At 47.1% G+C, this 576,716-nt stretch overlaps 4 protein-coding genes across 17 annotated transcripts; 2 read left to right on the plus strand and 2 right to left on the minus strand.

Moving 5' to 3' along the window:
• Window positions 1-5,824: 5,824 nt before the first annotated feature.
• Window positions 5,825-257,743, plus strand: LOC119967141 (cytochrome b5 reductase 4). 5 transcript variants are annotated; one of them, XM_038799278.1, is made up of 17 exons: window positions 5,825-6,036; window positions 12,402-12,555; window positions 20,781-20,881; window positions 42,617-42,701; window positions 64,938-64,988; window positions 67,003-67,054; window positions 76,866-76,923; window positions 81,065-81,158; window positions 86,230-86,262; window positions 86,779-86,901; window positions 96,920-97,060; window positions 100,636-100,785; window positions 119,372-119,519; window positions 127,317-127,403; window positions 147,956-148,120; window positions 165,492-165,583; window positions 168,309-168,846. In XM_038799278.1, exons 1-17 carry the CDS (start codon window positions 5,977-5,979, stop codon window positions 168,323-168,325), a joined length of 1,611 nt encoding a protein of 536 aa, XP_038655206.1. In that variant the 5' UTR covers window positions 5,825-5,976; the 3' UTR covers window positions 168,326-168,846. The 5 variants fall into 5 exon arrangements, with proteins under 5 accessions (XP_038655206.1, XP_038655209.1, XP_038655208.1 ...); XM_038799281.1 differs by lacking the exons at window positions 165,492-165,583; window positions 168,309-168,846 and adding an exon at window positions 257,680-257,743; XM_038799280.1 differs by lacking the exon at window positions 165,492-165,583.
• Window positions 257,744-267,813: 10,070 nt separating this feature from the next.
• Window positions 267,814-320,832, plus strand: mrap2a (melanocortin 2 receptor accessory protein 2a). Of its 5 annotated transcripts, none has more exons than XM_038798778.1 (5): window positions 267,814-267,912; window positions 276,649-276,760; window positions 291,608-291,732; window positions 307,909-308,008; window positions 320,421-320,832. In XM_038798778.1, exons 3-5 carry the CDS (start codon window positions 291,615-291,617, stop codon window positions 320,818-320,820), a joined length of 618 nt encoding a protein of 205 aa, XP_038654706.1. In that variant the 5' UTR covers window positions 267,814-267,912; window positions 276,649-276,760; window positions 291,608-291,614; the 3' UTR covers window positions 320,821-320,832. The 5 variants fall into 5 exon arrangements, with proteins under 5 accessions (XP_038654706.1, XP_038654710.1, XP_038654711.1 ...); XM_038798782.1 differs by having other exon boundaries at window positions 320,424-320,832; XM_038798783.1 differs by lacking the exon at window positions 320,421-320,832 and adding an exon at window positions 310,093-311,419.
• Window positions 320,833-344,137: 23,305 nt separating this feature from the next.
• Window positions 344,138-345,845, minus strand: LOC119967918. The gene is made up of 3 exons (XM_038801015.1): window positions 345,230-345,845; window positions 344,571-344,970; window positions 344,138-344,251 (listed from the first exon to the last, which is right to left on the minus strand). The coding sequence occupies exons 1-3, from the start codon at window positions 345,697-345,699 to the stop codon at window positions 344,138-344,140; spliced, it is 984 nt and encodes a 327-aa protein (XP_038656943.1). The 5' UTR covers window positions 345,700-345,845.
• A 5,938-nt stretch (window positions 345,846-351,783) lies between these two features.
• Window positions 351,784-550,027, minus strand: cep162 (centrosomal protein 162). Of its 6 annotated transcripts, XR_005460926.1 has the most exons (29): window positions 549,887-550,027; window positions 542,854-542,948; window positions 533,446-533,584; window positions 532,293-532,415; window positions 529,838-529,984; window positions 529,110-529,296; window positions 526,008-526,084; window positions 523,622-523,764; window positions 512,621-512,648; window positions 509,480-509,617; window positions 507,506-507,691; window positions 500,794-500,866; window positions 499,666-499,957; window positions 488,991-489,213; window positions 485,636-485,805; window positions 481,846-482,097; window positions 459,941-460,072; window positions 453,407-453,519; window positions 448,672-448,786; window positions 428,943-429,069; window positions 427,264-427,427; window positions 420,999-421,103; window positions 412,351-412,578; window positions 388,297-388,925; window positions 383,890-384,031; window positions 370,754-370,852; window positions 356,137-356,271; window positions 353,678-353,778; window positions 353,095-353,232 (listed from the first exon to the last, which is right to left on the minus strand). XR_005460926.1 is itself a non-coding variant. In XM_038799283.1 (28 exons), the coding sequence occupies exons 2-28, from the start codon at window positions 542,911-542,913 to the stop codon at window positions 353,014-353,016; spliced, it is 4,446 nt and encodes a 1,481-aa protein (XP_038655211.1). In that variant the 5' UTR covers window positions 542,914-542,948; window positions 549,887-550,027; the 3' UTR covers window positions 351,784-353,013. The 6 variants fall into 6 exon arrangements, 5 of the variants coding, with proteins under 5 accessions (XP_038655211.1, XP_038655216.1, XP_038655212.1 ...); XM_038799283.1 differs by lacking the exon at window positions 353,678-353,778 and having other exon boundaries at window positions 351,784-353,232; XM_038799284.1 differs by lacking the exons at window positions 353,678-353,778; window positions 549,887-550,027 and adding an exon at window positions 549,525-549,728 and having other exon boundaries at window positions 353,014-353,232.
• Window positions 550,028-576,716: the final 26,689 nt, after the last annotated feature.

The raw sequence follows: 576,716 nt of genomic DNA on the forward strand, positions 1-576,716 counted from the left end.
TTGACAAACACATGGATAGGATGGGTATAGAGGGTTACGGCACAAGGAAGTGCGGAGGGTTTTGGCAAAGGTTGGTATCATGACTGGTACAGGCTTGGAGGGCCGCAGGGCCTGTTCCTGTGCTGCATTGTTCTTTTGTTCTTTGATACCAGTATTGTCAGCATGAAATGGGAAACATGGTTGGAGGAGTTTGAAGTGTATGCTGACAATTGCATCTTGTTTTTTGATGGGGCGACAGAGGCGAAGAAAGCACAGAGATGGGTCATTGTTGGTTCAATGTGGGTGCCTCAGTGAGGGGGGGCTTTCAAAATATTGCCTGACACAGGAAAGAAGGTGATATAGTAAAAGCTTTGAAGGACCATTATGTGATGACGTCAAATGCCACATTTTAAAGGTATGTTTTACATCAAATGAGGCAGGAAGAGGGGGAATCAGTAGACCAATCTGTGACCCATTCGAGGCAGAAGTAGGGTGAATGCAATTATGTTGTGACGGATCAGAATAACAATGGATCAGGTGATCCAATACTGCAAGTCCAATAAGCTGAGTTAAGGAAAAAACAAAGTGACTTAATGTTGGATAACATTTTGAAAATAGCAGCTGCATTGGAAACAGTGGATGGACAGGTTCACAGCATAAAACTTGGTCCCATCTCTGCCGTTGGTATGACAAAAGTTGAGATTAACTGACTGGCACAACAGAATCTAGATACATGTAAATATAAACCACAAAGTGTTTCAGATATGGCAACCAGGGCACTATGGAAAAGATGCCTGCTGCCCTGCCAAGGGAAAGATATGCAGAAAACATGAGGGAAAAGACCATTTTGCCCAAAACTTCAGAATCAAAGTTGAACAGAGAGGGAAGCCTAGCAAACCATGTAAAGGAAAGGGATAAAGTAGCTCAACTGTGAGACAAACTGAAGAAGATTCAGAGAGTGTGCACAGGAATAGTAGTCATGGATACAGTTTTCTGATAGTTGTAGTGACCATGAGAAAACTCCAGTGACTGTTGGTCATGTTGAAATGAGCATTATTGTAGATTCAGGCAGTGACAGTAATGTAATCAAAGAACAAAGAAAAGTACAGCGCAGGAACAGGACCTTGAGCCCTCCAAGCCTGCGCCGATCATGATGCCCTAACTATAAAAAAACCTTCTGTCCTTACTCGGTCCGCATCCCACTATTTCCTCCCTATTCATGGATCCATCCAGATGCCTCTTAAATGTTGTAAATGTGCTTGTTTCCACCACATCCTCTGGCAGCACTTTCCAGACACCCATCACGCCCTGTGTGAAAAACTTACTCTGCAAATCTCCCTTCAACTTGCCCTTCTCACCTCGAACCTGTGCCCCCTTTTAATTGACACTTCCACCCTTGAGAAAAAGCCTCTGACTGTCCACCCTGTCTATGCCTCCCATGATTTTGTAGACCTCTGTCAGGTCTCCCCTCAGCCTCTATCTTTCCTGTGATAACAATCCTAGTTTATTCAATCTCTCCTCATAGCCAACACCCTCGAGACCAGACAACATCCAGGTGAACCTTTTTTGCACTCTCTCCAAACCTTCCACGACCTTCTGATGTCATGACCAGAACTGCATGCAATACTCCAAATGTGGCCTAACCAAGGTGTTATTTAGCTGCAACATGATTTCCCAACTCCTGTACTCAATGCCCCAGCTGATGAAGGCAAGCATGCCATATGCCTGCTCAATCACCTTGACTACCTGTATTGTCACTTTTAGGGAACTGTGGACCTGCACTCCCAGATCCCTCTGTATGTTAATGTTCCTAAGGGTTCTGCCAATTACAGTATAATCCATACCTAGGTTTCATCCTCCAAAATGCATCACCTTGCATTTGTCCAGTTTAAACTCCATCTGCCATTTCTGTGCCCAAGTCTTCAGGCTATCTATATCCTGTTGTATCCTCTGACAATCCTCGGCACTATCAGCAACTCCGCCAATCTTCATGACATCCGCAAACATACTAATCCACATTTTCCTCCAGATCATTTATATATACTACAAACAACAGATGACCCAGCACTGATCCCTGTGGAACACATCTAGCTACAGATCTTTGTTCTGAAAAACACCCTTCCACCACTACTCTCTGCCTACTTTAACCAAGCCAGTTCTGTATCCATCTAGCCAGCCCACCCCGAACCCCATGTGATTTTAGTTTTTGTCCCAGTCTGCCATGTGGGTGCTTGTCAAATGCCTTACTAAAGTCCATATAAACTACACCCACAGCCCTTCCCTCATCAATTTTCTTTGTCACCTCTTCAAAAAACTCAACCAAGTTGGTGAGACATGAGCTTCCCCGTACAAAACCAGACTGCCTGTCACTAACTAGTCCATTTTCCTCCAAATGTGCATATATCCTGTCCCTCAGTATATTTTCTAAAAGCTCCCCCACCACTGATGTCAGGCTTACTGGCATATAATTTGCTGGATTGTCCCTGTTTTCTTTCTTAAACAAGGATATAACATTGGCTATTCTGCAGTCCTCTGGAACCTCGCCTGTTGTCAAAGAGGATGTGAAGATATCTGTTAAGGCTCCAACTATTTCTCCCCTTGCCTCCCGCAGCAACCTGGGATAGATCACATCTGGCCCCGGGGATCTGTCTATCTTAATGCAATTTTGGATACTCAACATTTCAACCCTAGATATATTGACGTTCTCAAGAGAGTTCACACATCTATCCTGACCTTATCCATCATATCCTTCTCCCTGATGAACACAGATACAAAGTACTCATTAATGATTTCACCCACTTCCTGTGGCTCCACATATAACTTACTTCCATTGTCCTTGAGTGGGCCTACTCATCCTCTTGCTCCTGATATATGCACAAAATGTCTTGAGCTTCTCATAACTAATACCCTCTACACCAGGCAACGTCCTGGTAAACCTTTTCTGTACTCTCTCCAAAGCCTCCACGTCCTTCTGGTAGTGCAGTGACCAGAATTGGACACAGTATTCCAAATGTGGCCTAAGGTTCTATATAACTGTAACATAATTTCTGAGCTTTTATACTCAATACCCTGTCCTATGAAGGCAAACATGCCATATGCTTTCTTTATCACCATTTCCACATGTGCTGCCACTTTTAAGGATCTGTTGGCCTGCTCGCCCAGATCTCTTTGTTTCTCTATGCTCCTGATGGATCTGCCATTTATTTTGTATCTCCCACCTGAATTGGATCTACCAAAATGCAGCACCTCGCATTTGTCCAGTTTAAATTCCATCTGCCATTTCTCTGTCCAATTTTGCAGCCTATCTCTATCCTGTTGTATTTTCTCTAACAATCTTCATTACTATCCGCAACTCCTGCAATCTTAGTACCACCCACAAACTTGCTAATCAGACCCGCACGTTTTCTTCCAAGTCATTTATATATATTACAAAGAGCACAGGTCCCAGTACTGATCCTTGCGGAACACGACTAGTTACAGACCTCCATTCGGAAAAACACCCTTCCACTGCTACCCTCTGTCTTCGATGGCCAAGCCAGTTCTGAATCCATCCAGCTATTCACCCCTGACCCCATGTGATTTAATCTTTTGCACCAGCCTAGGATTAAAAAAGAAAAGGCTGAGATTGTGGCTGCACTGGTTGAGATCTTCCAAAATTCTCTGGATTCTCAAATTGTCCCAGTGGATTGGAAGGTATAAAATATAACACTGCTATCAAAAGGAGGAGGAAGAAAGAAAACCGGGAACCAGTTAAATTTGCATTAGCCATTGGGAAATCCATTGTTAAGGAAGTGGTAACAGAACACTTAGACCAGACAGAGCCATTATTTATAAACCAGATATAAACCATGTTTGAAATTAAAGTTTTTTGAGGATGTAACTAGCAGGTATAATAATAATGATAATCTTTATTAATGTCACAATTAGGCTTACATCAACACTGCAATTAAGTTACTGTGAAAAGCCCCGCATAGCCACATTCCGGCACCTGAATCATTTATTGGTAGTCTTTGACTATTTACTAATTCCAGGTTACAATCATGTATGATGCTCCTTCCATGCAGGCCAGCTGCTTCCAGAGTGCTCTCTCTTGAGGCTCATACCACGTGACTCTATAAAACAAGTTGTGGGTACTGCTATTCCCCGGTCCCACATTAAACCTTGCTCTGTCGATCACCTCCGCATGACAATGGGGCTGGTTTAGCTCAGTGGGCTAGCCGGTTTGTGATGCAGAACCAGGCTGCCGTGCGGGTTTAATTTCCGTACAGGCTGAGGTTATTCATGAAGACCTACCTTCTCAACCTTGTTCCTCACCTGAGGTGTAGCATCCTCAGGTTAAACCACCCCAATCAGCTCTCCTCCTCAAAGGAGAAAGCAGCCTATGGTAATCTGGGACTATGGCATCTGTGGAGAGAGAAGGGAGCTAACGTTTCAAGTCTGGATGGTTACTATAGTGACTTCACCTTTAATAAACAAAACTCAAAACGTCAGCTGTTAGGCCTGCTGAGATTGTCCAGTATTGTGTTTTTCTAACATTGAATGGTTTTGAGTCTGGATGACTCATTAGCGCCCCTTTCATATTTTGTTTATTACAGGTAAAGTCGCCATCATCCCAGATGACCATAGGCTACTGATAGCTGACTGGTGGTGATTTAACCTGAAGATCACCACACCTCCGGCAAGGGAAAGTTTGAGAATAAGGCCAGCTGGTACAGGGATTGAACCCGCACTGCTGGCCTTGCTCTGCATCATGAACCAGCTGCCCAGCCAAGTGCGCTAAATCCTTCTCATATTTTGTTTGTTGAACAGTCTGTAAGCATACAAAAAGATAAAAGCCAAACCACCGACACATGAACAGTCAATCACTAATATAAAGGTGCCGTGCCAGTCAAGTACCATTACGCTACAGAAGACACAAAAGCACAATGCATGAAAAATCCAAGTACAAGTCAAATCATAGAATTTACAGTGCAGAAGTAGGCCATTCAGCCTAACGAGTCTGCACCGGCCCTTACAAAGAGCAACCCACTCAAGCCCACGTAGCTACCCTATCCCTGCAACCCTCACTTAACCTTTTTGGACACTAAGGGCAATTTAGCATGGCCAATCCACCTAACCCACACATCTTTGGACTGTGGGAGGAAACTGGAGCACCCAGAGGAAACCCATGCACACACAGGGAAAACATGCAGACTCTGCACACACAGTGACCCAGCCGGGAATCGAACCTGGGACCCCGGAGCTGTGAAGCAATTGTGTTAACCACTATGCTGCCATATTAAAAAAACAGGGGCAGCACGGTAGCCTTGTGGATAGCACAATTGCTTCACAGCTCCAGGGTTCCAGGTTCGATTTCGGCTTGGGTCACTGTCTGTGTCGAGTCTGCACATCCTCCCCGTGTGTGCATGGGTTTCCTCCGGGTGCTCCGGTTTCCTCCCACAGTCCAAAGATGTGCAGGTTAGGTGGATCGGCCATGATAAATTGCCCTTAGTGTCCAAAATTGCACTTAGTGTTGGATGGGGTTACTGGGTTATGGGGATAAGGTGGAGGTGTTGACCTTGGGTAGGGTGCTCTTTCCAAGAGCCGGTGCAGACTCGATGGGCTGAATGGCCTCCTTCTGCACTGTAAATTCTATGATATAACCATATAACTGCACACGGATGTCAGAAGCAGTCCACAAGAGCATTCCTAGCTCCCTTCTCTCCACAGATATTGTCAGACCTGCTGAGATTGTCCAGTATTTTCTGTTTCATATTCCAGCATCTGCAGGAATTTCCTTTTTATGACCATAGTGTAAGAGACTACAAATCCCATGATGCCAGTCACCTATGCGCATGCCCAGTGATTTCACGGGGTGGGCCTAGTGTCGGCCTCGAGCTCGAGTGAGCGAAGCTGCCCGGCGACTAAACTTGTGGGTGGAGGGCGGGGTGGGGGCCTTTTCTCCCCCTCCCCACCCTTTTTACTGCAATCGGAGGTGTTGCTGAAGAGGCCCCCGAGATGTCTCAGTTCCCGACGCTCGGCTCTCAGCAGCGGGTGGCTGCGGGCGGCAGAAACAAGGTGAGGTGCAGGGGTCGGGGTTGCTCTGAGTGACGGGAGGCCCGGGTCTGGGCGTTCAGCTGTCAATCAAGTCGGACCGCGCTGTCACGTGATGCTGATTCCAGGGGCTCGCAGTTCCAGGAACTTCTCCCACCAGTGGGCAGGGCTGATGCAAATGCAAGCTTACAGTGTTAGGTTTAAAAGGAAAGCCCTATCAAAGGGGTGCCAAGTGTAGTGTTCTGTTATAAATTTTCGCCTTTGCTCTTATTAAACTGCCTTCTGTACGACTGAAATGTCAGCTAGCCTTTTGGTTGGGGTCATACTTTAAACATTTACCACATTTCAAGAACATGAACTTAAAAAAAAACATCAAAGCCAACCATCTCTGCAGAAGCAATTAATAATACACAAATGTCTTCATAAATTGAACGTTTTGCGAGTCAGTTAGCCAAGCGACACTTGCTCTTTAAGGTGGCATCGTTGTGCATAATAGCTAATGTGAGCAAGGCCAGGATTTGGGTTTATTGTCACGTGTAACAAGTACAGTGTTCTGAGTACAGTCCAGACAGATCGTTCCATACGTGAAAAACATATGACATACAATAAATACACAATGTAAATTAGACCGGGTGAAGCATATGGAGTGGTAGAGAAGATGTATGGAGAGATCAGTTCAGTCCATAAGAGGGTCATTCAAGAGTCTGGTAACTGGGGAAGAAGTTGAATTTATTCCCCATACTTCATGGCCTGGATTTTGCGGTCTGAATGATGGTGGAACCGTCAGTGCTCACTGCCATTACGTCTCTGAAACTGACAACACCAACTTCCGGAATCCATACATGAACAACTAAACAGAGACATCCAGAAGTTATTCTCATTGTTTCTATGATTCATTATATTGAAAAGTGGAGTTGGCTCAAGGGGCTCTGTATGGTCCTGTTTTTCCGATCCTGCTTCTTATGTTCTTATGCTTCTCAGTAGAGCACTCTGTTGACGTTCCTGCAGATGATATTTCGAATTCGCTCAGCTAACATGGAACTTTTTTTAATTCAAGGGATGTGGGTTTCAGTGGCTATTGCCCATTCCTAATTGGCCTTGAGATGGCTGGTGGTGAATTTTCTTCTTGAACCGCTGCAGGTTGAGTGGTGTAGGCACACTCGCAGTGCTGTTCGGGAGGGAGTTCCAAGTTTTTGACCCAGTGATTTATTATCGCTTGAAAATTCCTGAAAAAGTAGGCATAACAAAGTTTTTAAGAATGTACTAAGTTACTATTGGTGATCAATCTCTGGCTCTAGAAAACAGTTTAATACCTTTAAAGTTTGTTTATGGTATTTTACCTTTGCCTCCACAAAATTTATAAAAAGTGAAAGATAATTGGTGCATTTTCCTGGTTTATGTCCTGGTTTGTTATTTCTGAGATCAGTGTCATTGTCTTTGGGTCCCTTTGACTTGGTGCCAGATTCTTTTTTTTAAATTTAGAGTACCCAATTATTTTTTCCAATTAAGGGGCAATTTAGAATGGCCAATCTACCTATCCTGCACATCTTTGGTTTGTGGGGGTGAAACCCACGCAGACATGGGGAGAATGTGTAAACTCCACACGGACAGTGACCCAGGGCCGGGATTCGAACCCGGGTCCTCAGCGCCATAGGCAGCAATGCTAACCACTGTGCCACCGTGCAGCACCGACTTGGTGCCAGATTTGTGAAAATGAATTCCATCCCACAGACAGTTCGAACTTTGTGGGAAGCTTTCTTTGAGGTTAATGGCAAGCCGCTTTACTTTGACCACATAATTCAGGCTAATAGGTTTGTGCTGCTACTTCCACTGATTGCACAAGGTGATTTTTATTGGCAGTTCCAGATGCAGCAGTGCCCAGTGACAAATGTGAATGCTGCTGGCAGATAGGTTTTTTGGCTGCTCTGGAAAGAAACCGTACAAGAGTTACAATGCAAAGAACAGTGCTGTGTATTTTTATTGGAAATTTGCGTGTTTGTGTCCAGCTTGGATTACCTTTCTTCTCAGCATTACATCCACAAGGGGCGCAGTTTCATGGGATACGTTCTAAGTGTCATATCTGGCACAATTTCCCAGGTGCTTCCCGACACCGAGCCGGCGAGATCGTGGCCTGCATTTAACAGCACTTAGTGCTGAAGATGAACTGGATATCCCACCAGCTGATTTGCTGGAACCGGGACTGGCAGCCCCCGCCCACTAACAAGGAGAAGCTGCACATAAAGCTCCCTCTGCACTCATATGAAATGAAAATCGCTTATTGTCACGAGTAGGCTTCAACGAAGTTACTGTGAAAAGCCCCTAGTCACCACATTCCGGCGCCTGTCCGGGGAGGCTGGTACGGGAATCGAACCGTGCTGCTGGCCTGCTTGGTCTGCTTTAAAAGCCAGCGATTTAGCCGAGTGAGCTAAACCAGCCCCAGGTAGCGCACGACCGTGGCACCACATAGACCTCTACACTTCAGGGACGCCACCCTGGTTAGGCTGCTAGACGCCGTGGAGACGAGATGGGACACCCTGTTCCCCCGAAGGGCTCGGAGGACTGCCAATGCCGCCTGTGAGGCAGTGGCAGCGACCGTCTGTTCGGGCAGCGAGACCAGGAGGACCGTTGGTAATGTCGGAAGATGACCAAAGACCTGCACTGGGCCTTAAGGGTAAGTTAACACCTGCTCCGCTGGCATCAGATCCGCCTGCCAAACCGGCACCTCGCACCTCCCCCTGCAGCATGTCACCGCGCTTTATTCCAGCACACCCTGGCACCCAACAGCACAACCCCTCCATGCCCAGGAGCGGTGTCCACACATTTTACCTGCCATTGACACCCCTGATGCATCCAGTGTGAGGCTCACAAGGCCCCTTGGCCCCGCAGGAGAAGGTAGTGGACAGGTCTCTCAGCCATACTCTGGTGAGCACCACACAGTTTCTGATGCACATCAGGTGAGGCAGGGACATCCAAGGGAGTCAGCGGTTGGAGTTCTGCTGGATCCTAGGACTCAGCTGTGACCCAGTCAGATGCTGAGTCTCTGGGCAAGGTTATGCCGGAGCTGATCCAGACACGAGGGCATCGCTGTGAGTTTCAGGGTGACGACCGGAGTGGAAAGCCTGGAGCATGGCGTCAGTGTCATGTGTGGTGGTGTCCAAGGCGTGGCTCAGTCCACATCGACCATGGCTGGGGGCCTCAACATCATGCCCCAGTCGCTGAGGGATGTGTTCCAGTTGCAGGTGGGAGGCACTGCAGAGCAGGGCCCAGTCACTGAGGAGCATCACCGAGGGCATCAACACCATGCTGTAGACAGTGGGGAGGCGTCAGGACTGGCAGAGCTTGATGACATAGAGGCCCCTGGAGCTCATTCCAGCTGCCTCGCCACCTCATGGAGATTCCTGTCATCCGGGAGGAGGGTGCGCTGGATGCCAACCCGGGGCCTCCACCAGGGAGAAGATGGCAGTCTCTACCTCCCACAAATCCCTCCTCCTGACACTGGCGCTTCTCCAAGGTCAGGGTGGCAGGACGATGCCAGTGACACCGATAAGCCGGCTGGTACCCTCCGGCTCCAGGCCCCCCAGAGGACGCCCGCCAAGGACATCAAAGGCCACATGGCAGGAGAAGCAGCAGGCTGCCTCCACCACTGATGTGCATCCCTGGGATGCACCGATGTAGCAGTAGAGCACGGAAGACGAAGAAGATCCAGTATCACTGAATGAGCACTAGAGGGTGGTACATATGAAGTCATTTATTTTATTTTCCTTTTAAATTTAGAGAACCCAATTCATTTTTTCCAATAAGGGGCAATTTGGCATGGCCAATCCACCTAACCTGCACATCGTTGGGTTCTGGGGACGAAACCCAGGCAAACACGGAGAGAATGTGCAAACTCCACACTGACAGTGACCCAGAGCTGGGATTGAACCTGGGACCTCAGCGCCGTGAGTGTACATGTGAAGTCATGATATTCTTCACAGTGGGCCTGACTGCACCCCTACCTCCCGGCTGCCCTCCCACAAGGAGCAACTGTCCTGGCTTCAGACAATTGACGCCTCTTTAACCTGTGGTTATCCCTCTCTCCAGTTGCTCCGCCTGGACCTGTAGACTTAATTACCTGCAAAGACTCGCATTTAAAGTATTGTCTTGCATCTTTGACTTTGTCCATATATGTTTCTGGAACCTACTTCTTCATTCACCTGAGGAAGGAGCAGTGCTCCGAAAGCTAGTGTTTGAAAACAGACCTGTTGGACTTTAACCTGGTGTTGTAAGACTTCTTACTGTGCTCACCCAGTCCAACGCCGGCATCTCCACATCATTTCGAAATGATGAGAGACTGGAAAATTATATTCGAGGAGGCTTTTAAAAATTTATTTTTACGGGATATGGGCGTCGCTGGTTAGGCCAGCATTTATTGCCCATCCCTAGTTGCCCTTCAGAAGGTGGTGGTGAGTTGCCTTCTTGAACCGCTGCAGTCCTTGAGGTACACCCACTGTGCTGTTAGGGAGGGAGTTCCAGGATGTTGCCCGAGCAACAGCGAAGGAATGGCAATATATTTGCAAGTCAGGGTGGTGAGTGACTTGGAAGGGAACCTCCAGGTGGTGGGAGCATCTTAGGTGTCTTTGTATGAGAATCAAATTTGTTGGGCATGCAGGTACACAAGCAATAAGGGAGTAAATCGTATGCGAGTATTTATTCCAAAGGGATTAGAATATGAAAATGAAGAAGTCTTACTGCAATTGTGAAGGGCTTTCGTGAGCCTGTACCTGGCGTATAGTGTGGAGCTTCTGGCTCTTTGCTGAAGGAAGGATATTCTTGACTTCGAGGGAATGCAACAGATGTTCACTAAATTCCTGCAATGAGGATTATCTTATGGTGAGTAATTGAGCAGCCTGGAACCATATTCCATGAAATTCAGAAGAATGAGAGGTGATCTCTTTAAAACATATCACATCTTTTTTCTTAGAAAATATTTTATGGAGGCATTCATAATTTTAACAGTTTTAAACATCAAATTTCAATGAAATCAAAAGCACAACAATATACGCAACCCCCCCCCCCCCCCAAGCACAGACCCCAGCCAACATGGCCTCCATTAACAGTGCTACCTTCCCCAGCCCCCCCTCAGTTGGTTCTCCTTCCCTCGTTGGTTCTCCTGCCCTCACTCGTCTCTCCCATGCCTCCCCTTTCCCTCCCTCCTCCCTTCACCCCTGCTGACAGCTTAATTTTTCTCGAAGAAGTCGGTGAACGGCTGCCATCTCCGAGCAAACCCCTGTAACAAACCCTTCAAGGTGAATTTAATTTTCTCGAGTCTGAGAAATCCCGCCATGTCACTAACCCTTACCCCAGACATCAGGGGCTCCGGATCCCTCCATCCCAGTACGTCTCCGGGCCACCAGGGAGGCAAAGGCCAGGATATCGACCTCTATCAAATTCTTAAAGGGTTGACAGGGTAGATGCTGAGTGGATGTTTCCTTGATCTGGGAATCTAGAACTAGGGTCACAGTCTCGGAATAAGGATAGGCCATTTATGACTGAGAAGAGGAGAAATTTCATCACTCGGAGGTTTGTGGATCTTCTGAATTCTCCACCCCAGAGACATCGAATGCTGAATTGTTGAGCATATTTAAGGTAGAGGTTGATAGATTTTTGGATACTGAGGGGATACTATGAGAATCAAGGGATGTGGGAAAAGTGCAGAATGGTGTTGTGGTGCAAGATCAGCCATCATTACCCAGAATGGTGGCGGAGCAGGCCCGAAAGGCCAAACCTCCTACTCCAGCCTCTATTTCTTATGTTCTTAATGTAAGTTGTTGCTATGCTTGCTTCCCTTGATGATTGATTGATTGATTGATTTGATTTATTGTCAAATGTACCGAAGTACAGTGAAAAATATTTTTCTGCGGCCGAGGGAACATACGCAGTACGTTCATGGCAGTCAAAAAGAATAATCAACAGAGTACGTTAATAAATGGTACTTCGACAAACAGTGATTGGTTACAGTGCAGAACAAGGGGCCAAACAAAGCAAATACATGAGCAAGAGCAGCATAGGGCGCTGTGAATAGTGTTCTTACAGGGAAAAGATCAGTCCGAGTCTGACCAGAGCACTATATTATTAGAATCCTCAGGCTCGCACTCTACTGATTTGAATACAAAGTAACAAAAGCTGAATGCCGAGGGGACAAATTGAAAGATTGTAATTAAATCAGAGTTGAATTATAAGAACAGACTCAAACTGCATGAACGTTTGAAGTCTCCGTAATTATTATCATTATTGGACATGTGATGTCTTCCAGATATTAAATCTCGTTATAATTATCTGAGTTTCCATTAGAGAAAAGCGCCGCTTCTAAGATGTCTTTATTAAACTGTGATTTTCATCCTTTAAAGGTGCAGCTAAAGCCAGGTCGAAGTCTGATGGACTGGATCCGCCTCACAAAGAGTGCAAAGGACATGACGGGGCTGCGTGGAAGGCTTATTACAGTAACGGAGGAGGAACTTGCCAAACACAATGAGAAGACTGACTGCTGGATGTGTATCAGAGGTAGGGCGCGAGGATCGACAGCTGGTAGACATCAGTTAAATTAGTGCTGTGAAAAATGTGGAAGATAACCTCTGGTCAACAGAAATCTTCAACAATCATGGGAATAGTTTACTTGAAAGGAAAAGGCGTGGCAGTGAAAAGACATTTGAGGAGAAAATGAGGATGATCCAACCTGTTGAAATGGGTCTCTTGGTGGGACTATAAGTGGCCGAGAGTAGGTTCAGAAATGGACACGCATTTACTGTCTTAAGTGGTGGGGTTGTATTGGTAACCGTGACAGTCTGTCGGATTATCTGAAAAAAACCCCAATTAGTTCACTAATATCCTTTTGGAAAGGGGAGCTTGCTGTCCCGACCACTCCTTGCCCATAATCTGACTTCAGCCCCACTCCAACCTATGATGACTCCTGACTTCTAAAATAAAAGCAGAATGCTGCAGATGCTAGAAATTTGAAATGAGAAAAAGAAAATTGCTGGACCAACTCAGCAGGTCTGGCAGTATCTGTAGAGAGAGAAACAGCGTTAACATTTCATAACTCTAACTGCCATTACTCTCTCCAACGATACTGCCAGGCCCCCTGAGTTTTTCCAGCACTTTCAATCTCTATATTGACTCTTAACTTCACTCCGAAGTGACCGCGGATGTTTGTTAATCCCAATGTCATCACAAAACTTTTAATTAGCCCATGCATTGCTAAATAGCTCCATATTTTATTATGGATTCTAAGAGTTTGGCCACAACTTTCAGTGCACCAACAAACCTATTACTGTATTATTTCCCTTCTTGTAGGATGTTATCTCAGCTAATTATCAACCTGATGGCAAGATTTGGCTATTTGAGCATATAGTTAGTACACCGCTGCTGTTGTGTTTCTTTTAATCTGACTTTCAGTGTTTGCACAATTTTTAAGCTTGCTGTTTCCGTTTTTTAAGTATAGACTTGTTTGCATTTCGTTCCTGCTTTTGCATTTTAGTCCAGACTCTGTATTCGTACGATTAATTTACTGCCAGTTCGAATGTATTTTGTTTAGTACCATTCTGAGCATATCTGGTTTTACCAAATCTGTACTCACCCAATGAAGCTAGTGATTCTAGCTTCTAGCTGCACTCCAAAAGCTAGTGATTCTAAATAAACCTGTTGGACTTTAACCTGGTGTTATAAGACTTCTATATGTCTTTAATGCCAGTTTCCAAGTTGCCAATTACAGCATCTTAAATGCTCTGTTTACTTTGGATAGACTGGCCAGTAAAAAGAGAGACCGCTCTTTTCTAGTGAAGAGTGCCACAGCCTTAAATGAAATGGATTAAATCAGATGTTAAAGTTGCTCTTTGTAATAAAGTCAGTAATGCCCAGATGCTTGGTTGTCTGAATAACAAACCTGTCAGTTTCCATTCAGAATCATAGAATAATTGAATTTACAGCGCAGAAGAAGGCCATTTCGCCCATCGAGTCTGCACCGGCCCTTGGAAAGAGCATCCCACCTAAGCCCACACTTCCACCCTATCCCCATAAACCCAGTAACCCCACTGCATCATGAACCTAGGTTCAATTCTGGCATTGGGTCACTGTCTGTTGAGTCTGCACGTTCTCCCCGTGCCTGTGTGGATTTCCTTCAGGTGCTCCGGTTTCCTCCCACAGCCCAAACATGTGCGGGTTAAGTGGATTGACCATGCTAAATTGCCCTTAGTGTCCTGGGATGTGCAGGTTCGAATATGAGGTTATGGGGATAGGATGGGGTGGATGAGGGCGTGGAGATGGGTAGAGTGGGCTTTCAAAGGGTCAGTGTAGACTTGATGGGCCGAATAGCCTCCTTCTGCACTGTAGGGACTCTAAGAAACCAGGAAGGAGGATCCTGTGGCGCTGGCTTATTATTGTAGTCTCTCCTGCTCCGATCATTGTTCATCAATGACAGTAAAACAGATAGGGCAGGATTTTTATTTATGTGTCTCTGTTCTTAAGCCAACACATAAACCTAGAATGAAATGAAGAAGTAAATGAAAATCGCTTATCGTCACAAGTAGGCTTCAATTAAGTTACTGTGAAAAGCACCTAGTTGCCACATTCCGGCGCCTGTTCAGGGAGGCTGGTACGGGAATTGAACCATGCTGCTGGCCTGCCTGGGTCTGCTTTCAAAGTCAACGATTTAGCCCTGTGCTAAACCAGCCCCTCTAAACCAGAATCTCTCTATCTCTGCATGGCAGAGAGCAGGGAATTGACTACAGCTACTAGAGGACACTGACTGAGTGAGGATTTGGGCTAGAGGAGAGGTGGAAGTGGGGGACTGGAGATGTGACTTGTCAAGTAAAAGACCGGAAGGTGGGATAAAGGATGAGAATCATCTTCCAGGATTCTATAGATTGCGGAACAGTTCCTACAGGTTGGAGGGTGGCTAATGTCACTCCACTATTTAAAAAAGGGGTGGGGAGAGAAAGCAGGGAATTATAGACCAGTAAGGATGACGTCAGTGGTGGGGAAAATTCTAGAATCCATTATCAAAGATTTTACAGCAGAGCACTGGAAAATAATGGCAGGAACGGACAGAGTCAGCATGGATTTATGAAGGGGAAATCATGCTTGATAAATCTACTGGAATTCTTTGAAAATGTAACTAGCAGAATTGATGAGGGGAGCCAGAAGATGTGGAATATTTGGACTTTCAGAAGACTTTTGACAAAGTCCAGCAAAAGAGATTACCATGTAAAAGTAAAAGCGCATGCGATTGGGGGTAGTGTATTGAGATGGACAGAAAACTGTTTGGCAGGCAGAAAACAAAGAGTAGGAATTAACGGGTTGTTTTCAAATTGGCAGGCAGTGGCTAATGGGATACCACAGTGCTAGGACCCCAGCTACTCACAATATATATTCATGATTTAGATAAGGGAACAAAATGTCAGAATTCCAAATTTTCAGATCATACCAATTTGGGTGGGAGGGTGAGCTGTGAGAAGGATGCAGAGATCCTTCAGTGAGATTTGGATAAGTTGCACACTCACTCAAATGAATGGCAGATGCAGTACAAGTTGGATAGATGCAAGATTATCCTCTTTGGTAGCAAAAACAAGAAGGCAGACTATTATCTGAATGATCATAAATTAGGAGAGGGGAACGTGCAACGAGACCTGGGTGTCCTCGTATACCAGTCACTGAAGGTAAGCATGCAGGTCCTATGCTGCTCTTGCTCATTTATTTGCTTTGTTTGGCCCTTGTTCCACACTGTGACCAATCCCTATTTGTCAATGCACTTTGTTGATTATCCTTTTTGTCTACTGTGTAAGTTCCCTTAGCTGCAGAAAAATACTTTTCACTCTACTCCAGTACATGTGACAATAAATGAACCAATCAATCAATCAAGTGGTAAAGATGGCAAATAGTATGTTGGCCTTCATTGCGAGAGGATTCGAGTATAAGAGCATGAATATCTTGCTGCAATTATAAAGTGCCTTGGTGAGACCACACCTGGAATATTGGGCGCAATTCTCCGACCCCCCCACACCGGGTGGGAGAATCGCGGGAGTGCCGGGCGATTCCCACCACGCCGTCCTGGCACCTGCACGTGATTCTCCCCCCCCCCCCCCCCCACAAAACGGTGTGCCGCGTTTCACGACAGGCCGCTCGGAGAATCGTCACTCGCCGTTTGTAGCAGGCGAGTGGCGATTCTCTGGCCCGGATGGGCCGAGCGGCCTGCCCAATCCGACGGGTTCACGCTGGCACCAACCACACCTGGTCACTGCCGGCGTGAACAGCGCGCGAACGCTGCGTGTGCGGCCTGTGGGGGTGGGAGGGAGGATCGAGCACCAGGGAGGCGCTCAGTAGGGGTCTGGCCCGCGATCGGTGCCCACCGATCGTCGGGCCGGCGTCTCTAAAGGACGCACTCTTTTCCTCCGCCGCCCCGCAAGATCAATCCTCCATGTCTTGCGGGGCACCCGCGGGGAGGACGGCAACCGCGCATGCGCGGGTTGGCACCGGCCATCCTGCGCATGCGTGGGTGTCGTCATTTACACGCCGCTGGCTGCGTAATTGATGCGGCGCCGCTCCTAGCCCCCTGGGGGTGGGAGAATTGGGGGCGAGGAGCGGCCTCCGACGCTGGAGTGAAACACTCCGGTTTTCACTCCGGCATCGGCACTTAGTCTGCCGATGGGAGAATTTCGCCCATTGTGTGCAGTTTTGGTCTCCTTATCTGAGGAAGGTAGTTCTAGCTATAGCTGAGGTGCAGCAAAGGTTTACCAGACTGATTCCTGGGATGGCAGGACTGACGTATAAGGAGAGATTGAAACAGTTAGGATTGCTCTCGATGGAGTTCAGAAGAATGAGGGAGAATCTATCAGAAACCTGTAAAATTCTTACAGGACAGGACAGGTTAGATGCAGGAAGGATGTTCCCTATGGTGGGTGTGTCTAGATGTCCGCTTTCCCCGACATAATTTCTGCCGACATCTCTTGAAATATGTCCAGCTAGAGCTGGCAACCCTAGTACACGTCACTTCTGAAATAATAGCGTCTGGTGCAGGTTTCACTTGAGTTGACTGTGGTGCCTTACACGTACCTGTGCTTTATATTGTGAACACAAGGGGGCATTTTCAGACTACATTAGAATTTGCCAGAATCTTACACTCATTGAGAATTTTACAAACATTTACAAGGTGATGGCAAAAAATTTCATCATGCCCATCATCTTATTAAATTATAGGCTAGAGGGCATATAGCGGTATTGCTAAGCAGAAAATATTTAATTTAATTTCAAAGATCAAGCTATTAAAACAATTCAAATTTTCACTGGGCTTGACGAAGACATAGAACATAGAACATAGAACAGTACAGCACAGAACAGGCCCTTCGGCCCTCGATGTTGTGCCAAGCAATGATCACCCTACTTAAACCCACGTAACCCGTATACCCGTAACCCAACAATCCCCCCATTAACCTTACACTACTGGCAATTTAGCATGGCCAATCCACCTAACCCGCACATCTTTGGATTGTGGGAGGAAACCGGAGCACCCGGAGGAAACCCACGCACACACGGGGAGGACGTGCAGACTTCACACAGACAGTGACCCAGCCGGGAATCGAACCTGGGACCCTGGAGCTGTGAAGCATTGATGCTAACCACCATGCTACCGTGAGGCCCTAACATTCAGTAAATTATCTCAACTTTTCAGTTGAGCAACAATGTCTTTGGACAATTGAAAATGTTAGCCAGCAGCACGAGTTCAATTCCCCTACCGGCTGAAGTTCTTCATGAAAGCCCTTCTCAACCTTTCCCCTGGCCTGAGATGTGGTGATCCTCAGGTTAAACCACCTCCAGTCAGCTCTCTCCCCTTCAAAGGGGAAAGCAGCCTCTGGTCAACAGGGACTATGGCGACTTTACCTTACTTTTACCTTTTATTTGTGAGGAAAATGTTTGCAAAGAGAAAAAAACACTTTGAAATGAAAGTGGATGTAAGCAGGATCTGGCATGTTTGCCAAATGACACCCTATGAGTGGTAACATTATTTCCAAGTTGTAGATCTGTTTCTTGGAAGCTGTTAATAGGGGAGAAAGCTGAAGGTGTAGTGTTAGAGTGAAAACAAGTTGATGCACAAGCTGATACTTCTGAGTGTTTTGTTCCAGTGGTTAATTTTTATTTGTTTGAAGTTGAAAAATGCAATGTGCCTAAGCAACCTGTTGCTGTGATCAGTTCCAGTAATAGTTGAGTCCTGTTCATAGTCTCCTGCCTTTTGGAGCATTCTTGCTGATTCCAAGCAACACGTACCTCACACAATCAGAATTGCTTTCGTTTTCTCAATTCCTTTATGTTGTAAATCCAAATTTGTGAAAGCTGAAGTTTTATTTTAAATAGCTGACGACAAACAGTCTGATGAGTGTCATGTTTTGTCTGAATGCATTCCTATGAAACCCCTTGGGATGTTTATTCCATTTAAATTTGCTCCATAAATGCAGCTTGAGTGAAGCATGACTCATAATTTTTAATTTCAGGAAATATATTCCTTGAACTATAATTCTGGCCATCTTGTAATATTGAACTGTTACTTTAAATATTTGTTTCACAATTATCCCGTTGAACACATTGATGTACACGAGTATAAATGTGCAGCAGGGTAGCATACAATGGCTTGATCAAAAAAAAAACAAGACAAAGAAGGGATTCTTGTGGAGGCGATGGAAGTCTCGGCCATCAAGATCTCTGTGTTGCATCTTGTCAGGAAGGCACGCTGCTTCTTGTTCCGTTCAGGTATTGACAGGCCAGCAGCAGCCCATCCCCTGGGATCAAGGACCCAAGGAGCAGAAGTCCTGCCACCAAGAGCTGTCAACCAATGTGGAGTCCAGTGGTTCTGTTGAACATCAGCGCCACTGGGGCGGGGGGGCAATGGCTGCAACCGGGATGACAACCACCTGAGACCGAGGATCGTGGCTGGGTCCCAGGCTGGAGGTGGGGAGGTTGTCAGCAGCAAGCACAGGGGTGGCTCTCAGCAGACCCTTGATGAGATAATGGGTACCTTGATTAGGCACTGACACTGCTGGGTGCCCACAAGCAACCCCACACAGTCGTGCTGCCTACCACAAGAAGGATATCTGATTCTGCCCCGAGAAGGTTCTTATGACCTGGATTGCATTACCTGAAAGGATTGTGGAAGCAAATTCATTCAAAGGAGAATTGGATATATAATTGAAAAGACAAATTGGCAGAGCTCTGGGAAAAGAGCAGGAGAATAGGGTGATTTGAACCGCACATGAGGCACTGTGGGTCATTGCAGCAGAATTGTATTCGGTCACAATCTGTAACCTCATGGCCCGACTTATCTCCATCAGGGAATCAACCCTGGTTCAATGAAGAGTATAGGAGTGTATGCTGGGAGCAGCACCAGGCATACCTAAATCTGAAGTCTCAACCTGTTGAACTACAACACAGGTCCAATTGCATAGCAAACAGCAAAGGAGCATACAGTAGTCAAGTGACCTGCAAATTCTCCAACAGCTCAACATGTTTTGTTCCCTTTCTTTTTTTTTAAATAAACAATTTTATCGAGGTCGTTTTTGGCTTTGTAAACAGTTACAGACATCAACAGAAAGAAAGCAAAAAAGGCAAAAATGTACAAACATCCATGTACTTTCAATACTTCAATCGTAACATACTGCACAAGCCCACTCCTCTCCCACCGGTACTACCCACCATATTTTCCCTCCTACTCTACTCTACCCCTCCCCCCCACCCCCTGCTGACGCTCACTCTCCCGCAAAGAAGTCAATAAATGGTTGCCACCTCCGGGCGAACCCCTGTACAGATCCTCTCAAGGCGAACTTAATTTTTTCCATACCCAGGAAACTCGACATGTCCGTAAGCCACAACTCAGTCTTCGGGGGCTTTGAGTCCCTCCACGCCAATAGTATTCGTCGCCGGGCTATCGGGGAGGCAAAGGCCAAAACATCGGCCTCTTTCTCCCCCTGGACTCCCGGGTCTTCCGAAACCCCAAAAATTGCCACCCCTGGACTCATCACCACCCTTGTTTTTAGCACCTGGGACATAATTCCCACAAATCCCTCCCAGTACCCCCTCAGCTTAGGGCATGCCCAAAACATGTGAACGTAGTTCGCTGGTCCTCCTGCGTACCTAGCGCATTTGTCCTCTATCCCAAAGAATTTGCTCATCCGAGCCACCGTCATATGGGCCCGGTGAACGACCTTAAATTGAATCAGCCCGAGCCTAGCACATGTCGCGGTCGAATTTACGCTACTCAGGGCCTCTGCCCACAGCCCATCCTCCATTTGCTCCACCACCCTGGCCAAATTTAACTTGTGCTGCCTGCCCCAGTCTCGTGCCACCTGGATTCCCAAATACCGGAAATTTTCCTCAACCAGCCTAAACGGTAGCCCTCTCAATCTGTTCTCCTGGCCCCTTGCCTGGACCACAAACATTTCACTCTTGGCCGTATTTAATTTGTATCCTGAGAACTGGCCGAACTTCCTCAGCATTCCCAGTTTTTGTTCCCTTTCTTGAGAGAAACTCTGCAAAGTTGAATGCTTCCTTTAAAGGCCTGGTGATCAGCTTTAGCAAATATTTGGCACATGAGTAGGTTGTATCGTATCTGCTTTCTTTGACCTGTTGCTGACTAGAATCAATTCGTAATAACTTGATTGTAAATATTGTTTTGCAGAGGGCCATTGCCAACAGAGTAATGCATGCCAATGTGCCTAACTCTTAATAATTCACCATATTTGCCTTTGTAGGCATGGTTTACAATGTGACACCGTATTTGGAATATCACCCTGGAGGAGAGGAAGAGCTTATGAGAGGCGCAGGAGCTGATGGAACAGAACTATTTGATCAGGTGAATTTGTCAAGATTATTTCAGATTCATTGCTCAAATCTTGGGACAGAAAACGAACATGAGTTACATTTTTTTTGTCAGTCATCTGTTGTCCGCAATATTATTTTTGTCCACAATAGCTTTGAAGTCTAATGGGGACTTGGAGCTAAGAATTGTACCGCTGCATGTAATACATGTACATACATAGCTATATAGAACAAACAGTGCAGAAGGAGGCCATTCGGCCCATCACGTCTGCACCGACCCACTTAAACCCTCACTTCCACCCTATCCCCATAACCCACTAACCCCTCCTAAACATTTTGGACACTAAGGGCAATTTATCATGGCCAATTCACCTTGCACGTCTTTGGACTGTGGGAGGAAACCAGAGCACCCGGAGGAAGCCCACGCAAACACGGGGAGAACGTGCAGACTCCGCACAGACTGTGACCCAGCGGGGAATCGAACCTAGGACTCTGGCGCTGTGAAGCCACAGTGCTACCCACATGTGCCACTGTGCTGCCCGTAATAGAGCCACGGCACCAATCCCAGGACTGTCCTGCCAGAGTTTCCACTACACCGTCGTCATTGTTGCCTCCGAGCCCGCGATTCCAAGGGTTGGGAACCCTTCTATCACAGTGACTGAGTCAGACGGTGCAGAGTCGGACTGCATCCAGACACTCCGACTGAATGCAGACTGGAACTCCAACTCTAAATTCTGGGTTGACAACCAGTGATCATGCATCCAGTGAATTTGAGTGGCCCACCCCTAATTGTAGGTGGGCGAGAGCCTTATAAAATCTCTATGCTGCCGAAGGAGGTCATTCGACCCAGCAAGTCTGCACAAACCCTTGGAAAGAGTACCCGACCTAGTCCCACACCCCAACCCTATCCCAGTAACCCCACCTTACCTTTTGGTTGGGGGAAATTTATCATGGCCAATCCACCTAATCTGCGCATCTTTGGACTGTGGCAGGAAACTGAAGCACTCGGAGAAATCCCACGCAGACATGGGAGAAAGTGCAAACACCACACAGTCATCCGAGGCCAGAGTTGAACCCTGTCACTGTGAGGCAGCAGTGCTAACCACTGTGCCACCGTGTAGCCCCATAATACTGACATGGAGATCAATGAGAGGGGATCTCATAGAAACCTATGAAATTCTAACAGGACTAGACAGGGTAGGTGCAAGAAGGATGTTCCTGATGGCAGGGGTGTCCAAAACCAGGGGTCACAGTCTGAGGATACGGGACATTTAGGACAGAGATGAGGAGAAATTTCTTCACCCAGAGTGGTGAGCCTGTGGAATTCCTTACCGCAGGAAGTAGTTGAGGCCAGAACATTGAATGTTTTCAGGAAGTAGTTAGATATAGCACTCTGGGTGAAGGGGATCCAAGGATATGTGGGGAAGGCGAGATTAGGCTATCGAGTGGATGATAAGCCATGATCCTAATGAATGGCGGAGCAGGTTTGAAGGGCTGAATGTCCTCCTCCTGCTCCTATTTTCTATGTTTCTATGCAGGAATAATCAAATTGGTATCAAGATGGTTACAGATGTGGAAGGAGCTTTCATGTAACAGCGGTGAATTCGTCCAGTGTTTCACACTCCTCTCCACAAGACTTACATGTTTCATTACAAAAATCCATAACCTCAAATTTATACATTTTAAAACGCACATAAACATTTTTATTCCTTAACAATCTAACAACAATGTGACAAAATCAGTATCTGTGCTACATTTTGATGACTTCAGGAGAGATAAAGTTTGATTAATGAAGTAGCTATTATTGTTTGTACCAGAGTCCAGCTCAAACTACTAATTGTACAGTTAGTCTGTGCAAATGCAAGATATCTGTCTCAAATAGGTACTCTGCCATTGCCCCTGCCCAGAAAGTACCTAAATTATCCTTGATGGTGAGGCCTGACTGTTTTGCAATGTAAGTGAACGTGTGTTAATAGGCCAGAGGATAGTTAAATACGGTTATCTTGATGGCAGAAACCATCAAAGAATTATGGCAATATCCCCCAATGAATGCTCTGCCCACAAGATGTGAGTTCTCTTGTGGTTTGAGGCTTAAATAGACTTAAAACGCAGGTCTATAATTTAAAAGGTTTCTCATGGAAAATCATAGTTCTAGTCATTCAGTTTTGGTTCCATCCGGCGGTCTGTCGTCAACTGTTGTTAATTCCTTAATTGCCAAAAGGATTTGTATGAACTCCTGGTACCTAGAAAACCGTACTTTCTACTATTAATAAGACCATAAGACATAGGAGCAGAATTAGGCCAATCGGCCCATTGAGTCTGCACCGCCATTCAATCATGGCTGATATTTTCCCATCCCCATTCTCCTGCCTTCTCCCCATAACTCCTGATCCCCTTATTAATCAAGAGCCTATCTATCTCTTTCTTAAAGCCACTCAGCGATTTGGCCTCCATAGCCTTCTGCGGCAAAACGTTCCACAGATTCACCACCCTCTGGCTGAAGACATTTCTCCTCATCTCTATTTTAAAGGATCGTCCCTTTAGTCTGAGATTGTGCCCTCTGGTTCCACTTTTACCTACAAGTGGAAACATCTTCTCCACGTCTGCTCTATCCAGGCCACGCAGTATCCTGTAAGTTTCAATAAGATCCCCCCTCATCCTTCTAAACTCCAGTGAGTACAGACCCAGAGTCCTCAACCGTTCCTCATACGACAAGTACTTCATTCCAGGGATCACTCTTCTGGACCCTTTCCAAGGCCAGCACATCCTTCCTTCGATACAGGGCCCAAAACTGCTCACAATACTCCAAATGGGGTCTGGCCAGAACCTTATACAGCCTCAGAAGTACATCCCTGATCTTGTATTCTAGCCCTCTTGACATGAATGTTAACATTGTATTTGCCTTCTTAACTGCCGACTGAACCTGCACATTAACCTTAAAAGAATTGTGAACAAGGACTCCCAAGTCCCTTTGTGCTTCTGATTTCCTAAGCATTTCCCCATTTGGAAAATAGTCTATGCCTAAATTCCTTTTTCCAAAATGAAATGAAATGAAAATCGCTTATTGTCATGAGTAGGGGAATCAGCCAATAACGCCCTCCGGAGTGAGAGCCCGCCGAATGTGAGGCTCACTCGGACATCACCGCCATCGGAAGTCCTCCTTTGTCTAACTTGCTTGTTACCTCCTCAAAGAACTCTAACAGATTTGTCTGTCATGAACTTCCAAATGCTTCACGATCTCATTTTTATGAAATGAAAATCGCTTATTGTCACGAGTAGGCTTCAATGAAGTTACTGTGAAAAGCCCCTAGTCGCCACATTCCGGCGCCTGTTCGGGGAGGCTGTTACGGGAATCGAACCGTGCTGCTGGCCTGCTTGGTCTGCTTTCAAAGCCAGCGATTTAGCTGTGTGCTAAACAGCCCCTATGCATAACCTCACACTTTTTCACATTATATTTCATTTGCTATTTCATTGCCCACTCTCCTAGCTTGTCCAAATCCTTCTGCAGCCCCTTTGTTCTATGTTCTTTGCTTCCTCAATACTACCTGTCCCTCTACAGATCTTTGCATCATTTGCAACCTTAGCAACAGTGCCTTCAGTTTCTTCTTCATACATTAATGTATATTGTGAAAAGTTGTGGTCCCAGCACAGACCCCTGAGGCACACCACTAGTCACCGGCTGTCATCCTGAAAAAGACCCCTTTGTCCCCACTTTCTGCCTTCTGTCAGTCAGTCAATCCTCTATCCATGCCTTACTCTTAACACCACGGGCTTTTAACTTATTTAACAGTCTCCTACGCGGCACCTTGTCAAAGGCCTTCTGGAAATCTAAATAAATCACGTCTTTGTCAAACTTTCTTGTTACCTCCTCAAAGAACTCTTAACGGATTTTTCAGACGCGACCTCCCTTTGACAAAGCCGTGCTGACTCAGTCTTATTTTACCATACACTTCCAAGTACTTTGCGATCTCATCTTTAATAACAGACTCTAAAACCTTACCAATGACCAAAGTCAGGCTAACCAGCCAATAATTTCCCGCCTTCTGCCTCCCTTCTTTAAACAGTTGTGTTACATTAGCCACTTTCCAGTTCTCTGGGACCCTTCCTGCTTTCAGGGATTCCTGAAAGATCATCACCAATGCCTCCACAATTTACTCAGCTATCTCTTTTAGGACCCTGGGGTGTAGTCCATGTGGTCCAGGAGACTTATCCATCTTCATTCTTTTCAGTTTCCCCAGAACCTTCTCCTTAGTAATGGTCACTGTACTCACCTCTGCCCCCTGGTTCTCCGGGAGCTCAGGCATCCCACTGATGTCTTCCACCGTGAAGACTGATGCAAAACAACTATTTCAGTTCATCTGCCTTTTCTTTGTTTCCTGTTGTTACTTCTCCAGCCACATTTTCCAGTAGTCCAATGTCTATTTTTATCTCTCTCTTGCCTTTTATATATTGAAAGAAACTCTTCCTATCTTCCTGTATATTACTAGCTAGCTTGCACTCATACTTCATCTTCTCCCCCCTTATTGCTTTTTTAGTTAGGGGCTAATTTAGCACAGTGGGCTAAACAGCTGGCCTATAATGCAGAACAAGGCCAGCAGCGCGGGTTCAATTCCCGTACCAGCCTCTCCGAACAGGCATCGGAATGTGGCGACTGGGGCTTTTCACAGTAACTTCATTGAAGCCTACTTGTGACATAAGCGATTATTATTATAGTTGTCCTCTGCTCGCTTGTAAAGGCTTCCCAATCCTCTAGTTTCTCACTAATCCTCACCACTTTGTATGCTTTTTCTTTAGCTTTTATGCTGTCCTTGACATCCCTCATCAGCTATGGATGCCTTGTCCTCGCCTTAGCATGTTTCCTCCTCCTTGGGGTGAATTTCTGTTGCGCCTCCCTAATAACCCCCAAAAACTCCTGCCATTGCTGTTCCACTGTCTTCCCTGCTATGCTCCTTTTCCAATCAACTCTGGCCAGCTCCCCCCTCATGTCTTTGTAGTTACCCTGATTTAATTGCAGTACCATTACATCTGATTGCAGCTTCTCCCTCTCAAACTGCAGGATAAATTCTATCATATTGTGGTCACTGCTCCCCAAGGGTTCCTTCACCTTAAGTTCCCTAATCAAGTCTGCCTCATTACACATCACCTAATCCAGAATTGCCTGTTCCCTAGTAGGCTCTGTCATGATCTGCTCGAAAAAAACATCTCTTAGACATTCCACAAATTCCTTTTCTTGGGAAGTCCACATGCATATTGAAGTCCCCCATGATTATTGTAATATTGCCTTTTTTACATGCCTTTTCTATCTCCTGATTTATTTTCTGTCCCACATCCTGAGTACTGCTAGGGGGCCTGTACATAACTCCCATCAGGATCTTTTTACTTTTGCGATTCCTCAACTCTACCCACAGAGATTCTATGCCTTCTGATCCTACATCACTCCTTGCTATTGATTCAACTTCATTCCTTATTAACAATGCAACCCTTTACCCATCTGCCTATCCTTTCGATAGGACATTTATCCTTGGATATTTAGATCCCAGCCCTAATACCCTTGCAGCCATATCTCTGTGATGCCCACAACATCGTACCTGCCAATTTCAATGTGCGCAACAAGCTTATTTACCTAGTTGCGTATACTGCGCGCATTTAGGTAAAACACGCTCAATCCTGCATTGGCCACCTCCCTTTTCGCACTCTCCTCAGTCACTGTACCCTGTACTGTGGCCATTTTTGATTTTTGACGATGGCTTCTCTGCCTTACACTTTCCCCCTTACTGCTTTTTGTTTCTGGCCCTGTTTTACTACCCTCCGACTTCCTGCATCAGTTCCCATCCCCCTGCCACATTAGTTTAAACCCTCCCCAACAGCACTAGCAAACCCCCCCCCCCTCCCCCCCCACCCCCCCCCCCCCCCCCCCCCCCCCCCCCCCCCCGTTTCTCTCCTGTGAGGAAGCTACTTCATTCCCAGCCGTGAAGTGATACCTGGGAAAGAAAAGGGTAAATATTCCCTTGTTCAGATTAAAAGTTCAAATCAAAACTTTCATTTTTATGATTGTTTGGCTGTGACAATCATCTTTGAAAACTCTAGTTTAAAAAAATAAAAACATGATTTTCTAATCCACTTGTGACCTTAAATGCAGATACTCTAATACCCAGACATTTGTGTCTCAGTGTTACGCTGAAGCACTTGAGGACTGAGTCACTTGAGTTATGCCACTAGTGGTGGCTTTATGCTGTCATAAGATGTCCAGTTATTTGCTGCTAATGACATCCCTTCCTCCCTGAGGTGAGGATAAATTTGAATTTGATGCCTTTCAGTTGCATTTACGAAGAATGAATTATTTATAAAGTTATTTGTAAAATACAGATGCGAAACAAAATCACAGAAATGAGAAACATAATGCATTTCAAACGAAAATGTTTGGATGGAATAAATAAGTGTTTTTTAAGGTAGGCCCCAAAGGAACAGGGGGCAGTGGGGAAGCTGAAGAGTTTAAGGAGAGAATTCTAGAACCTAGGTCCAGGCAGTTGATTGCATATTTAACAGTGGATGTAATGAAGAGTAATTGGGGGACGGGATGGATGCTGGTTGGATATACTTTTTTCTTTCTTTTTAATAAATTTGGAATACACAATTCATTTTTTTCCAATTAAGAGGCAATTTGCGTGGCCAATCCACCTGACCTGCACATCTTTGGGTTGTGGGGGTGAAAGCCACACAGACATGGGGAAAATTTGCAAACTTCACACGGACAGTGACCCAGAGCCAGGATCGAACTGGGATGTCAGCACAGTGAAGCAGCAATGCTAACCACTGTGCCACTACGCTGCCCCTCTGGTTGCATATACTAAAGGCCCAAGTCAAAAGAACAGCAAGTCAGCCGAGGTAGTTTGAGATGGGGAGGGATAAGGCCATGAAGGCATGTCAACACTTGGATTAAAGTTTATATTAGAAGCATTGGGGTCTGAGAGAATAGGGCAGATAAATTAACAGAATTTGGAGCAGCATAGGATGTAGAAAGCTGAATCATGGATGAACTGAAGTTCATTCAAGGCGCAGGGTTGAAGATAAAGCATTAACATAATTTAGTCTGGAGGTGATGAGTGATAAATGAGGATTTCAAGACAAATGGGCTGAGATGGGAGATGGCTGTCAATACTACGGAAACAAAAGGTGAATGTATTGGGGCCAGATGTCCATCTTGCGGTTGAATAGGATGCCAAGATTGCAAACCGTTAGAGAATTTTGATTCTTTTGAATAATTAGAAATGGGTGACACAGTGGTTAGCACTGTTGCCTCTAAGCGCCAGGGACCCATATTCAAGACCTTGGGTGACTCTATGTGTGGAATTTTCATGTTTTCTCATGTCTGTGTGGGTTTTCCCCAGATGCTTCGGTTTCCTCCCACAGTCCAAAGATGTGCAGTTTAGGTGGACTGGCCATGACAAATTGCCCCTCGGTGTCCAAAAGGTTAGGTGGGGCTATGGCGATAAGGCGGTGGAGTGGGCCGTGGCAGAGTGTTTTTTCGGAGGATCGGTGCAGACTTGATGGGCCAAATGGCCTACTTCTGCACTGTAGGAATTCTATGATTCTATGTGAACAAAGGTAATTCAATGTTTGTACAATGTTTGTACAATGAAAATTGGAGGTGTTGTGACACAGTGGTTAGCGTCCCTGCTTCTGAGCCTGATTCTGAAATCCTGTTATTGCATGAAGAAGATACTCACACTGGTCGAATCACACTGAAGAACCCTTAGAAATACTCCGCACTGCACATACTCAGACTGAAGCAGGGCAGGGTGTAAGATTGGGAGAGATTCTTGGTCGACTGTGTTGGAACGAGCTTGAAGACTATACCATGAATATCCAGAGCTCCAGACTACAACACACATAGCAACTTGTATTCCCTGAGTGAATGGTTAACATAGCACGACCACCACCATAAAGTTATATTGTTAATGAAGAATTGTTTATGGATTCTCAGTCTAAAGATTGGAAGTATAATTTTGTACTCCGGATTGAACTTTCCCAGAATTAAATATTCAGCACTTCAATCTAGTTGAAATCATAACCTGAATCCAAACAATCTTTCAAAATTCAAATTCATTCCAAAAACTGGTTGTCAAGTCATTAAGAAGAGCCAACACATTCTGAAATCCTTTTATTGCATGAAGAAGATACTCGCACTGGTAGAATCACACCGAAGAACCCTTAGAAATACTTTGCACTGCACATACTCAGACCGAAGCATCCTGGGAATTTAATGCACATGTGTAGTTGATAACTTTGCACATTTGGGAAAGATTGGTTGACTATTAAGTCTCAACTTTTAAGAATAATGATTGTAAATACATAAGAAAAGGAGCAGGAGGTACCATTCGACCCCTTGAACCTTCTATGCCATTCAATAAGTTTTTCAATCTCAGCTTTGCCGTGCGGGCAGCATGGTAGAACAGAGGTTAGCCCTATTGCTTCACAGCTCCAGAGTCCCAGGTTCGATCCCTGGCTTGGGTCACAGTCTGTGCGGAGTCTGCACGTTCTCCCTGTGTCTACATGGGCTTCCTCCGGGTGCTCCGGTTTCCTCCCACAGTCCAAAGATGTGCAGGTTAGGTGGTTTGGCCGTGCTAAATTGGCCTTAGTGTCCAAAACCGTTGGGTGGGGTTACTAGGTTACGGGGTTAGAGTGGAGGTGTGGGCTTAGGTAGGGTGCTCTTTCCAAGGGCCAGTGCAGACTCGATGGGCCAAATGGTCTTCATCTACACTGTAAATTCTATGATTCTATGAATTCTACTTTTGTACGTGCTCCCCCATATCCCCTGATCAAGAATCTATCGATCTCAGCCTTGAATAGAATAAAAGAAGAAGCATCACCAACCCCCTGGGGTATACAATTCCAAAGAAAAGAGATTGTACAAGTTCAAGTTGCACAGCTCCTGCTTTCTATAAGAGCACAGCCTTTCAGTTGAGTATTTTCATGTTTGCACTCACACTGTGCGTTTTTGGATTCATTCTCAGGATGTGGGCATTACTGACATTGACGCCATTTATTGCCCATCCCTAGTTGCCCTGACAAGATGGTGTTGGACTTGTTTCTTTCTACTGGTTTGCTAGGGTACTTGACTGGGCAATGAAGAGTTTGTCACGTTACTAGTGTCCTGTACAGGTCAGCCTGGTAAGGATGGCAGATTTGCTTCCCTGATGGACATTAATGAACCAGTTCAGAAACGCAGAATGTTTTTGCTTTGTGGATTTTGTTACCTTAAATAACCTATACTAATTAAAACATGTACATTTCAAAGAAGATGCAGCATCCACCAATCTTGCTCAAAATGCAAGGATTCAAACAGCCAGCCTCACAGTCTGGAATGTTCGGATAATAGTGCAGCTGCTACACTCTCCATTAGTCCCTTTGCAGAACAATGGTTTCAACTGCACTGTCCTAATTATACCACCATTAACACTTATTTTGTTTTGTCAAACTACTCATCTGTAGAACCTTTTACCACCTCTTGTAAATCTCATTAATCCTTCATGTAATCAAAGACTCTCGAGCTCCTGGAGCATTTTGTCAAGAATGAGTAGAGAGTAGAGCAAGGATTGTGAAGTGATGGTTTCATCCAGCTCTCCGTAATTAAACTTCAAACATGTGTTTCACTGCCAAATAAATTTTGGAATATTCCGTAATAGAATCACAAGGAAATGTAGCACAGGAGGGCTCTTTTTGGCTCTTTGGGAGAGCTAGTCAGTTACTCCGATTTCCCTTCTCATTCCCTATACTCTGTACAGTAAGAAGTCTTACAACACCAGGTTAAAGTCCAACAGGTTTGTTTCAAACACGAGCTTTCGGAGCACGGCTCCTTCTTCAGGTGAATGGAAAGGCTTGTTCCAGAAATGTTTATATAGACACAGTCAGAGATGCCCCGGAATGCGAGCACCTGCAGGCAATCAAATCATCAAAGATGCAGAGAGAGAGGTAACTCCAGGTTAAAGAGGTGTGAATTGTCCCAAGCCAGTTCAGTCGGTAGGCCTCTGCAAGTCCAGGCTTGTTGGTGGGGGCCGAATGTAATGCGACATGAATCCCAGATCCCGGTTGAGTCCGCATTCATGCGTGCGGAACTTAGCTATAAGTTTTTGCTCAGCAATTTTGCGTTGTCGCGTCTCCTGAAGGCCTCCTTGTAGAATGCTGACCCGGAGATCAGAGGCTGAATGTCCTTGACTGCTGAAGTGTTCCCCAACTGGAAGGGAACAGTCCTGCCTGTTGATAGTCGCACGATGTCCGTTTATTCGTTGTCGCAGTGTCTGCATGGTCTCGCCAATGTACCACGCTTTGGGACATCCTTTCCTGCAGCGTATGAGGTAGACTACATTGGTCGAGTCGCACGAGTATGCGCCGCGTACCTGGTGGGTGGTGTTTCCACGTGTAATGGTGGTGTCCATGTCGATGATCTGGCATGTCTTGCAGAGATTACCCTGGCAGGGTTTTGTGGTGTTGTGGTTGCTGTTCTGAAGGCTGGGTAATTTGCTGCAAACAATGGTTTGTTTGAGGTTGCGCGGTTGTTTGAAGGCCAGTAGTGGGGGTGTGGGGATGACCTTGGCAAGATGTCCATCCTCGCTGATGATGTGTTGGAGGCTGCGAAGAAGATGTCGTAGTTTCTCCGCCCCAGGAAAGTACTGGACGACGAAGGGTACTCTGTCAGTGGTGTCCCGTGTTTGTCTTCTGAGGAGGTCGGTGCGGTTTTTTGCTGTGGCGCGGTGGAACTGTCGATCAATGAGTCGAGCGCCATATCCCGTTCGTACGAGGGCATCTTTCAGCATCTGTAGGTGTCTGTTGCGCTCCTCCTTGTCTGAGCAGATCCTGTGTATACGGAGGGCTTGTCCATAGGGGATGGCTTCTTTAATGTGTTTCGGGTGAAAGCTGGAGAAGTGGAGCATCGTGAGATTATCTGTGGGCTTGCGGTAAAGCGAGGTGCTGAGGTGACCGTCCTTGATGGAGACGAGTGTGTCCAAGAATGGAACTGAATTTGGAGAATAGTCCATGGTGAGTTTGATGGTGGGATGGAACTTATTGATGTCATCGTGTAGTCGTTTCAGTGATGTCTCGCCGTGGGTCCAAAGGAAAAAAATGTCATCGATGTATCTGGTGTATAGCATCGGTTGAAAGTCCTGTGTGGTGAGGAAGTCCTGTTCAAACTTGTGCATGAAGATGTTGGCATATTGAGGTGCAAATTTGGTCCCCATGGCTGTTCCGTGCGTCTGGATGAAGAATTTGTTGTCGAAGGTGAAGACGTTGTGGTCTAGAATGAAACGGATGAGTTGCAGAATTGCGTCTGGAGATTGGCAGTTGTCGGTGTTGAGGACTGAGGCTGTTGCAGCAATGCCGTCGTCATGGGGGATGCTGGTGTAGAGTGCCGAGACATCCATTGTGACGAGGAATGTTCCTGGTTCAACTGGTCCATGGGTGCTGAGTTTCTGTAGGAAGTCCGTCGTGTCGCGACAGAAGCTGGGTGTACCTTGTACGATGGGTTTCAAGATGCCCTCGATGTGGCCAGAGAGGTTCTCACACAGGGTCCCATTGCCTGAAACGATAGGACGGCCTGGTGTGTTGGCCTTGTGTATTTTCGGGAGGCAGTAGAGATCTCCAATGCGGGGATTACGTGGGATGAGAGCACGTAGGGTGTTCTGAAGGTCTGGATCTAAGGTCTTGATCAGTCTGCTGAGTTGGCGGATGTGTTCCTTGGTTGGATCTGCGGGTAACTGCCTGTAGTGTTCCTGGTTGTCGAGTTGTCGGTATACTTCTTTGCAGTAGTCTGTTCTGTTCAGTATGACGGTGGCCCCTCCTTTGTCTGCCGGTTTGATGACGATGTTGCGGTTGGTCTTGAGAGTGTGGATGGCGTTGCGTTGTGCTTGGGTGACGTTTGAGGCTGCCTTGTGATTGCGAGTGATGAATCTGGCATTGACACGACTTCTGACGGCTTGAGCATACATGTCGAGTCTAGGGCAGCGGCCTTCCGGAGGGGTCCAATTTGACTCTTTCCTTTTCGGTTGCTGCACTGCAGATCTCGCGGTCTGCTGTTCCGGTTCATTGGTCGTGTCCCTGGGTTCGCTGTCGGCCTCTTGGGGTCTGTGGAAGAATTCCCGGAGCCTCATTCGCCTGATGAATTCCTCCGTATCTGCCGCGAGACTGATGGGGTCCATTTTGGTGGTGGTGCAGAAATTGAGCCCTCTGCTGAGGACTTCGATTTCGTCTGGTTGAAGGGTGTAGTCTGACAAGTTGACAATGGATTTCCCTGTATTGTTTTCGACTGTTGTACCGGGAGAAGCTTGATTGCTGCTGGTGGTGATGCCAAGTTTCTCAAGCTTCCTGTTCTTGGTGTGCATGTAGGTGGACAGCCAAGAGAGAGGCCATATTCTCAACTTGCGCTCAGGACACAGCAGACCAGCTGCGGAACACCGCCAAACAGATGAGACAGCAATACTATGCCACCTACATGCACACCAAGAACAGGAAGCTTGAGAAACTTGGCATCACCACCAGCAGCAATCAAGCTTCTCCCGGTACAACAGTCGAAAACAATACAGGGAAATCCATTGTCAACTTGTCAGACTACACCCTTCAACCAGACGAAATCGAAGTCCTCAGCAGAGGGCTCAATTTCTGCACCACCACCAAAATGGACCCCATCAGTCTCGCGGCAGATACGGAGGAATTCATCAGGCGAATGAGGCTCCGGGAATTCTTCCACAGACCCCAAGAGGCCGACAGCGAACCCAGGGACACGACCAATGAACCGGAACAGCAGACCGCGAGATCTGCAGTGCAGCAACCGAAAAGGAAAGAGTCAAATTGGACCCCTCCGGAAGGCCGCTGCCCTAGACTCGACATGTATGCTCAAGCCGTCAGAAGTCGTGTCAATGCCAGATTCATCACTCGCAATCACAAGGCAGCCTCAAACGTCACCCAAGCACAACGCAACGCCATCCACACTCTCAAGACCAACCGCAACATCGTCATCAAACCAGCAGACAAAGGAGGGGCCACCGTCATACTGAACAGAACAGACTACTGCAAAGAAGTATACCGACAACTCGACAACCAGGAACACTACAGGCAGTTACCCGCAGATCCAACCAAGGAACACATCCGCCAACTCAGCAGACTGATCAAGACCTTAGATCCAGACCTTCAGAACACCCTACGTGCTCTCATCCCACGTAATCCCCGCATTGGAGATCTCTACTGCCTCCCGAAAATACACAAGGCCAACACACCAGGCCGTCCTATCGTTTCAGGCAATGGGACCCTGTGTGAGAACCTCTCTGGCCACATCGAGGGCATCTTGAAACCCATCGTACAAGGTACACCCAGCTTCTGTCGCGACACGACGGACTTCCTACAGAAACTCAGCACCCATGGACCAGTTGAACCAGGAACATTCCTCGTCACAATGGATGTCTCGGCACTCTACACCAGCATCCCCCATGACGACGGCATTGCTGCAACAGCCTCAGTCCTCAACACCGACAACTGCCAATCTCCAGACGCAATTCTGCAACTCATCCGTTTCATTCTAGACCACAACGTCTTCACCTTCGACAACAAATTCTTCATCCAGACGCACGGAACAGCCATGGGGACCAAATTTGCACCTCAATATGCCAACATCTTCATGCACAAGTTTGAACAGGACTTCCTCACCACACAGGACTTTCAACCGATGCTATACACCAGATACATCGATGACATTTTTTTCCTTTGGACCCACGGCGAGACATCACTGAAACGACTACACGATGACATCAATAAGTTCCATCCCACCATCAAACTCACCATGGACTATTCTCCAAATTCAGTTCCATTCTTGGACACACTCGTCTCCATCAAGGACGGTCACCTCAGCACCTCGCTTTACCGCAAGCCCACAGATAATCTCACGATGCTCCACTTCTCCAGCTTTCACCCGAAACACATTAAAGAAGCCATCCCCTATGGACAAGCCCTCCGTATACACAGGATCTGCTCAGACAAGGAGGAGCGCAACAGACACCTACAGATGCTGAAAGATGCCCTCGTACGAACGGGATATGGCGCTCGACTCATTGATCGACAGTTCCACCGCGCCACAGCAAAAAACCGCACCGACCTCCTCAGAAGACAAACACGGGACACCACTGACAGAGTACCCTTCGTCGTCCAGTACTTTCCTGGGGCGGAGAAACTACGACATCTTCTTCGCAGCCTCCAACACATCATCAGCGAGGATGGACATCTTGCCAAGGTCATCCCCACACCCCCACTACTGGCCTTCAAACAACCGCGCAACCTCAAACAAACCATTGTTTGCAGCAAATTACCCAGCCTTCAGAACAGCAACCACAACACCACAAAACCCTGCCAGGGTAATCTCTGCAAGACATGCCAGATCATCGACATGGACACCACCATTACACGTGGAAACACCACCCACCAGGTACGCGGCGCATACTCGTGCGACTCGACCAATGTAGTCTACCTCATACGCTGCAGGAAAGGATGTCCCAAAGCGTGGTACATTGGCGAGACCATGCAGACACTGCGACAACGAATAAACGGACATCGTGCGACTATCAACAGGCAGGACTGTTCCCTTCCAGTTGGGGAACACTTCAGCAGTCAAGGACATTCAGCCTCTGATCTCCGGGTCAGCATTCTACAAGGAGGCCTTCAGGAGACGCGACAACGCAAAATTGCTGAGCAAAAACTTATAGCTAAGTTCCGCACGCATGAATGCGGACTCAACCGGGATCTGGGATTCATGTCGCATTACATTCGGCCCCCACCAACAAGCCTGGACTTGCAGAGGCCTACCGACTGAACTGGCTTGGGACAATTCACACCTCTTTAACCTGGAGTTACCTCTCTCTCTGCATCTTTGATGATTTGATTGCCTGCAGGTGCTCGCATTCCGGGGCATCTCTGACTGTGTCTATATAAACATTTCTGGAACAAGCCTTTCCATTCACCTGAAGAAGGAGCAGTGCTCCGAAAGCTCGTGTTTGAAACAAACCTGTTGGACTTTAACCTGGTGTTGTAAGACTTCTTACTGTGCTCACCCCAGTCCAACGCCGGCATCTCCACATCATGGCTATACTCTGTAAACATGTTCCCATCAAGTATCTCTGCAACTCTCTTTTGAATGTTACGGTTGAATCTGCTTCCACCATCCTTTAAGGTATGCAATTCAAATCACAACAACTTGCTGTGTGAAAATAATAATTCTCCTGATTTTTCCCAAACACCTTGAATCATTGCCCTTTGTTTATCAGCCTCTCTGCCATGGCAAACAGGCTCTTGTTATTTACTTTATCAAAACTTTTCATGATTTTGAACACTTCTGTCATATTTCCTCATAACCTCTGCTCTGAGAAAAATCCTAGCTCCTCCAGCCTCTCTACCTAACTAAATTCACTCATTCATCCTTCACCTGCTATCATTCTCGTCAATCTCCTCTGTCCTTTGCCTTTCCTAAAGTGTGGGGCAAGATTCTCTGGCCGCCCTGCAGTGTGTTTCTTGGCCGCAGGTGACGGCCCAACATTTGCCGGCGTCAGGATCTTCAGGTCCCGTCGCTGTCAATGGGGTTTCCCAGTGAATCCACCCCTCGCCGCTGGGAAATCCATGGCAGGGATGTGTTGTTGGCAGGACTGGAAGTTTCCATCGGCGTGAACAGCCAAAAGATCTCACCAGTAATCTACAGACCAACGTCAAATGGACAAAATCACCTTCTATCATAAGGTGGTTTTCCCCTTCATAAGGATGATGATGTCACCTGTTAACGCTGGAAAGAACATTTTCACCAACTCCTCAACTGAGAATCCACAGTCACAGCTGATACCCTTCAGACTATTGCCAAGTACCCTGTTGTAGAATACAGATATAGACCACCATTGATTGGAGAACTACAACATACAATCAAACGAATATATAGAACAACAAAGCATATGGCCCAGATGATATTCCAGATGAGGTCTTCAAAGCTGGCATATTTTGCTCACACCAAGACTCCATGCCCTCCATCCTCGAATTTCATTTTACAATCCATTTTATCACTTTCTTCTTCGTCATCCGACTCCACATCCTTTCCTTCCTTATCCTCTTCAGTATCTTCAGCATTGTCGAGGTCCTCACCAACAACACACCCATCCTTTCCTCCACTCATCAGGAACTTGACAAAAGACTCCAGTGTACTCTCGCCATTGAAATCTGTAATCATTCGCTCAGTGCTGGCAGGGATGTACTGGAGAGTGTGGAAACTGTGGATCTTCATAGACTCTATTTCATTGGCAGTTGCATCCATCTTCCCAATAACTATTTTATCATTATCTTTGTACTTTTCTCCTCTGACTTCAGGAATGGGAAAATTGGAATTACCTTCAAAAAGGTAGATAACTATTGAGCTATTTTCCTCTTGTCCATAGCAGTAGCTCACTCAGCTAAATCGCTGGCTTTTAAAGCAGACCAAGCAGGCCAGCAGCACGGTTCAATTCCCGTTCCAGCCTCCCCGGACAGGCGCTGGAATGTGGCGACTAGGGGCTTTTCACAGTAACTTCATTGAAGCCTACTCGTGACAATAAGCGATTTTCATTTTCATTTCATTTCATTCTCCTAAATCGCCTACTTTCGTTGGCTGCGAATATTCGTACAGAGACCCAATGTGGCTCCAGACCTTCCAGAGTAACCTTTGACATGGTATTTTTTACTGGACAAACTCGGTGGGGGGAGTTGAGAACTGCACCATGAACCTTTTTATTGCATTCGTTGAGCTCACCAAAGCAGGAAATTACGAGGCTCTGTGGATTGTGTTTCAAAGTTTCGGATGTCCAACAAACTCGATCAGAATCCTGCAGTTGATTCATGATGGAAGATCTGAACAGACTCATTCAAAATTCAGACCAGGTGCAAATAAGGCTGTGTGATAACCACCGTACTTCACAGTGGCTATTCACCTCATCAATGATCAGCTACCCTTTAGTGTCAATATTAAATATTGTCGAGATGGAAAATCTGTTAACTTCAGTTACCTCCATGCCATAACTAAACTGACCACCATGTTCTATAGTTTGCAGATGACTGCAGTGTCGTTCCCCACTCTGTATCTGAACAAAGAACAAAGAAAAGTTCAGCACAGGAACAGGCCCTTCGGCCCTCCAAGCCCGCGCCGACCATGTTGCCCGTCTAAACTAAAATATTCTCCACTTCCGGGGTCCGTATACCTTTATTCCCATCCTATTCAGGTATTTGTCAAGATGCCCCTTAAACGTCACTATCGTCCCTGCTTCCATCACCTCCTCTGGCAGTGAGTTCCAGGCACCCACTACCCTCTGTCTAAAAAATGTGCCTCGTACATCTTCTCTAAACCTTGCCCTTCGCACCTTAAACCTATGCCCCCTAGTAATTGACCCCTCTACCCTGGGAAAAAGTATCTGACTATCCACTCTGTCTATGCCCCTCATAATTTTGTAGACCTCTATTAGGTCGCCCCTCAACCTCTGTCGTTCCAGTGAGAACAAACCAAGTTTATTCAACCTCCCCTATAGCTAATGCCCTCCATACCAGGCAACATCCTGGTAAATCTCTTCTGCACCCTCTCTAAAACCTCCACATCCTTCTGGTAGTGTGGCAACCAGAATTGAACACTACACTCCAAATGCGGCCTAACTAAGGTTCTTTAAAGCTGCAATGTGACTTGCCAATTTTTATACTCAATGCCCCGGCCAGTGAAGGCAAGCATGCCGCATACCTTCTTGACTACCTTCTCTGCCTGTGTTGGCCTTTTCAGTGACCTGTGAACCTGTACACCTAGATCTCTCTGACTGTCAGTACTCTTGAGGGTTCTACCATTCACTGTATTAGACCTTCCAAAATGCACTACCTCACATTTGTCCGGATTAAACTCCATCTGCCATCACTCCGCCAAAGTCTCCAAGCAATCTAAATCCCGCTATATCCTCTGGTAGTCGTCATCGCTATCCGCAAACTTACTAATCAGACCAGTTACATTTTCCTCCATATCATTTATATATACTATGAACAGCAAAGGTCCCAGCATCGATCCCTGTGGAACACCACTAGTCTGGTTTGCAAACTACTCCTGATTTCTTCAATTCTGCATGCAAGAAACTTGGCCTGTCCTTGAATGTTGCCAAAGCACAACTCCCATCAGCCCACAACTGGTCAGCCAAATATTGCACTTCCCATATGTGTTGAAGGAAAGACTCTGGAATATGTTAAACACGTCCCATGGCTGCCACCTCTTTCAAAGGCCATCATTGAAACATCATTGGATCAGCTGAGCCAGCTCTGCCTTCTACGAATTAACAATAACAATAATAATAATAATCTTCATTATTATCACAAGTAGGCTGACATTAACACTGCATTGAAGTTACTGTGAAAATCCCCTTGTCGCCACATTCCGGCGCCTGCTCGGGTACACTGAGGAAGAATTCAGAATGTCCAATTCACCTAACAAGCACGTCTTTTGGGACTTGTGGGAAGAAACCGGAGCACCCGGAGGAAACCCAAGTAGACACGGGTAGAACGTGCAGACTCCGAACAGACAGTGACCGAAGCTGGGAATCGAACCTGGTACCCTGGTGCTGTGAAGCAACAGTGCTAACCACTGCTACCGTGAGTGTTTGACAACAAACACCTCCGCAAGTCAACTGAAGTCCTCGTGTACAGAGTAGTTATCATCACTACACTCCTGTATTGGAGTGAGACCCAGACTGTGCATCAGTGAGGCATACGAGCGCTGGAGAAATTCCATGGGCATTACTTTTGCTGCTCCGGATTGGATGGAAGGACCGTCCAACACACATTAGTGTCCTTCTTGAAGCCGAATTCGCAAGCATTCAGGCAAAACTCCTGCAGAATCAACTTCAAAGGACTAGACACTGTACCTGGATGGCTTAAAGTCAACTACCCTGCCAGGTCCTGGTTTCTCACCTCCCAAATGCCAATGTTCTGGGAAGAGCCAGGACGATGTTTCAAAGACACTGATGCTCTCCTTGAAGTGAGGCACCTTCACATGAGGTCAGCTTTAGATGAATGCACATTGCATTTGGCTCTACCACTGTTGAGGTCTATGGTAGAGAAGTGGTTATATTTCTCGGCTAGTAATCCAGCGGACTTCGATTTAGTTCCTGGAGTCCAAATCAGATAATGGGCAGCAAGACTCTGCTGCCAGTCCGTTGATATCTCTTTCTCACCCGCCCAGGTGGTGTGCCACTCTTGAAGGTCCTTCTTAAATGTATTTCCCCAGGTCTGCTTTGGCTAACTCCTCTTCCATCTGATAGTGTCCAGTCTACTGTTACTCTGGCAGGGCATACGTCCGGGAGGCCTGGATTAATAATCCATAGATTATGAGTTAAATTTCCAGCATGAAAGTTTGTGAATTTGAATTTTTGTTTAAAGTAAAAATCTGTAATCATAGTGTCACAGTATCTACAGTGCAGAAGGAGGCCATTTGGCCCATCGAGTCTGCACCGGCCCTTGGGAAGAGCACCCTACCTCCACCCTATCCCCGTAACCCAGTAACCCCACCTATCATGGCCAACACCTAACCTGCACATATTTGGACTGTGAGAGGAAACCGGAGCACCCGGAGGAAACCCACGCACACACGGGGAGAACATGCAGACTCCACACAGACAGTGACCCAAGCCGGGGATCGAACCTGGGACCCTGGAGCTGTGAAGTCACAATGCTAGCAAATGTGCTACCATGCTGGCATAGGCGAAAATGCTCATGAAGTTGTTGGTTGTGTTTACTGACTTCAGGCCGAGGTAATTGCCTTCTACATTGTACCTGTTTCTCCCATCCTCTGCATATGAAGTTTGCATACCACACTGCTTCACTGCCTTCTCAGCTACTTTCACGAGCTCTTCTGATTTAATGGCTTTCCCTATTTGAATTCATCTGTCAACCTGATTCACAGCCGACAGCACTGAAACGGGTTATTCCGTCCAATGAGTCTGTGCTGATGATCATGTTCCACCTCTGTGCCTCCTCGCACCTCTCTTCATCTAATCCCATCAATATATCTCTCTATTCATTATTTGCTAATCTTGCTTCTTTTTAAATGCAACTATGTTATTTTCCTCAAATACTCCTTGCAACATTGATTTCCACATCCTTCCCACTTTTAGGTGAAGACATTGGCCGGGGTTCCCCCCTAACTGGCGGGACGGGCAGTATCGGCGCCAAGGAGTGGTGTGAACCACTCCGGCGATGGGCCGCCCGGAAGATGCGGAATCCGCTGCACCTTCAGGGGCTAGGCCGGCGTCGGCAGGGTTGGCACCGCGCCAACTGGTGCCGAAGGGCTTGGTGCCACGCCAACCGGCGGCGAAGTGCCTCCATGGGCCGGCATGAGTTGGCACATGCACGGGAGCGCCAGCATGTGCTGGCGTGATCCCAGCACATGCGCAGGGGGGGTTGTTCTCCGCACCGGCCATGGAGGACATTTACAGCGGCCGACGCACTGGGAAAGAGTACCCCCATGGCACAGGCCCACCCGTGGATCGGTGGGCCCCGGTCGTTGGCCAGTGCACCGTAGATCCCCCCGCACCCCCCGAGGACTCCGCAGGCCTACTGCTGAGCCAGGTCCCGCCAGTAAGGACATTGTTTGATTTACACCGGCGGGACTGGCCGACAATGGGCGGCCACCCGGCCCATCGTGGAGTGGAGGATCGCCGGAGGCGGGGCAGTACCAACGACCCCCGACCGGCGTGATGCGATTCCCACCCCCTCCAAAAAACCGCCATCGGAGAATCCGGCAGCCGGCGTCGGGGCGGGTTTCACGCCCCCCCCCCCCCACCCCGGGCGATTCTCCAGCCCTATTCCCTATTGGAATTATTGGTGTCTGCCTCATATTTATGGGCCCTAATTTTAGTCTCCTCCACAAGTGGAAACATTTTCTGTACATCTATCTTATTAAATCTTTTCAGATTTTTGAAGACCTCTATTAGGTTACTCCTCAGTTTTCTATTTTCCACAGAAACTAATCCTGATCTGTTCAGCATATTCTCTCAGTTCTGGAAGTATTTTATGTGAATATTTTTTTTCATCTTTTCCAGTGCTTTTTTATTTTTTTCAAGTACAGATATGACCTTTTCCTTTCCTGGCTTTTTAAGTAAAATTTGCTTGTAGGAATTAAAACCTGGGGGAGGCAGGTTCGACCACCGGGGGAGGGTGCTCAAAAGGGGTCTGGCCTGCGATCGGTGCCCACCGATCGGCGGGCCAGCCTCTCTGAGAGATACACTCCTTTCCTCCGTCGTCCCGCAAGATCACTCCGACATTTCTTGCGGGCGCCCACGGGGAGGACGGCAACCGTGCATGCGCGGGTGAAGTCATTTTTACGCAGCGCCGCTTTTACGCGGCACCAGGGCCCAGCGCGTGTAAATGACGCGGCGCCGCTCTAGCCCCCCGGGGGTGGGATAATAGGGGCGATGAGCGGCCTCCGACGCCGGAGTGAAACACTCCAGTTTTCACTCTGGCGTCGGCACTTCGCTCCTGTTGGGAGAATCCCGCCCATGAACTTTGCACGTATTCCGCCCCCCTTCATTTTATTATGTTTGACGTAGCTTACATTTCAGTTTCCTTCAATGATAATCTGTCTTTTCTCCTTATTTCTGTGTATTTTCAGAATTTTGAAAAATGTGCTGAAACATAGTGCAGACAAATACATGTGAATCTTATTAAACCAGTTATTGTGACCGTTTTCTTCAAATTACAGATTCACAGCTGGGTCAACTCCGAATCCATGTTGAAGGAATGCCTTGTAGGAAGAATGGCTGCAAAGCCTAAAGCTCGCGCTAAAGGTAGTGTTGGTTTCTCGTTGTGCTAGAAATTGAACCATCCTCCAGTAAAGCCATGCGTAAAAGGAATGGAGCAAGTATGTTTTCTGTTTACTATTCGAAGCATTAAATTTTGGCACAAATTTCAAAGGGTGGGCCTAGGTAGGGTGCTCTTTCAGAGGGTTGGTGCTGACGTGATGGGCTGAATGGCCTCCTGCACTGGAGGGATTCTATGATTCTAATGAGGCAATTTCTTTTCCAAAGTACTGTCTACCTTCAGCATTTCACTGGCAAAAACCTGTTCCACGGATTGCTCAAAATATACTACAAGGGTATTAATCAAGAACTCTTGTTTAATTTGCCGTTCTCTGGTTCTGATTGCTTCACATATGCATAAACAAAAATGTAACAATTAAAGAGATCAAGGGCAGAATTTTATAATCTTTACACCAAGTGCTGGCTCAGGCGAGAACACCGTCATGCAGCTCGCCGGCTACACAACAGGCAGATAATCCAGAATCTGGTGGAAAATGAAATCTCCATCATCCACCTCTCTCCATTGACATGGGAGCTCCGCCAGCGATTCATGATGTTTGACTCTCACTTGAGTACCCATGTCACCATTTGAGCCTGTGGCAAGGGGGGGGGGGGCTAAAAATCCCGGCCACAGTCAATTTTGGAAACATAGCTGCGACCATTATCAAAAGTCTAATTGCCTGATTAGCTCACCAAAATGAATATAACTATAGATCTCCTCCATCTTCAGCAATGCTGTCGTGGTATTGTTGCTGGACTAGCATTCCAAAGGGGCAGGGTAATGATCTGGGGACCCAGGTTCGATTCCCTCACGGCAGGTGCTGGAATTTAAACTTAATAAAATATCTGCAATTAAAAGTCTAATGATGACCATGCCACGATTGTGGTAAAAACCCATCTGGTTCACTAATATCCTTCAGGGAAGGAAATCTGTGATCCTTACCTGGTCCTTACCCTCTTGCTGATTGCATGTACTGTCCACCATCAGCTGATGAATCAGTACTCCTCCATGTTGAAACACCACTTGGAGGAAGCACTGAGGGTGGCAAGGGCACAGAATATGCTCTGGGTGGGGAATTCAATGTCCATCACCAAGAGTGGCTCAGTAGTACCAGCACAAACCAAAGTGATCAGGCCCTAAAGGACATTGCTGCAAGACTGGGACTGCAGCAGATGGTGAGGGAACCAACAGAGGGAAAAACGGACTTGACCTCATCCTCACCAATCTGCCTGCTGCAGATGTATCTGTCCATGACAGTATCGGTAGAAGTGACCACCGCACAGTCCTTCTGGGGATACTCTATCGTGTTCTGTGGCGCTGCCACAGTGTCAAAAGGGATAGACTTGGAACAGATGTAGCAACTGAAGACTGGGCATCCATGAACCGCTGTGGGCCATCAGCAGCAGCAGAATTATATTCAACCATAATTTGTAACCTCATAACGCGGCATATTCCCCACTCTACCATTGCCACCAAGCCAGGGGATCAACCCTGGTTCAATGAAGAATGCAGGAGAACGTGTCAGGAGCGACATCAGACATACCATAAAATGAGGTGTCAACCTGGTGAAGCTGCAACACAGGACTACTTGTGTGCCAAACAGCATCAGCAGCAAGTAAGAGAAAGAGCAAAGCGATTCCACAACAAACTCATTAGATCTAAACTCTGCGTTCCTGCCACATCCAGCCGTGAGTGGTTGTGGACAATTAAACAACTCACCGGAGGAGGAGGCTTCACAGATATTTATATTTTGATGGAATGGGGCATTGCCACAGGCCCTCCAAGCAATACTCCGGTCTGGACTGACCGAGGTACCGACGGGGTGGTTCTGACTCAGTCCGCGGCCGCCTTTGCTGGGGCAGCGATCGGGCAGATCGGATGAAGCGGCGCGGGGCCGATCGGGGGGAGGGGGGGGCCTCGTTCTTAGTGCTCGTCCGCAGTCCCAGTCCGCCATGGCGCTTGGCGGGGCCGCTGGAGGTCGCCGCCGTGCACATGCGCGGACTCGGAACCAGAAATGCAGGGGCCCGTATCTGCAGCCACAGATGCGTGAAGCTCGGGTGCCTGCTAGCCCCCTGCAGGTAAATGAATCGCTCTATATTTTTTTCAAGAAAGTCTGGACTAAAATATAGAACATAGAACAGCACAACACAGAACAGGCCCTTCGGCCCTTGATGTTGTGCCGAGCATTGTCCGAAACCAAGATCAAGCTATCCCACTCCCTGTCATTCTGGTGTGCTCCATGTGCCTATCCAATAACCGCTTGAAAGTTCCTAAAGTGTCCGACTCCACTATCCCAGCAGGCAGTCCATTCCACACCCGACCACTCTCTGAGTAAAGAACCTACGTTGGTCATCTCTCCTATATCTCCCAACCTGAACCCGTGTCATGCTCCTCGTGTGCGATGTGGGAGCTCAGGGACACATCCACTGTCCCTGGCTCCTTCACGTGCAAGAAGTGTGTCCAGTTGCAGCTCCTGTTAGACCGCTTGACGGCTCTGGAGCTGTGGATGGACTCACTTTGGGGCATCCGCGATGCTGAGGACTTTGTGGATAGCACATTTAGTGAGTTGGTCACACTGCAGATGAAAGTTACTGAGGGAGATAGAAAATGGGTGACCAAAAGACAGAGCTCGAGTAGGAAGGCAGAGCAGGTGTTCCCTGCGGTCATCTCCCTGCAAAACAGATATACCGCTTTGAATACTGTTGAGGGAGATGGCTCACCAGGAGAAGGCAGCAGCAGCCAGGTCATGGCACCGTGGCTGGCTCTGCTGCGCAGCAGGGCAGGAAGAAGAATGGCAGGTCCATAGTGATAGGGGACGCATTCGTAAGGGGAATAGACAGGCGGTTCTGCGGATGCAATCGAGACTCCAGGATGGTATGTTGCCTCCCTGGTGCAAGGGTCAAGGATGTCTCGGAGCAGCTGCAGGACATTCTGGGGGGGGGGGGGGGGGGGGGGGGGGGAGAGAGGGTGAACAGCCAGTTGTCGTGATGCACATAGACACCATGATATAGGTAAAAAAAACGGGACGAGGTCCTACAAGCTGAATTCAGGGAGTTACAAGTTAAACTAAAAAGTAGGACCTCAAAGGTAGTAATCTCAGGATTGCTACTAGTGCCACGGGCTAGTCAGAGTTGGAATGTCAGGATAAATAGGATGAATGCGTGGCTCAAGAGATTGCGCAAGAGGGAGGGATTCAAATTCCTAAGCATTGGAACCGGTTCTGGGGGAGGTGGGACCAGTACAAACCGGATGGTCTGCACCTGGGAAGGACTGGAACCAATGTACTAGGAGGGGTGTTTGCTAGAGCTGTTGGGGAGGGTTTAAACTAATGTGGCAGGGGGATGGGAACCAATGCAGGAAGTCGGAAGGTAGTAAAACAGGGACAGAAAAAAAAGCAGGAAGGGGGAAAGATTAAGGCAGAGAAGCCACAGTCAAAAATCAAAAAAGGCGATAGTACAAGGTACAGTGACTGAGGGGAGCTCAGTGAATAGGCCCAGTAACACTAAAAGGAATAAAACGGGAAGTAAAAACATAAATGGTTAGCGATGCGGCAGGTTGTTACATGAAGATATGGGTTCAACAACCAGGAAAATTAGGAGAAAAGTTAAGAGGAAATATAACTTAGGAGAGGTTACTGATCGAGGTGTTAAGATTCAAAACAGAGGTATAAAAGCCAACATAAGTGTACTTTACCTGAATGCTCGTTGTATTCGGAATATGGTAAATGAGTTGATGGCACAAATCATCGTGAATGACTATGATTTAGTGGCCATTACTGAAACATGGTTAAAGGATGGTCAAGACTGGGAGTTAAATATTCTATGGTATCAAACTATTCGGAAGGACAGAGTGGATGATAAAGGAGGTTGTGCAGCTCTGTTATTTAAGGATGACATCCGGGCAATAGAAAGGAATGACATTGGTGCTATGGAGGATAAGGTTGAATCCATTTGGGTGGAAATCAGGAAATGTAAGGCGGAAAAGTCACTGATAGGAGTAGTCTATAGGCCACCAAATCGTAACATTATGGTAGGGCAGGCAATAAACAAAGAAATAACTGATGCATGTAGAAATGGTACAGCAGTTATCTTGGGGGATTTTAATCTACATGTCGATTGGTTTAACCAGGTCATTCAAGGCAGCCTTGAGGAGGAGTTTATAGAATGTATCCGCGATAGTTTCCTAGAACAGTATGTAATAGAACCTATGAGGGAACAAGCGGTCCTAGATCTGGTCCTGTGTAATGAGACAGGATTGATTAATGATCTCATAGTTAGGGATCCTCTTGGAAGGAGCGATCACAATATGGTGGAATTTAAAATACAGATGGAGAGTGAGAAGGTAAAATCAAACACTAGTGGTTTGTGCTTAAATAAAGGAGCTTACAATGGGATGAGAGAAGAGCTAGCTAAGGTAGACTGGGAGCAAAGACTTTATGGTGAAACAGTTGAGGAACAGTGGAGAACCTTCCAAGTGATTTTTCACAGTGATCAGCAAAGGTTTATACCAAAAAAAAGGAAGGACGGTAGAAAGAGGGAAAATCGACCGTGGATATCTAAGGAAATTAAGGAGAGTATCCAATTGAAGGAAAAAACATACAAAGTGGCAAAGATTAGTGGGAAACTAGAAGACTGGGAATTTTTTAGGGAAACAGAAAGATACTAAAAAAGCTATAAAGAAGAGTAAAATAGATTATGAGAGTAAACTTGCTCAGAATATAAAAACAGATAGTAAAAGTTTCTACAAAGATATAAAATAAAAAAAGAGTGGCTAAGGTAAATATTGGTCCCTCAGAGGATGAGAAGGGAGATTTAATAATGGGAGATGAGCAAATGGCTGAGGAAATGAACAGGTTTTTTGGGTCAGTCTTCACAGTGGAAGACACAAATAACATGCCAGTGACTGATAGAAATGAGGCTATAACAGGTGAGGACCTTGAGATGATTGTTATCACTAAGGAGGTAGTGATAGGCAAGCTAATGGGGCTAAAGTTAGACAAGTCTCCTGGCACTGATGGAATGCATCCCAGAGTGCTAAAAGAGATGGCTAGGGAAATTGCAAATGCACTGGTGATAATTTACCAAAATTCACTAGACTCTGGGGTGGTCCCGGCGGATTGGAAATTGGCAAATGTGACACCACTGTTAAAAAAGGAGGTAGGCAGAAAGCAGGTAATTATACGCCAGTAAGCTTAACTTCGGTAGTAGGAAAGATGCTGGAATCTATCATCAAGGAAGAAATAGCGAGGCACCTGGATGGAAATTGTCCCTTTGGGCAGACGCAGCATGGGTTCATAAAGGGCAGGTCGTGCCTAAATAATTGAGTGGACTTTTTTAAGGACATTACCAGTGCGGTAGATAATGGGGAGCCAATGGATGTGGTATATCTGGATTTCCAGAAAGCCTTTGACAAGGTGCCACACAAAAGGTTGCTGCATGAGATAAAGATGCATGGCATTAAGGTAAAGTAGTAGCATGGATAGAGGATTGGTTAATTAATAGAAAGCAAAGAGTTGGGATTAATGGGTGTTTCTCTGGTTGGCAATCAGTAGCTAGTGGTGTCCCTCAGGGATCCGTGTTAGGCCCACAATTTACATAGATGATTTGGAGTTGGGGACCAAGTGCAATGTTCCAAGTTTGCAGACGACACTAAGGTGAGTGGTAAATCAAAAAGTGCAGAGGATACTGGAAATCTGCACAGGGATTTGGATAGGTTAAGTGAATGGGCTAGGGTCTGGCAGATGGAATACAATGTTGACAAATGTGAGGTTATCCATTTTGGTAGGAATAACAGCAAAAGGGATTATTACTTAAATGATAAAATATTAAAACATGCTGCTGTGCAGAGAGACCTGGGTGTGCTAGTGCATGAGTCGCAAAAAGTTGATTTACATGTGCAACAGGATGATGAAGAAGGCAAATGGAATTTTGTCCTTCATTGCTAGAGGGATGGAGTTTAGGACTAGGGAGGTTATGCTGCAATTGTATACGGTGTTAGTGAAGCCACACCTGGAGTATTGTGTTCAGTTTTGGTCTCCTTACCTGAGAAAGGATGTACTGGCGCTGGAGGGTGTGCAGAGGAGATTCACTAGGTTAATCCCAGAGTTGAAGGGGTTGGATTATGAGGAGAGGTTGAGTAGACTGGGACTGTACTCGTTGGAATGTAGAAGGATGAGGGGGGATCTTATAGAAACATATAAAATTATGAAGAGAATAGATAGGATAGATGCAGGCAGGTTGTTTCCACTGGCGGGTGAAAGCAGAACTAGGGGGCATAGCCTCAAAATAAGGAGAAGTAGATTTAGAACTGAGTTTAGGAGTAACTTCTTCACCCAACGGGTTGTGAATCTATGGAATTCCTTGCCCAGTGAAGCAGTTGAGGCTCCTTCATTAAATGTTTTTGAGACAGAGATAGATAGTTTTTTGAAGAATAAAGGGATTAAGGGTTATGGTGTTCAGGCCGGAAAGTGGAGCTGAATCCACAAAAGGTCAGCCATGATCTCATTGAATGGAGGAGCAGGCTCGAGGGGCCAGGTGGCCTACTCCTGCTCCTAGTTCTTATGTTCTTATGTTTATGTTATGCCCCCTTGTAACAGCTATATTCCCCCGAGGAAATAGTCTGTGAACGTCCACTCTATCTATCCCCCTCATCATCTTATAAACCTCTATTAAGTCGCCTCTCATCCTCCTCCACTCTAAAGAGAAAAGCCCTAGCTCCCTCAACCTTTCCTCATAAGATCTATCCTGCAAACCAGGCAGCATCCTGGTAAATCTCCTTTGCACCCTTTCCGATGCTTCCACATCCTTCCTATAGTGAGGTGAGTAGAACTGCACACAATACTCCAAATGTGGTCTCACCAGGGTCATGTACAGTTGCAGCATAACCCCGCGGCTCTTAAACTCAAGCCCCCTGTTAATAAACGCGAAGACACTCGGCCTTCTTCACGGCTCTATCCACCTGAGTGGCAACCGGCAGAGATCTGTGGACATGAACCCCAAGATCTCTCCGTTCCTCCACATTCCTCAGAACCCTGCCATTGACCCTGTAATCCACATTCAAATGTTTTCTACCAAAATTAATCACCTTGCACTTATCAGGGTTAAACTCCATCTGCCATTTTTCGGCCCAGTTCTGCATCCTGTCAATAAAAATCGCAAATAGCAGAGGACCCAGCACTGATCCCTGTGGTACACCACTGGTAACTGGTCTCCAGTCTGAAAATTTTCCATCCACCTCCGCCCTCTGTCTTCTATGTGATACGGTAGCCATGATGTGGAGATGCCGGCGTTGGACTGGGGTGAGCACAGTAAGAAGTCTTACAACACCAGGTTAAAGTCCAACAGGTTTGTTTCAAACACGAGCTTTCGGAGCACGGCTCCTTCTTCATTCACCTGAAGAAGGAGCCGTGCTCCGAAAGCTCGTGTTTGAAACAAACCTGTTGGACTTTAACCTGGTGTTGTAAGACTTCTTACTGTTCTATGTGATAGCCAGTTACTTATCCAATTGGCCAAATTTCCCTCTATCAATACCTCCTTACTTTCTTCATGAACCGACCATGGGGAACCTTATCAAACGCCTGACTAAAATTCATGTATACGACATCAACTGCTCTACCTTCATCTACACACTTAGATGCTTCCTCGAAGAATTCAGTCAAATTTGTGAGGCAAGACTTACCCTTCACGAATCCATGTTGACTAACCCGGATTAAGCTGCATCTTTCCAAATGGTCATAAATCCTATCCTTCAGGACCTTTTCCATTAACTTAGCGACCACTGAAGTGAGACTAACTGGCCTATAATTACCAGGGTCATTCCTATTCCCTTTCTTGAACAGAGGAACAACATCCGCCTCTCTCCAGTCCTCTGGCACTATCCCCGTGGACAGTGAGGATCCAAAGATCAAAACCAAAGGCTCTGCAATCTCATCCCCTGCCTCCCAAAGAATCCTTGGATATATCCCATCTGGCCCAGGGGACTTGTCGACCCTCAGGTTTTTCAAAATTGCTAATACATCCTTCCTCAGAACATCTACCTCCTCCAGCCATCCCGCCTGTATCACACACTCATCCTCAAAAACATGGCCCCTCTCCTTGGTGAACACTGAAGAAAAGTATTCATTCAACACCTCTGCTATTTCTTCTGACTCCATGCACAAGTTCCCACTACTGTCTTTGACCGGCCCTAACCTCACCCTGGTCATTCTTTTATTTCTCACACAAGAGTAAAAAGCCTTGGGGTTTTCCTTGATCCGACCCGCAAGGACTTCTCATGCCCCCTCCTAGCTCTCCTCAGCCCTTTTTTTTAGCTCATTCCTTGCTACCTTGTAACCCTCAAGCGACCCAACTGAACCTTGTTTCTCATCCTTACATACGCTTCCTTTTTCCTCTTGACAAGATATTCAAACCCTTTTGTGAACCATTGTTCCCTCACACGACCATTTCCTCCCTGCCTGACAGGGACATACCTATCAAGGACACGTAGTATTTGTGCCTTGAACAAGCTCCACTTTTCATTTGTGCCTTTCCCTGACAGTTTCTGTTCCAATCTTATGTTCCCTAATTCTTGCCTAGTCGCATCATAATTACCCCTCCCCCAATTATGAACCTTGCCCTGCCGTATGGCCTTATCCCTCTCCATTGCAATAGTGAAAGACACCGAATTGTGGTCACTATCTCCAAAGTGCTCACCCACAAACAGATCTAACACTTGGCCTGGTTCATTACCCAGTACCAAATCCAATGTGCCCCCCCCCTCTTGTCGGCCTATCCACATATTGTGTCAGTGCACAGACTGTACAAAAACTGCCCCATACGAACTGTTCGACCTATAGAGGTTCCAATCAATATTTGGAAAGTTAAAGTCACCCATGACAACTATCCTGAGACCTCCACACCTATCCATAACCTGTTTTGCAATTTCTTCCTCCATATCTCTATTACTATTTGGGGCCCATAGAAAACTCCGAACAACGTGACTGCTCCTTTCCTATTTCTAACTCCGGCCTTGTTATCTCAGTAGGCTAATCCCCTTCGAACACCCCCCCCGCCCTGGGGTTGCTGCTGCTATTGACCAAGTCACCTATCTTTGAGCCAGGAAGTCCAGAAAAGGCTGCCATCGTTTATAGAACCCTTGTATTGATCCTCTCAGGGCAAATGTGACCCTTTCCAATTTTATAAATCCCGCCATGTCACTGATCCAGGTCTCCACACTTGGGGGCCTTGCATCCTTCCACTGTTGCAGAATCCTTTGTCAGGCTACTAGGAACGCAAAGGCCAGGACACCGGCCTCTTTCGCCTCCTGCACTCCCGGCTCTACCGCAACTCCAAAAATCGCGAGTCCCCACCCTGGTTTAACCCTGGATCCAACCACCCTCGACACCGTCCCCGCCACCCCCTTCCAGAATTCTTCCAGTGCTGGGCATACCCAGAACATATGGGCGTGGTTCGCTGGACTCCCCGAACATCTGGTGCACCTGTCCTCACCCCCAAAGAACCTACTCATCCTAGTCCCGGACATGTGGGCCCGGTGCAGCACCTTAAATTGGATGAGACTAAGCCTCGCACATGAGGAGGAAGAGTTGACTCTCTCCAAGGCATCCGCCCAAGTCCCGTCCTCTATCTGCTCCCCAAGTTCCTCCTCCCATTTAGCCTTCAGCTCCTCCACTGACGACTCCTCCACCTCCTGCATTACCTTATAGATGTCAGACACCTTCCCCTCTCCGACCCACACCCCCGAAAGCACTCTGTCCATCATCCCCCGCGGCGGCAGCGGAGGGAATCCCTCTACCTGCCGCCTAGCAAGCGCCTTTACCTGCAGGTATCTGAACATGTTCCCTTGGGGAAGGCCAAATTTATCTTCCAGTTCCCGCAGGCCCGCAAACCTCTCGCCAATAAACAGGTCCCTCAATTTGCTGACGCCCGCCCTTTGCCACACCCTAAATCCCCCATCCTTGTTCCCCGGGGTGAACCGATGGTTGCCACCCACTGGAGCCTCCATCGAGCCCCCTGTTTACCCCCGATGCTGTCTCCACTGTCCCCAGATTCTTCGGGTCGCCGCCACCACCGGGCTCGTGGTAAACCTCTTAGGGGAGAGCGGCAACGGTGCCGTTACCATGGCACCCAGGCTCGTACCTCTACATGACGCCATCTCTATTCTTTTCCACGCCGCCCCTCCCCCCTCCATCACCCATTTACGCACCATTGACACATTGGCTGCCCAATAGTACCCCAGAAGGTTGGGCAGCGCCAGCCCGCCTCTATCCCTCCCTCGCTCCAGGAACACCCTCTTCACTCTCGGAGTCCCATGTGCCCACACAAAGCTCAAAATACTGCTAGTCACTCTCCTAAAGAAGGCCCTGGGGATAAAGATGGGCAGGCACTGAAAGAGAAACAAGAACCTCGGAAGCACCGTCATTTTGATGGACTGTACCCTCCCCGCCAACGATAATGGCAGCATGTCCCACCTCTTGAACTCCTCCTCCATCTGATCTACAAGTCTGGTGAAGTTATGCTTGTGAAGAGTCCCCCAGTCCCTGGCCACCTGCACCCCCAGGTACCTAAAGCTCTCCCCTGCCCGCCTAAGCGGGAGCCTACCAATTCCTTCCTCCTGGTCTCCAGGGTGCACCACAAACACCTCGCTCTTGCCTAAATTTAATTTATAACCTGAAAAGGTCCCAAACTCAGCTAGCAACTCCATCACTCCCAGCATCCCTCCCACCGGGTCCGCCACATACAGTAACAGGTCATCGGCATACAGCGACACCCTATGTTCCTCTCCACCTCGCACCAAGCCTCTCCACCTCTCTGAATCCCTCAACGCCATCGCCAGCGGCTCGATTGCCAGTGCAAACAACAAGGGGGACAGGGGGCAACCCTGCCTGGTCCCTCGGTAAAGCCGGAAGTACTCCGACCTCCTCCTATTCGTGGCCACGCACGCCATTGGGGCCTCACATAGCAGCCTTACCCATCTGATGAACCCTTCACCAAATCCAAACCTCCCCAACACCTCCCATAGGTACCCCCACTCCACTCTATCGAAGGCCTTCTCCGCATCCAGTGCCACCACTATCTCTGCCTCCCCCTCAATCGCCGGCATCATGATGACATTCAACAATCTCCGCACATTCGTGTTCAGCTGCCTTCCCTTCACGAAACCTGTCTGGTCCTCGTGCACAACCCCCGGCAGTCCTCTATCCTGGTGGCCAGGATTTTTGCCAGGACCTTAACATCCACGTTGAGGAGAGATATGGGCCTGTATGAACCACACTGCTGGAGGGCCTTGTCCCTCTTTAAAATTAACGAGATCAGCGCCCGCGACATCGTCGGGGGCAAAGTCCCCCCTTCCCACGCTTCATTGAGTGTCCGTACCAGCAAGGGGCCCACTAGGTCCACAAACTTTTTATAAAATTCCACCGGGAACCCATCCGGCCCCGGTGCCTCCCCTGACTGCATCTGCCCAATCCCCTTAACTAGCTCCTCCAGCTCAATCGGCGCACCCAACCCCTCCACCTTCTCCTCCTGCATCTTCGGGAAAGAAAGCCCATCAAGGAACCTCTCCATTCCCCTCCTCTCCCCCGTTGGCTCCGACCGGTACAGTTCCCCGTAAAAGTCCTTGAAGACCTCATTCACCTCTACCCCCTTCCGCACCACATTCCCACTCTTGTCTCTCACTCCAGCAATTTCCTTAGCCGCATCCCGCTTGCGGAGCTGATGAGCCAGCATCCTACTCGCCTTTTCACCATGTTCGTACACTGCCCCTTGTGCCTTCCTCCACTGTGCCTCCGCCTTTCTAGTGGTCAGCAAATCAAATTCAGCCTGCAGGCTGCGCCTCTCCCCCAACAGTCCCTCCTCTGGTGCCTCTGTGTACCTCCTGTCTACCACCAGCATCCTTCCCACCAGCCTATCCCTCTCACTCCTCTCGCTCCTCTCCCTGTGTGCCCGGATGGATATCAGTTCCCCACGAATCACTGCCTTCAGGGCTTCCCAGACCATCCCCACCTGAACCTCCCCCGTATCATTCACCTCGAGGTACCCCTCAATACTTGCCCGGACCCTCCTACACACCTCCTCCTCCGCCAACAACCCCACATCCAACCGCCACAACGGACGTTGGTCCCGTACCTCCCCCATCTCCAACTCTATCCAATGCGGAGCGTGGTCGGAGATTGCAATGGCCGAATACTCGGCCTCCTCCACTCTCGGAATCAGTCCCCTACTCACCACGAAGAAATCTATCCGAGAGTAGACCCTATGTACGTGGGAGAAGAAAGAGTACTCGCGTGCCCTCAGCCTCACAAACCTCCATGAATCCACCCCACCCATCTGATCCATAAACCCTCTCAGTACCTTGGCCGCCACCGGCCTCCTACCCGTCCTAGAGCTGGACCGATCCAGTGAAGGATCTAACACCGTATTAAAGTCCCCCCCCCCCATGATCAGACCTCCCGCCTCCAGATCCGGGACCCGTCCCAACACACGCCTCATAAAGCCTGCATCGTCCCAATTTGGGGCATACACACTAGCCAGTACCACCTTCTCTCCTTGTAGCCTGCCCCTAACCATAACATACCCACCCCCCTTATCCGCCACCACCTCCGATGCCTCAAACAACACATTTTTCCCCACCAGAATCGCCACTCCTCGGTTCTTCACATCCAACACAGAGTGGAAAACCTGCCCCACCCATCCCTTCCTCAGGCGGACCTGGTCCGCCACCTTCAGGTGGGTCTCCTGAAGCATTGCCACATCTGCCTTTAGCCCCTTCAGGTGAGCCAGTACCCTCGACCGCTTCACCGGCCCATTCAACCCTCTCGCATTCCAGGTGACCAACCGGATCAGAGGGCATCCCGCTCCCCTCCCCCGTCGACTAGCCATAGCCCGTCGACTGCCCGCCCCAGGCCAGCACCCCCTGCCCGACCCAGTCCCCACAGCGACAACACCTCTCCTCTGTCCCCCCAGCCCCCACCAGCTCCTTCCTGACCCTACCAGCAGCAACCCGGTATTCCCCTTTCCCCCCCTCCCTTCCCCCCCAGGCTAGGAACCCTCCCAGCCGCGAACTGTCCTCCATTGTACTTCCGTGGGTCAGTTAACTTCTGCTGACTCCGGAAACTCCCGCCAATAACCCGACCCCTCCCAAAGTGGGATCATCCCCAAATCTATCCCTCCTCCAGGCACCGCTCCAGCGCGGGGAAGAACCAGTTAAGGCCCCGCCTCCCCCATCACCGTCTCCGCCCCCCAGCCCCGCAGCGCGGGAAACCAGAGGAAAGCCCGTGCTTTTGCACTGCCCCACCACACCCTTCTGACGCAGCTACCAAATACCAGCCCCACTCCATACCCCCAACCCGACATAGAATACAACAAACCCCCCCGACCCTCCCCGCAAGATACACAACTCAACCAATGCCCCACAGCAGAAAAAAACATAGCAGAACAACACCCCCATAAATAACCATATCAAAATGGCACAAGTACAAAAAAAAAGAACATAGCAACAGCAGAATCCAGCGCTAAGATATTACAACCGACCCCGCAACCCCAAACCCCTAGTTCAAGTCCAGTTTCTCCGTCCGCACGAAGGCCCACGCCTCCTCCGGGGAATCAAAATAATAATGCCGGTCCGAATAAGTTACCCACAGGCGCGCGGGCTGCAACATTCCGAACTTTATCTTTTGCCTGTAAAGCACCTCCTTCGTCCGATTAAATCCGGACCGCCGCTTAGCCTCCTCCGCACTCCAATCCTGGTAGATCCGTACTACCCCATTCTCCCACTTGCTGCTCTTCACCTTCTTGGCCCAGCGCAGCACACACTCCCGATCACTGAACCGGTGGAACCTCACCAGCACCGCACGCGGGGGTTCATTGTCCTTAGGCCTCCTGGCCAGTACCCTGTGCGCTCCCTCCTGCTCCAAGGGCAGATGGAAAGACCCGGCCCCCACTAGCGAGTTCAGCATTATAGCCACATAGGTTGTCAGGTCCTACCCCTCCAGCCCCTCCGCAAGGCCCAAGATCCGCAGGTTTTTCCGCCTCATGCGGTGATCAAGCTCCTCAAAGCGTTCCTGCCACTTCTTGTGGAATGCCTCGTGCCCCTCCACCTTACTCACGAGGACCACGGCCTCCTCCTCTCGTTCAGTGGCCTGCGTCTGCAACGCCTTGATGGCAGCACCCTGGGTGGTCTGAATCTCCGACAGCCTTCTGTTTGTTTCCTGCAGAGAGCTCAGTACCTCAGCCTTGAAGTCTGTGAAGCAGCGCAGGAGAGCAGCTAGTTGCTCCTGGGCCCACTGTTTCCACTCCTCTGGAGCTCTGCCGGCGGCCATCTTGGATCCCTTCCCCCGTTTTTTCTGGGGAGCTGCTGCTGCTTTTTCCCCCTTTCCACTCCGAGTTCGAGTCATGGACTGCGGGGAAAGTCGTTCAGCACACCTTCCCCCTTCCGGGAGACGTCGAAAAAGTTCCGTTTTGGGCTCTAAAAAGAGCCGAAAAGTCAGTTTAAAACGGGAGCTCCCACATGTGTGGCTTCCTACTTCATCACAGCCACCGGAACCTTTAAACTATCCTTGATTAACAATGCTACTCCTCCACCTTTTTTTACCACCTTCCCTACTCTTACTGAAACATCTATACCCCGGAACTTCCAACAACCATTCTTGTCCCTGTTCTAACCATGTCTCCGTAATGGCCACAGCATCGTAGTCCCAAGTACCAATCCACGCTGCAAGTTCACCTACCTTATTCCGGATGCTCCTTGCATTGAAGTAGCCACACTTCAACCCACACTCCTGCGACCTCGACACCCTCCTTAGTACCTCACGACTCTCAGCACTGGCTTCTGGACTACAGCTCGTTTTCCCATCCCCCTGACAAATTAGTTTAAACCCCCCCTGATGAGCTGTAACAAATTTCCCTCCCAGGATATTGGTGCCCCTCTGGTTCAGGTGCAAACCATCCTGTCTGTACAGGTCCCACCTTCCCCAGAATGTGTTCCAATTATCCACGTAACTGAAATCCTCTCTCCTACATCATTCCTGCAGCCACGTGTTTATCTGCACTCTCTCCCTGTTCCTCACCTCGCTAGCACGTGGAACCGGCAACAAACCAGAGATGACAACATGGTTTGTCCTGGCTCTCAACTTCCACCCTAGCTCCCTAAATTCCTGTTTTAAATCCCCGTCCCTTCTCTTACCTATGTCGTTGGTACCGATGTGTCCCACGACTTTTGACTGTTCCCCCTCCTCCTTAAGGATTCTGAAAACACGGTCTGAGACGACACGGACCTTGGCACCCGGGAGGCAACATACCATCCGTGAGTCTCTTTCATTGCCACAGAACCGTCTATCTATCCCTCTAACTTTGGAGAGGGTGCTGTGGACTGGAGGGCATGTCTTATGAAGAAAGGTTGAGGGAGCTACGGTTTTCTAACTGGAGCGAAGAAGGAAGAGAGGTAACCTGATAGAGGTGTACAAGGTGATGAGAGGAATGGATAGAGTGGATGGCCAGAGACTTTTCCCCAGGGCAGAAATGGCTGTCACGAGGGGACATAATTTTAAGGTGTTTGGAGGAAGGTATAGGGGACATGTCAGAGGTAGGTTCTTTACACAGAGAGTGGTGGGTGCATGGAATGCACTGGCAGCGGAGGTGGTGGAGCCAGAGTCATTGGGACATTTAAGTGACCCTTGGTCAGACACATGGACAGCTGTAAATTGAAGGGGTGTAGGTTACGCTGTTCTTAGATTTGGATAAATGGTCGGCACAACATCGTGGGCCGAAGGGCCTGCACTGTTCTATGTTCTATAACAAGTGCCAGGCAATGACCATCTCCTTCAAGAGAGGATAGAACCATCGCCCCTTGACATTCAGTGGCATTACTATTGCTGAATCCCCCACAATCAACATCCTGGGAGTTACCATTGATCAGAAACTGAACTGGGCTAGCCATATTAATACTGTGGCTGTCACAGCAGGTCAAAGGCTAAGAATCCTACGTCAAGTAACTCGCTTCTTGACTCCCCAAAGCCAGTTTTGAATCATAGAATCATAGAATATACAGTGCAGAAGGAGGCCATTCAGCCCATCGAGTCTGCGCCAGCCCTTACAAAGAGCAACCCACTCAAGCCCACGTATCTACCCTATCCCCGCAATCCAGCAACCCCAATTAACCTTTTTAGACACTAAGAGCAATTTAGCATGGCCAATCCACCTAACCCGCACATCTTTGGACTGTGGGAGGAAACCGGAGCACACGGAGGGAACCCACGCACACACAGGGAGAACGTGCAGACTCCGCACAGACAGTGACCCAGTTGGGAATCGAACCTGGGACCCTGGAGCTGTGAAACAATTGTGCTAACCACTATGCTACCATGCTGCCCTGTTCATCATCTACAAGGCAGAAGTCAGGAGTGGAATGGAATAATCTCCACCTGCCTGGATGAGTGCAGCTCCAACAACACTCAAGAAGCTCGACACCATCTAGGACAACGGACCCACTTGATTGCTCACCCTTCCACAAACATTCAATGCCTCCTCCACTGACGAACAGTGGCAGGCATGTGTTTCATCACGATGCACTGCAAGAGCTTGCCAAGGTCCATAAGACAACACCTTCCAAACCCACGACCACGACCATCTGGAAGGACAAGAGCAGCAGATACCTGGGAACCGCACCACCTGGAGGTTCCCCTCCATATCACTCACTCCCCTGATTTGGAAATATAACGCCACTCCTTCATTGTCGCTGGGTCAAAATCCTGGAACTCCCTCCCTAACAGCATAGTGGGTGTGTCCACACCTGAGGGATTGCAGCAGTGCAAGGCAACCCCCCTCCACCTTCTGAAGGACAACTAGGGATGGACAATAAATGCTGGTCTAACTAGCTACACCCACATCCTTTAAATGAATTTTTCGAAATGCTGCATTCCCCCATTTTGATTAAATGCCAAAGAACTGGTATGGGACATAAACCAAAACCTCTGACTCAGAGACGACAAAGACCCATTAACACCTCTGCTCACAACAAAGAATAAATCAGGATGTTGACCCTTTTTATTCTTTCAGTTGATTCAAGTGGAAATGGAATCAGGAGACAATGTCGCTTTAACTGAGGAGGAAACATGAGCACTTGAATGGGACTTTTCATCACTGTTGAAGCTTAGATCTTTATACTGTGAAAGGACTAATCAAAGGTTCTGTGCTGCATCTTTTCCTTCTATTAATATTCAGCAGACATCCTATTGCTGCAGAAACTGGTGGCCTGGTTATGTGCACAGCTACCTTTTTTGCATAAACAGTGGTAATAAATATGCAGTTTTCTGGACATATTAGTGTTGTTGTTCATTAACGTTAGCATTTTGTAAACTTTCTACATGCTTGCTCTCTGTATGACAACTGTTACTTCTTTCACCATATTTAATAGTATTCTCAATCTTTTGGGCAAACGTCACTTCCCCGCTTTCGTCTATCCCCCATAGTAATTAGGGATGTCTCCAACATTGAACTTATGTAACTGCCGTTATTTCAGTGAGTACATCATAGACATAGAATTTACAGTGCGGAAAGGGGCCATTCGGCCCATTGAGTCTGCACCGGCCCATGGAAAGATCATCTAACCTAAGCGCACACCTTCATCCTATCCCCGTAACCCAATCTAACCTTTGTGGACACCAAGGGCCAATCCACCTAACCCGCACATCTTTGGACTCTGGGAGGAAACCGGAGCACCCGGATGAAACCCACACAGACACGGGGAGAAAGTGCAGACTCCGCACAGACAGTGATCCAAGCCGGGAATCGAACCTGAAACCCTGGAGCTGTGAAGCAACTGTCCTATCCACTGTGCTGCCGTGCCACCAAGGACGGAAAACTACGAAAACATATCATAGTATGTTTTTGGGAACATACAGGTATCTTCCAGTCTATCTTCTCCTGTATTCCAAGATGAGAAAGATTACAATTTTTGGATACAAATAATATATTTTTAAAATATTTTTATTCAAAGCTTTTTACATATACACTCAAATAATATTTCTAATGACATTTCCCTGGGTTAAACTTTGCAATAGGGATGCAAAATGCGAGCTGTTTTTGGGGCGGGGGTGGGAGTAGATTTCTGCTTTTAGTTGTATGGATGGGTGGTGATGCCTTCTAGGGAAAGGTGTACAGTCTGCCTTCCATTCACTAATTTTAAAGATCTGAATCATGCTGTGTCTCATCTGTTTTCCTGACCCAACTCCCCTCCTACTTTAGTATCAATCTGAGCTCATTGTCCGACTATAATTCAGCTGTTAGAATGCTGTAGCTGTGCCTAAACACATTAATTCCTTTGCATTACAAGCATTACGTTTTTTTGAAACACGTCATTGACTACTGTCTCATTTAGTTAATGAAGTTTACTGTGATAACGAGTTTGATGCAATTTAACCTGTCAGACACCTAAGAAATTGAAGGCACTGAAAACCGAGCAGTGTGTCTTTTCTGGTGCTGGACTTCATTGTGGCAACAATGAATGATTGTGATTGACAGCGTGGCATTTACCATTGGCATTTTGGCAGCAGCACTTTTTCATTGCCGAAATATGGAGATGATCTTACACTGAGGAAAGCAGATTGAAAAGATAATGAGCATTGCATTAATGTTGTGTGTGCAACTGCTTGGATGTCTTGTTCAAGCCACCCGAGTACCCAGATGTGTACAAGCAGAATCTATGTTGCAATATAAACTCAGATTCAACAACAAGAATCTGTTTCAGTGGGTATATTTTCTATTGCATAATTGAATGATCTTTCTATAAAGCGGTAGGTTTGCAGTTATATAACTGAATTCCATAACATGGAAACAGACCATTTGGCCTATCAAGTCTGTGCTGGTAATTTCTGTGAACTTGCACTCACCATATCTATTCATTCAATCTAGTTGATTGCTTTATAATTTAGTGATTAGTACATTATGTTGTGTTATTGCGATTGATTCACAACCAGTAATAGCAACTTGCATTTATATAGGAGTGTCCACAGGAGTGTACCAAACAAAATTCGACACCAAGCTTCATGAGGACATATTTGAACATAAGCTTGAATGAAGTCAGTATTAATCATACAATCATAGAACCTCTACAGTGCAGAAGGAAGCCATTCGGCCAATCGAGACTGCACCGACTCTCTGAAAGAGCGCTCTACCTTGGCCCATTCACTGTGACCCCATAACCCCACCTAACCTGCACATCCCCGGACACAAAAGGGTAATTTAGCATGGCCAATCTACCGAACCTGCATATCTTTGGACTGTGGGAGGAAACCGGAGCACCCAGAGGAAACCCATTCAGACACGGGGAGAAAGTGCAAAGTCCACACAGCCAATCACTTAAGGTCAGAATTAAACCGAGGTCTCCAGCACTGTGTGAAGTGCCACTGCTAACCACTGTGTCAACATGCTGTTTTTAAATTAAGGAGTGCCTTACAGGAGGATAGAAAGACTCCGAGGTTTAGTGAGAAAACTCCGAACTGAAGGCTTTGATATCTGAAGGCATGAGTATCTTTGCTCCACTGAATAAAATCAGGAATACAGAAGGGGCCAGAATTGGCCCTGTGGGGGAGGGGATTGGAGGAAAAAACGGTGTGAATTGTTGAATTCAATGCTAAATCCAAAAGGCTGTCAAGTGCGCCATCGGAAGCTGAAATCTGCGGGTCCTAGTGCATTAATCGCAAAAGGCAAGTCCAGCAAGTAATTAGCATGTTATTGCTTATTGTGAGAATAATTGAAAAGTAGGGACGTTATGCTTCAGTTCTACTGAAGGAGACCACATTTGGTGTATTATATATGGCATTAGACTCCTTTTTCAAGGTTTGGAGATGTCGGCATTGGATTGGGGTGGGTACAGTAAGAAGTCTTACAACACCAGGTTAAAGTCCAACAGGTTTACTTGGAATCACGAGCTTTCGGAGAACAGCTCCTTCATCGGGTGAGTGAAGAGGTAGGTTACACAAAAACAGCATATATAGACAAAGTCAATGATGCAAGATGATACTTTGAATGAAAGTCTTTGCAGGTAATTAAGTCTTTACAGGTCCAGATAGTGCAACTGGAGAGATGGATAATCGCAGGTTAAAGAGGTGTGAATTGTCTCAAGCCAGGACAGTTGGTAGGATTTTGCAACCCAGGCCAGATGGTCGGAGGTTAAATGTAATCCAAGGTCCTGTTTGAATCCGTACTCATGCGTGCGGCACTTGGCTGTCAGTTTCTGTTTGGTAATTCTGCATTGTCGTGCGTCCTGAAGGCCGCCTTGGAGAACGCTTACCCGAAGATCAGAGGCTGAATGCTCTTGATTGCTGAAGTGTTCCCCGACTGGAAGGGAACATTCCTGCCTGGTGATCATTTTCTTTGCTGAATTAAAGACCATCCCTGGTCGCAGCATGGTAGTCACTGGCAAGATGTAACCAATAGATTTATGGTTATTGTTTGAAAAATTGAGGAGCCTCAGCAGAGTTTAGGATTATGGGGGAAACAGATGCTTTTGGGCTTCCAGTCCTTGAGGGACCAAGTGCTTACTGTTAATGTGCTGAAGTATATGATTGTTCTTTGTACAGAGAACAAAGAAAAGTACAGCACATGAACAAGTCCTTCGATCCTCTAAGCCTGTGCCGACCATGCTACCCGCCTAACCTAAAACCTTCTACAATTCCGGGGCCCATATCCCCTATTCCCATTCTATTCATGTATTTGTCAAGGTGTCCCTTAAATGCCACTATCAAACCTGCTTCCACCACCCCCTCCGGCAGTGACTTCCAGGCACCCACTATTCTCTGTGTGAAAAAACTTCCCTCACACATAGAACATAGAACAGTACAGCACAGAACAGGCCCTTCGGCCCTCGATGTTGTGCCGAGCAATGATCACCCCACTTAAACCCACGTAACCCGTAACCCAACAATCCCCCCATTAACCTTACACTACGACATCTCCTCTAAAGTTTGCCCCTCGCACCTTAAATCTATGTTCTCTAGTAATTGACTATTCCACCCTGGGAAAAAACTTCTGACTATCCACTCTGTCCATGCCCCTCATAATTTTGTAGTGTTTCATTATCTTTCTTCTATTTTAAATGTTATTGTTGTTTCATGAAAGCGAGGTTTCCCGCTGTTTCCGCAGACATTTCTCACTAATATCCAAAACAAAAAAATACACCGCACAAAACCAGTGTTTCTGATTGGAACACCCTCGCATGTAACATCAGCGGGGTTTTGTAACAGATGCCATAGAACTAGTTGCAATTGTGCCACAAAGGTTTCAGTGGCAGGCCGTGTTTCTCACCACGTAACGTCGGGGATATATTATGCATATTTTTGAATGTTATTAAAATTCATTAAAGGGGCTCCTTGCCAGGATTCTCTGCCCACACGCTCAATCAGGCCTGCAGCCTGACATCTTTCACAGCGCGACATAAGTGTTGCGGGCATGGTGAGCTGCACTTTGCCGGGCGCCCACGGCTCATTTGCCTCCTTAGAGGAGTGCTCCTGGCATCAGAAAATCTTTGTCAGACTCAGCTGCCAACGGCACTCGCTCTTTTTGGGGCGGGGTGTGGCGGAGGAGAGCGGTGGTAGAGAAGGGGTGAAGCAGCAGTAAGGCAGGGTTGGCTTGGAGTCGGCCCGCAGCAGAGGTCCCGAATTCGGGAATGTGGCATTCAGGCAGCAAATCGGAGGCTGCCCGCCAGCATTTTGGTGTATTTCCCATGGATGAATATTTAATGAGCTCTGCTGCACGCCATGAGGTGCAAAAACCTGCCATTGCGGCCGATGGGAAACCTGCTGTTTCACGCTCACCATGACATTTAGTCTGCAAACTGCAAAATTCCACCCTATATTTTTCATGCCCTTTCAGTCACTCGACAAACATACAACGGAATAGAACGTGACCAACGGGTACACCAAGAATGCTCGCTCAGTCACGTTGCAACTGGACAGTACGATTGGCAACACTCCCACCCACCTGCAGCCACGTGATCTCCTGGATACAACAAAAAAAGACAGAAAAAGAAAAAACTCTTGGCCAATTTGAAGGAAAAATATAATTCTGGGAAATCCCTTCATTTATACCGTTGGCAGGGTAGATCACGTTACAGACACTGTTTTGAGAATTAATAATAATTTGTATCGTGCAGCAGTAATATACACTGTGCATTTTCTGTTTGTGTTCCATTGCTTGTGAATCTTTGATTTATTTTATCTTTTTTCCCCACAGCTTTTGCGAATCAGTCAGGTTTAAAACTGCCAAAGCAGACACCACTAAATGGTATGTGGAAAAAGAACCTGGTAACAGACACAATAATCATCAATTCACCATTTTCTTTGTGCCTAAATCCTGTTTTGGGACTTGATGTTGTTGCCCCAATCACCAGTTCTGATAACTGAAGGCAGGTTCTGCATTCTGAGTGTAGTTTCCCAGAATTCTTCTTTCTTTTTAGCCTGGCCAATCCACCTACTCTGCACATCTTTGGGTTGTGGGGTTGAAACCCACGCAGACACGGGGAGAATGTGCAAACTCCACACAGACCGGCTCCTCGGCACTGTGAGGCAGCAGTACTAACCACCGTGCCGCACACCCATTTCGCGAGATCTAATGGGATTTTTGCGACGTTGTGATCTGAATCCCGCTCACAATGGACGGGACCTAAATTTGCAAATTTAAGTTTGCAGTTAGGACTCTGGCTTTTTATATTTGGTAAATCCCACCAAGTGGATCCTGGAAATCTGAAATAAAACAGAAAATTCCAGAAACACTCAGCCAACATCTATGGCGACAGAAATTGAGTTAATGTTTCAGGTTGACGGCCTTTCATCAGAACTTGCAGCGCTTCCACCAGTTAAGATTAAAGGCCATTGTCCTGAAGTATTGGGGGATATTTTTAGCCCCAATAAATGGATGAGCTTGGGAGATGAACAAATTCGTAACATCTGAAACAGGGACCTAATCTGCCCACTTCATTCAGCTCATAGGGAAAGAAGGGGTGACCAAAATCTTTTAAGGGGACAATGAAACTTTGTTTAGTATTTCTGCTTTTAACCCATACTGGGGGTAGAGGTGGAGAGGGTTCAAAGGCCTCAAGAAGCCTGGTAAGTAAAAGTAGACAAAACGGACTTGATCCATAAAGGAGGAGCAGTTTTCCAGCCACAAACTTTCCACACTCCCAACCATCATCTCTTCCCCGCTCTGAGCATCGTCTCTTCCCCCTGCCCCCTTCTGCCCTCCCAACCCTGCTCAGTCTCAAACTGATGTGGTTGACGTTTAAATGACCACCACGCCACTCAGTTTGGGGCAGCACGGTAGCATTGTGGATAGCACAATCGCTTCACAGCTCCAGGGTCCCAGGTTCGATTCCGGCTTGGTCACTGTCTGTGCGGAGTCTGCACATCCTCCCTGTGTGTGCGTGGGTTTCCTCTGGGTGCTCCAGTTTCCTCCCACAGTCACAAAGATGTGCAGGTTAGGTGGATTGGCCATGATAAATTGCCCTTAGTGTCCAAAATTGCCCATAGTGTCCAAAATTGCCCTTAGTGTTGGGTAGGTTACTGGGTTATGGGGATAGGGTGGATGTATTGACCTTGGGTAGGGTGCTCTTTCCAAGAGCCGGTGCAGACTCGATGGGCCGAATGGCCTCCTTCTGCACTGTAAATTCTATGATAATCTATGATAATCAGTTGGATAAAAATTGCAAGTTTTCACCACATGGATTGTAGCGATTCAAGGTGATAGTTCACTACCAACTTCTCAATGGCAATTGTGGACAGGAAATAAATGCTGGCCTCGCTAGTGGCATCCAGATCTTGTGAATGTATTTTTAAAATCCTCCAAATTTTGGAGTCATCTCTGGGCCCTATGACAACGACCTCTGCTATTTGACAAGGTTGCCATATAGGTTGTTAACTGTAGTACCAGTATATGCACAAGTAGATCTCAGAGCAGTTTTAGTAATTAGCGTTTCTCTGTCTTTGCCTAAGCCATTGGCTACTTTACATAACTGCAAATGTACTGTCTAGCCTTTTACGGTTAATGGTTGGCGTAACCTTGTGGAGAATCTATAGTTGACCCTTGCAAAAGCACATTCAGCAACCAATCTTGTACTCATGAGGTGATCTGTAATGTCAAGGAAAATGGCATCGGAGGAATTCAGGAAAACTGTCTCTGTTTTAGAATTGACAGGCATTGCGATCTCTTAGCATCTGAACAGAATGTGCACTTAAGATAATCTTTTAACAGCTCTTTGCTTTATATGGATCATATATTGTCATCTTAAATGTTTTTTTTACAGGCACAAGTGTTCCAGATGGGTTTGAGAAACAATCCAAAGATATTTCCTTCAGGTAAGTGCTATACTTGTTTTGTTTGTGACTTAACTGGTACTAAGACTTGGCTGTTTTGTAGCTTAAGTGACCTGCTATACCTATGCCTGTAGTTTCACTCTTTTACATCCACAGCACTTAAAGACCTTTGCTGAAAAGTGATTGTGATTAGTGGATGAACAAATGAACAGAATAAAATATTTGGCATTCTTTGGCAACTGAACAAAGGCATTAATCTGTATAGTCTAAATGGCTTAATTACTCTGTTCAAATAGCTAACACAATGTTGTACTAATGATTAAACCAGGGCAGGAGACCATTTTTTAAAAAACATTTTATTGAAAGCAGGAGACCGTTTGATCTATCACACACATGCTTGCTCTCTGGGCGGGCTGTCCAATTTGGATTATTATTCTGTTCTTTCCACCATGTCTTTTCTTCGAATAAAAAAAGCAAATACTTATTCCCACAAATTTTCAATGCTGCTATTGATTGCGAATCCACTGCAGTTTCTGGTATCCCTGTGCCTAAAAAACCTTTGAAGTTTTGTTAATCTTAAATTTATGCCCTTAAATTCCTGGTTCACTGACCAGCGGAAATCATTTTTCCTGATTTTTTTTTGCCATTGAAAGTTTCAATCCCTGTATCTTTTTCTGCCTTCCCCTTATTTTCTCTTGTCTGTCTCCAGAACTGGAGTTTCTCACCGCTGTATCATCATTGTGAATCTTTGATGTGCCTTTCCAGACCTTTGACATCCTTCCGAAATGAAGGTGTCTAATTTTGGGCAAAGTTTTCTTATTGTAGCCTAACCAGTGGCAAGATCAGTTTTTTTTTATTGATCTGCCAATATTGTCAACAGTGATTTCAGTAGTTTTCACAGCTCATGTCCTTGACAACTAGAAGCCTTGTGGAAATTGTAACAGGAAATGTACATATCATTTAGTGTTAATACTGCAATGTTGAAAGCTGTACAATAAAACGTAGAAATTTAACTACAGTTTCACATTGTCGTAAATTTTTAAAGGAGCAAGAAACGCAACACTACATCTGGTATCAGATATTTGATGAGGAAATAGTGAGTAGTGGAGTTTTCATATTCGACAGCTGATAAAAGATCAAAATTTCTGGATAAAAGGGGCGGGATTCTCCAACCCCACACCGGGTGGGAGAATCGCCGGGGGTTGGTGTGAATACAGCCCCCGCCGTCCTCCCAATTCACCCGCCCCCCCCAAAACCCGGCCCGGCGTGAGTTGCACCGCCCGCCTCGGAGAATGGCAGGGTCCAGTGCGTCTCAATGGGCGCTGGGGCTGCCCGAATTCTCCGGCTTGCGATGGGCCGAAGTCCCGCCCGCCTGTAGCCAGTCCCGCCGGCGGAAATCCGAGTAGGTCCCTTACCGGCGGGACCTGGTGGCGTGGGCGGGCTCCAGGGTTCCTGGGGGGTCGCAGGGGGGGATCTTGCCCCGGGAGGTGCCCCCAAGGTGGCCTGGCCTGCAGTCAGGGCCCACCGATCCGCGGGCGGGCCTGTGCCATGGGGGCACACTATTCCTTCCACATCAGCCGTTGTCGTCCTCTGCGATGGCCGATGTGGAAGTGAATCCCTGTGCGCATGCGAGGGGATGATGCCAGCACGTGCTGGCACTCCCGCGCATGTGCCGACTCGCGCCGGCCGGCGGAGGCCCTTCGGTGCCAGTTGGTATGGCGCCAGACCCCTATCCCGCCGGCCAGCGGGGCGCCAACTACTCAGGGTGGGCCTAGCCCCTGAAGGTGCGGAGGACTCCGCTCCTTTGGGGTGGCCCGACGCCGGAGTGGTTCACGCCACTCCGTCCCGCCGGGACCCCCCGCCCCGCTGGGTACAGGAGAATCCCGCCCATGGTTCTGTGAGCGGGAAGGGCTGGAAAATTCAGCCCATTGTCTACCACAGCCCATCTCAGTAGGATTCCCATTGTATGGTTCCATTCTTTCAACAAAGCCAGCGGTGGCTTTTCCAAGTATGACATCCGCTCTACTAGTCTACGGAATCTCTTGATTTCATCTCCATCTCTGTGTTTTCAGACTGCCTGCTTTGTAGTGCTTAATGGGTGAGCTGAATATCTCATAATTAAACATGGTTTTCCAATCCCCATCTGCAAACTTATCTTTGATTCTGGCCTCTCCTCTTCTACTCAGGCTGAATGAGACGAGGCTTTTTCTTATGACCCAGACCCAAGCTTCAAACTCCAGATTCTATTCATTCTCAAAATTGTTTACTTCTCCATCAACAAAGCTACTAATTTCTGCACCTATCCTGGGCTGAATTTTCAGGCTTCCCTTTAGTTGGAAACAGATGAGGAGAGGGGTGGGGAATGGGTGACTTGAAAACGCCATAATTGACTGGCATGTTAGTTCAGAATGTCATCTGCAATGTTAAATAGGGCAGGGGAAGGCGGGCAGGGACCCAACTTGGGGGCAGCATGGCAGCACAGTGGTTAGCCCAGTTGCCTCACAGCGCCAGAGTCCCAGGTTCGATTCCCGGCTTGGGTCACTTTCTGTGCGGAGTCTGCACGTTCTCCCTGTACCTACGTGGGTTTCCTCCGGGTGCTCCGGTTTCCTCCCACAGTCCAAAGGTGTGCTTGTTAGGTGGATTGGCCATTCTAAATTGCCCTTAGTGTCCAAAAAGGTTAAGTGGGGGTTACTGGGTTACGGGGATAGGGTAGATACATGGGCTTGAGTAGGGTGCTCTTTGTAAGGGCCGGTGCAGACTCGATGGGCCGAATGGCCTCCTTCTGCACTGTAAATTCTATGATATTTCCTCGCTATTGAGTCTAATTAAAGTATTTTAAAAGCTTGTTAAGATCTTATTGGAGCTGTAGGATGGAATTTTTTTATGTGGGCCGAGGTTTCAGGAGGTGTCTGTTGCAGATCAATTAAAGGGCGGTGGATAAGGAGTGAAGAATCATTCACGGCTGCCCCTAGATGTCCCTGCTGCATGATGAGGTCGTCTCCTCCTTTCCTTCAAAGCCTCTGATATTCAGTCCAGGTTGGCATTGCTAAAGCGAGGGGAACACTATGTAGGCGCCATGTCTTTGTTTCTCCTGTGACGTTGCGCATCTCTCTGGTGCTGAGGAAGGCTTTAGCATAATCAGCAGTTTTCTCTCTTAAGACAACTAGCAGGCTCAATATTGGCTATCGTGCTGAGTCTAAGTAAGTCCCATACTTTATCTGACCTGCCTCCTGTCTTGCCCCCATTGACTTGGATAGGAAACGGTCCGGATCGCAATCGAAGTCTTTATTTAATCGGTTTTGCATGGTAAGCTGGTGTCTGACCCAAATCAAATTCCATTCCTGTTTCCTCCTTGGTGAAATTTTAACCTCCTTATCTCCACGTCGTTAATACCCGAAGCCTTTCATTTATCATCTCTCGATCCAATACTGTTGGCGGCTTTCTGATCCCATCCTCCATAAACTCAGAGTTCACCTTAACAAAATTCTTTGAGATGTGGGCATTGGTGCCAAGGCCAAAATTTGTTGCCATCCTGAATTAACCCCTACCTCGCATGGCAGTTACCTGGAGTCACGTGTAGGCCAGACCAGGTAAAGTTGGCAGATTTCCTCCCTACAGGCCATTAGTGAAGCAGGTGGGTTTTTACAACAACCAGTGATAGCTTTATGGTCACCATTACAGTAACAAGCTTTACATTCCAGCATTTTAAATAATTAATTACATTTGAATTCCACCAACTGCTGTGGTGGGATTTGAACCCATGTCCCCAGAGCATTATTTTGGCTTACCAGTCCAGCTACATTGCCACAACATCGCCACCTCATCAGAACCCACTTCTGTCAATTGCATTCTGAGACCCAGGAAGTTAGGAACAGGCCATTTAACATTTCAAGTCTCTCCTGAAATTCAGTGAGATCTTGGTGATCTGTGATTTAACTTCACATACCCGTCTTTGACCCACATCCCTTCATATTTTTGGTTTACAAAAGTCTATCAGGTTCAAAATTAACAATTGATCTAGCATCAGCTGCGGTTTGCAGAAGAGAGTTTCAAACTTCTAACATGTTTTGTGTGTTGCTGAGTTTCCTTTTTAAAAAAAAAAGTATTTTTATTCACATTTCTATCATTTTAACATTCAAGACACCTGACATTACAAAACCAAAACACAGCCCCAAACCTGCCACCCCAACACCCTAACCCCACCTCATCTCCTTCCCTCTCCACCCTCCCAGGAGTCTACGGTAACCAGCTTTTTGAGATGTAGTATAAACAAGCCCCAACTCTTGTGGACCCCTTACTCGCCCCCCTCAAAGCAAATTTCCAAGTACAAGAACTCCATTAATTCCCCCAGCCACACCAAAGCACAAGGTGGAGAAACTGACCTCCACCCCCACAGGACCTGGCTGCGAGCGATCAATGAAGCGAATGCTAAAACATCTGGCCCGTTCCCATCTGCAGCTCCGGCACGTCCGACACCCCGAATATGGCCCCAAGGGCACTGGGCTCTAAATCCACATGCAAGATCACCAACTGGTGCTAAAGAATGACCTCCAAAATTTCTCCAACTTTGGGCAGGAGCAGAACATGTGTACATGATTAGTTCGGCCCCTCCCACACCGCTCACAAATATTCTCCACCCTCGCAAATATCCTCCACCCTCTCAAGTAACTGGTTCACCTTCGACTTCATCAGCGCACTCAGTGCACTCTGTGCACTACCTTTAGATGTATAAACCCCAGCCTCGTGTATGAGATTGAGGCATTCACCCTCCGCAGCACCATCTCCAGTGCTACCCCAGCTCCTCCTCCCACTCAGTCATAACCCCCTCCAGAGACACCCTATCCGCCTCCAAAATCCCATCGCCGAGATGACCCCTCCCACCCCATCACTGACAACACCTCCTCCAGCAACGAGGAAGGCGGAAAAGTCTTTCTCGTGAAATCCCGCACCTGGAAGTACCTGAAAAACACCCTTCCTGGGATCCCAAAATTCTCCCTCATTTCCTCCAAACTTGCAAGCCGCCCTTTTAAAAATAAGTCCTTCATTTCCCTCACGCCTCGCTCCTCCCATCCCCAAAACCTCGCATCCATCCTCGTTAGCTCAAACCCATGGTTCCGTTGGATAAGCATCAACTTCGGCCATGCAGTGCTGCTGAAATTGAATCCACATTTTCAGCGTGGCATCCATCACTGGACTCCCCAAGTACTTCCCTGGGGCAAAAAGGGAGCAGCACCTTTACCAGCGCCCGCAACCCCAACCCCTTGCAAGAGCCTGCCTTCATCCTTCGCCAAAAAGTCTCCGTCTCCCTACTCCAACATCACACCTTCTCAGAGTTCGCTGCCCAGACTCCTGAATTTCAACTTACAGAGCTGATTCCAATCCTGAGCCACCTGCACTACCAGATTCCTAAAGTGGCATTCCCCCCCCCCCCCCCCCCCACCACCTCGACTCCCACCCCTGGAGAAGACACCAGTCATTCTGCCCATCATCGGGGGCTAGAACGGCGCCGGAGTGCTGTGCGCTGCTCCGACGCCAAAAGCTGGCCCGCCGTGACTGGTGCTTGAGCGCCACAGCCGGCATGGGTCCTCGCATGCACACCACAGCCGGCACGGATCCGCGCATGCGCGCCACAGCCAGCTCCGGCCGGCCCGCGACCAACATGGTGGAGCCCTACATGGGCCTGGCATGGAGGAATATAGGCCCCCCCCCCCCGGAATTAGTGCGCCCGCTGATCGGTTCCCCCTATTGCGGGCCTGGCCACTGCGGAGGCCCTCTTCAGAGTCGGCTCCCCCCGCCCCCCCCCCCCCCCCACCAGGACGGCCCCCGCAGCCAGAACGCCGAGGTCCCGCCGGGTAGGACTATACGCAAACGACACCAGCGGGACTCGGCAGAACTTAGTGGGCACTCGGCCCATCGAGCGCGCAGAACCGCTGCGGGGGACATTGAAAGAACTGGTGCGCAGAATCGCCATGGCGACCGGAGAATCAGCGGCCCGACGTCAGAGCGGCATAGCGGGATTTGCGCGCCACCCCCCCCCCCCCTCCCCCCCAGCGTTTCTCCGACCAGGGCTAGGAGAATCCCGGCCCGTGAAACGCTTACTATTTCTCAAATTGAACTTGTATCCTGGAAAATCCCCAAATCTCCTCAGCCGCCCCATTGTATCCCCACTGAAGAGGCCGGGTGAGAGATCTACAGCAACAGATTATCTGCATACAGGAAATCCCTGTGCTCCACCCCCCTCACTATCCCTCTCCATTTATCCGAGCTCCTCAGCACTATGGCCAAGGGCTCTATTGCCAGCGCAAACAGAAGGAGGGACATAGGGCACCCTTGCTTAGTTACCCTATGCAACGGAAAGTACCCTGAATTCACCTCATTTGTGTGCACACCGCGCAATCGGACCATTATACAACAATTTCACAAAAGCCACAAACCTGGGCCCAATCCCAAAACTCTCCAACACTGCAAACAAATAGCTTAATTCCACATGATCAAACACCTTTTCTGCATGCAGCACTGCCACCACCTCCTAGTCCCTCCCCTCTGCCGGAGAAAGCACCACATTCATCACATTTGATGACAGCTGTCTGCCCTTTACAAACCTCGTCTGGTCCTCCCCAATCATCTTCGGGAGACACTCCTCCATCCTGAGCACCACCAACTTCGCCGGAATCTTGGCACCCACATTCAACAGCTCCACCGGGTCCTTGTCCTTCTTAAGCAACAATGAAATGGATGCCTGTCCCATTGTCTCTGGCAGTGGCCCCATAGCCACCCCATCTTCAAACATCTCCACCAACAGTGTCGCCAGCTTATTCCAAAATGTTTTATAAAACTCAATTGGGAAACCGTCCGGCCCCAACACCTTACTCGCCTGCATCTTCCCTATTGCTACTAGTTTTAGTATCATCTACCACATCAATTTTATCTGCCAACTTATTTAAGGGGTGATAAATATAAAGAACATAGATAGTAAAAATGTATTAATTTGTTGACTGAAGAAGATTTGTAGTTCATATTCCTTTTAATAAACTATCAAGAAGGTAAACTCTGAGACAGTGTATTTGCTAAAGTTTGACATTGCCAAACCAGAGCATTGGCGCGATCTATCGGCCATGTTGCGCCAAAATGGGAGTGGGACTTGGCTGGTAGATGCCGAGAGACGCCACCCGCAGGCTTCCTGGCAGCCAGTTCATCTCGTGAGATCTACGCGGACATCGCGAGGCAGTACGATCAGGACCCCACCTACAGTGGGCGTGACCAAGCCATGGGTGCCTAAGTAAGTAGGTTTTAAACCTACTTAGGTGCACTCACCCGGGATCTACTGACCTCCCGGCATCTAACGACCTCCCCAGGGAACCCCAACCAGGCACTGTTCAGTACTGGTCCGCACAAACATGTACCAGGTGGAACGGCACCTGGGGGGGGGGGGGTCTCCTGGGGCATCCAGAGCCTCTGGGTAGTTAGGGACAGGGCAGGATGGCCCCCTGGTCCTCCCCTGGCATGCATGCACCTTGACCACTGCCGCCCTGGCACTGCCAAGGTGCCCGGGTGGCACTGAAAAACCGGCAGGAGCACTGCCAGGGTGACTGCTAAGAGTCAGGGCCTGAGGTGGGGGGGGGGGGGGGGGGGGGGGGGAGGAGGCCACATCCCTGAAAGGAAGGTGGAGGGGGGGTTTAAAGGGTAGGGGGCTGCTGGGCAGTTATGATGGGGCCTTTGGAAGGTTGGGAGTGAAGAGTGGGGGGTCCTGGAAGCAATGGAGGCTGAAAGGGGTTGTGTGAAGGCCTGAAAATGGGGGCTCTTCAGCGACTCCATAGTGTGGTGTCATCACTTGGGGGTGTGGGGTGATGCCTATATATGTGGCGACATTGCTCATATGTGGGGACCCACACGCTCACTTAGAGATCGGGGCACCCTTTCAAAAATGGCGGCCCGATCTCAGCTCCCCAGAGGTGAAAATAATTCGAAGTGTCGACTAAACCGGTGAGAAATTCCCCATGGCCCAAAAAAGTAACTAAGTCTGGTTAGATCGGGGTGGGAAACTCGCCGACAGAGCCAGGGAGAAACTCAGCAAAACCTGGCACAAATGAAGCTTTGAAAGTTTTCAGTTAGATCATGCCCCTAGTTTCAGTTCTGATTTTATTTTTTTGAGTGTGCAAATATTTAACAGTTTGGATATCTATAAAGTTTATTACGTGCAAGGTGACGTATGGAAACATTTTAGAGTGTGTTGATAATGGGAAAAGGGGGTCGAATTCCGATAAGACAAGAGAATGGTCGACGAGGAAGACCTAATGTAAATTTTTGAAGGAGCTTCACTGCATCCACAAACAGCTGTTCTCAACTTCTAAGAATATTCTTTCCCATAAACTTGTTATTCTTGTGTTTCACTTCTTTCCTTCATCCTGTAAACTGGTTGATACCCTGGAGAAATTCTCCGGCCATTGAGATTCTCTCTTCCTGCCTGCGGATTTTCTGGCAGCATATGGTGGCTTCAATGAGAAATCCCACTGACAAGTGGCAAGAGTATAGAATCACATTGGGCAGCACGGTAGCACAGTGATTAGCACTGTGGCTTCACAGCGCCAAGGTCCCAGGTTCGATTCCCCGCTGGGTCACTGTCTGTGCGGAGTATGCATGTTCTCCCTGTGTCTGCGTGGGTTTCCTCCGGGTGCTCCGGTTTCCTCCCACAGTCCAAAGACGTGCGGGTTAGCTGGATTGGCCATGATAAATTGCCCTTAGTGACCAAAAAAGGTTAGGTGGGTTTTGGGTTACGGGGATAGGGTGGAAGTGAGGGCTTAAGTGGGTCGGTGCAGACTCGATGGGCTGAATGGCCTCCTTCTGCACTGTGTGTTCTATGTTCCATGTTCATGTGGCAAGCAAACAGCGCACCGCTGAGTAACACGCAGCTGGGGAACGGGAGACTCCCGCCCCTTTAGTTTTCAGGAAATATACAGATGAGGGTGGCCATACAGTCAATTCTTCCAAAAGAGAAAGGCCTATGAAACCCCCCCCCCCCCCCCCCCCCCCCGCCCCCCTTCCCCACTCCACCCCCCTTTAAGGTATAGAACTAGGTTTTGAGTGATCTTAATGTTTCAATACCAATTTGTCAGATGTCCATTTCAAGTACGGAAAAAACTTCTTTCTGACATCAGTTATTTTTAATCCGTTGTTTTCTCGTTTCCTAGTTTTCCATCAGATCTCTGTTCTTTGGGGCCATGGATGTTACTCACTCGCGTCCATTTGACAGTGAAAATGTATTTTGGATTCTGAATTCAAGCAGTTCAGTCATCACCCTAAATAAATGGCTTGTTAAGAATAATGTGAGCAACGTGGGTATCATTAGCAAGGCTGGCATCTTGTTCCTAATTTACCCCAAGAAAGTATTGATGAACTTTCTTATTCAACTGCGTAGCAATTTGATAAAGCAGCTTGGTTTGTTAGGCCAGTTCAGAAACCAGTTAAGACTTAATTGCCTTGGTATGGGACAGTTGAGTCACATATGGGTCAAACTGGGGAAGGAGGATATGTTTTCTTCGCGAAAGAACAAATTTGCCTTTCATCACTGAAACCTCAGACTCTTGATGACCTGCTCCCAAGGCTCACCATGATGTAGCGCTTCATGCTTGTCTTTTCCCTATTGTTTGGTATCTTGCAAGCTTCTGCAAAATCTCCTCTCACCATTTTCACGTGAAGGACCCCCCAGTTCTTTTTCTAGTTTTCTATTCCATGTCCGATCTTTACAGCTACGGATGTTACTCTCTCACTTAATTTCGACTGTGAAAATATTTTGTATTCTGAATTCAAAAGGTATTTGTCATCCAACTCAATTTTCTTTTAACACTTTTACCAGACATGAATGGTTTCAGACAGAGGACACAATCACAGTTGTTATATACACCAAAAAGAAGGTATGTACTCAAGAATAAAACCACTGGCAGAAACGCCATTGGACAGATGACGTGTAATCTTAGCTGACTGCAATAGGTTTGCTTTCTGTCGGCATGTTGGGCAATTTGTCGGACACTGGAGAAGGAGAAGAAGCACATACTTTGAATAATTCTGAAGATCAGTTTAACTTATCAGTGCTCCCCTGGATAAAATAAATGACTGAAAGAACCTGTGAATCACGGGTTCAATTTTCTATCAGCATCTCATTGTCCACCAGTGCCTACTTCAGAATATTTGTGTGTATATGCATGTACGCACAATTCAAGTCTGTAACACTGGTTCCACTTAGCATTTCTCCCACACTAAAATATTTAGTTTGATTTTAATTGCCTCCGAACGCAACATTTTGTCTCCAAAGTATTTGCTGATGCCACCTTAACTCTGAGTAGGCGCAGAAAGCACCAGCATAAGACTTCTAGGACATTCTGATCGGGTTTTCCTTTTGCTCTAATATTTGAGGATATTATTTTAGAATAGATTTTACCTTCAGCTGAGCCCGGTATGGTCTCACCACTGGTACTTAATGAGCCGTCACCAGATGCTATCAAGTCCCCCTCTCAGTTGAAAATCCAGTTATGCCAAACACCAGGTTTAACCTTCACAAGGCAGTCAAATCTCAGCAGCTTAACCATAGTCTTAGCAAACCGCAGAGCCGCACTTGTTAGTTCAACTAATTGAAAGGCCGCTCCACTTTCCCAGTGGGAAATGAAATGCTAATGTAAGGCACAGAACAAGTCATAAAATAGAAGTCAGAGGAAGGGAAAGAAAAAAATCAGCATAAGCCAAATGAATATTAAAGGAGAAAGAGGTGGAAAGAGGAAGGAGCAGTAAAACCCTTGATGTCGCCTTACCCAAGTGCTCCAAAATACCATGAATCTACTCCTACCCTAGTGAATTTTGTCTCTCCTCTTCAGAAGGTGTCTTAAATGGTAGCAAAGTTAGGGCGGCACGATCGAGCAGTGGTTAGCACTGCTGCCTCACGGTGCCGAGGGCCCGGGTACGACACCAGCCTCGGGTTACTGTCCGTGTGGAGTTTGCACATTCTCCCGTGTCTGTGTACGTCTCACCCCCACAACCCAAAGATGTGCCGGGTAGGTGGATTGGCCATGCTAAATTGGCCCTTAATTGGAAAAGAAAAGAATTGGGGTAGCGAAGGTTACGGGTGCAGTGAAGAGGGATACCTGGGCTAAACAGCACGCCAGCAGAATATATCGGATTTCAAAGCTTTGGAGGAATTTTTGGAGTTTGGTAAAGCGGCCAGCATATCCTCTGATTTATGGGTAATGCCATGGGAGGTCAACTAGTTTATGTTGTCGAGAACCTGTACCTATGCAGGGTACACTTGTGTCACTAATAATTCTGTAAACTTTCATGGTGCACCGTTTTCTTGTCACACTATTTCTCTCACTCTTCAACTTTCCTAATGAGCACTGATTCAGTTCTCTTAGGAATCTTCAAGCTAGGTGACACTCTGCCAATATCCTGTACTTGTCCCTGTTTGATAGGCTAAAACCTGTGATCACTTTGTGTCTGTGTTCTTTCATCACTTCCTCTCTCTGCAGATACATTATTTTTCACACATTGTCTTGTGTGTTCACTCGTGAACTTAAAAAAAAATTAATTTAGAGTACCCAATTCATTTTTTCCAATTAAGGGGCAATTGAGGGTGGCCAATCCACCTACCCTGCACATCTTTGGGTTGTGGGGGCGAAACCCAGGCAAACACGGGGAGAATGTGCAAACTCCACACGGACAGTGACCCAGAGCCGGGATCGAACCTGGGACCTCGTCGCCGTGAGGCAGCAGTGCTATCCACTGCGCCACCGTGCTCACTGGTGAACTTTTTTACCTTTTGTTTGTTTGATGCCCCTTTACCCACTATATTTTTGTTCTCCGGTCTTAATCTTTCCTGTTCAAATCGCTGGCTTTGAAAGCAGGCCAGCAGCACGGTTCGATTCCCGTAACAGGCTCTCCAAACAGGCGCCGGAATGTGGCGACTAGGGGCTTTTCACAGTAACTTCATTGAAGCCTACTTGTGACAATAAGCGATTTTCATTCATTCATTCATTTCCTTCAGAAATTCCGGGGCCAGATGTCTAGGCTATTGCCCTGGGCGCATGAGGCCAGCTGGTAGAATTTAAATTCAATTTATTAATAAATCTGAAATTGGAAGCTAGCCTAAATACTGGTGACAATTAAACGATCATCAATTGTTGTAAACACCCGTCTGTTTCACAAATACCCTTTATGGAAGGAAATCTGCAATCCTTTCCCAGCTTCGCGTGCATGAGACTCCAGACCCACTGCAATGAAATGAAATGTGGTTGACTCTTAATTGTCAAGAGCAGTGAGGGATTTTTATCCCTCGTCTTGCCCCACCCCCACCCCCCGCCCTCAGGCATAAACCTTGCTGGGGTTCCCGGTTTTCTTAGGCAGCAGCACAGCCTGCATATTGGACAGGACCACGCCCTGGGCGTGACCATTCAGGAATGGCCCTGACCATTCCCAGCAGCTTCTTGAGTTCCTCACCATTATGGATGGCGAGCTGCAGGAGATAAGGGACGATGCTGGTCGTCTTGTTGTCCAAGGCCGCTTTGCCTGCCAGCTCAACGATCCCAGACGTCAGCTACTCCACCATAGTGGCCAGGTAGATGGGGGCTCCGGCATCCAACAGCTCAGCCTAGTGGCCCTTGCGGAGCAGCCGGTGGGGGTGGCCGACGGGGAACTGAAGACCAGTTCTGGAGGAGCAGATCTTGGCCTTGGCGCAGTGAGGGATGGTTGCTAAGACTATGGTTAAGATGCTGAGATTTGACAGCCTTGTGAAGGTTAAATCTGGTGTTTGGCACAACTGGATTTGCTGACCTAATAGCGATGGCATTATCCTATAAAACAATTAAGTAATCCCTCACCCCAACCCCATGGCCCCTGATAACGTTTGTGCCCATTCACCCAGAATTCGCAGAAGCAATGAGCCATTGCACGGTAGCATTGTGGATAGCACAATCGCTTCACAGCTCCAGGGTCCCAGGTTCGATTCCGACTTGGGTCACTATCTGTGCGGAGTCTGCACATCCTCCCCGTGTGTGCGTGGGTTTCCTCCGGGTGCTCCGGTTTCCTCCCACAGTCCAAAGATGTGCAAGTTAGGTGGATTGGACATGATAAATTGCCCTTAGTGTCCAAAATTGCCCTTAGTGTTGGGTGGGGTTACTGGGTTATGGGGATAGGGTGGAGGTGTTAACCTTGGGTAGGGTATTCTTTCCAGGAGCCAGTGCAGACTCGATGGGCCGAATGGCCTCCTTCTGCACTGTAAATTCTATGATCTATGATCTAATAGCAAGTGTGGAAATGATGAGCGAAAAAAACACTCATTCAAAAATCTTTGAACAAAATGCCGTGCCGAGAGCCCTATTAAAGTGTCAATCAGGAGCATTAGCTATAACCACTTCACACCTGATAATCTTATCAAAATAAATATTGAGACAAAAGAGATCACTGAACAACTTGTTGCGACCACATAAAGACGTCGACAATCCATTTTGTTTGTCAAAACAGAACCCCTGCTGAGCTAATGTAGTTGTCAGACTTGGCTCTCGTAATGAGCATTTCAGATCACAGCTCACTACCCACCCCAAGTATTGCTTTTATAAAAAATTGTGTTCAGTGTGTGGGTGGCATTGACTCAGATGTTTTTTACCCAGCCTCCTTAGTTGTCTTAGTTTGTACAGCAGAGTATCTTCCGATGTTATGAAGAGTGAACAGTCATTTGGATTTGAGTCACACTTAGGTCAAATCAGGTAGAGATGACAGAATCCTTTATCTCACAGATTTCAGTGCACTTGCTAAGCGTTTTTAACAATCAGTGATGATCTTTTCTGGTACCAACTCACAAATTACACATTCCTTTCGAAAGGAAAGGGAGGAATTTGATATGACTATTTATAATATACATAATGGTACCAGTAATTGAAAATGCTACTTGCATGTAAAATGAGCAGTTGTTCCAAGTATCTATAAATCTGCTTATTTCTCAATCTGAACCTATTAATTTTAGGGAGCATAGAATTTGCGGCAGTTCCTAATTTGTGCAAAATTATTTCAAAGGACATCAACTCCGATTTTGTGATTGTTGACTTGGAACGTGGTGTGCTAAGAACAGAAGTTCGTCAACACGAATATTCTTATATCCTTCACCTTGGTATGTACGTGCTTCCCTGTTGCTGTTGGTTTACTAAATCAGAAAATAAGATGAGCGTTTTCATTCTGTATGTACATTATTCATTACATATTAATCACTGATATTATATTTTTGAACGCTTTGCTAATTAATTGCTGAAAATGTACCTTAAAATTCAAGGCTGAATTTGTTCATTGTTGCAATGTTAAAACTCATATGGTTCAGCACCCAGTTTCGGGAACTAAACGGTTTAAGAATTTTAAAGAAATTTATTTTTTCATGTTATTTTAAAATGATGATTGCAAGTAAAAAATGTTTGTGATAGCATATGTTGAAAGAAAATAGGAAATGTTATTACAAGGCATGGAATGCCTCCAACAATTTTTGATGATCTTGGAAAATTTTCTATTGTCCATTTACCTAAAAATATGGGGGGCGGAAATCGGCGGGGTGGGCAGAAACGGCACAGTGGAGTGGCGGGAACCACTCCGGCGTCGGGCCGCCCTAAAGTTGCGGAATCCCCCGCACATTCAGGGGCTAGGCCGGCGACGGAGTGGTTTGCGCCCCGCCGGCCGGCATGGAAGGCCTTTGGCACCACGCCTGCCGGGGCCGAAGGGACTCCACCGGCTGACGTGGGTCCGCGCATGCGTGGGAGCATCAGCGGCTGCTGGCGTCATTCCCGCGCATGCGCAGGGGGGGTTTCATCTTCGCGCCGGCCATCCCGGAGGCTTACATGGCCGGCGCGGAGCAATAGAGTGCCCCCACGGCACAGGTCTGCCAGCGGATCGGTGGGGCCCGATTGCGGGCCAGGCCCCCATGGGGCACCTCCCGGGGCCAGATCACCCTCCCTTCCCCCCAGGACCATGGAGCCTGCCTGCGCCACCAGGTCCCGCCAGTAAGGGACCTACTCCAATCTACGCCAGCGGGACGTGCATAGAACGAGCGGGACTTCGGTCCATCGCAGGCTGGATTAGCGCTGGGGGGGGGGCGCACTGCGAGCGACCTGCACGGTGCGATTCCCGACCCTGCCAAATCTCCGGCGCCGGAGAATTCGGCAGCCGGCAGGGACGGGATTCATCCCCCCCCCCCCCCCCCCCCCCCCGGTGAATCTCCGACCCGACAGGGGGTCGGAGAATCCTGCCCTGGATCTAAAGAAGGATGATGAGCCAATGCAAGATTTTGTCACAGATACCAACAGCCTTTAAAGTAGTGGTACATTCTGAAAAGACTCTATAGAAGACCAGCCAATGGTTTGACCTTCATTTTGACGATGAAATGTTTACGCTCCTTGTACTTCAGATCAGAAATGAAAATAGATGGGGAGAATAAGGGAGGTTAAAGGAGTTGATTTGCAGCAAAAAGGGAGAGTTTGAAGTTGTCCTTGATCCTCGAGTAAGAAGGGAATTTACCAATGAATCATTTGATGCCATTTTGCCTGAAGCAGAAAAGCAGAACCATGGCTCATAGTAAACATTGAAATCTTCAGCCAGGGGATTGGAGCAAAAAGGAAGGTAAATTTGGGGAAATTTCTTTTTCTGGAGAAAGATTTGAAAATTTCACAAATTATGACATTGAAAGCATTAGGAACAGTGGGTTGAAGTAATGAGAGAGGTTGTTTACAGCACTAGCTCATCAATGTCAGGTGGTTCAATGGCGCAACATCAGCATAAGATGGAAGGGTTACCAGTTGTGTCTATCTCAGGTAGACTGATTCCAGCAGCAAAGTGATTGAAGGTGTCATTGGCAGTGCTGTTAAACAGTACGTACCCAGCAATAATGATTGCACAATATTCGGTACCCATTAATAACTCCTTAGATACTGAAAAGGTCTGCCTGTATGCAGCAATACCTGGAAAACATTCAGGCTTGGTCTGTTAAGTGGTAAGCAACATTCATGCCACACTGGTTTAGCTCACCAGGCTAAATCGCTGGCTTTTAAAGCAGACCTAGCAGGCCAGCAGCATGGTTCAATTCCCGTACTAGTCTAGTTCTTGTTCCTTGTTCCCGTCTAGTTCTTGTTCCTTTTCCAATGGAAACAGTTTCTGCCGATGTACTCTGTCCAGACCCCTCATGATTTTATCAAACCCCCTGTCAAGCTTGCCTTCCCAAATGCAAGCAGCTCCAGTTTCCCCAATATATCCTTGAAATTGAATTCCTTCAACCCTGGAAACATTCTTGTGAAACCTTTCTGCATTCTCTCTAAATGCACCACATTCTTCTGATGTGTGGTGCCCTGAATTGGAAACAACAGTTCAGTTGAGGCTAAACCAATGTTTTATAAAGGTTCACCACAACTTGCTTGCTTTTGTGCCAGTGTGGTGCAGCTTCTAGATGCCCAAGGCAATTCAGACTGCAGCTTCCTGATTTCCGCATTTAACTGTACGTGTTCAGATACTGGAAGTGGCTTTCACGTTTATTCCTTAACAACTGTGAATACTGATAGCTTGACCTTTATTCTGACTATAATGACCTTTATTCCTCCTACACAACCATTGCCTTATCTCCCACGCCTTCAAATAAGGGTTAGAATGGAACTTTAATTTGTAGGTGCCCGATTTTTTATATGAAATGTACGAGATAGATCTGCAAATCCTGTCATTTATAATATCGTACGACATCAAGGCCAGAATCTTGCGTTGCTTGCACGGGTATGTGCACAGCTAGGAAGTGTGCAAAATTGTGCAAGAAGACATCAGGCACGCATCCCGGCATCATGCACGGGTGATATTTTGGTTGGCGGGCTCACGCGAGAGTCGGGCGTTCACCTGCTGACAACCAAGTAGGCAGTTTAGCCCATTAAGGAGACATGATTTGACATGGCCCGTCTGCTTTTACAGTTGTAGGGCGGGCCGATTGCCAAAGCAGCCTTTATGTTTTAGCTGCAACCTCGATCCTGGGCAGGTTAAATGTCGTGGCTGAAATTAAATTTTAAAAGATGTCTGTGTCTGAAATTTGTGTTTGAATGTGCTGCCCAGACACTCGTTGCAATGTTTTCCCATTGCATTTTATTTTCCACAGGCCAGCAGCTCCCTGAGACAGCACTGCAACGGCAGGCCATCTAAGTGAGCACATTAGAAATGCCAGCCGAGACCTTCCATTCCTTGGCTCCTATCCTTTTCCCACCCTTTCTAGCAGCCTGAGCGTTTCTCAGTGAGCATTTCACGCCAGCTGTCCGTTAATTGGCCAGCCAGTGTGAAATCATCCACTTCCCGGCCCGTCCAGTGCACAAGCGCAACAGGCAAAAAACTCAGGCCAAAGTCTTTAGCAAACAAGTGTCTAATCAGAATAGTTAAGGTGATGTTGAGTATTTGTAATTTCCTTTTCTCTTCTAAAGGCAGTGATTCATGCTGCATCAAGACTTAATCTCTGAAGCCGGGCACTTTCCAGGAGCACCCAATTTAAGCAAATGATTCACTAATGCCCTTCAGCAAAGTGCACTTTTCATTCTTCCCTTTTCTGTCTGATGAAAAACTCAAATTACATACTATGGGCTCAATTTTGCACGCTTGTTTCCAGTGACCCCATTCTCCCGCCTCCTGAGGGGGTGTATAGGAGGAAAGTTGAAGGCAGGGGATATGTAAAATCCAGTGGCCACCGTGCCGCTGCCTTCCTGCCCCGTCAGCAATTAAACGGCATGGGCAAGCTGCTGGGCAACCTGCCCATCCTTGGGCCAATTAATGACCACTGAATGTGGCGATGGGATAGTGATATTATCACTGGACTAGTACTCGAAAGACCCAGGGCAAGCTCTGGGGACCCGGGTTCGAATCCCACCGCGGTGGATGTTGAAATTTTTATTTCACTACAAATCTGGAATTAAAAGTCTAATGATGACCGTGAAACCATTATCACTTTCGCTGCATGGGCTAGTGTCGAGCAAGCGGACAGGTGGGGCGGGAACCTCATTCGTGGCCCCTGTGCCCATCAAAACAATAGTGACGACTTTAATCCCCCCAATTTTACCTTCCCCACCAGCCTCTCAAACTCTTGACGCCTCCCCACACCTCCCTCAGCAGGCCATGTCAGCCTGGCCCCTTCAAGACCCTCTGAGTCCAGACACCCCTCGTTGGGACTGGCTGCAGTCCCAGCAGTGGCCACTGCTCCTAGTGGCGTTCCTGAGACTAGAGAGCTGCCGGCCAAACAGATTGGCAGGCAGTTCTCTGAGGGTGAATGTCTCCCGAGATCGTGATGGAAGTTCCGCCTCCAACCACGTAAGTATGTTCACAGTGTTGAATTACTGCAGGGCAGCCACTGGGAGCAGGGGTGGGCTCCCCTTGCCTTTTTATAGCCAGAGTGGTGCGACCAACATGCTGTGGTAAATTCACTCCTATTTGATTGCTAATTGAATGTGTCCTGAAATGGCCGACTGTGCCACCCCGTTGTGAAAAAAATCACTGTGCAGAAGATGCTCCATCATAGATCATAGAATTTACAGTGCAGAAGGAGGCCATTTGGCCCATCGAGTCTGCACCGACTCTTGGAAAGAGCACCCTCCCCAAGGTCAACACCTCCACCCTGCCTGCATAACCCAGTAACCCCACCCGACACTAAGGGCAATTTTGGACACTCCGGGCAATTTATCATGGCCAATCCACCTAATCTGCACATCTTTAGACTGTGAGAGGAAACCGGAGCACCCGGAGGAAACCCACGCACACACGGGGAGGATGCGCAGACTCCACACAGACAGTGGCCCAAGTCGGAATGGAACCTGGGACCCTGGAGCTGTGAAGCAATTGTGCTATCCACAATGCTACCGTGCTGCCCATCATCGTTCTAGGACAAGCACCAATTGGTGATAAATGTGTCCTTGCCAGCATGGCTCACAGCTTGAGAACAAATGGTCAAACTTGGATTGGGTGACTTTTCACTCACCAGATTAAAGTTGGTATCTTCCCAGACAATATGTGACTTGGGATTTACCCATCCAACCAATGGGATCATAGATTCACTCTCATTGCTTCACAGCATTTAGAGGATATTCAGGTCTCTTTATGTCAATTCATCCTACATATAGATTTTGTCTTACTTTATTTGTAAATACTGTGAAATGTTTTTGACATTGACAAAATTCTTTGTTTTTTTTGTATAGAACTCAGTCATGAGGTACAAGAGGTAGTATCTGGTATGTAGAATTTTAATAAAATTGCTTGCTTTCAAATAATAGTGAAATTATCATTCAATGTTATTCACGCTTGCAGTTAATACTATTTTTGCTCTTAGTTCCTTGCAAGATAATTGTCTGTTTACACCAATGTCTCACATTAAGTACCTGCTTACTTTCCTTACTAATCTCGGAAAATGCATCAATAAAATATTGATATATTTTAGAAGCTCCGTACTGTTCATCCAAAATAGAAGGACAGTTTTCCAAGTGCATGATGCCAACTTTGGTTTTCTCCTGCCTATGACATGTATCAGAAATTTAGGCAGGGACTTCCAACAATTTTCGGTTGATGTAAAATTGACCTGAAAGTTCACCTTCAACAAGAAGATGTACGATTGTGATAATTACAATTTGGCTCCAATTTAGTGTTCCATTAGGAATTTAACGTGGAATTCCAGACTGTTCTGAGTTCTGTTGAACACCATTTTCTGTATGTGCTGTTTATTAGAAGTAAATTGCAACTTGTTTTTAAAGTTCACTGCGCCAGTAAGGTGGGGAAAATAGAAGTCAGCCTTAAAAAGCTTAACAGTGTTCTGTGGAGTGACCTTGGACAACCTCGAGAACATCATAATTCGTACATAAAGAATACTGATGGAGGTATGAAAATTTATTTTATAATTTTATCATTTGAGTAATATGTTGAGAGATATATTTTCTTTTGAAATTCTTTTCTTCATTTGTGATCTCAGTGAAAGATAGAGGCCCATAACATTCTGCTTCCCCAGCGTCGCATTTAGGTGTCCCCCTACGATGCAGTGGGGAATCCCTCGAGGAGGTTCCCACATAAGGGTTTACCTGGCAATTGCCCAGAAGTGCTAACTCACTGGACGGCTGTGCTGGGCTGGGAACCATCTGACAGAAGCAATTTAAATCACTAACTTCGGGTGGTTCTGCCAGTTTTACCCTGATAGTTACACTCCAAGAGTGAGAAGGAAAAAAAACTTTGAACTGCAGAATAACCATTTTAAAAATCGGGATCCAGGGCACAGGGCACCCCAGCCTCACCCAGGACACACCTCACACCAGCGCAGCCAGCCCCCGCCCCCACCTTGGGCGAAACTAGGGTCATCTTCCCGATCCAACCTTTCCCCTCCCAACCTTATAGCTCAGGACCCCAATCCGTCCAAACCCGCTCCCGTCCAGTCCGCCCTGCCCCATCCCAACTGTCTGCCCTGTCCCCTCCTTACTGCTCCCCGCTCCCTCCTGTCTCCCGCTCCTCCCCGCTCCCTCCTGTCTCCCGCTCCTCCCCGCTCCCTCCTCTCTCCGCTCCCTCCTGTCTCTGCTCCTCCCCGCTCCCTCCTGTCTCCCGCTCCGCCCGCTCCCTCCTGTCTCCGCTCCTCCCCGCTCCCTCCTGTCTCCGCTCCTCCCCACTCCCTCCTGTCCCAACTCCTCCCCACTCCCTCCTGCCTCCCGCTCCTCCCCGCTCCCTCCTGCCTCCCGCTCCTCCCCGCTCCCTCCTGTCTCCGCTCCTCACTCCCTCCTGTCTCCCGCTACTCCCCACTCCCTCCTGTCTCCGCTCCTCCCCACTTCCTCCTGTCTCCCGCTCCTCCCCGCTCCCTCCTGTCTCCTGCTTCTCCCCACTTCCTCCTGTCTCTGCTCCTCCCCACTTCCTCCTGTCTCCCGCTCCTCCCCATCCCTCCTGTCTCTGCTCCTCCCCGCTCCCTCCTGTCTCCGCTCCTCCACACTCCCTTCTGTCTCCCGCTCCTCCCCACTTCCTCCTGTCTCCGCTCCTCCCCGATCCCTCCTGTATCCCACTCCTCCCCAATCCCTCCTGTCTCCCGCTCCTCCCCGATCCCTCCTGCCTCCCGCTCCTCCCCGCTCCCTTCTGTCTGCGCTCCTCCCCGCTCCCTTCTGTCTGCGCTCCTCCCCGCTCCCTTCTGTCTCCCGCTTCTCCCTGATCCCTTCTGTCTGCCGCTCCTCCCCGCTCCCTCCTGTCTCCCGCTCCTCACCGCTCCCTCCTGTCTCCCGCTCCTCCCCGCTCCCTCCTGTCTCCCGCTCCTCACCGCTCCCTCCTGTCTCCCGCTCCTCCCCGCTCCCTCCTGTCTCCGCTCCCTCCTGTCTCCCACTCCGCCCGCTCCCTCCTGTCTCCCGCTCCTCCCGCTCCAACCTGTCTCCGCTCCCTCCTGTCTCCCACTCCGCCCGCTCCCTCCTGTCTCCCGCTCCTCCCCGCTCCCTCCTGTCTCCCGCTCCTCCCCGCTCCCTCCTGTCTCCGCTCCCTCCTGTCTCCCACTCCGCCCGCTCCCTCCTGCCTCCCGCTCCTCCCCACTCCCTCCTGTCTCCGCTCCTCCCCACTCCCTCCTGTCCCAACTCCTCCCCGCTCCCTCCTGCCTCCCGCTCCTCCCCGATCCCTCCTGTCTCCCGCTACTCCCCACTCCCTCCTGTCTCCCGCTCCTCCCCGCTCCCTCCTGTCTCCCGCTCCCTCCTGTCTCCCGCTCCTCCCCACTCCCTCCTGTCTCCCGCTCCTCCCCGATCCTTCCTGTCTCCCACTCCTCCCCGATCCCTCCTGCCTCCCGCTCATCCCCGCCCCCTCCTGCCTCCCGCTCCTCCCTGATCCCTCCTGTCTCCTGCTCCTCCCCACTTCCTCCTGCCTCCCACTCCTCCCTGCTCCCTCCTGTCTCCGCTCCTCCCCACTCCCTCCTGTCTCCCACTCCTCCCCACTCCCTCCTGTCTCCCGCTCCTCCCCACTCCTTCCTGTCTCCCGCTCCTCCCCACTTCCTCCTGCCTCTCGCTCCTCCCCGCTCCCTCCTGTCTCCGCTCCTCCCCGCTCTCTCCTGTCTCCGCTCCTCCCCGATCCTTCCTGTCTCCCGCTTCTCCCCACTTCCTCCTGTCTCCCACTCATCCCCACTCCCTTCTGTCTCCCGCTCCTCCCCGATCCCTCCTGTCTACGCTCCTACCCGATCCCTCCTGTCTCCACTCCTCCCCGCTCCCTCCTGTCTCCCGCTCCTCCCCGATCCCTCCTGTCTCCGCTCCTCCCTGATCCCTTCTGTCTGCCGCTCCTCCCCGATCCCTCCTGTCTCCCGCTCCTCCCCGCTCCCTCCTGTCTCCCGCTCCTCCCCGCTCCCTCCTGTCTCCGCTCCCTCCTGTCTCCCACTCCGCCCGCTCCCTCCTGTCTCCCGCTCCTCCCGCTCCAACCTGTCTCCGCTCCCTCCTGTCTCCCACTCCTCCCGCTCCCTCCTGTCTCCCGCTCCTCCCGCTCCAACCTGTCTCCGCTCCCTCCTGTCTCCCACTCCGCCCGCTCCCTCCTGTCTCCCACTCCGCCCGCTCCCTCCTGTCTCCGCTCCTCCCCACTCCCTCCTGTCCCAACTCCTCCCCACTCCCTCCTGTCCCAACTCCTCCCCGCTCCCTTCTGCCTCCCGCTCCTCCCCACTCCCTCCTGTCTCCGCTCCTCCCCACTCCCTCCTGTCCCAACTCCTCCCCGCTCCCTCCTGCCTCCCGCTCCTCCCCGATCCCTCCTGTCTCCCGCTACTCCCCACTCCCTCCTGTCTCCCGCTCCTCCCCGCTCCCTCCTGTCTCCCGCTCCCTCCTGTCTCCCGCTCCTCCCCACTCCCTCCTGTCTCCCGCTCCTCCCCACTCCCTCCTGTCTCCACTCCTCCCCGCTCCCTCCTGCCTCCCGCTCCTCCCCGATCCCTCCTGTCTCCCGCTCCTCCCCGATCCCTCCTGTCTCCCGCTCCTCCCCACTCCCTCCTGTCTCCCGCTCCTCCCCACTCCCTCCTGTCTCCGCTCCTCCCCGATCCTTCCTGTCTCCCGCTCCTCCCCGATCCTTCCTGTCTCCCACTCCTCCCCGATCCCTCCTGCCTCCCGCTCATCCCCGCCCCATCCTGCCTCCCGCTCCTCCCTGATCCCTCCTGTCTCCTGCTCCTCCCCACTTCCTCCTGCCTCCCACTCCTCCCTGCTCCCTCCTGTCTCCGCTCCTCCCCACTCCCTCCTGTCTCCCGCTCCTCCCCACTCCCTCCTGTCTCCCGCTCCTCCCCGCTCCCTCCTGCCTCCCGCTCCTCCCCACTCCCTCCTGTCTCCGCTCCTCCCCACTCCCTCCTGTCCCAACTCCTCCCCGCTCCCTCCTGCCTCCCGCTCCTCCCCGATCCCTCCTGTCTCCCGCTACTCCCCACTCCCTCCTGTCTCCCGCTCCTCCCCGCTCCCTCCTGTCTCCCGCTCCCTCCTGTCTCCCGCTCCTCCCCACTCCCTCCTGTCTCCCGCTCCTCCCCACTCCCTCCTGTCTCCACTCCTCCCCGCTCCCTCCTGCCTTCCGCTCCTCCCCGATCCCTCCTGTCTCCCGCTCCTCCCCACTCCCTCCTGTCTCCCGCTCCTCCCCACTCCCTCCTGCCTCCCACTCCTCCCTGCTCCCTCCTGTCTCCGCTCCTCCCCACTCCCTCCTGTCTCCCGCTCCTCCCCACTCCCTCCTGTCTCCCGCTCCTCCCCGCTCCCTCCTGCCTCCCGCTCCTCCCCACTCCCTCCTGTCTCCGCTCCTCCCCACTCCCTCCTGTCCCAACTCCTCCCCGCTCCCTCCTGCCTCCCGCTCCTCCCCGATCCCTCCTGTCTCCCGCTACTCCCCACTCCCTCCTGTCTCCCGCTCCTCCCCGCTCCCTCCTGTCTCCCGCTCCCTCCTGTCTCCCGCTCCTCCCCACTCCCTCCTGTCTCCCGCTCCTCCCCACTCCCTCCTGTCTCCACTCCTCCCCGCTCCCTCCTGCCTTCCGCTCCTCCCCGATCCCTCCTGTCTCCCGCTCCTCCCCACTCCCTCCTGTCTCCCGCTCCTCCCCACTCCCTCCTGTCTCCGCTCCTCCCCGATCCTTCCTGTCTCCCGCTCCTCCCCGATCCTTCCTGTCTCCCACTCCTCCCCGATCCCTCCTGCCTCCCGCTCATCCCCGCCCCCTCCTGCCTCCCGCTCCTCCCTGATCCCTCCTGTCTCCTGCTCCTCCCCACTTCCTCCTGCCTCCCACTCCTCCCTGCTCCCTCCTGTCTCCGCTCCTCCCCACTCCCTCCTGTCTCCCGCTCCTCCCCACTCCCTCCTGTCTCCCGCTCCTCCCCACTCCTTCCTGTCTCCCGATCCTCCCCACTTCCTCCTGCCTCTCGCTCCTCCCCGCTCCCTTCTGTCTCCCGCTCCCTCCTGTCTACCGCTCCTCCACGCTCTCTCCTGTCTCCGCTCCTCCCCGATCCCTCCTGTCTCCCGCTTCTCGCCACTTCCTCCTGTCTCCCACTCATCCCCGCTCCCTCCTGTCTCCGCTCCTCCCCACTCCCTTCTGTCTCCCGCTCCTCCCCGATCCCTCCTGCCTCCCGCTCCTACCCGATCCCTCCTGTCTCCACTCCTCCCCGCTCCCTCCTGTCTCCCGCTCCTCCCCGATCCCTCCTGTCTCCGCTCCTCCCTGATCCCTCCTGTCTCCGCTCCTCCCCACTCCCTCCTGTCTCCCGCTCCTCCCCGATCCCTCCTGTCTCCCGCTCCTCCCCACTCCCTCCTGTCTCCCGCTCCTCCCCACTCCCTCCTGTCTCCGCTCCTCCCCAATCCCTCCTTTCTCCACTCCTCCCTACTCCCTCCTGTCTCCCGCTCCTCCCCGATCCCTCCTGTCTCCCGCTCCTCATCGCTCCCTCCTGTTTGCGCTCCTCCCCGCTCCCTCCTGTCTCCCGCTCCTCCCCGTTCCCTCCTGTCTCCCGCTCCTCCACGCTCCCTCCTGTCTCCCGCTCCTCCCCGATCCCTCCTGTCTCCCGCTCCTCCCCGATCCCTCCTGTCTCCGCTCCTCCCTGATCCCTCCTGTCTCCCGCTCCTCCCCGCTCCCTCCTGTCTCCCGCTCTTCCCCGCTCCCTTCTGTCTCCCGCTCCTCCTCGATCCCTCCTGCCTCCCACTACTCCCCACTTCCTCCTGTCTCCCGCTCCTCCCCACTTCCTCCTGCCTCCCGCTCCTCCCCGCTCCCTCCTGTCTGCGCTCCTCCCCGCTCCCTTCTGTGTCCCGCTCCTCCCCGATCCCTCCTGTCTCCCGCTCCTCCCCGCTCCCTTCTGTGTCCCGCTCCTCCCCGATCCCTCCTGCCTCCCGCTCCTCCCCGATCCCTCCTGTCTCCCGCTCCTCCCCGATCCCTCCTGTCTCCCGCTCCTCCCCTATCCCTCCTGTCTCCGCTCCTCCCTGATCCCTCCTGTCTCCCGCTCCTCCCCACTCCCTCCTGTCTCCCGCTCCTCCCCACTCCTTCCTGTCTCCCGATCCTCCCCACTTCCTCCTGCCTCTCGCTCCTCCCCGCTCCCTTCTGTCTCCCGCTCCCTCCTGTCTACCGCTCCTCCACGCTCTCTCCTGTCTCCGCTCCTCCCCGATCCCTCCTGTCTCCCGCTTCTCGCCACTTCCTCCTGTCTCCCACTCATCCCCGCTCCCTCCTGTCTCCGCTCCTCCCCACTCCCTTCTGTCTCCCGCTCCTCCCCGATCCCTCCTGCCTCCCGCTCCTACCCGATCCCTCCTGTCTCCACTCCTCCCCGCTCCCTCCTGTCTCCCGCTCCTCCCCGATCCCTCCTGTCTCCGCTCCTCCCTGATCCCTCCTGTCTCCGCTCCTCCCCACTCCCTCCTGTCTCCCGCTCCTCCCCACTCCCTCCTGTCTCCCGCTCCTCCCCACTCCCTCCTGTCTCCGCTCCTCCCCAATCCCTCCTTTCTCCACTCCTCCCTACTCCCTCCTGTCTCCCGCTCCTCCCCGATCCCTCCTGTCTCCCGCTCCTCATCGCTCCCTCCTGTTTGCGCTCCTCCCCGCTCCCTCCTGTCTCCCGCTCCTCCCCGTTCCCTCCTGTCTCCGCTCCTCCCTGATCCCTCCTGTCTCCCGCTCCTCCCCGCTCCCTCCTGTCTCCCGCTCTTCCCCGCTCCCTTCTGTCTCCCGCTCCTCCTCGATCCCTCCTGCCTCCCGCTACTCCCCACTTCCTCCTGTCTCCCGCTCCTCCCCACTTCCTCCTGCCTCCCGCTCCTCCCCGCTCCCTCCTGTCTGCGCTCCTCCCCGCTCCCTTCTGTGTCCCGCTCCTCCCCGATCCCTCCTGTCTCCCGCTCCTCCCCGCTCCCTTCTGTGTCCCGCTCCTCCCCGATCCCTCCTGTCTCCACTCCTCCCCACTCCCTCCTGTCTCCCGCTCCTCCCCACTCCCTCCTGTCTCCCGCTCCTCCCCACTCCTTCCTGTCTCCCGATCCTCCCCACTTCCTCCTGCCTCTCGCTCCTCCCCGCTCCCTTCTGTCTCCCGCTCCCTCCTGTCTACCGCTCCTCCACGCTCTCTCCTGTCTCCGCTCCTCCCCGATCCCTCCTGTCTCCCGCTTCTCGCCACTTCCTCCTGTCTCCCACTCATCCCCGCTCCCTCCTGTCTCCGCTCCTCCCCACTCCCTTCTGTCTCCCGCTCCTCCCCGATCCCTCCTGCCTCCCGCTCCTACCCGATCCCTCCTGTCTCCACTCCTCCCCGCTCCCTCCTGTCTCCCGCTCCTCCCCGATCCCTCCTGTCTCCGCTCCTCCCTGATCCCTCCTGTCTCCGCTCCTCCCCACTCCCTCCTGTCTCCCGCTCCTCCCCACTCCCTCCTGTCTCCCGCTCCTCCCCACTCCCTCCTGTCTCCGCTCCTCCCCAATCCCTCCTTTCTCCACTCCTCCCTACTCCCTCCTGTCTCCCGCTCCTCCCCGATCCCTCCTGTCTCCCGCTCCTCATCGCTCCCTCCTGTTTGCGCTCCTCCCCGCTCCCTCCTGTCTCCCGCTCCTCCCCGTTCCCTCCTGTCTCCGCTCCTCCCTGATCCCTCCTGTCTCCCGCTCCTCCCCGCTCCCTCCTGTCTCCCGCTCTTCCCCGCTCCCTTCTGTCTCCCGCTCCTCCTCGATCCCTCCTGCCTCCCGCTACTCCCCACTTCCTCCTGTCTCCCGCTCCTCCCCACTTCCTCCTGCCTCCCGCTCCTCCCCGCTCCCTCCTGTCTGCGCTCCTCCCCGCTCCCTTCTGTGTCCCGCTCCTCCCCGATCCCTCCTGTCTCCCGCTCCTCCCCGCTCCCTTCTGTGTCCCGCTCCTCCCCGATCCCTCCTGCCTCCCGCTCCTCCCCGATCCCTCCTGTCTCCCGCTCCTCCCCGATCCCTCCTGTCTCCCGCTCCTCCCCTATCCCTCCTGTCTCCACTCCTCCCCACTCCCTCCTGTCTCCCGCTCCTCCCCGATCCCTCCTGTCTCCCGCTCCTCCCCACTCCCTCCTGTCTCCCGCTCCTCCCCGATCCCTCCTGTCTCCCGCTCCTCCCCGATCCCTCCTGTCTCCCGCTTCTCCCCGATCCCTCCTGTCTCCGCTCCTGCCCACTCCCTCCTGTCTCCCGATTCTCCCCGATCCCTCCTGTCTCCTGCTCCTCCCACTCCCTCCTGTCTCCCGCTCCTCCCCATTCCCTCCTCTCTCCGCTCCTCCCCGTTCACTCCTCCACCAATTCCATGCTGGCAAGGTGACCATATCTGTAATAAATGAAATTTGCGGTGTGTAACATGCTTGTTATATGCATCCATCACTCATAGACGCTGATGGAAGTTTGCTTCATCCAAAGTAGTGATTTGGATCCAGCCAACTGAGCCAACTAGATGAGAGCCACTGAAGCAGGCTAGAGCAAATAGTAGCGCTGGAATACAAAGTAGCACAGATTGGAACTTTAGCAGTGGCGACACCTAGCTAGGTTGCGTTTGTGCAATTTGTTCTTCATACTAATCATGCATTATGTAGGTTGCATTGAAAATCAATTTATTGTCTCCATAATTAAATTCACATATCTATACAAACATCTGCTAAATGCTGCTGTGCGTAGATGAATACAATGCTTGTTGTCATAATGCTGAACATGTGACTGATCTTTGAAACCATCTGTGAGGAATAATTTCAACTCGGTTTACACTTCATTCAGAGCAAGATGGACAAGAAATTTAAGAAATCTAGTCATTCAGGTTCCAGCATTGATTAGTGACAAGAAAATGCATGACATCACCTCTACTTCAACACTGCCCACCTTCCTTAGTTCTCTGCCTGAAGGCAGGCCCATCCCATAGCACTGCACTCTCCGCTACATGTAGGGAAAGGAGGTGGGTCCTGTATCCACCCCAGCCAGGAGTGTTGCTCGTTTTGGTGAGTGTGCTTAACACTCAATTGGCTCTGTTTTATTCCCTTGCTCTACAGTCACCAGGTATCTTTATGATACCACCACGAGGTTCAAGTTCAAGTGCTGATCAATAACTCAATACACCAGTTAGTAAGGTTCAAATCAAAACACATTTATTATATACACAGTCAATCGCTACTCATGCATAAATACTACAAAACTAAGCTACTTCTACCACTACAGGCCAATACTTATCTTCTGGAAAAGGAACCCACTGGGTCAGGGAACAATGGCCTATTGTTTAATCCTGAGACTGCAGGCTTCCAGCTGGTACGGACTAAGGGTTAGGAGCGCCTATCTCGTAGCGTGCGTTGACTGGACACTTACTTGTTGGTGCAGCTGCAAGGCAGTTCAGGGTCAAGTGTTGTTTCGGTCTGCTGCGTGACCCTGCCGAGAAGTCTATCGAGAGAAACTGCCAAGAGAGCGAATTGAACTTGGGACCTGTCATTTATAGGCCCCAGGGGCTTCGCGCCCTTTTGGGCGGACCCCGTACCTGACTCCAATCGATTGGTTCACGTACCAATCGATCGGTTTGAATTCCCCCAATACTGGGGCTGCTTCCTGATCGCTGGGCGGTCCTTGGGTGCTCGTTAGCCTCTTTTGTCTTGGACTCCTGCTGGCGCCGAGAAGTCTGGTTTTACCTCGATTATCCTAACTGTTGCTATTGTGCCTGGGAATCGCTCATTAATATTCAGATTGCTGGTTTCAATGCTGTCTGCTTTCTGCAACTCGAATACACAGGAAAACTCTGCAAACTGCTTGTTTTCTCATACTGTCCAATTTTCCCTGCGTTCTTTGCGAATCTCCATTTTAAGTCGGGAAGTGGCCAACCCAGGTGGCTACAGGAGAAGGCCACCCAGCCAACTGAGCCAGCCCCCCCCCCCCCCCCCCCCCCCCCACACACACACACACACCTCCGCCACCTCTGCCACAAAAAGTGAAAGTTGAGGCTCCGACTTTCCATTGAGCAGAAATCTCGACCACCCTGAGTTTCTGACTGAGATACAGGTACAGTGCCTAGTGTGCCACAGGACCTCCTGTTTAGAGTCAGAAGACGTCTACAGCACAGAAAAGGCTCTTCGGCCCATCACATCTCGGCTGGTCAAAAACACCCACTTAACTATCCGAATCCCATTTTCCAGAACTTGACCCATTGTCTTGTATGCCCTGGGATCACAAGGGCACATCTAAATACGTCTTAAATGTTATGAAGTCCTCCACCCTTTCAGGCAGTGAGTCCCAGGCTCCCACCAAACTCTGGTTGAAAAGGGTTTCATCACACCCCTCTAAACCAAGGTGGTTGTTTATGATGAGCGCAGACCCAATAGTCCAAAGGGTCCTTTCTGTGTTGCATGACCGTAAAAGTGTTCTCCATACATACAGGTTTATATAAGTTAGTAATCATTTGCAACGATATAACAAAACGTGCAAATTCGAGGGGAAAAAAAATCAAAGTTGTAAGTACCAGTAAATCAGTTATAATTTTTTTTAAATGTATTTTTTCTCTCTGCCCCAACCCCGAGACCTTTCCTATCGGAAGTGCACCCTGCTGTCAAAGATTGATGTGTCACATGACACTAGACTGCTGTGCTTTCTGTTACCACCTGGATGTTATTTGACAATACCTGTTGGACAACATATTTACCTCAAAAGGAGCATTCAAGGTACGACAACATAATTATGTGTATTCGTCACTGCTAAAAGCATGTGATCTAAATGCAAAAGAGGTCTTGCCATGAATAAGCAGAAGCAATTTGTAATTCTATTTTATGCAGCATCTGAGGGGCAAAGGTGAATATGTTAAATAGTTCCTTAATTATCAGCTATCTTTTTAACATAAATCTACCTATGAGTCGTTGATTTACTAAGAGGATGTGGCTTTCCACTACTGGGGAATTGACTACATGGAGAAAAATGCGATTTTTGCTTTTAAAATTAATAATAATCTTACAATCTTTATTGTCACAAGTAGGCTTACATTAACATTGCAATTAAGTTACTGTGATAAGCACCGAGTCGCCACATTCCGGTGTCTGATCGGGTACACAGTGGGAGAGTTCAGAATGTCCAAATTACCTAACAAGCGCGTCTTTCGGGACTTGTGGGAGGAAACCGGAGCACCCGGAGGAAACCCACACAGATACTGGTAGAACGTGCAGACTCTGCACTGACAGTTACCCAAGAATCAAACCTGGAATTTGGAAGCAATGATTTAGAAATTACATTAAAATCTATTGAGACTCTGTAACTGTGAACAATTTCAAAGTCTACATGAGAAATTGAAGGTTTTCTAAACGCATTCATCAATGATACTTTTGAGTCGTGATCAGTTAACAAGCGCTTGATCTTAGCATAATTACGTTGTAGCAGGGCACTGCTGTGATTACCTTCCCGGTGTAGTACATTTTCATTTAATTCCCTTTAGCCCTGATTTAACAGCAGTGAATCATGCCGGTGTAAATGTTGGCATGGTGACCCTCCCTAACCCATCATTTTAAATTTTTGAATTTCAAATCACAGCTGAGTCACAGCACATCCTTACCTGGTACCCATGTGGTTCCAGCAGGCGGCACTGGTTTGCAATTTAATGGGGAGAGGGTGGTGTTGCGATAATTTCACTGGATTAGTAATCCAGAAGCCCAGGTCAATGCAGGGACCGGGGGTGGGATTCTCCCAGCCCGGCGCCGTGTAGGAGAATCCCCGCAACCGCGCCACTCCGCCCCGACGCCAGCACTCGATTCTCCACAGAGCTGAGAATTGGCGCTGGTGCAGCGCGAGTTGATTCTGTGGCCCGGAGGGCGGCCTCCCGCTCCCCGGGCCTATTTTATTACGTGCCGACCCTGAACTCACGTGCCATGTTGCATCGGGGCGGCACGTTGAGGGAGGCCACCACGCATGCACGGGTTGGCGCGGCGCCCAATTGGCGCTGGGATGGGAGGTTGGAGCAGCTTGCTGGCCCTCTGTAGTCTCCCAGCGTGGACACTCTGCTGCCGAATGGGAGAATCCCGCCCCTGATTTCAAACCCCATCACGGCAGCTGGTAGAATTTAAATTCAATTAATAAAATTTGGAATTGGTAGCTAGTCTCCGGAATGGAATCATAGAACCGTTAAACAAGGAAGGAGATCATTTGGCCCATCATGTCTATGCCAGCTCACTGCTATATGAAGTTGTCATTGAAAGTCATCTGGTTCACGGTTGTCCTTCAGGGAACGGAATCTGCCAACCTTACTCGGTAATAACCTACATGTGAATTCAGACCCACAGCAATATGGTTTTAATTGTCCATTGAAATGGCCTCACGAACCACTCAGTTCAAGGGCAATTAAGGACGGGCAACAAATGCTGGCCTTGCCAGCGACACTCACATCCCATGAGCAAGCATTAAAAAAAACAAAACTAAGAATTACAGGCCAGTTAGTCTTACTTCGGTGGTAGGCAAAGTAATGGAAAGGATACTGAGGGATAGGATTTCTGAGCATCTGGAAAGGCACTGCTTGATTAGGGATAGTCAGCACGGATTTGTGAGGGGTAGGCCTTGCCTTACAAGTCTTATTGACTTCTTTGAGGAGGTGACCAAGCATGTGGATGAAGGTAAAGCAGTGGATGTAGTGTACATGGATTTTAGTAAGGCATTTGATAAGGTTCCCCATTGTAGGCTTGTGCAGAAAGTAAGGAGGCATGGGATAGTGGGAAATTTGGCCAGTTGGATAACAAACTGGCTAACCGATAGAAGACAGAGAGTGGTGGTGGATGGCAAATATTCTGCCTGGAGCCCAGTTATCAGTGGCGTACCGCAGGGATCAGTTCTGGGTCCTCTGCTGTTTGTGATGTTCATTAACGACTTGGATGAGGGAGTTGAAGGGTGGGTTAGTAAATTTGCAGATGATACGAAGATTGGTGGAGTTGTGGATAGTGAGGAGGGCTGTTGTCGGCTTCAAAGAGACATAGATAGAATGCAGAGCTGGGCTGAGAAGTGGCAGATGGAGTTTAACCCTGACAAGTGTGAGGTTGTCCATTTTGGAAGGACAAATATGAATGCGGAATACAGGGTTAACGGTAGGGTTCTTGGCAATGTGGAGGAGCAGAGAGATCTTGGCGTCTATGTTCATAGATCTTTGAAAGTTGCCACTCAAGTGGATAGAGCTGTGAAGAAGGCCTATGGTGTGCTAGCGTTCATTAGCAGAGGGATTGAATTTAAGAGCCGTGAGGTGATGATGCAGCTGTACAAAACCTTGGTCAGGCCACATTTGGAGTACTGTGTGCAGTTCTGGTCGCCTCATTTTAGGAAGGATGTGGAAGCTTTGGAAAAGGTGCAAAGGAGATTTACCAGGATGTTGCCTGGAATGGAGAGTAGGTCATACGAGGAAAGGTTGAGGGTGCTAGGCCTTTTCTCATTAGAACGGAGAAGGAAAAGGGGCGACTTGATAGAGGTTTATAAGATGATAAGGGGAATAGATAGAGTAGACAGTCAGAGACTTTTTCCCCGGGTGGAACACACCATTACAAGGGGACATAAATTTAAGATAAATGGTGAAAGATATAGAGGGGATGTCAGAGGTAGGGTCTTTACCCAGAGAGTAGTGGGGGCACGGAATGCACTGCCTGTGGAAGTTGAGTCGGAAACGTTAGGGACCTTCAAGCGGTTATTGGATAGGTACATGGATTAGGGTAGAATAATGGAGTGTAGGTTAACTTCTTAAGGGCAGCACGGTAGCATTGTGGATAGCACAATTGCTTCACAGCTCCAGGGTCCCAAGTTCGATTTCGACTTGGGTCAATGTCTGTGTGGAGTCTGCACATCCTCCACGTGTGTGCGTGGGTTTCCTCCGGGTACTCCGGTTTCCTCCCACAGTCCAAAGATGTGCAGGTTGGGTGGATTGGCCATGAAAAATTGTCCAAAATTCTATGATTAACCTAGGACAAAAGTTCGGCGCAACACTGTGGGCCGAAGGGCCTGTTCTGTGCTGTATTTCTCTATCTCTAATACCAGCTGAACATTGCTCATCCCTCAAGATGGAGATACCGTGGACTTGGTCCACATTACTGTTGTCCAAGCATACAGAAGAATCCAGGACTTCTTGCTGTCACAGGCCCAGTGGTGTAAACCTTTGCCTATTCTATAACTGCTTGTAAATAGATTGTGGTTTGTTCTAACTGGACCAGTATATGTTTGTTTTTAGTTACTCAGCCAGGATGCAATTTTATTATACTACCCTTTCATTTTTCTCTTCTCCCAGATGTAGAAGTAGTTCGGCCGTATACTCCTGTGTTGTCATCCTTGTATACCGAGCCAAAGGATGGTGGTCTTACCTGTACAAATATCTATTTAATGATCAAAATTTACCCTGATGGACTGCTGACACCATTTATTGACAAGCTTCAAATTGGTAAGAGAGTGGATTTTGATTTTAATTGTTTGATCCGACTGTTCTGCCTATCAATGAGATGCAGATTAATTGCGATACTTTTCATTGTCAAAATCTTTGCAATTAGTTTGTACTGGTGACTCAACAGTTTGGGTTGCATCAGAATCAGGAAACTAATTGTGATTTATTAGAAGGCTGAGTGGAAGTGAACATGCTAAAATGCAAACAAATAACAATAAGCAGGGATGTGGGAGGGGAGAGGGGGAGAAGTTTGTGGTTACCCAACTTAGATATTACAATTTAACTAAAATTGTGTTAGCAACTGAGTGAATAGAAAACAAATGTTTCCAAAGTTTTCTGATGTCAGCATGTAACCTTCATCGTAATCCTAAATATAATGATAAATGGGATCTATCTTTTATAAAACTCCTCACAGAATTCCCCTGACAGTCATTTAGACAGGATTTGACGGTCCTTTCCGCTGGTGGGACCTTCCAGTCCCGCTGATGTCCCCCCCCCCCCCCCCCCCCCCCCCCCAGTGGTGGGTTTTCCCGGCAGCGGGATGGGCAAGCCACGCAAACCACAGTAGGAATTGGTGGAACTGGATAATCCCGCTGGCAGCCAATGGTGAGCCTCTTCCGCCGTCGCTGGAAAACACACCGTGGAAGTGGCCAGATAATCCCACCCCCTTGTCTTTCCTGCATCCATACTCTATACGTGGAATTGAAGACCAAGCTGCAGGTTCACTCAGCGGTCATCAGCAAAATGAAATCCGAAAAGATATTTACTCAAAACTACTGAATGCTTCCTTCTGAAAAAATAAAATCCATTTACTTTCACCCTTCCATAGGTTAATTAAGCAAGGAAATGTTAACTAAAACAGAAATTATTGCAAGTGCACAGTTGGCACATCATTATCTATAAAGAGAAAGGGCAGAATTATATTTCAGATGAAGGCTCTTTTATTTCAACATGACTTGTCTGTTATATTTGGTGTAATTTAAGGCCACCGAGTTGAAGTGTGAACATATAATCAATGGATAATTTAACCGTATGCATAATTGTTTCTGTGATATTTATTTCAGTATGTTACAGTTTCCTAATGCCTTCTTCAAATATTTTATGTCTGTGTGGCACATGTAGCTAGACACTTATCTTTTTCTCTATGAAGGAATATTAATGAAATTGTAGGAAGGTGTGCCTTTGCGAGACTGAGATTTTGTGAACCACAGTGTGTCAGTCGTGTATTGTGACCTGCCTTGATGAATCACTTTCTGAAGTAGCTCACAATCAGTTGCACCAGTGTCGATGTAATATATTCATGGTTCAGCTATGCTGCATATATTTACTGAGGAAATGATTGAATTGCAATATTGAAAAGGCTGATGTTGCAATGAGTGCCTACAATTGCAGTTTTCCGTAAGGGAAACAAGTACATTAAACTAATGTGGAATTAGTCTTTCAGGACCAGGGACATTGTTGAGCAATTATGACCGAGGACATTGTCTAAAACCCAGTTACACATCTGTTCTATGCGGGAAGTCGGGCACATTTCCAGTGCCTGTGGCCAGCATGTGTGCAGGAAGTGTCTCTAGCTATAGCCCCGAGAAGCTAGAATTTTGGAACTGAAGTGGTGGCTGGCGTCTCTGTGGAATGTCTAGCACACACAGAGAGGCTCACACCATAGGCTAAGAGCCCATAGGCAGGAGATGAATGGGTGACCACCAGGCAGAAGAAGAGGACTAGGCAGGCAGTGCAGGAATCTCCTGCGGCTATTCCCCTGCAAAAAAAAAATATACCGCTTTGGATACTGCTGCGGGAAATGGCCTCTCAGGGGAAAACAGCAACAGTTAGCTTTGTTGCATCATGATTGGCACTGCTGCACAGATGAGGATTAAAAAGTGTGGGAATTCAATAGTTATAAGGGATTCAATTGTAAGGGGAATAGTTAGGTGTTCCCCTGGCCACAAACGAGACTCCAGGATGATATGTTGCCTCTCCAGTGCTAGGGTCAAGGTTACCTCACAGCGGCTACAGGATATTCTGGAGAGGGGAAGGGGTGAACAGCCAGTGCTCATGGTTCACATTGGTACCAATGGATTATGTAAAAAAGGGGATTAAGTCCTAAAAGCCGAATAATGGGAGTTAGGAAGTAAGTTGAAAAATAGGTAGTTATCAGAGGTAGTTATCTCAGGAATACTACCAGTGACACGTGCTAGTCAGAGTAGAAATAGCAAGATATATTGGATGAATACATGGAAAGAAGTGCAAGGTGGAGAGTTTCAGATTCATGGGACATTGGAACAGGTTCTGGGAGAGGCAGGACCAGTACAAACTGAATGGGTTACACCTGGGCAGAACCCGGACTGATATCCTAGGGTGAGTGTTTGTTAGTTTGGTTGGGGAAGGTTTAAACTAAAATGGCAGGTGGATGGGATCCTAAGCAGGATGACAAGGGAAGGAGAAACAAGGACAACAATAAAAGAAAGGACTGTAAAATGCAAAAACCGGTAGACAGATTAATCAAGGGCAAGAGGCAAATAGGGCCACAGTACAAAGAAATGTTAGGATGACTAACAATGGCAAAAAGGCAAGTAAAAAGGTTTTTTTTCATAGAATTTACAGTGCAGAAGGAGGCCATTCGGCCCATCAAGTCTGCACCGGCTCTTGGAAAGAGCACCCTACCCAAGGTCAACACCTCCACCCTATCCCCATAACCCAGTAACCCCACCCAACACTAAGGGCAATTTTGGACACTAAGGGCAATTTATCATGGCCAATCCACCTAACCTGCACATCTTTGGACTGTGGGAGGAAACCGGAGCACCCGGAGGAAACCCACGCACACACGGGGAGGATGTGCAGACTCCGCACAGACAGTGACCCAAGCCAGAATCGAACCTGGGAAGCGATTGTGCTATTCACAATGCTACCGTGCTCCCCAGTATAAGTTAGACGAACTGACGGCACAAATCGAGGTAAATGGATATGCCATTATGGAAACATGGTTACAAGGAGATCAAAACTGGAAATATAATATTCAGAGATATTTGACCTTTCATAAGAACTGGAGGGAAGGAAAAGGTTTTGGGGTAGGTGTTAATAAGAGATTAAATGAGGACAGTTGTGAGTGACGACCGATGTGGAGTCCATTTGGGTGGAGGTTAAAAAACAGCAAGGGAAAGAAGACATCGGTAGGGGTGCTGTATAGACCCCCAAACAGTAGCCATACTGTCGAAAAAATAATAAGAGCATATAAAAAGAATAGACCAATAATTATGGGTGATTTTAATAATAAAGTGAGAAAATAAACCGCGAGGGCAAACTAGCGAGGAATATAAAAACTGACAATAAAGGCTTCTTTAAATATATAAAAAGGAAGAGGGGTGAAAGTGAACATAGGCCCCTCAGCATGCGGCCCGCGGGCCGTAGTTTGCCCACCCCTGTGTTAAACAGATATTTTGCATCAGTCTTTATGGCGGAAGGTACTTCGAACATCCCCTTAATACCAAAGAATACAGGGGCAGCAATTAAATACCATCACCAGCATTAGAGCAATATTCAACAAATAACGGGACTAAAGGCCGATAAGTCCTCTGGCACTGATGACTTGCATCCTAGGATCCTAAAAGAAGTGGCTAAAGAGATAGTGGATATATTGGTTGTAATTTTCTCAAACTCCTTGGAGGAGAAGTATCGGAGAATTGAAAACTACCAATGTGACACCCCTATTCAAAAAAGGAGGGAAGCGAAAAGCGGTAACTATAAGTAAATGAGCCTAATATTGTCCTGGCTTTTAACTTCCAGCCTAACTCCCTGAACTTGTTTATTACATCCACACCCCTTTACCTACCTACATCGTTGGTACCAATGTGCACCACGACTTCTGGCTGCTCCCCCTCCCCCTTAAGGATCCTGAAGACATGATCCGAGACGTCATGGACCCTGGCACCTGGGAGGCAACAAACCATCTGAGAGTCTCGCCCGTGCCCACAGAACCGCCTGTCTCTACCTCTAACTATTGAGTCCCCTATAACTAGTGCTCTCCTCATCTCCCCCCTTCCCTTCTGAGTCCCAGAGCAGGACCTCGTGCCAGAGACCCAGTCACTGCAACCTACCCCTGCTAGGTAACCCCCCCCCCCCCAACAGTATCCAAAGCGGTATACTTATTGTTGAGAGGAACAACCACAGGAGATTCCTGCACTGACTGCTTCCTCCTCTTCCCACCTCTGTACCCAGCTACCTTTGTTCTCAGGTGTAACTATGTCCCTGTAGCTTCTATCTATCACCCCCTCAGCTTTCCGAATGATTCTCAGTTCATCCAGCCCCAGCTCCAGTTCCTTAACACGGTCTGTGAGGAGATGGAGATGGCTGTACTTCCCGCAGGTGAAGTCAACAAGGACACCGGTGGTCTCCCTTACCTGGAACATTCTGCAGGAGGAACATTCCACTGCCTCAGCTGCCATCACCTCGACTTAGTCTCAGGAAAGAAGAAGAAAAAAGTAAATAGCTTACCTGCTGACGGCATGGTTAGAGGAGGAGGGAGGGTGGGAGATACGACACGTGTAGTGTCTCCGGTTTCCTCACCGTTCAAATGTATTGGGTAATGCAACCTTCCCAGGTCTCCCCATGGCCGACTTCCGGTTTCCTGTTCCAAAAAACTAAATTAAAAATCAAAAACTCAGCTTACCTTCCAGCTCTCCCCTCCAAAACTGCTTTCCTCTCTGCCCGCTCCGTTGGAAGAATGAGCAAACAAGGCATAATATTTTTGAGGGGTTCAACAGCAATATTATAGAATAAAATGGAAAGTTCTCATTGGGGCAGTATACAGTGGTTAACAGTGTTGCTTCACAGCTCCAGGGTCCCAGGTTCAATTCCGATTCACTGTCCGTGCGGAGACTGCACGTTCTCTTCGTGGGTTTCCTCCGGGTGCTCCGGTTTCCTTCCACAGTCCAAAGGTGTGCAGGTTAGGTGGTTGGCTCTGCCAAATTGCCCCTCAGTGTCCAAAGGTTAAGTGGGGTTACTGGGTTACGGGGATGGGGTGGAGGCATGGGCTTAAGTGGGGTGCTCTTTCCAAGGGCTGGTGCAGACTTAATGGGCCGAATGGCGGCCTTCTGTACTGTAAATGGGCGACACTGTAGCACAGTGGTTAGCATTGTTGCTTCACAGCTCCATGGTTGCAGGTTCAATCCGGACTTGGGTCACTGTCTGTGTGGAGTCTGGAAGTTACCCCGTGTCTGCGTGGGTTTCCTCCCACAGGTCCCGAAAGACGTGCTGTTAGGTGTATTGAGTATTCTGAATTCGCCCTCTGTGTACCCGAATTGGCGATGGAGTGTGGCGACTAGGAGATTTTCACAGTAACTTCATTGCAGCGTTAATTTAAGCCTACTTGAGAAACTAATAAAGATTCTTATTATTAATTTGTAGAAGGCAGACCTGACTCAGCTGATTCAATGGTGTTTCAATGATTGCCTTTTGAAAGAGGTGGCAGCCATGGGAAGTATTTAACATATTCCGGAGTCTTTCCTTCAACAGATATGGGGCGCGATTCTCCGCTGCCCACGACGGGTCGGAGAATAGCCGGAGGGCGTCCCCGACATTTTTCACGCCCTCCCACTATTCTCCCCCCGCCACGGACGTCCCATGACACGAATCGCTGCTTGCCGTTTTTTACGGCGAATAGCGATTCTCCCCAGGCCGATGGGCCGAGTTCCCAGGCCTTTACGACCGTTTTTACGGCAGCAAACACACCTGCTTGCTGCCGTCGTAAAAACGGCCGCAATATGTCCATTCTGGGCATCTAGGGCCCCGATTGGCACGGCAGTACCACGGCCGTGCCAAGGGGGGCATGGGCCCACGATCGGTGGGCACCGATCGCGGGCAGTGCGTCCTTAACGGACGCACTCTTTCTCCCTCCGCCGCCCCGCAGGATCAGTCCGCGGGGCGGCCGAGGGAGATGACAGCCCCGTGCATGCGCGGGTTGGAGCCGTCCAACCCGCGCATGCGTGGCTGACGTCATCGTGCGCGTCAGCCGGCGTGACGCTTGGCGTGCGGACTTAGCGACGGGTGCTAAGTCCGCGATGCCGTGCTTCACGGGGCCCCGCTGCTAGCCCCACCCGGGGGGGAGAATCGGGTCCCGGGAGGGGGCGCGGAGGCTGCCGTGAAACATGGCCAGTTTCACGGCAGCCTTTACGATTCGCCGCATTTGCGAAGAATCGCGCCCATGGGAAGTGCAATATTTGGCTGACCAGTTATGGGCTGATGGGAGTTGTGCTTTGGCAACATTCAAGGATAGGCCAAGTTTCTTGTGTGCAGAATTGAAGAAATCAGGAGTGGTTTGCAAACTAGATGCAGAGTGGGGAACGACACTGCGGTCATCTGCAAACTATAGAACTATAGTTTGCACGTTCTCCCTGTGTCAGCGTAGGTTTCCACCGGGTGCTCCGGTTTTCTGCCACAAGTCCCGAAAGAAGTGCTGTTAGTTAATTTGGACATTCTGAATTCTTCCTCCTGTACCCGAACAGGTGCCGGAATGTGATGACTATGGGCTTTTACAGTAACTTCATTGCAGCGTTAATGTAAGCCTACTTGTGACCAAAAGATGTGCAGGTTAGGTGGGGTTACAGGTCTAGGGTAGGGGAGTGGGCCTAGGTGGGGTGCTCTTTCGGAAGGTCGGTGCAGACTCGATGAATGGCCTCCTTCTGCACTTTAGGGATTCCGTGAAAAGCTTGAGCAGATTGGGCTGATAGTCACAGGTGTTTAGAAGAATGAGAGGTCATCTTATTGAAATTTATGAGAGGACCTAACAGGGTCGAGAGGGAAAACTTAGAACGAGGGGATAGACTCAGAATGAAAGACTTGAGACGAGAGTTCTTCTTTCAGAGGACTGTTAATCTTTGGAACTCGCTTCCCCAGAGAACACCTGAGACTGAGCCTTAGATTTTTGATCTTCAAGACAGTCCAGGGTTATGGAGGCGAGATGAGGGCTGGGCATGGAGCAACAATCAGATCCTCCATGATCTTAACTGAATGACAGAGCAAGCTTGATGGATCGAATGACCTATTCCTGCTCTTTATTTCTTATGAATTATGTTGTTATTTCTACCTTTAACTGCCTTAGCATCAGGGACTCGGGTTCAAATCCACCCTCAGATAGTGGAGTTTGCACATTCCTCCCGTGTGTGCGTGGGTTTCCACCGGGTACTGCACTTTCCTCCCACAGTCCAAAGGTGTGCAGGTTAGGTGGATTGGCCCTGCAAAATTGCCCCTAATATCGAAAGATGTGGGGCTGGATTCTCTGATGCCGACGCCGAAATCACTCTGCCCCCTGAAAAGCGTTGTACTCTAGGAGTATAGAACATAGAACAGTACAGCACAGAACAGGCCCTTCGGCCCTATGGCGCCGCGCGTTGGCTGAGGACCGCCCCGCAATGTTCCGTCCCCGACCGGCCGAGTAACCGACGGCGTGGGTCTCTCATGGTCTCAGCCATCGGGAACTCAGAGTGGCGGCTGCGGACTCAGTCCAGTTCCGCCACAGTCGGGGGAGGGCCGATCTGCGGGCAGGGGGGGAAATATTCAAGGCTGGGGGCATTCTAGTGGAACGGTCCGGGGCGTGCGAGCCGGCCAATGGGGAGGACTATTTTGCAGGCCAGGTCCGCAAGCGGCATCTACCATGAAGCACGGCGCGGACGCTACAGACAGCCGTGCGCATGTGCGGCCACGGACCCGCTAATTCTCCAGGCCGTGCCTGGAAGCTCTATGCTGCCTTCCTGCTAGCCCCCCTGGAACAGGGAGTCGGTGGCTGTTTTGCGCCAGTTTTCCTGTTGTAAAATGTCACAGTTTTCACGCTGGCGTGTGGACTTAGTCTCCGGAACGAAGAATCCAGCCCATGGAGTTACAGGGATAGGGTGGAGGTGCAGACCTGGTTAGGGTCTCTTTCAGAGAGTTGGTGTAGAATTGATGGGCCAAATGGCCTCCTTTCAGCATGATCGGGATTCTATGATTCTATGTGGCGACTCCGTTTATTGCTGCCAGTTTCAATGCTGTAATGATGGAGAACGCTAACATTTCCACCAGTGTAACTGCAAAGCCCAGGCCAATTTTTAGCTCAGTACCTGCAACATGAAACCTGACTCTTTCATCTGGATTCAACAGTAAATATAGGATGATCTTTTAAAGCAGTATGGCCTTCCTGCCACTGAAGTGTTGTTTTTAACAGTCCAGTCCAAGCAGAGAATGCAACTATTGCCGAAATTAAATTGTTCTCATTACTTCCCATTTATATATTTCCCATCAAATTCTGTTAACATTGGTATTCCGTTGCGCTTTATATGTATTTTTCAAGGACAGAATGTTTTCTGACGTTGGAGTTCAGCTCTTCTCATTAAGCACTAATAAATGAGAGAGCTTGCATTTAGTGGAGATTTTCATATAACTTGTATCCAAATAATCAGTGCTAGAGTTTAGAATGCTTTTGAATTCATTATGCCATTACATCCTACTCTGAGTAGAAATAAACTTTTTAAAAATAGATTTATCCAATTGTGCACAATAATTAACCCTCTGAAGACTTTTCCACCCAAGCACTGTCCGACTGGCCAGCTGTTAAGGGGTTTACTTTCAAAACATCTGGTTTTGAGGCTTACTTCCTAGTATCATGGAATAATTAAGACACAGAAGGCAGTCACTGAGCCGGTCATGTCCATGCTGGCTCCCACGGACAGTGGTTAGCACTTTTGCTTCACAGCACCACAGCGCCAGGGACCTGGGTTCGATTCCCAGCTTGGGTCACTGTCTGTCCAGAGTCTGCCCGTTCTCCCCGTATCTGCGTGGGTTTCTTCCGGGTGCTCCGGTTTCCTTCCACAGTCCAAAGATATGCAGGTTCGGTGCATTGGGCATTCTGAATTCTCCCTCTGTGTACCCGAACAGGCGCCAGAGTGTGGCGACTACGGGCTTTTCACAGTGACTTCATACAATAAATAAATAAATAACCTTTATTGTCACAAGTAGGCTTACATTAACATTGCAATGAAGTTACAGTGAAAAGCCCAAGTCGCCACATTCCAGCGCCTGTTCGGGTGCACAGAGGGAGAATTCAGAATTCTCAGCTGGTACGGGAATTTAACCCACGCTACTGGCCTTGTTCTGCATCACAAACCAGTGGTCTAGCCCACAGAGCTAAACCAGCCCCGTTGCAGTGCTAATGTAAGGCTACTTGTGACACTAAAACAGATTATTATTATAATCTCTGCCAGAGCAATTTAGTCAGCCCCATTTCCAAATTGTCCTGCTTTTTTGTTTCCCCTACAGGTGTTTATCCATTTCCTTTCTGCCACTCAAATGGGGATTTTTCACAGTAACTTCATTGTAGTGTTAATATAAGCCTACTTGTGACACTAATAAAGATTATTATTATTAGTGCATTCCAAATCTTAACTACTTACAACTGGAAAGAACCCTGCCGATGTTAAATGCGAGAGTATCCCAAAACCCATAAGGGTAACTTGGAACACCGGTTCTTAATGGTGTATGTGTTCAATTTGGCACACTGTGAGGAAGAATATGTAAATCAGGGGGGAAAAGTCTAGTCGTTGTGCGAACAATTAATAAAGAATATTAGAAGACAGCTGCCTCCCCTTTATAAATTCCGTCTGGTCTTCTACCACTATATCTGGGACACATGGCCCTAACCGCAAAGCCAGCACCTTAGCCAGTACCTTGGCATCCAATTCAGCCGCAAAATGGGCCTCTTAAGAACCACACTCCATCTTTCTCAATAAGGTATCAGGCAGGTAAGCTGAACGTCTCTAACACAACTGGTAGTAGCTGGTCTGAGAGTTTTTTGTAAAAGTCAACAGGATACCCATCAGGGCCTCGAGGCTTTATTGGTCTGAATCAACCCAATCGCCTTTATCACCTCATCCCAGCCCAGCGGAGCCTCCGGCTCTTCCCTATTCTCCTCGTCTACTCTCGGGAAGGCCAACCTGTCCAGAAACGCCGCCGTATGTGGTTGACTCTCAAATCCCCTCGGGGATGGGCAATAAATGCTGGGCCAGGCAGCGAAGCCCACATCCCATGAACGAATAAGAAACAATCTGGCAACCCCCTACGGCGGCTTTGACCTTTCAGATACGGCCGGCGGGTTCTGAATGTCCTCGGGTGCAAAGGAGACATACCAGGATGCTGCCTGGTTTGCAGGATAGGTCTTATGAGGAAAGGTTGAGGGAGCCAGGACTTTTCTCTTTGGAGCGGAGGAGGATGAGAGGCATTGCCTGTTGAGGTGGTGGAGGCAGGCACGATAGCAATGTTTAAGGTATATCTTGATTGATACATGAACGGATGGGGAATAGACCATTAGTAGTAGGTCTAAATAAGGAATCTATTTCAGGGCAGGTTTGGTGGGCCGAAGGGCCTGTTCCTGTGCTGTAACGTTCTTTGTTCTGTTAATGCAGTGCAAGTCTAGGCTGCAAATCTGTTTTATCACGTCTTCAGCTGCATTAACTAATGTTGTACAATTTAAAATAATCCAGTGTTATGAATATACTTCACGAGCAAATATGTAATTGATACTATGTTCCAAAATGGGGCTGTGAATTAATTGTAGTTAATATTTGTGATTATTTGTTTGGTGATTAATGTTTCAACATATTAATCGTAGAAGTTGTGGAAATCATGGCAGATTTCAAAATTAGGAACTACAATTTTCAAAACCATGATTTCCAAACACCACCCAACTGCCTCTTTTGTTTTCAAATTAAAAATACAAAACTATTTTACCTGACGCTGGCTTAGAAAATCATGTCAGTTTGAGTAGGACTCCAAAATGCAAGGGGACGATGGCATTGGTGGGGGGTTTTTATGGGCCTTCTGGCAGTGGCTGTGGTGTGGGGAGTGTGTGAATTCGGAGGATTGAGGCTCATGCGGTGGGGTAGAGCAATGATGAAGGAGGACGTCATGAGGGGGCAGTGGCGTAATGGTATTGTCCCTGAACTAGTATTGCAGAGAAACCTAGTAATGCTCTGGGGACCTGGGTTTGAATCCCACCATGGCAGTTGGTGAAACTTGAAGTCAGTTTCAAACAATCTGGAATTAATAGTCGAATGATTATGAAGCCATTGTCGATTGTCATGAAAACCCATCTGGTTCATTGACATTCTTTAGGGAAAGGAAATATGCTATCTTTACCTTATTTGATTGATTTGATTTATTGGCCGGGATTCTCCCTTCTGCGGACTAAGTCCCCACGCCAACGGGAGAACCGGCGCCAACCACTCCGGCGTCAACAGCCCCCGAAAGTGCAGAATTCTCCACACTTTCGGGGGCTAGGTGGACGGCGAAGGAGTTGGTGCCTCTCCAGTCAGCGTCGAAGGGACAGCGGACGTTTGCTCATTCGCCGCAGGGCCGGCGTGATCTCACTCATGCGCAGAACTGCCGGCGTGGTTCTGTGTATGCGCAGACTGGCTGCCGTATTTTGGCGCATGTGCAGGGGGTTCTCTACTCTGCAACGGCCATGGCGGAGCCCTACAGGTGCTGGCGCGGAAGGAAGAAGTGCCCCCACGGAACAAGCCCGCCTGGAGATTGGTGCGCCCCGATTGTGGGCCAAGCCACGGTGAGGGTCGGATTCCCCCTCCCCGAGAACCGCCCCCACCGACTTACCCGCCAATACGTGAGTTGAGTGATTTACGCTGGCGGGACTCACCAAAAATGGACGGCCGCTCTACCTATCGGGGCCTAGAGAATCGCCGGGGGGGGGGTCACTATCAACGGCCCCCAACTGGCATGGTGGGAATCCCGCCTGAAAATCGGCGGCGGAAAATGCGGCAGCCGGCATCGGGGCGGCGGGGCAGGATTCACCCCCTCCCTCGGGATTCTCCGACCCTGTAGGGGGTCAGAGAATCCCGCCCATTATCAAATGTACCGAAGTACAGTGAAAAGTATTTTTCTGTGGTCGAGGGTGTCATGATATGCAGGCATGCAGATAATGATATACAGACAGGCAGCTAATGAACACAGAGAACAGGACATGACCAATGAGCAGGCAGGACACTCAGGTGTGGTATCTCACTATCAAAGGCACGAGGCACTCACACTCCGCCTCTTTCCACTGATGAACATCTACAGAGTGAGTCAGGGTGTATGTACAGTATCACACCTCCAGCACATGGCTAAGAGCTAGTCTGTTCAGTCAGACAGAGTAACCGCACTTAGGTTAGCAGAGAGTCAAACTCACAGAGAACAGTGCTAACTGTGCTATTAGTTCAATAAATCAGATTGAACTAACTTCAAGATCTGGAGTATTTTTTGTTTAAAGCTACATCCAGTTGCAGCCTGTATTATCCCAGAGTACATAACACATCAGAGGGAACGTACACAGTACGTACATAGTGGACAAAAGAATAATCAACATAGAACATTGACAAATGGTACATCGACAAACAGTAATTGGTTACAGTGGGGAACAAAGGACCAAACAAAGCAAATACATGAGCAAGAGCAGCAGAGGGTCTCGTGACTAGTGTTCTTACAGGGAACAGATCAGTCCGAGGGGGGAGTCGTTGAGGAGTCTTGTAGCTGTGGAAGAAGCTGTTCCTGTGTCTGGATGTGCGAGTGTTCAGATTTCTGTACCTTCTGCCTGATGGAAGGGTCTGGAAGAAGGCAATGCCTGGGTGGGAGGGGTCTCTGAGAATGCTGTCTGCCTTCCTGAGGCAGCGGGAGGTGTATCCAGAATCAATGTGGGGGTGGCAAGCATGTGTGATGTGTTGAGCTGAGTTCACACACTCTGCAGTTTCTTGCGATCTTGGGCCGAGCAGTTGCCATACCAGGCTGTGATGCAGCTGGATAGGATGCTCTATCGCACATCTGTCGAAGTTTGTGAGAGTCAATGCAGACATGTCAAATTTCCTTAGCTTCCGTAGCATTTGGCCAACATGTGACTCCAGACCCACAGCAACTTCGTCGACTCCCGCATCCCATGAACAAATAAAAAAACTTCATGTGGACTGAACGGACTAGATGTGCAGTGGTGCTGTGGAAGGAAACTTGTGGAGTTTGTGCAGGGTGATCAGTGTGTCGTGGAAGCGGCTTGGGAGTTGGCTATTTTGGATCAGGTGTTGTGCAATGAGAAGGAGTTTACAGGTGTGACCATGTGGCCGAGAGGCCTCTGGGAAGAAATGACTGCGTGAATTTTCTGTTCAATTGGAGAAGAGTTGCTTGGATCCCAAGGCTGTTTCTTGAATCTGGATGGGATAAGTAGCGTGATTCGGGGGCCTGAGTTGGTTGAGGTGCTTAGGAAAGTACTTTGAAAGATGCGATGGTGGGCAGTTTCAGCTGGCACTTGGAAACTTGACATATGGTTTGCAGCAAATATGCATTCTTGTTGGGCACAGGTGCCCATGGAGATGTCCAGCCATTGGTGATAGTGTTGGATCAAAAAAAGAGACTTGTTACTCTGGCAGGAAGAGTGAAGGGCCAAAGGATGTTGGAGTTTGGCAGGAGAGGACCGCGAGGTCGATGAGGAAGGTGAGAGGAGAGTCAACTAGCAAGTGTCATAGAAGCAGACGGTAGATGTTTTGTGGGTGTGTGGACGGGAGTAGATTGGTGGTGGTGTATGTGGGCCTGTTGGAGGGGCCATGGATCTGCCTGGTAATAACAGTGAAACAAATTTAACAAGGCATGATAGATTGCAATCTGCCCAGCAATATGTAGAAATATGCCTAGCGACAGCAGTGGTCAACATTTAAAAGGCATGATGAGATGTGACTTCCCCAGTCACTAGATTAGCAGGTGTTTAGACATAATCAGGTGTTAAATCGTCCTATTAGTAGAAACAGCTCACCTGGATGACTGAGAGATCAGTGGAGGTATATATGCTAATTTTTAGAATCTAAGAATTTGAGAGAGGCAGACAGTCCATTGCACAGAATGAAGAATCAAAGGGGAAAGTTGTATAATTGCTGGCACTCTCAGAAGCAGACAGGCATGTTTTACATCTAACAGCCTAAGAGGCTAGTCCACAACTCACAGATAGGAAGTTAAACTCGCATCGAAGCCTGAGAGCCTACACAATACAGAAAGAAAGTTTAAATATCTTCTCTGGACCAGAAAAAGATGTTTCCCAGACATGATTATCAGCCCTGTATTGTGTCATTTTAAACTTGATTTGGATAGTCAGAGACTTTTTCCCAGGGGAGAGGGGTCAATTACAAGGGGGCATAGGTTTAAGGTGCGAGGGGCAAGGTTTAGAGGAGATGTACGAGGTAAGTTTTTTTTACACAGAGGGTAGGGGTGCCTGGAACTCACTGCCGGAGGAGGTGGTGGAAGCAGGGACGATAGTGATGTTTAAGGGGCATCTTGACAAATACATGAATAGGATGGCCAGTATGGTCGGCGCAGGTTTGGAGGGCTGAAGGGCCTGTTCCAGTGCTGTACTTTTCTTTGTCTTTGTTCTTTGACTTCTTGATTTATTTAATTTGAATGTTGTTTTGGGAAAGGGGAAGTCTTAAGATGTTCAGGGATCATAGAAATATTTTGGAACAAGGGCACATTCTACATAAACAGTTTGTATACAAAGTGATTCATACACATAATTGTCTCTGAGTGTTGTAGTCCTATTCTTGTATATTTGTCTTTTCTTTAATTTAATAAGTAGTTTTTAATCATTGCTACACGAAGAATGGGCTGGTTATTCTCAGTGGAGTTTCACGTGACTCCTCACACCATTCCCAAAACAAAACTATACACCCGACAAACTAGTGTTTAAATTTGGGCTACTTTCGCAGATGCCATCAGCGTGGTCATGACAGAATTGTAGTGGGGAGTGGACACCACTGTGTTAGTGGGAAGTCAGGTGTCTGGCAAGAGGGAAGAGCTTGAAGATCCTGAGGGGTCTTGACAAGGTGGATGTGGAGAGGATATTTCCTCGTGTTTGAGAATCTAGAACTCGGGGTTACTGTTAAAAAAATAAGGGGCACCCATTTAAAACAGATGAAATCTTCACTCAGAGGGTCATGCGTTATTGAAACTCTCTTCCTGAAAAGAAACTTTGAATATTTTTAACTGCATTGGCGAGACCATGCAGACACTGCGACACGATTGAACGGGCATCGTGCGACAATCACCAGGCAGGAATGTTCCCTTCCACTCGGGGAACACTTCAGCATAGAACATAGAACATAGAACAGTACAGCACAGAACAGGCCCTTCGGCCCTCAATGTTGTGCCGAGCCATGATCACCCTACTCAAACCCACGTATCCACCCATAACCCAACCCCCCCCCTTAACCTTACTTTTATTAGGACACTACGGGCAATTTAGCATGGCCAATCCACCTAACCCGCACATCTTTGGACTGTGGGAGGAAACCGGAGCACCCGGAGGAAACCCACGCACACAGGGGGAAGACGTGCAGACTCCACACAGACAGTGACCCAGCCGGGAATCGAACCTGGGACCCTGGAGCTGTGAAGCATTTATGCTAACCACCATGCTACCCTGCTGCCCCGAAGCAGTCAAGGGCATTCAGCCTCTGATCTCCGGGTAAGCGTTCTCCAAGGCGGTCTTCAGGACACGCGACATCGCAGAATTGCCGAGCAAAAACTTATAGCTAAGTTCCGCACGCATGAGTGCGGCCTCAACAGGGATCTTGGATTCATGTCGCATTACATCCACCCCCCAACATCTGGCCTGGACTTGCAAAATCCCACCAACTGTTCTGGCTTGAGACAATTCACACCTCTTTAACCTGTGATTATCCCTCTTCCTGGATCTGTAATGATTTGATTACCTGCAAATGCTCGCATTCCAAGCATTGTCCAGCATCTCTGACTTTGTCTATATAAATGTTTCTGGAACATACTTCGCCATTCACCTGAGGAAGGAGCTGCACTCCGAAAGCTCGTGTTTGAAACAAACCTGTTGGACTTTAACCTGGTGTTGTAAGACTTCTTACTGTGCTCACCCCAGTCCAACGCCGGCATCTCCACATCAATATTTTTAAGGCAGAGATGGATAGATCCTTGGTATGCAAGGGGGTGATAGGTTATCAGGTGTAGACAGGATGCAGACTTGAGGTTACTATCAGATCAGCCCATGATCCTATTAAATGGTGAAGTAGATTTGAGGGGTTGAATGGTCTACTCCTGCTTCTTCTTTGTATATCAGTGTGGACCAAATCAGTGTGGGTTGAGTGTTGGTCCTGGAAAGATAGATGGGGCTGGTGGTAGGTTCCAACGGCCTGCATCTTGGAGTTTTGACTGCAGAGATGGTGAATGCCTTGGTTTCAGCTTCCAGGAATCTTTAGATTCTGGAGCAGCTCCTGTAGACTGGAGGGGCAAACATTGCTCTGTTGTGTTTGAGGGGAGAAGGAGGGTAGATGGGGAACTGTGCCAGTTATGCTAGCATCAGTCATTGGAGTAATCAGGTCAGGGATCTTCCAGGAGGTTGGACTCCTGTGGCTGTTCTTCCCATCTGAAGCCAGGAAACCGATTATACAGTTAGTATAAATAACCGACTATACAGTATTGAAAAGTTAAAGTTTCCCCACAATAAAGTGAAAATGTACTCATCTGTACCCCTACCATTTAGACAGTCATTCATTATCTCATAAATGCACATCCCTAATAATAAAATGAAAATCTTACCATTTATACCCCTAAACCCTTTAAAACGTCTGTCAGCATGACAAGTCAAAGTCTGTGAGATGAAGGTGAAAGTTATGCCTTTAAAGTGGTGGAAATCTTTGAAGTGGTTTTTGCCCAGTTAATTTCATTGCCTTTTGAAGTATTGAAGGCAGTGTGTATGGCTCCGAGGCTGAATGCTTTGAACTGGATTGTTTGCATTTCCTGCTGACAGCTCGCTGGCACTTAAAAGCATAGAATTCGATTATTTATTTTTCTAGTTCTGCGGGGATCCATTAAGTCAGGGTAGCAGCTGCTTCTCGAACCCAATTTTTTTTACAAATCTTCTTTTTGTTCTGGAGTGCTTCATAGAAAGTGAAAGGGCACCCCCCACAGCTCTTCTTTCTACCTTGCCACCCCTCGGAGGGGCACTGCTGAGAAATGGAGCCTGAATGGGTGGTGGGAATGAGGGCGGGGGCTGAAATGGAGACATGGGGGCCGGGGGGTGGTGGGGGGGAGGGGAGAATGGGAGTGGTCGGGCTGAAGGGGGATCAATGCGGAATGAGGGGGGCTGAAAGTGTGGTCTGGGGGGCTGCTGAAGGGGGGTTTTTGTGGGCGGTGGTGGAGTTCGGGTGATTAGGATGAGGTGGCGTCTTGCCTGTGATCAGGGTGGGGGGGAGGGGGGGGGGGTGCGGAGCTGCAGCAGGTAAAGGGCGTACTGTCCAAGAGATGGGTCCTGCCGATCTCAGTTTCAGCACGGATCCAGGCGTGCCATTCCATGGCACCGAAAACCGGATTTCCCAAATTTAATTTTCCAAGTGCCATGGAATGGCACGTCAGGGGCGCTCTCAGGGGAACAATCTCAATTCTCCACTGGTGGGAGTATTAGATTCCAGAACAGAGAACCTTGGCCGTGAACAGGAAATTAACTTTTCAATAATTGTCAGATGTGTCGTTTGATCACATCCATCTACTATTAAACTGAGTTCTAGGGCCTAATTTTGCGCGTCTGAAACACAACCCAATAGAGGCGGAATAGCAAAATGGTGGCTCCTGAGCAGTGCAGGTGGAAGCTCGGCCTCCGTTTTTGCTGGATGCGGGAAGAAAGCTTGCCAGAAACTCAAGGTCAGACCTTGTAGAATTTTCACTGAGGCGGGGGTGTTTCTGCAACCTCAAGAGAGCAGAGTCATGAACAACTAAAGGGTGGGACAGAAGGCCAGAAAACATCTTGAAAGATGAATTGGAGGATTTATAGCGACCTTGTGGAATTGAAGCAAGTTAATGTTGATGCAGGTCAGTAAGAGAGGGGTCAAGGCAGTGGGATGACTCCATAAAAGGGCCAAATTCTGGGAGGGTCTCAATCTTGATGATGGGGTCTCTCTCTCTCTGTCTCTCTCTCTCTTTCTCTCGAGGGCCCAGGACATGATTCTTTTCTTTCATGTGTCAAAAACTGAGGCTTAAGCCCTATCTTGGCATCCATCAGGGATTGTCAGACCTTTTCAAAAATGGCAGCCGGGGCAGCCTCATGGAGCCATCCCACCTTGGTTTGTGTGTCGGGTCCACCAATTGCCATGGCAGACCTATCTCCGGCTCAAAGTGGAGGCGGCTTTCCCCGTCATCCTGGCGACAGAGGCAGGGTCGGGAAGTGGAATCGTTTCCACCTCCCAACTCCGATGGCAAAATCCAGTCCTTGGTATCACAGAAGTACTCACAATTAACGATTTGGTTTTGATTATTCTGTACAATGCTGCATAATAAAAGCGCCAGTAATAAAACAAATGAATGAAGTAGGTGCAGCAAGTATATCAATTTTGTGTGGTTAAATCAGAATTACCTGTGATTCAACTTTTAACAGAGATTAAACACAATTGTTCCTAGTAATGTGACAGCTGTACTTTAAAAGGAAGGGATTATGTTAGTTTGGAAATAACTAGCAATATTATGCTTATACAATGCCTTTACTCATTAATTTGATGCTTTATTTAATCTAAAGGGGACTGTGTATCGGTGAGTAGCCCAGTAGGCAACTTCAAATGCTCACAACTTGTAGGAATAACTGAGCTCATCCTAATGGCCGCTGGTACAGGCTTCACTCCAATGATCAAACTTATAAACTTCAGTTTGAAAATGTCTTCTTTCAGGTGAGTTTGACCAATGTGATTTCTAACTCTTTAAATTAAGGTCGAATCGTTTTCGGGTAATACGGAATCCTGCTTTCATGCTTTTCCCTTTAATCGGCACAATATGCGTGTGAGATTAAAATCCAGTGGCAAGGATCTTCCGAGGAGTGGCAACTTTCAGCAGATTGCCGCTCTCTTCAAGCATTCCCCTGACTTGGCGCTGCTCTACATCTCTTGCTGGATCTTGTGAGTCTAGCTTTCTTAGAAATGCAGAATGCAGCATCCCTTGGGGAACTTCATCACAGCACTGTAGCGCCGGGGGAGGGGAAACCTCTTTACAGCACTAGCTGCCGTTTAGTAAGTTTAACTGTCTTTTTGAGTGCTAGTGAATGAATGTATGTTAGTGAATGGACTGGTAAAATGGTAAGAGGGTAAATAATAAAAGGGTTGGTGGTAGAGCGGCAGATGGGTGAGATGGCAGGTGGACACGATGGCAGTTAGGTCGGTGGGTAGTCGGTCAGCGGCTAGTCTGATCGAGTCAGGGAGTTAGCCAGGGGGGTGGGCAAGGTAGTCAGATCAGGTTGGTAGGGAGAGTCAGGTGATCAACCGAGAATGGTCAGGAGGGGAAGTGAATTCTAGTCACTGGGGGCAGTCAGCAGTGGTAGTCAGAGAGGGATTGAGGGTGGAGACGCTTGGTAATGTTTGAGTGATTTGGGGTAAGTACCGTGGAATGGTCCACGGTCTCCATTTCACGCTTCGAATTAGGGACACTCACAGGGGGTCCAGTGGAGCTAGGAAATTGCCCTTGAAACATTTTAATTTCATCTGATTTCATTTCCATCAGGACTTTCACGGGATGCCAAGCACATCTTTGTTTTTATAAGTTTAGTGTACCCAATTCATTTTTTTCAATTAAGGGGCAATTTAATGTGGCCAATCCACCTAACCTGCACATCTTTGAGTTGTGAGGGCGAAACCCACTTAAACACGGGGAGAATGTGCAAACTCCACACGGACAATGACCCAGAGCCGGGACAAAGCACATCTTTGGTCTTTTGTCCAGCCTCTGACAGTCCGGAGAGGGGACATCTGGGCCAATGTGACTTATTGGTTTTTCATCAGAAAATTTTAATAACAATTCGACGCATGCAAGGAATGATGTTCTTTAAACCACGGTTGCTGCGCAACTTCAGCCAGCAACAAATTTTCCTGATATGTTCAAGTGTTGATCTCATAGGAATAGCATTAACAGGATGGCGTTCTGCAGGCTAACTCTAAGGAATGACACACTGAATCCAAAGCCCCCCTTGTGCTCAATTACCATGTTGTGACACAAGGGGGATAATGGAAGTAACTAGGCAATCATCTCTCTAATATCTGGAAAGACCATTTTGTAAGTTATTCAATAGGTTCATGCATCTGCAAGGATGTTCTAGCAACTCCTGTATGCATTTGCCAGAGATGGCTTTTACCATTCTGGAAATACTATGGTGATGACTAATATTTTCATGTGGTTCCCAATGGTGCAATGCAGTCAGACATCAGTTCCACATCCATCCTCCCCCAACTATTCTAGAATGACTTTATTACTAACAGTTTTGTTAAAACTAAATCACTACGTTGAACACAATTTTACATAAAACGAAAGAACACTTTACGTGTCTTATTTTTGCTTTTACTTTTCCCCATTCTCTCAACTCTTTTTAAAATTTTGCTCTCTGATTTGCTGTGTTTTATTCCAACCTTGTCCTATGTAAAAGCCTTCATTCACTTTTATCCTTCTGCCTGCCTGCTCCCGTTGTCCACTTTTCCAGTAAATGGTTTTATTTTTGCTCCCAGTTAAATGTCCATGTGCTGGAGGTTGACATGGAAAGGTTTTTGAGCGATGAGGATATGACCTGTTCTGGCAGTCCAGTGATGTTTCTTCAATAATAAACTACTGCTGCTTCTACCAGGAGATCTGCTGTCAAAGTATATCACCATTGCCTGTCTTGAGCCACCCTCACACATCCAGTGCAGCTCGACTGAACTGTGACCGCTGTCATCCACCTTGTGCTGAGATTGACTGTTCTTTCTGGCCTCCGCTTTGCTACCTCAAAGACATCACTGTAGCTTTTCCGCTCTGATCAAACGGCTGAAGTGCTGACATTTTCTTCCTGGATGTCAATTCTGAGAATTTATTTTTGCTCTTGTAACTTCAAGCACCTCTTCATTGCTGTTGTGATCAGTACACAAATATTAAGCCTACATTTCCGCATCCGCATTTCAAAGACCTCTATATTCCTCCACAAATCTGTACTTATTGCATGATACTCAGGAAGTTGACATACGTTGCATAACTATCAGTTGCAGGAAATATGTTTATTGGAATGATTAGAAGGGCTCCTTTTCCTCAAGTATCCTTAACTATCAGAAACTTATTGCTAAGATTGCGAGCTTTTTTTATTATTGGATGTTGGGAGACTTTTCATCTCCCACACTGAACAAATCCATAGGAAAACAAAACGGGAGGCATTCAGGGTAGTATTTTTAAACTACTCCTCGATTCCATCCCCCTCTCCTCGACATTTATGTCAGAGTCGTGACTTGATTCTCCCTTCAGGTGATGTTAGGTTCTCTATTCAAATGCCAGCTACAAATTCTTGCTGTTTTCATGGAGACAAGTAGATTCCTTCTGTCTCTGACAGGTAAGTCAATTTATGAACCTTGGAGAAAGCCTGCTGTGAATTCGGGAACCTTTTAGTGGGTGAGTTTAAAAGCTCCCGCCAACTTCAGCTGTGATAACTAGATATTGTTTGATAATTTAAATATGTTGTCAATGCAGTGATTTCTTGTAGGTTTCTGTAGTACAAGGTACAGTGACTGAGGGGAGCTCGGTGAATAGGCCCAGTAATACTAAAAGGAATAAAACTGGAGATGTTAAGATTCAAAACAGAGCTAAAAAAAACAACATAAGTGTACTTTACCTGAATGCTCGTAGTATTCGGAATAAAGTAAATGAGTTGATGGCACAAATCATCGTAAATGACTATGATTTAGTGGCCATTACTGAAACATGGTTAAAGGATGGTCACGGCTGGGAGTTAAATATCCGAGGGTATCAAACTATTCGGAAGGACAGAGTGGATGGTAAGGGAGGTGGTGTGGCTCTGTTATTTAAGGATGACATCTGGGCAATAGTAAGGGATGACATCGGTGCTATGGAGGATAAGGTTGAATCCATTTGGGTGGAAATCAGGAATAGTAAGGCAAAAAAGTCACTGATAGGAGTAGTCTATTGGCCACCAAATAGTAATGTTATGGTGGGGCAGGCAATAAACAAAGAAATAACTGATGCATGTAGAAATGGTACAGCAGTTATCATGGGGGATTTTAATCTACATGTCGATTGGTTTAGCCAGGTCGGTCAAGGCAACCTTAAGGAGGAGTTTATAGAATATATCCGCGATAGTTTCCCAGAACAGTATGTAATGGAACCTACGAGAGAACAAGCGGTCCTAGATCTTGTCCTGTGTAATGAGACAGGATTGATTCATGATCTCATAGTTAGGGATCCTCTCGGAAGGAGCGATCACAATATGGTGGAATTTAAAATACAGATGAAGGGTGAGAAAGTAAAATCAAATACTAGTGTTTTGTGTTTAAACAAAGGAGATTAAAATGGGATGAGAGAAGAACTAGCTAAGGTAGACTGGGAGCAAAGACTTTATGGTGGAACAGTTGAGGAACAGTGGAGAACCTTCCAAGCGATTTTTCACAGTGCTCAGCAAAGGTTTATACCAACAAAAAGAAAGGACGGTAGAAAGAGGGAAAATCGACCGTGGATATCTAAGGAAATAAGGGAGAGTATCAAATTGAAGGAAAAAGCATATAAAGTGGCAAGGATTGCTGGGAGACTAGAGGACTGGGAAATCTTTAGGGGGGCAACAGAAAGCTACTAAAAAAGCTATAAAGAAGAGTAAGATAGAGTATGAGAGTAAACTTGCTCAGAATATAAAAACAGACAGTAAAAGTATTTACAAATATATAAAACAAAAAAGAGTGGCTAAGGTAAATATTGGTCCTTTAGAGGATGAAAAGGGAGTTTTAATAATGGGAGATGAGGAAATGTCTGAGGAACTGAACAGGTTTTTTGGGTCGGTCTTCACAGTGGAAGACACAAATAAAATGCCAGCGACTGATAGAAATGAGGCTATAGCAGGTGAGGACCTTGAGAGGATTGTTATCACTAAGGAGGTAGTGATGAGCAAGCTAATGGGGCTAAAGATAGACAAGTCTCCTGGCCCTGATGGAATGCACCCCAGAGTGCTAAAAGAAATGGCTAGGAAAATTGCAGATGCACTAATGATGATTTACCAAAATTCACTAGACTCTGGGGTGGTCCCGGTGGATTGGAAATTAGCAAACGTGACACCACTGTTTAAAAAAGGAGGTAGGCAGAGAGCAGGAAATTATAGGCTAGTGAGCTTAACTTCGGTAGTAGGGAAGATGCTGGAATCTATCATAAAGGAAGAAATAGCGAGGCATCTGGATAGAAATTGTCCCATTGGGCAGACGCAGCATGGGTTCATGAAGGGCAGGTCCTGCCTAACTAATTTAGTAGAATTTTTTGAGGACATTACCAGTGCAGTAGATAACAGGGAGCCAATGGATGTGGTATATCTGGATTTCCAGAAAGCCTTTGACAAGGTGCCACACAAAAGGTTGCTGCATAAGATAAAGATGCATGGCATTAAGGGTAAAGTAGTAGCATGGATAGAGGATTGGTTAATTAATAGAAAGCAAAGAGTGGGGATTAATGGGTGTTTCTCTGGTTGGCAATCAGTAGCTAGTGGTGTCCCTCAGGGATCCGTGTTCGGCCCACAATTGTTCACAATTTACATAGATGATTTGGAGTTGGGGACCAAGGGCAATGTGTCCAAGTTTGCAGATGACACTAAGATGAGTGGTAAAGCGAAAAGTGCAGAGGATACTGGAAGTCTGCAGAGGGATTTGGATAGGTTAAGTGAATGGGCTCGGATCTGGCAGATGGAATACAATGTTGACAAATGTGAGGTTATCCATTTTGGTAGGAATAACAGCAAACGGGATTATTATTTAAACGATAAAATATTAAAGCATGCCGCTGTGCAGAGAGACCTGGGTGTGCTAGTGCATGAGTCACAGAAAGTTGGTTTACAAGTGCAACAGGTGATTAAGAAGGCAAATGGAATTTTGTCCTTCATTGCTAGAGGGATGGAGTTTAAGACAAGGGAGGTTATGTTGCAATTGTATACGGTGTTAGTGCGGCCACACCTGGAGTATTGTGTTTAGTTTTCGTCTCTTTACTTGAGAAAGGACATACTGGCACTGGAGGGTGTGCAGAGGAGATTCAGTAGGTTAATCCCAGAGCTGAAGGGGTTGGATTATGAGGAGAGGTTGAGTAGACTGGGACTGTATTCGTTGGAATTTAGAAGGATGAGGGGGGATCTTATAGAAACCTATAAAATTATGAAGGGAACAGATAGGATAGATGCGGGCAGGTTGTTTCCACTGGTGGGTGAAAGCAGAACTAGGGGGCATAGCCTCAAAATACGGGGAAGTAGATTTAGGACTGAGTTTAGGAGGAACTTCTTCACCCAAAGGGTTGTGAATCTATGGAATTTCTTGCCCAGTGAAGCAGTTGAGGCTCCTTCATTACATGTTTTTAAGGTAAAGATAGATAGTTTTTTGAAGAATAAAGGGATTAAGGGTTCTGGTGTTCGGGCTGGAAAGTGGAGCTGAGTCCACAAAAGATCAGCCATGATCTCATTGAATGGCGGAGCAGGCTCGAGGGGCCAGATGGCCTACTCCTGCTCCTAGTTCTTATGTTCTTATGTTCTTATGTCCTTAAAAGGTAAGAAACCATTAAATTGATCAACACTGTTCGGATGCATTAGAGTATTTTCTCCAAAGGATAGATGCTCTTCTGCATTCTACTGTATGCAGAATCTGATATAAATGTACGTGGAGAGTCCTGTGATTTTGATTTTCACGTTGAATTAATGTCCTAACATCTGCCGAGTCTTTGAGGCACTCTTTTAGAATGCAATAGGTACAGGAACAATGACTCATAAAACACTGGCAAGCCTTTGGAATGCTCATGAAATAATAGGAAAAACTATTCAAAAATCCCCTTGAGAAAACATTGGGCTGGATTGTCCGTCGGCGGGATTCTCCGCTTCGTCGGCAGCGCACACGTGTGGATTTCCCGGAGACTTGGTGGTGCCCACAATGGGAGACACCATTGGCTGCCTGCCGGGATGGAGGATCCCGCTGCCGGCAAGGGCGAGCCACATCCAAAAACGGGTGCAGCAGGACGGAGAATCCCACCCATTACCACTCTTTCAATCTCACAAAATTATCTATCAGACATAGCTAGGAAACGTTTAATTGAAAAAACCTTTAACCCACTTAACACCTCTTCATCTTATTTCATTCAAATCAGCAGGCATCGAAAATCCACTTCAAAGACCGATACTTGATTAGGAATAAAACTGTTAATCAGTGAACCAAAGCTAGCAATCCCTTTAACATTGTGTAATCAGCCCTCTACAGGGCTGAATGCATTCGCCACTCTTGGAGCTCAACCCAAGAATGAAGCTAATTGGCAACTTTGTAAACAGAAATAGGCTGCATGAGAATGAAAGGGGGCAATGTTTTCAAAGGAATTTTTAAATGGCTGATTTTAAAATTATAATTCAGTGAGCGTTTCAAAGACTTGACTGTGTTATTGTAGAGTGCATTGATGACGTTGATGCTGGGTGAGGGGGCATGGGAAGACATGACGAGGCGTGGAGATGGATGGGTGGGGGGAGGTTGAAGGGCCTAACAACTGGGACGAGAACAGGGCCAAGGCTCCAATAAATTAAGCCGCGTCTTTTAACGCATGAGCCTCGCCATCCACGTCCCTCCATTGCCACCTTGGGCCTGCCTCAAGAAGTGTTGGCCCCCACTATTAGCCTCTATCTGTCTCCTGACTGGAATACTGGGTGAATGGGCTGACTTTTAAAAGCATTGAAGGCACAAAGCAGTCTTGGATCAAATGTGACTTTTCCATACATTACCTCAACAACATACTCCCAACATAATTTGAATATATCCCTATCTAATCAGTCTTGCTGGTTTAACATATTGCCTTGTTGAGGTGCTCATTGTGCATCAAGATCTGGAATTATTGTGCAGCAAGGTGAATTTCACATTTTGTCCTGTACTATTGATTTTTTTCAACATTGTATACTGCAGCTGTCCCAAGATCATAGAATAATAGAATTTACAGTGCAGATGGAGGCTATTCAGCCCATCGAGTCTACACCAACCCTTGAAAGAGCACCCTACTTAAGCCCACACATCCACCCTCTCCCCGTAAACCCACCTAACCTTCAGACACTATGGGCAATTTAGCATGGCCAATTCACCTAATACCTGCACATCTTTGGACTGTGGGAGGAAACCGGAGCACCCGGCGGAAACCCACGCAGACACGGGAACGTGCAGACTCCGCACAGACAGTGACCCAAGCCGGGAATTGAACTGCCACTGTGAAGAAAGAGTGCTAAACACTGTGCTACCATGCCGCCCCACAAGAACAGTTCAGTACAACTTGTTGTTCCATTTCGTCGTCTTCTCACCATTCTTACTGACAAAACAGGAACTGCAGATTGCCTTATTGGGCAATGCGTCCCACATCACTATTTAAACTATCCTTTTAGGATTTTAAAGCTATTTTTTAAATCAGACAACCTTTTGTAAATACTGATTAGAATTAGATGTTACCTTGGCACTTTTATTTGATTTCAGGAAAATTCGATTGATGATGTTCAACAAGACAGAAAAGGACATTGTGTGGAGGGATCAATTAGACCTGTTGGCTTCAAAAGACAAAAGGTAATTTCTGTCCACACCAAAGTGTCTTTGTCAATCAAGTTATTGTGACAGATTTATGTATGCCCATGGATAATAGATCAAGCGAAAGGCCAGGGCCTATGGTCTCTTGTTGCAGAATAATGTTGACCATTCTTGTTTATTTTCATGTGTATATAAGAATAATGTTTTTTTGTTATATCAATGGTGATATTGCTTGTAAACGTTCTAATGTCCATAACAGAAATAATTACAATTAGCTTCCAGATTAAAACATGTAAATATGAAAATTAGTTCTATTCCAATAACATCTTATTGTACTCCAGTTATGACACAAGAACATTTAGATTTAGATTTGTGGTCATGTGTACTGAGGTGCAGTGAAAAGTATTGTTCTGTGTACGGTCCAGGAGATTGTTGCATACATGAAAAACAGGACATATGATAAATACACAATGTAAATACATAGACATAGACATCGGATGAAGCATATGGAGTATAATGCTAACAATAGTAGAGAAGACGTGCAGAGGGAACCATAGGGGGGTCATTTAGAAGTCTGGTAGCAGCGGGGAAGAAGCTGTTTTTGAATCTGTTAGTGCATGTTCTCAGACTTTTGTTTCTCCTGCCCGATGGAAGAGGTTGGAAAAGAGAATTATCAGGGTGGGAGAGGTCTTTGATTATGCTGTTCGCTTTCCCAAGGTAGTGGGAAATGTAGACAGAGTCAGTGGATGGGAGGCAGGTTCGTGTGATGGACTGGGCTGTGTTCAAGACTCTCTGTAGTTTCTTACAGTCTTGGGCCGAGCAGTTGCCATACCAGGTTGTGATGCAGCCAGATAGGATGCTTTCGATGGTGCACCTGTAAACGTTGGAAAGTGTCAGTGTGGACATGCTGAATTTCCATAGTTTCCTGAGGAAGTATAGGCGCTGTTGTGCTTTCTTGGTCTTGGCGTCAAAATCATTGTGCTGTGCATCTGAAGTTTATTTTTTGCTTTCTGTTTCATTCTTGTGGTCTTTGAACAGTACTATTATAACCAAATGCCTGTCTATAGTGTCGATAAACTTGATAGTTCAGTATTATTTTGTGCTGAATATTTGGGCGCGATTCTTTGTTCCAGAGTCTTAAGTGCTCGGCCAGTGAAGAATCGGAAGATTTTCACACTGCCGCTAGAAGCGACAGGGAAGGCACTATTCCTTCTATGCAAATGGGCTAGCACGTGCCCATGTGCAACCTACTCGAGTCCCGGTTCCTCAGGCGAGAGATTAGTTGGGGTCGGTGATCCCATTGAGAGGCTAACCAGCTGGAGCAGCTTTTAAGTACTCCACTCACCCCAGACTCTCATTCCAGCCAAGAAAATGGCTGCTAATAGACCTGCACCATGCTTCTTTGATGCAGACATCCACAGGATGTTGCACGTTGTTGAAGAGAGAAGGGACACTCTCTTTTCCAGGGTGGGGTGGAGACAATAGCCAGCTGTTATAAATAAAGTCTGGGATGAGGTAGCAGATGCAATGAGTGCTCGTAGCCTCCCCAAGAGGACCAGCATGCAATTCAGGAAGAAGATGAACAACCTCCTTCAATCAGCTCCGGTGAGTGGTCAGCTTTGTGACCTTGCCATCACTCCCGTCCTTGACCCCTGACATCTACGCCCAAATCCTTGTATGCCAGTGACAGTCCACCTACCAGGATGTCCCTCACAGCACACCCCCCCCCCCCCCCCCCCCCCCCTCCCGAACCCACCAACACATGCCTGCCACCTTTGGCCAAGCAGCTTGCCCAAATATGCCACCAGCTAGAAACCCCCCTCCCCCAATAAAATTGACATGCCGGCATCTCACTATGTCCTTACTGTGTCCACAAGGATAAAGCGGGCCATAATCGAAGGGAATGTCAGAAAATGGGTGGCAGCATGCCCAAAATACAGGTCCACACCCCCTTTGAAGAAAGGCCATGGACCTTGCCAAGGAGGCCGTGAAGCAAGCTGTGGCTGATATGGAGTTCGGCATACGCTGAATAAGTGTGCCTAATACAACTTTATCCAGAAGTCCTATCTCACTTTGTCATTCAGCTCCCACAGCCCTATCCTTCCCAAGAGCTGACTCCATGTCTTACATCATTCAGCATCCCTATCAGATGAGGCCGGGCCATCTTGGGTTGCAGCCCCTCTCCAGAGCCTCAGAACACCCCCGGAGCAGACCTCCTGGGACGGCACTGACTTCTCAGCACTGCTTTCATCAGCACCATCCGCTAGCACAGAGAATTTTACATCGGTGGGAAGTGTTATTGGTCAGGCTCCTGGGACACCCTCTGGTGAGCACCACAGACATGCTGTAGCACATCAAGTGGAGACAGGGGCTTCCGAGGGAGCAGCCAGTTGGAGGGGTGCCAGTCCCAGGGAACAGCTGCCCAAGGCAGACGTTTCATCTCTGGAAAAGAACGTTCTAGCGGCCACCATTGCATGTGTCATAGTTGCATGTGTCCTTTGTGTGGGTTTAGCTCTGCTGTGGAGCTGTGCATCTAAGGAGTACAATGAGAAGTTCCAGCCCCGGTAGTCTAGCAATTGAGCTTGGCCATGCCCATTCCCTTCATCATACCTCGGATACATGAAGGTTTCCAGATGGGCGGGGTAGATGGATACCTACTTGATCAGGAGACCTCAGAGCATTTTCAGGATACTAGCAGTAGTCAACAGTTATATCAATCTTTATTAGTGTCACAAGTAGGCTTACGTTAACATTGCAACAAAGTTACTGTGAAAAGTCCCTAGTCGCCACATTCCGGTGCCTGTTTGGGTACACTAAGGGAGAATTCAGAATGTCCAATTTACCTCACATCATGTCTTTCGGTACTTGTGGGAGGAAACCGGAGCACCCGGAGGAAACCCACGCAGATACAGGGAGAACATGCAGACTCCTCGCAGACAGTGACCCAAGCCGCGAATCGAACCTGGGACCCTGCCGCTGTGAAGCAACAGTGCTAACCACTATGCTACCATGCCAGTCAGGAGCCTGTAAATAATACCTAAGAGATGAGTTGCTCATCTTTTACAGCAGCAATGGGAGGTTCGGCCACAGCACCCCGATCCTGAAGGGGACACCCCAAGTCCACGCCCTTGCCACCAAATCGGTCCCCGTTATTCCCAGAGCTCCAGGCATACAACCCCCAGCAAGCCTGAAGACAATGAAAAAGGTACTGACCTCCTTGGTTTCCCTTCAAAGGCCATGGCTCCAGGACCCCGTTTGTAAATACTTGCACCAAACCACGTCCGCGTGACACCCCCCTGGGAGGGATGGAGCATAATTGGGGGGGGGGGGGGATTCAGGCTTCCAGCCCATTAATCTCATTCAAATTAATGCAAAAGATCTGTTTGCGTGCTGGCATGAATCCCGCTCTGGCCGGCAGGGACGGATCCGAGACTGGTGACAGGTCTGCCGGCCAGCACCTTTCCTGTTTTTTTGCCTGACGTGGGATTCTCTGCTCAATCAGGATTCCTGATCTTAGCGGCAGGGGACAGAAAAATCCGGCCTTTATCTGCAGACCAAAAATCTATGACTGCCAAGTCTCTCATGTAACAGAAGATCTCAAATCTATGCAGTAATAAGTATGCCAAAAGACATTACTAAGTGTATGGCTTTGCTTGTTAACTGAAAATTACATATTGTTGTCAACATATTCCACTTCAAATGTTAGTCTGGCAGAGAAAGATTCTTGGCCCATCACATGCAATTAAAAGATGATTAACATATTGCTCTGCTATGGTCCTGGTTGCTGTTTACTTACTCTAAAATAAAATTAGATTCATTGCTTGGGGACACAGTGCAAGAGTGAATTCCAAATTGCAGATAAAAACCAACAGTAATTATTGTAGAAAATGAATGACTCATTGCCAGAATCATTGGACAGGCAGTACACATTTTCCATTCTCTATAAAAAGGTGAGAATTGAGTGAACTAGTCAATGCTAGTTTATTTCAATTTAGAAATTAGTATTGCAGATTGCAGTAAACATACAAGGTTACTCCCTCTGTCCATCTCCTTCTCTGTATCCTTGTCCATCTCCATCACCATCTATCTCAGTCGCCCCTTCACCAATTCCCTGCTATATATTCAACCTCATCCTCTCCCCCTCTTCCTCTCTCCCCATGTCAATCACAGTGCATCACCTCAATGCTTCGTGCCAGCCATGTAGGATCTTGGCCAAGTTTCCACTTTTCCAGTATTTGACCATGAGCCAACAAATCAGGAGATGGTGAGGCTGAATCTCAATGTATAATTGAGAGCAGTGAATATAGCAACACCAAATAACACAGAGATATCTGTGAAGGTTAGGGCATCTGACACACAAACTGTCAAATTTAAGCTGGAATCCACATGAAATAGGTTGGGGCTGGACATGGTTGCTGTAAAAGGAAATGTGTCTGTGGAAGTGAGTTTTAACAAAGATATTGGGTGCGATCTAACGGAAAGGTTTCGGGTTTTGCTGGTTTTCCCATCGCTACCTAATCACATATAGTCACTTTTTTGGGGCCCTGGGGAGTTTCTCCTTGGTCACCCCACACTTAGAATTATCTTCCTCACTGGGGAGCTGAACCTGCTGGCCAGACCGGTTCCTCTGAGATTGGGCCACCATTTTGAAAGTGTACCCCAATCCCTAAGAGGGCTAGTAGATCCCCACACCCCCCCCACCCATGGGCAATGTCATCCCCCCACATACATGGGTGTTACCCCCCTCCCAAGTGATGAAACCCCACTATGGGGCCGCTAAAGGGCCCCCCTTTATAAGCCTTCCCATGCCCCCTTTCAACCCCCCCCCCAAACCTTCCAGATGCCCCTTCATACCTCCCCTGCACCCTCCCCCATCCTTCATATCCACCCTCCTTTCATGGGTAAGGCTCCCAGGCCCTGACCCTTGGCAGTGCCACCCCGGCACCCTTGCACTGGCACTCTGGCAGTGCTGCTGCCAGCTTTGCAGTGCCACCTGGGCACCTTGACAGTGCCAAGGCGGCAGTGCCAAGGTGTCCGCATTCCAACAGGAAGGCCAGGGGCCACCCTGCCCTGTCTCTGACCACCCAGGAGCCTCCGATGTCCCAGGATCCCCCCTAGTCCACACCGGTACTGGACAGCGTCCAGCTGGAACTCGCTGGGGAGGCCAATAGATGCCAGAAGGCCGGTAAATGGCGGGTGAGCACACCCGAGTGGGTTTAAAACCTAATTAGGCAGACAGGGATTAGTAGTCACACCCATTGTGGGCAGGATCCTGATCGCGAGGTCTGGAGAGATCTGAGAACATTTACAATTCTGAATTCACCAAATGATAGTCTTTTCATGGCAGAGAGAACAACAGTACACCTGCTTTGTCTGGCTTCAGCTCCAACACTGAAAACAAAACTAAAACACACCCTGCAGCAAACAGTCTAAAATGAAAGTAAAAAGCTGACAGACAGCCCAGCTCCACCCACACTCTGACATCACTGATAAACACTCATTTCTTAAAGGTACATTTCTTAAGCATCTATTTCGTAAAGGTACTGTCACATGACAATACATACCATTCTGTCCTTTGCAAATTAATAAAATCTTAAGAGTTGAGTTTAGAATTAAAATCAGGCATTTTTTTTTATTCTTCATGGAATGTCGCTGGCCGGGCCAGCATTTATTGTCCATCCCTAATTCCCCGTGAAGGGGCATTTAAGAGTCAGCCACATTGCTGTGATTCTGGAGTCACATGTAGGCAGACCAGGTAAAGGCAGCAGATTTCTTTCCCAAAAGGACACTAAATGATGGGTTTTTATGACAATCGACAATGGTTTCTTAGCTGATTAATTTCAGATTTCTTTCTTCTTAATTGAATTCAAATTTCGCCACTTGCCATGGCAGGCATTTACCTGAGTCTCTGGATTACTCGTCCAGTTACAATACCACAAAACCACTGCCTCCCCTGCCTGGATAACACTTTTGTTAGATTTTACCTATACTAGAATCTACGTGTGAGAAAGGATGACGCGCCATCGCACAAAAAAATTACTACCCTTTCATTTTAATAAAGCTTTCAGTGAGTCATATTGCAAAAGCTATCACACGGTGGAGATTAGTTCAACAGACTGGTGAAAAGCTGTCCTCGCAATTCAAAAACAGGAATAGCTGTAATAACAGTTTAGAAAGCTGTGTCACCTGAAACAAAAGACTCTCACTGGACATGCCAGCAGAGGTTTGTGTCAATTTAGCCAAATTTGTTTTTCGTGTTTGTGGTGTATGTTCACTATTGCATACACAAGTAAGATTATACGAGGGAAAGTATGGAAACTTAAAAAATTTTTTTTAAAGAGTTTCCATTTGTTTAGATGTCAAACAAAGCACATGTAATTGCAAAAAAAAAGAATGTTGTGCGTATTGCGGTTGCTTAATTGTCCTATTGCAGACCAGCTCGTTGGACTAGGGCTTCGGGGTTCGTGTTTCATGAATTTGTGACAGGTCCCAGGTTCAAATCCTGAGAGAGCCTTTTGATGTTATTTCTGGGGCAGCACGGTGGCACAGTGGTTAGTATTGCTGCCTACGGCGCTGAGGACCTGTGTTCGAATCCTGGCCCTGGGTCACTGTCCGTGTGGAGTTTGCACATTCTCCCCGTGTCTGCGTGGGTTTCACCCCACAACCCAAAGATGTGCAGGGTAAGTGGATTGGGCCATGCTAACTTGAACCTTAATTGGAAAAGAAATAATTGGGTACTCTAAATTTATAATTTAAACAAATTGTCTTAATTGTTATGGCAGAGACGTTTTCAGAACCCCAAAATGTATCATGGAGTTAAACCAACCTCCCCCTTTAATGTATTGTTGCTTTTGAAGCACACGGCTTGTTCTCCAGGTGTGGTATTACAATTATGGACACGTGGGTTTTTAAACACAAAACAATGTTTATTCCATGAATTCAACTGAACCTTTTAAATAAACATTGGATCACTTAACACCCCTTACTTCAAAGATAACCCCAAAAATAATACAAAACTAAATAATCCCTCAAAATGTTCCTTCAAACCTCCAAAAGACTTCACCTTTACCAACAGACATGAGGTTACATTCAATATACTTATAGTCTTTGGATTTTCAGACATCAACAGACCAGTTTTGTGTTTTCTTCTTGCAGCATTTTGCAAAACACACAAACACTCCCAGCTTTCTCCTCATACCTGAAACCAAAAGCAGAAGTGAGCTCAGCTCAGCTCCCCCCACCCTCTGACATCACTTCAGTAATATGAGCTGCTCCATTTCTTAAAGGTACATTGCTTAAACATCCATTTCTTAAAGGTACTCTCGAAGTTTATGTGAGGCATATGGTAAATTGTGGGTGCGATTTAATGGAAAAGTTGCTCAGTGTGGAAGCGAGCGGAAATTGCCACAGGCTTCCTGACACACAGCCCGGCAAGGCCATCACCGCTATAAAACATTAATTGGTCCACATAACCCGCCCCACAGGCTACACGCCGCAAATGACTATCCCGCTGGCTGATCGGCAGGACCGCACCCGCAACAAACGGAGCAATACTTACACCAATCCAACATGGCAAACACCACACAGCTCACAGCCATGCCACCGAGGAGACCAGCACCATGATTCAGGGATGGCAACCTGGCTAGATTGTTAGAAGTGGTCGGGGTGCCCTGTTCTCCCAAGGGGCTTGGAGGGTCCACCACAGGGCAGCCAGTGCCACCTAGGAGGAAACTGTCAACTCAGAAGCGTCACCAGAACGACTGTCAGCCAACGCCGCAAGACGATCAACGACCTCCATCAGGCCACATGGGTGGGTTGGCACCAGCCCCCAGACAACGCCACCCCCCCCCCCCCCCCCCCCCCCCCCACTCGATGAGCATGCGCCTATACCGTGCCCTGGCCCAGCCATGTCCAGGGTTGATGCCTACATCGTCCCCAACTCCCCATCCCCCCCAAGCGCCATACTCTCCATTTTCCTCCCCATCCCATTTCCCCCCACCCCCCCCCCCCCCCCCCAACGATGATCGAAGTGTGTGGTTCACGATTCCCCCTCTGTGACCCGCAAGAATAATTGGCCGGCAGCAGATATGAGAGGGACCAGACGGGGAGCGGGCGCCAGGCATCAGAGTCCTCAACCTCTACGAGATGCGGGCCCTGGGCGTCGTTGGTGTAGCCGAGGACAGATCGGTCGCTGACACAGAGGTAGACATATGCCACAGAGGTGAGGATGCACCGGGTCCCACCCAAATGCCTTGTCATGCGTGAGTTGTTAATGCCATACCGACTGACCCATACCTCCCACTGACCACATGTCTATTCTCTCACAGGATCTCTATCAGACAGTGTCGACCCATTCAGGGAGGTTCCCCCTCCCCCATCCTGCCTCCCATCCCGCCTCTCATGAGAACACCTCGGAGGGGAGTTCCAAGGAAACCACCATATTAGCGGCACAGCTGTCATCCCCACCCTCCACCAGCGCGGAGGCACACATCTCGGTGGGCGACAGCGGTGGTCAGGTTTCTGAGGCACATTCTGGTAAGCAGCACGTGGTTGCTGATGCATATCAGGTGGAGGCAGGAACACCCAGGCGAGACAGCAATCGGAGATCTGTACCCCAGGACCCAGCTGGCCCCAGTCTGATGCTGAACCTCTGGACCAGGACCCGGAGCTGATACAGTCGATAGGGTGCGGCCGTGTGATTCAGAGGAGGATGTCAATAGCGCTCTAGGTCCGTTGCCAATTGGAGTAGTTCGAGAGACTACGGGCGCAGGAGATGGCACCGGCAATGCGTGGCACCGAGGCCAACACTGCTAGTGTGGGGACTGCAGTGGAGAGCCTGGTGCACAATGTCAGCAGCTTGAGTGGAGGTGTCCAAGGCGTTGATCAGTCAATGAAGCTATGGCTGTGCACCTCGACAGCATGTCCCAGTTGCTGGGGGACATGTCCCAGTCCCACGTGGACCTTGGTGAGGAGCTGCGGAGCATGTCCCAGTCTCAGGTGGGCATTGCCGTGGTGCTTCAGAGCATGTCTCCGTTGATCCCAGCATTGTTGATTAAAGAAGATATTGATACAATATTGAGGAAAGATATTAGTACAGATGTTGTGGAATCTGTCTGGGTCGCGTTAAGGAACATCAAGGGGAAAAAAACATTCATAGGGGTGGAACACAGACCAAACTGCAGCGGGAATAGCATTCGACAGGAAATCAGAGATGCATGTGGTAAAGGAACATCTGTGATTATGGGCGACTTTAATCTGCACATAGATTGGGTGACACAAATTAGTTACAGTACAATAGAGGAGGAATTTCTGGAGTGTACACGGGAAGGTTTCCTGGACAAATATGTTGAGGAGCCAACAAGGGAACAGGCCATCTTGGACTGGGTGTTGTGCAATGAGAAAGGATTAGTTGGCAATCTAGTTGTGAGAGAACCCTTGCAGATGAGTGACCATAATATGTTAGAATTTTTTGTCAATGTGAATAGTGAGTTAGTTGATTCTGAGACCAAGGTCCTGAACCTCAATTAAAGTAACTATGATGGCATGAGGCATGAGCTGGCAATGATTGACTGGAAACATTACTGAAAGGAAGGACGGTGGACAGGCAATGGCAGGCATTCAATTCCCATTTCAGTGAGCGTTGTCTCTAAGGTACTCAGTGGGTGCACCCAGTGATTCACTCAGTTGAAGAAGTAAAAGATTCTCCTCACCAATTATAGGGCGGGGTTCTCCCTTCTGGGGACTAAGTCCCCAAGCCCGCCGGAAAACGGGCAAGAATCATTCCGGACTTTTTCCTCGAAAGTCCGAGGTGATTCTCCGTTTTCCAGGGGGCTAGCAGAGTCCCGGCATGCGTCCCGCAGCTCTGGCTGCTGGCGGTGCCCTGCCAGCCAGACCATGCGGTCGCGCATGCGCACGGTGGCCAGAAGAGGGTCCGCACATGCGTGTGGCGGCCCACCTCGCCGCAGGTGCCGCCGACATGGCGGAGCCACACAGCGGGCCCGCTCAGAAGAAGGTAGGTCCCTCCCAGATCACAGTGGCCCCTGATGAACACCCACCCTGGAGCCAGATACACCCACCCCCACCAGGACCGCCACCGCGGCAACGGGTCCCAGCTTCCGCCGGGTGGTATCACATATAAACCACACTGGCAGGAGTTTGGCCAGTCGACCACAGAGAATCGCTGCGGGGGCCTGTTCCAACGGCCCCCGACCAGCGCTGCGTCGACCACACGCGCAAGGGGACTAGCGGGTCTGCAGAGAATCGCGGAAGCGCTGTAGCGCCAGATTTCCGGAATGAACGGCTATTCTCAGGCAGCACGGTGGCGCAGTAGGTTAGCACTGTGGCCTCACGGCGCCGGTCTCTGGGTCACTGTCCGTGTGGAATCTGCACATTCTCCCCGTGTTTGCGTGGGTTTCGCCCCCACAACCCAAAGATGTGCAGGGTAGGTGGATTGGCCACGCTAAATTACCCCTTAATTGGAAAAAATGAATTGGGTACTCTAAATTAAATTTTTTTTAAAATTAACGGCTATTCTCTGCCCCCGCACCGGGCACGATTCCGGCATAGAGGTTCGGAAAATCCCGCCCAAAATGTTTGATACGGTCATGATGGGTATATGACTGGATTGTGGTGAAGTTTTACTCTGCCTAACTAGGGTACCAAAGAGACGATAGCCCAGATTTTCCTGAATTTGTGCCTTTGTGATAGGGCATGAAATGAAAAATGAAAACATTTATATCCAAGTGCCAGATTTTCAGTGCAAAGATTCCAGGAAATTGTGTAAGAGATTTGGCCCACTTCACAAATTCCTGGGATCACAATTTTGGAGCTGGTGGGCAATCTATCTACAATAAATATTGTGCACAGCAAAACATTGTCATATTTATTCATCACACAAATAGCATTTAGCTGTGCCTGATTAAAACTAGCAGGAATCAACAGCTTAATTTGCATGCATAATACCATCATCCTTCTCCAACTAATTTAGCCAGCATAAATATACTTGACTTTCGGACACAATAGCTGGCCATAAAGCATCCTTTAAATGGGATTTAGTTTTTGAATTTGTTTATTGCTTGTAATGATTCACTGATCTCTTGTTCCTTAACAGTGTCAGTTGCTATTTTCTAACATGGAATATAGTCCAAAAATGGGTCTGGATTTCCGGTTGGGAGACCGTTTTCCGGTCGGAATTGCGTAGAATTCGCATTCCCGCTGTGGGACAAAATTCGGGAGATGCAAATTGGCTAGCACTCTGCCCACGTGAATTGCAAGTGATGCCCTGAACCACTGGCATCTGATTCGCTGCCCTTCTGAATCCCCCCCCCCCCCCCCCCTCACAGGGCAGAGGGAGAGGCACACAGCAGGCTGCCTCCACTTCTGATGTGCTTGAAGGAGCAGTAGGGGAGATAAGGTAGATGACACTTAAGTTGGCAAGGGTGTAGAACATAGAAGATAGTTTGGGGTTAAGGCCTACCGTTGTATATAGTCACCATTAAACACTTTTGCACCACCAGTTCGACCTGCCTCTAACCTCATTCTGCCGGGTGGGAAGATATGTGGGCCCATGAGAAGGTTTGGCCAGCGGACCCAGACGGCAGTGGAATGTTTTCCAACAGGCAAGAGTCAGACTTTGTCAAACAATGAGGAGCACCAGAGCTCATCTCACAGCGAGTCGTCTTTATCCTTCGTCCTGTGGACAAAACCCGCTGATACTGCCAACCCAAGGACAACACTCTGTGATGATCCTGGAATGACCCCCAGAGGGGGAAGAGGCAGCTGCGGTAGTGGGAAGGAGTGGAAGGTAAGGGGGAAGGTAGAGTCCAAAGATGTGCAGGTAGGTGAATTGGCCATGCTAAATTGCCCCTTAGTGTCCAAAAGGTAAGGTGGGGTTACTGGGTTACGGGCTAGGGTGGGGACATGGTCCTAGGTAGGGTCGGTGCAGAGTCGATGGGTCCAATGGCCTCCTTCTGCACGGTAGTGATTCTATGACTGGATAGCCCTTGTCACCCAGTAGCCAACCTCTCATCTGCACCAGGATCTAAGAGTTGCGAACGCTGCCTGGATATCGAGTGCATATGTGCATGGTGTGCAGCTGCACGTTCAGGGAATGGAACCCCTTCCTATTGATGAAGGACACCCACGATGCACTGGTGTTCAGAGGGTGCCGACAATCATCCCTGGAACTCGGGCATGCCAGTGATGGTGGCACATCTTGCTGCCCAGACAACCTGAGGGGTCTGTTCCACGTTGAAGGTGAGGTTGTATGATGCCCAGGCACATAAGGGCATCTATGACAGCACGAATGCTGTGCGGATATTTGCGAGATCCCACACAGGTCCCCGCTCAAGCCCTGGAATGAGCCAAAGATATAAAGGTTCTGGGAAATCATCACCTTGACTGGCACCAGGAGTTGGTGTCCTCCTCAATACACCCCTGGTGCCAGATGCGCACGGTCTGACACAAATAGCGCATGGTCTCCCTGCTGAGCCGGAGTCATCAGTGGTACATGCGATCTGGAAGGTCCTCGAAGGATAGGTGTCTATGGTATACACGTGGCCTATGCAGCATCTCCTTCACACCTCCTTGACCTGTTGGACGGCCAGCACTTGAGCCTCACCTACTGACCCCAGCTCTTCTGGGGCAGGATCCTCTTGTGCTGGGTCCTCTCTCGTGCTCTAGCCTCCGTTCATCCCCAACGGCAGTAGAGGCCAGGTAGATAGCATATCTGGCTGTAGTCTGATATCCATATCTCTACAGGTGCACCCCTGTTCCCATCACTGTATAACAATCTTTATTACTGTCACTGGGGCTGGTTTAGCACAGTGGGCTAAAACAGCTGGCTTATAATGCTGAACAATGCCAGCAGCGCGGGTTCAATTCCCATACCGGCCTCCCCGAACAGGCGCCAGAATGTGGCAACTAGGGGGTTTTCACAGTAAATTCATTGAAGCCTACTTGTGACAATAAGCGATCATTATTATTAAGTATGCTTACATTAACACTGCAATGATGTTACTGTGAAAATCCTCCAGTCGCCACACTCTGGCACCTGTTCGGGTTCACTGAGGGAGAATTCAGAATGTCCAGTTTACCTAACAAGCATATCTTTCGGGACTTGTGGGAGAAAACCGGAGCCCCCGGAGGAAACCAACGCAGACAGGGAGAGAACGCTGGCCTGTGATGTTGGGATCCCCCATCCTCACCACCCGTACATGTCAATAGGGGCACCAGTGTCAGCGATAGGCTCTGTGAGCCCTGTCCTATTTCCCCCTTTGGGGTTTACTGTGGGTCTCCACACTGGTGGGCTGTGTGTCATCCCACCAGCATGGTGCCAACTGGTTGGTGTAGTGGAGACAGTCAACGTGTGCCGCCAGTCTCCTCTATGATCAGAGACTTGTGTGTGGGCTGGTCCTACTGATGGGGTGAGCGAGGGAAGTGTGCTTTTGCTGGGGCCTTAGCTGCAGTGTGATATGCAGCCTGGGTATTACGCACAGGTTGTGTCAGGGAGCTGGTCATGTTTCCTGGACGGGGGAAGGATGGATGGGAGCAGCAGCACGGTAGACAGGCAAGGCTTGGAGTCAGCTCGTGGTCCTGATGTTGGACTAGCTGATACTGTCACTGGTGAGGCCTCTACTCTGAGAGGGGCAGTATGACAGGGAGGTTGCCAAAGGTCACGGTGTTTGTGTCCTTTATGTGAGGTGAGCTCAACAATTCCACTGCTTCGTCTGCAGTGGAGCTGCACTTCTGAGGAATGTACTGATGAGTGCCAACACCTGGTGGACCAGTTATTGAGCATTACCATGCCCATTCCCTTGATGATACTGCTGGGGTTGGAGGGTTTCTGGAGCGGGGGGGGGCGCAGGCTGGGTGGGCTCCTAGATGACCGGAGGTTCTTTGAGCATTGGCATACAGTCAGCAGTGTGAACAGCCAGGAACCTGTAAGTTGCACCAATGGGGTGCGTTTAAATCACATACTGCAGTAATGGCAGTCTGAGCCAGGCCATCCCCATCCCGAAGGGGACACTGTGAGTGCATGGACCTGCCACCAGTCATTCCCCGCTACTCCCTGTGGTCCAGGCAGACATCCTCCAGCAAGGGCGACACATTTTGAGAGTTTTCTTACCTTCTCGCTCCCCCTCAACAGCCATGGTGCCCAGGACGCACTTGTGACTAAGAATAGTACAGCACAAGAACAGGCCCTTCGGCCCTCCAAGCCTGCACCAATCATGATGCCTGTCTAAATTAAAACCTTCTGCACTTCCGCATCCCTCTATTCCCATCCTATTCATGTATTCGTCAAGATGCCTCTGAAATGTATATGCTTCCACAACATACCCCGGCAGCTCCAGTCCAGGCACTCACCACCCTCATCTCCTCTAATCTTACCCACTTAAGTTTACGTACCCTAGTAATTTACTTTTCCACTCTAAGAAAAGGCTTCTGACTCTCCACTCTGTCCATGTCACTCATAATTTTGTAAACTTCTATCTGGTCATCCCTCAACCCCCTGCGCTCCAGTGAAAACAATCCGAGTTCATCCAACTTCTCCTCATAGCTAATACACCGCAGATCAGACAACATCCTGGTAAACCTCTCCTGTACCCTCTCCAAAGCATCCACATCCATCTGGTAGTGTGGCGACCTGAATTGTATGTAATATTCCAAATGTGGCCTAACCAAGGTTCTGTAGAGCTGCAGCATGACTTGCCAATTTTTATACTCAATGCCCCGGCCAATGAAGGCAAGCATGCCGTCTGCTTCCTTGACTGCCTTATCCACCTGCGTTGCCACTTTCGGTGATCAGTGGACCTGATCTTTCTGCTTGTCAATACATCTAAGGGTTCTGTCATTTACTGTATAATTGTCACGTGTATTTGACCTTCCAAAATGCATCACTTCACATTTGTCCAGATTAAACTCCATCTGCCATTTCTCCGCCCAAGTCTCCAACCGATCTATATCCTGCTGTATCTTCTGATAACCCTCTTCACTATCCGTAGCTTCAACAATCTTTGTGTCATGCACAAACATACTAATCAGACCAGCTACATGTTCCTCCAAATCATTTATATGAACAAAAAAGGTCCCAGCACTGATACTTCAGAACACCATTAGTCACAGCCCTCCATTCGGAAAAGCATCCTTCCATCGCTCCGCTCTGTCTTCTATGACCTAGCCAGTTCTGTATCCATCTTGCCAGCTCACCGCTGATCCCATGTGACTTCACCTTTTATACCAGTCTGCCATGAGGGACATTGTCAAAGGCCTTATTGAAGTCCATGTAAACAACATCTGCTGCCCTACCTGCATAAATCATCTTAACAAGGGGCTGGTTTAGCTCACTGGGCTAAATTGCTGGCTTTTAAAGCAGACCAAGCGGGCCAGCAGCACGGTTCGATTCCCGTACCAGCCTCCCCGGACAGGCGCCGGAACGTGGCGACTAGGGGCTTTTCACAGTAACTTAATTGAAGCCTACTCGTGACAATAAGCGATTTTCATTTCATTTTTTCATTTTCATCTTTGTCACTTACTCAAAAAAAACCGACCAAGTTGGTGAGGTATGACCTCCCCTTCACAAATCATGCTGCTTATCGCTAATAAGTCAATTTGTTTCCAAATGTGAGTAAATCCTGTCCCCAATAATTTCCCTACCACGAACGTAAGGTTCACCAGCCTATCATTTCCTGGATTATCCCTTCTACCCTTCTTAAACAAAGGAACAACATTGGCTATTCTCCATCCCTGTGGGACCTCACCTGTAGCCAATGAGAATACAAAGATTTCTGTCATTGCCCCAGAATTTTTTTCCCCTGCCTCCCTCAGTATTCTGGGTAGATTCTATCAGGCCCTGGGGTCTTAGCCACCTTAATGCTTTTTAAGACACCCAACACCTTTTTGATATCCCAACATATCTCCACACCCTTCCCTAGACTCATCATCCACTAAGTCCTTCTCTTTGGTGAATACTGATGCAAAGAATTCATTTAGTACATCACTCTGGCTCCACACATAGATTCCCTCCTCTGTCCTTGAGTGGGCTGACCCTTGCCCTGGCCACCCTCTTGCTCTTTATATATTTTTTAAATGCCTTGGGATTCTCCCTCATCCTTTTTGCCAATGATTTTTCATGACCCCTTTTAGCCCTCCTGACTCCTTGCTTAAGTTCTTTCCTACTTTCTTTATGTTCTTCAAGGGCTTTGTCTGTTCCCAACTGTCTAGACCTCACAACTGCTTCCTTTTTCTTTTTGACTCAGCTCACAGTATCCCTCGTCATCCAAGATTCCCGAAACTTGTCATACTTATCCTTCATCTTCAAAGGAACATCCTGGTCATGAATCCTAATCAACTGACGTTTGAAAGACTCCCACACACCAGATGTTGATTGACCCTGAAACAGGCGCCCCCAATCTAAATTTATCAGTTCCTGCCTAATATTGTTGTAATTAGCATTCCTCCAATTTAGCAAATACTTGCGCCAATTCACGCCCATGCGACTACTGTCTAAGAGGAATGGAGCGTGCAGTGTCCAATCCGCTAATCGCAATCAAATCCATACGGATTTGTATGGGGCTGCCGGTGCGGTACACGGACCTGACTGCCGGACCGTGTTGGAATCGGCATAGATTTGTGCTCCATCCATCAGGCAGCGGAGAATCCAGCCTTATGTTTCATTTGGAATTCAACTTGATAAATACACTCAGTGAGATACTGCATTAATATTTTATAAAGGATGGAAATGTTAAAATAGTTTATTTAAAGAGTTATGGTGGCTGTTATGGATCCTGTAACTCTGAATTTAAATGCAGAGATATGAGAGATTCACTGTTAATGAATTACTTCATGCTGATTTTGCATTGAATTTCAAATATTTCCCTGCAAACCACAGGAAGTGTGCTTTGAAGGTAATTTGCCCCTAAACAGTATCATTCATCCACTTAATAATAAAGTTGCAAATGTGCTTATTCCACCTACGCGTCCTGTTTTAGCAAATTTACCACAAATTGGTTGGTGGAAATATGTCCGGGGTGGAATATAGGCAGCATCTTTATTTCTGGGGAGATGGAATATTCAGCCCATGGTGGGTGAATCGATAACAAAATGATTATTGTTACATTGTGAGGTGCATATAGGGGAAAATTCAAATTAATTTCTCTGAGGGCATTTAGTAATCTGAAGCGATTGAAACCTGCAATTAGCACAGGCACCTGCAAATGCTGCCCATATTCCACCCCGGAAATATTTCCACCAATCAATACGTGGAAAATTTGCTAATACAGGACAAGTGGGTGGAATAGCTTGTTTGCAAACCAGAATATAACTATTATTAAGTGGATGAATGATACTGTTTAAGTGATCAAAATATAAATTAATGCCAAACATCAGTGGACGTTGGCTGTGTCACGTCTGTGCACCACTATGCTCACTGTAACACATTCTAACATCAAAAGACAGGAAAATAGAGGGTGAAATTCTCCCAAAGGGAGACAAAGTGCCGATGCCGGAGTGAAAACCGGAGTGTTTCACTCCGGCGTCGGAGGCCGCTCCTCGCCCCCTATTCTCCCACCCCCAGGGGGCTAGGAGCGACGCCGCGTCAATTACGCACGCCGGGCCTTGGCGCCCGGGTCAAAGCGGCGCCGCGTAAATGACACGGCCGGTGGCGCTTAAATGACGTCACCCGCGCATGTGCAGGTTGGCCGGCACCAAAGACATGTCGGAGTGATCTTGCAGGGCGGCGGAGCGAAAAGAGTGCGTCTTTTAGAGACGCCGGCCCGACGATCGGTGGGCACCGATCGCGGGCCAGACCCTCACTGAGCACCCCCCTGGTCGTTCCTCCCCTCCCCCCCACAGGCCGCACACGCAGCGTTCGTGTGCTGTTCACGCCGGCAGCGACCCGGTGTGGTTGACGCCGGCGTGAACCGGTCATACTGGGCAGGCCGCTCGGCCCATCCCGGCCGGAGAATCGCCGCTCGACCGTTAGAAACGGGAGCGGCGATTCTCCGAGCGGCCTGTCTTAAAACGCGACACGCGTTTTGGGGGGGTGGGAGAATCGCGTGCAGGTGCCAGGGCGACATGGCGGGAATCGCCTGGCACTCCCGCGATTCTCGCACCCGGCGTGGGGGTTGGAGAATCGCACCTAGAGTGTTTATCACTGGTGAGGTTGGCGCACTGGACGTCTTAGTCTGTGGTCTATATCACCCATCTTTCCATTACAGAAAATCTGTGTCGCTTTGTACCATTCAGAATGTTGGGATGTACCCACCACCTTCCCAACCACACCCAAGTTCGCCCCCAGAGAAACATAGAAAATAGAAGCGGGAGATGGCCCTGGGGATTTATCGGCCTTCAATCCATCAATTTCCCCAACACCATTTTTCTACTAATACTGATTTCCTTCAGTTCTTTCCTCTCACTAAATCCTGTGTTCTCCAACATTTCTGTTATGCTATTTGTATCCTCCTTTGTGAAGACAGAGTCAAAGTAAGTATTTAGTTGATCAGCCATTTCTCTGTTCCCCATTATAAATTCTCAGGTTTCTGACCTACATTTTTCTTCACCATTCTTTTTCTCTTCACATACCTAATACAGGGAGGACGGGTGTCTAAATCAGCAATCTACAAAGCAAATTGACGCTGATAATATGCTGCCCACAAGATTTGGCATTTGGCATGAGCATCCCAATTTTTAAAGGCTGCCCTTTGTGAATGGGCAGCGGGGTGACCTCTCTAAGATTGAACTCTTCTCCTCATCCCCTCCCCTCTTGGTATCTGCCTGTAGTCTTAAACCTAACTCCTTCCCCCACCCCCTGCCTGAACTGCCCAAACCTTCCTTTCCAAGACGCTGGATCTGCCTGTCTCTGGGACTATGAGCCCTCTTGCTCCTCATGAAATGAAATGAAAATGAAAATCGCTTATTGTCACAAGTAGGCTTCAAATGAAGTTACTGTGAAAAGTCCCTAGTCGCCACATTCTGGCGCCTGTTCGAGGAGGCTGGTACGGGAATTGACAGCGTCAATTAACGCTGCCGGGACTGATGGAGCTGCTGGTAAATTGGATTGGCAGGCGGCTCCCGAGGGCAGGACCTCCTATCCAGTTAGTAGTCCCATTCATCCTTTGTTTAGGCTGCCCTCAGTGCACTATGGCTGAGTTGCGGAGCAGATTGGCTCCACACCAACTTTATTTCTGCGGAGACGGAATATTCAGCCCATGGTGAGTGAATCGGTAACAAAATTTTTATTGTTAGGTGCCTATAGGGGAAAATTCTAATTTATTTCTCAGAGGCCATTTCTAATATGAAGTGTATTACTGTAGGTGTCTATTAAAACCAATAATCACCATATGTGAAGAGAAATTACACAAAAGCAGGTAAGTTATGTTGGACCTTCATAGAGTTTTGGTTAGGCCACAAGTTAGAGTATCTGGTGACTACACCTTAGGAAGAATGTGAAGATAAGAGTCACTTACAGTGCAGAGGAAGGCCATTCAGCCCATCAGCTCAGTGCTGGCTCCCCGCAGGGCAATCCAGTTAGCAACACTCCCTGTGAACCTATGAGTTTATTTACTTCAAGTACCCATCCAATTTCCTTTCAAAATCATCGATTGTTTCTGCTTCTACAACCCTTGTGAACAGCGAGTTGTAGGTCATTGCCACTCGCTGCATAAAAATGTTCTTTCTCCTATTCCCTCTGCATCACTTGTCCAAAACCTGAAATCTCTATTCTGTAACGCTTGTCCATCAACTGATGGGGTCGACCTTATCTAAATCTGTCATAATCCTATATGCTTCTGTCAAATCTCCCCTCAATCTCCTTTGCTGCAAGGAGAACAACCCTAGCTTTTCCAACCTGACCTTGCATCACTCGAGCCCCTCAGCCTATGAACCATTATAGTAAATGTCTTTTTGTACTCTCTCAATGCCCCTCACGTCCTTCCTAAAGTGTGGTGGCCAGAACTGGGTACAATTAAGTTGGGGCCCCACCAGAACTTTATAAAGATTCGACATAACTTCCATGCTTTTGAACTCAATGCTTATATTTGTGAAGCCCAAAATCCACTGGCAGTTAAAGGGAAAGAGTCAGCTTGGACGTTGATCGCAGAATTTGAAACTTACAGAATTCATGTGCTTTGGGCAACATCATAGCATACAATTCGCACCTCCTCACAGAATAACATAAAATGTGATTAATTCTGGGTCACCATATTTAAGAAGAAACTGTTGACCTCTGACCACCTCATCAAATTTGTTATGATCGTATCTTGAAATTATGTGATTCAAATTTTCAACTTCCTCTTTTAAAATTCCATAATTCTATTATTTTAATAGTCATCCGAGCCATTTATCTTTAAGCAGGCTATTTATTGCCTTTGTAAAAGTAGTCAACCGAAAATATTTCATAAGCACACTGCATTTATGTATTACTCTTTGCCGAATGTAGTCCAATGGCTTATGTTTCTGAAGCCCCCTGAAGATCAGGGGGCAGCTGAAAAATAGGCTGCAATTCCTATGATGTGCTACATAAAATAAGAAAAAGTAATTAAACACTCCACCATGAAATACATGGTGTAAAAATGCCTTTTTATTTATCTCCTTAGGTTTGAGGTTGAATACATCCTGTCAGAGCCTCACCTCGAATGGACAGGGAAACGGGGAAAGATTGAAATGTCTCTTTGTTCAGAATTTGTGACTGGGCGTACTGAAGAGTTGCAAACGCTTGTGTGTGTTTGTGGTCCAACCTCCTTCACTGAGCAAGCTGTTGGGTATGTACTGAGCTATCTAAACTGCACAGGATGAAATTCTGCTTATTCAAATTTCCATGGTCTGTTTTTACTTCTAGCCCATTGCCATGATTTACTTTATTTCTAAATTTTGAATGACTCTCAGTAGCCTTGTATAGTCCTGCTTATTGTTTTGCTGACAGTTCCATTCTCCTCCTTGATGATGGACTTAGACAGAACCAGATAGTTCACATCTCGGCAACTGATGCAGCACTGATCCCATCGATCAATTTGGTAACATCACGCCCCTCTACCCTCTGCCGCCAAAACCCTGACAAATGCCTTTACCATCTCTAGATTTGACTATTCCAATCTAAAAACAGAAAATGCTGGATAAACTCAGCTGGTCTGGCAGTACCTGTGGAGAGACAAACAGGTTGTATCAGGTCGCATAGAACATAGAACAGTACAGCACAGAACAGGCCCTTCGGCCCTCGATGTTGTGCCGAGCAATGATCACCCTACTCAAACCCACGTATACACCCTGTACCCGTAACCCAACAACGCCCCCCCTTAACCTTACTTTTTTAGGACACTACGGGCAATTTAGCATAGCCAATCCACCTAACCCGCACATCTTTGGACTGTGGGAGGAAACCGGAGCACCCGGAGGAAACCCACGCACACATGGGGAGGACGTGCAGACAGACAGTGACCCAGCCGGGAATCGAACCTGGGACCCTGGAGCTGTGAAGCATTTATGCTAACCACCATGCTACCGTGCTGCCCCCTATCTTCCACAAAATAAAAACCGCCACAGACAGCAGGAGGAGGTGGGAGACAGCTGTTCCCTTACAAACCTATTACCCCTACAACAAATAGTCGGCCCAACAAAAATCCTCCATCTAGGAGGAAAAGAACCCACCCCCCCCCCCCCCCCCACCCTCCGACCCCCACACTATCCGTATCCACCAAACTCCATTTATTTTGTTTTCTGATTAGCTCCAATATTGTACATCTTCAAGTCCTACTATTGGTATTTCGTTTTCAGTTCCGAGTTACAATGTGATATTACAATGGAGCAAATGCTGATCAAATTCTGTCAATTGCACATCTTTCCACCATGAAAAGATGGTGTAGTTATGAAAGGTTGGCTTAATTTCCACCTTATTTGTTGTTTTGATTTTGATTGTGTGATGTCTTGCATATAAAGTACCAGAGCATTGTATTATCTAGAACAGGGGTGGGCAAACTTTTCCGTGCAAGGGCCACATTCAGAAATTCACAATTTTAAAGGGCCGCATAGTATATTAAGTAAAATAATTACTTCACCCGATTATGATTCTGGGCGCCTCATATAGAACATAGAACAGTACAGCACAGAACAGGCCCTTCGGCCCTTGACGTTGTGCCGAGCAATGATCACCCTACTCAAGTCAACGTATCCACCCTATACCAGTAAGTAACCCAACAGCCCCCCCATTAACCTTAAAAAAAAATTTAAAATTTAAAATTTTTTTTTTTTTTTTTAATGACTTGGTAGGCCGCATAAAGACCTATGGCGGGCCGCATGCGGCCCGCGGGCCGTAGTTTGCCCACCCCTGATCTAGAATGTGGAAGAGTTATTTTTAATACCACCAGAGGGATTTTTCAATGCTGCCTCCACCCTCAGTCTTTAGCCACCTACCTGAGTTCAGGGTTGCAGCACCTTGCCTCTGAGTTAGAAGGTCAGGGATTCATGTCCCAATCCACAACGTGAGCACATAATTTGGAATAGGGCTTTAATGCAGTGCTCCTGGTGTGCTGTATTGGAGCTGTTGTCTTTCCAATAGTATGTTAAATTGATTCTAATTCTTTCTAAGGTACTTGGTGCTGCACTCTGTCAAATGCTGCCTAGTTCTCAATTGGCTGTGAAGTGTTTTGGTACACTGAATGGTTGTTAAATATGCTATATAAATGCAAGTCTTACTTTTGTGAAATACAGCTTAAAGGATGCGACATGATAAACATTCCTGAGCCATGGCTGCAAGCTGGTCACTTTTTGGGAATTAAATATTCCAGATAGTAAAGCCGTGAGAAAAGATGGGGAAACTGGGAGAAAAGGATTATGAGAATACTATTGCAATATTATTAAGACAGGATTCAGGTAAGTGGAATCGATCAGCACAGACATTGTGGTTAACATTGAGGAAAAAAGGAGACCTTAAAAACTAGTTAGCTGCTGCCTCCTGACAGCAGCAATGAAGATGCAGAATGTATTAATTCAGGGACTGGAGAGGCTACAGTAAAAGCAGAGGTATTTTGGTGGGATACTTTAAATTTGATGAATTTAGGAAACGTTGAATCACTCAAGTCAGAAAGGTAGTGAATTTGGATCAATATTTTGGAGAATCCACAAGAGGGCAGGTTCTCCTCCACGTAGCAATGATCAAGAGACAGATTTAAGGCATGATTCAACCATCATGTTGTGCCTGGGGTGGATCTGGGCCCACTGGCTAAATAGTAAATCGAGTTTGCAATCCACCCAGTCCACACCCAATGGCGAGATCCAGATCTCGCTCAAAGATGGCAAGAATATCATTGACCCTCATTTGCATTCATTCATTCCAATCTCGCTAATGTGATAGAACTTAAGACCATAAGACCATAAGAGATAGGAGCTGAAGTAAGGCCATTCGGCCCATCGAGTCCACTCCACCATCCAATCATGGTTGATTTCAACTCCATTTACCCGCTCTCTCCCCATAGCCCTTAATTCCTCGAGAAATCAAGAATTTATCAATTTCTGTCTTAAAGACACTCAACGTCCCGGCCTCCACCGCCCTCTGTGGCAATGAATTCCACAGACCTACCACTCTCTGGCTGAAGAAATTTCTCCTCATCTCTGTTCTAAAGTGACTCCCTTTTATTCTAAGGCTGTGCCCCCGCGTCCTAGTTTCCCCTGCTAATGGAAACAACTTCCCTACGTCCATCCTATCCAAGCCATTCATTATCTTGTAAGTTTCTATTAGATCTCCCCTCAACCTCCTAAACTCCAATGAATATAATCCCACGATCCTCAGACGTTCATCGTATGTTAGTCCTACCATTCCTGGGATCATCCGTGTGAATCTCCGCTGGACCCGCTCCAGTGCCAGTATGTCCTTCCTGAGGTGTGGGGCCCAAAATTGCTCACAGTATTCTAAATGGGGCCTAACTAGTGCTTTATAAAGCCTCAGAAGTACATCCCTGCTTTTATATTCCAAGCCTCTTGAGATAAATGACAACATTACATTTGCTTTCTTAATTACGGACTCAACCTGTAAGTTTACCTTTAGAGAATCCTGGACTAGGACTCCCAAGTCCCTTTGCACTTTAGCATTATGAATTTTGTCACCGTTTAGAAAATAGTCCATGCCTCTATTCTTTTTTCCAAAGTGCAAGACCTCGCACTTGCCCACGTTGAATTTCATCAGCCACTTCTTTGACCATTCTCCTAAACTGTCTAAATCTTTCTGCAGCCTCCCCACCTCCTCAATACTACCTGCCCCTCCACCTATCTTTGTATCATCGGCAAACTTGGCCAGAATGCCCCCAGTCCCGTCATCTAGATCGTTAATATATAAAGAGAACAGCTGTGGCCCCAACACTGAACCCTGCGGGACACCACTTGTCACCGGTTGCCATTCCGAAAAAGAACCTTTTATCCCAACTCTCTGCCTGCTGTCTGACAGCCAATCGTCAATCCATGTTAGTACCTTGCCTCGAACACCATGGGCCCTTATTTTACTCAGCAGTCTCCCGTGAGGCACCTTGTCAAAGATAAGTCAAGATAGATAACATCCATTGGCTCTCCTTGGTCTAACCTATTTGTTATCTCTTCAAAGAACTCTAACAGGTTTGTCAGGCACGACCTCCCCTTACTAAATCCATGCTGACTTGTCCTAATCCGACCCTGCACTTCCAAAAATTTAGAAATCTCATCCTTAACGATGGATTCTAGAATTTTGCCAACAACCGAGGTTAGGCTAATTGGCCTATAATTTTCCATCTTTTTTCTTGTTCCCTTCTTGAACAGGGGGGTTACAACAGCGATTTTCCAATCCTCTGGGACTTTCCCTGATTCCAGTGACTTTTGAAAGATCATAACTAACGCCTCCACTATTTCTTCAGCTATCTCCTTTAGAACTCTAGGATGTAGCCCATCTGGGCCCGGAGATTTATCAATTTTCAGACCTTTTAGTTTCTCTAGCACTTTCTCCTTTGTGATGGCAACCATATTCAACTCTGCCCCCTGACTTTCCTGAATTGTTGGGATATTACTCATGTCTTCTACTGTGAAGACTGACGCAAAGTACTTATTAAGTTCCTCAGCTATTTCCTTGTCTCCCATCACTAGATTACCAGCGTCATTTTGGAGCGGCCCAATGTCTACTTTTGCCTCCCGTTTGTTTTTAATGTATTTAAAGAAACTTTTACTATCATTCCTAATATTACTGGCTAGCCTACCTTCATATTTGATCCTCTCCTTCCTTATTTCTCTCTTTATTATCCTCTGTTTGTTTTTGTAGCCTTCCCAATCTTCTGACTTCCCACTACTCTTTGCCACATTATAGGCTCTCTCTTTTGCCTTGATGCATTCCCTGACTTCCTTTGTCAGCCATGGCTGCCTAATCCTCCCTCTGATAACCTTTCTTTTCTTTGGGATGAACCTCTGCACTGTGTCCTCAATTACTCCCAGAAACTCCTGCCATTGCTGTTCTACTGTCTTTCCCACTAGGCTCTGCTTCCAGTCGAATTTTGTCAGTTCCTCCCTCATGCGCCTGTAATTACCTTTATTTAACTGTAAAACCTTTACATCTGATTCTACCTTCCTTCTTTCAAATTGCAGACTGAATTCTACCATATTATGATCACTGCTTCCTAAGTGTTCCCTTACTTTAAGATCTTTTATCAATTCTGGCTCATTACATAACACTAAGTCCAGAATAGCCTGTTCCCTCGTGGGCTCCATCACAAGCTGTTCCAAAAAGCCATCCTGTAAACATTCAATGAATTCCCTTTCTTTGGGTCCACTGGCAACATTATTTACCCAGTCCACCTGCATATTGAAGTCCCCCATGATCACTGTGACCTTGCCTTTCTGACATGCCCTTTCTATTTCGTGGTGCATTTTGTGCCCCTGGTCCTGACCACTGTCAGGAGGCCTGTACATAACTCCCATTATGGTTTTTTTGCCTTTGTGGTTCCTCAACTCTACCCACACAGACTCCACATCGTCTGACCCTATGTCGTTTAGTGCTATTGATTTAATTTCATTTCTAATTAACAAGGCAACCCCGCCCCCTCTACCCACCTCTCTGTCTTTTCGATAGGTTGTAAATCCCTGGATGTTTAACTGCCAGTCCTGAACCCCCTGCAACCACGTCTCTGTGATGCCTACCACATCATACCTGCCAGTCACAATCTGGGCCACAAGCTCATCTACCTTGTTCTGTACACTGCGGGTATTTAAATATAGCACCTTTAATTCCCTATTGACTGGCCCTTTTTGTTTTCTTAGTGTGGTGGACCTGGGTTTACTGAGCCTTTCCATACACTGTGTCATATTTTGTGAGATGGGGACTATCGTAACCTCTCCTGAGCTCTGTCTTTTCGTGATTTTTTGTAATCCTAAGCAGCTACGCTTCCCACTGATTCCTTCACCTCTTGGTTCCCTGACTTTCCCTTCCCCCCCAATCTCTAGTTTAAAGTCCTATTGACCACCCTATTTACTCTTTTCGCCAGAACACTGGTCCCAGCTCGGTTCAGGTGGAGACCATCCCAACGGTATAGGTCCCCCCTGTCCCAAAACTGATGCCATTGTCCCATGAAAAGGAACCCCTCTTTCCCACACCACTCTTTCAGCCACGTGTTAACTTCCCTTATTCTTGCCTCCCTATGCCAATTTGCACGTGGCTCGGGCAGTAATCCGGAGATTATAACCCTTGAGGACCTGTTTTTTAATTTGAATCCTAGCTCTTTATAATCTCTAAACAGGTCCTCTTTCCTAGACTTGCCTATGTTGTTGGTACCGGCATGGACCACAACAACTGGATCCTCCCCCTCCCTCTCCAATATCCTTTCAAGCCGGTCAGAGATGTCCCGCACCCTAGCACCGGGCAGGCAACATACCATGTGGGACCCTCTATCCTGCTCACAAAGGATACTATCTATCCCTCTGATAATAGAATCCCCTACAACTACAACTTGCCTATTTACTTCCTCCCCTTGAATGGCCTACTGAACCATGGTGCCTTGGTCAGCTGACTCATCCTTCCTGCAGCCCTGTTCGCCATCCACACAGGGAGCAAGTGCCTCGTACCTGTTGGACAGGGTCAAGGGCTGAGGCTCCTGAGTTCCTGACTGCTGGTTCCCTTTACCTGCCTGACTTACAGTCACACCCTGCTGTCCCTGGCCACTGGCAGGATTTAAACTATTTACTCTGACAGGTGTGACTGCCTCCTGAAACAAAGTGTCCAGGTAAGCCTCCCCCTCCTGGATGTGCCTCAGTGTGTGAAGCTCAGACTCCAGCTCATCAACTCTGAGCCGGAGTTCTTCGAGCAGCCAACACTTACTGCAGATGTGGTCGCTGCAGCTCGCAATGGGATCTGCCAGCTCCCACATCAAGCAGCTTAAGCACATCACCTGACCAGCCATCTCTAATTAATTAATTTGTTTAATTTAAGTTTACGAGTTTTAAATTTGGGGCAGATTGGTTATCAACCAATCAGATCACAGTTTCCCTCTGACGTCACTTTTGAAAAAAAAGTGGAAAACAGGAAGTTACCGTTAGGTCTGTACACTCACCCAGAGACTGCTCCTCCTCCTCTGAACGGCTCCCGAAACTAGGCCTCGATCCCTGGGTTAAAGTGAGTTTTTATACTCACCCAAAGACTGCTCCTCCTCCTCTGAACGGCTCCCGAAACTAGGCCAAATGAGGGTTAATTATACGCTCACCATATTAGGGCGTGATCCAGAACGCGGCATCAGGAGTGGGTTGGTTAGATAGCAGGTGCAAGTCTCGATTTTGGCCTTTCCCTCTATTTAATCGGTGCACCCAGATCCATGCCGAGCAATGGTTAAATCGCACCCTTGGAAAGGTTTCCATTGAATCGCTCCCTTTTAGTTCAAAATCAGAAAGGAAGAGAACATTAGCAATCGGAGTATGACGTAAGTGTTACATTTGAAAAGTAGAAATGGAACATTATTCACAACAGGGGGCTGGTTTAGCTCACTGGGCTAAATCGCTGGCTTTTAGAGCAGACCAAGCAGGCCAGCAGCACGGTTCGATTCCCGTACCAGCCTCCCCGGACAGGCACCGGAATGTGGCGACTAAGGGCTTTTCACAGTAACTTAATTGAAGCCTACTCGTGACAATAAGCAATTTTCATTTCATTTCATTTTCATTTCATTTTTCATTTCATTTCATTTTCATTTCATTTCATTTCATTTGGGAACTGCCTCTGAGAAACAGACTAAAGGCAGCAAACCAGTGAAAACTGTTAGCGGGTAAAATTACCAATGAACAATCGTAGGTGTTCAGAATTTGTTTTGCTGACTGTACCTGAGATTCAGGGAAATCTGGACAAAGATTATGGACTGGAACTCACTGATGTCAATGTAAGCAATAAAATAACATTAGAAGAAATATAGGGCATAAAAGGTTGACAAATCCTCAGGACCTGAAGATTTCCACAGCAGTAATTTAAAGAAAGTCGATGAAATTGGCCGGTACAATGCTGTGTGCATCACAGAGACGTGGCTGCAAGGGGATCAGGGCTGGGATCTAAATATCCAAGGATATTTGTCCTATCGAAAGGACAGGCAGATGGGCAAAGGGGGCGGGGTTGCATTGTTAGTAAGGAATGAAGTTAAATCGATAGCAAGGAGCGATATAGGATCAGAAGGCATAGAATCTCTGTGGGTAGAGTTGAGGAATCGCAATGGTAAAATGACCCTGATGGGAGTTATGTACAGGCCCCCAAGCAGTACTCAGGATGTGGGGCAGAAAATAAATCAGGAGGTAAAAAAGGCATGTAAAAAAGGCAATATTACAAAAATCATGGGGGGCTTCAATCTGCAGGTGGACTGGGAAAATCAGGTTGGTAGTGGATCCCAAGAAATGGAATTTGTGGAATGCCTAAGAGATGGGTTTTTTGGAGCAGCTTGTGACAGAGGGAACAGACAATTCTGGATTTGGTGATGTGTAATGAGGCAGACTTGATTAGGGAACTTAAGGTGAAGGAACCCTTAGGGAGCAGTGACCACAATATGAACATAGAACATAGAACGATACAGCGCAGTACAGGCCCTTCGGCCCTCGATGTTGCACCGACATGGAAAAAAAAAACTAAAGGCCATCTAATCTACACTATGCCCTTATCATCCATATGCTTATCCAATAAACGTTTAAATGCCCTCAATGTTGGCGAGTTCACTACTGTTGCAGGTAGGGCATTCCACGGCCTCACCACTCTTTGCGTAAAAAACCCACCTCTGACCTCTGTCCTATATCTATTACCCCTCAATTTAAGGCTATGTCCCCTCGTGCTAGCCACCCCCATCCGCGGGAGAAGGCTCTCGCTGTCCACCCTATCTAACCCTCTGATCATTTTGTATGCCTCTATTAAGTCACCTCTTAACCTTCTTCTCTCTAACGAAAACAACCTCAAGTCCATCAGCCTTTCCTCATAAGATTTTCCCTCCATACCAGGCAACATCCTGGTAAATCTCCTCTGCACCCGTTCCAAAGCTTCCACGTCCTTCCTATAATGACGCGACCAGAACTGTACGCAATACTCCAAATGCGGCCGTACTAGAGTTTTGTACAACTGCAACATGACCTCATGGCTCCGGAACTCAATCCCTCTACCAATAAAGGCCAACACACCATCGGCCTTCTTCACAACCCTATCAACCTGGGTGGCAACTTTCAGGGATCTATGTACATGGACACCGAGATCCCTCTGTTCATCCACACTACCAAGAATTTTACCATTAGCCAAATATTCCGCATTCCTGTTATTCTTTCCAAAGTGAATCACCTCACACTTCTCCACATTAAACTCCATTTGCCACCTCTCAGCCCAGCTCTGCTGCTTATCTATGTCCCTCTGTAACCTGCAACATCCTTCCGCACTGTCTACAACTCCACCGACTTTAGTGTCGTCTGCAAATTTACTCACCCATCCTTCTGCGCCCTCCTCTAGGTCATTTATAAAAATGACAAACAGCAACGGCCCCAGAACAGATCCTTGTGGTACGCCACTCGTAACTGAACTCCATTCTGAACATTTCCCATCAACTACCACTCTCTGTCTTCTTTCAACTAGCCAATTTCTGATCCACATCTCTAAATCACCCTCAATCCCCAGCCTCCGTATTTTCTGCAATAGCCGACCGTGGGGAACCTTATCAAACGCTTTACTGAAATCCATATACACCACATCAACTGCTCTACCCTCGTCTACCTGTTCAGTCACCTTCTCAAAGAACTCGATAAGGTTTGTGAGGCATGACCTACCCTTCACAAAACCATGCTGACTATCCCTAATCATATTATTCCTATCTAGATGATTATAAATCGTATCTTTTATAATCCTCTCCAAGACCTTACCCACCACAGACGTTAGGCTCACCGGCCTATAGTTACCGGGGTTATCTCTACTCCCCTTCTTGAACAAAGGGACCACATTTGCTATCCTCCAGTCCTCTGGCACTATTCCTGTAGCCAATGATGACCTAAAAATCAAAGCCAAAGGCTCAGCAATCTCTTCCCTGGCTTCCCAGAGAATCCTAGGATAAATCCCATCCGGCCCCGGGGACTTATCTATTTTCACCTTGTCCAGAATTGCCAACACTTCTTCCCTACGCACCTCAATGCCATCTATTCTAATAGCCTGGGTCTCAGCATTCTCCTCCACAATATTATCTTTTTCTTGAGTGAATACTGACGAAAAGTATTCATTTAGTATCTCGCTTATCTCCTCAGCCTCCACACACAACTTCCCACCACTGTCCTTGACTGGCCCTACTCTTACCCTGATAGAATTTACCCTGCAGTTTGAGAGGGAGAAGCTGCAATTAGATGTAACAGTATTACAATTAAATAAGGCTAACTACAAAGACATGAGGGAGGAGCTGGCCAGAGTTGATTGGAGAAGGAGCCGAGCAGGGAAGACAGTGGAACAGCAATGGCAGGTATTTGGGGGTTATTAGGGAGCCACAACAGAAATTGATCCCAAGGAGGAGGAAACATGCTAAGGGGAGGACAAGGCATCTATGGCTGACGAGGGATGTCAAGGACAGCATAAAGGCTAAGGGAAAAGCATACAAAGTGGAGCGGATTAGTGGGAAACCAGAGGATTAGGAAGCCTTTTAAAGCAAGCAGAGGACAACTAAAAAAGCAATAAGGGGGGAGAAGATGAAGTACGAGTGCAAGCTAGCTAGTAATATAAAGGAAGGTAGGAAGAGATTTTTTCAATATATAAATGGTAAGAGAGAGGCAAAAATAAACATTGGACCACTAGAAAATGTGACTGGAGAAGTAATAATAGGAAACAAAGAAATGGCAGACAAACTGAATAGTTACTTTACATCAGTCTTCACGGTGAAAGACACCAGTGGGATGCCAGGGCTCCAGGAGAACCGGGGCCAGAGGGGAGTGCAGTGACCATTACTAAGGAGAAGGTTCTGGGGAAACTGAAAGGTCTGAAGGTGGATAATTCACCTGGACCGGATGGACTACACACCAGGGTCCTAAAAGAGATAGCTGAGGAAATCGTGGAGGCATTAGTGATGATCTTTCAGGAATCACTGGAGGCAGGAACGATCCCAGAGGACTGGAAGGTGGCTAATGTAACACCACTGTTTAAGAAGGCAGGGAGACAGAAGACGGGAAATTATAGGTCGGTTAGCCTGACTTCGGTCACTGGCAATATTTTAGAGGCTGTTATTTTAGAGGCTGTTTAGCACACTGGGCTAAATCGCTGGCTTTGAAAGCAGACCAAGGCAGGCCACCAGCACGGTTCAATTCCCGTAACAGCTTCCCCGAACAGGCGCCGGATTGTAGCGACTAGGGGCTTTTCACAGTAACTTCATTTGAAGCCTACTTCTGCCAATAAGCGATTTTCATTTCATTTCATTTTCATTTCATAAAGATGAGATCGTGAAGCATTTGGAAGTTCATGGTAAAATAGGACTGAGTCAGCACTGCTTTGTCAAAGAGAGGTCATGACAGACAAATCTGTTAGAGTTCTTTGAGGAGGTAACAAGCAAGTTAGACAAAGGAGAATCAGTGGACGTGATTTATTTAGATTTCCAGAAGGCCTTTGACAAGGTGCCGCAGAGGAGACTGTTAAATAAGTTAAAAGCCCATGGTGTTAAGGGTAAGATCCTGGCATGGATAGAGGATTGGCTGACTGGCAGAGAGTGGGAATAAAGGAGTCTTTTTCAGGATGGCAGCCAGTGACTAGTGGTGTGCCTCAGGGGTCTGTGCTGGGACCACAACTTTTTACAATATACATTAATGATCTGGAGGAAGGTACTGAGGCACTGTTGCTAGGTTTGTAGATGATACAAAGATCTGTAGAGGGACAGGTAGTATTGAGGAAGCAGGTGGGCTGCAGAAGGACTTGGACAGGCTAGGAAGTGGGCAATGAAGTGGCAAATGAAATACAATGTGGAAAAGTGTGAGTTTATGCACTTTTAAAGGAGGAATCTAGGCATAGACTATTTTCTAAATGGGGAAATTGTTCGGAAAGCAGAAGCACAAAAGGACTTGGGAGTCCTTGTTCGCGATTCTCTTATGGTTAATGTGCAGATTCAGTCGGCAGTTAAGAAGGCAAATGTAATGTTACCATTCATGTGAAGAGGGCTAGAATGTATTTCTGAGGCTGTATAAGGCTCTGGTCAGACCCCATTTGGAGTATTGAAAATGAAAATGAAAATCGCTTATTGTCACAAGTAGGCTTCAAATGAAGTTACTGTGGAAAGCCCCTGTCGCCACATTCCGGCGCCTGTTCGGGGAGGCTGGAACGGGAATTGGATTGAACCGTGCCGCTAGCCTGCCTTGGTCTGCTTTCAAAGCCAGCGATTTAGCTCTGTGCTAAACAAGCTTATGAGCATTGAGTATTGTGAGCAGTTTTGGGCCCCATATCTCAGGAAGGATGTGCTGGCCTTGGAAAGGGTCCAGAGGAGGTTCACAGGAATGATCCCTGGAATGAAGAACTTGTCATATGAGGAGCGTTTGAGGACTCGGGGTCTGTATTCGGAGTTTAGAATGATGAGAGGGGATCTTATTGAAACGTACAAGATACTGCGAGGCCTGTATAGAGCGGATGTGGAGAGGATGTTTCCACTTGTAGGAAAAACTAGAACCAGAGGACACCATCTCAGATTAAAGGGACGATCCTTTAAAACAGAGATGAGGAGAAATTTTTTCAGCCAGAGGGTGGTGAATCTGTGGAACTCTTTGCCGCAGAAGGCTGTAGAGGCCAATTAACTGAGTGTCTTTAAGACAGAGATAGATAGGTTCTTGATTAATAAGGAGATCAGGGGTTATGGGCAGAAGGCAAAAGAATGGGGATGAGAAAATATCAGCCATGATTGAATGGCGGAGCAGACTCGATGGGCCAAGTGGCCTAATTCTGCTCCTATGTCTTATGGTCTAAGAAATTAGAGATGTTTTAATAATCGCTTGGTTCACATTCATGCCAATTTATGTAAATTGTTTTAGACTGTATGAACTAATTTTTGAAAACCAGCGCCATCGTGATCTTTTTGAAGGCAGCAGCAAACTCTGTGTTGCATTCCCAATTGAGGGGAGGCGGTGGCATAGTGGTATTGTCACTGGACACGTAATCCAGAGACCCAGGATAATGATCTGGGGACCTGGGTTCGAATCCCACCACGGCAGGTGGTGGAATTTAAACTCAATAAAATATCTGGAATGAAAGGTCTAATGAAACTATTGTCGATTGTCGAAAAACCCATCTGGTTCACTGATGTCCTTTCCGGAAGGAAATCCGCCATCCTTACCTGGTCTGGCCTACATGTGACTCCAGACCCAATGCAATGTGGTTGACTTTTTCTTAGAGTACCCAATTTTTTAAAATCCCAATTAAGGGGCAAATTATCATGTCCAATCCATCTAATCTGCACATCTTTGGGTTGTGGGTGTGGAACCCACTCAGACACGGGGTGAATGTCCAAACTCCACACAGTGACCCAGGGCCAGGATCGAACCCAGGTCTTCAGCGGCGTAGGCAGCAGTGCTAACCATTACACCACCACGCCGCCCTGTGGATGACTCTTAAATGCCCTCTGAAATGGCCTAGCAAGCCACTCAATTGTATTCAACTACTACAAATAAAACATAAAAAAGAAATTAAACCAGACGGACCAACCGGCATCGAAACAGGCACCGGAAACGTCAACGGGAAAACCAGCCCTGTCGACCCTGCAAAGTCCTCCTTACTAACATCTGGGGGCTTGTACCAAAGTTGGGAGGGCTGTCTCACAGACTAGTTAAGCAACAGCCTGACATGGTCGTACTCACAGAATATCCCAGACAGCACTATCACTGTTCTTGGGTATGTCCTGTCTCACCGGCAGGACTGGCCAAGCAGAGGTGGCGGCACAATGGTATACAGTCAGGAGGGAGTTGCCCTGGGAGTCCTCAACATCGACTTTGGACCCCGTGAAGTCTCATGGCTTCAGGTTAAACATGGTCAAGGAAACCTCCTGCTGATTACCACGTCCTGGCCCAGTACTGAAGAATCAGTACTCATCCATGTCGAACATCACTTGAAGGAAGCACTGAGAGTGGCAAGGGCGCAGAACATGCTCTGGGTGGGGACTTCAATGTCCATCACCAAGAGTGGCTTGGTAGATTGATTGATTGATTGTTTGATTTATTATCACATGTACCGAAGTACAGTGTAAAGTATTTTTCTGCGGCCAAGGGAGCATACACAGTACGTACATAATAGACAAAGAGAATAATCAACAGAGAACATTGACAAATGGTACATCGACAAACAGTGATTGGTTACAGTGCGGAACAAGGGGCCAAACAAAGCAAATACATCAGCAAGAGCAGCAAAGGACGTCGTGAATAGTGTTCTTACAGGGAACAGATCAGTCCGAGGGGAAGTCGTTGAGGAGACTTGTAGCTGTGGGGAAGAAGCTGTTCCTATGTCTGGATATGCGGGTCTTCAGAGTTTTGTACCTTCTGCCTGATGGAAGGGTCTGGAAGAAGGCAAAGCCTGGGTGGGAGGGGTCAATTGATAATACTGTCTGCCTTCCCGAGGCAGCGGGAGGTGTATACAGAATCAATGTGGGGGTGGCAAGCTTGTGTGATGCGTTGGGCTGAGTTCATCACATTCTGCAGTTTCTTGCAATCTTGGACTGAGCAGTTGCCATGCCAGGCTGTGATGCAGGCAGATAGGATGCTCTCTATCGCACATCTGTAGAAGTTTGAGAGAGTCGATGCAGACATGCCAAATTTCTTTAGCTTCTGTAGGAAGTAGAGACGTTGTTGGGCTTTCTTGACTGTTGCACAATGTGAGTGGACCAAGACAGACTGTTGGTGATGGTGACCCCCAGGAACTTAAAGCTATCGACCGTCTCCACTTCGGAGCCATTGATGCAGACGGGAGTGTGTGTCGTACTATGCTTCCTGAAGTCGATGATCAGTTCCTTGGTCTTTACGACATTTAGAGAGAGGTTGTTTTCGGTACACCATGCAACTAAGTGATCTATCTCCCTTCTGTAGTCTGATTTGTTGTTGTTTGAGATACAGCCCACCATAGTCGTATCATCCACAAACTTGTAGATTGAGTTGGAGTTAAATCTTGCCACACAGTCGTGTGTGTATTTGGAGTACAGTCGAGGACAGAGCACACATCCTTGCGGGGCCCCGATGTTTAGGACTAATGTGGAGGAGGTGCAGTTGCCCATCCTGACAGATTGCGGTCTGTTTGTGAGGAAGTCAAGGATCCAGATGCACAGGGAGGGGTCAAGTCCAAGATTGCAGAGTTTGGTTATTAGTCTTGTTGGGATAATGGTGTTGAAGGCAGAGCTGTAGTCGACGATCAGCAGTCTTACATAGGTGTCCTTGTTGGCGAGGTGTTCGAGTGTTGTTTGTAGAGCCAGTGAGATAGCATCTGCTGTGGACCAGTTGCGACGATTGGCAAACTGCAGTGGATCAAGACCGCCTGGAAGGCTGCATTGATCCGTCACATGACGAGTCGCTCGAAGCATTTCATGATAACAGACGTCAGGGCCACCGGTCGGTAGTCATTGAGGCAGGCTACCTTGTTCTTCTTTGGTACTGGTATTATGGTGGTCTTCTTGAAGGAGGTGGGGACCTCAGAGTGGAGGAGTGAGATGTTGAACCACCACAGACCAAGGCTGCAGTACCACCAGAGACCAAACTGGCCAGTCGTAAAGAACATAGCTGCTTGACTGGGACTGCAGCAGGTGGTGAGGGAAACAACATATTTGACTTCATCCTCAGCAATCTGCCTGTTGCAGATGCATCTGCCATAACAGTATCGGCAGAAGTGACTATCGCACAGTCTTTGTGGAGACAAAGTCCCGTCTTCACATTGACGAAACTCTCCATTGTGTTGTGTGGCACTACCACCGTGCTAAATGGGATAGACTTTGAACAGATCTAGCAACTCAAGACTGGACATCCATGAGGCGCTGTGAGCCAACAGCAGCAGCAGAACCACAATCTGTAACCTTATGGCCTGGCATATCCCCCACTCTACCATTACCACCAAGCATGGTTCAATGACGAATGCAGGAGAGCAACATCAGGCATATCGAAGAATGAGGTGTCAACTTGGCTCAATCCCAGTCAACATCCTAGTGAATCTCCTCTGCACCCTCACTAATGTGGTGACCAGAACTGAACACAGTATTCAAGTTCCGTGCAGCACCAACATAGCCTTCCTGCTCTAGTGATGACTGATAAAAGCAAGTGTCCCATATGCCTTCTTAACTACCTGATTAGCCTTTCTTAGCACCTTTAGGGATCAGTGGGCGGCACGGTAGCACAATGGTTAGCACAATTGCTTCACAACTCCAGGGTCCCAGGTTCGATTCCCGGCTTGGTTCACTGTCTGTGCGGAGTATGCACGTTCTCCCCGTGTGTGCGTGGGTTTTCTTCCGGGTGCTTTGGTTTCCTCCCACAGTCCAAAGATGTGCAGGTTAGGTGTATTGGCCATGCTAAATTGCCCTTAGTGTCCAAAAAGGTTTGGTGGGGTTACTGGGTTACGGGGATAGGGTGGAAGTGTGGGCTTTGTGGAGGTGTGGTGATCTTTCCATGGGCCGGTGCAGACTCGATGGACGAATAGCCTCCTTCTGCACTGTAAATTCTATGATCTATCCAGTTGGGAATGGTGGTGGACAATTAAATAACTAACAGGAAGAGGAGGCTGTACAAATATCCCAATCCTGAATGATGAGGGAGCCCAGCACATCAGTGCAAAGACAACGCTGAAGCATTTACAACCATCCTTAGTCAGAAGTGCATAGCGGATGATCGAGCTCACACCCGAGCCAGGCTATTCCAGTACAATCACAATACTGTCATCTACCCAAGAATGTGGAAAATTGCCCAATTATGTCCTGTCGAAAGTAAGACAAATCCAACCCAGCCAATTACCGTACAATCAGTCTTTCCTCGATCAGCAGCAAAGTGATGGAAGGGGTCATCAACAGCGCTATTCAGTGGCATTTATGCAGCAATGACCTGCTCATGGAGACCCATTTGGATTCCACCAGGGCTATTCAGCTCCTGATCTCATGACAGTCATAGTCCAAAAAAGATAAAATCAAGAGGTGAGGTGGGAGTGACTGCCCTTGGCATCGCAACAGTATTTGACTGATGATGGCATCAAGGAACCTTGGCAAAATTGAAGTAAATGGGAATCAGGGGCAAAGCTCATCACTGGATGGAGTCATACACAGCCCAAAAGTGATGGTTGTTGGAGGTCAATCATCTCAGTTCTGGGACATCACTGCAGGAATTCTTTTGGGTAGTATCCTCGGTCCAACCATCTTCAGCTGCTTCATCACTAAACTTTCCTCCATCATAAGGTTGGAAGTGGGGATGTTCGCTGATGATTGTACAAAATGTTCAGCACCATTCCACAATTCCTCAGGTCCTGGAGCTATCCATGATCATACGCAGAAAAATCTGGCCAGTCCTCAGGCTTGGGCTGAGAAGTGGCAAATGTCACACAAATGTCTGACAATGACCATCTCCAACAATAGAAAAACTAATAATTTCTCATTGACATTCAATGGCACGGCCATTGATGAATACTCTCTCTCTCTCTCTCTCTCTCCCCACCTCCCCACCCCCCACCACCCCCAGTCCCCCAGTACCCACCATCAACATCCGGGGGTTTGCTGGTCACCAGAAACCAAACTGGTCCAGCCATATAAAGACTGGAACTACAAGATCAGGTCAGAGGCTGAGAATTTTGCAATAAATTTGTCACTTTCTGTCTCCCCAGGACATGTCCATACACTCCTAACTTCCAGTTTAATGGAATACTCTAAACTTTCCTGGATAAGTGTAGCTCCGAGAATCTCAACAACATCCTGGACAAAGCAATCTGCTTGACCGACACTCTACACCAGCTTAAACACTCACTCCCTCCACCACTGACGCACCAGTGGGAGCAGTGTGCGCCATCTAAAAGATTCACTGCAGCCACTCATTAATATTCTGTTCACAGCATCTTCCAAGCCTGTGACCTCTCCAACTAGAAGGGCAAAGGCAGCAGATGCTTGGGAACACTACCTGCAGGCTCCCTTCCAAGCTACACACCATCCTGACTTGCAACTATATTGCTGTTCTTTCACTGTTACTGGATCAAAATCCTGGAACTCCCTTCCTATCAGAACTGCAGGTGTACCTGCAGCAGACGGACTGCAATGGTTCAGGATGGCCACGCACCACCATCTTCTCAAGGGCAATTAATGATGAGCAATAAAAGTTGGCCTTGCCAGTGACACCCACACCTCATGAAGGAATAATAAAACGGTTCTCAGCTGAAGGATCTGGTCAATTTTGTCTCATTATACCCACCAGGTTTCCTGATGCCTCAGAAACCCAGCCTGCAGATGTTAATAGGAAATGTTTACCTAAAACAGAGGCTGAGCTTCCTTAATGTTTCTGTGACAGATCTGACATGGTTGTCGGTTCTATATTATTTCCAACTCTCCAAAGTCAAGTAAACAGCTTTTCTCATTTTGTCAAAATATTTTACCCATGTCCTAAGCAGTTTACATCTTATCTCCTTTATATTGGTAGGTCGATACTTAAGTCTGGACAGCCTGTGCTTTACTTCTGTACCTACTATTTGATGTAACACATTTTTTTGAGTGGCCTTGTCTGGAATTTGTTATCTTTTTAACCCAAGGATAATAAATAACCAACTCCCTTGAACCATATTCAACATGTTTATCGCTTCTGATTGTACTGAGTTGGCCTTTCAGAAAGGATTTACCATTATTTACAAAAGGGCAAACTAATCATTTGCATTGTTTCACACTCTCAAGGTGCCGTTAATACTTTGCCTATCATGAACCTGTGCCAACCTGCTTTTATTTGAATGAAAAATAACTCTAGCTGTTCTTTCGAATTTGTCCTGGGTTTCTTTTCTCAATTCAATTTTGTATGTTTTCTGATGCTCTCCTTTGTTGTCTTGAATCTTTTAAAATCTTCCTTTTGCACAGTAGCACAGTAGTTAGCACTGTTGTTTCACAGCTCCAGGGTCCCGGGTTCAATTCCCGGCTTGGGTCACTGTTCCGTGTCTACGTGGGTTCTCCCCATGTCTGCGTGGGTTTTCTCCAGATGCTCCGGTTTCCTCCGACAGTCCAAAGATGTGCAGGTTGGGTGGATTGGCCATGCTAAATTGCCCCAGTGTCCAAAAAGGTTAGGTGGGGTTACTGGGTTGCAGGCATAGGGTGGAGGTGTGGGCTTAGGTAGGGTGCTCTATCCAAGGGCTGGTGCAGACTCGATGGGCTGAATGGCCTCCTTCTGCACTGTAAATTCTGTGATCTCGAATTCAGTCCAGACTTCTGGATCAAGTTTTCCTTGCGTAGGAAATGCGTCTTGAGTGGAACTGTTCCTTGCAAGTATAATTGCAGAATAGAAATTTTTCATTGTGGAGAACATTTGTCAGCTTTGCTTAATCTAATGTCTGGCGTGGAAAAAAATAGAATTTGTACTTCAGGAGTTGAGCAGAACTGGGGAGCTTTTTCTCTGTGTTACTCTGAGACTGGGAGCACTCAATGCTAAAATAATGTAGCCATGATGTGGAGATGCCTGCGTTGACTGGGGTGGGCACAGTAAGAATCTTACAACACCAGGTTTACATAGAATTTTCAGTGCAGAAGGAGGCCATTCGGCCCATCGAATCTGCACCGGCTCTTGGAAGGAGCACCCTACCCCCTACCCAAGGTCAACACCTCCACCCTATCCCCATAACTCAGTAAACCCACCCAACACTAAGGGCAATTTTGGACACTAAGGGCAATTTATCATGGCCAATCCACCTAACCCGCACATCTTTGGACTGTGGGAAGAAACCGGAGCACCTGGAGGAAACCCACGCACACACTGGGAGGATGTGCAGACTCTGCACAGACAGTGACCCAAGCCGTAATCAAACCTGGGACCCTGGAGCTGTGAAGCGATTGTACTATCCACAATGCCACCGTGCTGCCCTAAAGTCCAACAGGTTTGTTTCAAGTCACTTGCTTTCGGAGCGCAGCTCTTTCCTTAGGTGAATGAAGAGGTGGGTTCAGCAAACACGTATATAGACAAATTCAGTGATGTAAGATGATACTTTGAATGCGAGTCTTTGCAGGTAATTAAGTCTTTACAGGTCCAGACGGTGTGATTGCAGAGATGGATTGATAATCACTGGCTAAAGAGGTGTGAATTGTCTCAAATCAAGACAGTTAGTCGGATTTCCTACCACTCAGTTGCACTACAACTGATCAGCATTAAAATAATGGAGAAAATAGTTCATCCACCCCCCCACCCTACTAGCCCAGCAGTGTCTCTGCTCAAACTAAAGAGCTATTTGCACTTTGTGGCCACCTTGTGATGTCTTGATCGTTAGAAATAATAGAATATTCACTGTGTTAATTGTTATTGTGTTGCATGTCCTTGCAGCTTCTTCAAACAGTTAGGATTTAACAATGGAGAGATTCATGCTTTCAAAGGATAACATTCACACTCAGCAAAAAAATCATCAGTAAAGTCGTTTTTGATGCAACTGAAGAAAACCTGCTGAGCAGGTTCAACTGAAAACAGTTTTTTAAAAAAGCTATGCTTAACTCCTGCCTCACCTTAGGTTTGTGTGCTGCATTGGATACAACTGTTCTGAACGCACTCAGTTTTTACATGAACTTGCACATGCACTCATGAGGATGATCTGATTCTACAGGTTCAGTATTTTTGAAAGGCTTAAGTTTTTGTCTGGTAGTATGTTTAATGTGTAAGTTGGTTGTATTAGTTGTACCTGCAGTAAAGGAAGACGAATATGCTGTATTAAAATGATGCAATACTCTGTGACCTCAACTGTATTCTGGAAGACTCTAGGTTATATTTTGTGCATAATTTATCACTGCAATGTTCCCTTATTGAGCCTGAAGTATGGACTGATATCTATATCTTGTAGTGCTGGATGTATAAAGTGGCCCTCAAATGACCTATTCAATTACATTATTTCTTGGAAAAATAATTTGAACATACATAATTTTTTTTTTAGTACCATAAAATATTTATGCAAACGTGAACAGATTTACCCAATTTGTTACTGCAATTTGCCTACTATGGCACACGCGCGGGGAAGGATAGACATGTCTAAATCAGTGCTGAGAAGGAGATTGTCCATTTGCAGGAGTTAGATGACAGGTTTGCCCCGTCAGAATTCCTTAAATCAGGGCAGCACGGTGGCACAGTGGTTAGTGCTGCTGCCTCACGGCGCCAAGGTCCCAGGTTTATCCCGGCTCTGGGTCACTGTCCGTGTGGAGTTTGCACATTCTCCCCATGTTTGCGTGGGTTTCGCCCCCCCCAACCCAAAGATGTGCAGAGTGGGTGGATTGGCCGCGCTAAATTGCCCCTTAATTGGAAAAATGAACTGGGTACTCTAAAAAAAAATTTTTAAGAATTTCTTACATCAAAGGTTTTGGGCGTCTTGCGAGATTTGGCTCTGAATGTTTGAGTTACATATGAAGACGGTGGCCACTGAATTTATCTGATCTCCAGAATACCATCAATAAGACTAATTTTTATAAGCGAGTCCAATACAAAGAGACATGGAAGAAAATGCACGTCTGTTAATGACTAATGACATCTGTGAAAATCAGTGAAGGAAAATGTCTTTCAAAGTCTGAGTTGTTGATGCTTCCAAAAGCCTACAACTGCTACCAAGAAGTTTCCAATTACGACATTGGGAGGTGGGATCAGCACGTTAGCATAATGGTTAGCACTATGGCTTCACAGCTCCAGGGTCCCAGGTTCGATTCCCGGCTTGGGTCACTGTCTTTGTGGAATCTGCACGTTCTCCCTGTGTCTGCGTGGCTTTCCTCCGGGTGATCCGGTTTCCTCCCACAAGTCCCGAAAGACCTGTTATTAGGTAATTTGGACATTCTGAATTCTCCCTCTGTACCCGAACAGGAATGTGGTGACTAGGGGCTTTTCACAGTAACTTCATTGCAGTGTTAATGTAAGCTTACTTGTGACAATAAAGATTATATTTTTTTTTAAATTACCCATTGTGTCCAGTATTTTCCACAGACAAAGAATGCAAACATTCATGCAGTCGTATAGTTATGATTGGAAAATGAGTTCGGATGTTGTGTAACTGAGGGGTCGGATATTGTTTGAGACCTCAAATCCTCACATATAAAGCTCTTCATTTTGACTGTGCTTGCAAAGTGAGCACCATTAATAGAGGACAAGAAATTTATTTTTTTAAAAGATAGAGCGGAAAAAAAAACATTTTTCAAAGTGTTGGTTCCGGTGAAAAACCTGGGGAGATTCCCATTGCCGCCAGCGGGAAAACTCACTGAATATTCAGCCGCTTTAACAATATTTTTTCCATGTGATTCACGCTCCCCTTGTGGCGGTTTGCCTTTGTTACGCTCGGGGGAAACTTAATCTCTGTAATCCGTAGGGCACTCCTTTAAAACGCTTCCATAGCACTTGCTCCAAATGGGGTGGCTGCCAGAAAGTCTGCAACACGTTGTACAGAGGGAGCCTTCAGCAAACCTCTCAACGGAGTCGGGTAGAGGCAGAATCGGGCAGACTTCCAGCTAGCAAAGTGACCGACCCTGACTGAGAAGCTCTGGCTGTGATTCTGAGCACGGTAGCATTGTGGATAGCACAATGGCTTCACAGCTCCTGGGTCCCAGGTTCGATTCCGGCTTGGGTCACTGTCTGTGCGGAGTCTGCACATCCTCCCCGTGTGTGCGTGGGTTTCCTTCGGGTGCTCCGGTTTCCTCCCACAGTCCAAAGATGTGCAGGTTAGGTGGATTGGCCATGATAAATTGCCCTTAGTGTCCAAAATTGCCCTTAGTGTTGGGTGGGGTTACTGGGTTATTGGGATAGGGGGAGGTGTTGACCTTGGGTAGGGTGCTCTTTCCAAGAGCCGATGCAGATTCGATGGGTCGAATGGCCTCCTTCTGCACTGTAAATTCTATGACAGTCCAAATGAGGACAGGGCTGCAGCACTGTAAGAAGATAAATGACCTCCTTCCACCTTTGGTAAGTCCACCACCTCATGTCTCCCTCAGCACCCCTTAACACAACCCTCACACCTCCACGGTGATCTTACTCCCACCCACCTTGTGGGGTCAAAGCACTTGTCATGCATCCTCCAATGCCTGCTCCCACTCACCTCCCAAGCATGCCAAACTTCATCCCCATTTGACCTGAAAGGACTCCTGGCTGCACTTTTCCCATCTGTCTCATTGCAGGACAAACTCGAGCACAACAAGCGTGAGCGGGCACAGCCGGCCGGAGTGATGGTGGAGCTCAGAACCCTAACTGTGGAACAGCAGACGTCGGTTTCAGTGCTCTGCACTTCAAGAGAAATGGCAGGAGCAATATCAACCACTCGAGATGACCTTCATCAATTTGACAAGTCAATCGGGAAGTGCTGTGGAAGACCCTGTCAAAGGCTGGCTGTCCAGAGAAATTCATCAAAGTCCTCTGACTCCTTCACGACAAGCTGTCGGCGACAGCCTTAAACAACGGAAATAAGACAGAAACCTTCAAGGTCAAGACTGAAGTCGACCAGGAATGGGTCATCACCCGCACCCTTTTCTCCATCTTCGTCACCACCATTCTTCACCCTGTCAAGAACAAGCTTCCCAGTGGAGTGGACACCATCTACAGGAGGGACGGAAAACCTTTCAACCTCAACCAGTTGAAATCCAAGAAGAAAACAAAACTGACATCACTCGTGGAACTTGAGTATGCGAATGACATCGCCATCTCCACGCTCTCAGAAGAGAATCTCCAAGCCATGTATACCATCGAATCAGTCTCGCCGTCAACCTCAAGAAGACTTTACCAAACCAGCGTAGAGCAAAATCCGGTCTCTCCCTCCATCAACATCAACAGAGAAACCCTCCCAACTGTGGAAACCACCTCTCCTCTCCTTTAAGGCTGACATTGATGCAAAGATCCAACATCTTATATAATCTGTGAGCACCTCCTTTGGACGCCTAAGGACCAGTCTTTGATTCTCAACATCTGCGTTGATACCAAGATCCTCGGGTACAAGGCAGTTGCCCTTCCAACTCTTCCACACATCTCAGAAACTTGAACTACATACAGAAGCCACCTCAAGGCCCTGGAGAGGTACTATCAATGGTGTCTGAGATGCATTCTCCACATCAGTTGGGAGAACAGGTGTACTGACATCAGTGTCCTTGAAGTAGCCAAGAGCACCAACATCGAGGCCATGATCATCCGGATGCAATTCTGCTGGGCTGGCTATGTGCTGAGGATGTCAGAGTCCTAACTGCTAAAGTAAATCTTCTTCACCCAGCTCAAGGAAAACCTCCGAACAAGTGGAGGACAAAGCAAGCACTTCAAAGGCAACCTGAGTGACCCTCTGGTCACCTGGGCAAAACACTTGTTTTCCTGCTGTTACGCTAATTCATATATCACAGAACCCCTTCACACAGGTGCACTCTTATCTATCTCTTCACTTTATTTTGTCCAAATTTGATTTATTTTACTCAATTCTTAAATCTTCCTTTTACTCCAATATCTTGACAAAAGGTATAGCTGTGGTGAAAGTGTAGTGCTTTATAGTTAATCTTGTTTAATAAATGTTTTATTCTTTTGTTAAAAATTTATTGGCAGTCCAGTGATTCTGTTCATCCACTTCTCAAAACAAAAAAAATAAAAATTACGATCTATTGAGCCGAGTTCCTTTCTGGCACATGACTGTCCAGTGGTAACATCAGCTGGGATTGCAACAATGTTTTCAAAAGATCACCTTTCAAAGAACAAAGAAAAGTATAGCAGAGGAACGGGCCCTTCAGCCTTCCGCCAAACCTGTGCCAACCATTCTGTCCACCTAACCTAAAACATCTGGGGTCTGTATCGCTCTATTCCCATCCTATTCATGTATTTGTCTAGACGCCCCTTAAATTTTACTCCTTCCAGCACCTATGCCAGCAAGTTCCAGGCATCCACTACCCTTGGTGTAAAAAAGCTTCCCTCAAACAACTCTTCTAAAACTTGCCCCTCGCACCTTAAACCTCTGTCCTCTAGTAATTGACTCTTCCACACTGGTAAAATGCTTCTGACTATCCACTCTGTCCATGCCCCTCATAATTGTAAACTTCTAAAGAGTTGTCCCTCAACTTCCATCGTTCCAGTGGGAACAAACCGAGTTTATCCAACCTTTCCCAAATCTAATGCCCTCCATACCAGGCAACATCCTGGTAAACCTCTTCTGTGCCCTCTCCAAAGCCCCCACTTCCTTCTGGCAGTGTGGCACCAGACTTGAACGCTATATCCCAAGTGTGGCCTAACTAAGGGTCTATACAGCTTCCAGCATGACGTGGCAATTTTTAGACTCATTGCCCCGTCCGTTGAAGGCAAACATGCTGTATGCCTTCTTGACTACCTTCTCCACTTGCGTTGCCACTTTCAGTGACCTATGGACGTGTACACCCACATCCCTCTGTCTGTTAATACTCTGAAGGGTTCTGCCATTAACTGTATATTTCCCACCTGTATTAGCCTAACAAAATACATTACCTCACATTTGTTTGGATTAAGCTCCATCTGCCATCTCTCCGCCCAAGTCTCTAACCGATCTATATCCGGCTGTATACTCTTGACAGTCAGCGCTATCCGCAATTCCACCAACCTTTGTGTCATCTGCAAACTGACTCATTTTTCTAAACGTGAGAGAATGTAAACCTAATTTACTCAGCCCCTCATCATTAGTCAAGCATATCATCCCATGGAGCACTCGACTGAACAAAATGACAGCCCAGCACACCACCTTCTGATGACAGTTTTCGAGCTTTGTTCCAGTACTTTGGTCCTGCCTTTGACATGAATCCAATACTTCATTAGACAAAAGAGCATCGACCTGAAATATTGGCCCATAACTTCCATGCATCGGCCTGAAGCCATGGCCCATCGATACTGAGGAAGAAAAGTGCCCGTTTATTAGCGCTCCAAACTCCCGACGAACTTCCTGCTGCAGCCTTGGTCCTGCGTCACGACACACTGTGCAGGCCAGAACCGGCGCAGTTTGAATGTAGCCACGTTCCCTCGTGACGGGAAACTAAGAAAAAGTCCATTGAGTTCAGGGATTTAAACTGCAGGTTTGTATTGAAGACAACAAGCAACAGATTTCACAGCTGTTTTAAAGGTATGTTGAAGTTTTATCAACCTTTTTTATTGTTCTTTTAAACAGGCAATGCCATTGTTTATTGGTTCCTTTAAAGTAATTTTTAAGTTTATTTTTTATGATTGAGATTATTATTATTTAATATTTAGTGAACATAGGTTTCGTTATTTGTTTTAGATCTGTGAAACTACTATTTAAATCTGCACTGTATTATGTAACTTTACGTGTGGCATGCTTAAAAACATGCTTGCATGTTTTAGTTTAGGTTAGACAACTACATTTTTTGTGGGGAAGAAGAGAAATCAGAACGTCCCTGACTACTAGAAATGGAGATTCCTGAAGCAGGACAAAATGTAAATAACACCATCATCTTACAGACCTGCAGATGGGTTCATAAAATACTGGGTGGGATTTACTGACCGACCCGCCATGTGTTTTTGGTTGGCTGAGGTGGTTCGCTAGCGGTATTTACCGACCCCGTCGTTATCAGCGGGATTTTACGGTGACTGCACCCTTCCTTGCTGGGAAACCCGTGCGCTTGCGTGAGACCAGAATTTCCCGCCGGCTTGAAGAGCCGGTAGATCACGCCCACAGTTGCAAAATGGTTCGAACCTGGCCGTAAGATTGAAAACGCGGCCCCCAGGGCATTTTGCGTTTAGCTGTGACTGTCCTTGTAACATCTGATTTTTTTTTTGTTGATTTTTATATTTCTGCCTAGTTTACTTCAATTATCTTATTCATTTAGAATTATCTCATAATTAAATGTTGTGTTTTGATGTTTCAATAAGACATTTGCAGTAGCTTAAAACATTTATTAACAAAAATAATGCTAGGAATACACAATTTTGATACCATGTTTACATTTCACTTAATGTTTGCTCGAGCTGTTGGCGAGGGTCTAAACTAATGTGGCAGGGGGATGGGAACCGATGCAGGAAGTTGGAAGGTAGGAAAACATGGACAGAAGCAAAAGGAAGTAAGGGGGAAAGTGCAAGGCAGAGAAGACATAGTCAAAAATCAAAAAGGGCAACAGTACAAGGTACAGTGACGGGGAGCTCAGTGAATAGGCCCAGTAATACTAAAAGGAATAAAACTGGAGATGTTAAGATTCAAAACAGAGGTAAAAAAACCAACATAAGTGTACTTTACTTGAATGCTCGTAGTATTCGGAATAAAGTAAATGAGTTGATGGCGCAAATCATCATGAATGACTGTGATTTAGTGGCCATTACTGAAACATGGTTAAAGGATGGTCACGACTCGGAGTTAAATATCCGAGGGTATCAAACTATTCGGAAGGACAGAGTGGATGGTAAGGGAGGTGGTGTAGCTCTGTTATTTAAGGATGACATCCGGGCAATAGTAAGGGATGACATCGGTGCTATGGAGGATAAGGTTGAATCCATTTGGGTGGAAATCAGGAATAGTAAGGCGAAAAAGTCACTGACAGGAGTAGTCTATCAGCCACCAAATAGTAACGTTATGGTGGGGCAGGCAATAAACAAAGAAATAACTGATGCATGTAGAAATGGTACAGCAGTTATCATGGGGGATTTTAATCTACATGTCAATTGGTTTAACCAGGTCGGTCAAGGCAACCTTGAGGAGGAGTTTACAGAATGTATCCGCGATAGTTTCCTAGAACAGTATGTAATGGAACCTACGAGGGAACAAGCGGTCCTAGATCTTGTCCTGTGTAATGAGACAGGATTGATTCATGATCTCATAGTTAGGGATCCTCTCGGAAGGAGCGATCACAATATGGTGGAATTTAAAATACAGATGGAGGGTGAGAAGGTAAAATCAAATACAAGTGTTTTGTGTTTAAACAAAGGAGATTACAATGGGATGAGAGAAGAACTAGCTAAGGTAGACTGGGAGCAAAGACTTTATGGTGTAACAGTTGAGGAACAGTGGAGAACCTTCCAAGCGATTTTTCACAGTGCTCAGCTAAGGTTTATACCAACAAATTAGAAGGACGGTAGAAAGAGGGAAAATCGACCATGGATATCTAAGGAAATAAGGGAGAGTATCAAATTGAAGGAAAAAGCATACAAAGTGGCAAAGATTGGTGGGAGACGAGAGGACTGGGAAATCTTTAGGAGGCAACAGAAAGCTACTAAAAAAGCTATAAAGAAGAGTAAGATAGAGTATGAGAGTAAACTTGCTCAGAATATAAAAACAGACAGTAAAAGTTTTTACAAATATATAAAACAAAAAAGAATGGCTAGGTAAATATTGGTCCTTTAGAGGATGAGAAGGGAGTTTTAATAATGGGAGATGAGGAAATGGCTGAGGAACTGAACAGGTTTTTTGGGTCGGTCTTCACAGTGGAAGACACAAATAACATGCCAGTGACTGATAGAAATGAGGCTATGACAGGTGAGGACCTTTCGGCGGGAGCTGGGATACTTCAGCTGGTGAGTAGATTTGTCAATTTCAATTGCAGCAGCCAGCCATTGGATACCGGCAGGGGCTGAGCCTATCGGGAGGTGAGTGGTAAGTTTAAATTACTTACCTTTGCAGGGGTTGCAGTCAGTTGGATTTCGGCGGGAGCTGGGATACTTCAGCTGGTGAGTAGATTTGTCAATTTCAATTGCAGCAGCCAGCCATTGGATACCAGCAGGGGCTGAGCCTATCGAGAGGTGAGTGGTAAGTTTAAATTACTTACCTTTGCAGGGGTTGCAGTCAGTTGGATTTCGGCAGGAGCTGGGATACTTCAGCTGGTGAGTAGATTTGTCAATTTCAATTGCAGCAGCCAGCCATTGGATACCGGCAGGGGCTGAGCCTATCGGGAGGTGAGTGGTAAGTTTAAATTACTTACCTTTGGCAGGGGTTGCAGTCAGTTGGATTTCGGCGGGAGCTGGGATACTTCAGCTGGTGAGTAGATTTGTCAATTTCAATTGCAGCAGCCAGCCATTGGATACCGGCAGGGGCTGAGCCTATCGGGAGGTGAGTGGTAAGTTTAAATTACTTACCTTTGCAGGGAACAGGAAGTTTGTCCCGTGGACTTCTGGGAAGGTTTACCCCTCCCTAGTTAATAAATTCTGGTGGAGAGGAAACCCGAGACACTACACGTGTAGTGTCTCCCACCCGCCCTCCTCCTCTAACCTAATAATAAGACCCATTGGGGTGAGCAGGTGAGTGCCTTATTACATTATTATTTCTCTTTTTCTTATTTGTTAACCAGAACTAGGTTGGAAAAGACTATAGCAGAGAGTCTCCAAGTTTTTTTAACTGAAATTTATACAAAGTAATAAATTAATTAACTAATCAGAGATGGCTGGGCAGGTGATGTGCTGTAGCTGTATGATGTGGGAGCTGGCTGTTCCCCTTGTGAATGGCAATGACCACATCTGCAGCAAGTGTTGGTTGCTGGAAGATCTCCGGCTCAGAATTGATGATCTGGAGTCTGAGCTTCAAACACTGCGGCACATCCGGGAGGGGGAGAGTTACCTGGACACTTTGTTTCAGGAGGCAGTCACACCTGGGAGATTAAGTAATTCACATTCAGTAACTGATCAGGGACATCAGAGTGTGACTGTAAGTGAGGCAGGCAGAGGGAACCTGAGTTCAGGAGTGCAGGAGCCTCAGCCCTTGACCTTGTCCAACAGGTATGAGACTCTTGCTCCCTGTATGGATGAGGAAAGGGGCTCTGGACAGGATGAGCCAACTGACCACGGTACCATGGTGCAGAAGGCCATTCAAGAGGGGGGAGTAAAAAGACAAGTAGTTGTTATAGGGGATTCTATAATTAGGGGGACAGATAGTATCCATAAGACCATAAGACCATAAGACATAGGAGTGGAAGTAAGGCCATTCGGCCCATCGAGTCCACTCCGCCATTCAATCATGGCTGATGGGCATTTCAACTCCACCTCCCAGCATTCTCCCCATAGCCCTTAATTCCTCGCGACATCAAGAATTTATCTATCTCTGCCTTGAAGCCATTTAGCGTCCCGGCCTCCACTGCACTCTGCGGCAATCCTATGCAAGCCGGATCGGGAGTCTCGCATGGTGTGTTGCCTGCCCGGTGCCAGGGTGCGGGACATCTCTGACCGGCTTGAAAGGATACTGGAGCGGGAGGGGGAGGATCCAGTTGTTGTGGTCCACGTTGGGACTAACAACATAGGTAAAGCTAGGGTGGAGGACCTGTTCGGGGACTATCAAGCACTAGGAAGAAAATTGAAGTACAGGTCCTCAAGGGTCATAATCTCTGGATTACTGCCCGGGCCACGTGCCAATTGGCATAGGGATAGGAAAATTAGGGAAGTAAACACGTGGCTAAGGGATTGGTGTGGGAAAGAGGGATTCCACTTCATGGGACATTGGCATCAGTTTTGGAACCGGGGGGATCTGTACCGTTGGGACGGTCTCCACCTGAACCGATCTGGAACCAGTGTTCTAGCGAAGAGGATAAATAGGGTGGTCAGTAGGACTCTAAACTTCTGAGTTGGGGGGAAGGGAAAGTGAAAGCGACAGGGAGCAGGGAGTTAAATGGCAAGATACGCAGGAGGATAACATGTAGGCAGGTGGATTTAAGCTTGAGGCAGACTAGGAATGCAACAAAAAGGAAGGATAACTTTGGACATCTTAGGACTTCCAATATCTGTACTGATAAGAAAGTTAACATTAAGGCACTTTACCTGAATGCTCGTAGCATTTGTAACAAAGTAGATGAACTAATGGCACAGATCATCGTGAATGATTATGATGTGGTAGGCATCACAGAGACATGGCTGCAGGGGGTTCAGGACTGGCAGTTAAACATCCAAGGATATACAACCTATCGAAAAGACAGGGAGGTGGGCCGAGGGGGTGGGGTTGCCTTGTTAGTTAAGAACAAAATTAAATCTATGGCACTAAACGACATAGGGTCGGATGATGTGGAGTCTGTATGGGTAGAATTGAGGAACCACAAAGGCAAAAAAACCATAATGGGAGTTATGTACAGACCGCCTAACAGTGGTCAGGACCAGGGGCGCAACATGTACCGGGAAATAGAAAAGGCATGTCAGAAGGCAAGGTCACAGTGATCATGGGGAACTTCAATATGCAGGTGGATTGGGTAAATAATGTAGCCAGTGGATCCAAAGAAAAGGAATTCATGGAATGCTTACAAGATGGCTTTTTGGAACAGCTTGTCATGGAGCCCACAAGGGAGCAGGCTATTCTGGACCCTAGTGCTATGTAATGAACCAGACTTTATTAAAGATCTTAAAGTAAGGGAACACTTAGGAAGCAGCGATCATAATATGGTTGAGTTCAGTCTGCAGTTTGAAAGAGAGAAGGCAAAATCGGATGTAATGGTGTTACAGTTAAATAAAGGTAATTACGAGGGCATGAGAGAGGAACTGGTGAAAATCAACTGGAAGCAGACCCTAGCAGGGAAGACAGTAGAGCAAAAATGGCAGGAGTTTGTATGCATAATTGAGGACACTGTACAGAGGTTCATCCCCAAGAAAAGAAAGATTATCCAGGGAGGGATTAGACAGCCATGGCTGACAAAGGAGGTCAGGAAATGTATCAAAGAAAAAGAGAGATCCTATAAAGTGGCCAAAAGCACCGGGAAATCAGAAGATTGGGAAGGCTACAAAAACAAACAGAGGTTAACAAGAGACAAATAAGGAAGGAGAGGATCAAATATGAAGGCAGGCTAGCCAGTAATATAAGAAATGATAGTTAAAAGTTTCTTTCAATACATAAGAACAAACGTCAGGCCAAAGTAGACATTGGGCCAATTCAAACTGATTCTGGAAGGTTAGTGATGGGAGATGAGGAAATGGCTGGAGAACTTAATAAGTACTTTGCGTCTGTCTTCACAGTGGAAGACGTTAGTAATATCCCAAAAATTATAAAGGGTCAGGGGGCTGAGTTGAGTATGGTTGCCATTACAAAAGAGATGGTGCTAAAAAAGCTAAAAGGTCTTAAAATTGACAAATCTCCTGGCCCCGATGGGCTACATCCTAGAGTTCTGAGGGAGGTGGCTGAAGAAATAGCGGAAGCGTTGGTTGAGATCTTTCAAAAATCACTGGAGTCAGGGAAAGTCCCGGACGATTGGAAGATCGCTGTTGTAACCCCCTTGTTCAAGAAAGGATCAAGACAAAAGATGGAAAATTATAGGCCAATTAGCCTAACCTCGGTTGTTGGTAAAATTCTAGAATCGATCGTTAAGGATGAGATTTCTAATTTCTTGGAAGAGCAGGGTCGGATTAGAACAAGTCAACATGGATTTAGTAAGGGGAGGTCGTGCCTGACGAACCTGTTAGAATTCTTTGAGGAGGTGACAAGTAGGTTAGACCAGGGAAACCCAGTGGATGTGGTCTATCTGGATTTCCAAAAGGCCTTTGATAAGGTGCCACACAGGAGGCTGCTGAGTAAGGTGAGGGCCCATGGTGTTCGAGGTGAGCTACTGGCATGGGTTGAGGATTGGCTGTCTGACAGAAGGCAGAGAGTTGGGATAAAAGGTTCTTTTTCGGAATGGCAGCCGGTGACCAGCGGTGTCCCACAGGGTTCAGTGTTGGGGCCGCAGCTGTTCACCATATATATTAATGATCTGGATGAAGGGACTGGGGGCATTCTAGCGAAGTTTGCTGATGATACGAAGTTAGGTGGTCAGGCAGGTAGTGCTGAGGAAGTGGGGAGGCTGCAGAAGGATCTAGACAGTTTGGGAGAGTGGTGCAGGAAATGGCTGATGCATTTCAACGTGAGAAAATGTGAGGTCTTGCACTTTGGAAAAAAGAATCCAAGCATAGACTACTTTCTAAACGGTGAGAAAATTCATAATGCCAAAGTACAAAGGGATCTGGGAGTGCTAGTCGAGGATTCCCTAAAGGTAAACATGCAGGTTGAATCCGTGATTAAGAAAGCGAATGCTATGTTGTCATTTATCTCAAGAGGGTTGGAATATAAAAGCAGCGATGTGCTACTGAGCCTTTATAAGGCTCTGGTTAGGCCCCATTTGGAGTACTGTGTCCAGTTTTGGGCCCCACATCTCAGGAAGGACATACTGGCACTGGAGCGTGTCCAGCGGAGATTCACACGGATGATCCCTGGAATGGCGGGTCTAGCATATGAGGAACGGCTGGCGTTCCTGGGATTGTATTCATTGGAGTTCAGAAGGTTAAGGGGAGATCTAATAGAAACTTACAAGATAATACATGGCTTAGAAAGGATGGACGCAAAGAAACTGTTTCCGTTAGGCGAGGAGTCGAGGACCCGTGGGCACAGCCTTAGAATTAGAGGGGGTAAATTCAAAACAGAAATGCGGAGACATTTCTTCAGCCAGAGAGTGGTGGGCCTGTGGAATTCATTGCCGCAGAGTGCAGTGGAGGCCGGGACGCTAAATGGCTTCAAGGCAGAGATAGATAAATTCTTGATGTCGCGAGGAATTAAGGGCTATGGGGAGAATGCTGGGAGGTGGAGTTGAAATGCCCATCAGCCATGATTGAATGGCGGAGTGGACTCGATGGGCCGAATGGCCTTACTTCCACTCCTATGTCTTATGGTCTTATGGAGAAGATTGTTATCACTCAGGAGGTAGTGATGGGCAAGCTAATGGGGCTAAAGGTAGACAAGTCTCCTGGCCCTGATGGAACGCACCCCAGAGTGCTAAAAGAGATGGCTAGGTAAATTACAGATGCACTAGTGATGATGTACCAAAATTCACTAGACTCTGGGGTGGTCCCGGTGGATTGGAAATTAACAAACGTGACACCACTGTTTAAAAAAGGAGTTAGGCAGAGAGCGGGAAATTATAGGCCAGTGAGCTTAACTTCGGTAGTAGGGAAGATGCAGGAATCTATCATCAAGGAAGAAATAGCGAGGCATCTGGACAGAAATTGTCCCATTGGGCAGACGCAGCATGGGTTCATAAAAGGCAGGTCGTGCCTAACTAATTTAGTGGAATTTTTTGAGGACATTACCAGTGCAGTAGATAACGGGGAGCCAATGGATGAGGCATATCTGGATTTCCAGAAAGCCTTTGACAAGGTGCCACACAAAAGATTGCTGCATAAGATAAAGATGCATGGCATTAAGGGTAAAGTAGTAGCATGGATAGAGGATTGGTTAATTAATAGAAAGCAAAGAATGGGGATTCATGGGTGTTTCTCTGGTTGGCAATCAGTAGCTAGTGGTGTCCCTCAGGGATCCGTGTTGGGCCCACAATTGTTCACAATTTGCATAGATGATTTGGAGTTGGGGACCAAGGGCAATGTGTCCAAGTTTGCAGATGACACTAAGATGAGTGGTAAAGCGAAAAGTGCAGAGGATACTGGAAGTCTGCAGAGGGATTTGGATAGGTTAAGTGAATGGGCTAGGGTCTGTCAGATAGAATACAATGTTGACAAATGTGAGGTTATCCATTTTGGTAGGAATAACAGCAAACGGGATTATTATTTAAACAATAAAATATTAAAGCATGCTGCTGTCCAGAGAGACCTGGGTGTGCTCGTGCATGAGTCACAGAAAGTTGGTTTACAGGTGCAATAGGTGATTAAGAAGGCAAATGAAATTTTAACCTTTATTGCTAGAGAGATGGAGTTTAAGACTAGGGAGGTTATGCTGCAATTGTATAAGGTGTTAGTGAGGCCACACCTGGAGTATTGTGTTCAGTTTTGGTCTCCTTACTTGAGAAAGGACATACTGGCACTGGAGGGTGTGCAGAGGAGATTCACTAGGTTAATCCCAGAGCTGAAGGGGTTGGATTATGAGGAGAGGTTGAGTAGACTGGGACTGTATTCGTTGGAATTTAGAAGGATGAGGGGTGATCTTATAGAAACAATTAAAATTATGAAGGGAACAGATAGGATAGATGCGGGCAGGTTGTTTCCACTGGCGGATGAAAGCAGAACTAGGGGGCATAGCCTCAAAATAAGGGGAAGTAGATTTAGGACTGAGTTTAGGAGGAACATCTTCACTCAAAGGGTTGTGAATCTATGGAATTCCTTGCCCAGTGAAGCAGTTGAGGCTCCTTCATTAAATATTTTTAAGGTAAAGATAAATAGTTTTTTGAAGAAAAAAGGGATTAAGGGTTATGGTGTTCGGGCTGGAAAGTGGAGCTGAGTCCACAATAGATCAGCCATGATCTCATTGAATGGTGGAGCAGACTTGAGGGGCCAGATGGCCTACTCCTGCTCCTAGTTCTTATGTTCTTATTAGGAGCTGCTGTTTGACCGCATCAATTGCATTCATTACCTGGTGAATGCAGGTCCTCACAGCATTCTGTGAAATGTTACATATGTCACAAATGCCATGTTGAAAGGACCCAGAAACAAAGGCATTCAGCGATGTTGTGAGTTTTATTTCACTGTTAAGGCAGTGCAGCAGTTAGAGTTCGTCTTCAGGTCTTCAACATTTAACAAAGGTGTCCCGTTGCTTCCTTGTTGAAGTGCAGTCTCCTGGCAACACATCTCCTCTGACATTTCACATGATGTCATTTGATTGTACACTCTTGGGGGTGGGTAACTGATTTGCTTCCTCACCAGGCAGGCATGAAGCCTGAGTCTTCTTTCATGATCCCTGTACCTATTGTTCTGGAAAATACAGAATGTGTCATTTGAAACATAGAGGTCTGCCAACATCTGATCGGGGAGAGTGCAGGGAAAGATCCCACAAGAGGTTGGTGGCAGCTGAAGGGCACAGAAACTGTGGGCAGCAATTTCAGTCTATCAGAATGGTTATTACAACCTGCAGCAGGAAAAAGGCAAAAGAAAAAAGTTTTAAAAAATCTCTTTGTGTTGTTGGAAAATTGTGATGGACTGCCCCTTTAAGACCCGAAGTCCGATCCTTATCAGAGGTCCCGATCAGAACAGCTGAAACAGAGAAACCAGCGTGGACTTCAGACTCCTCCCCTTTTTCTCCCCACGAGGCAAGAAGCAAGAACAAAGACACCAGGAGCAGAACACCAGCGGCACCCGAAGAAGCAAGAAGGACAGCAGCAGCCACAGCAGCCACAGAAGACAGAAGAGGAGGAAAAGAGAAAACTGCACCAGGAGAGATGACCAGGAGGCTTGAAAGTGAAAGAGAGAGAGAGAGAGTCTGAAGGCCTCACCAACCAACCAGACAACATCAAAAAGTAAATAATGTTTTTAATTTAATGAGATAAAAAAGAGTATGTTAATAATAAAATAATTTAACCTGAAAAAGTGGTTATTAGCTTACTTCACTTCCTTAAGAACGCAGGACCCGTGACATCGATGCCATTAAGGGGTAAGTAAGTAAAATTCTTCAGTGAAGGTAGGAGTTATACCGGGGGATAACTTGAAAGGAGAGTTTGACCCGAATCGCACTCTCAGAGGCCTGTACTGGAGTCAGGGAGGAAGTTCCCTGGTCGCCGTTTTTAGAATATCGGCCCTTAAGGTTCTTTGGTATAAAGGGAATTCTAAAACATATAGGTGAATTTAAAAAACATGGCGCCCAGCGTGGAGGCCTAGAATATTAGAAGTTTCTAGGTAAAGCGAGGCTAGAATATTAGAAGTTTCTAGTTAAGCGGAGTAGGGGCTAGAATATTAGAAGTTTCTAGTTCCCAAGAAAAGCCTAGAATATTAGAAGTTTCTAGGTAAAGCGAGGCTAGAATATTAGAAGTTTCTAGGTAAAGCGAGGCTAGAATATTAGAAGTTTCTAGGTAAAGCGAGGCTAGAATATTAGAAGTTTCTAGGTAAAGCGAGGCTAGAATATTAGAAGTTTCTAGTTAAGCAGAGTAGGGGCTAAAGAATAAATCATCCTCAGAGTAAGGCGGATTGTGCGGACATTTTCTGGAAAATAGGGACGCTTATATTCAGAAACCAATAATCAATCGACCCTTAACTAGAGCAGGAAGATAGTGCCTTGGTCAGCCTTGGATAGGGCCCAGAAAGGGTACTTATCCTTAATTTCAGAGTGCACCTGAAAGGGACAACCAGGAACAGAACTAAAAATCCGAAAATGGCAATTAGGGTAATTCTCATGCCCTGGGATACGGTCAAGAGAAATGTAGAAATGAAAAGGGAATGGAAGAAATTAAAAGAGCAAAAGAAATCCTGGACAGGAGATATGTATCCAGACGGAGATATCTCCCTCTTTGTTAGAGTGCCAAAAGCCCTGCAATATACAGATTCAGTCAGGGTCCTTAAAGCACTTTGTCAGTTTGCATTTGAAAAGCGAGCTGAATCACGAATCGTATTTGGACACAGACAGAAGCATGCAGCTGCTCAAGTGGGCAAAGTGTGTTCCAAACTGATTAAAATCATTGACGGAGTAAACAGGACAGAAATAATACAGATCCATAGTAAACACAAAATTAACTCTGAAGTGGTAGGCAAATATATAAAACAACTGCAGAAAAATGAACCATTAGAAATGGAAAGTGACGAGGAATCAGGCCTAGAATCAGATAGCCGAGAGAATTCGGACTCCTGTGAAAATTTCCCAACGGGATACAATTTTCCATACCCAGATCCAAGTCTGTTTCAGGAAGAAAATTGGCCTCAGCAATCTGCCACACATAAGAAAGAAGCGTTTATCGATCATTTCGTTGAACCACAAGAAAGTGAAGAGGAACAAGGCATAGTTGGGATTATGGCGCCTCCTGTGATGGGACAGGAAGAATTATCATCCTCATCCGAGAATGAGGAAATAGTCAAACCAAAGAGAGGAATAGGGAATAGAAAAAATTCTAAACCATTAGAAATAGGGGATTATAGCGATCACTGGAAACACCAACAACCTTCCACTTATCAACCAGTAAATAAGGATGTACCGTATTATATGTATAATCCAGAAGCAGAAATGGTACACCATAGAGATCAGGAAGGATGGGAAAGAGAGGTTACAGCTAGGGGACTTAAAATAGGAGAAATATTAGGCGGAAGTCAACAAATTGATTCTACGAAATTACTAGAATTACCAAACGTTACCCCCAAAGCTAAAATTTGGCAAATGAGCAAAGGGTATGACAGTTTCGGAAGAGCCATGAGTAGGGTAAGGAACAGCACAGAAACACAAGGCCAGATAATAGCAGCACTAAGACCACAGGAAAGGATACAGAATCGTCCAAGACCCCAAAAAACTGCTCCTACTCCAATGGATAGGGCAAGTTATGCTCCACGAGATAGCCAGGTACCAAGTGCAAGGTTTGAAGAATATATAGAATCGGTGGAAGAGTTTGCACAACATGGTACCCCCTATTTTGAGGAAGAACCGGTACGACGACGGATACATTTCTCCGAATATAGGGACCCAGATAGAGGTGCCCCTTTGAGAACACCATGCCCCAGAAGTGAGAAAATAGTTCAGTCATTTACACCAGGTCCAGAGGAAGGACAGGGAGGCATGGTACCGTATAAAATAGTAGCAGCCGTAATGAAGACAGCAGGCCCAAAGAAACATGGGGAGAGTAGAGTTGAATATTCACAGAGGTTAAAACAGTTAGCGAAGAAAATGGGGGCATCAGGAGAATCCACCAAATTGATTGATTTACATACAGTGGGAGAAATAGTTACAGGCGAAGTCGCAGATTTAATAAATGAGTTAGATTTGGGAAATGAGAGAGCTAATTTAATGAAAGAGATGACAGAGGCAGCATATGCAGGGGAACACCTCACACCATATATCGACCGAATATATGAGGTTAATAAGGAAGAGGGGGTCGATGTAGTCAGATTCCTGAGGGAATTAGGACCCAAGATTCCAGGAGGAAAAAGCCTCTCAATAATACTGTTAACGACCTCTAGAAGAGAAATAGGAAGAGAACTGGTTAAATTTGATTTGGCAGGCAAAGCATTTAAGGATAAACACACAAAAGGGGAACAAAAAAGAGCAGCTGCCCAAAATAATGTTTCAACACAAAATGCTCAGATTAGACCACCAAACCGACAGATACCTGACAAATCGGAACAAAATCCAGCACAACCAGCAATGCCACAACATGGGTATAATTTGCGGTCACAAGGGCCACCTCCACCACAAAATCTAGATTATTTACCAAGGGGACAATTCCTAGCCCTCAGTCGGGAGGAAAGAGACAGATTCATTGAGGATAGGAGAAGAAGAGCAGCTGGTCAGGGGAGGATTGAGCAAGGTAGATATCAACCACCAGAAGGGTATCCGGGACGCTCGCGAGGGGGATTCCGAGGAGGAGGCAGAGGAGGCCCCGGTATATATGGACAGGATTCGGCTTCTCCCCTTAAACAGGCTATACAAAATCTAACAACAGAAACAGACAAAGGAGAATTAGTAGTAGTATACAAGGGGAAAGATGTATAGTGGACACAGGGGCTGAGATATCAATGATAAGGGAAGAAGCTGGAAATCCGACAGGAAAGAAATACATAGTAGAAGGAGCATTAGGGAATAAGGATATTAGACCAGAAGTTAGATTGGGAGAATTACTGGCAATATCAGGAACTGATAATCTGATGGCAGGGAAAGATTTAATAAAAATAGATACTGGAAAAATAAGGATATTAAAACCAATTGATAACATGGAGGAAATAAGGAAACAGAAAGAGAAAAGTATTTTAAATGACGAAGCTTGGAAGAAGATGGAAGAAGTACTGATGGGAGCAAACCTAGCGATAGGTAAGAATGACACAGGTTTGCTTAGCCAGCAATTTCAACACACAATTCACGGGGGACAACACAGACCTCAAAAACAGTATCCTTTGCCTAGAGGAGCTAAGAGCGAGCTGGAGATAATAATCAAGGAATTGGAGCAGCAGGGGATTATTCAAGGGGTCACATATGCCTCAACAAATAGTCCACTTCAGGTAGTAGAAAACCAGATGGTACATTTAGAATGGTAACAAATTACAAAGCTTTAAATAAAGTCACAAGAAGGACAAGAGATATTTAATAAATCCACAGCTACCTTAGAGCAAGTCGCGGGAAAAACTTACTTAACTAGTATAGATTTGGCGAATGGATTCTGGAGTGTTCCATTAGACCCAGACAGCAGGGAGAAAACAGCATTCACCTTTGGAACTAAGCATTATGTATATTGTAGACTTCCACAGGGATATGTTAATTCTCCAAATCACTTTCAGGCAATAATCAGGGAGCTGATTCAGATGATTTGGCCTTAGTATATATCGATGATATATTAATTGGAGATGACGATCAGGACATACATGTGGAAAGAGTGGCCAGGATCATTAAGACACTTGGTGAAGCAGGCTTTAAAATAGGGCTAAAGAAATGTCAAATTGGGAGAAGCGAAGTCAACTATTTGGGTTATTCAGTATCAAAGGAAGGTAGAGAGGCCAGTATTGAAATGAGGAAGAAGATAGCTGAAATTACTGCGCCGGTTTCGAAAAAAGGGGTTCAAAAAATAATGGGAATGTTGGGATATCTAAGGCCAGTAGTGAAGGACTTCAGTCTCTATGCTAAAGCCATTTATCAAACCTTGAAAGGGGATTTTATTTGGACCAGCGAGGCCCAGAGAGGGTTAGATCAGTTAAAGGCAGCAATTGCGATATCGGGGTCATTAGTTGGGAGACAAGAAGAGGATGATTTAAGCATTAAATTAGACATATATAAAAATGGATATGGTATGGTACTTGCTAATCTTAGCAATCAGACACCTATCAAACATCTGACAGGAAACTGGTCGAGAGCTGAACAAAAGTTTTCAAACATCGAGAAATGTCTAGCAGCTATAACAAAGAGAATAGCAGAGATAGAAAACTTGTCGGGTGGTAAGAAAATTTATGTCACAACTGAGTTTCTGGAGTTAAAGGAGCTAACCAAGAGACAGATTTGCCAGCAAGGCGCGAATACAGCTCGATGGGAAAGATGGGAAACCATTCTTCTAAACCCTGACTTAATGTTTGTTCATAACATTCAAAAGGGACAGAAACTTGATGAGCCAGTTAGTAAAACGGAGTTGGTGAATGCTTGGGTATTATATACTGATGGTAGTAAAGTCAAGAAGGACGAAGAACAAGCCAGATGGGCATTCATTTTAAAAAATTCAGGAAACATAGTAGTGGAGGAACAGGGAGTAATCATTGGATCAGCTCAGACAGCTGAGGTAGAGGGAGTATTGCAAGGGTTAAAGGAGTGTCACCAGCGAAAGCTGCAGGAAGTTACCGTTGTAACCGATAGCTTTTTCGTGCAGCAAGGATTGGAGAAAGATTTGGAGTTTTGGAAACTAAACGGTTGGACGAACGGTAGAAATAAACTACTGGAACAGAAAGAACAGTGGGAAGAGATAGATAAAATTTTAGCCGATATGGAGATCCAGACAATTCATCAAAAAGCACACACAAAAGGAATTGGGGAACTGTGTAAGGGGAATCAGGAAGTGGATGAATTAGCCAGACTTAGGACAATAATCTTGGGGGACTCTTGGGAACTCAGCAGCCGACCATCAAATGATAATTAAGCAAGTACATGAAGCCACAGGACATGGGGGTCATGTTGTAGTCTCAAGGGAGTTGAAGAAGTTGGGACTTAAAATAGCCTATTGGAGACAACATTTAACTGCAGTAAGGAGAAAATGTGAGAGATGTATGGCCTGTGGAGGACAGAGAGGAAATAAAACATATGGGAGCATAAAAACTGAGAAACCAATGCAGGAATGGTCATTAGATTATGCAGGACCACTTTTTCCCAGAAGCAGCAAAGGTAATTTGTATTTTTTAGTCAAAGCTGATAGCTGCACGGGAGAAATTGACCTTAGAGCAACCAGCAAAGCAAATGGAGCCACAACCAAAAGGGTATTGGCAGAAATGATGACCTCCAGAGGTAGACCAGAATCGATCCGAATGGACAACGCGCCACACTTTAGAAACAATACTGTTATTACTTTTGTGCTGACAGAGGAATAACAATCAATTGGGCCGTGAAATATGCACCTGAGAGTAATGGAATGGCTGAGAGGTCTGTAAGAAAAGTAAAGGATTGGATCATAAAGAATCAGAATAATAAAGGCTGGGATAAAGACATTGAAAGAATAGTATTTGATCTTAATAGCAACCTTGGAACCTCTGTCCCCCAGGGACAAGGAGACCCAAGTGAATCTGGGAATTATCAAGTAGGAGACGAAGTTTGGGTGAAGTTACCAACTAAGACTGCGGGGAAAATCATTCGCGAGACTGTAAAATGTAAAGACAAGATTATTCAGATTCTGGGTACACATACAATTGAATTAGAGAAGCATGGTGTCTGGAGCAAAAGAAATTGTGTCACGCTTGAAACACACGACCCAGTGAGCATCAGAGGAGTTTGAGATTCTTCGAATCTCACTCAGGGGTGCAATGACAGAAGGAGGCTTGACTACATCAAGGATATGGAATATAAACCAGTTCAAAAAGAAATGATGGCAAAAGGAATCCGGAAGTCCTGGAGAGGGCACTTCTGGGATAATCCGAATTAAAGAATAGGGCCCTCTCCACCCTTGATCTGTTCATTTGCTTTTCAGGTGGAAAAAATTAATAACAAACCAGGTCGCAAGAAGGAAGAGAACTACACTCCAATAACAAACCAGTTCGCGAGAAGGAAGAGAACTACACTCCAGAGAAGAATCTGTTCGACAGGATTGGGGGGAAACTAATGATATAATTGGCTACAAATTTGAGGGAATTAAATGCAAATTAGAATATCAAATTATAACTGGACAGTGAAACCCCCGGTCAGACATCTCTAACTGGACATTAGTTGATGGATGATCTGTGGTCTCCATGGGGTATGTACTACGCAGTGGAATCATTAAGGTCTCGGCAGCAGATAGCAGCGACTGACGAGGAACCCCAATATGATCAATGATAATAGGTTAAGAATTTCAGTAGCTTGATACTACGGCGGGAAAATTGTTACCAATGCAACAAAACAATATTGCATTGAAGAGCTATAATCGTTGATAAGAAAATTTTTTTTATTTTCATGTAAATTGATAGGGACTGTTGTATATATATGAGAAGGGGGGTATGTGTGTCGTTAAATAACTTGATCCGCATTTCTAAACTGTGAATGTTTTAATAGAGGGTTAGTTAGTATGTAATATGATTGTTCCAAAAGCCAAGAAGCGATGTTTCGATATGGATATTAAATTGTTAACAGTTGAAATATGTAAAGTGTAACACACAGTCTATTGGTTAGGTAATGTATAAGGTGTTAAGATAAGATAAAAATTTTACTATGTATAGAACAATAAGGAGAATTTGTTTGGGAAGAAAAAAAAAGAGACGGTTCAATGCGGTTTGTAAATGCTGAAATGAAAAATATACACGTTGTCAGAAAGATGTTCTCTCATGTAAACCAGGGGTTGGCAGACTTACATGATTCACGACAATGTTAGACATTAAGGGGAAGTTAGGAATACAAGCAGGATCAATTGACATTTTAAATTAATAAGACTAGGGGATCAGTGGGGGGTAAAAGATATCACAATTACCACATTCCAATCAGAATGGAAAACAAGACTCGTATTGACACTGGTCTATGATATGCATACAAATGACAATGATCAGGATGTAGGTTAGTACAATTGGATGGGGGGACAATAAACCAAATTATAGTAATGTTTCAAATGTCAAGACGGGGGTGTTCTGGAAAATACAGAATGTGTCATTTGAAACATAGAGGTCTGCCAACATCTGATCGGGGAGAGTGCAGGGAAAGATCCCACAAGAGGTTGGGTGGCAGCTGAAGGGCACAGAAACTGTGGGCAGCAATTTCAGTCTATCAGAATGGTTATTACAACCTGCAGCAGGAAAAAGGCAAGAAAAAGTTTTAAAAAATCTCTTGTGTTGTTGGAAATGTGATGGACTGCCCCTTTAAGACCCGAAGTCCGATCCTTATCAGAGGTCCCGATCAGAACAGCTGAAACAGAGAAACCAGCGTGGACTTCAGACTCCTCCCCTTTTTCTCCCCACGAGGCAAGAAGCAAGAACAAAGACACCAGGAGCAGAACACCAGCGGCACCCGAAGAAGCAAGAAGGACAGCAGCGCCACAGCAGCCACAGAAGACAGAAGAGGAGGAAAAGAGAAAACTGCACCAGGAGAGATGACCAGGAGGCTTGAAAGTGAAAGAGAGAGAGAGAGGGTCTGAAGGCCTCACCAACCAACCAGACAACATCAAAAAGTAAATAATGTTTTTAATTTAATGAGATAAAAAAGAGTATGTTAATAATAAAATAATTTAACCTGAAAAAGTGGTTATTAGCTTACTTCACTTCCTTAAGAACGCAGGACCCGTGACATCGATGCCATTAAGGGGTAAGTAAGTAAAATTCTTCAGTGAAGGTAGGAGTTATACCGGGGGATAACTTGAAAGGAGAGTTTGACCCGAATCGCACTCTCAGAGGCCTGTACTGGAGTCAGGGAGGAAGTTCCCTGGTCGCCGTTTTTAGAATATCGGCCCTTAAGGTTCTTTGGTATAAAGGGAATTCTAAAACATATAGGTGAATTTAAAAAACACTATGTTGCAGTCTCAAAAGAGTTTCAATGATTTTTAGAAGCCACGCTAAAAATGTGATTCCCCAGTGGTGGTGGAGGGTGCTATGTCTTTTCGTCCGACGTCATTTCGGTCCACGACACTTCGTCCACGTCTTTCGTCCAACGTCTTTTTGTCCGCCCGTCTTTTGGTCCAACGTCATTTTGTCCGGTGATTTTTTTCGTCAAAGATTTTTTGTGACTTTTTACGTGTTTTTGCTGGATGATTTTTTTTGTAAAAGACTTTTTGTAACTTGACTTTTAGTAACTTGCTTAGTAGCACTCCACTCCACTTTAACTTTTGTACATGGAAATCTTCTCTAATGCACATAATATACAATAAAGGATCTTTATTACCGGCCTCTTTCCTTTAACGAGCCTCGTTTAAGGATAGTTATTATCGTTCTCTCCTCTTTAACGAGCCTCGTTAAAGGATAGATATTATCTGTCTCTTTCCTAATCCCGAATTCGCCCATCCCGAAATGGCAAAGTTCATTGTGTCAACGAAGAGTAAACGGAAGGTGGCTGATGGAAATAACTATATCTACGATTTACATTCGAGCAGTGCAAACCTAGGAAAAGAATACTGGAGATGTGAGAAAAGAAGGCTATGTTCAGTGCGGATTCACACAGTCACGGAAAACAATGAGCCTAAAATTATTTATTTCTCTAATGAGCACCTTCATCCAGCTGATGTCGATTCGTTAAATGCTAGAAAAGCAGTTGCAGAAATAAAGCATGAAGCAGTGGAAAACATAGCAGCAAGTTCGCGTAGCATACTAGCGGCCAAGTTACGCAGCTATCAGAAAATACCTGCTCTCAACTCCCAAGGCTGCCCGTCGTCTCAAGGACTATTCAAAGGTGCCGACAAAAAAATTCTGGATTTCCCGCTAATCCAGCGGCTAGACACGGTTTTGAAATACCTGACAAATATTGCAAGCTTGACAATGGCCAGCAGTTTCTGAGGTTCGATTCGGGCGTCGAGGATCAACAGCGCTTACTAGTATTCGCATCAGAAAGTGCTCTTCAGGATTTAGCATCATATCGTCATTGGGAATGTGATGGAACATTCAAGATTGTGCCACAACAGTGGTTTCAACTGTTCTGCATTCATGTACAAGTTAAAGGTAGCAGTCTACCACGGGTCTTTGCATTACTGCCGAATAAAAGGAAGCAGACATACGAATTATTCTTTGACCAATTGAAAATTATGTAACCTGATGCAGATCCGATTGATATCATGGCAGATTTCGAAGCTGCAGTTCACAAGGCAATTAATTCATCATTCCTTAATGCATCTGTCGTGGCATGTTTGTTTCATTTGAGCCAATCTGTGTTTCGAAAAATTACCGATTTAGGCCTCAAAGAAAAATACAACACAGACTCTGAATTCTGTCTTAAAATTCGATGTTTTTCAGCATTAGCTTTCCTCCCCGTTGAAGATGTCGAAGAGGCTTATGAAGATTTGATAGACGATGAAGAAATACCTGCTGAATTCATCGTTTACTTCGACTTGACTTACATAGGCATTGTGAGAGGACGTGGTGCCAGACGAAGGAGAGAAACACCTACGTTCCCGACATCTGTATGGAATGTTAATCAGCGTGTTCTACAAGATCTACCGAGAACAAATAATGCTGCTGAGGGGTTTCATTCTGCGATAAAGCGTTCGGCGGGTGGAGCTCATTTGAATATCTGGAGGTTAATCAAAACTCTGAAGGAAGAGGAAGGGTTAATAATAGGCAAAAAGGCTCAAATTCTTCGGGGGGATCAGGCGACTTCATGTACGCGATATAAGAAAATAACTGAACGCCTCAAAAGATTGGTCGTTGAATATGATCCCACAGCGAAAATTGATTTCTTGAGGAATGTTGCTCACAATTTACATCAATTTTAAGTAATTTCGGGAATTCATCAGTAGTAAACTTTTAGATCTTTTTAACTGCATTTTTAGATTTTTAAACTTTTTAACTGCATTTTTAAGCTTGCATTTTACTTGAATTTCATCAATTACTTGCATTTTAGCAATTAAATTCACTTGCTGTATTGTGCCTGCTTTCTATCAATTAAATGCTTTTATACGGAGTTGATTTGCAATTGGTTAATTGGACGAAGTGACGTTGGACCAAAAGACGGGCGGACAAAAAGACGTTGGACCAAAAGACGTGGACGAAGTGTCGTTGGACGAAATGACGTCGGACGAAAAGACGCGACACGGTGGTGGAGCTTGACTCCAGGTTTTGAATCTCCAGTGGATTCTGCAATACCTGTCAGAGAGATCATTCACATTAGCTTACTGGAGATTTGCATTCATCAGCCAAGGCATTAAACTTTCTTAAAGCATTTGAAGTAATCACTGAGGCTTGAATGAATCAACATTACATCAGGGAGCCTCTTAAACAACACAGCTTAAAATACATTGCAAAATCCAAATGTACTTTAGCTGAAGCTTATTACATACACCCCAACAGTTAACATTGTTGCTTCACGGGGACTTCCGGTTGCGGCTATGACCAGCTAAGTCGCACGTTTGGCTGCTCCTGCTACAAAGGTGTTTTCGGGCCGATTGGAGGGCCCCAACGGCGCTGTAAGGACAAATCCCGGTGGGGGAAGGCTCCCTGAAGAGAACCAGACCAACTTTATGGTCGGTACCCGGAGTGGGGTGGTAAAGAAAGCAACAGCAGCTCCCAAAAAAAAGCGGGGGAAGAAGACCAAAATGGCGGCCGGTGGCGCACCCGAGGAATGGAGGAAATGGGCGGAGGAGCAGCAGGCCGCTCTCCTGCGCTTCTTTACGGAGCTGAAAATGGAGCTCTTGGAGTCAATGAATGCGACGACCACCAGGCTGATGGGAGCCCAGGCGACCCAAGAGGCGTCGATTCGGGAGCTGCAGCAGGAGATGACTGCGAGGGAGGAGGAGGCCACGGTCCTCGTGGGAAAGGTAGAGGTGCACGAGGCACTCCACCTGAAATGGCAGAGCCGTTTTGAGGAGCTGGATACCCGAATGAGGCGGAAGAACCTGAGGATCTTGGGCCTGGCAGAAGGCCTGGAGGGGTCAGACCTCCCGGGATATGTAGCAGAAATACTGAGCTCCCTGATGGGGGCAGGGGCCGTCCCTTCGCCCCTGGAGCTGGAAGAGGCCTACAGGGTCATGGCTAGGAGGCCAAGAGCAAATGAGCCCCCGAGGGCGGGTGCTGGTGCGGTGTCCAGCGACTCAGCGACCGTGAGAGAGTGCTGGAGTGGGCCAAGAGGGAAAGGAGCAGCAAGTGGGAGAATTCGACGGTAAGGGTCTACCAGGACTGGAGTGCGGAGGTGGCAAAGCGGCGGGCCCGGTACAACCGGACGAAGGCGGTGCTACATGCAAAACGGATCAGGTTCGGAATGCTGCAGCCAGCGCGCTTGTGGGTCACCTACAGGAACCAACACCACTATTTTGAGTCCCCAGAGGAGGCGTGGGCATTTGTACAGGAAGAGAAACTGGACTCGAATTAGACCCAGGGGATACTTGGCGGCCGTAGCCGCTCGGGTACTTTCAGCTGAATTCTTTGTTTGGATTTTGAACTCTTGCTGTGGTTTTTCTTCTGATGTTTTTCCCCCCCTTTGCCAACTTCCCTTAGTTATTGTTATTGTGGTTATTCATGGTTATTTATGGTTATTTATGCTGTTTGGTAGAGGGCGACTGTTAAGTACATTGTTATTTGTTATCTATCTGTTATTTATAATGTTAAGTTGGGGAGGCGAGACGGGGGGGAGAGCAGATCGGGGATATGGGCTCCTAGGGGGGGTTCTTTACAGGCATGGACGGGGACGGGGGTGGAACTGAAGATGGCGGGGTGGGGTGTGGCAGGGCGAAAGCGCAGGCTTTCCTCTGTTTTCCCGCGCGGGGGGCAGAGGAGGGGGGAGGGGAGGAGTGCGGGGCGTGGCTAGCAATGGCGACCTTTCCCGCGCTGGAGCGGGGCCAGGGAGGAGTGGCAAGGGGGGGAGGCCCCCCCCCCCCCCCCCCCCCCGAGCCGGGGGGAGTCGGAGTGTGGCAGGAGCAGCCGGTCAGGTGAACCAGCTGACTTACGGGAGTACGATGGAGGGTACATCGCGGCTAGGAGGAGGTCCTAGCTGGGGGGGGGGGGGGGGGGGGGGGGGAGGGGGGTTAGGGAGGGACACCGGGTTGCTGCTGAAAAGACCAGAAACGGGAAGTGGAGGACTGGAGAGGTGGGGGGAGGGGGACATCGCCATGGGGAGCGGGTCAGAAGGGGAGGGTCGACCCGGGGCGAGCAGGGAACAGGACATGGCTAATCGGCAGGGGAAGGGGGCGGGTCGCCCTGCGACCCGGCTGATCATTTGGAACGTGAGGGGGCTGAATGGGCCGGTCAAGAGATCAAGGGTATTCTCACACCTGAAGGGACTGAAGGCTGATGTAGCAATGTTACAGGAGACCCATTTTGAAGGTAGTGGACCAGGTTCGCCTGAGAAGGGGGTGGGTGGGACAGGTGTTCCACTTGGATTGGACGCAAAGAACCGGGGGGTGGCGATTCTGGTGGGAAGAGGGTGTCGTTCGTGGCGGAGGAGGTGGTGGCGGATAAGGAGGGTAGGTATGTGATGGTGAAGGGTAAGCTGCAGGGGGAGAAAGTGGTGATGGTCAACGTATATGCCCCGAACTGGGATGACGCGGGTTTTATGAGGCGCCTATTGGGCCTCATTCCGGGGACTGGAGGCAGGGGGCTTGATCATGGGGGGGGACTTTAACACAGTGCTGGACCCCGGGCTAGACAGATCGAGCTCAAGGACCAATAGGAGGCCGGCAGCGGCAGAAGTGCTGAGGGGGGTACATGGAGCAGATGGGAGGAGTAGACCATGGAGGTTTGGTAGGCCGGGGCGAGGAGTATTCCTTTTTCTCCCACGTCCACAGAGTGTACTCCAGAATTGATTTCTTCGTGTTGAGCAGGGGGCTGATCCCGAGGGTACGGGAAGCTGAGTACTCGGCCATTGCGATCTCTGATCATGCACCACATTGGGTGGATGTGGAAATGGGGGAGGCGCGGGACCAGCGCCCGCTGTGGCGGCTGGATGTGGGGCTGTTAGCGGACGACGAGGTGTGTAAAAGGGTCCGGAAGAGCATTGAGAGCTATCTGGACTTGAATGACACGGGTGAGGTGCAGGTGGGGATGGTCTGGGAGGCCCTGAAGGCAGTGATCAGGGGAGAGCTGATCTCCATAAGGGCACACAGAGAAAGAAAGGAGAGGCAGGAGAGGGAGAGGCTGGTGGGGGAGCTATTGGAAGTGGATAGGAGATATGCGGAGGCACCAGAGGAGGGGCTGCTGGGAGAACGGCGCAGCCTGCAGGTCAAGTTCGACCTGCTGACCACCAGGAAGGCAGAGACGCAGTGGAGAAGGGCACAGGGCGCGGTCTATGAGTATGGGGAAAAGGCGAGCAGGATGCTGGCACACCAGCTTCGCAAACGAGATGCGGCTAGGGAGATCGGGGGAGTGAAGGAGAGGGGCGGGAAGGTAGTGCAGAAGGGGCAAGAAGTGAATGGGGTCTTTAGGGATTTTTATAAGGAGTTGTATCGGTCTGAGCCGCCGACGAGGAGAGGGGGAATGGAGGACTTCCTAAACAAATTGAGGTTCCCAAGGGTCCAGGAGGGGCTGGTAGAAGGGCTGGGGGCGCCAATAGGGCTAGAGGAGCTAGTCAAGGGAATAGGTCAGATGCAAGCGGGGAAGGCGCCGGGGCCAGATGGGTTCCCGGTGGAATTCTATAAGAAAAATGTGGACTTGGTGGGACCGGTACTGGTACGAGCCTTTAATGAGGCGCGAGAGGGGGGGGTTCTGCCCCCGACAATGTCGCAGGCTCTGATCTCCCTGATATTGAAGCGGGATAAAGACCCCGTGCAGTGCGGGTCCTACAGGCCTATCTCGCTTCTGAACGTGGATGCCAAGTTGCTGGCAAAGATCCTGGCACCTAGAATAGAGGATTGTGTGCCAGGGGTAATCCATGAGGACCAGACGGGGTTCGTGAAGGGGCGGCAGCTCAACACGAACGTGCGGAGATTGCTGAATGTAATTATGATGCCGGCAGTGGAGGGGGAGGCTGAGATAGTGGTAGCGCTGGACGCGGAGAAGGCATTCGATAGGGTGGAGTGGGAGTACCTGTGGGAGACGTTGGAACGGTTTGGGTTTGGGGAAGGGTTTATTAAGTGGGTGAAGTTGCTCTACTCGGCCCCGACGGCGAGTGTAGTGACAAACGGGAGGAGGTCGGAGTATTTCGGGGCTCCACCGAGGGACCAGGCAGGGATGTCCCCTATCCCCCCTACTTTTCGCACTGGCGATTGAACCGTTGGCGATGGCACTGAGGGGTTCAGGGGGGTGGAGAGGACTGACTAGGGGAGGGGAGGAACATCGAGTATCGCTGTATGCGGATGATCTACTGCTGTACGTGGCAGACCCAGAAGGGGGAATGCCGGAGATAATGGAACTATTAGCAGAGTTTGGGGACTTTTCGGGGTACAAACTAAATTTGGGCAAAAGCGAGGTTTTTATGATACACCCGGGGGACCAGGGAGAGGGTATTGGGAGACTCCCCTTCAAGCGAGCAGGAAAGAGCTTTAGGTACTTAGGGGTGCAGGTGGCAAGGAACTGGGGGACCCTCCACAAGTTGAACTTTTCCAGGCTGGTGGAACAGATGGAGGAGGAATTTAAGAGGTGGGACATGGTACCGTTGTCGCTGGCGGGGAGGGTGCAGTCAATCAAAATGACGGTCCTCCCAAGGTTCTTGTTTTTATTTCAGTGCTTGCCCATCTTCCTCCCTAGGGCCTTCTTCAAAAAGGTGACGAGTAGCATCATGAGCTACGTGTGGGCGCATGGCACCCCAAGGGTGAGGAGGGTCTTTTTGGAGTGGAGTAGGGACAGTGGAGGGCTGGCACTACCCAATCTCTCGGGGTACTACTGGGCGGCAAATGTGTCAATGGTGCGCAAGTGGATGATGGAAGGGGAGGGGGCAGCTTGGAAACGAATGGAGAGGGCGTCCTGTGGCAACACAAGCCTGGGGGCCCTAGTAACGGCACCATGGCCGCTCCCCCCCATGAGGTACACCACGAGCCCGGTGGTGGCGGCCACCCTCAAGATATGGGGGCAGTGGAGGCGACACAGGGGGGAAATGGGAGGTCTGTTGGCGGCGCCAATAAGAGGGAACCATAGATTTATCCCGGGGAACATCGACGGGGGATTTCAGAGCTGGTACAGGGTGGGCATACGGCAGCTGAAGGACCTGTTTATAGAGGGGAGGTTTGCGAGCCTGGGAGGGCTGGAGGAGAAGTTTGAGCTCCCCCCGGGAAACATGTTCAGATATTTACAAGTGAAGGCATTTGCTAGGTGGCAGGTGGAGGGGTTTACCCTGCTCCCCAGTAAGGGGGCGAGTGATAGGGTGCTCTCGGGGGTCTGGGTCGGAGGGGGGAAGATATCAGACATCTACAAGATAATGCAGGAGGCGGAAGAAGCATCAGGGGGGAGGTGAAAGGCAAGTGGGAAGGGGAGCTGGGGGGAGCAGATAGAAGACGGGACGTGGGCGGATGCACTGGAGAAGGTCAATTCTTCCTCCTCGTGTGCGAGGCTGAGCCTCATTCAATTTAAGGTGCTGCATAGAGCTCACATGACGGGGACAAGGATGAGCCGGTTCTTTGGGGGTGAGGACAGGTGTGTCAGATGTCTGGAAGCCCAGCGAACCATGTGCATATGTCTGGGCATGTCCGGTGCTGGAAGGGTTCTGGAAGGGGGTGGCAAGGACGGTGTCGAAGGTGGTGGGGTCCAGGGTCAAACCAGGATGGGGGCTTGCGATCTTTGGGGTCGGGGTAGAACCGGGGTACAGGAGGCTAGGGAGGCCGGAATACTGGCCTTTGCGTCCCTAGTGGCTCGACGAAGGATATTAATTCAATGGAAGGACGCGAGGCCTCCAAGCGTTGAAACTTGGATTAACGATATGGCTAGCTATATTCAGCTAGAAAGGATCAAATTTGCCCTGAGAGGGTCAGTACAGGGATTCTCCAGGCGGTGGCAACCTTTCCTTGACTTTTTAGATCAGAGATAGACGTTCGGGGTCGTGGCAGCAGCAACCCGGGGGGGGGGAGGGGGGCAGCAAGGGTCGTGGGGGGACATGCACGACTGTAACGCGGGCAAGTCTGCTCGCTGCTCATGTCTGAAACTGTAGGCTGCCTTGTTTGTTAAGTTGTTGCCTGGGGGGGGGGGGGGGGGGAGGACTGGTGCGCGCGAGAGGGCGGGCGAGGGAGGGATATTTGCCTAGAGGGATTGTGTTGTAAATAATTTAAAAATTAGTAGGGGTAAATGTTTGTATGGGAAAAACTCTTTCAATAAAAATTATTTAAAAAAAAAAACATTGTTGCTTCACAGCACCAGGGACTTGGGTTTGATTCCCGGCTTGGTTTACTGTCTGTGTGGAGTCTGTATGTTCTCTCCGTGTCTGCACGGACTTTCCTCCGGATTCTCCCGTTTCCTCCCACAATTCCTGAATGACGTGCTGTTAGGTGAATTGGACACTCTGATTTCTCCCTCAGTGTACCCGAACTGGTGCCAGAGTGCGGCGACTGTGGGATTTTCACAGTAACTTGCATTATTACTGTCACAAGTAGGCTTACATTAACAAAGATTATTATTATTATTATTATTAATAAAATGCAATGGTAAACAGCAAGTCGTAGCGCCAAAACCAACTGCTGTCTGGGAAAAACAACAGAATGGACATTTCAACGTTTCGCTTGATGACCTTTTCCCTTTGTTGTATCAAAGTAACAACAAATTTATGGTCATGGCCTTTGGACCACAGCAAAATGAAGCAACACCAAGAAAATGGAATACTGTTGCAGGGGCTGCACCAAAATATAACACATCGGGAATATGAATGTGGATTGTGAGAAACAAATCTTTCATATATTTTTATTTGTTTTGGAAGAGAAAAGAGCTATGCCTCAGTTATATTTCACTCTGTGATACTGTGCACAATGCCACCCTGGCATCAATGTTAGCATTTTCAGCTGATTCCTCAATGACCTTCCTTCCATCATAAAGTCAGAACTAAGGATGTTCTCTGATGACTGCACAATATTCAGCACCATTCGCGACTCCAGAGATATTGAGGCAGTTCATAATGCAACAAGACCTGGACAACATCCAGGCTTGAGCTGACAACGGCAAGTAACACTTTCATCAAACAAGTGCCAGGTATCGATGATTTCCAACAACCATCCTTTGGCATTACCATCACTGAATCCCCCACTTTCAACATTCTGGGAGTTGACCACTGACCAGAAATTAAACTAGACCCATATTTCCAGATAGGATTGATTTACATTGAATGGGCATTTGATCCATTACATTCGCTCTGTCTAAAACCAAGTTAATGAAAATCATTGAGCGTTGGTGAGAAAAATCAAAAGCTGCACACCAAAGACATTGAGCTCAAAACTCCAGAGAAATAAGTTCAATCTATCTTGGTATTGAAAGAGGGATTTGAAGCTCAACAAATGGCTAAATTCACTCTTGGATTTGTTCTCCCAGGATGGATAATGGAGACTGCAATATTCCCTTTTTCATGGCATATCAAAGATATTACAACAGAAGAGGCACCTAATTTCAGGGCATATGTCATACTTCATGACATTTTCTATCCATTAAAATTATTGGGCATGCAGGGCATGCTGCTCTCCATACCTAATGGCCCCATATGTTTGGTCTTGTTTCCAAAAATCCTACATCTAGTGCACAAATAAGTAAAAGCTTCACACAGTGTATGTCCAGCAATGTTTGCATTTCATTTTATCAGCACTGTTTGAGAGAGGGAGAATCAAAGGACCATGAAAGGAGAAAAGACGTTCTTCCAGTCATCCAATCTTCATTGATAAAACTGGTCCTAATAATCATTTTCAAAGTTTCCAGTTCAAATGTTATATAATGATAGAATCCCTACAGTGCAGAAGGAGCCCACTTAGCCCATTGAATCTGCACCAACCCTTCGAAAGAACATTCTACACATGTCCACTCACCCATCCACCCCGTCCTATCCCCTACATATTCCTGGACACTAAGGGGCATTTTATCATGGCCAAGTCACCTAACCTGCATATCTTTGGACTGTGGGAGGAAACCGGAGCACCCGGAGGAAACACGAGGAGAATATGCAGACTCCACACAGATAGTGACTGGAATTGAACCCAGGTCCCTGGTGCTGTGAGGCAGCAGTGCTAACAAGATACAACTGGGTATGTCAGAGAGAGCTTTGTTTTAGCCTTGAAACAAACATTTCTGGACAATCTCAGCAGGCCTGACAGCATCTGCACCTAGAGAACGGAGCTAATGTTTCGAGTCTGGATGACTGAAAGTCCAGCTTTGACAAATAGTCATCCAGACTCGAAACATTAACTCCCTTCTCTCTCCACAGATGAAATATGAAATGAAAATCGCTTATTGTCACGAGTAGGCTTCAATGAAGTTACTGTGAAAAGCCCCTAGTCGCCACATTCCGGCGCCTGTTCGGGGAGGCTGGTACGGGAATTGAACCGTGCTGCTGGCCTGCCTTGGTGTACTTTAAAAGCCAGCAATTTAGCCCAGTGTGCTAAACCAGATGCTGTCAGAAACTGCTGAGATTGTCCAACATTTTCTGTTTTGTTTCAGATTCCAGCAGCCGCAGTAACTTGTTTTTATTTTATTGCTTTTTTTCCATTTTTGTGGGAGATAATTATTCTTCAAATACTTTTTATTAGAACAGTACAGCACACAACAGGCCCTTCGGCCCTCGATGTTGTGCCGAGCAATGATCACCCTACTCAAGCCCACGTATCCACCCTATACCAGTAACCCAACAACCCCCATTAACCTTATTTTTTAGGACACTAAGGGCAATTTAGCCTGGCCAATCCACCTAACCCGCACATCTTTGGACTGTGGGAGGAAACCGGAGCACCCGGAGGAAACCCACGCACACACGGGGAGAACGTGCAGACTCCACACAGACAGTGACCCAGCCGGGAATCGAACCTGGGACCCTGGAAGCATTGATGCTAACCACCATGCTACCATGCTGCCCCTAAATCGTTTATTGTCACGAGTAGGCTTCAATGAAGTTACTGTGAAAAGCCCCTAGTTGCCACATTGTGGCGCCTGTCCGGGGAGGCTGGTACGGGAATCGAACCATGCTGTTGGCCTGCTTGGCCTGCTTTAAAAGCCAGCGATTTAGCTCAGTGAGCTAAACCAGCCCCTAAGATATGTGCGGGTCAGATCTCAAAGTTAGGGATGGAGCTAACAAAGCTGTGCACCACAGTTGTGGATTCCTTTTGTTTAAAGCCCAACACAGAGGAACCTTTCCAAGATTAGCAACTGTCTTGCTTGACAGGAGTACTAATTGAGAGCAGATGTCAGCATTCCACATTTGAGGCCTACTTGATTTTATAATGACCAGAAAATTGGGAATGCACTGAAAATAGTGACCCTTTGCAGATACTTCTCCTTTGTACACTCTCATTGAAGAAGGCAGCTCCTGGAAAATCGTCTCGGAAATTGTGTCCTACCCAACTGGCTACAAAAGATCTGAATAACCCAACCAAGTAGGTGGAGGAGTGTCATCAAAGATAAGAGAAGAAATTGCAACCATGGAGTGAGTTTGTGTGTCTTGGTTGAAGAAGCCGAGATGCAGTAAGGTCAGATTTCCAGCATCTGCAGGAATTTGCTTTCCAAAAGGATATGTTTGACGTTCGGGATGTCACAGATAAAGCCACGAGTACAATGGCCTGCGGCCCAGAGCAAAGGGAAGCTGTCAGGGTGGAGGTTGGCCGCGGGTGAGGAAGTGACACCCAGTTGAGTTGCCGTTTCCCGTGACACGTGTATCAACCCACCCCAACACCGCCCCCACCCGCACCCCAGCCCATGGTCTAATCATGCGTCTTGTCTTGTGTCTTGCAGAACTTGCTGGTGATGGGGCGGGTCCATCCTCTGAACCCCGCCACAAGCCACTGCCACATCCGGAGCCCCCGTGTGCCGAGCAGTGATGAGGAGTCCAGGAATGACGCAGATTTTCCGTCACAGCTGTCTCCAACACCCTCTACCATCACAAAGAAACACCTCAGATGGGCACTTTAGTGAAGAGGCGCCTGGGACACTCTCTGGTGCACACCGCATAGCTGCTCCGGTACATCAGATGGAGGTAGGAACGCCCAAAGGGGCAGATGGTCGGAGTGCAGGCCAACCCCAGGGACCAGTTGTCGTCTAGTTGGGTTTCGGGCATCTGAAACAGACAGTCCCTTCGATCGTGGAGCTGCAGTCACAGAGCCAGGACCTACATGAGGGGTTGTTGCCGAGCATCCAGCACCTACAGGTGAAATTGGAAGAGTCCAACCGTGTGCAGGAACAGAAGGTGGTGCCGACCATGTGCCACCCAGGCCAACACCACGTGGGTGGCATCTACAGTGGAGGCATTGGAGGCGAGGGTTGTGGCTATGGATCAGCATCTCCAAGGCCTGGACCATTGGATGCAGGTGCTGGCCGAGGCCCAGGATAGGGTTGCCACCTCACAGGCAGCCATGTGCCAGAGCCACCTAGAAAGTGCAGCGGCAATCCTGAGCGTGGCCCAGTCACAGCAGGCCATGGCTGGGAAGGTTGGCGGCATTGCCCAGGTGCTGACTGACAAGAGGGAGATGGCCTAGTTCCAGAGGGAGATGGCACAGTTACTGGCTGATGTGACACACACCCAGGAGGTGGTGGCACAGCCAATGGGTAATGTGGCGTAGTCTCAGACGGAGATGGTCCACGGCTGCGAGCATGCAGACCCTGGTCGAGACCAGAGCTGACCTCGAGGACTGGCAGGGACAGGTGGCGGGGGGTGAGCTCAGGAGATGGCTCGCAGATGGATCCCATGCAGTAGTCCGGGGCCCATTGGGCACTTTAGGGAGGAGTGGGTGTGGGGCCTATGCCGGTGACTCCCGCAGGGGAGGTGGCGGAACACCGCAGCGCCTTGCACTCCCCGCTCCACTCCTGTCCCTGGCGCATCTAGTGGGCAGCATGCAGAACAGGGCGGCACCATGCCATCTGGGGCACCCAAGCAGTATCCAGGCCCGGTCTCATCAGAAGATGCCCACCATGTCGCATGTCGCAGGACAAGGATCACAGCAGCCCGCCTCCAGTCCTGATGTACTGGACGAGATCCACCGAGATGTCAGGTTAGGCCCCATAAAGCCAGAATATTAGACACCAGTTCTGTTGGCACAGGTGCAGGGCACAGTTTAGTTACAGGGGCTAGGGCACAAATCTATAAATATTTGTGCATGTTAAATACCTGTTCACACTGTTGCAACCTGCCTCAATGCTCTGTCAGATCGGTGTGAGGGGTGGGCTGATCTGGACTGGCCAGAGATGGGTTACGAGGGGTTGAGGGGAATGGGCGGATGTTGTGAGTGGGCTGGGCTCCTGGGTTCCCTGCGCATGCCATCCCCACACCCAGGGATCCGATGGCACTGTGTGATGGAATGACCAGCTCGCATGCAGGGATCACCCAGATGGATAGGGGAAAGTGCTACTGTGGGCAGGAGTCAGACAATGTCATACGATGAGCAGCACCAGAGCTCATCGCTGAGCGGATTGTCATCATCCTCCATGATGCAGGCCTCCTGGATGTGGGCGACCCTCTCAGCGTCATACTGGAGGGCCCCTGCAGAGCAGTCCAAGCACACGAATCACATCTTCAGGATGCAGAAGTACCACTTGATCACACCCCAAGTCGCTGTGTGCATCGCTGTAGCGGGCCTCCGCGTCGGTCTATGGCCTCCGGATAGGTGGCATCAGCCACGACCGCAGTGGATAACCCCTGTTGCCCATGGCCAATCCCCCTAGCTGGGGGAGGGGAGGGGGGCCCTCGGTCCTCAGGCCTCTCGAACATGCCAGGAACCGTCGAGTGTGCCAGGATGAAGGTGTCGTGCATACTGCCCACCACGCCAAATGTGCACTTTGGCAGTACCAGGCTGGCACCCAAGTGGCACTGCCAGGGCACCACCTTGCCCGATGGGAATGCAGCTGGGGGCCTGCAATCCTCTTGGAGCCCCCCACGAGTACCATTTTGTCTGGTCGCCGTTTGTGGGGACCACTACCAAACACCTCGCCCGAGGTCCCGAAGGCAAAGGGATTGAATCCCAAAGCCTCAGGTACCTGGCTTACTGCCTCCCTCTAATGTGCAGATTTGCCAAAAATCAATTGAATTTCGATGAATCTCACGAAGCGTTTCGAGTGGGGTAGATCCCGGGAGCAGGGTCATCCAGCTTTCACCGGCCACCCTGCACCACGGCCAGCTGCTTTTGTGCAGTGTGGCCAGAAGATCGCACCCTAAGATCGATTTGATTTTGACAAGACTGCCAATCAACACTATTCGAGTTATCAGGCCATTTAGCCCAATCATATCTCCTAACTATCCTCCCCTCACCCCCACCCCAAACTTTGCCCTCGCCCCCTTCAGAAAGCTTTGGGATGTTTTTACTGCATTAAAAGTGCAAGTTGTTGCTGCCACAATTGATCCATATCTCTGTTGTGACACGGCAGAAGTTCTCTTTTAACAATAGGAGAGGGTTCTTTTATCAACCACTTGCTATCAACCCAATCACTACAACAATTGGCTACTAATTGACATGACGAAAGTGTATTGATTCAAAATCTGACAGGAAACCCATTTCCCAGATTGCCTTCAAATGCAAGTCACAAATTCAATATTGCAGGTATTTTATGTTTCTAAATTACTAAATCTTAACCATACTGTGGTCAATCATATCAATAATAACCAATGATACAATATAAATCCTATTACCTGAGGAACCTCTCGTTAATGGATGAATAACTGACTTATTTCCTTGCCCACAGAGTTCCCCTTGGGAAATATGTATATATATCAAATGCAGAAATGTCACCAGATTCTTTTGATGGGGCGATCAAAGGGTCAGCAGCAGAAGTTTCAACATGTAAAATGTTCTATCAGATTTCCATCTAGTTTTATCTGAGTCCTAAGCCATTTTGTTTCTATGGTCCTCAAAGAAAAAGATTGTACTTAATAGTTACTGTGCTAAGCCTCAATTATTATAGTTATTATGGTTGCAAGCATTGCTGTGTGTTTCTGAATTGACTTCCATTATAATATACTGGACAGTTGCTGATTTCTAGTAATGTTTGTGTTACAATTTGTTATAACCTCCCCCATGACGACCATGGAGACTCGCTGACTGATCTCCCGATGGGCTTCATGGAATGCAAGATCGCTTGTTGAGCGGACGGAGACCCGTCCAACAGGGAATCAGCAGGGCTTTAAATGCCGATGCAGACCCAGACTGGGCAGATTCCAATGGTCCTGGGCCCGGACACTTGTTCTGTATATGCTGCAGCTTTATTTTTGTTCCAAAAATAAACCTCTTCAGCCTTCTAATCTGCTTCCCCCAGAATGATTACATTGGCGACGAGGATCAAGCACAGGATTTTGAGCAACCTTTGAAACAGAGAAAATGGCTCCTGTAAGGAAAAAAAACAGGGAAATGCCCTTCTTTGGCAAACTTGAGCAGTGCAACGCAAACGGTATGCCGAACGCATGCACTATTTCTTTCGTAGCAATGCATTAAAGGGGTTGAGAAACAGAAGGTAATCCTCTCAACAGCATTCGGGGCCCCAAAGTTTAGCATCATAAACTTTCTCAGCGGCCGCTGACACTAAAACGTTCAACAAGCTCGGAGACTTGGTGCGGAATCATTATTTTTAAATGTATTTTGTTACAAACATGAATCAAAACATGTTACACCAAATAAACACCCCGGGAAACATACTTCCCAGCAATCAAATATACAGTCTGTACAAATATTTTCCCTTTTTCACCCTCCCCTTCCCCCCCCCCCCCTCCCTGTGACGAACAGCTCCTCAAACACGGTCGCAAACATCCCCCACCTTTTCTCAAACTCCTCTGCAGAGCCCCTTAACTCATACTTTATCTTCTCTAACCGCAGGAAGTCATACAGGTCACCCAACTATGCCGCTTCCCCCAGCAAAATTCGTCACTGTGCAATCAGAGAGGCGAAGGCCACAATATCGGCCTTCCTCCTCTCCATGAGCTCTGGCTTTTCTGAAGCTCAATATCACCGCCAAAGGGTCTAGGTCTACCTCCTCCTCCACTATCCTGGCTAAGACCTCGAACACTCCCACCCAGAATTTTCCCAATATTTCGCAACCCTAAAACAAATGTGTGTGATTCCCTGGCCCCCGCCCACACCGCTCACACTCATCTGCTAGCCTCTGAATGAACCCACTCATTCTCGCCCGAGTCATATGCACCCTGTGCAGCACCTTAAACTGTATCAGGCTCATCCTTACACAAGAGGTGGCCCAGTGTACCCTATGCAGTGCCTCACTCCATATATCCAATTGATCTCCTCTCTCAACTCCCTTCCCATTTCCCCTTATCTTCCCCACCTGTACGGAGCGGAACCATTATAATCCAAAGCCGTCCATCATCCCCCAATACCAGCGCTTTAATATAGCTCGGAGAATCCCAGGAGAATCTGTTAAATGAATTCCTCAATAAATTCGGAAGATGACAAAGTGCTGGCACTTCAGCCCATCCCTGACCAAGATGCTACGCTATAGGCTGTTTTGTGGGGTTAACAATATCACAACCCAAAAAGAATGACCCATGGAACATAGAACATACAGTGCAGAAGGAGGCCATTCGGCCCACCGAGTCTGCACCAACCCACTTAAGCCCTCACTTACACCCTATTCCCGTAATCCAATAACCCCTCCTACCCTTTTTGGTCATGAAGGGCAATTCATCACAGCCAATCCACCTAACGCGCACATCTTTGGACTGTGGGAGGAAACCAGAGCACCCAGAGGAAACCCATGCAGACACGGGGAGAACGTGCAGGCTCTGCACAGACAGTAACCCAGCGGGGAATCGAACCTGGGACCCTGGCGCTGTGAAGCCACAGTGCTATCCACTTGTGTTACCATGCTGCCCTTAGGTGGAGCCAATCTAGACCTGATAAAGTCCACTGAGATATCCTCGTCCCTGGAGAAGGCTGAAAAAAGAGTTCAAACATCCTCAGGTTGGGGAGAAGGTCCTTGCTTAGAGCAGCCTGCACTTCCGATGAATTCACCCAAATGCCTTGCCCACCATCAACCCATCATTCCATAAGGATGTCCTGGTTGCCTAAGAAATGGCTGGATAACCCGAGATGTACTAGGGAAACCTCTCTGGAGGAATGCAAGTGTGAGCCACTGGGCTGTTGTAAGTGCTGCAGACCTAGGCTAGGCTGCCGGAATCGGCAATATGTGTACCACCCAGGCAAGAACCCAAATTTACCTCAGGCCCATGCTTTCCAAGTATACCAGCCCGCAGGGGAGGATTCGTCACAATTAAGGTTGTCCCAATAAGAATGAGGCTGCTCTTCAACAGGCATACTTTCGAGATAGAGGTAGATACGTCTCCATCATTAGGTAACAGACATTCTAACACCACCGAATGGGGATTCTACACTCAGGGATATCAGGGCCACATTAGCCACATATATGGGAGAATATATGTGGCTATGAGGAGAGGTTGGATAAACTCGGTTTGTTCTCACTGGACCGACAGAGGTTGAGGGGCAACCTGATAGAAGTCTACAAAATTATGAAGGGCATGGACAGAGTGGATAGTCAGAAACTTTTCCCAGGGTGGAAGAATCAATTACTAGGGGATATAGGTTCACGGTGCGAGGGGCAAGGTTTAGAGGAGATGTGCGAGGTCAGTTTTTTACACAGAGGGTAGTGGGTGCCTGGAACTCGCTGCCAGAGGAGGTGGTGGAAGCAGGGACGATAGTGACGTTTAAGGAGTGTCTTGACAAATAGATGAATATCATGGGACTAGAGGGATACAGAACCCGGAAGTGTAGAAGATTGTAGTTCAGACAGGCAGCATGGTCAGCGCTGGCTTGGAGGGCCAAAGGGCCTGTTCCTGTGCTGTACTTTTCTTTGTTCTAATCTTTGAAAATTACGGGGACCATAAGACCATAAGACATAGGAGCAGAAGTAGGCCACTCGGCCCATCGGGTCTGCTCTGCCATTCAATCATGGCTGATACTTTTCTCATCCCCAATCTCCCCATAACCCCTGATCCCATAGAACATACAGTGCAGAGGGAGGCCATTCAGCCCAGCGAGTCTGCACCAACCCACTTTAGCCCTCACTTCCACCCTATCCCCATAATCCAATAACCCCTCCGAACTTCTTTGGTCACTAAGGGCAAATTATCATGGCCAATCCACCTAACCTGCAAGTCTTTGGACTGTGGGAGGAAACCGGAGCACCCGGAGGAAACCCGCGCAGACACGGGGAGAACGTGCAAACTCCGCAGACAGTGACCCAGCGGGGAATCAAACCTGGGACCCTGATGCTGTGAAGCCACAGTGCTATCCACTTGTGCTACCATGATGCCCTTATTGATCAAAATCCTATTTATTTCTGTCTTAAAAATACTCAGTGATTTGGCCACCACAGCCTTCTGTGGGAAAGAGTTACACAGATTCACCACGCTCTGGCTAAAGAAATTCCTCCTCATCTCTGTTTTAAAGGATCGTCCCTTTGGTCTGAGATTGTGTCCTCTGTTTCTAGTTTTTCCTACAAGTGGAAACATCCTCTCCACATCCACTCCATCCAGGCCACACAATATCCTGTAAGTTTCAATAAGATCTCCCCTCATCCTTCTAAACTCCAACGAGTACAGACCCAGAATCCTAAACCGTTCCTCATAAGACAAGTTCTTCATTCCAGGGATCATTCTTGTGAACTTCCTCTGGAACCCTTCCAAGGCAGCACATCCAAATGGGGTCTGACCAGAGCCTTATATCGCCTCAGAAGTTCGTCCCTGGCCTTGTATTCTAGCCCTCTCGACATGAATGCTAACATTGCATTTGCCTTCCTAACTGCCGACTGAACCTGCACGTTAACCTTAAGGGAATCGTGAACAAGGACTCCCAAGTCCCTTTATGCTTCTGGTTTCCTGAGCATTTCCCCATTTAGAAAATAGTCTATGCCTCCATTTCTTCTTCCAAAGTGCATAACCTCACACGTTTCCACATTTTAGTCCATCTGCCCTTCTTTGTCCACTCTCCTAGCCTCTCCAAGTCCTTCTGCAGCCCGCCTGCTTCCTCAATGCTACCTGCCCCTCTACAGATCTTTGTATCTTCTGCAAACTTAGCAACAGTGCCTTCAGTTCCTTCCTACAGATCATTAATGTATATTGTGAAAAGTTGTGGTCCCAGAACCAACACCTGGGGTACACCACTAGTCACCGGCTTTGTCCCCACTCTCTGCCTTCTGCCAGTCAGCCACTGGCCACTGGTTCTCCTTTGTCTAACTTCCTTGTTACTTCCTCAAAGAACTCTAACAGATTTGTCAGACATGACCTCCCCTTGATGAAGCAGTGATGAGTCAGTCCTATTTTATCATGCACTTCCAAGTACTCCGCAACCTCATCTTTAATAATGGACTCTAAAATCTTACCAATGACCGAAGTCAGGCTAACCGGCCTATAATTTCCTGTCTTCTGCCTCCCTCCCTTCTTAAACAGTGGGGTTACATTAGCCATTTTCCAGTCCTCTGGCACCCTTCCTGCCTTCAGTGACTTCTGAAAGATCATCACTAATGCCTCCACAATATCCTGAGCTGTCTTTTTTAGGACCCTGGGGTATAGTCCATCCGGTCCAAGTGAATTATCCACCTTCAGACCTTCCAGTTTCCCCAGAACCTTCTCCTTAGTAATGGTCACTGCACTCACCTCTGCCCCCTGGTTCTCCTGGAGCTCTGCCATCCCCCTGGTGTCTTCCACCATTTCTTTGTTTGCTATTATTACTTCTACATCCACATTTTCCAGTGCTCCAATATCTATTTTTGCCTTTCTCTAACCTTTTATATATTGAATAAATCTCTTCCTATCTTCCTTTATGTTACTAGCTAGCTTGCATCATACTTCATCTTCTCCCCCATTATTGCTTTTTTAGTTGTCCTCTGCTCGCTTTTAAAGGCTGCCCAATCCTTTGGTTTCCAATTTTTCCTCACCACTTTGTATGCTTTTTCATTAGCTTTTATGCTGTCCTTGACTTCCCTTGTCAGCCATGGATGCCTTGTTCCCCCCTTAGCATGTTCCCTCCTCCTTGGGATGAATTTCTGTTGTGGCTCCCTCATAACCCCCAAACTCTTGCCATTGCTGTTCCACTGTCTTCCCTGCTAGGCTCCTTCTCCAATCAACTCCTCCCTCATGTCTTTGTAGTTACCCTGATTTAATTGTAATGCTGCTACACCTGATTGCAGCTTCTCCCTCTCAAACTGCAGAGTAAATTCTATCATATTGTGGTCACTGCTCCCTAAGGGTTCTTTCACCTTAAGTTCTCTAATCAAGTCTGCCTCATTACACATCACCAAATCCAGAATTGCCTGTTCCCGAGTAGACTCTGTCACAAGCTCCTCCAAAAAACCATCTCTTTGACATTCCACAAATTCCTTTTCTTGGGATTCACTACCAACCTGATTTTCCCAGTCCACCACCATGACCCCAGCATCTCTTGGACCGCAGTCGGCCCGACTCCCACTTATAGCCGTGCAGGGGTATGGACCAAGTCTCATGGCAGGGACTGGCTCTGGATCCAGCTGGACTGGCTGGAAATTTTAAAACTGGGGACCAGTGGATTATATGAGGTTATGAGTAAATGCCCCAACGTATTCCAAGAGGGCCTCAGTAAAATGAAAGGAGCAAGGGCCAAAATCTATGTTGACCCCAACGCCATGCCAAAATACTTCAGGGCACGGCCAGTCTCATACCCATTGCTTGAGAAGGTAGAAACTGAGATTGAGCAGTTGAGAAACCTCAAGATAATCCGGCCAACATAGTTCACAGAGTGGACCGTACCCGTAATCCCTGTCCTCAATCTCGGCATGTCAGTCCACCTGTGTGGGTATTATAAACTCACGGTCAACAGGGCCTCACGTCTGGACCAGTGTCCCATGCCTTGCATTGAGGATTTGTGTTCCAAATTTGCGGGTGGCCAAAGCTTCACAAAACAATAAATGAATCATGCGTATCTCCAGGTCAAACTATGGGAACCATCCAGAAAATACATCAAAATTAACACTCATAGGGGTCTGTGTGAATATACATCCCTGCCCTTTAGAGTCTTGTCAGCATGTCCCATCTTTCAGTGAGTCATGGAAAATATTTTACAAGGGCTACCCAGGATGGCAAAATATCTCGACGGGCGACTGAACAAGAGCATCTAGGACCTTGGATGAGGTCTTGAAACAGTTTTCCAATGCAGGCAGACGCCTCAAGGGAGAATTGCATATCTTATTTTTTAGAATACCCAATTATTTTTTTTAATTAAGGGGTAATTTAGCATGGCAAATCCACCTAATCTTTGGTTAGTGGGGGTGAAACCCACGTAGACACGGGGAGAATGTGCAAGCTCCACACATCCAATGACCCGGCGTCATTATCGAACCCGGGTCCTCAGTGCCTTCGGTTAGAGAAATGCACATCTAAGGCAGGCAAAGTGATCGACCTCAAATATTGGGTGGATAAGAAAGGCATACACCTTGTGGAGGATAAGGGCAAGGCCATTAAGGAGGTGCCGACCTCACAAAATCCAACAGAGTTGAAATCGTTTTTGGAGTTGATAAATTATTATGAGAAATTCATCCTGAATCTGGTCACATCTGCATTCACTGCATACCAAAGGTCCCAGTGTCTGACAATGGTAACGTTTACTAGTGGGGAGTTCCAGATGTTCTTGCATCAAGCACATCTGGACGGCACCAAATCACCCACAATCCAATGGCCTGACCGAGTGGGCAATACAGACTTTCAAAAATAGGATTCATAGATTTTATGGAATTTACAGTGCAGTAGGAGGCCATTTGGCCCATCAAGTCTGCACTGGCCCATGGAAAGGGCACTCTACCTAAGCCCACACCTCCCCCCTATCCCCAAAACCCAGTAACCCACCTAGCCATTTTGGAACACTAAGGGCAATTTAGTATGGTCAATCCACCTAACCTGCACATCTTTGGACTGTGGGAGGAAACCGGAGCACCCGGAGGAAACCCACGCAGACACGGGGAGAAAGTGCAGACTCCGCACAGCAAGTGACCCAAGCGGGAATCGAACCTCGGACCCTGCCGCTGTGAACCAACAGTGATGATCACTGTGCTACCGTGCCGCCAGGATGAAGAAACAATCAACTGGTTCCATGGACACAAGGTTGGCTCGATTCCTGTTCAACTGCCGGACCATGCCCATACCATGCCCTGGCAGAGTTATTGATGGAACAAAGGCTTCGCACCAGGCTGAGCCTGCTATCTCCCATTTTGACAGGGAAGGTGGAGTCCAAACAAGAGAGCGAGAAATTATGATACCAGGAGATCCATTAAAGATGTGTTGACGTACATGTATGCAACTTCGGAGACGGCTCCAGTTGAAAAACTGGAGTCATATTGGAGAAGGTAGGACCCATCTCCAATAAAGTTAAGGTCCAAGAAGAAGTCTTAAAAAAGCCGCTGGACCACCTAACAAGTGGAGAACCAGCTCCATTCGAAACCACGTCACTAACTCTAGTCGCGACCTCCTCCGGCACTGGGCTTCAGCCTGTGGGGGGACTCAAAAGTCATTTCCCCCGATAGTGAAGACTCGGGATCCGAGCTGAGGAGACTGATCTGCCTCTGGAGACCAGTACCAAGGACGAACCTGCATCAGTGACTCTACGGCTCTCCTTGAGGAAGCGAAGGTCCACTTCACACATTCCGGCCTGGTTCTACCTGCCACAAACCCCGCTCCACAAAGTGGAAGCAGTCTCATCGTCCCGGGAGTTACAGGGAGGTAACTGACTTAAGGGGGGAGAGAGATGCGATAACCCTGTGGGCTTGTGGACTGCAAGTTCCCATATTTAGTGAGCGGAAACCCATCCACCAGGGAATCGGGCTTAAATGCCAACCCAGACCAGGCAGATACCAAAGGTCCCGGGCTCGGGCACTTGTTCTGTGTGTGCTGCGACTGGGTTTTATTTTTGTTCCGGGATAAACCTTCTTAGCCTTCTCGCCTCCTTTCCCTGGAATTATTACATAATATGAGCAAAATATTTTTACAGATAGCATTTATGATTATTTAGAAAAACATAGTTTGATTAAAACTGGTGAGCATGGCTTTGTGAGGGGAAGGTCATGCCTCACAAGCCTCATTAAATTCTTTGAGGATGTGACAAGACACATTGATGACGGTTGGGATGTGGATGTGATGTATATGGATTTCATCAAGGCATTTGATAAGGTTCCCCATGATAGGCTCATTCAGAAAGTTAGGGGGCATGGGCTGCAGGGTAATTTGGCTGTCTGGATACAGAATTGGCTGGCCAAAAGAAGACAGAGAGTGTTAGTGGATGGAAAGTATTCAGCCTGGAGGTCGGTGATCAGTTGTGTCCCGCAGGGATCTGTTCTGGGACCTCTGCTCTTTGTGGTTTTTATAAATGACTTGGATGGGGAAGTGAAAGGGTGGGTTAGTAAGTTTGCCGATGACACAAAGGTTGGTGGAGTTTTAGTGTCGAGGGCTGTTTACAACAGGACATTGACAGGATGCAGAGTTGGGCTGAGAAGTGACAGATGGAGTTCAACCTGGATAAATATAATGTGATTTATTTTGTAAGGTTGAATTTGAATGCTGAATACAGGGTTAAAGGCAGGATTCTTGGAAGTGTGGAGGAACAGAGGGATCTTGGGTTCCACGTATATAGATCCCTCGAGTTGCCACCCAGGTTGATAGAGTTGTTAAAAGGCATATGGTGTGTTGGCTTTCATTAACAGGGGGATTGAGTTGAAGAGCCGCAAGGTTTTGCTGCAGCTTTATAAAACCCTGGTTATAGGGTACCATTATTGGAAGGATGTGAATGCTTTGGAGAGGGTGCAGAGGAGATTTACCAGGATGCTGCCTGGACTGGAGGGCATGTCTGATGAAGAAAGGTTGAGGGAGCTAGGGCTTTTCTCACTGGAGCGAAGAAGGCAGAGAGGTGACTTGATGGAAGTGTACAAGGTGATGAGAGGCATTTATAGAGTAGATAGCCAGAGATTTTTTCACAGGGCGGAAATGGCTGTCACGAGGGACACAATTTTAAGGTGATTGGAGGAACGTATAGCGGAGATGTCAGAGGTAGGTTCTTTACACAAAGAGTGGTGAGTGTGTGGAATGCACTGCCAGCAGAGGTGGTGAAGTCAGAGTCATTAGGGACATTTAAGTGACTCTTGGACAGGCACGTTGACAGCAGTAAATTGAAGGGGTGTAGGTTAGGTTGATCTTAGATTAGGATAAATGGTCGGCACAACATCGTGGGCCGAAGGGCCTGTACTGTGCTGTACTGTTCTATGTTCTATGTTCTAATTCTTCGACATGGTGAAGTGCTGATGTAACTTAGAAAATCGTAAGCACAAAATAGCTTTGCAGCAGAATATGAGGATTTATTTCGACAAAAGGTTAGATTTCTTGTGGAGTAGATTTGCTCAGGAAAAATTCAAGCTGACAATTGGCATGAAATTATACTTCTCAAATTGTGTACTTGCGGCATGATCGGAACAGAAACTTGTTATAGTGAAAGCTGCAACAGTTGAGTGAACCCCCCTTCCCCTGCTGTGTAACACTACATGGTTCTTAATTGTAATGTTTTTTTTGCAGAATCAGTACTGAATTCACTTTGCCGATCCAAATGGAGCTAAGTGGGAGTAAATTGAATTTTGCTCATTTTAAAACCTTTTTAGATTCCATTTGTCTCTACCCCTTGCCAGAACTCCCTGTGCGGATCACTGAATAAGGCCATTGCCTGGTGGTGTACTGAGATATGCAGACCCATACAATGAACCATGTCTTAGCCCCCCCCCCCCCCCCCCCACACAACAGTCTGTGCCGAGTTGGCTGTTCCCAGCTGCAGAGGTAATAGATGTGCTATCGTGTCCATGAGTTAGGAGCAGAAGAAGTCAAGCAAGGTTCCTTCCCCCAGATACTGGCAGTAATCTTGCTGAAAACTAAATGCGTATCCATCAAGTGAGGAGAGAATCAAGCTAGGCACCCAAGTGCTTTGAGGTATACTTTTTTAAATTGTGTCAAGAGTGAGGCTCAGGGTTGTGGCCTTGTATTTATTTTTCTGACTTTTTCTTTTCTGCTCCATTGCAAACCATATTAAAGTTAAACTACACACGTGGATTCATGACCTTCCAAAGCTGGTTCAGGTTCTTCCAAATATTCATCCCTAACTGGCTCAGTGCAACATTCAGTGGATTTTAGGAAATATTTGCATATCTATGGAAGATCGGCTATTTTATTGCAAAGACGTTTTGGGTGGGATTTGCCAGCCCCTGCTGGCCTCCGAGTCTGCGCACTGCTACACCTGACTGAGGAGGCACACATGCCACCCACCGATCTCCCGCCGCGACCCACCTGTGGGTCGCGACCCTGAGTTTGAAAGTGATTGCCTTACATTAAAATAAATATCACCCAACCTTGCTAAACTCCCTGATGATTTAATTGGTCGAGACATTCTATGCCTTCCTGACTCACCTGATGTCTCTTCTAATTTTGGCTGTGCATCTATTCCTGCAGAACCTTCCCTTGGGATCCCAGGCAGCTGCCAAGTTAGTTCAAACCCTTCCCAACAGCACTAAAAAACCTCCCTGCAAGGACATTGTTATATGACCTTGCGTAATACATATATTACTCTTTTGAACCAATGGCGTTGTTGAAATGAGCAGTAGTCTTACAAAGATAAACTAATTTAGTGAGTAATATAAATAAATATTGTGAGTTCTTTTCACATAATACTCAACTAGTAAAACAAAGAAACAATGGTAGAGATAACTAATTAAATTATACAATACAATGCTTTGATAACTAATAACTTCTTTTCTCTCCAGCTTTTCTATGTCTGTTCTCTCTGCACTCCTGATACACACTCCTTCAGAAAGAGTGGGAAAGCTATTAATATAGGTCCTGATAGTGAGACCTCTAGTGTCCAATTGCCTGTACTGGCATTACAGATATTGATCATGTTTATTGACATACAGAGATCGCTACAGACACTGGTCCCATTTTGGTTTCGGTGGAAACCGACCGCCTTGTACAGGTCTCACCATCCCCCAAAACATTCCTAATGTCCCAGAAATCTAAAACTCTCCCTCCTGCACCAGCTCTCAGCCACGCATTCAAATGGACAATCCTCCTATTTTTATACTCACCAGCACATGGCACAGGAAGTAATACAGAGATTACTACTTTCTGGGTCTTATTTTTTAATGTACTTCCTAGCTTCCAAAATTCTGATTTCAGGACCTCATCCTTTTTTCTGCCTATATCGTTGGCACCAATGTGAACCCAACCTCTGCCTGTTTGCCCACCCCCTTCAGTATGCCCTTCAACCATTCAGTGATGTCCCTGACCCTGGCACCAGGAGGGCAACATATTATCCTGTAGTCTCTGATGCGGCTGCAGAAAAGCCTGTCTGTTCCCCTTACAATTGAATCTTCTACCACTATTGCCCTGAGATTCTTCCTCCTCCACTCTTGTGCAGCAGACCCATAGCTCCAGCTCTGAAATGCAGATAGTCAGTAGCTGCAGGTGGAAACACTTTCTGCACACATGGTCACCAGAGACAACTGAAGCTTCCATGATTTGCCACATATCACGGGTGCAAGCTCTCCTGCCATGACTACCTTAAGCCTCTCATTTACTCCCTTTTTAACAAAAAATGAAGCTATATAAGAAGACTATTTACTTATCTCCCTTACGCTAACTTTATTTCCCTTACCCCACTTTGTTTACTTATATTATTTTATTGTAATGACCCTGACTTCCACTTATTTGTGCTGTTTCTCAGTTAATCCCCTCCTGAACAAAAAACACTTTTTATACTCATGACTGTTTCAGTGTGATACTGGCAGCGAAGTCAATGAGAACAGGAATCTGATCATGGTGTTTATGAAGTTCGGCTGTGCTCTGCTCCTGCCCGGACTGAGACTGAGCTCCGCACTCAGTCTTTTTAGCTTCACCTTCTCCCGGTTTCACTTAACTCCCTGTTCACCCAACTACAAAAGCATTCTCGTTCAGCCAGCAGGCAGGTTGCCAGCGCCACGGGTTGGGACTGGGGGGCCTTGCCCATAAAAGGTGGGGTGAGAGAGAGCTCAAGGACCCTGGAAATGCTAAGTTGGGTGAAGCGAGGGGGTCCTGAGGCCACAGTGGGGTCACTCAAGGGGGTCGAAAGAGCGGGGCTGCCTTTAAAAATGCCGCTCTAATCTAAAAGTAGTCTTCCTGTGCTGGCGAGCTGAGCTACAGGCGGCGAGAAACATCCTGCGAAATGTTCCCAGAAGTGGACTCGCGCCCGCTATTTTCCAGGTGGAGTTAGATATAACTCTTGCGGTTGAAGGCATCAAAGGACGTGAGGGGAAGCAGGGAACGGGCTATTGAATTTGATGATCAGCCATGATGATAATCATAGAATTATAGAATTTACAGTGCAGAAGGAGACCATTCGGCCCATCGAGTATGCACCAGCCCTTACAAAGAGCACCTACTCAAGCCTATGTATCTACCCTATCCCCGTAACCCCACCTAACCTTTTTGGACACTAAGGGCACTTTAGCATGGCCAGTCCACCTAACCTGCACACCTTTGGACTGTGGGAGGAAACCGGAGCACCCGGTGGAAACCCACGCACACACGGGGAGAACGTGCAAACTCCGCACAGACAGTGACCCAGCCAGGAATCGAACCTGGGATCCTGGAGCTGTGAACCAACTGTGCTAGCCACTGTGCTACCATGCTGCCCATATGATAATGAATAGTGGAGCAGGTTTGGTGGACCGAATAGCCTCCTCCTCCTATTTTCCATGTTTTTATGTGTGTTCCTAGAGGTGCTCGTGGTGCCCTGCAGAGAGACATCTATCCTTCTTTCTACCTGCTGGACTCCGCCCTCCAATACCACATCAGAGAGTCTGGGAGGCTTCATTCGGGACTGCTGCTCCATTGCTTTACTTCATTCCTTGTGAGAAACACTTTTGGAAACAGTTCCAACATATTCTGCAGCCAGAATGTACCTCCCTTATAAGGTAGACAAAAGGCAGGCTTTAAGAATTGCCGGATAGCTTTAAAACCTGCCAGCCTCACACATGCCCGGGCCTCTTGCTGAGCGTGCTGCCAAGTACTAGTACATTGATCTCTGTGTTGCGTGCCGCAGATAGCACAATGTTCGCATGCTGTCAATATCACAGAGTGGGGGTGAAGCGTATTCATGCATCAAACCAGCACTTTCACATTTTTCACCTTTATTAACCCAAACTTATTGAACAAAATAAACCGTCATAACAAGACTCACAAGCCCCAGAACAAACACAAATAATCCCCCCTACCTCTTTAACCAAAGGGATTTAAGGATTTGGAAATAAAATCAGCACATGGACTGAGTAGGAGGATAAACTAAAGCTGAATTTAACATCCAGTCATGTCAACAGAAAGAAAAGAGAGAGAAATGAAAATTTCCTTCGAAAATTCAAAATCCGAATGCAAGGGGTGGCTCGGTGGCTCAGTGGTTAGCACTGCTGCCTCATGGTGCCGATGACCCCGGGTCACTGTCCATGTAGAGTTTGCACATTCTCCCCCTTTCTGTGTGGGTCCCACCCCCACAATCCAAAAAAGATGTGCAGGTTAGGTGGAATGGCCACGCTAAATTGACCCTTAATTGGAAAAAAAATAATTGGGTATTCTAAATTTATCTTTAAAAATATCCGAATGCGGTTCCACATCTGTAATATGAAATTTTCAGTACCAGAGAGGTTGATTGGAAGTAATTAACATCACTAATGATCTGGGGCCTGGTGTCTGCATTATTGATTCATTATTTCCTAGGATAAGACTTAGATCATGGATTTGGTACAAAGCTGCGAACAATATCGCAAGAATATTTACAAACATGCAAATCTTTGTCTTACCGTTGAATCAGCCTCGGAAAAACCTTGCAGGTGTGGCCATTATTAGGGAAGGAGTTAAATGGCTCATTGAATTAAATTAAATTGATAGGACGGTAAAAATAGCAGACCAGAATGGCAAGCAGAGCTTACTATGTTTCCATGGGAACATAAACTCGGTACCTTAATGAAATCATAGAATCTATACAATGCAGAAGGAGGACAATTGAACCATTAAGTCTGCACCAACCCTCCGAAATAACACCGTACCTAGGCCCACTCCCCCATCCTATCTCCATAACGCTACCTAACCTTCACATCTTTGGACTGTGGGAGGACACGGCAGCATCCGGAGGAAACCCATACAGAAGGCACTGGGGCGCAATCGAACCAAACTCGTAGTAAGTGTGGTAGCAAGTGGAAACCACCAGGTGTTTCGTGATGGCTAATCCGGCAAGGCTGTGACCGGTATCTAACATTCATTAGAACATATTCTGGAGTCCCACAAACTTCACGCCGCAAATGTCTTCCCGCCGGCTGATTCTCCCCGGCCGCGTCCAGCAGCTCCCTGATAACGAGGGGGAGCAGCACTTAAACCGATCCCACAGACCAGACAGTGCGCAGACCAGCTCCACGTTTCGGAGATGATGACCTGGCCAGACTCATGGACGCGGTGGAGTCCAGAAGGAATTCCATTTTGCCCTGAGGGGGTCAGAGGGTCAGCCAGAGGTCAGCCAGTGCCGTCTGAGAGGCAGTGGCAGCGCTGTCAGCACGGGGAGTGCCACCCAGTGCCGCAAGACGCTCAAAGAGCTCCATCAGGCCTCGCCGGTGAGTCAGCATCGGCCCCCTGGCTCCGGTTTGGCCTGAAACCACCCCCCCCATCCCGATGACACTAAGCCTGGCACAGCGCCCCATCCCAGCACAGGACCACGATGTGCCCCAGCACACTCTTACACTCACCAGCACACCCCATCACTCAAGAGCCAGCCGGCCACTTTGGGGTGTCCCTCGAAGATGCCAGGGATCACCGACTGCCCCAGGATGTAGATGTCCTGCATGCTAAGTGTGTACATACATGCATGATCTTCAGGTGGTGGTCGCATACAAGCTGGACTTTCAGGGAGTAGATGAAGGGCACTCCTGGACCGCCTGGTGCTTGCATACTGGCAAGAGTGCCATCTATTACCTCATGGACGTCGGGCATTCCGGCAATGGCGGAGAATCCTTCTGTCGAGTACCTTGATGGGCTTGGTCCAGGTCAAAGTACATATAGTCGTCTGCCCGGGCAAAACAGGGCATCGTTTTCTTTTCCTTTTTCTTATAAATTTAGAGTACCCAATTATTTGTTTTCCAATTAAGGGGCAATTTAGCACGGCCAATCCACCTACTCTGCACATCTTTTTTTGAATTGTGGGGGTGAAACCCACGCAAACACGAGGAGAATGTGCAAACTCCATACAGACAGTGACCCAGAGCCCGGATTTGAACCATGGTCCTCAGTGCCATAGGCAGCAGTGCTAACCGTTGCGCCATGTGCCAGGGCACACTTGTGGGCTATTAGTTGGGATATGATGCACAAGTCCTTGCTTGAACCCTGGAAAGATTATAAGGCATAAAATGGGTACCTTTATGGGTAACGGGAGCGGGTATCCTCTTCCTCCATGTGGTGCCAATTTCTTGTTCAGGCTCCTGTGGCACTTGCTGTCAGTCATCTATCAGAAAGACCAGCAACGTCTGTACACCTTGGGCCATCACTAGCCTCACCCTCTGGCCTGTTGGGTCCCCAGGGTGTGCGGTGGCTCCCTGCACATGGGCCATTGCCTTGAGCCTCTGTCGACGTTGCTGCTGCATTGCCTTCTCCAGCGTCTGGCCGCCTGCCCTCCAAATGCCACCGTGAGGGCAGCTTCTGCGTGGTCTAGGATATCATCCATAATTTTGTATCTGCAAGAAATTGGAAAGGGTGTGAGACTGACAATTAGCTATGGCATCCACCACGGTACCCTCAGACCCCCAGAGCATCCCCCACCCTCACATCCCCTGCCCTCCCTCAGGGTACCATCCCACACGACGTGCTCACCCACCCCGGGCCGCAGCGGTGATCCATGGGCACCGGATCCCAGACCCTCTATCCCAGACATACACTGGTAATGTCACCTGGACCAGGCGCTGGTTCTCTCCACAGGCCACACACACACCCTCTGGTCGCAGGGATGAGCCCAGTGCTGAGGCCCAGCTCTTAGGTGTTCTAATGTCCACTGCTGCCTCTGTTGTGTTGATGCCTCTGGAGTTCAGGATAGGTGTCCAGGCCTCACGGCCTGATTGGGGTGCTGGGCAGTAATAATCACTTGTGTCATGGCACGTGTACCCACAGATATCCACTTGGTAGTTGTGAAGCGCTCATATTTCTAGAATTGCCAATGCTCCATCAGCAATAGCCTTCTGCTGCACAGCCAGTGACTGCCATGGTCAGTGGAAATTAAACTTTGACTAAGAGTCATCGGACTCGAAACGTTAGCTCTTTTCTCTCCCTACAGATGCTGCCAGACTTGCTGAGATTTTCCAGCATTGTCCCTTTCGTTTCAGTGGAAATTAAAGTGACCTTCACCATATTAGGACGGATGGGGCCCCGTCACGTGGGTATTCAGTGGGACAGACAGGCAGCAGCTGGAGATGCCCTTCTTATGGGTAGAAACGATCTCAGGGGTGGCATGGTGGGCCAGTGGTGCCCTCCCCTAACGATGGCGGCCGCCTACCCCGACCGGGTCCGGGAGGCTGTTCGGTAGGGGGTCCTTCCTATTAATGGAATGGAAATTGGCTTTCATTGGTCATTATTGGTTTCTCACCATGCCACGGCAGGATCTTGATATCGCCAACGGGGCGGCTTACATCAGAAACCATTGAGCGTGGTTCCCGATTTCAGCTTCTCCCGCTATCTAATCAGCTTGCTCAGTTTTGCACCCAGCGTGACATGGCCAGTGCATCGCGCCCGGGAAGAACGTGCAAACTCAACAGAGACAGAAGCGTAACTTATTAGACTCATTACACTAAGGCCATTATCAAAGATGCCCCTTAGCATTGCTATCTGGAGGACTTGTTTTATTTTATGGGATGTGGGCTAGGCTAGCATTCATTGCCTATCCTTAATTTTCCTTGAGAAGATGGTGGTGAGCTGCCTTCTTGAATCGCTGCAGTACATGCGGTATTGGTAGACCCCAGTGTTATTCGGGAATGGAGGGAGTTGCAGGAATTTGACCCAGTGAGAGTGAAGGAAAGGCGATAAAGTTCAAAATCAGCATGGTGTGTTGTTTAGAGGGGATCGTACAGGTGGTGGTGTTCCCATATCTTTGTCCTCCTAGGTGAACCAGTGGTTGTTGGTTTGGAAGGTGCTGTCGAAGGAGATTTGATGCAGTGCATCTTGTAGCTGGGCACTCCCTGCTACCACTGTGACTTTATGGTGGAGGGAGTGAATGTTTAAGGTGGTGGATGTGCTGCCAATCAATCTTCTTGGGGTCAGATGCGGTCTCTATTCAATACCTCCATTTCACCAGAGATGCAGTGACCCAACTATCTCAGCTGCTTCAGGCTGATCTTTAAACACTGCTGCAGCTTTTCTGGTAATTGTAAAGTCGACCATGGCATGAAAATGCTGTGATGTACACATTCTCAGATTACACAGCAGCTAAATCAGCCAGTTTGGTGTGCATGGATGAATAACACAAATGACAAATGCTATATTTGTCAAGGCAATTATCTTCATTACCTTGACAGTGCATCGGATCCACCACCTGAATAGAGCTCAGAGCTCATTGTGATTCCAAATATCCAATGGATCAATGATAGAACTGATGTGGCCCATATAACATTCAGATGAAATGGAAAGACTTTACAGACCAATACATTTATAGTTCATTACTAACCAAACAAACATCATTCTCACATCAGTGCCTATTCCTCAGGAGTATCTATTACCTTATTGTTCTCCGGCACCGACTGTACAGCAACTATTTATGAGGCACAGTAGAATCAATACATTGCTTTAGGAATATAGGAAAAGTGTCCTGCAGTCAGCATTGCAGTGAAGCATATTCAGTGAGGTGGTCACAGCACAAGTAAAAACTGAACAGGCAGAGAGCAGATGGGTAACCACTGGGCAGAATAGAGGTAGGTAGATAGTGCAGGAGGCCCCAGTGGCCACCCCCTCTCTACAGATATACCGTTTAAGGAACTGTTGGAGGGGATGACTTCTCATGGGACAGTAACCAAAGTCATATCCAATGGCACCATGGGTGGCTCTGCTGCACAAGAGGGGACAAAGAAGAATAGCAGGGCAATAATCATAGGGGATTCAACTGTAAGGGAAACAGAAACTTTATGGCCATAAAATACACTCCAGTATGGTGTGTTGCCTCCCTGGTGCCAGGATCAAGGATGTCTTGGAGCAGCTGCGGGGCATTCTGAAAGGGGAGTGTGAACAGCCAGTGGCCATGGTGCATATCATTACCAACGACATAGGTTTTAAAAAAAGATGAAGACCTACAAGCAGAATACAGGGAGCCAGGATGTAAATTGAAAAATAGGACCTTAAAAGTAGTCATCTGAGGATTACTACCAGCGCCATGTGTGAAGGAGGGTTAAAATAACAGGATACACCAGATGAATACAATGGTTGCAGAAACGGTGTCAGAGGGAGGGATTGAGATTCCTGGGACCAGTTCTGGGGAAGGTGGAATCCATATAAACAGGATGGGTTGCAAAAGGGAAGAACCGGGACCAAGGTCATCGGGGAAAGTCTTTGCTAGGGCTGTAAGGGATGGTTTAAACTAGAATGGCAGGGTGATGGGAACCTGGGCAGGAAGACAGGGGAGGGAGAAACAAGGATAGAAAAGACAGAAATGTAAGAAGCAAAAGTGAAAGGTAGAAAAAAAAAGGGCGAGAAACAAATGGGCCCAGAATGCAAAATAGAGCTTCTCCGTTTTTCCGGCAGCCTGGGGATTTCCGACGGCGTGGGGCTGCCCACAATGGAAAACCCCATTGGCCGGTTGGCGAGGCGGAGAATCCCGCCCATTGTTTCTTAATGCGGGGAGCATTCACAATAAAGTTGTTAAATTTCCAGTACAAATAGATATAAATGGGTTATGATATGGTTGCAATTATAGAGACATGGCTGTAGGGATACCGAGGACGGGGACTGAACATCCAGGGGTATCCATTATTTAGGAAGGACCGACAAAAAGGGAAAAGAAGTAGGGTAGCATTATTTGTAAAGGAGGAAATCAATGTAATAGTGATGAAGAATATAGGCTCAGAAAATCATGAAGTGTAATCTGTATGGGTGAAGGTAAGAAATACCAAAGGGCATAAAACATTCTTGTGGGTTGCCTATAAGCCCCAAAACAGTAGTGGAGATGTAAGGGAAGGTAGTAAAGAAGAAATCAAAAATGTATGCAATAAGGATACAATTGTAATCATGGGTGACAATTAATTTGCACATAGATTGGACAAGCCAAACTAACAATGGTATGGTGGAGGAGGAGTTCCTGAAGTGTGTCCATGATTTTTTTCGACCAATATGTTGAGGAAGCAATGAGAGAACAGGTTATTCTAGACTGGGTATGGTGCAATGAGAAAGGATTAATTAATAATCTTGCAGTGTGGGATCCTTTTGGGGAAGAGCAACCGCCAATATGATAGAATACTACATTAAGATGGAGAGTGAAGTAGTCAAACCCTGAATTTGAATAAAGGAAACTATGAAGGTATGAGGCACGAATTGGCAAGGATAGATTGAGGAACCTTACTTTGCGTCAGTATTCACCAAAGAGATGGAATTGGATGTTGAGTCTGGAGAAGGGTGTGTAGAAGCCTGGGTCACATTGAGATCCAAAAAGACGAGGTGTAGGGCATCTTGAAAAATATAGAGGTAGATAAGTCCCCAGGGCCGGATGGGATCTACCCCAGAATACTGAAGGAGGCTAGAGAGGAAATTGACGAGGCCTTGACAGAAATCTTTGAATCCTCACTGTCTTCAGGTGATGTTCCAGAGGACTGGAGAATAGCCAATGTTGTTCCTTTGTTTAAGTCGGGTAGCAAGGATAATCCAGGGAACGACAGGCCGGTGAGCCTTACATCAGTGGTAGGGAAATTACTGGAGAGAATTCGTCGAGACAGGATCTACTCCCATTTGGAAGCAACTGGGCATTTTAGTGAGAGGCAGCATGGTTTTGTGAAGGGGAGGTCGTGTCTCACTAGCTTGATAGAGTTTTTCAAAGAGGTCACAACGATGATTGATACAGGTAGGGCAGTGGATGTTGTCTATATGGACTTCAGTAAGGCCATTGACAAGGTCCCTCATAGTAGACTGGTACAAAAGGTGAAGTCACACGAGATCAGGGGTGAGCTGGCAAAGTGGATACAGAACTGGTTAGGTCACAGAAGGCAGAGAGTAGCAATGGAAGGGTGCTTTTCTAATTGGAGGGCTGTGACTAGTGGTGTTCCACATGAATCAGTGCTGGGACCTTTGCTGTTCATAGTATATATAAATGATTTGGAGGAAAATGTAACTGGTCTGATTAGTAAGTTTGCAGACGACACAAAGGTAGGTGGAATTGTGGATAGCGATGAGGACTGTCAGAGGATACAGCAGGATTTAGATTGTGTGGAGACTTGGACGGAGAGATGGCAGATGGAATTTAATCCAGACAAATGTGTGGTAATGCATTTTGGAAGGTCTAATGCAGGTAGGGAACATACAGTGAATGGTAGAACCCTCAAGAGTATTGATAGTCAGAGAGATCTAGGTGTACAGGTCCACCGGTCACTGAAAGGGGCAACACAGGTGGAGAAGGTAGTCAAGAAGGCATACGGCATGCTTGCCTTCATTGGCCGGGGCATTGAGTATAAGAATTGGCAAGTCATGTTGCCGCTGTATAGTACCATAGTTAGGCCACACCTGGAGTATAGTGTTCAATTCTGGTCGCCACGCTACCAGAAGGATGTGGAGGATTTAGAGAGGGTGCAGAAGAGATTTACCAGGATGTTGCCTGGTATGGAGGGCATTAGCTATGAGAAGCGGTTGAATAAACTCAGTTTGTTCTCACTGGATCGACGGAGTTTGAGGGGTGACCTGATAGAGGTCTACAAAATTATGAGGGGCATAGACAGAGTGGATAGTCAGAGACATTTCCCCAGGGTAGAGGGGACAATTATAGGGGGCATAGGTTTAAGGTACGAGGGGCAAGGTTTAGAGGAGATGTACGAGGCAAGTGTTTTTACACAGAGGGTAGTGGGTGCCTGGAACTCGCTGCCGGAGAAGGTGGTGGAAGCAGGGACTATAGTGACATTTAAGGGACATCTTGACAAATACATGAATATGATGGAAATAGAGGGATACGGACCCAGGAAGTGTAGAAGATTATAGTTTAGACGGGCAGCGTGGTCGGCACGGGCTTAGAGGGCCGAAGGGCCTGTTCCTGTGTTGTACTATTCTTTGTTATTTTGTTCTTTGTAAAGTGGTTAACAGTGGACAGGTAATGGATCACATTTAAAGACACGTGCATGAATTACAACAATTATTCATTCCTGTCTGACACTAAAATAAAAGAGCTCCCAAAAATTATGGAATAATATTAAATCCAAAGAGGAGACATATAAAATTGCTCTAAAAAAGCAACAAGCCTGAGGATTAGGAGCAAAAAAGTGCATACATTGTGATCAAGAGGGAGAAAATGAGAATGAGACTAAAATTGCAGGGAACATAGAAACTGACAGTAAAAACATCATTAAAAATGTGAGGATAAAAAGATTAGTAAAGACAAATGTAGGCCCTTTACAGTCAGAAGCCGGGGAAATTATAATGGGGAACAAAGAATGGGCAGAAGAATTAAACACATACTTCACAAAAGAGGTCACAAGTAACCTCCCAGAAATGTTGAGGAACCAAGGTTCTCATGAGATGGCGGAATTGAAATAAATCAGTATTGGTAATAAAATGATGCTTGGGGAATTTATGGGGTTAAAGATTGACAAATCATCAAGGTCTGATAATCAACATCCCAGAGTATTGAAGGAAGTAACCCTGGAAATATTGGATTCATTAGTGGTCATCATCTAAAATTCTATAGCGCGTTCCTACAGATTGGAGGCTGGCAAATCTAACCTCACTATTTAAAAAAGGGAGGGAGAGGAAAGGATGGAGAATTCCAGACCAGTTAGCCTGACATCAGTTGTGGGGAGGGTGCTAGAGTCTTGGATTGGACAAAGCCAGCATCGGTTTATAAAAGGCCAATCATGCTTAACAAATCTACTGGAGTTTTTTGAGGATGTAATTAGTAGAATAGATAAGGGAGAACCAGTAGTTGAAGTGTATTTGGACTTTCAGAAGGCTTTTGATCAGGTCCCTCATAAGAGATTAGTAAGCAAAATTAAAGCACATAGGTTAGGGGCTGATATATCGCCATGGATCGAGAATTGATTGACAAACAAGAAACAGAGAGTGGGAATAAATGAGCCTTTTTCCAAGTGGCAGTCAGTGACTGGTGGGGTACCGCAGGGATCAGTACTTAGTCCCCAACTGTTCACGATAAATATAAATTATCTGGATGAGGCAACCAAATGTAACATTTCCAAGTTTGTGATGAAAACAACCTGGCGGATTTGTGAGTTGTGAAGAGGATGTAAGGAGGTTTCAAGGTTATCCGGACAAGTTGAATGAGTGGGCAAACATCTGGCAGATGTAGTACAACATGACTAAATATGAAGTTATACACTTCAGTGTGAAAAACAGAAAGGAAGAGTATTATTTAAGTAGTGATATATTGGGAAGTGTGGATGTCACTGGTGAGGCCAGCATTTATTGCCCATCCCTAGTTGCCCTTCAGAGGATGGTGGTGAGCTGCTTTCTTGAACTCTTGCAGTCCCCGAGGTGCAGATAGAGGTACAGCTACAGCCACGATGCTGTTAGGGGCGGAATTCTATGATTTTTGACCCAGCAACAGTAAAGGAACAGCAATATATTTCTACGTCCGGACGATGAGTGCCTTGGAGGGTAACCTCTATGTGGTGATGTTTCCATGTATCTGCTGCCCTTGTCCACCTAGATGATAGTCATTGTGGGTTTGGAAATTTCTGTCTGAGGAAGCTTGATGAGTACCTGCATCTACATAGTGCTGCCAGTGATGGTGGAGGGATTGAATGTTTGTGGAAGGGGTAGCAATAAAATAGGCTGCTTGTCCTGGGTTCTGTTGAGCTTCTTGGCTTTTGTTGGAGCTGCACTCATGCAGGCAAGTGGAGAATATTCCATTGCACTCCTGACTTGTGCCTTGTAGATGGTGGACAGGTTTTGGGGAGTCACTGAGAAGAAGAACAAACGACAAACACAAATACAAGTTCAACAAGTAAGATTTGGTTATACTACCTGCAAAAATGGTCTGGTTGAAGAGTAGGTCTGATTACTGAGTCCCTCTGGACCATCGTCACAAAGGTGGATCGCACTGGCAGCTTCTTCCTTCCTTTCTTCTCCAGTCAGTCTTCAGATAGTCACGGTCACCTCCCACGTCGAGTTTTCGCTATGTGCCCCAAGTGTCTGTTTTGATCCCATTTTCCTTCCCACCCTTTTGTCACTTCCCTTGGCCTCCTGCCAGTGACGCCTCAGCAGGGGGTCCCAATACCCAATGGTCCGGTTGATGACCTGTTGACAGGACACCTGGGCTCATCCAGTATATCCATTTTTGATAATGCAGCCTGCACGCACACTATAGGCACATTCAAGCAATGCTTCCATTGATTAGAGCTCTTGGGAATTATGGCTGCTTCACAATTTGGCCATTAAAATAAAAAAGGACAGGCAACACTCCAGGGGGGAACCAAAAATCTATAGGTAACCAATAATCACCAGTCAGACAAAAATCATTACGTATTTGAGTTTATTGAGATTATGCTAAATGGTTGCCACTGCCATTCACACCCTTTGCGAACGCTTCCAACAAGGTTTGACTAGAATGAGAACTTGCAGAACCTTCTTGAGACAAAGAGCTCTCTGTTGACCCTTCTGCATCGTCCTTAGTGTTCTGGCGAGATCAGTCAGTCCATTGGCTGTTTCTGAGACGGGTAAACCCCACTCTTACAGCAATGATCCTGTGCCTGAAATCCGGCAGTCACAGCCACCTCTAAGTACCCAAAGTTTCAAATAGTGTTACTCATAGCATTCCCTAGAATAACTCTGTCCTGTGCTTGAGGCTCGTCAACAGAGACCGCAGAGATACCTGAAGCTCCATGGTTCTCGACATGTTAACATGGCTTCACCAATACTTTTTTCAGCTTACTGGTCACATCAGGATCCTTGAATCTTCTCACATAAGCCCTCATCAACCTTAATTCTTTCACCATGACGAGGAAACATTTCTGAAGATGTGACAATGGGCAAAGTAGATGAAACAACTGCAAAGCCCTCAGTACTTGCATCCCTGTTTCTGATTACTACCTGAGGATGTAGCTGATAGACAGTCAGAATTGATCCAATCCTTGTATGAAGGAATAGTAATGACATAAAGGGCAGCATGGTGGCGCAGTGGGTTAGCACTGCGGCCTCACGGCGCTGAGGTCCCAGGTTCGAATCCTGGCCCTGGGTCACTGTCCGTGTGGAGTTTGCACATTCTCCCCGTGTCTGCGTGGGTTTTGCCCCCACAACCCAAAAATGTGCAGAGTAGGTGGATTGGCCACTCTAAATTGCCCCTTAATTGGAAAAATGATTGGGTACACTAAATTTAAAAAAAAAAAATAGTAATGACATATGCAAAGATTCCTGTATTGTAACACATCTTTTGATGCCATTTAACTTCTTCCTTATCTGCTCCTAACCAAGGTCCAAACTTCACTGCTTGTACACACCTTCCAATTCAGGGAGATCATTCAAATTGGGATAACTCAAGAGTGCAAATTAAATCTCTTCATCGGAATTATTTTAAGGTGCCCACATGCGGAATTTTACCCAGTTTTCTGTTAAGCTTGTCCCTGCGATTGAGTGACCGTCTGAGATCATCAATTGTCTTTCAAAAAAATTGAGACAGAATGTATGAGATACTCTTCCTGCCCACCTTTCTTTTCCTTGTAGACAAGTATCTGCTGTGGTATTAAAAGCAAATACAAATAGAATCTTTCCAAAGAGGAAATTAAACAAGAAATGCCGTCCTTGATTGCTTCTCAGTAGAGATTGCATTATGGATGGAACTTCACAGAAAGATGTAATTGAAGTGCAAAGTTACATATACACAAAAATGTAATGTTACCAGTAGTTCTTTTTTGTATCCATAAAAATGAGTCACTGGTCTTCCTGGGAAATGAGCATTCACATGCAGGGTGATGTATATTTTCTCATTTTCGCTTGGTCTACCGGCTTTATGCAATATTCAGAGCCAAGAACACCAGCAGATGTTCACTTCCAGCTCCATCACAATGTTGCTTTGCAAACAGTTGTTTGGAGGAGGTGGCATAGTGGTATAGCCACTGGATTACTTAACCAGATTACCGTAATGCTCTGGGGATCCCGGCTCAAATCCTACCACTGCAAATGGTGGAATTTGAATTCAATAAAAATCTGGAATTAAAAGTCTAATGATGACCGTGAAACTATTGTTGACTGTCGTAAAAACCCATCTGGTTCACTAATGCCCTTTAGGGAAAGAAATCTGTCGTCCTTACCTGGTCTGGCCTACATGTGACTCCAGACGCACAGCAATGTGGTTGACTCTTAACTGCCCCTCAATGGCAATGAGGGATGGGCAATAAATTCCGGCACAGAATGCCCATGTCCCATGAATGAATTAAAAAAAGTTGTAACTATGGGCAATTCTGTAATCTGATATAGGACTCCCAGATCGTGGGCACAAAGACACATTTTGGCATTTTTGTATCCCAATACCTGCTGCATTACCAAGCAACCTATCCCTGGATAGAGTGAGAATCTGTGGCATTGCCTTGAGGGGAGGAGGTCTCCTCTGAACATTCTGCCATGTCCATGGCCCTCCAGTAGGATACACTTGTAATTTGGATAAGAGTCATCAATCGGGTGTTTCTGCTATTGGGAAACCCATATTCACTTTGTTTCCAAATGCTTACCCAGAGGTTCTGGATTTTTGCAACTGAGGTAAACAGCTTGAGTAGGCAAACTTTCCGGATCACCACATTCTGCCTCAGTACAAAATACCCTGGGATCTTTGCGGGTGCAGAATAGAATAGGGCCCACCATTCCCAGAAACAGATCACAGGCAGACATTGGGGAGGCCAGGTGTTGAAGCGGGATGGTTAAACTTTGTGCCGGTGGCTTAATTACATTTTACATCCACGTCCTCACCCCTCACACTCTATCATCCATCCACCCATTTGCCATGCCACATCCGTGCCCCCATGCAAACTCAATGGCTACTCATGCCCCCCCCCCCCCCACATCCCCATGGTCCTTTATCCTAACTCAGGTCAACTCACCGACCATCCTTGGCCCTTATACCCTCCATGCCAACTCACCGAGTATCCGTCTTGGGCAGACATCTGGAGGCATGTTGAGGTGGGAGAAGGTGGTGGCGTAATAGCAATGTCACTGGACTAGTTTCATCTGCTGGGGATATGGGGTCAGCAGCTGGTGTAATTTAAATTTAATGTATATAATATGGAATTGTGATTGAGGCTATAGTGCCCATTAAACTATCATTGGTTGTTTTGAAAACCCATCTGGTTCACTCATGTCCTTTTGGGGAAGGAAATCTGCCACCTTTTCCCTGGTCTGGCCTACATATGACTCCAGATCCACAGGAATGATAGAGGTATATATATATATAGCATCACAACTTGATAAAAGGTATTCAACATTCTGAATGATAGGAGAAGGGTAAATAGCGAGAAACTGTTCTCCCTCAAGTGAGCATAGAGAACTAAAGGGCTCAGATTCAAAGTAATCGGCAAAAGGAGTAGAAGTGATGTGAGGATTTTGTTTTCACCCAGACGGTGGTTGGAGACTGGAACAAACTTCCTGATAGGGTGATGGGGACAGGTTTGATCAAGCTATTCAAAAGTGAATGAGATTGCTGTCTGGAAGGAAAGAATGTGCAAGGGAACAGAGTTTTTTTTCAATCCAGTTGTCACCACAGCCACCCCCCCCCCCCCCCCCCCCCCCCCCCGGTCATTTTTCTAAAGGGCTGGGCATTCTGGCTGCACTGGGTAATGTGAACTCAAATGGCTCTCTTATTTACCTTGTTTCAACCAGTTTCAGCTTCCCCAGAAACCTGGGGCGAAATTCTCCGACCCCCAGCAGGGTCGGGGTGAATCGCCTGGGGCCACCAAAAATCCGGCCCCCGCCGTGGCAGAGATTCTCCGCCACCCGGGAAGTGGCGGTGGCGGGAATCTCGCCATTCCAATCGGCGAGGACACTGCGGTGATTCTCCGGCCCGGGTGGGCCGAAGTCCCGCCGCTGGGAGGCCTCTCCCACTGCCGAGGTTTGAACCACCTCTGGAACGGCGGGATCAGCGGCGCGAGCAGGCCCCCAGGGTCCTGGGGGGGGAGCGGGGGGTGATCAGACCCCGGGGGGTGCCCCCATGGTGGCCTGGCCTGCGATCGGGGCCCCCCGATCAGGGGCCGGGCCAGTGCCCTGGGTGCACTATTTTGCTTCCGCGGCCGCCACGGCCTCCGCCATGGCGGAAGCGGAAGAGAAACCCACATCACGCATGCGCCGACCGGCGAAAGCCTTTCGGCCAGCCCCACTGCCGGGGGCGCCGGTTTTTTGTGCCAGTCTTCTGGTGCCAACCACTCTGGCACGGGGCTGGCCCCCAAAGGTGGGGAGAATTCCCCACCTTTGGGGAGGCCCGACCCCTGAGTGGTTGGCGCCATTCCCCTACGCCGGGACCCTCCGTTACGCCGGGTATGGGAGAATCCAGCCCCAGGTGTGGTTGGCGCCGGTGTGAACCCGTCGGATTGGGCAGGCCGCTCGGCCCATGTTAGAAACGGCGAGCGGCAATTCTCAGAGTGGCCTGTCGTGAAACGCGGCACGCCGTTTGGGGGGGGGTGGGAGAATCGCGTGCGGGTGCCAGGACGGCGTGGCGGGAATCGCCCGGCACTCCCGCGATTCTCCCACCCGGCATGGGGGTCGGGGAATCGCGACCCTTAAGTCACGGCTCTTGACATAACTAAGAAACCTACACATCAGCCAGAGAAGGGCTGCTCTAAAGCAGGTTGTTCCTGACTACTATCAAGCAAGATCACTGCTATTCCCCCCTCCTTTGACACTTTGTTTAGAACAGTTATTAAGAATTCAGTGTAAATGTAATTAGCAATTGTTGCTCTGTCATTTGCTGGAAAGTGGATTCCAGTTCCTTCCATGAAACTTTTACCAAACTCCTTGGGGCAGATTGTTGGGGAGTCAGAGCAACTCCGGGGACCTTTAAAATGATGGGCAGATTCCAAATGCCGAGGTCCTGACTCCATTTCATAGGGCTCCAACTTTTGCCAGCAGGTGAAGCATTTGTGCGCAGTACCTTTAAAACTTAACACTGAATTCAAAGAGGCCCCATTTTTGCTGTTCCATCCCACAGTGTGTGAGTCATGAATTTATGCAGTGGATGTAAACATTCGTGAAGGGTGGGTACGTTGAAGTGTTATGATGTGAAGTTTTTTTAACTCTTCAGTTTTTCAAAATAACAGTCTGAAGTTGCTACGTAGTGAGAATATTTTAAAAAGCCTCTGCTGGACTGTTTTCATTGATAGGCCACCTAGCATCGGTTATAAAAAGGATTGGCATCTGTTCATGCAGTTTCAGCGAAGGTCTTTGCTGAAAATTCATAAGGATTATTATTACGTCATTATGAATGCTTGGCTAATTTTTAGAAGCTACAAATGGGCGGCACGGTAGCACAGTGGTTAGCACTGCTGCTTCACAGCATCAGTGACCCAGGTTCAATTCCAGCCTTGGATGACTGACTGTGTGGAGTTTGCACATTCTCCCCATGTCTATGTTGGTTTCCTCCAGGTGCTCCGGTCTCCTCTGACAGTTTCAAGATGTGCAGGTTACTTGGACTGGCAACACTAAATTGCCTCATTATGTCCAAAAGGATGTCCAGGTTAGATTGAGGGGTTAATGGGTTAGGGGAGAGTGTAAGCTTGGTTGAATTACTCCTTCAGAGGCGTGGTACAGTCGCGATGGGCCAAATGGCCTTCTTCTGCACTGTAGGGATTCTATACTGTGAATATCTAAACACGGGTTTAAACAATCTCCCTGGACTATATGCAGAACAATAGTTTTCACTGTATCTCGGTACATGTGACAATAAATCTAAATCTAAATTGACAGTTGAAAGAGGCTATTAAAGGATTAAGGGCATGAACAGGAGTTTACCTTCATAAAAGATTAAGAACTTGAGGAGATTTAAAAGCTTTGAATAGATTATTAAGATTTTTTCATCTCAGTATAGCTTCTGAATATGTTAATGGTTGCATTTTGCAGATGTTTTCCTTTCGCAGGATCAGCAGACATCTTTACAGACATGTATCAATACTACAGTTCCTTCAAGCTCAAGAACCGGCACATAATATCGTGCCTTCAGTTACCATAATCCTATTAAGAACATCGGGCGCGTATCAGCGGGAAAAAAAATCTATGTCCGGCTTTGGACATGTTTAGAGGGATGTTTCTCAGAGGCTGAAGTCCTGAGAAGCATGCACTATGTCAAGGCACTTTGCTGTCTGACTGCGCCTATCAACACCCCCAACCCCCATTTCCGACTCGCCCGCCACCCAGCCCTGGGAGGCCACTGGGAACAACCCCTCAAACCCCCACCCCACCACCACCTGGTAAGGCAGGTGGCAATGGCCTTTCCCTGGCAGTGCCAACCTGGTAACTGGACACGGCCATCCTGGTAGTGCCCCTGCCAGCCTGCCATTGCCACCTGGGCACCCTGGCAGTGTCAAGGTGCCAGGCTGTCAGAGGGTGCCACCCTGCCTTGTCCCCGACCATCCGACGGTCTCTAGTGGCCTGGGAGACCCCCCCTTCCCCCCCCCCCCCCCCCCCCATAGGTGCTATTATGGCTGGTTCACATTTGTGGAAACCCGTATTAAACAGCATCCAGTCAAGGTCTCCCACGCCCAGCTGTTAGGTCCCGGGCGCCAGGAGAATCCCGTGAATGCATATTTAAATGGAGTCGAATGGTCCATTTAATTCTGCAGATCTGGATTACATCCAGTGATGGTGAGATCCAGATCACGACCTCTCTGTTAAATCTTTTTATTTAAATATTTTTTTATTCTCCTTTTTCAATTTTCCCCATATTTACACCGAGCAATAATCAGTAACAAATGCAATGTCAATCCCCTGATCAATAACAACAGTCCCATCCTCCCACCAAACCCCCAAACTTTAGCCTGCATGTTACATAAACAAATGACAAAAGGAATCAGGAATCAGCCATAGTCACCATTAACAAATACAGTCCTTCTACCCCCAACCCTCCCAGCCCCAACCCCCCCGAATGTTCGATGTGATCCAATTCTCGAAAGTGCATAATGAATAACACCCATGAACTGTAGAACCCTTCCATCCTTCCCCTCAGTTCAAATTTGACCGTTTCAAGCGTTAAGAATTCCAGCAGGTCCCCCCACCACACCAGGGTACAGGGTGGAGAGGTTGATCTCCACCCTAGCAGGATCCGCCTTCGGGCAATCAACAAGGTGAAGGCTACAACATCTGCCTCTGTGCCCGTTTCCAATCCGGCTGGTCTGACACCCCGAATATGGCCTCCCGAAGGCCCAGGTCCAGTTTCACGTGAACCACTTTAGAGTTTACCCAAAACACTTCCTTCCAGCAATCCTCCAGCTTTGGACAGGACCAAAATATATGAACGTGGTTTGCAGGGCCCACCCCGCAATGTTCATACACATCTTCTACTCCTTCAAAGAATCGGCTCATCCTCACCCTTGCAAGGTGCGCTCTATACACCACCTTCAGCTGCATCAGCCCCAACCTCGCACATGAGGTGGAGGCATTCATCCTCCGGAGCACGTCACACCAGAACCCTTCCTCCAAACCCTCTCCCAACTCTTCCTCCCACTTTGCTTTGATCCCTTCTAGCGGCGCCTTCTCCTCCTCCAAGATAGCCCCGTAAACAGCCCTTCTCCAGTCCCTGTGTCGTCAGCACCTCCTCCAGCAATGTGGAAGCCGGCTCTACTGGGAAGCTCTGAATCTCCTTTCCGGCAAATTCTCGAACCTGCATGTATCTAAATATTTCCCCCTGCCCCAGCCCATACTTCGCTCCCAGCTCCTTCAATCCCACAAAATCACCCCCAAGAAACAAATCTTTTAGTTCCCTAATTCCTTTCTCCTCCCATCTCCGAAAATTTCCATCCCACTTCCCTGACTCAAATCTATGGTTCCCCCGAATTGGCGTTTCACTTGACCCTGCCCCCAACCTGAAGTGTTGCGAAACTGCCTCCACATTCTCAACAAAGCTGTTACTACCGGACTCCCTGAGTATATCCCCGGGGCCGTTGGGAGCGGCGCTTTCGCTAGCGCCTTCAATCCTGACCCCATACCCAAACTCTCCTCCATTCTGACCCACTGGGAATCAACCCCTCTGACCCAGCTCTGCACCTTCTCCACATTCGCCGTCCTGTAGTAGTACATCAGGTTTGGAAGACCCAAAACCCTGCCTGCCTTCCTCTCTGTAGTAGTACCTTTTTAATTCTGGCCACCTTCCCTCCCCATATGAACGAGGTAACATCCCTTCAATCTCTCTGAAAAAAGCCTTTGGCAGGAAAATTGGCAGGCATTGAAAAATAAACAGGAATCGCGGCAGCACATTCATTTTAACCGCCTGTACCCGACCCGCCAGTGACAAAGGGAGACCATCCCACCTTGCCAGATCAGCTTTCACCCTCCCCACCAAAATATGTTGTACCGATGGAGCCCCCCCCCCCCCCCCTCCCCCCCAATCTCGAGCAACCTGCACCCCAGGTATCTAAAGTGAGTCCCTGTCCTACGGAATGGCAGCGCCCCATCCCTGCCCCCACCCCTGGCCGAGACACCACAAAATATTCACTTGTCTAGATTTAATTTGTACCCTGAGAAAGACCCAAACACCCGAAGCTGCTCCAGTAATCCCCCTATTGACACACTTGGTTCCGATACATATAATAACAAGTCATCGGCATGTAAGGACACTCTATGCTCTATCCCCCCCGCCCCACCGCACTATCCCTTTCCATACCCTCAAACCTCTTAATTCAATTGCTCCATCGCGAGTGCAAACAGCAGGGGGAACGTAGGACATCCCAGCCTAGTCCCATGGTGGAGAGGAAAGTATTCTGAGCTGATGTTATTTGTGAGGACACTGGCCCTCATCTTTTATAATAGCTTTACCTAGACCACAAATCTGGGACCAATTCCAAACCGCTCCAGCACTGCCATCAAGTACCCCCATTCTACACGGTCAAACGCCTTCTCAGCGTCCAATGCCACAACCACCTCTGTTTCCGTCCCCTCCACCGGTGCCATAACCACGTTCAAAACCCTCCTAATGTTCAAAAGGAGCTGCCTCTCTCTTACAACCCCCGTCTGATCTTCACCTATCACCTTCGGGAGGCACTCCTCCAGCCTTCCTGCCAGTACCTTCGCCAATATCTTTGCGTCCATGTTTAAAAGTGACATGGGTCTATACGATCCACAATCCGTCAGATCTTAAGTAACAGGGCAATCAATGCCTGCCCCAGAGTTTGTGGCAGCACCCCTTTCCCTATCGCCTCTTCAAACATCCCCACCATCAGCAGTACCAGCTTATTTTGAATTTTTTATAATATTCCACCAGAAACCCATCCGGCCCTGCCCCTTCCCCAGCTACATCCTCCCAATCATATCTTTTATCTCCTGCTCCACTATCACCCCCTCTAATGTAGCCTTGCCCCCCTCCCCTAACCTCGAGTACTCCAACCCATCTAGAAATTCCTGCATCTCATGGTCTCCCCCCGGTGGCTCTGACCTGTACAACCTCTCATAAAATTCCTCAAAAACCTTGTAATCAGATCCAAAGCCACCACCAACCTCCCTGCCTATCCCTCACCTGAACAATTTCCATTGCCACAGCCTCCCTACGGAGCTGACCTGCCAACATACCGCTTTCTCTCCATGCTCGTAAACTGCCCCCCTTCCTCGCCTCAGTTGGCACACCGCCTTCCTGGTAGATAGCTGGTCAAAGCTCGCCTGGAGTTCCTTCCTCTTTTCCAACTTCGCTGGGTCCGTATCTTCTGCATACCTCCTGTCTACCCCCAGCATCTCATCTATTACCCTCTGACATTCCAACCTCTCTTCTTTGTCTAGCCTAGCCTTGAACAAGATCACCTCACCCCTCACCACTGTCTTTAAAGCCTCCCAGACAATCACCTTTGACACCTCACCTGTACAGTTAAAACCTACATATTCCTCGATTACTTTTTCAATTTTGTCACTGAAACATTGGTCCCCCAACAATCCCACATCTAACTTCCACCCTAGTCTCTGTACCATCCCCTTCTCCAGTACCATAGCCACCCAATGCGGAGCATGATCTGATATTGCAATTGCCGAGTACCCCCCCCCTCCCCGACGGGACCAGTGACCACGGCCGTGACCTGTCCAATTTTGGCTCCTGCACCAAGTTCCAGTCCCCCCCCCACTATCAGTTTGTGTGTGTCCAAGTCGGGGATGGCTCCACACATCTTTGTGAATCCCACATCGTCCCAATTGGGACCATATACACTTACCAGCGCCACTAGCCTCCACTCTAGCGCCCCTGTGACTCTGTTAAATCTTGCCATGAGTTTCGAGCGTCGCATATCTTGCGAGAGACCTATCACGCGATTCAACGGCCTCGTCCCGGCACAAAGTCAGGCCTGACAACGCCGCTAAATCACGCCCATTCTCTATTAGGAACATCAGGTACAAGCATATTCAGACTGCAATGTTGTCAGCCTAATTTTAGAAGTTCAGTGGTCCTCCTTTTAATTGCCGTGCCGCAATTATAGCATGAGGTAATTGTTTGAATGTTTTACAATCTAAGCATCCTACTGAACAATTGATGAAAAAAGGCTAGAAAGGCAACATGTTGACAATATATTGACTCATCATTTAGCAGCATTACTTTAGCAAACTTCATCAAATCTCTCCACGTCATATTTGACGAATTCTGTGCTCGGTCTGATTAACACTTTCTTTACACCTCCAGCGGCCGTGGGCACCTGCTCAGTTTTTGAGGGGACCAGACTCGTCAGTTATGGGAATTAACACCGAGGAACTCTTTAGACTGTGCCACCAACGGTGAGGTTCAAGACCAGGTCGCACTGGTGTTCTAGGTCAAGAAGACCAATGGTAGATGTCATGGCAAATTATGATCTCACTCCAACAGCTGAAACATAAATGACTGAAGCTGGAACCTCTTTGCTATTCATTTACTAATCAGGATCCAGCAAAAATAATTGTAGCTGCTCTGTGAAATCAGTAGACCCTCACAATGATGGTTAGAACCTCTTTGAAGCAAGATATAGAGTTTAGTCAATGGAAAGGTGATTTGGGATCATTGCGTAATTGTACATCCTTACAACTGAATGCAACCCATTGATTTGACTTCATCTTCCTGATGACCTCCACACCCCTTCATCTTCACAACTGACGAGAGGAAAATGTACCTGTACCACAGCCATTAATTACTTCAAAGAGATTTTAACCATCCTTGTGAGTGTTTATTGATTTCACAGAGCAGCTACAATTATTTTTGTTGGGTCCCAATTAGCAAATGAACAGCAAGGACATTCTAACCAGTCATTCATGATTTCAGCTGCTGAGGTGAGATTATCATTTGCTATGCCATCTACCATTGAGTTTCCTGGATCACCAGCCGGACCTGGTCCCAAACCTCACGGTTGGCAGTGCGGTTTTAAAGTTGAGCACCTTCATCTCAGACTATCAAACACTCCAAAATGATTGTCACTTTGTGTCAAGGACAGCATTTTTCCTGCAATAGCTAAGAGCTCCCCTCAGGCTCACTAAGTTAATCAGTGGGTGGTCCTCAGTTTTCCAGCAAAGTTGAACAACGGAATTGTATAAGGACCTGCCATACTCACCACAATGTAATCAATCATTATGTTGCTCACAACTCCACAATAATGTCAATCAATTGATGAAGGACGGTGGCAGCACTATTGCTAGGGGGATTTTTCACCACATTTGAAGCTCAAGGACTGAGGTATTCATTTTTTTAAAATTTAGAGTACCCAATTAATCTTTTCCAATTAAGAGGCAATTTAGTGTGGCCAAACTACCTACCCTGCACATCTTTGGGCTGTGGGGGCAAAACCCACACAGAGGCGGGGAGAATGTGCAAACTCCACACGGACAGTGACCCAGAGCCGGGATCGAACCTGGGACCTCGGCGCCATGAGACAGCAAGGCCACTGTGCTGCCCGACTGAGGTATTCCTGTTGTTCTTTTTAGGATTGTAAAAGAGGCAAGAGAATATGGACTTTGACAAGCTGTTTGCTTTATCTAGAACAGGACAATCAGAGAACAAGGCCTGTACTTGAAAGGGGATAAATTCGAAACACCATCATTGGGTTAAATTTTTTGGAGGCAAGTGGGATCTCAGCTGCTGCTGGAGAGCCGGCGAGACCCTCACTTCACTTCAAGGGGGCCCGCCGCATCATGTTCCACTCAGGCACTTAACAGACCAGCTACTGGCCTGCCCCCTGAACCCTGCCCCTGGGATCAAGGACAGGAGGGGAAATCCCGCCTGCCAGGAGCTGATGACCAAAGAGAGGTCTGAAGTTCTTCTGTACTCATCAGCGCCACCAGCGAGGCGGTGGGTGCAGGCGATACTATATTTATTTGAGGCTGCAGATTGAGGAGAGCCCCAGGCACAGATGAGTAATAGCAGGGGTGGGGGTTGTGGGTGGGGATTGCAGGGCATAAGGGGGTGAGTGGTGACCAGAGTGATAGAAAGCAAACTAGTTTGACCTTGGTGTCCTGTAGGGAAACTGTGGTGGTATGACTAGGAGGTTTACGGTACCTCAGAGTAGTGCTGCCATTAGTGCAGAGGACTCGCTACCCATTGGCTCAGGCAGGTCATGTGTCTCTCTGCCAATTGGCTGAGGTCAGTCATGTGACGCTCACCTATTGGCCGAGAGGCCAGTAGCCCCTCCTACGAGGCTGGGTATAAGAACCCGTAGCAGCCGGCAGTCGGCCTTTCTCTGTAAGTCGACTGCCGGGCACACAACTAGTTCATTAAAGCCTGATATTTGGAACTTCTTCACGACTCGAGTCCAATTGACTGTGCATCAATTTAATGAACTAGAATTTGGAAATGGAGCTTCGGATCAAACAGACTGCCTCCGCGTCAGCCCGCATCCTACAAACGCGTCAGCAATTTTTAAACATTGGCTGGCGTGCTTCAATAGTTACCTCACCACTACAGACAATCAACCAACAAAGGAGCAGAAACTCCACATCCTCCACTCGTGCGTGGGCACCGCCGTTTATTCGATGATAGAGGATGAACAGGACTATGACGCAGCCATGGATCTCCTGAAAGGACATTTTCTCAGGCCTGTAAACCAAGTCTATGCGCGGCACCTCCTGGCAACAGGGCAACAGTTCCCCGGCGAGTCACTTGATGAGTTTTATCGGGCCCTCATTGTCCTGGGGAGAAATTGCGCCTGCCCGCAAGTTACCGCGGCGGAGCACACTGAACTGCTAATCAGGGATGCCTTTGTCGCGGACATGCACTCCTCTCAGATACGCCTGCGGCTCCTAGAGAAGGACACTTTGAGCCTCATTGAGGCACGGACCCTCGCATCCTCCCTGGAAGTTGCCGACCAAAATGCCCGCGCATATGCCCCCGGCCGCGCGGCGACCTCTTGGGCAACTTGGCACGCAACTCCCCTCACTCCTGCCGATTCTGAGCCCCCCCCCCAGGCCTGCGCTGCGGGACGCCCCGATAAGCCCACGGGGCCCCGCTGTTATTTCTGTGGCCAGGCCAAGCACCCCCGCCCGCAATGTCCGGCCCTCTCCGCAGTCTGCAAGAGCTGCGGTAAAAAGGGCCACTACTCCATGGTCTGCCAGTCCAGGTCGGTTGCTGCTGTTCCGCGCAGCGACCGCGGATCAGCCCCCTGCGCCCCCTCAAGGCCCCGGGAGGCTCACAGACCTCTCTGCCCCCGCTCCCAGCCACCACGAGTGACCCACGGATGCCGCCATTTTGGGTCCCTAACGCCACGTGTGGGCCCCGGGTGCCGCCATTTTGGGGCCCCGACTCCACGTGCGGGCCCCGGGCGCCGCCATTTTGGGACCCCGAATCCACGTGCGGCCGACGGGCACCGCCATCTTGGGTCGGCACGGAGGACCACCAGTGAATACTCCATGGGAGAAGACGACTCAGAGCTCCTGCCACGACTCGCTGCAGTGACACTGGACCAATCGCGGCTCCGCACGCTCTCCACGGCGACTACGCAAATCCTCCTAAACGGACACGAGACGAGCTGCCTACTAGACTCCGGGAGCACAGAGAGTTTTGTCCACCCTGACACGGTAAGACGCTGCGTGCTCCCTGTTCACCCGGTTAAGCACAAAATCGCTTTGGCTTCAGGTTCGAACTCCGTTCAAATCACCGGGTGCTGCGTAGCGGACCTCACGGTTCAGGGGAGGGTTTTTTAAAATTACAAACTCCTCATCCTTCCCCGTATCTGTGCACCAGCACATTTAGGACTGGATTTCCAATGCAACCTGCAGAGCTTGACCTTTAAATTCGGTGGCCCTATTCCCCCCCTTACTGTCTGCAACCACGCGTCCCTCAAAGTGGACCCCCCTTCCTTGTTTGCGAACCTCACCCCGGATTGCAAGCCCGTCGCCACTAGGAGCAGACGATACAATGCCCAAGACCGTACCTTCATCAGGTCCGAGGTCCAGAGGCTGCTGAAGGAAGGAGACATTGAGGCCAGCAACAGCCCCTGGCGAGCCCAAGTGCTGGTGGTTAGGACTGGGTAGAAAAACCAGATGGTCATTGACTACAGTCAGACCATCAACAGTTTTACGCAGCTGGACGCGTATCCTCTCCCCCGCATCTCCGACCTGGTTAACAGGATCGCGAAGTACAAAGTCTTCTCCACGGTGGACCTTAAGTCCTCCTTTCACCAGCTGCCCATCCGCGCGAGTGACCGAAAGTACACCGCGTTCGAGGCAGATGGGCGCCTCTACCACTTTCTAAGTGTTCCATTCGGTGTCACAAATGGGGTCTCGGTCTTCCAACGGGAGATGGACCGAATGGTTGACCAACACGGTTTACGGGCAACCTTCCCGTATCTCGACAATGTCACCATCTGCGGCCACGACCAGCAGGACCATGACATCAACCTTCAAAAATTCCTCCGTACCGCAAAACTCCTTAACCTGACATACAATAAGGATACTGCGTGTTTAGCACCGACCGTCTAGCCATTCTCGGCTACGTAGTGCGTAACGGAGTGATAGGCCCCGACCCCGAAAGCATGCGCCCCCTAATGGAACTCCCTCTCCCCAACTCCCTCAAAGCCCTTAAACACTGTCTGGGCTTTTTTTCTTATTATGCCCAGTGGGTCCCGAACAAAGCCCGCCCCCTCATCCAATCCACCACGTATCCACTGTCGATGGAGGCCCGCCAGGCCTTTAGCCGTATCAAAGCAGATATTGCAAGGGCCATGATGCGTGTTATCGACGAGTCCCTCCCATTCCAGGTCGAGAGCGACACGTCCGATGTAGCTCTGGCGGCCAAGCGGGCAGACCCGTGGCCTTCTTTTCCCGGACCCTCCACGCTTCCGAACTCCGCCATTCCTCGGTGGAAAAGGAGGCACAGGCCATTGTCGAAGCTGTGCGATACTGGAGGCACTATCTGGCCGGCAGGAGGTTTACCCTCCTCACAGACCAGCGGTCAGTGGCCTTTATGTTTGATAATGCACAGAGGGGCAAGATCAAGAACGACAAGATCTTGCGGTGGCGGATTGAGTTGTCCACGTACAACTATGATATCTTGTATTGTCCTGGGAAGCTCAACGAGCCTTTTGATACCCTGTCCCACGGTACCTGCGCCAGCGCGCAGATAGACCGCCTCCGCACCCTCCACACGGACCTCTGCCATCCAGGGGTAGCCCGCTTCTACCATTTCATTAAGACCCGCAACCTGCCCTACTCCATCGAGGAGGTCAGGACTGTAACCAGAGGCTGCCACATTTGTGCGGAGTGCAACCGCACTTCTACCGCCACGAGCAAGCGCATCTGCTAAAGGCGTCTCGCCCCTTTGAACGTCTCAGCATGGACTTCAAGGGTCCCCTCCCCTCCAACAACCTCAACATATACTTTCTAAGCGTGATTAACGAGTACTCCCGCTTTCCTTTTGCCATCCCCTGCCCTGACATGTCCACAACAACCGTCATCAAGGCCCTCCTCCATTTTCTCCCTGTTCGGTTACCCCGCGTACATCTACAGCGACCGGGGGTCCTCTTTCATGAGTGACGAGCTGCGTCAATTCCTGCTCAGCAGGGGCATCGCCTCTAGCAGGACGACCAGTTATAACCCCCAGGGTAACGGACAGGTCGAGAGGGAGAACGGTATGGTCTGGAAGATCGTCCTACTGGCCCTATGGTCCAGAAATCTCCCTATCTCCCACTGGCAAGAGGTTCTCCCACACTCCCTCCACTCGATTCGGTCTCTCCTCTGTACTGCCACGAACCAAACACCTCATGAACGTCTTCTTGTTTTCCCCAGGATGTCGTCCTCCGGATCCTCGCTCCCGACCTGGCTGGCCACCCCCAGGCCCATCTTGCTCTGAAAGCATGTGCGGGCGCACAAGTCCGACCCGTTGTTTGAACGAGTCCAGTTACTCCACGCTAACCCGCAGTATGCATACGTGGAGTATCCCGACGGTCGGCAGGACACGGTCTCCCTTCGGGACCTGGCACCCGCCGGCGTGCAGCCACAACACCCCACACCAACCCCCCCCCCCCCCCCCAGTCCCAACCCCCCCCCGGCGCCCCCAGCGCGCCCGCAACCCAGCGCACAGGAACCCACTCCCCCGGCCAGAGCTTCGCTAGCACCGACCAGGGGTACAGACACAGGACCACGACCGCCGCTCCCGGAGTCACGGACGACCACCGCTCCAACGTCACCGGCGCCACTGCGCAGGTCCAGCAGGACATTGAAGGCACCCGTCAGACTGATCGAGTCGATTTGATGTTCCACTGGACTTTTTGTCAGACTCTTCGTGTTGTTCAGCGTTCCCTTGTACGCTGTTGCATCTTCCTTTTCGTTTTTTTTTTGCTTGTTTGTTCGTCGATTGTTCATAAGTGCATTGTGCGCGGTATTGTTGTTTTTTTGTACATTCGTTGAGGGCCAGTAGGCAGCCACCAGACATCTCGGTACACCTCGTTCTTTCTAGTCATACTACCAGTTTGACGGCCCCCCCCCCCTTTTTCTCCTCTCCTCGTCCACCCCCCCCCCCTCGGCTTCTTTCTCCACAAGGGGCGAATGTGGTGGTATGATTAGGAGGTTTACGGTACCTCAGAGTAGTGCTGCCATTGGTGCAGAGGACTTGCCGCCCATTGGCTCAGGCAGGTCATGTGTCTCTCTGCCAATTCACTGAGGTCAGTCATGTGACTGCTCGCCGATTGGCCGAGAGGCCAGTAGCCCCTCCTACAAGGCAGGGTATAAGAACCCGTAGCAGCCGGCAGTCGGCCTTTCTCTGTAAGTTGACTGCCGGGCACACAACTAGTTCATTAAAGCCTGATATTTGGAACTTCTTCATGACTCGAGTCCAATTGGAGGTGCATCAGAAACAACATAGTTCCTGGGAAACTAAAAGATCGATTCATACTTGGTGTGGCAGTCATATAGTTGCCATACTCAGGTTAGCTAAGGGTGGAAATTGGTATTCATGATGGTTCTTCCCAAGTGCCCACTCACTTAACGTTAATTCCATACAGAGTCCCACATCTCAGCTTTGGTCTTTTTGATCTTCAGTGCAGCCAATTGTATTATTAGATGAGTATTAGTTGCTTATGAGCCCATCACAGGAGGTTAAGTCGAGGAGCTAATAGTTTAAGTACCCTCTTCACAACATGATAAATTTGAATAATTAACAATCAACTTCCTTGGTCCAGAATGACCTGTGGAGTTTCATTCCTTCAGTTAGTGAATTGTTGTTGGGAGATCCTAAAATGTGCCAAGTTTAAGAATTTTCTTACTTTTTCGATCTCTTTTGTCCCCTCTCTTAATGCAAAAGTTGTACCCTTCTTTTTGTTTCTCTTTTTGTTCATTATTTAGCTCTGAGGCCCTCCTTTTCCGTCCTTCCTGTTTATTTCTCAATCCTGAAAGCTGATTTATTAAGGTGATACACTGTTGATCCTACCATTTGGTAACATTCCAGATGCCGTTCCCATGCCGTTCCCAGCTCGCACTTGCAGCAGGTTGGAGCACCATGAAGGATTTTGCTTAAAGGTGCAGGAGAACATCTAACTAATAGGCTCTTGTCTGAGATATTCGACTCAGGCCCAATTTATTTATTTATCTGTATAAAATTTAAAATTCACGAGGGTCATGCGCCCAAAATTCCCTCTTGATTTTCTTTCAGAGTACACTTTCATAATGTTGGCCTGCATATTTGGCAGAACACCGCTTCTTTTAACAACAGAAGCATAATGACAACAGAGAAAATTGATGCAGAAAAAAAAAAGCCAAACCTATTTTACCATAGCGCAACATGGTAGCACAGTGGTTGGCACTGTTGCTTCGCAGTTCCAGGGACCCAGGTTCGATTCCCGGCTTGGGTCACTGTCTGTGCGGAGTCTGCACGTTCTCCCTGTGTCTGCGTGGGTTTCCTCCGGGTGCTCCGGTTTCCTCCCACAAGTCCCAAAAGACATGCTGTTAGGTGAATTGGACATTCTGAATTCTCCCTCTATGTACATGAACAGGCGCCGGAATGTGGCAACTCAGGGATTTTCACAGGAACGTCATTGCAGTCTTAATGGAAGCCTACTTGTGACAATAATAAAGATTATTATATGGAACCTTACCCCTCAAATCCTGTGTCGGCGCTGATTTCAGTGGACAGTTCTGACTTAAAGAGGTGACAAACCACAGGTTCAGTTTTCAATGCTTAATCAATAACTGGTATCTGAGAGACGGTGGCTGTGAGCCGACAAACATACGTAAATGTCAGACAGATAAAGACAAATTAGGGACCACCACGGCTCATTATATATACACGGTCCTTACCCACCCAGAATCATGTCATCTCCTGGGAGAAAGGAAAAAGCCAAATAAAAGCCCAAGCCAATTAGGGAAATGAAACCTGTAAAAATATTCTCCGATCCCTTTAGATGATCAAAACTAGTGGAGGAGGCCACGTTGATTCTGATTTACATGACAGTATAGACTACCTACCTCTGTGATGGCCGGCAACCCAGCTCCTGTGCAATGATTGTTCGCAGCCACTTTTGAAAATGATGGTTGAAATCAGTTGGTCGGGAACAATTCTCAGCTATTTCTTGCTCTTCAAGCATCCGAGCTTTAACAGAGACACGTATATGCCCTTTCCTGTAATGGGAATTTGCTCTGACCCGTGGATACTGACAAATAAAAGCAAGAAGAGCGGGGAACATGGATGAGCCAGAATCTGTAAATGGAAAAGGTGCATCATGCCTTCCATCAGATTGAACATAAATAGGCATTTTGAAAATAAAACGGTAGGTAAAATGGGAAGCGGAGAGATCGATATAGAGGAAGTTAAATACTCTGCAAGGTGCTCAATAACACTGCTAAGTGATATAAAAAGACAACCAGTGAAATGGTACAGAAATGTAAAAAAAGCAAGGAAGGAATTTGCAGCAAGCGAGTGATGAAGGATTAAAAACACAGTTGAGGCCCATACAAGCAAAAACACAATAAAATAAAGAAAACTATTGAATGAGGAGGGTGATTTTTGACTTTAGATGGAGGTGTGATCATGTGACAGACACCAATTATACACCTCACCAGTTATCCTCTCCACTAAAGAAAATGGGCTGAAAAATTAAGTGGGCTGCATAGCGAGCAGTTGTCCGCTCGCATCTCTTTTCAGGCATTGTCAAAGAAGTAAAATTAGTCCTTCAAAAGAGAAAAGCGAAACACAGCTGTGGGTATCTAAACTATAGAAAAACATCAACACTATTACCAGGATACTGCAATTTCAGACTTACTTCAATTTCAACTTTAATTATAATGTAGAATACAACATGAAGTAGTGTTCATGTAAAATCTGGAGTAGCTTTGCTTGAAGCCAACAATATTGGTGGATGATGCCATAACGTCGCTTTCCAATTGCACGTTCCCCATTGTGTGTAATTCTCAGGGAAGACAGGGCAGGAATACACGGCAAGAACACAAAGCAGGAACAGCACAATTTTCCCTCAACTAGATAGAAAATGGAACCAAGAGACTCTTTGTTAGTGAAGACATGGGGCGGGATTCTCCCTTCTGGGGACTCGCCGGAAAACGGGCGAGAATCACTTCCTCGAAGGTGCGAGGTGATTCTCTGTTTTCCATGGGGCTAGCAGAGTCCCGGCGGGCATTCCGCAGCTCTGGCTGCCGGCGGGGCCCTGCTAGCCAGATTGCATAGCCACGCATGTGCACGGCGGCCCACCTTGGCTCGGCCGGCACCACGTCGACTGCTCGCGCGGGACATGGATATTCTCCGCCCCCACGCCGGGCGCTATTCCGGCGTGGACGATGGGAGAATCCCACCCATAGTGCGCGATTAAACGGAAAAGCTTCTCAGTGCCCTTTCAGGTGGATTTGGCAGGGTGCTTCCCATCGGCTCTTTCCATGAGGTCCACACTGGTATTTACCCACAAGGGGGATTCTCCATCGCCCGCTGCCTGTATCGGGGTCCCTGATGCGGAATAGAATCGCAAAATAGGGATTGGCGCCAGTTGACGGTGTGTCCCAATCCGATCGCATGTTGGCGATAGGATCGCGGTTCACAACCAGACACCAGCAGGAGGATGTAAATTAATTTAGCAGGCCTGGTGCCTTATTCTCAGGCCCTCCGTGATTCTGCTGTCCCCAAGGTCGGGAATCACGTGGGCAGGGATTACAAATGGTCTCATCAAACGTGAGCCTGTCAAGGTGGACCTGGCAGTGGGCCAAAGGCCAAGGGGGATACCTCCATCAGGACGTGAGAGGTAAGAGTAGTAAATCACACCCTTGAGTGATTGGAATGCACTTGCACCTCTTTGATGTGGTCAATGTGTCCAAACATTGGGGTTTCACCACTTAGGCTACTGAACTGTCAAGGGATTTTTAATTTTTAAAAATTTGTTCTTGGGATGTCGGCGTCACTGGCTGGGGTAACATTTGTTGCCCAACCCTAATTGCCCTTGAACTGAATGGCCTGCTGGACCATTTCCGTGGGGGGGGGGGAGGAGCAGTTAAGAGTCAACTGTATCACTGTGTGGAGTGACAAGTAGGCCAGACCGGGTAAGGAAGTCCGATTTAGACATTAGTGAACCAAGGGTTTTAACCACAATTGCGAATGGTTTCATGGTCATCATTAGACTTTTAATTCCATATTTTTTGTTGAACTCAAACTTCATCATCTGCCATGGGGCGATTCGAACCCTCTATCTCTGAATTATTACTCCAGTGACAGTACCACTACACCACCGCCTCCCCGGATGAATGGATCAAAGCTGCAGATGGTTTGTAGAAGCTGTCAATCACAGACCACTACACGAGAGCTATGAATGGCATGCACCTGGCACAGTTGCTCTCCTTCCAGGAATCCTGGAGCTGCAAGGTAAGTATTGCAGCTATAATGCTTGAATGGTCTCTACTAGCGTGGCCCTTGTGTGGTGGACTTTGTGGTGAGCCAAGGTGGCAACTGCCCACCGCGATGTCTACCACACCAGGGCTATGCTGGTGGAGAGTGATGCACGATCAATTGTACAAAGACTAAGGTTGGATACAACTGAGGCTTTATTGCAGTAAGATGTGTGGCCTCCCACAGCAGCTGGCGAAATGGCTGCCGCGTAGAGGACACGCATATTTATACTCCTCCTACTGGGCGGAGCCAGCAGGCAGGGGCTACCGGCGAACCTGTAGTACAGGTCCTACCTTACATCACATAATACAGGTGTAACAGTGGTTTACCACAGAGAGCGCAAGTGATGCGCGTCCACATGATTGCCAGCTACGGGGACCGAAGAACCACAGGAGGTCAGAGCATATAGTGCCAGGCCCGCTAAATAGATGCAAATGAGTCATTACGACATCGTAGACATTGTTCACACCACCCGCGGGGGCTTGGAGTATCACGTTGGGCGCTGCACCCAATGCCCTATTCTCCAGCCCATCGAGGAATGCATTCCGGGCATCCTGCGATGGAGAACCCCACTCATAATCTCCCAAACGGATAATTTGGGCCTTGGGGAGTATTTCCCCGGGCCAGATCACACTTTCAAATGTTTTCAGCAGTGGGGATTGAACCACGTGAGACTGGCTCCTCAGTGCTCAGGCTGCCATTTTGAAAGAGTGCTCCAATCTCCAAGTGAGCTTCAGGGTCCCCCACATCCCTAACCCATGGCAATGTCATCTCCCTCAAACATGGGCCTTACCTCACACACCCGCTATGGGGCCACTCTTTTCATGACTCCCACCCCCCTTACCAGCCTTCCCCACTTTCAAGACCCCACCCTTCACCCCCCCAAAACTTAAGGAGGCCCCTTTACATCTGCCCTTCACCTGTCCCGACCCGTCATATCTCCGCCCCCGCATCTCCCCTTTCATGGGCATGGCCCCACTCAGGCCCCAGCCCTTGGCAGTGCCATCCAGAGGCCATTAGATTGCACTTACATCTCACTCATCAGATACAGATTGCCCTTAATTGGTGTCAGTTGGTATCTTGCCATATCTGGGCGGCATCCGAAACCTAGCAACAGGAGTGGGCCAGTTAGATCGTGAACTGGTTGCCGCCTCGCGGATCCCAATTTCAGGCTCTTCCATGATTTGACCGGAGTGCCCGGATCTGTGCCGGGTGCAACTTGGCGCTTAAATTGCACCCATAATGGTCGATGTTCCTGACCCTTGCACATAGGACCTGCACAATTCCCCAGCACAATGGTCAACTGAAAAGGGGTGGTCACTTATGATGGGATTTTTTCCGATGTCGGCAAAATCCAATGTCAGGTGTAAAAAGTGGCATTGAGCGTGCCGATGGCAATGGTGGCTTTTAACGCCACATGGCGCAGCACTTTGTATACAAAAAGACAGGCAGGGGTTCCCCGCTGTATCACTGGCAGGTGGCCTCGGCTTCACCGCCCCGCTATCATCTCAGCACTTTGATGATCTGCCAATCCAATGCACAGTGAGCAGCACACGAGGAAACAGTCTTCACTGAGGTGTGCCCCAGATACCCATGACAGCACTCTCCTCTCCCCCCCCCCTTCCCCCCCCCCCCACTTTCTGAGCGAGGAGCCACACCCTGAATGCTGCACTCACCTCCGAGCTCCCTCTCAATACCTCTCACCAGATGCATATTTACTGAGACCAGTCGTGTATCGCACTGTTCTGACATCACGTCACCGTGGGTGCATCATGTGACATGGGACTATGATTCCAGCATGTCAGCCCAATAATGATCTCCGAATGCATCACATTGAGCTTCCCAACCTTGAATAGTGGGAAATGCAGCCCGCCACTGACAGGAGGAGGAGATGATTGCTTCCTGCCTTTTCATCGACATGAAATGTGACTTTGGCCTTCTTCGAATATTTTCCACTCGTACTTCCAAACCCGCCCGACACAAAAGGGAGTGGAAAATCCCGTTTACATTGTCCTGAGGTTTCCAGAGGTTTTTTTTCCAGAGAGACTGAGCTTGGGATTGTGCTTGTAGTGGGCACAGGGCCTAATGGAAATTTTTAAAGGAGACAAGAAACTGCATTGCCATCCTCCTAATAACTTTTCCAGATTGAAGGATGATTAGGTGTCCCGTGTGGGAAAGGGCAAAATAATATTTGGCTGTGACCTGTCACTTGTAAAGAAGAAAAGGGGGTCTGCAAAGATCTCGGGTCAAGATGATGATTTATACTGAGGAAAGTATTGCCCTTTTAAAATTGAAACAAAATTCTGAAGTGTATTTCAAAACATTTGAAACATCAAGATAATTGGTAACCAGAAAGTCCCAAGCTGTGAGGCCCAGCACAAGCCTGAGGAGCCAGTCGCTGGTCTTCACTTTCTTGTTTCTTCTATCAAATTTCAAAGAACTTAAAAAAGCTGCTGGCAACAGTTAACTTGGAGTCAAACATGGCCGATGTCCTCATTATTCTTCAAGGTCACTTTGCACACAGATATGATGAAGTATGGAGGTTGATGACAATTTGCTCAAGAACCTCACAGCCTCTCTCCCCGAATTCTATATCTACCTCCGCATTCTCTTGGATGAAGACAGATGTGAAGTGTTCGTTCAATACCCTACCAATTTCCTCTGTCTCTACCCACAGATTTCTCCGTTGGTCCCTATTGGGCCCTACGTTTTCCCTGGTTGTCCTCTTCCCATTGATATACTTATAGAATATCTTGGGATTTTCTCTACTTTTACCAGCCAGAGCTTTCTCATATCCCTCTTTGCTCTCCTAATCCTTTCTTAAGCTCACAAACTCCTTTATCACATGTAGTCATGTAGTAACATTACCTTCTGTCTTTGTGTTGACACATTGGCATTTGGACTCAGAAACGGAATCTGATAAATTCATCAATATTGTCAACTCAACACACAAAAAAAGCATTAATTTCCTTGGCACAATGTCGTATTTGAATTGACACAAGACATGGGTAGCACAGAAGTTAGCACTGTTGCTTCACAGCACCAGGGCCCCAGGTTTGATTCCCGGCATGGGTCACTGTCTGTGCAGAGTCTGCACGCTCTCTCTGTGTCTGCGTGAGTTTCCTCCGGGTGCTCCGGTTTGCTCCCACAAGTCCCGAATATAATTTGGATATTCTTACTTGTCCCTCCTTGTACCCGAACATGCGCTGGAATGTGGCGACTAGGGACTTTTCACAGTAACTTCATTGCGGTGTTAATGTAAGCCTACTTGTGACAATAAGGATTATTATTATTACCTTGATAGATTGCAGAAATTGGCACTGACACGTTGTTTCATTTTCACTTGCAAAAGAAGGATGATGGATGAAGGGAAGGCAGCCAGCGCTGTTACTCCTCCCCGAGCTGCTGATGGTTCTGCTGCTGCTCCTCTCATTCTTCATCAAAGGTGCATGGTAGAACTACATAAACAGCTCCCATGCCATGGTGAAGACTGACAGCAGGAAAGTGTAGCTGACGGTGATTGAAGTGCAAGACAAGTGAACCCAAGAAATTGACAATTATCTATCAAGCAGTCAAAACACACTTACAGAGGAAGAGATGTCTGCACCAACCTTTCACCTGGATATAGCTGGTTCAGTTTCACTATTAAATGCTCAGTTTCATTGAAGAAGCGTGTGCCAATGTGCACTCATCTGCTTGTCTCTGACCAGTTTCCGCTAATTTGCAAAGTAGAGCTGCTAGTTGTTAAAGATAGAATACAAGGGTAAACTGCAGTTAATTACTTAGCGGCAGGTGACAATTACTTACCAAACAAACCCCCGGGTCACCCTACCTGCCTGCAAACCAGCTCCCGTCAAACCCAGAAGGGAGTGAAATGATGTCAGGATCATAACTTGATGCCACTTTTAAAAGATTTGACTAATTTACACACAAGAACCTTTGGGCAGTTAAGGTTTTGCCCAATGGCAAATATCCAATCCAAATAGTTACACTAGAAGCAGTTGACTAAAAAAAATAAATTCCATCAGTTTCATTAGTTATAATATCTGTTTATTGACATTACTCCAAGAGCTATCATTGTATCATTATTAATGGTTTGTTTCTCTCCACAATCTATAATTACTCCAACAAGAGGATTGTAAATCCAGTTTGATTGACAGCTCAAAGTGGTTATTAAAGGATTAGTTATTTTGTTTTGGGATTATGAATTCAAACTTATTTGTTTTGACAAGCGATTAAGTACTTAAACAGCTTTCATAGTTTTTTTTTAGATTACCCAATTTTTTTTTTCCAATTAAGGTGCAATGTAGCGTGACCAATCAACCTACCCTGCACATCTTTGGGTTGTGGGGGTGAGACCCACACAGACACGGGGAGAACGTGCAACCTCCACATGGACAGTGACCCGGGGCCAGGATCAAACCCAAGTCCTCGGTGCCGTGAGACAGCAATGCTAACCACTGTGCCGCCATGCCGCCCAAAGCTCTTATAGGTTTGAATGGGCTTTCATGAATGGAATGTTTAATGCTGTATATGCTTATATAAATAGTTGGAACTTTATTTTTTATCTCAAAGTAGCTCATGAGATCTACCCATGATGGTTACAGGTATGGAGGGTAGAAGGGCAAAGGATGATGCGCGATGATCGTGGGTTAGTATGGGTTGGCATTAAGTTGGCATGGAGACTATTAGGGACCATAATGATGGATGGGAGCATGCGTTGCCATGGAGGCTATAAGAATATGGGTGGGGGATATGAATTGACATGTATGGGGCATGAGAAATGTGTGAGGTAATAGGGTGAGAGGGGTGAAGGCTAGAGGATCTAATATTTAGCAAACAGCTTGCTAAGCCTCAGCACTTGACAGCCCCTATAGCAGCCTCTGCTCTGTGTCCAAGGGGCAATGGACCCAACTTCAATCCGCATCTGCCCTCCCAAAGCAAAACTTGCGCCATTTTATAGAATCCCTACAGTGCAGAAGGAGGCCATTTGGCCCATAAAGTCTGCACCAACCCTCTGAAAGAGCACCCTACCTCGACCCACTTTCCTGCCCTAGCACCATAACCCCACCTCACCTACACATCTTTGAGCTGTGGGAGGAAACTGGGGCAACCAGAGGAAACCCATGCAGATACGGGGAAAATGAGCAAACTCCGCACAGTCACCCAAGGCTGGAATTGAACGTGGCACTTTTCCAGATGCGGGTACAGAAAGCTAGTCTCAAGTCACCATCCTACTCCCAATGTGCCTTTTAATGTAGATCTGACCCTGTCAAGAACTTAAATAAAAGATTGCTTTAACATAATGAAAACAATAGTACATATCCCAATGTGTTTTTCAGCGTTTTCAAACAAAACATGACTCCAATCTACATCAGGAGATATTATTAGGACAGGAGATGAAAAACGTGGACAAAGAGGTAGGTTTTAAGGAACATCTTAAAGGAGAAGGAAAAGGTAGAGAGGACAGGCGGTCTAGTGAGGGAATTCCAGAGCTTAGAACCATGGCAACTGAAGAAATGTCTGCCAACAGTGGAGCAATGAAAATTGGGGGTACACAGAAGTACCAGAATTTAAGGAGCGCAGAGATCTAGTCAGACTGGAGGAATTCAAGAACAAAGCCTTGGATTTGAGAGGCTTGTACCAAAGGTGATGGCCTCCAACCTCTGTGCCTCCCCATTGTTGCTTTTGGACATAAGGCCCTGATCCGGCAAAAACATCTCCGCCTGCGCTTGAAACAAAGATTCCACTTATCTTTTTAGATCTCCCTTGGCTTGCTGCTTGTCCTCTTCAGACCCTTCAATCTGAGAGGCTCCCGGCGCAATGGCTGCATGCAACCTTTTGTGACACCCTTATTTCCAGGCAAACTACAAAAGAACCTGGAGGAAAATGGAGAGTGTGGAAGAGAAATACCTGCCCTTTGCTTTTCTGTTGCAAATGCACATGTTGTGTGTTTCCTTTGGAAAATCCCATTATTTCTGAGATAACATAAAAGATTGAACCCCTGTGTTGTGTCCCTTTCCCCTTTCTGCCTATTGACTTTCCGCTCCTTGGTTTATTGGACAGGAGCATAATTAATTCACTCTCTCATACATATATAACAGGTTAACACAAATACTCCGGAACAACACTGAATAACTGAGTCAAATCTCAGTACAAAATACACTTTTATTTTCAATTTACTGATGAAGCCAATTAATAAACTTTTTTTTAAAATTCCTTATCTAGGTTGTGCATTCATCTGAATACTCTTAGCGCTTGATCAGAAGGAGACAAGAGCAAACTTCTAAATTGAGCAGCAAATGGTGATGATGTTGCTGTTTACTGACAACAGTGTGAAAATCAGATCCTGTGCGAGACGTGTTACCCGTCGAGAGGACAATTCACTCATAGCTGGGTACAAAACTACTCACTATTACAAGATCCTGAGTCGGCATAGAAAACAGAAATTCTGGGATGGCTGTTGTCCTGGAATAAATACATGACTTGCCTCAAAATTATTACTATGGGATCAAAAACAAATGCCTGAAGTAGAACCAGAAAAGTGCTTGGTTAAAAAAAAATGGTCTAAAGTTAAATGCAAATGTATACAGCCATTGAATTTATTCTGTTGAGTTGAGGTAAGTGTTTTATCACTGTTTGTATTTCAGAATGCGCAGCACACAAAACAATACCATCATGAAGTCACATCTGCCCACGACAGACTTTAGAAAACTCCAGTTGGTTTCTCTAAAATTCCCTGATATGGATGGTCAGGCAAGGCTCTTCGGAGCTGGTGTAAATCTGGAAAACTATCCCGAATGTCCCATTATTGCCCAATGTTTCATGTTGTGAGAAAACGTCACCCCCGAAAGGCTGGAGATCTGCAGAGAGACCTTAACTCATCCCTTTGATAGAAAAGGGTTAGAATTCCCAGGGAAACAGGGAGAGAATTTCCAGTTAACATTCGTCTGGGAGTGGGATTTTCGGGGGGGGGGGGGGGGGGGGGGGGGGGGTGGGCATGTCACACATTGGTTTGCTCCTGCTTGAGGCTCGGTTTTTTGGAATTAAATGCCCGGTCCCTGAGCAGGTTTTGAATGAACTGGTGCAGGAAGACATAAGGAAGGAGGGGGATGTCGAAGAACCAGAAAACAGCCGTTGGGAAGAAAGGGACAAGTGAAGGTTTCCCGTTGGGTGAACGGGTCAGCCCGGCAACAGGAAAGATGGTGAAGGCTGGGTCTCTGGGTGGGGGAGGGGTTCGATGGCAACAAAGGGAAGGGGCTGTCCAGGCCCAATGGGCAGGGTCCGGAGTTACGATAATGGAGGATAGGAGGGGCGTGAGAGACACCCATTCAGAACAGTAACGTGGAACCTGAGGGGTTTGGGGGGACGAGTAAAATGGTTGAGGGTATTTGTGCACTTAAAGAACCTAAAGACTAATGTGGCAATGCTGCAGGAGAATCACCTGAGGGTCAAGGACCAGGGGAGGCACAGGAAGGGTTGGGTGAGTCAGGTGTTCCACTCTGAGGTGGTAGCGGACCAGGGAGATAAGTATGCGATTGTGACGGGGGCATTGGAGGGATGGTTGGTGGCAATGGTTAGTGTATACTGACTGGGCTCATGAGAAAGATGGAGGAGTTTCTGGAGGTGGAGCTTTCTGCATCCGAGGGAGCACGAGTATTTTATTTTTCCCCGTTGCACAAAGTGTATTAGAGGATAGACTATTTTGTAGTAGGAAAGGCATTACTGCCTGGGGTCAAGGGATCGGAGTACTCTGCGATGGTGATCTCAGATCATGCGCTGCATTGGGTGGATGTGATCTTGGAGAGGGGGATGGGTTAGAGGCCGGGGTGGAGAATGGAGGCGGAGTTGTTATGGGACCGGCTTTCCTGCGATAAGGTTGGGAAGATGATTGAGGAGTATGTGGAATTTAATTGTACAGGAGAGGTGTTGCAGGTGGTAGTGTGGGAGACCCTGGAGGCAGTAGTGAGGGGAGAGGTAATTTCGTTTAAGGCTAAGTTGGACAAGGAGGAGAATAGGAGCGCCACAAATTGATAGAGATGTTGTAGGTGGACAGGAGGTATGCTGGAGAGGCAGATCTGATCCTTGTGGACAAGAAGAAGGAGCTTCAGCCAAAGTTTGACCGATTGTCCACGGGGAAGGCAGTGTGCCAACTGAGGCAGGCAAGAGGAGAGGTTGGTAAATATGGGGAGAAGGCAGGGTATGTTGGTTTGTCAGCTCTGGAGGGAGACGGCGGTGAGGGAGGCAGTCTATGTGTGGGATATGACAGGGAAATTAATGGTGACTGCGGAGCAGATTAATAAAGTTTTGAGGAGTTTTACGAGAAGTTGTATAGGTCGGAGTCACCAGGAGAGGAGCGAGAAACGAGGGAGTTTCTGGACGGATTAGACTATCCAAGGTTGGGGGAGGAAGACAGGGGCCGGTGGGGTAACAGGAGGTAAAGGAGGTAATCAGAGGGATGCAATCAGGGAAGACGGCAGGACCGGAGGTGTGCCATAGAGTATTGTAAGAAATTGAAGGACAGGTTGGTGCCGCTGATGTTGGGATGTTTGAGGAGGCGATAGGCAGCGGGGTATTACCACAAATATTGGTACAGGCTTAGACTTCCCTGCTGTTACAAAAGGACAAGGACCCGACGGAGTGTGGGTTGTATAGGCCCACATCCTTATGAAATGTGGATGCCAAGATATTGGCGAAGGTGCTGGCGGAAAGTTTGGAGGGGTACCTCCTGAAGGTAATAGGAGAGGATCAGACAGGGTTTGTGAGGGGTAGGCAGCTGTTCTCAAATGTTAGAAGGTTGCTAAATCTGATCATGACGCCGGTCAAGGGAAAATAAACAGAGGTGGTGCTGGCACTAGGTATGGAGAAGGCGTTTGACCGGGTAGAGTGGCAGTATTTGATGGCGGTCCTAGAGAGATTTAAGATTGGGCCGACTGACGGCATGTGTATAGCTGCTCTAGCAGGAACCGATGGCGAATGTTTGCACAAACAACATAAGTTTGGGGTACTTTACTCTGCACTGGGATACTAGGCAGGGCTGTCCTATGTCCCCCCTGCTATTTGCATTGCAATAGAGCCATTGGCCATCGCTCTAAGGAGTTTGGGGTTGTGAAACGAGACAGTGAGAGGGGGGATGGAACATAGGATAACCTTGTACACGGACAATTTACTGCTGTATATCTCAGAGCCGAGTACGCCGGTGGGGAATATAATGGGGCTGCTCCAAAGATTCGGGTTGTTCTCGGGGTATAAAGTAAACCTAGAGAAGAGTGAGTATTTTATGGTGTCCCAGCCAGGAGTGGAGGTGGGAGTGGGGGTGGGGTGGGGGCGGGGGGCGACTGCCATTTCTTAGGGTGGCAACCCACTTCAGGTATTTGGGGGTATAGGTAGCGCGTGACTCTGGGGCTCCGTAGGTATAATTTTACAAGTTTGGTGGCGAGGGTGCAGGTCGACTTGGCAAGGTGGGACAACCTCCCTCTGTCGTTGGTGGGCCGGGTACAGGCAGTTAAAATGAATGTGTTACCACAATTTTTGTTTTTGTTTCAGTGCCTTCCGGTCTTTCTAGCAAGTCTTTTTTAAGGATGTGGACAAGGTGGTCACCTTGTTTATGTAGCCAGGGTTAGGAAGGTGGTCCTGCAGAGACGACAACAGGTTTGGGTGCTGGGCCTCACAATTTATTATATTATCACTGGACGGTGAATGAAGAGACGGTGCGGGGTTGGGTTGTTGGGGGGGTAGGTGAGGCGCGGGGGAAGTCCCGGTGGGTCAAGATGGAAAAAGCTCATGCAGGGTGATGGGGTTGAGGGCGTTGCGGGAAGTCTGATGGTGGTGGTTGCAGCTTTGAAGATCTGGAGGTAGTTTAGACAGCACTTTCAGCTGGGGCTGGGTCGGGGGATGCCGATTAAGGAGAATCATTGATTAGAACTGGGGAGGCAGTATGCAAGGTTTCAGAGATGGGAGGAGAGGGGGATTAATGTAATGAAAGATCTGTTCCTGGCGAGACGATTTACGAGGCTGTAGGAGTTGGGGGAAAAGTACAGGTTGGTGCAGGAGGAAGGGTTCAGGTACCTGCAATTCCGAGACTTTGCGAGGAAGGAGATTCTGACCTTCCTGCTAGCGCGGCCCCCTCGCTGTTGGAGGTTGCACTGTCCGCAGGAGAGTCGGAGAGCGGGGTGGTGTTGGCAATCTATGGGGAGGTTTTGGAGGAGATAAAGTGACCATGGAGGCGATTAAGGCTAAGTGGGAGGAAGTGCTGGGGGAGGTTATGGAAGAAGGTTGTGGTGCGAGGTGCTGCGCCTCAATCTCATGCACGATAGAATTGAAGACCGTGTATAGGATGCACCTTACAAAAGCAAGGATGAGCCGGCTCTTTCAGGGGTTGGAGGATGTCTGCAAGCAGTGTGTGGAGGGGCCCTGCAAACCCTGTACAGATGTTTTGGTCCTGCCCGAAGCTGGAAAGGTATTGGGGGGGGGGGGATTTTTAATGTAATCTCAGGGAGTGTTGATGAGCCATCAATTGCACGAGAGACGAGTTGCTATACAAAAGTTAGGCTTTAATAAGCTAGAACTTAGCCCTGCGGTTGTCTACAATAAAATGGACGACCGACTGGCGTTCCGACTATTTATACCTTGGTATCGAGGCGTGGTTAACTCAGCCTCTCGACCAAGAGAGCTGTCACATGACTGGTCTCAACCAATCGGTCGAGAGGCACATGACCGACCAGGGCCAATGGTAAGCCGGTGTTCTGCACCAATGGCAGACAGCTATGCAAATCATATCACCACAAGTGTTGCATGTAGACTTGGAGCCCAGTTCCCTAGAGGCCTTTTTCGGGGTGTCAGACCGGCCCGAGTTGTGGGCAGGTGCGGGGACAGGTGTTTTAGCCTTTGCCTTGCTGATTACTCGTATGTGGGTCATATTTGGGTGGAGGTCAGCTTCCCCGCCCTGTGCCTTGGCATGGCGGGGGGAGCTGCTTGGGTTCTTCACCCTGGAGAAGGTGAAATTTGAACCCATGAATCCCATCCTCCCACCAAACCCCAAACATCAGCCCGCATGTTTACATCAACAAATGACAAAAAGGAATCAGGGATTACCTATAGTCATCCCTAATATACACAGCCCCCTACCCCCCAACCCTCCCACCCACTCCCCCCCCAACTAACGTTCGATATTATCCAGTTCTTGAAAGTGCATAATGAATAATGCCCATGAATTGTAGAACCCCTCCATCCTTCCCCACAGTTCAAACTTAACCTTCTCAAGGGTCAAGTATTCCAACAGGTCCCCCCGCCACGCCAGGGCACAGGGTGGAGAGGCTGCTCTCCATCCCAGCAGGATCCGCCTTTGGGCGATCAACGAGGCGAAGGCTATGATATCTGCCTCCGCACCCATTTCCAACCCTGGCTGGTCCGACACCCCGAATATGGCCTCCCGGAGACCCGAGTCCAGTTTTACATGCACCACCTTGGAAATTACCCTAGAAACCTCCTTCCAGTACTCCTCTAGCTTTGGACAGGACCAAAACATATGAACATACAAGCATTTACTTACTTGTATATATTTGAAACTACAACCCCGTTATCAAGTTATCTACAGACAAGTGGTTTAGATATGTTTACTGCATGGAGTTTGGTAGATTCAGCTACAACAAAGTTGAAGGAACAGACAAGAACATTTGATAACGTTCACAGCAAGGCTTTGGAATTTGTAAATAAATGTAATGACAGGATTTCACAGATGAATATGGATGAAAATCAAACATTGGAAATTGATGCGTTGGAAACAGCATTGCCAGTGAAGAGGCAGAGGAAGAAGAAAAGAATGGCAGATTAGCTTATTGATGATGAAAGAAATTCCTCAGATTTTCTAGCTGATTTTCAAGTAAATGTGTTTAACCTAATAATGGATCGCATTGTCCAGTCACTAGAATCATGCTTTGTACAAATCAAACAGTTGTATAAAGATTTGTCCTGCTTGGACCCAGCAAAGTTTAAAACTATTGCAGAGAAGGGCCTTGAAGATGAAGCATTGCAAGGTATTATTAAGCTGTTTCCACAAATCAGCAAAGATCAAGTAATATTGGAATTGTTTTCTTTTGCTTCAAACTTTGATGTATTAAAGCTATTGCTTAATGATGGTGAGAATATGGATTCCAGTTGCAACAATTGCAAAATTTGCAGCACTTGCCCATTGTGTGTACTAAATATTCTGGCATCCAACAGACTTCATGACAAGGCATATGATAATCTTTATGAACTTTATAAAGTCATCTGCACACTATCAGTTACTCAAGTCCAATGTGAGAGGACATTTTCAAAGCTAAAGATCATAAAGACAAGGTTAAGAAATTCGCTGTCTGAGGAGAATTTGGAATCATACATGTTGCTATCCATTGAAAAGGAATTGTTAGATGAATTGGATGCAATTATTGGCAGATTCGCACAATCATCGAGCGAACACAAACGATTGCTCTTAATATAGTGGACTGCATGCAATGCTCTATTGTGCTTTTGAACTATCTGTTAATGTGTAAATTGTGCAGTAAACTATTTAAAAATATCAACCAATTACTTAAAATTAAATAAATAAATAAAAAATTCAATTATAACATTGTGTATTTACATTTGGTATCTACTGCCAGTAATATGTACAGTACATGTACACTGTAATTACTAAGAAATACACATTTTTTCCACAAAAATTTTAATTGTACCTTTTTTCCATATGTATTTTTTGAAACTTTTATCTATTTGTTATGAAAATTAAATGATAGCATTGTAGTTGTGGGTGGGCCCCCTTTGTTTCCTGGCAACCAATATTTTTAGACCCAGTCCGCCACTGGGCGGATTGCCCATGTTAAATTGCCCTTAGTGTCCAAAAAGGCTAGGTGAGCTTCCTGGATAACGGGGACGGGGTGGAGGTGTGGGTTTAAGTAGGGTGCTCTTTCTAAGGGCTGGTTCAGACTCGATAGGCCAAATAGACTCCTTCTGCATTGTAAATTCTATGATTCTATTCTAATCCCATTTTCCAGCACTTCGTATGTAGCCTTGTATGCCATGGCATTTCAAGTGTTTGTCTAAAATGCTTCTTAAATAATGCGAGGGCTCCCGCCTCTACCATCTTTTCAGGCAGTGAGTTCCAGATTCCAACCATCCTCTGGGTGAAAATGTTTTCCCTCAAATCCCCTCGAAATCTCCTGCCCAATAATTTAAATCTATGCACCCCACCCCCCCCCCCCCCCCCCCCCCCCCCCCCCCCAGTCCTGTTTAGCACAGGGCTAAATCACTGGCTTTGAAAGCAGACCAAACAGACCAGCAGCACGGTTCAATTCCCGTACCAGCCTCCCCGAACAGGTGCCGGAATGTGGCGACTATGGGCTTTACACAGTAACTTCATTTGAAGCCTACTCGTGACAATAAGCGATTTTCATTTCATTTCATTTTCACCCCCGGGTTACTGACCCCTCTACTAAGGGGAAAGGTTTCTTCCTATCTACCCTATCCAAGTCCGTGATAATTTTGTATACCTCAATCAGGTCCCCCTCAGCCTTCTCTGCTCTAAGGAGAAGAACCCCAGCCTAACCAGTCTCTCTTCATAGCTGAAACACTCCAGCCCAGGTAACATCCTGGTGAATTTCCTCTACACCCTCTCTAGTGTAATTACATCCTTCCTATAGAGTGGCTGCACACAGTACTCCAGTGTGGTCTAAGGAGTGTTTTATACAGCTCCATCATAACCTCCCTGCTCTTATATTCTATGCCGATCAGATCCAATAAATGTACTTTCGTGGAATTATTTATTGTGCACAAATTAAGCAAAAAAATCATTCCTGGCCAAACCGTTCTCTCAACAAATCACATTTTTAAAAATGTCACTGCAGCCCCTGGCAGCACTGCTTCACAGGGTTTGGGTCGACATCAGAGACCACCCATCCTTATTCCAATACTCATGAATGACCGGTGAGACGTGTTACTTGTGATGTTGATTGAGGAATAGCTGATTCCTCTGGCTGTGTGTATTCAATATTCCAGTCTTGTAATTTCCATCCAGCACCCCCACCCACCATCCCACATCCAGACCCTGTTTTATTTAGAGTCAGAGATGTTTGCAGCATGGAAACAGGCCCTTTGGCCCAGCTGGTCCATGCTGCCCAGTTTCTATCATAAAGCTAGTCCCACTTGCCTGCATTTGATCCATACCCACCCTGCCCATGTAACTAACTGCTTTTTAAAGGACAAAATTGTACCGGCCTCTATCACTGCCTCTGGCAGCCCGTTCCAGACGCTGACCACCCTCTGTGTAAAAAAAATCCTCTCTGGGGCGGAATTCTCCTCCCGCCTGCAGGGTCGGGGAATCGCCCGGGGCCGGCATAAATCCCGCCCCTGCCGTGGCCGGAATTCTCCGCCACCCGGGAATCGGCGGGAGCGGGAATCACGCCCCCCCGATCGGCGTGCCCCCCCCCCCCCCCCCCCCCCCGGTGGCGATTCTCTGGCCTGCGATGGGCAGAAGTCCCGCCGCTGACAGGCCTCTCCCGCTGGCGGGAATTGGAGCACCTCGGGTGCTGGCAGAATTCGTGGCGCGAGCGGGCCCCCAGGGCCCTGGGGGGTGCCCCCACGGTGGCCTGGCCCGCGATCGGGGCCCACCGATCGGCGGGCGGGCCAGTGCCGTGGAGGCGGAAGAGACGCACCGGCGCATGCGCGGACTGTCGAAGGCCTTTCGGCCAGCCCCGACGCCGGGCGGCGGGCGTCAAAGGCCGTTGGTGCCGGTTTTGGTGCCAGTCGGCATGGCGCCAACCACTCTGGCACGGGCCTAGCCCCTAAAGGTGCGGAGAAGTTTGCAGCTTTGGGGAGGCCCGACGCCGGAGTGGTTGGCGCCACTCCGCTATGCCGGGACCCCCCGCCCCGCCGGGTAGGGGAGAATCCCGGCCCTGGTCTCTTTTGTGTCTCTCCCCTCTCACTTTAAACCTTTGCCCTCTAGTTCTCGACTCTATCTTCCAATCTTTATTTTTTTCCATTTATTGAATTCCAGCGATGACAACATTTTCAACAGAGCAGTGCACTGACTGGATGTACTGGGTTGCTGCAGCACATCAAAATGTTTTGTACAGAGTGGGGATTTTATTTAAGAGCACGCCAATTAACATGCAAAAATTCTGCCTAACACCAACACATTGTAAACAGTGTGCATGGTGCCCAGTAGCCTTTTCTCTGAAAACTATCTGCAGACGGACCAATTGGAGATGCTGTGGCCGGATTTCCCCAGTGAAGATCCCGGGCAGTGTGGGGGGGGAGGGGGGGGGGGACGCTGATCAATGTGCCCCTCGCTCACTTTGCCCCGATCACTCACTGGGACAGAGGGAGGAGGCTCACCGCCAGAGGGAGAGAGGAGTGACAGCTCGCTCTCAGCTCTGACGCTGCTGTGCCAACACAGCCCCCCCCCCCCCCCCCCAGGAGACATCCCTCAACCCCAGGCAGGACATCAGCAACCACAGGAAGATGCAGCCGCTCGGCAGCTGTGAGAGAGGGAAGGCAGGGCTCCGGAGCCAGGCTGCTGCTCGACTCACAGCAGAGTGGAGGTGAACTGGCGGGGCTGGGCTGGCTGGGGGCGGGGGCAGGTCCAGTGGCTCTGGGGTAGGGGTTGGATGGACACAGTGGATTTGGCTCTCTGGGTGGGCTGCAGTGAAGGGTGGAATCAAATCCCAGCTCTGTCCATTACTGCGATAAAGGGTGAACTAAAACAAACGGCGAGGATATCGTGGCAGAAACTTTAATGTTTTTATTAATGCAGAACGGTAAAGAAATGTAGCGGTTCAAACGGTTCCATTTGTGATGCGAGTTTTGTTTAAAACGGGAACTCGATGTCTTCTTGCAGAATGAACATTTACGGTGCAATGTGGCGTTCAGAGTATTAAGAAATGCGGAATAAATTCAATAATGTGTCTCCTGAAAATCTAACTGGGTGCTGCAAAAGGTGGAGAAGTCAACTGAAGTGTCTTCATCCCGCTGCATTTCTGTGGCTGTCAGTGTGTGTCGCTGGCCAGCTGCAGTGATTTAAAACTACATTCAGATTGCTGGAAGGACGAGGAGAAATTTGTTTCAACTAATTACATTTAAAGGCGAAGGGGCGAGGAAGAAAGAGCAAAGGACAAGCAAGAAATACGACCAATTAGAGTCAAATTGAATACAGCAACAAAAAAAAATCGAGGTTGAAAGGAATATAAAAGATCAGAAAGCGCAAGTAAGGAAAATCAACAATTTACTACTTACAGGAAGAGAAGCTGCAGACTTTTAATTATTTTATTTCAGTATTACTCAGGAGACATGGTGCTGAAGCTTTGGCTCTTGCACTGCTCAGGATTAATAAGAATGTATGGTGGCACAGTGGTTAGCACTGCTGCCTCACAGCGCCAGGGTCCTGGGTTCAATTCCAGCCTCCGGTGGCTATCGGTGCGGAGTCTGCACGTTTCCTTTTGGGACCTCCGAGACTCCCCCAATAACAGGGCATATCGGCTGCATAAGATCAGCCCTAACTGGTCAGTTTAATTTATATTTATTGCAAAAATTCAGCAATTCCACGACAATCTGAACTTGCATTTTTGCAAGGCATGTGATAGACTAGCGTCAATCATCCAGCAATGTGTGCTGGTTCACAACTCACCCATTCATTTTTCTAATAAATTTAGAGTGCCCAATTATTTCTTTTCCAATTAAGGGGCAATTTAGCGAGGCCAATCCACCTATCCTGCACATCTTTGGGTTGTGGAGGTTAAAACCCATGCAGACATGGGGAGAATGTGCAAACTCCACACGGTCAGTGACCCAGGGCTGGGATTTGAATCCGGGTCCTCAGTGCCGTGGTCCCAGTGCTAACCACTGCGCCATGTGCCGCCCCTTCAACCAACCCATTCTAACGCACTCTTAGTCACCACAAATTGCTGGCTTTTTGATGCACTCATAACTGAATTTACTCTCAACAAGTTCTGTGCCAACAAGCTGAAAGCTATCAGTAATAATGGCCTATCTACTGAATATACCATTATTTCACTGCAGAAATGCCAAAAAAAATGATGAAGAGTGATTTCTGATGTGAAGAATGCTGCATCATAATTTCCTAGGACCTTTACACAACTTCAAAGATACTCATGGCGAAAAAGGTTAGCACAAAAAAGATGCAATTACATTATTCCGTGTGGCCTATAAGCCACCCACTAGTGGGAAGGAACAAGTTTACAAGGAAATTACAGGGGGTGCAAGAATTGTAGCGAAGTTATAATGGGGGACTTTATTTTTTTCAAATATAGACTGGAAAGAAATAGGCAAGAATCCTCAGAATGTGTTCAAGAACATTTTTTCAACAGCAGTATGTTCCTAGTCCAACGAAAAAAGAGGCACTGCTCAACCTCGTTCTCGGGAATGAGGCGGGCCAAGTGGATCAAGAGTTAGCAATGGAACATTCAGAGGAAAATTATATTTGTGTCATTAGGTTTAGGAATTGGAAAGGAGAAGGAAGTATCCAGAGTCAGAATAGTTAACTGAGGGAAAGCTAACTTCAAGAGGATAAGAATGGATCTGAGTCAGATAAACTGGAATCAAAGGGTGGAAGGCAGCTCTGTAACTGAACTATGCACTGCCTTTAAAGAAGAGATTGTTTGGGCACAGTCAAAGTGTATTCCCATGAAAGGGAATGGTAGGGCAATTAAATCCAGAGCTCCCTGGATGATGAAAGAATTAAGAATCAAAGAATAAAGAACAATACCACGCAGGAACAGCCCTTCGGCCCTCCAAGCCTGCGCCGATCACATGTCCTATCTCGACCAATCACCTGTATCCTTCTATACCCTGTTTGTTCATGTGCCTATCCAGATAAGTCTTAAAGGTGGCTAACGTATCTGCCTCAACCACTTCACTTGGCAGTGCATCCAGGCCACCACCACCCTCTGTGTAAAAAACTTACCCCGCACATCTCCACTGAACCTATTACCCCTCATTTTGAACTTGTGCCCCCTTGTAATTGTCATTTCCGCCCTGGGAAAAAGACTCCAACTGTTCACCCTATCTATACCCCTAATAACTTTATAAACTTCTATCAGGTCGCCCCTCAGCCTCCGTTTCTCTAGGGAGAACAGTCCCACTTCATTCAATCTTTCCTCATAGCTAATACCCTCCATACCAGGCAACATCCTGGTAAACCTTTTCTGTACTCTCTCCAAAGCCTCCACGTCCTTCTGGTAATGTGGTGACCAGAATTGGACACAGTATTCCAAATGTGGCCTAACCAACGTTCTATATAACTGTAACATAATTTTCGAGCTTTTATACTCAATACCTCGTCCTATGAAGGCAAGCATGCCATATGCGTTCTTTACCACCATTTCCACTTGTGCTGCCACTTTTAATGATCTGTGGACCTGCACGCCCAGATCCCTCTATGTGTCTATGCTCCTGATGGTTCTGCTCCCACCTGAATTGTAGCTACTGAAATTAATCACCTGCATTAAATTCTATCTGCCCAATTTTGCAGCCTATCTATAACTTGCTATATTCTCTGACAATCTTCATCACTATGCACAACTCCTGCAATCTTAGTATCATCCACAAACTTGCTAATCAGACCTGCTACGTTTTATTCCAAGTCATTTATATATATTACAAACAGCAGAGGTCTCAGTATTGATCCCTGTGGAACACCACTAGTTACAGACCTCCATTCGGAAAATCACCCTTCCACTGCTACCCTTTGTCTTCTATGGCCATGCCAGTTCTGAATCCATCCAGCTAGTTCACCCCTGACCCCAGGTGATTTAATATCTTGCACCAGCCTGTTATGAGGGAACTTGTCAAATGCTTTACTAAAGTCCTTGTAGACAACATCCGCAGCCCTTCCCTCGTCAATCATTTTTGTCAACTCCTCAAAAAGCTCAATTACATTAGTGATCACAAGGAAGGAGGAAAACTGTGCTAATGACAGTTATCAGGTGGATAATACAACTGAGAATTCAGCTTGGGTACAGAAGGTCAGAGGGGAATGAAAAAACAAAGAAGAGAAGCAAAGAGAGAGTATGAAAAGTTACTGTCAACGAGCATAAAAGGAAACCTAAAAGTCTTCTTTGGGAAATCAATCACAAAAGGAGGAGTGGGGTTGATTACGAACCAAAAGGGATTTGCGAATGGAGGCATGGGGCGCGGCTGAGGTATTAAATTAATACTTTGCATCTGTTTTTAACCAAGAAACAAGATTTGTTCAGAGGAGGCAGTTCAGATACTTGAAGGGCTTAAAATCGATAAGGAGGAGGTATTAGATTGTCTGTATTTAAAGTTGATAAGCCACTAGAATGGGATGAGATGCTTCCCAGGATACTAAGGATAGTGAGAGTGGAAATTGCAGGGACACAGGCCATAATTTTGCAATCTTTCTTAGACTCAAGGGTTGTGCCAGAGGACTGGAGAATTGCAAATGTTGCACCTTCAAAAAAGATTGTAACGGTAGGCCCAGCTGCTAAAGGCCAGTCAATTTAACCATGGTAGATTCTAGAAACAGGGCAGCACGGTAGCTCAAGTGAATAGCATAGTGGCTTCACAGCGTCAGGGTCCCAGGTTTGATTCTTGGCTGGGTCACTGGCTGTGCGGAGTCTGCACGTTTTCCTCGTGTCTGCGTGGGTTTCCTCCGGGTGCTCCGGTTTCCTCCCACAGTCCAAAGACATGCAGGTTAGGTGGATTGGCCATGATAAATTGTCCTTAGTGACCATAAAGGTTAAGAGGGGTTATTGGGTGATGGGGATGGGGTGAAAGTGAGGGCTTAAGTGGGTCGGTGCAGACTTGATGGGCCGAATGGCCTCCTTCTGCACTGTATGATCTGTGTTCTATGTTCTAATAAGAAACGATAATTCAGGACAAGATGAATGGTTACTTTGACAAAAGCTGGTTATTTAAGGAAAGCAAGCCTGGATTTGTTAGGGGCAAATCATGTTTAGCTAACTTGCTTGAATGTTTTGATCAGGTAACAGATGGTTGATGAGGTTGATGAGTTCCTCGAAACCTTTGATTAAATGCCACACAATAGACTTGCAAGCAAAGTTAGAGTTCAGAGAAAAAAAGGAGCAAGAGAAACATGAATATTTGCTGAGCAATAGGAAACAATGGTTAATAGAAGTCTTTTTGACTGGAGCAAGGTTTAGAGTGGAGTTTGCCAGCTGTTAGAACTCTGCTGTTCCTGGTATATATTAATACAGTGTTAATCCCTGATTATTTTGCTGTCAGTCCAGATTCAATAAAATCTGAGATGGATTTGCAGGTATCATATCATTTAATAATAACTAACTTGCAAGGCTGACTCAATCCATAGGACCCCAGGACACACACACTGTCTTCTGCAGAGCCCCGGATAAAGAGACCCTCAGAACAAAGGAACACTGGAGATATACTTCAAATTACATCAAGATTCGCATACAAACTTCCCATTGGTCATTTTACACACCTCCTGACCTGGTCATATATCCTAATTGGCTCACTTATCCTGGGCCCCTTTTTACCCAGCATCCTTTTCACTATTCTCCCCACGAGGCAAAGCTCCCCTCCCCCTTCCTAGCCATGCTGTGCTCATCCCTTTGTTCTCTGTCTGTGAACACATTTCCCTCAGAGTCCTATTGTCCATCATATTCGTTTGTTCACTTCCTCAACAGTAAGAAGTCTTACAACACCAGGTTAAAGTCTAACAGGTTTATTTTGAATCACTAGCTTTCGGAGCACTGCTCCTTCCTCAGGTGAATGAAGAGGTGGGTTCCAGAAACATATATATAGACAAAGTCAATGAAGCAAGACGATACTTTGAGTGAAAGTCTTTGCAGGTAATTAAGTCTTTACAGGTCCAGATGGAGCAACTGGAGAGAGGGATAATCACAGGTTAAAGAGGTGTGAATTGCCTCAAGCCAGGATAGTTGGTAGGATTTCACAAGCCCAGGCCAGATGGTGGGGGGGGGGTGAATGTAATGCGACATGAATCCAAGGTCCCGGTTGAAGCTGTACTCATGTGTGCGGATCTTGGCTATAAGTTTCTGCTCAGTGATTCTGCATTGTCGCGCATCCTGAAGGCCGCCTTGGAGAACGCTTACCCGAAGATCAGAGGTTGAATGCCCTTGACTGTTGAAGTGTTTCCCGACTGGAATGGAACATTCCTACCTGGCAATTGTCGCGCAATGTCTGTTCATCCGTTGTCGCAGTGTCTGCATGGTCTCGCCAATGTACCACGCTTCAGGACATCATTTCCTGCAGCGTATGAGGTAGACAACGTTGGCCGAGTCGCACGAGTATGTACCATGTATCTGGTGGGTGGTGTTCTCACGTGTAATGGTGGGACCCATGTTGATGATCTGGCACGTCATGCAGAGATTGACATGGCAGGTTTGTAGTGTTGTGGTCGCTGTTCTCAAGGCTGGGTAGTTTGCTGCAAACAATGGTCTGTTTGACATAGACCTTGGTGTACAGGACACACTTTCAAAATTTGTGGACTATACAAACTCAATGTTTTGTGAACTATGAGTAGGATAGTATAGAACGTCAAAAGGTTGGTGCAGTGGGCGGACAAATGGTGAATTAAATTTAATTCATGCCAGAGAAGTGTTAAATGATTTATTTTGGTAGGAAGAATGCAGAGGGGCATTGCAAAATAAGGGCTACAGTTGCAGGAGCAGAAAGACCTGGGTGGATACGTGCATAAATCATTGAAAGTGTCCGGACTGGTTAAGAAAGTAGTTAATAAAGCCTCTGGCATCCTATGCTTTATTAATAGTGACACAGAGTACAAAAACATGAGGTCATGTTAAATTTGTACAGGACACTGGTCCCGTTGTGGGTGCCACACTTCAGGAAGGATGTAAAGGAAAGTGAATAAAAAATTCACATGAATGGTTCCAGGGATAAGGAACGTCAGCTGCCCAGATAGATTGGAGAAGTTGGGATTGTCTTCCTTGGCGAAGGGAAGGTTAAGAGGAAATTTTATAGAGGTATTCAAAATCATGAGGGGCCTGGACGGAGTAGATTGGGAGAAGCTGTTTTTGTTGGTGGAAGGAACAATTTTTACATAGAATTTACAGTGCAGAAGGAGGCCATTCAGCCCATCGAGTCTGCACCGGATCTTGGAAAGAGCACCCTACCCAAGGTCAACACCTCCACCCTATCCCCATAACCCAGTAACCCCCCCCAACACTAAGGGCAATTTTGGACACTAAGGGCAATTTAGCATGGCCAATCCACCTAACCTGCACATCTTTGGACTGTGGGAGGAAACCGGGGCACCCGGAGGAAACCCACGCACACACGGGAAGGATGTGCAGACTCCGCACAGACAGTGGCCCAAGCCGGAATCGAACCTGGGACCCTGGAGCTGTGAAGCGATTGTGCTATCCACAATGCTACCATGCTGCCCCAAATTCAAGGTAATTGGCAAAAGAAGGAATGACAGCTTGAGGAAAATCTTTTTTGCGCAGCGAGTGGTTTGGGTCTGGAATGCACTGCCTTAGAGTGTAGATGTATGGTCAGCCAAGGCACTGAAGAGGAAGTTGTATTATTGTCTCCGATAAAGAAGAATGTGCAGGGCTATAGGGTGAAGGCAGGGGAAAGGCACTTGATGAATTGTTCCTTCAGAGAACCAGCACACACACAATGGGATGAATGGGGAAGTGGTGGTGTAGTGGTATTGTCATTGTACTAGTAAACCAGAGACCCAGAGGTTCTGGGGACCCTGGTTCAAATCCCGCCACTGCAGATGCTGAAATTTGAATTAAATAAAAATCTGGATTTAAAAGTCTAATTATGACCATGAAACCCATTGCCGATTGTCATAAAAGTTCACCTAGTTAACTAATGTCATTTAGGGTAGGAAATCTACTGTCCTTACCTGGTCTGTCCTACATGTGACTCCAGCCCTACAGCAATGCGGGTGACTCTTAACTGCCCCCTCAAGGGTAGAGATGGGCAATAAATGCAGGCACAACCTGCGACGCCCACATCCTATGAACGAATAAAAGAAAAAAATCTCTGATTCTGTAATGATCTTAACTCCGTCCCCTCTGTTCAAACCAATGGCAAGATCAAGCTTGCTGGTTTGATGCCTCTGAGATCACCAAAACGCTCAAATAGACGATTGCAGAAAGGCACTGGAGTGCTCAGAATCAATAAAATATTAATTGCTCAGAGGCTTGTTAGGAGCCATTCAAGTCTTAAAGAAATAAAAGAAGTGTTTAGGCAGAGGTTCTGATTTCCTCCAAACTGATATTTTGTGTATAATAATGGCCCAGATTTTGCAGTCAGATACAAAGCGATGCCACTTGTCACCACCTCAGAAGCTAATAACTGCAATTACTACAAATAAAAAAATAGCAGGTTCAGGAGCATGCATGGCATGATCTATCTCCATGTTTCAGATTGGAGCCATTGCTGTTAAATAACTGGTTATTCCATTCTGCGATGGGGCCCGCTCCTTTGGATGAGTGCTCAACCGTGGCCATGATTCTTTTTTTTTTCAAATATAAATTTAGAGGACCCAATTCATTTTTTCCAATTAAGGGGCAATTTAGCGTGGCCAATCCACCTACCTTGCACATCTTTGGGTTGTGGGGGTGAAACCCACGCAGACACGGGGAGAATGTGCAAACTCCACACGGACAGTGACCCAGAGCCAGGATCGAACCTGGGACCTCGGCGCCGTGAGACTGCAGTGCTAACCCACTGCGCCACCGTGCTGCCCTCGTGGCCATGATTCTAACAATTCTCCACTATGCTTGCGGTGGCATATTCTAATTCTTCCCACTGCAAATCGTGGCATCGCTTTGCCATGGTCACTGGAAGAGCACAAAGGTCCAAATGCATAATGTTCATTGTCAGTATTGCAGCTTTTGGACTTCATCACATAGAAAATTACATGAACATTATGTAACTATGTTGTGCAAATTAAATAGGATGAGGAAGGAATGTCCTGGCAAATAACATGATCCAGATAGTTTAATTCTGTTTCTCTATCTATAAATGCTGGCAGTTCAGTAGGAAATAGGTTTCTTTTAATAAGTGGATAGTGATATTGAAGGTTTCAATGATAGATGTATGGATGAGGAAATAGGCAAAATATGCAGACATACGTCATTGATTGTTTTCTGATTTCTATTCTACATCCATCTCTCTCTCTCATAAATACCTCATACTCCGCTGCTCTGTTGAATTGATTTGTGAATTTCTCAGTACACTTGTTTGCTTGTCTTTTCTGTAATGCTTCTCCTGCATTCTTGATCATTAATTTTACCCTTATTCACCCCTTTCCACAGGAAATAAATGAAAAAGAACAATAAAGCGTACTTTTAACAATCAGCGGTGACACGAGGGAGTGCACTGAGAGAAGCTGAGGCAAACGGCGCAGAGAAAGCCCAAGGGAAAGTGGTAAGAAATATAAAGCAAGCAGCAGACTGTGTGAAGACAATGCAGCCGTGCTAAATGAAGCAGCATACTTGTCAAGCAGGGTAGCAACTAATGAAGCACGAGGGAAAGTGAGCAGTAAGGTGGGGAAATCACCGACAGTTCTGCATCAGAGTGAAGTAGTTGTGAAATCTTGTATCAAAATTATATTCAATAATTCGTGGTAATTTTATGAATGGGTAACATACAAGGTTCCATCCAGGCTTGTTTTGAAGAGGTTGAAGATAAATCAAACCCACAGTGGTAAAAGAATACTTGCGGTTATTAGTTCTATTATTTAGCCATGGGTTTTATTTGAAGATTTTGCCGCAATATAAATTAATAACATTGCAGCTTTGTTTGAAATTAATTTATTTGCTTTCAAGGCTTTTTTTTATACTCTCCCACGAATCTTTGAGATCTGCTGAGGTTGGTAGTTGTAAAGTGGTTTTCATTGTAAAACCACGGGGTATAATTACTAATATAACATTTGGTTGAAAGAGTACATGGCCTGGCCTATTATTTGTATGCTACTTGGTAATTGAGGGGTGACCTTCTCACGGAAAACCCTACCGCTGTGTGAGAAATGGAAAGGTGACTGAGCATTACAAACAGGACATTCTGCTGGTCAGAGTGCTTGGGTTTTAATGTATCATAGAATTTACAGTGCAGAAGGAGGCCATTCGGCCCATCGAGTCTGCACAGGCTCCTGGAAAGAGCACCCTACCCAAGGCCAACACCTCCACCCTATCCCCACAACCCAGCAACCCCACCCAACACCAAGGGCAATTTTGGACACTAAGGGCAATTTAGCATGGCCAATCCACCTAACCTGCACATCTTTGGACTGTGGGAGGAAACCGGAGCACCCGGAGGAAACCCACGCACACACGGGGAGGATGTGCAGACTCCGCACAGACAGTGACCCAAGCCGGAATCGAACCAGCGGTATCGCTGCTACATGGAAAATAAAATTCCAGTTTCTGACGCCAAAATCGCGGCAAATGTAGATTTGACGCCAAATTGCAATTCTCCGTCACCTCGACAGCGGCGTCAATGCATTCCTGAAAGCATGTACAGTAAACACTGTTGCATATCATTAGCAGACCTGACCCGGTATTCTCCAGGGCCTCCACTATTCTCATCCTCCAATGGGCCGAGTTCCCGATGGCAAGGTTCACTGTGCTTTTAAAAAGTGTGAAACTGGCATCATGGCTGATGGTGGGAGAGAGAGGAGGTAGGACGCTGAGAGGAGTGACTGTGGAAAGCAGGGCCGGACACTGGCTGGGGTGGGTGGGGTGGGTGGGGTGTCTCTGCCAGGGCTGGGATGACCCCCGACGGTACTGGGGCAGTGTCCAGTTGTGGACCACCATCACTGCAGCCTGAAAAGCATCCATCTTGTTGTGCACCCATTGACCACCCACCTTGGTGCCTGGTACTGCAGAGTGACACTAGCCGAATGGGTGCCCCAACCCCCACCCAACCCTCCACCTAACCCCTCCCCCACCCTGCTGTCAGCCGCCAGCAGCCCATCCAGGGAAATACCCACTGTAGCCCCAATGGGGTGCTGGCTGGGGGGCCGTGGTGCATTCCCATTGCAAGGGTCGTGCCAGGCAACGGTACCCCGGCATCAGGGACAGGTGCCAGAGCCCCCCCCCCCCCGACAGGTCCAGGGGTGTGGGGGTGGGGGTGGAAACATGTGGGGCAGAGTGCCAACCGGGGCCACTATGTAGGCGGGTGTACAGGGTTGGGCACGGGAATATGCACCATACTGACACATTGGCCTTTCACCCACTACAGACAATGGAAATTGGAATTCAACCAGAAATGGTGGCCTTCCTCCTAGTCGTCGCAGCACTGGGGGGTGCCCTGCGGCTGTACGAGTTGGAGCTGCTCGGGGAGGAGGAAGCTGCAGCAGCGGAGTGTGCTGCAGAAGGTCAGAAGGCAGCCACCCAGGGTGGAGGGCCGGCCGCCCAACAGGCCGAGGAGGAGGAGGTGCCAAGGAGGTGGCATGAGGCCCCATGTGTACCGGCACCACCTGTCATTCGAGGACCTGTCGGACTGACATGCCGGTGGAGACTCCGGCTGAGCAGTGAGACAGGGTGACATATCTGCCAGATCATGGCACACCTGGCACCGCGGGGCTATAGGGGAGGTCCCCCGCTCCCAGTGGCCATCAAGGTGACAGTCGCCCTGAACCTTTATGCCATGTCCAGGTGGCTCTGGCCTGTGAGACGGCAACCCTGTTCTGGGCCTCGGCCAGTGCCCCCACAGAAAGCCCCAAGCCTTGGATACGTAGATCCATAACCAAAACCATTGCCCCCGATGTCTCCATCATGGGCGGCACCTGTGTGGTGTTGGCCTGGATGGCATGTATTGTTGGCATCGCCTCCTGCTGCTGTATGCAGTTGGACTTCTCCATCTGCACCTGCAGTGCTGATGCTCGCCGACAGCCCCTCATGGCTGTGCAAATGCATCTCCACGATTGATGGGAATGTCCGTTCCTGAAGGCCGAAACCCATCTGGATGGCAACTAGTCTGTGGGGTCGGCTTGCCCTCCACCTGCTATAATGGATCAGCTGTGTGGTGAGAACCAGATGGTGTCCCAGGAGCCTCTTCACTAACATGCCCAACCAAAGTGAGTGTCTCTTCGATGGTGGGGGGTGTTGCAGGCATGATGCAGCTCCAGGGTCTCCTGAGTCTGGGTGGAGCTGGTGTTCGAGCTGCTCTCATCACTGCTCGGCACACGGGGTGGGGGGGGCTCTGGCTGTGGCACTGGCTGGCGGCGGGGGATGCCAGATTAACCTGTCCCATCTCCAGTGCTGAGGGTGGGGGTAAGGGCGGTATGGGGGTGAGGGTTGGGGTGAGGTGGTTTGGGGGTGAGGGTGGTGTTGGGGTGGTTTGGGGGTGAGGGTGGTGTTGGGGTGGTTTGGGGGTGAGGGTGGGGTGAGGTGGTTTGGGGGTGAGGGTGGGGGTGAGGTGGTTTGGGGGTGAGGCTGGGGGTGAGGTGGTTTGGGGGTGAGGGTGGTGTTGGGGTGGTTTGGGGTGAGGGTGGTGTTGGGGTGGATTGGGGGTGAGGGCAGTATGGGGGTGAGGGTAGTGGTGAGGTAGTTTGGGGTGAGGGTGTGGGTGAGGCGGTTTGGGGGTGAGGGTGGGGGTGAGGTGGTTTGGGGTGAGGGTGGGGGTGAGGGTGGGGGTGAGGTGGTTTGGTGAGGGTGGAGGTGAGGCGGTTTGGGGGTGAGGGTGCTGTTGGGGTGGTTTGGGGGTGAGGGTCGTGTTGGGGTGGTTTGGGGGTGAGGGTGGTGTTGGGTTGAGGTGGGGGTGAGGCGGTTTTGGGGTGAGGGTGGGGGTGAGGGTGGTATGGGGTAAGGGTGGGGCTGAGGTGATTTGGGGGTGAGGGTGGGGGTGAGGACGGTATGGGGGTGAGGGTGGGGGTGAGGGCGGTATGGGGATGAGGGTGGGGGTGAGGTGGTTTGGGGTGAGGGTAGTGTTGGGGTAAGGTGGTTTGGGGGTGAGGGTGTGGGTGAGGTGGTTTGGGGGTGAGGGTTGGGGTGAGGCGGTATGGGGGTGAGGGTGGGGGTGAGGTTTGAGAGTGAGGGTGGGGTTGAGGGCAGTATGGGGGTGAGGGTGGGGGTGAGGTGGTATGAGGGTGAGGGTTGGGGTGAGGTGGTTTGGGGGTGAGGGTGGGGGTGAGGTGGTTTGGGGTGAGGGTGGGGGTGAGGGTGAGGGTGGGGGTGAGGTGGTTTGGGGGTGAGGGTGGGGGTGAGGTGGTTTGGGGTGAGGGTGAGGGTGGGGGTGAGGTAGTTTGGGGGTGAGGGTGGGGGTGAGGGCGGTATGGGGATGAGAGTGGGGGTGTGGTGGTTTGGGGGTGAGGGTGGTGTTGGGGTGAGGTGGTTTTGGGGTGAGGGTGGGGGTGAGGTGGTTTGGGGGTGAGGGTGGTGGTGGGGTGGTTTGGGGCTGAGGGTGGAGGTGAGGTGGTTTGGGGGTGAGGGTGGGGGTGAGGTGGTTTGGGCGTGAGTGTGGTGTTGGGGTGGTATGGGGGTGAGGTGGTTTGGGGGTGAGGGTGGTGTTGGGGCGGTGTGGGGGTGAGGTGGTTTGGGGGTGAGGTGGTTTGGGCGTGAGTGTGGTGTTGGGGCGGTATGGGGTGAGGTGGTTTGGGGGTGAGGCGGTTTGGGGGTGAGGGTGGGGGTGAGGTGGTTTGGGGGTGAGGGTGCTGTTGGGGTGGTTTGGGGGTGAGGGTCGTGTTGGGGTGGTTTGGGGGTGAGGGTGATGTTGGGGTGAGGTGGGGGTGTGGCGGTTTTGGGGTGAGGGTGGGGGTGAGGGTGGTATGGGGTGAGGGTGGGGGTGAGGGCGGTATGGGGATAAGGGTGGGGGTGAGGTGGTTTGGGGATGAGGGTGGTGTTGTGGTAAGGTGGTTTGGGGGTGAGGGTGTGGGTGAGGTGGTTTGGGGGTGAGGGTTGGGGTGAGGTGGTTTGGGGGTGAGGGTGGTATGAGGGTGGGGGTGAGGTGGTTTGGGGGTGAGGGTGGTGTTGTGGTAAGGTGGTTTGGGGGTGAGGGTGTGGGTGAGGTGGTTTGGGGGTGAGGGTTGGGGTGAGGCGGTATGGGGGTGAGGGTGGGGGTGAGGTGCTTTGAGGCTGAGGGTGGGGTTGAGGGCAGTATGGGGGTGAGGATGGGGGTGAGGTGGTTTGGGGGTGAATGTTGGGGTGAGGTGGTTTGGGGGTGAGGGTGGGGGTGAGGTGGTTTGGAGGTGAGGGTGGGGGTGAGGTGGTTTGGAGGTGAGGGTTGGGGTGAGGTGGTTTGGGGGTGAGGGTGGGGGTGAGGTGGTTTGGGGGTGAGGGTGGTATGAGGGTGGGGGTGAGGTGGTTTGGGGGTGAGGGTGGTGTTGTGGTAAGGTGGTTTAGGGGTGAGGGTGTGGGTGAGGTGGTTTGGGGGTGAGGGTTGGGGTGAGGCGGTATGGGGGTGAGGGTGGGGGTGAGGTGGTTTGAGGCTGAGGGTGGGGTTGAGGGCAGTATGGGGGTGAGGGTGGGGGTGAGGTGGTTTGGGGGTGAATGTGGGGTGAGGTGGTTTGGGGGTGAATGTGGGGTGAGGTGGTTTGGAGGTGAGGGTGGGGGTGAGGTGGTTTGGGGGTGAGGGTGGGGGTGTGGTGGTTTGGGGGTGGGGGTGAGGGTGGGGGTGAGGTGGTTTGGGGTGAGGGTGAGGGTGAGGGTGGGGGTGAGTTGGTTTGGGGGTGAGGGCGTGGGTGAGGGCGGTATGGGGGTGAGGTGGTTTGGGGGTGAGGTGGTTTGGGGGTGAGGGTGGGGGTGAGGTGGTTTGGGGGTGAGGCGGTTTGGGGGTGAGGGTGGGGGTGAGGTGGTTTGGGTGTGAGGGTGCTGTTGGGGTGGTTTGGGGGTGAGGGTCGTGTTGGGGTGGTTTGTCGGGTGAGGGTGATGTTGGGGTGAGGTGGGGGTGTGGCGGTTTTGGGGTGAGGGTGGGGGTGAGGGTGGTATGGGGTGAGGGTGGGGCTGAGGTGGTTTGGGGCGAGGGTGGGGGTGAGGGCGGTATGGGGATAAGGGTGGGGGTGAGGTGGTTTGGGGGTGAGGGTGGTGTTGTGGTAAGGTGGTTTGGGGGTGAGGGTGTGGGTGAGGTGGTTTGGGGGTGAGGGTTGGGGTGAGGCGGTATGGGGGTGAGGGTGGGGGTGAGGTGCTTTGAGGCTGAGGGTGGGGTTGAGGGCAGTAAAGGGGTGAGGATGGGGGTGAGGTGGTTTGGGGGTGAATGTTGGGGTGAGGTGGTTTGGGGGTGAGGGTGGGGGTGAGGTGGTTTGGAGGTGAGGGTGGGGGTGAGGTGGTTTGGAGGTGAGGGTGGGGGTGAGGTGGTTTGGGCGTGAGTGTGGTGTTGGGGCGGTATGGGGGTGAGGTGGTTTGGGGGTGAGGTGGTTTGGGGGTGAGGGTGGGGGTGAGGGCGGTATGGGGGTGAGGGTGGGGGTGAGGGTGGTTTGGGGGTGAGGGTCATGTTGGGGTGGTTGTGGTGTTCTTTGTGTTGCTAAATCCAGGATGGTTGGCGTAGTGTTCACAAAGATTACAAAATAGCTTTAACTTGAACAAAGCTACAAATTTATTAACACGACTTAATTTAATTCAACACTTAATCATATATAATACACAGGTGATACTTAAGATATAATCTACACCCATCTACTACTAATCTCTACATTGTTATAAACTATGATCTTCTCTCACTCACACTATCTTTCCTTCAATCTGTATTATAGCTATCTCCTTCACTTCTCTCCCTTGACAAGGCATAGCATCAATATCATATACTTGTAACTCTATCTCCCTCTAGCGGCTGACCTGGACATTTCATTAACCCTTGCAGTGCTTACATTTGTGACAATGTCACATCCCCTTTTCTTTGAAAAAAAAGTTATAAACTTTATGACCTTATAAACATAACAGGAGCGAGCATGAATCATTAACTTGTTATTATTTTTACAGTCAGTTGGGAAAATAACTGTTAAGTCACAGTGTTGATGGGCAGCACGATGGTGCAGTGGTTAGCACTGCTGCCTCACGACACCGAGGTCCCAGGTTTGATCCCGGCTCTGGGTCACAATGCGTGAGGAGTTTGCAATTTCTCTCCGTGTTTGCATGGATTTCGCCCCCACAACCCAAAGATATGCAGGGTAGGTGGATTGGCCACGCTATATTGTCCCTTAATTGGGAAAAATGAATTGGGCGCTAAATTTTTAAAAAAGGCACATTGTTGGCGACAAATGAATAGTTGTTACAGTCATTACAAATGTAAGCTATTCGGTGGTCTCTTCGTTCTAGTTGATCTTCTCAGAGTTTCGTCAAAGTATGCGATTGATTTTCCAAATTGTCTTGCTGCTTTGGTGACAAGGAAGGATTAAGAAAGTCAGTGGGCGGGAATCAGCGGGAATCGGCAGGGCAGGCATCTCCGGCGCCTAGGAGTGGCATGAACCACTCCGGCGTCAGGCTGCCCCAAAGGTGCGGATTCCTCTGGAACTTCAGGGGCTAGACTGGCGCCGGAGTGGTTTGCGCCATGCCCGTTGGCGCGGACGGTGCTTGGCACCATGCCAACCGGCGCCGAAGGGACTCCACCAACTGGCGCGAGTTGGCGCATGCGTGGGAGTGCCAGCGTGTTCTGGCGTCATCCCACCGCATACGCAGTGGGGATCATCTCTGCATCGGCCGAGCACCACAGCGGCCGAAGCAGAGTAATAGAATGACCCCCGCACAGGCCCGCCCGCGGATCAGTCGGCCCCAATCGCGGGCCAGGCCACCGCGGGGGCACCTGCCGCGGCGAGATCCCCCTGCGCCCCCCCCCCCCCCCGAGGACCCCGGAGGCAGCCCGCGCAGCCAGGTCCTGCCCGCAAATACCTGGTGTAATATACACCGGCGGGACTGGCCGAAAACTGTCGGCCACTCGGCCCATCGCGGGCCGGAGAATCAGCGGGGGGGGGGGGGGGGGGGGGCGCGCAAGCTGCCGCCATCCGGCACGGTGTGATTCCCGCCCCTGCCAAATCCCCGGTGCTGGAGAATTCGGCAGCCAGCGGGGGCGGGATTCACGCCGTCCCCCAGTGATTTTCCGACCCGGCTTTGAAGATGTCATCCTGCGCAAAAATGTTTTGAGCTTTAAATAGAACACAATGTTTTATTTGCAATAGTGCTCTTCTATTTCTTCTGACCATGGAACCTTGTTCAGTCGGAAATCAGTACGATCTCGGTGCAACTTGTCTTAGAATTTTAGCTATGTGTTGCCATCCAGTGCAACATGAATTTACAGTGCAGAAGGAGGCCATTCGGCGCATCGAGTCTGCACCAGCTCTTGGAAAGAGCACCCTACCCAAGGTTAACACCTCCACCCTATCCCCATAACCCAGTAACCCCACCCAACACTAACGGCAATTTTGGACTCTAAGGGCAATTTATCATGTCCAATCCACATAACCTGCACATCTTTGGACTGTGGGAGGAAACCGGAGCACCCGGAGGAAACCCACGCACACACGGGGAGGATGTGCAGACTCCGCACAGACAGTGACCCAAGCCGGAATTGAACCTGGGACCCTGGAGCTGTGAAGCGATTGTGCTATCCACAATGCTACCGTGCTGCCCTTTTAATTCTAACAAAGTTTTTGTGTGCTTGTCATAGCTTTCTTTTTGTTTCTGTTTTCGTAATCTTGAGCGGTTGTGTATCCTTTGATGATCCATATCTGGAATAATTATCTCATGTAACGTGGTGCGAATCTTTCTACCCATTAACACCTGGCAGTCGATAATCCAGATCACAGTGGTGTGGCTCTGTACGTCAACAGTGCCAAAAATAAATCTTTGTTATCGATTGCTTTATGGAACAGTTTTTTCACAATTCCTACGCCTTTCTCTGCTTTGCCATTTGATTGCGGATACAATGGGCTTGAGGTGATGTGAGTAAAATTATACCTTTCTGCAAATTGTGTCCACTCCCAGCTTGTGAAGCAAGGACCATTATCAGAGACAATGTGTAATGGTATCCCGTGACATGTAAAAATGGATTTTGCTGCACGTATGACAGATCTTGTCATTGAATCAGTCAGCGTTATCACCTCGGGGTAGTTGGAATAATAGTCGATGATGGCTAGATAGTCATGACTTTTAAAGTATAACAGATCCATACCAACTTTGATCCATGGATTGGTGATAAGTTCACTTTCTTCCATACTTTCTTGGCATTGCATGATTGGTGCATTTGCTTCTTTGAGGTATTTGATGACTGGTTAGGGGCTGGTTTAGCACAGTGGGCTAAACATCTGGCTTGTAATACAGAACAAGGCCAGCAGCGTAGGTTCAATTCCCGTACCGGCCTCCCCGGACGGGCGTCTCTCAATGATCGTTGAACCGCTCAGCTGTGGCGCCAGTTCCGCTGTCGTGAAAGTCCACAAAATCTGCGTCGGCGTCAACATATATGTCGGAATTCTCCGGTCGGCGATCGGCCAGAGAATCCATTTTTATGTCGGAATCGGGGGTGGCACTGTTTTTCCGATGCTCCGCCCCCTCAAGAAACGGCATTCTCGCCACCAGGACAGCCTCAGTTACTAATCAGCTATTTTGCTGGGAGGGGCAGCTGGTTTTCAATCAGTCGTGCCAGATTGGCTTCAGCAGTCACAGGATGTGGAATTTTACGCTCGCTGAAGAGACCGGAGAGGTCACTCTCAATCTTGCTTTTTGAATTAAACAGTTTTTCATTGAAGACCCTCGTCAGCTTCTGCTCCGCCCCCGATGGGCCGAGTCCCCGACAGCGTCGGTCGCGTGTCCTCTCACTTTTTGGGGACCTGGTGTGGCGGCTGCGGACTGTGCCACCATAGTCGGGGGGCGGGGGGGAGCCGTTCTGCTAGCAGAGGGGGCTTTGACGGGGGCTGGGGGGATTGGTGGGGGGGTGGTCCGAGGGTGGCGAGGGGGTTGACAGCGGGACAGTTTTAGACAGCCCGGGTCCGTGCATGGCCGACGCCATGTTGTACGGTGCGGCCGCCACAGGCCGCTGTCGTGCGCATGCTCGGCCTCAGACCCGGCAATTCTGTGTCCGTATCAGCAGGTAAAGTTGAGGGCTTTACGTGGCGCTGCTGCTGGCTACCCACCGGGCGGAGCATCGGTGCGTAGGTACCGCCGGCTTTTGGGTCATAAGACCAGACAGATCCTGTGGACACAGGCGCAGTATCGGAGAATCCAGCCCTTCGTCTCAGAAATGGAGAATCCTGCCCCAAATGTTTTTATTGAACGGGAAATTGAAGCCATAAACCATAATACATTGAACAAGTTCACACAGTGCAGTCCAATATTTTTCAGGATTTTATTTACAAAGGAAAGCCAGTAATGCAGAATTGGATTGAAACTACAGCACAGAAACTAGTTCTTGACCCCCTCTGATTTATGCTTGTGTGTACATGCCTTCTCTCATACAACCCTTCTCTCATTTTTAGTCCCAAAAAGATATTTGAACATGGAAAATGCTTTGCTGTAAATCACTTTTAAGGCAGAAAGGGAAGGATAATATAAAATTAATATTGGGAAAGAGTTGGAAAATGGAATTACAGTGGATAGCTTCTACTACAACCCACATTTATGAAGCACCTCTATCATAGAAAAATGTCCCAAGGTGCTTCACAGACAATTGGCTCCGATCAAAGATGGAGATGTCAGAAAATAACTAAAAACTTGACTAAACAAGTGAGTTTTAAAGAAGGTCTCGAAGGAGGAGAGAGAGCTGCTGAAATGTAAAGTTTTAGTGAGGAAATTTGAAAGCCTTAACAATTGAAGGCACAACTGTGGGCATCAAAAGGAATGGGGAAACACAAGAAGCCAAATTAGAGAAACAAAGAGTTATTGGTAGGTGACAGAGCTAAAGAAACCCACAGGCAATACAGCAGGGGCCAATAGATCAGGGGCAGGATTCTCTGACCCTCTGCACTGGAATCGCGCCCGGCGCGGGAGAGGAGAATAACTGTTCATGCCGGAAATCCGGCATGACGGCGTTTCCGTGATTCTCCACGAACCCGCCAGTCGCGTCCGCATTGCCGCCGCGGCGCCGGTCGGGAGCCACTGAAAGGCCCCTGCGGCGATTCTCCGCGGTCAATCGGCCGTACCCCCGCTGAGTTCTGCTGATTCCCACCGGCGTGGTTCTAACCTGGTACCACCCGGCGGGAAATCGGACCCACGACCATGGTGGACATCCTGATGGGATGGCCAGGGGGGTATCTGACTTCGGAGGGGGCCTCCACGGGGTCCAGGACTGCGATCGAGGGCAAGCGATTCGCCGACGCCCGTGATCTGGAGGGGGGCCCACCGTAGGTCTCCGCCATGTTGCTCAGCACTGGCGCGGAGACAGCAACCACTTGCATGCGCTGGCCCGGAAACAGCCATCACGCACATGCGCGGATGTGCGCAGGCCGTGCAGGGCCGCTTTTTGGCGCCGGAGCAGCGCGCAGCACTCCGATGCCATGCTGCACCCCGAGGACCGCTGAATTGCTGGGCCCATTGATGCCGGCGTACACCACTCCAGTGTTTACGCCGGCATCAACACTTAGCCAGGATTTCGGAGAAAGATCTCGGTCCGGATCTCAGCTTTCCAATCCAGCCATATCCTGTCTTGAATGGTGGTAGACAATCAAACAACTAGCTGGAGGAAGAGGTTCCCTAAATATCCTCCCCCTCAACGATGGGAGAGCCGAGCACATCAGTGCAAAAGACAAGCATTTGCAAACATTGTGCCGAGAATGGGCACTTTTATGGGCAGCACGGTAGCACAAGTGGTTAGCACTGTGGCTTCACAGCGCCAGGGTCCCAGGTCCCATGCTCTCCCCGTGTCTGCGTGGGTTTCCTCCGGGTGCTCCGGTTTCCTCCCACTTTCCAAAGACGTGCAGGTTAGGTAGATTGACCATGCCAAACTACCCTTAGTATCCAAAAAATGTTAAGTGGGGGTTACTGGGTTACGGGGATAGGGTAAATACGTGGCTTCAGTAGGGTGCTCTTTGTCAGGGCCGGTGGAGACTCGATGGGCTGAATGGCCTCCTTCTGCACTGTGAGTTCTATGATGAGTGTTCATGAAGAGAGACGTTTGTGCTGCTGAAAATATTTTGAAGCACTGACAAGCTGAGTGGTCAATTTTATTTATTTGTGCCTATTTTTACTGATGGGAAGATTGCAGGAACTTTGCCAGGTGAGAAAAAGCTGAATGATTATCGGGAGATAGGGAGCATCAGGCTGTTAAATCTCAGTCTCTCTCCAGAGGTGGCCAAGAGAAGGGAGTGAGCTGATGATCAGGGCGGAAGGGAAAGGTGTGATGTTGACTCACTGCGAGCCCTCCAGGCTATAAGTGCCAGGCGGCAGAAGGTCCTCATGCCAGGTGACGACAAGAGGAGACGTCCCAGCCTGACCAAAGCAGCCTGGACAGAGGTCACAGCAGAGGTCAATAGCCTTGTCAGCGGGAGGAGAGAGCAAGGCTGGTGGATGAGATTTTGAGGGTGGACAGGAGGCATTCGGAGGCACCGGAGGCAGGGTTGGTGAAGGAGAGGCAGAGGCTCCAGTTGGAGTTTGGGTGAATCTCTACGGGGAAGGCGGTGAGACATTTGCAGAGGGCCAGACGGGCAGTGTATGAATATGGGGAAAAGGTGAGCAGGATGTGGGCCCATCAGTTGAGGAAGCAGGAGGCAGAGAGGGAGATCAGTAGAGATAGGGATGATAAGGGTAAGGTGATGATAGACCCAGAGGGGGTGAATGGGGTGTTTGAGGCCATTTACAGGAGGCTGTATGACTCAGAGCCCCTGACTGAGGAGCAGAGGATGGGTTGGAGTTCCCCAACGTGGAGGCGGGACTGAAACCAAAGGGAAAATGCTGGAAAATCCCAGCAGGTCTGGCTGCATCTGCAGGGGGAGAAAAGAGCTAACGTTTCACGACCAGGTGACCCTTTGTCAAAGCTTTGATCAAGTGGGCTGCTTTGTCCTGGATGGTGCCGAGCTTCTTGAGTGTTGTTGGAGCTGCACTATTCCAGGCAGGTAGAGAACATTCCATTACACTCCTGACTTGTGCCTTGTAGATGGTGGACAGGCTTTGGGGGGGGGGGGGGGGGGGGGGGTCAGGCGGTGAGTTACTCACCATAGGATTCCTAGCCTTTGACCAGCCCTGGCAGCCACAGTATTAATGTGGCTAGTCCAGTTCAGTTTCTGAACAATGGTCGCCCCCCAGGATGTTGATTGTGGAGGATTCAGCGATGGAAATGCCATTGAATGTCATTCCACATGGTGGTTAGATCCTCTCTTGTACTTGTGTGTTGGAAATGTAACTTACCACTTGTGGTGTTGAACATTGTGCAGCCATCTGCAAACATCCCCACTTCTGACCTTATGATGGAAGGAAGGTTATTGATGAAGCAGCTGAAGATGGTTGGGGCAAGGACACTATCCTGAGAAACCCCTGCAGTGATGTCGTGGAGTTGAGATAATTAATCTCCAACCAGTGGAGACTTTCCCCCCTGATTCCCATTGATTCCAGTTTTGCTAGGGCTCCTTGATGCCATTCTCAGTCAAATGTTGCCTTGATGTCAAGGGCAGTCACTCTACCCTCACCTCTGCATTCAGTGCTTTTGTCCATGTTTGAACCAAGCCTCTAATGAGGTCAGGAGCTGAATAACCTTGGTGGAACCCAAACTGAGTGTCCGTGATCAGGTTATTGATGAGTAAGTACCATTTGATAGCACTGTTGATGACTCCTTTGCATCACTTTGCTGATGGTGGAGAGTCGAGGGTTGGATTTGTCCTGTTTGTTGTGGGAGTTGCAGGCGGTAGTGGGGACAGATGTTTTAGCCTCCTCTGTGATTGCTGGTAGACAGCTTCTGCTGGTGTGGAGGTCAGCATCTCCAACCAGTGCCTCAGTGTGGCTGGAGGACCTCCTGCAATCTTTGTATTTGGAGAAAGTTAAATGAACGCTGAGGGGGTCGATTAGGAGATCTATATAAGATGGAAAACATTTGTTGTGTTTCTTAAAGAGCTGGTCACTGTTAATGTTGGGAGGGGACTGTTCTTGTTTTTGTGTTATGTTTCTGTATTTATTTATAAACTTTTAAATGTTCAATAAAAATATTTACAAAAATGAAGCGGATGGAGAAATGTCATACCAACAGTTTTAATTGTAACCCACAGTCAGAATATCGTCACCTCCTCAGTTAATGAGTCAGGAAACAGTTCCAAACCCGATTGTTCCTTTTTAATTCACCAATTTTGAATGATTAAAGAAGCTTCCTAACTACCTTTGGAGTTTTACCAAGACGGAATAAAAGTTGTGTCAGATGAAAGCTATGAGACTGCAAAATGGCCATGTTTGATGTTACAGTGTGATAAAGACACAAATTCAAATAGATGGTGACAGCAATTGAGCACTGAATGTTCTTGAAGATGTTAATCTAAATTAGAATCCAATTAGTTATTGAGCACAAATTTTGGAATTCCATGCAATCAGTTTGATTGCAGGGTTTAATTAATGAAGAGAACTCAAGAATGAAATTCATCAAGGTGCTGCACCGGGCCCACATGACTGGGACGAGGATGAGTAGGTTCTTTGGGGGTGAAGACAGGTGTGTCAGGTGCTCGGGGAGTCCAGCGAACCATGCCCATATGTTCTGGGCATGCCTGGCACTGGAGGAGTTCTGGAAGGGGGTGGCGAGGACGGTGTCAAGGGTGGTGGGATCCAGGGTCAAGCCAGGATGGGGACTCGCGATTTTTGGGGTTGGGGTGGAGCCGGCAGTGCAGGAGGCGAAAGAGGCCGGTGTGCTGGCCTTTGCGTCCCTAGTAGCCCGGCGAAGGATCTTGCTACAATGGAAGGATGCGAGGCCCCAAGCGTGGAGACCTGGATCAATGACATGGCGGGTTTTATTAAGCTAGAGAGGTCAAATTCACCCTGAGAGGATCGGTACAAGGGTTCTTTAGGCGGTAGCAACCTTTCCTCGACTTTCTGGCTCAACGATAGGGTACTGGGACAGTAGTAGCAGCAGCAACCCGGGGGGGAGGGGGGGGAAGGGGGAGGGAAAAGGGAACAGTGAGGGAAGAGGACGATGACTATGTTTGTTTATTTAATTTTAATTGATTTTTAAGTTCTCTTGTTGGGGTTGGGGGGGGGGGGGGGGGGGGGGGGTGGGGAGGATATGATACATGCATTGATACGGTCTGGGGGGTGTTACAGTTGTTATGGGTTATTTTGTTGCATTTCATTGTTGTTATATTTTATATTTTCTGTAAAAAATTCCAATAAAAATTATTTTTTTAAAAAAAAGAATGAAATTCAATGTTATTATTCTTACTAACAGGTGTGAAATGTCTGAAGTTAATCCCATTGCAAACAAGACCACTGTCTCTAACAGTGATTATATCTGGCGCTACGAGTATTACGATGATGAGCCAGTTTCCTTTGAAGGACTGAAAGCGCACAAATGTAAGTTTCTCTCATGGATGGTTTTTTTTCACCCAATGTGATTCCAATATAATCATTCAGCATTCAGGCAAAGGATGTGACATAAACTGAAATGCAGTCCATGGGGAAACATTTCCTTCAGAGTGAATCGATTGTAATTAGGACTAATTCTCCTCTTATTTTAAAGTCCTGCCACATTCAGATAGTTTTTTTAGACGATCAGCCTTGACTTGATGCTCAGGCTGCAGAGAGTGCATACTGAGGATTCAGATACAGAGATGAACATTTCTGTCCCGTAGTGAGGGAAGCATTAAAACCTACCATTTCTCCTCTTGGGCCTACCAGACTGCTCCCAAGCCTTTGTCAAGCTGCTGTGCAACTTTAAGCAGATTTAACGAAAGAGACAAACCTTCCATTCTCCGGATCATTTCTAACTTGATGTTTGACCGAGACTCACGCCTAGTGCGAATGGCCATGGAAGTTTCTCATGGGTAATTCTCATGTTACCAGAACCCACTGCAAATGTCAACTCTGAGCTGGAGTCTGAGACTTGGGAGAATCCAATTACATGCCCAAATAGTTACCCCCCCCCCCCCCCAAAATGCTACAGAGTAAAATCTAGTTTAACATTTTGGTAATTACAAAACTGACTCCCCAGTCACCTGCCCTTGCCCATCCCCTGCAACAGCCCCCCAAACCATGTTTACTCCCCATCCCCCTCCAAACTCAAGACTAACCCTCGACCAAACCAAAAGGGCAGCACGGTAGCATTGTGGATATCACAATCGATTCACAGCTCCAGGGTCCCAGTTTCGATTCCGGCTTGGGTCATTGTCTGTGCGGAGTCTGCACATCCTCCCCGCGTGTGCATGGGTTTCCTCCGGTCGCTCCGGTTTAATCCCACAGTCACAAAGATGTGCAGGTTAGGTGGATTGGCCATGATAAATTGCCTTTAGTGTCCAAAATTGCCCTTAGTTTTGGGTGGGGTTACTGGGTTATGGGGAAAGGGTGGAGGTGTTGACCTTGGGTAGGGTGCTCTTTCCAATAGCCGGTGCAGACTCGATGGGCCGAATGGCCTCCTTCTGCACTGTAAATTCTATGATAAACCCAATTATACCCCTAACCTGACCTGACTACCTCCCAGTCGCCCAACTACCACCCCTTCCACCGCCCCCGCCCCCCCCCCCCCAACCTGCCAACCTGACCACCTTCGGCCCAACCAGTTTACTTCCCAACCCAACTCGACAAACCCTCCAGTCCTCCAAGTAATCCACCAACCCAACCAGCCCCCCAGACCTGACCATCCCAGACCACCTCACTACCATTTTTGATCAATGACTCCCCTCCTGTGTGACTTCATCCGCTGACTTGGCCCAAATAACCCTGTGACCCATCCCACCCCAATCAAAGTCAATCGACCTCCTGCCCCGATTACCCGTCTATGCCCTACTCCCACTACACCCTGCCCCATGCACTTACCCACCTACCCATCTACTCACCTCACTTCCTACCCACTTACCCATCTACCCATCTCACAAACTTACCTACCGCACTCACCCATTCACCAACATTCAAACTGGTCCTTTAAACTTACTATACGGCAGCTGGTGCCATTAAAAGGGGGTCTGTCTTCTGTGTTCATGCTTTGTGTACGTCTCTACATGGAGTCCTGTACTGAGCAAGTTCTTCAGCATTCTGTACTGGAAGTTGGAGCCTTTGAAACATAACCAGGCGATGCGCAGTTTTCGGACTGTCAGCATTGGGCACAGCAGTTCTTGCCTTGATTGGATGATTTATTCAGATTGCAGGATGGTATAATGGCGATCCCCAGGGATCAATCCACCATTCTGTGATTTCTTCAGCTTCATGTTTTGCTGTAACATATTCATCACATTGGCATTGCTAAAGGATCACTGGGAAGTCACTTAGCAGCATCTTCAGATAACAATCTGAGTACCTTACCCCCCCCCCCCCCCCCCCCCGCCACCCCATGATAGTTGCTGAATATTTTTTACAAGTATGATTGTTGGGGTCAGGACTGGTTGCTAGGCAAAGGTCAAGGCTGTGGATTGTGTTTTAGTCACTATATTAACCGTACATAGAATGCTGCTGTTAAAAGGTCTGCTATTTGTGAGCAGGTTAAGTATGACATGGAGGCAAATGTGCAAGTTATCTCAGCAATCTCATTAAACATCAGCTGGGGCTCAGGCAGCCATCAAGCGTATATTGAATGAGTGCACATTGATAAGTTTGCAATTGGAGCCCGAGGTGAAGCTGCCCACGTATACATACTCTGAAAAGAATGAAGTAAGAGCATTTTTTTTCCCCCTTCAAAAGTGTACTGTATCAGATCTTCCTACAGCCTTGCATTAGTGATTTAATCATTTAGTGAGTCACGTCACAGGTTCTCACTCTGGCACAAAGCCTTCCTCACTGGATACACATTACAAGTCATTAGGAACACAACACATCCCCTCCACGGCCTTCTGCCTGAAAATGAATAAAAGGACAAGTGTGAGGAGTCCGTACAGAAATTCTCAGCATGCCCTCCCAGGAGGCAAACCTCAGATGCAATCACAGCTTTAATTCCTGCTTGCTGATCATTACTCTGTCAGATTTCAACGGTAATGGTCTCCTCACAAGCTTTCAGTTGTCTGTCAGTTTGCCACAGACCTTCCCAGTAAAAAGCCGGGCTTCAATGGAACTCGACTCACTTCTCGCAATAGTTGTACTACTCTACAGTGTAAAACAAAACAAAAACCCGAAGACCTGGAGAGCCAGCTTTTGTCATTGGTATAATGTCAGGGAAAGGTGTTTATTTCCATCAGTGTGACAAACTGTGAAGTAAATTGCACATTTTAAAGCACGTTGCAGCTGCACAGTGTGGCAAGATTTGAGGTAAATCTCTCTGATTCATGTACACCAAAAGGCTGAGAAGCAATCTCTGATTATTAAGCTTATCAATCTCAGCAGTGCAAGGAGAGTCCAACCTCTTAGCCAGAGGCAAAGGCTGCGTGGATGGTGGGAGGGTGGAAATTAGTAGGTGAATCGCTCCTAACCTCTCCAGGCAAGCTTAGGCAGAGGCCCTGGCCAACATGTTCTGCCCAACCTCTCAACCAGGTTAGCCATATGGCACACGGGTATCAGAAAGAAATTTTGAAAATACATTACTCTGGATAGTTCGGATAATATAGTTCAAGGTTGTGTTTCTGGTTGATGTGATGCGTCAAGTATGTTTGTGTAGTGGGACATGTGTCGTGGTCAGTCTGCATGTCACCTTTTGCTTTTAACTCTCACTGCTGACGAGTGGTACAATTATTGCGAGACGTGAGTCGAGTGCGCCAGCCTCTCCCGCCGGTGCACAGCCCATTCATCATAGCCCGTTCAACATAGTGCCTCTCTGTGGCGACACATATAAATTGGGCAATTTTCAGATCCAGGCTATACTATGGGGAACTTGGAGGAGTCGGAGCCCCCAAACGCATGGCACACTGCTTACAGTCCCATCAGAGCATGGTACCCATGAACCCAGATGCCCATCCAAGTGTAAATAGCCCCACTGCCTTCTGGGTACCTCCAGAGAGAAGAAGGCTGAGGAAGTAAACTCTGACTGAAAATGCAGAGTGGAGTCTCATAGGCAGTAATACGTCATCCATCAGACACCTTTCCGGTAATTGCTGCAAGACCAGCAATACGGAGAGGGGAGGCCTGATGCTCGGGGACTCAGGTTCTCCATACTATTTGGCTTGTGCCCTGAAGGGGACAGCCCAGCTTGGTGGTTTAGCCTTGGCACAGCAAGGGAAGAAACAGGGGTTATTTACGATGGTGGGAAAGACCATCGTGTCTCACAGAAGGCTCAGAAAAACTTCTTAATCTTCACATGCTCTCAAGCGTGGGGCAAGACTAACTGGACTGAAATGAAGTCAGTTACAGGAGCCAAGAGGAGAGCTCTGTAGAACTACAAGGAAATACCCGGCAAACAAAATGTTTGTTTGTTTATTGTCACGTGTACCAAGGTAGAGTGAAAAGTATTTTTCTGCGAACAGCTCAACAGATCATTAAGTACATGAAAAAAAAAGGAAATAAAAGAAAATACATAATAGCGCAACACAAGGTACACAATGTAACTAGATATCACCAGCATCGGGTGAAGCATACAAGGGTGTGTTCATGAGGTCAGTCCATAAGAGGGTCATTTAGGAGTCTGTTAACAGTGGGGAAGAAGCTGTTTTTGAGTCTGTTCGTGCACGTTCTCAGACTTTTGCATCTCCTGCCCGATGGAAGAAGTTGGAAGAGTGAGTAAGCCGGGTGGGAGGGGTCTTTGATTATGCTGCCCGCTTTCCCCAGGCAGCTGGAGGTATAGATGGAGTCAGTGGATGAGTGGCAGGTTTGTGTGAGGGACTGGGCTGTGTTCAACCGGTTGTAACCGGTCCACAGCAGACGCCATAGGGAGGAGATTGCTGAGTCTTTGCCTTTGCCTTTGATCTTTAAGTCATCTTTGCCTACAGGAATAGTGCCAGAAGACTGGAGGATAGCAAATGTTGTCCCCTTGTTCAAGAAGGGGTGTAGAGATAACCCCGGTAACTATAGACCAGTGAGCCTTACTTCTGTTGAAGGAAAAGTCTTCGAAAGGTTTATAAGAGATAGGATGTATAATCATCTGAAAAGGAATAATTTGATTAGAGATAGTCAACATGGTTTTGTGAAGGGTAGGTCATGCCTCACAAACCTTATTGAGTTCTTTGAGAAGGTGACCAAACAGGTGGATGAGGGTAAAGCAGTTGATGTGGTGTATATGGATTTCAGTAAAGCATTTGATAAGGTTCCCCGCGGTAGGCTATTGCAGAAAATACAGAGGCATGGGATTCAGGGTGATTTAGCAGTTTGGATCAGAAATTAGCTAGCTGATAGAAGACAAAGGGTGGTGGTTGATGGGAAATGCCCAGTTACTAGTGGTGTACTACAAGGATCTGTTTTGGGGCCGCTGCTGTTTGTCATTTGTATAAATGACGTGGAGGAGGGCGTAGAAGGATGGGTGAGTAAATTTGCAGATGACACTAAAGTCGGTGGAGTTGTGGACAGTGCAGAAGGATGTTACAAGTTACAGAGGGACATAGGTAAGCTGCAGAGCTGGACTGACAGGTGGCAAATGGAGTTTAATGCAGAAAGGTGTGAGGTGATTCATTTTGGAAGGAATAACAGGAAGACAGAGTACTGGGCTAATAGTAAGATTCTTGCAAGTGTGGACGAGCAGAGAGATTTCGGTGTCCATGTCCATCGATCCCTGAAAGTTGCCACCCAGGTTAAGAGGGTTGTTAAGAAGGCATATGGTGTGTTAGCTTTTATTGGTAGAGGAATTGCGTTTCGGAGCCATGAGGTCATGTTGCAGCTGTACAAAACTCTGGTGCAGCCGCATTTGGAGTATTGCATGCAGTTCTGGTCGCCACATTATAGGAAGGATGTGGAAGCATTGGAAAGGGTACAGAGGAGATTTACAAGGATGTTGCCCGGTATGGAGGGAAGATCTTATGAGGAAAGGCTGAAGGACTTGAGGCTGTTTTGATTAGAGAGAAGAAGGTTAAGAGGTGACTTAAATGAGGCATACAAGATGATCAGAGGATTAGATAGGGTGGACATTGAGAGCCTTTTTCCTCGGATGGTGATGTCCAGCACGAGGGGACATAGCTTTAAATTGAGGGGAGATAGATATAGGACAGATGTCAGAGGTAGGTTCTTTACTCAGGGAGTAGTAAGGGCGTGGAATGCCCTGCCTGCAACAGTAGTGGACTCGCCAACACTAAATGCATTCAAATAGTCATTGGATAGGCATATGGACGATAAGGGAATAGTGTAGATGGGCTTTAGAGGGGTTTCACAGGACGGCGCAACATCGAGGGCCGAAGGGCCTGTACTGCGCTGTAATAAGACCATAAGACCATAAGACATAGGAGCGGAAGTAAGGCCATTCGGCCCATCGAGTCCACTCCACCATTCAATCATGGTGGATTTCAACTCCATTTACCCGCTCTCTCCCCATAGTCCTTAATTCCTCGAGAAATCAAGAATTTATCAATTTCTGTCTTAAAGACACTCAACGTCCCGGCCTCCACCGCCCTCTGTGGCAATGAATTCCACAGACCTACCACTCTCTGGCTGAAGAAATTTCTCCTCATCTCTGTTCTAAAGTGACTCCCTTTTATTCTAAGGCTGTGCCCCCGCGTCCTAGTCTCCCCTGCTAATGGAAACAACTTCCCTACGTCCATCCTATCCAAGCCATTCATTCTATGTTCATGAATGTTCTATGTTCATTGCTAGAGCATCTTGAAAGCAAGGACTCCTATATCAGACTTCTATTTATTGACTACAGCTTCGCCTTCAACACCATAATCCCAGCCAAGCTCATATCAAAGCTCCAAAACCTAGGACTTGGCCCTCCACTCTGCAACTGGATCCTCGATTTTCTGACCAACAGACCACAATCAGTAAGAATGAACAACAACACCTCCTCCACAATAGTCCTCAATACCGGGACCCCGCAAGGCTGCGTACTTAGCCCCCTACTCTACTCCCTGTACACACACGACTGCATGGCAAAACTTGGTTCCAACTCCATCCACAAGTTTGCTGACGATACGACCATAGTGGGCCGGATCTCGAATAACGACGAGTCTGAATACAGGAGGGAGATAGAGAACCTAGTGGAGTGGTGTAGCGACAACAATCTCTCCCTCAATGCCAGTAAAATTAAAGAACTGGTCATTGATTTCAGGAAGCAAAGTACTGTACACAACCCTGTCAGCATCAACGGGGCCGAGGTGGAGATGGTTAGCAGTTTCAAATTCCGAGGGGTGCACATCTCCAAAAATCTGTCGTGGTCCACCCACGTCGACGCTACCACCAAGAAAGCACAACAGCGCCTATACTTCCTCAGGAAACTAAGGAAATTCGGCATGTCCACATTAACCCTTACAAACTTTTACAGATGCACCAGCATCCTATCGGGCTGCCTTCTGAGGGTTCACTTTCAGGAAAGCCGATCTGACTTTGGAAGATGTGATGGTCGGTATGGGTATGTTATGGGCTGCTGGGGCATTCAACAGCAGATTGTTGGTTTCCTGCTCGAACCGACCAGAGAATGCATTGAGTTCATTGGGGAGGGGTGCGCTGCTGTCGGAGATACTGCTCGGCTTCGCTTTGTCGCCCGTTATGTTGTTTGGGCCTTGCCACAACCGCCGAGAGCCTGTGACTCTAGCTTGGTCTGATATTGTCTCTTGGCATCTTGGCTGGCTTTGCGGAGGTCATACCTGGATTTCTTGTATAGGTCAGGGTCGCCTGACTTGAATGCCTCAGGCCTATCCTTCAGTAGGGAGTCAATCTCGCGCTTGAGCCATGGTTTCCGGTTGGGGAACGTACGTACTGCCTTCTTTGGCACGCAGTCATCCACACATTTGCTGATGAAGTCTGTGATGGTGGTGGCATTCTCATTTAAGTTGGTCGCTGAGTTCTCAAGTATGGACCAGTACACGGTCTCTAGATTCTCTCAGAGCTGGCAGAGTCAGGTCTCAGCACACTGCTCGACACTGCGCCAATCAATACTGGTTACAACAGCCAATAGTCTGCCTCTGAATCCGGGAATGCAAGAGGGATGTATGAAGGAATCAAGGAAAGAACAGGCCCAGCAGCAACCAAATCAGCCCTCCCTGTAAACAAGGACAGGGTTGATCATCACGGAACCTAGTAAGCAGATGAATAGGTGGATGGAGCACTATCCTGAACTCCCTACAATGGGGAACATTGTCACTGACAAACTCTCAGTGCCATTCCAGACTTTCCTGACATGGAGGAACTGGACAGTGAGGCCACCACAGTGGAGCTCAACAAGACCATTGGCTGTCTTCCCAGTGGTAAAGCTCAGGAAATGATGGCATTCCACTTGAAATCATCAAAAGTGGAAAGCCAGCACTGCTGTAGCATCTCCATGAACTTCTGTGTCTCCGCTGAAAGCAAAGACTTGTGCTGAAAGATGTGCATGATGCAAAAATATTCACCTTACACAAAAACAGAGGCGATTGCAGTAATTGGTAGAATTACTGAGGCATCTTGTAACATTTGTGGGGAAGGTCTTTGCTCGTGTTGCTCTGAGCAGATTGCAGACCTTGGCATCACACATGTACCTGAGTCTCAGAGCAGCTTCAGTGCTGGCAGACTGACTGTTGATATGGTTTTCTCACTTCAGCAGTTACAGGCAAAGTCTCGCAAACAGTACCGACCACTCCACATTGCTTTCACAAACCACAGTAAGGCCTTTGACCTCGTCAGCAGGAATGGATTCTTCAAACTGTTGCAGGAAATAGACTGCCCGTCTGGACACCTGGGCATCAATTCTTTCCACGAGAACATGCACTTTCAGCAGTTACACTGGAGTCTTCGAAGATCAGCAGCGGGGGTAAAGGAGCGCTGTGAACCTGGTGCCAACTCCCTTTCACATATTCTTCCTCATGCTGCTATTGTACACATTTGGTGACTCAAATGAAGGTGTCTACTCGCATGCCAGAGATGATATCAATCTATTCAACTTAGCAAGGCTGCACACTAAGGCCTACGTGAGTAATGTCCGAGTCTGTGAGTTGCTGCTTCTTGATGACATCATGCTACCATCCCACAATGCAGCTCACTTGCAGCAGCATGCAGATCAGTTCTCACTGGCTCGCAGGGAGTTCGGACTAACTGTCAGCATCAGGAAGACCAAAGTTATGGGCCAGGATGTGAGACTCCACCTTCCATTAACATTATCAACTTCACTCCGGAGGTCGTTGACAGCTTTACAGACCTTAGATCAACTATCACCAGCAACCTGCCTGTTGATGCTGAAATCAACACCAAGGATTGCCAAGGTCGCAGCTGAATATCAAAGTTAAGAAGGTGAGTGTGGACCAACAGTAAACTAACTGAAAATACAAAGCTCCGTGTCTACCAGGCTTGTGTTCTCAATACCCTCCTTTACTGTAACGAGACACAGACAACTTACCCAAGCCAAGGAAAGTGGATGAACAGCTTCCAACGCTGCTGCCTCAGATGCATATTAGGCATCTCATGACAAGACAGAGTTGGACACTGTTGCTTCACAGTGACAGGGTCCCAGGTTCGATTCCCTGTTGGGTTACTGTCTGTGCGGAGTGTGCACGTTCTCCCCGTGTCCGCGTGGGTTTCCGTCGGGTGTTCTAGTTTCCTCCCACAGTCCAAAGATGTGCAGGTTAGGTGGATTGACCATGATAAATTGCCCCTCGGTGTCCAAAAATGTTAGGTGAGGTTGCTGGGTTGTGGAGATAGGGTGGAGGTGTGGGCTTAGGTGGGGTGCCCTTTCCAAGGGACAGTGCAGACTCAATGGGCCAAATGGCCTCCTTCTGCAATATAAATTTTATGAAATCTATGAAATCTACGAACATGGAAATACAACAATGTGCAAGGATCCCCAACATGTTTACCCTCTTCAATCAGCGATGACTCCATTGGTTGGGTCATGTGAGCTGATTCCCAAAGATATAGGAACATAGAAACATAGAAAATAGGAGAAGGAGAAGGGAATTCAGCCCTTCAAGCCTGCTTCGCCATTCATTATCATCATTGTTGATCATCCAACTCAATAGCCTAATCCCAACTTCACCTCATATACTTTGATCCCCTTCGTCCTAAGTGCTATATCTAACTGCTTCTTGAAAACATACATGTTTTGGCCTCAACTACTTCCTGTGGTGATGAATTCCACAGGCCGACACTCTCTGGGTGAAGGAATTTCTCCTCATCTCTGTCCTAAATGGTCTACCCTGTTTCCTCAGACTGTAACCCCTGGTTCTGGACACACCCACCATCGGGAGCATCATTCCTGCATCTACCCTGTCTAATCCTGTTAGAATTTTATAGGTTTCTAGGAGATCCCCCCACATTCTTCTGAACTCCAGCGAATACAATTCTAACTGATTACATCTCTGCTCATACGTCAGTACTGCCATCCCAGGAATCAGTCTGGTAAACCTTCGCTGTACTCCCTCTAGAACAAGAACATCCTTCCTCAGATATGGAGACCAAAACTGCACTCAGTATTCCATGTGTGATCTCACCAAGAAAGACCCTGTCTAATTGCAGCAAGACATTCCTGCTCCTGTACTCGAATCTTCTCGCATCGAAAACCAACAACAACCAACAACCTTCTTTACTGCCTTCTGTACCTGCATGCTTACCTTCAGTGACTGGTGTACAAGGACACCCAGGTCTCACTGCACATTCCCCTCTCCTAATGCATGGCCATTTAGATAATAGTCTGCCTTCTCGTTTTTGTTACCAAAGTGGATAACCTTTCATTTCTCCAAATTATACTGCATCTGCCATTAATTTCCCACTCAATCAACTTGTCCAAATTACACTGAAGGTTCAATGCATCCTCCTCACAGCTCACCCTCCCATCCAACTTGGTGTCATCTACAAAAATGACATTTTGTTCCCTCATCTAAATCATTAATATATATTGTGAATAGCTGGGTCCCAGCACCGATCCCTGTGGCACCCCTGACTGCCTGACAATTATTGGCTGCCAACTACTGCCTGCTATATTGTGAGCTTGCTATCGGCACTAGACCAGCAGGCCATCCATGGCTGTGATACAATAACGTCTGCATGCAAGACAGGAATCAGTGTCGGTTGATAGGAAGCTCTCGCTACTGACCAGAGTGCCTGGAGACAAGCAGTCAGGAGGGCATTGGAAAAGTAGAGGATAAAAGAAATGACCAGATGGTAGAAAAGACAGTCCGCTGAAAGGAATAAACATCAGTCGACCTCGGGCCACCGCTGTTTTCATGGATAGGATGGCCAATCACGAATCCAAGCCACAACAAATGATGTTCGGTACTGCAGTGGCATACACCCTGGGAACTGTCCATTGTCTGATGAGATGGATGGGTGCCATCATAGTCCAAGGCGCAAATGCACAAGGAAAAGATAGATACACTATGTCTAACCCATTAGGGGAGATACTCAGCTCACATGCGCTTGCCATACAGGGTGATGAAATGACTTGACAAGATGGACACCAATAGATTGTTTCCCCTGGCTGGGGAATCTAAAACATGGGAACACAGCCTCAGGGCCATTCACTTAACACCGAAATGAATAATTTCTTCACTCAAAGGGTTTGAATCTTGGAATTGTCTGCCCCAGAGGTTTGTGAGTGCTCAGCCGTTGAATTTGTTTACAGCTGCAAGAGACAGATGTTTTGGTCCCTCAGAGAATCAAGAGATAAGGGAGTGAGCAGGAAAATGTAGTTGAGGCAGACCTTCAGCCACAATCATATTGAATGGTGGAGCAGGCTCAAGGGGTCACATGGTCTGCTCCTGCTCCTACTTCCTATATTCTTGTGAAAATCGGGGGCCAAATGTCTTCCGGCCAGGTAGTACTGGTGGCTCAAGAGACCTGCACATTTGGCTTGTGTGACTCTTATTAAAAGACTTTGGGTCTTTTAATGTAAATTCATTTCATTCTGGTTTGATCCTCTGGCATTGCAGCAGAAAGAGGTCCATTTGGAAATGGACTTTCTAGTCTCCAAAAGAAACGTTATTTAAGCTGTAATGCCCTTCATTATTGCAAATCACAGAGTGCAAAAGAGGCCCTTCAGCCCATTGAGTCTGCACTGACACATGAAAAACACCTGACCTGCCTACCTAATACCTGATCCCAGATGCGCCCCCAATTTTGTTATGGGCCAGGGTTTAAAAACTGCAAAGTGTATTATGGCATTCACCTGACCTATAACTGGTTATGTTGAATTCAGCTAGGATGAGCAGAAGAGCCTATCCTTCAGGTGTTATTCAGCAGTCTTCCCAGACACTTCACTCAAATAAGCTTTGTTCTCAGAACTGAGTTGACTAAACAAACAGCACAAATTCTTATCAATTACAAACATAAAGACACCACACAGCTACATTAATCTATGTATAACACTTAATGAATTCCCCCTTAACTGTTCCAATTCAAAAATAATATCCCATAAACCAAAACCCCTTTGCAAGGGTGTGGCCCACCACTCTGCATTCTCACTTGAATAACACTGGCTTTCCCTGAGATTCTGACCCCGTCTCACCAACAGGTTTAAACCCTTCCGGAATGCAAACTGTATCTTAAAAGTTACCACCAAGGTAATTTTTACTGGAACAGATGTTTGAAATGAAAATAGAGAGAGACAGGCCAAAACACGTCTTTCTCCTGTCTGAGTCCACAGCAGTCCAATCTGAAAACAAAAGCAAAACTGTCCCAGAGCCACAGCCCAGCTCCACCCACACAATGACATCACTGAAGCTATGTGATAAGACAAAAACCTTTCTGAAAGGGAAACTTGCAGGACACTATCCATCCTGTCCATGCCCCTCGTCAGCTTGTACCCCTCGATCAGTTCACCCCTCAGTCTTCTCTGCTCAGCAAAAATAACCCAAGCCTATCCAACCTCTCTTCATGACTTAAATGTTCTGTCCCAGGCAACTTCCTGGTGAATCTCCTCTTTTCACCATCCTATTAGCCTGCCCTTCAGCATTGGGATCCTCACAGTGCCAGGGTCCCAGGTTTGATTCCCCGCTGGGTCACTGTCTGTGCGGAGTCTGCACGTTCTCCCCGTGTCTGCGTGGGTTTCCTCCAGGTGCTCCGGTTTCCTCCCACAGTCCAAAGATGTGCAGGTTAGGTGGATTGGCCATGCTAAATTGCCCTTAGTGACCAAAAAGTTCGGAGGGGTTATTGGATTATGGGGATAGGGTGGAAGTGAGGGCTTAAGTGGCTCGGTGCAAACTCGATGGGCCGAATGGCCTTCTTCTGCACTGTATGTTCTATGTATCTATGGACAAACCCGCCAAGGTACCTTCTGTTCCTCGCAACTTCCCAGTGTCAGGCCGTTCATTGAATACTTCCTTGTCAAATTATCCAAAGTCTATCACCTCACACTTTTCAGGGTTAAATTCCATCTGCCACTTTTCTGCCCATTGACCATCCCGTCTATATCTTCCTGTAATCCAAGACACTCAACCTTACTGTTAACCACTCGGCCAATCTGTGTTATCTGCAAACTTACTGATCATACCCCTACATAGTCATCTATGTCGTTTATATAAATGATGAATAATAAGGGACCCAGCACGATACCTGTGGTACACCACTGGACACTGACTTCCAGTCACTGAAGCAGCTGTCTGTCATCACCCTCCGTCTCCTACAGCGAAGCCAATTTTGAATCCACCTTATCAAATTACCCTGTATCCCAAGTGCATTGCCTTTTTTATAAGCCTCCCATGTGGGACCTTGTCAAAGGCTTTTCTGAAATCCATATAAACTACATCAACTGCACGATGTCTACAGGCCTGGTCACTTTCTCAATAAATCAAATTTGTTACTCATGACCTCCCTCTGACAAACCAGTGCTGACCATCTCTGATCAAACATTCCCTGTCCAAATGAAGATAGATTCTCTTCTTCAGAATTTTCTCCAATAGTTTCCCTGCCACATGTGAGACATGAGGCTCACTGGACTGCAGTTTACAAACACTGGCCACATTCAGTGCATACCAATCACATGCTTGAGTGATTGAAATGCACTTAGTGCCTGGCATGCACTTATCTCTCTTTGTGGTCAATGTTCGTAAACATTGGGATTTCACCACTTAGACTCATTCATCCAAGAAGGGAGATGAATGAATCAAGGTGACAGCTGGTTTATGAAAGCTGTCAATCACACCCACTACTAGCCAATTATGAATGGCGTGCAGCCGATGAATCTATGGGGTTGAAACACAGGTCACAGGTCATAGTTGTTTTCCTTCGGAGACATATGGAGCTTCTGGGTAAGCGTTACAGCTGTAATTTTTCTCACTGCCCCTGTTTGAAATGCTGTCTGCTTCCAGACAGGAGTCTCTTTTTAGGTGGGGGGGGGGAGGGGAGTGAGGTCTGTGGGAGGGGTAGTGTCCCTTTAGTTAGGCGGTCTCTATTGCACGTGTCCCTGGGGAGTTGTCTCCCTATACAGGGGTCCCTGGGCACAGTCTCCATTGTTAGGTGGTCCCTGGTGGGTGAGGGGGGGGGGGGGGGGGGGGGGGGGGAGAGATCAGGTCACCCATGTATGTGGAGGAAGGATGTGATTCCTGGCTGTGGGGACCGGACAATGGGGGTAGGAGGCCAGAGCATAGGGCGCTGGGCCCACTAAATAGATGCAAATGAGTCATTAAGACCTATTTGCATAAATTTACGTCCACTGCCAGCTCACATCGTGGACCTTGTTCACGTCGACAGTATGGGGTTGGAGCATCGCCTTCGGATAAATGCCTGATTTCCCCCCGATGCCCAATTCTCTCTCCCATCAGGGAATGCGTTCCGAATGACCTGGGACGGAGAATTCTGCCCATGCTCTTCCAAATGGAGAATTCACTCCTTCACCTCTCCTGACTGTGGTAACTGCCTCCTTAACTAATGATGCAATGCATCCTTCTCTTTTACCTTCCCTCTGCCTTGCTGGAAATCTGAACTAAAAGCAGAAATGTAGGAAAATCTCAGCAAGTCTGGTAGAATCTGTGGAGAGAGAAACGGAGTTCCATTTCGAGTCTGCATGACGATATGGCCTCAAACACTAACTCTGTTTTTCTCTCCACAGGTGGTGCCAGTCCTGCTGCGTTTTTCCAGCATTTTCTGTTTTAATTCCCTTGACAATGTTTCTCAAATAATTGCCATTTGCTGGATGCTCCATCATTATTCATTGAAGAAAATCGTTGGTGTGTATCTTCTTGATCAAGATGGCAGACATGGAGGGTGAAAACACCAATGAGGAATTAGCAGCAGTAGCTGCAATACAGTGAAGGGATGAAATAGGATTATCTGGGATAAAATAGAATCAGAGAAACCCTACAGTGCAGAAGGAGACCATTTGGCCCATTGAGTCTGCACTGACTCTCTAAAAGAGCACCCCCCAACCCATAATGCCACTTAACCTGTACATTAAGGGGCAATTTAGCATGGCCAATCCAACTAACCAGCACATCTTTGGACTAAGGGAGGAAACAGGGGCACCTGGAGAAAATCCATGCAGACATGGGGAGAACGTGCAAACTCCACACAGTCACCCAAGACTGAAATTGAACCCGAGTCCTTGGTACAGCCCTTGCACAGAAACAGGGTCATTCAAACAGGCCCAACCAGTCCATTCAAGCCTCTTCTAAATCGACATTGCAACCCCCATTCACTTCTGCCTCATTTGTTTGTCCAAAATCTCCTTAAATGCATTTATACAGTTCACTGTGGCATTGAGTTCCACATTCCCACCAATATCTGGGTAAAGAAGACATCGACTAGGTCACCTTTCAGCCTTTTGTAAAGTGAAGTGGGGAAAGGGGGAGCTGCAGTTCGATCCGAGTAGTACCAAGGTCTGTATAGTTTTAATGTGGAGATGCCGGCGTTGGACTGGGGTGAGCACAGTAAGAAGTCTTACAACACCAGGTTAAAGTCCAACAGGTTTGTTTCAAACACGAGCTTTCGGAGCACGGCTGAAGAAGGAGCCGTGCTCCGAAAGCTCGTGTTTGAAACAAACCTGTTGGACTTTAACCTGGTGTTGTAAGACTTCTTACTGTATAGTTTTACACAGGGTAAGCCATATTTACTAACTAACCCAACCGATGTTCAATGTACAGTTATGCCAACTGCATTGGATACATTTCCTTTCTTACTCAGTGTCTGAATATTACTTCTTGGTGCTTGTGTTCAGTTTTAGGCCACTGAACCTGTCTCTCCTCAGTGATTTGCTGCTGTGGCAGAATGTCACCGAAAGCCATATAGAATTCCGGTGGCATTAGATCCATGAAGACTGGGCCCTCCAGGTACTCAAGTGTCTTATCAATCACGCCTGAGAGGATGGAGGTTGGCTGGTGTTGCCAGGCTGAAGCAATTTCTGCCTGGTGACTCTGGACAAGGAGCTGGCCAACACTACTTTAAACATTATAATGGCCTCTTCCTCAACTTTTCCAGAAGGGTTCCCCAGCTCCTGAACTGTAAATCTGGTTTTCATCGTTCATTTTAATGACATTTTCGGCCTTCCGAAAATGCCACAAGGTTGTTCTTTTGAAGCCAAATGTACCAATTGTGTTAACGTTTTATTGAAACAACTGAAAATAACATCCTGTTTTTCAGACTCCATTGTGATCGGATTTTGGGTGGGCCTGGCAGTCTTCGTCATTTTTATGTTTTTTGTGTTGACGCTGCTCACAAAGACAGGAGCACCACATCCAGAGTAAGTCAGGCTCTAACAGCCCCTTTTATTTGAAAGGTGGAACATTAGAGGCAGAGTATAATACTACCTCACATATAGCTTCAAATGTCCAAGAGCCAGAGAACACCAAGGCACGGCAACTAAGGTAAAATTGGGCAAATCGAAGAGAAGACTTGTAAAGGACACAGGTTAACGAAGGTGTCCCCTTTACTAGCCAGAATTGTATGTATTGCAAATACTTAGATGATGTAAAAAAGAATGATGAATAGTTTTGATAGAGTAAATAAAGAAAGATTGTTCTCACTGGCAGGAGGACACAGATTTAAGATACTTTAGATACTGATTTAAGCACCAGAAGGGAGATGTAGAGAAGTGTTTTTTATGCCAGTGAATTATTGTCTGGAATACACCGCTTGAACATTTGGTGGAAACAGATTCAATAATAAAAGAGGTACGCAACGACATAACACTAAAAGCAATAATGCAAACATATAGACAAAATCCTGGCAAGTGGGGAAGGGTCAAAAGGTGACAAAACAGCTACAAAAAGAGGAGTATGAAAACAAGCTTGCAAGTATATCAAACTCAATCCGCAAAATTCATTACATTTTGAAAAATAGGAGGAGCGGGAACAGTGTGAAAACTGAGAATGGTGCTATTGTCAATGGACATAAAGAGATGGTGAACATGACGAATAGTTTGTATCAGTATCCACAGTAGAGGAAGAGGTCAGCATGCTGGAACTCCCAGTAAACTAACATTGAATCATGGACAGGGAATCACCAAAATCAACGTTAAGCAAAGTAACAGCAAGGGAGTAGATATGGCATTGAGTTACAAATTCACAGAATCAGATGGTTTCCTAGGACAGTAGGTGGGAACAACACAGATGCCCAAATTATAATCTTCCAAAGATCTCTCAATTCGTCAATGGCTCATTTAGGTTGCAAAAATTGTGCATGTTACTCTGGTCAAGAATGATGAGAGAGAAATCAAGGAATTAAAGACGAATTTGCGTTGCATCTGTTGTCAGTAAATTACTGGAATCCTTGAGTGAGGATCATCAAATTTACAATGCGGAAGGAGGCCATTAGGCCCATTGAGTCTGCACCGGCCCTTGGAAATAGCACCCTACTTAAGCCCACACCCGTAACCCAGTAACCTCACCTAACCTGTTTGGACACTAAGGGCAATTTAGCACGGCCAATCCACCTAACCCGCACATCTTTGGACTGTGGGAGGAAACCAGAGCACCTGGAGGAAACCCACGCAGACACGGGGAGAACGTGCAGACTCCGCACAGACAGTGACCCAAGCCGGGAATCGAATCTGGGACCCTGGAGCTGTGAAGCAACTGCACTAAGCACTGTGCTACCATGCTGCCCAAGGATAGGCGGGCCTTTAAGATTTTCAGCTGATCCAAGAGAGACAGCATAGATTTGGATTTGTAAAGGGTATCCCAATGCCTGATGGATCAGATTGAAATTTCTGAAGAGTTGACTGAAGCAATGGACAGCGGAATGCCTATTGATGTGCTTGCCGTTCCCCTTCCCAAGCTGTTCCAGTACAACTACAACACTGGCATCTACCTGGCAATGTAGAAACTTGTCCGGGTATGTCCTGATCTCAAAAAGCAGGGCAAATCCAACCCGGCCGCTTACTGTCCCATCAGCCTACCTTTGATCATGAGCAAAGGGGCTTTTCACAGTAACTTCATTGAAGCCTACTCGTGACAATAAGCGATTTTCATTTCATTTTCAAGTTGTGGAAGGTGTCGTAAACAGTGCTGTCAAGCAGCACTTATTCAGCAATAATCTGTTCACTGATGTTCAATTTGAGTTCCATCAAGGCCACTCAGCTCCTTACCTCATTACAACCTTGGTCCAGACATGGACAGAGGAGTTGAACTCACGAGGTGAGATGGGATGACTGCCATTGACCTCAAGGCAGCATGTGATCTAGTATGCCATCATGAAACTCCAGCAAAGCTGGAATCAATGGGAATCAGGGGGGAAACTGCCTATGGTTGGTGTCATACCTAGCACAAAGGAAGGTGGTTGTGATTGTTGGAGGTCATTTATCACTGTCCCAAGATATCACTACAGGAGCTGCTCAGGGAAGTGTCATCGTCCAAAACATCCGCAGTTGCTTCAAACATTGCCTTCCTTCCATATCAAGTCAGAAGTGGAGATGTTGGCTGTTGATTGCACAATGTTTAGCACCACTCAAGACTCCTCAATACTGCAGCCTATGTCCATATGCAGCAAGACCTGGATGGTATTCAGGCTTGGGCTGAAAAGTGGCAAGTGCCAACCAATGATCATCTTCAACAAGCAAGAATCTAACCCTCACCCCATGACATTCAATGGCATTACCGCTGCTGAATCCCCCATTATCAATATTTGGACCATATAGTCCTGTTCAGATGACCATGAAGAATACCCTGTTATATTCTGTGCTTTGGCCGTAGTACAGATGGACACAGAACATCTAGTTCTTTGACTAGTAAGATAGGTTTATTACCAAGATGAACTCATGGAAAGATAACTAACGAACTATGATACAAATGGTAACAAAATAAATGAATTCAGCAAATTCTCCTGGAGCTACTTCTAGTGTGACTATCCTCTTGTACGACTTCCTACCAACTGCCGAATATCTCGAGTCACATGGTCGATCGCTATTGCCACCTGCTGGTTGGAGCTTGTATCAATAACTATGAACATTAATAGATGACTATATACAAAAATGTGCACAGGCATATCATCACATACCCTAGCCTGGCTACTTTATATATATTTTTTAATATACAAATGACTGGATTGTTAAAATGGCCATTGCTGATCACATGATGGTGGTTCTGGATGTATCTGAGCAATGTGAACACAGACAAAGGATAACACATAAAACCCTGTGAATGTAACACTCCTTGCATTATATAAACATTCCAACCAAGTCAGCTCAATGGATTAGTGAACAAGGTTGTCTGCCCCAGCCAGCCATGGACAAAGGCAGAGCTATTTGTGACTCCTTATCTCCAATGATGGGTTAATAGTTACCTGCTCAAAATGCAATGGGTTTTAGTAAAGGGCCTCATTAGCTCGACCTGAAACCCCCTGTCACATCATTGATACTTGAGCTGTCCTTTAATTATACAGCTTTTGAATTTTATCTTCAGTTGAAGTGTCACCTGCGAATAGGAAACCGGATCTCCATCTCCCTCAAGTTCCACATTTCCAGGAGACAAGGATACTTTGCTGCATCTTCAGTGGACCCAACCTGCAATCGAGTTCCTTGGTTCAAGATCACAAATTTTGCCACCTGACAGAATTTTCAATGGGCATTCCCCTCCCCACATTTTATGTGTGTGTAAAATAAATCAACCCTCTTATTTTACCTTCTTTCAAGTTTGCTCTGTGGTTATTAGCAGAGGATTGGATCACTTTAAAACTGTAGGGTGGGGAAAATACATATAAAAGGAAAAATCAAAAAATGAAAAAACACCTTTCTGTTATGGATGGGTAGTGAGTGGTGAAATCCAGGCTCTTTAAATTAATCCCCATTCCTGTCTGTAACAATACAAATACTATGGCTACAGGAACAGTTCAGAGGATAGCTGGGAGGTCTGCAGAGAATAGGTCACCTACTGACTTTCCAAAGCCTGTCCACCCTCTACAGAACACAGGTCAGGAGTGTGATGGAATCCTCTCCATTTGCCTGCATTTTGTGTGTGTTGTTGCTAGGTGTTGCTTTTACTTAATTGCTCTGTTTTCATAACCTTTGCTCTAGAGTCGGCAGGTATCGTTCTGATACCACCACGAGGTTCAAGGCTAAGTGCTGATCAATAACTCAATACACCAGTTAGTAAGTTTCAAATCAATACACATTTATTATACACACAGTCAATCACTACTCATGCGTAAACTCTACTTATTAAATTAACACTGCTACTAAAGGCCTATACGTAACTTTCGAATGGCCCACCAGGTCAGAGGAACAATGGCCTTTGTCCGGTTCTGAGTCTGCAGGCTTCAAGCTGGTATGGAATAGTAGCTAGGAGCGCCTATCTCGTAGCGTGCGTTGACTGGAGACTTACTTGGTTGGTGCAGCTGCTAGGCAGGTCTCTCTGCCCCTCTCTGATTTAGCTCACAGGGCTAAATCGCTGGCTTTTAAAGCAGACAAAGCAGGCCAGCAGCACGGTTCGATTCCCGTACCAGCCTCCCCGGACAGGCGCTGGAATGTGGCGACTAGGGGCTTTTCACAGTAACTTAATTGAGGCCTACTCGTGACAATAAGCGATTTTCATTTCATTTTCATTTTCCTCGCTGAGAGTCACGGTCAAGAGTTCTTTGAGAGCTGCCAAGAGAGAGAACTGAACCTGGGGACTCTACTTTATAGTCCCCAGGGGCTTTGCGCCCTTTTGGGCGGACCCCGGACTTGGACCCAATTAATTGGACCATGTCCCAATCGTTTCTATCGATTTCTCCAATACCGGAGGTGTTCCCTGAACGTTGGGCGGGCCCTATGTGTCCGTTGGCCTGCCTTTGTCCTGGCTCCCGCTGGCGCCGGGGAGTCTGTCTTGGTCCCGATTGATTCAATGTTTCTGATTGTTCCTGGGGATTGCTCATTAGTACGTAGATGGCTATTGGTTTTGGTTCTGTCTGGGTTCTGCAAATCTTAATACACAGGAGACCTTGACCCTGCTTGTTTTCCTGTGGCTGGCCAATTTTCCCTGCATTCTTTGCGGGCATCCATTTTGGAATCGGGAAGTGGCCACCCCAGGAGGCGACAGTGTGTAAAATGAACAACCCTTAAAAAGCTTTGCATCAATTAGGACAAATCAGCCGGCTTGATTGGCACCTGATCCACCACTTAGACATTTATTCCTATCCATTCATGCACAGGGACAGCAGCGCGTACTATCTACAAGATGCATAGTAGCAACGCATCAATTTCCTTCAGCAGTACCTTCCAAACTCACAACCTCGACCACCTGGAAGCAGATGAATGGAAACACCACCACCTGCAAGTTCCCCTCCAAGTCATTCACCATCCTGACTTGGAACTATGTCACTATGGCCAGGATCTTACGTTGCTCGGGCAGGGGCACACCCAACCTGGAAGCATGTGAAATTGTTCGAGAAGACAACCTCATCATGCACTAGCGTAATGTTTCAGTTAGTGGGCACACACAAGAGTTGGAAGCACGCCCGCCGACAGTCACGCAGACAATTTAACCTATTAGGGGGCCAATTGGATAAGATTTTACCTAGCCCGTCTGCTTTACTGTTGGCGGGTGGGCGGCCTTTATGGTTTAGCCACAACATCGATTCAGGGTGGGGTGAAATGTCGGCTGAAATAAAATTTTAGAAGGTGTCCAGGGACTGAGGTTTATGTTTGAGTGTGCAGCCTAGACACTCTCTGCAGTGTTTTTCCATCGCAGTTTTTTTTTTACAGATCTGCAGCTCCATGAGATAGCTTCACAGTGGCTGTCCCCTGAGGGAGCACATTAAAAGCGGCAGCTTTCCCCCCACATTTTCTCCGTGCCCACCCTCTTCCTGCCCTCTCAGGCAGTGCTGAACCTTTCTCAGTGCACATGTTACGTTGGTTGCCCATTAATCGGCCAACCGACGTGAAATTGCACTCTGGGGCCACTCATAGCCGGAAGCATGTTTTGCTCCTGGTTCCGGGCCTGTTGAGTGCGTGTGCCTGACGGACAAAAAAATTTAGGCCCATACCTTCAATGTTGGTGAATCAAATTCTGGAACTCCCTCCCTAACGGCACTGTGAGTGTTCCTACATCACATGGGCCTCATTGGTTCAAGACAGCAGCTCACTGTCACCTACTCAAGGGCCCCAGTGATGGGCAATCAATGCTGGTCTAGCTGCAACACCTACACCCTGTCAGTGAATAGCAAAATATATGAACTTCTAGAAGCCTTTTGATTGATTTCCACATACCAGACAGCTAACGTTGAACCTCATGGAATACAAGGCAAATTAGTGAACAGGTCAGCAAATTGGCTGATTGGTAAGAAGGGGAGATCAGTGATCATGGGACAGATCCTCAAATTGACAGGGTGAGACTCGTTGTGTCCAGAAGGATCTGTGTCGGAGCCTCAAGTATTTACGGTATTTATTAATAACTTAGATAATGGGATGAAAAGCCACATGACTTAGTTTCCAACGGACACAAATGGCAATGGTATTGTAAGCAATCTAGATGGAAGCATAACATTGCGAGGAGATAGCAATGGAGTAGGTGAACTGGCAAAAATGCGGAAATAGATTTTGTTGTCAGAAAACGTGAAATCATCTACCTTGGACCTAAAAGGGATAGAATAGAAAAGAGTGTTTTCTAAATTGTGAAACACTAGAACGAGTGGCAGCCCAAAGAGATTTGGAGCCAGGTACACAGATGATTAAAATGTACTGGGTATGCACAGAAAATAATCAAAATCCTCTGGTGGAATACTGACCTGTATAGCCAGAAGACTAGAACACAAAAGGGGTGGACATGGTAGGTCAGTTATCCAAAGCTTGTGTTAAACCACAGCTGAAGTGCTGTGAGCAGGTCTGAGCATCACACGTTAGGCAGAAGATATTGGCTTGGAGGGAGTGCAGCGTAAGTTTAACACATTGATATCAGAACTCACAGGGTTAAATTATAAAGAGAGATTACATAAGCTAGGATAATGTCGGGAATTTAGAAGGGTATGGGTGATTTCATTGAAGTTTTCAAGATATGAAGGGGAACAGATAGTGCAGAGAGACACCTTTTCTGCTTGTTGGGAAACCTGGGACCAGGGTAGCCCCACATTTCAGAGGTGAAATTCAGAAACACTTCCACACACCAGAGGTGGTAGAAGTTTTGAACTCTCTTCCGCAAATGGTAATTGCTGCTCGACCAGTTATTAATGTTCAATCCAAGATTGATAGGTTTTGATAACCAAAGGTATCAAGAGACATATGGTAAAGGTGGGTAACTGGAGATCATCCATAATTTCATTGAATGGCAGGACAGGCTCGAGGAACTAAATGGCCCAACTCTGCTATGTTCCTGCATATGCGTGAAGGGAAACATTGGCAGTTCAATGAGGGTAGAGCAGAGAATGGGCCTCGCAACTTTCTCATTCATAGGCGCAATGGGCCACATCGTCTCTTGTGGATTAAAATTGTATGATAAAAATGCAGGTGGTTATCCAAAATATTTAGTGATGTGGATTCTTGTGCTCAATTGTACTACGCAAATAATTGGCTTTTACGGTAGCTCAGGGGTTAAACTTATGCACCATTAATAAGAGCTAGTACAATAAGAACTATGTATTCATTGTGTTCAGCATCTAACAATTACTTTTGCCATGAAAGGAAGGCTGACAGTGCTAAGTGCTTTTCCCAATGTTTGTGTAGAGTAAACAAATGTGATATTTTTAAGCATTGTATCGGCAGAGAAAGAAAAGTGTATTTTACTGTCATGTCTTCCTTTGAATGAACAGCTTGGAAGCCATGAGAACTGAACCCAGACAATATTTTCAAACTCTGGGGTAGATTTTCATCTTCACTGCCTGGGACTGTACACCTTTTACAGAGCTCACTGTTCTATTGATAATTATACAACAGATAGACGATTCACTCTATCAGATTATTTTCCAGTGTGTGACGATAAAATTCTATTCCTTGGTACTTAACTTAAACAAAGGGGTCCAAAATCACTGACCATAATATCAGTGTGATTTCACTGCAGAGTTTGGAAACTAACACTGTATCCAGATATTTCATAATAAAATTTACAGTGCAGAAGGAGGTCACTCGGCCCATCGAGTCTGCACCGGCTCTTGGAAAGAGCACCCTAACCACGGTCAACACCTCCACCCTATCCCCATAACCCAGTAACCCCACCCAACACAATTTTGGACACTAAGGGCAATTTATCACGGTCAATCCACCTAACCTACACATCTTTGGACTGTGGGAGGAAACCGGAGCACCCGGAAGAAACCCACGCACACACGGGGAGGATGTGCAGACTCCGCACAGACAGTGACCCAAGCCGGAATCGAACCTGGGACCCTGGAGCTGTGAAGCGATTGTGCTCTCCACAATGCTACCGTGCTGCCCACAATGCTACCGTGCTGCCATATGTCAGAGTAGAGCCTTGTTGACTCATTTCCAGTTAAACTTGCTGGAGGGCAATGCTCCCACTCACCTATTTTTAAGAAAGAGACAATTGACATGAAAAGAACTGGGACCTCATTTGTGGGCCTCTACGATTGGCTGTTTCGATACGTTTATCAGACCAGTCATATCGGCCAGAACACCGGTTATGGGGCCCATTTGGGGATTCCTCCGGGTCAGAGGGAGGTCGGGATTGTCGTGTTATTCACTCTGGGGTAACACAGACTGAAATGAAATGAAATGAAAATCGCTTATTGTCATGAGTAGGCTTCAATGATGTTACTGTGAAAAGCCCCTAGTCGCCACATTCCGGCGCCTGTCCGGGGAAGCTGGTACAGGAATCGAACTGTGCTGCTGGCCTGCTTGGTCTGCTTTAAAAGCCAGCGATTTAGCCGAGTGAACTAAACCAGCCCCTAGACTGCAACTGGATGCAGTTGTACTGGAAAGTAGACACCAAACTTAGACGTTAGTTCAATATGTTTTATTGAACTTCTGGAGCAGCGCACACAGCTTGCTGTGGGTTGACACTCTCCTAATCTAAGTGTGCTAACTATAACTAACTAGACTAGACTAGCTCTGAGCCACGTGTAGAAGGTGCTAACTGATATATACACCCTGACTGTCACTACAGTTGTCACCAGTGGAAAGAGAGTGGAGTGCTGATGCCTCGTGTGTTTTATAGTGGAAAACCCCCCTCTAGTGTTCTGCCTGGTGATTGGTTGTTTTCTGTCCTGTGTGTTGATTGGCTGTACTGGGTATCTGTCACTGCCTGTCTGTATCTCATTATGTGCATGAGTGTATATTATCCCTGATAATATGAAACAAAATTTATTTTAATTTTGAAAGTGTTGACTTTTGTCAGGTATCTGTACGAGCATTTATTTCTTCCCCCAGATAGTGTTGGTGAATCGGCACCCAATGTTCCTCTGTCTCGGTAACTCTTTCACTGGGCATTTTGTCTTCTTCAGTCATAAAATGAGATCCAGAAGTGCCCTAGCCACAAAAGGCATATTAACAGCACCTTTGCAGACACAATGAATTATTGGCAGGTTTGCCAACTTGTACTGTGAGTGATGTGCCACCACAGGGATTGTTGGGCAGGAAAACCAGGGGCTGGTTTAGCTCACTAGGGGCTGGTTTAGCTCACTCGGCTAAATCGCTGGCTTTGAAAGCAGACCAAGCAGGCCAGCAGCACGGTTCCAGCCTCCCCGGACAGGCGCCGGAATGTGGCGACTAGGGGCTTTTCACAGCAACTTCATTGAAGCCTACTCCTGACAATTAGCGATTTTCATTTCATTTGGTTTCAAGCAGCTTTCTTTCTAATGCATACAGTTCAATGTCATCTGCCTCTGTTCAAGGAGAGATTGCTGTACAACCTTGGAATAAACATGTCAGTCTTAATTTTAAAATTCTCTTCCTTGGTTTCAAGACCCTCATGACCCCATCCTTGCCTATCTCTGTTAGTTCCTCCTGCCCTAAAACCCTGCCAGATACTGCGCCTGCAATTCGGGCCTATTTTACATCCTTGATTGTCATCACTCCACCACAGATTATCATAGAATTTACAGTGCAGAAGGAGGCCATTCGGCCCATCGAGTCTGCACCGGCTCTTGGAAAGAGCACCCTACACAAGGTCAACACCTCCACCCTATCCCCATAATCCAGTAACCCCACCCAACACTAAGGGCAATTTTGGACATTAAGGGCAATTTATCATGGCCAATCCACCTAACCTGCACATCTTTAGACTGTGGGAGGAAACCGGAGCACCCAGAGGAGACCCACGCAGACACGGGGAGAACGTGCAGACTCCGCACAGACAGTGACCCAAGCCGGAATCGAACCTGGGACCCTGGAGCTGTGAAGCAATTGTGCTATCCACAATGCTACCGTGCTGCCCCAGCTGCCTGTGCTTTCAGCTATTGAGGCCCTAAACTCTGGATTTTCCTGACCTCTCCGTGCCTTTGCCCATCTCTCCACCATTAAGATGCTGCTTAAAATCTACATTCTCGACCAAACTTCTTGCTGTCTGTCCTAAATGGTTCGGTGTCAAATGTGGTCCGATAATGGAACTGTTCTTGCCTTATATTAATGACATTAAAGACCACAGATGAATATAATTTCTTTTTCCTCCACATAAATAGGAATAGATTCCCATCACAAAGCTTTTAGTACTTGTAACATTAAAAAGCTGCCATGAATAATCACTTTCCTATCTGGGCAGTGAAATACTGTGCAATCAATTCAGTGAAGCTTTAACTAGGCAATGATTATCAGCACAGCTTCTTTCAGCTTTAATTCTAGTCATTGTAAAAATACATGGTTTGGGGGGTGGGGGGGGGCTCTTGGTGCCCCAGGGAACTTCTTTTTTTAAAGAATCGGCGTTACAAACTGTGAGTGTCCATATTGGTTATTATATGTAATGTTGCTGTGGCAAGCAAGGAATTGGCATTATGAATAAAATGAAAAACAAGATAATTACTTATCCAGCAGAGAAATGCTGCTCATAAGTGGAAATTGCTCACATCAAAGTAGTTATTGGCACACATCTGGGTCATCATGACCTAATGGATTTACTTGGGGTGTTTTTTTTTAAATAACTGCTTACTGCATGTAATTTCCCTGTTGGCATGGACAATAGCTGAGTGGTACTTCAGTCTATCTAGAATTCTAATGCCTCAGGAAGCAAGGTTTCTTTAGAGCGTTCCATATCCAACCTCCCTTTTCTCCAAAATGCCTGAACATCTTGTCACCTCCTAAATCCATCGCCCATCTTTCCCGTAATTCAATGTTTGAACCCATTCAATTAGCTTTCCACCATGTCGCAGTGCCCAAACATCACTACTGACGGTCGCAATCATCATCTTCTGTGACCGGACTGTGACAAAGGTAAACTTCCCCTCCTCGTCCTTTGGACCTGCCTGAAGACTTTGACATGCTTGGCCACATCCTCCATCTCCAAGAACTCTCCATTGTTATCCAGCTGGGTCGGACTGCTCTAACTTGGCTCCATTTTTATCTATCCAATTGTAGCCAGAGAATCGCTCCCGCTCCGGCACCGTTACCTCTGGTATCCCCCGAGGATCTATCCTTCACCCTCTCCTTTTTCTCATCTACATGTTCCCCTCAGTGACACCATCCAAACGTTTTCACATGTACACTGATGATGCCCAGCTCTGCCTCAGCACCATCTCTCAACTCCCCCACTGTTGCTGAATTAGCACACTGCTTATCCGACATCCTGTACTGGATGCTGAGAAATGTCCTCTTATTCAATACTGGGAAGACTGAAACCATGATATTCTGTCCTGTTCAAAATTCAAGTTCCTACAACTACCGACTCCGTCCCTCTCCCCGGGAACTGTCTGGGATTAAACCAGTCTGCTCGTAACCTTCATGTCATATTTTACCACGAGATGAACATTTGACCTCATATTTGAACCGTCACTTAAGACCACCGATTTTCATCTCTGTAACATCGGCTGATTTTGCCCCTGTCCGAGCCCGTCTAGCTGGCTAACTGCACTTCAGATCCAGCAATGCCGCCAGGAATGGTGGTCATTGATGGCACTGGAGAAAGCCCAGCAGAAGGAGCAGCCATGGAGGCTACAGAACACAGGTATGGTGGGCGTTCCCATCCAGCCCAGCCCGGCAGGCTCCTTAATGATCTCAATTCCAACATAATCCTGACTGGTCCACCACATTCTACTTTCCATAAATGTAAAGTCACCAAAACTCTGCTGCCCTTGCCCTAACTTGCACAGTCTCATTCACACATTCCCCCTTTGCTCAGATGTACATTGGTTACTGTTCAAAAATGTCTATATTTTAAAATTCTCATGCTTGCTTTAAAGTCCCTCTAAGACCTCATCCCTTCCAATCTCTGTAATCTCTTCCAGCAGCACAATCCTCCGAGACATCTGCGCTCCTCGAAGTCTGGCCTCTTGTGTTGTCTGAATTTTAATAACTCCACTCTGCCTTCAGTTGCTTCGACCCTAAACTCTGGACTTATGTGCCCCTTTCTGCCTCACTTTCCTCCGATAAAATGCTCCTTCAAGCATTTAAGCTCCATGACCAAACTTTTGGTCACCTGACCTGGTATCTCATTATGTGTCCCGGTGTCACAGTTCATTTTGTAACGATCCTATGAAGCACCTTTGGATGTTTTATTACATTAAAGGTACCGTTTGAGTTACTGTTTGTGGTTTGTGAACATTCATCTGAGAAAGGTTTGCTCTAAAATTGAAATCTCTTTCAGCAGGAATGTGGACCTTCCTCCAAAACAACACAGAACAAACAGCTTTGCTATTAATTATGTCATGTCCAAATCAGACAAGACCTTTTCCCGTCCTGCAAATGAAGAGTCCAGGTCTCTCTTTCATTGCCATGTTAATGAGATTGTACAAGTGGAAAGGCAACAATTGGTAAGCAACGTGCCTGCACCAGGGAACTGTGACTTCCCCAGTCGAGAAAGAGGGAGGAGAAGTGACAACTCAGATGACCCAATGCACAGCCTGAGCAAGTTCAACATCCCAAATTTTGTGGGCTCAGATCAAAGTTCCTCCCTGACTGAAGATGACCTACTGATGTGTGAACAGCCAATTGTGCTTGAAAGTGGGCCAGCTAGACTGCAGGATATACATCAAATTTCTGACTAGTTCCTGAGAGAACACTGGAACTTGGTGGCGGGGGGGGGGGGGGGGGGGGGGGGGGTCACTGGAACTTGGGGATTAAACATAGAAAGAAAACAATAGTAGCTCATGGAAATTTTTGAAATATAACTGCCTATTCTGTCTCTTTTTGAATATTGGCTCCATAGACCAGGAAGGTGTTGGCTGGAATACACGTCACCTTCCCAAGTCTCCCCAGTTAAGTGAGGTGTAGGAAAAAGGCCGAGGTTAGCCAACCTGCCCCAAAGCCAATTGAGGCCCTTAAGTAGCCTACCTATCTGACCCTAATGGGACCAACCAGCTTACCTGAGTTCTGGGGCCTCCATGGCTGCTCTTTGTACCGGATCTCCTGCAGTCTCATCAATGACCACCACTCTTTTTCGACACCATCTAACCTTTTTGACACTAAGGACAATTTATCATGGCCAATCCACCTAACCTGCACATCTTTGGACTGTGGGAAGAAACCGGAGCACCCGGAGGAAACCCACGCACACACGGGGAGAACGTGCAGACTCCGCACAGACAGTGACCCAAGTCGGGAATCGAACCTGGGGCCCTGGAGCTGTGAAGCAATTGTACTAACCACTATGCTACCGGCTGTTCCAATTAGTTAGACCTTAATGTAGCATTTCCGTTTTCATCCCAGAGTTAGGTTGAAGTTGCTCCAGTGTTTGAGGGAGCTAGTTTACGATCACATGTTAAAACAATCATTGTGAGACAGTGTTACTATTTTGCATAAAGCACATGAAACAGGTTCTGAAGCCATCTGTCTTTACACGACTATTTGCGTTAAGCTACCTCAAATCACAGTCAAGGTATGACATTATGCTGTGCAAAAATATAAACATAAGATCTTGGCAGTGCTTGCTTGCGTGGATACTGCACCCTTTGGCTGCAGAATCTAGGAGTAGGGAGCATAATCTCGGGATAAGGAATCTACCATTTAGGATTAAGTTGAATACAGGTTTCTTCAGAAGATTGTAAATCTTGGAGTTCTCTACGCAGAGGGTTGGGCGTGTTCAGTTCAAGGTTGAGATAGGGTTTTTGGATTCCAGGGAAATCGAGGGCTATAGCTTGGAAAGTGGAACTGAGGTCAAGGGCAGCACGGTAGCATAGTGGTTAGCAGTCTGGCTTCACAGCGCCAGGGTCCCAGGTTCGATTCTCGGCTGGGTCACTGTCTGTGCGGAGCCTGCATGTTCTCCCCGTGTCTGCGTGGGTTTCCTCCGGGTGCTCCAGTTTCCTCCCACTAGTCCAGAAAGACGTGCTGTTAGGTAAATTGGACATTCTGAATTATGTACCTGAACATGTGCCGGAATGGGTCTTTTCACAGTAACTTCATTGCAATGTAAGCCTACTTGTGACAATAAAGATTAACAAAAAAAAAATTATTTAATAGGAGGAGACTAAAGGGACTATATGGTGTGCTGCTCCAATTTTTGATATTCATTAAATATGTGATTTGAAATAACTTACTAAGTGACAGAAGATTCAATGTACAGTTATTAGTCTTTTGGATTTTGGACAACGATTCAAGGCAAGCATTTTGTAGCAAGGCGACCAAATATTCAAAAGATTGCTGCTGTGCAGCCATGGATTCTGCTTATGGTTACAATCAAATAACTTGCTGTTAGAAGAGGGCGCATATAGACATGTTGGAGGAGCTGAGGGCTATTTTCACCCCAGTGATTGAACAGTCACCAGCAGGCACTGCCCATGCACATTCATAAAGAATGGCCTTTTGAATGATGTATTTTGTTATTTATTTATTATTTTATTTATTTACTGTCACATGTACCGAGGTACAGTGAAAAGTATTGTTTTGCGTACAGTCCAGACAGATCTCTCCATACATGAAAGACGTAGAACATTCTATAAATAATGGTTATAAAAGATGTAAGGAGGATCTGTAGGGGAGAGCACAGTGAGTTGCCACACCAAGGAGCCTTCTCTGAATTCAAGTGTTCATGAAGCACTAAAGCTTCACACAAGAAGGTATGTCACCACCTTTGTAGGAGAGTTGTGGTTTGCTGAGACACACGATAAAGTGCCTCTCCATCTCATTGGAAGCTACAGATGTTGAACAAATTGGGCACTTGAAACCACTGTGTGTGTTGAACCAGCATGGTGCCAAGTGTAGCGGCAGTGAGTCGGTCAGTGATTCGGGTCGAGGGACATTGTGACGAGCAAAAACTTAGAATACATTATATGCATTTCAGAAGGGAGAGTCAATGGGTTAAACATTTAGAATTTGACATCAATTTAAAGGAAATGTGCCATTGTTAAAGGCAACTCCTGACTTCAAAACCAAAAAATATTGATCTAAAAAATGTATATGGAAATATTTTTGAAATTTGAATGTATCTATATTCAGTAGAATAATCTGATTTATCACTTCTCCAGAAGCAATCGGAATGGTCATGTGACTACCAGGTAAACTTTGGTATAATCTCATAAATCATGAAAAGGAAAATTGCTAATAAGAGGAAATTGGATTTAAAAAATAGCACCTTTACCATTTCTGCATTTTAAATCAATGAACGGGATTTTCACAGTAACTTAATTACAGTGTTAATGCAAGCCTACTTGTGAAAATAATAAAGATTATTATTTTAAATGGTTATAAACGGGTTCAATGAAGGGATTAATCCAATCAAAAATAACTTTTAAAAAACCCTGTGAGGCCATCCTGTATTATCATGGAAACCATTCTTGTTAAATTATGACTTTATTTTTATTTTGACTTCTGTCTGGCACCAACCACGTCTTTAACTTTCAACTGCACACCTACATTTGCAGCATTGCTTTCAATAAATGATGTTGGATCTTCATTCTGCAGCACAGCAGAGTCTGATGATGCAAAGTGATTGAGTTAGAGGCCCTACGGATGTTAATGCACGTTGTGTCTGTCAAGTAGTGCTGATTCTACCTACTTTCGGTTGACGTCAATGATCCCTGGGGCGATTGTTATCAGATAAATTCAGAATATGGATGGCCATGGGGAAAATACAAGAGAGGATTACGATTGAAGTAATTTTGATAATGTCAAATTAAACAATTACTTATCAGCACAAGAACCCTAGAATTCGATTACTATTTTGCTTAATTCTGCCTATCAATTTGTGATCTTGTACAACTGCAATTGTGTGCAGTTGGAGCTGGATCAAATCATTCTTGGTATTATATAAAAGGCAACTAAACGTAAATGATACTGATTCATTTCACTTTACAGTACAGTAAAATAACATAGCCGACTTGGAAATGGTTAACAGGGTTGTAAGATAAAGAATACAATGGATGTTTTAAGCTGGTCAGCATTGGTGAATTATTTTTTACCTTCCGTCCAAACCTCAAGATTATCTTATAAAATCCTTTCAATTATCATTGGCATGTTATGTTATAAACTGCAATTACGTTAATTGCAAAAGAGCCCTTCAGTTTCACAATGATACTATTCCATTTTAATTTTTAACCTTAGTACAGAATTTGCTCATCTGTGATTCAGAAATGAATAACAGTATTTTCTGTTCCAAAAGTGGAGGCTGTTCATTCTGATATGGTATTGTACAGGGATTATGGGCAGCTCATTTATGCAGCTCATTACCTTACTTATCCTGTTTTAGCATTATATTGTTGGGTAATATATGTTTCTTATTGACGCTCTGCAAATTTACTTTGTGAAAATATCCTATTCCTATTGGGACAATTGCTTTATGTTGTTAATATACTGTAACAAGATTATAAATATCGATGTAGTCTTTTTTCATGAGTGCATGAACAAACTTTTTTATGGTATGAGTAAGATTAGTACAAGGTATATGTAATGAACTCCAATTGGCTTTATTGGTTGGCCAATTGGAGTATGAGCTCCCTCAATGATAGCTCATTGAGGGGGCCCATATAATCACCTGTGAAGGCTTTGTGAGCCAGTCTTAAGTTGACTGGACTGCTAGCAGCACTGTAGCTGCTCCTGTAATATCGTTATTGTAAATAAATATTGGTGTGGTGATAGAACTCCTGCCTCCCGTGGATTACTACAGTATACTTTGTCAAACATAAGCAGGTGTCTTCTGTGGACAGTTACATATCTGCTAAAGTGATAATAGTACATTATTTGGGCATGTAAGATGGCCGACACATGGTAGGTGTCATGATAAAAAATATCCTGTGTCTTGGCACGATTTAGAATATCTTCAGTGTTCCCTTTGACCCTTGTCTCCTTCCATGAAACACATAATAGACCAACAGTAAATGCAACATCCAAGGGCACTCACTGATCGTTAAAACTAATATGAACGGCAGAATACTATCGCTCATAGAAGATGTTTTAATAACTTTGTATGTGTACAACGTACACTTCAGAATATGGATTGTCATACGATGAGGAATACATAACTGTCATAACTTTGGCTTAAGAGCCACAGAAACCGCAGAAAAATACCATGAACTGAATTTATGATCTTTCACCTGCATTCGCACAACTTTTCCACCTAAGATTGTTGATTGTGAGACTCCCTATGATACCGACCGAGTTGTATGTTATATTTCACCAATGGCGTCCAAACTATGGTCCCCGATAATCCACCCCTTAAGGCACATGCACCTTTTTCTACTTCATCCTGTGTTGGCTGGTAGGCTTTGGAAAAGGCTGTTTTAGTATTTTTGTTTCAAGAGATGATAAATATCCCATTTGAACACTGAGATCAGTTAGTAACAGTGATATAAGTTACATGCAAAGCTATGGGAATATGGACTTTTAGAAATGGCATCTAATGCACCACAGTATATATTTATATATATTATAAAACTGATCCAACCACAATAAAAGCTAGAACTTCCCCTCCCACATCTCAACAAACTTGAAGTTCAGGACACCATTTATTACGTTAATTGTACTGAACCTTTTTACTCAACAGAATAAATATTGAAATGGAAATTAGTGAAGCCAATTGCTGAGTAACACTCCACATTTCCTAATGCGTCATTTCAATATCTCTGTATTTTTTAAACAAAAATCATCTAAAAATGTAATCCTGTATTTTTGCCAAAAATGTTTACTGTAGTTTGTCTCATCTAGTATGTAAAAATGTAACGCATGTTGTAGAAAAATAAATTCTCATCACATTAATACTCTATTGTGCAGTTTTTCATTAATCTGATCATTGTTGAAACATGTTGAGTTTTAAAGATGCAACATCAGAACGTTATTTCAAGAAAGGACACCATTGTTTTGAATTGTGAGTTTGCGGTTGTTCCATCGATTGCAGTGGCTTTCTATAGTGAAGGATGGTAAATAAATGAAATGACAAGGCATGTGTAGCTCCGAGCATCTTAGATTCATAGTCTTACAGCTTGTAGCTATGTTTTGCCAAAACAGGTTTGACACTTACCCAACTTCCACTGGCCGACCAATGTTAAAAAAGACCTCTGCAATAGAACCTGTTATGACTGAAGGAGGCCCAAGGATGAAAACATGCATTTCAGAGGGAGAGTTAAGTTAGGAGTTTTAGAAGGGAAGGGATCAGAGAGTTTTGGGGTGCAGGTGTGTGGGCAGGTTTTGGTGGCAGGCAGGAAGTGACAAAGGAGGAGGGCATAACATTTTGGGGTGGGAAGGATTGCCCTCAATGTGTCCAGCACACCCCCACCCTAAACCATGTAACCCCTCCCCATTTTAACTAGTTTGGTTAAATATATGTTCATGCCACCCTCACCCGCTGCCCAAGCTAATTGTGTTGAGGGAAGCATAATATTTAGGTCAATTGTCTTGTTAACAAGCTCAATTACCCATTAATTATATCTTCAAAAATGGCAGGTGGGCTTCCGATATCCGTGCCTGCCCACCTATCTTTTTGGGAATGGGTTGGCCTTGAAAACTCACCTGGCAGAGGCAGTAAAATCTAACCCATAAAGAATAGAATCAGAGGTCTTGCCCATCATCATCAGGAACATCCAATAATTACACTGTGACACTTAATATAAGTATGGCTGACAAGACAAACACAAAAACATTGGCAATTAAATGAAAACCTAGAATCTCAGCCAACATGAAGCAGAGTCAACATGGTTTAGTGAAAGGGAAATCATGTTTGACTTATTGGAGTTCTTTGAGGAAGTGACAAACAATGTGGATAAAGGGGAAAGTTTGGATGTGCTGTACTTAGATTTCCAGAAAACATTTGATAAGATGGAACATCAAATTTTACATCAGCAGTAAAAGCTCATGGTGTAGGACTTCGCATTTTAGCATGGATCGAGAACAAGAGGCAAGGAGTAGAGAAAAATGGGTCTTTTTCAGATTGGCAAGATGTGACGAGTGGAGATTCACAGGAATCAGTGTGGGGACCTCGACTATTCTCAATTTATATTGTGAGGATCCTCCTGTTAACCCCTCATTGTCCCTTGTTTATTCCCATTATTTTCTTTTGTTTTGGCATTTATAATTTTTGTACCGGGCCAAAAACGTTTCCTATGCCTTTAAGATGGACTTCCCCTTTAATTTGTTTTAAAATGAACCTCCAGCAGGATGTGCTGTCGCTCTGACATCAATGAAGGCACATTTTGAACTTTGCTGCCAACATATAGGGCGCGATTCTCCGCTGCCCACGACGGGTCGGAGAATAGCGGGAGGGCCTTCCCGACATTTTTCCCGACCTCCTGTTATTCTCCCCCCCACGGCCGCCCCACGACACGAATCGCTGCTCGCCGTTTTTTACGGCGAACAGCGATTCTCCCCTGGCCGATGGGCCGAGTCCCCAGGCCTTTACGGCCGTTTTCACAAATGCAAACACACCTGCTCTCACCGTTCGTGAAAGCGGCCGCAAAGTGCCATTCCGGACAACCATGGCACCGATTGCCACGGCCGCACCACGGCCGTGCCAAGGGTGGCATGGGCCCGTGATCGGTGGGCACCAGCCGCCGTGACGCTTGGCACGCGGGCTTAGCGACGATCGCTAAGCCCGCGATGCCGTGCTTCGCGGGGCCGCGCTGCTAGCCCCGCCCGGGGGGGAGAATCGGGTCCTGGGAGGGGGCGCGGAGGCTGCCGTGAAACACGGCCAATTTCACGGCAGCCTTTACGACTCTCCGCATTTGCGGAGAATCACGCCCATAGACTTTTCCAGATTGCTAGCCTCATCAATGAATTGTGCTGACAGACAGGTTTTTCTCTGGAATGTTCAGAACTCTGTGAGACTGTTTATGTTTTAAAGTTTTGGTTTGATCAAGAAGCTGGCGGGCCACAGCACTGATCTTGCTCTTTTACCAGATGGACTCTATCTAAAGTTTCAAAGTAAAGACCGTTATCTCACTACAGTCGGATTGAACTGCAAGGAGGTTCAGTCCTGCAACAGTTGCAGGCAGGGGCAGTTGTTTACTGAACCCTCTTTAAAATCTCGTGAGGGGAACTCTGTTTTTCCTCAGTGAAGCCAGGGGACATTTTGGTGGATTTGGAACAAATACAAATTACACAGGCCAGAGGCGGAAATTCTGAGTGAAGGCCCAGGTTAATAACAGTGAAAGTGACTTCCCAGAAGGAATCCCACAGTCTGGGAATTCAGACTGAATGTTTCAGCCAGAGGATCCTCATTAGCCATCTAACTGGTGGTTGTCTATCACTCTGCGTCCTTCATCATCCGAAGTAAGGACTCTCATCTTCCTTCTCACATTAATCCTCTTTTATTTATCGCCTCCCCCTCACTCTGCATGTGGATGTCTTGTGAATGTTTAGGATGGTAAAAGGGGGTGGGGGGAGAAAAGAATAGAAGGTTAGCTGGCTGTTATTCGAGTACAATGTCTTGTCTCTATTATTATAAATAAAGTTATTGGCCATGATTCTCCAAAAACGCGGCTAAGTGTTTCACGCCGGCGTCAACAGGCCTGAAAGCGCAGTGATTCTGTGGGCCACAAGGGGCCAGCACGGGCACGACGGGAAGTGTGGGAGTGCGGCCCCAGATCGGCATTAGAGACGCAGCGCCGCGTAATCGCTACAGCGCCGCGGCGCACACAAATAGACACGACCCCCACACATAGCCTACGTTTGAAGATGTCCATCCGCTGAGCAGCAGCCTGGTTCATGGACCGCAACAGAGAAACATTCCTGGATGCCGTCGAGGAGAGGAAGGGGGTACATGTAGCTCGGACCCGGCCGCATGGTCGCAGTCAACGTCGCCCGGAATATGTGGAGGGTGGTGGACCAGGCTGTTAGCGCCCCCGGGGTGACACCCAGGACAGGAGAGCAGTGCCGGAAGAAGCTCAACGACCTACCCCGCGCAGCCAGGGTGAGTACCCAGCACTGTGCCCATGGCACCAACCCCCTACCCACAACAGAGGTGACAGCACCCCTCCCCCCCAACCCCAGGGAACACTACAACCCCAGCCATGACCCACATGGCTGCCCCATCAATGCCAGCTGGATTGGTCGGGTGCCCTGTGCACCTATGCCAACATAGACCCAACTGCCGGGCTGCATCTGTTGGACCTTCTAACAATGCTGATGTTTGTGTCCCCCCCCCACAGGAGAAGAGCAGCCATAACCGGCGAGAGCGGGACAAAACTGGAGGAGGTGGACCTGAATTGCACCCCCTCACCGTGCATGAACAGAGGGCACTGGAAGTAGCTGGTGGACCAGAGGAGCGGGAGGTTGCCCATGCCGAGATCGGGGGCACGCCACAAAGTGAGACCCCCCTGCCTGGCCCCTGCCCCTCACTCCTCACCCCGAACCTCAACCCACACCTCACCCATCCCCCGTCTGCCTGTCTAATTATGCATGGTGTATTGTGTCTTGCAGGACCACCCAGCGATCTACCAGGCCCATCATGTGAACCCCGCCCCCGGCCAGTGCCAGAGCGGCCACCCCCCCCAGGGACTCCAGCAGCGATGGGGAGGGCAGCCGCAACAACAGCCCTCCCGCCCACTCGGGCCATGACACAGGGGACCAACACTGAGGAGACGGACAGACATGAAACCACCATCCAGGGGATCCCTGACTTCAGGTCCGATGAGGGCACTGACTTTCCATCATTGCTATCTCCTACACCCTCCACCATTGCAGAGACTATCACCTCGGTTGGTCACTTTAGCGATGAGGCTTCTGGGACACTCACTGGTGAGCACCACACAGCCGTCCCGGTACAGCAGGTGGAGGTAGGAGCAGCCGAGGGGCGGACGGTCGGAAGGCAGACCGACCCCAGTAACCAGCTGCAGCCCAGATGGGTCCCGGATTCCTGGAGATTCCACACCAACCCAGTGACTTGATGCACTCAGGGACCCTGGGACAAGTGGAGGAGATGCCGGCTGGTTTCCTGCACCTGCCGACACAGGTGGAGGATTGCATCCGCATGCAGGAGCAGGGAATGGTGCTGGTCATGAGTGCCACCCAGGTCAACACCGCATGGGTGCGGTCCGCGGTGGAGGCAATGGGGGCAACGGTGTCGGGCATGGGTCAGAGGTTGCAAGGCCTGGGGCTTTCTGTGCATGCGGCCGCTGCGGCCCAGGACAGGGCTGCCCTCTCACAGGCAGCCATGAGCCAGAGCCAACTGCACATCGCAGAGACGCACAACAATGTGGTCCAGTCTCAGCCGGCCATCGCTGACAGTATCGATGCCATTGCCCAAATGCTGGCCAGCGTCACCCAGACAGACAGGGATGGCCAACTCCCTGAGCTCCATGGCTGCAAACGTTCAGATTCTGGTCAATACCAGGGTGGGCCTCCAGGACTGCAGGTGACAGGGGTCCCTCGGGTGTTGGATCCGCTCACACCCCCATCCCCTGGAGAAGCCCGGGGGACATCAGGCACCCCGAGGGAGGAGGAGGCGATGCGGCCCATTCAGGTTCCGCCTGCAGGGGGGTCCCGGAACACCGCGGCACCTCGGGCTCCCTCCCTACTGTCCCAGGTGCATCTGGTGGGCAGTGGGCAGAACAGGATGGCCACACGCCATCCCAGTCGCCCAAGACGCAGCCTGGCACATCCAGGCCGGGCCACCCCAGGAAAAGACCGCCAAAGTGGATCCTAGTCACAGGGCAGGAGTCACTGCAGTCCACCTCTAGTCTAGCAGTCCACCTTTAGTTCTGCTGTATCGTCTGGGGAAACACCTCGATGTAGTCATAGGGCCCATAAGGCCAGAAAATTAGACACGGAGTAAGTTGGCACGGGTGCAGGGCACAGATTAGTTACAGGGGCTGGAGCATTTTCCCGGCTCATGTGCAGAACGTCCGTTATTAAACACACTGTTACACCTATGAATGTTGCCTCTGTACTCTGTCCGATGCGTGTGGGGATGGGGCTGGAACTGAGTGCCACGGTGGGGGAGGGGGATGGAACATTGAGCTCCCCCCCAACCCCCAGGTCGACCACGCCACACGATGCAGTGTCCAGGCCGCATGCAGGGACGTGTGAGCCCAGCTCGTTGTGCCACAGGTGGATGTGTAATGGAGAGGTGCTGTGCATGCAGGTGATGCGGTGGGGGGGAGTTTGGAATTGACCGGGGGTGGGGGAGTTGGGAGGTGGTCAGTGGTGTGGGAGGTGGGGTGCGGGGTGCTGAGGTGGTGTCATACTCTGCTGTCCGTGCCCATGCCCAGCAATACCCCTCACCCTAGCTGGTGAAACATGCAGCCATCAACTCCTCCTATGCAGGAGGAGACTCCGGATGAGCCGGGAAAATGTTGCCCACATCTGCCACCCGATGACACACCTGGCACCGTGTGGGACTGGGGGTGGGGGGGGTGGGGGGGGGAGGGGCAGGAACACCCTATCTGATGGGTACTGGAGGGCCCCTCCAGAGTGATCCAGGCACCTGAAGCACCCGAAGCGCATCTTCAGCAGCCCAAAGCACCCCTCGACCACACCCATGTCCGTAAATGGGCATCATTGTAGCAGCGCTCCCCGTCCGTCTGTGAATTCCGTATAGGCGTCATCAGCCATGACTGCAACGGGTTACCCCAGTCGCCCAGCAACCAGCCCCGCAGCCGGGTGGGGGGGCATGTCCCTCGATAATGCCAGGGATGAACGATTGTGCCAATATGAACGCGTCATGTACACTGCTCGGGTACCGGATGCAGATGTGCAGGATCCTCATTCGGTGGTCACAGGCCACCTGTACGTTTGTGGAGTAGGACCCCTTCCTAATCAGGAACATCGCCCTGTTCTTCGATGGTGGCCGCATGGTGATGTGCATCCCATCGATCGCCCCCTGGACCAGGCGACCGCGGTGAACCCCGCTGCCCGGGCATCCTGGTGGGCGCGGTCGACAGGGAACTGAATGTAGTGCTCCGCGATGTCGTACAGGCCGTTGGTCACTGCACGGATGCTGGGGATGCTGACCTTGGGAGGCACCTGGACGCGGTTGAGGGCAGGAGGGATGCTTGCTCCCCCGCGGGTCCCAGAGGGTGAGCCTCAAGGCAGCCAGTTCAGACCCACGCTGGACAGCACCAGTGAGTAGACACCAATACCTCCCCATCCCAAGAGAGCACCCATCCTCCAGCCCCCAGGTGACCTCCAGCCCTCCCTCCCCTCAACCCCCCCCAACCCTAGTTTCACACCCCGTCTCCCATCACAGTGAACTACATGTGTGTCTCCTCAGGAAAAGCTCTCCCACAATCAGCAGGAGAGGACCCAGACTGTTGGTGGAGTGTCAGACAACAGAATCTTCACCTTCGAGGAGCAGCCCTGGAGGTGACTGGTGCGGCCGATGACAGGACAGTCACCAATGTGGAGGATGGCTGACGCTGCAGTGGTGAGGAACCAGAGGGCTCCACCCAGAGGGCCTGTCAAACGTGGGTACAGATTGCTTTATTGACTGATTCATCCCTCCCACTGGCCACATGTCCATTCTCCCGAAGGTTTTCCCGCAGGTTTTCCTGGGCAGCACCCTCTCCTGTATCCGAGGGGAATACCTCGGAGGGGAGCTCTGAGGATGCAACTGTTATAGTCGTAGCACAGCTGTCACCCCCACCCTCCATTAGCGCCAAAACACCTGGTTGGGAAATAGTAGTGGTCAGGCGTCTGAAGTTAAAACTCACCACTATTCTTAGAATTCCCCCTTTACCAAAAACGGTCGATATTCTAAATGGTGAACAGGGATTCTCACTCCCTGACTCCAATGCAGGCTTCTGTGGGTGATATTCAGGTCAAACTATCTTTTCAAGTTATCCCCCGGTATAACCCATACCTTCACCGAAGAATTTTACCTACTTACCCCTTAATAGCATTGATGTCCTGGGTCCTGCGTTATTAAGGAAGTGAAGTAAGCTAATAACCACTTTTTCAGGTTAAGTTATTTTTATTATTATATTTTTTCTTTTAAAAGCTGCAAACACTTTCTTTACAGAAAGGAAAAGAGATCTTGCTTCTGGCTGCTGCTGGTTGGTTGTACAGACCTTCAGGCCCACCTTGTCAATCAATCTTCTTAAAATCTGGTCTTCTGGAGTTGTATTCGCTGGTGAACTCGGTTGCTGTGTCCTGTCTTTCCCATGCACCGAGCTGTGAGAGCTGGCTCTGGCTCTACCCTTTCTTCCGGTGGTTTATATTCTCTTTCGAAGAGTTATTAAGTTTTAACGACTTTATTGTAAATGGGCTTGTTTCACTTTGATAGTTTAAAAGTATCTTTGATGTAAACATCTTACTACAACTAATTATTCATTTTGGGCATATCGTCTCCTCTCAGATCTGATTAAAAAATGCTTTGGTTTCAATAGTTAACTTTTATTTCTGTGATTTCGAATCGTTTAATTTTCCAATTGTCCCCAGCTCATAACTTTGCCTTTGATTTTGACTTAAATGATGTTTCACGTAGACAGGTCGTCTCCAATTTTCTTTTAATTGACTTGATGTTCGTAGAATTTTACACTTTAAAATTGACACCAAATTCGACTGGGCATCTTCCATCCTTTCCAGCTGTTTACTAAGAGAGTTTATTTCAATTAAGGTGTGAAACTTTGCTTTTAGCTGTATGCTAAAATTTAACTTGGTTATGACTTGAAAGACTTGCCTGTTTTAAACATTCGTCACTTAATGCAATTGAAACTCTCATCCATGCTTTTTCAGATGCTTCCTGAGATAGTTACATTCCATGAAGATGTGAGCCATTGTTTTAGCTTACCACATGAAACCGGTGTGTTTGCTAAGCCTGTTTGTGAGCAAGAATCTGCATTTTACAACCCTGCTCTTTGAAGCTGCTATGAAACTTTTGTGGGATCTTTCCCTGTATCCTCTCAAACCAGATATTGCCAGACTTCCATGTTTCAAATGACACAGGAAACATAACTATATAATTTGGTTAATTGTCCCCCCATCCAATTGTACTAACATATATCCCCGATCTTTGTCATTTGTATGCATGTGTTGGAATTTCAAATTGTGCACCAAAATCAACACGTAAATGCATCCATATTTCCGTCATCCAAATTGCTTTTCCATTTCTGATTGGAATGGTAAATTATGATATCATGTACCACCCACTGATTCCCTTATTTCATTAATTTAAAAGGTTCAATTGATCCTGCTTGTATTCCTAACTTCCCCATTAATGTCTAACATTGTCGTGAACCATGTATGTCTGCCAACCCCTGGTTTACATGAGAGAATATCTTTCTGACAAATTTCCTTCAAATCCCTTTTATCTGTCATCATTTCCCTTACAACATGAAAGTGTATATTTTCCATTACAGCATTTGTAAACCACATTGAACTGTCACTTTTCCAAATAAATTCTCCCTTTTGTTAAATACATAGTAAAAAAAAAATTAAGTCTTATCTTAACATATTACTCATTACCTAACCACACAAATAGACTGTGTGCTACAACTTTACATATTTGCAACTGTTATCACAATTTAAATACTAGAAATAAATTACAATATCAAAAACTCCCTTCGTGGCTTTGGGACCAATAGTCATTACATACTAAATATGGCATATAAACACCATCAATATTATTTGTAATGTTCTATGTAGTTAAATCAAGAAAACACACTAAACTACCCCTCTATTAAAACATTCACACAGTTTAGAAATGCGGATCAAGTTCTTTAACGGCACACCTACCCCCCTTATCATATATATATATAACAGTCCCTATCAATTTACATGAATTTTTTTTTTTTAATAACGATTACAGCTCTTCAATGCAATATTGTTTTGCTGCATTGGTAACAATTTTCCCGCCGTGGTATCAAGCTACAAAAAATTCTTAAATGATTGTCATTTATCATGTTGGGGTTCCTCGTCAGTCGCTGCTGTCTGCCGAGACCCTTAATAACTCCACCGTGTAGTACATACCCCGTGGAGACCACAGATCATCCATCAGCTAATGTCCAGTTAGAGATGTCTGACCGGAGGTTTCACTGTCCAGTTATAATTTGATATTTTGATTTGTTTCTAACCCGTAAAGTTTTCCTCCGGGTTCTGTCATTTAATTCCCTCAAATATGTAGCCAATTGTATCATTAGTTTCCCCCCAATCCTGTCTAAAAGATTCTTCTCTGGAGCGTAGTTCTCTTCCTTCTTGTGAACTGGTTTGTTATTTATCTGAAAAATCAAATGAACAGATCAAGGGTGGAGAGGGCCCTATTCTTTAATTTGTACTTTCTATTTTCATTTGGATTATCCCAGAAGTGCCCTCTCCAGGATTTCCGGATTTCTTTTGCCACCATTTCTTTTTGAACTGGTTTATTTTCCATATCCTTGATGTACATCATCCAATTAAGGCCTGTTAAGCCTCCTTCTGTCATTGCACCCCTGAGTGAGATTCGAAGAATCTCAAACTCCTCTTATGCTCACTGGGTCATGTGTTTTAATTGTGATACAATTTCTTTTACTCCAGACACCATGCTTCTCTAATTCAACTGTATGTGTACCCAGAATCTGAACAATCTTGTCTTTACATTTTACAGTCTCACGAATGATTTTCCCCGCAGTCTTAGTTGGTAGCTTCACCCAAACTTCGTCTCCTACTTGATAATTCCCAGATTCACTTGGGTCCCCTTGTCCCTGGGAGACAGAGGTTCCGAGATTACTATTAAGATCAAATACTATTCTTTCAATGTCTTTATCCCAGCCTTTATTATTCTGATTCTTTATGATCCAATTCTTTACTTTTCTTACAGACCTCTCAGCCATTCCATTACTCTCAGGTGCATATTTCACGGCCCAATTGATTGTTATTCCTCTGTCAGCACAAAAGTTAATAACAGTATTATTTCTAAAGTGCGGCGCATTGTCCATTCGGATCGATTCTGGTCTACCTCTGGAGGTCATCATTTCTGCCAATACCCTTTTGGTCGTGGCTCCATTTGCTTTGCTGGTTGCTCTAAGGTCAATTTCTCCCGTGCAGCTATCAGCTTTGACTAAAAAATACAAATTACCTTTGCTGCTTCTGGGAAAAAGTGGTCCTGCATAATCTAATGACCATTCTTGCATTGGTTTCTCAGTTTTTATGCTCCCATATGTTTTATTCCCTCTCTGTCCTCCACAGGCCATACATCTCTCACATTTTCTCCTTACTGCAGTTAAATGTTGTCTCCAATAGGCTATTTTAATTCCCAACTTTTTCAACTCACTTGCGACTACAACATGACCCCCATGCCCTGTGGCTTCATGTATTTGCTTAATTATCATTTGAAGGTCGGCTGCTGTGTTCCCAAGAGTCCCCAAGATTATCGTCCTAAGTCTGGCTAATTCATCCACTTCCTGATTCCCCTTACACAGTTCCCCAGTTCCTTTTGTGTGTGCTTTTTGATGAATTGTCTGGATTTCCATATCGGCTAAAATTTTATCTATCTCTTCCCACTGTTCTTTCTGTTCCAGTAGTTTATTTCTACCATTCGTCCAACCGTTTAGTTTCCAAAACTTCAATTCTTTCTCCAATCCTTGCTGCACAAAAAAGCTATCGGTTACAACGGTTACTTCCTGCAGCTTTCTCTGCTGACACTGCTTTAACCCTTGCAATACTCCCTCTACCTCAGCTGTCTGAGCTGATCCAATGATTATTCCCTGTTCCTCCACTACTATTTTTCCTGAATTTTTTTAAATGAATGCCCATCTGGCTTGTTCTTCGTCCTTCTTGACTTTACTACCATCAGTATATAATACCCAAGCATTCACCAACTCCGTTTTACTAACTGGTTCATCAAGTTTCTGTCTCTTTTTAATGTTATGAATAAACATTAAGTCAGGGTTTAGAAGAATGGTTTCCCATCTTTCCCATCGAGCTGTATTCGCGCCTTGCTGGCAAATCTGTCTCTTGGTTAGCTCCTTTAATTCCAAAAACTCAGTTGTGACATAAATTTTCTTACCACCCGACAAGTTTTCTATTTCTGCTATTCTTTTTGTTATAGCTGCTAGACATTTCTCGATGTCTGAAAATTTTTGTTCAGCTCTCGACCAGTTTCCTGTCAGATGTTTGATAGGTGTCTGATTGCTATGATTAGCAAGCACCATACCATATCCATTTTTATATATGTCTAATTTAATGCTTAAATCATCCTCTTCTTGTCTCCCAACTAATGGTCCCGATATCGCAACTGCCGTCTTTAACTGATCTAACCCCCTCTGGGCCTCGCTGGTCCAAATAAAATCCCCTTTCAATGTTTCATAAATGGGTTTAGCATAAAGACTAAAGTCCTTCACTACTGGCCTTAAATATCCCAATATTCCCATTATTTTTTGAACCCCTTTTTTCGAAACAGGCGCAGTAATTTCAGCTACCTTCTTCCTCATTTCAATACTGGCCTCTCTACCTTCCTTCGATACTGAATAACCTAAATAGTTGACTTCGCTTCTCCCAATTTGACATTTCTTTAGCCCTATTTTAAAGTGTCTTAATTATCCTGGCCACTCTTTCCACATGTTTGTCCTGATCGTCATCTCCAATTAATATATCATCGATATATACTAAAGCCAAACCATCTTTAATCAGTTCCCTGATTATTGCCTGAAAGTAATTCGGAGAATTAACATATCCCTGTGGCAGTCTACAATATACATAATGCTTAGTTCCGAAGGTGAATGCTGTTTTCTCCCTGCTGTCTGGGTCTAGTGGAACACTCCAGAATCTATTCGCCAAATCTATACTAGTTAAGTAAGTTTTTCCCGCGACTTGCTCTAAGGTAGCTTGTGGATTTATTAAATATCTCTTGTCCTTCTTTGTGACTTTATTTAAAGCTTTGTAATTTGTTACCATCCTAAATGTACCATCTGGTTTTCTTACTACCTGAAGTGGACTATTTGTTGAGGCATATGTGACCCCTTGAATAATCCCCTGCTGCTCCAATTCCTTGATTATTATCTCCAGCTCGCTCTTAGCTCCTGTGGTCAAAGGATACTGTTTTTGAGGTCTGTGTTGTCCACCATGAATTGTGTGTTGGAACCGCTTGCTAATTAAACCTGTGTCATTCTTACCTATCGCTAGGTTTGCTCCCATTAATACTTCTTCCATCTTCTTCCAAGCTTCGTCATTTAAAATACTTTTCTCTTTCTGTTTCCTTATTTCCTCCATGTTATCAATTGGTTTTAATATCCTTATTTTTCTAGTATCTATTTTTATTAAATCGTTCCCTGCCATCAGATTCTCAGTTCCTGATATTGCCAGTAATTCTCCCAATCTAATTTCTGGTCTAATATCCTTATTCCCTAATGCTCCCTCTACTATGTATTCTTTTCCTGTCAGGTTTCCAGCTTCTTCCCTTATCATTGATATCTCAGCCCCTGTGTCCACTATAAATCTTTCCCCCTTGTATACTACTACTAATTCTCCTTTGTCTGTTTCTGTTGTTTGATTTTGGATAGCCTGTTTAAGGGGAGATGCCGAATCCTTTCAATATATACCGGGGCCTCCTCTGCCTCTTCTTCGGAATCCCCCTCGCGAGGGTCCCGAATACCATTCTGGTGGTTGATATCTACCTTGCTCAATCCTCCCCTGACCAGCTGCTCTTCTTCTCCTATCCTCAATGAATCTGTCTCTTTCCTCCTGACTGAGGGCTAGGAATTGTTCCCTTGGTAAGTAATCTAGATTTTGTGGTGGAGGTGGCCCTTGTGATTGCAGATTATACCCATGTTGTGGCATTGCTGGTTGGGCTAGATTTTGTTCCGATTTGTCGGGTATCTGTCGGTTTGGTGGTCTAATCTGAGCATTTTGTGTTGAAACATTATTTTGGGCAGCTGCTACTCTTTTTTGTTCCCCTTTTGTGTGTTTATCCTTAAATGCTTTGCCTGCCAAATCAAATTTCACCAGTTCTCTTCCTATTTCTCTTCTGGAGGTCGTTAACAGTATTGTTGAGAGGCTATTTCCTCCTGGAATCTTGGGTCCTAATTCCCTCAGGAATCTGACTACATTGGCCCCCTCTTCCTTATTGACCTCATATATTCGATCGACATATGTTGTGAGGTGTTCCCCTGCATATGCTGCCTCTGTCATTTCTTTCATTAAGTTAGCTCTCTCATTTCCCAAATCTAACTCATTTATTAAATCTGAGACTTTGCCTGTAACTATTTCTCCCACTGTATGTAAATCAATCAATTTGGTGGATTCTCCTGATGCCCCCATTTTCTTCGCTAACTGTTTTAACCTCTGTGAATACTCAATTCTACTCTCCCCATGTTTCTTTGGGCCTGCTGTCTTCATTACTGCTGCTACTATTTTATACGGTACCATACCTCCCTGTCCTTCCTCTGGACCTGGTGTAAATGCCTGAACTACTTTCTCACTTCTGGGGCACGGTGTTCTTAAAGGGGCACCAGTGGCGTGCAGAGGGGGGGGGGGGGGGCGACGGTGCATTGGCCCCGGGCATCCATTGGACGGGGGCATCCAATCAGAGAAGGGAAAAAAAAAAAATTATTTAAAAAAAAAAAAAAAATTATTTTTTTAAAATTTAGATTACCCAATTTTTTTTTCAATTAAGGGGCAATTTAGCGTGGCCAATCCACCTACTCTGCACATTTTTTGGGTTGTGGGGGCGAAACCAACGCAGACACGGGGAGAATGTGCAAACTCCACACGGACATTGACCCAGAGCCGGGATCGAACCTGGGACCTCAGTTCCGTGAGGCGGTTGTGCTAACCACTAGGCCACCGTGCTGCCCCAGAGAAGGAAATAAGATAGTAATTTTAAAATTTCAGCGGTGATAAATCAATTTTTGGAGGCTCACCACACTGCAGAGGCAGTTGTTAGCCCGTTATTCCTTTAACATGGTGTACCCTTTCTGTCTAGAGAAAATGGTGCTTCTCCCCATCCCCCCACACGCATGCGCATGATGTACGTGGTACAACCATCAAAAGCAACAAGCAGACGTGGCTGTTCGGTCCTGCGTTTCCTCGAGTCATAACTCGTCTTTTCTTCAGCTTTTTGTGCATCTAGATTAGTTCTTTTACCTACTCAGGTCAGTGAATAGCTCTAGAACAGGTGCAACTACGGTTCTTATAGGTTTTTTGGCGATATTTAATGAAATATTTACGTGGGATGTAGTAAGAGTGAAGCCTGGATGATCAGAGGACTGCTATGGCATTTAATCTCGGAATAGGAGACATTTATTCCTTAACATGCTAATATTCGAATACAGATACCACTAATTTGCAAGTCTATGATATAAATTGCACAAAATTATCAGTGGAGAATCAGTGTGAAATAATTTGATACGAAGGAACAAAGAAATTAAATATGGTTTATCCGTCTGCAACTGACCGATTGTTTACCATTTTCTTCCCATTTTCTCATGCGTCTTACGGTTTTTGAGATAGAAAATGAAATGTTACGAGTATTTCGTGTACAACCGAGTGGAGCACAGAACAGGAAAAAAAAGAGGGCCAGAGTCGAAGAAGAGTCCCATCAAAGAGGGGCATTAGATGCATGGATAAAAAGAAGTAAAGAAGAAGTAGGAGAACCTGGAGAAGTAAAAGATGATGTGGGTGCAGAGAAGGATTTTTCTGATACGGATTCAGCTCGGTCAGAACATAATACTCTCTCTCCTCAGTCTCGTTGTCAGGATGATGATCCATGTGAAGAAAATAAAGAAGATTTGCATATTTTTGCAAAGAAGCGATTTTGGCTGTTTGAAGAAACCGATTCCAGATCATTTGAAGATGACAATATTACAACATGGCCCTGAAAGATATCAGAATAAAAGTGGTCCATTTGCTGAGAAGGATGGGAGATCATTTTCCAAACAGTGGTTTGATAAAGTTTCCACAAACGGAGAAATTGTGGAGAGAAAATGGTTGTTATACTCTCCATATCGGAAAGCATGCTACTGTTTTGTTTGCTTTTTGTTTTCAAAGGAGCATTTGTTGTCTGTGTCAAACTTTGGAAAGGAAGACGGTTTCTCCACTTGGAGAAAATTAAATCCAACAATACCTGACCATGAGAAAAGCCCTTCTCATAGAGCTCACATGAGGGAATACCTGAACCTTGTAGTTCGACTCCATCATTCAACTACGATAGATGCTGAACTTCAACAGCAAATGTCTGCTGAAAAGAAAAGATGGAAAGCTATAACTGAATGGATTGTCGAGGTTATATCCTTTCTGGCAAAACAAAATCTGGCCTATCGTGGACATCGAGGAGAAGGAATATCTGGGTTATCAGAGCCAGGGGAGACAGTCAGTGAAAATACAGGAAACTTTCTAGCAACAATCAGACTTTTGGCCAAATATGATGACATCTTAGCAAAACACTTGCAGAGAGGGAAAGAGAAACCAAAAAGTGTCACCTACTTGTCCAACAGAATTCAAAACTAAATGATCAATCTTCTTGGTGAAACTGTCAAGAAAAATATAATTTCCGAAATTAAGGACGCAAAATATTTTAGCATAATGCTGGATTCAACTCCAGATATTTCCCATGAAGATCAGGTTTCTGAAATTCTGCGTTACGTTCATATTGATGAAAACAGAAAAGTAGAAATAAAGGAGACATTTCTGGGATTTTTTCAAGTCAACAAGAAAGATGCAGTCAGCCTGGTAAATAAAATTCAGGAAAAATTGGAAGAAGACAAAATTTCCATGAATGACTGTCGTGGTCAAGCATATGATAACGCAGCAGTTATGGCTGGAGTGAGAGGAGGTGTTCAACAAAAAATTCTTGAAGTTAACCCAAAAGCTGTGTTTGTGAACTGCGAGAACCACAGCCTCAATTTGTCCTGTGTCCATGCAAGTGAGGTGCAACCTGTTGTTACATTTTTTGGCATTCTAGAAAAACTCTACTTTTTTTTCTTCATCTACTTCTCGTTGGGAAGTGTTAAAATCATTTGTCACTCGGACTGTGAAAAGACAGTGTGACACAAGATGGAGTTCCAGCCATGATGCTGTGCAAGTAATCCACGAAGAGTGTGACAACGTTATTGCAAGCCTTCAACACCTGCTGGAAGGAGAATTTTCAAGGGAAACTAAATCTGATGCAGGATCTGAGCTCTATTCAACAGTTCCCGTTTATAGCTTTATTAAATTTTTGGTTTATCATCAGTTTTATCATCAGTGGATAAAGTCTCAAAACATTTGCAGGATCCGAAAATGGGGTTCCATGAAGCTTCTTGTGATCTGAGAGGACTTATTCATATCTTGAATTTGAAGAATGATGAAATTATCCACAATGCAATAGATTTAGCCAATGAATATTGTCAAAATTGGGGAATACCAATTGCACGAACAAGGAGAAGAAGAATAATGCCTGGAGAGTCAGCAAGAGATAGTGGACTGACGGCACAAGAAGAAATGAATAGAGTAATGGTAGAGATTGTGAACAGATTAAAAACTGAAATTGAAGACCGCAGTGTCCGTCTTCAAAGACTCAGTGACCAATTTTCTTTTCTTCTGAACTTGAATTCAGGAGTGATTGAAGATGAACAAGAAAGAGAGAAATTAAAAAAGGAATGTTCAGACTTTGCAAATTATTATGACAATGATGTGGTTGCAATTCAGTTATATGACAAAATTATTGATTTTGTGATGCTCCTTCGAGCTGGAGGGAATAGAGTTCCCCCTGATCCTAAAGATGCTCTGGAGTCTTTACTGCAGTATGGGAGGGATGTCTTTCCGACGCTGTGTGTTTCATACAGATTACTGCTTACAATCGCATTTTCAGTCGCAAGCTGTGAAAGGTCATTTTCAAAACTGAAATTAATAAAAACATATCTGAGGTCTTCTATGTCACAGGAGCGACTGACCAACATGGCTTTAATAAGCATTGAAAAAGAATTTCTCACAGCTGATGTAAAAAGTGAAGTAGTTCAGGTGTTTTGTGACAGGAGGTATCATTTGGGGAAAAGAACTTAATAAATTTGATTGATTTATATTAAAATCGAATAAAGCGCTTATTTCATGTTTCATCTGTGTTTATATATTCAAAATGTTTTCCTTTCTCATAATATTTCTCAGTATATTAGGCCTTATACTTGAGTCTTTGGGGCATACAATCAAGATTTGCCCCGGGCATCACCAGACCTCTGCACGCCACTGAGGGGCACTTTTATCTGGTTTCCTATATTCTGAGAAAGGTATTTGTCGTTGTACCGGTTCTTCCTCAAAATAGGGGGTACCATGTTGTACAAAATCTTCCACCGGTTCTATATATTCATCAAACATTGCAATTGGTACGTGGCTATCCCGTGGAGCATAACTTGCCCTATCCATAGGAGTAGGAGCAGTTATTCGTGGTCTTGGAAGATTCTGTATCCTTTCTTGTGGTCTTAATGCTGCTATTATTTGGCCTTGGGGCTGGTTTAGCTCACTGGGCTAAATCGCTAGCTTTTAAAGCAGACCAAGCAGGCCAGCAGCACGGTTCGATTCCCGTACCAGCCTCCCCGGACAGGCGCCGGAATGTGGCGACTAGGGGCTTTTCACAGTAATTCATTGAAGCCTACTCGTGACAATAAGCGATTTTCATTTCATTTCATTGTGTTTCTATGCGGTTCCTTACTCTACTCATGGCTCTTCCGAAACTATCATACCCTTTGCTCATTTGCAAAATTTTAGCTTTGGGGGTAACGTTTGGTAATCCCAGTAATTTTGTAGAATCTATTTGTTGGCTTCCTCCTAATATTTCTCCTATTTTAAGTCCCCTAGATATAACCTCTCTTTCCCATCCTTCCTGATCTCTATGGTGTACCATTTTTGCCTCTGGATTATACATATAATACGGTAAATCCTTATTTATTGGTCGATAAGTGGAAGGTTGTTGTTGTTTCCAGTAATCACTATAATCCCCTATTTCTAATGGTTTAGAATTTTTTCTATTCCCTATTCTTCTCCTTGGTTTTAATATTTCCTCATTCTCTGATGAGGATGATAATTCTTCCTGTCCCAGCGCAGGAGGCGCAATAATCCCAACTAGGCTTTGTTCCTCTTCACTTTCTTGTGTTTCAAAAAAATAATCGATAAAAGCTCCTTTTTTATGTGTGGCAAATTGCCTAGGCCAATTTTCTTCCTGAAACGGACTTGGATCTAGGTATTGAAAATTGTATCCCTTTGGGAAATTTTCAAAGGGTTCCGAATTCTCTTGGCTATCTGAAGCACTGGGACATATTTTTTCTATCTCTAACAGGGGTGCTGGCATTTGGTTGAATTGGAATTCAGATTGCTGTCTTGTTCCTGCTGTGTCTAAAAGGAATTGTGGCCATTGCTCTTGCCAAATTCTAATTATCTGACCTGCCCTAGCTGGAGGGGTTAATGCACATGTCTTTATTATTGCTCTCAGAGATTCCCTTGAGTTATTTTTGTATATTCCGTCTCCTAATAATGTCATATCAATATCTCTCCCTACACTATGTCTCAGGATCCCTTCCATGTTCGCTTGATTTACTTCTGTCTCCTCCATGATACCATACTGCTGTCCGGAATTGTTTAGTGATACCACATGTATAATCATTGTCCCATGGCTCAGAGTTGTGGCTCTAACTATCCCTTCTTTAAATTCTCCTCTTAGAACTACCTCCTCATCCATTTTTAGCTGTAACTCCGGATTGTATCTATGAGCCAATACCCCTGAAATTCCTGCCCCTAATTTCCCTTTTCTATTGGAAGGATTAACTTGTACGTCCTTTTGGGCATTTGTAAAGTCTCCTTCCACTAAGTGGATCTGCTTTCCTCCTACGTATAATTTTTTTAAGAGTCTCGTCTGTTCCCATTCATCTGCACTTTTACTTGGCACATTTGTTTGAAACCTGATGCACCATCGATTGCACGTGAGGCGAGTGATTTACCAAAGTCAGGCTTTAATTAACTAGAACACAGCCTGGCGATCGTCTACAGTGGAAAGGGACGATCGTCAGGCTTCTGAGCATTTATACCTCGTTGATAGAGGCGTGGTTAACTCAGCCTCTCGGCCAATCGGTCGAGAGGCACATGACCGACCAGGGCCAATGGTAAGCCGACGTTCTGGCCCAATGGCAGACGAGTATGCAGATCATATCATCACAAAACCCTACTGTTTTTACTGTGCTATCTGATTCTAGGACTGATTCCTCGTCATTTTCCATTTCTAATGTTTCATTTTTCTGCAGTTGTTTTATATATTTGTTTGCCACTTCAGAGTTACTTTTGTGTTCACTAGGGATCTGTATTATTTCTTTCATGTTTTCTTCGTCAATGATTTTAATCAGTTTGGAGCACACTTTGCCCACTTGAGCAGCTGCATGCTTCTGTCTGTGTCCGAACAAGATTAGTGATTCAGCTTGCTTTTCAAATGCAAACTTACAAAGTGCTTTAAGGATCCCTACTGGGTCTGTATATTGCAGGGTTTTGGGCACTCTTACAAAGAAGGAGATATCTCCGTCTGGATTCATCTCTCTTTTCCAGGATTTCTTTTGCTCTTTTAATTTCTTCCATTCCTGTTTCATTGCTACATCTCTCTTGACTGTATTCCAGGGCAAGAGAATTACCCTAATTGCCATTTTGTGGATTTTTTTTCTGTTCCTGGTTGTCCCTTTCAGGTGCACTCTGAAATTAAGGATAAGTACCCTTTCTGGGCCCTATCCAAGGCTGACTAAGGCACTATCTTCCTGTTTTAGTTAAGGGTCGATTGGTTATTGGTTTCTGAAGATTCTAAGCGTCCCTATTTTCCAGAAAATGTCCGCACAATCTGCCTTACTCTGAGGATGATTTATTCTTTGGCCTCTTTTACCAGTAACGGATGCAAGATTTTAGTGCTATCACCAAAATGTCTTGCAGACTTTTTCTCAGGGTCAGTATCTTCTAGTCTACTGATTTTCACACCCAACCTGAGCTTCAGTCCCCTCGATCCACAGAATATCCTTACAAAAGCCAATCACACATGACTTTCCAGACTAAACTCGGCAGGTAAAGTCTGACTCACACATAGACTAGAAACTTCTAATATTCTAGCCTTTGTGCCGGTTAGAAACTTCTAATATTCCAACCGTTTCTTGGGAACTAGAAACTTCTAATATTCTAGCCCCTACTCTGCTTAACTAGAAACTTCTAATATTCTAGCCTCGCTTTACCTAGAAACTTCTAATATTCTAGGCTCACTTTACCTAGAAACTTCTAATATTCTAGGCCTCCACGCTGGGCGCCATGAAGTTAAAACTCACCACTATTCTTAGAATTCCCCCTTTACCAAAAACGGTCGATATTCTAAATGGTGAACAGGGATTCTCACTCCCTGACTCCAATGCAGGCTTCTGTGGGTGCTATTCAGGTCAAACTATCTTTTCAAGTTATCCCCCGGTATAACCCATACCTTCACCGAAGAATTTTACCTACTTACCCCTTAATAGCATTGATGTCCTGGGTCCTGCGTTATTAAGGAGGTGAAGTAAGCTAATAACCACTTTTTCAGGTTAAGTTATTTTTATTATTATATTTTTTCTTTTAAAAGCTGCAAACACTTTCTTTACAGAAAGGAAAAAAGATCTTGCTTCTGGCTGCTGCTGGTTGGTTGTACAGACCTTCAGGCCCACCTTGTCAATCAATCTTCTTAAAATCTGGTCTTCTGGAGTTGTATTCGCTGGTGAACTCGGTTGCTGTGTCCTGTCTTTCCCATGCACCGAGCTGTGAGAGTTGGCTCTGGCTCTACCCTTTCTTCCGGTGGTTTATATTCTCTTTCGAAGAGTTATTAAGTTTTAACGACTTTATTGTAAATGGGCTTGTTTCACTTTGATAGTTTAAAAGTATCTTTGATGTAAACATCTTACTACAACTAATTATTCATTTTGGGCATATCGTCTCCTCTCAGATCTGATTAAAAAATGCTTTGGTTTCAATAGTTAACTTTTATTTCTGTGATTTCGAATCGTTTAATTTTCCAATTGTCCCCAGCTCATAACTTTTTCTTTGATTTTGACTTAAATGATGTTTCTCATAGACAGGTCGTCTCCAATTTTCTTTTAATTGACTTGATGTTCGTAGAATTTTACACTTTAAAATTGACACCAAATTCGACTGGGCATCTTCCATCCTTTCCAGCTGTTTACTAAGAGAGTTTATTTCAATTAAGGTGTGAAACTTTGCTTTTAGCTGTATGCTAAAATTTAACTTGGTTATGACTTGAAAGACTTGCCTGTTTTAAACATTCGTCACTTAATGCAATTGAAACTCTCATCCATGCTTTTTCAGATGCTTCCTGAGATAGTTACATTCCATGAAGATGTGAGCCATTGTTTTAGCTCACCACATGAAACCGGTGTGTTTGCTAAGCCTGTTTGTGAGCAAGAATCTGCATTTTACAACCCTGCTCTTTGGAGCTGCTATGAAACTTTTGTGGGATCTTTCCCTGTATCCTCTCAAACCAGATATTGCCAGACTTCCATGTTTCAAATGACACATTTTTCTGTATTTTCAAGAACACGTCATTGGCACAATCTGGTGAGCACCGTATTGCTGATGATGCACATCAGGTGGAGGCAGGAACCCCCTGTAGAGACAGCAGTCGGAGGGCTGCTGGATCCCAGCCTGATGTTGAGCCTGTGGTACAGAGGTACCCGGAGCTGATGGGAGAAAATAGGGACCAACTGGGAGGTTCACAGGGAGATGACAGCGTTACTCCAGCAGAACCATAGACACTTGAGGAGTCCCAGAGGCTAGGGGAACAGGGGATGGCGCCACTCATTGCTGGCACCACTAGTGCACCACCCGGAGTTGGGTATAGTACAGCACATCAAACTACCTTTTGCACAACCATTATGATGCCTGTCACTTTCTCCTGCAATGGGGAACAATCCTCAGACCCGTTGCACATCTCTCCAGGCATTCCCCCCTTTCTGTGGTGCTCACCCACCCTCTGGCCATCGACAGGCCCCTGGAGTGGTGTCCTATCCCCTGGGTATTCGGATGTTGTGTGTGGTGTCGCCTCCCGCAGTGTTCAGGATGTGATTGGGATGCCAAGCAATGACTCCCACATGCTACTTGCCCACCGCACCCCCCCACCCCCCACACCCACACCACAGGAATCCACTTGGTATCTGTGAACTGCTCACTTAACCACGATTGCCAATTCCCTATCAGCAATAGCCTCCAGCCTTCAGCCGCACAACCAGGGACCCCAGCAGTCAGTGGCGGTTATGGGTGGTCATTGGGGCATTGTTGTCTTTCTATATTTTGATGTGAACGACAAGCTGTTTCTTACATTGATCAAATGACCACACAACCAGTGTTAGCTCAAACACAGAGTTTATTACTAACACAAGACTTGTAGCTCCGTACTGAACTACACCAAATAACTAAGATGACCTTTACTTAACTTCAAGTGACTGGGGGCAGCACAGTGGGTTAGCCCTGCTGCCTCACGGCGCCGAGATCCCAGGTTCGATCCCGGCTCTGGATCACTGTTTGTGTGAAGTTTGCACATTCTCCCCGTGTTTGTGTGGGTTTCGCCCCCACAACCTAAAATGATGTGCATGCTAGGTGGAATGGCCACACTAAATTGCCCCTTAATTGTAAAAAATTAATTGGGTACTCTAAATTTTTAAAAAAACTTCCGAGTGACCGGCACTGTGCAAGGCCTTTATCCGGGTCCATGTGGTCGGTTTGGAAGTGGCTGGGTTCGTCTCAGCTGGGCTCGTCCTTCAGGAATGGTCGCGGGTCCTTGAACTTGGTTGTTCCGCTACAGTTGGTTGCGCACATGCCGGTCCCAAGAGACCGATCTCTAGTGCTCAGGGCTTTTTATCCTTCATCTCTTTCACGCCCTTTTGGGCGGTCCTTACTCCAGGTCCAATGGATTGATAGGGTTTTGATCACCCTCATCGATCTTAGCCAATTAGGGGGCAGATACCTCAATGGCTGGGCGGGTCCTAGCTATCATTGTCCCAGGCAGGTAGGCCTTTCCAAATAAGGTGGGTGGCGCTGGTTAGTCTGCTATTGTTGATGGTCCTTAATGCGAATGCTATTGTCTTGGAGAAAATGGTAATTAATTCTTAATGGATGCAAGTTTCAGTCAAGTCTGGTTTCTTTGCACAATACACAGAGGCTGTGTACCTGTCTGTGTCCCAAATGGACCACAATTCCCATGGTCCTTTGCAGGTAGCCAATTTACATGGCTACAGCAGATAAGGGTTGCCCCCGGAGTGAGTACACACGATCCAGGGGTTGGCATGGTGATGCCGTGAGCGATTGCATCCTGCGCGCCTCCCCCCCCCCAACGGCGGTTCCCCCACTGCCACCGAGCACAGGGGTAGCAAGCCCAGCACCCCCCAGGTTCTTTGCCTGTGAGCAAAGATGGCTACTCACCTCCTCTTCTCCCCATAGAAACCCTTTAGTCAGGTTCACGTTTTTAAAAAGGAGTATAAATCGGCACCAGCTGAATGGCGGGAGGCCATTGTGGTGGCTCTCGTTAATTGTATGGAAATGGGGCCTAAGTGGTGATAATTGGTTTCTTACCACGCTACGTCGCGATCCCGATTTTGCCTACGGGGGTGGGCCAGTTGCATCGCAGACTGATGCCGGGCGCAGATCTCATTTTTGACCTCTCCCACTATCCACCGGCCTCGTTACGCTTGAGCGAGAGTGGAATGAGGCCGGAGAATCGGTCTCACGGAGCCTGCAAAGGACATAGAAAGGTGAAGCGAGTGGGCAAATATTTTCCAGCTGGGAGTAAAATTGGGAATATTTAAACTTGCTCACTTCGGCAGGTTAAATAGAAAAGTAGCATATTTATTAAATTCAGAGAATTCACAGAACTCTTGAGGTACAGAGGTATCTGGGTATCATAGAGTGCAGAAGGAGGTCATTCGGCCCATCGAGTCTGCACCGACCCACTTAAGCCCTCACTTTCACCCTATCCCCGTAACCCAATAACCCCTCCTAACCTTTCATTATCCTTGTACATGAATCACAAAACATTACTGTGAAGGTATTGGGAATGCAAATGGAATGTTATTGTTTATTGTAAGGGGTATGGAATATAAAATCAGTGATGTTTGGCTACTGTAATATAGATTACTGTGTACGGTTTTGGGCTCCTTATTTAAGAATGGATATAAATGCTCCCCAGAAGCATTTACTCAATTGACACCTGGAATGAGGTATGGGTGGGGGTGTCATCTTATGAAAGAATGGTTCGGGAGGCTGGGCCTGTATCCATTAAAGTTTAGACGATTGAGAGGTGATCTTATTGAAACATATAAGATCCTGAGGGAACTCAATATGGTGGTGGCTGAAAGGATATTTCCCCTTGTTGAAGAGACTAGAACTAGGGGACACATTTGGGGTGTCCCATTTCATATAGAGATGAGAAGAAACTATTGCTCTCAGGTTGTGAATCTTTGGAACATTCTTCCCCAGGACGATTATAATAATAATAATCTTTTATTGTCACAAGTAGGCTTACATTAAAACTGCAATTAAGTTATTGTGAAAAGACCCTAGTCGCCACATTCTGCCGCCTGTTCTGGTATACAGGGAGAATTCAGAATATCCAATATACCTAACAGCGCATCTTTCAGGACTTGCGAGAGGAAAACAGGGCACCCGGAGGAGGCCCACGCAGAGACGGGGAGAACGTGCAGACTCCACACAGACATTGACCCAAGCCAGGAATCGAACCTGGGACCCTGGAGCTGAAGGGACAGTGCTGCCGCCCAGAGTGCAGTAGGGTAAATTAATATTTTTATTTTTTATATATAAATTTAGTGTATCCGATTAATTTTTTCCAATTAAGGAACAATTTAGCATGGCCAATCCACCTATCCTGCACATCTTTGGGTTGTGGGGGGGTGAAACCCACGCAAACACAGGGCGAATGTGCAAACTCCACACGGACAGTGACCCAGAGTCGAACCTGCGACCTCAGCACCGTGAGGCTGCAGGGCTAACCCACTGCGCAACTGTGCTGCCTGTCAATGAATATTTTTAAGGCAGAGGTGGTAGGTTCTTTATTAACAAGGGAGTCAGAGGTTATCAAGCGAGATGGAATGTGCAGTCGAGGCCATATTCAGATAATCCACCATTTTATGGGATGACGGAGGAGACTCAAGGGGCCAAATGGCCTGCTCCCACTCCTAATTCCACTGTAGAAACAATTCACTACCTGCTGGACTGAGACTGGACAGTTTCAGTGCTCACTTTAAATGTACTTCCAAGTTTGAGTGTCATGTCAGGGCCTCAAATCACAATTTACTGGATCAACATTAATTAGCAGTTTAAATGGATCTGGTGGGAACAATAAAGATTCAGTTCAATGGGGAGCCTCATGGTAAGAGCAAACTTTTATGAATCTTAGTTTATGTCACTAATGTGTGGCATATCAACCATTTCTGGCTCCATTATTTCAAAGCACTCTACTGGGTTATGTTATGAACTTATTTTACATAACAAACACACAAAATTAGGAGCAGGAGTAGGCCCCTTGTGCCTGCTCTGCCATTCAATAAGATTATGCGGATCTGATTGTAACCTCAACCCCACAATCTTACCTACCCCGATAAGCTTTCACCCCCTTGTTAATGAAGAGATCAAGTTGCACATTGTAGACTGGATTTTACCATGAACATTTCATCAAAAATAATATTGAAACACAGTCATAAATCTTTGTAAAATTTACTTCCTTGAATATCTATATATACAATGCACATGTATAAATTTATCTATGATTTTAAACATGCCACAGAAACTGTTTTAAGTACCAATACTGCTTTAACTGAGACAAAAAAGGCAGAATTCAAAACCGAACCACAGTATTTGTTCACCAAGTAATATAATTTACTACAATTCCGCCATGCCAAAATGCATATGTTGAAAAAAATTATCTCTAAACTGCTGTGCATTCCCTAAAGAAAATTTAAATTCCATTGCATTAATCTTTTTAAGATAGTGCACAAACAACTCCGGTTAAAGAACATACCAAATAATGGTTAAAGTCCTCATATCAAAATAATTATATGTACAATAGTAATAGTAAACAGAGATTAACAGTTTATAACAGTTTATACGCTCATTGTAAATCATGTTGGCTCATTTTTACTTTTCCCTTCAGTCTGGACATAATCCCATTTATGAATAATTATTTTGAAGATGTCCTTCCCTCTTGGAGTTCAGGTACAAATTCTCTGATACTTTTGCAGGCAAAATAACCCATTTAAAACAAATTTACTATATAGCAAAACATATTTTTGAACAAACATGTAGTGTTGTATATTTGCTTTCTCTAGTATAACTTCTATTGCTTTTGGGTAACTATTGTGAAGAGAACAAATTTGCAGTGGTACGAGAAATGGGAGGAGGGTGCTGGGAAAAAGTTGGGTGTTTACTGGAAAAAGGCAAGGGGACTTGGAAAAGGTGTGGGGTATTGGGAAAAGTCAAGGGGACTGGGAGATGGTGGGGGACCTATTGGGGAAGAAAAGCTGGGTTGCTTCTGCAGGGAGCTGGCACAGACACATGGCCTATAACCATGCTATGATTCTATTTCATGTGGTGTGCAAGAAGAGGTAAATAAAATGATATTACATCGATGAGATATTTATTATGCATTAATAAACCAGGATATGCTGAGGGTTCTGTCTGAATAAGAACAACTAAATGTGATCCAATGATAGTCTTATTGTCGGTTTAGTCATCGGCGATTTTTGAACTAAGGTGAAAACAAATCAGAGAAAAACTGGTAAGCACATTTGTTTCAAACAATTTATCACCGTTGCACAAACAACAAACCTTTCATGAACAAGCAGCAGTACACACAGCTTCAAAGCCTGCACATAGGAATACAAATTCTAGGTAGAGAATCCATAACAAAATAAGTGGATTATTTTATAGTATTACAATTGCCTAGTAAATGATGAGATATTTTGTCTTGAGGAACTAGGAGCTGGAATAACAACCCCTTGTCTCTGCAGTTCACGGAGGACATCCAGTATTGAGTCCAGTTCTGTTCTGAAATTTTCCAGTTCATGATTTTTAAACTGTGCTAGCTTCTTCCATTTTTCGACCTCTTGAATTTGTTCCGCATCAGCACTGTGTCGAGCTTGTTGAATTAACTATGAGTAAATTAAACAGAAAAATTAACTGAACAATCACTTAACAATCGCTCCCTTAATGAAAACATGACTTAAACCAATGCTACATGGCAAAAAACAGCATGAATCAAGGGACAAATATGAGAGGTTACAAAGAATATCAACTAAACGCCCAATTTTCTATTATTGGCTTAGTGCACAAAGGATTGTCCAATTTGGATATCTGCATTTTTCTTGAAATTAAACAGTGTGGGCGGGATTCTCCAGTCTTGTCTGTTGCGGGCGAGACGAAAATGTGACGTTCCAGCTAAAACTCCATTCACTTTCAGCAGCACCAGAAAATCCCAGCCGTGAATGAGGTTGGAAAAGTTTGGCTTATATTGCATTACATAGCAGACATAATATGCGGAACTCTGTAAACAAGTGTGGGCTTAGAAACAGGTATGCTCCCCTGCAATTAACTTACCATTCGCAACCCTCAGCAAGAGACTCCTCGGATTTGCTTGATCACCTTTCATGAGATGGAGAGGCATTTTTGACAGAGGATTCTTGAATTTACTATGTTGCCTTTTGAAGGAGATACAGAGGTGGGAGGAAAAGAGAGGGGAGTGATACATGTGGATGAGTCATGCAAAAAAAAGATAAGTTGTGTGGGGCTGATAACCTATTCTTGCCCCAAGTACATGACAGCAGCTTGATTTGCAAATTTTTGCATTTGCTTTACACTTTTTTTTTGTCACGGGGTGTGGGTGCTGCTGGGAAGATCAACATTTACTGGCCATCGGGAATTACCGTTTAAAACGTGGTGGTGAGCCACCTTCCTGAACTCCACGTGGTGGAGGCACATGCAGCGTTGTTAGGAAGGGAGTTTCAGGGTTTTGTACCAACAACAGTGAAGGCAAGGGGATATATTTCCGAGTCAGGATGGTGCGACTTGCAGGTGGGAATATTCCCATGTTTCTGTTGCCCTTGTCCTTCTAGATGGCAAAGGTCATGGGTTTGGAAGTTCTGTCTAAGGAATAAAGAATGATACTCCTGCCAGCAAAACTAAGCATCACTACAGCCAGCTTGTTGAACAATTCAAAGCCTCACCAGCAGACCCATCATCATGTTCAGCTAATGGGATTCATCAAAGACTCAAGCCAGCTGGTCAAAAGTGATTTTCCTAAATCAATAATGGTCCAAAACAGGTCATACTGCACGTGTTCACTTCCACTGATCTATGTTGCAGCCTATGGAGCACCAATCTTGCTAGAATGGATGACTAAATATTGGTATATTTACCCTGCCTTTCACATCCTCGGCCTATCAAATCTGCTGAGGGGTTGTGGTTGATATCAGGGAAATATTTTTGTTGCCTCTCTGAGGCCTGCAATCACAATGGGTATATGAGAGAGCTCCAATCTTTCTGCCAGAGAAGGCAGAAATGGCTGAGGGGTGGGGACAGTGGGGGAAACAGCAGTGAAGGAGGCGATTTATCTCAACAATAACCTGCCGATTTCTATCTCCTCCAGAATAACTCTCTCCGTTATAAGGGATATTTTAAAGATAGAAAGGTTTGCAAAACATGCTTTACCACATTAACCAAAAACTATGAACTACTGAAAGATATGACTATTTTATTTAGAAAGATTACAGACAGAGTTTTACCACAATCCTCGGATGAAGGATTTCAGTTAGGAGGAGAGATTGGGAAAGTTATGACTGCTCTCAAAGCAGAGAGGTTTAAGATGTGAATGAGTAGATAGAGAAAAACTGTGGGCGCGATTCTCCGGCCGCATTGTGCTCAAGCGAGAGAACAATGCGGCTGCAGAATCCTGGGAGAACTCTCACGTGAGTCTCCCGACAGCCTCTGCACCTCACGAGATTCACCGGAGTCCTGCAGGACGTCGGATTCAGAACTCCGCCCTAAGTGGGTGTGACTAAATACAGCTCCTGGAAGTAGGTCATAAATCTACCTGCCCGGGATCCACCAGCCTCCCTCGATCCTCCGCCCTCCCCAAGGAGGCTACAACCGGGCGCCGATCAGTGCTGGTCCACACAAATGTCAAGTGGACCAGGCGGAAGGGCAACCAGGGGGTCTCCCAGGCCATTGGAGACCCCTGGGTGGTCAAGGTGGCCCCCTGGTCCTCCAAATGGAACGTCGGCACCTTAGCACTGCTCAACTGGCACCTTGGCACTGCCACTCTGGCACTTCCAAAGTTCCCAGGTGGCACTGCCAAGCCAGCAGGAGCACTGCCTGGGTGCCAGGGTGGCGGTGCAAGAGTGCCCAGCTTCCAGCGTGGCACTACCAAGGGTCAGGGCCCAGAATGGTCCATGCCCATGAAATGAGGGTGGAGGGGAGGTTTCAAGGGTGGGGAGTGCAGAACAGTGTGAAAATTACTCCTGTCATGATGGACTCCTTCCTCACACATTGCATGACTTACAGCAACACAAAATTCTCCAACTGAAATTTAGGCTTCAGAGTAATGGGTAAAATTATTTGCATTAGTCACACACTAATTATCTGTTTAATCTGATTAGGTCAAGTCATAAAGTTTGATAGCACATAAAGAGGCCCTTCGGCCCATCATGTCTGTACTGGCCATCAAGCACCTTTCTATTTTAATCACATTTTCCAGCACTTGGTCCATAGCCTTGTATGCAATCCCGTTTCAAGTGCTCAGCTGTTACTTGAAACAATTTTTTGTCTTATATGTGAATGACGGGTGAATTATCCCCAAAAAAAGGGTTGTAAAACTTTGAAATTCTTCACCCAGGGAGCACTGAGGGTTAGGTCATGGATTCAATGTGGAGTTGGACAGACTTTTGATCCACAATGGAGTGTATAAGGGCGCAGACAGGAAAGTGAAATGAGGTCAAAAGTAGATCAGCCACGATTGACAGAATGGTGGAGCAAGGTTCAAAGTCAAGGCTATATAGTACCTGTTGGAATTCCTGCTCTCTCTGAGCATACTTGAGTTCCATCTTCTGAATTTTCCTTTCCAGAGCCAAAAAGTGCCTCATCTCTGGACTGTGACTCTCTTTGGCTTCTCTAAGTTCTTCCAGAAGTTTGGTTACCTGGGAATTGAAATTTAATTAAATATAGATTATAATTCATTTTTACAAAGTGTAAACTTGTATTATAAAAAGCCCAAAAGGGGGGGGGGGGGCTGCCGGTTGCGGCTATGCGGAGCTAAGTCACACGTGTGGCAGCTCCCGCTAGAAACAGACTTTTGGGCTCTTTTAGGGCCCTCAACGGTACTTTTTCGACGATTCCCAGTGTGGGAAGGGGACAGCAATATTCCCCCGACACTGTATGGATTGGACCAGGAGTGGAGCGGTGAAAAAAAGTGGAACTGGAGCAGAGAAAGGTGCGAGGGAGGAAGACCAAGATGGCGGCGGGTGGAAACCAGGCAGCGTGGGTCACAGTGGTCACAGGAGCAGCAGGAGTTTCTCCTGCGCTGCTTCACGGAGCTGAAGACAGAGTTGCTGGAGCCGATGAAGGCGTCAATTGACAAGCTGCTTGAGACCCAAACGGCCCAAGGGGCAGCGATCCGGGAGGTCCGGCAAAAGGTCTCAGAGAATGAGGACGAGATCTTGGGCCTGGCGGTGAAGGTGGAGGCGCCGGGGTCAGCAGGAGTCGGCTGACTCACGGGAGTGGAATGGGGGGAGCAATGCAGCTAGGGGGAGGAGCACCGGGTTGCTGCTGGAATGGCCAAGGGAGAGCTGGAGTCTGCAAAGGAGGTCGGGGTGGGGGTCTGCCGCTGGGGGAAAATTGCAGGAGGCGCGGGCACGTGGCTGGCCTAGAAAGTGTTATGGCTAATCGGCCGGGGGGGGGGGGGGGGGGGGGGGTTGGAGCCCCCTGATCCGGCTGATAACCTGTAACCTAAGAGGCCTGAAGGGGCCGGTCAAACGGGCCTGTGTGTTCGCGCACCTGAAGGGGCTGAAGGCAGATGTGATCATGCTCCAGGAAAAGCATCTGCGGGTGACAGATCAGGTGAGGCTGAGAAAGGGGTGGGTAGGGCAGGTGTTCCATTCGGGGCTGGATGCAAAAAATCGGGGGGGGTGGCGATTTTGGTGGGAAAGTGGGTGTCGGTTGAGGCATTGAGCATCGTGGCAGACAATGGAGGTAAGTATGTGATGGTGAGTGGTAAGCTGCAGGAGGTGGTCTTGGTAAATGTATACGCCCCAATTTGGGACGATGCGGGGTTCATGCGACGCATGTTGGGCTGGATCCTGGACTTGGAGACAGGGGGCTTGATAATGGGGGGGGACTTCCAACACGGTAATGGATCCGGCATTGGATCGTTCTCGGTCCATGACGGGCAGGAGGCCGGCGGCGGCCAAGGTGCTGAGGGGGTTTATGGACCAGATGGGAGGAGTGGATCCGTGGAGGTTTGCGAGGCTGGGGGTCAGGGAATTCTCATTCTTCTCCCATGTTCATAAGGCCTACTCTCAGATTGACTTTTTTGTAATGAGCAGGGCGCTGATTCCGAGGGTGCAGGATACAGAGTATTTGGCGATAGACATCTCTGACCATGCCCCGCACTGGGTGGACCTCGAGCTGGGGGAGGAGACGGACCAGCGCTCGCTGTGGAGCTTGGAGGTGGGGTTGTTGGCGGACGGGGAGGTGAGCAGGCGGGTCCGGGGGTGTATAGAGAGGTACCTGGAGACCAATGATAACGGGGAGGTGCAGGTAGGGGTGGTCTGGGAGGCGCTGAAGGCGGTGGTCAGGGGAGAGCTGATCTCCATCAGGGTCCACAAAGAGGGGAAGGAGAGGAGAGAGATGGAGAGGCTAGTGGGGGAGATGGTAAGGGTGGATAGGAGGTACTCAGAGGCCCCTGAGGAGGGATTACTTAAGGAGCGGCGCAGCCTCCAGGCCGAGTTTGACCTGTTGACCACCAGGATGGCGGAGGTGCAGTGGAGGAAGGTGCAAGGGGCGGTGCACGAGTACGGAGAGAAGGCTAGCCGGATGCTGGCACACCAGCTTCGGAAGCGGGAGGCAGCACGGTGCGAAGTGCGGTGGGTATCAATGGGGTCTTCTACGAGGGACTGTTTCGGTCTGAGCCCCCATCGGAGGAGGGGGGGATGGGTCGCTTTCTGGACCGGCTGAGGTTCCCGAGGGTAGAGGAGGGGCAGGTGGCGGGGCTGGGGACGCCGGTTGGGTTGGAGGAACTGGTCAAAGGACTGGGGAGTAAGGAGGCGGGGAAGGCACCGGGGCCAGATGGGTTCCCGGTGGAATTCTGTAGGAAGTACGTGGACCTGTTGGGCCTGCTGCTGGTAAGGACTTTCAACGAGGCAAGGGAGGGGAGGGAGGGGGGTCCTGCCCCCGACGATGTCTAGGGCGCTGATTTCTCTAATTCTGAAGCGGGACAAGGACTCCTTACAGTGCGGGTCGTGTAGGCCAATTTCACTCCTTAATGTGGATGTGAAACTACTAGCAAAGATATTTGACATGAGGATCGAGGACTGTGTTCCAGGGGTCATACACGAGGATCAGACAGGTTTTGTGAAACTTAGGCAGTTGAATACCAACGGACGTAGGCGCCTGAATGTAATTATGATGCCGGCGGTGGAGGGGGAGACGGAGATAGTGGCGGCTATGGACGCGGAGAAGGCCTTTGATAGGGTGGAGTGGGGGTACCTGTGGGAGGTGTTGAGGAGGTTTGGGTTCGGGGAGGGGTTCGTCAGCTGGGTGAGGGTGCTGTACAAGGCCCCGGTGGCGAGTGTGGCCACGAACAGGAGGAGGTCGGAATATTTACGGCTATACCGAGGATCGAGGCAGGGGTATCCTCTATCCCCCTGCTCTTTGCGTTGGCGACTGAGCCCCCGTCCTTGACTTTGAGGGAGTCTAGGAACTGGAGGTGGTTGGTGCGGCGGGGGGAGGAACAGCCAGTATCATTGTATGCGGACGATCTGCTATTGTATGTGGCGGACCCGGTAGAGGGAATGCCGAAGGTGATGAGGATCCTTATGGAGGAGATCGACGAGGGTATGTGGGCGGATGCCCTGGGAAGAGTAAACTCTTCCTCCTCTTGCGCGAGGCTCAGCCTGATACAATTTAAGGTGCTGAACAGGGCGCACATGACCGGGGCAAGGCTGAGCCGATTTTTTGGGAGTGAGGACAGATGTGTGAGGTGTTCGGGGAGTCCAGCAAACCACACCCACATGTTTTGGGCATGCCCAGCGTTGGAGGAGTTCTGGAGGGTCGTAGCGAGGACGGTGTCAAGGATAGTGAATTCCAGGGTTAAGCCAAGCTGGGGGCTCACAATATTTGGGGTGTCAGATGAGCCGGGAGTTCAGGAGGCGAAAGAGGCCGGTATTTTGGCCTTTGCGTCCCTGGTAGCCCGCCGAAGGATTCTGCTTCAGTGGAAGGATGCGAGGCACCCAAGCGTGGAATCCTGGATTAACGAGATGGCAGGATTTATTAAACTGGAGAGGGTGAAATTTGCCTTAAGGGGATCTGTGCAAGGGTTCTTCAGGCGGTGGCAGCCATTCCTAGACTTCCTCGCGGAGCGTTAGGAGATGGTCAGCAGCAGCAGCAACCCGGGGGGCGGGGATGTTCGTGTTTGGTTGGGGATTTACTATTGTTTACTGGTTAACGTTTATTTGTTTATCTATGCACTTTTGTTCTTGTTGTTTTATTATTTGTGTAAAGGGACGGGGGGAGGGGTGGGGATTCTATTTTTTCTTTCTGTTATTTATAAGATGTGAAAAGTTTGAATAAAAATTATTTTTTAAAAAAAGCCCAAAAGGGAATGAGAGATACACTTTAATATATTGCCTTACACCAGAAACATGCATGATGAACTAATCATTACACAGGCAAATGTGACTTGTTTTTATGTACAACAGCATCAATAGACTCATCATTACAATTAGAATTACTGATGAGTAATCAATAAGATTTAGTTAATTGCCTAACCTTTCGTGAACATTTAAAAAAATCCATCATAATACGATCAAGTTCTCCGTAATAGTTACAATGTAAAGGGAAAAGATAGATTCTACATTTAGGTATGCCTGATGTTACGACACCCTGGGCTAGTGCGTGATCGATTCCCGTCCCATAGACTCCGGAGTCACAACACAAGTGAATTAACCAATAATTTGTATAAAGTTTGCAGAACTTTTGGCCCCTTGACTGCTCAATAATTTATAACCACCAAGTTTGTAAGCTGAACACAATAACTTTATTTATAACAGAAACAAAATTGAAATATGCAATAATAATAGAATAATGGCCAGCTAATCTACTGCTCTCTTTTACCCTCCATCCAGACAAATACAAGACAGACATCCACAGAGAGAGGGGGAGGGGTAAAAATAATAGGAATTAAAATATAAAATGAAAGATGAGTGTCCTTGCTTCCAATGTCAAGGTCATTTCAACAGGTTGCCCTCCCAGGATGCTTCGGGATCTAAGCCATCGGCTGGATTGCTTATGAGGATATTCTGGCAAGCACACTTAGTCAGACCTCCCAGGCTGTAAGATTCCCTCTGGGGAGTCACTATAAACTTTTATTAACCTGGGCTTTCAGTCAAGGATCCATCTCAGGCCTGTTTAATTCTTACTCGTTTCTAACTGCACTAGAATGACTAACAGTCTTACTGAGATAAGAACGGAGTTCCCCACACGAGGTTTTAAAAAGCGTTTTTTAACAACTGATCCTGCCTATAGCTAGTGCCTGGCCTGGATTTCCCTGCAACTCAATCTGGCTGTGAGAGAGCTGCTCAGCACCAATCAGCATAGTGTATTAGCAAAGGTCCAGCAAATTGAGCAAGCTTATTGGTCGCCAGCCAAGTCCATCCAGTTGTGTCATCATTGATCTCCCTTGAATCTGCTAATCCAAAATATTATCAGCTCTTTAAATCTGCCTTGCCCAAGGTCATAAATCAATCCTAAATTTACCAGCCACTCGAATTAAAGGCACAATTAATCTTCAAAGACTCAGTCACAATAATTGTCCACGTACAAAAATTGAAATAGCAGAATACCAGAAACTAAAAGGGAAAAAAAAAAGGGACAAACATGGATTAACAGGAGGATCCTTACACTGAACTCAATGTCACGAGACCAAGATTGTCCACAATAAAGTGTGGAAATCTGTTCATGGATAAAAAGGTCAGTGGGAGGTGATCAAAAAATGAGTTTGCAATATAAAACCAGTCTATACCACTAAGGGGTACTTTCTACTTGTAAGAAAATGCAATTAGACAGACAAAAACATCAGACAACATAAACTAAAATGAAAAGCAAACAAAAATGCAAAACAACCCACAGGTTTTGGCAAATAAGAGAGATGCAAAGGATAGCGTGTGTCTCAAAACAAATAGGAAGTATTAAAAGAAACTTACATGGAATGTCAAAATTAATACAATTTTTTAAAACAATTTTATTAGGACTGTTCCTCAAGTTTGTGTTGTACTTTAATTGAACAGCAGAGGCATGGCAGTTCAGGGTGGCATAGTCAGTGATACTGCAGTGGAGAATTAAGTGGCAAACAACTGGAAGCATATGGTCACACACTTGTGAACGGAATGGAAGCGTTCAGCAAATCTGCTTCCTCACTGTAGAGACAGCCACAGCAAATAGTGTTTAGCCTAAGGTGTTATAAACTAGCTGAAAGAACAATGATTTTTCTACGTTAGGGATCCTACACAAAGGAAGTATGGCTGTAAAGGTCTGGACAGTGCTGGTATTAATAAAATACATTGGTGTAGTAATGTTGATCAATGCCCCAAATGAATGACAGGTGACATGAGATAAACCTTTGATGCAACATGCGGTTTGAGTCTGGAATGCACTGCCTAAAATTGTAAGGGAAGTAAAGTTAATCATGGCTTTCAAATGGGAACTTGATAATTATATGAAGAGAAATCATTTGTAGGGTTTCGCAGAGAGTGCAGAGGGAGAGGGAGGAACTGAGTTGCTCCTGCAGAGAGCTGGCACATGTACAATGGGCTGAATGACCTTATTCAGTGCTGTCACCATTCTATCATTCAACGTTTTGTAGAAAAAATGTGGGCTCCTTAAAAACTAAAAATTGTTACACTCTGTGGTGGCCCATATGCTGTTGGGGGTATGTTGGAGTGATGGGTGCTTTGAGAAATAGGCTTTTCTAGGATACAATTTTGTGGTAAAGCACCTTATTTCCAGTAAATGATGTGACCATGTTGCCTGGGAGATAAATAGAAAAAAGGTCAAAAGGTTGTGCGAATAGACTGTGGATGCAGAAATGTGCCCAAGCAGATTTTTGTTTAAGCTCTTTGTTTTTTTTTAAAGTTGGAGCGAAGGAAACAAATGTTACAAGAATGATTCAGTTGCACCTTGTGTGTTGGCTAAAAGTGTTTAAAGCTCTTGTTAACTAAAGGACTCCTAACAGTGAGGTCAACTTATGTTATAATCAAGTTGAGGAGAGAACATTTTGGATACAAGATTCCAGAGTTAAAGAATAATAAAACCAGGCGTATTTTGAACCTGTGTTGCAGGGAGTCCATGACCCTGAATGGTTGGAGGAGATTTGAAAGGACAATCCTGCCTGAAGAAAGATGAAGGTCCAAGAAATCTCAAGCCTGATATAAATCTTGGAATTTTTTCTCATATCAAGGGGTTAAACTTCCAATAACATTTAAAAAAAATGATAGATTAAGAGTAAGTAAATAGGCAAAACTGTGGAAAATTGATTTTAATATATGAAAACATGAGGTCATCCATTTTTAAAAAGTTGTTACAGCATAATAATTTCTAAAATGGTGAAAAGCTAAAAATAGTGGATGACCAAAAAATTTGGGGCCCAGGTACATAGATTATTAAAATGGCATGAACAGGAACAGCAATAATCAAAGCAGGCTAGGGAATGCTGCCTTTTATAATCTCAAGGACAGTATATGTCGTAGTCATGCTACAGCGATACCTTGGAGGGAGTACGTTGTTGTTATCCAGAATAAAACTTGGGGGAATGGGGGTGGGGGAGGAGGGCGGAATTTGCCATGCCTTCTTTTCGGAGATGGGAATGGCGGTGGTGTTTTCACTGGACTAGTAATCCAGAGACCCAGGGTAATGCTCTGCGGACCCCGGCTCAAATTCTGGCAGGCAAACGGTGAAATTTAAATTCAATAAAAATCAGGAATTAAAAGTCTAATGTTGACCATGGACCCATTGTTGATTGTCGTAAAAACTTATCTGGTTTACTAATACCCTTAAGGGAAGGATCTCTGCTGCCCTTACCTGGTCTGACCTACATGTGACTCCAGATCCATAGCAATGTGGTTGAATTTTAAAATGACACTCATTTGGAGGGCAATTAGCGATGGGCAACAAATGCTGGCCATGCCACATCCCATGAAATATATATTTTTTAAATGGCGGAGAATCAAGTGGTTTTATACCGACGGGAGTTCCCCGCTCGATTGTCTCTGCCAAAGATGGAACAGAGATCCCGACTTACATTTGGTTGCACATCAGGTGTCTCCCCCCACGTTGGCCTGTCCATTGACGTGGTGTGACTGAATCCCCCACAGCGTGCACCTGATGAACAGAACCTGCCAGAATCACACAAGTACAGCCCGCATGGGGGAAGAGTGTCATGCCCAGGCAATACCCTGGCACTGCTGCCACCACTGCCAAGGGGCAGTACCAGGGCTGGGTTTGGTGGGGTGGTCCTTCTTTTATTTTTATTAAATTTGGCATTACCAAATAGGTTGTTGGTTTAAGGTGCGAGAGGCAAGGTTTAGAGGAGATATACGAGGCAAGTTTTTTTTACACAGAGGGTAGTGGGTGCCTGGAACTCGCTGCCGGAGCAGGTGGTGGAAGCAGCAACGATAGTGATGTTTAAGGAGCATCTTGACAAATACATGAATAGGATGGGAATAGAGGGATACGGATCGCAGAGTGTAGAAGATTTTAGTTTAGATGGTCAGCATGGTCGGCGCAGGCTTGGAGGGCCGAAGGGCCTGTTCCTGTGCTGTACTTTTCTTTGTTCTTTGTTCTAATTGGGATGCCCGAGAGGTGAGGTTCCTGATGAAGCGAGCTCCCCACTCCTTCACTTTCTCTCCCCCAAGATGTCAAAACAATGGTTTTCAAGGTATTAGGGAACAGATAGGGTTGGTAGAAACTATGCGGTTTGAGGAGTCAAGGACTAGGCGACATAGTTTAAATATTAAAGCCAGGTCCTTCAGTAATGAAATTCAAAAACACTTCAGCACACAAATGGTGGCAGAAGTTAGGAACTCTCTTCCTATAGCACTTGAGGCGATGCCACTTATTAATTTAAAATCTGAGATTCATAGGACTAAGATATATTGGATTGGATTTGTTTACTGTCACGTGTACCAAGGTACAACAAAAAGTATTTTTCTGGAGCAGCTCAACAGATCATTAAGTACATGAAAAGAAAAGGAAATAAAAGAAAATACATAATAGGGCAAAAGCAGGGATATGGAGTTGATCAGGTCGCACATCAGGCACAATTTCATTACATGGCAGAGCGGGCTCGAAGGGCGAAATGTCCGACTTTTGTTCCCATGTTCTTAAAGTAATCTATCCCTAATGGAGTTCATCAACAGAGGAATGCTGGTCAGCGAGTGAGCTTGCTAGTGTTAGATCAGTGGTGAAAACATTCTTTTGAAATAGGAATGCAATCTTGTCATGGAGCATCTTGCACTAATATAACTGTTACTGAAAAGTGAAATTCCTATTAACTTGACAAAATAGAACTAAGATTCCCAATTTCCTGAACCAGAATACCAACACTTAAGATTGAGTTGAATGAACTCCAATGAATTCAGAAACTGTTGGAACAAATAAGTTGCTTCTCTCTGACAATGGAGATTCTCTGTCACCCCACCACCCCCCGGCTAGCAGCGCGGTTCCCGCCTGACTGTGGCGGCGCTAGACACAATCCGCAGCTGCCACGCCGGGTTCCCGCACGGCTGGGACCACATGTCTCCCATGCTGTTGTGAACTCGGTCCATCGGGGGCGGAGCATCGGGAGGGGGCCTTCAGGTGACGTCCTGAGGCCACCCCAACAGCATGCGGCGCGCGCCGTGATGGTGCCGTTTTGGAGGAGCAGAGCAGGTGCAACCTGCGCAAAACAGGCGCCGTCCCCGATTCGGTTGTAAGAATTGATTCTCCACCCGATCACCGATTCTGAAATTGGTGTCTGGAAATGGAGAATCTCGTCCATAACATTGGCATTGTATGGGACACTGGTGAGGCCAAACTGGCCACCACATTATAGGAAGGACGTAATTGCTGTGGAGAGAGTACAGAATGTTGCTAGGGCTAGAAAAGTGTAGCTACGAGGAGAGATTAAATAGGTTGGTGTTATTTTCCTTGGAACATAGGGAGGCACGGTGATGCAGTGGTTAGCACTGCTGTCTCACGGCGCCGAGGACCCGGGTTCAATCCTGGCCCCGGGTCACTGTCCGTGTGACGTTTGCACATTCTCCCCGTGTCTGCATGTGTCTCACCCCCACAACCCAAAGAGGTGCAGGGTCGGTGGATTGTCCATACTAAATTGCCCCTTAATTGGAAAAAAAGAATTGAGTAGTCTAAATACAATTAAACAAATTCTTTGGAACAAAGAAGGCTGAGGGGTGACTTAATTGAGGTGTACAGAATCATGAGGGGAAGAGATAGAGTGGACAGGGTAAAATAGTTTCACTTGTTGGAGAATTCTAGAACCAGGGGACATAGATTCAAAATCAGAGGCAGAAGGTGTAGAGGGGACATGAGGAAGAACTTTTTTACGCAGAGGGTAGTGGGTGTCTGGAATTCGCTGCCCGAGTTGGTGGTGGAAGCTGAGACCCTAAACTCTTCTTAAAAGTACCTGGACCTGCAACATAAGAGCTCTAAGCTACAGGGCAATGGACTGGGTGCAAGAAGGTGGGATTAGAAAGAGCACCTGAGTATCCTTAGGCTGGCATGGACGAGATGGGCCGAATGGCCTCCTTCTGTGGTGTAACTTTTCTATTATTCTGTGATCTCTGGTGACACAATATCAAAATCCAGTCCACATCACCTTCATAAAGCCCACAACCCTCTCTGTGCATAAGATTACCTGACTGACACAATTTCTACAAACCATTGTTGGGAAAATCAAGCGATCGTTTTCGGAATCAACCTTTGCTAATGACTACAGCTCCTTCCCAAGTTGGCCGCTCAGGCTGAAGTAGACTCCATGCTACTGGAGCAGAACTTCAAATCTTACACTCTCTTGCTTTTACCTTTTAAAAAAAATTGACCACGTCCAATTTTCACCTCATCTCTGATCCCAATTTACCCACTGCCCTTTTTGCTGGCTACACCTGCAATTTAAAATTGCCAATATTTGAGACTACACCAAGCTCCACATTCCCATAATGCTTGTTTTGCTGAAATATAATTTTTTAAAACTTTAATTTTTTTTCCAATTAAGGGGCAATTTAGTGCGACCAATCCACCTACCCTACACATCTTTGGGTTGAATGTGATACGGGGAGAATGTGTGAACTCCACACGGACAGCGACCCGGGGCCGGGATCAAACCCGGGTCCTCAGTGCTGTGAGGCAGCAGTGCTAACCACTGTGCCACCGTGCTGCACCCGTTTTCCTGAAATCTAATGGCGTCCTATCTCTGATAACAACAATATGCATTTATATAGCTGCCTTTAACATAATAACACATCTCAAGGAATTTTACAGGAAAGTTATAAAGCACAATTTGATAAATACTCTAGAACTTACTCTCAAAATATACCTCTACATTTCCCATCCCATACCTTTAGAAACCCTCTCAACCATAATCTCTGCAACTAAACTTTTGGCCACCTCTCCTAAAATTCTTCAAAGGCTGGGTGGTCATTGTTCATCCTCCTCTGTAAAAGCTGCAGATTGTTTGATATTAAAAGCACCATATGTTGATGTTTTATTATGATGAATTGTTCGGTTTGACATTCTGCATAATTGAATTTTACTGTAACAAAAGGAATGTGTATGGACACTGAACAAAGAGAAAGATGTTGGCAAGCCTGCGACGTTATCTCCCAGCTGTTGCCGATCCATTCCTTTTCTCTGCAAGTTTTGATTGACCCAGACCTTTGATTCCCCGGAGGAACGTATCATGGAGGTACCCTGGAAGCACTAGAAGTATCCGGAAAACCACAGGCAAGGATTGCATAGGAAGTGCCCGGGAAGATTCAACTTCTGATAGGTATTACCAGGCACCTGTAATGCTCCAAAGCTCTGGTTTGATTCGGAAATTTTGGATGGTTCAGATTCTCTTGGCAGAATAGCTGTCCAGAAAAAGTTAGAAGGATTAAGACCACTTCTAACTCTTGGTTAACTATGGTATTGGTCACCAAATCCCCATACCAAGCTTCCAGAGAAATCCCCCCACGAAGAATAATCCCGGTAACGACCTTCACCACCCGAATCCCCGACTATAACCCCCACACTCCATGATCTCATCCTACACACCCTGAACTCCCGACTATCCTTTCGACTCCCCAAGTACCCTCTCGACTCAACTATTCCCCACCTCTCCAAACACCCCCTCAGTCCCCTGATCACCCAAAAACCCTTGACTATCCTTCCGACAACTCCCCAATTACCTCCCAGACTTGACTACCCCCATCCCAACTAAACTCATCCCTGAATATCCCCACTCCTCCTGACAACCTGACCTCCCCACCAATTAGCCCACTCCAGACTCCCTCAGCCCGACTATCCTCCCACCAACTATCCCCACCTTCAACTACCCCACGCAAGCATCCTCATCCCTATCCTCAGACTATATCCCGACAATCTACAACTTATCCCGCCCTAACCACACCCCTAACACCGACTACACTCTCATCCTCCCAGACCACCTGAACCGCTGACTACGTCCCCACACCCACCCTTCCTGACCACATGAATCCCTCGACGATATCCTTGACTACACTCCACTCCCCTGCTCACCTGACTTCCCTTCACCCCGAAACACCATATCGCTCCCCACCTCTCCAAACTTTCTTATCAATTACCTTTTCTCCAAAGAGGCTGGGACATTTAATGTTACCTGGTTTATGGCAGTGAGTGCCGTAAAAAGGGGGCATGGCTTCACTTCCCCAATGCTGCCGCCCTGCACAGAAGAGGCTCCTCGGGCAGCTCCGCTGCACATTTCCCAGCAGGCCCAGCTCGGAAAAGGTACAAGAAATGCTGGGCAGTTCAATGGTGATGAGAACTTGATAAAACAGGCCTCTATTCCTTTTGCTGTTTCCAGTGTCTGGAGATTGCCGATGCCTTAGAGAGGGCAACCCTTCAATCTCTAATTTTTCCATCAAACAACTAACAAACTAAGAATGACATGAACCATTGCTTATTCAATAATTGGACTTCTTTGGTCTTTGAGACGCACAGATCCACTCAGTGGAATATGGTATACTTTAAAGAACAGTACACCATACAATTTATCATAAGCAATGGCGATCTACTAGTTTAAAATAAACACTGCCAGCAAACATGAGAAATATACTCGATTCATGTGTACTAAAATGCATCTAAATGATAACCCTACAGGACCAGTGTTTTGTTTTTTAAAGAACAGGTCAAGCCTGCATCATTTGCTTTACTGCAATCAATTACCAATGCTCGTTACAGCATACACTAAATTTTAAATATGTAAAATTGAGAAAAAACAGTAAATCGAGTTCTAGGATTGCACATCAATAGCAAATATCAAATTTAGTACTCAGTAGTGTTCTAGTGTATAATTGGGCAATAAAGGGGCAGCACGGTAGTTAGCATAAATGCTTCACAGCTCCAGGGTCCCAGGTTCGATTCCCGGCTGGGTCACTGTCTGTGTGGAGTCTGCACGTCCTCCCCGTGTGTGCGTGGGTTTCCTCCGGGTGCTCCGGTTTCCTCCCACAGTCCAAAGATGTGCGGGTTAGGTGGATTGGCCATGCTAAATTGCCCGCAGTGTCCTAAAAAGTAAGGTTAAGGGGGGGGGTTTGTTGGGTTACGGGTATAGGGTGGATACGTGGGTTTGAGTAGGGTGATCATTGCTCGGCACAACATCGAGGGCCGACGGGCCTGTTCTGTGCTGTACTGTTCTATGTTCTATGTTAAATACTTGCCGAGTTCCTTAATCAAATTTCTCAAAGTTTTGAACTTTAAATTCCTTGGGAGTTTATTTTGATGATTCAGTTTTGTTGGATCCCACTTTAGCTATTGCATTATTTTTACAAACATCTTTTAACTCAATATTAAGCAAATGAATCTTTAACTGTTGCTTACATGGGCCAACTCTGTATAAATCCTTGCCTTCCGCATTTAAAAAAAATCAATTCAGAGTACCCAATTATTTTTTCCAATTCAGGGGCAATTTAGCATGGCCAATCCACCGAACCTGCACATCTTTGGGTTGTGGAGGTGAAACCCACGCAGACACGGGGAGAATGCGCAAACTCCACAGACAGTGACCCGAGGCCATAGGCAGCAGTGCTAACCACTCTGCTATCGAGCTGCCCCCCTTCTGTATTTATATGGTTTATTTGATATTTTTTAATGTTGAGAAGTTACATGTAGGACCTGTCTAAATTTGACCATAGTCTCCAAAACTCCTTTGTTCATTTTTACCATTCGGAGAACTTAAATATCTCAGCTTCATCTCTAGTGCCAATTTTGCCAGTTATAGATCATAGAATTTACAGTGCAGAAGGAGGCCATTTGGCCCATCGAGTCTGCACCGGCTCCTGGAAAGAGCACCCTACCCAAGGTTAACACCTCCACCCCATCCCCATAACCCAGTAACCCCACCCAACACCAAGGACAATTTTTGGACACTAAGGGCAATTTATCATGGCCAATCCACCTAACCTGCACATCTTTGGACTGTGGGAGGAAACCGGAGCACCTGGAGGAAACCCACGCACACACGGGGAGGATGTGCAGACACGCACAGACAGTGACCCAAGCCGGAATCGAACCTGGGACCTTGGAGCTGTGAAGCGATTGTGCTATCCACAATGCTACCGTGCTGCCCAGTTGCTGCTCCAATGATTGTTATTTTTACATTGAGCAATTTCAACCATTGCTATTGTCAAATTTAGGACAAATCATGTTGCTCTGTCTCTCTGGGCTTTTGTTTTTCCTTGCAACCTATCTGAAAATCTAAAATATGACTTTTTTGGCATTCTGATATATTTGAAACTTTTAAATATAAGATGTTATATTAGTCGCGACATGTTCACATCATCTATAATAAAAATCGTTAAGTGTAAAAAGGTACAAAATTGAACGTTCTAAAATTACTCTATTTCATATCTATTCTTCATATATTGATTCCAAAGGTCTTTGAGCATTTTGTGTCGAAGATGAGGTTTGGGTTAGTCAATGTGCCTAATTATCTCTGAATATTACTTTTACATTAGATTCAATCAACTGCTGGCTACTTTTTCCACAAGGGAGGTTTAATACCCTCTTATTTTCCACAGACTTTGCTGCAATTACATTTTTCCACTTCTGAATTTGCACCACTGTGAATGTAAAATAGTTCCAACTGCAAAAGAATATTAACGTCTAATTCATAAGTACCTGAGTTTGTAAGGTTTCTTCACGGAGTTTAGCAAAGGAAAGAGCCTCCCGGTCTTTCTGGAGCTCATTAACTTGCTCTCGAAGGTGTTTCATCATAACCTACAATGAAAGAGTGAAGGAAAATAGATAATGCACAAGTATTTTTAGGCCCCTTCAAAAGCCACCATTTCTATATCTTTAATGCACTGAAGCATCATGAAATGCTTCCCAGTTGACTGTCAGATCTGAGGGACAGACTCAGGAAGGAAATTGGGGGAATGGGCTGAAATTTATCTGGAAGAAATTTCAGCAGTTTTTAAAGCAGAAGATTTTAGGGTAGCGTTCCAGTGGGATGGGGTGAGACAATTAAAGAGTGTGTCATAAATGGTGGAATAGTAGTAGTTTAGGGGGTACAATAGACCAGAAAAGTGAGTTTACAGGTGCAATTGGAGAACTGGAAAACTTGCAGATATAGGGTGGAATAATTTGCTGATGAGAACAAGGAATTTGAGGTGAATGTGTTTTGTGGGTAGAGCAGCAATTGAAGTCATTGAGGGCTGGGGAAATTGCTAAGCGGGACTTTTTAGAGGACAGGATGCAGTCAATGGAGTGTTTATTGAGTTGGGGGTTTCTGTAGGGTGGCGCTTGAATGGCCAGAAATGTTCTAAACAAATATTAGTGAAGCAAACGCGTTATTATACCAAGCAAAAATATGTCATGGTTCAATTTCACAATCATTTATTAATTGAATTTAAATTCTGTCAGCTGCCATATGAGCCCGTATCCCAATAGCACTATATTGTGACTGCCTTTTGATTTTCTCCTCATTGGTTAAATGCCTAACCTTTCGAAATGAATATGTTCTACTTTTTTAGATTCTTGATTTATATGGTGCCAGACCTTCATCCCCAACTCTAATTTTATCCTTATCACAACCAACCTGAGAAACCATTCTATCGAACAAAAGTTATTGGGCGCGATTCTCCGATGTCACGCCGGTTGGGGGAATAGCGTGCCGCGCCGTTTTTTCCCGCGATGCTGGTCCGACGCGCTCCCACTATTCTCCCTACCGGACAAATTTTTGTCATCGTGTTTTGCGCGCAAAAACACGGAGAATCGCCCGATGCAGCCAAAAAGGCGATTCTCTGGCACCCCCGCTATTCTCCGGCCCGGATGGGCCGAAGCCCCGACGTCGTGACCTTGCGTGGGAGGGGGTGCGGAGAGTGAGTAGTGGGGCGGGGGGGGGGGGGGGGGGGGGCGCGCGGAGAGCGAGTCTTGGGGGGGGGGGGGGGGAGAGAGGGAGTGAGTGGGTCGTCCACCCCCGGACGCAACATGTCAGCCGCCCTGCCATGGCAGGACGGTGACGAGGACACTGCCGCTGGTTGCCCTGTGGCTGATGGCCACAGCCCACTGACGCACCGGTGAGGAGGACGTGTTGTTAACTGCCTGTTGGACGCAGAAAGTGACCAGGGGTTAGGCTGGCCGCATGTCAGCAGCGCGACCAGGCCACCGGGACACACAGGTATCCCGTGGCAGGCGGCTGCCAAGGTGTCGAATAACCTCCGTCTAACATGTCGTTTCTCTGCCCCCCACCTCCCTTCTGTAGGTGACCAGAATGTATTGTAACCGAACGGCGATGTTCAGCGCAGTGGTTGGGGCCGCTGCACTGCAGTTGGACATCCAGCAGCGTCCACAGCCACATCCCTCGGTGGATGCAGGGGCAGCTGTAGCAGCAGAGGGAATGGCCGCACAGTGGCCCGTCGTCGAGCAGCATGGGGGGGGAGGAGGAGGCATTGATGGTGGAGCCAGGGCCCCAGAGGCGAAGAGCGAGGCCTAGGGTGTACCGTGGCCGGATCTCTTTCGAGACAATGCCGGACATCACCTGCAGGAGGATACTCCGGTTGAGCAGAGAGACGGTCGCACATATCTGCCAACTCGTGTCGCACCTCGCCCCACGTGGAACGGGAGGAGGAAACGCGATACCGGTTGCCGTCAAGGTGACGGTGGCACTTAACTTTTACGCGACAGGCTTCTTCCAGTCTCCAAGCGGGCACATATCTGGGATCTCGCAGTCATCGGTGCACAGGTGCATCTGGGATATGACCGACGCCCTTTATGCCATCGCCGACCGCTACATCACCTTTCCCGAGGACCAAGCAAGTCAAGACGCACGAGCCCATGCATTTGCCAACGTGGCCGGGATACCGATGGTCCAGGGGATCATTGATTGTGTTCACGTCCCCATGCGCCCGCCTGCACGCAACAGGGAAGTGTTCACAAACAGGAGGGGGACATACTCCATGAATATCCAGGTGGTATGCGACCCCCACATGAAGATCATGTACATGTGCGCAAGGTTCCCAGGGAGTGTGCATGATGCGTACATTCTTGCGCAGTCATTCATCCCTGATATGTTTGAGGGACGGCCCCCCCCGGCTGAGGGGCTGGTTGCTGGGCGACAGGGGTTATCCACGCCCATACGGAGGCCTCAGACCAACGCGGAGACCCTTTACAATGAGGCCCATGCAGCAACCAGGGGTGTGGTGGAGCGCTGCTTCGGTCTGCTGAAAATGCGATTCAGGTGTCTGGACCGCTCCGGAGGGGCCCCGCAGTGCCAGCCCGACAGGGTCGCTCGCATTGTCGTGGTCTGCTGTGCGCTGCACAACATCGCAATGCAGAGGGGAGATGCCCTGGTGGAGGAGTCGGAGGCAGAAGCCACTGGCAGTGGTGCCAACACGGAGACGGAGGAGGAGGAGGAGGTGGAGCGCGGGCGCAGCACACAGACACGACCCGGCTGCTGGTAATATCCAGGAGGCTGCACGACGGCACCGGCGAGGACAGCGGGCACGGGATGCCTTGGTGGCAGCAAGATTCACGCGTCGCGCGCGACGGCACCACTGAACACTACCATCTGCATCGCCAGTCATGCAGACAGTCAGCACACAACTGCCACCACCACCAGCCCCCCCCCCCCCCCCCACTGCATACACTGCTCCACGTCGACATCACCCTTACCACTGTGGCACAACGGTATGGCACGATATTGATGGCTGTCAGCAGGTGTGATCAGTGCCATGTTGAATGATGACAGCCCGCTCTGCGATGAGCTGAGAGCTCAGAATCGTTAGACAAAGTCTGACTCATGGCAATAGCTGAACCATCCATCTCGGTGGTCGCTGAGTTCGTCACGGACACTCCATCACGTGCCCGCCCGGGTAGCTGTGGGAGGGGGAAGGGACTGAACACCCGGCACCGAAGTTTCACCGCTCGTCAACCCAAGCGACACTTGGTCATCATCACGATCCCCGTGTCAACGGAAAAATCACACTTACAAGTTAGGTGCAACAGTGAGTTTAATGGTGAATATTATGTACAGATGCCCTAGCCCCTACAACTAAACTGTGCCCTTCACCCGTGCCAACTTACTCTGTGTCCCTCTTCATTGCCTTACGGACCCTACCACTACATTTAAGTGAATCCCCAGATGATACAGCAGGAGTGGAGGCGGACAGCTGAGAATCACCCCCTGCGACATGTCTCCCCGTTGGCACTCGTTTCCTGGGGCGACCCAGCCTTGATCGGCCAGGCTGCTCCGCGGGCGTTTCGGATGACGTGGTGCCACACTGCTCTGCCCGCTGCCCACCCGATACACCAGGGATGGAACGGGCCCCAGAACCTCCTCCTCCCTCGGGGAGCCCGATGGCCCCCAGGCCTCACTGTGGGACGGAGGTGCAAGTGGGGAGGTGCCTCGTCGCCCCACCGAAACCTGGCGCTGCCAGTCCTGGAGGCCTGCAACGGTATCGACCAGGGTCCGAACGTTCGCAGAGACGGAGTCCAGGGAGTGAGACATTCCCGCCAGGGACTGTGCGACCTCAACCTGTGAGTGCGCGACGCCATCCAGCACGTGTGTCAGGCGTTCGATGCTCTCCGCGACTGACTGGTGGGACTGTGCCATGGCGTGCTAGAACTGTGCCATGGCATGCTGGGATTGTGCCATGGCGTGCTGGGACTGGGCCATGGCCTGGTGAGACCCGGCCAGGGCCGTAGCACGCCGGCAATGTCGTTTTGGCTCTGGCGCATTGCTGCCTGTGAGAGGGCAGCCCTGTCCAGGGCTGAGGATGACGCGTGCAAATTAAGCCCAACGCCTTGCAGAACCTGGCCCATGGCCGATACGGTTTCACCCATTGCCTCGACCGCGGATGCCACCCATGCGGTGTCGGCCTGGGTGGCTGCCATCAGCGGCACCACTCACTGCTCCTGGACGCGGTTTGACTCATCTAACTGTGTCTGCAGCTGCTGGTGGACGGCCCTCACCCCGTCATTGTGTCCCTGGGTTTTGAAATGCATCGGCTGTCCACGTGGGTCGAGTAAATCCAGGAACCCGGGAAACGTCTGGGAGCCAGCTGAATGCTGGGCCTGGGCTGCCCTCCGACCGTCCAGCCCCTCGGCTGCTCCGACCTCCACCTGCTGTACCGACTCAGCTGTGTGGTGCACACCAGACCGTGACCCAGGAGCCTCATCACTTAATTGCCCAACTGAGGTGATTGTCTCTGGGATGGTGGATGGTGTGGGAGATAGCAGTGCCGCAAGCTCTAGGTCCTTGTCCGTCATAAAACCAGCAGTGTCCTCGTCCCAGTCATATTCGAGCGCAGGCTGCACGCGGCCCAATTCTGGTTCTCCCTCAGGTGACTCTGTTGAGTGTGTTGCCGTCCTGTGTGCGTCCTGCTCGAGGGTCCCGGGTTGGGAGGATGGCACTCCTGGCTGACCTCCTGCCACCCTCTGGCCTGCGGCCCTGGGTGCGGTGGTCGTGACAGATGGGCGTCTGTGTGTGGCAGCAGACGGCCCTGGACGTTCGTCACCACGCCCGAGGGAACAGAATAATACGGGGTTAGTTAGATACGCTTGGCCGGGCGTAGGATGGTCCAGTGGGTAGAGTGTGAGGGGGACAGAGGATGGGGGGTCCAGTGGGTAGAGTGTGAGGGGACAGAGGATGGGGGGTCCAGTGGGTAGAGTCTGAGGGGACAGAGGATGGGGGGTCCAGTGGGTAGAGTGTGAGGGGACCGAGGATGGGCTGGGGGGGAGGTGGGGGTTGTCATGCAGGGTTGTCTCACTTGGTTCTGCACCTCCAACCTCGCAGTGCGCGACTTCCCGGGTGCCAGATCCCCCAGCAAGGTCCAGTGCCCTCTCTTCAAAGACTGTCAGGGGGTGCAGAATGGGTGAACCCCCTCCGGTCCTGTTCCGCTCCCGGTTGTTGTGAGCAGTCTTGTCCTGTTTGGGGGGGGGGGTGCATGGATAGATCATCACAATTTGGCAGGGAACATCAGGGCATTCAGATATTGGCACAGGTTGGGGGGAAAGTTGCAGCTACACCATGGCATCTCTCCAAGGGGTCGCAGCGCTCATGTGCGTCTGTGACAACTTTGTTAACCACCCTCCACTCACTCTGGCCCCCCCTACCCCTCGTGCCCGGGGGGGGGGGGGGGGGGGGGGGGGCAGGTGGGTGATGAGGGACATTGGGGGGGGGGGATTTTTGTGACCCGGGGGCACCCTCTTGGCACTTACCCTGGCAGCCCTGGTGAGGTCGTGGAGTTTCTTCCGGCACTGCTCCCCAGACCGAGGGGTCTGCCCCACAGCACTCACTGCCGTGCCCACCTCACGCCAGGCCCGTCACACAACGCTGGCAGGGTGGCGATGCCCTCTTCTAGGGCAGATGATGGCCCTCCGTTGCTCCACCTCATCGAGGAGTGTCTCGAGTCAGTCTCCCCAAACCTCAGAGCTCCGTCATTTTCAGGCCCTCACTGGTTTTGGTCGCTCGCGCCCTTTTACAACGCGGAGCGGCGTCACTCGGGCGTCGCGGGCTTTTGCCATCATTCCCCACGTGTTTCCCGCGGCCCTGCTCCTAGCCCATTTCCGGGGCCAGAATCGATCGGGAACGGGGCCGTGTAGAGCCGTCGTGAAACTCGGCTGAGTTCACGACGGCCTTCCTGATGCCGCGCGGGAGCGGAGAATCGCGCCCATTATGTGTGAACAGCATTGAGTGTGCCTCAACACTTTGTCCCAAAACCATACATCACAATGGAAATTAACATTCGAAATGTGTTAACGTAGCTAAAGATAGGACAAAAAGTTAACTCTACTTTTCTGTCTGCCCCATAACCCTGGACTCCCTTGTCTATCAAATATCTGCCTTGAATAAATTTAATGACCAAGCCTTCATTGCTTTCTGGGGAAAATAATTCCACATGGTATCGGCTCTGGGAGAAGTAATTTCTCTTCATCTCAGTCTTAAAAGGATGAGTGCTTATTCTTAAACACCGTTGCCTAGTTCTTGTCTTCCTTACAAGTGGAAACATCCTCCTGGTATTTACCCCACTTACGGCCCACCTGGCATTGACCTTGGCACTGGAAAAGGCAATGGCAAACCCAACCCTGTCGACCCTACAAAGTTCTCCCAGCTAACATCTAGGAGCTGGTGCCAAAAGTGGGAGAGCTGTCTCACAGACGAGTCAAGCAACAGCCAGACATAGTCATACTCACACAATCATACCTCACAGATAATGTCCCAGAAACCATGAAAAAAATAAAAATCGCTTATTGTCACGAGTAGGCTTCAAATTAAGTTACTGTGAAAAGCCCCTAGTCGCCACATTCCGGCGCCTGTTCGGGGAGGCTGTTACGGGAATCGAACCGTGCTACTGGCCTACTGGGTCTGCTTTCAAAGCCAGCGATTTAGCCCTGTGCTAAACAGCCCCTGCTGTTTGGTGACCATTATCACCATTGAAGGGTACGTCCTGTCCACCTGCAGGACAGGTCCAGCAGAGGTGGTGGCACAGAAGTATACAGTTGAGAGTCAGTTGCCCTGGGAGTCCTCAACATCGACTCTCGACCCCATGAGGTCTCAAGGCTTCAGGTCAAACATGGGAAAGGAAACCTCCTGCTAATTACCATGTATCATCCACAGTCAGCTGATGAATCAGTTCTCTTTCATGTTGAACACCACTTGGAGGGTGGCAGGGGCACAGAATGTACCCTGGGTGGGAAACTTCAATGTCCATCACCAAGAGTGGTTCGGCAGCACCAGTACTGACAGAGCCCTAATGGACATAGCTGCTAGGCTGGGTCTGAGACAGGTGATGAAGGAATCAACAAGAGGGAAAAATATACCAGACCTCATCCTCACCAACCTGTCTGCCGCAGATGCATCTGATAGTATTAGTAGGAGTGACCACCACACAGTCCTTTTGGAGACAAAGTCCCATCTTCAAACTGAGCATACCTCAATTGTGTTGTGTGGTACCACCATTGTGCTAAATTCAGAATAGGTCTCGCAACTCAAGATTGGGCATCCATGAGGCACTGTGAACTGTCAGCAGTAGCAGAATTGCACTCAGCCACAATGTGAAACATCATGGCCTGGCATATCCCTCACTCTACCATTACCACCAAACCAGGGGATCAATCCTGGTTCATTGAAGAGTACAGGAGAGCATGCCTGGCACAATACCAGGCATAGCAAAAAACGAGGTGTTGACCTGGTGAAACTACAAAAGAGGACTACTTTCATGTCAAATAACATAAGCAGCAATTGATAGACCGAGCTTGGAATCCCACAACTAATGGATCAGATATAAGGTCCGCAGTCCTGCCACATCCAGTCATTCATGGTGGTGGACAATTAAACAAGTCACTGGAGGAGGAGGCTCCACTAATGTCCCCATCTTCAACGATGGAGGCACCCAGCACATCTGTGCAAAAGACAAGGCTGAAGCATTTGCAATAATCTTCAGGCAGAAATGTTGAGCCAATGATCCATCTTGGTATCCTCCAGAGGTCCCCAGCATCACAGATGCCAGTCTTCAGCTAATTTGATTCACTCCACATGATATTAAGAAATGGCTAATGGCACCGATACTGCAAAGGCCTTGACAATAGTCCGACAATAGTACTGAAGACTCATGCTCCATAACTTACTGCACCCCTAGCCAAGCTGTTGCAGTACAGCTACATCACTGGAATCCACTTGGTAATGTGGAAAATTACCCAGGTGTGTACTGTACACAGGTAACAGGACAAATCCAACCCAGCCAATTAATGCCTTATCAGTCTACTCTCAATCATTAGGTAAGTGTTGGAAGGGATCACCAACAGTGCTATCAAGGGTCACTTAGCAATAACTTGCTCACTTACGCTCAGTTTGGGTTCTGCCAGGGTCACTCAGCTCCTGGCCTCATTGAAGCCTTGGTTCAAACATGGACAAAAGAGCTGAATTCCAGAGGTGAGGTGAGAGTGACTGTCCTTGACATCAAGACAGTATTTGTTTGAGTATGGCATTGAGAGCCCTAGCAAAGCTGGAGTCAATGGGAATCAGGGGAAAACTCTCCACTAGTTGGAGTCATACCTAGCACAAAGTAAGATGGCTGTGGTGGTTGGAGGTCAGTCATTTTAGTCCCGGGACATCACTGCAGGAGTTCCTCAGGGTTGTGTCCAAGGTCTAAACATCTTCAGCTGCTTCATCGATGGCCTTCCTTCCAACATAAGATCAGGTGTGGGAATGTTTGCTAATGATTGCACAATGTTCAGCACCATTCGTGATTCCTCAGACACTTAAGCAGTTCACGTGCAAATGCAGCAAGACCTGGACAGTAACCAGTTTGGGGCTTTTAAAAAAATGTTGTTAATGGGATGTGGTGCCACACGCTGTGCCAACATTTATTGCCCATTCCTAATTACCCTTGAGGAGGGCAATTAAGTGCCAACCACATTGCTGTGGATCTGGAGTCACATGTAGGTCAAACCAGGTAAGGGTGGCACATTTCCTTCCCCAAAGGACATTAGCAAGTCAGATGGGATGTTATGACAATCCACAACTGTTTCATGGTCATCATTAGACTTTTAATTCCAGTTTTTATTGCATTAAAATGTCACCATTTGCAGTGGCGGGATTTGATCCCGTGTCCCCAGAGCATTACTATCAGTCTCTGGTTAACTAGTCCAGTGACAATACCACTACGCCATCGCCTCCCCTCTAGTAGCAAGTAACATTTGTGCCACACAGGTGCCAGGCACTGTTCATCTCCAATAGGAGAGAATAAAACCATCATCCCTTGACATTCAGTGACATTACCATCGCTGAATATCCAACTATCAACATACTGGGGAGGGGGTGTTACCATTGACCACAAATTGAACTGGACATTCTGGAATGGTGTTGGTACACATTGGTACCAATGACATAGGTAAAAAAAGGGATGAGATGGCAACACGGTGGTGCAGTGGGTAACACTGCTGCCTCACGGCGCTGAGGTCCCAGGTTCGATCCCGGCTCTGGGTCACTGTCTGTATGGAGTTTGCACATTCTCCCCGTGTTTCCATGGGTTTCGCCCCCACAACCCAAAGATGTACAGAGGAGGTGGACTGGCCACGCTAAATTGCCCCTTAATTGGAAAAAAGAACTGGGTACTCTAAATTTATTTTTAAAAAGGGATGAGGTCCTAAAAGCAGAATATAGGGAATTAGGAAGAAAGTTGAGAAGTTGGACCTTAAAGATAGTGATCTCAAGATAACTACGGTGCCGCATGCTAGTCAGAATAGAAATAGCAGGGTATATTGGATGAATACGTGGCTGAAGAGATGGTGTGCGAGGAAGGATTTCAGATTCCTGGAGCATTGGGACTGGTTCTGGGGAAGTGGGACCAATACAAACTGGATGGGTTACACCTAGGCAGGACCAGGACTGATGTCCTAAGGGGATTATTTGTTAGAGTGGTTGGGGAGGGTTTAAACAAAAATGACAGGGGGTTGGAAACCTACGCAAGGAGTCAGAGGAGGAGGAAATAAGGTCAAAAACAAAAGACAGAAAGGGGAATAAGAAAAGTGATAGGCAGATAAACCCAGAGCCAGATTCAAACAAGGCCACAGTGAAAAATATTGGGAGCAGGACTAGTAACGTTAAAAAGACAAGCTTAAAGGCTTTGTGCCTTAACGGGTGGAGCATTCCGCAATAAAATGGATGAACTAATCACGTAAATAGACGTGAACGGGTATGCTATAGTTGGGATAATGGAGACATGGCTGCAGGGTGACCAGGGATGGGAACTGAATGTCCAGGGGTATTCAGTATTTAGGAAAGACAGAGAAAAATGAAAAGGCGGTGGGGTTGCATTGCTGGTAAAGGAGGAAATTAACACAATAGTGAGGGAGGATATTAGCTCTGACAATGCGGAATCTGTATGGGTAGAGCTGAGAAACTGCAAGGGGCAAAAAACGTTAGTGGGTGTCATATATAGACCCCCAAACTGCAGTGATATTGTTGGGAATGGCATTAAATAGAAAATTAGAGACGCATGTGATAAAGGAACAACTGTAATTATGGGTGATTTTAATCTGCATATAGATTGGGAAAATCAAATTAGCCACAATATTTTCGAGGAGAAATTCCTGGAATCTATGTGGGATGTTTTTTTGGATCAATATGTTAAGGAGCCAACTAGAGAACAGGCCATCCTAGACTGGGTACTGTGCAATGAGAACAGAATCGTTGGCAATCTAGTTGTGCTGGACCCCTTGGGGATGAGCGACCATAATATAATAGAATTTTTCATCAAGATGGAGGGTGAAGCTGTTGATTCTGGGACTAAAATCTTGAATCTTAACAAAGGAAACTGCAATGAAATGAGGTGCGAGTTGGCTATGATCGATTGGGGAATGTTACTTAAAGGGATGATAGTGGATAGGCAATGCAAACATTCAAAGAGCGCATGGAGGAACTGCAACAATTGTTTATTCCTGTCTGGCACAAAAGTAAAACAGGAAAGGTGGCCAATCCATGGTTTATAAAGGAAATTAGGGATAGTATTTGATCAAAGGAAGTAGCATACAAATTGGCCAGGAAAAACAATAGGTCTGAGGATTAGGAGCTGTTTAGAATTCAACAAAGAAGGACCAAGGGATTGATTAAGAAGGGGAAAATTGAGTATGAAAATAAGCTTGCAGGGAACATAAAAACTGACTGTAAAAGTGAAGAGAAAAAGATTGGTGAAGACAAATGTAGAGCTCTCAGTCAGAAACAGGGGAATGTATAAAAGGGGACAAAGAAATGGCTGAGCAACTAAATACATAATTTGGTTCTGTCCTCACAAATGAGGACACAAATAAGATACCAGAAATGTTGGTGAATGCAGAGTTTAGTGAGAGGGAGAAACTGAAGGTGATCAATATCAGTAGAGAAATAGCACTGGTGAAATTGGTGGGATTGAAGGCTGATAAATCCCCAGGGCCTGATAAACTACGTGTGAGGGTACTGAAGGAAGTGGCTCTAGAAATAGTGAATGCATTGGTGGTCATCTTCTAGGATTCTATAGTCACAGTTCGTGCAGATTGGAGGGTGGCTAATGTAACTCCACTATTTAAAAAGGGAGGTTTAGAGAAAGCAAGAATTGTAGACCAGCAAGCCTGGCGTCAATAGTGGGGAAAATTCTAGAACCCATTATCAAAGATTTTATAGCAGACGCTTCAAATACAATGACAGGATCAAACAGTGTCAGCATGGATTTATGAAGGAGAACTCATGTTTAACAAATCTATTGGAATTCAATGAGAATTGATGAAGGGGAACCAGTGGATGTGGTGCATTTGGACTTTCAGAAGGCTTTTTGATAAAGTCTTGCATAAAAGATTAGCATGTAAAATTAAAGTGTATGCGTTTGGGGATAGTGTACTGAGATAGAAAGCTGGCTGGCAGACAGGAAACAAAGAGTAGGAATTAGCGGGTCTTTTTCAAATTGGCAGGCAGTGATTAGTGGGGTACTACAGGGATCGGTGCTATGAACCCAGCTATTCACAATATATTTTAATGATTTAGATAAGGGAAGAAAATATCACATCTCCAAATTTGCAGATGACACCAAGTTGGGTGGGAGGGTGAGCTATGAGGAGGATGCAGAGATCTGTGATTTGGACAAGTTGCGTGAGTAGGCAAATGAATGGCAGATGCAGTATAATTTGGATAAATGCGAGGTTATCTACTTTGGTGGCAAAAAAAAGAAGGCAGACTATTATCTGAATGGCCATAAATTAGGCGGACGGAACATGCAATGAGACCTCGGTGTCCGTACACCAGTCACTGAAGGTAAGCATGCACGTCCAGCTGGCGGAAAAGAAAGCAAAGGGTATGCTGGCCTTCATTGCAAGAGGATTCGCGTACAGGAGCAGGGATGTCTTGCTGCAATTAAAGAGGGCCTTGGTGAGGCTACACCTGGAATATTGTGTACAGTTTTGGTCTCCTTATCTGAGGAAGGATGCTCTAGGTACAGAGGGAGTGCAGCGAAGGTTTACCAGACTGATTACTGGGACGGCAGGACTGGCGTACAAGGAGAGATTGAATCGGTTAGGATTGTATTCGCTAGAGTTGGGAACAATAAGGGGGGGATATCAAAGAAACCTATAAAATTCTAACAGGACTGGGCAGACTAGATGCAGGAAGGATGTTCGCGATGGTGCGTGTGGCCAGAACCAGAGGTCACAGTCTGAGGATACGGAGTAGACCATTTATGACAGAGATGAAGAGAAATTTCTTCACCCAGAGTGGTGAGCCTGTGGAATTCGTTACCACAGGAAGTAGTTGAGTCCAAAACATTGTATAGTTTCAAGACACAGTTAGATCTAGCACTTAGGATGAAGGGGAAAGTGGGATTAGGCTACTGAATTGGATGATCAGTCATGATCATAATGAATGGCGGAGCACACTCGCAGGGCCGTATGGCCTCCTGCTTCTATTTTTCTGTTTCTAAATGCTTGCCTAGCCAGGGTTGCTCACATCCCTTGAAAGAATAAAAACTTCCCAACCCATTTCAGATAAAAATCCCGGCTATCCCACCCTACTGATCTCCCAGCCCCTCACCAATGCATCTACCTTGTATCAAATAATTGAGCCCAATCACATTCCATCATAAAAATATGCATAATGCAAAGCCCACCTTGCCCACTCCATTATTTCCCGAAATCCCATATTAAACACACACAAAAAAATTACTCAATTTTTAAATCCCACATTGTTTATGAAATTCAGAGTGCATTAATTATGCCTGGAGCCACTCCTGAACACTAATACAGATAAACTGCTTTTAAGGAGCGCTATATTGGAAGTAGATTGCCTGTACCTCTTGAGTAGAGATTTTATTTGTCAATTCAGCTACTTTGGAGGAGGAGTGTTCCAGTGCATGCTGTGTCAATATCTGTTCGACTTCTTGCTGATGAACTGCTTTTAATGCTGCAACATGCTCAGCAATCCCTTCTTGAGCTCTGCAGTAGAGAGAAAATCATTCAAATGCCTTATTCTCTATGAACCAATAGCAAACAGTGATGATAAACGAGAACATATTTCTTTACAAATAAAAAATCGAGCAGCGCACATTCTCCCCATGTCTGCGTGGGTCTCGCCCAACAACCTAAAAGATGTGCAGGGCAGGTGGCTTGGCCGGGTGAAATAAATTTAAAAATCCAGCAACGCTTTGAGATTCATTTCCTCATTATATTTTACCTGATGTCCGTTTAGTGTCCATTCATAGAATCATAGAATTTATAGTGCAGAAAGAGGCCATTCGGTCTATCGAGTCTGCACCTGCCCTTGAAAAGATCATCCTACATAAGCCCAAACCTCCACCCTATCCCTGTAACCCAGTAACCCCACCTAACCTTTTTGGACACTAGGGCAATTTAGCATGGCCAATCCACCTAACCTGCACATCTTTGGACTGTGGGAGGAAACCCACGCAGACACGGGGAGAACGTGATAGCAATCTCACTCAAGCTCGGTTGTGGGTGCAAGCCTTCAGTCTATGACCTGAGTATATATACTGGATTCATATTTCAGTAAGGGTTGAGGAAAGTCCCATCTTCAGGGGCTGGTTTAGCATACTAGGGGCTGTTTAGCTCACTGGGCTAAATCGCTGGCTTTTAAAGCAGACCAAGCAGGCCAGCAGCACGGTTCGATTCCCATAACAGCCTCCCCGAACAGGCGCCGAAATGTGGCGACTAGGGGCTTTTCACAGTAACTTCATTGAAGCCTACTCGTGACAATAAGCGATTTTCATTTCATTTTCATTTTTTCATTTCATTTCATTCATTCAGAGTAGGATCGAATATGGAGGCCCTGCATGCCATTCCAGTGGTTCAGGTGGACGTTAGAGAACGTACAGAACCATTTACCTTGAGAGTGGGAGAGCTAACAAATCTAGGAGAGCGCACCCTAGAGCAGGAGCAGATAAATCAGGGCCTAGATTTACCTTGGGAGTCGGAGAAGCACACCAGTTAGCCGCTCGGAACTGAGCCGTGCTGAGTTCCAGAGCCGCGCTGAGAATTATACAAATAGTGACACTATTGGAAAACCCACAAGTTAATTGGCTGGTAAGAAACTGGTGTTCGGGATTTACTTTAAATTGCTGCAAATTAGAAAAGCGTATTATTTTTAACAAAGTAGCTACACTTGGATTTAAGTGGAAAACTCTAGAAATAAGAGAAATAAATAATAAAAAGTAAAATAAAGTTAATGTAAGGGAGGTAAAGTTTGCACATGGCAGGGCAGCTCAGTCGAGTGGAATCCGTGGCCTATAATATGTGGGAAGTCATGAACTCTATCAGAGTGCTAGACAAACACATGCCAGCTGCGGAAACTGGAGCTCTGGATTTCAGAGCGGGAGCAGAGGCTGGGATCACTGTGGCATATCTGCAAGGTTGAGAATTTTGTGGACAGAATGGTCAGAGAGGTGGTCACACTGCAGCTTTGGGGCCTGGAGACAGAAAGGGGATGGGTGACCAAGGGAACCAGGCAGGTAATGCAGTTCTCCCGAGGTTCCACTCACAAATTGGTTTTCCATTTTGGTGAGGGCGCGGGTTCCTCTGAGAAGTGCAGTCAGCGACAATTTTGTGGCACCATGAGCAGTTTGGCTGTAGAGGAGGGGAGGAAGGAGGAAGAAGGAAGGAAGGAAGGGGCACAGATAGGCGTTTCTGTGGCCATAAACATGACCCCAGGATGGTACGTTGCCTCGCTGGTGCCAGAATCAAGGATGTCACTGAAATGCTGCAGGACATACTTCTGAGGGAGGGTAAACAGGCAGAGGTCATGGTCTACATTGGTAACAATGATTTAGGGAAGAGGGGGGTGTGGTCCTGCAATCAGAATTCAGGGAGCTAGATAGAAATTAATAAGCAGGACCTCAGATGTTACTTCCTGTGCCACATGTCAGTGAATGCAGAAATACGGCAGATTAACACATGGCTGGAAAGATGGGAGGACTTTAGATTCCTGGGAATTTACATATGGAGGCAGGGGGCATTGCTGAGGTATTAAATGAATATTTTGCATCTGTCTTTACCAAGGAGATAGATGTTACCCAAGCCATGGTGACAGAAGAGGAAACTCTATTCAAAACTGATAAGGAGAAAGTGTGGGATAGACTGCCTATACTTTAAAGTTGACAAGGCATCGGGGTCGGATGAAAGGCATCCAAGAATATTGAGAAAAGTGAGAGTGAAAATTGCAAGGGTACTGGCCATAACCTTTCAATTCCCCCCAGACTCAGTGAAGGTGTCAGAAGAATTGCAGACATTACGGCCTTGTTCAGAAAAGGTTATAAGGATAAGCCCAGCAATTACAGCAGTCAGTTTAACTTCAGTGATGGGCAAGCTTTGAGAAACAATTATTGTGGATATAATTAGGAATCACATGGAAATATGTGGATTGATGAGGAAGGGCCGTCATGGATTTCTAGGGGAAATTGTGTTTCGCTAACTTTCTGGAGCTTTTTGAAGAGGTAACAGAAAGGGTCGATGAAGGTAATGCTGTTGATGTGGGGTACCTCCATTTTCAAAAGGCATTCGATACAGTGCCACACAACAAACTTGTGAGAAAAGTTATAGCGCCTGGAATAAAAGGGAGAGTAGCAACGTGGATACAAAATTCACAGAGTAATAGGAATCAGGGTAATGGTCAATGGATGTTTTTCGGGCTGGAGGAAGGTTTGTAGTGGAGTTCCCCAAGGATTGGGATCCTTGCTTTTCCTAACATATACTGATAATCTAGATCTTGGTGTGCAGGGTACATTTTCAAAGTTTGCAGATGGCACAAAATTTGAAAGCATTATAAACTGTGAGGAGGACAGTGTAGAATTTCAAAAGGACATAGACAAGTTGGTGAAGTGGGCATCTTAGTTGCAGATTAAGTTTGATGTGAAGAAGTATGAGGTAATGCATTTCGGTAGAAAGAACATGGGACAGGCAATATTAAATAACAGGTACAATTCTTAAGCGGGTACAGAGAGACCTTCGTGCACATGTGCAGAGACAATTTAAGATGACAGGACAGGGGGCGAGAGAGCAGTTAATAACACATAGGGTATCCTGGGATTTATTAATAGGAGCTTAGAGTACAAGAGCAAAGAAATTATGCTGAATTTATACAATACTAGTTAGACCTCAGCTCGAGTATTGTACACAGTTCAGGGCACCATACAGGAAGGATATGAACGCAATGGTGAGAGTGTAGAAAAGATTTAAGAATGGTTCAAGGGACGAGAAATTTCAGTTATGAGGATAGACTGGAGAATTTGGGGCTGTTCGCCTTGGAGAGAATAAGAGGATATTTGATAGAAATGTTCAAAATAACGAGGAGGCTGGAGAGAGTAGGTAGGGAGAAACGTTCCCGCTCTTAAAAGGGCTGAGAATGAGAGGGCGCAGATTTAAAGTGATTTGCAGAAGAAGCAAATGTTATGTGAGAAAAAACATTTTCGCACAAGTGGTTCAAGTCTGGAAAGCACAGCTGGGAAGTGTGGTGGAAGCAGGTTCAATTGATGCATTCAAGAGGGCATTAGATGATTATTTAAACAGAAACAATATGCAAGGGTATGGGGAAAAGGCAGGAGAATGGCACAAAGCCACAATGCTCATTTGGAGCAACGGTGCAGACACAATGGGCCGAATTGACTCCTTCTGCGCCGCAACAATTCTGTAATTTAAAAATAACAGATGCATTCATCCCAAATCCTGACTATTACCTGATGCCTCAACCAACTTCACTAAAAGCAAAGTAACCTCTCCTGGGATCTGGATGTTCAAAATGGTTCTTACGATTGTCTATGCAACTATCACTGCACTTCAAAGTAATTCAAATGGAAATAACTGCTGGTCTAGCAAATGATTTTCCACGTTGCATGAACAAAAAAAAAGTCCTGAGAGATATTTTTAAAGGCATGATAAGGTGCTACAGCCTAGAAATTCAAGAGGACCGAATAGTGAATCTCGAGGTGCCTGACATTGGGCCCTGGGCCTACTTTACATATGAGGCAGTGAATTGCCAAGAGCAACAGATGGTTCACCCTGAAGTGCAATTGAGCAGCTGCTTGCTTGTCAGAGGCTCACAGGTAAGTGAGAGCCTTCGGGAGCAGGAAGAGGGTCAATGGCATCTTGGCTCTTCCTAAAGTGCATGCCTTAGTACCATACCTCGTACTCCGCAATGCCCTAAAATTAAAGTTTCAAGGAATCAAATTTGAAAAGTTAAATCCCATCTTTACCTCCTTGCTTCATTTTCAAATTGGGCTAATTTTGCTCTTTGCTGGTCTATTTCCAAACAATATCTTTCTATGTTGTTCTTCAACATGTTATTTTCCTTCAGAACTTCAGAGATGTGAGAACCAGAAAAGTCATTTGGCTGGTAAACCTTTTCATCTAAAGTTGCTGGGAAAGATTCCGTCGACTCGTCTCTTTTGGATTTCTTGGTTGGCTTCAGTTGAGAATATTTGTCAGCCAGTGTTTTGTTATTAAGAAGCACCCTCCTCTCTTTCTGTAAATGTTCCAATGTCTTTGAAAGCTCTTGTATTTCTCGGTTTTTGGCAGCCAGTTCCAAATTGAGTTTCTCTATCTTGGCTTGCTGATATGTATGTTGCATATGCTGGTCAGCCACTCGCAGGGAGCTTTCTTCTCTTTCCATTAACTTTAATTCTGTCTGGAAGAGTAGAGTTTTCAGTTTCTCAATGTCACTCCGGAGTCGATTTTCCTTGGACTTGTGGGCCTCTTTTAACTTAAAAATTTCCTCTTCCAATATCTTCATTTCTGGATCAGGGTCATCAATTTTTTCTTTCTCATGAGTTAGATTGTCCACTAAAAGCTGTTCAAGCTCCGAGACTCTCTGTTCATACTGAATCTGGAAAATATACAAAGTTGTAGTTTACTAAACTTTTGTGTGAATAGGTGTGATGAATAAGTAGGATCTGGTTGTGACATGGGCAGCAGAACTTGGATAAGCTGCAGTGTTAGGTACATTAAAAGCTTTACTGAAGAATTTATTTTATGTTCAAGGCTCCATTTTGCGGGTAAAGGTTCTGCTGAATCTGTTGAACACAAAATCATTGCAGAATATCACAAGGCAGCTCAAATAACCACAATAGAACAGAGAACATACAGTGCAAAAGGAGGCCATTTGTCCCATCGAGTCTGCACCAACCCACTTAAGCCCTCACTTCCACCCTATCCCCGCAACCGAATAATCCCTCCTAACCTTTTAGGTCACTGAGGGCAATTTATTGTGGCCAATCCACCTAACCTGCACATCTTTGGACTGTGGGAGGAAACCAGAACTCCCGAAGGAAACCCACGCAGACAGGGGGAGAACGTGCAGACTCCGCACAGACAGTGACCCAGCAGGGAATCGAACCTGGGACCCTGGCGCTGTGAAGCCACAGTGCTATCCACTTGTGCTACCGTGCTGCCCCAATGTCATCATATAAGTTACTCCATGCACTCCTAACCTTCTAATAACTACAATATGCTCACTTTACTGCACATGGGCAATGAGTGTTATGAGACACCTCTCTGCAGTGCCAATGTAGGTTTGTGCAAACCAAAATCATCTTAGAGGAAGTAAAGGAAAGTGACAGATGGCATGCAGAGTCAAGGAAGTTGAAAAAGGTTTCCTTTTTGACAGAATTTGACAGAAAGCAACAGGCAGCAGTTAGAGAAAAGGAAATTCAGGAGGTTAGGGCAGAAGTTGACAGAGAGCAACAGAATGTAAGAATCACCAGGGCTGAAAGTAAGAGAACAAGGGCGCAATTCTGTGTCAAAAGAACAAAGAAAAGTACAGCACAGGAACAGGCCCTTCGGCCCTCCAAGCCTGAGCCGACCATGCTGCCTGTCTAAACTAAAATCTCCTACACTTATGGCCACATTGCGCTCCAGTGAGAGCACAACACGGGCGGTAGATCCCAGGAGAGGCCTCTCGCAGGCTTCCGGGCAGCCTTCATGCCTCGTGGATTCTACCCAAGTCCCGCGAGGCATCAGAATCTGAAGCACGTCCAAAACGGAAATGACCAAATGGCGCATATCTAAGGAGGTTTTCAATCTACTTACGCCGCTTACCCGGGGTTTACTGGCCTCCCAGGTTCCAGCACCAGCCTGCCAGGGAGGTTGCAGCCGGGCGGCATTCAGTACTTGACCACACAAACATGGACCAGGCTGAACGCACTCGGCGGAGGGGTGGGTCTCCTGGGCCATTGGAGACCCCTGGGCAGTCAAGGATAGTGCAGGGCTCCCTGGCCCTCTCCCTGGAACAGGGGCACCTTGGCAGTGGCCATGTGGCACTGCCACCCTGGCACTGCCAAGCTGGCTGGAGAACTGACTGGGTGTCAGGGTGCCAATACCAAGGGTCACAGCTCAAGGACGCCATGTCCATGGAAGGAGGGTGGAGAAGTGGTTTGAAGTGTGGGGATACAGGGCAGCTAGGTAGGGGCTCTGGGAGGTTTGGGAGGGGCGGTGACGGGTGGGGACCCTGGAAGGGGGAGGGGGCTGTAAGGGCACCCGAAGAAGGGTGATTCCGTAATGGGGTGTCCTCACTTGAGGGGTTGGGGTATTGCCCACGTGTGTATGGGGTGACACTGCCCATGAATGGGGCTGTGTGGGGGACCCACAAGCTCACGTAGAGATCAGTGCACCCTTTCTAAATGGCGACCCGACCTCGGAGTTCAGTTCCCCAGTGATGAAAAAAATTCTAAGTGTGGACTAAATCAGTGAGAAACTCCCCAGAGCCCCAAAACGTGATCAAGTGTTGTTTGATAACGATGGGGAACTAACCAGGCACAAATGAACTTAGAGATTTTTCCATTAAATTCCGCCCAAGATTCTTTAAGGAACCTTTCATCTCTGATCCCCATTACAACTGCGCAAATATCTCAACTTATTATTTCATAATATGGCCTATGTCCAGGAAATAAAGGGATGACAGCTATAAATAAAATAAAAGATAAGATAAGAAAATGTTTTTATGAAGTAATAAGTTGAGATATTTGCACAGTTGTGTTGTTTGATAACGATGGGGAACTAACCCGGCACAAATGAACTTAGAGATTTTTCCATTAAATTCCGCCCCAAGATTCTTTAAGGAACCTTTCATCTATGATCCCCATTACAACTGCGCAAATATCTCAACTTATTATTTCATAATATGGCCTATGTCCAGGAAATAAAGGGATGACAGCTATAAATAAAATAAAAGATAAGAAAATGTTTTTATGAAGTAATAAGTTGAGATATTTGCACAGTTGTAATGAGGATCATTGATGAAAGGTTCCTTAAAGAGTCTTGGCTTGTTGACTGATGTTATTCACTGTCAGCTCCTTAGAGAACGGCCTTGCTTTTTATACAGTGCCTTTCATATTCTTCGGCTATCCCTCAGTAATTTTCAAGTAGTGGGTTATATCTGATGTGCAGTCAAAATTGCACATCAGATACAAAAACATATGCCAATCGTGGTAACTGATAACCAACCCGCCAATCACCCTGCCCCCTTATTTTTTTCCCTCCGATATATCCCCACCCCCCGAAACAAAGAAAAGACATGAAACCCCACCCTGCTGATGCCTTAATTCACTTTAAAGAGGTTGATAATGGGTTTCCATCTCAGGGTGAACCCCTCCTCACTGCACGTATGGCGAACTTAACTTTTTCCAAGTGCAGGAATTCTGCCATGTCTCTCCCCACCTGGACTCTTGGATCATCCGACAATCCAAATATCGCCAGTGCCGGAAGTGGCACCGCCCTTCCACCTAGAATCTCAGACATGGCATCCGGGAACCTCTGCCAGAACCCTCAGCCTTGGACACACCTAGAACATGTGGGAAGCGGTTTGCTGCACCTCCACACTTAACCTCCACCCCTGCAAGGAACCGGCTCATCCTCACAACTGTCATATGCACCACCTTAAATTGCATGATACTTAACCTCGCACTTGACGAGGGTGTGTTCACCCTCTGCAGGGCTTCCTTCCACTGCCAACTCCTCCTCTCATTTGCGCCTGATCTCCTACACTGGAGAGCCTTCCCTTTCCATCAGCTCTTCACAAATGTCTGACACTCTTCCCATCCCAATGTCATCCTCGGACAACAGCTTATCTTGCAAAAGCGGAGGTGGCAGCCCCTCACCTGCAGGGACCCGACTTATTCCCCTTAGGCAACTGATACATTTCATCAAGCTCTTGGCCCACAAACTTATCCCCTACAAACAAGTCCCTGAAGTATTCTATCCCCACCTGCTGCCACCCCCGGAACCAGCTCTGCCGGCACAAACCTATGTTTATCGCATATCGGCGCTCACAGAGACATGCCTTCCAACCTGAAATGTTTCCTGCACTGGTTCCGGACTGCAATGCTGAGACCACCAACGGGCTCACAGAATACAGGGCTGGCAAGAATGAATGAAAAAATGAAATGAAAATGAAAATCGCTTATTGTCACGAGTAGGCTTCAATGAAGTTACTGTGAAAAGCCCCTAGTCGCCACATTCCGGCGCCTGTCCGGGGAGGCTGCTTCCACCACCTCCTGCGTCGGGTTCCAAGCACCCACTACGTTCCGTGTAAGCTACATCTCTCAACCTTGCGCCTCGCAACTTAAACCTATGCTACCTAGTAATTGACCCCTCTATGCTGGAAAAAAGCCTCTGACTATCCACTCTGTCTATGCCCCTCATAATTTTGTAGACCTCTATCAGGTCGTCTCTCAACCTCCGTCATTCCAGTGAGAACAAACCGAGTTTATTCAACCGCTCCTCATAGCTAATGCCCTCCATACCAGGAAACATCCTGGTAAATCCCTTCTGCACCCTCTCTAAAGCCTCCACATCTTTCTGGTAGTGTGGCGACCAGATTGAACACTGTACTCCAAGTGTGGCCTAACTAAGGTTCTATACAGCTGCAACATGACTTGCCGCTGTCCCGGCCAATGAAGGCAAGCATGCCGTTGCCTTCTTGACTACCTTCTCCACCAGTGTTGCCCTTTCAGTGACCTGTGGACCTGTACACCTAGATCTCTCGGACTGTCAATACTCTTGAGGGTTCTACCATTCACTGTATAACCAGTTCACCGGTTGTGCCAAATTCAATTTACGCAGCTGGGCCCAGCTCCACGCCACCTGTATCCCAGATACCGAAAGCTCATGTCCACCACCCGGAGCGGCAACTCCCCTAGAATTCTCTCATGCCCTCAGGTATTAATCGGGAACACCTCACTTTGCTCCATGTTCAATTTTTATCCACTGAAAGAGCGAAATTCCCTCACGATTTCCATAATCCAATCAAAACACCCCACCGGATCCGAGCTATATAGCAGAGGATTAGCTGCATAAACAAAATCCCTCTGTGCTCAATCCCTTTCCAACCCCTCGACGCCCTGAGCCATTGCCAACGGCTCTATCACCAGAGCAAAAAACAGTAGGGAGAGTGGGCATCCCTGCCTCGTCCCCGATTCAAACTAAAGTATTCCGAACTCATCCTATTCTTCCGGACACTAGCCATCGGTGTCCTGTGCAGCAGGCGAACCCAATCCATGAATATGCTGAGATTTTTAATCAGTAAGGGAATCAAGGGTTATGGGGATAAGATGGGAAAGTGAAGTTGGAGATTATCAGATCAGATATGATCTCACTGAATGGTGGAGCAGGCTTGATGGGCCGATTGGCCTACTTCTGCTTCCGTCTTTTGGTCTTACAAAAGCATTTTAGATTACAGAAAATAGGTTGATTAGGAAGGAAAACAGTCAAAATCATTTTCTTTAGCAACTCTGCTTTTAAAAAAAATCTTTTCCATTTAAACTTCTATTCAACTAGCAGAGACCTGAGTCTTTACTTCAACAGTACTTCCTTAAATACAGAATTTCCAGATATTCTTTTACCAAAGGCTGCAATAGAATTAAAACTTTCCATTCGCAAGCTACATAAAGTTGGGCATACATAGAAAAAAATGCCAAGGAATATAAATACAAATTTTGTCATGAGTCATGCCTTGTGATCTGTTTATATCATAGACGTTTAATTGGGAATAGTTTTCTCCTGAGTTGAAAAAACAGGTTTGCATCTGATGGCTTCAATATTACTCAAGGAATCAACACTCCAGTTCCTTGAAATCTACCAGTTATAATTTCAGCATCTAACAGCAAAAAAAACAGTTTCCTGGCTCGCAAGTATGTTCCAAGTCAAGTTTTGGAGCTACATTAAACCTGCTTCTTCCTTGAGTCGATGTTTGTGCAGTGACAAATTGTCATGAAAACAGGCCTTGCACCCAAAAAAATTTTGGATGTACTGGTTGGAAACCCCTAATTGAATTTAAAAAACAAAAGATCAAAGCAGCTTCCAGTGATGTGAGCTAGTAGCCAAAGATGGTTACAAAATTGGCATCACTACCTTTCACATTCCAACACCATTGCAATGGAGTCTACCAGTCTGCAAAAAACAACCAAAAATAATGACACCAGGGAATGTGAATGAACCACATCCCCTATTTCAATAGCACAATGTACAGACACTCATCCGGGTACTCAGCTGTTTGGAGACAAACTGTTACTCGGACAATGGAAGCTGGCTGAGAGAGGCATGAACTAATCCTAGTAGAGAGGCATGAACTAATGAACAGCATGTTCATTAGCACAAAAGCACAAGTGGATAGCACTGTGGCTTCACAGCAGCAGGACCCCAGGTTCGATTCCCCGCTGGGTCACTGTCTGTGCAGAGTCTGCACGTTCTCCCCGTGTCTGGGTGGGTTTCCTCCCGGTGCTCCCGTTTCCTCCCACAGTCCAAAGACGTTCAGGTTAGATGGATTGGCCATGATAAATTGCTCTTTGTGACCAAAAAGGTTGGGAGGGGTTATTGGGTTATGGGGATAGGGTGGAACTGAGGGCTTAAGTGGGTCGATGGAGATTCAATGGACTGAATGGCCTCCTTCTGCACTGTATGTTCTTGTTCTAATCAAGCTACAATTGGAATACACTGGTCATGCCCTTACTGGAGAGGAAGGCTACCAACCACCTCTGTTTTGAGCACCTGCTTTTTCTGCAATTTAAGCAACTGAGACACTGGAAGAGCAAGGACCTGAGTGGGTTCCTTCCTCTCTTTCTTGATCCAACTTGCAAGTTTTTGATTCAAGGATCGACGGACAGAGCATTTTGAAAGAAGTGAACCTAACACTACTGTCTCCAGAAGACCAGACAAATCATCCATCTGCAGCTTTAAATTGCTTGGATGCTGGAAGTATCAGGACCAAGTGAAAACAGCGGAACCACTAAATTCAGCCTGAAGCCAGCAAGTTACAAAGTCAAGTATACAAACAGATAGATAGATAGAGAAATACAGCACAGAACAGGCCCTTCGGCCCACGATGTTGCGCCGAACTTTTGTCCTAGGTTAATCATAGAATTTTGGACAATTTTTCATGGCCAATCCACCCAACCTGCACATCTTTGGACTGTGGGAGGAAACCGGAGCACCCGGAGGAAACCCACGCAGTCACGGGGAGGATGTGCAGACTCCACACAGACAGTGACCCAAGTCGAAATCGAACTTGGGACCCTGGAGCCGTGAAGCATTTGTACTATCCACAATGCTACCGTGCTGCCCTTAAGAAGTTAACCTACACTCCATTATTCTACCCTAATCCATGTACCTATCCAATAGCCGCTTGAAGGTCCCTAACGTTTCCGACTCAACTACTACCACAGGCAGTGCATTCCCCCACTACTCTCTGGGTAAAGAACCTACCTCTGACATCTCCTCTATATCTTCCACCATTTATCTTAAATTTATGTCCCCTTGTAATGGTGTGTTCCACCTGGGGAAAAAGTCTCTGACTGTCTACTCTATCTATTCCCCTAATCATCTTATAAACCTCTATCAAGTCGCCCCTCATTCTTCTCCATTTTAATGAGAAAAGGCCTAGCACCCTCAACCTTTCCTCGTATGACCTACTCTCCATTCCAGGCAACATCCTGGTAAATCTCCTTTGCACCTTTTCCAAAGCTTCCACATCCTTCCTAAAATGAGGCGACCAGAACTGCACACAGTACTCCAAATGTGGCCTGACCAAGGTTTTGTACAGCTGCATCATCACCTCATGGCTCTTAAATTCAATCCCTCTGCTAATGAATGCTAGCACAGCATAGGCCTTCTTCACAGCTCTATCCACTTGAGTGGCAACTTTCAAAGATCTATGAACATAGACCCCAAGATCTCTCTGCTCCTCCACATTGCCAAGAACTCTACCGTTAACCCTGTATTCCGCATTCATATTTGTCCTTCCAAAATGGACAACCTCACACTTGTCAGGGTTAAACTCCATCTGCCACTTCTCAGCCCAGCTCTGCATTCTATCTATGTCTCTTTGAAGCCGACAACAGCCCTCCTCACTATCCACAACTCCACCAATCTTCGTATCATCTGCAAATTTACTGACCCACCCTTCAACTCCCTCATCCAAGTCGTTAATGAAAATCACAAACAGCAGAGGACCCAGAACTGATCCCTGCGGTATGCCACTGATAACTGGGCTCCAGGCTGAATATTTGCCATCCACCACCACTCTCTGTCTTCTATCGGTTAGCCAGTTTGTTATCCAACTGGCCAAATTTCCCACTATCCCATGCCTCCTTACTTTCTGCACAAGCCTACAATGGGGAACCTTATTAAATGCCTTACTAAAATCCATGTACACTACATCCACTGCTTTACCTTCATCCACATGCTTGGTCACCTCCTCAATGAAGTCAATAAGACTTGTAAGGCACAAATCCGTGCTGACTATCCCTAATCAAGCAGTGCCTTTCCAGATGCTCAGAAATCCTATCCCTCAGTACCTTTTCCATTACTTTGCCTACCACCGAAGTAAGACTAACTGGCCTGTAATTCCCAGGGTTATCCCGATTCCCTTTTTTGAACAGGGGCACGACATTCGCCACTCTTCAATCCTCTGGTACCACCCCTGTTGACAGCGAGGACAAAAAGATAATTGCCAACGGCTCTGCAATTTCATTTCTTGCTTCCCATAGAATCCTTGGGATATATCCCGTCAGGCCCGGGGGACTTGTCTATCCTCAAGTTTTTCAAAACGCACAACACATCTTCCTTCCTGACAAGTATCTCCTCGAGCTTATCAGTCTGCTTCACGCTGTCCTCTCCAACAATATGGCCCCTCTCGTTTGTAAATACTGAAGAAAAATACTTGTTCAAGACCTCTCCTATCTCTTCAGACTCAATACACAATCTCCCGCTACTGTCCTTGATCGGACCTACCCTCGCTCTAGTCATTCTCATATTTCTCACATATGTGTAAAAGGCCTTGGGGTTTTCCTTGATCCTACCTGCCAAAGATTTTTCATGCCCTCTCTTAGCTCTCCTAATCCCTTTCTTCAGTTCCCTCCTGGCTATCTTGTATCCCTCCAGCGCCCTGTCTGAACCTTGTTTCTTCAGCCTTACATAAGTCTCCTTCTTCCTCTTAACAAGACATTCAACCTCTCTTGTCATCCATGGTTCCCTCACTTGACCATCTCTTCCCTGCCTGACAGGGACATACATATCAAAGACATGCAGTACCTGTTCCTTGAACAAGTTCCACATTTCACTTGTGTCCTTCCCTGACAGCCTATGTTCCCAACTTCTGCACTTCAATTCTTGTCTGACAGCATTGTATTTACCCTTCCCCCAATTATAAACCTTGCCCTGTTGCACGCACCTATCCCTCTCCATAACTAAAGTGAAAGTCACAGAATTGTGGTCACTACCTCCAAAATGCTCCCCCACTAACAAATCTATTACCTGCCCTGGTTCATTGCCAAGTACTAAATCCAATATGGCCTCCCCTCTGGTCAGACAATCTATATACTGTGTTAGAAAAGCTTCCTGGACACACTGCACAAACACCACCCCATCCAAACTATTTGATCTAAAGAGTTTCCACTCAATAGAATCAAATGGTATAACACTTTAATTTTACTGGACACCAATTTGCTTAATCTATCCTTCCCCATGCCAGATCGAATCTTGATTAACAAGGGGGTGAAAGGTTATCAGGGATAGGCAGGAACGTGGGGTGAAAGTTACAATCAGAACAGCTATGATCTTATATATACATATATGTGTGTGTGTGTGTAAGAAACTGGTTTGGAGCGTATTTTAGTATTTTATTGTTCTTAACCCAGTCTAAGTAAAACTTACCATTTTTTCTTTGATAACACTCAAAAAAAAACTGTCTTACAGTGTATTTTATGATCCCAATGCATTCACAGTTAACCACACACTAAATTGACAATTATATCCATTGTGACACTAAAAATTGTTGCTGTCAAATGAGGAGAGGGAAAAGAGGGGAATTGATCGATCCCTACTCACCTGACCGTAACACGCACAAAATGGAGTTGGACTGTGTAAATACTGTGGAGGGTTTAGGCTGTTACCATCCTTGTCAATAGAATCAATGCTAATATATTATTTTAATTCACCTCACAGCTTTTCTGAAACGTTTGCTATCAAATCTAGGGACCTTCACTTTTAGCACAAAGAAAACTTTGAATAATTCAAACAATTGGCCTTGCCATTTGGCCACATTGAAACAATTATTTCATTCCATCCACTCCTCCCATCCCATATGTCATCCCTACCCCTCCCACCAACCCCACCCTACAACTCACAGAAACAATCTCTTCATCCTATCGTCTGCCTTTTTCCCCCTCGACCAACACCACACCCATTGCTACTGTTATCAATGATTTATCACCACTGGTAGCTGCACATGCGGCACAGACTCCAGTCCTCTGCTGCCTTCATGTGCGCCAGGCACCACCCACCAAATAAACCTAACAGACGTGTCCCATACCAATCAAAACAGTGCAGATTGACAAAGGTGGATAATTATAATAAATTGAAGGGAGGGAGGATGCAGAGATCCTTCAGTTGAGTTGGACAAGTTGAGTGAATGGGCAAATTGATGGCAGATGCAGTGTCATTTGGAGAAATGTGAGGTATGGGGCTGGTTTAGCACAGGGCTAAATAGCTGGCTTTTAAAGCAGACCATGGCAGGCCAGCAGCACGGATTCAATTCCCATACCAGCCTCCCCGAACAGGCGCCAGAATGTGGCGACTGGGGGATTTTCACAGTAACTTCATTTGAAGCCTACTTGTGACAATAAGCGATTTTCATTTTTCATTTTCATTTACCACTTTGGTAGCAAAAATGAGATGACAGGTTATCTGAATGGCCAGAAATTAGGAGAGAGCAATGTGCAATGAGACCTGGGTGTCCTCGTATACTAGTCACTGAAGGTAAGTGTAATGAACGGTATTAATAACTGCCGTAAACGGTACCTGACCTTTAATACTTTGCCCCTTTAAGAGGCTTGGAACCCTGGGGGACTCCGCCTCTTACTACGCCCCCAGGAAACGGTATACAGGATAAGGCTCCATGTGATTAGCACACTTCTCTCGGATGCTGTTCAGTTCTCTGAAGATTAAAGCCTTTTGATTACCGACCTCGCTCTCGCGTCGTAATTGAGGGTGCCTCAGTAAGCATGCAGGTACAGCAGGGGGTAAAGAAGACAAATGATATGTTGGCCTTCATGGTGAGAGGATTCGAATACAGGAGCAGGGATGTCTTGCTGCAATTATACAGGGCCTTGTTGAGGCCACACTTAGAATACTGTGTGCAGTCCTTATCTGAGGAAGGATGTTCTTGTTCTGGAGAGTGTAGCAAAGGTTTACTAGACTGATTCCTGGGATGGTGGGACTTATGCATGAGGAGAAATTTTATGATTGTATTCGCTGGAGTCAGAAGAATGAGGGGGGATCTCACAGAAACCTATAAAATTCTAACAGGACAAGACAGGATAGATGCAGGAAGGATGTTCCCGATGGTGGGAGTGTGCAGAACCACGGGTCACAGTCTGAGGAAACGGGGTAGACCATTTAGGCCAGAGATGAGGAGAAATTTCTTCAGCCAGAGAGTGGTCAGTCTGTGGAATTTGTTCCCACAGGAGATAGCTGAGGCTAAAACATTGTATGTTTTCAAGAAGCAGTTAGATATTACACTTAGGGTGAAGGGAATCAAAGGATATTGGGGGAAAGTGGGATTAGGGTATTGAGCTGGATGATCAACCACGATCATAATAAATGGCGGAGCAGGCTCGAAGGGCCAAATGGCCACTTACTGCTTCTATTTTCTGTGTCTATGTCTAAATGGCAATAAAATACAATTCCTAAGGAATGGTAAAAGCACTGTAACAAAATATACTTACGTTATGTTATATCTTGCAACACCTGTGTCATCCTGCAAATAGTATAGATAGTTGAGGGATGTCGTGACCATAGTGATGCCACCTTTGTGACATCAACCATATGTCATTACATGTAACACAAGTTTGTGGGAAAACAAGATGTTCCAAGGGAAGTAAAATAGTAAAAAATATTTGATACTTGTTAATTGGACAGGCCAATGGCAGAGATGAACTGGGCAGGTCAAAGATCATATATATTTGACTTCCGATGGCGGCTATAAAGGAGTAAGTCGCACATTTGGTGGCCCCGCTCTGGTCGAACTTTTGGACCTTTCCCCCCATTTTCTACCGGACTTGAGTTGTAAAACTGATGATAGAGGCAATTCTGTACTGAATTCCCACAGGTGCATGGAGAGAAGGGCCGGGATTCTCCCCTACCCGGCGTGATGGAGTAGCGTGAACCACTCCGGGGGTCGGGCCGTCCCAAAGGTGTGGAAGTCTCCGCACCTTTAGGGGCCAGGCCCTCACTTTCAGGGGCTAGGCCCACGCCGCAGTGGTTGGCGCTACGTCGGCTGGCGTGGACGGCCTTTGGCGCCACGCCAGTCGGGGCCGAAGGGACTTCGCCGGCCAGCGTAAGTTCGTGCATGCGCCGGAGCGTCAGTGGCTTTGGAAGTCATCCCCGTGCATGCGCAAGGTAGGGGGTCACTTCCGCCTCCGCCATGGCGAAGGCAGAAGGAAAAGAGTGCCCCCACGGCACAGGCCCACCCGCCGATCGGTGGGCCCCGATCGCGGGCCAGGCCACCATGGGGGCACCCCCCCGGGGTCAGATTACCCCGTGCCCCCCCGCCAGAGCACGCCAGCGCCGCCTGCTCCCGCCGGTAAGGTAGGTGGTTTGATCCACGCCGGCGGGAGAGGGTTGATAACGGTGGAACTTCGGACCATCGCGGGCCGGAGAATCGCCGGGGGGGGGGGGCGCCACCGACTGGCATGTTGCGATTCCCGCCCTGCCAAATCTCTGGTGGCGGAGAATTCGGGACACGGCGGGGGTGGGATTGACGCTGGCCCCCGGCGATTCTCTGACCCGGCGGAGGGTCGGAGAATCCCGCCCAAAGACAAGAAGTGCTTGTAAAGGCAGAAACAGAAAGACAGAGAAGGCTTGGGCTGAAGCTGCAGCAGGAGACAGCATGGCAGGGGACCGGACCTCTGGTTTTTGTTGACCCAGCGGTCAACGGAGCAGCTGATGCAAGTTATTCAGGAAGGCTTTGCTAAGCAGAAACGGACTGCACGGACCCGATAAAAGAGCGACTGGAGCTTAAATTTGATGCCTAAGATCGGGCGATCCAGAAGGTAGAGAAGGCGCTGGCTGAGCAGGAGGAACATCAAACTACGCTGGAGTTGGAGGTGGGGATGCTGAGAGACCAGCAGAAGAAGCTCCTGGAGAAGTTGGAGGACCTAGAGAATAGGTCCCGCCGGCAGAACGTGAGAATCATTGGACTCCCGGAGCCGTCCAAAGGAACGGGCGCTGGGGCATACGTCGCAATATGTTTGAGAAGCTGCTGGGGCATTCTCCCAGCCCTTGGAGGTGGACAGGGCTCACAGAGTACTCGCGAGGAAGCCACGAATGGGAGACCCCACAAGGGCAATGGTGGTGAGATTCCACAGGTACTTGGATCAGGAGCGCATTCTACAGTGGGCCAAGCAGACACGGAGCTATAAGTGGGACAACAGTATCCTGCAGGTTTACCAAGACCTGGAGGTGGCCAGGAGAAGAGCAGGCTTCAACCAGATTAGGTCGATTCTTTTTAAGAAAAAGCTGAGGTTCAGAATGTGCATCCGGCCGTCTCTGGGTCACGCACGAGGAACAGCACTTTTATTTCGAGTCACCCGAGGACGCGCTGGACTGCGTGAAAAGGAAAGGACTGGTGGTGGACTGAGAAGTTTTGAACTTTGCTGCAATGTTCTTGTTTTTTTTTGTTTTTGTTTTTCTGTTCTTTTAAAAAAAAAACATTTCTTGTTTTCGTTTTGTGGAAGCTGTTTGTAATGCTTTTTGTGAAGGGGGGGGGGGGGGGGGGGGGTGGACAATGAGCCCTCCAACTGGGCTTATCACCTGGAATGTTCGAAGGTTAAATGGGCCGGTCAAGAGGGCACGTGTGTTCGCGCATCTTAGGGGACTGAAGGCGGACGTGGTAATGTTGCAGGCGACGCACCTTAGAGTAACTGACCAGATTAGATTGAGGAAAAAAGCAAATTACTGCTGGAATCTGAAACGAAAGGGAAAATGCTGGAAAATCTCAGCAGGTCTGGCAGCATCTGTAGGGAGAGAAAAGAGCTAACGTTTCGAGTCCGATAACTCTTTGTCAAAGCTGTATTTTTTAAAGGAGTTGTGGCAGGGGGCCCGGATAGGCCTGGAACAAGGAATGTTCCACATACCCCATAAAAAGGCAAGCGTAGCTAGGACCCATGCGGGTACCCATTGCTACACCTTTGATTTGGAGAAAGTGAGATGAGTTAAAGGAGAAGTTGTTCAGAGATAGAACGTGTTCAGCCAGGCGGAGGAGAGTGGTCGTAGATGGGCTTTGACAAAGAGTCATCGGACTCGAAACGTTAGCTCTTTTCTCTCCCTACAGATGCTGCCAGACTTGCTGAGATTTTCCAGCATTTTCCCCTTAGATTGAGGAAAGGCTGGGTTAGTCAGGTCTTTCGCTCGGGACTAGACTCAAAGACTAGAGGGGTCGCGATCCCGATCAATGAGCGGGTGGTGTTTGAGGCGGGTAGAATAGTTTCAGATGTGGGAGGTCAGTACATCATGGTCAGTGGGAAACTTGAAGGGGTGCAGGTGGTATTAGTAAACGTATGTGCCCCAAATTGGGATGATGTGGAGTTTATAAAGAGGATGCTGGGGAAGATACCGGACCTGGAGTCGCAGAGATTGGTCATGGGAGGGGACTTCAACACAGTTATTGACCCTTGGCTTGGACTGGTCAAGCTCGAAAACGGGCAGGGTACCAGCAATGGCAAAGGAATTAAAGGGTTCATGGAGCAGAATGGGGGGCAGTGGATCCATGGAGATTTGGGCAGCCGTGGGTGAAGGAGTTCTCCTTCTACTCACATGTGTATAAAGTGTACTCCCGGATTGATTTCTTTATTTTGAGCAGGGCCTTACTGGCAGGGGTGGTGGACACGGGGTACTCGGCGATCAGAATCTCAGACCATGCTCTACACTGGGTTGACCTGCAGGTTAGTAAAGACAATAACCAGCGCCCGCAATGGAGGTTAGATGTGGGACTTTTGGCTGACGAAGGGGTGTGCGAATGGCTGAAGAAATGTATTCAGAACTACCTGCAGGTCAACGACACGGGGGAAATTTCAGCACCCATGGTCTGGGAAGCACTGAAGACGGTGGTCAGAGGGGAGCTGATCTCAATACGGGCCCATAGGGAGAAGGTGAACAGGGTAGAGACGGACCGACTGGTTAAGGAAATACTACAGATTGATAGGGGGTATGCAGAGACCCCAGAGGCAGGGCTTTTAAGAGAACGGCGGAGGCTACAGGCGGAGTTTGGCTTGTTAACCACAGGGAGGGCGGTGGAGCGGCTGAGAAAGACGATGGGGGCGATCTATGAGCATGGAGAGAAGGCCAGCAGAATGCTTGCACAGTAGCTTAGAAAGAGGGAGGCAGCCATGGAGATAGGGAAAGTAAATGACGGAGATGGGAACCTGGTTGGAGATTCAGCAGGAGTGAATAATGCGTTCAGAGATTTCTACAGTAGGCTGTACAGGTCGCCACCTCCTCCAGGGCCAGAGGGGATGAGGCACTTCTTGGAGGGGCTGAATTTCCCTAAGGTGGACGGGGAGCTGCGAGAAGGGATGGGGGCCCCGATTGGGTTGGAAGAGATAGTGGAGGGTCTGAAGGCCATGCAGTCGGGTAAAGCCCGGGGCCAGATGGGTACCCAGTGGAGTTTTATAAAAAGTTCTCTGGGATATTGGGGCCGGTGTTGATGAGGATGTTCAATGAGGCAAGGGAAAGAGGGATGCACGTCGATGTCACAGGCCACAATTTCACTGATTCTGAAGCGGGACAAGAACCCGGAGCTGTGTGGGTCCTACAGGCCGATATTCTTGTTCAATGTGGATACTAAATTGCTGGCCAAAGTTTTGTCCTCCAGGATTGAGGATTGTGTTCAGGACGTTATTGGGGAGGACCAGACGGGGTTTGTTAAGGGTAGGCAGTTGGTGGCCAATGTACGAAGGTTGTTAAACGTGATCATGATGCCCCTGGAAGGTAGGGAGGTGGAGGGAGTGATCGCAATGGATGCAGAAAAGGCTTTTGATTGGGTAGAGTAGGATTATCTGTGGGAGGTACTGGGATGGTTCGGATTTGGGCAGGGCTTTATTGACTGGGTCAGGTTGCTGTATCAGGCTCCTGTGGCAAACATACGGACGAATAGGCCAACAGCGGACTATTTAAGACTGCACCGATGGACGAGACAGGGATGCCCACTCAACCCACTGTTGTTCGCGCTAGCTACAGAGCCGTTGGCAATTGCTCTGAGAGCCTCAAGTGGCTGGTCCGGGGGGAAGGGGGGATGGGGTGGAGCAGAGTCTCGCTCCATGCAGACAACCTGCTTCTGTATGTATCGGACCCAATTGAGGGGATTGAAGAAATCATGAGGATTCTGGTGAAATTTGGCCGGTTTATGGGAAAAGTGAGATGTTTGCGGTCCAGGCGAGCGGACAGGAGAAGCGATTGGGGTAGCTGCCGTTTAGATTAGTAGGGGGAAGCTTTAGGTACAGAGGCATTCAAGTAGCGCGGGAATGGGACCGGCTGCATAAATTAAATCTGGCCCGACTAGTAGACCAAATGAAGGACGATTTTCGGAGATGGGACGCGCTTCCGTTGTCACTGGCTGGGAGGGTGCAGACTGTGAAGATGGAGGTCCTCCCAAGATTCGCGTTTGTATTTCAGTGTCTCCCCATCTTTATTCCACGGTCCTTTTTTAAACGGGTTAACAAAGTTCTCTCTGGCTTTGTTTGGGTGGGCAAGACCCATGAGTAAGGAAGGTAATGCTTGAGCGGAGTCGGGGAGAGGGCGGGCTGGCGCTGCCAGATTTTAGTAACTGTTACTGGGCGGCGAATATAGCCATGATCAGGAAGTGGGTGAGGGGTCGGCATGGGAGCGTATGGAGGAGGTTTCATGCAAGGACAGCAGTCTGGGGGCATTGGTAACTGCGCCTCGGCCATTCCTGCCGGCACGGTACTCCACCAGCCCCATGGTGGAGGCGGTCCTGAGAGTCTGGGGGCAATTGAGGAGACATGTGGGAGCAGAGGGAGCATCGGTCTGGTCCCCAACCTGCAATAATCAGCGGTTTGCCCCGGGAAGTATGGATGGGGTGTTCTGGATGTGGCGGAGAGCAGGGATTGAAAGGATGGGGAATATGTTTATAGAGGGGAGCTTTCCGAGTATGAAGGCGCTGCAGGAGAAGTTTGGGTTGGTGAGGGGAACCAAATTCAGGAATTTGCAGGTGCGGGACTTCCTACGTAAACAGGTGTCAACCTTCCTCATCTTACCGCAAGGGGAATTCAGGACAGGGTAGTTTCCAGAGGGTGGGTAGTAAAAGGAAGCGTCTCTGACATTTACAAGGAACTTATGGGGTCAGAGGAGACGAAGACTGAGGAACTGAAGCGCAAGTGGGAGGAGGAGCTGGGAGGAGAGATAAAGGATAGTCTATGGGTGGACGCGTTGAGTAGAGTCAACGCGTCCGCAACATGTGCCAGGCTCAGCCTGATACAATTCAAGGTCGTTCATCGGGCTCACATGACAGTGGCCCGGATGAGCAGATTCTTTGGGGTGGAAGACAGGTGTGCAAAATGTGCGGGAGGACCAGCGAACCATGTCCACATGTTCTGGACATCTCCGAAGCTGTGGGGATTTTGGCAGGGGTTTGCAGATGTCATGTCCATGGTGTTAAGAACAAGGGTGGCATGGAGTCCAGAGGTGGCGATTTTTGGGGTGTTGGAAGACCCGGGAATCCAGGAGGAGAAAGAGGCAGACGTTCTAGCCTTTGCTTCCCTGGTAGCCCGGAGACGGATGCTATTAGCTTGGAGCCCCAAAAGTCGGAGACCTGGCTCTCAGACATGGCTAGCTTTCTCTGTTTGGAGAAAATCAAGTTCGCCTTGGGAGGGTGGCAACCGTTCGTCGACTTCTTCACGGAAAATTAATTGTCAGCAGAAGAGTGGGGGGGGGGGGGGGGGGGAGGAGGTTAGTTTAGCTTAGAGTAGGGGGTTAATAAAGGTGGGACCTGTAAGGAAGGGAGACGGCTTTTGCACTACGTTTATAGTTTCATGTACATTGTTTATTTTGTCGTTGTTACAATACCAAAAATACCTCAATAAAATGTTTATTAAAAAAAGATCATATGTATTCATAATTATTCATAATAATCAATGAACAAAGTGCTAGTGGGAAAATAATTAAGTGCGCAAGTTGATTAAATGTTCACAGAAATGAGGTACAAACTAAGGCAAGTTAACTGAGAAACACAGCTGAAGGGTACAAGAGGTGAGAGAAAATTTAGAGGGCGGGATTCTCCCAGCCCTGCGCTGGGCTGATGATTCCCCGCGAACGGGCCACGTGGCCCGTTGCCGGCACAGGATTCTCTGCTCCCCTAGAATTCTGTAGGGGCCAGAATTAGTCGTGGGAGCAGCCCATTTACACCGTCGTAAAACGCGACGGCGTTTATAACGGCGTGAACACTTTGCCACGGGATTGGAGAATCCTGCCAGAGTGTCTTTAAAACCACGGGTGGGATTCTCCGACCCCCCGTCGGGTCAGAGAATCGCCTGGGGCCGGGGTCAATCCCGCCCCCGCCGTGTCCCGAATTCTCCGCCCCCCCGAGATTCAGCACGGTCGGGAATCGCGCCGCGCCAGGCCCCCCGCGCGATTCCCCGGCCCGCGATGGGCCAAAGTCCCGCCGCTGACAGGCCTCTCCCGCCAGCGAGAATTAAACCACCTACCTGACTGGTGGTATTGGTGGCGCAGGCGGGCTCTGGGGGGGGGGATGCGGGGCGATCTGACCCCGGGGGGTGCCCTGGCCCGCGATCGGGGCCCACCGATCGGCGGCCAGAACCTGTGCCGTGGGGGCACTCTTTTTCTTCCGCCTTCGCCATGGTCTTCACCATGGCAGAGGCGGAAGAGACCCCTTCCCCTGCACATGCACCGGTATGACGTCAGCAGCCGTTGATGCTCCGGCGCATGCGCAGACTTAAGTCGGCCGACGAAACCCTTTCGGCCCCGGCTGGCGTGGCGCCAAAGACCGTTCACGCCAGCCGGCGGCGTGGGAACAACTCCGGCACGGGCCTAGCCCCTCAATGTTAGGGCTTGGCCCCTAAAGGTGCGGAGATTTCCGCACCTTTGGGGCGGCCCGACGCCGGAGTGGTTCACGCCACTCCGACACGCTGGGACCCCCTGCCCGCTGGGTAGGGGAGAATCCCGGCCCATAATTCTGGAAATTCAAACTGAAGATTTAACTAAGAAAAATAAACATGCATCATAAAGCAGGGCAAAGAAAATGGGAAAATAAGGAAATTAAAAGAGCAGCAAAGGAAGTCTGCAAGGAAATATGAACAATTGAATATAGGATAGAAGCAAATTGTTGCGGATCCTGGAATCTGAAACAAAAACAGAAAGTACCGGATATCCTCAGCAATCGGAGTATAAGATCTTTTTAAACCTTCCCTGCAGCAATATACATTAAAAAGTTGTAATTTAACTTGAATGCTGAAAGATCTCCAAAAATATATCATAAAGTTAAATTACAGCGCTCCTCATCCTCCCCGTTTCTGCGTAGGTTTCCTCCGTGCTCCAGTTTCCTCCCACAGTCCAAAGGTGTGCAGGGTAGGCGGATTGGTCATGCTAAATTGCCCTTCGTATCCAACAAAGGTTAGGTGGGGTTACTGGGTTACAGGGATGGGATGGGGTGGAGATGTGGGGTTGGATGGAGAGCTCTTTCCAAGGGCCGTGCAGACTTGATGTGCTGAATGGTCTCCTTCTGCACTGTAAATTCTATGATCAACAAGAGAATTTCCTGGCAGCATACAACAGACAAAGGCGCAATTCTCTGGCCTCGTTATGCTCTCGCTCAAGCGAAATGAGGCCGGTGAATAATAATAATAATCTTTATTAGCCTCACAAGTCGGCTTAAATTAACATTGCAATGAAGTTACTGTGAAAATCCCTTAGGTGCCACACTATGCAGAGTGTCAGGGTATACTGTGGGAGTCATTGCCTAGGGTCCCAGTCACACCTTGATGCCTGGACACTGCGGCTCACTTGTCAGCATAGCCGTGCTGCCCTGTCCCATGTGCTGGCTGTGAGACGTGGCCTCATCAGAGGGGTGGAACCTGGGGGAGCTGGTGGCCCAGTCGTGACTCCATTGGACGGGTCCCGATTGGCTTCCAGCATACCCCCTCCCGTTTAGTGCCCAAAGGGCCCTGGGGTTCACCTTGGGACGAAGGGGCAGATCGTTCAAGCCCGGGCTGTGCCTGCATCACCCAAGTTGGCCAGCCCTAGTGGTTCCCATTGTCTGCATCGTTGTGTCGACACCCTCGGCGATACTCCTCAATGACTGGGACTGTGATGGATATCATGTTCGCCGCAGAATTTGGTTTAAAATAAGGCATTAATACAAACAGCATTTTCATTCAATGTGGAATAAAACCACTTCAGCTAAAGGTCAGGTAGAGGTTACCACCTGATGGGAGAAACTTGAGCTGGTTCCAAAGACACATTAATACAAACAAAGAAAGGTTGTTCTTTTGACAAACCATAAATTCTTTGACAATAACTCCCTACACCTATAGGTAGTCAAAAATTAAGGACAGGGAATTCTCCAGATAAATAGATACACAACTCTTTCCCTAACTATACCTCTTGACACTTGGAATAACACCCTCACAAAAAGTGTCTGTTTTGGTATCTAAAGAACATGACAACACTGAAAAAAGACAGGCCTCTATACGGGCCCTCCCTTGCCAATTTATCTTAGGACACCTGACATTTACGACAATTAAAAGATGTATTAATGATAATACATCCAATCAGCCATTTGGCTATAGGTAATTAACCAACAATAAGTGAATAAGTGACAGGATTACAGATGCCGTCCTTGACCGATAAGGGAATTTTCATGCATATAAAGAGGAGGCATTTTAGCAGAAAGTTACATTTCTTCTGACCCCCAACCTTTGGGAGTGAGAGTCAGTTCTGTTCTTAAAAGCTTGTCTCGTCGGACAAAACCTCAGGCTTTGTAAGTATGGTTTTGTTTAACTTCTGAGAAATGTATTAAGAAATTGATAGGAGATACTTTAGGATTTTCCATGTTGCAGATATCTAATTCTATTGAGAGAAGTTAACGAGTTAGCAGATAAAATAGGACTGTTAACTCTGAAATTCTGTATCTATTGCAAGTATTTTTTATAATAAAAATGCTTTGATTAAAATTATACTGTGTAGACTCTCTCAAAGTCTAAACTCCTAGACACTCATTTAGGAAGTCTTAAATGACTAAGGACCCACGACGATAGAGGTAAAGATTTAGTTATGAGTGACGTATCTGAACTTTTCCCATAAAAAGTAACTGAGATCCTGTTTAACTGTCCGAGACCCGGAAAAGCATTTTCCCTTCGTGAGATCTATTCTGAGTCTCAGCAGAGAAACAGATTTCCCTCTTTAATGGGTTAACCTAGCGCATAGGTTATTAATAAAGTATTATCAGGTCCGGAATAACTTAAATCCTTCACAGGATATGCTCTGCAGCATCACGGCAATGCCCACCTGCGACTTGGACAAGCTCCGCAGCGCCTTGGTCATGCCCATCTCAGAGTGGGGCATGTTCCGCAGAACTTCATCAAGATCAGCCTGCTACTGGGTGATATCCCCCAGTGAGGCGGACATTCTGTCGAGACTCAGTCATGGCCGTCACCAACTGCACAATGCCTTGTATACCTTCACTAATGGCGCTGACGTTGTGCACCAGACTCTCTACTGCGGTTGCCACCCTAGCAGTTTTGGCCTTGGTGCCATGCATTGCCGGCGACATCCCCTGCGCCCGTCGTCTCTGGGACTTCTCCAAGCAGCTATGGATCTGCTGGAGTGTCGCTGACATCTTTCTCTGAATTTGCTGGCTTTACCCCATCATCTCCGGGATGACCTCTTCCACAGGCTCAGCATCAGGCCGAGTCTTGGGATCCAGCAAACCTCCGACTGCTGTCTCGCCTGGGGGGTTCCTGCCTCCACTTGATGTACATCAGTAGCAGTGTGGTGCTCACCAGATTGTGAATGTTTCAGGAATACAGACTAGAAATTAAAACCAGATTAGGTTTGAAAAGAAGCTGAGAGCACCATGAGGAATAATGCCAGAATTGCGATAAGGTAGAGGTGTGGGTGAGGGCTGTGCTGCTGGAAGTGGTGAAAAAAAGTTGAGTGGGTCTTATAGTGGTCAGTGCTTAGACCTCTTACTTCTGACCTACATTAACAAACTAGATGTAGATTTTATGTCCAAACGTGTCAAATTTGCTGCTATGTCAAAGATCTGAAGATCAGTAAAGATGATCAAGCCACTTCAGAGAATAAATAATATTCAAAATAAAATGCAAATAATTCCACACTGGCCACAGAAATGCACATTGTAAGTATACAATAATTAGATTTGACGCACAAAGGGAGTCTTTTAAGTTAACTTATCCCTTTCATTATCCATACAATGTGGAGTAGAAATACAAAATACATCCAAAATTGCAGATATCTCGAAATTGTGGTGCGCTTTATTGGTCAGTAACCCTTGTCAATATTCTGTTTGATTTGAAACAAGGATAGCAAAAACACTCAAGTGGGGACAACATAGAGCAAAAAGAGGTATTCAAATTATTAAAGGGTTGAACTGTGAGAAAAGGTTAGAAAAGCTGAAGCTCTACAGTTTAGAAGGAATTTTAAGTTGGGTATTATTGGGATGTACAAAATATGCAATGATACAGGTAGGGTAAATCTGATATATGAATTCAAATTAAGCTGAAAAAATAGTATCTGGAGATATTAATTTATATCTGAAAGAAAGTTTTAAAACTCGCAAGGAAAAATGACCTTATTCAGAGACTTAAAATCTTTATCTTAGGGTCAAATTTTTAGGCATATTAGCAAAAACAAAACCAATAGAGACATTCAAAAGGTGGTTGGATACTATCATGGCAGGCAAAGTGAGGGTGCTGAAGTGGTGACCAAATGCCTCTTTGTTACTTTGCAACTGTCTTATACTTTTGTGCAAATAGTTACATAAAATAAGATCGGCCTTTTGGCTAAGATCAAGCGTAGGATTAAAGGATCAAGCATAAGAATGGGTGTAATGCCTGTTCTTGTGAGCTTGAATCTAGGATGTCTCTTTTGCGGGGACCATAAATTGGATTCAATTGGAATTTGAACTGTTTTTTGGAACAAGCAAGAAGATGGATTGAGGGCTCATCCCGTCCATTCTGCACACTGGCTTTCTAGCTCTGAGAATGGAATAACATTTTTTTAAAAGATCAAAAATGTAATATTTTTAAATAAGAACTTCCATCTCACTGCGGAGGCTTCAGACCAACATCTAACAACCTGATCTGAAAATTCTGCTCACATCTTGACAGCTGAGACAATACACAACATTCCAAATAAAAGAACGCACATATTCTGAAAGAAAAAGTCTAATTTGTCCTATCCCCCAATCTTAACGGATTTCTTAAAAAAATTCTAGGACCAGGGTCCGGTTCCACATCTTTGCCAAAAATGAATCAGTTCTTCCTGGGCAATACTGTGTACCAAATTTCACTGAAATCAGTCCATTAGCTTTTGGAATATAGAGCTTACAAACGGACAAGCAGCCTACTGACCAAGGACGAAAACATTACCTCCTTCAGCTTCAGCGGCAGAAGTAATGGAGACGTCAACAGAATAGTGAATAATAAAAATGATAATGTTGCAATATTGTTTGTTTTCCCTAATCCCCTCCAAATGACAATAAGATATACCTTTATCTTTTGAAATTGTTGTTCCATTACTCTTAAACTCTTCTTCGCTTCTTCATCTTTTCCTTCTAGGTCAGTTTCTAGTTTCTTTATTCTTTTCTCCAGCAAAGTTCTTGAATGCAGTTTGCCTGCCGTTTCACACTCTGCTTCAGACACAGATGCAGCTGCATATATAAGAGCAGGCAAGGAATTTGGATATCGCCTTCGAATTATTTCTTCCATTTCTTTTACCTGTCAGAATTAGAATTAGAAATTAGCTAGTTTGGTACTTAGACACGTGGTCATCATGCAAAGACCCAAGAATGGTATTTTTACTGCTTTGATTATTTTTCCTCAACTCAGAATTAATGGATTATTATAAATGTGATATTTGTTTTAAGAATAAATGAACTTGCTTCCCTTTAGTTTTCATATTCAATCCTTGCTAGGCTACAATTTATTGTTCATCCCCAATTGACTTCGAGAAGGTAGTGATGAGCTGCCTTCTCGATCCACAGAAATCCCCATGATACAGATTTACCACCCGCAGTGCTGTCAGGAAAGGAGTTCCACAATTTTGATCTAGTGACATTGAAGAAATAGCAAAATATTTACAATTCATGAAAGTGCATGATTTGGACGGGAACTTACAGGTGATGGTTCATAGAATCCCTAATGCAGGAGGAGACTACTTGGCCCATCGAGTCTGTCCCTCTGAATGAGCACCCTATTCCCCTAACCCCACCTAACCTTTTGTATAGTAAAGGGCAATTTAGCATCGCCAATCCACCTAACCTGCACATCTTTGGACTGAGAGGGGAAACCGGAGAACCCAGAAGAAACCCACACAGACACATAGAGAATGTGCAAACTCCACAGTCACCCAAGGCTGGAATTGAACCTGGGTCCCTGGTGCTGTGAGGCATCAGTGTTAATCACTGTGCCAAGTCATCCACATCTTGCCTTGTTCTTCTGGGTAGTCAAGGTCCTGGGTTTGGAAAATGCTGTTGAAGGAACCTTGTTGAGTTGCTACAGTGCCTTTTGTACATTGTACACACTGCTGCCGCAGTGTGCCAGTGATGGAAGGAATGAACTTTAAAGTAGTGGATAATGTGTCAAGAAAGCAGACTGCTTTGTCTTTGATGGTGCCTCTTGAGTGTTGCTGGAGCTGTACTCATTTAGGCAAGTAGAGAATATTCCAGCAGATTCCTGACTGGTGCAGTGTAGATGGGGTACAGGCTCTGGCAGTCACCACAACCGTTGCCTGCTCTTGTATTTTTAATCTTTTTATATGGTCAACCTAAATTAAGTTGGTGAATTTGGTGACCGCTTTTGTGCCCTTAGATACGGCATGTTTGGCCAGTTTACCCGCAGCATGAGACCCAGATGGCACTCTGGGTCTCCCAGGCTGAGACGGTGTGCTGCTAATGAATGAAGAGCGAGGCCTCAGAGGCAATGCGCTTGAAAATATTGACCACGAAAGAGTTCATGACGCTCATGGTTTTTGACCAGATCTTGGAGGAAGGGTGAACCTGGATCAGCACCTGGTACATATAGGTGGAGTAGCTCTGTTTGCGAGTTTTCCCCTGCTACTTGGTAACTTTAGCCAGCGACTGTTTGGATGCCTTGCGGGATGCCCTGCCCTTAGCCGCTGCCACCAGCTCAGGCATTGCACTCCATCTCAATCAAGCCACTAAATATGCGGCTAGTTGCATTAAGTTCATGGTCAATGACATTCAATGGCATTACCATGACGGAGTCCCCCACTAGCAACATCCTGGGATTAATATTGACCTTGAGGTTAATTGGAACAGCCATATATCAGCCCCAACCTGAATGTTGTCCAGGTGCTGCTGAATGTGGGCAAGGATTGCGTTCATTATCCGAGGACCTATGAAAAACATTGAACACTGTGCAATCATCAACGAACATCCCCATGAGAAAACTGTCTTGATTGACCAACCTCGTGAATTAGCATTCATTTCCTTTTTGGATGAGAATTCATTTTGTTTGCTTGAAGAGACCATAGTTCTACATATGGTTCGTTCAGCCCGGTCACAATGTTATTTAACACACTGAGTTCATTTTCACTGATGCGCAGTAAACCAAATTAAGATCTACTGCATTTCCTCTTTAATAACCCCAATTAACACTATCTCTTACTCTTGTTTACTGTGTTACTTTTTTTCTAAATCATTTGTGCATCTTGTTTCTCCATCCTAATGCTACATCCTGATACCCTGAAAGATATATTCTTCCTTTAAGTTTTTTAAACCCACCACACAGCACTAGCTGCTAGTGACATTGGTTCCAGTTCAGTATAGGTGCAACAGTCTGGCCTGTAAGATCCCAATTTTCCCAGAACTAGCCCCAATATCCCAACAATCTACAGTTCTCCCTCCTGCGCCATCTCTAGCCACAAAAATATCTGCGCTCTCTTCCCATTTGAATATTCTCCAGCAACTAGCACCTGGATTAATCTGAAAAGTACTACTTTTATGGTCCTGCTCATTAGTCTGTTTCCTAGCTCCCTAAAATCTGCAAGCCCTCATCTTATGTTGTTGAGAACGATATGGACTACAACCTCTGTCTGGTCACCCTTCCTACTCAGAGTGCTCTGCACCGACATCCTTGAATTCATCATAAAGGAGGCAACAGACCATGCTGAGTTCACAGCTTTGGTTCCAGAAATGCCAGTCGGTTCCCCTAAACCAAACTGAGCCACCTTGCTCCATTCTTACACGAACGGAAAACTGATCCGAGAATGACACGCACTCAGAAAACTCCTGCACTAACTGCCTGATCTGCTTTGACTGCCTGGTACTCCCCCATTCACTCTCAAATGCAGCCAGATAGGATGCATTCGATGATGCATCTGTAAAAATTGGTAAGAGTCAATGTGGACACAACCAATTTCCTTTGTTTCCTGAGGACATATAGGTGCTGTTGTGCTTCCTTGGTCGTAGCATCGACGTAGATGGGCCAGGACAGATTTTTGGTGATGTGCACACTAAGGAATTTGAAGCTGTTAACCATCTCCACCTCGGCACCATTGATGCAGACAGGGGTGTGTACAATATTTTGCTTCCTGAAGTCAATGATCAGCTCCTTAGTTTTGCTGAGGTTGAGGGAGAGATTGTTGTCATTACACCATGCCATGGTTCTCTACCTCCCTCCTGTACTCTCACTCATTGCTGTTCAAGATCTGACCCACTACGGTGTGCCATCAGCAAACTTGTAGATGGAGTTGGAGCCAAATGTTGCCACAGTCGTTTGTGTATAAGTAGTAGTAGGGGGTTAAGTACGCAGCCTTGCGGGAACCCAGTCCTGAGGACTATGGTGGAGGAGGTGTTGCATTGTACCGCATCTGTCATATATTTGCCTACTCACTCAACCGGTCTGCATCACCTTGAAGCATCCTCCTCACCACTCACATTCCAACCAGGTTTCGTGTCATCAGCAAACTTGTAAATACCTCCTTCAATTTGGTCTGCTGCATTCTCTGCTCCCACTGCTGTCTCCTCGAGGGAGGCGAAATGCAGACGGGGTGACCGTTTTGCAGAACATCTTTGCTCCGTTCACTTGCCATTTCAACTCAGCATCTTGCTCTCATTCCCACATATCCGTCCTCATCTTCAAATTAGGCATGTTACAGCCTTCTGGACTCAACATGGAGTTCAACAACTTTATACTGTGACCTTTCCCCTCCACCTTGACCACCCTCCTCTTTGTAGTTTGTTTGCTGGTTTTCTGTTCATTTGGCCTGCTCCAACATAAGCCACCCCTCCCCTACGTGGTAGCACAGTGGTTAGCACTGTTGCTTCACAGTTCCAGGGTCCAAGGTTCGATTCCTGGCTTTGGTGACTGTCTGCGTGGGTTTCCTCCAGTTACCTCTCACAAGTCCCGAAAGATGTGTGTGTTGTTAGGTAATTTGGACATTCTGAATTCTCCCTCGGTGTATCCGACCAGGCGCCGAAATGTGGCGACTAGGGGTTTTTCACAGTAACTTCATTGCATTGTTAATGTAAGCCTATTTGTGACAATAATGATTACTATTATTACCTGTCCCTTGTTCAGTTTTTCTCCCATTACATTTTGCTATCTTACCTTTTGCCATTATTAGCACTCTTCATCCCTTAATGACACCGTTAACACTCCGCTTTGTCTTATGTCCATGACACCTTTCCCTGACCTAGCTCTGATCTTTTATTCTGCTCCACCTCCTCCACATCTCCTACTATATAATTAATTACATTTCTGTCTTTCTTCAGTTCTGTAGAAGGATCATTACGACTCAAAACATTTCTTTGCATAGATGCTGCCAGACCTGCCGGGTTTATCCTGAATTCTCTGTTTTTATTATGGTGGAAAAAATACATTTGGCTCCTTCATCCAAATCATTGATGTACAGGGCAGTTTTTTTTACACAAAGGGTGGCCAGTGCTTGGAACGCATTGCCAGGGGAGGTTGTGGAAGCAGATACATTAACGGCGTTCAAAAGGTATCTTGACAAATACATGGATAAGATGGGTATAGAGGGATATGGCACTAGGACGTGCTGAGGGTTTTAGCAAAGGGTTTTGGCCCACCCATGCCAATGGAACACGACTGCTTCAGAGCTGTACTAAGGTCACCAACTTTAAGAGTGCTTTAGATATCTGACTTCTCACTAGACAACTTCATCAGGTCTACACCTTTTTGCATTGTCTTTAACTGGGAGCCTCTCTCTCCACTCTTTATTTTACTTCGATGAACAGTACCTTTGTTCCGTTTCCAGTTCCTTTGTCCCTTAGACTTAAGTTTTCCTGGGACTTCTCTTTTCATTTGCTGATTTCTGAAACTATCTGGGACTTGCTTTCTTCACATTACTCCATTGTATTGCTTCTGCTTCTGGCAGGGCTGTGAGAGCTGCTTCCTTTCTAGCTGTTAAGCTCCAATAAAAACTAAACCCAAAACGTCTTTCTAACTTATAGGTGGACCCTGGTTGCTAAGTAACAGCTCAGTCCTTCTCTCAGCAATTTGCTTTCTACATCGTGAACTCTCTAATCATAATACAGGCACAGTTTAAAATGAAACCAAAACCCCATACATGCGCTTTTGTTTAACATGAATCCAAGTTTTAACCCTTTCTTGCACAGAAACACTAAATTAAACTCATCTAAATCTATATCTTATTTCTAATATCGAACAATACAAACATTGATTATTTAAAACTACCTCTGTTTCCTGACACTTTCATAAATCTATGTTGACTTTATCTAATCCTGTTGATATTTTCTAGGCATCCTATTATAACATCCTTGAAAATAGACTCTGACATTTTCTGTACTATTGATGTTAGGCTAACTCCCCTTTTCTCCCTTCCTCCATTTTTAAATAGCGGGGTTACACTTGCCACCCTCCAATCAGTCGGGGCTATGTCATAATCTACAGAATTTTGGAAAATGAAAGCCAACACATCCACTATTTCTATGGTCACCTCCGTTAGTACCCTGGATGTAGGTTATCAGGCTCTGGAAATTTATCAGATTTCAGTCCCATTAACTAGATCCTTAGCTCTCTAACATTTCGGGGATGTTATTTGTGTCTTCCTCTGAGAAGACAGAACTGAAGTACTTGTTTAATTGCTCTTCCATTTTCTTACTCTCTATTACTGTATACATTCTCCTGATATGGGGCGGCATTCTCCCCTACCCGGCGTGACGGAGGGTCCCGGAGTAGGGGAGTGGCGCCAAGCACTCAGGAGTCGCGCCTCCCCAAAGGTGGGGAATTCTCCCCACCTTTGGGGGCCAGCCCCGCGCTGGAGCGGTTGCGACCAGAAGACCGGCGCAAAAGACTGGCGCCCCCGGCAGCGGGGCTGGCCGAAAGGCTTTCGCTGGTCCGCGCATGCGCCGGCAGTGACGTCAGTGGCAGCTGGCCGCTGACGTCACTGCCGGCGCATGCGCGATGTGGGGTTTTCTTCCGCTTCCGCCATGGTGGAGGCCGTGGCGGAAGCGGAAGAAAATAGTGCAGCCAGGGCACTGGCCCGGACTCTGAGCGGGGGGCCCCGATCGCGGGCCAGGCCACTGTGGGGGCACCCCCCGGGGTTCGATCGCCCCCCGCCCCCCCCAGGACCCCGGGGGCCTGCTCGCGCCGCTGAGCCCGCCGTTCCAGAGGTGGTTTAAACCTCGGCGGCGGGAGAGGTCTCCCAGCGGCGGGACTTCGGCCCATCCGGGCCGGAGAATCACCGCAGGGGCCTCTCCGATCGGAGTGGCGAGATTCCCACCACCGCCACTTCCCGGGTGGCGGAGAATCTCTGCCACGGCGGGGGCGGGATTTTAGGCGCCCCCAGGCGATTCTCCGACCCTGCTGGGGGTCGGAGAATTTCGCTCATGGACTGTTAGGTTTGTCTTCACTAATTGGTTTCTTCTTGCATACTGACAGAATTTTTACAGTCTGCTATTATATTACCTGCAATTTCCTCTCAGTCTATTTTTTCCTTCATCAATCTCTCGCTCTTCCTTTGCTGAATCCAGAACTGTTCCCAATCATCAAAACCCCATACATCCCCATACACGAGGGCAGCACGGTAGCACAGTGGTTAGCACAGTTGCTTCACAGCTCCAGGGTCCCAGGTTCGATTCTCGGCTTGGGTCACTTGCTGTGCGGATTCTGCATGTTCTCCCCGTGTCTGCGTGGATTTCCTCTGGGTGCTCCGGTTTCCTCCCACAGTCCAAAGATGTGCAGCTTAGGTGGATTGGCTGTGCTAAATTTCCCTTAGTTCCCAAAAAGATTGGGTTACGTGGGGTTACGGGATGGACTGGAGATGTGGGCTTGGGTAGGGTGCTCTTTCCAAGGGCCGATGCAAACTCAATGGGCCAAATGGCCTCCTTCTGCACTGTAAATTCTATGATTAGGTTTGCTATTTTTTTCTAGCAACTTTATATGACTCCTCTTTGGATCTAATACCACCCTTAATATATTTTGTTAGACATAGTTGGGCCACTTTTGTTTTGATTTTGCATCAGAAAAGAATGCATAACAGTTGCAATGTGTATACTCGTTGTTTAAATATTAACCATTGCCTACCCACCGTTATGCCTTTTGATGAAGTTCCCCAATCTCTCAATCAAATCCCGTTTCACACAATCGTGGTTTTCTTTATTTAGATTTAGGACCCTGGTTTCAGATGGGACCTCTTCACTTTCTGGCCTAATGAAGAAGTCTATCATACATAGATATATACATAGATCATGTTACGGTCACTGTTCCCCTTCTCATTGCATAATACCAAGTATAACACAGCATGTTAACTAATTGATTCCTCAACAGCCTGGTCTACAAAAACATCTTGTACATACTCCATTTATCAGAAACTGAACTGGGCAAGCCATACTAATACTGTGGCTGCCAGGGCAGGTCAAAGGCTAGGAATCTTACAGCGAGTAATTCACCTCCTGACCTCCCCAGAGCCTGTCCACCATCTACTAGGCAAAAGTCAGGAATATAATGGAACACTCTCCACTTGCCTGGAAAAGTGCAGCTCCAACAACACTCAAGAAGCTCAACACCATCAAGGACAAAGCAGCTCGCATGATTGCTCCCCCTTCCACAAACATTCAAACCCTCCACCACTGACGAACAATGACGTCCATGTATACCATCTACAAGATGCACTGCAGTAACTCGCCAAGGTTCCTTAGAGAGCACCTTACAAACCCACGACCATTACCATCTAGAAGGACAATAGCAGCAGATTTTTCGGTTTTTTATTCATTTACGGGATTTGGGCATCGCTGGTTAGGCCAACATTTATTGCCCATCCCAAGTTTCCCTGCAGAAGGTGGTGGTGAATTGCCTTCTTGAACTGCTGCTGTCCTTCAGGTATAGGTACACCAACTGTACTGTTATGGAGGGAGTTTTAGGATTTTGTCCCAGCTAAAGCGAAGGAACAGTGATATATTTCCAAGTTAGGGTGATGAGTGACTTGAAGGGGAACCTCCAGGTGGAGCATCACAGGTGGATCCGTCAATGGTGCTGAAACAACGCACGCGATCGTCATGATGACGCCATATTGGATGGATTGGAGCAAGGCAGACCGGCACCACGGTAGCATTGTGGATAGCACAATGGCTTCACAGCTCCAGGGTCCCAGGTTCGATTCCGGCTTGGGTCACTGTCTGTGCGGAGTCTGCACATCCTCCCCGTGTGTGCGTGGGTTTCCTCCGGGTGCTCCGGTTTCCTCCCACAGTCCAAAGACGTGCAGGTTAGGTGGATTGGCCATGATAAATTGCCCTTAATGGTGGGTGGGGTTACTGGGTTATTGGGATAGGGGGAGGTGTTGACCTTGGGTAGGGTGCTTTTTCCAAGAGCTGGTGCAGACTCGATGGGCCGAATGGCCTCCTTCTGCACTGTAAATTCTATAAAATCGGCACCGACCCCGATTTTGGCGGCGGAGCCCATTGTCTGCCCAATCACCGAACACTATTTCGGCGTTGGGCTACGGAGAATCCCGCCCATGATAAAAAATTGGAAACCTTCAAAACATTAACCTAAATAAAACTAAGTTTAAAACCAATGCTTGGGTATTGTAGAGCTTTTGGGACATGACATGAGACAGGACATATAATGTTTAACATGCTATATAACAGTAAAAAAAAATTCAAATTTAAGAGTTAAGAAACAATACGGACCTGCCGCTCAAGGTCCTGAATTCGCTTGGCTTCAAGAGCTCTCCCCTTTGCACGTTTCTCAGGAGGTGAATGTTTCTCTCTGGAATAAGCTGCAAGCTTTTCTACCTGCCAAAGTAACAAGGTTAAAAATTACAAATTCACAAATTTGTGCACTGATGACATCAAACCCGATTCTCTGCCCAATCGCGTTTCCCAATTCCGGCGTCAGCCGACAGAGAATCCCGTTCAAGGTTTTCAAGAAGCAGATATAGCACTTGAGGCAAAGGGGATCAAAGGTTATGGAGGGGAAGGTGGGACTAGGCTATTGAGTTGGATGATCAGCCACGATCATAACGAATGGCAGCGCAGGCTCAAAGGGCCGAATGGCCTACTCCTGATCCTTTTTTCTCTACTTTCCTAAAGGACATTAGTGAATTAGATTGGGTTTTACAACAATGGTTTAATTCCAAATTTTTATTGAATTCAATTGCACCATCTGCTGTGCTGGGATTTGAATTATTTTCCCACAGCATTTTGCTGCGTCAAATTATGTTTCCAATGACTAGTCCAATGACTATGTCAATAAAAGGCAAATATATTGTCCATGGCATTGTTAGGTCAGATGTGGTTGCAAAAGGTTCTCGGCTGAGAGATCATGAAGGCATAAATATGGCCACTGAAAGGATTTGGAAAGAAGATGAAGGAAGAAATTTGTTAACTGATCATGAAGTAAAGGTCTGGGATTCTCCGGTCCTGCCTGCTGGAAGCGGGATTTGCGATCGGCCGCAGAATAGCACCAAAAATCAGGGGCTGGATTCTCCGGTCGCCAACGCCGAAATCGCATTCGGCGAACGGCCAGAGAATCCAAGTTCCTGACCAAATTGGGGCATAGAACATAGAAAATACAGCACAGAACAGGCCCTTCGGCCCACGATGTTGTGTTGAACTTTTGTCCTAGATTAAGAACAAATCAATCTACACCCCAGAAATCTACCGTAATCCATGTACCAATCCAATAGCCGCTTGAAGGTCCCTAATGTTTCCGACTCAACTACTTCCACAGGCAGTGCATTCCATGCCCCCACTACTCTCTCGGTAAAGAATCTACCTCTGACATCCCCCCTATATCTTCCACCATTCACCTTAAATTTATGTCCCCTTGTAATGGTTTGTTCCACTGAGGAAAAAGTCTCTGACTGTCTACTCTATCTATTCTGATCATCTTATAAACCTCTATCAAGTCGCCCCTCATCCTTCTCCGTTCTAATGAGAAAAGGCCTAGCAGCACCGCTTTCGTGATGCTCCGCTCCTCCAAAGTGGCGTACTATGTGTGAGTACGCTGCGCCACGTATCTACAGCCTCTGGACATTGCCTGAGGCCAGCCCCCCAATGCACCGGCCCCGACTGGCCAAGTTCCCGACGGCGTGGGTCTTTCATGGTCTCACCCATCGGGAACTCGGCGTGGTGTCTGTGGACTCTGACCAGCGCCGCCACAGTCGGGGGAGGGCCGAATCGCGGGTAGGAGGGACTATTTCACGGGCCAGGCCCGCGAGCGCCCGCAGCAGGTCACCACGTGCGGATGCACGGACCCGGCAATTCTCCGCGGCGTTTCGGTAGCTAGAGCCGGATGCACTACGCTGTCTTCCTGCTAGCCCGCAGCAAAACGGGGAATCGGCGCACAATGCCACCGGTCCCACACCAGCGTAGGGACATAGCCCCAGAATTGGAGAATCCAGCCCCAGGTGTGGGGCAGCCCCTTTCTCGGAAGCACTTGAGAACAAAAAGGCAGCCTCGTTAAAAAAACTGCAGTTAGGAAAACACCACCTCCCCCTGAGTTAATGCATCCCTGCAGAGCTATGTAAGTAAACAATCTGAATCCCCGATTTGAAATTTGAAACTGCCTCGACCTGTCAATTGGAAAGCTTTTAGCAGGCAATGGGGCATGAAATTGAATGCAAACAATGCGGATCAAATCTTTCAGCCTTCTAGGCATTCACCCAAAGTTCTATACTTTAACGGGCAATGAAATTAAACGTGTGAAACTACTTCAAATGTTTTTTCACTTTAACGAGATTATTACTCTTGCCTTGATCTCACAGACCTTTGAATTTGACATACTAACAGACTTTTAAAATTGTTTAGGGCTACAGATGAGAACACTTTCACTTTATTATGAGATATGTATTTCTGAGGTACTGTTTAAAGTGTTTCAAGGCTACAGATGGGGAGAGCTGCAAATGCGCCGCATTCCAGGAAAGACCCCCAGCCTAAGCCCCACCAGTTCAGTGCAATCCAGCTCTGATCCCCACATCCCATGAAGGACAACCTCGGCAACCTGGCAGCAATTGATGGGAGGGTACTTATTACTTTGCCACCCTATGGAGCAAGGTGTCAGGTTGGCACTGCATGAAGGGGGATACTGAAGGGGGTGGCTACTGAAGCGCTGGTGTGCCCTCCCGACACCTCTCCATTTCTCTTTCCTCTTCAGGACACTCCTTAAAACCCTCCTCTTTTACTAAGCTCTTGGTCATCTGACCCAATATCTCCTCATGTGGCTTGTTCTCATATTTGCAAACTGCTTATGGACGCTTTATTCTTTCAATTACAAGTTATTACCAATAAACTATATAAATATAAGTTATAAATTGTATAAATACAAGCTGTTTTAAATTAAATTCTTCAGAAAATATTCGAAGACAATATTTAGACCTCATCTGGACTACTGCGTCCAGTTCTGGGTGCCATAATTGAGAAAGAACATGAAGGCATTGGAGAGATTACAGAGGAGATTCACAAGTATTATTCCAGGGAAAAAGAACTGGAACCATGATGACAGATTGGAGAGGTTGGGCCTGTTTTCCTTGGAGAAAAGACTGAGAGGAGACCTGATAGAGATAGTCAAGATCCTGAGGGGTATGGACAGGGTAAGTAGTGAGAAACTGTTCCCATTCAAGAAAGCATCAAGAACTAGAGCACACAGATTCAAAATAATTGGTAAAAGGAGAAAAAGTGATGAGGAAAAATTGTTTGCACCCATAGGGTGATTGGAGTCTGGAACAAACTTCCTGGCAGGGTGATGGAGACAGGTTCGATCGTGATATTCAAAATGGAATTGGATTGCTACCTGAAAAGAAAGAATGTGCAAGATTATGGAGACAAGGCAGGGAGTGGGATTAGGTTGAATGTTTTCAAAAAGCTCGTTCAAACTCAATGGGCCGAATGGCCTTCTTCCGCACTGTAAATATTGTGATTCTGTGTAAACATGGGCAAGCAGTTCATTACTATCTTACTCACATTTACTCAAACTATTAAACTATTATTTTCATGTTCTCAGTAACAAGAAAATACATTTCTTACCCATTTAATTTAATCATAGAATGATACAAGGATGAGGTCATTCAATCCATTAAACAGGCCATGTCACAGGCTTGTCAGCAAGATTAGAGCCTATTGAATAAAAGGAACTTCAAGTTGATATGTTACAAGGACCAGCTAAGGCGCGCCAAAGGATACTGAGGGAAGTAAAAGTGAAAATTGCAGAGTCATTTTGCATAATCTTCGAATCCTCCTTAGATCCAATACTGGTGCCAGATTACTGGAAAATTTCAAATGTTACACCCTTTTTCAAAAAAGATAAGCCCAACAACTACAGGTCAGTCAGTTTAACCTCAGTTGGAAAGTTTCAGAAACGATAATTTGGGACAAAATTACCAGTCATTTGGAGAAACGTGAAGTTATTATGAAAAGTCAGCAGAGGTTTGTTCAGGACGTATTGTGTTCAACTAACTTGTTTGAATTTTTGAGGCTGTAATAGAGAAGGTCAATGAGAGTAATGTGGTTGATGTGTACATGGACTTTCAAAGGCCATTGATAAAGTGCCAATTGACAGGCTTGTGAGCAAAGTTAGGGCACGTAAAAAAATAGGAACAGCAACAACGTGGATACAAACTTGGCTCAGAGACAGGAAATAGTAGTAGTGAACAGTTTTTTATACCGGAGAATGGTATATAGTGGGATTCCCCATGGAGAGATGTCAAGAACACTTATTTTCTTGCTATATATTAACGATCTAGACTTAGATGTACAGGGCAATTCCAATATTTGAGGATGGCACAAACCTTGGAAGTATTGTGAACTGTGAGGAGGATAATGAAAAAATTTGAAGAGGGCACAGACTGATGGAATGGGCAGACAAGTGGCTTTATAAGTCGGGACAAAAGTATGACAGCAATGATAAACATGCGTAAAACACTGATTCAGCCTCAGTTGGTATGCTGTGCCCCGTTCTTGGTGCCACACTTTTAGGAAGGACATGAAGGCATTAGTGAGGTTGCAGAGAAGATTCCCAAGAATGGTTCCAGGGATGAAGAACTTCAGGTAAGTAGATAGATTGGAGAAGTTGGGGCTGGTGTCCTTGGAGAAGAGATTATTAGAAGGAGATTTAATAGAGGTGTCAAAAATCATGAGGAGTCTGAACAGAGTTGATAGGGAGAAACTGTTCCCATTGGTGTAAGGATTCAGAACCAAAGGGAGCTGATTCAAGGTAACTGGTAATAGAAACAATAGCAACTTGAAAAAAAACATTTTTATGCAACAAGTGGTTAGGATCTGGAATGCACTGTTGATAGTGTGATGGAGGCAGATCCTATTATGGCTTTCAAAAGAGAACTGGATCATTAAAACCAGCACTCTTAAAATGGCAACCAGAATGAGCAATAAATGCTGGCCTTGCCAGCAATGCCCACATCCCAACAAGAAATAAGAAGCTCAGCTAACAGGGTTGATTCTGAAAATCTGTAGGTACTCAAATACTCAAGATTTTCATACAGGCCTAAGCCTCAGATGGAAAACATTGTTAACTAAAGACATGCTTGCGTTCTCTTTGAGATGGATTCTTCTGCCCAGCCCGCTACAAGATTGCCACAGGCGGGAGGCGGACCATGTAAAGGTCCATTGACCTTGGGCGGGAATTTCCGGCTGGCGGGCAGGCGCGGCTGGAGAATCCCACCCATAATTTCTCAAAATGCATTTAGAAGTGCAGTTTATGCTTTCTGCCTATCTCCAGATCATCCCTGAAGCAAGGTCAAAATACTGAACCACAGCAACAAAGACAGAAAATGCTGGACAATCTCAGCATGTCTGCCAGCATTTGTGGAGAGAGAACGGAGTCAATATTTCAAGTCTGGATAACTTTGTCAAACCACAGCTTCTGCCAGTCCGGCTCACCTCCCAGTACCATGATATCTGTGGACAACCATATTACTTAGCTACGCTGCGCCTGCGCAGGGTTGGCTCTATTTTGCACCAACAGTCTTCATCCGATTAACTGTCCAAACTTGGATTGGATTAGATTTGTTTATTGTCACGTGTACAATATTTATTTGTTTATTGTCACGTGTACAGTGAAAAGTATTTTTTTGCGAGCGGCTCAACGGATCATTAAGTACATGAAAAGAAAAGGAGATAAAGAAAATACATAACAGGGCAACACAGGGTACAATGTAACTGGATAACACCGGCATCGGGTGAAGCATAGAGGGGTGTAGTGTCAATGAGGTCAGTCCATAAGAGGGTCGTTTAGGAGTCTGGTAATAGCGGGGAAGAAGCTGTTTTTAAAACTGTTCGTGCGTGTTCTCAGACTTTTGTATCTCCTACCCGATGGAAGAAGTTGGACGAGTGAGTAAGCTGGGTGGGAGGGGTCTTTGATTATGCTGCCCGTTTTCCCCAGGCAGCTGGAGGTGTAGATCGAGTCAATGGATGGGAGGCAGATTTAAGTATTATTGTTTAAATTATTTCTTAATACAGCACCATATATTTAAAAGGCATGGATAATTGGTTCAGATGATCGACAGGAACAATAGTTTCTATATTCCTTTGGTGCTTCTTTCTCATGTCCATAACAAGGGTGCATTTAAAGAATTGCTCGCAGTGATAAACCTCTGCAATCAGTCCAAACTGTCAGCATGAGGCACATTTGTCAGAGCTAAAACAAATTGTTTTCCTTCATAAATAACTGGCATGTATAATAATTGACAAAGAAAATGCTGAGGGGACAGATTATAATTCATTGATTTGATGTTTGCATGCATAGTTGTGCCCATGTAACTTGAAAACTACCAGCCATACCAATTTATATCTTGTATACCTCAGTGATTCACCATAACCATTCAACACTGACGTCAAACTGTTGGGGGAAAAGGCTCAAGAAGTTGTAAACTTCTGGTCCATTAGCATATATCCGAAATATCTAAAGTTGCACTTAAGTTTTGTTAAGTATGTTCCGTACCTGCTCCTTCAGCTTCTCAATTTCTATATTTGCTGCTTTAAGCCGTGCTGCATCCTTATCCAGCATCTCCTGGTTTTCAGCATACCACTGTAACCTCTTGTTGAGACGTTGGATTTCTTGTTTGTGCTGTTCTTCCATTATTTTCATCTCAAACGCTTTATCACCTAGATTAAATGTGTTTTTTAAACCAGGAATGTGGTTTATGATTAAAAATGCACAAGATAGTTTCAGATAAGGAAAGGCATTCTACCCAATTTAATTCTTCCAGTCACATCTCCAAGTTTCCCTAATGCAGCATCAAATTATACCTTTCATCTTCACTATTCTTTCTGGGTTCATTTCACATTTTCATTTCTGCCTCTACCCATCTTTCTCATCTTTAATATCCTCTGTATAACCCACTTCTCTGACTAGGGTTTAAGTCACCCCACCCCCCTTCAATCTTTTTGTTATGTCTCTCTGAAATGCCTTTTTTTTAAGACAACATATAAAGTAATATAGATATTGTTAAATGGGTCGATGCAGACTAATGGAATTCTTCAGTTTGCACTTAATTCTCTGAAGTCAGCTCATGAGCACAGCTCCTAGTTAGAAATTTAATGGCCTCAGAGAGCATACTGGTGGCGAGAGATAATCACCCTCCCTACAAGTAAATTTAGAAGGTTTAAGGGAAGTAACAGAAGGAAGAAAGAACAAACATATCAATTCAGAATAAATTATCAATGGAAAAATAAAATCAGAGTTTTATTTAAATGGCCAACCAATCTGCAACATCTTCTGTCCAAAATACTATTATTTTAGGATAGTCTCAGAAAGTAGATACGGGTGGCTTTACATTTTGAAAAATTGTGCTCCAAAACTACTGATTTCACAAAATGTGCTGAAATCAATTAACTTTCAAATCTACTGACGGGTTTCTGTCTTCATCTGTTTACCATTATTTAGCTTTGAAAATGTATTAAACCTAACAAGAACAACCCCAGAGCTTCTCTATGATCTAAATCGCTTTGACGAGGTTAAACTGTATAATCCTGAGCTAGTGGTACTGACCAAAAATAATTCGCCATGTCAATGTAAAAATTGGAAAGTCACGTTGCAGTTATATAGAACCTTAGTTAGGCCACACTTGGAGTATCGTGTTCAATTCTGATCACCACACTACCAGGATGTGGAGGCTTTAGAGAGGGTGCAGAAGAGATTTACAAGGATGTTGCCTGGTATGGAGGGTATTAGCTATGAGGACCGGTTGAATAAACTCTGTTTGTTCTCACTGGAACGACGGAGGTTGAGGGGCGACCTGATAGAGGTCTACAAAATTATGAGGGGCATAGACAGAGTGGATCGTCAGAGGCTTTTTCCCAGGATAGAGGGGTCAATTACTAGGTAGCATAGGTTTAAGTTGCGAGGCGCAAGGTTGAGAGATGTAGCTTACACGGAACGTAGTGGGTGCTTGGAACCCGACGCAGGAGGTGGTGGAAGCAGGGACGATAGTGACGTTTAAGGGGCATCTTGACAAATACATGAATAGGATGGGAATAGAGGGATACGGACCCCGGAAGTGCAGAAGATTTTAGTTTAGTCGGGCAGCATGATCGACACAGGCTTGGAGGGCCGAAGGGCCTGTTCCTGTGCTGTACTTTTCTTTGTTCTTTGACTGAAAACCAAACCGTTGAACTTGCCTGAAGTGTAACTAAGTTGTACTTTAGCCATGCTGCACTCTTTCTTCATCTTTTCCAGGTCCACCACTAATGCTTGTTTCTCTTGTTTTAGGTTTTTAATCTCATCTGTTTGTTTGGTTGCTTCTTTCTGAAAGTGAAGGATTGAATAGACTGAATAAAAGAAGTTGAATCTTAAATTCCTGCTCAGAAGACTTTATTTTTTAATAAATTTAAAGTACCCAATTCATTTTTTGTTCCAATTAAGGGGTAATTTAGTGTGGCCAATCCACATACCCTGCACATTCTTGGGTTGTGGGGGTGAGAATGGGCAAACTCCACACAGACAGTGACCCAGGGCCAGGATCGAACCCCGGTCCTCAGTGCTGAGAGGCAGCATTGCTGACCACTGAGCCATCCATCTGCTCAGATGACCTGTTTGAAAATCAGTCACTAGCCAATGTTGATTAGGAACTTGTGGAAGCATGTTGCTTCATGCTAGATTGTAGGAAAAGATAATAAAACTAAGTTCTGTAAAAGGTAGGAAATTTCGAATGACATATTACAGAACAACAGAACTTACAGCCAAGTAGATCTCTATAGGACAGACTATCCTGCAAAGCATTTTAAGAGGATGTTCACAACACTATAGCGTCGAGGACCTGATACTGACCAAAGGAGCACAACAAAACTCAATGGGCGCGATTCTCCACTCCCACGCCGGGTGGGAGGCCGCTCGGCCCATCGGGTTGGAGAATCACGGGCCGCTGTGAAAAACGGCGGCCCGCGATTCTTTCGACACGCCATTTTGGGGGGGGTGGGAGAATCGCGGGAGGTGCGGGAGCGGACCTCCCGCGATTCTCCCACCCCCCCAAAATGGCGTGTCGAAAGAATCGCGGGCCGCCGTTTTTCACAGTGGCCCGTGATTCTCCAACCCGAAGAAGAAGTCTTCCCTTGTACTGGATAACCTTTTGTACCGGATGTGTCGCTAGTTGCAGTAGATTGAGCACCAGGTTTCAGAACTCGAGCAGCAGCGGTGCATTTACGAGATTGAGAGCTTTATGGATAACACAATTATAGATGTTGTTACCTCACCGCTTAAGAGTATACAGGTAGAGTGACTATCAGTCAAAGAAAAACTGGCAGGTAATGCAGGAGTCCCTCGAGTGTATCCGACTCTCCAGTATTCAGTTCTGAACGCTGATGAGTGATGATTCATCTGGGGAGTGCAGCCAGAACTCAGTACATGGCACAATAGGTGGCTTAGCTGTACAGGGGTGTATAAGGAAGACTGTGATAGGCAATTCAATAGTTAAGGGAATAGATAAGACATTTCTGCAGCTGTGGACATGAATAGAGGATGATATGTTGCCTTCCTGCTGCTAAGATCAAGGATATCACTTGAGTAGCTGCAGAGCACCCCGAGGGAAGGAAGGAGAGGCAGCAGGTGTAGTCCGACAGTCAGAATCTAGTGAGCTAGATAGAAAATGGGAAAGCAGGACATCAGAAGTAGTAATCTCTGGATTATTCCCAGTACCGATGAGAATAGAAGATCAAGCAGATGAATGCGTGGCTGGAACGATAGCGAAGGAGGAAGGATTTAGATTGTTGGGACATTGGGACCAGCTCTGGGCAAAAATTTCTACATTTTACACATGTTCATGGAAAGTTCGTTTTATTGTAACCTGAGAATAAAAGGGATGGAAATTTACTTCAGATTGTAAATTCAAGACTCAAGAATAATACATAAATGAACAAAATGGGACCTACACAATTCCTTGCCACTCCTAGTTTTATAGTGCTAGTGGGAAGAGTTTAAACTAACTTAGCAGAGCTGTGGGAATCAGGAGACAATATCAGAGTGGAATACCAAGGTACATAGAATACTAGGAGATAGCTAGCCCCCTGGTCTGCTAGCACCCTGGAAAAAGGGGAATCACTCCGGACCTTCAAGGAAAAAGTCCGGAGTAATTTTCGCCCGTTTTCCGTGGGTGTGTGGACTTAGTCCCCAGAAGGGAGAATCCCGCCCCGAATCTAAATCAGGGTCACTATGTGAATGCACAGGAGTAAGGAATAATAAGTTGATGGGTGGGGTCAAAGCAAAGGAGAAAGTAATGGAGCGGGATTCTCCGACCCTCGGCGCCGGAACTGTGCCCGGCGCCGGGGCGGAGAATAGCCGTTCATGGCGGAAATCCGGCGCGACGGCGCATCCGCAATTCTCCGCGAACTCGCCAGTCCCACGTGGGCAGTCAATGCGGCACCGGTCAGGGGCCGTTGGAACAGGGCCCCGTGGCGATTCTCCGCGGTGGACGGGCTAAACACCTGCCGGCGTGGGTTACATGTGGTAGGTACCACCTGATGGGAGCTGCGACCTGTGGCAGCGGTCCTGGTGAGGGCGGGAGGTATCTGACTCCGGGGGGTGGGGGGGAACTCAGCCGTGGCCAGGCCCGCGATTGCGATCTGGGAGTGATCTACCTTCTTCTGCGCAGGCCCCCTGTGTGGCTCCGCCATGTCGGCAGCGCCCGCGCTGAGGTGGGCTGCCGCGCGCATGCGCGAACCCACTTATGGTCCGGCTAACAGGGCCCCGCCGGCAGCCGGAGCAAGGGACGCATGCCGGGGCTCTGCTAGCCCCCTGGAAAACGGGGAATCACTCCGGATCTTCAAGGAAAAAGTCCGGAGTAATTTTCGCCCGTTTTCCGTGGGTGTGTGTACTTAGTCCTCAGAAGGGAGAATCCCGCCCCGAATCTAAATCAGGGTCACTATGTGAATGCGCGGAGTATAGTAAATAAATTGATATGATTCAGCTGCAGATGCAGATTGCCATGTGGAAATATGGGGCGGTACTCTCCGCACCCCCCGCTGGGTCGGAGAATCCCCCCCGGGGCGGGAGGGGGGCGTGTATCCTGCCCCGCCGCTCCGATGCCATCTCATGTTTTCTCTGGTGCTGGTTTGCGGGCGGGGGCGGGGTTTATGCCACGGGGGCCCCCCACAGTGGCCTGGCCCGCGATCGGGACCCACTGATCTGCGGGCGAGCCTGTGCCATGGGGGCACTCGTTCCCTCCGTGCCGGCCTCTGCAGAGCTCCGCCATGGCCAGCGTGGAGAAGAACCCCCCTGCGCATGTGCAAGAACACGCCAGCCGGTCTGCGCATGCGCGGAATCATGCCGGCGGTTCTGCGCATGCGCCAACGCGCGCTGCCCCTATGGCGCCCCCACCGCCGGCCGAGCCCCCGGAAGTGCAGAGGATCCTGCAACGGCCAGGCGGCCTGACGCAGGAGTGGTTCATAACATTCTTGGCGCCGGGCCATCCGGCTAGTTGCAGGAGAATCCCGCCGACAGAATGGGATTTTCCTTCCCCTGCGCGGTCTGTTCTGCAGCGGCAGAGAGCAGCTTGCCAGTGGCTAGATCTTCTGGTTCAGTCGTTCAATACATTCCTCGCTGTTGGTGTATGCTATGGGGGGGGGGGGGGGGGGGGGGGGGGGGGGGGGGGGGGGGGGGGGGGGGGGGGGGACCCCAAGATCCAGCCAGAAATTCTCACCCATACTGTTGTGACTCAAAGAATGGCAAGACTACATATTAAATATTCTTGAATACAAAGTGTTCAAGAAAGAAAGTAAAGGAAAAGGGTGGTTGTTTAAGGAGAGCACTGCAGTGCTTGAGAAATTGGGGAACATTTCACAGAATCTCTCCAGTGCAGAAGGAGGCCATTTGGCCCATCAAGTCTGCACTGACCTTTGGAAAGAGCACCCTACCTAGGCCCATGCCCCCACCCCATCACCCAGTAACCCCACTTAACCTTTTGGACACGAAGGGGCATTGCCAAACCTGCACATCTTTGGAATGTGGGAGGAAAGTGGGGCACCTGGAGGAAACCCACACTGATGGGGAGGAAGTGCAAACTCCATACAGACAGTCATCCAAGGCCGGTAGCAGTTCTAAGGGAGCAGTTCTAACCACTGTGCCTCCATGCTTCCCATTTAGGGGACAGTGATCATTGTAGCACAGAATTTAAGCTATCTGTGCAAAAGGAGAAGGAACAGTCTAGAGTAAGAATACCGGGCAGCACGGTAGCATAGTGGTTAGCACTGTTGCTTCACAGCACCAGGGTTCCAGGTTCGAATCCCGAAGTGGGTCACTGTCTGTGCGGAATCTGCACGTTCTCCCTGTGTCTGCATGGGTTTCCTCCGGGTGCTCTGGTTTCCTCCCACAAGTCCTGAAAGAGGTGCTGTTCGGTAATTTGGACATTCTGAATTCTCCCTCGTACCCGAACAGGTGCCGAGATGTGGTGACTATGCGCTTTTCACAGTATCTTCATTGCAGCGTTAATGTAAGATGACTTGTGACAATAAAGAGTATTAAATTAAAATGATTAATTAAATTATTGGTGGGAGAAAGACAACTTGAATGGGATAAGAGTGGACCGAGGTCAAATAAAAGGATTGGCAAGAAAAATGAAGCCGAACAGGACTGGGACAGGCTACGAGAGTAAACAAAGAAGTGGCAGATGGAATGCAATGTGGAAAAGTGTGAGGTTGTGTACTTAGTAGGAAGAATAGAGGCATAGACTATTTTCTAAATGGGAAAAGAGACTTGGGAGTCCTAGTTCAGGATTCTCTTAAGGTTAACGTACTGGTTCAGTTGGCAGTTAGGAAGGCAAATGCACTGTTAGCATTCATGTCGAGAGGGCTAGAATACAAGAGCAGGAATTTACTGATAAGGCTGGATAAGGCCCCATTTGGAATATTGTGAGCAGTTTTGGGCCCTGTATCTAAGGAAGGATCTGTTGGCCCTGGAGTGGGTCCATAGGAAGTTCACAAGAATGATCCCTGGAATGAAGGACTTGCCATATGAGGAGTGGTTGAGGGCTCTGGGTCCGTACTTGATAGAGTTTAGAAGGACGAGGGATGATCTCATTGAAATTTACAGAATACTGAGAGGCCAAGATAGAGTGAACATGGATAAGATGTTTCCATAGTTGGAGGAACTAGTACCCGAGGGCACAATCGCAGACGAAAGGGACGATCCTTTAAAACAGAGATGAGGACGAATTTCTTCAGCCAGAGGGTAGTGAATCTGTGGCACTCTTTGCTGCAGAAGGTTGCAGAAGCCAAGTGAGTATTTTTAAGATAGATAGGTTCTTGATTAATAAGGGAATCAGAGACTATGGGAAGAAGGCAGCCACATGGCGAAACATATATGCCATGATTGAATGGCGGAGCAGACTCGATGGGTCGAATGGCCTAATTCTGTTGCAATGTCCTATGAACAACGCGCCACCTCCAAAGAAGATACAGTTCAGGTGTAGTCAAGGTATCTTCCCTCGAAAGGGAAATTTAGGGAAAACTAATTCAGAGCTCCCTGGACGACAAAAGAGGTAGAAATAAAATAAGGATCTATAACAGAGAACAGTACAGCACAGAACAGGCCCTTTGGCCCTCGATGTTGTGCCAAGCTTTGTCCGAAACCAAAATCAAGCTATCCCACTCCCTGTCATTGTGGTGTGGTCCATGTGCCTATCCAATAACCGCTTGAAAGTTCCTAAAGTGTCAGACTCCACTATCACAGCAGGCAGTCCATTCCACACTCTGAGTAAAGAACCTACCTCGGATATACTTCCTATATCTCCCACCCTGAACCTTATAGTTATGCCCCCTTGTAACAGCTACATCCACCCGAGGAAATAGTCTCTGAACGTCCACTCTATCTATCCCCCTCATCAGCTTATAAACCTCTATTAAGTCGCCTCTCATCCTCCTCCGCTCCAAAGAGAAAAGCCCTAACTCCCTCAATCTTTCCTCATAAGACCTACCCTCCAAACCAGGCAGCATCCTGGTAAATCTCCTTTGCACCCTTTCCAATGCTTCCACATCCTTCCTAAAGTGAGGTGACCAGAACTGCACACAATATTCCAAGTGTGGTCTCACCAGAGTCATGTACAGTTGCAGCATAACCCCACGGTTCTTAAACTCAAACCCCCTGTTAATAAACGCTAACACACTGTAGGCCTTCTTCATGGCTCTATCCACTTGAGTGGCAACCTTCAGAGATCTGTGGACATGAACCCCAAGATCTCTCTGTTCCTCTACATTCCTCAGAACCCTGCCGTTGACCCTGTAATCTGCATTCAAATTTTTCCTACCAAAATGAATCACCTTGCACTTATCAGGGTTAAACTCCATCTGCCATTTTTCGGTCCAGTTCTGCATCCTATCAATGTCTCTTTGCAGCCTACAACAGCCCACCACCTCATCCACTACTCCACCAATCTTGGTGTCATCAGCAAATTTACTGACCCACCCTTCAGCCCCCTCCTCCAAGTCATTGATAAAAATCACAAATAGCAGAGGACACAGCACTGATCCCTGTGGTACACCGCTAGTAACTGGTCTCCTGTCTGAAAATTTTCCATCCACCACCACCCTCTGTCTTCTATGTGATAGCCAGTTACTTATCTAATTGGCCAAATTTCCCTCTATCCCACACCTCCTTACTTTCTTCATGAGCGGACCATGGGGAACCTTATCGAACCCCTGACTAAAATCCATGTATATATCAACTGCTCTACCTTCATCTACACACTTAGATGCTTCCTCAAAGAATTCAATCAAATTTGTGAGGCAAGATTTACCCTTCACAAATCCGTGTTGACTATCTAGGATTAAGCTGCATCTTTCCAAATGGTCATAAATCCTATCCTTCAGGACCTTTTCCATTAACTTACCGACCACCAAAGTAAGACTAACCGGCCTATAATTACCAGGGTCATTCCTATTCCCTTTCTTGAACAAAGGAACAACATTCGCCACTCTCCAGTCCTCTGGCACTATCCCCGCGGACAGTGAGGACCCAAAGATCAAAGCCAAAGGCTCTGCAATCTCATCCCTTGCCTCCCAAAGAATCCTAGGATATATCCCATCCGGCCCAGGGGACTTGTCGTCCCTAAGGTTTTTCAAAATTGCTAATACATCCTTCCTCAGAACATCTACCTCCTCCAGCCTACCCGCCTGTATCACACTCTCATCCTTTTTTTTTTAGTTCATTCCTTGCTACCTTGTACCCTTCAAGCGGCCCAACTGAACCTTGTTTTCTCATCCTTACAAATGCTTCCTTTTTCCTCTTGACAAGACATTCAACCTCTTTTGTGAACCATGGTTCCCTCACACAGCCATTTCCTCCCTGCCTGACAAGGACATACCTATGAAGGACATGCAGTATTTGTTCCTTGAACAAGCTCCACTTTTCATTTGTGCCTTTCCCTGACAGTTTCTGTTCCCATCTTGTGCTCCCTAATTCTTGCCTAATTGCATCATAATTACCCATCCCCCAATTATAAACCTTGCCCTGCCGTATGGCCCTATCCCTCTCCATTGCAATAGTGAAAGACACCGAATTGTGGTCACTATCTCCAAAGTGCTCTCCCACAGACAGATCTAACACTTGGCCCGGTTCATTACCAAGTACCAAATCCAATGTGGCCCCACCTCTTGTCGGCCTATTCAGATATTGTGTCAGGAAACCCTCCTGCACACACTGTACAAAAATAGCCCCATCCGAATTTTTGACCTATAGAGGTTCCAATCAATATTTGGAAAGTTAAAGTCACCCATGACAACTACCCTGAGATTGCCACACCTATCCATAATCTGCTTTACAATTTCTTCCTCCACATCTCTATTACTATTTGGGGGTCTATAGAAAACTCCTAACAACGTGACCGCTCCTTTCCTATTTCTAACTTCAGCCCATATTACCTCAGTAGGCAGATCCCCTTCGAACTGCCTTTCTGCAGCCGTTAAACTATCCTTAATTAATAATGCTGCTCCTCCACCTCTTTTGCCGCCTTCCCTACTCTTACTGAAACATTTATACCCCGGAACTTCCAACAACCATTCCTGGCCCTGTTCTAACCATGTCTCCGTAATGGCCACAACATCGTAGTCCCAAGTACCAATCCACGCTCCAAGTTCACCTACCATATTCCGGATGCTCCTTGCATTGAAGTAGACACACTTCAACCCACCTTCCTGTCTGCCAGTACACTCCTGCGACCTTGATACCCTCCTCAGTACCTCACTACTCTCAACACTGGCTTCTGGACTACAGCTCATTTTCCCATCCCCCTGACAAATTAGTTTAAACCTCCCCCCCCCCCCCCCCCCCCCCCCCCGAAGAGCCGTATCAAATTTCCCTCCCAGGATATTGGTGCCCCTCTGGTTCAGGTGCAAACCGTCTTGTCTGTACAGGTCCCACCTTCCCCAGAATGTGCTCCAATTATCCACGTAACTGAATCCCTCCCTCCTACGCCATCCCGGCAGCCACATGTTTATCTGCACTCTCTCCCTTTCCTCAACTCGCTAGCACGTGGCACCGGCAACAAACCAGAGATGACAACATGGTTTGTCCTGGCTCAAAGCTTCCACCCAACTCCCTAAATTAATCAGGGGCAGGATTCATTGCATTTGAGTTTAAGTCCGCTGAACGGGAGTTTAGCAGGCTGTTTCTCGGCGCCTGCAGCACCAAGAAACATCTCACTATTCGTGGCACGGTAGCACAGTGGTTAGCACATTTGTTCACAGCTCCAGGGTCCCAAGGTCAATTCCCGGCTTGGGTCTATACGTAGTCTGCACGTTCTCCCCATCTATGTGGGTTTCCTCCGGGTGCTCCGGTTTCCTCCCACAGTCCAAAGATGCGCAGGTTAGGTGAATTGGCATGCTAAATTATCTTTTGTGTCCAAAAAAAAGGTTAGATGGGGTTACGGGGATAGGGTGGAGGTGTGGGCTTGGGTCGGGTGCTCTTTCCAAGCAGACTCAATGGGCCGAATGGCCACCATCTGCACGGTAAATTCTATGATTCAAAAGCACTTTGCAATTTTTGTTTGGCCGTGGGAGATTCTCTCCACCAAGGCCGTACTTGGAGATATTTCCTGCTGGTGAGCTCCTTGCAGATCGGGGCACCATTTTGTATGGATGCCCCAATTCTGCCCCTCCCCCGGCCTCCTGACACCCTGAACTAGGGAAGGCCCCCGGGAACTCCCTCAATCAACCTGGTAAGGGCCGCTTCCCTCTCCCTGCCGGGCCCAATTTGATCCCTGGCAGTGCCAACCTGGCACCTTAGCAGTGCCCTGTCACCCTGACAGTGCCAAGATGCCTCGATGCCAGAGGGAGAGCTAGGATACCACCCTGCCCTGTCCCCCAACCACCCGGTGGTCTCCAATGGCCTGGGAAAACCCCCAGGTGCTGTTGCGTCTGGTGCAAATTTGTGTGGACATGTACTAAGTGGCCCACTGGCAAGGTCTCGCACGCCAGCCGGCTCACTTTTTTTTTTAAAATCATTTTTATTGAAAAATTTTGAATTTATACAACAATAACGCACCATAGTAAAATACCAAAAATAACAATAATATTAGCAATCATAAACATTCGCCCCACCTCCATGAACAACACAGCATTTTAACAACACAAATTAACACAACATAAAGTTACAGAGTAGAAACTACAGTAAGGAACACCCCCCCCCCCCCCCCCCCCCCCCCCCCCCCCCCCCCCCCCCCCCCCGGGTTGCTGCTGTTATTGACCAAGATACCTATCTTTGAGACAGGAAGTCCAGAAAAGGCTGCCATCGTTTATAGAACCCTTGTATTGATCCTCTCAGGGCAAATTTGACCCTTTCCAATTTTATAACTCCCGCCATGTCACTGATCCAGGTCTCCACACTTGGGGGCCTCGCATCCTTCCACTGTAGCAGGATCCCTCGTCGGGCTACTAGGGACGCAAAGGCCAGGACACCGGCCTCTTTCGCCTCCTGCACTCCCGGCTCTACCGCAACTCCAAAAATCGCGAGTCCCCACCCTGGTTTGACCCTGGATCCAACCACCCTCGACACCGTCCTCGCCACCCCCTTCCAGAATTCTTCCAGTGCTGGGCATGTCCAGAACATATGGGCGTGGTTTGCTGGACTCCCCGAACATCTGGTGCACCTGTCCTCACCCCCAAAGAACCTACTCATCCTAGTCCCGGACATGTGGGCCCGGTGCAGCACCTTAAATTGCATGAGACTAAGCCTCGCACATGAGGAGGAAGAGTTGACTCTCTCCAGGGCATCTGCCCAAGTCCCGTCTTCTATCTGCTCCCCGAGTTCCTCCTCCCATTTAGCCTTCAGCTCCTCCACTGACGACTCCTCCACCTCCTGCATTACCTTATAGATGTCAGACACCTTCCCCTCTCCGACCCACACCGCTGAAAGCACTCTGTCCATCGTCCCCCGCGAGGGCAGCAGAGGGAATCCCTCTACCTGTCGCCTAGCAAACGCCTTTACCTGCAAGTATCTGAACATGTTCCCTTGGGGAAGCCCAAATTTATCTTCCAGTTCCCCCAGGCCTGCAAACCTCCCGCCAATAAACAGGTCCCTCAATTTACTAATGCCCGCCCTTTGCCACCCCCTAAATCCCCCATCTTTGTTCCCCGGGATGAACCGATGATTGCCACCCAGTGGAGCCTCCATCGAGCCCCCTGTTTCCCCCTGATGCCGTCTCCACTGTCCCCAGATTCTTAGGGTCGCCGCCACCACCGGGCTCGTGGTAAACCTCTTAGGGGAGAGCGGCAACGGCGCCGTTACCATGGCACCCAGGCTCGTACCTCTACATGACGCCATCTCCATTCTTTTCCACGCCGCCCTTCCCCCTCCATCACCCATTTACGCACCATTGACACATTGGCCGCCCAATAGTACCCCAGAAGGTTGGGCAGCGCCAGCCCGCCTCTATCCCTCCCTTGCTCCAGGAACACCCTCTTCACTCTCGGAGTCCCGGAGTGCCCATACAAAGCTCAAAATACTGCCTCTGCATACCTCCTGTCTACCTCCAGCATCTTTCCCACCAGTCTATCCCTCTCACTCCTCTCCCTGTGTGCCCGGATGGATATCAGCTCCCCACGAATCACTGCCTTCAGGGCTTCCCAGACCATCCCCACCTGAACCTCCCCCGTATCATTCACCTCGAGGTACCCCTCAATACTTGCCCGGACCCTCCTACACACCTCCTCCTCCGCTAGCAACCCCACATCCAACCGCCACAACGGGCGCTGGTCCCGCACCTCCCCCTTCTCCACCTCTATCCAATGCGGAGCGTGGTCGGAGATTGCAATGGCCGAATACTCGGCCTCCTCCACTCTCGGAATCAGTCCCCTACTCACCACGAAGAAGTCTATCCGAGAGTAGACCCTATGTACGTGGGAGAAGAAAGAGTACTCGCGTGCCCTCGGCCTCACAAACCTCCATGGATCCACCCCACCCATCTGGTCTATAAACCCTCTCAGTACCTTGGCCGCCGCCGGGCTCCTACCCGTCCTAGAGCTGGACCGATCCAGTGAAGGATCCAACACAGTATTGAAGTCCCCCCCCACGATCAGACCTCCCGCCTCCAGATCCGGGACCCGTCCCAACATACGCCTCATAAAGCCCGCATCGTCCCAATTTGGGGCATACACACTAGCAAGTACCACCATCTCTCCTTGTAGCCTGCCCCTAACCATAACATGCCTACCCCACTTATCCGCCACCGCCTCCGATGCCTCAAACAACACATTTTTCCCCACCAGAATCGCCACTCCCCGGTTCTTCACATCCAACCCAGAGTGGAAAACCTGCCCCACCCATCCCTTCCTCAGGAGGACCTGGTCCGCCACCTTCAGGTGGGTCTCCTGAAGCATTGCCACATCTGCCTTTAGCCCCTTCAGATGAGCAAGTACCCTTGACCGCTTCACCGGCCCATTCAATCCTCTCGCATTCCAGGTGACCAACCGGATCAGAGGGCGTCCCGCCCCCCTCCCCCGTCGACTAGCCATAGCCCGTCGACTGCCCGCCCCAGGCCAGCACCCCCTGCCCGACCGTGTCCGCACAGCGACAACACCTCACCTCTGTCCCCCCAGCCCCCACCAGCTCCTTCCTGACCCTACCAGCAGCAACCCGGTATTCCCCTTTCCCCCCCTCCCTTCCCCACCAGGCTAGGAACCCTCCCAGCCGCGAACCGTCCGCCATTGTACTTCCGTGGGTCAGCTAACTTCTGCTGACCCCGGAAACTCCCACCAATAACTCGACCCCTCCCAAAGTGGGATCATCCCCCATCCTATCCCTCCTCCAGGCACCGCTCCAGCGCGGGGAAGAACCAGTTAAGGCCCCGCCTCCCCCCGTCATCGTCTCCGCCCCCCCCAGCCCCGCAGCGCGGGAAACCAGAGGAAAGCCCGCACTTTCGCACTGCCCCACCACACCCTTCTGACGCAGCGCCCAAATACTAGCTCCACTCCATACCCCCAACCCGACATAGAATACAACAAACCCCCCCAACCCTCCCCGCAAGATACAAAACTCAAACAAATGCCCCACAGCAAAAAAAACATAACAGAACACCCCCATAAATAACCATATCAAAATGACAAAAGTACAAAAAAACAAAAAAAAGGACACAGCAACAGCAGAAACCAGCAATAAAGCATTACAACCGACCCCGCAACCCCCAACCCCTAGTTCAAGTCCAGTTTCTCCGTCCGCACGAAGGCCCACGCCTCCTCCGGGGAATCAAAATAATAATGTCGGTCCGAATAAGTTACCCACAGGCGCGCGGGCTGCAACATTCCGAACTTTATCTTTTTCCTATAAAGCACCTCTTTCGTCCGATTAAATCCAGACCGTCGCTTAGCCACCTCCGCACTCCAATCCTGGTAGATCCGTACTACCCCATTCTCCCAATTGCTGCTCTTCACCTTCTTGGCCCAGCGCAGCACACACTCCCGATCACTGAACCGGTGGAACCTCACCAGCACCGCACGCGGGGGTTCATTCTCCTTAGGCCTCCTGGCCAGTACTGTGTGCTCCCTCCAGCTCCAAGGGCAGATGGAAAGACCCGGCCCCCACTAGCGAGTTCAGCATTGTAGCCACGTAGGTTGTCAGGTCCGACCCCTCCAGCCCCTCCGCAAGGCCCAAGATCCGCAGGTTTTTCCGCCTCATGCGGTGATCAAGCTCCTCGAAGCGTTCCTGCTACTTCTTGTGGAGTGCCTTGTGTCCCTCCACCTTACTCACGAGGACCACGGCCTCCTCCTCTCGTTCAGTGGCCTGCGTCTGCAACTCCTTGATGGCAGCACCCTGGGTCGTCTGAATCTCCGACAGCCTTCTGTTCGTTTCCTGCAGAGAGCTCAGTACCTCAGCTTTGAAGTCTGTAAAGCAGCGCAGGAGAGCAGCTTGTTGCTCCTGGGCCCACTGCTTCCACTCCTCTGGAGCTCCGCCGGCCGTCATCTTGGATTCTTTCCCCCGTTTTTTTCTGGGGAGCTGCTGCCGTTTTTTCCCCCTTTCCACTCCGAGTACGAGTCATGGACTGCGGGGAAAGTCGATCAGCACACCTTCTCCCACCGGGAGACGTCGAAAAATTTCCATTTTGGGCTCTAAAAAGAGCCGAAAAGTCCGTTTAAAACAGGAGCTCCCAAATATGTGGCTTCCTACGTCATCGCCGCCACCGGAAGTTGCCAGCCGGCTCACTTAAATCTGCTGTCTGCACCACTGTCAGCGAGGAAAAGACCCAGATTGCGACATCTTGCAAGATTCTGCTGAATACTGCAAGACGTTTTGAGCGTCGCAAATATCTCAAGAGTACTCTCGCGAGATTTAAAGGCCCCGCCCTGACACCAAGTTGGGCACGATGAGGAGCTGAATCACACCAAGTGTACTTATGACAGATGACAGTGGGGGGGGGGGTTTGCTAGTGCTGTTGGGGAGGGTTTAAACTAATGTGGGAGGTGGATGGGAACCGATGTAGGAAGTCGGAGGGAAGTAAAACGGGGCCAGAAACAAAAAGCAGTGAGGGGGAAAGTGTAAGGCAGAGAAGCCAGTCAAAAATCAAAAAGGGCCACAGTACAGGGTACAGTGACTGAGGAGAGTGTGAAAACGGAGGTAGTCAATGCAGGATTGAGGGTGTTGTACCTGAATGCGCACAGTATACGGATCAAGGTAAATGAGCTTGTTGCACACATTGAAATTGGCCGGTACGATGTTGTGGACACCAGAGACGTGGCTGCAAGGGGATTAGGCCTGGGATCTAAATATCCAAGGATAAATATCCTATTGAAAGGACAGGTAGATGGGCAAAGGGGGTGGGGTTGCATTGTTAGTAGGAATGAAGATAAATCGATAGCAAGGAGCGATACAGGATCAGAAGGCATAGAATCTCTGTGGGTAGAGTTGAGGAATCGCAAAGGTAAAATAACCCTGATGGGAGTTATGTACAGGCCCCCTAGCAGTAGTCAGGATGTGGGGCAGAAAATAACTCAGGAGCTAGAACAGGCACGTAAAAAAAGGCAATATTACAATAATCATGGGGGACTTCAATGTGCAGGTGGACTGGGAAACTCAGGTCAGTAGTGGATCCCAAGAAAAGGAATTTGTGGAATGTCTAAGAGATGTATTTTTGGAGCAACTTGTGACAGAGCCGACTACGAACAGGCAATTCTGGATTTGATGATGTAGAATGAGGGAGACTTGATTAGGGAATTTAAGGTGAAGGAACCCTTGGGGAACAGTGACTACAATATGATAGAATTTACCCTGCAGTTTGAGAGGGAGAAGTTGCAATCAGATGTAACGGTATTAACAATTAAATAAGGGTAACTACAAAGACATGAGGGAGGAGCTGGCCAGAGTTGATTGGAAAAGGAGCCCAGCAGGGAAGACAGTGGAAAAGCAATGGCAGAAGTTTTTGGGGGTTATTAGGGAGAACAAAGAACAAAGAAAAGTACAGCACAGGAACAGGTCTTTCTGACATCCAAGCCGGTGCTGACCATGCTGTCCAACTAAACTACAATCTTCTACACTTCCTGGGTCCCTCTATTCCCATCCTATTCATGTATTTGTCAAGATGCACCTTAAATGTCACTATCGTCCCTGCTTCCACCACCTCTTCCGGCAGCGAGTTCAGGCAACCACTGCGCTCTGTGTAAAAGACTTGCCTCGTACATCTCCTCTAAACCTTGCCTCTCGCACCTTAAACCTATGCCCCCGAGTAATTGACCCCTCTACCCTGGGGAAAAGCCTCTGACTATCCACTCTGTCTATGCGCCTCATAATTTTGTAGACCTCTATCAGGTCGCCCCTCAACCTCTGTCGTTCCAGTGAGAACAATCCGAGTTTATTCAACTGCTCCTCAAAGCTAATGCCCTCCATACCAGGAAACATCCTGGTAAATCCCTTCTGCACCCTCTCTAAAGCCTCCACATCCTTCTGGTAGTGTGGCGACCAGAATTGAACACTATACTCTAAGTGTGGCCTAACTAAGGTTCTGTACAGCTGCAACACGACTTGCCAATTCTTGTACTCAATGCCCCGGCCAATGAAGGAAAGCATGCCGTATGCCTTCTTGACTACCTTCTCCACCTGTGTTGCCCCTTTCAGCGACCTGTGGACCTGTACACCTAGATCTCTCTGACTTTCAATACTCTTGAGGGTTCTACCATTCACTGTATATTCCCTACCTGCATTAGACCTTCCAAAATGCATTACCTCACATTTGTCCGGATTAAATTCCATCTGACATCTCTCCGCCCAAGTCTACAAACGATCTAAATCCTGCTGTATCCTCTGACAGTCCTCATCGCTATCTGCAATTCCACCAACCTTTGTGTCCTCTGAAAACTTACTAATCAGACCAGTTACATTTTCCTCCAAATCATTTATATATACTCCGAACAGCAAAAGTCCCAGCACTGATCCCTGCAGAACACCACTAGTCACAGCCCTCTAAAACAGCCCTTAGAAAAGCACCCTTCCATTGCTACTCTCTGCCTTCTATGACCTAACCAGTTCTGTATCCACCTTGCCAGCTCACCCCTGATCCCGTATGACTTCACCTTTTGTACCAGTCTACCATGAGGGACCTTGTCAATGGCCTTACTGAAGTCCATATAGACAACATCCACTGCCCCACCTGCATCAATCATCTTTGTGACCTCTTCAAAAAACTCTATCAAGTTAGTGAGACACGACCTCCCCTTCACAAAACCATGCTGCCTCCCACTAATACGTCCATTTGCTTCCAAATGGGAGTAGATCCTGTCTTGAAGAATTCTCTCCAGTAATTTCCTTACCACTGACGTAAGGCTCACCGGCCTGTAGTTCCCTGGATTATCCTTGCTACCCTTCTTAAACAAAGGAACAACATTGGCTGTTCTCCATACCTCCAGGACATCACCTGAAGGCAGTGAGGATCCAAAGATTTCTGTCCAGGCCTCAGCAATTTCCGCTCTAGCCTCCTTCAGTATTCTGGGGTAGATCCCATCAGGCCCTGGGGATTTATCTACCTTAATATTTTTCAAGATGCCCAACACCTCGTCTTTTTGGATCTCAACGTGACCCAGGCTCTCTACACACCCTTCTCCAGACTCAGCATCCACCAATTCCTTCTCTTTGGTGAATACTGATGCAAAGTATTCATTTAGTACCTCGTCCATTTCCTGTGGCTCCACACATAGATTCCCTTGCCTATCCTTCAGTGGCCAACCCTTTCCCTGGCTACCCTCTTGCTTTTTTATGTACGTGTAATAAGCCTTGGGATTTTCCTTAACCCTATTTGCCAATGACTTTTCGTGACCCCTTCTAGCCCTCCTGACTCCTTGCTTAAGTAGACCCCTTCTAGCCCTCCTGACTCCTTGCTTAAGTAAGGCACAACAGAAATTCATCCCAAGCAGGAGGAAATATGCGAAGGGGAGGACATGGCATCCATGGCTGACGAGGGATGTCAAGGACAGCATAAAAGCTAAAGAAAAGGCATACAAAGTGGCAAGGATTAATGGGAAGCTAGAGGATTGGGAAGACTTTAAAAGCAAGCAGAGGACAACTAAAAAAGCAATAGGGGGAAGAAGATGAAGTATATGCAAGCTAGCTAGTAATAGAAAGGAATATAGGGACAGTTTTTTTCAACGTATAAAAGGTAAGAGAGAGGCAAAAGTAGACATTGGACCACTGGAAAATGTGGCTGGAGAAGTAATAATAGGAAACAAAGAAATGGCAGACGAACTGAATAGTTACTTTGCATCAGTCTTCGCGGTGGAAGACACCAGAGCTCCAGGAGAACAAGGGGGCAGAGGTGAGTGCAGTGACCATTACTAAGGAGAAGGTTCTGCAGAAACTGAAAAGTTTGAAGGTGGATAAGTCACCTGGACCGGATGGACTACAGCCCAGGATCGTAAAAGAGATAGCTGAGGAAATTGTGGAGGCATTGGTGATGATCTTACAGGAATCACTGGAGGCAGGAAGGGTCCCAGACAACTGGAAAGCGGCTACTGTAACACCACTGTTTAAGGGAGGGAGGCAGAAGACAGGATATTATAGCCTGACTTCGGTCATTGGTAAGATTTTAGAGTCTGTTATTAAAGATGAGATTGCAAAATACTTGGAAGTACATGGTAAAATAGTACAGTCAGCACGGCTTTGTCAAAGGGAGGTCGGGTCTGACAAATTTGTTAGAGTTCTTTGAGGAGGTAACAAGGAAGTTAGACAAAGGAGAACCAGTGGACATGATTTATTTAGATTTCCAGAAGGCCTGTGACAAGATGCAGCATCGGAGACAGTTAAATAAGTTAAAAGCCCATGGTGTTAAGGGTAAGATCCTGGCATGGATAGAGGATTGGCTGACTGGCAGAAGGCAGAGAGTGGGGATAAAGGGGTGTTTTTTAGGATGGCAGCCGGTGACTAGTGGTGTGCCTCAGGGGTCTGTGCTGGGACAACAACTTTTCACAATATACATACATGATCTGGAAGTTGGAACTGAAGGCACTGTTGCTAAGTTTGCAGATGATACAAAGATCTGTAGAGGAACAGGTAGTATTGAGGAGGCAAGAGGGCTGCAGAAGGATTTAGATAAGCTAGGAGAGTGGGCAATGAAGTGGCAAATGAAATAAAATGTGGAAAGAGTGAGGTCATGCACTTTGGAAGGAGGAATTTAGGAATCGACTATTTTCTAAATGGGGAAATGCTTAGGAAATCAAAAGCACAAAGGGACTTGGGAGTCCTTGTTCACAATTCTCTTACGGTTAATCTACAGGTTCAGTTGGCAGTTAAGAAGGCAAATGCAAGGTTTGCATTCATGTCAAGAGGGCTAGAATACAAGGGGCGGAATTCTCCCAAAGGCCCGATGCCGTCGTGAAACCCGGAGAGGTTCACAGCGGCGTCGGATGCCTCTCCTGACCCCCTATTCTCCCCCCGCTGGGGGGCTAGGAGGGCCGTGCCGGGAAACTCGGCCGCGGGGCCTTGTCGCTGGCGTCAAGGCCCAGCGCACCGAGAATGACGCGGCCGACGCGCCTAATGATGTCAGCCGCGCATGCGCAGGTTGGCCGACTCCAACCCGCGCATGCACGGTTGCCGTCTTCCTCTCTGCCGCCCCACAAGACGTGGCGGTTTGATCTTGCGGGGCGGCGGAGGGGAAAGAGTGCGTCCCATTGAAACGCCGGCCCGACGATCGGTGGGCACCGATCGCGGGCCTGTCCCCTCCCGAGCACAGTCGTGGTGCTCAGTCCCCTCTAGGCCCCCCACAAGCCCCAAACGGGCATCTCATGCCGTGGTCACGACGGCAGCGACTAGGTGTGGTTGCCACCGTCGTGAAACGCTCGCGAACGGCAGGCCGCTCGGCCCATCCGGGTCGGAGAATCACGGGCCGCCATTTTTCACGTTTTTCTCCGAGCGGCGTGTTGCAAAACGCGACACGCCATTTTGGGGGGGTGGGAGAATCGCGGGAGGTGCGAGAGCGGACCTCCCGCGATTCTCCCACCCGGCGTGAGGAGCGGAGAATTCCGCCCAAGACCAGGGATGTACTCCTGAGGCTGTATAAGGCTCTGGTCAGATCCCATTTGGAGTATTGTGAGCAGATTTGGGCCCCGTATCTAAGGAAGGATGTGCTGGCCTTGGAAAGGATCCAGAGGAGGTTCACAAGAATAATCCCTGGAATGAAGAACCTGTCGCATGAGGAACGGTCGAGAATTCTGGGTCTGTACTTGTTGGAGTTTAGAAGGATGAGGGGGGATCTTATTAAAACTTAAAGGATACTGCAAGGCTGGATAGAGTGGACGTGGAGAGGATGTTTCCACTTGGAGGAAAAACTAGAACCAGAGGACATCATCTCAGACTAAATGGACGATCCTTTAAAATTGAGATGAGGAGGAATTTCTTCAGCCAGAAGGTGGTGAATCTCTGGAACTCTTTACCACAGAAGGCTGTAGAGGCCAAATCACTGAGTACAGAGATAGATAGTTCTTGATTAATAAGGGGATCAGGGGTTATGAGGAGAAGGTAGGAGAATGGGGATGAGAAAATATCAGCCATGATTGAATGGCAGAGCAGACTCAATGGGCCGGGTGGCCTAATTTTGCTCCTCTGTCTTATATCAGGTAGAACAAGAACCAGGCTGAATACATAGGTCCGGGGGGGGGGGGTTGGAAAAAGTAAATATGAGAATCAAAGAAAGAGTATGAAAAGAGATGACAGCCAACTGATCCCAATACGACAGTCAACCCTGCAAACCTTTTTAGGCACACCTCTATGTTTAAGCTGATATGCCCCCCAATGGATATTCAGTGGGGTCAATACAACAATGTTTTTTTTCAAATGTTGTGATATAGAAATTTCAACATTAATAACACATCACATCATGCGCTTTGTACATGACAAATAAACACTTTCCTGCCTTGTTTGTGGAAATGTACGTCATCCTTTGAGACAGATACTTGCCTGTGTTACTCTCAACTGTGAAAGCAGGTCAGTAATTGTTTGATTTTTATTTTGCTCAGACAACTGTACATCATTGACTGATGCTTGCTTCATATTATTCTTGTTCGACTGCTCCCTAATGAGGCAAATTGGCAAAAAAAATACTCCTTTAGTTTCAAATGCACTCTTAGAAATTAAACAGCCTTGTTCCTTAGAATTGTTTTACGTACAGTTGAAACCACGCCTTCTTGGCTAGAACTGTCAACTTGTTCAGTACAGTGATTGTTTAGAATTTAATAATAATAATAATAACCTTTTATTGTCACAAGTATGAAGTTACTGTGAAAAGCCCCTAGTCGCCAGATTCCGGCGCCTGTTCGGTTTCACAGAGGGAGAATTCAGAATTCTCAGCTGATACGGGAATTGAACCCATGCTGCTGGCCTTGTTATGCATCACGAACCAGCTGTCTAGCCCACTGAGCTAAAACCACTCATTTATTAGGCTGACATTTCAGTACAGTACCGAGCAAATCCTATAATTTAGATAAGAGGTTAAAGCAAGTCTGTTCCCAGGTGAATTCAAAAATCTCATGGCACTATTTGAAGGACAACAGGGGTGTTGACCAACGTTTATCCCTCAACCACCACAACTATACCAGATTATCTGCCAAATTATTTTGTAGCTAGTCTGTGAAACTGTGCCATGCACAAATTGACTGCCATGTTTCCCTACATTACAAAAGTGATTGTAATTCAAAAGTACTCAATTTGCTGTGAAGTGTTTTGGTACGTCAGGAGGTCATGAAAGGCACAATATAAATGCAAGATAAAAACGGTTTGAATTTATATAGTGCCTTTCTCGATCACAGGACATTCCAATTAAATACTTCTGAAATACTCACTGTTGTCATGCAGGGGGATAAGCAGCTAATCTTCAGACACCAAGCTTCCACAAAGAGCAATGTGATAATGACCAGATAACCTGTTCTTGTGAATTTGATTGAGGGATAAATATTGGTCCAGACACGAACAATAACACCCCTGCTCTTCAAAATAGTGCCATGGGATCGCTTGTGTCCACCTGAGGGGGCAAATAGGACCTCAATTTAATGTCTCATTTGAAAGTCAGCACCACTGTCATTGACACCTAACACAAGTATCAGCTTTGACTTTTGTGCTCATGTCCTGAAATGGGCCTTGAACCCAAAACTTTTTTCAGAGGTGAGAATTCTGTAGCCACCTGGGTTAGCCACTTCCCTAGTTTAAATGGAGATTCGCAAAGAACGCAGAGAAAAATGGACAGGCTCAGAGAAGCAAGCAGTTTGCAAAGTTTTCCTGTATATTCGTCGCAGAAAGCAGACAGCATTGAAACCAGCAATTTGAATATTAATGAGCGATTCCCGGGCACAATGGTAACAATCGAGAACGGTCAAAACAAGTCAGACTCCTCGGCGCCAGCAGGAGTCCAAGACAAAAGAGGCTAACGAGCACCCAAGGAACGCCCAGCGATCAGGGAACAGCCCCAGTATTGGGGGAATTCAAACCGATCGATTGGTACGTGATCCAATCGATTGGAGGCAGGAACGGAGTCCGCCCAAAAGGGCGCGAAGCCCCTGGGGCCTATAAAAGACAGGTCCCAAGTTTAATTCACTCTCTTAGCCGGCCCTCCCAGCAGAACATCTTAGCAGCTCGGAAGAACTCTTGACCGTGATAGGCCTAGCTAACAGCTACACCGACAAGTGTCCAGTCAATGCACGCTACGAGGCAGGCGCTCCTGACCCTTAGTCCATACCAGTTGGAAGCCCGCAGCCCCAGGATTGAACAAGAGGCCATTGTTCCCTGACCCAGTGGGTTCTTTTCCAAAGATAAGTATTGGCCTGTAGTGGTAGAGATAGTCTAGTTTTGTAGTGTTTATGCATGAGTAGCGATTAACTGTGTATATAACGAGTGCAGGAGGCGAAAGAGGCCGGTGTTCTGGCCTTTGCATCCCTAGTAGCCCGGCGGAGGATTTTGCTTCAATGGAAGGATGCGAGGCCCCCAAGCGTGGAGGCCTGGATCAATGATATGGCGGGGTTCATCAAATTGGAGAGGGTGAAATTTGCCCTGAGGGGATCAGTACACGGGTTCTTTAGGCGGTGACAGCCTCTCCTGGACTTCCTGGGTAGGGAAATAGGCCGGCAGCAGCAGCAACCCGGGGGTGGGGTTGTTGCGGGGGAAGGGAGAAATGTGTATATGTGGTTATTGAATATGCCAGGTGCTTATCTATTTCTTCTTTTTGTAGTTACTGGGGGGGGGGGGGGGGGGGGGGGGGGGAGAGGGGTTGGTTTTGGGGGTTATTGTGTTTTTTCTTTTTGTTGTTGTTAATACGGTTTTCTTGTTGTTATTTTATGTTTTTGATATGTTTTTGAAAATCTTAATAAAAATTCTTTTTTTTTAAAAACTGTATATAATAAACATGTTTTAATTTGAACCTTACTAATTGGTGTTCCGAGTTATTGATCAGCACTTGAACTTGAACCTTGTGGTGGTATCATAAAGATACCTGGCGACTCTAGAGCAAGGTAATAAAACAGTGCCAATTGAGTGTACAGCACACTCACCAGAACGAGCAACAATTCAGAAAGGGGCAGCATGATGGCACAGTGGTTAACACTGCTGCCTCATGGCGCCAGTAACCCAGGATCAACTGCGGCCTTGGGTGACTGTGTGAAGTTCACACTTTCTCCTCATGTCTGTGTGAGTTTCCTCAGGGTGCTCCGGTTTCCTCCCAAAGTCCAAAAATGTGCATGTTAAGGTGGAGTTACGGGGCTGTGGCGATAGGGTGGGGGCCTGGATAGAGTGCTTTTTCAGAGGTTTGGGCTGAATGGCCTTCTTCTGCATTGTAGGGATTCTTTAATGAAGAATGTTACCAACTAAGCCATGGTTGCTATCTGGAAAGCAAAAGCAAGTTCTTTCTTTCACACAGTCAGCCTGATCATATGCTGGATTAACAAATTCCTCAATGGCAAGTGGTGAAAATGAATTCAATAAATATGGTAAATTGTGGATTAGAAGCAGAAAATGTCCTTGAAAGCTGCCAGCCTATCAATGTTATTTATGGAAGGGAAACTGACATCTCTAATTGGTTGAGCCTAAAAGACCGCAGCCCAGTCTACATACTTATCTCAGGGTCATTTGGGCAACAAGGACGTGGTAATATATATGACCCCGGCAGTGTCATTTATATTCTAAGAACCAAAAAGAACTCATGGTGGAAATTCGTTCCAGGCAATGGCACAAAACAGGGTTAATCAGATTGGTTATCTGTCATACGTAGTGTTTAGATATTCCGTCCCATTGCAGAACTCCGTATCATATGCTGCGTCTAATAGGCTGCGGTGCCGACTATGCCTGTGGTGTGTGAACACCCGACGGTAATGTTTCGAAATTCAATGGCCAGAATTTTACATTGCTCGGGTGAGGCCACACTTGACCTGGAAGCATGTACAAATGTGCAAAAAGATGTAAAGCGTGCATCCTGAGATCACCCTGCACTGGAGCAACAGTTTGGTCGGCTGGTACAGGCACATGTCGGAAGCCTGCCCAACAGCAATCACGCAGTCAAATTACCCCATTACGAGGTCAACTGAATACAATTTTATGTGGCCCAACTGCTTTTATGGCTGGCAGGCAGGCCGGTTGTCCAGACAACCTTCATGTTTAGCTTCAACCTCTCCCCAAGGTGGAATGAATTGTCTGGGTTGAGATATAATTTAAAAGGTTTCTAGGGACTGAGGTTGGTGTTTGTATGTGCTGCCTGGACACTCTTTCTATGGTTTTCCTGTCGTAATTGAAACAGCTCTGTTGCTGCTGATCTCCTGAGCGAGCACATTACAAATGCCAGATGGCATGCTCCCTTTCCCCAGTACCTGCCCTCTTCCCGTGCAGTGCTCAGCCTTTCTCAGAGCACGTCTCATGCTGGCTGCCCATTATTTGACCAGCCTGCGTGAAATCACATTTGGGGCCAACCGCCCTGGAATGCTCATTTTGCTCCCAACTCCAACCTCGCCGAGAGCGTGTGCTGGACGGATGGAAAATTCAGGCTAATGTTTAAAAAAATTAGTTGAGCAAACAAATGTGACAAAACACCATTGAGTTGAACCAACAATTAAAACTGAGCATCCTTAAAATCTCAAATAATTTAAATTAAATTTTGGAAAAATTAACAACATGGTGGTAGGGGCTGGTTTAGCAAAGGGCTAAATGGCTGGCTTTGAAAGCAGACCAAGGCGGGTCAGCAGCACGGTTCAATTCCCGTACCAGCCTCCCCGAACAGGCGTCGGAATGTGGCGACTAGGGGCATTTCACAGTAACTTCATTTGAAGCCTACTTGTGACAATAGCGATTTTCATTTCATTCATCAGAATTTAAGGAAAGCCATGAGTCAATCGCAATGTTTGTAAAAACAACCAACAGTGCGGTTACAAAGAACAAATGAGAGTAAGCTGAAGAAGGCGGGCCTCCATGAATAAGGGACGCAGGATAATCAGTTATCAAAGGCAGCATAATCGAAACATATGAAGCAATCCTAAACACATCTCCAAAAAGTGAAGTGAGGACAGCTTGCAATTGTGCCCATTTCAAAGGATTTCACTGCAATGATACAAATGGTCTTTGCTGATACAATTGAATAAGACTACAATATTTCAAAGTCAATTCGGAATTAAGAGCATCAACGCAAATATGAACTTTCGAAACAGCAAACTTCAAACCTTACTTTAGTCGGCACATTTCAGCCATTAAGTGTTGTGTTTCTGTGAACATTTTCTCTTCATTTCTTTTATTAAGAGCCTGAAGCTCTTTCACCTGGGTGTAAAGTCTTTCATTTTCCTGAAATATAAATGTTCTTTATGTAGTAATAAGAGACATTCCAGTCACATGAAATTATCTATAGTTTATAATACCAAAAATACTTTTGAAAGTAACATGCTGGTCCCAAAAGTAAAACACTACTTTCCAGTTAATATTTCAAATATTAGCTTTAAAAAAAGACTTGAATTGATTGTGTTTTGCATAACCACCAGACATATCAAAGTTATTTCAAGCCGGGCAGCACGGTGACACAGTGGATAGCACTGCTGCCTCATAGCGCTGAGATCCCAGGTTCAATCCCGGCTCTGTGTCACTGATCGAGTGAAGTTTTCACAATCTCCCAGTGTTTGCGTGGGTTTCACCCCCACAACCCAAAGATGTGCAGAGTAGGTGGATTGGCCACGCTAAATTGTCCCTTAATTGGAAAAAAATTAATTGGGTACTCTAAATTTATAAAAACAAACCAAAAAAGTGCTTTAAAGCCAGTGAAGCACAAAGTGTAGTGACTTACATAATGTAAGAAATGCAACATCCAATATGTGCATAGCAAAATCTCACCAACAGCAATATAATGACCCGACATTGGGAATAGCTTACCTGCTCTTCTTTTAAATAGTACCATTGAATCTTTTACATTCACCTGTGCTATTAAAATGAGGACTCAGTTTAACATCTTATCTGAAAGCCACCACTAACTCCAACAGCACAGCTTTGTGCTTCACTGGCTTTAAAGCACTTTTTTTGTTTGTTTTTATAAATTTAGAGTACCCAATTAACTTTTTTCCAATTAAGGGACAATTTAGCGTGGCCAATCCACCTACTCCTGCAGTACTGCACTGGAGTGTTGGCTTTCATTTTTATGCCCAAGTTCTGGACTGGGACTTGAAATTGGAAAATTATTACTCATTGAGTTACAAGGTTCCATATGAGCCATGGCTATTTTGAGAAAAAGGAGCACACATTTAAGTCAAAAGCAAAAATAATGCTTTTGTCAGGGCAGAAAGGAACAAAAGAAAGGGGTCAGGGCAAGAGTGATTATATTTGAAAACAGATGTTGGTGCAAGGCAAAATAAGATTACAATGAGACAAACATAGAAGCAAAAGTCGTCCAAAGGGTCCAAAGGCAAATGTCATGGTTACAGCAGAATAGTTGCCCTTCATAATCAAGTGAAATCTTTGCGCTAATGCATCACATGCGATATCAATGAAACGACGATTTTTCCAACCGATACATATAATTATTTTTATTAACAAAATCAATTAAATCATAGAAAGAATAATGACATCAGATATTTGCAAAAGTCTCAATGGCCTTTCACCACTCAATGCTTTCCAACATATAAATGTAATTCACACTACCTCTATGATTGCTGTGAAGCCTTAACCTTCTGAAGAGTACATTAGCAGCCTTAAGGTGGAGGAATAATAGTAGTTTCACAATGGACAGAGTAAAAGTTAAGCCGTGTATACCTGACGTCAATGATATTCATGAGATGTGGCAATGTTGCATTGCAACATGGAGGAAGTATGAATGGATAAAATTGTAATTGATTTCTTTATCTGTTATGTGAGAATTTTACATTTAATAGCAACATAATGGGGTGGGTGAGTAACCTGGCAGATTAAAAAAAAACATGGCAGTAACTGGTAAATATCTTTTGAAACATAACTGCAAAGAAAATTGAAACTGTGGATGAAGGTCTTGTGCGATCTGATTTTTAAATTTAGATTTATTTTCACGTGTATTGCATGGAGAGATCAGTTCAGTCCATAAAGAGGATCATTCAGGGGTCATTCAGCGGGGAACAAGCCATTTTTGAATCTGTTAGTGCGAGATCTCAGACTTTTGATCTCCAGCCCGATGGAAGATGTTGGAAGATTGAATAAGGAGGGGTCTTTGATTATGCTGCCCGTTTTCCCAAGGCAGCGGGAGGTATAGACAAAGTCAATGGATGGGAGGCAGGTTCACATGAGGGATTGCGCTGTGGCCACAACTCTCTGCAGTTTCTTATGATCTTGGACCGACTAGTTGCCATATCATGCTGTGATGCAGCCAGATAGGATGCTTTCTATGGTGCATCTGTAAAAATTGGTAAGTCAATGTGGACACGCCGAATTTCCTTTGTTTCTTGAGCAAGTATCGGTGCTGTTGTGCTTTCTTGGTCGTAGCATCGACGTGGGTGGACCAGGACAGGTTGCTGGTGATGTGCACCTAGGAATTTGAAGTTGTCAACCATCTTCACCTCGGCACCATTGACAGTCAGAGGTGTGTATGATACTTTGCTTCCTGAAGCCACTGTTCAGCTTCTTAGTTTTGCTGACATTGAGGGAGAGATTGTTGCTGTTACACCAAGGTCCTCTATCTCCCTCCTGCACTCTGATTCATCGATATTTGAGATCCGACCCAATACGGTCGTGTCATCAGCAAACCTGAGATGGAGTCGGAGCCAAATTTTGCCACACAGTCGTATGTGTATAGGGAGGATAGTAGGGGGCTACGTACACAGCCTTGTGGGGCCACAGTATTAAGGACTAGTGTGTAGGAGGTGTTGTCGTTTATCCTTCCTAATTGTAGTCTGTGGATCATTAAGTCGAGGATCCAGTTGCTTCGGGAGGAGCCAAGTCCTAGGTTTTGGAGTTTTGATATGAGCTTGGATGGGATTATGGTGTTGAAGACAGAGCTGTAGTGAATGAATAGGAGTCTGACGTAATAGTCCTTGTCGAGATGACCCAGGGATGAGTTAAGGACCATGGAGATGGCGTCTGCTGTGGACAAATTGCGGCGGTATGCGAATTGCAGTGGATCAAGGCATTCTGGGAGTATGGAGTTGATGTGTCTCAAGACCAACCTCTTGAAGCACTTCATAATGATAGATGTCAAGGCTACCGGATCGTGGTCGTTGAGGCACGTTGCCTGGTTCTTCTTCGGCATCGGTATGATGGTGGTCTTCTTGAAGTAGGTGGGAACCGCAGAACGGAGTAGGGAGAAGTTGAAGATGTTCACGAACACACCCGCCAGTTGGTTGCACTGAATCTGAGTGGACGACCAGGGACTCTGTCGGGACCTGTAGCTTTCCGAGGGTTCACTTTCAAGAAGGCCGATCTGATTTCAGAGGCTGTGACGGTAGGTATGGATGTGTCCGAGACTGCTGGGGCAGTTAACAACGGTTTGTTGGTTTTCTGCTCGAAACGAGCATAGAATGCATTGAGTTCATCGGGGCGGGATGTGTTGTTGGTGGAGATTCTACTTGGCTTTGCTTAAGAGCCCTTTATGGGCCGGGATTCTCCCCTACCCTGCGGGGCGGGGGGTCCCAGCTTGTCAGAGTGGCATGAACCACTCTGGCGTCGGGCCGTCCCAAAGGTGCGGAATTCTCCACAACTTCACATTGAGGGGCTAGGCCCACGCCGGAGTGGTTCCCACTCTGCCGGCTGGCGTGAACGGCCCTTGGCGCCACGCCTGCCGGAGCCGAAAGGACTTCGCCGGCCGGCGTAAGTCCGCGCATGCGCCGGAACGTCAGCAGCTGCTGATGTCATACTGGCGCATGCGCAGGGGAGAGGGTCTCTTCCGTCTTAGCCATAGTGAAAGCCATGGCGGGGGCGGAAGAAAAAGAGTGCCATCACGGCACAGGCCCGCCCGCTGATCGGTGGGCCCCGATCGCGAGCCAGGACACCGTGGGGGCACCCCCCGGGGTCGGATCGCCCCGTGCCCCCCCAGGACCCCGCCCGCGCCGCCAATCCCGCCGGTCAGGTAGGTGATTTAAACCTGTCAGCGGCGGGACTGCTGCCCATTGCGGGTCGAAGAATCGCCGCCGGGGGATCGGAGAATCCCGCCCATGTTGTCTAAGCCTTTCCACAGGCAATGAAAGTCTGTGTCATTAGTCTGTGACTCTAGCTTAGTCTGGTATTGTCTCTTGGCATCCCTGATGGCCTGTGGAGATCATACCTAGATTTTTTTGTATAGGTTAGGGTTGCCTTTCTTGAACGCCTCAGACCTGGCCTTCAGTAGGGAGTGAATCTCCCGGTTAAACCATGGTTTCCGGTTGGGAACGATAATCAAGTAAGCAATTAGACAAAATAAAACAGGAGACTAATTATGAAGGAAAAATATAAACTGAATATTCCACGCACAAGATAGATACAGGAAATGTCATGATAAAAATGTTCTAATAAATCTACTGGAATTCTTTGAAGATGTAACTAGTAGAGTTGACCAGGGAGAACCGGTGGATGTGGTTCATGTAGACTTTCAAAAGGCTGTCGACAAGGTCTCACGGGCAGCATGGTAGCATAGTGGTTAGCACAATTGCTTCACAGCTCCAGGGTCCTAGGTTCGATTCACGGCTTGGGTCACTGACAGTGCGGAGTCTGCACGTTCTCCCCGTGTGTGCGTGGGTTTCCTCCTGGTGCCGTTTGCTCCCACAGTCCAAAGATGTACAGGTTAGGTGGATTTCCCTTAGTGTTGGGTGGGGTTACTGGGTTATGGGGAAAGGGTGGAGGTGAGGGCTTAGGTAGGATGCTCTTTCCAGAGCCAGTGCAGACTTGATGGGCCGAATGGCCTCCTTCTGCACTGTAAATTCTATGATTCTACTCTCACACAGCAGATTACTGTATAAAGGTAAAGTGCATGGGACTGCGGGTGGTATCTTGAGGGATAGAAAGCGGTTAGCAGACCAGAAGCAAAAAATTGGAATAAATGTTTTTTTTTCCATTTGGCACGCAGTGACTAGAGATCTGTGCTAGGACTCCAACTGTTCACATTATATATTAATGGTTTGGATGAGGGAACTAAATGTATTATCTCAAATCTGCAGATGATTCAAAGTTGGGTGGGAGGGTGAGCTGTGAGGAGGGTGCAGGGATGCTTCAGCAGGATTTGGACAGGCTAAGTGAGTGCATGGCAGATAAAATGAATGAAATGAAAATCGCTTATTGTCACAAGTAGGCTTCAAATGAAGTTATTGTGAAAAGCCCCTAGTCGCCACATTCCGCGCCTGTTCGGGGAGGCTGGTACGGCTGGAGGCAGTGTAATGTGGATAAATATGAGATTATCCTCTTTGGTAGGAAAAATAGGAAGCAGATTATTATTTGAATGGGTGTACATTGAGAGAAGTGGACACTCAGCGAGACCTCAGTGTCCTGGCGCATCAGTTGCTGAAAATAAGCGCGTAGGTACAGCAGGTAGTAAAGAAGGCAAATGATATGTTGGCCTTCACAGGGAGAGGAGTTGAGTACAGGAACAGGGATGTTTTATTACAATTGTATAGGGCATTGGTGAGGCAACACCTGGAGTAATGAGTGCAGTTTTGGTGTCCTTACCTGAGGAAAAATGTTCTTGTTGCGGAGGGAGTGCAGCGAAGGTTTACCAGGCTGATTCCTGAGACATCATATGAGGAGAGACTAAATTGGTTAAGATTATATTTATTGGAGTTTAGCAGAGTGAGAGGAAATCTCATAGAAAGTTATAAAACTCTAACAGGATTAGACAGGGTAGATTCAGAAAGAATTTTCCCGATGGTGGGAGCGTCTAGAACTATGAGTCATAATATGAGGACAAGGGATAACCCTTTTAGGATTGAGGTGAGGAGAAATTTCTTCACCCAGAGAGTACAAATCTATGGAATTCACGACCACAGAAAGTAGTTGAGGCCAACCAAAACGCTGTGGAATTTCAAGAAGGAATTAAATATAGCTCTTAGGGCCAGAGGGATCAAGGGATATGGGGGGGAAGGCGGGATCAGGGTATTGAACTTGACGATCAGCTATGATCATAATGAATAGTGGAGCAGACTCGAACGGCTCCTCCTGCTTCTATTTTCTTTTTTTTTAAATTTACAGTACCCAATTAATTTTTTCCAATTAAGGGGAAATTTAGCGTGGCCAATCCACCTACCCTGCACATCTTTAGGTTGTGGTGGCGAAACCCACACAAACATGGGGAGAATGCGCAAACTCCATACAGACAATGACCCAGAGCCAGGATCGAACCTGGGACCTCAGCGCCGTGCAGAAACATCAGCGAATACACACTGGGGAGAAATCATTCACCTGTTCTGTGTGTGGGAAGGGATTCACTCAGTCATCCACCTTGCTGACACACCAGCGAATACACACCAGTGAGAGGCCATTTACCAGCTCTGAGTGTGGGAAGAGATTCGCTCACCAATCCACCCTGCTGACACACCAGCAGGTTCACACTAAACAGAAACCGTTCACCTGCTTCAAGTGTGGGAAGGGATTCATTAATTCATCGCACCTGATGATACACCAAAGAGTTCACACTGACGAGAGACCTTTTAAATGTCACAATGTTACCCACTGCGCCACTGTGCTGCCCACTATTTTCTATGTATGTTTTAACCATCTAATTTTTGTACTTAATAACCAAATAAAACAACAGTTTTATCAGGTAATAGAGAGACAAACATCTTTGTTCCAATACCTGATGGTAGCCTTGAATAAGAGTTTCTTGCTCCTCAACCTCCTTTTCAATTAACTTCAGCTTATCTTCAGTCACAGCATCCAATCTTCCGCCAAATATTAATTTCTTCCTGCTGGTCTCCAGGGTGCACAGCTTTCAGAAAAAAGATACATCATTAAAAAAAAAATGAAAAAAAGAAAGTCTCTCCAGGCAATGATAAACATGGATACAGCAATCAACCAAAGTGTGCAAGTCGTGGTTTTGAGTTAGGTTGGGAGCAATTGTGCAGGCAAAGAAGTTGGACTAGTTTGAGAGCAAATTTTAGTTAGTTCACTTCAGCTCAAGAGGCTGGAATCACACAAACAGTATTCCCTTTCTTTATAAAGGAAGATGGTTTTGGTTGCTGGAGGCCAATCGCCTCAGCCCCAGGACGTCATTGCAGGGATTCCTCAAGATTTCCTCAGATCTAAGCCTAACTATCTTCAGACCTTCCCTTCAACATAAGATTAAAAGTGAGGATGTTTGCTGAATGCAGTGTTCGGTACCATTTTCGACTCCTCAGACTTGTAAGTATCAGACAATGGCCATCTCCAACAAGACAGAATCAAACCAACTCTTCCTGATCAAAAACAGAAATTACTGGACAATCTTAGCAGATCTGACAGCATCTGTGGAGAAAAGCGAGCTAATGTTTCGAGTCTGGATGATGTTAGCTCCCTATTCTCTCCACAGATGCCATCAGGCCTGCTAAGATTGTCCAGTATTTTACTTTTTTATTTCAGATTCCAGCATCTAGAACAAAGAAAGGTACAGCACAGGAACAGGCCCTTCGGCCCTCCAAGCCCGTGCCGACCATGCTGCCCGACTAAACTAAAATCTTCTAAACTTCCGGGGTCCGTATCCCTCTATTCCCATCCTATTCATGTATTTGTCAAGATACACCTTAAATGTCACTATCGTCCCTGCTTCCACCACCTCCTCTGGCAGCAAGTTCCAGGCACCCACTGCGCTCTGTGTACTTGCCTCGTACATCTCCTCTAAACCTTGCCCCTCGCACCTTAAACCTATGCCCCCTAGTAATTGACCCCTCTATGCTGGAAAAAAGCCTCTGACTATCCACTCTGTCTATGCCCCTCATAATTTTGTAGACCTCTATCAGGTCGTCTCTCAACCTCCGTCATTCCAGTGAGAACAAACCGAGTTTATTCAACCGCTCCTCATAGCTAATGCCCTCCATACCAGGAAACATCCTGGTAAATCCCTTCTGCACCCTCTCTAAACCCTCCACATCCTTCTGGTAGTGTGGCGACCAGAATTGAACACTATACTCCAAGTGTGGCCGAACTAAGGTTCGACACAGCTGCAACGTGACTTGCCAATTTTTATACTCAATACCCCAGCCAATGAAGGCAAGCATACCATACGTCTTCTTGACTACCTTCTCCACCTGTGTTGCCCCTTTCAGCGACCTGTGGACCTGTACACCTAGATCTCTCTGACTTTCAATACTCTTGAGGGTTCGACCATTCACTGTATATTCCCTACCTGCATTAGACCTTCCAAAATGCATTACCTCACGTTTGTCCGGATTAAACTCCATCTGCCATCTCTCCGCCCAAGTCTCCAAACGATCTAAATCCTGCTGTATCCTCTGACAGTCCTCATCGCTATCCGCAATTCCACCAACGTGTCTGCAAACTTACTAATCAGACCAGTTACATTTTTCTCCAAATCAATTATATATACCACGAACAGCAAAGGCCCCAGCACTGATCCCTGCAGAACGCCACTAGTCACAGCCCTCCAATGAGAAAAGCACCTTTCCATTGCTACTCTCTGTCTTCTATGACCTAGCCAGTTCTGTATCCATCTTGCCAGCTCACCCCTGATCCCATGTGACTTCACCTTTTGTACCAGTCTGCCATGAGGGACCTTGTCAATGGCCTTACTGAAGTCCATATAGACAACATCCACTGCCCCACCTGCATCAATCATCTTTGTGACCTCTTCACAAAGCTCTATCAAGTTAGTGAGACACCACCTCCCCTTCACAAAACTGTGCTGCCTCTCGCTAATACGTCCTTTTGCATCCAAATGGGAGTTGATCCTGTCTCGAAGAATTCTCTCCAATAATTTCCCTACCACTGTCGTAAGGCTCACTGGCCTGTAGTTCCCTGGATTATCCTTGCTACCCTTCTTAAACAAAGGAACAACATTGGCTATTCTCCAGTCCTCCAGGACATCACCTGAAGACAGTGAGGATCCAAAGATTTCTGTCAAGGATCTGCAGTAATTTGCTTTTATTTTTGCTTTCACCTCTTCTTGATATTCAATGGCATTGCCAACACTGAATCCTCTACCACTGATCAGAAATGTGGACCAGCTGCATACATACTGGGCTACAAAAGCTAGTCTCAGACTGGTGGCAAACTTTAACAGATGGCAGGGTTTTCCACCTCGCCACTCAGCATTGACAGGAAATAACCCAGAACAGTGCCCGGTCTATAGGCAGTGCCACAAGGTGAAAGGAAGACCCTGGACGGATTGTGATCGTGGAAAGAGGGGTCTGGATAGAGAACCTAACAGGGGGTAGTGAAAAAATGAAAATCGCTTATTGTCACGAGTAGGCTTCAATGAAGTTACTGTGAAAGGCCCCTAGTCGCCACATTCCGGCTCCTGTCCGGGGAGGCTGGTACGGGAATCGAACCGTGCTGCTGGCCTGCTTGGTCTGCTTTAAAAGCCAGTGATTTAGCCCAGTGAGCTAAATCAGCCCCTGTGGGGGGGCAGAGATTGGGAAAGGGAGCCTGGAAAAGAGGTGCGGCCTCCTTCCCGACCTGAGACTTATTCTGGCAGGCTCTCCCAGTCCCTGATCTTGAAATTGTGGCTGGGCGCAACTGGGATGAGGGCAGGTAGCCTCATTAGGATTTTCTCATCCTGTGTAAAATTAAAAGGAGCCGGAGGTTTAAAAGCTGAAGAGGAGTCGGAGATTTAAAAGAGCAGTAGAGGAGTCGGAGATTTAAAAGCGGGAGCGGAGCCGGAGATTTAAAAGCGGGAGAGGTGCCGGAGGTTTAAAAGCTGGAGAGGAGCCAGAGATTTAAAAGCACAGGAGAGGAGCCGGAAATTTAAAAGCGTGAGAGGAGCCAGAGATTTAAAAGTGGGAGAGGAGCCGGAGATTTAAAAGTGGGAGAGGAGCCGGAGGTTTAAAAGTGGGAGAGGAGCCGGAGGTTTAAAAGCGGGAGAGGAGCCGGAGGTTTAAAAGCGGGAGAGGAGCCAGAGATTTAAAAGCGCGGGTGTTCAGTAAGGAGCGGAGATAAACTGAAGAGTGACATCACAGGAAGGCTGTGATTAGATTGGCCAAGAGAGGACCTGCTGGTAAGTAGTGCTGAGTAGTAAGTAGTTTTTCTTTTCATTATTTTTTTTGTTTTCTTTTGTTATTTGGCATTGTAGTTGTCAAGAAGTGTGTCCAGCTACAGTTCCTGTTAGACCGCTTGACGGCTCTGGAGCTGTGGATGGACTCACTTTGGAGCATCCGCGATGCTGAGGACGTCGTGAATAGCATGTTCGCTGTGTTGGTCACACCACAGGTGGAAATTACTGAGGGAGATAGAAAATGGGTGACAGAGCAAGAGTAGGAAGTCAGTGCAGGTGTCCCCTGCGGTCATCTCCCTACAAAACAGATATACCGATTTCGATACTGTTGGGGGAGATGGCTCACCAGGGGAAGGCAGCAGCAGCAGCCAGGTTCACGGCACCGTGGCTGACTCTGCTGCGTGGAGGGCAGCAAGAAGATTGACAGGGCTATAGTGATAGGAGACTCAATCGTAAGTGGGGGGGGGGTGAATAGCCAGCTGTCGTGGTGCACATAGGCACCAATGACATAGGTAAAAACCAGGATGAGGTCCTATAAGCTGAATTCAGGGACGTAGGAGGTAAACTAAAAAGTAGAACCTCAAAGGTAGTAATCTCAGGATTGCTACCAGTGCCGTGGGCTAGTCAGAGTAGGAATGTCAGGATAGATAGGATGAATGCGTGGCTTGAGAGATGGTGGAAGAGGGAAGCATTCAAATTCCTGGGGCATCAAAACCGGTTCTGGGGGAGGTGGGGCCAGTACAAACCGGACGGTCTGCACCTGGGCAGGACTTGAACCGATGTCCTAGGAGGGGTGTTTGCTAATGCTGTTGGGGAGGGTTTAAACTAATGTGTTATGGGGATGGGAACAAATGCAGGAAGTCGGAGGGAAGTAAAACAGGGCCAGAAACAAAAAGCAGTAAGGGGGAAAGTGTAAGGCAGAGAAGCCAGTCAAAAATCAAAAAGGGCCACAGTACAGGGTACAGTGACTGAGGAGAGTGTGTAAGGTGAGGTGGTCAATGCAGGATTGAGGGTGTTGTACCTAAATGGGCGCAGTATGTGGAACAAGGTAAAAGAGCTTGTTGCGCACATTGAAATTGGCTGATACGATGTTGTGGGCATCACAGAGACGTGGCTGCAAGGGGATCAGGGCTGGGATCTATATATCCAAGAATATATGTCCAATCGAAAGGACAGGCAGCTGGGCAAAGGCGGTGGGGTTGCATTTTTTGTAAGGAATGAGTTAAATCAATAGCAAGGAGCGATATAGGATCAGAAGGCATAGAATCTCTGTGGGTAGAGTTGAGGAATGGCAAAGGTAAAAAGGCCCTGATGGGAGTTATGTACAGGCCCCCTTGCAGTAATCAGGATGGGGGCAGAAAATAAATCAGGAGTTAGAAAAGACATGGGGGTAAGAAAGGCAATATGACAATAATCATGGGGGACTTCAATATGCAGATGGACTTGGAAAATCAGGTTGGTAGTGGATCCCAAGAAAAGGAATTTGTAGAATGTCTCAGAGATGATATTTTGGACAGAGCCTACTAGGGAACAGGCAGTTCTGGATTTGGTGACGTGTAATGAGGCTGACTTAATTATAGATTTAAGGTGAAGGAACCATTAGGGGGCAGTGACCAGAATATGGTAGAATTTACCCTGCAGTTTGAGAGGGAGAAGCTGGTATTACAACGGTAACGGTATTACAATTAAATAAGGGTAACTACAAAGACATGAGGGAGGAGCTGGCCAGAGTTGATTGGAAGGGGAGCCGAGCAGGGAAGACAGTGGAACACCAATGACAGCAGTTTTGGAGTTATTCGGGAGGCACAAAAGAAATTCATTCCAAGGAGGAGGAAACATGCTAAGGGGAGGACGAGCATTCATGGCTGATGAGGGAAGTCAAGGACAGCATAAAAGCAAAAGAAAAAGCATACAAAGTGGCGATGTTAAGGGGAAGCCAGAGGATGGGTAAGCCTTTAAAAGCAAGCAGAGGACAACTAAAAAAGAAATAAGGAGATAGAAGATAAAATATGAGTGCAAGCTAGCCAGAAATGTAAAAGAAGATTGGAAGAGTTTTTTGCAATATATAAAAGGTAAGAGAGGCAAGAATAGACATTGGACCACTGGAAAATGAGGCTGGAGAAGCAGTAATAGGAAAGAAATAAATGGCAGACAAACTGAATAGTTACTTTGCATCAGTCGTCATGTTGGAAGACACCAGTGGGTTACCAGAACTCCAGGAGAATCAGGGAACATGGGTCAGTGTAGTGACCATCACTAAGGAGAAGGTTCTGGGGAAACTGAAAGGTCTGAAGGTGGATAAATCACCTGGACTAGATGGACAACACCCCAGGGTTCTCGGTGGCATAGTGAGTAGCACTGTTGCTTCACAGCTCCAGGTACAATTCCCGGCTTGGGTCTGCATGTTCTCCCTGTATCTGCGTGTCTTTCCTCCCACAAGTCCCGAAATACGTGCTGTTAGGTGAACTGGATATTCTCAATTCTCCCTCGGTGTACCCAAACAGGCGCCGGAATGTGGCAACTAGGGGATTTTCACAGTAACTTCATTGCAGTGTTAATGAAAGCCTACTGGTGACAATAAAGATTATTATTATTATAAAGGAGATAGCGGAGGAGTTTGCAGAGGCATTGGTGGTGATCTTCAGAAATCACTGGTGGCAGGGACGATCCAGGAGGACTGGAAAATGGCTAATGTAACACTCCTATTTAAGAAGGGAGGCAGTAGACGGGAAATTATAGGCCAGTTAGCCTGACTTCAGTGATTGGTAAGATTTTTTTAAAAAAAACTTAGGGAGCTCAATTCATTTTTTCCAATTAAGGTGCAATTTAGCGTGGCCAATCAACCTATCCTGCACATCTTTGGGTTGGGGGGGCGAAACCCATGCAAACTTAGGGAGAATGTGGGAACTCCATGCGGACAGTGACCCAGAGCCAGGATCAAACCTGGGACCTCAGCTCCGTGAGGCAGCAGTGCTAACCACTGCACCACCATGCTGCCGAATTGGCAAGATTTTAGAGTCCATTATTAAAGATGAGAGTGCGGAGTACTTGGAAGTGCATGATAAAATAGGATTGAGTCAGTATGGCTTCGTCAAGGGGAGGTCGTGTCTGAAAAATCTGTTAAGAGTTCTTTGAGGTATGACAGGGGAGAGCCAATGGGCATGACATATTTGGATTTCCAGAAGGCCTTTGACAAGGTGCAGCATAGGAGGCTATTAAATAAGTTAAGAGCCCATTGTGTTAATAGTAAAATAATGGCATGGATAGGGGATTGGCTGACTGGCAGAAGGCAGAGAATGGGGATAAAGGGGTCGTTTTCAGAATGGCAGCCGGTGACTAGTGGTGTGCCTCAGGGGTGGGTGCTGGGACCACAACTTTTCACAATATACATTAACTTTTTTTTTAAAGTTAGAGGACCAATTCATTTTTTCCAATTAAGGGGCAATTTAGCGTGGCCAATACACCTAATTTACACATCTTTGGGTTGTGGGGGCGAAACCCACGCAAACACGGGGAAAATGTTCAAACTCCACACGGACAGTGACCCAGAGCCGGGATCGAACCTGGGACCTCGGTGCCGTGAGGCAGCAATGCTAACCACTGCACCACTATGCTGCCTCACAATATACACTAACGACCTGGAAGAAGGAACTGGAGGGACTGTTGCTAAGTGTGCAGATTATGCAAAGATATGACTTCTATGTTCTATATGCAGAGGGACAGGTAGTATTCAAGAAGCAGAGGGGCTGCGGAAAGACTTTGAAGGAACCTGCTATTTCTGATAACTAAAGGATCATTGATTTAGCCATTTTGTTATAAATACTAAAGACCAGTTCAAAAATCATTTTAAAATGGATCCCATCATAAGACAGCAAATATCATCAAACAGAACCTTGGACTGCAATAGCACATAGCGTGCAAAAATAAAAGCATAGAAATTGAAACATTTGCAGTCGAACTAGGAGCAAATGCAACATTTCTACTGAAGGTCAAATTGACATTATAGTTCATATGAACTCTCCATTGTTCAAATGAACAGAGTTGCAGAGTTCAGCACATACCAGTTCAATGATAAGAGCAGAGTTTGCATTCCAACACATAATCCAATCCAATCCAATCCAATCCAATTTAAGAATTCCACATGAAACATTGATATTAACTTTAAAGTTCAACGAGATGTCACACATTGAAGACTGACGACCCAATCATCGAATCAAATGTATTGTAAACTCACCCAAAACAATCAGTATGTTACAGGGGTAGGGACAGATTGACTCAGATTGATAACAAATTCCCTACAAAATAGAGGTCCGAGCAGCCATTTTCATTCGACAATCACTCTATACCATTTGCCTAGCTGTCTACAATCTTGATTTTGTATTTTCATATTTCCACTCTTAATGCTAAGACTGCGCAAGCTGTTTTGCTTTGAGCAAGAAACCATTACTGTATTTCTGAAAGTTCAGATCGTTTGTACGCTACTAAGTTTAATTATATCTCTTAAAGTCTTCTGCTCACAGGGGCTTTATTGAGAACATTTGATTTGTAATCACAAGAAGATTTCAAACTCTCAATTATAATCAATAGACACCCAATAAAGATTACATTTTGCATCCGAAACGTGTAGTGCAAATTTCTACTGAGTTAAAGTGCATACGAGACTTAACCACAGGGTAAATTTCATCAATTGCCGTAGTACGGCAAAGGGGAGGAGCGCGAAGTCAATGAACGGAAAGAGTCGGAGACGATCGGAAAGACTGAAGATCATATCGTTAACGGAAGGCCAGAAGGACGGAAGACCCAAAGATATCTATCCGAAGAATGGCTAGACTGGGGGAAATAAAATCTTTTTTCACCCATTAAAAGTCTTAAAGCCGCAACGGCTAGTGCTTTGACCCCGCTAGAAAGGACCTTTTAAGAAAGAGCTATTCAATCAGGTGCAGGCCGTATAACTAAATAAAATACAACTGTATAGTTGTGATCGTGTAGTGTTCAAATTACACAAACTTGTTTACGGCCAAAATATTCGGTTTTAAGGCAGGATTTATGGCGGACAGCAATCCTAAAATAGACCTGATTCCTTCAAAGAATAGAGAACAATTTCCCACAACTTCAAAGGGAGGTCGAGCTGTACCAGATGTCTCTATTGACGATATATTGGATGACCTTAAATTTTTGCAGTAATGTCACAGCTCCATAGACAACAAGAGATGATCGTGAACTCGAAACACGATCATGACCTTAAGTCCACGAAAGACCAGCTAGCGGCAATTGTTGAACAATTACGAGATGCAAAATATAAACTTGAAAAATGTGAACAGATCAAAACATTATTGGAAAATGAAATCTTTAAAATTCAACAATAATCATTCCAAATTGGTGAATTACAGCGTAAAAGTAATGAAGTGGAGTCCAAACTTCAACAGTTAATATCAGAAACTGATGACATTAAACGTCAAAATTGTCAGTTACTTGAGGAAAGATCTACTTTGGAAAGTGAAATGAACAACTTGAAAAGACACTGCAAAGTCTTAACAGACAATCTCACAGCTCATAATTTGGATCAGAAAACAAACGGCCCTTGTTTAAATCCTACTACCAGTTCCGAAGCCAGTCAAAATACCCTGAGTGACACAGCGTCAGCTCCAATCCCACAACCAAGATCAAATGTTAAAAACAAACCAAAAGTTAAACTTGAAAAACCAAATGACTCAGATGAAGACAGTGACGAAATTAGCGAACCTAAGAAACTAACTACAAAGGTAATTCGATTAGCCCCATAACGAAGCAAAAAGGTTAAAATTGGATTGGATTGGATTTGTTTATTGTCACGTGTACCAAGGTACAGTGAAAAGTATTTTTATGCGAGCAGCTCAACAGATCATTAAGTACATGGGAAGAAAAGGGATAAAAGAAAATAAATAGGGCAACACAAGGTATACAATGCAACTACATAAGCACCGGCATCGGATGAAGCATACAGGGTGTAGTTTTAATGAGGTCAGTCCATAAGAGGGTATTTAGGAGTCTGTTAACTGCGGGGAAGAAGCTGTTTTTGAGTCTGTTCGTGCGTGTTCTCAGACTTCTGTATCTCCTGCCCGATGGAAGAAGTTTGAAGAGTGAGTAAGCCGGGTGGGAGGCATCTTTCATTCTGCTGCCCGCTTTCCCCAGGCAGCGGGAGGTGTAGATGGAGTCAATGGATGGGAGGCAGGTTCATGTGATGGACTGGGCGGTGTTCATGACTCTCTGAAGTTTCTTGTGGTCCTCGGCCGAGCAGTTGCCATACCAGGCTGTGATGAAGCCAGATAGGATGCTTTCCAGGTGCATCTGTAAAGTTGGTGCGGGATAATGTGGACATGCCAAATTTCGTTAGTTTCCTCAGGAGGTATAGGCGCTGTTGTACTTTCTCGGTGGTAGTATCGACGTGGCTGGACCAGGACAGATTTTTGGAGATGTGCACCCCTAGGAATTTGAAACTGCTAACCATCTCCACCTCGGCCTCGTTGATGCTGACAAGGGTGTGTACAGGTACAGTACTTTGCTTCTTGAAGTCAATGACCAGCTCTTTAGTTTTGCTGGCATTGAGGGAGAGATTGTTGACGCTGCACCACTCCACTAGGTTCTCAATATCCCTCCTGTATTCTGACTTGTCGTTATTCGAGATCCGGCCCACTATGGTCGTTTCATCAGCAAACTTGCAGATGAAGTTGGACCCAAATTTTGCCATGCAGTCGTGTGTGTACGGGGAGTAGACGAGGGGGCTAAGTACCTGATGGAACCATCAATTCACCAGACACGTGTTTTCCGATATGAATATAGGCTTTAATCTACTTACTACAGAGCCAGCCTGTTACCCGTTGATGAACTCTCGGTGAACTGCAAGCTGACTCTGGACAAGGGTATTTATACAGCAGCACAAGGGGGAGGAGTCGTGGGCGGAGCCAAGGGTGGAGCCCTGTACAAGCTCCTGAGCATTCCCAGAGCTACTCCCCCTAGTGGTCGGATAACGCTACTGCGCTTACAAAGATGCAGTGTGAATTACCATGTTATATTCACCACATTCACCCCCTGCAAAAAAAAAAACAAGTCCGGCGGGGGTGGTGGTTTACAAAGTCAGTCTGTCGGGTGGTCGAACTGTCCGCTCTGATCTGCGGAGCACCGGGGTTGCAGCCTCTTGCGGTGGCTGGATGGGTGTTCTGTGCTGGGGTGCGATGGCAGACTCCAGGGAGGGTTGTATCCGAGATTCATACTCTCCTGGTTCGACCGGGGACTGGGGGTGCTGGGGGCTGGCCGGCGTGGGTGCGCGGAACTGGTGGAGCGAGCTCGTGGGCTCGGGAGCGCGAGGGGGCGGCAGCATGGGGTGTAGGGTGAGGGGTCCGTCTGTGGGGGTAGAGGGGGCGCTGGATCCGGTGGGTGCCAGATCCCGGAGGGATACAGTGTCCTGACGGCCGTCAGGAAAATCGACGAATGCGTACTGGGGGTTGGAGTGGAGCAGGCGCACCTTTTCAACAAGGGGGTCGGTTTTGTGCGCCCTGACGTGTTTCCTCAGAAGTACGGGGCCCGGTGTCCTCAGCCATGCTGGAAGTGAGACCCCCGTGGTAGTGCCCCTGGAAAAAATGAAGAGCCTCTCGTGAGGGGTCTGATTGGTCGCTGTGCATAGGAGGGACTTAATAGCGTGGAGCGCGTCTGGGAGGACTTGGAGCTTTCTAGACCGGAGGGTCAGTAGGACAGTCTTCCAGACCGTCGCGTTCTCCCTCTCCACCTGCCCGTTCCCCCTGGGGTTGTAGCTCCTGCTCGAGGCAATGCCCCTGTCGAGCAGGTACTGACGCAGCTCGTCGCTCCTGAAGGACGAACCCTGGTCGCTGTGTACGTAGCTGGGGAAACCAAACAGGGTGAAGATGCTATGCAGGGCCCTAATGACTGTGTGGGAGGTCATGTCGGGGCACGGGATAGCAAATGGGAAACGGGAGAGCTCATTTACGACGTTTAGAAAGTAAACGTTCTTGTTAGTTGAGGGAAGTGGCCCTTTGAAATCAATCGCGAGGCGTTCAAAGGGCCTAGAAGCCTTAACCAGGTGGGCCCTGTCTGGTCTATAGAAGTGTGGTTTGCACTCCGCACAGATCGGGCAGTCCCTGGTGACCGCTTTTACCTCCTCGTTGGAGAAAGGCAGGTTTCGGGCTCTGATGTAGTGGGCGAGCCGGGTGACCCCCGGGTGGCAGGTCATTGTGGATGACTTTCAATCGGTCAATCTGCGCGCTGGCGCATGTCCTGCGGGATAGGGCATCCGGAGGCTCGTTGAGCTTCCCGGGTCGATACTTAATATCGTAATTGTAGGTGGAGAGTTCGATCCTCCACCTCAGAATTCTGTCGTTTTTAATTTTGCCCCTTTGCGAGTTGTCAAACATGAAGGCAACCGATCTTTGGTCGGTGATGAGGGTGAACCTCCTACCTGCGAGGTAGTGCCTCCAGTAAAGAATAGCCTCCACAATGGCTTGTGCTTCTTTCTCGACTGAGGAGTGTCGGAGTTCTGAAGCGGAGAGTGTATGGGAGAAAAATGCGACTGCTCTCCCTGCCTGATTTAGTGTGGCTGCTGGAGCTACCTCTGAGGCGTCGCTCTCAACCTGGAATGGGGTGGATTCATCCACCGCCCGCATGACCGCTTTGGCGATGTCCTCCTTGATGACGTCAAAGGCCTGGCGTGCCTCGGCTGACAGGGGAAATCGTGTGGCCCTAAAGAGTGGGCGGGCTTTGTCCGCATATTGAGGGACCCACTGGGCGTAGTAGGAGAAGAAGCCCAAGCACCGTTTGAGGGCCTTGGGGGAGTGGGAGTTCTAAGAGGGGGCACATACGGTCCGGGTCTGGGCCCAGGACTCCGTTTTCCATGACATAACCGAGGATGGCCAGTCTGTTTGTGCGGAAAATGCATTTCGCCTTGTTATACGTGAGATTCAGTTTCTGTGCCGACTGGAGAAAACGGTGGAGGTTGGCGTCGTGGTCCTGCTGGTCATGGCCGCAGATGGTAACATTATCCAGATACGGAAACGTGGCCCGCAGCCCGTACTGGTCCACCATTCGGTCCATTGCTCGTTGGAACACCGAGACCACATTAGTGACGCCGAAAGGGACCCGGAGGAAATGGAAGAGGCGGCCATCGGCCTCGAATGCCATGTAGTGGCGGTCCTCCGGGCGGATTGGGAGCTGGTGGCATGCAGACTTCAGATCCACCGTGGAAAAGAGCCGGTACGGGCGATCTGGTTTACCATGTCTGCAATCCTGGGGAGGGGATACGCGTCGAGGAGCGTAAATCTATTTATGGTCTGACTTTTGTCGACAGCCATGCGGAATTTTTCCCCGGTCTTAACGACCACCACCTGAGCTCTCCAGGGACTATTGCTGGCCTCTATAATCCCCTCACTGAGAAGCCTTCGGACCTCTGTTCTGATAAATACCCTATCCTGCAGGCTGTACCGCCTGCTACGAGTGGCTACTGGTTTACAGTCCTTTATGAGATTGGAGAAGAGAGGGGGGGGGGGGAATTCGCAGCGTAGCGAGGCTGCAGATAGTGAGTGGGGACAGGGGCCCGCCGAAGCTGAGGGTGAGTCACTTAAGGTTACATTGAAAGTCTAGGCCTAATAAGAGTGGCACGCAGAGTTCGGGCAAAACGTAGAGTTTGAATTTTGAGTAGCTAGCGCCTCGGATTGTGAGTGTCGCGGCGGTGCATCCCTGGATTTGGACCGAATGGGAGCCTGAAGCGAGCGAGATAGTTTGCCGCGCGGGGAAAACGGGGAGCGAACAGGGTCTTACCAGGTCTGGATGTATGAAGTTCTCAGTGCTCCCGGAGTCGAAGAGGCATGGCGTTTTTTACCCGTTGATTTGGACCTCTGCCATCGAATTTCGCACATGCTTCGCTGAGTTGCGGGTAGTCGGCGGCTCGATCAGCTGTGCTGGAGTGGCCCCGTGATGACTGCCCTCTGAGTTCATAGTCGTACTCTTCCGATGAGTTGTCCGAGCGTGGAGATGCAGGTCGGGCCCGTGGATCACACGTGGCGGGCGGCGAGGAAGGTGGCGTCCAAGATGGCGGCCCCCATGAGTCGCACGTGGCCAGCCGCGTGGTGGAGGTTTGCCAAGATGGCGGACCCCATGGATCGCACGTGGTGGGAGGGGGCGGAGTTGGGGCATAGGCCGCAGCGTTTCAGGTCCTGCGGGTGTGGGGAGCGATTACTTCGTGCCGCTGGGGAGTTGGAAGCTGGGGCCCTTTTAGCGTGGCACACTCTTGCGTAGTGGCCTTTCCGCCCGCAGCTGCTGCAGGTCGCGTTGCGGGCCGTGCAGTGCTGCCGCGGGTTCTGGTTCTGGCCGCAGAAATGGCAGGCTGGAGCAGCATAGTGGCTGGCTGGGGCAGCATAGTGGCTGGGCGGCCGCGTAGCACAGGCCTGGGAGAGTCGCTGGTCGGGGGCCCATGATTGGGTCGCGGGGTCCGCGGGGAACGAGTTAAGGCTGCGGAAGGAGACCTCCATCGTGGTCGCAGCTTCCACAGTTGTTTCCAAGTCTTGGGGGCCCTTTTCCAGCAGCCGTTGCCGCACATAATTAGACCTGAGGCCCGCTACAAAAACATCGCGTACAGCAAGTTCTCTATGTTCAGCCGCGGTAACCGCTTGATAATTACAGTCATTTGACAAATTATTGAGTTCCCTTAAAAATTCGGCGAGTGATTCTGTAGGCCGCTGGCGGCAAGTCGTGAACACATGGCGTGCGTAAACTTCGTTAATGGGCCTTACATATATCTTATCGAGTACCGCTAGCGCTGTAGTATATGAACCGGCCGATTTTAGTTGCGTAGAGATTCGGTGGCTCACCCTCGCGTGCAGTAGACTTCGCTTCTGTTCCTCTGTTGTTTCGGCTGTGCTCGCTTCTGCCAGGTAGGCCTTAAAGCACCGCAGCCAGTGGGATAAGATTTCTTTTGCCTCTACATCCTGCGGGTCGAGTTCCAGGCGTCCAGGCTTGAGGGCCAATTCCATGATCGATCTTGACTGTTCTTAAGTAGATTAAATTGATGGAACCATCAATTCACCAGACATGTGTTTTCCGATATGAATATAGGCTTTAATCTACTTACAACAGAGCCAGCCTGTTACCCGTTGATGAACTCTCGGTGAACTGCAGGCTGACTCTGGACAAGGGTATTTATACAGCAGCACAAGGGGGAGGAGTCATGGGCGGAGCCAAGGGTGGAGCCCTGTACAATCTCGAGCATTCCCAGAGCTACTCCCCCTAGTGGTCGGATAACGCCACTGCGCTTACAAAGATACAGTGTAAATTACCATGTTATATTCACCACAGTACCCTGCCTTGCTGGGCCCCGGTACTGAGGACTATTGTGGAGGAGGTGTTGTTGTTCATTCTTACTGGTTGTGGTCTGTTGGTCAGAAAATCGAGGATCCAGTTGCAGAGTGGGGAGCCAAGTTCTAGGTTTTGGAGCTTTGATATGAGCTTGGCTGGGAAGTGAAGAAACAAAAGAGAATGAGGTAACTACAAAATCTGAATATGGCCAACATTGGATACATGAGGTTGCTGACCCTGATAAAATAGACAGATGGTCTAAAGATCTTACGCATCCCAAAAAGGGAGGCATGACCACGTGGGAACAGCTCCATCGATTACAAATCATTTATCATCTTCATCCATTAGATGGTTGCAAGTTTTGTCTATTATGGTCGGCACCCGTGACAGTCAAATTCTCGCAGATGAAGTAGATGTTGCCCTTGGAGACGATGTGCAAAATTTGGAAGCTGGTTGGGTAGCGATTAAGATTTGGCTATTAAGATTCCGTCCACCTAAGACAGATTGGTCAAAAATTACATCCTGTATCCAAAAAATATAGTGAAGATATACAAGATTTCGAGGACAGATTTAGACATGTCTTGATCAAACATTCAGGGATAAATCTCCAACACGGAGAAGATACTTGGGATGCAAGTACTTTAGGACCAATCAAAACTGCTTTTGTTGCTCGTGTAAAACCCGAAATATCCAATGCTTTAAAACTGATCCAACCTAACTGGGCATCAACCGGTACATACCGAGAAACAGTTGACCAATGTATTCAGATAGATCACGGCATGCATAGTCAGACAATCAACAACTCTCCAGCTGGCCAAATTCAGCCTGTGCCAGCTGCCGCTCCAGCGGCGGCTGCTGCAACTGCTGCAGGGGTATTAGCCGCAACCTCTCCAGAAGAATCGGGTTCCGCATGTTCCCTTGCTCCATTAAAATATGCTTGCTTCACAATATCTTTGTTGTGGTAAAACGGGACATTGGATGAAAACATGTTGTTTTAAACAGCAGGACAAACAAAGAAATAATAGTTCTGGTAACAATCCGCCTCATGAAATATCCTATGACTCATACAATATGTTTCCACCATGTGGCAGTCACGTCATCCGTACAGACAGGACATGCCCAGGGTTGCGTACCAACAAGACACGCACAGGGAGCAACCTAGGCCCCTCCAGCTGTTGCCACGTTGGGATGCATACAATGACGACGATGAAATGACAGACATGTTCAACAAATTAGCCCCACAACACAGACGGGCTCTGCTTGAGGCTTCAAAAAACTAATGGACCCCACTCTCAGTGTTTCTTTACATATTTAATTGCATGCATTGCTTGAACAGAAAAGGATAGATTATATATTTCACTGAGAGTGGGAGGATATAATATCAATTTTCTTTTGGATACTGGAGCAGTTTTTAACCTGTGTTACTCAAGATTATGCTGATTTGTTTCCCCTAAACACAGGAAAGATTAACTCTTTTGCAGCGTTAACCCTTCGAAGGACTGAACCAATGCTGTTAGAATTTGGACCACATCAACTGATGTCATCAATTTGGGTAGGTCCAGTTACACAAGCACTTCTAGGCATGGACATTCTATCTCAACTAAATTCCTCCCTCAATTTTAATAACTGAAAAATCACCTGGTTCATTAGACACCTCAAATAAAGCGAGATACAGAATCACTCAATTTGGGCTAAAGACAAAAATGATTGTGGCCTATTAAAAACGGAACTAGTCACCTTCATTGGATCAGCACCGCCTTATACCAAACAATACCCCATTAACAACACTTCAATTCAGGGAATATTGCCTATAGTGAAACAACTTAGAAGAAAGGGGAATATTAGTGCGAATTCACAGCTCATCAAACAGTCCAGTATGGCCCGTCAAAAAGGCTAATGGCACATGGCGCCTGACTATTGACTATAGAAAAGCCAACAAATTCAGTCAGGAAAGCTCCTTTAGTGGCAGATCCATCTACAGTCTTTAACTCTTTTAACACCAGACCTTCAATGGTTTTCAGTCAAAGAACAAAGAACAAAGAAAGGTACAGCACAGGAACAGGCCCTTCGTCCCTCCAAGCCGGTGCCGATCATGCTGCCCGTCTAAACTAAAATCTTCTGCACTTCCGGGGTCCGTATCCCTCTATTCCCATCCTATTCATGTATTTGTCAAGATGCCCCTTAAACGTCACTATCGTCCCTGCTTCCACCACCTCCTCCTGCGTCGGGTTCCAGGCACCCACTACCCTCCGTGCAATCTACATCTCTGAACCTTGCCCCTCGCACCTTATACCTATGCTACCTAGTAATTGACCCCTTTACCCTGGGAAAAAGCCTCTGACTATCCATTCTGTGTATGCCCCTCATAATTTTGTAGACCTCTATCAGGTCGCTCCTCAACCTCCGTCGTTCCAGTGAGAACAAACCGAGTTTATTCAACCTCTCCTCATAGCTAATACCCTCCATACGAGGCAACATCCTGGTAAATCTCTTCTGCACCCTCTCTAATGCCTCCATATCCTTGTGGTAGTGTGGCGACCAGAATTGAACACTATACTCCCAAGTGTGGCCTAACTACGGTTCTATACAGCTGCAACGTGACTTTCCAATTTTTACATTGACATGACGAATGATTTTGGTCAGTACTACTAGCTAAGGATGTACAGTCATGGTTTGCTTTCACCATCAATCAACAACAGTACACATGGACTAGACAAGGTTTTCACAATAGCCCTACTGTTTACCACATGGCTCTACAGGACCACCTCAGGCAACTTCCTGTTCTGCCTTCCATCATTATCCAGTATGTAGATGACATTCTGATAGCATCTATTAATAAGGGTGATCACGAAAAAGACTTGCGCTTACTTTTGGATCACCTCAGTGATAATGGACACAAAGCTAGCTTTCCAAAGCACAAATTTCCCAGGATGAAGTTGTCTACTTGGGTCAGAAAATATCCAAAGGCAAAAGGGAACATACTCAGGACAGAACGGCTGCCATCAAAGCCGACAAGGAACATACAACTGTCCAGGAAGTGAGATCTTTTTTGGGACTGTGTAATTTTAACAGAAATTGGATTTATTCTTTCACCCAGACAGCTCAGCCATTGAATGATCTTTTAAAAGGTTACCGAAAATCAAAAGACACGGTTAACCTCAACACAGAACAAAAGGAATCATTCTTAAATCTGAAAGAGGCCCTATGTTCAGCACCAGCTCTAGGAATTCCAGACAATGGAAAACCTTTTACCATGTTTGTTCATGAAAAAAAGAGGGTTACATGACTGCAGTACTAGCCCAAGAACAAGATGACCAGTTAAGACCAGACTCCATTAAACTTGACAACGTGGCACTAGCATATGGCAGCTGTTTAAGAGCCATGGAAGCCACGTGTCGAGCTGTAATGGCAACATCAGGCCTTGTCTTAGACCAAGTTAATTATTAAATGCCCACATGCAGTCCATTCTCTACTATCCATGAACAGAGTATCACAAGTTACATCAGCCAGACGGACTAGATGGATCGCAGTTTTGGAAGCGTGCAACCTTTATTTTCACAAAGCCAGTCCAGTAAACCCATCATCTTTGCTCCCGCTTCCCGAGGAACAAAAGGGAAGAGAGGTAGAAGAACATGAATATGTGAAAACAATAGAGGAAATGGAAGAGGTACGCTTAACAGAAGAAGAACCACTACAGAACCCAGATTTAATTCTATTCACAGATGATTCCTCTTTTATTGACAATGGTGTCAGAAAAGCTGGGTGGGCGGTCACAAGCCCATATGAAGTATTAGCTGAAGAAAGTTTATCCCCAGGAACATCAGCTCAACAGGCTGAACTAAAAGCACTAACAGAAACATGTCATGTGGCAAAAGATAAAACAGCTAACATCTACACTGACTCCAGATATGGCTTTGGAGTGGCACATGATTTTGGACACCTGTGGAGAAAAAGAGGATTCCTCACAACAGCAGGAACACCTATCCGAAATGGAAAGGAAGTATGAGACCTCCAAGAAGCCATGGCCTTGCCAAAAGAAGTATCAATTCTAAAGTGTAAAGCCCATACTCATGGAGACATCATGGAAGCAAAAGGAAACGCTCTTGTGGACCAAGCAGCAAGGGAAGCTGCCTCTCAATGGTATGATGAATCCAATCACAATTACAAATTGGGAGTGACCAGCTTATTACAAGACCTACGCGAAATGCAACATGACTGTATAAAGGAAGAAAAATGGACATTGTTAGAATCAGGTATTCAGTTGTATGACGATGATATTTGGAGACAAGTTCAGACTGATAAATCAGTAGCACCACAAGCACTAATGCCTTTTCTGGCCCAACAAATCCATTCATGGGGGCATCTATCACCTCAACAAATGATGGATCGATTCCAGAGAAGTTAGTGCAGCAGAGGGTTCAAAAAACATGCACAATTGGTATCAAACCGTTGTGTAACCTGTCAAAAGAACAACTGGGACCTATAACATCAATGCCTCAACTAAAAGCTCCTGCAGGACCGTTCCAGGATATACAGGTAGACTACATCACCCTTTCTAAATGCCAAAAGTACAATGACGTCCTTGAAATAGTGGATAAATTCTCTAGATGGGTAGAGGCTGCTCCAGCTAGGAGGGCCACAGCCACCCATACAGCCAAAGTGCTAGGCAAAGAGTATATCCCCAGATGGGGAGTACCAGCTAGCATTGACTCAGATAATGGAACCCACTTTACAGGTGCTGTTTGTAAGGAAGTGTGTAGATTATTAAACATTGACTGGAATTTACACTATTCTTATCATCCACAATCATCAGGACAGGTGGAACTTTGAAAGAAAGATTGTCTAAATACAACGAAGGAGGCATGAATTGGCTCCAAGCCTTGCCAATAGTATCATGCAGTATCAGAGCAACCCCAAACAGAGCAACAGGCCTAAGTCCATTTGAGATCATCATAGGCAAACAAATGTCTCTGCCAGGGTCTATTGACTTGCAAAAGGCAGACTGTCATTTAATAAGTGATACTTTGCTTACTTAATGTCAAAATTTTAAAAATGCTGTTAGTTCTGCTTCTCAACAGGTGTTGGCAGCTTGGGGGGGACCCCCCAGAAGGTGGACACAGCCTCGTGCCTGGCGAGGTAGTGTACGTGAAAAAACTACAGAAGGGCTCTAGGATCTAAGTGGGAGGGTACATACTTAATCCTCCTCATCACCCAGTCTGCTGGAAAACTGAAAGGAAAGAAAAATTGGATCCACGCGTCACATGTGAAGCGCACGTATAAGTATTAAGATCTGTAAAAATGTTTGCCATAATATTCATTTTCAGTTATATAATTGGCTTTGTAAACCTTGTCACAGAGTTAAATGAAAACACATTTCTTTACACATCCAAGATATATGCTGAAAATTTCAATGTCTCTAATTATTGGGTATGCACCGCAATCCCCACCCACTCAGGAAAAGGCATTCCTTTCCTAACTATCCCTTTTAATGCTTCAGAAACAGCAGAATGGTACATTTATCAGAGCGTCTCTTGCTCTACAGTAGTGCGTTCTGGAGCAGATTCATGTGAGAAAAGAAAGTACAAAGTTTATATAAAGAAATCAGTTAAATTATGGAAATCTGCAGGTGATCCATTAAACACTTTTTCAAGATGGTATCAACCTAAATATAACACAAACAAAAATCCTCCACCTATCAATCTCCCGGCTACTCTTAAGCAAGAAGGATCAATATGTCTCACTAGTAATCACCCCAAAGGGATGAAGGTGGGCCATAGTATTTGTACTAATTATTTTGATGTAAGCAGAGCTCACAAATGTACCCGAGAATTATCACAAAGAGTTCTTCAATCCTTAACAATAACAGGCCTACACAATATCATAAGTAATAAAACATTCTTGGACCATTGGTTCTTAGAGGATATTTACCAATATTCTGCTTATAATGGAACCTATTTTATCTGTAATGACAAAGCATACTCCTGGCTTCCAAAATTCTGGTCAGGGTCTTGCTATTTAGGATATGTAGTGCCTGCTATCCGTCATCTTCCTCATCTCCCTTATCTATTAGAACCAATCACTCGAAGAAATAAACGTGCCATCATTTTACAAAATACAATCTTTGCCAATCTTATTCCTTTATATTAGGAGACAAGACTTGCCAACGAATTAAATAAGAAAACAACCATTATACAAGATGTAGCTGATTATACCGCCACTGCCCTAAATAAAATCTCTGATGCGATGAGAGCCGTGGCATTACAAAATCGAATGGCACTTGACTGTGTGTTAGCCGAAAAAGGTGGCACCTGTGCCCTGATTGGTGTGGAGTGTCGCACTTTCATTCCAGATAATTCAAAAGAAGTTAAAGATCTGGCAGCACACATTCAAGAAGTAAGAAAGCTTGACACACCCTCAGATATCTCTATCTGGGAGAAACTTTGTGGGTGGTTGGGGCCCACAGGAATGTCCATAGTACAGGGATTCTTTTTCTTTTGTGTAGCAGGATTCATCATCTACATAACATTCCTGTTGATCAAATGTGTTAACTAACCATTCACTAAACGCAGGGCCCCACCAATCAGAATGATTCACATTAATCACACTGCACCACCAGTTAATGAAATGGAACTAAAATATTATTGTTAAACCGTTACTAACCTATCAAATATTTGACTGTATTACTAATGTATTGCTAAAAGATTAATAATGAATCACTGGAATCAAATTCAATTAACTGATTAAGTTATTGTATAATAATAATTTAAAAAAGAATTTTAAGAATTTTGCTGAAATGCTTGAAATGCAAAGCTTGCCCGCTCTTGAAGGCTGTTTTCAAACGAGGACACCATCAAAGGCAATGTGAATGAGTTCCTCTTCGTGCTTTTACCTATCCTATCGCATTTCTTCTTCCTTTTATTTTATTATGATACATCTCACTTAATCTTTCGATCTATCAAAAGGGAGGACTGAATGAAACCTGCTATTTCTGATAGGTAAAAGGATCATTGATTTAGCCATTTTGTTTTAAATACTAAAGCCCAGTTCAAAAATCATCTAAATACATCAATTTCCTAAATACCATTGCCAAATTGGCTCTGAATGAAACTGTCAATGTGCAATGCTGCAACTTTATACAATCTGACATGGTTTTAAGTACATTTCCCACAGCTTCTTTTCCTCATACTGTAGCTTCTGAGAACGCAAAACAGCTCATTTACCTTTGTTTGAAGTATGCAAATCTCCTCTTTTAGTTGAGGAACTTTCTTCAGCTCTTCATCTTTGCAAACAAGTTCATTTTCTTTCAATGCCAATTTTTCATTCAACTTCTCTACTAGGCTGTGCTCAATGTTCCATTTATCATGTGCTTCTTCCAGTTTTTGTAGCAGGAAAAGTTCTCTCGTTATATTGTTGGGTTCTAGTGAATTCTGCCCAGATGCTTTTGACATTTCATCATCAGCTCTTGTAACTAACTATCAGAATAAGAAACATACTTTAGGAAATGTGAACAGTAATCTCCTGTGGAGTCAGAAGAGGTAATTTTCTTAGGTAATATATAATACTGTATAGGTTAATGTTTGGACACCAGTATGCATTGAATTGGCTGATCTGTTAGGATGTTGATGAGGTTGCTATAACTGGCTACACTTGAGTAGATCACACCATCATTTTTAATTCTCCTCTTTTACATTCAGCATTTTCCCTCGCTTTATGTTATCTGAAAATTTGGATCTGCTTCCCTTTTTCCAAAATTCAAGTCCCCAGCAACTTGGATTCTATTCTATTTTCCATCAACCTTGTTATGATATGGCAGGTGTTAATTGCTGGGTAAGGTAAACTTGATCAAGCTATCACAACAGTTTGTAATTTGTATTTTATTACGAGAAGGTACACACACTGAAGTCAAGAGTAAGAAATCCAAAGCACTTTTGGAGATATTAAATATTAAATTAAAACATTTATTAACAAGAGAAAAGTTAAGCACACAAGATTATAGCTCAGTAAGAAGTCTTACAATGCGCTGTTGATCGATGAGTCGAACGCCATATCCCGTTCTTATGAGGGCGTCTTTCAGCGTCTGTAGTCGTCTGCTATGTTCCTCCTCGTCTGAGCAGATCCTGTGTATATTGAGGGTTCGTCCAGAGGGGATGACTTCTTTAACGTGTTTAGGGTGGAAGCTGGAGAAGTGGAGAATTGAGAGATTATCCATGGGCTCACGGTAAAGCAAAGTGCTGAGGTGGCCGTTCTTGATGGAGATGAGTGTGTCGAAGAATGCAACCGATTCTGGAGAATAGTCCATGGTAAGTCTGATGGTGGGATGGAACTTATTGATGTCATTGTGTCATCGTTTCAGTGATTCTTCACTGTGGGTCCATGAGAAAACAATGCCATTGATGTATCTGGTGTATAGCGTCGGTTGAAGGTCCTGTGCAGTGAGGAGGTCTTGTTCAAACTTGTACATGAAGTTGTTGGCACATTGAGGTGCGAGTTTGGTCCCCATGGCTGTGACGTGTGTCTAGATAAAGAACTTGTTGTCGATGGTGAAAACATTGTGATCTAGGATGAAGTGAATGAGTTGTAGAATTACTTCTGGAGATTGGCAGTTGTCGGTGTTGAGTACTGAGGCTGTTGCAGCAATGCTGTCATCATGGGGGGTGCTGGTGTAGAATGCCGAGACGTCCATTGTGACAAGGAACGTTCCTGGTTGAACTGGTCCATGGGTGCGGAGTTTCTGTAAGAAGTCCGTCGTGTCGCGACAGAAGCTGGGGGTTCCTTGTACGATGGATTTCAAGATGCCCTCGATGTAGCCAGAGAGGTTCTCACACAGGGTCCCGTTTCCTGGTACAATAGGACGGCCGGGTGTATTGGCTTTGTGTATTTTCAAGAGGCAGTAGAAATCTCCAATGCCTGGTGTACATGGGGTGACAGCACGTAGGGTGCTCTGAAGGTCTGGATCCAAGGTCTTGATCAGTCTGTTGAGCCGGCAGGTGTGTTCTTTGGTCAGATCTGCGGGTAACTGTCTGTAGTGTTACTGGTTGTTGAGTTGTCGGTATACTTCTTTGCAGTAGTCCGTTCTGTTCAGTATGACGATGGCCCCTCCTTTATCTGTTGGTTTGATGATAATGTTGTGGTGGGTCTTGAGAGCGCGGATGGCATTGCATTGTGCTTAGCTGAGGTTCGGGGCTGTCTTGTGAATGCGACTGATGAATCTGGCATTGACTTGACTGGTGCTGTAAGACTTCTTACTGTGTCCACCCTAGTCCAACGCCGATATCTCCACATCAGGATTATAGCTGCACAGTTAAAATTAGTCTTACAGCATCCCCAAAAGATTTCTATCAGCTAGACTCACAACTAAACACCCCTTTCCAAACATCCCTATAGATTCTTCATTTACACATGTCCCAGTTACTGCAAGGGACTCATTATGCCATGGGTGGTGGGGGTATTTCACAGAGCTTTTCTCTCCCATTCACTCGACAATGGAAATCCAAGGCTTGTAACAAAACTTTGCTTCCTGGAACAAACAAGCACTTCTCTGGGGGTGACTAGCAGCTGCTTACTTCCCAGGTCTGTACTCACAAAGCACATTCTTCAGGATGTCACGTGGCCTCTCTTTCTATCACAGTTTTCAATTTTTCCTTAAATATGTTGTTTCTCTTCCATCTGTAACCCACTGTTCTTAACTGTTTTATTTGAAGTTACCTTTCCCAGAATTTAAAAATCTTTCATGCTCTCCTAATGGCCTGTATTTTCTGGAAAAATAAACTTAATAACACTGCTTTATTCATGTGTGATCTTTTCCAGTTTTAAACCTTCCTTTCATTTCTTTAGAAATTCACTAAATATACACAGACAAACCTTCTTTATCTCCTCATGCAAATTTCCATCCATGTTATTTACTTATCCCATCTTAGTTTTGCTCACCCCCACTTCAAACTGCCTGCTTCAAAATGAATTGGGTACTCTAAAATTATTTTTTAAAACTTAGTCACACACACAAACAAATAAACACACAGACCCCCAAAAGCCTGTTTCACAGTATCCCACAGTAATATTGGAAAATTTGATATTTCTTTACAGCCACCAAGGCTTCTAATCTTCTTAGTCTGCTTCAATTATTCAATTATAAATAATTCAAAATAATCTTCACTTAAAATTGGTAAAACTAACTCAGCTTTTTCAGCTTCTGTTAATACCTAAGCATCTCAGACTCGGAATCCAGTGTAGCTGCACCTTAATATCCTGTTTAAATTTGAACTCACCTTCCTAATCCACAACTGCTCTGACACAAGATTATATTTTATCACTAAAACACTTAGCTACACATATCTCTACCCCCCTCCCCACCTACATTCTTTCAGCAACCTGCCACATTAATGTTTCACAGCTAATTAGACCAGATTTTGTGGTTCAATGTCCACTCAGACAAACCCATCATCTCCATCCTTGCCAGGTTTCTTGTAACTTAGAAAACAGGTTATCAAGATCAAGTTCAACTCAGTCACAAACCTGTAACATGAACTGTGTTTCTCACTCTATAGAGTGCCAAATATTTCCAGCATTTTCTGTATTTGTTTCATATTTCCAGCATCTGCAGTAATTTGCCTTTATGCTAAATTCAACTCGTGCCTTTCTCTGGTCTCTCTTTAATGGTAGGACTTAGGCTGAAGACTATATACAGCTCTCAACTCCTGCAATGTTCTCTTTGATCTCTGATTCCACTACTGGAAACTGATTACTTGTGCAATGTGATATCAACTTGTGAGCTGTTCTAAAAAAAAACTTCACATCACTAATTTCCTCCCTGATCATAAAAGCCTCTTAATTGATTTTCTCTTTGACCAATGCATTCAGTTTCCCTATCCCTAAATTTCTTGATTTCCTCCATATGGTTTTCCCCTTTTACAGTCAGGCTTTTATTGAACCCATGAATGATATTTGGAGTCATCTGTTGTCCATGTTCAAGTATAAATAATACTGATTACATACAATTGCTTTAAATTTTACCTGATCCTGCACATGACCACCAAATAACAGTGCATGGTCTGGTTTACTATTGACCTGGTGCTGATGGTGTGAAGTAAATGACTGACTGGAGGTAAATAACTGAGTTCCCAGGCCATTTTCAGTAGGTTTGTGCTTTGTTGATCTGATTGTCCGGGTTGCCAGTAATTGCCCTGTTTGATGAAGGGTGAAAGGTTAAGTTCAAGAGGTACACTATAATCAAGTTATCCATTTTAGCAGAGGGATGCCCTTTATTCTGCCATTAACACTTATTGGGTTTCTTCACTTCAACCATTACCACTCCGTTTGCTTTTTGTTCCAAGACATCTTTGACATTTAATCTCTCCCACCATCCCTGACCTTCCCTTTTATTCCACCTGACCCTCCACCCCTCATTTCCAACAGCATAAACCCATCACATTTCTACCTCTTTTCAGTGCTGCAGAACAGTCACACTGAACTTCGAAAAGTTAATTGTATCTCTCTCCATAGGCCTGTGGAGCTTTTCCAGCACTTTCTGTTTTTACTTGAACATAATAATGCATGGCTTAAACTTTAAATTAGTGCTTCGAATGGAGGAAAATAAATTGGCTGGCAAATTATACAAATTATTACAAAGAGACTACTATAACGAAATTAAAGATAAAAATGAATAACACTGAAACAAGTGGTCTGGCAGCATCACCAGAGAGAGAAAAACAGTCAACGTTTAGAGTCCAAAATGACTCTTCTTCGGAACAAGTTTTCGAATAAGTTATTTTCTATCTCCACAGATGCTGCCAGATCTGATTAGTTTTTCCAACACTTTTTGTTTTCATTTTAGATTTCCAGTACCTGCAATATTTTATTTTTGACAAATCAAATGGTGCTAATAAAAAAACATCTTCTGCAGCACATGCTAAGGCTACTTGCAACGAACACTGCAGCAGAGGCAACATTACTGTTGCAAAATAATGTGTGATAACCAGGTTTAAGACAGTCATTTGCTCTCGACATTAAAACCCAACCTAGGATTCCACAAAAAGAATAGCTCAGACCACTTTGGTTAATTTATTTAGAAAAGGGCTTAATGCCGATAACTCTTGATTTAAAAATACTACTCCTCAAAAGAATTTTGACTTGGTTAAATCTTTAAGAATAAAACTCAACTTGGTCACTGATCAATACTGAATCAAAGTCCTGAAATTTCCCCAGCAACAATGTGCCTTTATTATACAGATTGCAGAGTCTCTATTATACAGACTGCAGAGGTTCAACCTTCTTCTCAAGGACAACTAGGATGGACAATAAACACAGAGCTTGCTAGTGATGCCCATTTGCTAGTGGATCCATTGGTTATATTCCAAAATTCCCTAGATGGGGGAAAAGATTCCAGTGGACTGTAATGCCCTTATTCAAAAAGAGAGGTCAGCAAAAGTAGGAAACTAGAGACCAGTTAGTTTAACATCTGTGATTGGGAAACTGTTAGAATCTATTAAGAAAGTAACAACAGGCCGCCCATAGTCCCGTTTTCAACACTGAGGAGCTCTGCACACTTGAACTCCCCAGTGTAGCGAGAGATCGGGCCGTCATTATAAAATGGCATCCCGAGGCCCCCGAAGCGATCCACGAACCCCACCACCCCCAGCCCGAACGCACTATGGAAGGGTCCCCGGACGCCCCAAACCTCCCCCCAAGCACCCATGCAGGTCACCCCCGGCCCAAGTGCGCGCGCAAAAGATTCCGCAGTGCCCATGCCAGCTGATGGCAAGATCAGGTGGCACTGCCAGGGTGCCCTGGCAGCATTAGCAGTGCCAGAGCAACATGCTTGCCCAAAGGGCACGCAGCTGGGGCCTCTGATCCCTGGGAGACGCGAGGAGTGCCGTTCCGTATGGTTCCCCATTTATGGGGGCCTGTGCTGAGGCACTCGTCCAAGGTCTCTGAGGCGAAGGGGATGAATCCCAAAGCCGCAGATACCCCGGGAATCTGCACATTAGAGTGAGACTAGCTATCTCGCTCTAATATCCAGATTTGCCAAAAGGTGATCCGTGCAAATGTGCGGGGTTTACATCAGAACATCATGCGATATCGTGTTGGATCTCTTGAGGCGTTGCAAGCCGGGTAGGTCCCAGGAGCAGGGTCTCCGGCTTTTATCGGCCATGCTGCGCCGCAGTTAGCTGCTCGAATGCAGCGTGGCTATTGGATTGTGCCCGTAGTAAGGCATTAATAAGGTACCACATAAAAGGTTAAAACACAACGCAAAATTACATGGGGTAGTGGATAGAAGACCGGATAAGGGGAAGGCAGAGAGTTGGGATAAATAGGTCTTTATTCTGATTGGTAAGATGCCACAGGGTTCAGTCCTTGAGCCCCAACTATTTACAATATTTGTTAATGACTTGAATGAAGGGATAGAAGGTACGATAGCCAAATTTGCAAGTGACACTAAAAATAGATGCAATAGCAAGTTGCAATGAGAAAAAAGAAATTTACAAATGGATATAGATAAGTTAGGTGAATAGGTAAAAATTTAGCAGATGGAGTTTAATGTGGACAAGTGTGAGGTTACCCATTTTGAGCGGAAAAATGGAAAGAAACTTCAGAGTGCTTCAGTGCAGAGAGATCTGGATGTCCTCATGTATGAAAATCTAGTGCATAGGTAATAGGAAAACAAATGGAATTTTAGCCTTTATAGCTAAAGGAATAAAGTATAAAAATACGGAAGTGATGCTGCAACTGTACAAGGCATTGGTAAGACCAAACCGGAGTATTGTGTACAGTTTTGCTCCTCTTATTTGAGGAAGGATGCAGTTGCATTGGAGGCAGTTTAGAGGAGGCTCACTAGATTGATTCCAGAGATGAGGGGCTTGTTTTATGAAGAGAAATTGAGCCTATATTGAGTATAGGCCTATACTGTCTCGAGTTTAGATGACTGAGAGGAGATCTCCGTCTGAGAGGTATACAAGATGATAAAAGGTATTGACAAAGTAGACATAGAGCGGATGCTTCCTCTTGTGTGGTAATCTAGAACGAGAGGTCATAGTTTTAGGATAAGGGGTAGCAGATTTAAAACAGAGATGAAGAGGAATGACTTCCCGCAAAGGGTTGTGAATCTGTGGCATTCACTATCTCAAAAGGTGCGGTGGATGCTGGACAGTGAGTAAATTTGAAGAGATAGGCAGATTTTTAATGAGTAATGGGTTGAAGGTTTATGGAGAATGGGCAGGAAAATGTGGTTGAGACCGAAAGCGATCAGCCAAATTCGTATTGAATGGTGGTGCAGGCTCGAGGGGCTGAAATGCCTATTCCTGCTCCTAGTTCTTATCTCTCCATCAATTAATTAAAAAAAAAATTATAGACTACAGGAAAAATACCTTACCTTTCGATTTGCTTTTTGTACACTCAGATGGAGACCTGGCTTTAACACCTTTAATTGGCGTAGTTTGTTTTGGTCGACTAAAACGAGTTTGGCTTTCACCAGCACCAAGGGATTCTTTCCTCAATGGACTGACTTTGCCATATCCTGAACTGTGGACAGATGCACAGCTTCCAGCAAAGGGCTTCTTGTTTTTAAGTTTTGGGCTCTTGGTTTTAGCTGAAATCTGTACATTGATAACAAAACGTGGATGATATTATCCCAAGAATGGAGAAAATGCAAAAATGCCCACAAGAGGAAATAAAGCATCATTTAAACGTATTCAACCAGTCAACTGACATCTACAAACTAATCTATTGAAAGAAAATCTGGCAGGAATTAACACGAAATAAATATTTAGATGAAAATCTCAAATATTCTTATAAAGTTGTTCTGCATCGGAATGAGTTTAGGGGATTGTGCTGCTTTCTTTGTATAATAAAAAAGGCTAATTTAAATCTGCAGTAATACATGGGTTTGGAAACATGCATAGGGGGGTTAAAATGGAGAAATTGAGTGTGTTGGGAAGCCGGCTCCAAAGTGTTAGCTTCCACATTTAACTGCAGTGTTTCAGGTTGCATGCGAACAACTCTCCTGCGCGAGGGGGGTGGGTTGTCAATTTCAATATGTTAATCTCCAAATTTCAACGATACTAACATGCAGTTGAACTTAGCTCTGGATTTGTAAATTTCCTAAACTTCCGACAACTCGCCAATCAAAGCAAGGTAAAAAAAATTGGAAATCTGAGGAGCTTAAAATATAACAAAGAAATATGTCACTAAGTCCTGAAACTTCACAGCTGAGTTCTTGTGCTCACAATTGTACTAGAGATCAGTTTAGCGACTTTGGGCCTAACTTTGACAACTTTTAAGGTTCATACTTAGACGCGATTCTCCCAAAAGGAAACAGAGTAACCGAGGGAGCGTGTGTAGCCATGTGTTTCCCGGCGCTCGCATTGCTGAAAAACACATGGCTATTCAATGCGACTCGTGTTATACAAGGGGCCTGAACGGGGAACATGAGACTGAGGGCCACATTTTGTATGGTGGAGTGCTCCGCTTGCCGGAACTTCCCAGTATAGCGAGAGGTCGGGACCAATCTCATGGCCTCCGAAATGATCCACAACACCCCCCCCAGCCTGAATGCACTTTGGGAGGGTCCCTGGTCCCCCGTTTGGGCGCAAAAAAAAATGCCAGCTTGGCATTTTGGCAGTGCCAACCTGGCATTGCCCCCTACCAGTGCCACTTGGACACCTTGGCAGTGCCTGGCTGGCATCCAGTTGGCACTGCCAGGGTGCCCAGCTGGAACCAGCAGTGCCAGGACGCCACCCTGCCCAAAAGCACACTGCTGGGGGCCTCCGATCCTTTGGGAGGCCCCCATGAGTGCAGTTCCGTCTGATCCCGGTTTGTGGGGACCAGTACTGAATGGCATTCGCCCAAGGGCTCAGGTACCTCGGGAACCTGCACATTAAGAAGCCTCGCTCTAATATGCAGATTTTCCAAAAGGTGTGGGCAGGATTCAGATGGCAACAGCTCGCGAGGATCTCCGGAGCAGGGTCTCCCAGCCTTCAATAACCATGCTGCGCTGTGGAAAGCTGCTTTTCTGGCGCATTGTGGCCGTTGGATTGCACCCATGACTTCCATTTTGAAGCTCTGATCTATGGTGTCACTTCTGCTGTGTTACTTCGGACACCAGATGAGCAGCAGCAGTAACACCAGGAGTAGCAATAGTCTGCTCTGCACAGACCTGCCATTCCACAGGCGAGAGATCATCAGCATAGGGGAGTAGTCTCAGAAGGCCATAGCTGCCACACAGGATGCACAAATAAGCTTTGTCGATATATAACACCAGTATCTCAGGTTTTGCAGCAGGTGGTGGCAGACATTTGCAACCTGATAAAACGAGACCTGCTAGCAAGTCACCATTGTCCTCAACCGTTTTGGCGCTGAATCCTCTGAAATGGCCCAGCAATTCAGAATGGGCAGTAAATATTCCATGAATGAATGAGAGAAATTCCAAACATGTTCAGTCTCCACTGATATCCTGCATAACCTCCTCTGTAACTGTCAATACAAAGATGGCTGGAGTGTCACCTTTCGTTCTTTCCCGCTCTTATATTCTGTGCTCTATCCTAATTAAGGGGAGGAAGAGATACATGAGTGAGAGCAATGGCATCTATATAACAGATAAATGGTGAGCATTTTGTGAGGGTGACTATCACTGAAGCATAAAGATGAGGGTGAGTGGACAGATGGGGATGTTAGGAAGTACAGAGAGAGAGAGGACAAGGAAGCTAAGTTGTTATGACGGGTCATTTCTTTTTATTCATTGAAGGGATAATGGGCTTTTCTGGCTAAGCCAGCAGTTATTGCCCATCCCTAGAAGGTTACAAGGTGGCCAGGAAGGAATTCGAAAATGGGCTTAGGAGAGCTCGAAGTGGGCATGAAAAAGCTCTGGCGGGAAGGATTAAGGAAAACCCCAAGACGTTCTACACTTATGTGAGAAATAAGAGGATGGTCAGAGTGAGAGTAGGGCCGATCAGGGATGGTGGTGGGAGCTCATGCCTAGAGTCTGAGGAGGTAGGGGAGGCCCTAAATGAATATTTTGCTTCAGTATTCACTAGAGAGAGGGACCTTGGTTCTCATGAGAACAGCGTGAACCAGGTTAATAGACTCGGACAGGTGGATATTAAGAAGGTGGATGTGTTGGAAATTTTGAAAAGCATCAGGATAGATAAGTCCCCTGGTCCAGACGGGATATACCCAAGGTTACTACGGGAAATGCGGGAGGAGATTGCTGCCCCGTTGGCGATGATCTTTGCGTCCTCACTCTTCACGGGAGTAGTACCGGACGATTGGAGGGAAGCGAATGTTGTTCCCCTGTTCAAGAAAGGGAATAGGGAAATCCCTGGGAATTACAGACCAGTCAGTCTTATGTCTGTGGTGATCAAAATACAGAAAAGGATTCTGAGAGATAGGATTTATGATTATTTTGAAAAACATAGTTTGATTAAAGATAGTCAGCATGGCTTTGTGAGGGACAAGTCATGCCTCACAAGCCTCATTTAATTCTTTGAGGATGCGGCGAGACACATTGATGAAGGTCGGGCAGTGGATGTGGTGTACATGGATTTCAATAAGTCATTTGATAAGGTTCCCCATGGTAGGCACAGTCAGAAAGTCAGGGGGCATGGGATACAGGGTAATTTGGCTGTCTGGATACAGAATTGTCTGGCCAAAAGAAAACAGCGAGTGATAGTGGATGGAAAGTATTCCACCTGGAGGTCGGTGACCAGTGGTGTCCCGCAGGGATCTGTTCAGGGATCTCTGTTCTTTGTGTTTTTTATAAATGGCATTGATGAGGAAGTGGAAGGGTGGGTTAGTAAGTTTACCGATGACACAAAGGTTGGTGGAGTTGTACATTGTGTTGAGTGCCGTTGCAGGTTTCAACAGGACATTGGCAGGATGCAGAGCTGGGCTGAGAAGTGGCAGATGGAGTTCAACCTAGATAAATATGAAGTGATTAATTTTGGACGGTCGACTTTGAATGCTGAATAAAGAGTTCAAGGCAGGATTCTTGGAAGTGTGGAGGAACAGAGGGATCTTGGGGTCCACGTACAGAGATCCCTCAAAGGTGCCACCCAGGTTGATAGGGTTGTTAAGAAGGCGTATGGTATGTTGGCTTTCATTAACAGGGGGATTGAGTTTATGATCCGCAAGGTTTTGCTGCAGCTTTCTAAAACCCTGGTTAGACCACACTTGGAATATTGTGTCCAGTTCTGGTCACCTCATTATAGGAAAGATGTGGATGCTTTGGAGAGGGTGCAGAGGAGATTTACCAGGATGCTGCCTGGACTGGAGGGCATGTCTTATGAAGAAAGGTTGAAGGAGCTGGGGCTTTTCTCACTGGAGTGAAGAAGGAAGAGAGGTAACTTGATAGAGGTATGCAAGGTGATGAGAGGTATGGCAGATGCAGAGGCACCAGGGCGGAAATGGCTGTCACGAGGGGACATAATTTTATGAAATGAAAATCGCTTATTGTCACGAGTAGGCTTCAATGAAGTTACTGTGAAAAGCCCCTAGTCGCCACATTCCGGCGCCTGTCCGGGGAGGCTGGTACGGGAATCGAACCGTGCTGCTGGCCTGCTTGGTCTACTTTAAAAGCCAGCGATTTAGCCGAGTGAGCTAAACCAGCCCCTAAGGTGATTGGAGGAAGGTATAGGCGAGATGTCAGAGGTAGGTTCTTTATACAGAGAGCGGTGGGTGCGTGGAATGCACTGCCAGCGGAGGTGGTAGAGTCAAAATCTTTAGGGACATTTAAGCGACTCTCGGACAGGCACATGGATAGCAGTAAATTGAAGGCGTGTAAATTAGGTTGATCTTAGATTAGGATAAATGGTCGTCACAATGTCGTGGCCCGCAGGGCCTGTACTGTGCTGTTCTATGTTCTAATTGCCCTGGGGAAGGGAAATGTGTTAGAGACATGTAAGAGCAGGTTTGAGAAGTCAGAGTGAACAGATTGGATTGCTAGGTACATTAAGATGCAAGTGAATGCCCCACTGTATTGTTATGCCCTGCCCTTCTGACATTATCAAAATGCGTTCAGCATTGAATTCACAAGTGCGACACCACACTTCTGTCGCTGACCTCATGGGAAACTCCAATACAACCACTTCAGTTCACTGGCAGGCTTCCTCTTCCTTCAGTAGAAAGAGCCCTGTGGGCTCTTCTCAGCCCCAGCATAACACCCAGGAAGGCATTACTAAAATGAGGCACAGTCTTCCAATATCTGGACTCCATACTGCAAACTCTTTGTTTTTTTCTCCCATTTTCATTAAATTGCATATTTAGAATTGCAGTTCAAATCAGTATCATTGTCTCCATTCGCACCAACTGGTTGGAAAAGCTGGAAATTATATTGTAATGCATGGATTGGATTGGATTTGTTTATTGTCACATGTACCGAGGTACAGTGAAAAGTATTTTTCTGCAAGCAGCTCAACAGATCATTCAGTACATGGGAAGAAAAGGGAATTAAACAAAATTCAAGAAAATACATAATAGGGCAACACAAGATATACAATGTAACTACATAAGCATTGGCATTGGATGAAGCATACAGGGTGTAGTGTTAATGAGGTCAGTCCATAAGAGGGTCATTTAGGAGTCTGGTGACGGTGGGGAAGAAGCTGTTTTTGAGTCTGTTCGTGCGTGTTCTCAGACTTCTGTATCTCCTGCCCGATGGAAGAAGTTGGAAAAGTGAGTAAGCCGGGTGGGAGGGATCTTTGATTATGCTGCCCGCTTTCCCCAGGCAGCGGGAGGTGTAGATGGAGTCCATGGATGGGAGGCAGGTTCGTGTGATGGACTAGGCAGTATTCACAACTCTCTGAAGTTCCTTGCGGACCTGGGCCGAGCAGTTGCCATACCAGGCTGTGATGCAGCCCGATAGGATGCTTTCTATGGTGCATCTGTAAAATTTGGTACGGGTTAATGTGGACATGCCGAATCTTCTTAGTTTCCTGAGGAAATATAGGCACTGTTGTGCTTTTTTGGTGATAGCGTCGATGTGAGTGGACCAGGATGGATTTTTGGTGATGTGCACCCCATGGAATTTGAAACTGTTAAACATCCAAAGATTTGCGGGTTAGGTGGATTGGCCATGCTAAATTGCCCGTAGTGTCCTAATAAAGTAAGGTTAAGGGGGGGGTTATTGGGTTACGGGTATAGGGTGGTTACGTGGGTTTGAGTAGGGTGATCATGGCTCGGCACAACATCGAGGGCCGAAGGTCCTGTTCTGTGCTGTACTGTTCTATGTACTATCTCCACCTCGGCCCCGTTGATGCTGACAGGGGTGTGTACAGTACTTTGCTTTCTGAAGTCAATGACCAGCTCTTTAGTTTTGCTGGCATTGAGGGAGAGATTGGGAGGGAGATTTGCTGGCAGTGAGGGAGAGAGGGGAGATAATAACAATCTTTATTGCCACATGTAGGCTTACATTAACACTGCAATGAACGGGAAAATCCCCGCGGGTGAAGAAGGCGATGCTTGAGAGGTTGCCGAGTCTGATTAACTATTACTGGGCGGCTAATATCGCTATGATAAGGAAGTGGATGGTGGGTACGGGGTCTATCTGGGAGTGGGTGGAGGTGGCTTCGTGTAGGGGCTCCAGTTTGGCAGCCCTGGTCACGGCTCCTCTACCGCCGCCGCCGGCCAGGTACTCCACCAGCCCGGTAGTGGTGGCGACCCTGCGGATATGGGGCCAGTGGAGGAGGCATGTAGGGGAGATGGGGGCGTCTGTCTGGGCGCCAATCTGTGACAACCATCGGTTTGCCCCCGGGAGTATGGATGGGGGGTTTCGGGCATGGCGGCGGGCAGGGGTGGGCGATATGTTCCTGGAAGGGAGTTTGCGAGTTTAAGGAGCTTGGAGGAGAAATTTGGTCTGGTAAGGGGAAATTATTTCAGGTACCTACAGTTGCGGGACTTTGTCCGTAGACAGGTCCCATCCTTCCCACGCCACCCGCCATTGGATCCAAGACAGAATAGTCTCGAGGGGGGAAGGAGGGGAGAGTAGAGTCTCTGATATTTATACGGTGCTCATGAAGGAGGAAGGGTCCCAGACGGAGGAACTGAAACTCAAATGGGAGGAGGAGCTAGGCGGGGAAATGGAGGACGGGATGTGGGCAGAAGCCCTGAGTGAGTAAGCTGGATGAGCAAATTCTTTGGGGTAGAGGACAAATGCGCTAGGTGCGCAGGAGGACCAGCGTACACATGTTTTGGGCATGCCCGATGCTTAGGGGGTACTGGGAGGGATTTGCGGGGATCATGTCCCGGGTGCTAAAAACAAGGGTGGCGTTGGGAACAGGGGTGGCAATTTTTGGGGTTTCGGAAGACCCGGGAGTCCAGGGTGAAGAAAGAGGCCGATATTTTGGCCTTTGCTTCCCTGATAGCCCGGCAACGAATATTATTGGCATGGAGGGACTCAAAGCCCCCGAAGACTGAGTTGTGGGCTTACGGACATGTCGAGTTTCCTGGGGATGGAAAAAATTAAGTTCGCCCTGAGGGGATCTGTACAGGGGTTCGCCCGAAGGTGGCAACCATTCATTGACTTCTTTGCGGAAGAGTGTCAGCAATGGGGAGGTGGGGTTAGAGTTGAGTAGGAGGGATAAATTGGCGGGTAGTGCCGGTGGGAGAGGAGCGGGCTTGTGCAGTATGTTACAATTGAAGTATTTAATGTACGTGGATGTTTGCACATTTTTGCCTTTTTTGCTTTCTTTTGGTTGATGTCTGTAACTGTTTACAATGCCAAGAAACTACCTCAATAAAATTGTTTGTTAAAAAAAAACACTGCAATGAAGTTACTGTGAAAAGCCACTGAAGACACGTTGTATTTATTTGCAGGTTTTTTTTTCTTTTTCTTTTTTTAAATTTAGAGTACCCAATTAATTTTTTCCAATTAAAGGGTAATTTAGCATGGCCAATCCACCTACCCTGCACATCTTTGGATTGTGGGGGCGAAACCCACACAACACGGGCAGAATGTGCAAACTCTTACTTGCAGGTTTTGACAAGTTACTGAACCCCACCACTCTACCCCCGGCACCAAACCCCCAACCCCATCTTTCCATATGTGTCAGGAACTTAAGATCCAATCCAATTGCTCAGCTCCCAAAAAATGAAATAGCTCCACTGTAGGATGGGTTGGGGAAGGAACATAAGGGAATCTTTTCTGTTTTTAATAATGTGACAAAAGGCAGTCGTTGTTTTTACTCTTGTACTTACTGCTGACATCAAATCGATAACATTGACTTTCCTATCAAGTGCTTTTCTTCATAGTGATCACTCTTATGGCTTCCGAGTAAAACTTGGAACTTGCTGCCACTTAGCACAGCACTTTGAGTAGTTTGCTGCTGTGGGCCCAGGCAAATTGGAACCAATTGATTTGTTTTCGGTATTTTACAGCTAGCGGAGGTGAAACCATGCACAACAACATTTTGCATTCACATGATAACTTCATTTTAGAAAAATATCCTATGGCACTTAAAACATGTATTTGTTAGAGTGAATGAATAGATTTAGTAAAAGGGAGAAATACAGCTAACACCCCTACATTAGAGTAACAACCTCATGCTAGTCAAATGCTTATATCAATTGAACTTTACGGACCTCAAGGACAGAACTCGCCAGCAAGGTTGTATACTTGTAAGAACAGATGGTCTCTAGCTAGGAGGAGATAACAACCAAGCTTCTGGGTTTAATAATAAACTTACAAGATCAGAATTTGAAATAATGTTCTGTGTACTGACTAACTGTATAAACAGTGTGTATCTGTGACTTCGAAGAAAGAGTTGTATTAGAGCCCTCTCCCTGTGAGAGCTGTATTAGAGCTGTGAGAGCTGTATGAGGAGAGTTCTGCCTCGGAGGTTCCTCTGGGGCAGTGCTCTCCATGCTTGAAACATGAATAAATGGTTGCAACCTGTTCCTGGGTCTCCTGTGGTTAGTGGGAAGAAGTCCACCACAACATATTCCACCTATCTGTAGCTTGATTCAAACTCAGCTACAAAAGTAAATGGAAAATATTTTACCACTGCATCACCTATCTCCTCAGCCAAGTGAGCAATTCATAAGCAACTTACTAATTTACATTGAAACATAAATAGAAAATAGCCTGCTCCACCATTCATTATGATCATGGCTGATTATCACGTTCAATACTCTCATCCCGCCTTCCCATTAATTTGAAATTTGTAAAATATTATTAAAGACTATTTAAAGTAAGATTCGTACACTCAATGACAACTCTTGCTGAGGGTTTGCTGAATAGTTAGAGCAGCCAGCTATGCAGCTCTTTGGGCCGACTCTACATAATTAGATAACATTGATCTTCAGCCGTCCATTTCCACCCTTAAGTCCTTAATCCCCTTGATAACCTTACCAGCAAAAATCTCTCAACCTGAAAGCTCCAATTGTTCTAGTTTCTGCAGATATTCGTGAGAAAGAGTTCACATTTATACCAACCTATTGTTCGAATATTCCTTTTAAATAATTCAAGTTCATTACTCACTAAACCTGACATTTCAAACACGGTACACATCACTCGAGGCAGTATTTTATATAGTACAGCTGCCTGCATTGAACTGATTGCTGTGAAGTTACTGTGAAGGGCTCCCAAGACCTTCTCACTCTAGTGCCTGCGGACAAATTATGTCTGGAATCAAAATGATCGCAGAAGACATATATTGGCCAGGATTTTCCAACCTTGTCGTGACAGGCCCCACCACAGAAGATTCGGCAGCCCAGCCATAAGTTCATTGACGAAAAAGCCATTGTCTTAGAAGTTTCGCAAACTTTAACATTAAAAATAACTCAGCGCATAATTATAAATACAGAGACTTCTTCTGTAGTCTTATAGAACATAGAACATTACAGCGCAGTACAGGCCCTTCGGCCCACGATGTTGCACCGTCCTACACTATTCCCTTATCGTCCATATGTCTATCCAATGACCATTTGAATGCGTTTAGTGTTGGCGAGTCCACTACTGTTGCAGGCAGGGCATTCCATGTCCTTACTACTCTCTGAGTAAAGAACCTACTTCTGACATCTGTCCTATATCTATCTCCCCTCAATTTAAAGCTGTGTCCCCTCGTGCTGGACATCACCATCCGAGGAAAAAGGCTCTCGATGTCCACCTTATCTAATCCTCAGATCATCTTGTATGCCTCAATTAAGTCCCCTCTTAACCTTCTTCTCTCTAATGAAAACAGCCTCAAGTCCTTCAGCTTTTCCTCATATGATCTTCCCTCCATACCAGGCAACATTCTTGTAAATCTCCTCTGTACCCTTTCCAATGCTTCCACATCCTTCCTATAATGTGGCGACCAGAACTGCACACAATATTCCAAATGCGGCCGCACCAGAGTTTTGTACAACTGCAACATGACCTCATGGCTCCGAAACTCAATTCCTCTACCAATAAAAGCTAACACACCGTACGCCTTCTTAACAACCCTCTCAACCTGGGTGGCAACTTTCAGGGATCTATGGATAATTATGGTTAATTTCTCATTATTGCAATTTTTAGAGATTCACTGGACAATTGAAAGATGCACAAGAGGTCACAAATTACAACTAATGGTCCCACAAATCCCTAAAGATGCTTGTTAGGTGAATTGGACATTTTGAATTGTCCCTCCGTGTATCTGAACAGGCGCCAGAGTGTGGCGACTGGGGGATTTTCACAGTAACTTCATTGCAGTGTTAATGTAATTAATTCTTACTTGTGACAATAAAAAAACTACTAGATGGTAAATATTATAGTGCACTTTGCGGTATGTATCTCTGAAACTGGCATGAAGGTACATTGTTAGAATACTGAATTGTATCAAACTAAGTTATTGTCTGGCTTTTGAAGAACTTGGCATGAGAATAGAGTATGAGATGGAAAATTAAAAATATGTCTTATTCTGAAGCATTGTCATTGGATGTACTTATCCAAAGGAATACTCAATATTAATAAAAATAAAATTAATTAATACACATTATCTCAAAGCACAATATGTTACTGAGCATCTAGATTCATCCAGTTACTAAAATGGATCCAAATTAAATGCCTGCATACCACATAAATTAATCAGATGTACCTGAGCATCTTGGCAAGGGACAGTTTGTGAAGCAGAAGCTGTGAGGCTGTGTTTTGTTGCAGAATCATATTTAACATCATTAATTAAGGCTTCCAGATGATCATCACAAATTCTACCCAAGCGGTTCTTGTTTTCCTTGAATGATCGTTCAGATAATTCTTTGTATGTGTTTTGTCTTCCAGATAAATGATTGGAGTCCAGCTGTGACTCAGAAGGAACATCATTGTTGGAGTCCTTAGCCATCAGTTTGCTGAATATTTCTGCTGCTTCACAGTCCTGCTGTGCATTTACACTGCAGTAAGGGTGATGAAGAAAATGCCAAAATGTAATTTGTGTAATTTGGAAGCAAATGCCTAATGAAAATTAAGTAACAATACTTGCCATTGATCTGTTACATCAAAAAACAGTATTATTGACTACACAGCATCTTTTCATGAAGATATTTTGATTCCATCAAGCCTATTCATGATTTTTTTAATTGACAAGTTGAAATAAAGTGGAAAATGCTGCAAATACATATTAGGTCCATTAATATTTGGAAAAGGCATGTTCCCATTTCAAGCGGGAATCTTTCCCAGCAAAGTACTGCTGTAGCACATGCAGTGCAACAAAGAAATATATAAATCTCTCCCAATGTTAATGGTACTTCACGATTAGAGCATTGTACTCAAGATCATAAGTGTGGAAATGAATACTGTAGATTTAAGAAAAGAGTGGAGAGCGTAGAGAAAAAATTGCCAGGAGATAGTGTGAAATCAATGATTATTAGAGTTCCTGGATGGACCTTTGGGATTAATTAAATGAAACATAATGTTTTCTTCTAGTACTACCCTTTCCTACATTGTTAAATCGAGTTGGACCATTCAAGTCAATGGTGAAGCTTGCTTATTATCGACAGGCATCCAAATCTTTCAAAACCGGTGAGTCAGAACCTCTGCAGAAGTATCACACTACCTACCATTAATTATTTTTTACATTAGTCACAGATTTTTACAGCACAGAGTCCCTCTGATGTAACATTTCAACAGAACAATACGCTATCTGATATATTATAGATACCAACTTTTTGTATTTAGCACTGTCTGACTGACCTTTAATTGAAAAAGAAAAAAACTTATGACACATTACCTTACTAAGTCATATCTCCCTAGCAGAGCTTCCCCTTGAATAGGTTTCATTAGTTCTTCCACAGTGAGTAAATCTGAAAAATGAAGTTTAGATCAATTGAAAATCATTAAGAAATAGGAGAAAACCACAATGTTTAATTGCAGATATAGCACTTGCTTCAACATTCTCGCATCTTGTCTCGTTTGCTCCTCCTCTTTTAATTTCTAAATCATTTCAGATATCAATATACTTTGAAGAAAAACTTGCATTTGCATAGCATTTTTAACCTGCTCAGAACATCACAAAACTCCAAGCCAATTATTTATTTTGTACAATCACAGTATAAGAACATAAGAACTAGGAGCAGGAGTAGGCCATCTGGCCCCTCGAGCCTGCTCCGCCATTCAATGAGATCTGGCTGATCTTTTGTGGACTCAGCTCCACTTTCCGGCCCGAACACCATAACCCTTAATCCCTTTATTCTTCAAAAAACTATCTATCTTTACCTTAAAAACATTTAATGAAGGAGCCTCAACTGCTTCACTGGGCAAGGAATTCCATAGATTCACAACCCTTTGGGTGAAGAAGTCCCTCCTAAACTCAGTCCTAAATCTACTTCCCCTTATTTTGAGGCTATGTCCCCTAGTTCTGCTTTCACCCGCCAGTGGAAACAACCTGCCCGCATCTATCGTATCTATTCCCTTCATAATTTTAAATGTTTCTATAAGATCCCCCCTCATCCTTCTACGTCTGAGTAAACAAGACAATTCATTTGCAAGGCTTGCAACAGCAAATAATGTGGCAAACCAATTAATCAGCTTTGGGATGTTGTTTGATGTACAGATTTTGCGATAAAACTATGTGAATGTCAAGCGTTTTCTGCAAAAGGCGCAATAGAATCTTTAACCTCTGCTTGAGGAGGCAACTTCAAAAGGTCACTGAAATGACAGCCTACACGGTAGCACACTGGTTAGCACTGTTGCTTCACACCTCCAGGGTCCCAGGTTCAATTCCTGGTTTGGGTCACTGTCTGTGTGGAGTCTGCACATTCTCCTTGTGTCTGTGTGGGTTTCCTCCGGGTGCTCTGGCTTCCTCCCACAGTCCAAAGATGTGCAGGTTAGGTGGATTGGTCATGCTAAATTGCCGTTAGTGTCCAAAAAGGTTAGGTGGGGTTACTGGGTTACCTGGATAGGATGGAGGTGTGGGCTTGGGTAGGGTGCTCTTTCCAAGGGCCAGTGCAGACTCGATGGGCCGAATGGCCTCCTTCTGCACTACAAATTCTATGATTCTATGACAAAGCAGTACTATCTCAGTAACCATCATGTTCAATTTATGTCAATTTGCATTAATTTTAATGTAAAAATTGCAAAGTGAAATTTTGGGTTTTGTTTGGGAGATCCAGTAAATTTGATAATTTTGCTTTATGGTTCCCAATGGGGATCCAACAAAGGATCGACCTGTATTGGAGACTGTACAGCAAAGGTTCACTAGATTGGCACCTGGGATGAGATGGGCGTCCAATGATGAGAGGCTGGGTTGATAGTCACTGACATTTAGAAGAATGAGAGGCAATCTTATCAAACATTAAAAGATTATGTTAGGGCTTGACAGGGTAGATACTGAGAGGTATTTCCCCCATGGCTGGGGGATTAAAAACAAAAACGCAGTTTCAAGATAAAAGTCTGATGATATATGACTGAGATATTTCAGTACTGAAAACACTGTGAATCTTTGGAATATAAGTCACGGGACTGTGTATGCACCATTATTGAATATATTCAAGGAGAGATGCGACTCTCTGTGAATCAAGCAATATGGGAAGCAAAAGAGAAAGTGGCGCTGAAGCCCAAGGCCAGCCATGATCATATTGAACGGTGGGACAGGCTTAATGGGGCACATAGTCTTCTCCTACTCCTATCTCAACCATTTGAGTCTAAATACCATTCTGGTAAACATATGCTATACCCCTTTCATGGCCAATATATTGTCCCCAAGGTGTCCAGACAGCTCATAGTTCTCCCCATCCCTCTTATCCCAAGGCTTTAACAAGCTGCAAATTGATGCAAGTTAAGATTCTTATTCTTATATCTTTCCTAAGTGTACAGGGACAGAGATGGTAGTTAGGGCAGTGATATGCTTCTCTTGCCCGACGTGGGTGAGCAGGGAGCTTTCTAGAATCCCTGACGACTATGTTTACGGGAAGTGTGACTAGCTGCATCGTCTCACAGACCGCATAGTTCGGTTGGAGCAGCAGATGGACACATTGCGGAGCATACAGGGGCAGAGAGTGTGACAGACACTAACTCTAGGGAGGTGGTCACATCACAGGTTCAGATAGGTAGATGGGTGACCACCAGGTGAGGGAGGCAGGTAAAGCAGGAGCTTCCTGTGGCTATTCCCCTCTCAAACAGGTATGCCATTTTGGATGCTTTTGGGGGAGATAACCTCAGGGGAAGATACCAGCAGCAGCCAGGCTGGTAGCTCCACAAATGATTCTGCTTTAGAGCAGGGTCCGACTAAGTCCAAGCGAGTGATAGTCACAGGAGACTCGAAAGTCACGGCCACAGACAGGCATTTCTGTGGCTGCAAATGGGACTCTAGGATGGTGCGTTGCCTCCCTGGTGCCAGGGTCCTCTAGTCTCTAAACAGCTACAGGGCATCCTGAATCAGGAAGGTAAAAAGACAGATGTCATTGTCCACATTGTTACTAATGACATTGGCAGGAAAAGGAAAGAGGTCCTGTAAAGACAATTCAGGGAGTTAGGTCAAGAGCTAAAAAGAAGGACCTCTAGGGTAATAATCCCAGGATTACTCCCCGTGCCACATGCTAGTGAGGCTTAGAACAGCAAGATAGTACAGTTGAACACGTGGCTAAAGAGCAAGTGTAGGAGGAAGGGCTTTAGATATATGGATCACTGGGATGTCTTCTGGGGAAGGTGGGACCTGTAAAAGAAGGATAGTTTGCACCTGAACTGGAGGGGCACCAATATCTTGGGCAGGAGGTTTGCTAGTGCTGTTTGGGGGGCTTAAACGAGCGTGGCAGGGGGATGGGAACCAGAACAGCAGGCTGGTAAGTGTAGAGGCTGGGGAAAAAAGTGAAACTGAGATAAACATAGTGCAGAGTAAGAGCAGGCAGAGAGAAGCTGCAGGCCTCAGTGGGACTGTAGGTCTGGACTGCGTTTGCTTCAATACAAGAAGAATAACAGGTAAAACAGATGAACTGAGAGCCTGGATCACTGCCTGTAACTATGATGTAAATGCAACTACGGAGACATTGTTACAGGAGGGACAGGACTAGCATTTTACCATTCTGGGATATTGTTGTTTTAGACGGGATGGAAGGGGAATCTAAAGAGGTGGGAGTGTTGCATTGCGGATTAGGGATCAGATCACAGTTGTATTGAGGGAGAAAGCATTGAAGGGATCTTGTAGTGAGGCATTATGTATGGAGCTCAGGAATAAGAAAGATGAAATCAAAATGTTGGGAGTGTACTATAGACCTCCCAACATCCCCCAGGAGACAGAGGAGCAGTTGTGCAGTCAGACAGTGAAAAAGTATGAATAAAGCAGGGTAGTTATGATGGGTGTCTTTAACTTCACCCATATTGACTGGGAATTCCTTAAAGCCAGGGGCTCAGATGAGATTTGTCCAGGAGAGCTTTTTGATACAGTATGTTGACAATACAACCAGGGAGGGGGCCATACTAGACTTGGTATTGGGAAATGAGCCAGGCCAGGTGACTGATGTTTCAGTGGGGGAGCATTTTGAGCTTAGCGACTGTAATTCCGTAACATTTTGAGTAGTCATGGATAAGGACAAGTGTGGCCCGCAGGTGAGGGTGCTTAATTGGGTGAGGGCCAATTACATCCAAATTAGACAGAAACTGTGGAATGTGGATTGGGAGCTGCTATTTGAGGGCAAATCAAGGTCTGACATATAGGGGGGCTAGTTAATTGAAGTGCAGAGCAGGCATGTCCCAGCAAAAATGAAAGATAGAAATGGCAGGATTTGGGAACCATGGACGACGAAAGAAATTGTAAGCTTAGTCAAAAGAAAAAAGGAGGCATACGATAGGTCTCGGCATCTAAAAACTGACGAAGCTCTTGAGAAGTACAGTGAAAATAGGAAGGAACTAAAACATGGAATTAGGAGTGCTAAAAGGGCCATGAAATGTCTTGAGCAAACATGGTCAAGGAGAATCCCAACGCCTTTTATGCATACATTAGGAGCAAGAGGGTAGCAAGAGAAAGAGTAGGCCCACTCAAGGGTAGTTATATGTGGAACCACAGGAAGTGGGTGAAATGCTTATTGAGTACTTTGCATCGGTATTCACCAGGGAGAAGGACATGGCGGATGTTGAGGTCAGGGATAGGTGTCTGAACACTCTTGAGAACGTCAATATATCAAAGGAGGAAGGGTTAAGTATCCTAAATTGCACTAAGGTAAAATAGTCCCTGGGGCCGGCTGGAATCTATCCCAGGTTACTGCGCAAGGCAAGGGAATAGATAGCTGGGACCTTCACATCTTTTCTGACCACAGGCAAGGTTCCAGAGGACTAGAGAATAGCCAATTTTATTGTCTTGCTTAAGAAAGGAAGCAAATTATAGAACAGTGAGCCTGACATCAGTCGTGGGATGCTTTTGGAAAAGATACTGAGGTGCAAGATATATGTACATTTGAGGAAAATAGACGAGTTAATTACAGGCAGCATGGTTTTGTACAGGGAGGGTCATGTCTCACTAACTTGACTGAATTTTTTGGAGAGGTGACAAAGGAAATTGATGAGTGAAGGTCTGTGGATGTAGTTTATATGGACTTTAGTAAAGCGTTTGACAAGGTCCCACATGGCAGATTCGTCCAAAAACTAAAGTCACATGGGATTCAGGGTGGGCTGGCTAGATGGATACAGAACTGGCTTGGTAATAGAGAGAGTAGCGGTGGAAGGAGTTTTTCAGATTGGAGATCTGTAGCTAGTGGTGTTCCGCAGGGATCAGTGCTGGGATCTCTGTTGTTTGTAGTGTATTTAAATGATCTGGAGGAAAATGTGGGTGGTCTGATTAGTAGGTCTGCGGATGACATGAAGATTGGCAGAGTTGCTGATAGTGCCGGGAATTGTCAGAGATATAGATAGATTGGAGATTTAGGCATATAAAGGACAGATAGAGTTTAATATGGAAAAATGCGAGGTGCTGCATTTTCATCATAGAATTTACATTGCAGAAGGAGGCCATTCAGTCCATCGAGTCTGCACCAGCTCTTGAAAAGAGCACCCTACCCAAGGTCAACACCTCCACCCTATCCCCATAACCCAGTAACCCCACCCAACACTAAGGGCAATTTTGGACACTAAGGGCAATTTATCATGGCCAATCCACCTAACCTGCACATCTTTGGACTGTGGGAGGAAACTGGAGCACCCAGAGGAAACCCACGCACACACGGGGAGGATGTGCAGACTCCGCACAGACAGTGACCCAAACCGGAATCGACCCTGGGACCGTGGAGCTGTGAAGCAATTGTGCTATCCACAATGCTACCGTGCTGCCCTAGATCAAATCTAGGTATGGACTTTTGGTATCTACCTAATGTGCTGTCACAGGTCAGGTACAGCAGCTCTTTACATTTGGAATCAGCTGCAAGTTAGGCTCTGGGGTCTCAACCTCAAAAGGTTTCACCCACCATTTCTCTTCCAAAATCTGAAACTCCTCTCTATTGGCAGTACCTCCCTGCATATAACACACATGGGCTAACCATACCTCCAGAGATCATCTTTGTTCTTAATTGAAGTTTCTTCTTTCTAGGTTATTCACCAGAGGCCCTGGAAGTTTTGTACAGAACTAATACTAGCACTGCTCTGTTCTGCCGTGGACACTCCTACGCAGCTCCCTCCAGCAGATTCAGATCTGAGATCCTGGCCAGTAGGTACACTGCCTATTTGAGTCTCTTCCATGTAACAAAATGATCCATCTTCACAGTCCTCTTGCCAACAGCTAGAAAATGGAAGAAGCTCTCCTCTATGATTTCGTGCCAAAAGCACTTGCATACAGGGGTGCTTGATGTCAAGTGTACTTGCAGGACACGCTGACCTGCTCACTGCTGCAGCTTATGGTTGGAAAACTGCACACAGCCTAATTTTGTTCTCATTTTAAAGTTGGTAGCAGCTGCTATTCTCAATTTAAATGCCGGTAGCAGCCATTGGGCGCTTCGCCCGAGATTAGGACCTCCTCCCGAGATTGGGACCACCATTGACCGATTGTCCCATGACCCTCCCGACATCCACTTCGAGTCACGACCCATACTTTGAAAAACCCTGCTCTGAAGAATTTGAGCTTGCCTTCACAATTTATAGAGTCAGGATCAAAAGGATTGATGAGTGTTACATCTCTTATCGAGAACAAAAGCAGTGTGACTGCATGCATTTCTCTGTATGCCTATCACTTTCAGATATTGCATTGGCAAAGACTTACTCAAACTCAATAAAAAGTTTGAATTGCAAACCATATGATCGGTAGATTCGAACATTCCTATACCTTCTGGGCTGCAAACCTTTAGGTTCTAGTAAATTTGCAAGAAAATTCTCGCTCACTATATGAATGGGAACTAATAATTAAAAGAATACAATAGCCTTTTATCCATGTGATTATACTTAGCATGTATGCATCAACTCAGTTAGCATCTGTGATTTCACAGAGCGATGTGAAAAATTCATATCCAATTTAATTTTGTGCTTACCAGATTCTGCAGTGGAAATATTTCTTGTTGAATCCTTAACAGGACTCTGAAGGTCTTGAATAAAGTTGGTGCTTTTTCCATTTAATGTACTTTGCCCTATATCTGTGCCTTCCAGAGATTGATCAATGTTACAATATGCTTGATGCAAGGCCTCAATATCACTATTAGTTCTCCCATAGGAAATACCTGAAGAGAACAAAAAAAAATTGTAAAACCTTCCCAAATGTGATGCAGTATTCTTTATATTGACTTCTGATTGTCTTCGGAAGAAAGGTTGCACAGGTTGGGCTTGTTTCCACTGGCATTTAGAAGACTGAGGGGTGACTTGATTGTATATAAGATCCAGAATGGTCTTGACAAGGTGTAACATGGGGCGAAATTCTCCCCTACCCGGCGGGGGGTCCCGGCGTAGTGGAGTGGCGCCAACCACTCCAGCGTCGGGCCTCCTCAAAGGTGCGGAATTCTCCGCACCTTTAGGGGCTAGGCCCGTGCCAGAGTAGCTCCCGCTACGCCGACTGGTGCCAAAACCGCCGCCCGCTGGTCGGCTGGCCGGCGTCGGGGCTGGCCGAAAGGCCTTCGGCGGTCGGTGTGAGTCCGAACATACGCCGGGGCATCAGCAGCCGCTGACGACACCACCGGCGCATGCGCGGTAGGGCTGTGGCGGAAGAAAAAGAGTGCCCCCACGGCACTGGCCCGCCCGCCGATCGGTGGGCCCTGATCATGGGCCAGGCCACCGTGGGGGCACCCCCCGGGGTCCGATCGCCCCACTCCCCCCCCCAGGACTCTGGGGGCCTGCTCGCGCCGCCAATCCTGCCGGCACAGAGGTGGTTTAAACCACGTCGGCGGGATTGGCCTGTCAGCGGCAGGACGTCGGCCCATCGCAGGCTGGAGAATCGCCGCGGGGGGTACGCCGATCGGCGGGGCGTGATTCCTGCTCCCGCCAATTCCCGGGTGGCGGAGAGTTCCGGCCACGGCGGGGGTGGGTTTTACGCCGGCCCCGGCTGTTTCCCTGACCCTGCGGGGGGTCGGAGAATTCCGCCCATGATCTTAAAGAACTGAAAATGGCTTAAACTAATGCAGAATCATTTACTTGTTACACTGGTGTAATGACTTCAATTGCAATATTAAAAAATGTAAATGTTTCTAAAACATATACTAGTGCCACTGCAGCTGAAAAAAAACATGAATTTTAAGGCCTGCAAAAGGGTGCAATTAGCAGAAACTCGCAATGGTGATTAATTCAATCTTGAGCTTGGCTAGCTTTGTAGAAAGGGTCAGCTTCTAGTGTGATTTTTTTTTAGCTAAGTACAAAAGATTATGGAAACTTGATTTGTGCTTAACATAATTTGCACTTGGAAATCCTCAATCTTTTTGCATTGTTTGGCTGAGTTTGGATACATTGCACTGAAGAAATCAGCACAAATGTGCAGAAAATGCTGCCCGTTATCTATTTTGAGTTAGTTAACTATGAGAACAGTAATGGGAATAATGGAGGTGACTGCAATTTAATTGGGTTAGGCTGGCTTGCAACACAGTACAGCCACAATGGGCTAATGGCCTGAATCAGTACAGTTATTTCTAAGATACTGTATATATTAGCTGTAGTCTTTTCTCGTGCATATAATCTTTAATCCCTGCCAAAAAATATACACAGTTGGACATCAATAGACATAGTAGTGTTCAACTATTCCTTGATCCAAAGATGTCTACTCAAAGTTGTGTATTTTTGTCATGGGTCTTCGTGTGACTGAGCAGGCTGATTCATGACACACAGCTCCTGACACATTATACAGGCTGTCCCACAAGGTAGTTGGATCTGGAGTACAGGATTTGTTTCCTTTTCTTTCCTTGTCTAACACTGCTCTGCCGCATCATTATGTGTAAGGTGAAGCAAAAATGTTCTTACTTTTTTGCAGGTTGATATAATAATTTTCATTACTGTGTAGATAGTAGAGCAGATTATTAACCACTTACTAGTGGCATACATTTGAGATGCTTGTTCTTGCTGGTCATGTTTTTCATCCGTCGCTTGTTTCCTCACTGATCCGTCATCACCAGAATATAATAGCTTTTGCGTATCTGATGTTGAGTCTAGTGAATCCAACAGCACAACTACAAATTATAAAAACAGATATTTATAGATCGGACTAAAGACCCTCCTGTTTTCTCACAGTCACTGAAATGTTTTCAAAGAAAATCTTTTCTCGTCAACATGCTTGTAAGTAACATAAACATATAAAATCTGGCCACAAGCAGCAACCCTGACTCCAGTTAATCTAATTAGATCAGACTTCAGATGTACTCTTGTAGTATTTTTTATTGCTCAGGCTTGGCAAGTATTGCTACCTATAACCTGCTAAAAATCAGGCATATGCCCAAAAATGTGATCAGAGAGAAAGGTTTTAAGGAGTGTCAGATCGGAAGAAAGGCAAGTAGAGAAGCAAATGTTTAGGGAGGGGTTTCTAGAGCTGTGGCAGCTTTAAGGGGCAATCCTTTACAGGTCACGTCACTTGCCCGAGATTATGGGAACGGAGCATGCGAATCTGAGCCTATCAGGTGCCAGGGTGTGAACCTGCGAACTGTGGGTTTATCAGAGTAAGCCAGGGAGTTGAGAGAACTAGTCCTGCATTGGGAGTTGTGCTGATCTGTAATTTAAAGTTCTTCCTTTGTTAAATAAATCACCATTGTGATTTCACACTGCTTTGTTGTATTACCTCGCGCCACAACATTGGCAACAAGAATAAATCATTGCAGTCTCGGCAACATTTATTGCGGGGGGGGGGGGCCTCTAGGTGTCATGAAAAAGAATCAACTACAGTCAAACAGCTATGCCATTATTTGGAAAAATTGACCCATTTCATCTGGAAGTTGTGAAAAGACTCTTTTTTAGATACTTTTTAGCTGCCAATTAATTCACAGCAGAAAATAAGCAAAAGTTATAATACAGTTTGTGGCACAGATATATAACCTCTTGAGAAGCTTAACATCTCCGGAGAATTGGACACCAAATCCTTTGATCAAATAGTGCAAATAGTGAGAGACCACTTCAATCCTTGGCCTTCATTATTATGCAACGCTATAAATTCCACTCAGCCATTAGGAGTCCTGGAGAAACAGTATCCGCTTTTGTAACCAGGTTTGACAGATGTCGGAACATGGTGGATTCGATCCATCTCTCAGTGATATGTTACGTGACCGTTTGGTCTACGGTATAAATAACTAGAATATTTCGAACAAGTTGCTGGTAGAAACCAGAATATCCTTACACAAAGTGGTTGAGTTGGCCACACAAAGTGCTTTTGAACTACAAGCTGTGCAAAGCAAGGTAAATCAGTTATGGTGGGAAACGGCGGCTGCTCGAAGTACCCGGAGTGAGGGTGCAGCAAAGCCTGGAAAAAGGGAGAGTGACCGCCGGTCAGTGTGTGTAAGTTTGTTATCGCATTGTGGGGTCCAAACCTTTAAAGCCTCAATGAGGAAACAGTCCAACCGACCACTACAAAGCCAGCATTTGTTGCCCGTTTCAGATAGCACTTACGATTCAACAACTGTTGTTATGGGTCTGGAGTCACAAGTAGACAGACCATATGGGGAGACAGTAGCGCAATGGTGTTGTCACTGGAATAGTAATCGAGAGACCCAGAGCAAGATCCAGGACCCAGGTTCAAATTCCGCCATGGCAGATGGTGAATTTTGAATTCAACAAAAATCTAGAATTAAATGTCGATTGATTGTCGTTGGTTGTAAAAACCCATCTGGTTCACGAATATGAAGGAAATCTGCTATCCTTACCTGGTCTGGACTACATCTGGCTCCAGGTCCAGAGTAATGTGGTTAACTCTCAGATTCAATCAGAAATGGCAGGCAATTAGGGGCAGGCAATACATGCTGGTCCAGCCAGCAATGTTCACATCCCATGTAATGAATTTTAAAAACAGGTAAGGACAGCCGTGGTGGGATTCGAATATGGGTTCCCAAATTATTCCCTGGGTCTCTGGAATGCTAGCCCAGTGACAATACCACTATGTAATTTGCCAGCAAAAATTTAAAGTTTTTACGGCCTGTGAAAATTGCTACGGCCTGTGAAAATTGCTATGATTCAAAGAATTAAAAATATTTTACAAGTTAGGCAAACTTATTCTCCATTTCTGAGACTAAGTGTTGACGTCAATGGAGAATCCATGGACTTCTACGACAGAACTACTGGCACCGCACCTGGACTGATTCTGCTACCGTTGAGGGGCTAGCACCAGTGCCGTGTAGAACACACTCGATTCCACAGAAAAATGGTGTGGGATATGCCAGGTCCATGACCGGCACTCGGGAGGCTGACAAGCTGCAGCCGCACATACACATTACACCCCTTATACATACTTATCCCAGCCAAAAATGATGGCACTAGTTGTGCTGGAGTGCCCCCTTACAGCTGATGGGTCGGCTGGGGCCAGAGGGCACCCGGGGGGGGGAACACCTATATGACCTGTGGCACCAGGTTCAAAGTGGGCTATTAGTGGTGTGCACAGCTGCATGGCTGACTTTCCGGCTGAAGCAATGGTGCTCCATGTCCGTCCAACTTGACCCCACAGCCCACCCCCTGGCCACCCCCCAATTCTTGCCCAGCCCTGGCAGAAGCCTCCCTGCCAGCAGCCCAATTGTCAGCAAACTACAGGGATGTTGGTCCCTTTCCGTACCTCCTCTCTCTCTCCCTCAGCAGCCGCCATGCTGGTTTCACGATTTTTAAAAACAGAAGTGAACCACACCGTCAGGAACTTGGCCCTTTGGAGGTGGAGAATTTGGAGGTTGGGCCTGCTAATGATATGCAAACTGTGCCTACTGTATGTACAGAGTGAAACGCATTGACAGCGTTTTCGAGGTGAGAATCAGGATTTGGTGTCAAATCGACACCTGCCGCAATTTTGCCGTCGGAAGCTATCCTCCGGCAAATTGCATTTCCCGATTTTGCCGTCAGCTAACGGAGAATCCCACCCATGGCCTATGTTTGAGAATGGACCCTGACATCAGCAAATATTTAAAAAGACTAACAGAAGAATTAAAATAATTCTCTTAGATGTAAATGATCATTCAAACCTATCATGATTAGAAAGAGTTATCACTTACCTTTCGCTAGCATGCCATGCTCTTCTTCCTGAAACAAAAGCATATCAGACCATCTTGATTATCCCAAAACACATTTCGTTTTTGAAAATATTTATTTTGAAAACTCTAATTCTGGGCCAAGAAACTCTTTAATCCATGTCTTCCCAGAAAGAGCAATATATAGAAAATATCTATTTCACAGCTTGAGTCATGCATCAGGAAAGATATAAAGATGTGTGGGGAGGGAAGTAAAAGATGAGAAGGACCAATAGTGGGTTGAAATAAGCAATTTTGAAATGCAACAACTTTTATTTACATAGCATCTTGAGTGTAATAAAAGATCCTAATGTGCCTCATTGGAGCACTTTGAAGCAAAATTAGACACAGGGCCACATAATGTGATACTGGGCCGATGGCCAAAAGCTTAGTCAAAGAGTGGGTTTTAAAGAGCATTTTAAAGGAGTAAAGAGAGATAGGGGTTGTAGGGATTAAGGTAGGGAATTCCAGAATTTAGAACCTCTTGGCAGCTAAAGTCACAGCCATCAAAGGTGAGCAATTAAAATCAGGAATCCTCAAGACAACTACAGCACAAGAGGTCTTTCAGTGCAATCTATCCATGCCGGTTTCTGCCAACTCAAGCTTCTTCCCATCTACCTTCATTGAAATCTACCATCATAACCAGCTATTCCTTTCTCCTGCAAATGCTTCTATAGTTTCCCTTTAAATGCATCTAAACTAGCCATTTCAACCACTACGTGTGGTAGAGTGTTCCACATTCTCTTTACTCTTTGGGTAAAGAATTGTCTTGGGAATTTGCGGTGGATTTCATGGTGATTATCTTAAACCAATGGCCTCTAGTTATGCTTATGTAAATAGGTTTATGTAAAGGCAGGGACAAATTACCTATCAGTAAAGTGAAACGCCTAATTTTAACATTCTACTCTCAATCATTGAATCCTGATATTATTTTTGTTCCTTGACCAGGTCTACCAGATTATTCCATACATTTTTCATGCTTGGTTCTGATATTGATCTGAAATTTTCTCATCGATAATTTTCATTTATGTCCCTTATTGCTGACCGACTCTGAAGCAATAATTTAACTTGGGTCAATTTTGCACATGGTACCAGTCTGACCCTTAGCAATTGAAGTTTGTTGTAGCCAAATCTAGGAAAGTAGTCACTGGTCTGACTCATGTCCTATATAGTTCCAGCATTCTTTACCTCATCTCTAATTGGCTAGCTGCTTCTGAGAGACCACTGGTCACCCAAGTAACATTATTACATCACCTACCTCCCATAACACCACAACTGGATGCCAGAGTCCTTTGTTTGACTTATTGGCTTCCTGATGCTCAGCCAGTAAGTATTTAACTCCCTGGTAAATCTGCTTGTTTTCACCCTTCCCCTCCTGGCCTGCCTTGCCTACTTGGTTGTTCAATTGTCCAGCATTCCCACATAATTTCAGTTTTTCTCATTTGGCTGTCTGAACTCATCTGCGCCCAATTCTCATCCTGAAAGTTTTCGTCTACAATTCTAGTCACAAAACATTGCATGTGTATATTTCCAGTGAATATTCCCCCCCCCCAACCATACCGGATCTTCCGACACACCAAATACTGCCACCTCCAGAATCGGGGCCACCCCCACCCCCAGAATCTCAGACATAGTGGGTGGGATTCCGCCCCCCCCCCCCCCCCCCCCGTCGGGTGGGAGAATCGCTGGGGCGCCGTGCGAATCGCGCCACGCCGCCCCGACCCTGCACGCGATTCTCCCACCCCCGCGAAACCAGCATCGCGCGGAGAATCACCGCAAGCGGCGACTCTCCGGCCCGGATGGGCCGAGTGGTTGGCGAAAAATGACAGTCCCGCCGGCGCCATTCTAACCTGTTCTGGGGTCGGTGGGACTTGGGGCTTCAAGAGCCGGGAGCGGTCTGTGGGGTGGGGGGGGTTCCAATCCTCCGGAGTGGCCTGGCCCGCAATCGGGATCCACCCATTGGCGGGCAGGCCTCTCTGTCAGCGGGCCTCCTTTCTTCCGCCGGCAAGCCTGGATCCATGCGCTATTTTTGTGCAGGGCGGCCTGTGGGAGGACGGCAACCGCGTATGTGCTCGTTGGCGCCGGCCAAACTGTGCATGCATGGGTCCCAAGGCGCCGCGTCTTTTACTTGCTGCCAGGTTTCTGACGGCGCGCCGAGGCCCTGCCCCCTAAATCGCGCGACGCCCCTGCTAGCCCCACGGAGGGCGGAGAATAGGGGTTTGGGAACAGGCGCCAACGCCGGAGTAAAACACTCCGGTTTTTACTCCGGCGTCGGGACTTAAGACTCACATTGGGAGAATCCCACCCAACATTCGATAACCTCTGTCAGAATCCCCTCAGCTTTGGACATGATTCGCAACCCCCACCCCGCACAATGCCCACACCTATCCTCCACCTTAAACTAAATGAGACTCAACGTTGCACACGGTGAGGATGCGTTCACCCAACACAAGGCCTCTACCCACGTCCTGGCCCACACCTCCCCTTCCAACAACTTCTCCCATTCATGCTTAATCTCCTCCACCGGTGTGGCCTCCCTCTCCATCAATTTCTTGCAGATCTACAACACCTGCCCCTCCCCTATATCATAATCCTTCAACAACTTATTCTGCAACACTGGAGGCGACACTCCGGGAAGGATGGCACCTTTCTCCTCACAAAACCTCTTACCTGCAGAACCTGTAGCGGTTCCTTTTGTGCAACTCATACAATTCCTCTAGTCATGCAAACTTGTCCCCTATGAACAAGTCCCAAAAGTACAATATCCCCAACTGCTGCCACACCCGGAACCTCGCATCCAGCCTCACCGGCACAAACCTATGGTTGTCACATATCAGAGCCCAAAACGACATGTTCCCCAGCCAGAAATGTTCCTTCATTGACTCCACACCCACACTGCCAAGACCACCACTGGTCTCACAGAGTACCTGACCGGTGAGAACGGAAGAGGTGGCAACAGTTACGTCACATTCGTCGCCCTACACGACGCCATCTCCATCCGCTCCCAAACCGATCTCTCCTCCTTCCCCCACAATTTCCTCACCATTGCAATGCTCGCCGCACAATAATAGTTTATCAAATTCAGTAATGCTAGCCTCCCTCTCCAGGAGCACCCGCCTCACCGGAGGGGTCTTCCCCGCCCACACAAACCCAAAATTATCCCGTTAACCCGCCGGGAAAGGACTTGGGAACAAACATAGGGTGGTTCTGGAACACAAACAAAAACCTGGGCAACACAGTCATTTTCACTGTCTGCACATGCCTGGTGACAGTTGCAACACATCTCGCCTCTGGAAATCTGCCTACCAGTCCTGCCATGTTCAATTTGTGTTGCTGCGCCCGGCCCGTGCCACCTAAATTCCTGGATATTGAATACTCGCCCCCGCCACTCAGAATGGCAACTTCCCTAACCTCCTCTCTCGTCCTCGAGCATTAATCGGGAACACCGCACTCTTTCCCATTAAAACGGGCCGACTTCCCTCAAAAATCTCCATAATCTCTCCAATGCTGCCATCTGTGTCTAAAATATATAACACCAAATCGTCCGCATACAACAAGACTCTATGGTTGCCCACCTCCCCCCAGCCCCCAATTCTTCTCCAGCCTCTCGATGCCGTAAGTGCCATAGCCAACGGCTCTATCGCCAAGGCGAAAAGCAACGGGCAGAGCAGACATTCCTGTCTCATCCCACAATGCAATCCGAGGTACCCCAAACTCATCCTGTACTCCAAACTCATCCACTCACCATCAGCACCCTGCACAATAGTCATACCCACTCCACAAACCCCTGACCAAATTCGAAACAACCCAGCACCTCCAACAAATATACCCATTCCAACTGATCAAAGGCCGTCTCTGCATCCATAGCCACGATTACCTCTACACGACTATCTTATGATACCCCCTGAGGGTATCATAATTACATTAAGCAGCCGTGCATATTCTCTGACTACTGCCTACCCTTCACAAATTCCGACTGGTCCTCCCCTATCACTCCCAGCATACAGTCCTCTATTTACGATGCCAACACCTTCGCCAACAACTTTACATTGACATTGAGCAGCAATATCGGTACGACCCATACTGCTCCGTGTCCTTATCTTTCTTCAACGTCAGGGAGATGGAAGGCTGCGACAATGTAGGGGGGAGCGTCCCCCTATCCCTGGCCTCAGGAGGGCTACAAGAGGTCACGAAAAGTAATTGGCAAATAGGGTTAAGGAAAATCCCAAGGCTTTTTACACGTACGTAAAAAGCAAGAGGGGAGCCAGGGAAAGGGTTGGCCCACTGAAGGACAGGCAAGGGAATCTACGAGTGGAGCCAGAGGAAGTGGGCGAGGTACTTTACATCAGTATTCACCAAAGAGAAGGAATTAGTAGATGTTGAGTCTGGAGGAGGGTGTGTAGATAGCCTGGGTCACATTGAGATCCAAAAAGACGAGGTGTTGGGCGTCTTGAAAAATATTAAAGTAGATAAGTCCCCAGGGCCTGATAGGATCTACCCCAGAATACTGAAGGAGGCTAGAGAGGAAATTGCTGAGGCCTTGACAGAAATGTTTGGATCCTCACTGTCTTCAGGTGATGTCCCGGAGGACTGGAGAACAGCCAATGTTGTTCCTTTGTTTAAGAAGGGTAGCAAGGATAATCCAGGGAATTACAGACCAGTGAGCCTTACGTCAGTGGTAGGGAAATTACTGGAGAGAATTCTTCGAGACAGGATTTACTCCTATTTGGAAGCAAATGGACGTATTAGTGAGAGGCAGCATGGTTTTGTGAAGGGGAGGTCGTGTCTCACTAACTTGATAGAGCTTTTTGAAGAGGTCACAAAGATGATTGATGCAGGTAGGGCGGTGGATGTTGTTTATATGGACTTCACTAAGGCCTTTGATAAGGTCCCTCATGGTAGACTGGTACAAAAGGTGAAGTCACACGGGATCAGGGGTGAGCTGGCAAGGTGGATACAGAACTGGCTAGGTGATAGAAGGCAGAGAGTAGCAATGAAAGGGTGCTTTTCTGATTGGAGGGCTGTGACTAGTGGAGTTCCGCAAGGATCAGTGCTGGGACCTTTGCTGTTCGTAGTCCATATATGCTTTGGAGGAAAATGTAACTGGTCTGATTAGTAAGTTTGCAGACGACACAAAGGTAGGTGGAATTGCGGATAGCGATGAGGACTGTCAGAGGATACAGCAGGATTTAGATTGTTTGGAGACTTGGGCAGAGAGATGGCAGATGGAGTTTAATCCAGACAAATGCGAGATAATGCATTTTGGAAGGTCAAATGCAGGTAGGGAATATACAGTGAATGTTAGAACCCTCAAGAGTATTGAAAGTCAGAGAGATCGAGGTGTACAGGTCCACAGGTCACTGAAAGGGGCAACACAGGTGGAGAAGGTAGTCAAGAAGGCATACGGCATGCTTGCCTTCATTGGCAGGGCCATTGAATATAAGAATTGACAAGTCATGTTGCAGCTGTATAGAACCTTAGTTAGGCCACACTTGGAGTATAGTGTTCAATTCTGGTTGCCACAATACCAGAAGGATGTGGAGGATTTAGAGAGGGTGCAGAAGAGATTTACCAGGATGTTACCTGGTATGGAGGGCATTAGCTCTGAGGAGCAGTTGAATAAACTCGGTTTGTTCTCACTGGAACGAAGGAGGTTGAGGGGCGACCTGATGGAGGTCTACAAAATTATGAGGGGCATAGACAGAGTGGATACTCAGAGGCTTTTCCCCAGGGTAGAGGGGTCAATTACTAGGGGCATAGATTTAGAGGAGGTGTACGAGGCACTTTTTTTTTACACAGAGGGTAGTGGGTGCCTGGAACTCGCTGCCGGAGGTGATGGTGGAAGCAGGGACGATAGTGACATTTAAGGGGCATCTGGACAAATACATGAATAGGATGAGAATAGAGGGATAGGAACCCAGGAAGTGTAGAAGATTTTAGTTTAGATGGGCAGTATGGTCGGCACGGGTTTGGAGGGCCGAAGGGCCTGTTCCTGTGCTGTACTTTTCTTTTGTTCATTATACGTCTTCACTAACAGTGGTCCCAGCTCCGCTCCAAACATGTTATAAAAATCTACTGGGAACCTGTCCGGCCTCTGGGCCTCCCTCGCCTGCATCGCACCTGTGCCGTCCATAAATCCAATCGGGGTCCCCAGCACCTGCACCCTCTCCTCCTCCACCTTAGGGAACTCCAAGCCATCCATGAACCGACTCATCCCCTCCTCCCCAGCCGGAGGCTTTGACTTGTACAGCTTCCTGTACAAGGCTTCAGTAATCTTTATTATTGTCACAAGTAGGCTTACATTAACACTGCAATGAAGTTACTGTGAAAAGCCCCTAGTCGCCACATTCTGGCACCTGTTCGGGTACACAGAGTACTCAGAATGTCCAAATTACCTAACAGCACGTCTTTCGGGACTTGTGGGCAAAAAGCGGAGCACCCGGAGGAAACCCACGCAGACACAGGGAGAAGGTGCAGACTCCACACAGACAGTGACCCAAGCCGGGAATCGAACCTGGGACCCTGGAGCTGTGAAAGAACCGTGCTACTCACTGTGTTACCATGCCACCCAATTCAAATACCCCATTCACCCCCTCTGGGTCCGTCACCATCTCATCTCTCACCCTACCAATCTCCCTTTCCGCTGCCTGCTTCCTCAGCTGATGGACTAGCATTCTGCTCGCCTTTTGTCCATACTCACACACTACGCCTCTGGCCCTCCGCAACTGCCCGACCACCTTCCCCGTGGACACTAACCCAAACTCCCTCTGCAGCCTCTGCCTCTTATTTAACAATGCGTAATCCGGCGCCACCGCGTACTTCCGATCCAACCTCCGAAGCTCCTCTACCAGCCTCTCCCCCTGCGCTTGAAATAAATTCCTCCACAGCTTAAGTGCCTTCCACAACGTGGTGGCCGTGACCTCCCCCGTGTTGTTCAACTCCACATAAGCCCAAATGGCAGCCCTCATCCGCTCACACACCCCACACCCGCCAATAGCCCCACATCTAACCTCAATTGCGACCATTGGGCCTCCACCTGCACCACCCGCAACTCCACCCAATGCGGTGCATGATAGGAAACCACAATCGACGAGTACTCCAAGTTGGCCATCCCCACCAGCAGTGCCTTGTCCATATCAAAAAAGTTGATCCAGGAAGATACCCGATGCACTTGTGAAAAGTACGAAAACGCCTTCATCCTCGACCTCCCAAACCTCCGGCCTTGCAATCCATCAAACCCCTCAATTCTCTAGCCACCGCAGACACCCTCGACAACTTTGTACTTTACTGGTCGAAACTCGGATCTAGGACCATATTGAAATTGTCCCCCTTAATCAGCCTATGCGTGTCCAGGTCTGGGATCGTTCCCAATATTCGCCTCATAAAGTCCACATCATCCCAATTCGGGGCATACAATTCGCCAGGACGACCGGCATCCTCTAGCTTCCAATTGACCATCAGATAACCACTCTCCGGATCGGACACAGCGCTCCTCACCTCAAAAGCCACTCTCTTATTTACCAACACGTCAACCACTTGTCTTCATGTCTAACCGCGAGTGGAACACCTGACCCACCCAACCCTTTCTCTGCCTCGTCTGATCCCCCAACTTCAGGTGCGTCCTCTGCAAAAACACGTCCGCTTTCAAATTCCTCAGATGCGCAAACACACAAGACCATTCAACCGTTGCACGTTCCACATGACCAGCCTGTTCAGGGGGCTCCCCATCCCCATCCCCCCACCCCCCCCCCCCCTGCCAATCAGCCGTACCACCTTTTGAGCCAGCCTCTGGCCCACGTCACGCGCCTCTCCAGTCCCACCCCCAGATATCTGCGCCATTTGTCCATTCCGAACTATGCCACACTAACCACACGCATGTCAGAAAACCCCCTTCCACCACCCACAACCAAATAACCAGTCCAATCCCCACTCCCCAACGCCTTCCTTTTCCAACCCCCCACTTCACTCCAGGTAACTAGCCCACCCAGCTAGCATGGTGGCCCCCGCCCATAGCCCCTGACTTCCTCTCACCCTTTCAGTCCACTCCCCCCGCCAACCCTCCAAACCACTAACAAACAAAGAGAAACAAAAAGAACATTCATCATCACCACTCCTGCATCGTAACGTGCCCCAATTCACCCACCCAATATGCCCCACAATTTACACAGAACTCCTCTCCACAGTTCAATGTCCTCACATTCCTCCCAGTCCATGGTCCTTCATAAAATCCATTGCCTCCTCCGACGAGTTAAAGTAAAATTCCTGGGCCGGATTCTCTGCACCCGACACAGAAATCGCGCCCGGCTCTGGGGCGGACAATCCAGTTCCACGCAGGGAATCGGGATCGGCGCCTGTTCCTCGATGCTCCGGTCCCCCAAAAGCAGCGTACTCAGGGAATATGCCGCACCACATATCCCCCACCTGCGGCCATTGCCAGAGGGCCCACCCACTATTTTTCACCACCGACCGGCCGAAGTCCCGACAGCGTGGTTCGAATATGATCCCAGCCGTTTGGGAAACTCGCGAGGCGGTTGCGGACTCAGTCCATGGCCTCCATGGTCGGGGGTGGGCCGATCGGAGGGCAGGGAGGGCCTCATAAGAGACCAAGGTATTTTTGAGCGGGCGGTCCGGGTCGGGCGCGAGGCCGATCGGGGGCACTATTTCCGCGGTCCAGCTCCGCAGACTAAATTCGCCATGGACGAGGGCGCGGCCGCTGGAGGCCACCGCCTTGCACATGCGCAGCCTCTGACCCGGATGTATGTGGGGCCGTATCTGCAGCTGGAGCTGCGAGCTTCACGAAGGATTCTTGCTAGCCCACTGCAGGGTTGTGAATATGTGGCCTTTTGACGACAGTTTTACTGGCATAAAAGGCCAGTTTTCACGATGGCGCGAGGATATAGTCTCTGAAATGGAGAATCCAGCCCCCTGTTTTTGATACGTCACCCACAAGTGGGCAGGGTGCAAAACCCCAAACTTCACCTTCGTCTTGGAGACGATGGCCTTTATCCGATACTATGCGGTACTCCATTTAGCCAGCTCCGCCCCCAGGTCTTGATAAATCAGCAGTTCACTCCCCTCACAAGTGCACTTCTTAGTCTGCCTCACCCATCTCAGGATCTTCTCTCTATCCAGGAACACGTGGAGCCTCACCACAATCTCCCTTGGCAGTTCCCCCACCTGCGGCCTCCTCCTCAGCGCCCTGTACACCCGATTCACCTCAAAGGCCACTCCCCCATCAGCTTCTCCAACATACTTGCCACAAACTTGGCAGCCTCCGCACCGTCGATGCCTTCAGGCACCCCAACAATCCTCAAATTCCGCCTCCTGGAACGGTTCTCGAGGACCTCCAATTTCTCTCTCAGCCTTTTCTGGCTGCTCAGCTCCGCCTCCAGTGAGGTCAGCAGATCCTCATTCTCCACTGACTCCTCCACCTTCTGGATTGCCAGGCCCTGAGCTTCTTGCCTCTGCTCCACCTGCTCGATCGCCACCTTACGCGACTCCCCCACCATGGCCAAATCCTCTGACGCTCTTTTCTGAAAACTCCACCAGCTGCTCCGTCGACCATTGGGTGGGCAGTGCTGCCCCGTTACCCTTCTGCATCTTCATCTGTGTCACACCACAAAAACATTCCTGGTCCAACTGCTCTCTCTTTCTCGTGGCACTTCTCGTCTGCTGATCTATACATTGTTCTCTGCTTTTTTTCAAAGAAAACAATAAAGCAACAAGTATTCTAGCAAGCATATTTTGTGAATTTTCATTTCCGATTACATTTAATTTGCTTTGTATATCTCAGTCTGATTTGAACGTCTCAATTCTCAAGGTTGTCCCCCAGCTACTTGTCATATAGCGCACCTACAGATACATGTCTGACATTAGTTACTCATAAAGACCCCGCCTTCTCAACCTTGCCCCTCGCAAGATGCGGCAATCCTCAGGTTAAATCACCACCAGTCAGCTCTTTCTCTCAAAGAGGAAAGCACCTGAGGGACTATGGCGACTTTACCTTATCTTACCATTAGAGACATCTTTATTAACTCATATCACTAAATATACAATGAGGGAAGTTCACTTTGAACATAGAACATTACAGCACAGTACGGGCCCTTCGGCCCTTGATGTTGCGCCGACCTGTGAAACCACAGGTAGCTACTCAGCCACTTCCAAGAATTTCTGGCCTCTGTGAATTTTATTCGGTAATACAAGGTTTCTTAAACCTTTCCAGCTGCAGAACATTTTGGACCTCCAAACAGTACTAAAGCACGAGAAAATCCTTATTATATTGATGAATTAAACCAAGAAAAGTGATTATTATTTCACAACCGGTAAAAACATACAAAATCGAAATTAGAAGATGTTTTCTTTGTCTTATATGGACACATTTATTAAAATAAACAAGGTCTGTTAGTCAATAAATACTTCCAAATCTTACCTTCTTTTTATTTTTTAATAGGAGCACCCACTCACCTGCATCCACCTCTACTCACTCTGCCGCTCCCGAGTCTGATTTCAGCTCACCTCGCCGGGGTGGGGGGCCCCACGTAGCCTGGCCTCGGCTCCCCTTTGGGGAATGGGGAGGCGCGGATGGGACTCGGCTCCCCTTTGGGGGAGGGGGAGGTGCGGACCGGACTCGGCTCCCCTTGGGGGGGGCCTCCCTTGGCCTCGGCTCCCCTGGGGGACCCACGCAGCCTCGTCTCGTCTCGAGGACCACTGTGGCTAAACCAACCCCATCCAGGGCTGCAAAATACAGTTGTTAAGCGTATTTTATTGAAAGAAGCAACTATTGGTTGATATCTAGTAAATACAGGATTAAAGAGACTCAGAACAAACCAAGAGGGGCAACATACTCAGTGTTTTGAGTCACTGGTTGAATAATTTGCACAATAAACAAGTCGTGGGTGGGTTGCAAGGTTGGAATAAAAGGGTGAAAGTTAAGTTGTATTTGAAGTCTTCAGTGCAAGAATCAAGTTCACAAAATTATTATGGTACCTGTTTGTTTGTCTCTGTTTCGGTTTCCATGCTTTTTGGAATACATTCATTCTTGGCTATATTGTCATGATCTGATCCAAATCCTTCACCTCCAAATTTGGAATCAGAATAATCATCAAAATCATCACTGTAGTGTCTTGAAGCTAAAATCCAAAGGTTACAGCAATATATTTCACATATCTTTCAAATTACCAGTATGGATTTGCATATACATTGGAAAACAAATTTTGAAATCAAAATGTTTTACAATTAAGGGGCTTGTTAAAGGAATTAAAGGAATGGGAATAAATTTACACTATTTTCTGTAAATTCAAAAATGTATACTTCGACACAACTGGCTGAATATCCTAACCTGAAATTTGTACATTTGAAATACTTAGCAGCCACAAAATACTACAATCTTCCAGTTTTGGAGAAACAAAGAACAAGAAAACAAATAACAATACAGCACAGGAACAGGCCCTTCAGCCCTCCAAACCTGCGCCGGTCATGATACGACCCGTGGCCAAAACCCGCAGTACTTCCGGGTGCTATATCCCTCTATACCCATCCTCCCTATGTATTTATCGAGATGCTTCCACAACCTCCTCTGACAATGCGTTCCAGGCAATCACCACCCTCTGCATAAAAAAACCTGCCTTACACATCTCCTCTAAGCTTTGCTCCGCAGACCTTAAACCTATGCTCCCTCATGACTGACCCCTCCACACTGGGTTAGAGTGCCTGCCCATCCACTCTATCCACGCGCCTCATAATCCTGTAGACCTCCCCCCCCTCAACCTCTGTCGTTCTAATGAAAACAGTCCGAGTCTATTCAGCCTCTACGCATAGCTAACACCCTCCCAGGCAACATCCTGGTAAACCTGCACCCTCTCCAAAGCCTCCACATCCTTCTGGTAGTGTGGTCATCAGAATTGTGCGCAATATTCCAAGTGCGGCCTTAGCAAGGTTCTATACAACTGTAGCATGACTTGCCAGTTTTTACACTCGATGCCCCGTCCAATGAAGGCAAGCATTCCGTATGCTTTCTTGACTACCGTGTCCATTTGTATTGCCATTTTCAAAGATTTGTGGACCGCATACCCAGATCTCTCTGACTTTTTATACTCCTAAGAGTTTTGCCGTTTACAGAACATTTCCCTTCTGTGTTAGACCTGCTAAAATGCATTACCTCACCTTTGTCTGCATTTCTCTGCCCCCAAATCTCCAACCTATCTAAGTCCTGCTGTATCTCTGACAATCCTCAACACTATCTGCCACTCCACCAACCTTGGTGTCATCTGCGAATTTACTAATCAGACCAGCTACATTTTCCTCAAAATCATTTACGTATACTACAAATAACAGAGGCCCCAGCACAGATCCCGGTGGAACACCACAAGTCACAACCTTCCATTCAGAAAAACACCCTTCTTCTGCTACCCTTTGCCTTCTGTGACCGAGCCAGTTCTGCATCCATCTTGCCACCCACTTTACCTTTGTACCAGTCTGCCATGAGGCACCTTGTCAAAGGCTTTACTGAAGTTCATGTAAACAACACCCACCGCCCTCCCCTCATCAATCATCTTTGTCACCTCCTCAAAAAACTCGATCAAGTTAGTGAGGCACGACCTCCCCTTCTCAAAACCATGCTGTCTATTGCTAATGAGTCCATTTGTTTCCAAATGGGTATAAATCCTGTTCCTTCTTGTGAAAATTGCAGAATTTTTTTTATTGCAGACATAATTAGTGCAAACAAGCTGCAATATTTTGTGAGAAGTTAACTCGCAACTGAGACTATGTACTCAGTAGTTCGAACTTCTAAATGACTATATGTGTCTCATTGAAGAATACAAAATGTCAGGGACGTTTAGTTTGTGGAGCAAATTATTTCATCAAATCTTGCAGGTACAAAAGCAGACAATCGACCTCGCCACCTTTCTGAAAGAATTATCCATTTGTTCCATTCCTCTGCTTTTTCTCAACACCTTTACATTATTTTCTTTCAAAATAATATTTATCCACTTCCATTTTAAAATTAATGATCGATTCAATTACTAATGATGCTTCATGCCCTAACAACTTTCTGGATTAAAAGAAAATAGTCTATATTCTAGTCTGTACTTTGCTCTCCTGGCAATGATGATCTTAAATTCATGCTTTCTACTTTCCTAAACTAAAGTCTTAAAATTTTCAGATCTTGTCTCAACTTCCTCCATTGCAACAAAAAGGGCCCTGTAAATGCTACTGTTGAGCAATGCAATAAGATCTTTCTTCCCTTGTAAATGAAAACAACAAAAATAAGCCACATTGATTTAACAAGTATCTGTAACAGTTAATTTTTTGCAGCAATTATAAAAAAACTTCAACCATGTACTCTGCAGTGTAACTGTTTTAATAACATTACCTGAAACACTTTTAGGTCTGGACTCATCCTCCTCCTTTGCTTCATCACCCTCTAGCACTTGTAGCCTGCCTTCATTTCTGGAAATAAAAATCAATACTTAAAATGCTGCACTCGTGCATAGGTCTATACTCTAAAAATGAAAATAAACAACAACCACTTCATCAAAATTTCAAACAGTGCTTTATACTGATACTCATTCAGTGAACTTTTCTACACTTTAATTCTTGATTCAGAGGGGAACTTGCAGTGTTCCATTAATAATTATTTAATTATTTAGGGCAGTTGCAGAGGGCCAATGTATGAATACGGGGAGAAGGTTAGTGGATGCTGGCCCACTTAGGAAGCAGGAGGCGACGAGGGAGATTGGAAGGGTGAAGGACGGGAGGGGAAGAGTGGTACTGGGCCCAGTGGGGGTGAATGGGGTACTTGAGGAGTTCTACAGGAGGCTTATGAATCGGAGCCGGGGAATGCGGCGGTTCCTGGATGGGTTGGAGTTCCCCAAGGTGAAGGAGAAACAGGTGGAGGGGTTGGGGCCCCCATTGGGCTGGCAGAGGTGATGGAGAGCATGGGTCAATGCAGGCAGGGAAGGCCCCAAGCCCAGGTGGGTTCTCTGTGGAATTTTATAAGCAGTTTGGGGGGGCACCTGGGGCCTCTGCAAGTGAGGGCATATAACGAGGCACGGGTAAAGGGGGTACACCCCACTACATTATCGCAGGTGTCCATATCCCTAATACTGAAGAAAGATAACGATCTGGAGCAGTGTGGGTCCTACTGTTCGATATCACTATTAAATGTGGACGCTAAGTTGCTGGCAAAGATCCTGGACTCGCGTATTGACGACTGTGTGCGGGAGGTATTAGGGGACGACCAAATGGGGTTTGTAAAGGGAAGGCAATTGTTGTTGGCAAATGTTAGGAGATTATTAAATGTGGCAATGATACCCCCGAAGGGAAAAGACAGAGGTGGCAATGGCAATGGACGCAGAGCCGGCATTCGATCAGGTGGAGTGGAGTATCTGTGGAAGTGTTAGGACGGTTCAGGTTCCAGTTTGTGGACTGGTTCCGGAGGTTGTAAAAGGCACCGGTAGCAAGCGTACGGACGAGCTCGGGGTACACCTTGGGACAAGGCAGGGGTGCCCACTCTCCCCGTTGCTTTTTGTCTTGGCAATTGAGCCACTGGCAATGGTGCTTAGAGCGCTGAGGAGTTGGAGAGCGATTGTGCGGGTGTGAGGGGTCGAGCACAGAGTCTCACTGTATGAGACGACCTGTTGCTTTTCGAACCCACTGGGGAATCAGGGGTATCCTGAAGGAGTTTGGCTGGTTTTCCAGATACAAGCTAAATGTGGGAAAGAGTCAGGTGTTCCCGATCAAAACCAGGGGGCAGGAGAGGAAGTTGGTAGAGTTGCTGTTCAAGGTGGTGGGGGGTGCTTCAGGTACTTGGGCATCCAAGTGGCGTGGGGATGGACACAGTTGTATAGCTGGATCTGGCTTGGCTGGTGGAACAGATGAAGGGGAATTTAAGAGGTGGAATGTGCTGCCACTGTCACTGGGGGAGGGGGGGGGGGAGAGAAAGAGATTTCAGGGGTGGCGACAGGCAGGGATCGTGTGATTTGGGGACCCGTTTGTGGGGGCAGCTTTGCGAGATTAGAGGACCTGAAGAAGGAATATGAGCTGCCCAGAGGTAACAGGTTTAGATACTTACAGGTTCGCGACTTTGTGAGGAAGCAGATGTCGTCCTTTTCCGGTTTGCCGCCCTTGGGATTACAGGATACGGGGCTATTGGGGGAAGGAGCAGGTGACGGTAAGGTGACTGAGAATTATAAGGAGCTAAAGGACTGGGAGGAAGCCCCAATAGGGGAAGTAGAACGTAAATGGGAGGAACGGGAGTGGGGGGGGGGGGGGGGGTCGTCGGGATGTGGGACGAAGCCCTGAGGAGGGTGAATGCATACTTGCTGTGTACGACGCTCAGCCTCTTCCACTTTAAGGTAGTTCATAGGGCGCACATGACTGTGGTTAGGATGAGTAGGTTTTTCGAGGGGGTAGAGGATAGGTGTAGGCGGTGCGGGGGGAGGTCCGTGAACCAAGTTCACATGTTCTGGACATATCCAGAACTCAAGGGTTCTGGCAGGGGTTCGTGGGCGTAATGTCTGAAGTGCTGAGGGTGAAGTTGGTCTAGAGTCCAGATGTGGCGATATTTTGGGGGGGGGGGGGGGGGGGGGTGGGGGAGTGAGTTTAAAATGGGGAAGGCAGAAGTGAAGGAAGGGAATGGCAGGGCGATTGGGGTGTTGGTTAGCTTGTTATTTATTATGATGTTCCTGTTTGTCCTTGTTCTTGTTTGTATTTGCTGTTTATACAAATGCCTTAATAAAAATATTATTTAAAAAATAAGTATTTAATTATTTTTGTTAAACTAAAGCATAGTGAGAGAGTCCTGACGTTCATGCAATGACTCATCGTTTGCATCTCAACATGCCCAGGATACAATCAGACATAGATACAAACAGAACACAAAGACCAGATTAAAAACATTCTCAGTTCCTGTATTAGTAGTCAATCTTTTGCAAGAAACTTACTTCAGTGCAACAGAATTCTTGAAACTGAAGTTAGTATTCAGAGAAATTTAAAAAAGTTATTTTACAATTCAGAACATGAATCCTCCCCCCACCACCCTCATCCCTCCAGCAGTGCATTTCAGAAATTTAGACTGCCCACATTATCAGAACATAACAGCTGAGACATTGTGATCAGTAGCTGCCTGAATTATTGAAATGTGCTGCCACCAGGTGAAGTGATCTCTGAATTTCTCTCACGTTATACTAATAAAACTCTGCAATTGGATTTAGCTTACAATCAGGTAATTGTAGTCTTACAGGGGGAAAAGAAAGAGCCTGGGCTGATAATGCCGTGCAACAAGGGAAAGCATTTTTAAACAGTAAAATCTGCCAAATCTGATACATGTCACATCTGCAAACATATCTTTTGTATGGGATAAATTCAGACTCCGGCGATCTCCTTTCAAATAAAGAAAGAACACTTCTGGGGTTAACACACCAAAGACTAAATTTTAGAAGAATTATTGCAATTCTCCTAGATAATTAGTTACCGATTCAAAGTAGTCAGAGGTGTCGAATCTGTGGATTCAAGTTCTTTGTTTAACCTAGAATAGTCAATAGTGGAGGACGCTCCCTTCTCAAGGTTAGCAAAGAACTTTTCTTTCTCCTCTTCTTCTTCAAGCGTATCCAGTCCAACTCCTGGAGTACTTTGCCGAGGTCCTGATGCCATGACAGAGTCTAAAAATGAATAAAAGCACTCCTGTTAGCTTTGAAGAATACTTTATAATGTGGATTATACTGAACATTTATTCCACTTGCAAATCACAGATAATAGAATGCAAACTAATTAAAAATCGTAATTAGTTCAGCAAAGGACAACACTTAATTTAATTGCCGCTTCTTTTATCATGACAGGGCCGAAATTGCTTCACAGCAGACAAAATAGCAGTATAATATACATATAATGCTTATAACTTTCATTTGAAATTGACAAATCTAAGCTTTTAAAACAGTAATTCAGAAGTTTATTAAATTGAAAATAAACCTTCTCTCACCATTGAAGGTAATGGAGCACCATTCTTCAATGCTTTTTCCTTTGGAGTTTAATGTAGGTATATTGAGTTCCCATTCATTTAACTGAGGCAATTAATCAGATCCATTTCATTACAATATGTAAGTATTAAGCGATATACCAGGACTGCAGAATTAATTTAACAGGGTGTCTCCTATTTTTCTCCCATTTCAATTCTTTATAAAAAATTAATGAACTATTTCATACCATTTGGTTCCAAACTGTCTCGGCTGATAGATTCTGACATCCTCTCGCTTCCCTGAATCATCTTCTCTTCCTTTTCTTCTTCAATCTCTGCAATGGACTGCGAGAACCTCTGAGATTTGAGAAAACTCCTATTGGTTCCAAGCACGCCTGGCATTTTATCAAAAAAAAGTAAGAACAAATTAGGTTCAGTGTTAATTGGGCATATTTCTTCAGTATATGAACGTTTCAGACATTACCTATGATGTGGAGATGCCAGCATTAGACTGGGGTGGGCACAGTAAGAAGTCTTACAACACCAGGTTAAAGTCCAACAAGTTTGTTTGGAATCACTAGCTTTCGGAGCACTGCTCCTTCCTCAGGTGAGTGAACACTCACCAGATGAAGGAGCTGCACTCTGAAAGCTAGTTGTCCAAATAAACCTGCTGGACTTTAACCTGGTGTGGCAAGACATTACCTAAGTCATAGAGCAATTTTTTTAAAGAGACTAGAACCTGTGGAGAAGCAAAATGGTTAGCATGTCACATACAAAAATCACTTAATTTCAGTCCACAGAATCAAACATAAAATCCCTACAGTGCAGAAGGAGGCCATTCGGCCCATCAAGTCTGCACCAACCCTCCCGAAGAATCACCCTACTTGTTACCAAAAGCATTCAGATAGGCTAACAAAACAAGTATATCGCTAGCGATTACATCAAGGGCGTTCGAATATGAAAGTGAGAAATAATACTTCTGATATCCAGAGCCCTCAGAAGACTCCATCTATAATACTGCATTAAGTGTTTAATAGCTAAGGAAAGAAAATTGCACTTAATGGGGGTGACAACACAGATTCACTAGACTAGAGTGATAATGGAACAGGGATAAATTGGAAGCACTGACTGCATAAACCTGGCTTGTTTCCCTTGAGTTTAGATGGCTGAGGAGTGCGCTAATTGAGGTTTGTTCCACATTTACTCCAAATCCCTTGGTAATCAACTACAAAGAGATATAGATAGATTAAGGGAGTAGGCAAATAATTGGCAGATGGAGTATGATGTGGTAAAATGTGAACAAAATTTCAAAGAATAGAAAACCACTTTATTATTTAAGTGGAGAATGACTGTAAAACTCCAGAGGCATATAAACTTAGATGTCACCACAGTGCCAGAGGACCACAGACAACTCTCTCTCCCCTTTAAGAGCTGCTGGTGATTTAACCTGACGGTAACTACACCTCAGGTGAGGGGCAAGGTTGAGAAAGTGGGGTCTTCATGAATAACCTCAGCCGGCACAGAAACTGAACCCACGCTGTTAGCGTTGTCCTGCATCATGATCCAACCATCCAGCCAACTGAGCTAACCAATCCCCGGTGAGGCATCTGGTACATGAATCACAAATGTTAGTATTCAGGTATAGCAAGTGATAAGGAAGACAAATGACAAATGTCATTTATTGCAAGGGGAATGGAATATTAAAGTCAGAATGCTTTGCCACAATTGTATAGGACATTAATGAGACTGCCTCTGGGATATTGTATACAGTTCTGATCTCCTTACATGGGGAAGGATACAAATGCATTAGTTCAGTTGACTGATACTTGGAATGGGAGTTAATTTTACAAAACAAGATTTGGCAGTCTGAGCCTGCAGCCACTGGAGTTTAGAAGATTGAGAGCTGATCTAATTGAAGCATGTAAGGTCCTGAGGGGACTTGACGGGGTAGGTGCTGAAAGATTGCTCAGCCGTTGTGGGAGAGGCTGGAACTAGGGAACAAGTTTAAAAATAAGGATAGAAATGAGGTAAAGATTTTCTTCCCAGCGGGTCGCTGGTCTGTGACATTCTTCCCAAGTGAGGAGTGCAGGGAGGGTCATTGAATATTTTTAAGGCTGAGTTGGAGGCCACAATCCGACAAGCCATGATCTTAAGAAACGGTGGAGCATGCTTGATCGGCCAAGTGGCTTCTCCTGCTCGAAATTTTATCGTTTGCAACTATTGAAAACAAAACTAAAATGGATGCTGGAATCCAAAATAAAAGCAGAAATTTGGATTTTCACTACACATGATTAGCCAGAGTCAGGAATTTTCCTGGCTCACTTCATCCGTTTTGGCAGAAAGGAACCCGAATAGGCACTCTTCACTTTGAGGTGCGCGCATAGTAGGCTTGGGTCCTCGGGCCCTGGAATTGGAGCAGCAGTGCGGGGGTCCAAGTGGTTTTCTCCATATCTGAAAACATTAATGCATGAATTTTACTGTCCATTAGTAATTCATTGCCTGCTAAGAGCTTTGGGACAACCGGAGGAGGTGAATGGTGCGACATAAATGCAAGACACATCTTTCTTGCTATCTCAAAAATCTTAAATTTCTATACATTGTAGGCTTTTATGTTTCTGGACAAGTATAGTTTAGTCACTGTGATGAGAACTTATACTTTACAGTATACTCTCAGGTTATGAAGAACAAATACACTCCTGAAACCTGGACTTTGAGACAGTGCATTTCCAAAACTCTCTTCGACAATTTCTTTCTTTGTTGTTTCAATGCCAGCACCAACTACTGCTGGCTGTCTTTTCAGTTTGGAAAACCTCCTCAGTGGGGTATCTTGGATGGAGATGGTAAGAAGCGTGCCAGGAAGTACAGGTGTTACAAAAGAAAACAGAGAACAGTAAATTAAATATAAGCAACAGGAAAACAGAAAGAACAAACTTTGACAGTTTCAGTTTAAATGAAATAGGAAAATATACTTTTCAGAATATTACAGAATTCTTATAGAATTGGCAGGCAGAGTGCGGGGCACAACCTGGCATAAGACTCTTTTTCTTCTCTCTGGAACATTTTCCCAGCTGAGGTAAAATAAAGATAGTAGCAAAGGAAAATAGTGTTCTCAGGGAATCTTGTGGTACCTTGTGTGCCCTCTTTTCTATACAAGTGTCTAGCAGGAGGTAAAAAATGGCACACAGCCAGAGATAAGCTTAAAGATGACCTTAGCAAATTGGACTTGGAAAATATGACACCTTGGGTACCCGTGGATATGGCCAATAACCAAAAGACTCAAACAAGTGATTGACATATGGTAAAGAAGCAGCCTTAGAATTAAGATAAATCAATGGATGTTCACAGGTGTTGGCTCCAGCCTTCTTCAGCTGAAGCAAGACTGGGGGGAGAGCTTCCTAGCACCTCAGTTAGTTTGAGATCAAAAATGAAAGAGAACAGAACAGACAAGAATCGACCGCCCCCAGCTGCAGAAACTGGCTTAATCCATCTGTTCGCCCTCCGAGACCAGTGAGTCATCCTATTCAACCGGGGTCATGTCTTTTCCTGTCTGTTTTAGCTTTTACATTATACTTTAACTGTTTTTCTTAATGAATTACTTAAGACTTAAGCATTATCACTTTTAAACCACCTAAGACCTCAAACCTCATTTTGGAAAATCTGTGACTCCTGAGCCTAAAGCTTACAGAGTGAACCATGAAGTAAGAAACTTAAAGTAAAATGTGGAACATATATAGAATGATGCATTTTTTGGTGCTAAAATAAAACACTTAAAGAGTCTTCCACATTACAATTCTGTGGCCAGCACCATGAAACAGATGCCATGCTTTGGCTGTACAAAAACAAAACAGCTACTTACGTTCTTCATCAGAATCATCGTCATTAATCCACCATGGCTTAGCATCTCTTTTGATTTCCTTCTGAGGATGCTGTCCCAGTGAAGTTGGGCCACCAGATTTTGGGGAATTTACCAAATCGACAGATTCATCTGAAACAGACTGGAATATGCGCACAAAATGATCAGAACAAAAAACAGTGTGGGGTCAGAGAAGGTTGAATGAAAAATTGTTATATTTAACACTAGAAGGTGGAATAATGCTATGCGTTCTACAGGCAACTATAAACTTACTGAGATAATATTTTTCACTCGAAGACCACAATTTGGACAGGCAATACTTTTTAAATATACGATCCAGTTTCAACTGAAGCACAAACATCAACCAAAAATCAAATAATGACAATAAATTATTGGAATTAAACTTCTGGAATTTCCTCCGACACCAACTTCTGAAAGGAATTCAAAATTTGAGAGAAAAATTCTTGCAACTTGTTTAAAATTAAATCCAAAATGTGATTACACTTGTAGCAAGGCAAAACAATGCTGCAGGATAAATTCCAGCCCCGTCTGCTTCAGTAGTGGTGAACGGTGAGATAAAACAAGGGATTCTATATACAGGTGACACCTAAATAGGAAATACAATTTATTTTCAAGATCAAAGAAAACTGTAAAATGATATTGATAATATAGGGGGGGAAAGTGCTGCCTCGTGGCATCAAAGCGCTACCAATTGGATTAAAAATTGGCTTTGTTGTTGGAGACAGAGGGTGATGACGGTCGGCTGCTTTAGTGACCGGAAGCCAGTGTACATCGGAATCTGTGCAGGGTAGCCTACTATTCGTCATTTATATAAATGATATAGATGACTATGTGGGGGTAGGATCAGTAGATTTGCGGATGACACAACGATTGTCCAGGTGGTTAAGGGAAAGGTTTAGTGCCTTGGGTTATAGGAAAATATAGACGGGATGGTCAAATGGGCAGATAAGGGGCAGATGGAATTTAACCCTGAAAAGTATGAGGTAATACACTTTGGAAGGTGAAATTTGACACGGTTGTATTCAATAGACGCCATGATCTGGGAAGTTCCGAAGAACAAAGGGACCTTGGCGTGTTTGTCCATAGATCAATGAAGGCGGGAGGGTAGGTTAATAGGGTTGTGAAAAAGAAATATAGGACACTTGCCTTTATCAATCGAGGCACAGAATACAAAAGGTCATGCTGGAGTTGTATAGAACTTTGGTGAAGCCACAGCTGGAGTATCGTGTGCAATTCTAGTCGCCACATTATAAGGAGGATGTGATTGCACTGGAGAGGATGCAGAGGAGAATCACCAGCCTGTTGCCTGGGTGGAACATTTAAGTTGTGAAGACAATTTGGATAGGCTTGGGTTGTTTTCATTGGAGCAGGGATGACTGAAGGACGACCCGATTGAGGTGTACAAGATTATGAGGGGCATGGACAGGGTGGATACGGAGCAGCTGTTCCCCTTAGTTGAAGGGTCAGTCACAAGGGGACACAAGTTCAAGGTGAGAGGTGAAAGGTTTGGGGGGGATGTGAGAAAAAGCTTTTTTTACCCAGAGGGTGGTGACTGTCTGGAATGCACTGCCTGTAGGATGGCAGAAGCAGGTTGCCTCACATCCGTTAAAAAGTACTTGGGTGAGCACCTGGCACGTCATAACATTCAAGGCTATGGGCCAAGTGCTGGCAAATGGGATTAGGTAGACCAGTCAGGTGTTTTTCATGGGTCGGTGTAGATTCGATGGCTGAAGAACGTCTGCTGCACTGTATTTTCTGTGATTCTGTGAAACGGCGCTTACTTAACAATAACCTACTCACTGATACTTTGTTTAAGTTCTGCCATGGTCACTCAACCCCTGACCTCATTACAGCCTTGGTTCAAACATGGACAAATGTTTGCGTGGGTTGTGCCCCCACAACCCAAAGATGTGTAAGGTAGGTGGATTGAGCACGCTAAATTGCCCCTTAATTGGAAAACAATTAATTGGGTACACTAAATTTATGGGGGGGAAAACATGGACAAAAGAGCTGAACTCCAGAGGTGAGGTGAGAGTGACTGCCATTGATATTGTGTATGGTATCAAGGAGCCTTAGCAAAACTGGAGTCAATAGAAATCGGGGGAAAAATCCCCACTGATTGGAATCACACCTATCACAAAGGAAGATGGCTGTGGTTGTTGGAGGCGAGTCATCTCAGTCCTGGAACAGCACTGCAGGAGTTCCTCAGGGTCCTAGGCCCAACCATCTTCAACATGCTTCATCAATTACCTTCCTTGCAATACAAGGTCAAACGTGGGGATGTTTGCTGCTGACTGCACAATGTTCAACACCATTCATGACTTCTTTGACACATAAGCAGTCTAAGTGCAAATGCAACAAGACCTGGACAATATCGAGGCTTGGGCTGACAAGTGGCAAAAAACATTCATGCCACTCAAGTGCCAGGAAATGACCATCTCCAAAAAGAATCGAACCATCATCCCTTTATATTCAATCGCATTACCATCACTGAATCTCCCACAATCACATTCTGGGGTTATCATTGATCAAAAACTGAACTGGACTAGCCATATAAATAGTGTGGCTATCAGAACAGGTCAGAGGCTAGGAATCCTGTGGCGAGTAACTCACCTCCTGACTTCCGAAAGCCTGTCCACCACCTACAAAGCACAAGTCAGGAGTGTGATGGAATACTTCTCACTTGCCTGGATGAGTGCAGCTCCAACAACACATTTTTTAAATATAAATTTAGAGTATCCAATTCATTTTTTCCAAATAAGGGACAATTTAGCGTGGCCAATCCATCTACCCAGCACATCTTTTGGGTTGTGGGGGCGAAACCCACACAAACATAGGGAGAATGTGCAAACTCCACACGGACAGAGACCCAGAGCCAGGATCAAACCTGGGACCTCGGCACCATGAGGCAACTGTGCTAACCACTTGCACCACCGTGCTGCCCTAGCTCCAACAACACTTCAGAGGCTCGACACAATCCAGGACAAAGCAGCCCACTTGTTTGGCACCCCTGCCACAAAAATTTACTCGCTCCACCACCGACGCACAGAGGCAGCAGTGTGTACCATCTAGAAGATGCACTCTAGTAACTCACCAGGGTTCCTTAGACAGCACCTTCCAAACCAATTACCACTACCATCTGGAAGGACAAGAGCAGCAGATATCTGGGAACACCACCACCTGATGTTCTCCTCCAAGAAGTCCATCCTGACTTGGAAATACATCGCCGCTTCTTTTCCCTCTTGCTGGGTCAATGTCCTGGAACTCCCTCCCTAATAGCACAATGGGTGTACCTACAGCACATGGGCTGCAGCAGTTCACAATGGCAACTGACCACCACCTTCTCAAGGGCAATTATGGGATGAGGGTCTAAAAAGTTATTTTAGGGAGTTAGGTTGGAAGCTAAAGAGCAGGACAAGCAGAGTAGTGATTTCAAAATTGCTACCGGTGCCAGTGAGGCAAGGAACAGAGAGCAAGTGCAGCTAAACACGTGGCTACAGGGCTGGTGCAGGAGGGAAGGCTTCAGATATGTGGATCATTGGGATATCTTCTGGGGAAGGTGGGACCTGTACATGAAGGATGGACTGCACCCAAACTGGAGGGGCACCAATATCCTGGGTGGGAGGTTTGCTGGAGCTCTTCAGGAGGGTTTAAACTAGTTTGGCAGGGGGATGGGAACCAGAGCTATAGATCAGAGGATAGGGTAGCTGTTGAACAGACAGAAATAGTATGCAGCAAGTCTGTGAGGAAGGATAGACAGTTGATAGGGCAAAGTTGCACTCAGTGGAATGGGTTAAAGTGTGTCTGTTTCAATGCAAGAAGTGCCAGGAATAAGGGAGATGAACTTAGAGCATGGATCAGTACTTGGAACTACGATGTTGTGGCCATTACGGAGACATGGATTTCACAGGGGCAGGAATGGTTGATAGATGTTCCGGGGTTTAGATGTTTTATGAAGAATAGGGAGGGAGGTAAAAGAGGAGAGGGAGTGGCACTGTCAATTAGGGGGTGCACCACAGCTGCAGGAAAGAAGGTAGTTGAGGAGGGTTTGTTGTATGAGTCAGTATGGATGGAAGTCAGAAACAAGAAAGGAGCAGTCACTTTATTGGGGGTTTTCTATAGACCCCTCCAATAGCAGCAGAGAGATATAGAGGAACAGATTGGGCGGCAGATCTTGGAAAAGTGCAGAAGTAAGAGTTGTTGTCATGGGTGACTTCAACTTCCCTTATATTGACTGGAACCTCCTTAGTGCAAATGGTTTGGATGGAGCCGATTTTGTTAGATGTGTACAGGAAGGATTCCTGACTCAATATGTAGATAGGCCGACTAAGGGGGAGGCCATATTGGACTTGGTGCTCGGCAACGAACCAGGCCAAGTGTCAGATGTCTCGTGGGAGAGCATTTCGGTGACAGTGACCACAACTCCTTAACCTTTACCATAGGGAGGCCCTTAATGAATTCTTTGCTTCAATATTCACTGGAGAGAGGGACCGTGTTGCGCATGAGAACAGTGTGAACCAGGTTAATAGCCTCGAACAGGTTGATATTAAGGAGGATGTGCTGGAAATTTTGAAAAACATCAGGATAGATAACTCCCGTGGGCCTGACGGGATATACCCAAGGTTACTACAGGAAGTGAGGGAGGAGATTGCTACGCCATTGGCGATGATCTTTGCGTCCTCACTCTCCACTGGAGCAGTGCCGGATGATTGGAGGGAGGGGAATGTTGTTCCCCTGTTCAAGAAAGGGAATAGGGACATCCCTGGGAATTACAGACCAGTCAGTCTTACGTTTGTGGTGAGCAAAATATTGGAAAGGATTCTGAGAGATAGGATTTATGATTATTTAGAAAAACATACTTTGATTAAAGATAGTCAGCATGGCTTTGTGAGGGGCAGGTCATGCCTCACAAGCCTCACTGAATTCTTTGAGGATGTGGCGAGACACATTGATGAAGGTCGGGCAGTGGATGTGGTGCATATGGATTTCGCCAAGTCATTTGATAAGGTTCCCCATGGTAGGCTAATTCAGAAAGTTAGGGGGCATGGCATACAGGGAAATTTGGCTGTCTGGATACAGAATTGGATGGCGAAAGAAGACAGCGAGGGGTAGTGGATGGAAAGTATTCCGCCTGGAGGTCGGTGACCAGTAGTGTCCCGCAAGGATCTGTTCTGGGACCTCTGCTCTTTGTGGTTTTTATAAATGAATTGGATGAAGAAGTAGAAGGGTGGGTTAGTAAGTTTGCCAATGACACGAAGTTTGGGGGAGTTGTAGATAGTGTTGAGGGTTGTTGCAGGTTACAGCAGGACATTGACAGGATGCAGAGCTGGGCTGAGAAGTGGCAGATGGAGTTCAACCTTGATAAATGTGGTGATTCATTTTGGAAGGTCAAATTTGAATGCTGAATACAGGGTTAAAGGTAGGATTCTTGGAAGTGTGGAGGAACAGAGGGATTTTGGGGCCCACATACATAGTTCCCTCAAAGTTGCCACCCAGGTTGATAGGGTTGTTAAGAAGGCATATGGTGTGTTGGCTTTCATTAACAGGGGGATTGAGTTTAAGAGCCACGAGGTTTTGCTGCAGCTTTATAAAACTCTAATTAGACCACACTTGGAATATTGTGTTCAGTTCTGGTCGCCCCATTATAGGAAGGATGTGGATGCTTTGGAGATGGTACAGAGATTTACCAGGATGCTGCCTGGACTGGAGGGCATGTCTTATGAAGAAAGGTTGAGGGAGCTAGGGCTTTTCTCACTGGAGCAAAGAAGGCAGAGAGGTGACTTGATAGAGGTGTACAAGGTGATGAGAGGCATGGATAGAGTAGGTAGCCAGAGACTTTTCCCCAGGGCAGAAATGGCTGTCACGAGGGGACATAATTTTAAGGTGATTGGAGGAAGGTATAGGGGAGATGTCAGAGGTTGGTTCTTTACACAGAGGGTGGTGAGTGTGTGGAATGCACTGCCAGCAGTGGTGGTGGAGTCAGAGTCATTGGGACATTTAAGCGACTCTTAGACAAGTACATGGACAGCAGTAAATTGAAGGAGTGTAGGTTAGGTTGATCTTAGATTAGGATAAATGGTCGGCACAACATCGTGGGTTGAAGGGCCTATACTGTGCTATACTGTTTTATGTTCTATGTTCTAAATGCCGGCCTAGCCTGCGAAGCCCACATCCCGTAAAAATGATTTGTTTTTAATTTGCAGTACCAATAAATATTAGCTGATGCAATTTGATTTATAAAAATCACCAACATTGATACTCTGAATAGAAATAAACTGAGTGCCATGGAATAGAAGAGGGATTTAGGGATGCAGGTTCACAGAATATTATATACAGCATCCAAGATTAATAATTAAGAGCATAGAATATTAAAGCCAAGAGTCAGTGAGGAATGTTTTGTAAAAACTGAAGACCTCGGTAAGAGTACCATTTACAGTTCTGGTCTCCAAACAGTAGAATGAATATTGAAGTTTCAGAGCAGGTACATCACAGATTCACTAGGGTGCTGCCCGATAAGAGGAAAGAAGACAAACTAAAACACACTGTTTCAACTGGCTGAGAATCTAGAGCAGTGGCCTTGGGTTGAAAATTAAACACAAGGGCCCATAACTGGACTTTGTAATGATGATGAAACTGTCAGCGCTCCTGGTCAGTCTGCAACTTCCGGCATATATATCTGCATAGTTAAATGAGAATTCCAGAAGTTGCTGTTCGTAATATCCCAATCCTCCAGATGTTGTGAAGTTCATATAGACAGCAAATTCTTTTTGAAATCACTAAATTGACATAAACCTCCTATTTTATGCTGTACTACCATTGTTTGACAAGTCCTGGAAAAGTTACACCTTGTTAGTGAAGTGTTAACTATATTTTTAATAGTCAAGACCAAAGCTACTGCTGACCAGCTTTTCTGGCCCTGGAAATATATTTTTTGTGTAATATCATATTTGTCTTCGGTAATCTTTCTCTTTTTACACACTTCTGGAAGTTTGTACATTCCACTTTTATCTTACCTGCAAGTTTACTCTTGTACATATTTTTCCCCTCTTGATCAATCTCTTGGTCCTCTTTTGCTGAACTCTGAACTGTTCTCATTCTCAGGCTTGTTGCTTTTTGTAGCAACTGTGTGAGACTGCTCCTTGGATTTAATACTATCCTTAGTGTATTTTTTCAGCCTGGTTGGTCTGTCATGAGTATCTTATCCTGCTTGATGATATCATTGTTGTTCAATGGCTGGAGAGCCCCTTAATTTGGTGCCAGATTCAAATTAACTTTGTAAAGGTGAGATCACTGGATCTTCGTTGCCTGCCTTTCTTTGAGTTAGTGACAAGTCATCACTTAGATCACTGGCCACAAAATCCAGGCCAACATTTAGAACAGAGAGCATGAGAAACCTCTGCACAGAATGTTGTGCTCAGGTCCTCTGCAAAGTCACTTCCTGTTTTACTGAATAAGAGAGGAAGCTATGTCAACATTCAGGATTAGAATGCATAGCTGGATAAAGGGATATGGGTAGGGTGTGGAGAAATTAGGACTTGTGGTCAGCACCAATGCAGATTTCCTGGACCTGAAAAGAGCTGATGTGTACTGTATCCTTCATACATACTTATGCCAGTTTTCTAACTCAGTGCTCCATTATAGTGTTATTCCTCTAAATGCTCCTCTCTCTCCGGTTACCATGCCTCAAGAGGGTAATGGCAATCATTGATTTCCAAGTGTTGGTCCACGGTAATGATTGGCAAGTACTGCAGTGATTTGCCGTTGCCTTCTGCAGGTTCTGACGGAACAGGAGACTCTTCCACTCTTATCGCCTACTATACGTATATTAGAAGGATTTCCAGACTGATAATCAACCTTTTTGGTCACTTTATGAATGCACCTTTCATGGCCATCAAATCCCAAAGTGGGACTCAAACCCAGGGGTCTGGCTCAAAGGTAGGGATGCTACCCACTGTGCCACAAGACCAACATAAGTTTCATGAAATACGTTTTAATTCCATGAGCCACTGTGTTCTCTGCAGGTATTTTAAACTTTACATTAGAGACTGTTTTCCCCTCCATTACAATAATGTCTGCACTTCAAAATTCTCTGAATCATTTCGGACATTCGGAGGTTCTTTCTTTCCTTGTCATCTTTTCAAATAATAAACTTCACTAAGTATATTTATTTTACATTCTCAATGTTGTTTACATGAGGAACAATGTGTAGAAGTTGAAGTTCACACCAATTCATTGATATTGTATTGATTACAGATGCAAGGTCTGCAACAGCACAACTGTGGAGGAGCAGGTATCACTGACAGTAACTTCAAAATTTCATTAAAGTTGAGCTTCACCATTATTGCTGACAGTTTTGCCATAATTTCAACTGCAAATTTCAAGCAGGTACGTTTTAATCCAGGTTCAGTGGAGCACATCATACTATATCAGTGTGACATTTACATTTATGCCATTGGTTATTCCTATGCCAAGATAACTTAAGTTCAGAGTAAATTGGGGCTGCGAATTCAACTGGGATGAAACTGCACGCATACACTTCAGTTTCGGTTATGACCTTTTCACTGAGGACACAGAGAGACAAGGCTTGTTGTCAGGTCACCCATGGTTTCAAACCAGGTCTCAATGTAAATTAAAGAACATAGTACTGCACCCCTCAAGTGGTTCAGTTGGTAGCAGTCTTGCCTCTGAGCCGGAAGGCCCTGGTTTCAAGTTTCACTCCAATGCTTGTTGGCCCCTGAAGATGCATTCATATGGCTCAAAGTATAATATACACATCAGTATATGATGGTGCAGAGACACACACTGACTGACACACTGCAAGACAAATCAAAACACACAACACAGCAGCCAATCACCAGTTAGGGCACGGTCACTATAAAACCAGAGGGCACTAGATTTCCCGCTCATTCGGGATGCAGCCCTGAGACAGACAGAGCCCGCAGTCAGTAGCACAAACATCCACCATGTGCTCGCAGTATAGGCTGGTCAGGTTAGGCATAGGTCTTCAATCAATCTAACATAGTGTCGACCCACAGTGCAAATATGTTTAACAGCTCTTAGTTAAATAAAATAGAGTTGTACTATTACAAGTGTTGGTAGCCTCTCTATTTTACTGCTAAGGTAAACGCAGTCTCCACAGATCCAGAGTACCCAACACATCACCTTCCAGAATTCCACACCGTTCTCCAAGGGAGAAAAAGTGTGAGATATGCAAAACATTAAAAAAAAACAAGCTGCTTTATAACTGATCAGATGAAAGTTCCTAATTACAGTTGTGCAATTTACAGCTACTATTAAAATCGTGAACATTGAGATCAGCGCAAAAAAATACATGTTGACTCAAATACTTTTGATGGAAATAGAATTTCACTAAAGCAAAAAGTAACATACCTCCTTCAAGAATTGTTCAAACTGTTCCTCTATCTCCTCCTTTGTGAGTTTCTGACTCATTTCAATTTGGTACACACCGATTCTTCAGAACAGAGCTGTAGAATACAAACACAGGATATGGTATCCATTCAAGATTCAGTACATTTTAACAAAGTCTTACGAAGACGCAGACTGCTTGATCTCAACATCTGCTCTGATCCTATCATCCTCGCCCAACCTAGGAGAGTTCATCTTAAACGTGTTGAATCTGGCACACAGCTCACTTAGCTGTCCATCATCAGATCTGGCTGGATCACATCAGGTACAGGCACGCTGTGTTCTCCTGTCAAAGCCACCCATATACCACCCATATACCAGAACATTGTCATCCTGGACAGCAAAATTCACCTCTCCCAACTACCTCCATATACACTTACCTGCCTCCAGAACCATCACCTCCATGAAAGAGGAACCTGTGAACCTGTTTCACCAAAACTGCCTCCATATTGTCCAAGAAACAGTTGTCCAATCACACAAAGACATCCCAAAGACTGACAGATCTTATCAAACAGCATGCCCCAGTTACTGTTCGCAATGGGCAAGGTACAGACCCTACACAACCAGCCTGTGCAATTGAAGCTCAAGACATAGGGCGGGTATTTAGTGGCCACAAATCGCATAATGGTCACTAAATCTTACAAGGCCAATCATTTGTTTTGCTGTTATTATGATCCATGGATATTTAATGGACATATACCTTTAAGTCAAGCAGAGGAAGTGAGGAACTCAAGGTTTCAAAAATAGTACACTGTACTGTGAAGGTTTACTTTTTGAACAGAAGAACTCAGACTTTCTGGCACCCGAGAGATTGGAGGGATTAGGTTCGATTGGTTGGCTGGTGGCCAATGGATTCGCCAAAGCCGTATTCTGCCCGGCAACGGACAATAATTGGGTTCAGCCAAGTGGGGGTTTTCAGAGAACCCAAAGAGACGCTCCCAGACACTGAGACAAGCTGTGAGTTGCTCTCTATCTTTCGCCAAAAGAGGTTTGCTGCTTGCTGATTTCAGAATCTGCAGAGAAGTCTTGAGATCCTGATGAATCTACAGTGAAAACCATTACAGACTGAAAGCAAGAACTCCCAACTGAAGGTCTAGACTAAAAAGAACGATTTGAAACAGAGACTTTTATCCTTCAGTGAAACGTTCTTCCCCCCCCCCCCCCCCCCCCCCCCCCGGTTAGGTGGATTAGCCACGCTAAATTGCCCTTAGGTTTGATGGGGTTACTGGGTTACGGGGATAGGGTGGAGGTGTGCGCTTTGGTAGGATGCTCTTTCCAAAAGCCGGTGCAGACTCGATGGGCCAAATGGCCTCCTTCTGCACTGTAAATTCCATGATCTATGAAATCCAATGATGGAAGGCAGGATAGACCCACTCTGTGTTTATCTGTCTCGTATGCGTGCAGAGGGTAGGACGAGTTAAATAAGGGGGGAGTCAAGAATTCTATAATAGTTAACCAGTTATATTTGCTGCCTATTTAATTGTAGTTATCGTTATTAATAAAAATTAATTTTTTTTTTTTTATAAATTTAGTGTACCCAATCATTTTTCCAATTAAGGGGCAATTTAGAGTGGCCAATCCACCTAGCTTGCACATTTTTGGGTTGTGGGGGCGAAACCCACGCAGACACGGGGAGAATGTGCAAACTCCACACAGACAGTGACCCAGAGCCGGGATCGAACCTGGGACCTCAGCGCCGTGAGGCCGCAGTGCTAACCCACTGCGCCACCGTGCTGCCCCTAATAAAAATTAATTGTTTAAATTTGACAAACCTGGGGCGAAATTCTCCCCTACCCGGTGGGGCGGGGGGTCCCGGCATAGCGGAGTGGCGCCAACCACTCCGGCGTCGGGCCTCCCCAAAGGTGCGGAATTCTCCGCACCTTTAGGGGCTAGGCCCACGCCGGAGTGGCTCCTGCTCTGCCGACTGGCGCCAACGGCCTTTGGCGCTATGCCGATCGGCGTCGGGGCTGGCCGAAAGGCCTTCGCCGGTCGGCGTGATTCCGCGCATGTGCCGGAGTGTCTGCGGCCACTGACGTCACCACCGGCGCATGCACGGTGGAGGGGGTCTCTTCCACCTCCGCCATGGTGGAGGCCGTGGAAGAAAAAGAGTGCCCCCACGGCACTGGCCCGCCCGCCAATCGGTGGGCCCCGATCGCGGGCCACGCCACCGTGGGAGCACCCCCGGGGTCCGATCGCCCCGCGTCCCCGCCAGGGTCCCGCTCACGCCGCCAATCCCGCCAGCACAGAGGTGATTTAAACCATGACGGCGGGAGAGGCATGACAGCGGCAGGACTTCGGACAATCGCGGGCCGGAGAATCGCCGCGGGGAGCTGCCGTTCGGCGCGGGGGCACGCCGATTGGCGGGCGCGATTCCAGCTCCCGCCGATTCCCGGGTGGCGGAGAATTCCGGCCACGGCGGGGGCGGAATTTACGCTGGCCCCGGGCGATTCCCCGACCCTGCGGGGGGTCGGAGAATTCCGCCCCTGGTAACTGTAGTTATTGGGCAGCCAAAGACCAAAGACTTTGGGCATTTTCTAAGAACTAATAGTTAATTTTAATTGTGTTGCAGCTCCGTGCCAATTGGGGCTGGAATTGACCACGCACTCGCCCAGGGTGTTGTAACAGCGGATAGGCAGGAGAAAGGAAGAAAAGTTGTCGGGCGCCAGTGGCTTTAGTTGGGGGGAGGGGAGGCACTTCACCCTGAAGGAAAAACTAATTGTGCCCAGTTAGAATCCTGAGTTTCATGCAGGTGAGATTAATTGTCCCTCAGGAGTTAACCCTTAGCACCATCAGCTCCCCAAAATAGTTCAAAGACAAGGCTGGGATTCAGCTTTAGGTGTCAGGGCTGTCTGCTTGGCAGCTCGGGAACTAGTGGCAGGGATCAAAGCTAAGCAAAGCATTAATGAATAATCATCCCGTAGTCAAAACGTTAGTCCTGTTCTCTTTCCACAGACGCTGTCAGACCTGCTGATATTGTCCAGCGTTTTCTGTTTTTTTCAGGTTTAACAAGATAGTTCACAGCCATGGTACTGAATTTTTGAGTCTATTTTCTCTCCAACACTTCCACCTCACTCACATCACCTGTTATAATCTATCTGGTGCAGAAACTCTTCCCCATGCATTTGTTAACCCAGATTTAACTATTTCAGTGCTCTCCAATTTGGACCTGGATCCTCCACCCTCCTGAAACTTCAGCTCATCCAAACCTCAGTTACCAATATCCTCACCACATACCAATTCCCAATTATCCATTACTTCCACTCCCTTTCCTGCTCCATATTCCCAGTCCTTGCTGAACTATACCGGATCCCAATCCTTCAATACCTCAAATTTAAAATTCCTCTATGGCTTCCCGTACTTCCCTATGGCCAACCTCGTCCAGCATTACAAATCTTTCCTGCCCATGATTTATGTTAATCCAAATGGCCTCTTATGCAAACCCATCTCCCTTTTCTTTTTTCAAAATACCCAATTCTTTTTTTTCCAAGGGGCAATTTAATGTGGCCACTCCAACTACCCTGTACATCTTTGGGTTGTGGGGGTGAGACCCACGCAGACATGGGGAGAATGTGCAAACTCCACACACAGTGACCCGGGGCCGTTTTCGAACGCAGATCCTCAGCAGCATGAGTGAGCAGTGCTAACCACTGGGCCAACATGCAGCCTCCATCTATCTTTTCTCACACTAAAAAGTAATCTCTGACCAGACTTTTGATCACCACCCTCATCTCTGTTTTTTTTTGTTTATTGTATGTTTTACCAGCATATGCCTGTGAATATAGACACAAAGGAACAGGGGCAACCCATTTTGTCATCCAAATATATTGTGACAGATCTGTACCTCAACACCATTTACCCATCTTTGCTCCATATACAGGATTTTTAAAATTACCATTACAACATTTATGGAATGGCAGCTGATAGCATGCACCAACAATTTGATAAATTATATAATTCCGTAAAAAAGTCAATTGCATAACCAAGTTTTGTTAATCTTTAGGCCATCTGCTGCAAAATCACAAATGCGGCAGTTCTCTCAAAGACAGAACTCCCAAGTATGTTGGCAATAATCAGAGGAAGCTTCAGTGGTTCAGGCACATCCACAGGAAGGAATACAATTGCATATCCAAGTACTTTCTGTCTGGTGAGGTAGCTGGAACCAGACAACAAGTGGGTGCTTGAAGGTATGCTTGCAAGTGTGATATGAAGGCCCTAAACACAATTATCACAGCCAAAACTCAATAACTGGCAAAAGAGGAAAATGGTGACACTGCTGTGGGCTGGTGTGCACCATCACGATGACCAATGGCTACAGTGGTTTGGCAACAGGGTGGAAAACAACAAAGAATGACATTTGGCAGCTTCATGTGCAGTGTTTGTGGGAAAAGCCTGCTTCTCAAAGAATGGCCTTCATAGCTGTCAGCAAAGGTGTGTCAAATGAAGATACTCCCCCTAAATGCATGCTCGCTCGTAGATGGAAGGATGCAAACAGACCATCGCCTGCATTCGCATCACTGCGCAACAAATCACTAAAAAAGCAGATAGCTGCAAGTTACCATTCGATCAAAATTAAACTGTACCTTAAAATATTTCCTGGTGCTCACTCAAGCTCAACAATACAATAGTCATCATAGTGCTCCATTTGATTCTAAGTTTACCTTACAGTCCAATGCCTGGTATTCATGGGTCCACAAAACTGCATCTACCAAACGTCACCCATACCCACCTCACTTTACATGCACTATTACCTCAATCGCTCCATCAAACTTCCAAACTGTATTTCTCATTATTATACTTTAGTTGGCTGAGTGAAAGGACACAGAAAGTACAGTAGTTGTAAACGCTGTTTTCAGACTGGAGGAAGGTATACCTTATTTTTATACGTTGGGGTTCCGCAAGCGTCGGGATTCAGACCACTGCTTTTCTTTGCCTCTATTAAATCACCTAGATTCGAGTGTGCAGAGCACAATTTCAAAATTTGCAGATAACACAAAACTTGAAAGTATTGTGAACTGTGATAATAGTGGTAACCTTCAAATGCACAGACATGACTGATGAAATTTAATGCAGAGACATTCAGTTGGGCAGAAGATGAGGAGAGCCAGTATAAACAAAAGGATAGATATAATTGGAGCATTGGGATCTGGGGAATATGCATAGTAATCATTTGAAGTGGCAGGGCAGCTTAAGAGAGCAGTTAATAAGGTATACAGGATCTCTGGCTTTATAAACAGAGGCAGAGTACAAAAGTAAGAAAGTCATGATGAACTAGTACAAAACAAACTGGTTTGGCTTGAACTGAAGTATTGTGCCCATATCTGGAAGGACGTGAAGGCATTCAAGATGGTACGGAAAAGAGTTACAAGAACGATTCCAGTAATGAGGAACTTCAGTTTTCCTTAAGAGAAGGCTTTCAAAAATTAGGAGAGATCTAGATAGGTGGAAACTGTTCCTGTTAATAAGTGAATCAAGAGCAATGGGACACTGAGTTATGATTGACAGAACAAGGTGACTTGAGGACAAACATTTTTACATAATAATAATAATCTTTATTGTCACAAGTAAACTCACAGTAATGAATTTGCTGTGAAAAGTCCAATTTGCCACATTCCGGCGCCTGTTTGGGTACACAGAGGGAGAATTCAGAATGACCAAATTACCTAACAGCACGTCTTTCGGGACTTGTGGGAGGAAACCGTGGACAGCACAGTAGCATAGTGGTTAGCACAATTGCTTCACAGCTCCAGGGTCCCAGGTTCGATTCCCGGCTTGGGTCGCTGTTCTGTGCGGAGTCTGCACGTTCTCCCCGTGTGTGCGTGGGTTTCCTCCGGGTGCTCCAGTTTCCTTCCAAAGATGTGCAGGTTAGGTGGATTGGCCATGCTAAATTGCCCTTAGTGACCAAAATTGCCGTTAGTGTTGGGTGGGGTTACTGGGTTATGGGGATAGGGTGGGGGCTTTGGAAGGGTGCTCTTTCCAAGAGCCGGTGCAGACTCGATGGACATAATGGCCTCCTTCTGCACTGTAAATTCTATGATACAATTCTATGAACCCGGAGCACCAGGAGGAAGTTTTTGGTGATTGATGGCAGATTCAGCTGAGGATTCAAGAAAATTTATTATATGAAGAGAAAAATTGCAGGACTACAGGGCATGTGGGACTAGGCGAGTTGCTCAGGTAGAGAGCCAGCACGACCACAATGGGCCAAACGGTTACAGCAGAGGAAATGAAAAAATGAAAATCGCTTATTGTCACGAGTAGGCTTCAATGAAGTTACTGTGAAAAGCCCCTAGTCGCCACATTCCGGCGCCTGTCCGGGGAGGCTGGTACGGGAATCGAACCGTGCTGCTGGCCTGCTTGGTCTGCTTTGAAAGCCAGCGATTTAGCGCAATGAGCTAAACCAGCCCCTATTCTATTCTATAATTCTATAGATCAACACCTTCCTCAGCCTCATCTCCTTCAGAGCCAATTCGTCTCCTAACACAATCCTGGTCAATTCCCAGAAGTCTTTTGTCCTTTATCGCACTCATTTCAGACTTCTCAACCTCACCCATTCCCACGTCCTTGCACAGGTTCTCTCCACTTCCATTAATGTAAATGCTTCTGAAACCTCCCACTTGGACAGGACCGTCAATCACCTCGCAAAAAAAATGTCCGTTCTGCTGGGCTCTGATCATCAACTGAGGACATTCTGTTATTAAATGGCACCAACTGCTCGTTCATGTTTTAGGGGAGGACTGCAAGGAATTCTTTGTTCAACTTCAATCTTGCTGCTCCAAGCAGCGGCCAGGTTGGCACTGACACTGGGCACCGCACAGAGGCTGCTCAGCCCTGCCCGCGCGCTCCCGCCGCCACCGTTTGATTGACAGGCGGATCCAGCCTCTCGGCGGCCAGGGCAGGCTCTTCAGGACCAGCAAATCTCGCCTTTGGCGGAACCCGGTTGTGAAAACAAAAAATGTTTTCAGTGTCGCTGAAGAGGAAAAGTGGATTATCTGTTTACCTTAATGCGCGGCCTGTCCGGTCCCAACGCCGAGGACGGCCGCTGGGGAACCGTTCGAGAGCGCGTTGCACGGCAACAGGACGCCGCGAGCAGTGAACCGTTGGCCCAGGCGACGGGAAGCGTCAGGGCGCCAAAATTCATTGGGCGGAAGCTGCTCGGCGATTCAATTCGAAACGGCAACGCTGGAACCTGGGATTTTGGGAAAAGTCACAGTGGCGTTTGTTCTGAACTGTGATATTGTGCACAAGCCCAACGGACACAAGAGGCCATTCAGACCATCCTGCCTGTGCCAACCTAAAAAGAAAGCCATTTCCAATAGTACACTTCAAACACACCTTGACTGGACCACAATTGGACTTCTGTCGTTGTGGTCAGCATGTTGTTAATAAAAGCTAGCGAGACATAGGAGAGGGTGCAAATAAATCGCAAGGATGACACCAGAATTATGAAGTTCTACCGATCAGGAAAGGAGACACAGGCTAGATTCGTTTTCCCTTCAAATTGAAAGGCTGAGAGGAGACAGTAAAATTCTGAAAGATTAGTCTCAACCTTGCTTCTCGCCTGAGATGTGGTGAACCTCAGGTTGAGTCACCACCAGTCAGTTCTCCCCCTCAACTGGGACTATGGCGTCTTTACCTTTACTTATGAAAGATCAATGTATTTCCATTTGTGGGGCAGGCAAAATTAGAGACCGCCAATGTAAAATAGTAACACTTTAAAATAAAAACTCTTTCCCCTTGTTTTCTGTGGCCATTAGCACCCGGTTTCCCTGGGTTTCTGTGGCCATTAGCACCCGGTTTCCCTGGGTTCCTGTGGCCATTAGCACCCGGTTTCCCTGGGTTTCTGTGGCTATGACTTATCTTTCATTCTGCACAGTATAAATATTTCCCACTTTGTCTGTTAGCTTTGACAAAGAGTCATCGGACTCGAAACATTAGCTCTTTTCTCTCCCGACAAATGCTGAGATTTTCCAGCATTTTCTCTTTCGTTTCAGATTCCAGCATCCGCAGTAATTTGCTTTTATCTAGTATAAAATAGTCACCCCGCAAGAAATAAAATATTGAATTCAAAAGCAACTCCTTTATATAGGCGAAATGGTAGCACAGTAGTTAGCACTGTTGCTTCACAGCACCATTGTCCCAGGTTCGATTCCCAGCTTGGGTCACTGCGGAGTCCGCGTGTTCTCCCTATGTCTGAGTGCGCTTCCTCTGGGTGCTCCGGTTTCCTCCCACAAGATCCGAAATACGTGCTGTTAGGTAATTTGGACAATCTGAATTCTCCCTCTGTATACCCGAAGAGACGCCGGAATATGCCGACTTGGGGCTTTTCACAGTAAGTTATTGTGTTAATGTAAGCCTACTTGTGACAATAAAGATGATTATCATTATATTACAACCCTCGTAGTATGTTTTCCATCACCCTCTGGAATGGCACAGGCTGACAACACTCCTAAGGGCAGCCTGGTATATTCGTACAGGCCCTAATGGGTGTTTATGGTGACTTATCTACGGGAGGCAGGGTCCGAGTCTAACTGCAAATACGTATGGCTCGTATCAAGCTTGGTAAATGAGTGTCCACCGGCCAGTTTTGAGTATAGGTCCTCGATGCGGGACATCGGGTAACGATCCAATCGGGAAGCCTTGTTAACTGTGAGCTTATAGTCCCCACACAATCTGACCGCCTTATCAGGTTTGAGCAACGGAACCACCGGAGCCGCCCAATCAGCAAAACGCACTGACCTGATGATCCCAAGTCCTTCAAGCCGGCTAAGTTCAGTTTCAACTTTCGCTAACAAAGCGTAAGGGACCAGGCAAACCCTGAAATATCGTGGATGTGCTTCGAGTGTACCTGAATTTTCGGCATGGCTCCTTTTACATTTCCCAGTCCGGGCTTAAAAACCTCAGGCTATTTTCCAGCACTTCGTACAAGCCCCTGGATCGCATTTGGAAAATTTGCTGCCAGCCCAGTCGCAGACCAATCACAGCCTAGCAGGCTGGGGCCGTGTCCTTTAATTATGAACAATGGGAGACATACCGATTGTTGTCCGTAAACCGCCGCAGTGGTTTCTACAATGGCCAACGGTTCACCTGTATACGTCATTAATTTTGCCTCGGTGTCTCTCAGATCCAATCGATAAGCCTCCGACTTTATCCTGTCAAAACTCTGCTTTCCAACCTGTGTCTAGGTCCATGTCTAATGGGTTTCCGTTTGCATAGTTGGGACCTGCTGAATGGCTCGTACCTTCTGTGCAACCAGGTGTAATCCTTCAAGGTCCATTCGGTACCCCTGACTGCATAGTTATCTTAATGGGGGCCACTCGAGATGCCTCAACACAAGTCAGCTGCATACAAGTCTCCTCTTCTGGTTCATCCAGATGGAAAGTGCGAGTCCGTGGCAAGCGCCTGCTTCAACTGGGGCATCTGGATCTTTGGCTGACATGTGTCTTGCGCTCCCTTCGGCCCTGCATCCATTGGTCCCGGTTCTCCCTCTATAGATTCCAGGGAGATATCCTTCGACCAATGGACTTGGCCCCAATGGTACTCGGTCCAGGACGGGATATCAGTCCTGGGGGGGGTGGCTCTCCCCGGGAAGGGGTGCATCCTCGGGTGTTTACTTCCATCTCCTGGATCTCCTGCACTCCCCTCTCAGCAGGAAAGCAACATTTTCACGTCCTGCTGAAGATCGAGGGGCGGTTCGGCTAGTAACCTCCTTTGAATAGACACTGTGCTGCCCATGCAAGTGGCTGCATATATGCCTGGCGTGTTGGTCATGAGGCTACCAAACTTGAACATTTAAGTAACTTGCACAAAGTGTTCCATTGGTTCTTGGAGACCTGCGGAGAGAGGCGTGTTTTCCACACAAGGTAAGTGGCGTACCAGAGGTACTGAGTGGACTGTGAAGAATTACACCCGGTCGCAGAGACGGTACGAGCCATTCAGCAGGCCCTTACCCCTGAAAACACCATGAAACTACGATATTTTTTGGAACTAGTGACCTATTATGGCAAGTTCATCCCCGGCCCCATGACAATGTTAGCCCTTTTGCACCTCCTCTTACAAAGAAACAGGAATAGGCATTGGAGAAAACAACAGGAAGAAGCATTCACACAAGTAAAGAAACAATTGATTTCTTCTGGCGTACTGACACATTATAATTCTGCCAAACAACTACTTGTCACATGTGACATGTTGCCGTACGGCAAAGGCGCAGTTTGATTACATCGCTTGGAAGATGGCAGAGAGAGGCCGATTGCTTTCGCCTCATGGACACTGGCTGTGGCCGAGTGCAATTACGCACAAATTGAGAAAGAACGTCTAGCAGTTGTCTCAGTCATGAAAATATTTCACCAATATATGTGCGATTGTCATGGTCCACAAGCCATTGTTCGGTCTTTTTAAGGGGCACAAGGCAATTCCATCCATCGCCTCTGCCAGGATCCAGTGTTGGGCCATCCTGCTGGTCACCTATCAGTACTCATTTGAGCATCATTCCGGCATTCAGATCACAAACACAGATGCGTTAAGCCGACTGCCTTTTCCTTTTAGTTAAAAAAATATTTTTATTAGGGTATTTGCAAGATTTTATAATAATACCAATAACAGTGACATAAACATGGTACAATAAACATTTCCACCCCCATCACAATCTTAACACACCCCAACCATAAAACAGTACGCCCCCCCCCCCCCCTTTTGGAATTCTGCTTCTGCTGACATTTTAATTTTCCTCGAGAAAGTCGAACGGCTGCCACCTCCAGGTGAACCCTACCATTAACCCTCTTAAGGGGAACTTTATTTTCTCGAGACTGAGAAACCCAGCCATGTCACTGTGGTCAATGTGATTCACACGGGATTATAATCTGTATATATGTGTCTATATTGTAAGTGCAGTCGCACTACCTGACCACCAGGGGGAGTATCTCTGGGAATGCTCAAGAGTTGTACTGGGCTTGGCTCCGCCCAGGACTCCTCCCCCGGGAGCTGCTGTATAAAGATCAGTGCCACAGGGTCAGCCAACCAGTTCACCGAAAGTTCAACGGCTAACAGGCTGGCTCTGTTGTAAGTATATTAAAACCGCTATTCTAATCCTACAAGCACGTGTCCGTAGAATTGTTGGTTCCAACAATTTAATATACTTAGGAAACAGTCGAAGAAAATCATGGAAGCAGCCCTCAAGCCCGGACGCCTAGAACTCGACCCACAGGATGCAGAGACTAAGGAAATATTTCCCACTGGCTGAGATGTTTTAAAGCCTACCTGGCAGAAGACAGCACCGCCGGAACAACGGAGGAACAGAAACTCAGCCTACTACACGCGAGGGTAAGCCACAGAATCTCCACACAGCTAAATCCGGCCGGTTCTTACACCGCAGCGCTGGCGATATTGGACAAAATGTACATTAGGCCCATTAACGAGGTTTATGCACGCCACGTGTTTACGACTCGCCGTCAGCGGCCTACAGAAACGCTTGCCGAGTTTGTATGGGAATTGAAAAATCTTTCCAATGACTGTAATTATCAAGCCGTTACCGCGGGTGAACATAGGGAGCTTGCTGTGCGGGACGTTTTCGTAGCGGGCCTTAGGTCTAACTATGTGCGCCAAAGACTGCTAGAAAAGGGGGCCCAGGATTTAGACACTACTGTGGAGGCTGCTACCACAATGGAAGTTTCCTTCCGCAGCCTCACGTCATTTCCCGCAGACCCCGCAATCTCATCGTGGACCCCCGAGCAACAATCCCCCCAGGCCTGTGCCGCACGGCCCCCCAGCTACCGCGCTGCCAAAGCCAGTTACTCTGCTGCCCCAGCCAACTACTCAGCTGCTCCAGCCAGCTACTCAGCTGCCCCAGCCTGCCATTTCTGTGGCCAAAGCCAGCACCCGCGAGAGCACTGCCCAGCACTGCAGCAGCTGCGGGAAGAAAGGCCACTATGCCAGAGTGTGTCTCGCGAAAAGGACCCCAGTTTTTAACTCCCCTGCAGAGAGAACAAATCGCTCCCAACACCAGCGGGGCCGCGGGGCCCGAAAGTCTGCGGCCTATGCCCCGACTCCGCCCCCTCCCGCCACGTGCGATCCATGGGGGCCGCCATCTTGGCAAACCCCCACCATGTGGCCGGCCACGTGCGACTCATGGGGGCCGCCATCTTCCTCGCCGCTCACCACGTGCGATCCACGGGCCCCATCTGCATCAGCATGCTCAGAAAGCTCATCTGAAGAATACGACTTCCCCGGGCACTCACCACGCGGCCCGCAACTCAACGCAGTCACCCTAGATCAATCCCACCCCAAGCACCTACGAAGTTCGATGGCGGAGGTCCAGATCAACGGGTACAGCACGCCATGCCTCTTTGACTCCGGGAGCACCGAGAGCTTTATACATCCAGAGCTGGTAAGACGCTGTTCGCTTTCTATTTTTCCGGTGAGCCAAACTATCGCCCTCGCTTCGGGCTCCCACTCAGTCCAAATCCAAGGACGCACCGTCGCTACGCTCACAATTCGAGGCGCTAGTTACTCTAAATTTAAACTTAATGTCCTGCCCGACCTCTGCGCGCCACTCTTATTAGGCCTGGATTTCCAGTGCAACCTCAAGAGCCTCACTCTCAGCTTCGGCGGGCCCCTGCCCCCATTCACTATCTGCAGCCTAGCCACGCTGCGCATCACCCCCCTCCTCTCTTCGCCAATCTCACTGCAGATTGCAAGCCAGTAGCTACTCGCAGCAGGCGATACAGCCTACAGGATAGGGTCTTTATCCGATCGGAGGTCCGACGGCTGCTCAGTGAGGAGATCATAGAGGCCAGTAATAGTCCCTGGAGAGCTCAGGTGGTCGTCGTCAAGACCGGGGAAAAATTTTGCATGGTCGTCGACTATAGCCAGACCATAAATCGCTTTACACTCCTAGACGCGTATCCCCTCCCCAGAATTGCAGACATGGTTAATCAGATCGCCCAATATTGGCTATTTTTCACGGTGGATCTGAAGTCTGCATACCACCAGCTCTCAATCCGCCCGGAGGACCGCCACTACACGGCGTTCGAGGCCGATGGCCGCCTCTTCCATTTCCTCCGGGTTCCCTTCAGCGTCACGAACGGGGTTTTGGTGTTCCAACGAGCAATGGACCGAATGGTAGACCAGTACGGGCTGCGGGCCACGTTTCCGTATCTGGACAATGTCACCATCTGTGGCTATGACCAGCAGGACCACGACGCCAACCTCCACCGTTTTCTCCAAACGGCACAGAAATTAAATCTCACTTATAACAAAGAGAAATGCGTTTTCCGCACAAACAGACTGGCCATCCTCGGCTACGTCGTGGAGAACGGAGCCCTGGGTCCAGACCCGGACCGCATGCACCCCCTCTTAGGACTCCCCCTCCCTCATTGCCCCAAGGCCCTCAAACGGTGCTTGGGGTTCTTTTCATACTATGCCCAGTGGGTCCCTCAATATGTGGACAAAGCCCGCCCACTCTTTAAGGCCACACGATTTCCCCTGTCTGCTGAGGCGCGCCAGGCCTTCAGCTGCATCAAGGAGGACATCGCCAAAGCAGCCATGCGGGCAGTGGATGAATCCACTCCCTTTCAGGTTGAGAGTGACGCCTCAGAGGTAGCTCTAGCAGCCACTTTAAATCAGGCAGGGAGGCCCATTGCATTTTTCTCCCGTACCCTCTCCGCTTCAGAACTCCGACACTCCTCAGTCGAGAAGGAAGCACAAGCCATCGTGGAGGCTGTTCGTCACTGGAGGCACTACCTCGCAGGTAGGAGATTCACCCTCATCACCGACCAACGATCGGTTGCCTTTATGTTTGACAGCTCGCAAAGGGGCAAAATAAACAATGATAAAATCCTTCGGTGGAAGATCGAACTCTCCACCTATAGTTACGATATTAAACATCGACCGGGGAAGCTCAACGAGCCTTCGGATGCCCTATCCCACGGGACATGCGCCAGTGCGCAGATCAGCCGTCTGAAAGCCATCCACGTTGATCTCTGCCATCCAGGGGTCACCCAGCTCGCCCACTACATCAGAGCCCGAAACTTGCCTTTCTCCAACGAGGAGGTAAAAGCGGTCACCAGGGACTGCCCGATCTGTGCAGAGCGCAAACCGCACTTCTACAGACCAGACAGGGCCCACCTGGTCAAGGCTTCTAGGCCCTTTGAACGCCTTGTGATCAATTTCAAAGGGCCACTCCCCTCCACTAACAAGAACATTTATTTCCTCAACATCATCGACGAGTTCACCCGATTCCCTTTTGCCATTCCATGCCCTGATATGACCTCCCACACAGTCATTAGGGCCCTGCATAGTGTCTTCACCCTGTTCGGTTTCCCCAGCTACGTGCACAGCGACCGGGGTTCATCCTTTATGAGCGACGAGCTGCGTCAGTACCTGCTCGACAAGGGCATCGCCTCGAGCAGGACTACCAGCTACAACCCCAGGGGGAACGGGCAGGTGGAGAGGGAGAACGCGACGGTCTGGAAGACCGTCCTGCTGACCCTCCGGTCTAGAAAGCTCCAAGTCTGCCAATGGCAAGAAGTCCTCCCAGACGTGCTCCACGCAATCAGATCCGTCCTCTGTACAGCTACAAATCAAACCCCTCACGAGCGACTCTTCATTTTTCTCTAGGGGCACTACCACGGGAGTCTTACTTCCGGCGTGGCTGAGGACACTAGGCCCGGTTCTCCTGAGGAAGCACGTCAGGGAGCACAAAACTGACCCCCTTGTTGAAAAGGTGCGCCTCCTCCATTCCAACCCCCAGTACGCATTCGTGGAGTTCCCGGACGATCGTCAGGACACAGTATCCATTCGGGACCTGGCACCCGCTGGATCCAGCCCCCCCCTACCCCCACTGAGAAACCCCTTACCCCGTTCCCTATGCTGCCGCCCCCTCGCACCCCCGATTCCGCAAGCTCACCCCACCGGTTCCACGTGCCAGAAACAGCCCGCCCCCAGCGCCCCCAGTCTCCGGTCGAGCCAGAGGTGTATAAAGTTCGGACGAGACCCGCCCCGGAGTCTGCCATCGTACCCGAGCTCTCAACACCCACCCAGCCACATCAAGAGGCTGCAACCCCGGTGCTCCGCAGATCGAAAAGAACAATTCGTCCACCGGACAGACTAACTCTGTGAGCCACCACCCCCGCTGGACTCGATTTTTTTCACAGGGGGTGAATGTGGTGAATGTGATTCACACGGTATTATAATCTGTATATATATGTGTCTATACTGTAAGTGCAGTTGCACTACCTGACCACCAGGGGGAGTAGCTCTGGGAATGCTCGAGAGTTGTACTGGGCTTCTCCCTTGGCTCCGCCCAGGACTCCTCCCCCGGGAGCTGCTGTATAAAGATCAGTGCCACAGGGTCAGCCGACCAGTTCACCGAAAGTTCAACGGCTAACAGGCTGGCTCTGTTGTAAGTATATTAAAACCGCTATTCTAATCCTACAAGCACATGTCCGTAGAATTGTTGGTTCCCATGTCTCCGCACTCGGGGGCTTCGAGTCCCTCCACATTAATAAAATCCGTCTCCAGGCTACCAGGGAGGCAAAGGTCAAGACGTCGGCCTCTTTCGCCCCCTGCACTCCCGGCTCTTCAGACACTCCAAAGATCGCCACCTCCGGACACGGCACCACCCGTGTTTTGAGTACAGTGGGCATTGCCTTAGCGAAACCCTGCCAAAACCCCCTTAAGTTTCAGGCATGGCCAAAATATGTGGACATGATTTGCGGGCTTGCCGCGCACCTCGCACACCTGTCCTCTACCCAAAAAAACTTGCTCATCCGGGCCACCGTCATGTGTGCCTGGTGGACTACCTTGAATTATACATGATGGCACATGATGAGGATGCATTAACCCTGCTTAGGGCATCCGCCCACAGACCCGCCTCTATCTCTCCTCCTAGCTTGTCCTCCCACTTGTCCTTGTTCTTAAGCTCCTCTACCGGAGTTTCCTCCGCATCCAAAAGTTCCTGGTAAATACCTGATACCTTCCCCTCTCCCACCCAGGTACTGGAGAGGTCTCTGTCCTGTACTTTCCGTGGCAGCAGCAGCGGGAAGGCCGGAACCTGCCTTCTCAAGAAGTCTCGCACCTGCAGATTCCTAAACCCATTCCCTGCTGCCAATTCAAGTTTATCCTCCAAGGCTTTCAAGCTGGGGAAACTCCAGTCTATAAATAGATCCCCCATCCTCCTAATTCCTACCCTTTGCCATCTCCGGAACCCACCATTCAGCCTTCCCGGTACAAACCGATGATTATTATACATTGGGGTCGAAACCGATGCTTCCTCTACTCTCTTGTATCTCCTCCACTGCCCCCAGATTCTCAGAGCCACCACAATCACCAGACTTGTGGAGTATTGGGCCGGCGCAAACGGAAGAGGTGCCGATATCAGTGCTCCCACACTTGTGCCTTTACATGACGCCGCATCCATCCGCTCCGATTGCCTTTTCTGACGTGCCCTCCTTCTCCTCCCAGCACGGACGAGGTAGTGGCCACACTTAACTTTATGGACTTGTTACCCGTTACAGCGTCCCAAATCTGGGAGTGGACACAGACCGACCCAGTCCTTTTGAAGGTACGACACATATGGGGGTCTGCATAGGTAGCTGCCAGTCAAATTGTGGGCTCAAAGGAAGCTGGTTGTGGTGGTTGGAGGTCAATCATCTCAGCTCCTCAGATAATGAGGCAGTCCATATCCAAATGCAGCAAAACCGTGAGAATATCCAAGCTTTGGCTGGTAAGTCACAGGTTATATTTGCGCCACACAAATGCCAGAAAATGTCCATCTTTTACAAGAGAAGATCTAACAATAGACCCTTGATATTCAGTTGTTTGCTATTGCTGAATCCCCCACAATCAACATCCTTGCGGTTACCATTGATCAGAGCACTTGCTTTCCTGGCAGCTGCTGGACTCTGTCATCCTCCTCAGTCTAGGCTGCCACAGACCGTCACTCCATCCTCTAAAGTCCATGGATGGATCCTAGGGGACAAAGGATACATCCCTTGAAGAGACAACTCCTCTGTGGGAACCCCAGACAGAAACAATGCAACCAATGTCACCTGCTCAGAAGGACAGACACTGAACAGGCTTTCAGGCTTCTGAAGATCCATTTCCAGTGCCTGGACTGGTTGCATGGCACCCCACTCCCATCCCCCTCACAAGTTTCACGGTCTTTGTGGTGGTCTACAACTTTCTCCATGATGTGGAGATGCCAGCGTTGGACTGGAGTGAGCACAGTAAGAAGTCTTACAACACCAGCCACATCATGGCTACCATCAACACCGCAAACTGCCGGCTCAAAGTGGAGAGGATCTCCAGGAAGATTGCGCATATAGACACTGACATTAAGTTTCTCAAATGCCTGCATTCCAAGCATTGTCCAGCATCTCTGACTTTGTCTATATAAATGTTTCTGGAACATACCTCGCCATTCACCTGAGGAAGGAGCTGCGCTCCGAAAGCTCGTGTTTGAATCAAACCTGTTGGACTTTAACCTGGTGTTGTAAGACTTCTTACTGAACTTTCTCCATCACATTGTCCTCCAGAAAATTGTGAACTTTGAGAACGGTGAAGTCCGGATGCTCATCAGAGGAAGAGGAGGAGCAGGAAGTGAGAGAGGGAATGAAGGTTGAGGAGGAGGATGTGGAACATGGTGCCCCGGCTGTACAAGGAGGTGTCTAGGCATGGCATGGTGAGAAGGTCTCATCAGAAGAATATTGGGACTGATTTGAATTGGGAGCATTTCAGCTGAATCTCTCTGTCCCAGAGTGAAAGGCATGGGAAGCAATTCACTCTGAGCTAAAATATTCTTGGTGGATAATTGACCAATACCTGATCGATAACCATTCTTAATGTTGTTGAATGGTACCACATAACTTACTGTTCTGATTGAACCCACTGGAAGTGTGAAAGAGTGGCTGAGGGTAATCGCATTGGATTTTTCTTACCTCTGAATTTTCTCTGGATGGAACTACTTAATAATCTTTATTGTCACAACAAGTAGGCTTACATTAACACTGCAATGAAGTTACTGTGAAAATCCCTGAGTCGCCACATTCCGGTGCCTGTTGGACACACAGAAGAATTCAAAATGTTTGGGGCAGCACGGTAGCATTGTGGATAGCACAATTGCTTCACAGCTCCAGGGTCCCAGGTTTGATTCCCGGCTTGGGTCACTGTTTGTGCAGAGTCTGCACGTTCTCCCCGTGTGTGCGTGGGTTTCCTCCCGGTGCTCCGGCTTCCTCCCACAGTTCAATGGTGATGGGCCGAATGGCCTCCATCTGCACTGTAAATTCTATGTCCAAATTACCTCACAGCACGTCTTTCGGGACTTGTGGGAAGAAACCGGAGCACCCGGAAGAAACCCACACAGATACAGGGAGAATGTGCAGACTCTGGCGCTGTGAAGCAACCGTACTAACTGCTGTGCTGCTAAGCTATTCTGAGGAAAATATAAATGTGGACAAGAGTAATCTGAGATTTATAAAAACACCTAAATTACAGGATGAAAAAATGATTGATTTGAATTTTCTACTTCGTAATATCTAACATGTTTTCGAAAGCAATTACTAATCTAACGGTTTATGCAGTGGCCTCTTTCAAGCTGTTATATTATTGCCACTAGAGGGAGCAACATGCAAGACCATTTAAAATTTCCACAATGAAACCCTTCTGAAACAACAATTACTGACAGGAAAATAAATTATTATTAGCTATAAGTTTAAGCTCATGTTCAAACTAAAACGTAATTGGATGGTTATAATGGATTCAGCAATGTTATTACTGTTATTATATAAACCATCTTTCCCAGAAAGTACCAGCGGCTGTAAATGTATTCAATGCTGAGTCAGAGAGATTTTTGATCCACATAGGAGTCAAGGGTTAAGAGGGGGGTGGACAAGATGGTGGAGCTGAGACCACAACTTGATCAACCATGACCATATTGAATGGCGGAGCCGGTTCAAAGAGTCAAAGAGCCGGGGCTGGTTTAGCACAGGGCTAAATCGCTGGCTTTGAAAGCAGACCAAGGCAGGCCAGCAGCACGCGTCAATTCCCGTACCAGCCTCCCCGAACAGGCGCCGGAATGTGGCGACTCATGGCTTTTCACAGTAACTTCATTTGAAGCCTACTTGTGACAATAAGCGATTTTCATTTTCAAATGGCCGACTTCTGCTTCAAAGTTCTATGTTCCCATTTCATCCCTGACAATGTACGACTAGATCATTGGGAGGAAAGGTCCCCTCTTACTAGTGGCTAGTGTTCAAAATTAATTGTGTTTGTGTATTTTTGATCTCACTTCTACATGGCACTAGGTCCACAGCCCAGAATTCCCCGGCACAGAAATACAAGTGGACAATCTGTCTTATTGGATGATATGAGAAACTTAAATATCAAATGGCTACCCCTCTGAGTTCAGAGAAAACATATATCATAGAATCCCTACAGTGCAGAAGGAGGCTATTCGGCCCATCAAGTCTGCTCCGGCCCTTGGAAACAGCACCCTACTTAAGTCCATGCCTCCACCCTATCCCCGTAACCCGGTAAACCCACCTTTTGGATGCTTAGGGGCAATTTATCATGGCCAATCCACCTCATCTGCACACCTTTGGACTGTGGGAGGAAACGGGAACACCCGGAGAAAACCCACGCAGACACGAGGAGAAAGTGCACACTCCACTCAGTCACCTGAGGCCGATATTGAACCCGGATTCCTGGATTTGTGAGGCAGCAGATTGCTTAGTACAATCATCAGGTGCAAAAGGTACATCAAAGTCTGGTTAAATCCAGACAACTTTCAAATTATTGAGTACCGAATTCCCTGAATAATAAAAAAAATCAATTGTAGTTCTTGTTTCCCCTGACGTTGGTATTCCTGTGGTTGTCCTGGTGAGTGCAACATTAAATATGTCTTTTTTCAGCAATAGTCATATTTTTGTTGATCTGCGTGAAATTATGTAAGCTGTTTAAAACTTGCCCACCTGGGAATGTGGACGTGCTTTGAGTGGTCATGGTAACATTACATAACGCTGGATTATTTTTACATTATGGGTGCATTTTTCTCTGTTTATACATTTGAGTACAGTTAAAGGGTACTTGTTTTTCTAAGCTGTCATTACAAACCAATTGCAGCAAAAAAAATGTAAGTATTGCGAACGATGGAAATCTGAAATAAAAAGAGGAAATGCTGTAAAAACTCAGCCGATCAGTCAGCACCTGTTTGGACAAGGAAACAAGAATTAACATTTCAGGTCGACAGCACTTCACCAGGACTCGTGATGTTATCAGACCTGCTGAGTATTTACAGCATTTTCTGTCTTAATTACACCATGCTCCTGCTTTCCCACGCTCCTAATATATACAGAGCGAAACATATGCCAAATTGTCACACCTGGAGTTCATCTTTACAAACTTTAGCTTGCAACTGTTGAATAATATTCCTGGGTAGACCAGGACAATCTGGGAGTAATTGGCAGCCTTAGGTTTGGGGAGTGAGGGGAGTTGGGGGAAGTGGAGGATCTGTTGATGGTGGTGGATGGGCCTTGAATGAGCTGGATCCTCTGAGTGGGATTGTCCACTTGTATTTCTGTGCTGAGGAATTCTGTGTTGTAGCCCAGTGCTGTGTAGAAGCAAGATCGAAACCACAGAAACATAATTAATTGTGCACACCAGCTGACATGAGAAGCAGGATGAGCGAAATTCACAGGGTCAGCTCTGTCCTTTTGCATCTGAAGTTCTGCGAACCTGGAACAAGTCTAGGGCCCTGAACTGCATTGAAAATGACAGCCTTATTATGCCTGTTTCAGATGGACCGCTGAGCCACTTACAGTCCTGCCCAAGTTTGTCATCAGGCAGGGGGGTTTTAAGGCAGTAGTTGGGGCTACCCTCGATTCCGCCAACACGATTTGCAACTCCAGGCTACCTGTTCTTTGCATGCAAAACGTGACTTGAATCCCCTCAATGTTTCAACCAGTTTATAAAATTGATAAGGATAAAGAAACTGAAATCTGGAAATATGCAATTAAAGTACAAAATGCTGGAGATACGGAAGAGGCCAGTCACCATGTGCAAGGAAAAGGGGAAACAATTGTTGTAATATTCGGAATCTGCTCCTGGGATACAGCTACCTGAGACAATCAGACGGGAACATTTTATTTCATAGACATGTATTTACATTAAGTAACTGAGCAAATATTTGAGAGAATTTTCAGACTAACAAGACCGTGAAAGACGGAGTGAGAGTGACTTTCTAAAGGGGTTCTATCATTCCAGCTTCCAAAGAAATTTGATAGAAACCCTGGATAATGGGATTTCTACCAATCCTTCACCAAAGTTGCATGGACTGTTGATTAGTTTTAACACAAGAAAAAATACATTAATGTATGAAAAGTTGGATTATTATGCAATATTCCTTCCCCCCCACACACTTAGCTTAATAATTACCAACAGTTTTTAGGGTTAACACAGTACATCTTAAACTAAAATGGTCTTATCAATATAAAAGGTTATTTCTTTTTTTCTCTATAAATTTAGAGTACCCAATTAAGGGGCAATTTAGCTTGGCCAATTCACCTGCCCTGCACATCTTTGGGTTCCGGGGGAGAAACCCACGCAAACACGGGGAGAATGTGCAACTCCACACGGACAGTGACCCAGAGTCGCGATCGGACCTGGGACCTTGGCGCCGTGAGGCAGCAGTGCTAACCATTGCACCACCGTGCTGCCCCATAAAAAGTTATTTCTAAACATACTGGATGACTGTAGGTAAACACTTCCTGCACTCTGAATGCCACGTGAATGTTTATGGATGTCTCCTCAGAATCCACTCCCCACCCCCAGATGATTGTCACCTGAGAGTTTCCAAACTCCATTCCAAAAAGCGCACTTTAAAATCTTCTCTCATAAGTAGCAGCTTGCATTCCAAAATCCAGTCCAGGTTTCCCAAATGACACTTAAAAAAAAGCTTCCACTGCACTTTTATCAAGAATCCAGTCCAGGATTTCACACCAACCCCTTTCGGATTTCTTTGTCTTGACTGCTGTGCAAACTGCTCACAATTGCTTTAACGTTTGATTCCCAAACTATTAAAATTACAACCGATATTTGTTTTACCTTTGAAGGCTGTTGTCCCACTTTAAATATGGTTACTGCAATTGTCTCTTTAACTCAATGCACTTTTGTTTACTCTTTCTTCAATTCTTCTGACCAATACTTGGTGTTTGTTCACTTAACACCAGAGTTCTTGGACACTTCATATTTCTACTTTCCATAGTTAGCTGGACTTTAGCATTCCAGCATCTGCATAACCAGTATGGCTTTTCTTCTAGCAAGGCGGGGAGAGATGCTCCCTCTCTAGCCTTCTAAACCAACTGCTTCCAGCAGAGCTGTGAGAGCCGCTTTCTCTCTCAATCCCAGGGCTGGATTCTCCGCCCCCCCCAATGCCGAAATCAAGTTCAGCGATGGGGCGGAGAATCCGTCTTTGCGCACAAAGCCGGGACTGGCACCGGTTTCGCAATTCTCCACCCCCGAAAATCCTTGGCACCACCTCCACCTCCTCCTCCTCGCCCTGTTGGGGGCCGGCCCTCCAGCCTGAGCAGTTGCCACCTGCCCCTCTGCAGCCCGCTCCACTGCTGCAGCCTCCGCCTCCTCTCTGAGCTGCCCCCCCTCATGCTGCCACAGGACTGCATGCAGTGCAGCGAGCGACCGACGCCACGGCGGCCAACATCGCTGGTTGATGACCAAATGCCATAATTATCTACAGGGGGTGAGAGGGAAACATGTTACCATGGCGCATACACCCATGCCCAACCAGGTACCAGTTGTCACCGTGCATCCCAGCCACACATGCCTCCCACACCTGCACCCCCGGTCCTGGCACCCCCCCATGACCACCCCACACAACCGGGACCATCCAGGGCCACGCTGACAGAAGCCCCCAATGAGGGGCCCCTGGCAGCAGGGATGAGCACAGCCGGGGCCGGGGTGGGGGGCACATGTGTCTGGGGTGTCCGGCGACAACCAATAATGCCTATACGGAGGCCACAGAGCAACACAGAGCACTGCTGCAATGATGCCCATTGCATGACCAGTGGTGTTGTCGAGAGGTGCTTTGGGGTCCTGAAAATGTGCTTCAGGTGCCTGGACCGATCTAGAGGGGACCTCCAGTAAGCGGCAAGGAGGGTCGCCCGCATCGTGGTGGTCTGCTGCGTTCTCCACAATATAGCCCAGCAGAGGGGCGATGTGCTGGAGGAGGATGAGGAGCAAAGGCAGGACTCGTCAGATGAAGAGGATGCAGGGCGAGGGGACAATGAGCGGGTCATGGGCCTGGCCGGGCACGGAGGCCACTCGAGGCTATCGGCAGGGCCAGCACGCACGGGACATTTGTCGACCAATGTTTCACCAACATGGGGGCGGGGGGGGGGGGGGGGGGGGGGGGGGGAGGGGGGGGGGGGGGGGTCGCTGGCCAGGAACACAGACACCACAATACCACACCCTTCACCACCGACAACCCTCACCTCCACACCACCGACCACCCTCATCTCCCACACCATCAAACCACCCGCATGCACACCCCCCCTCCGTTATATATACCCGCGGTACTACGAGCTGGGTGCACTGGGTTGGCAGTCACAGCGGGTCTGGTCCATGGGATGGAGGATGATGACGGCCCGCTTTGCCATAAGCTCCATGCTCCACATCATTAGACAATGTCTGACTCATGCCCACGGTAGCACCTTCCACCTGCGTGATCCCTGCATGCAACCTGGCCAGTCCATCACACGGTCCTGTTGAATAGATGGGGAGGGGGTGATGGGTATGCGTGGGGGCTGGAGGGGGGTCTATACGGTCCACCCACTGGGCCTCACCCGTCCGCCACCCCTCACTCCCAGTGGCCATCACTGACCACCCCACTCCCACGCCCATCAGCCAGACCACCAAGGCTGGTGTTAACGGTGTGAATATCTGTTTATTCTGAACAATAATATACAGTCTGTGCCCTAGTCCCTATATCTAACCTGTGCCCTGCACCCGTACCAACTTAACTGGTGTCTAACTTTCTTGCCTTACGGGCCTCACCACTACGCCTTCCCAAATGGTACAGCAGCAGTGGAGGTGACTCATGCCCTGCAATGAGGGTCCCTGTTGATGCATGTCGCCTGGGGCGGCCCGGCCTGGATGGGCCCGGCTGCTCCTTGGGTGTCCCGGGTGGGGTGGTGTCGACCTGTACTGCCTCTGCCCAATAGATGCATCAGGGACAGGAGGGCGGGGTGTCTGAGGTTCTGCGGTGTACTGGCACATCCCCTGCGGGTTCCACCGGCACTTCTCCATCACCTTCTCCTCCCTCGAGGTGCCGTATGGCCCCCGGGCTCCTCCATGGGACGCAGGTGCAAGCGGAGCCGAGGCCCCCTTGCCACCTTGGCGCTGCCAGTCCTGGAGGCCCGCTCTGGTCTCAACAAGGGTCTGCAAGCTCACGGCCATTGAGCACAGAGAGCGGCCCATCTCCGTCAGGGACTGCATCACATCACGCTGCGACTGTGCCACGCACTGAGGGTCTGTGCCATAGCAGCCAGTGAGTGGGCCACCTCCCTCTGGCACTGGATCACCTCCCTCTATTTCTGTGCGACGCCGGCCTGCACCTGGGCAATGCCGCCGATTCTCTCAGCAATGGCCTGCTGGGGCTGGACCACGCTGAGGAGTGCCGCTGCAATGTCCAGCTGGCCTTGGCATATGGTTGCCTGTGAGAGGGCAGCCGTGTCCTGTGCCTCGGCCCTCACCTGCACAGAATGCCCCAGGCCTTGCCCCAGGCCTTGCAACTGTTGACCCATATCTGACATCATCGCCACCATTGCCTCTACCGTGGACGCTGCCCATGCGGCTTTGGCCTGGGTGGCACGCTTGATCGGCAGCACCTCCTGCTCCTACATGCAGATGGACTCCTCCACTTGTCCCTGCAGGTGCTGGAAGTCGGCCTTCCTCTAGTCCCTGGGTCTCTGACTGCACCTGCACTATGGGACAAGAGCCCGGAAACAACTGGGCAGCAGCTAGTTCCTGGGGCTGGACTGCCCTCCGACAGTCTAGCCCCTCGGCTGCTTCTACCTCCACCCGCTGCACCAGACTGACTGTGTGATGCGCACAGATAGTGACCCAGGAGCCTCTTCACTAATTTGACCGACCGAGTTGATAGTCTCTGAGATGGTGGACAGTGCAGTGACGGAAAGTCAGTGTCCTCCTCTGGCCCAAACTCTGGGGTATCCTGGGTCTCAGGCAGAGGGCTGGTGTTTCGACTGCTCTCCCCGTTGGTGCTCGGTTGTCTGGGGTGCACCGGTGCTGGCACTAGCTCGGGGAGGGGGACCCGGATGGGCCACGCCCAAACTGGCTGGTCCTGTGAGACACAAGATGGCATGTATGGTTAAACAGCGGGACGGGAGTGAGTCGTGATGTGGTAGGGCTGGGGTGAGCGGGGTTGGGGTGTGGGGCGAGGGGGTGTGGGGGGTTGGGTTGGGCCCATATTTGTCGTGAGGACCCGCAGCCAGGCAAGTGGTCTCACTTCGTTGCGCGCCGCCGTCCTCCACATTGGTGACCTCCCTCTCTTCCAGCTGCCGACCATGCCCAGTGCCCTCTGCTCTGCCATGGTTAGGAGCCGCAGGTCTGGTGGTCCCCTTTTGGTCTTCTCCAGCTCTCGGCGGTTCTGCGTGGCCTTGCCCTGGGGGTGGGGGGTGGGGGTGAAAACACAAGCAACAACACTGTTAGACAGCCAGGCGCATGCAGCCCGGGGGTTGGGTAGCTGATGGTATCAGTGGCCAGGGTACATGGCCATTGCAGCTGGCGCGGGTGCTGGCATGTGGGTCAAGGTGGCGGTCTGGCCATCCCCATGTGTGTGGGATTAATGGCAGGGGCACAGCGCTGGGTACTCACCCTGGCCGGCCTGAGGAGGTCACGCAGTTTTTTCCTGCACTGGTCTCCAGTCCGGGCCACCTCGCCGACGGTGCTGATGGCGGCTCCGACCTCCGCCCAGGCACAGCAAATGGTGGCGCCTGCTGACCCCCTTTCCGGCCAGGGGTACAGCACCAGCCTCCTCTCCTCCACCAAGGTGTCTCCAGGAGGGTCTTGAGTTCGGCACCGTGGGTACGCGGCGCTGCTCTCTTTACGGCCATGTTGGCTGCAACGCTTGTGTGTGGGAGGGGAAGAATGCTATTCATACTGGCACTTTAAGGGGGCCACCCAGGCGATTGGAGCCCCCCCAGTGGTTGGAATCTGGACAGGGTGGTATCCCGGCACTGCTGATGCCACCCAGGCACCTTACCTGCCTGACACCTGCCAGGGTGCCCGGACAGCACTGCCAGGCTGGCACCTGTCAGGGTGCCCAGACAGCACTGCCAGGCTGGCAGTGGCACTGCCAGGGCCAGATTGGCACTGCCAATGTAGCCAAGCTGGCATTTTATATGTGTGCGCGATCAGGCTGGGGGTATCCGGCATGGATGTTGGGAGGGGGTGGCAGAGGGGGGAGCTGTGGGATGGGTCGGGGGCGTTCTGGCTGCACCTCCCATAGTGCGTTTAGTCTGGGGTGGAGGTTAGGAATCGTTTTGGGGGTCTCGGAGATCGAGGCACTATTTAAAAATAGCGAGTCGCGTTGAATAGCCATGTGTTTCTTGGCACTGCGAGCGCTGGGGCACACACGGCTAAACATGCTCGCCAGGGGAGTTTGTTCCCATTTGGGAGAATTGCGCCCGTTATTTACTTTTTTCTATCTTGTTCTTGTCTTTATTTCTGTATTGGTTTTGCTGTTTCCTCATGTCCCCCTCCTCGTTTTTTTGTTCTTTGTGTTACAATGTTCACTGACCATTTAAGGAGGAGTTTTCACTACCAGGCTGGTGGAGCAGATGGAGGAGGAATTTAAAAGGTGGGACATGGTGCCGCTATCGTTGGCGGGTAGAGTGCAGTCCGTCAAAATGAAGGTTCTCCCGAGGTTCTTGTTCCTCTTCCAGTGTTTGCCCATCTTTATCCCTTGGGCCTTTTTTAGAAGGGTGACCAGCAGCATCATGAGCTTTGTTTGGGCGCATGGGACCCCGAGGGTGAAGAGGGTCTTCTTGGAGCGGGGTAGAGATGGGGGGGGGGGGGGGGGGGGGGGGGGCTGGCGTTACCCAATCTCTCGGGGTACTACTGGGCGGCCAATGTGTCGATGGTGCGCAAGTGGGTGATGGAGGGGGAGGGGGCAGCATGGAAACGGATGGAGAGGGCGTCCTGTGGAGATACAAGCCTGGGGGCCCTGGTAACGGCGCCGTGGCCGCTCCCTCCTATGAGGTATACCACGAGTCCGGTAGTGGCGGCTACCCTCAAGATTTGGGGGCAGTGGAGGCGACATAGGGGAGAAGTGGGGGGCGCGATGGAGGCTCCGTTAAGCGGGAACCATAGGTTCGTCCTGGGGAACATTGATGGGGGATTTCAGGGTTGGCACAGAGCGGGCATCAGACAGCTGAGGGACCTGTTTATTGATGGGAGGTTTGCGAGCCTGGGGGAGTTGGAGGAGAAATTTGGGCTCCCCCCGGGAAACATGTTCAGGTATCTGAGGGTAAAGGCATTTGCTAGACGGCAGGTGGAGGGATTCCCTTCGCTTCCCGCGAGGGGGGTGAGTGACAGGGTGCTTTTGGGGGTCTGGGTTGGAGAGGGGAAGATATCTGATATCTACAAGGTTATGCAGGAGGTGGAAGAGGCGTCAGTAGAGGAGCTGAAAACTAAGTGGGAGGGGGAACTGGGGGAACAGATCGAGGACGGGACATGGGCTGATGCCCTGGAGAGGGTTAATTCTTCCTCCTCGTGTGTGCGGCATAGCTTCATCCAATTCAAGGTGCTGCACCGGGCCCACATGACTGGGACGAGGATGAGTAGGTTCTTTGGGGGTGAAGACAGGTGTGTCAGGTGTTCGGGGAGTCCAGCGAACCATGCCCATATGTTCTGGGCATGCCAGGCACTGGAGGAGTTCTGGAAGGGGGTGGCGAGGACAGTGTCAAGGGTGGTGGGATCCAGGGTCAAGCCAGGATGGGGACTCGCGATTTCTGGGGTTAGGGTGGAGCCGGGAGTGCAGGAGGCGAAAGAGGCCGGTGTGCTGGCCTTTGCGTCCCTATTAGCCTGGCAAAATATTTTGCTACAATGGAAGGATGCGAGGCCCCCAAGCGTGGAGACCTGGATCAATGACATGGCGGGTTTTATTAAGCTAGAGAAGGTCAAATTCGCCCTGAGAGGATCGGTACAAGGGTTCTTTAGGCGGTGGCAACCTTTCCTCGACATTCTGGCTCAACGATAGGGTACTGGGACAGTAGCAGCAGCAACCCGGGGGGGGGGGGGGGGGGGGGGGGAGGGAAATGGTCGGGGGGGGGGGAGACGATGACTATGTTTGTTTATTTAATTTTAATTTATTTTTAAGTTCTCTTGTTGGGGTTGGGGGGGGGGGGATATGATACATGCGCTGATACGGTCTGGGGGGGTGTTACAGTTGTTATGGGTTATTTTGTTGCATTTCATTGTTTGTTGTTATATTTTATATTTTCTGTAAAAAATTCCAATAAAAATTATTTTTTTTTAAAAAGGAGGAGTTTTCACCTCCTTGAGAAGTTAATAATCATGACCTGTGTCGTCACCCTTCTCACACACTTCTCCCTATCCCAGAGATGTCCTGCTCATTCCACCTCCATTTTGACCCTCAGAATATTCATATGTAAGAGACAGGAGACAGAGAATCAGTGTGGCAGACTCAGGGGTTCAAAAGGTGGTCAGTGAGCTGTGTGATTTTAACCATCATTTCAAAGCTAGTTTTCCTGTGTGTGGCTGTACTGAGGGAACTTGCTCAGAGTCCTCCTTTTTGAAAAGTGATTTTTCAAGTGCAATTCATTAAAAAATGATGTGCCATTGAGAAGAGATTAAGCTGAATACGGGTAAAGGCTTATACCATAGAAAGACCAACTGCAGGGCTGTTTTTTACACTAACCTTTCTTTGATATATTTTAGGAAAAATGACTGGTTTTATTAACCGCTTGTGGGACGTGGCTACCACCAGCTGTGCAGTTATTTATTTTAAACAATCGTTGATCTTATTTACTTCCCAGTACAAGCATTGGAGAGAAAAACAAATGGATTTTTAAAAGGCATTTTCAAAATACTAATGTGGCTTGTAATGGATAACTAAATGTGATCCCTGCTGAGTATATTTGCTGTGGGAGGATATAGGATGTCATAAAGCTCTTTCCAATCATCAGCTCCAGGTGATTTACGCTAATCTCCTCTTTCAGATGAAGTAGTTGTGTAAAATTAAGGGGATACCTGTCAGCGAGGAATATATTTCTATGTAGGATAAATAAGAAAATTAAAACATTCAGAATTACTTCTTGGAATCTATTTTCTCCACTTGTATTGCAATAATTCAAAATCTTCCAACTTTGTCAAATAATTGAGACAATTTTTTATTCCGTATTATTTTTTTCTTTTCCCCTTGTGTGTCCACATATCTAGCACAATTCTTTCACTTTGCAATGGTGAGAATGAGAGCATCAAGATTCTGTAATAGCTGTGTGACCTGTTTTCGTTGTCGGGGGTGGGCTGATCAAGACTTGCTATTCAAATCTCACGTACATTTTTACAGAGACCCAATTGCCTTTCTTAATGTGAGCTCCCAGTTTTAAAAAGCCTTGTTTCTAAGCCATGTTGAATGGCAAGTGGTACCAGCGGGTTAAACAGCAAGCTCACCCCAACCCTTCAAAATAAGACTTGAGCCAAATTACCAAATTCTAGGCCTGAGTCGCACCCAAACTCAACAAGAATGAGTAGGAGCAGGACGAGTGCACCAGGAAGCTGTTGTTGGCATTCAACAGGAATGGTCCTTGGCATCCTGGTAGGGGCATCACAAGAGGCAGGAGAGGCCCAAGGTTTCCAGTTACTAGAAAGGATTGACAGAAATAAGGAAGAAAAGTATTTATATTGCACCTTTTACTATTCCAGGATTTCCCCAAGTACTTTTGAAGTGCAATGGTTGCTGTAATCAAAGGAAATGGAGCCCATTCACACGCAATAATATGGTCTCCGAAACAGTGATGAGCTAAATGACCAATTATTAGTGATGCTGGTTGAGCAATAAATATTGATCAAGACACCAGGAAAACTCCTTCGCACTTGTTCAAATTGTGTTGTACAATTTTCTTCCGTCCATCAGAGGGGCAGATTAGTCCTCTAGTGTAGTAATCCCCTAAGTACTGCACTGGAGTATCAACCAGAATAATGTGCCCAAGTCCCTTAACCCTTCTCTCAGCGGCGATGGTGCAGATGAGCTGCTTCAACAACTGATTATTTTAAACCACAGCACTAAATTACAATATTAACGCTAGAAGCCAAATAATAAATTCCCTTGAACTTCTGGTTACCCAAGGACACACTGAGTTTACCCCAAAATAAACTGAGTCACATAATCCAGTAGTCTTCTGCTTGAATCTGGATTGTCCTGAAATGGCTGATCTCAGTTGTGATGGTTTAAGGGACACCATAATAGCTGTTTTGACCCAGAGTCAGGGATAGGACTCAGTAGTGATCACAGCACATGTGGAGGACTTGGCTGATACAGTCAATGCTTCCAACTGGAAACAATTTGGGTGAAGAACAAAGTGGCATTGCAGCCCAAGAAACGTTCCCCAAGCAAGGAGCCCATAAATTCATCAATGCCCAACAAGGCACTGGAGCCACCTTCAAGTAGGCAGTCCATAGAGCTACCACCAAGTACACAGTTACTCAATAAAGAGTAAATATTGCCTGACAAGGACTCCAAAGAAACATCTCCTACCAAGAAGCTGATGGGGATCATCCATGGAGTCATCTCTAAGTGAGGAGTCCAACTTCTTCGGAAAGGAGAGGAGGGGAAATATTGAAAAGGAACTAAAAAAAACAAAAAAACCAGAGATAAATTCCACAATAGCTTCAATTTAAGTATCTTCAGTATAATGGGATGTACAAAGGTCATGTAACTAAATACTCAACAGAAGGTAATCCAAGAAATTCTGAATAATTGAAAGGGCTTTATTGGAATCTGTATCTGACAAATTAAGTAGGCTTGGCAACATACTGGGTAACTGAGTGATTACAGACTATTCATTTGACTAAAGGCATATAATTGGCTGCAACAGAATCATTAGCCCCAGAGGAAAAATGTTGTCATTTAAATCATCGCTACACTTAACATATATTTATATATTTGTTATTTATTACAGAGAGCATAATCACTTAAAATGTGGTAATAAAGCAGTGAATAAACAAAGTATTGAATTTTTGTTATTTAATTTTGGAGAAAAATTATTTATCTCATTTTGTATGAAAAAGTGATGTGGAAATCCTTGACATTTGGAATACTCAATCCAATATTAGTATGTATAAACTTGATCTAGTTTTTTGATGAGGTAACAGAATGCTGATAAAGGGAATATGGTTCATGTGGTGTACATGGACTTCCAAAAGCTAAAAGCAAATTACTGCTGATGCTGGAATCTGAAACAAAAACAGAAAATACTGGATAATCGCAGCAGATCTGACAGCATCTGTGGAGAGAGAAGGGAACTAACGTTTAGATTCTGGATGACTCTCTGTCAAAGCCAAAGCTTTGTCCAAGTCAAAGCTTCCAAAAGTTAAAGCTTCCAAAAGCTGTTCAATAAAATGCAACATAACGGGTTTATCAGTAGAGTTAAAGCCTGTGGAATAAGAGAAGAACTGTTCGCATGGATACGGAGTTGGCTGAGTGACAGGAACCAGAGAACAGTGGTGATCAGTTGTTTATATAATAATCTTTATTAGTGTCACAAATAGGCTTACATTAACACTGCAATTAAGTTACTGTGAAAATCCCCTTGTCACCACACTATGGCACCTGTTCGGGTACACTGGGGGAGAATTCAGAATATCCAATTCACCTAACAAGCATGACTGCAGGAAGGTATAAGGTGGGGCTCCGCAGGGATCAATTTTAGGACAAAGCTTTTCTTGATTCAGCTTGGTTGGAATCCTCTTAACTGGTTCTATTGTACTCTATCCAGTCGTAGCCAGAGAATCATTTGTGATCGTTTCTCATCTTGCTCCTACACCGTTACTTCTGGTGTCCCTCAAGATCTATCCTTGGCCCCCTCCTATTTCTACATGCTGCCCATTGATGATATCATCCAAATGCTCATGAGCTTTCACATATATGCTGATGACACTCAGCTCAAACTCATCACCATCTCTCTTGACTCCTCCACTGTTGCTAAATTATCAGGTTGCTTATCCGACATCCAATATTGGATTGTTAGAAATTTATTCCAGTTAATTGTTGGGATAACTGAAGTCATTGGTTATGGTCCCTGCTCCAAACTCCATTCTCTAGCTATGAACTCCATCTCTCTTCTTGACAACAAGAAACTCTCACTCATGCCTTCATTGCCTATAGACTTGGCTATTCCAACACACTTCTGATTGGTCTCTCATATTCTAACCTCTGAAAGCTGGACATTATCCAGAACTCTGATGCCTGTGTTTCAGCTGAAAACAAATCCTGTTCCCCTATCGCCCCCTATGCTCGCTGGTCTACATTGGCTCCCTCTCAATCAATGTCTTCATTTAAAGTTTTCAGCCTTGTTTTCGGATCCCATCACAATATTCCTGAAAACTAATCAATTAAGAGAAAATTCAAAGCCAATCTTTATTCACGGAGTGAAGAATTACATGTGTATATCTCTTGACTCCACTCAACCCTTGTGACATTAAACGTCCCTTTATATTCTTTTAATAAAACAAATATTAAACAATGATTTCAACAAAAAACTCCTGGCGGGGCAGTGTAACAAAAATAAAACATCAAAGGAAACTTAGCTAACGAAACCAAAAATATAATTTCCAGAGGTGATGATGCACCCCAACACCCAGTGGTCATGGAAGGCATGTAGCTTACTGGTGGATACCTCATGTTCACTCTCCAGGCCACCTGATCATGAACATAGCCACAGTAAAGGGGCAGACAATTGAGTTGGATGACCCCCCTCAACCACTTGCTGCCTGGACCTGTTGATGGTCACCTTGGCCAGGAGAGTTCCTTTGGACTCTGTTGGGTTGAACCAATTAAACTAAATGAAACAATCTGATGAACACATCAAAAGAGCAGTCACTTAAAGCGATGCAAGTCAGACCCCATTTGGAATATTGTGAGCAGTTTTGACATGGTATCTAGGGAAGGATGTGCTGGCCTTGGAGAGGGTCCAGAGAAGGTTCACAAGAATGATCCCTGAACTGAAGGACCTGTCATATGAGGAGCGGTTGAGGACTCTGGACCTGTACTCAATGGACTTTAGAAGGATGAGGGGGGATCTAATTGGAACTTACAGAATACTGAAAAGGCTAAAAACAGTGGACATGGAGAGGATGTTTCCACTAGTAGGAGAAACAGCCTCAGACTGAAGGGACGACCCTTTAAAACAGAGATGAGGAGGAATTCTTTAGCCAGAGGGTAGTGAATATGTGGAACACTTTGCCGCGGAAGGCTGTGGAGGCCAAATCACTGAATGTCTTTAAGACAGAGATAGATAGGTTCTTGATTAATAAGGGGATCAGGGATTATGTGGAGAAGACAGGAGAATGGGGATGAGAAACCTATCAGCCATGATTAAATGGCGGAACAGACTTGATGGGTCAAATGGCCTAATTCTGCTCCTCTATCATGCCGGTAGGCACTACGTTTTCTCTCTCTCTCTCTCTCACTCTCGACACCCGACCATGAATATAGCAGCGGTTGAGCAGCAAACAGCTGGACAGGATAACACCCACTTCAATCTCCCACTGCCTGAACCTGG

Source organism: Scyliorhinus canicula, chromosome 6 (genome assembly GCF_902713615.1).
Source record: "Scyliorhinus canicula chromosome 6, sScyCan1.1, whole genome shotgun sequence".
NCBI classification, from domain to species: Eukaryota; Metazoa; Chordata; class Chondrichthyes; order Carcharhiniformes; family Scyliorhinidae; genus Scyliorhinus; species Scyliorhinus canicula.

Coding starts and splice junctions, on each gene's coding strand:
- cep162 (XM_038799283.1), bottom strand. CDS start 542,913: ATGAGTCAGAAACTCACAAAGGAGGAGATAGAGGAACAGTTTGAACAA. Junction 421,104..427,263: donor TTGAGAAGCTGAAGGAGCAG/GTACGGAACATA, acceptor TTACTTTGGCAG/GTAGAAAAGCTTGCAGCTTA. Junction 412,579..420,998: donor TTCAGGACCTTGAGCGGCAG/GTCCGTATTGTT, acceptor TAATTCTGACAG/GTAAAAGAAATGGAAGAAAT.
- mrap2a (XM_038798778.1), top strand. CDS start 291,615: ATGTCTGAAGTTAATCCCATTGCAAACAAGACCACTGTCTCTAACAGT. Junction 291,733..307,908: donor AGGACTGAAAGCGCACAAAT/GTAAGTTTCTCT, acceptor CCTGTTTTTCAG/ACTCCATTGTGATCGGATTT. Junction 308,009..320,420: donor ACAGGAGCACCACATCCAGA/GTAAGTCAGGCT, acceptor AATCTCTTTCAG/CAGGAATGTGGACCTTCCTC.
- LOC119967918 (XM_038801015.1), bottom strand. CDS start 345,699: ATGGCAATTAGGGTAATTCTCTTGCCCTGGAATACAGTCAAGAGAGAT. Junction 344,971..345,229: donor AGCACAGTAAAAACAGTAGG/GTTTTGTGATGA, acceptor ATGGTGCATCAG/GTTTCAAACAAATGTGCCAA. Junction 344,252..344,570: donor AAGGGATCCTGAGACATAGT/GTAGGGAGAGAT, acceptor TTCAATACCTAG/ATCCAAGTCCGTTTCAGGAA.
- LOC119967141 (XM_038799278.1), top strand. CDS start 5,977: ATGTCTCAGTTCCCGACGCTCGGCTCTCAGCAGCGGGTGGCTGCGGGC. Junction 81,159..86,229: donor TTCTTATATCCTTCACCTTG/GTATGTACGTGC, acceptor TTTTTTGTATAG/AACTCAGTCATGAGGTACAA. Junction 119,520..127,316: donor TTGAAAATGTCTTCTTTCAG/GTGAGTTTGACC, acceptor ATTTGATTTCAG/GAAAATTCGATTGATGATGT.